The sequence below is a fragment of the Lepus europaeus genome, chromosome 22 (assembly GCF_033115175.1).
Source record: "Lepus europaeus isolate LE1 chromosome 22, mLepTim1.pri, whole genome shotgun sequence".
Taxonomy (NCBI): domain Eukaryota; kingdom Metazoa; phylum Chordata; class Mammalia; order Lagomorpha; family Leporidae; genus Lepus; species Lepus europaeus.
In genome coordinates this window covers 40655507-41136747 of record NC_084848.1, presented here as the reverse complement: position 1 = coordinate 41136747, position 481241 = coordinate 40655507, and the positions used below count along the sequence as shown (strand labels likewise).

The 481241-nt window shown below is 48.5% G+C and overlaps 2 protein-coding genes across 6 annotated transcripts; one reads left to right on the top strand and one right to left on the bottom strand.

Moving 5' to 3' along the window:
* The first annotated feature begins 39652 nt into the window (after positions 1–39652).
* ESR2 (estrogen receptor 2) lies at positions 39653–96213 on the top strand. 2 transcript variants are annotated; one of them, XM_062181325.1, is made up of 8 exons: positions 39653–40029; positions 43457–43623; positions 53042–53158; positions 64103–64402; positions 67957–68095; positions 76603–76736; positions 94034–94214; positions 96033–96213. In XM_062181325.1, exons 1-8 carry the CDS (start codon positions 39668–39670, stop codon positions 96211–96213), a joined length of 1581 nt encoding a protein of 526 aa, XP_062037309.1. In that variant the 5' UTR covers positions 39653–39667. The 2 variants fall into 2 exon arrangements, with proteins under 2 accessions (XP_062037309.1, XP_062037310.1); XM_062181326.1 differs by lacking the exons at positions 67957–68095; positions 76603–76736 and having other exon boundaries at positions 39668–40029.
* An 8309-nt stretch (positions 96214–104522) lies between these two features.
* On the bottom strand, positions 104523–478183 carry SYNE2 (spectrin repeat containing nuclear envelope protein 2). Of its 4 annotated transcripts, none has more exons than XM_062181714.1 (116): positions 478119–478183; positions 427869–427998; positions 400905–400966; positions 399602–399697; positions 399426–399503; positions 399243–399335; positions 395322–395503; positions 388069–388265; positions 382612–382712; positions 380407–380508; positions 375957–376094; positions 368809–368973; positions 366178–366290; positions 365134–365296; positions 363605–363683; positions 363151–363338; positions 361022–361186; positions 359271–359420; positions 356880–357053; positions 348630–348788; positions 347841–348014; positions 346759–346893; positions 345237–345395; positions 341985–342196; positions 341761–341851; positions 340659–340771; positions 339892–340018; positions 336614–336771; positions 335587–335734; positions 334154–334758; positions 329852–330031; positions 329356–329506; positions 324207–324365; positions 323419–323580; positions 320515–320616; positions 318685–318885; positions 317068–317239; positions 314817–314929; positions 313129–313331; positions 311761–311880; positions 311375–311666; positions 308845–308996; positions 307178–307487; positions 306033–306197; positions 302631–302960; positions 292170–292325; positions 290659–290924; positions 287467–289570; positions 283716–284038; positions 274598–274742; positions 273567–273785; positions 268147–268412; positions 265803–265968; positions 264220–264375; positions 261144–261284; positions 258481–258663; positions 257196–257333; positions 248001–248186; positions 245047–245169; positions 242251–242433; positions 240318–240449; positions 237158–237355; positions 236492–236566; positions 232938–233048; positions 229172–229288; positions 220931–221155; positions 218226–218408; positions 215018–215146; positions 214017–214138; positions 213720–213861; positions 211909–212040; positions 210599–210751; positions 210268–210477; positions 208711–208812; positions 207489–207608; positions 207145–207345; positions 204737–204907; positions 203234–203365; positions 198909–199105; positions 197077–197209; positions 194936–195118; positions 194398–194538; positions 193486–193662; positions 190913–191068; positions 185515–185667; positions 180079–180249; positions 178617–178747; positions 177291–177495; positions 174616–174795; positions 173658–173780; positions 171118–171272; positions 170881–171025; positions 169421–169515; positions 166681–166915; positions 164732–164926; positions 162225–162350; positions 156003–156158; positions 152891–153049; positions 151407–151573; positions 133266–133428; positions 125987–126174; positions 125087–125237; positions 124396–124578; positions 122960–123097; positions 119020–119214; positions 117266–117548; positions 116698–116766; positions 115609–115748; positions 112958–113072; positions 112125–112327; positions 110718–110918; positions 109792–109920; positions 107663–107854; positions 106814–106900; positions 105928–105974; positions 104523–105670 (listed from the first exon to the last, which is right to left on the bottom strand). In XM_062181714.1, the coding sequence occupies exons 2-116, from the start codon at positions 427945–427947 to the stop codon at positions 105457–105459; spliced, it is 20709 nt and encodes a 6902-aa protein (XP_062037698.1). In that variant the 5' UTR covers positions 427948–427998; positions 478119–478183; the 3' UTR covers positions 104523–105456. The 4 variants fall into 4 exon arrangements, with proteins under 4 accessions (XP_062037698.1, XP_062037699.1, XP_062037700.1 ...); XM_062181715.1 differs by having other exon boundaries at positions 117290–117548; XM_062181716.1 differs by having other exon boundaries at positions 318751–318885.
* Positions 478184–481241: the final 3058 nt, after the last annotated feature.

The window sequence follows — 481241 nt, the reverse complement described above, 5'->3', positions numbered from 1 at the left end:
CGCCCTGTGTGAAACTTACCTTATGGTCTGCTTCGTCTGATACTAACAGCTGAAACATTTCTTTTGGTTGGAGTTTGCACAGTGTTATCTTTTTCTCTTGTAAACAGTTAATATACAGTTGTGTTTAGTACATATGATATATAATAGTATATAGTTTAAGTTTTCAAATGTATATTTACGTTTGTCTGAAAAGCAGAGTGACAGCTCTTCCATGCACTGGTTCACTCCCAGATGCCCACAGCAGCCCAGGCTGTGCTTGAGAAGCCGGGGCCGGGTCTCCACATGGGTGTCCAGGACCCAAGTCCTTGGGCCATCATTTGCTGCCTCCCGGGCTGCACCTTAGCAGGAGGCTGGATCAGAAGTGGAGAAAAGACCGCGACCCAGGCATTCCAGTAATGGAGAGCAGGTGCCCCCGTGGTTGCTTAACCTGCTGCTCCACAGCGCCCACCCTGAGAAATTGTGTTCTTTAATGTCCTCTTAGAGTCTTTGTATTGAAATGGGATGTTTGGGCGATTTACAGGTTTTTTTTTTTTTTTTTTTTTTTTTTAAAGCACTTGTTAGCATTTAACAAAGCATGACTTCAAGCCTCCAGGACACAGGCCACGCCCCACCCCGGCCAGCCCTTAATTTCTTGGCTCTTCTGCGAGAGAATTTGGCCTTAACAAACTACAGGCTGCTTTGGGAGCTTTTCCTCTCCCAGAACTTTGTAATGACGCAACCACATTCATGATGGGAGCAGCTGCGGTCTTGTTTTTGGCAGCTTTTATCCGTGTCTAATCACTGACCGAGACAGCTTACCCAGGTTAACAGTTGGGCAGAAGCTCTGCTTCCTCTTTTTTAAAAAGATTGATTTTATTTATTTGAAAGAAGGAGAGACACAGTGGTCCGCCCTCCACTGGTTCACTCCCCAGATGGCCGCAACAGCTGGAGCTGAGCCAATCCGAAACCAGGAGCTTCCAGGTCTCCCACGTGGGTGCAGGGGCCTGAGGACTTGGGCCATCCTCCACTGCTGTCCCAGGCGCATTAGGGAGCTGGATCAGAAGTGGAGCAGATGGGACTAGAACCGGTGCCCATATGGGTTGCTGGCGCGTCACAGCGCTGGCCCCTCTTGACTCCTCTTTCTGTGATAAAGCCTCACCAACCTTCCCAAAGTAACCTGGGTGGTATCTCAGAGTTGATCCTATGGTGGTGATGCATGCTGCCACCAGCCTCCTGGGGCTTCCGGTGGCCAGTGGAGGCTCACAGGGCCATGAAGTTTCTGGGTCTTTCTCATTTCTCTGGGTCTGGATGGCATGGCAGCTGCTGAGACAAAAGAGGTATTTACATTTTAAAGTCAGTTTTTCTATATTGCTACTTCCAGTTTATTCCCATTTTTTGATTTTGATTCTGTACTGATTAAATTATGTCAACTTGACAAGGCCATGCTACCCAGATGGTTGGTTAAGCATGCTTCAGGATGTTGCTGTGAGGTTGTTTGTGAATGAGATTGATGTTTAAATGGGTAGACTAAGTAAACAAATTACTCTCCTTAATGGGGTGGGCTTCATCCAATCAGGTGAAGGTGTGACTAAAATAAAGACCGGCCTCCTTCTGCTAGCGCCCAGCCTATACACTGGCGCTGCCTCATTGTTCCTGGTCCCCAGGCTGCCAGTTCACTCTGCAGAATGAGGGCCTTCCAGTCTCCTTCATCTTGTGAGGGTGTTCTTGAAATAGTCTCTCTCTGTACACATTCTATTGATTCCGTTTCTCTGGAGAACCCCGGCTAATATCATTCCTTTATTTTCCCTTCATTACTTTTTTTTGAGTTGGATCTTTTTATTATTGTACTTATCTTCTGTAATATCTTTTTTTTTTAAAGATTTATTTATTTTGAAAGGCAGAAAGAAAGAGAGAGGGGTCTTCCATTTACTGGTTCACTCCCCAGTTGGCTGCAATGGTCAGAGCTATGCCGATCCAAAGCCAGGAGCCAGGAGCTGCTTTTAGGTATCCCACATGGGTGCAGGGGCCTAAGGAATTGGGCCATCTTCTATTGCTTTCCCAGGCCATAGCAGAGAGCTGGATCAGAAGTGGGGCAGCTGGGACTCAAACCGGCTCCCATATGTGGTGTACCTGCTACACCACAGCGCCAGCCCCTGTAATATCTTTTAATAATAAACTTTATATATTTAGTGAATACCCTAGACCTAAAGATTTAAAAATGAATACTTAGTTCATTATAACTTACTTTAAATGAAGTTTTACAACTTTTCCCCCAAATTTAGAATTATGATAGTTTACATCCCCTATTTTTACCACCTATTTATTTATTTTTGAAGATTTATTTATTTATTTGCAAGTCACAGTTACACAGAAAGAGGAGAGGCAGAGAGAAAGAGGTCTTCCATCCGATGGTTCACTCCCCAATTGGCCGCAACAGCCAGAGAGCTGCACCGATCCAAAGCCAGGAGCCAGGAACTTCTGGGTCTCCCACGCAGGTGCAGGAACCCAAGGACTTGGGCCATCTTTCACTGCTTTCCCAGGCCACAGCAGAGAGCTGGGTTGGAAGTGGGGAAGCTGGGTCTTGAACCAGTGCCCATATGGGATGCTGGCACTTCAGGCTAGGGCGTTAACCCACTGCGCCACAGCGCCGGCCCCCTACCTATTTATTTTACATATATATCCTGAAAGACTGTTTTTCGAAAAAAAAAATTATTCATTTATTCATTTGAAAGGCAGAATAACAGCGAGAGAGGGAGAGGCAGAGGGAGATATCCATGTCTGGTTCACACCCTAGCTGGCTGTAACAGCCAGGTCTTGGCCAGGCATTCCATGTAGATCGCCTACATGAACGACAGGAGCACAAGTAATTCACTGCCTATTAGCAGGGAGCTGGATCAGAGGTACAGCAGGGTGGGACTTGAATAGGCACTCATATGGGATGCTGGCGTTGTAGGTGGTGGCTTAATCTACTGTACCACATTGCCAGCCCCAAGCATCCCATGTTTTTGTTTTTTAAAAGATTTATTTATTTGAAAGGCAGAGTTACAGAGAGGGAGAACACATGTAAGATCTTTTCATTCTCTGGTTCACTCCCCAAATGGTCACAGCAACCGGAGCTGGGCCGACGTGAATCCAAGAGTGAGAAGCTTCTCTCCTGTCTCCCAGGTCGGTGCAGGGACACAAGTAGTTGGGCCACCTTCTGCTTTCCCACATGTATTAGCAGGCAGCTGGATTGGAAGTGGAACAGCTGGGACTCCAACTGGTGCCCATATGGGATGCTGGTACTGCAGGCACTGTCTTCACCCACCATGCCACAGCGCCAGCCCCAAGCATCCCGTTTTGTAGGGTGATTTATATTTGATGTGATGTGAATGCTCCCCATGGCCAATTTCTCTTTTTTTAAAAAGATTTTATTTATTTCTTTAAGGCGGGGTGGACAGAGAGAGGGAGAGACAGAGGGAAAGGTCTTCCATCTGTTGGTTCACTCCCTAAATGGCCACAACAGCCAGAGCTGAGCTGATCCAAAGCCAGGAGCCAGGAGCTTCTTCAGGGTTTCCTACACATGTGCAGGGACCCAAACACTTGGGCTGTCTTCCACTGCTTTCCCAGGACATTAGCAGAGAGCTAGATGGGAAGAGGTGCAGTTGGGACACGAACTGGCGTCCACATGGGATGCCAGCGCCACAGGTGGAGACTTAGCCTACTATGCCACCATGCCACCCCATACCATGGCAGATTTCAAGCTACCAGCAATGTTATTGAGTGTGGAATTAGATATTAATAATCAACTGTCGCTGTGGCAGTGCCACATCCCATACAGGCACCGGTTCAAGTCCCAGCTGCTCCACTTTCAATCCAGCTCTCTGCTGTGGCCTGAGAAAGCAGCAGAAGATGGCCCAAGTCCTTGGGCCCCTGCACCCACATGGGAGACCCAGAGGAGGCTCCTGGCTCCTGGCTTCAGATTGGTCCAGCTCTGGCCGTTGTGGCCAACTGGGGAGTGAGCCAGCGGATGGAAGACTCTCTGACTCTCCTTCTCTCTGTAAAATCTGACTTTTAAATAAATAATAAATCTCTTTAAAAAATAAGCTCTCAGGAGTGGAATGAACCGGTTTCAATGCCTCACTGAGTGTAGATGAAGGTCATTGGAATTAAATATGCACATTAATCACAAACCCCATTGTTGGATGAGTTGAACACCATGACCAGTGAAATCTAGGATTATGAGGTGAGTTGGTATAGAAAGAACATGTGCCATGTACTCCAGTCTACTGAGTGAAGGAGAACTGGGAGTGGTCAGTAGATTAGAATTTATAAAAAAAAGTTTTATAGCTGTTAGGGGGGTAGGTAATATTATCAAGGAAGTAATGGAAAGGTTCTTCAAATATCTTCAGCTATAGTGGCTAATTTACATGTAAAAGAATTGTTCAGTAGTTGAAAGCAATTCCAGTCATAATTGCCTCTTTGAAGCAAGAGGTTAGATCTCTGTAACTGACAAGAATACTTTCCATTTTCCTCACTCTCATTACGGCGTGTCTCACATCCTGATACCCCTTTCCCTCCTCTTCCCTTTACTCTGAGTTTTCTTTAAACCTCACTCAGACCCAATCTATGCAGCTCAGAGCTTTTCAACCCTTCCTCTTTTTTCTAGATTCCATTTCTTCTGTTTTATAGTTTTTTTTTTAAATATTTATTTATGTATTTGAAAGTCTGACTTAGAGAGAGAAGGAGAGGCAGAGAGAGAGGGTTCCATTTGCTGGTTCACTCCCCGATTCGCCACAATGGCCGAAGCTGCACCCATCTGAAGCCAGGAGCTAGGAGCTTCTTCCAGGTCTCCCAAGTGGGTGCAGGGGCCCAGGGACCTGGGCCATCTTCTACTGCTTTCCCAGGCACAGCAGAGAGCTGGATTGGAAGTGGAGCAGCCGGGACTCGAACAGTGGGATGCCAGCACTGCAGGCAGTGGCTTTACCTGCTACACCACAGCACGCCCGCACCCATTTTATAGTTTTTAATCAAGCTGTGTATAAGATTATCTAATTCCTACATCTTCTCCTTATATACTTCTTCCTTGTATTTGCCCCCTTCCCTTCCTGCTTGGCCAGATCTGGCTTCCTGTTCAAGGACCTTTCTGTGGTCTCTGTCCAGTTTTACCCTGGTGATAGCCACCTTGCTGCAGTGAATGGCCACCCCGACATTTGTGCCCCTGGCCGTTTCCCGCCGCACCCCTGCAATGCAGCTGACGTAGTTCTTCCTGTAAACCAGGACTGCTTTGCAAATCTGCTTTCACAGAGCCTTCCCTCAACGTGCGTGTCGTCATCCTGTCACATAGGTCCTGGGTGGAGCCATTGTGCTTCTGGCTCAGCTCTTTGGAAAGTCCGTTTTTCCATTACCTTAACTAAAATGCCTGAGAGAGGGTTGTTTGGGAAAGAATCGCAGTTTGGAGATTATGGTTCATGACTGGACAGCCCCTGTAGTCTACGTTTGTGGAGGCTGGTCCTGGGGATGCGGAAACACAAATTATCTGGTGGGCCAGGGAGGAGAGAGAAGACACTTGAGGTTAAACTTGAACTAAAACAATCCAGGGGCCGGCGCTGTGGTGTAGCAGGTACAGCCACCGTCTGCAGTGCTGGCATTCCTTATGGGCACTGGTTCTAGTCCTGGCTGCCCCACTTCCAATCCAGCTCTCTGCTATGGCCTGGGAAAATAGTAGAATGTAGCCCAAGTGCTTGGGCCCCTGCACCTGCATGGGAGACCTGGAAGAAGCTCCTGGCTTCAGATCAGTGCAGCTCCAGCTGTTGCAGCCAATTAGGAAGTGAACCAGCAGATGGAAGACCTCTCTCTCTCTCTCTCTCTCTCTCTGCCTTTGCCTCTCTGTAACTCTGCCCTTAAAATAAATAATTATTTTAAAATATATTTAAAAATTTAAAAATCCAACTTCTCACAAAACCCATTAGACTCACCCCCTGAGGACATGCCCCTAATAGCCCAAAGATCTCCTGGACCTACTTCCTAGCCACATTTAGATCAAATTTCCACCCTTAATCAATTAATCATTAGCATTAATACATCAGAGTTTAGGCACTTGCATGAGTTTTGTATAGACAAATCCTCTGTACCCATGTCTTCCCGCAAATGTAACAAAGTGTATTGAAATGTCTGTCTGGGTTCTTGCTTTGGTCAGAAGCCACAGAGGATTGAACTGTTCAGTTTCATTGCTGCAACTTTCTTTGGCTGGCAAAGGCCTCAAAAGTGTCCTCCGTTCTCCCTGGGGTGAATTCACCACTCTTTAACCATTCGCTTCCCTCTTACGTCCTGCTCTGCCCCGACAAAGCCCAGGAACTGGAATCGCTCACTCAGCCCAGAGCTGCAGCAGAGGACAGGAGACCTTGGCTGGTGTGGGGTGGGGACAGGAGCGACTGTTTTCTGTGGAGTCAGTAAAGATTTTTGTTTATTTGAAAGAGTTACAGTGAAAGGTAAGCCAGAGAGAGGGGTCTTCCATCTGCTGGTTCACTCCCCAGATGGCCGCAACGACCAGAGCTGAGTTGATCCAGAGCCAGGAGCCAGGAGCTGCTTCTGGGTCTCCCACGTGGGTGCAGGGGCCCAAGGACTTGGGTCATCTTCTTCTCTTTTCCTTAAAGATTTATTTATTTATTTGAAAATCAGAATTACACAGAGAGAGGAGAGGGAGGGAGAGAGAGAGAGAGAGAGAGGTCTTTCATCCAATGGTTCACTCCGCAATTGGCTGCAACAGCCAGAGCTGCACTGATCCAAAGCCAGGAGCCAGGAGCTTCCTTGGGTCTCCAGGGACTTGGGCCATATTCCACTGCTTTCCCAGGCCATAGCGAAGAGCTGGATGGGAAGTGGAGCAGCCGGGTCTTGAACTGGCGCCCAGATGGGATGCCGGCGCTTCAGGCCAGGGCGTTAACCCGCTGCGCCACAGCGCCGGCCCCATGGAGACATTGCAAAGCTCTAATGGGGCAGGCATTTCAGCTAAGTCCCTGCTAGTATGCACTCTGGGAGGTATGCACAGGTAGGTGATGGCCTTTGCTATCCAATAAATAAATAAAGCTTTAAAATTATTTAAAAAGTCTCCAATTTTTTTAGAACATTATAAAATTTATAGAAAAATTGAAAATACCAAGAATTTCTTACACCCTTTTCTGAGTCCACATTTTTCCTTATTATTGACATCTTTTTTTTTTTTTTTTTGACAAGCAGAGTTAGAGGGAGAGACAGAAAGTTCTTCCTTCTGTTGGTTCACCTCCCCGCCCCCCAATGGCTGCTATGGCCGGTGCGCTGCACCAATCCAAAGCCAGGAACCAGGTGCTTCTCCTGGTCTCCCATGTGGGTGCAGGGCCCAAGCACTTGGGCCATTCTCCACTGCCTTCCCCAGCCACAGCAGAGAGCTGGACTGAAAGAGGAGCAACCGGGACAGAACTGGTGCCCCAACTGGGACTAGAACCTGGGGTGCCAGTGCCGCAGGCGGAGGATTAGCCTAGTGAGCCGCGGTGGCAGCCTATTATTGACATCTTATATGCGTGTGGTACACCTACTGTAGTTGATGAGCCAATATCGACATATTTAGTAACTAAAGTTGATGACGGGCTGGCGTGGTGCGGTGGGCTAAGCTGCCGCCTACAATACCTGCATCTCATATTGGAGTGCCTGTTCAAGTCTGCTACCCCACTTCTAATACATCTCCCTGCTAAGGCACCTGCTGGGAAAGCAGAGATGGCCCGTTTACTTGGGCCCCTGTCTCCCACGTGGGAGACCTAGACGGAGCTTCTGGTGCCTGGCTTTGGTCTGGACCAACCCCAGCCATTGTGGCTATTTGAGGGGTGAACTGGAGATTGGAAGATCTCTCTCTCTCTCCCCCCTGCCCCCTCCCTTTCAAATAAATCAATCAATCTTTTTTAAAAAAGCATAGCTTACATTAGGATCCACATTTTGTGTTGTGTAGTTCTATGGGTTTTGACTAATAGGTACCGTATCACGCAGAATAGTTTTACTGCCTTAAAAATGGCCTGTATTCCATGTATTCACTCTCACGCCCTGAACCATTGCCACTAATCTTTTCACTGTTTCTAGTTTTGCCTTTCCAGGCTGTCATATACTTGGAATCATACAACATACTGACTTTTTTTTTTTGGACTATCCTTTCATTTAGTAATGTGCACTTAAGTTTCCTTCATGTCTTTTTGTAGTTTAATAGCTCATTTTTTTCAAATGTAAGTTTTTCTGGAAGAAGGAAAAATGCTATCAGATGGAAATCTGTACACAAATGAATCTCTACCTATACCCAAAATGGTAATTAACATGAATATAGAATATTTTAAAATTTAAAAATTTTAAAAGATTTTATTTATTTGAGAGGTAGAGTTATAGACAGAGGGAGAGATAGAGAGGTCTCCCATCCACTTCTTCTTGGTCTCCCATGCTGGTACAGGGGCCCAAGGACTTGGGCCATCTTCCACTGCTTTCCCAGACCATAACAGAGAACTGGATCTGAAGTAGAGCAGCCGGGATTTGAACCGGTGTCCATATGGGATGCCGGCACTGCAGGCAGCGGCTTTACCCGCTGCACCACAGCACTGGCCCCTTATTTTCATTTTATTCCAAAGGCAGAGAGACAAAGATCTCCCATCCACTGGCTCACTCTCCAAATGCCCATAATAGCAGGCTGCAGCTAGGAGCCTAGAGCTCCACCCGAGTTTCCCACTTGTGAAACAGAGACCCAAGCACCCAAGCCATCACCCACTGCTCCCTAAGATATGCACCAGCCGGAACCTGGATTGGAAGGGCGCTAGTCTGGACTTGAAGCAGGTACTCCAATAGAGATACCGGTATCTCAAGCTGCTGTCCCAAACACCCACCCCTGTGAGTAGTTTAACTGCCTTAATTTAAAGCTGAGATGGTCTGATTGGGTTGAAAAATTTCCTCTAAGAAACCCACTTCAGGGGCTGGTGTTATGGCAAATCAGTATCTCAGAGAGGAGTGCCGGTTTGAGTCCTGGCTGCTCTGCCTCTGACCCAGCTTCCTACTCACACACCTGGAAAGCAGCAGGTGATAACCCAGGTGCGCAGACCTACCACCCACATGGGAGGCCAGGATGGCGTTTTTGGCTCCCGGCTTTGGCTTGGCCCAGCCCTGGCTGTTGTGGCTGTTTGGGGAAGATCTCTGTCTCACCCTCTGTTGCTGCTCCTTTCGAATAAACAAAATCTTTAAAGAAATCCACTTAAGGGGCCGGCGCGGTGGCATAGGAGGTGCAGCCGCCGTCTGCAGTGCTGGCATATCATATGGACGCCGGTTAGAGTCCTAGCTGCTCTACTTCCAATCCAGCTCTCTGCTATGGCATGGGAAAGCTGTAGAAGATGGCCCAAGTCCTTGGGCCCCTGCACCCACGTGGGAGACCCGAAAGAAGCTCCTGGCTTCGGATCAGCTCAGCTCTGGCTGTTGTGGTCATTTGGGGAGTGACCCAGTGGTGGAAGATCTCTCTCTCTCTCTCTCTCTCTCTGTGTAACTTTGACTTTCAAAGTAAATAAATAAATATTAATCAGTCAATGAATGAGTTAATCAAAATACTATAACAATTAATTTTTTTAAAAAAGATTTGTTTATTTGAACAACAGAGTTACACACACACACACACACAAAGAGACAGAGACAGAGACAGAGAGATCTTCCACTGCTGTGTCACTCCCCAGTTGGCTGCAATGGCCAGAGCTGCACCAATCTGAAGCCAGGGGCTTCTTCCTGGTCTCCCATGTGGGTGCAGGGGCCTAAGGACTTGGGCCATATTCTACTGCTCTCCCAGGCCATAGCAGAGAGCTGGATGGGAAGTGGCGCAGCCGGGACTTGAACTGGTGCCCATATGGAATGCCAGCACTGCAGGCAGCAGCTTTACCTGCTATACCACAGCGCCAGTACCAACTATAACAATTCTTAATGATTATATCCCCCCCCCCCGAATAGAAGCTTCAAACACATAAAAGAAAAACTGATTCAACTGTATATAGGTTGGTGTAGACATAACTACATACTTCTTTACGGCATCAACACATGGATGTTAAATGCTAGAATTGTGACTACTTTCATTTTAGAAAATATCTCAAGTAATATAATCAACTTAAAAAAATCTTGATGCTTGCTAATTATGACTTTTTTTTTTGAAGGCAGAATGATAGAAATAGCCATACCAGGGGCTGGCACCGTGGCTCACTTGGTTAATCCTCCGCCTGTGGTGCCAGCATCCCATATGGGTGCCAGGTTCTAGTCCCGGTTGCTCTCTGCTGTGGCCCGGAGTGCAGTGGAGGATGGCCCAAGTGCTTGAGCCCTGCACCTGCATGGGAGATCAGGAGAAGCAACTGGCTCCTGGCTTCGGATTGGCGCAGCGCGCTGGCCGTAGCAGCCATTTGGGGAGTGAACCAACGGAAAAAAGGAAGACCCTTCTCTCTCTCTCTCTCTCTCTCTCTCTCTCTCTCTCTCTCTCACTGTCTAACTCTGCCTGTCAAAAGCAAAAACAAAACAAAAACAACCCTAGATGTGCACAATCATAATTAAGCCAGTCATCTTTGATATCTTGCCATTTTTCACGTCTAGCAAACCAGAGCTTTACACACATTTTTCAGTTTTTTTTTTTTTTCATTTCAAGGTGTATTTGCAAATATCAAATGAGGTAAGTTTGCCTGACTTAACATGTTTAAAATTTTAGGTGTGTGGCTTGTGAGCCCTCGTTTGTATGCGTGCCCAGTCCTGCAGGTGTCAGGCCAGCCTGAAAGAGGAAGGGACTCTCAGAGGCTGCTGTGAGGCCATTCCTGGCTGATTTCCTCTCTCTTGCCCCTTGTAGAAAACTGCGCAAAGAGGAAAAGAATCTTCCAGAGGACAGCTTATACATTTTCTCTTTCCCAAGAAAGACTCAGAGGGCGGGGAGTCCCTGGGAAGACTTTGGCGTTCCCTAGGGCTGTGTGGACCTGAAAGGGGATGGGTTGACTCCCCTATACCCTCCCCTGCGCCCAATTTTGCCTGGTGCTGCCGAGTGCTGCATGGTGCCTGGAACTGCACCCTTAAACTTTGCCTGAAGCTTTGAGTCATGTATCATGGTGTGGTGGGACTTTCAGAAAAATAGACCTGACTTGGGGAGAGAGAGAGAATCCTTGGGTCCTCTGATGAAACCTGGAGGAAGAACCTCAAAGCACAGGGCAGCGAAGACCTCAACAAGGAGGGATTCTGGGAAGGTGCTGGGCTGGAGATGTGGGAGCCGGGTGCAGTGGCTCGCCCAGGGCTGGCTGGAAGAGGCTGCTGGATAACTTAGAAGGGACCCTGCATTTACTGGTGAACACGGGCTTTGGAACAGGTGGTGAGAAGCCTGTGTGAGTCTCAGCTCGTCCCGTCGGCCACTTTCAGCAGCCCGCCCAGTGGTCTGTAGTGGTTGATAGAGGTATTTGAGGATTAATGAGGTGTCGTGTGTAACGTACTTAGCAGCGTAGCTGGCGCACCCTCAGTGGATTACAGACAATTTATGCTCACCCCTACACCGGGGCATCCGAATAAAGACATCATTAGCCTGGGTGTCAACCAAGCCTGTGCCGGCTCTTTCCCTGAAGGCTCTGACCGCACATGACACAGCCCTGAAGCAGGGGGATTACTGAAAAGGGCTCATGGCTCCTTCCCTCACCTCTTGTCTGGACCCCTCCAACACTCCCAGCCCTGCTTCCAGAAAGACCCTTTAAAAGGTGAATCTGTCTGTAATTCCTCTGCACGTCTTTGAATGGCTGGGTGCTGCCTGCACAGCGAGGAGAAAGCTCTGTAGGCCGGCATACAGGTCCTCGTTAACCTGGCCTCTGATCTCTCCTGCTCCACTGTGCCCTGCGCCTCCCCCCAGCCCTCCTCCCTCTGGGCTACACGTGTGGGGGAGGGTTTCCTCCTTCATTTTTGTCTTCTTAGCTGCGAATGGTTGTTTATCTTGCAATCAGAAAAATACAATCAAAAACATAAAAAAGGAACACAGTGGAAACTCACAGCTACCCCTGTCCCCCAGTTGTTCCTCTTCCATGAGGGAACCAACTCACGTTAATAGCATTTTGTGTACCTTTATGGAGTTACTTTAAGAGAATATGTGCCTGTGTGTGTGTGTGTGTGTCCCCTTTCTTCTCCCTTTATAAACAAATGGTGACATATTATTCATACCATCCTGAACTCTGATTTTTTTTAAAAAAGATTTATTTATTTGAAAGGTAGTTACAGAGAGAGGGAGACCTTCCATCTGCTGGTTCACTCCTCAAATGACTGCAGCAGCCACAGTTGGACCAGGCTGAAGCCAGGAGCTTCATCCTAGTCTTACCTGGTGCAAGAGCCCAAGCACTCGGGCCATCTTCCACTGTCCCCCCCTCCGCCCAGGCCACGAGGAGGGAGATGGATCAGAAGTGGAACAGCCAGGACATGAACTGGTATCCATATGGAATGCCAGTGTCGGAGGCAGTGGCTTAACTCCCTACACCACAACCTGGCCCCCTGAATTCTGATTTTTTTTTAGAGATTTATTTATTTATTTATTTGAAAGGCAGAGGCAGAGAGAAAGAGAGTCTTCCATCTGCTGGTTCACTCCCCAGATGGCTGCAAAGGCTGGAGCTGCACTGATCCAAAGCCAGGGGCCAGGAGCTTCTTCCAGGTCTCCCACATGGGTGCAGGGGCCCAAGGACTTGGGCCATCTTCCACTGCTTTCCCAGGCCACAGCAGAGAGCTGGATCGGAAGTGGAGCAGCCAGGACTCAAACCAGCGCCTATATAGGATGCCGGCACTGCAGGCGGCGGCTTTACTCGCTACGCCACAGCACCGGCCAGAATTCTGACTTTTTAACCCTGAATATGTCTTGGCAATATTTCCATCTCTGTATACCAGTGTATGATAAGTTTTGTCTTCTTTTTAAACATTGCATGCTACTATTCATTTTTATGCCTCAGTATCAGGCACATAGTAAGTTAGTAATAAATATTTACTGAAAGAGATATTAAATGAATGAAACAAGGACATTTTTGTGCCTCTCTTGGAAATGTACTGAATAAGCTACTGTATTGATTTGACACAATGTACGTCACAGAATGACGGAAATCCTGCTGTCTTATTCTTTCCCAGCCACTAGAGGGAGACATGATCCTGTCATGGAGCGCTAACACTTAAGTGGCTAGAAATTGAACCAACTGGGTCGCAGGTGGTGCTTGTAGAACGCGAGCCCGCAGTAAATGTACCCGGGACTGGGATTTAGTGGAAGAATTCATCTGGGTCAGGGCAAGCGACTTCCCTGTTTCAGCAATGTGCTTGGTAAAGCAGCTCTGAAAAGCAAATTTTAAAAAAGCCCTGATTTGTATGTAGCATTTGCAAATATCCATAGAGCAAAAGGGAGTATTCAAACTGAGCCCTGTACCAAAAAATCAGAGAACAGCCAAAAAGTGTTGTTCCCAAAGAAACAGCCGTGTGAGGTCCTCTCTGGCGAGGAGAAATCTGGAGTTGACACCCAGTGGCTGATTCCCGGCTGCCTTCAGTTCAACCATGAATTGCAAACCCCTTGCGTAGCTAACCAATGTGAGCAGGCTCTCGTGCACCCACCGAGCCCTGTGGGTGCTACTTGTCCTGTGAGATGGGGGCGCCAGGTCTGCCAATCCCGTGAGTCCATTACCCAGTGGACCTGCGAGCACGTTGTGCGCGTCACAGCAGTGTTGCCCAAACCTGGATCACGAAACCACCCTGTGGCTCGTGAAAAATGGCATTTCCTGGGTGTGCCCCAGAGCACCTGTTAGAGAAACTTCTGGGAAGAGGCCAGGGGGGTTTCCATTTTTAGTAAGTGAGCCACGGACTCTTAGGATCCAGAGCTATGGGGAAACTCTGCTCTCAGGTATTGTAACTGGGCTCAGATGCCAGAGTTTCTCCCTAGCTCGCTTCACGATGGGCCTGCTGGAGGAGCGCTCTGCAGAGTTCTGGAACTTGCTCCAGGATGGACATTGAATTTCTCTGCCTACCTCCTCGACCCCCAGGGCCCAGACTTCCCTAATCTTTGAGCAGGAGAGCTGGCTCCTAGCTTTCCTTACCAGGTCTGGGGAATGTCTGACTTGGCCAAGGCAGCTGCAGGTTGGGCTCAAGATTCAGTGCATCTATAGCAGGCTAATGTTGAAGTTGATCATTTTGTATGGCCCTGGAATGATCTTTGGTATAAATATCCAAAGGGCCCTTGGTAGAAAAAAGCACTCCCCGCCCCCGCTTAGACCAAGGCTTCCTTAGATCCGGGAGTCCTTTCTTCCAAGCATCTCCGGGTTGTTTCCAAGCCATCATTTATTGAGACTTCAGCGAATCAGGCACTGATTACAGTGAATCAGACCATTCATTCCTTCTCTTCCTCCTGACCTCCTACGGCTTCTTGTGTTGTTCCCAGCTTATGCAGGAAGATCAAAGAGGTCAAGTATGTGTCCAAGGGCACAGGGCTGCTAAATGGAAACCTACTCTGGGTTCAAGGGTCCCCAAGTCTGGGCCCTGCTGTGGGTTCTCCTGGCCTGCCTGGGGGTGCCTCTCTGTTCCCTGTCCCTTCCTAGCCTTAGAAGTCCCATGCCCTCGCCTCAACCACATGCTTAGGTTGGAGGACAGAGCCACAGAAGTAGTTTGGAGAGCGCATGAGTGGAAGAGTGAGGGTCGTCTTGGGAAGGATGCAAGGCTGGGCCTGTGCACCTGCGGAGTTCAGATGAAGCCCTAAAGAGTGACCAGCACCTGCCACCCTCCTCCTCCGGGGCCTGAAAATCTAGCTGGCTCAAGTCACTCTGGGAGTGACCATAACTCTCTCTTTTTAAAAAGATATTTATTTATTTATTTGAAAGGCAGAGTTACAGAGACAGAGGCAGAGAGAGAGAGAGAGGGAAAGAGAGAGAGAGAGAGACAGAGAGAGAGAGAGAGAGGTCTTCCATCCATTGATTCACTCCCCAGATGGTTGCAATGGCCAGAACTGTGCTGATCCAAAGCCAGGAGCCAGGAGCTTCTTCCAGGTCTCCCACGCAGGTGCAGGGGCCCAAAGACTTGGGCAGTTTTCTACTGCTTTCCCAGGCCACAGCAGAGAGCTGGATCAGAAGCGGAGCAGCCGGGACTCAAACTGGCACTCATGTGGGATGCTGGCACTGCAGGTGGCGGCTTCACCTGCTATGCCATCAGTGCCAGCCCCCAGATATGATTTGAACCTTCTGTTACCTGCTAGTTACTGAAACTCCCTGCCTCTTAGTCTTTCACTGGTAAAAATGGGACCGTAAGTAGTACCGACCTTGTCAGATGGTCTTGGGGATTCGGTGAAAACAGCACAAGCAGAGGACTGGCAGGCACCTGCTGGGCGAATGGTCATTGCACCGTCCTCCTCCTGCTCCTCTGAGAGCACATGCCTTCATTGCGTTGTCTCCGTGGACACCCGAAGCATTCTTGTTTTCCAGCTTTGAGGGGGGGCATTCTCACCCAGAGCTAAGTGCACGAGGGCAAGAAGCATTCTCAAAGAAGTGTTTTATGAAAGAACAAATAGAATGTTGAGTGTCTGAGAAATGTCAAGCTGAAGAGGATGTCAAGAATGATCTCCATTGCATTTCACTTTATTTTTCATTTTTTTAAAAAATTATTTATGGGGCCGGTGGCACAGCAGGTTAAAGCCCTGGCCTGAAACACCGGCATCCCATATGGGCATTGGTTCAAGACCCGGCTGCTCCACTTCTGATCCAGCTCTCTGCTATGGCCTGGGAAAGCAGTGGAAGATGGCCCAAGTCCTTGGGCCCCTGCACCCTTGTGGGAGACCTGGAGGAAGCTCCTGGCTCCTGGCTTCAGATCAGACCAGCTCTGGCTGATGTGGTCATTTGGGGAGTGAACCAGAGAATGGAAGACCTCTCTTCTCTCTCTCTCTCTCTCTCTCTTTTTGCCTTTCTGTAATTCTGCCTCTCAAATAAATAAATAAATCTTAAAGAAAAAAAAGTATGTGGAGTTCTTAAAAAAAAAAAAAAAAAAGAGGAAATCCATGAGTGGAGCAGCCAGAGGCCCCAGCACATTTGACAATGTTGGCAAGTCTCTAAGCACCTTTGCTGGCTGTAGTTCCCAGCATAGGAAGGCATTGAATAATGGAGGAGAAAATTGTACTTTCTCTGGGTAGCTCACTGGACCAAGCAGTAACATATGTGAGAAACACCTCTTGTCTGAGCTCGGAAGACCAAGTCTGTCTTTTTAAATTTTTTATTTTTTTATTTTTTTTATTTTTGACAGGCAGAGTGGACAGTGAGAGAGAGACAGAGAGAAAGGTCTTCCTTTTGCCGTTGGTTCACCCTCCAATGGCCGCCGCGGTAGCGCGCTGCGGCCGGCGCACCGCGCTGATCCGATGGCAGGAGACAGGTGCTTCTCTTGGTCTCCCATGGGGTGCAGGGCCCATGGACTTGGGCCATCCTCCACTGCACTCCCTGGCCCACAGCAGAGAGCTGGCCTGGAAGAGGGGCAACCGGGACAGGATCGGTGCCCCAACCGGGACTAGAACCCGGTGTGCCGGCGCCGCAAGGCAGAGGATTAGCCTAGTGAGCCGCGGCGCCGGCCAAGTCTGTCTTTTTAGATTAGCCATTCTTGCAATGCACTCCAGGAGGGTGAGTTGATGTGGGCCTACAGTCCACTAGGGGGCATTCCCCACAACTTTCCATGATATGGACAAAGAACTTAACTTGAAAATGTCCAACATATTTACAAGAAGAAATAGAGAAAAACTTTATTCCATTTTTTTGGGGGGTGGGGTGGGGTGGGAATACTAAACTCTCAGGAATCAGGCAATCTCATTAGAATTTGTGGCCTCTTAAACTGTATCTGTCTATACCGCATCTCCTTTTTGACCTCATTTCTGGGAATATTATTCGGTCTGACCTATTAACGCTACCTTACTCTGAGCCAGAAGGGCCAGCAGAATTGCATCAGAGTCATTTGTAAAATTGCATCTTACAATTGGCCACTATTTCTGACTGTTCTTTAACATTTGCTTTCATGCCCACGCCCTCCTGGGGCTGGTTTCTCTCTTCCAGCTCAAGAGAGGAGGGGGGGCAAAGACAGGGATGAGCATTCTTCTTGCTGTTTGGTTTCAAATCACTTAGAAAATCCAGGCATGCAAGAGTGGGTACAAACTGCAAGTACGTGCAAGGAGTGGTACACAGGACAAGAAGTCATCGTAGATGTTTGCTTACAAATCTCGAAGACCGAGTCTGAGGCACATGAGTGTGACATCCAGAGCCTGGCTGTCCAGGTGGTCCACCCCAACTACAGGTCACAGGAACCTGTCCTGTGGCACCCAGCCATCAGGTTAGGGCTATCCTGGTGCTGATGACCTTAGTTGTCTTCCTAGGGCTCAAACCCAGAACAGAAGTTATATAAATATGCTCACAAGTGGCCATGCCTAGAGTAGAACTGGGGGAAATGTCACTCAACAACACTTAGGTTTTATGGGACACTCAAGGCTCAGTTTAGACACAAATGTGAGAAAGTATCCCAGGTAACTATGGCGAAAACAGGGGGTTAGCAGGCAGGTGGACAAAGGTTGGTGTGCAGGGGCGTGGCATTGTGGTACAGCATGTTCATTAGCCACCTGGTATGCCTGCATCCCATATTGTAGTGCCTGGGGTTGAGTCCCACCTCTGATTCCCATCCAGGATCCTGCTAATGTGCCTGGGAGGCAGCAGATGATGGTCCAAATACTTGGATTCCTGCCACCCCTATGGGAGACCTGGATGGAGTTTCTGGCTCCTGGCTTGGGCCTGGAACAGGCCCAAATGTTGTGGACGTTTGGAAAGTGAACTAATAGATGGAAGATATCTCTCTTTCCATCACTCTGCCTTTCAAATAAGTAATCTTTAGGAACAAAACAAAAATTGGGTTGGAACTTTCACTCTGCCACATGTATGTCATCTCTCTGAGCCTCAGTTTCCCTTTCTTTCTTTTTTTTTTTTTTTTTTTTTTTGACAGGCAGAGTGGACAGTGAGAGAGAGAGACAGAGAGAAAGGTCTTCCTTTGCCATTGGGTCACCCTCCAATGGCCGCCGCGGCCGGCATACCGCGGCTGGCGCACCGCGCTGATCTGAAGGCAGGAGCCAGGTGCTTCTCCTGGTCTCCCATGGGGTGCAGGGCCCAAGCACTTGGGCCATCCTCCACTGCACTCCCAGGCCATAGCAGAGAGCTGGCCTGGAAGAGGGGCAACTGGGACAGAATCCGGTGCCCCGACCGGGACTAGAACCTGGTGTGCTCGCACCGCAAGGCAGAGGATTAGCCTAGTGAGCCGTGGCGCCGGCCCAGTTTCCCTTTCTATAAAACAAAGACTGTCCCAGGGAACAGATGAGGAGTGAATAAAATAAAAATGAACCAACCTGGGGCTGGTGCTGTGGTGTAGCAGGTGAGGCTGCCACCTGCAGTGCCGGCATCCCATATGGACACCGGTTCGAGTCCTGGCTGCTCCACTTCCAATCCAGCTCTCTCCTATGGCCTGGGAAAGCAATGGAAGATGGCCCAAGTCCTTGGGTCCCTGTACCCACACGGGAGGCCCAGAGGAAGCTCCTGGCTCTTGGTTTTAGATCGGCACAGATCCAACTGTTGCAGCCATCTAGGGGAGTGAACCAGCGAATGTAAGACCTTTCTTTCTCTCTGCCTCTGCTTCTCTGTAACTCTGCCTTTCAAATAAATAAATAAATCTTAAAAAAAAAGACTGCCTGTCAAAAAAAAAAAAAACACAAAAAACAAATGAACCAACCTATGTGAGCCTATGGTGCCTGACCTGGAACAATGCTTAGTAAATAGTACCTACTTTTTTTTTTTAAGATTTATTTTATTTATTTGAAGTGCAGAGTTATGGAGAGAGAGAGAGAGAGAGAGAGAGAGAGGCCTTCCATCTGCTGGTTCACTCCCCAAATAGCCATAATGGCCAGGGCTGACCCAGGCCAAAGCTAGGAGCTTCATCTGAGTTTCTCACGTGGGTGCAGGGGTCCAAGCACTTGGGCCATCTTCCACTGCTTTCCCAGGTGCATTAGCATGGAGCTGGATTGGAAGTGGAGCAGCTGGGACTCGAACCAGCACCCATGTGGGTTGCCAGCATTGCAGGTGACAGCTTAATCCTTTATGCCACAACGCCAGCCCCTGTAGCTTCCTTTCTATTTCCACAAAACACAAGAGTCTACAGAGCTCTACTGAAATTCAACTTGGAAAGGTCAAACTGCTTCTATGAACTCTGATTTGTGAGTAGTGAGATAACCCCGACACAGTTCATTTGTAATCCCACCTTTCTCATTCATCACCACCAAATCAAGTGATGAGACATTCTCTTCTCTTTGATGAACTCCATGAGTTGAGGGTTTCTTCTCTCACATCCTCTGAAAACAGAGCCACACATGCCCACAGGAAATGAAAACAAGTCTGTTCCCATCAGACTCTGGGGCAGATCCAAGCATCCCAGGACCCCAGCCGTCCCCCCTGGCCCCAGGCCCAGCAGAGGCAAGGTAGCCGCCCTAAGGCACCCATAGCACCACACCCTGCTGGTCGCTGTAGGCTTCCTGCCTCCTCTCCCTCTGTTCCCATCAGCTCTTGCTTTTTCTGCTTTGACAGCGTTTTATTTATGTCACCTTTCAGTAGTTTATTTCCTACTGATAATTATCCCCTCACCTCTTCGCTCTAGTATTTCCAAGTTGAAGCCTTCCACAAGAAGGCTATGCCATATAAATTAATATAAAGTACATAAAGGGGCCGGTGCTGTGGTATAGCGGGTAAAGCTTCTGCCTGCAGTGCCGGCATCCCATAAGGACTCTGGTTCAAGTCTTGGCTGCTCCACTTCTGATCCAGCTCTCTGCTATGGCCTGGGAAAGAGTGGAAGATGGCCCAGGTCCTTAGGCCCCTGCACCTGCATGGGAGACCCAGAAGAAGCTCCAGGCTCCTGGCTTCGGACTGGTGCAGCTCCAGCTGTAGCGGCCAATTGGGGAGTGAACCAGCAGATGAAAGACCTCTCTCTCTCTCTCTTCCTCTTCTTTTCTCTCTGTGTAACTCTTTCAAATAAATAAATCTTTTTTAAAAAAAAAATACAGTGCACATTTCCACGGGCTTTTTAAAGCAGTCTCATATCAGCCGAATGCCCGGATTGTTCTGGAGGGTGCTAAGGGACTGGGAGGGATGTGTGAGCTTTAAAGCCAAACACAGCGGGTGCAGGGGGAGGTGCTGTGCAGGGTCCAGGGGGCTGACACAGTGAGAGCTTTATTCAGGTTCTGTGCTTCAACGTGGGGAGGACTTCACCAGCAGAGAGGCGCAAGGCAAGGAAGGTGCACCTTGATGGCGAGACCCGGAAGAAGCTCCTGGCTCCTGCCTTCAGATCAGTGCAGTTACAGTTGTTGCAGCCATCTGGAGAGTGAACCAGCAGATGGAAGATCTCTCTCTCTCTCTCTCTACCGCTCCTTCTCTGTGTAACTCTGACTTTCAAGTAAATAAATCTTTAAAAAGATTCCATTTTTCATGCTGTTTTGGGAGTGCCTTGTATCACATGAGTGAATTTCAACAATCCAATGCTTTACTTCCAAAAGATGACTTAATGGTGAGCATGTGTGTCCCTGTGGTAGGATATTTGGGGGACAGGAAGACCTTTGGATGTCACCATGTGAGTGCTTCCTCAGGCAGGTCATGGGTGAGGTGGAATGAGACTGGGACCCTACTGAGTGAGGCACCCACCACTAGGTTTCAGGGTGCCTTGGAAAAATCTAACCATTGGTATTAACTATTTTTTAAATATTTATTTATTTATTTGAATGTCAGAGTTACACCAAGAGAGAAGGAGAGGCAGAGAGAGAGAGAGAGAGAGAGAGAGAGAGAGGTCTTCCATCTTCTGGTTCACTCCCCAATTGGCTGCAATGGCCGGAGCTGCGTTGTCCGAAGCCAGGAGCCAGGAGCTTCTTCCGGGTCTCCCACATGGGTGCAGGGGCCCAAGGACTTGGGTCATCTTCTATTGCTTTCCCAGGCCAAAGCAGAGAGCTGGATTGGAAGTGGAGCAGCTGGGACTTGAACTGGCACTCATATGGGATGCTGGCACCGCAGGCAGTGGCTTTACCCACTACACCACAGTGCTGGCTCCAAGTATTAACTATTTCAAGGATTCTTCCTTGGGTAGTTGTTTGGCACAGCATGAAGCCACTGCACAGGATCTCTCCATCCCATATCAAAGTGCCTATTCTGAATCCTGGCCACTCCACTTCTGATCTAACTTCCTGCAAATGCACACCCCAGGAGACAGCAGAGGATGGCTCAAATGCTTAGGGCCTGCTACCCCGTGGGAGACCCAGATTGCAATTTGGGCTTCTGGATTCAGCCTGGCCCGGCCCTGGCTGTTGTAGACATTTAGGGGAGAGAACCAATACAGGAAAGACCTTTCTACCTTTCAAAGAAGAAAATAAATAAATACTATCTTAAAAAAAAGAAAAGGTATCCTCTCTAGGTCCTGGCTCAGGTGGTGGAATCATCACCCTTCCTGCCCTACATTACTCTGGGTAAAGTTCTACCCCTGGGTACCGTGTCTTTCTTGATGGTCCAGGTGAGGCAGAGGGAATTCGCTCACTCCCACTCACTGTCTGTGCTTAGATTTTCCTGTAGTGAGGTTCTCCATAAAAGGAACAGCCTCTGTGGGCATTTGGGGGTCTTCAAAAAGACATGCTGCTCCCTTGGGTAGATGGACTGCCTCCTGAAGGGGCCGGCACAGTAACCAGAGCTCTGCTTCCTTCACAGGTGGCAGGGGCACTGAAGAGGGTGTGCCTGCAGGAGACTAGCCGTGCGCAGAGAGCAGACATCCAATTGTCTTTGTTCTTGGTTGACTACAGGCATGCTATGGCAGTAAAGGGGCTTGGCTCTGTCCTGGGTTCAAATCCTTTCCAGCTTGCAACAGTTTGGATGAGTTGGATGTTTGAAGGTGTCCCAAAGGCCCCTGGGTCAAAGGCGTGGTCCCCAGGGTGGTGCCCCTGGGAAATGGTGGAAGGAGGTGGGCCTGCTAGGAAGTCATTAGGTCACTGGGGCGTGCGCTTGGAAGGGAGTTCCCATAAGAGGGTTGTTTCCAAAGCCTGCGTTGGGCCCGGCCTCTCTCTCTGCTCCCTGCCTCACCACGTATACCTTCTTCCACGTGTACTCCCTGTCTCTTGCCATGTGATGTCCTGTGCCACCTGTGGGCTCTGCCAGCAAGAATCTCATCACCAGAAGCCAAACCAATGGGCTCTGTTTGACCTTGGACTGTGAACCTCCAGAACTGTGAGCTGACATAGGTCTCTTTCCTTTACAAAGTAGCCCTCCTAAGGTATTTCATGATAGTAACAAAAGGCTAGGACAAAACAGGCTGTGTGACCTGTGGCTTGTGATCCAAGAGCCTTCCTTAGAGTTCCATTGCAGAGCCCCGTTGTTAACAGCAAGAACCACCTGGCCGGCGCTGTGGCTCACTAGGCTAATCCTCTGCCTGCGGTGCTGGCACACTGGGTTCTAGTCCCGGTTGCTCCTCTTTCAGTCCAGCTCTCTGCTGTGGCCCCAGAGTGCAGTGGAGGATGGCCCAAGTGCTTGGGCCCTGCACCCCATGGGAGACCAGGAGAAGCACCTGGCTCCTGGCTTCGGATCAGCATGGTGCGCCAGCTGCAGTGGCCATTGGGGGGTGAACCAACGGAAGGAAGACCTTTCTCTCTGTCTCTCTCTTTCACTGTCCACTCTGCCTGCCAAAAAAAAAAAAAAAAAATCATCAAGTGGAACTGATTTTCATGAACCATCACTTAAAATGTCCTCCTTAAGGAGAAAGGAGTGTGTGGGTCCTGGGTACCTGGAGAGAGAAACAGGGAAGTGGAGACTGGCAAAGAGGAACCTGTGCTCTCTGCAGCCCTTACCTGGTGGATTGCACCAACGTCACAATCTCCCGTCCAGGAATCCAGAAACTCTGCCTTACAAAAACTGGAGCGACACCAGGACTCCCGGCGTTACGGGAAACTGGACTTGTGGTGGGGGCAGCAGAGGCTTTTGGTGAACTACTGTTCGTGGCTTATAAAGCAGGGGCTTCTCTGGGTGTGCCGTCTGCCTTCACCACCTGTGGGCCACACGCCCATCAACACAGGGCAACCTTAGGCAAGGCTGGTTCTGCAAAAGCTTCCCTCCAAACTCCCTGCTGGTCGTCGTCGTCGTCTTTTTTTTTTTTTTAAAGATTTATTTAAAAAATACACAAAGAGAGAGGTCTTCCATATGCTGGTTCACTCCCCAGATGGCCACAGTGGCCGGAGCTGTGCCGATCCGAAGCCAGGAGCCTGGAGCTTCTTCTGGGTCTCCCACACAGGTGCAGGAGCCCAAGGACTTGGGCCATCTTCTACTGCTTTCCCAGGCCATAGCAGAGAGCTGGATCGGAAGTGTAGCATCCAGGACTCAAACCGGCGCCCATAGGGGATGCGGGCACTGCAGGCGGCGGCTTTATCTGCTATGTCACAGCGCCGGCCCTTCTACTGGTCTTCTTTTCCTAGAGATGGGGCTCACAATCAGGAACCCCGTCCTATACACCTGTGTGCAGGTGGTCTGACGATCAGACACAAAAGGGTCTCACCAACATCTTGTGGGCATCCATCTGCTACTTGGCTTTCGTTTTCACTACCAGTGGCTGCCTTAAACTTTTAAAAATTTAATTATTAGAGAGACAGGGCAATGTCCCATGAGCTGGTTCACTCCCCAGATGCCTCCAACAGCCAGAGCTGGGACAGGCTAAAGCCAGGAGCAAGGAACTCAAAGCAGGTGTCCCTCGTGGGTGGCAGAGACCCAAGTACTCGCCATCAGCTGCTGCCTCCCTAGAACCGGCAGCTTCTCAGTCACCACCCTGCAGGCTGTGCCAAGGCCGGGAGGGGGAGAGGCGACCCGGTAGAGCGGGGACAATCGGGGCTGCCACCAGGGGGCGCAAGGCGGGGCCGCCCGCGTAAGACCGGGGAGCCGAGGCAGGTGCGCCCCCGTGTAGCTTCCACGGGTGACGGAGGCGGCACCTGCGCCACAGGCACGGCTGAGAGCCCAGCCTCCGCCTCTCCAGGGCCACAAGGTTCCAGCCTCTGCTGGGGGCTCGGACACCCCCAGCCTCTGCCACGCGTCCCCCACTGGGGTTCTTCTTCCTGACGCCCCGTGGGGCCAGGGCCCCGGGACGTGGTGCCCAAAGTGGCCCCCAGGCCGGCAGCCCCAGTGGGCGGCTTGCGCGTGGCGGCGCCCGCCCGGAGAGCTCGGGCACGTGGGCCCTTCCGCCGGCCCCCGCGCTCGCCCAGCCCTCGGCGGGCTTTAAAAGGAAGCCGCGGCTCCACGCTGAGGTCGCGGGCGATCTCCGCGCCCCGCCCCGCACCACAGCCGCCTCGGGAACCTTGGCGCCCGGCCGCGGCCAGCGTTGCGCTCTGACGGAGGGCGCGCGTTCCGGACGGGCGGCGCCTTCCCTTCCCCGGCTTGTGCCCGCCAGTCCCGGGTTGGTATTCACGGCCGGGGGCGGAGGCGCCGGGCTGCGGGAGCGGCGTCCCCGCGCGGCTGAGGAGGCGCCGGGCTGCGGGAGCGGGGTCCCCGCGCGGCTGAGGAGGCGCCGGGCTGCGGGAGCGGGGTCCCCGCGCGGCTGAGGAGGCACCGGGCCGGGCTGCGGGAGCGGGGTCCCCGCGCGGCTGAGGAGACCCCGGGCTGCGGGAGCGGGGTCCCCGCGCGGCTGAGGAGACCCCGGGCTGCGGGAGCGGGGTCCCCGCGCGGCTGAGGAGACCCCGGGCCGGGCTGCGGGAGCGGGGTCCCCGCGCGGCTGAGGAGGCGCCGGGCTGCGGGAGCGGGGTCCCCGCGCGGCTGAGGAGGCACCGGGCTACGGGAGCGGGGTCCCCGCGCGGCTGAGGAGACCCCGGGCCGGGCTGCGGGAGCGGGGTCCCCGCGCGGCTGAGGAGGCGCCGGGCTACGGGAGCGGGGTCCCCGCGCGGCTGAGGAGGCGCCGGGCTGCGGGAGCGGGGTCCCCGCGCGGCTGAGGAGGCGCCGGGCTACGGGAGCGGGGTCCCCGCGCGGCTGAGGAGGCGCCGGGCTGCGGGAGCGGCGTCCCCGCGCGGCTGAGGAGACCCCGGGCTGCGGGAGCGGGGTCCCCGCGCGGCTGAGGAGGCGCCGGGCCGGGCTGCGGGAGCGGCGTCCCCGCGCGGCTGAGCGCCTCGCGCTCTCCGGAAGCCCCGGACGCCGTTCCTGAGGGAACCGCAACTTCCGCGGGGACGCGGGGCGCTGGCTGCGCGCTCCGCGGTCGGGTGGGCGCCCGGGCGCGCGGGGCCCACGGGGCCCACTGGCGCGCCGCCGGGGTTGGCCAAGTTCTGGAAACTTCGCAGTGTTTGTTGCGTGGGGGGAGCCGTGTGCCGGGAACAAAGCTGTGAACACGCTTCTTCCGTTATCTTTTGTGGAAAAAAAATGTGGTTTCCACGTGCGTTCTAGAAGAGAGAAAAATACATGGTTCGGGTATTTCAAAAGGTCTCCTTGGCTTGCTCAAGACGTAAATCTGAAGGCGGTTAAAAACTGAATTTAGGACACGTTTCGTGGTGGTTCTGAGTGACCCGGATGGACTGATCATCTCGCATTTCTCAGAATTTATTTATAATACAGGAAAGGTAACATTTAGGAGTAAATTCCACCCATACAAATAGAATCAGCTTTTATTGATAGATCTATTTTGAAGGATGAGACGCTGCAATAAGTCTTCATGAAAAAGAGTAAGATGCTGCAAATTTTATCCAACATGCGATGGTTCAAAATTCAGTCTCGAGGATCGTTTTAGTTGATTTTTTTTCACTTTATAAATGTATTGGAAAATAGTAATATAAAATATTGAAGCCTTGACTTGAAGACTCGTCGGGTAAGTTTTTGGCACTCCATTTGGAACCATGGAGAACTGTATGCTTGAGTACTGGACTTGATAATTTAGAGCGTAGCATGTTGTTTTAAGACAGGGCCTAATATTTTTTGTCTGAGTAGGCTTATTGCAATGTGATTTATATAAGGTTAAATAGGATCGATTTAGGTGACCCGCTCTGCAAACATGACCCAGCACCGCAATTCCTAATCCTGACAGCAGCCCCCCCACCCCCAGAGTCCTCTTTGCAACTCTTTGTAGTTAACCCTTTCCACTACCTATCGTTCCTGATATTTTGCTTTTGCTCATCAGCATGTTTTCACTTGGAAATAATTGCCTTCTCTTGCTTTTCTCAAAAGAAAAAAACTCACTTCTTCCCTTTTTCTGCGATATGTTGGATTGCAGTGTTGTTATTTTAATCCTAAATACAATGGGATAAATTGAGGCAAAGTTATTTGCTAATGAGAAACTAGGGAGTTTGGTTATGTGTGAAATTTGTCTTGGTCTGATAGCGTTGCTTCTCAGCAAATTGGGATTTCCTTGTGGTTTAAGGCTTTGATTATGGCGTGCATCATTAATTATCCTGAGCTGAAATACAAGGCCATTTTAAAAATTGCTATTTATGTAATATTAATAGCATGTATTGTTCATTTGTAATCTTAGCATTTAAATACTTTTATGATACTTGAGATTAAGAAAGCTACATGAAATTACTTGTTATCCAGTGGTGAGGCACAACAGAGGAACTGAAAATGGCAACTTGAAGACATATAGAGAATGATTGTGGTTGCTTAAATTAAAATGCCTTCATAGGTGTTTTATGGTCTGTGCCCAACTTATTTGTAGATGTCAGGATTTTTTTTTTTTTCATTTCTGTGCCGATGGTTTGAAATTTAGATTTGCCTGAAAGATAAAGATACAATCAGGAGTGGAGCTGAATTTGGAACCCAGGTATTCTGATATGGGATGTATAGCATCCCATATCAGAAATCAGATCTGATACGGGATGTATTATAGCATCTTAACTGCTAAGCTAAACACATGCCCAAAATTCTATTTTCTGTCCAACTAAATAAGCTCCAATGGGCGACTAGGGGAATTAGGATAATTAGGGGATTGATCTCATTTTGGAGGCTACTCATACATGTAATTGTTCTCAAGAGAAAAGCACGTAAATTGCTTGTTAAGGATCAGTTCAATCGTGATTTTTGGAGTGGTTTTTCTTTATTAAGTTGATCAGGGCCATAGTAGTTTGCTTTGCAAAGATACATTTAAAGCTAATGATGGCTGAATAGCCACTTACACAAATCATGGACCCTTGATGCTTAGGAAATGCTTTATCTTTTCCAGGAAATTCCTCCTAGTTTCTGCTTTTATGAGTGGGAATCCATAACTTCCTGTGGGGACACCCAAGTGTGGGGTGTTTGAGCGGAATGCCCGGGGAAGCGTGAGGAGGAAGAGAATGGGAATGAACTATCAGTCTGCAAGCCTCAGACTGTGGCACCGGGAGGATGTGGCATTTTGTAGACACACACATACACACACACAATGCTGACAGGCGCCCCAGCAGTCCAGCTATTTGGACTGGTGGTGATGGACTTATGTTGAACAGAAGAAAGTAAAATTGAGAATCAAAAATGTTCTGGGTGGCCACAGGGCATGTGAATTTAAATTGTCTGGAAATTGTGGCTAACACTGTAGATATTTCCAAGAGCATGCCAATAGGCTGGCCATGCTCTTAGATGAGTATTAATACCTTACAGGGTGCTTTCGCACACAAGGGCACTTCCACATGTTCATGGGAAATGCATATTACAGAAAAGTCTGTAAGGATTTAAAAAAATGTTTTGAATCACAATTCTTCCCACCCCCTTTTTATTTTTCTAAACAAGAGATGCAGAGACAGACAAGAGGGAGCAAGAAAGTTCCCCTTAGCTGTGTCACTCTCCGGATGTCTGTAATAGGCCTGGCCCAAGCCAAACCTGGGAACTGGAAACTCAATCCAGGTCTCCTACCAGGGTGGCAGGAACTAACCAATGCTGCCTCCCAGGGTGAGAATTAGCAAGATGCTGAAGTCAGGAGCCAGAGGTGGGTAAGCCACCCAGGCACTCCAATGTAGAATGGAAGTGTCTTAACCACTAGGCCAAACTCCTATCTTAAACTTCTCCCTTAATTCCATTTTCCGAGGACTTTTGGAGGTACCCTCCCCCATCATTTCCTCTTCATGCACTGTGAAAAGTGCAGCTCATAATTGGCCTTGTTTCTGCTGAAGGTGGTGTGGAAACTCGGGAACCTGATTTGGCTGAGGTCACCTGGATTTCAGGCAGAGCTGAGACCAGGACCCAGTGTTCTGCCCTGACCACTGAGCCAGAGTATACACAACAACAGGCTCTTGGTGTTTAACTAGATTTATAGTGCTTTGATAAAATCAGGCTATTCTTTTTGGAATGTCTTTCTGCCATGTCTGGGGCCTACCTTTGTCTCCTCCACAGAATCGCTGTCAATATTTAGAAGTTCTGAAACCTCCAACTTCAGGTTCAAGAACCGTAGTGTGTTTCCAGCCAGCATGGCAGAACACAGCGCCCCATCCAGCATGCACAAAAAGCTTTTCCATTGAATGTGGACTTGATCCGAGCAGGCCCAACAAACCTATGAGTGCTCGAGGATTAAGGAGTGAGATGTCTCTGGACAGAAAACAGTTATTGGCCACAAAGGACATGGACAAAGTTATGGTGACTGACTAAAGAAAATGGACATGCAAAGACCTGAGCAGCTCTTAGCACCGGGATGTCTGGGTTTGTGTTCTTTGTTGGCCAAGTGACATTCCATGCTTGCCAGGCCCAACAATTAAAGTCTTTAGAGATGTTGTGGCCCCAGGGGCCTGGCTTGGGCCTTCAGACCATGTGTTGAGAAAATCCTGTCCAACAATGTTGAAGGAATTTAATCGCTTTGGGATTCTTTCCTTTGACTAGTTTATAGGTCTGTTTTAAAATAGGACTACTCAGATCATCAGATCCACTCAGCACTTTGCAGTAGAAAATTCCTCCTTTGCCACCTGTTCTCCTGCTCTCTAGGACCTCTCCAATGGTTAAAGAAAATCTCTCTGCACTGGGTACCAAGTTAGTAATTATCCATGATGCCACCAGAAATAGTTGTCACATGAATCTAGATGCATCTGAAAGATATCCAGCAAAGGGGCGGGTGTTGTGGTGCAGCGAGTTAAACTGCTGTTGGGGAAGCCCACATCTCCTATCAGAGTGCTGGCTGGAGTCCTAGCTAATCCATTTCCTATCCGGCTGCCTGGTTGATGCACCTGCTAAAGCACCTGGGTAGACCAGGGTGGAGTTCTTAGCTCATAGCTTTGGCCTGGCTCAGCTCTGGATGTTTCAGCCATTTGGAGAGTGAACCAGGGAATGGAAGATTGAACTCTCTCTGTCCCCATCATTCAGCTTTTCAATTTCTTTTTTAAAAGATATCCAGGGCTGCAGCAGGTAAAGCTGCTGCCTGTAGTGCCGGCATCCCATACTGGTGCCGGTTCGAATCCAGGCTGCTCCACTTCCAATCCAGCTCCCTGCTAATGTGCCTGGGAAAACAGTGGACGATGGCCCAAGTGCTTGGGCCCCTGCACCCAGGTGAGAGACCCAGAAGAGGCTCCTGGCTCCTGGCTTTGGATCAGCCCAGCTCTGGCCATTTGGGGAGTTAACCAGCAAATGGTAGACTTCTCTCTCTCTGTCTCTGCCTCTGCTTCTCTGTAACTCTGCCTTTCAAATGGCTAAATCTTAAACAGAAAAAAAAAAATCCAGCCCAAAGGGAACCTAGCCTTTTTATTATTTTTTTTGGAGATTTCTTTATTTGAAAGAGTTATAAAGAGGGAGAGACAGAGAGAGAGATCTCCCATCTTCTGGTTCACTCCCCAGATGGCTATAATGGTCGTTGCTGGACCAGGCTAAAGCTGGGAGTCAGAAGCTTCATTCAGGTCTCCTATATCAATGGCAGGGGCATTATCTGCTGCTTTTCTCAGGCCGTTAAAGGGGAGCTGGATTGGAAGTAGACCAGCTAGAACTCGAACTGGAACTCATATGGGGTGCTGGTGTCGCAGGCTGCCCCAGTCCAAGCTATTGTGATATCGCTTCCTGCTAAAATGCCTGGGAAGGCAGCAGAAGACAGTCTATGTGGGAGACCTGGATGAAGCTCCTGGCTTCAGCCTGCCATAGCCATGACTGTTACGGGCATTTGGGGAGTAAACTAGTGGCTGGAAGATCTCGGTTTCTCCCTCTCTGTCACTCTGCCTTTCAAGAGGTGGGGAGAGAGAGATTTTCCATCTGCCTGTTCACTCCCAAATGATAGCAGTGAAGCCAGGAACCCAGAACTCTATCCAGACTCCATGTGGGTGGCAGGGTCTCAAATACATGGACCATCTTCCCAGGCACATCAGGGAGCTGGATCAGATGGGACTCAAATCAGCACTCATAATTTTATGACAATTAGCACTACTTGCTTTACAGTGCCTGCTTTCTATTTGGAATCAGTGTTTGTATCTGTTGATCAGAAATCTAAGGACAGGTTGTCCTCAGGATGGTTCAGCTTCCGATTTTTCAGCTTTAAGATGGAGCAAAAGAGGGCCAGCGCCGTGGCTCAACAGACTAATCCTCCACCTTGCGGCGCCGGCATACTGGGTTCTAGTCCCGGTCGGGGCGCCGGATTCTATCCCAGTTGCCCCTTTTCCAGGCCAGCTGTCTGCTGTGGCCAGGGAGTGCAGTGGAGGATGGCCCAAGTGCTTGGGCCCAGCACCCCATGGGAGACCAGGAGAAGCACCTGGCTCCTGCCTTCGGATCAGCGCGATGCGCAGGCTGCGGCAGCCATTGGAGGGTGAACCAACGGCAAAAAGGAAGACCTTTCTCTCTGTCTCTCTCTCTCACTGTCCACTCTGCCTGTCAAAAAAAAAAAAAAAAAAAAAAGAAGAGTTTCCCCTTGACCTTGTGGTAAAATACAAATTGTCTCAAAAATGGCAGGGTGTGGGCTTAATTCTCTTCCCTTAATTACCAATTTTCAGAGTGAGGAGCTGATGTCATGATTTCTTACAATGCTAGCAAATGATTCTTTTCTTCTCTTTTTTCTGACTATTGCTGTGTAGTCACTGGGCAAAGGCTAAGAAGCATATGTAATTTTGCTGCCTACTGGCAAATGCTCACAGATTGTATAGTTTTGCACTTCCCACCTAGCCTTGTAGGAGAGAGTCCCTATTTTCTTGTAGCCTTGACAAAAAGAGTCCACTATTAGACAGTTGAATTTTTGCCAAACACAAGTGAGCAATGGTATCTTGAGGTGGGTTTGGTTTGTATCTATTTTATGAATGAGAGTGAACATCATTTTATGTTTGAGTCATGTCCTTCCTTTTTGTGCTCTTTCTGTATCTTTTACCTTTTTTCTTTTCTTTTTTTTGACAGGCAGAGTGGACAGTGAGAGAGAGAGAGACAGAGAGAAAGGTCTTCCTTTTTGCCGTTGGTTCACCCTCCAATGGCCGCTGCGGCGGGCGCATCGCGCTGATCCGAAGCCAGGAGCCCGGTGCTTCTCCTGGTCTCCCATGGGGTGCAGGGCCCAAGCACTTGGGCCATCCTCCACTGCCTTCCCGGGCCATAGCAGAGAGCTGGCCTGGAAGAGGGGCAACCGGGATAGAATCCGGCGCCCAACCAGGACTAGAACCCGGTGTGTCAGCACCGCAAGGCGGAGGATTAGCCTGTTAAGCCACGGTTCCGGCCCTGCTATTCGTTTTTTACTTTGCTTGGTCTTGTCTTTTAATTAGAACATACACATCCCTTCTCTGCTTCATTGTCCAAATACCTGCAACAGTTGGTGGTGCTTGTTCCAGAGTCGGGTGCCAGGGAATCAATCCAGGTCTCCCACGTGGGTGGCAGGAAACCAATTACTTGAGCCATCACTGATCTTACTGGGGCCTGCATTGGCAGGAGCTAGGGGCAGGCATCAAACCCAGGCACTCTGATGTGGGATGTAGACAAAATACTCATTCTCTTGGGTGCTTTTGTAATATGCAAAGATAGACTCTTTTTTTTTTTTTTTGTACCAAGCTTATTGGTCATTTTTTAATTGCTTCTGGATTTCTAGCCATAGTTAAGATTTTTCCCTATATGTGAGTCATAAAGGAATTTATCCGTATTTGCTTCTAGTGCTTGTGCAGTGACCCCTCCTGCCCCCCTTTCCTTCCCTTACCCCTACCTTCCGTCTCTGTCTTGTGTGTCAATTTCTGAAGTTTATGCTGGTGTGCAGTTTCAGACAGGGACCCACTTTACTTTCCAAGGCTGTTATGTTGTCTAATCTGTCCCCGGTGATCTGAGGGATATCACCTTCATGTCATAGACCAAATTTCCAAAAACTTTTTTTTTTTTGCATTTTTTAAAGGAATACAGACTTCATACGTTTCATAAGTACAACTTTAAGAATATAGTGATTCTCCCCACCTTACCCATCCTCCCACTCCCACTCCCAGCCCTTCTCCCTCTCCCATTCCCAGTCCCATTCTCCACTAAGATCCATTTTCAATTAAATTTACACACAGAAGACCAACTCTATACTAAGTAAAGGGTTCAACAATTTGCACAGAAAAAGCAAAACAAAAGAAAAAACTCTTCCTCAACAGTCGAGACAAGGAAGGACTGTTCAAAGTCCTGGCATCTTGAAGTTAATTTCACTTTCTTTTTTTTAGAAACTTAATTAGCTTTAAGAACGCATCCAAGGATGATACATCTTTTGGGAGCACTTAGACATAATTATAATACAACTCTTTGAGGACAGAGGTCCTGCATGGGAAGTTAGTGCACAGTGACTCTTATTGTTAATTTAACAATTAACACTTTTATGTATGATATCAGTGACCACCTGATGCTCTTGACATGAACTGTCTAGGCTATGGAAGCCTTTTGAATCCACAAACTCTGTCAGTATTTAGATAAGGCCATACGTAAAGTGAAAGTTCTCTCCACCCTTCAGGAAAAGTACCTCCTCCTTTGATGACCACTTCTTTCCACTGGGGTTTCACTCTCTGAGATCCTTCATGTAGGACTTTTTTTTATTGTCTCAGTGTCTTGGCTTTCCATGCCTGAAATGCCCTTGTCAACTTTTCAGCTAGACCAGAATGCTTTAAGGGCTGATTGAGGTCAGAGTGCTACTTAAAGTGATTGTCATTCTATGAGTCTGCTGTGTGGACTGCTTTCTTTCCATATTGGAGCACTTACTCCTTTTTAATTCTATCTATTATTACCAGACTCTTAATGCTATCCATATGATCACTTTAACACTTAAGATGGTATTTTACCACCCAGTTTAAGGGGATTTGGTGTCCTATGGCAAGTTTTTAAACTGTACTCTTAGAAATAAGTCTGTAGGAATGTATGCAGAACTATACAGCTTTATAGTTAAAAACTTCATACGCTTCATAATTACAACTTTAGGAACATGGTGATTCTTCCCACCATGCCTACCCTTCCACCCATACTCCCAGCCCCACTTCCTCCTCTCTCTCTTATTCCCACTCTTATTTTTTACTGAAATCTATTTTCAGTCGGCTTTATACACATGTTTAACTCTGTTAATTAAAGAGTTCAACAAATAGAATGTGTGTATGTGTGTGTGTGTGTATATATATATATATATATATATATATATAAACTGTTCCTCAACAGTCAAGAGCTGTTCAAGTCATTGCTTCTCAAAGTATTAATTTCACTTCTACAGATTTCCTTTTAGGTGCTCTATTAGTTACAGGTCAGGGAGAACATGTGGTGTTTGTCCCTTTGGGACTGGCTTATTTCACTAATTATAATGTTTTCTAGATTCATCCTTTTTTTTTTTTATGACGGGCAGAGTGGACAGTGAGAGAGAGAAACAGAGAGAAAGGTCTTCCTTTACTGTTGGTTCATCCCCCAGTGGGCGCTGTGGCCGAAACCAGGAGCCAGGTGCTACCTCCTGGTCTCCCATGTGGGTGCAGAGCCCAAGGACTTGGGCCATCCTCTACTGCACTCCTGGGCCACAGCAAAGAGCTGGCCTGGAAGAGGGGCAATTGGGACAGAATCTGGCACCCCGACTGGGACTAGAACCTGGTGTGCCAGCGCCACAGGTGGAGGATTAGCCTAGTGAGCTGTGGTGCCGGCTATTTCTGTATGAAAGCCATTCTAACTGGGATGAGGTGAAACCTCATTGTGGTTTTGATTTACATTTCCCTGGCAGCTAGCTATCCTGAGCATTCTTTCATGTGTCTGTTGGCCATTTGGATTTCCTGTTTTGAAAAATGTCTGTTTAAGTCCTTTACTCGTTTCTTCATTGGGTTGTTTGTTTTGCTGTTGTTGAGTTTCTTGATCTCTTTATATATTCTGGTTATTTATTTTTTTTTTTTACACTGCAAAAAGGTCATCTATTTACATGAGTGATTTAAAGACATTATGGTTTTCTTTACAAACAGATGTAGGAACAGGAATTGTCCACTTTTAAAAACTCTGCATTTCAACCCTCCACTATTAGAATCCACTGAATTGCGGCGTATCAAAGGCTATTTTCTGTTTCTTCCCGTTTGATGCTCCAAATGAATTTCCATCATTTCTCCATCATCTATGGCCCTGGCTCTCCTGAAAAGTCTCTGGGCACAAATCATATGGGCAGGTTTTTGACCTGCAATTAAAATACCCGAGAACGAGCCCCTCCCCATGCCGTGTCCCCCGTCTGTGTGGTTCAGTCGTCACTGTCCGACAGTGTCTCGAACTGTGCTGAGAGCAGCGGGGCGGGCTCTCGCTCCCAGATCCTGTTCTGTTGGTGAGGAGCTGCCTGGTTCACAGCAGAGGGGGCACATGCGATCGGTGTTGGTGGCTTGCTGCTGAGCATCCGCAGTGTCAGGGGGTTATAAGGGAACTGTGTTGAGCCTGTTGAAGATGGCCTGTCTTCCCAGGCCCACCCTGGCGTCTGCCTGTGGTAGTCCCCCTCGGAATGCACAGAGGAGACCGAAGAGGGCCATTCACTTCCCAGGTAGGCCTGCCCAGGGATGGGAGATTTTGATTTCCTACTGTTTGACTTGCTAATCAGCTTTGGTTTGCAAACGCCTCCTGAATGAGGTGATGGGTCCCCTTCCTCTCTCCGTGTCTCACTACTGGTCACAACTGACGTGCTGGCGCCACCAGGCACTACTCCCACAGTCTGCGACAGGACCACTCCGTGCTCCTCTACTTTGTCATCAAAGCTCCCCATGAGTGCCTTCCTGATAATGTCTTCTAGACCAAGATTACTGGCAGGATCAGCAAAAGAATGGCCTCGAGAGCTAACTGAGCCTGATGTGGTAACCGCTGGCAGATTAAAGATCTCAGTTCCTGGCTGAGCTGCTGCCATATCAGAGTCACCTCCACCAGTTGTATAGTTCGCATATAATTTCTCCCATTCTGTTGGTTGCCTCTTCACTTTCCTGAGTGTTTCTTTTGCAGTACAGAGCTTCTCAATTTAATGTAATCACACTTGTGAATTTGGGCTCTGATTGCTTGTGCCTCTGTGGTCCTTTCCAAGAAGTCCTTGCCTGTGCCAATGTCTTGCAGGGTTTCCCCGTTGTTCTCTAATAATTTGATGATGTCGGATCATAGATTTAGGTTTTTAATCAATGTTGAGTGGATTTGTGTGTAAAGTGTAAGATAGGGGTCTTGCTTCATGCTTCTGCATGTGGAAACCCATATTTCCCAGCACCATTTGTTGAGGAGACTGTCTTTGCTCCAGGGATTGGTTTTAGCTCCTTGGTCAGATATAATTTGGTTGTAGATGCTTGGATTGATTTCTGGTGTGTTTCTATTCTGTACCACTGGTCTATCCAATGCCAGGCTGTTTTGATTATAACTGCTTTGTAGTATTGTCTTGAAATCTAGTATTGTGTTACCTCCAGCTTTGTTTTTGTCGTATAAAATTGCTTTAGCTATTCGGGGTCTCCTGTGTTTTCATATGAATTTCAACATTTTTTCTATACTTGAGAAGAATATCGTTGGAATTTTGATTGGTATTGCAATAAATTTGTATATTGCTTTTGAAAGTATGGACATTTTGATGATACTGCTTCTTCCAATCCACGAACATGGAAGATTTTCCCATTTATTTTGTTGTCTTCTATTTCTTTCTTTAATGTTTTGTAATTCTCACCGTAAGAGATCTTTGACATCCTGGTTAAGTTTATTCCAAGGTATTTGATTTTTTTTTTGTAGCTATTGTGAATGGGATTGATCTTAGAAATTCTTTCTCAGCTATGGCATTGTCTGTGTATACAAAAGCTGCTGATTTCTGTGTATTGACTTTATATCCTGCTACTTTACCAAACTCTTCTATGAGTTCTAGTAGTCTCTTAGGGGAGTCTTTTGGGTCCCCTATATATAGAATTATGTCATCTGCAAATAGGGATAGGTTGACTTCCTCCTTCCCAGTTTATATTCCTTTGATTTCTTTCCCTTGCCTAATGGCTCTGGCTAAAACTTCCAGGACTATATTGAATAGCAATGGTGAGAGTGGGCATCCCTGTCTGGTACTGGATCTCAGTGGGAATATTTCCAAATTTTCCCCTTTTAATATGATGCTGGCCATGAGTTTGTCATAAATTGCCTTGATTATATTGAGGAATGTTCCTTCTGTACCCAATTTGCTTAAAGTTTTCATAATGAAAGGTGTTGTATTTTATCAAATGCTTTCTCTGGATCTGTTGAGATAATCATATGGTTTTTGTTCAGTTTTTAATGTTATGTATTACATTGATTTTGTGAATATTGAACCATCCCTGCATACCAGGGATAAATCCCCCTTGGTCTGGGTGTATGATCTTTCTCATGTGTTGTTGTATTCGCTTGGCTAGAATTTTGTTGAGGATTTTTGCATCTATATTCATCAGGGAAATTGGTCTGTAATTCTCTTTTTCAGTTGCATGTTATTCTGGTTTAGGAATTATGGTGATGCTGGCTTCATAGAAAGAATTTGGGAGGATTCCCTCCCTTTCAATTGTTTTGAATAACTTGGGAAGAATTAGAGTTAGTTCTTTTTAAATGTCTGGTAGAATTCATCAGTGAAGCCATCTGATCCTGGTCTTTTCTTTGTTGGGAAGGTTTTTATTACTGATTCAATTTCTGTCTTGGTAATGGATCTCTTTAGGTTTTCTGTGTCTTCATGGCTTAATTTAGGTAGGTAGGTTGTATATGTCCAGGAATCTATCCATTTTTGCTAGGTTTCCCAATTTGTTGGTGTACAGCTCTTTGTAGTAATTTCTGATGATTCTTTTTATTTCTGTGATATCTGTTACATTTCCTTTTTTATCTCTAATTTTATTGATTTGGGTCTTCTACTTTTTTTGGTTAGTTGGGCCAGTGGTGTGTCAAGTTTGTTTATTTTTTCAAAAAATAGCTCTTTGTTTTGCTGATCTTTTGTATTTTTTGGTTTCATTTTTGTTGGTTTCTTCTCTAATTTTAATTATTTATTTTCTACTAGTTTCAGGTTTGGTTTGATGTTGACACCCAGGTTGGATGTGGTAAATCTCTCTTTTTTCTTCTTTTATCAGAGGGAAGGTTTTTCTTCTGTTGGTGTAGACTCAGCTCATTTTCTCTCCTCAAAGGAGACCAGTGCCTGGGCGCTAGCCCTAGTGGGTATAATATTCGTCTGTACTTCCACAAGGACCACACAAAGGATTGGTACAGACCGTGGTGTAAGCAGATTCCCCAACAGAGTCCCTCACCAGGGAACCAGGGAGCCCTGATCATGTGGAGCCTCCCACAGTGACTACCCAGAGTCCCAGCCACACCCTGCACGCACGCAGCCTCAGTGTTTTCTCTGTCCTGGCTCACAAGCCTCCCACAGTCATGAGCACCCAGGCCTAGATCAGTTCTCCCAGCCAGACTCCAGAGTATCCACTCTGCTGATTGCTGGGTGGACATGAGCCGGCCCAGCTGTTACGTACATCCAAAAATGGCGCCCACTCTGTATCGGCTTGCTATAGGACGCTGTTGCAAGGTGATCGGAGAGAGAGAAACGTGTCCCCCTCTTTTTTTTCCTCTAGTTTGGCAGTGGCTTGGGCTGCTGCAGTCTGGGCTCACCTCTCTCCAAAGCTGTGTGGAGGCTCTTGGCTGCTGAGGTCCTGAGTTGTGTGTGTCCACGCCCTCTGCATAGGTCCATTGTGTCCCTCTAATTTGCATAGTTTCATCTGCCATTTTCTCCCTGACTCTTCCCAGAAACTGCGCTCTCTCCACTTTTTAAAGCTGTCTTTCCTAGACTAGAGCAGTGAGCTACCTCTCTACTCCACCATCTCGGCTGACTCTTCTTTTTCTTGGCTTTTTATGTTTCTGGATTTCTACTGTGTTCCTTTGGCAGTCAGGGTCCAAAGGAGGTAGAAACTGCATAATACCTCCAACAGGGGAAAGTTTAACATAAAGAATTACTAATTATAATAGGAGATTAAGTGTAAGATATGAAGAACTCTGATATTTGGGACTGAGGAAGAGTATCCAAGGAAGGACAAACTTGGAGGGGTTCAGACCTCAATAGGGAAAGTGAGGTTCAGCCACTAGCTAGCAGTGATGCTGGCTGGGATAAGCCAGGCTGCTCTGGAGTTGCCCCTTCCAAATGCAAGTGGGCAGCTGGCAGTCAGCAGCGAGTGGCATGGGTGTGCACTGGGAGCCCAGTGATGCACAGACCCTACAGGGTGGCAAGTCTTGCTTCATGCATTATTTTGTGGTGGGCTATTCTTTGGGCTACAGCTTGAACATGTGACTGGGGAAGGTTATCAGTACACCGAGTGGGAAGTTCACAGAGGGACCTCATTCTGGACCCATGGCTGGGCTGTGCTTCCAGCTGGGGTCTCACATCCTTCCCAGGATCTAGGAATTACAAGTCTCGCAGTGTGCCTCTAGCGCCCTCTACTGGAAAGGCTCAGTATTGCGCTCACTTTTCCATCCTTGAAGGAATTCCATGGTTTATCATAGAGCATATATTGAAGGATGCATTTAAAATTGAAAGACAGTAGAATGATAAGTCACACAGTTGTATTGGTCAGTCTTTCCATGTGCTGTTACTCATTAATTTTTATTATTGGAGATTCATAGTGTATTTGAATATCTGTTAATTCTTGCACTGTTACAAATTGATCTTCTCTTCCAATAAGAGTTTTCAAATAAATTTGTGTAATCCTAGAAAAAACACTTTGTGGCACCTGCTAGATGTGAGCCAGGCACGGAGCCAGGAACTCAATCCAGCTCTCCCATGAGGGTGGCACAGACCCAACCACTTGAGCTATCATCTGCCACCTCCCAGGGTGTATCAGCAGGAAGCTGGAAATGGGAGTGGAGCTGAGACTTGAACCCAGGCACTCTGATATGGGAGGGTGGTGTCCTAACTGGTGGCTTAACCACCAAGTCAAACGTCCACTCCTAATCTTGTGCCTTTTTAAATACTACTGTAGACTAAGTTCCCATCATTAAAAAATTCTTGTGGTTAACAATAACAACAAAACCAATCAAGAAATACTCTAGAAGATGAGTAGTCCATACCTCTTATTCCCACTCCTCTGAGTTAATATTTTCGTACACATCTTTCAGGATGTATTTGTAATCCTATTCAGATGTGTGAATATTTTAAAAATAAAGTTTTAACATTTTTCAGCTGTTCCAACTGTAGGTGTAACTTAGCAATGTCTTTTGCTTCTCTTTCCAGCTATCTTCCCCACCCATGAGCCTTTGAGGATATTGTAATGTCCCTCTGTGCCTCATCTCTCAAGGCGTTTACACAGCTGCTACCTATTCAAGACATGGATATCAAAAACTCACCACCCAGCCTTCATTCTCCTGCCTCCTACAACTGCAGTCAGTCTGTCTTACCCTTGGAGCACGGCCACCTCTACGTCCCTTCCTCCTACGTAGAGAGCCACCATGAATACCCCGCCATGACCTTCTACAGCCCTGCCATGATGAATTACAGCGTCCCCAGCGGTGCCAGTGAGGTGGACCGTGGGCCGGGGCGACAGACCGCAAGTCCAGATGTGTTGTGGCCGACTCCTGGCCACCTGTCTCCTTTAGCGATCCGTTGTCAGTCGTCACTTCTGTACCCAGAACCTCAGAAGCCTTCCTGGTGTGAAGTGCGATCGCTGGAGCACACTTCGCCTGTGAACAGGTGAAGCCGGTCTTTGTTCTGAGTTGTAGTTCGTGGGGACTCGGTTCCCTCACAATTACTGAGAAGACAGACGTGCATTCCCAGCGTCTTTTTTTTTTTTTAATGAGGATCCTTCAAAAAGTTCATGGAATGTGTGTGTGATGATGGATTTCACATTTTAATACCATGTTCCCTGAACTTTTTGAACAATTCTCGTAATCAGTCATACATTACTTGGAGCACCTAAAACGTGATATACTGTTTTCTTCTTCCTTTTATTTTTATTTTTTTAAGATTGACTTATTTATTTGAAAGGTAGAGTTACAGAGAGGCAGAGGCAGAGAGAGAGAGAGAGAGAGCGAGAGAGAGTCTTCTACCCAGAGGTTCACTCCCCACTTGGCTGCAATGGCCAGAGCTGGACCAATCTGAAGCCAGGACTTGAACCCGTATCCGTATGGGATGCTGGCTCTGCGAGCAGCAGCTTTACCCACTATGCCACAGCGCTGGCCCCGTGTTCTCTTCTAATATTCCAATCTTCATTGAAAAAGTGTACTTGTAGGTGAGTGTTGCAGGCACAGCTCACTATCGTGAATGCTGTATTTATACTATAAAAATTGTTTTCCTTTTTTCTTAAGTTTGAATACCAAATTTTTTAGTTTTAGGTTAGACTCATCTTATAGTGAAATCACAATATAGTGTTCATGAAAAATTGTTCCCGGGATAAAAATAAGTGCGGCAGTACTACAACTTAAACGAATACTAGCTGCCTGAAACCTGTAAAGACAGGCAATTGGTACAGCTTAAAATTTTTTGAGAGGCAGAGAAAGAGAAGGAGGGATAGACAGCATTCCTGTATCTGCTGGTTTACTCTCAAATGCTCACAGTGGCAGGAACCAGGCCAGACTGAAGCCGGGAACTGACAGCTCCCTCATGGTCTGCCATGTAGGTGGCAGTGTCCCACCTACTAGGGCGTCGCTGCTGCCTCCCAGAGTGCACATCAGCAGAGAGCTAGAGTAAAGAGCCCAGGTACATCCATGTGGGGTGCAGGTATCTTAATTGCTAGGCCAGATGCCCAGCTCATTATAAAATTGGTGGGAAACCATTTAATATAGACATCATTTGAAATTTCCTGAAGTGGAAAAGAATATTTGTATTCTTTAAATGCAAGGTAAGATGGATTCTTTCAGTCTAATAATACTTTTTTTTTTTTTAAAAAAAGATTTATTTATTTGAGAGGTAGAGTTACAGAGAGAGGGAGGGAGAGACAGAGAGAATGGTCTTCCATCTGCTGGTTCACTCCCCAAATGGCCGCAATAGTACTGGGCCGGTCTGAAGCCAGGAGCTTCCTCCGGGTCTCCCACACAGGTGCAGGGGCCCAAGGACTTGGGCCATTTTCTGCTGCTTTCCCAGGCCACAGCAGAGAGCTGGACAGGAAGAGGAGCAGCTGGAACTAGAACTGGTGCCCGTATGGGATGCCAGCGCTGCAGGTGGAAACTTAGCCTACAGCCACAGCACTGGCCTCAGTCTAATGGACATTTTCAATGATCGTTGTACCTCTGAAGGGAAGACATTAATGAGGGGAAGAGAAGAGGGAGATAAAATTCTAAAACAATGAAAGTTAAATGAGAACATGTTGGATATGAAAGTTCATTACTTTCTTTTCTTTATTTGAAGGGCAGAGTAGAAGGGAGGGAGGGAGGGAGGGAGGGATAAGTGGAGGGAGGGAGAGATATATAGAGAGAGCTTCCATTTTGTGGTTCACTCCCCAAATGACTACAATGGCCAGGGCTGAGCCAGGCAAAAGCCAGGAGCTTCATCCTGTCTCCCAAATGGGCGGCAGGGCCCAAACACTTGGGTCATCTTCCAGTGCTTTTCCCAGCCCAATAGCAGGGTGCTGGATGTGGTGCAGCTGGGACACAGACGGCATTTGCATGAGGTGCTGGCCTTGTAGGTGGTTTTACTTGCTGCATCACAAGGCTGGCCCCATGGGAAACTTTTTAAAAACAGTATTTTAAAAAAATTAAAAAAGGCCGGCGCTGTGGCTTAACAGGCTAATCCTCTGCCTTGCGGTGCCGGCACACCGGGTTCTAGTCCCAGTTGGGGCGCCAGATTCTATCCCGGTTGCCATTCTTCCAGGCCAGCTCTCTGCTATGGCCCGGGAAGGCAGTGGAGGATGGCCCATGTGCTTGGGCCCTGCACTCCATGGGAGACCAGGAGAAGCACCTGGCTCCTGGCTTCAGATCAGTGAGATGTGCCGGCCGCTGTGGCCATTGGAGGGTGAACCAACGGCAAAAAGGAAGACCTTTCTCTCTGTCTCTCTCTCTCACTATCCACTCTGCCTGTCAAAAAAAAAAAAAATTAAAAAAATAAATAAAAGCAGTGCTTTTCATTCAGCCTTTAAAGGCAGAAGTATGTTGTTTTGAGCATGAATTCTGATCAAAGTTCTGATATTTGGACAAGCTAAACCAAGTGAAAATTACCTTCATTGATCAAATGGTAAATCCTTTATCATACTTTCCAAACGAAATATGCCCTAGCAAAACGAGGAAGTGGCCGGGCTTGGGTCTGGTGCTTCGTGTGCTTCTGTGCTGGGCCGGTTACGCCGTGGGGCCAGGGCCGAGCCTCTCCTTCGCCTGAGCTTTCCCTGGCCAGGCAGCTGCCGGCTTCCTCCCCTCTCTTCTCCTTTCTGCCCTCTCCCCACCTCCCTCTCTTTTAACCAGAGTATCATTCGTCTTCGTGTGATGTGGAGTCCATTTGTTACTCCAGTAGGCCTTTAAAGTTGCGGAAGGAAAGGTTTTGTCTTCTGTTGAAACGGGATGCTCTAGTGCCTGACCAGCTGCTGTGTGATGCGGACGGGAGTGACTGGTGCTTGCAGCAGGTTGTGTGAGTTCAAGCCCATCCCCGTGATGTCAGTGGACTTCAGCGACCAGGGAGGGTGGCAGCGTGCCCTGCCTGTGGCTCAGCCCTCTGGGTGCGATTGCATCTGGCCGCTTCATTTCTGCCACGCGGGGACGCCCCTGCCACTGTGGCTGAAACACTGCTGCAGTTAGTGGTGTTCGTCCGCACTGCGGGGATGGGCGTCGACTCACCTGGCCGCTCTCAACAGAGGTCGCTCTACAGATCTGCTATAGCAGTGAAGGTTCTGCTCTGTCAGGTTTTGTGGGATGTACAAGGGGGTCTTCAGAAGGTCCTTGGAAACTGTGTGTTATGAAAAAAAAACTATGCCTGGATTTCAAATTTTTTGCCTGCCCCCCCCTCCCCCAAGTACGCTTATCTTTTAATTCCATTTTTCCATGAGCTTTTGGAAGTACTGTTGTATCTATTATGAGCCCTTGGAAGACAAAGAGATCAAATTAGTCCGTGTGAGCACTGTTTTTTTTTTTTTTTCCTGGAAAGTATTTCTTTCCCTTTGATCTTCCTTTAAAATGGATATTTTCTTGGTCCCCAGAGAGGCCCTGAAGAGGAAGGTTAGTGGAGACAGTTGCGCCAGCCCCGTGACAAGTTCGAAGAAGGATGCCCGCTTCTGTGCTGTCTGCAGCGACTACGCGTCGGGATATCACTACGGAGTCTGGTCGTGTGAAGGGTGTAAGGCCTTCTTTAAAAGGAGCATTCAAGGTACAAGAGTACTGTTAGCCGCTCTTTCAGTTTCCAGCTTTGCCTTCAGACAACTTTGCAGAGGTGGCTGGATGGAAATTCCGCCATTGGCCTGTTGGGCGCACCAGGTGCTTGATGAGCGGTGGTCGGGGGAGGGGAGGGTAGCTTATCTTCATGTGTAGAGCGCCTGATTTGCATTGCCTGTTTCTACGCCAGAGCCCCAAGGTTACATAGCCAGCTCCAGTGCACCCCACCTCATCTTCACCCGTGGGGTGTTAGGAAGAACATGTCTAGTTAGAACCCTGTGAAGATATTGGTTGGAAAAAATGTGTGCTCGTGAGGAATTGCAAAGACTGTTTCTTCAGACTGACTTAGGTTTAATAAAGGACAAGCATAGCAGTTTTGATGGTGGGCTGACTCCTGAGGGAAGAGAAACTTAACATGAGAGGGCTATAACACGACTATGGGAAGAGGGAATTTAAAGATCTGTTTAAGGGGTAGGCATCTGGCATTGAGAGGCTCACATTCCATATTGGAGTACCTGGGTTCAGTTTGTAGCCCCAGCTCCCAAATCTAACTTCCTGCTGTTCCAGACCCTGGGATGCAACAGCGATGGCTCGAGTGATTGGGTTCCTGCTGCACACAGGAGTCCCAGCTCCTGGCTCCAGCACTGGCCCAGCCTTAGCTGTGGCAGGGATTTGAACCTGTAGATGGGAGCTCTGTTTCTCTCTTCTCTCTCTCTTTCTGCACAAAAGATTTATTTTGGTGCAAAAAATCTTCAAATCCATGCATATTGAGGGTTCTTCAAAGAGTTCATGGAAAAAGACACTTTATGAAAAATATCCGTGGATTTCAAATAAACATATATCTTAATTTCATTTTTTATCCATAAAGTTTTTTGAAGCACCCTTGTACATTTTGTGGAGATGAACAGAAACTAGGAATTCAAGGGCAGTGTATTTTTTTAAAAAAGGTTTTTATTTATTTTGAAAGAGTTACAAAGAGAGTGAGAGAGAGAGAGAGGAGGGGGGAAAGGGTTTGATTTTTTCATCCGTTAGTTCACTCCCCAGGTGGCTTCAATGGTTAGGGATGGGCCAGGCGGAAGCCAGGAACTTCATCTGGGTCTCCCCCGTAGGTAGCAGGGGCTCAAGTACTTGGACCATCTTTGGTTGCTTTTTCCAGGACACATTAGCAGGGAGCTGGGTTGGAAGTGGAGCAGCTAGGGCGTGAACTAGTGCCCAAATGGGATGCCAGCATTGCAGGTGGAGGCTTTACCTGCTATGCCGCAATGCTGGCCCCAGGGGCAGTGTATTTGGAGAATTGATCTAGAAGTACATCTTCCCTAGAACCAACTCCCTTATTGTCTGGTGTAGTTTAGACTAACCTTCTCCAATTCCTCCTAGGCTAAGGTTTTGTTTTCTTCTGTTTCCCAATCGCTTGTTAAATAGACTTCACGTCGTGTGCACTGGCCGTCTTGGGGCACGCGTCCCTCCTTCCCTAGCCCTGGTTGGCTGAAGTCATTCTCTTGCTCTCTGGTGCTCTTGTCCCTCTGCCCTGTCCCCTGTCTCACAGCAGCCACTCCTGGCGGCATCCTTTGTGCCCATCCTAGAGCTCCCCTCCCGTTTCTGTCAAAGTCTCTGCGCTTTGTTCTTGACCAGTGAGGAAAAGCAGCCTTGCACGTGGCAAATAGCAGTTTACCCAATTAACTCACCCATGGATAACTCTAGATTTTGAGGACATTTTTACCTAGAGTCCAGAGGGTGGTAAGGAGAAGAATGTACATAGCTGCAGATCAGCTTCCCAGCATAATGCTGGGATCCTCCCTGTTGGTCTTGACACCGCCACTTCCTAGCTCTGAGACTTCCCCTCCCAGCCTGTTTCCTCCTCTGTGAAATGGACGTGCTCAAGATGACATGAGGTTGATGGTGTAAAAACATGTTCAGTGATTATTTATTTATGATCCCTGGAGCAGTAGAATATGATAAAGTCAGGTCCATTTCCCTGTCATCTATGGTAAGAACAATTCAGGTTTTCTGAAACTCAGAACTGAACTCTTGATAAGTTGGCGATTCTATGCCTTGCTGAGGTTCCAGGATTTTAATGCTCAAGGAAATTTTGACCTACCAACAACCAATGACATGAGCATTTAAATACTGTTTTTCTGCTGTTGGAGAAACATCTGTATGTGCGAATGCTCTTTGAATGCTGTGTTTAGCTGATAATAACTGACAGTTCAGTTTTGGTCATTTCCAGTGTCATGCCCACCTACAAAATCAGCCAGGGCTGTCAGGTTCTCAATGTTTAAACAGTCTTTTTTTTTTTTTTGACAAGCAGATTGAGAGAGAGAGAGAGAGAGAGAGAGAGAGAAAAGTCTTCCTTCTGTTGGTTCACTCCCCAAATGGCTGCTATGGCTGGCGTTGCACCAATCTGAAGCCAGGAGCCAGGTGCTTCCTCCTGGTCTCCCATGCGGGTGCAGGGCCCAAGCACTTGGGCCATCCTCCACTGCACTCCAGGGCCACAGCAGAGAGCTGGACTGGAAGAGGAGCAACCGAGACAGAAGCAGTGCCCCAACTGGGACTAGAGCCGGTGTGCCAGCGCCACAGGTGGAGGATTAGCCAAGTGAGCCACAGCGCCGGCCTAAACAGTCTTTAAAAAGGGAACTTTGATATTTTTGTTCTGTCCTTTATAGATCATTTATAAGAAATGACAGCTTCCTTTGGTTTCCTCTTTTGACTTGAAACATAGATAAATTTAAATTGTGATAGAGACCGAATTTCAAATATACTTCAATCTGTGTGATTACATGATCAGGATTAAAAGAAGATTTTAAAAAAAGATTTATTTATTTGAAAGAGTTAGAGGGAGAGACAGATCTTCCATCTGCTGAATCACTCCCCAGATGGCCACAACATACAGGGCTGCGCCAGGCCAAAGCCAGGAGCCAGGAGCTCCATCTGGTCTCCCACATGGGTGCAGGGGCCCAAGCACTTGGGTCACCTTTTTTTTTTTTAATTTTTAAAATTATTTTTGACAGATAGAGTTAGACAGTGAGAGAGAGAGAGAGAGACAGAAAGATCTTCCTTCTGTTGGTTCACCCCCCAAATGGCCACTACAGCCGGAACTATACCGATCCAAAGCCAGGAGCCAGGTGCCTCCTCTTGGTCTCCCATGTGGGTGCAGGAGCCCAAGCACCTGGGCCATCCTCCACTGCCTTCCCGGGCCACAGCAGAGAGCTGGACTGGAAGAGGAGCAACTGGGAGTAGAACCCGGCGCCCATATGGGATGCCACTGCCACAGGCGGAGGATTAACCAAGTAAGCCACAGCGCCAGCCCCTTGGGTCATCTTCCACTGCTTTCCCAGGCTGTTAGCAGGGAGCTGGATCAGAGGAACAGCCTGGACACCAACCAGCACCCATATTGAATGCCGGCACCATGGTCAGAGGCTTAACTTAGTTTTCCACAGCGCTGGCCCCAATAATTTTAAATTAATTGGACTGACAATACACATAGAATTTTGTGTCCTTTTTCACTTAATGTTGTGATCATTTTCCCATATTTTTGAATTTCTAGAAATGATATTCTAGCCGATAGTTATGGCTAATTTATTTAAGTCTTTATTATTGAAGTCCTTATCAGTTATTCTTTTAGGTAATGCTGTGATTAGTTTGTTCATGAAGTTTTGGAAAAATTTCTGAAAGTTTTCTCTGGAGATATATGCATATATACAAACACACGCACAAATTCTATTAATTTATGTAATTGAAAGGCAGAGTGTCACAGAGAGAGAGAGAGAGAGAGAGAGATACCTTCCATCTGCTGGCTCACTCCCCAAATGGCTACAACAGCCAGGGCTGGGCCAGGTTGAAGCCAGGATCCAGGAGCTCCATCCTGGTCTCCCATATGGGTGGCAGGGGCCCAGGCATTTGGGCCATCATCTGCTGTCTCCCTATGTGCATCTGCAGGGAGCTGGATTGGAACTAGAGCAGCTGGGACTTGAGCTGGTGTACAGCGTCACGAGTGGCAGCTAACCTGCTGAGCCATCATGCAGAGTTCTGTATATATTTTAGACAAATCTATAGCGTCAAAGTGTATTAATGTTTAAAGAAGTTCTGAGCAGCTATTTTCAACTGTTCTTCAGAAAGATTATACAACTCCCCCCCCCCCCCAAGAAACCTTTTGTTTAAGGAATACAAACTTCATGCGTTTCATAAATACAATTTTAGGAATATAGTGATTCTTCCCACCATACCTGCCCATCCACTCTCCCACCCCTCCCTCTCCCATATTCTCAGCCCCATTCTCCACTAAGATCCATTTTCAATTAACTTTATACACTAAGACCAACTCTGTACTAAGTGAAGAGTTCAACAATTTGCACGGAAAAACAAACTGTTCCTCAACAGTTGAGACAAGGGCTGTTCACTGTCATTGCATCTCGAAGTTAATTTCACTTTTTTTTAAGAAACTAAATTAACTTTAAAGAAGCACCCAAGAAGGATACCTATTTTGTGAGCACTTAGACATAACTATAACTTGTGAGACTAAGTCCTTGAGAATGAGTTTTATCATTAATTAAGGAAGCATCTAAGAGCAAGCAATGAGGTTGGACACTTAGGCATAACTAAAACTTAGGAGACATAGGAATATCCTCCAATTAATACAGTAAAGTAAAAGAAATCTTTTCAAACAAGTTGTGCTGTAAACTCTCATAATATAACTCCTTGAGGACAGAGGTCCTGCGTAGGAAGTTAGTGCACAATGACTCCTGTCGTTCATTTAACAATTAAAACTCTTATGTGTGACGTCAGTGATCACCGAGGCTCTTGACATGAGCTGTCATGGCTATGGAAGCCTTTTGAATTCAAACTCTGTCAGATTTTAGACAATGCCATAAGCAAACTGGAAGTTCCCTCCTCCCTTCAGAGAAAAGTACCTCCTTCTTTGATGACCACTTCTTTCCACTGGGGTCTCACTCACAGAGATCCTTCATGTAGGATATTTTTGTCAGTGTCTTGGCTTTCCATGCCTGAGTCTGCTGTGTGGACTGGTTCTCATGTTGTAGCATTCACTCCTTTTTAATTCTATCATTATTATCAAACACTTAGTCCTATCCATATGATCACTTTAGCACTTAATCCTATCTATATGATCACTGTAACACTTAAGATGGTATTTTTACCACCCAGCTTAAGGGGTTTTGGGGTCCCATGGCAAGTTTTTAAACTGTACCCTTAGTGGCTGGTGCTGCGGCTTATTAGGCTAATTCTCCACCTGCGGCGCCGGCACACCGGGTTCTAGTCCCGGTCGGGGTGCTGGATTCTGTCCTGGTTGCTCCTCTTCCAGGCCAGCTCTCTGCTGTGGCCTGCAAATGCAGTGGAGGATGGCCCAAGTGCTTGGGCCCTGCACCTGCATGGGAGACCAGGAGAAGCACCTGGCTCCTGGCTTTGGATTGGCACAGCGTGCTGGCTGAAGCGACCATTTGGGGAGTGAACCAATGGAAGGAAGACCTTTCTGTCTGTCTCTCTGTCTCTCTCACTGTCAAAAACAAAAACAAAAACACCAACAAAAAAACTGTACCCTTAGAAGTAAGTCTATAGAAATGTATGTAGAACTATAAGCTTTACAGTCACAAACTTCATACACCTCATAATTACAACTTTAGGAATGTGATGATCCTTCCCACTGTGCCCACCCTCCCATCCCTCTTTCTTTGCCTCTTATTACTGCTCTTATTTATCACTAAGATCTATTTTTTTTTAAATTATTATTTTTGACAGGCAGAGTGGACAGTGAGAGAGAGAGACAGAGAGAAAGGTCTTCCTTTTTGCCGTTGGTTCACCCTCCAATGGCCGCCGCGGTAGGCGCGCTGCGGCTGGCGCACCGCGCTGTTCCAATGGCAGGAGCCAGGTGCTTCTCCTGGTCTCCCATGGGGTGCAGGGCCCAAGCACTTGGGCCATCCTCCACTGCACTCCCTGGCCACAGCAGAGAGCTGGCCTGGAAGAGGGGCAACCGGGACAGGATCGGTGCCCCGACCGGGACTAGAACCCGGTGTGCCGGCGCCGCAAGGTGGAGGATTAGCCTACTGAGCCACGGCGCCGGCCACTAAGATCTATTTTCAATGGACTTTCTACACATATGATTAACTTTATGTTAAATAAAGAGTTCAATAAATAGTTTTTAAAAAAAACCTGTTCCTCAACAGTCAAGACAAGGGCTGTTCAAGTCATTGCTTCTCAAAGTGTCAATTTCATTTCTACAGATTGCCTTTTAGGAGCTCTGTTAGTTATCACGGATCAGGGAGAACATATGGTATTGTCTCCCCCTCCCCTGTGTCCCCGCCACCCACGTGGGAGACCTGGATTAAGGTCCTGGCTCCTAGTTTTAGCCCAGCCCAGTCCTGACTGTTGTGGGCATTTGGGGGAGTGAGCAAATAGATGGGAGTTTTCTCTTTCTCTTTTCCTGTCTCTCTGCCTCCCAGAAAGAAAGAAAAAAGCCAGAAGTTTCTCTAGGCCTGGAAGAGAGCAGAGGTGATGCTGTGAGGTGCCTCCGGGAACTGAGCGGTGCCCGCTGAGAGTTAGCAAGAAAGAAAGAAAGAAAGAAGAAAGAGAGAGAGAGAGAGAGGGAGGGAGGGAGGGAGGGAGGGAGGAAGGAAGGAAGGAAGGAAGGAAGGAAGGAAGGAAGGAAGGAAGGAAAAATGGGGATCTCCGTCCTACAGCCACGAGGAGCCATTCTGTCAGCTCAGCTGAACGTGGCACAGGACCTCAAGCTTCAGATGAGAATGAAGCCCCCAGTCCCTCACATACAGCCTTGTGAGACCCTCACTCACCTCCTGTATAGCCTTGTGAGACCCTCACCAGGGCAACCAGCTCAGCTGCACCTGACTTCTATCTCGTGGAAATGATGACCAAGTAAATTTGTTTTAAGCTGCTCGATTTGTAGAACTTTGTTATGCAGCATAAAGAACGGAAACCATAACCTTAAGGAGGCTGTTGAACTGAGCTTAGGATTTTTAAGATTTTTGTTAAAGGGGATCATGACTTTTAGAAGGAAATTATCAGATGACGGGAAATGTTGATGCAAAGCGCTGGGGATTGTAGGTGGTGAGATGTGTTGGGGTGTCAGGCTGGCCTGGTGTGGCTTCCTGCGTGTGGCCCTGGGGAAATTGCCCGAGGGTGATTTTTTGCATCTCTGGGGAGGTCCAGCTTCTAGAACTGGAATCACCAACTCAGGGCATGGTGGTGGCACTACAAACAGCTCCATTTCAGGTTATATTTTGTTGAACAAATGTTACTGGAATTTACCTAAAATTGGAGAGAATAAGAATTTGATTATTGTCCAAGCATGGACCATGTCTTTTGAAGAATGGTCTTTAAAATCTGCGGAGTTGGCAAAAGGAAAACTAGTTTCAGGATTTAATACCATCTGAAAAATAGAGAAATTTCAATTTATCTGCATTTGATTATTTATCTGTATTTGAGTGAATGAGTTTATTTGGGAAGGCAGTGGAAATATTTGCTTTTAATGAGTGTCAAACTTACAGAAAACATGCATATAGGATATAAAGACCTGTTTCTTCCTGGAATCCTTTGAGAATGAGTCACCACCACTATGCTCCATTACCCGCAAACACTTCAGCGTTTCCCGTGTAGCCACAACACAGCTGTCAGAATTGGGAAGCGAGCATCGGAAGATATATCTGATCCTCAAGCTCTGTTCTGGTCTTGCCAGTTTTCCCGGCAGTGCCATCCACAGCACAGGGATCCAGTTCAGAGTCACGTGTTGCATTTCATTGCTGTGTCTTTGTCCAGAAAAGTTCTTCAGTCTTTCCTTGATTTTCATGGTTTTAACACTTGACAACTAAGGCCAGTTAGGTTTTTTTCTCTTTTTATCCCCCAGTACACACAGTATTTTAATTTCTTGTTATTTGGGAGGGAGAGAGGGAGGGAGGAAAAGAGAGAGCATGAACAGACGTATCTGCTGGGTTCATTTCCCAAATGTCCACAATGGCCTCTGGCTGGGACTGAAGCCAGGAGCCAGGCACTCAATCCAGGTCTCCCACAAGGATGGTAGGAATCCAATCTTCTGAGCAGCACGATGTCTGTATTAGCAGGAAGCTGAAGTCAGGAATCGAACTCGGTCGGGCACTCTGACGTGGGACACAGGCATCTTAACCAGCATATATATATTTTTTTCTAAGATTTATTTTATTTATTTGAAAGACTGAGTTACAGAAGTAGAGACAGAGAGAGAGGTCTTCCATCCGCTGGTTCAGTCCCCAGATGGCTGCAATGGCCGGAGCTGTGCTGATCTGAAGCCAGGAGCCAGGAGCTTCTTCTGGGTCTCCCACGTGGGTGCAGGGGCCCAAGGGTTTGGATCATCTTCCACTGCTATTCTAGGCCATAACAGAGAGCTGGATTGGAAGAGGAGTATCTGGGACTTGAACTGGTTCCCATATGGGATGCCAGCGCTTTAGGCCAGGGCTGTAACCCACTGTGCCACAGCGCTGGCCCTGGGATATATATATATATATATATATATATATATATATATATATTTAAGATTGATTTATTTATTTGAAAGGCGGAGAGACAGGTCTTCTATCTGCTGGTTCACTCCTAAAATGGCGGCAACAACTGGAGCCCGGGGCAGGCCAAGCTGGGAGGCAGGAACTCAGCCTGTGTCTTCCCCGTGGGTGACTGGAGGTCATACTGTTTGCCTCCGAGTGTGCGTTAGCAAGGGGCTGGAATCCGGAGCAGAACTGGGACTTGAACCCAGGCATTTCCGTATGGGACCTAGGCCTTCCCAGGCAGCGTCTTTACCACTGTGCCACACTCCTTCCCTGGAGCAGCCCATTTATTAGTGTACCAGTGGCCAAGGGAGCCCAGTAACCAAGCCCAGCGGCAGTTGGTGGGGAAGTGTATTCTGCTTCAAAAACTGTGGAAAATGCATAGCATGGATTTCAAGATTCTTTTCACCAAAATAAACTTTTCGTTGCATTTTCCATGATCTTTTGGGGGTACCCTTGTCTCTGTAAAGTAATACAAGTAGCTGAATTCGGGGACTCGGTACACGGTCACAGCTCTGGAGGAATTCTGTGACCTGGAGCAGATGGGTTCATGTGACTGTTTCACTTTCCGCGTCCAGAGGAGACCACTTTGAAGTGACCACTTTGAGAATTTAAACATGTGGAGAGAATAACCTATTAGCCCAAAAGTAGGGTGTTGAGCTGTCCTAGGTCTTTGTCCGTTACCAAGGGTGACGTTGCGACACTGCAGCTACCTTCGTTCCTGAGCGTGCCCTTAGGAAGGTGCATGCCTGGCTCAGCTGGGGAGAGCTGTCAGCGTGGCTCACCTTGAAGAGATTCCACCAACACACTGGTAACGACAGCTTTCTTCCTTCTTCTTCTTCTTTTTTTTTTTTTTTTTTTGCTCTGCTGTAGGACATAATGACTATATTTGTCCAGCTACAAATCAGTGCACCATAGATAAGAACCGGCGCAAAAGCTGCCAGGCCTGCCGACTTCGGAAGTGCTATGAAGTAGGGATGGTGAAGTGTGGTGAGTGTTTGCTCCCCTGTCATCATATGGGGTTCCCGCTGAAAGCCGCGTCTCCGTCCCCCTGCCTGAGAGGAGACGGAGGACCTGGTGGTTACCCTCACTTGTGTTTGTCTGCTGCCCCACAGCAGGGGCGTTGACTGATTCCCTGTGCTTGGACAGGACACAGCTGGGGTGAGAGGCCGCAGGCTGTAGGAAGCAGGTTAGGGTCCAATATGGCAAGAACTTTCTACAGTTCAAGTGGTCTGCCATAGAATAGGCTGCACGTGGCTCAGGGAACCTCTAGCCACTGAGGTGCTCCAACAGGCTGGTTGACCACCGGCCTGAGACCTTGAAAGTCCCATCCTGAGGAGGAGGGCCTTGCAGTTGGCCACGATCCACAGCTTGTGACAGGCAGTTAACCTCCTGTGGGTAATCTGGATGAGGATGGCAAAGATTCACACCTACCCTCGTGCTGGTGTTCAAGGAGTAGCAAAATATGTATACGTAGGAGTCAGGAGCACGGAAGAGCTATGCAGCTACATACAGTATAGATTCCATGACGCTGTGTGTGCATGTGTGTGTGACATAGAATACACACATTTACACGTGTAAAAATGTAAGGCAGGTGAAGCTGCTTCGGAAAGCTCATGGAAAGTGAAATAAAAGATAACTTTATTTTGGTGTGAATTTTTTTTTCAAAGCCATGCATATAAGTCCCCAAAGAATTCATGGAAAATGCCTAATCTGAAAAAACTGTACATGAGTTTCAAAAATTTTTTACACCAAAATAAACTTATCTTTTTATTCCATTTCACATTAACAGTTGGACAAATGTTATATATGACTTGTTATGTGTGTAATATATGCATATATGTTTATATGTCATACAGATATATACACAAGTATTTTTTATACATACAGACATTAAAAAAAATGAGTGCTTTAGTGTAACAGCTGACAAAGGTGCCTGCTTCCTGTTCTCTCCAGCTGGTTAGCACTCAGTTCACTTGTGTGGACTCACTTGCTTGTTCATTGGAACTCTTTTATTTTATTTTTTTTTAAGATTTCTCTATTTATTTGAGAGAGAGAAAGGTCTTCCATCTGCTGGTTCACTTCCCAATTGGCTGCAATGGCCGGAGCTGTGCTGATCCGGTGCCAGGAGCCAGGAGCTTCTTCCAGGTCTCTCACATGGGTGCAGGGGTCCAAGGACTTGGGCCATCTTCTACTGCTTTCCCAGGCCATAGCAGAGAGCTGGATGGGAAGTGGAGCAGCCGGGACTCGAACTGGCGCCCATATGGGATGCCGGCGCCACAGGTCACAGCTTTACCCGCTATGCCACAGCGCCAGCCCCCATAAGAACTCTTATTGGCCCTGCTTGTGTTTTTCTTATCCTTCTGCTAGCCTACATTTTGCCTGTGATTAGTTGTAATGTTTCTCTGTAACTAATAATTTGAAGAATTGAAAGTAAAAGTCTCTTTTCTCCTTGACCGTCTCTTAGTAGCTCTGCCTTCGAACACACTCTGTCCTCCTCTGCGTGCACAAAAGATTAGAACTCTCACCTTGTTCGGAATCCGCACAGTTCTAATTTGCTCGCGCTTCTGTGCCTCCTGGAGTCGCCCACGTGCTCTCCGCCAGCTGTGACCCTGTGACCCCCAGTGTTGCTGCTCCCTCAAGCACTGACCATTTCTGTTCCACTGCTACAGTTACACCCTTGTCAGAAACCGTGGGCCGCTCCTCGCACCTGCTTCATCTCACTGTAATTCTTATATCAAAGTTTTGCAAGCATGGGAAATGTGAGCAGGAAGATGGGGGTTTCCATGGAAGCTTAGTTGAAAGTTTTCAATAAAACTATAAAGAGGAGCAGGCATTCCGTGCAGTGGTTAAGGTGCACCTGCACCCCATGTTGCAGTGTCTGGGTTTGAGTCTCTGACTTCTGTTCTTCTTCTCAGTTTCCCCCTAATGTGCACCCCGGGAGGCCACATGTGCTACATAACTAAAGTAGTCGTGGCCCTGCCACCCCCTGGGGAGACCCAGATTGAATTCCAGCTCCTGGCTTCAGCGTGGCCCAGCCCCAGTTGTTGCAAGCATTTGGAGAGTGAACCAGCAGATGGAAGATCTCTTCCCCCTTCCCCATCTCTGTCTCTCTCCCTGTCTCTCCTTAAAATAGTAAATGAATAATCATAATCATAATAAGTCATGTAGGACTAGTAGCTGTTGAATTAGATCTAGGTGAAGTAAAAGGAAAAAGGTCACACGTCTAAGGAATTCTGAATTCAGGTTGCACTAGGACTATCTAGGTTGTTGCTGTGGGTTCAAGACATTGAAACAGGAGATCAAGAGGGAGCGTATCACGAGTGTGGCAGAGAAGTGGTCTGTGCAATTGTTGGAGAGGCTGAAAGAGAAAACCTTGACCTTCTGACCAAAGGTGGCAAAAATATTTTGTGTTCTAAGTCAAACAACATGTGTGTGTTCTTAGAAAAAGGGATTTACAATTTATTCTTAGGGTAAATCCCAAGATTGTTTTTATTGTCCTAGGAGGACCTGTGGGACAGCTGGAGTCCTTGTGATTGAAGACAGTGTGCGGGATGGGTGGGCATGAGGGCTGGACTCCCACAGACGGGAGTCTTTTTTTTTTTTTTTGACAGGCAGAGTGGATAGTGAGAGAGAGAGAGACAGAGAGAAAGGTCTTCCCTTTTGCCGCTGGTTCACCCTCCAATGGCTGCTGCGGCCGGTGCATCTCGCTGATCCGAAGCCAGAAGCCAGGTGCTTCTCCTGGTCTCCCATGCGGGTGCAGGGCCCAAGGACTTGGGCCATCCTCCACTGCCTTCCCGGGCCATAGCAGAGAGCTGGCCTGGAAGAGGGGCAACTGGGATAGAATCCGGCGCCCCAACCGGGACTAGAACCTGTTAAGCCATGGCACTGGCCAAGGGAGTCTTAATACTTCCTTGCTTCTCACCGGGACTGTGCTTACACTATTTACCCTTTCTGGCCTCGATTTTCTGTAAACCATGATATCTGCTTCTTTGAGCTTTGTGAGAAATAAGTAGTATCCAGTGACCTAGCACAGCATCTGGTTGTCAGTTTTAATTTTCCTGCTTTTCTCTTCCCCTCATTGAAAAGCTCGTAGAAGTTACAGGTTTTGATGCAATCAAATTTCATGAGACCGTACAGAGATGTAGTTAAAGAATCTTTCACACAGCAAAGGGCACTGGAGAAAGGGTTGTTACATTTAGCCAGAGTAACTGGGTAGAGCTCTACAAGAGGAAAAATGAAAATAAATTTTTATTTTATTTTTTCAAAATTTATTTTAAAGATTTATTTATTTGAAAGGCAGAGTTAGAGAGAGAGAGCGAGAGAGAGAGAGCAAGCCAGCTTCCATCCACTGGTTCACTCCCCCAAATGACTGCAAAAGCTGGGGCTAGGCCAGGCCGAAGCCAAGAGCCAGGCGCTTCTTCCAGAGCTCTTGGACCGTCTTCTACTGTTTTCCCAGGCGCATCAGCAGGGAGCTGGATTGGAAAGTGGAACAGCTGGGTCTCGAATCAGCGCCCATATGGGATGCCAGTGTTGCAGGTGGAGGGAGGTTTAACCTTCTATGCCACAGAGCCAGCCCCCATTTTTTTAAAAATTTCTTTAAAGATTTATTTATTCATTTGAAAGTTACAGAGAGAGGAGAGACAAAGAGATCTTCCATTCACTGGTTCATTTCCCCAAATGGCTGCAATGACTGGGGCTGGGCCAGGCCAAAGCCAAGAACAGGAGCTTCTTCCAGGTCTCCCATATGAATGTAGGGGCCCAGGGACTTAGGCCATTCTCCGCTACTTTCCCAGGTGCATTAGCAGAGAGCTAGATCAGAAGTGGAGCAGCTGAGGCTCAAATCAGTACCCAATGTGAGATGCTGGTACCGTAGGCCGAGACTTAACCCCCTGAGCAACAGCACCTGCCCTCAATTTTTATTTCTTTCTTTCTTTCTTTTTTTTTTTTTTTTTTTTTTACAGGCAGAGTGGACAGTGAGAGAGAGAGACAGAGAGAAAGGTCTTCCTTTTGCCGTTGGTTCACCCTCCAATGGCCGCCGCGGTAGCGCGCTGCGGCCGGCGCACCGCGCTGTTCCGATGGCAGGAGCCAGGTGCTTCTCCTGGTCTCCCATGGGGTGCAGGACCCAAGGACTTGGGCCATCCTCCACTGCACTCCCTAGCCACAGCAGAGAGCTGGCCTGGAAGAGGGGCAACCGGGACAGGATCGGTGCCCCGACTGGGACTAGAACCCGGTGTGCCGGCGCCGCAAGGCGGAGGATTAGCCTAGTGAGCCGCGGCGCCGGCCCAATTTTTATTTCTAATTGACACATAGTCATTGTACTCACCTTTGTGGTGTACAGTGTGACATTACCCTACACGTATACATGGTGTAATGATCAGGTCAGGATAGCAGAGACACCCAGCACTGCAGACATTTATCATTTGCGCCTTTCAATCAGGAATCATGGCTCTTCTGGTAGCTTTTTCTTCTGTCTTCCCAGTCTTGTGTTTTCTGGTGAGGACACCCACCTAGCCTACCTTCAGGCTTAAGGTTCGTTATAAGGTTACAATGCAGTGCAAGCAGCCGGAGAAACCATCTGAATAGCTGTGTATTTGTGTTGGGACTGTAACCCAGTGTCTTTGGTACCATCTCCTTATTCACCTGCTCTATATACTTGGTGAAAGATGTTTAGCAGGAGGGTGATAGATAACATAGTGGTTAAAAGCCACAGTGCTAAGTTCAGCCTACTGCTTGGGTTTAGATTTTGCTGCTTCTATTTTTTTTAAAAAGATTTATTTAGTTAGTTGAAAGAGTTATAGAGAGGCAGAGGCAGAGTGAGAGAGGTCTTCCATCTGCTGGTTCACCCTCCAAATGGCCGCAACGACCAGAGCTGGGCCCATCTGAAGCCAGGAGCTTCTTCCAGGTCTCCCACACAGGTGCAGGGGCCTAAGAACTTGGGCCATCTTCTGCTTTCCCAGGCCATGGCAGAGAGCTGGGTCAGAAGAGGAGCAGCCAGGACTCGAACTGGCATCCATGGGGGATGCTGGCACTGCAGGCAGCGGCTTTACCTGCTGCACCACAGCGCCAGCCTGTGCTTCTTCTGTTTTTAGCTTCCCTACCTTGGACAAGTTGTGCTCTCTTGTGCCTGGTTCCCCCTACACTGGAGGTAATAATAGCACCTGTTGTTGAGGGCGGTAGTCAGTGAGAGATGACCTGTGTGCAGGGCACAGTGCCCTGCAGGTTGATGCTGCCAGTAGATGGTAGCTGCCTTTGCTGCCACTTCACTGTCCTCGTCTCTTTTGGTAGGGGCTATTTGCCATTGTCCAGTAGGGAACACCCCTATTTGGGTAGAGTTTGCCATTGAGCTGGCTCCAAGGCAGTGCCTAGGTTCCAGTGTCAAAGCTACAACACCAGAAATGTCCTTGATAGGAAAATAGCAGTTCCTGGTCCAGAGCTTTGATGTTACTGGGCCTCGAATCCCCAGAACTCACTGTAGGGCCTGGACTCGTAGGACTTTGTTCATGGACGTTGGTCAGATACATGTAGTTGTATGGATTCCAGATATTTGACTTTGGGTATATGAGTTTGTCCTCCTACACCCTACAAAAGGGAAATATGTAATCTGAAAGATGCTTTGTTCCACTTTACTATGGGGTATGAATTAGTCCGTTTTTTTGGTATCTATAATGAAATACCTGAGTCTGGGTAACTTTATAAAGAAAAGAGGTTTGTTTAGCTCACAATTCTGGAAGTTCAAGGGCCTGCATATGGTGCTGGCCTCTTTGCTTCTTGCTGGCAGAGTCCCGAGGCAGTGCAGGGTGTCACATGGAGACAGGGAGCATGTGTGCGTGCGTGCGTGTGTATGTGTGTGTGCGTGTGTGTTCGTGTGTGTTCTGGTCTCTCTTAACTTCTTACAGAGCCACCAGTGTTCAGTCGTTGGGGCTCTACCCTGATGCACACAGTGGACTGTTTGCACCCTCTCGATACTTCACAATAGGAATGAAATTTCAACACGTGAAGCCTTAGGAGACACACTAAAGCTGTAACCAAGCAGGATTTAACTGATCTTAATTCTCTGTAGCACTTCCATCTGGTCAATAATGGATAGAACTTTCCTTCTCCTATGATTAGCCAAAGGAAAAGGAAATTCTGATATACATATTTTTTGAGTCAATAATTTGAATTTCTTACTATCACCTAATGAACCTTTCTTTTTTTTTTTTTTAAAGATTTTATTTATTTATTTGAGAGGTTGAGTTACAGAGACAGGGAGAGACAGAGAGAAAGGTCTTCTGTCCGTTGGTTCACTCCCCAAATGGCTGCTATAGCTGGCACTACGCCAATCTGAAGCCAGGAGCCAGGTGCCTCCTCCTGGTCTCCCATGTGGGTGCAGGGGCCCAAGCACTTGGGCCATCTTCCACTGCTTTCCCAGGCCACAGCAGAGAGCTGGACTGGAAGAGGAGCAGCCGGGACTAGAACCGGTGCCCATATGGGATGCTAGTGCCACAGGCAGAGGATTAACTTACTGCGCCATGGCGCTGGCCCCACATTTCTTTTTTTAAAATGTGGGCAACTGAAATTAGCGAACAGATATAATGGTGGGAGTACAAAAATTAGGCTTTTTTTTTTTTTAAAAAGATTTATTTATTTATTTGAAAGGCAAAATTACACAGAGGCAGAGAGAGAGACAGAGCTTCCATCTGCTGGTTCATTCCCCAAATGGCTGCAACGGCTGGAGCTTGGCCAATCTGAAGCCAGGAGCTTCTTCTGGGGCTTCCACATGGGTGCAAGGACCTAAGGACTTGGGCCATCTTCTGTTTTCCCAGGCACACTAGCAGAGAGTTGGATCAGAAGTGGTGCAGCTGGGACTTGAACTGTATGGGATGCTGGCATTGCAGGCGGTGGTTTTTCCAGCTACGCCACAGCGCTGGCCCCAAAACTAGGCATTTTAAGAGTTTAGTTTTTGAGGGCTGGCTCTGTGGCGCAGTGGGTTAAAGCCCTAGCCTCAGGACCCACATCCCATATGAGCGCTGGTTCGAGTCCAGTTCCAATCCGGTTCTTTGCTATGGCCTGGGAAAGCAGTAGAAGATGGCCCAAGTCATTGGGCCCCTGCACCCATGTGGGAGACCTGGAAGAAACTCCTGGCTCCTGGCTTCAGATCGGGGCAGCTCCGGCCACTGTGGCCATTTGGAGAGTGAACCAGTGAGTGGAAGACCTCTCTCTCTCTCTCTCTCTCTCTCTCTCTCTCTCTCTTTCTCTGGCTCTACCACTCTCTGTAACTCTGTCTTTCGAATAAATAAAAATAAATATATTTTTTTAAGTTTAGTTTTTAGGCATTTTTTTAAAAAAAGATTTATTTATTTATTTATTTATTTATTTATTTATTTAAGAGATAGTGTCCACAGAGAGAGAGAGAGAAATCTTCCATCCACTGTTTCACTTCCCAAATGGCCACAAAAGCCAGGACTGAGCCAGGCCAAAGCCAGGAGCCAGGAGCTTCTTCTGAGACTCCCACACAGGTGCAGGTGTCCACGGATTTGGGCCATCTGCTGCTGCTTTCCCAGACCATAGCAGGGAGCTGGATTGGAAGTAGAACAGCCAGAACTTGAATCAGCACCCATATGGGATGCCGGCACTGCTGGCGGCGGCTTTACCCACTAGGGCACAGCGCCGGCCCCAACATATTCTCTTAATTCATTTCATTTGAAAATTTAAGTTTCTCTTCCCAAATAAGGAATCTTAGGAAATTCTAACCAAAGTCATTTTCCTCTCTGCTTACATGTTATCATCTGGTATTCTGACTCTGCCTTTTATCTTTGTCTGCAGAAACTACCTGTTGTTGCATTCATTCAACATTGTTTCAGATTTAATCTCAGATTTGCCAATTTAGAGTCTTCTGAAATCTGTTTTAGTTCATTTTTCTCCATCTCAACACAGATTAGCTATTTCAGAGGTGCTCTGAATGATACATATTTTAAATCTCTATTTAATGAAAAATGTTCTGAGTTATTCCTCATCCTTGAAGGATGGTTTAGCTCAGAATATAATTCTAATTTGAAGGGATTCCCACCTCCATTTTCTGAATTCTGGCCCATAAACCTGTAAAGACTAAAACATTTTGGTACCAGCACAGGAAGAGAAAAATAGATATGTAAAACAGTAGAGAATCCAGAACAAAAATACTTTATATATAATTATTTATTAAGAACAAAGCATTTTAAATCAATGTTTAGAAAAGCTTATTTAATAAATAGTATTGGCAAAATTGTGCATTCGTCTGGGAAATTATACCATGAAATATCAGTATAATACAGATCTGCATAAGATTCCAAATAGATTTGAACTAAGAAGATGAAGGAGAATATTTGTATAAGATGGTGTGACAAAGTCACCATGAAAAGCATATGTAACAAACTAGACATATTGCACATAACCAAAGTTAGCTATCACTGCAATATTAGGAACCTTTATAATAATACATTATAGGAAAATAATAATATAAAACAAAATATATAATATAAAATTATATATTACATAAAATACATTTTTAATAAAATAATACAATAATACATTAGAGGATAAAAGGGCAAAGTAAGTAAGTAGGCAATTCATAAATTAAAAAATACAAAGCAGATTTTTTTAGTCAACAACCTTGCTAATCTTTAAAGAAATGCTTAGTCATTTGTCAGATTAGCAAAGATTAAAAATGATTTTTAGTGTCCCATGGTATGAGAAAATAGGTAGTCTTTAAACCATTGTTTAGAGTATAAAATTTTAAATACTTTTGGAGAACATTATGTCAATATGTGTTAAAATTTTAAATGTGTATATGCTTTGGTTCAGCAATTTCACTCCAAATTTATTGTAAGGAAGTAATTAGATATGCATCTAAAGATGTATTTTCATTTGCAGTTAATACTGGCAAAGCAATTAGAAACAACCTAAATCTTCACCAATAGGAGACTTCAAATAAGTAAATGATGTTATACTCATAGAACAGAGTGCTATACAGTTTTTTAAATATTTGTAAAATGTTTTAAATAAAAAACCAAAATGTAGATTATAAAATAGTATATGTACTAAGTTAGCTTTATGTATGAAATACAGAAAATTACAAAAGTATAAAAAAGTCAAAGAATTTAGATCAAAATTCACTTATATTTTACAGATTTTTAAAAATTAATTTGTTTTTGAAATATACTTGTTTAACAGGTAAAAAGAGAAACTCAGGAAACTTAGGCATGCTGGCACACTTTAAAAGAGAAGTGGATTCTGGCCGGCGCTGCGGCTCACTAGGCTAATCCTCTGCCTGCGACGCTGGTACCCCGGGTTCTAGTCCCGGTTGGGGCGCTGGGTTCTGTCCCGGTTTCTCCTCTTCCAGTCCAGCTCTCTGCTGTGGCCCGGGAAGGCAGTGGAGGATGGCCCAAGTGCTTGGGCCCTGCATCCACATGGGAGGCCAGGAAGAGGTACCTGGCTCCTGGCTTTGGATCGGCGCAGCGCACCAGCCATGGCGGCCATTTGGGGGGTGAACCAATGGAAGGAAGAGCTTTCTCTCTGTCTCTCTCTCTCACTGTCTAACTCTGCCTGTCAAAAGAAAAAAAAAAAAAAAAGAGGAGTGGATTCTAATTATTCTTAGGTGTTTAAATTTAACTGAAAATTGATCCCTGTTAAAAATAAGAGAGGGAATAAGAGAGGGAGGAGATGTATAGTTTGGCACAAGCTCACTCAGACTTACTCCTAATGGTAGAGCTAGAAACGTGCCATGGGACTCCAAATTCCATTAAGTTGGTAGATACCAATGCCATCTTACTAGTTAAAGTGATCAGTTTAAGTTCATAATTGATCATAAAGATAGGATTAAGTGTCAAAGGGATCGCATAAATAAGACCAATGTCTGCTAATAATAATTGATAGAATTAAAAAGGAGAGAACGACCCAACATGGGAAGCAGTCTACACATCAGACTCATAGAATGGCAAATGCCCTAAACAGCACTCTGGCCTCATAATCAGCCCTTAAGACATTTGGATCCGGCTAAAAAGCCCATGAGAGTTTCTCAGGCGTAGAAAGCCAAGACACTGTGGCAAAAAATGACCTAAATGAAAGATCTCTGTGAGTGAGATCCCAGTGGAAAGAAGGGGCCATCAAAGAAGGAGGTACCCTTCTCTGAAAGGAGGAGATAACTTCCACTTTGACTATGGCCTTGTCTAAATAAGGTCAGAGTTTGTGAACTCAAGAGGCTTCCATAGCCTTGGCAGCTCATGACAAGAGCCTCAGGTGATTACTGATGTCATAAATAGGAGTGTCAATTGTCAAATCAACAACAGGAGTCACTGTGCACTTACTCCCCATGTAGGCCCTCTGTCCTTAATGTGTTGTACTATGCAAATTAATGGTAAAACTAGTATTCAAATAGTCCTTTATACTTTGTGTGTCTGTGCGTACAATCTGTTGAAATTTTTACTTAGTATATACTAAGTTGATCTTCTGTATCTAAAGATAATTAAAAATGAATCTTAATGAAGAATGGGATGGGAGAGGGAGTAGGAGATGGGATGGTTTGTGGGTGGGAGGGAGGTTATGGGGGGAAAACCGCTATAATCCAGAAGCTGTACTTTGGAAATTTATATTTATTAAATAAAACTTTTCTAAAAAAAAAAAAAAAGAAGAAGAAGTGGATTCAGTGTCTATAGATAACCTTGAAATGGGGAGACCTGAGAAGTTGTTGGTGTTGCTGATGTCACATCTGTAATGAGCACTGCTGGGTACAAGCCCCCAGGGCTCCAGATAATCACAGCGAAGCCTCCGCTGTCAGACTTGCTCTGAGGATGTGCTTGCTTGGGGCTTTCTGTGATGTCATTGTGTCATTTTCACCCTGGCCAGTCGGGGAGCTGGAATGCCGGTGAGGGAAAGCACCAAGTCATCATCTGGTCTCCCCCCCACCCCCCGCAGGCTCCCGGAGAGAAAGGTGTGGGTACCGCATAGTGCGGAGACGGAGAAGTTCCGGTGAGCAGCTTCACTGCCCGAGCAGAGCCAGGAAGAATGGAGGCCCTGTGACGCGTGTCAAGGACGTGCTGCTGAGCGCCCTGAGCCCGGAACAGCTGGTGCTCACCCTGCTGGAGGCAGAACCACCCCACGTGCTGGTGAGCCGCCCCAGCTCGCCCTTCACCGAGACTTCCATGATGCTGTCCCTCACCAAGCTGGCCGACAAGGAATTGGTGCACATGATCGGCTGGGCCAAGAAAATCCCCGGTAGGCTCTCTGGGTGATTGTGTTCCATTTGTGGGAAGGCCTGCCCGATGTTTGGGGGCTAGGGGTACAAAGTGGAGGTCCTCGGGCTATGTCTACATGTTTACAGCTTGCTGGCTTGATTCATAACTTGTAAATGAGATTTGTCTTTTTTCTTCTGTCTTAACCTATATACCCTCAGGTGTCCTGGGAGGCAGTTTCTGACTTAGGAGTCTTTAGGCTTCTGGGTTCTTCTATATTAGGCATGGTAGTGCAGGAGGAGTTAGTTTTACCTGACCTGCCCTTTTCTTTCAAGATTGATTTATGGCCGGTGCCTTGGCTCACTAGGCTAATCCTCTGCCTTGCGGTGCCGGCATCCTGGGTTCTAGTCCCAGTCGGGGCGCCGGATTCTGTCCCAGTTGCCCCTCTTCCAGGCCAGCTCTCTGCTGCGGCCCGGGAGTGCGGTGGAGGATGGCCCAAGTCCTTGGGCCCTGCACCCCATGGGAGACCAGGAGAAGCACCTGGCTCCTGGCTTCGGATCAGCGTGGTGTGCTGGCCGCAGCACGCCAGCCGCAGTGGCTATTGGAGGGTGCACCAACGGTAAAGGAAGACCTTTCTCTCTGTCTCTCTCTCTCACTGTCCACTCTGACTGTCAAAAAAAATTTTTTTTATTTATTTGAAAGAGCTGCAGAGTGAGGGGGAAAGAGAGATCTTCCATTTGCTGGTTCACTTCCCAGCTGGCACAATGGCCAGGCCAAAGCCAGGAGCTTCGTCAGGGTCTCCCACATGGGTGGCAGGGCCCCAAACACTTGAGCCATCTTTTGCCTTTTTCCTCAGGCCATGAGCAGAGAGCTGGATTGGATGTGGTGGGGCAGCCAGGACATGAACCAGCACTCGAATGGGATGCTGGTGTCGCAGGCGGTGGCTTTACCAGCTAACACCACAACGCCGGCCCCTAGCCCTTCCATTTCTATTCCTCACTCTTTTTCTCCCATCCCCAGATCCATCCGACACCACGGAGACACATGCTCCTCCTATGTGTCCACGTCATCTGTTGGCCACTTCTGTGTCCACGTGTGGTCTGGGAGGATGACTCACCCAGTGTCTGCAGCTGGGCTTAGGACCATTTGGGCAAGGAATTCTAAGGTCCCGGGGCCTGGCTGAAAGGCAGAGATGTTTGCTGCACTCTGGCTTGTGTCTCCTCAGCTTGGAAGGGGAAGTGTAGGGGGTCATTTCTTGGTCTGGGTCCCTATTCCTTCCGAGTTCCCTGAGGATTTTCTGGTTTCCAGTTCTATTTTGTTTAGCATCTTTACCTTTGCCAGAATTAAGTTGCTTTCCCTGCCCTTTGCCAGGAGAGAATACTGATGCATCTTCCTCTAGATTTTGCTTTCTTTCTTTTTTTTTTTAAGACTCATTTATTTGAAAGGTAGAGTTAAAAAGTGAGAAGGGAAGAGAGAGAGCGAGCAAGAGAGAGAGATCTTCCATCCATTGGCTCATTTCCCAAATGACCTTTAGCAGCAACGGCTGGGCCAGGCTGAAGCCAGAAGCTTCTTCCAGGTCTCCCATGTGGGTGCAGGGGCCCAAGGACTTGAGCCATCTTCCACTGCTTTCCCAGGCACATTGGTAGGGAACTGGATCAGAAGTAGGGCAGCTGGGACTTGAACCAGTGCCCATATGGTATGGCAACACTGCAGGCAGCTGCTTAACCCACTATGCCACAATAACAGCTCTGGTTTAGGGCATTTGAGGAGTGAGCCAGTGGATGGGAGATCTCTCTCTGTCTCTGCCTCTCAAATAAGATAAATAAATAGGGACGGACATTTAGCACAGTGCTTAAGTCCCTGCTTTGGATACCTACGTCCCACATTAGAGTGTCTGATTCAATCCCGACTGCTGCACTTCCCCTCCAGCTTCCTGCTAACAGGCATCCTGGGGAGGCACAGCAGATGATGACAAATATTTGGGTCCTTGTGACCCACATGGGAGACTCCAAACGAGTTCCAGGCTCTTGACTTCAGCCTAGTGCAACCCTGACTGTTGTGGGCATTTGGGGAGTGGACTAGCAGATGGAAGATCTTTCAAATAAAATAAAAATTAATTAAATTGAAAATAAAAAATATTAAATGTGTTCCAAACACTATTTTGTGGGACCCCACATGGAGAGTGGTGGTGAAATTAATGATTGCTAAACCCTATACAGCTTATTTGCGTCCTAACAAAACTGAATTTGTAAGCTGCCTTAGTCCCACCTCTAGCCTGGTTTTTCAAAATAGGCTTTGTCCGAAGTTGTAAATTTCTCTTCTTCTCTCTCAGTTGACATAGTCATTGACCAGCGAAAATATGAAAATCTCACCCAGTCTCGATCTTGTTGAATGTTATCTCTAAGAATAAAAAGCCCTACCCGTCTCGAGTAGGCTGAGCGGCTGTGACTGTGGGTGAGACTGGGACATGCATGCGTTAGGCACTGAACTGAGCCTCTGTGTGGCTTTGGAAGGGGGCTGTCCACCTTTGCATTCATCACCCCTGCCAGTTTTCCTCCATGCAGGATTGCATTATAGCTGTTGAGAGACTCGGCCCACAGGTGGTCTCGGGGCTATAGTCTCCTCATCTGAGATGCGGAGGGTCAGAGATCTGCTGTAGGAAGTCCTCGGAGGTTGGCATTATGACCCCCGTTTCTCAGAGAAAAGGAGATTCAGTAGTCAGCTAGGAAAGGCCTGGCCGTGCCTGTGGTGACTGTACACGTGTGACACTGCCCCTCTTCTCACGCCCCTGGGGGAAGTCCCCTGCCATCGGCCTTGCCTTTGGACTGCTTCCCTTCCTGGGGCTGACCTGTTTGCGGCTCTGTGGCCAGCGCTGGGAGGCTCTCAGGACCGCCTCTGGTGGCAGCCTTTGCTCTTCAGGACGGAATTGGGAGAGCCCTGCCTAGAAGGATGCTAACTCTGCATGGGAGGTGTTGTGTCCGCGGAAGCCTCGACTCTGCAGAGGCTGGTGTTGCTGTCCACGTGTACCCCACTGCCAGCCTCTGCCCCCGCGCTCCCAGTCATGGCCTGGGTCAGGCAGCAGGTCCTCTGACGCCCAGCCGAGCATTGCCTGTCAGTGGAGCAGAGGAAGCACTAGGCTGTAGCTGATGAAGCTTGGGTCGGGCTTTCTGTTCTTCATCAGTGTCTGGGGAGCCAGATGAGCCCAGGTACAGCCTTGATAAATTCTGACTAAATTCTGAAAAAACGTTAGACATACGTTCCGGGAAATGTTTCGCTGCGTGCTTTTGTCATTGTAGGAACATCACTCACACACAGCTGGGCTGTTGGAATCCTTCATACCCATGGTTCCTTCATATACGTGAAGCCGCTCGGTGCCCTAGGACTGGGTATTAGTCTCGAGAAGGGGCCCAGCACTGGCTCGCCCTAAGTTCAGGTGGTTCTTCCTTTAACCAGCCTTCATCACATTTTAAAAACACAGGTTATTTTCCTGTATTGTTAGGTATTTTTTTTTTTCTCTTTAAAACCTGCTGTCCTGTTGTCATGGGTGCGAGGTGCTGAGGGAGGGCAGGTGCGTCTCACAGCTCTTGCTTTCCCTAGGCTTTGTGGAGCTCAGCCTGTTGGACCAAGTGCGGCTCTTGGAGAGCTGCTGGATGGAGGTGTTAATGGTGGGGCTCATATGGCGCTCGATCGACCACCCCGGCAAGCTCATCTTTGCCCCAGACCTCGTGCTGGACAGGTGAGAAAAAGCAGCGTGTGCTGCTTCTGCCTCTTGTTTGATCAGGGCGTGTGGGGAGTGGGGAGCCAAATCCTGGGTGTAGCAATTACAGTGTCACACTCGAACAGGCAGCTGGAGGGGGCTGAGGCCATCGAATCCTTCACTGGGCCAAGAATTGAAGTGTTTTGTGACTTATTTGTTAATGTTTATTTTTAATTTATTTGAAAAGCAGAGAGAGAGGAGAGAGAGAATACGCATGCAAGTGCTCTCCTACTCACTGGTTCACTCCCCAAACGCCTGCAATAGCCAGGGATGAACCAGGCCAAAGTCAGGAGTTGGGGTCTCAGTCTGGGTGTCCCACATGGGTGGCAGGAACCCAGGGGCTTGAGCCATCGTCTGCTGCCTGACGCAGAGCCAGACTTGAGTCCAGGTACTCCAGTGTGAGATGCAGGCATCTCATCCACCACACCAAAGGCCTGCCCTCCTGTGAATCATTTTTTTTTTAAATTTCTACCTTTCAAAGGCAGAGTGTTGGAGAGACAGAGACAGATAGATAATCAATCTTCCATCCAATGGTTGATTCCCAAAATGGCCATAATGTCCAGGGCTAGTCTAGATCCAATCCAGAAGCCTGGGACTCCATCCAGGTCTCCCACATCGGTGCAGTGGCCCAAGCACTAGGGTCATCTCTGCTGCTTTCCCAGGCACGTTAGCAGGAAGCTGGATTGGAAGCAGACCAGCCGGGACTCAGATTGTTGCTCCGATACGGGATATTGCATTGTTTGAAATCAATTTGCAATGTTTGCATTGCAAACAGCAACAATGGCCCCCTCATTTTAAATAAGTGTTGCAGTATCAGCCACAGGCCAGGGATACAACAAGAGACTGCATCCTGCAGGATATGTGGCCACTATGTCACATGTCAATTTAGATTTTTCTTAAAAATATTTCCAGGTAATAATCTAAAATTGTTCTGAGTTTTTTCCACCTGTAATGACCAATTACATCTCTAGCTATCTAGACAGGCGATCAAATTCTTACAGATCTGCCAGATTCATTTTCAAGTTCTTTAACTTACTTGAATGCATGTACTCTAGCATTTTTGGCAACAGCAATTGCCGGAGAGGTTATTAAAACTAGATGAAAGTGAATGGAAATTGGAACACGGTGGTGCTAGTGCTGTGTCTTGGTTGCATTTTAGTTTTCTTTCGGAGGTCATGTGGAAAGGGGTGGGGATTTGCCACACTGGTTTAGCTGCTGCTTGGACATCCTTATCCTGCCCTGCACCAGTGTCTGCTCTGAGTCTCGGCTCTGCTCCTGACTCCAGCTTCCTGGTGATGTGCATGCTGGGAGGCAGCAGGTGATGGCTCCAGTGGTTGGGTGCCTGCCACTGATGCAGGAGACCTGGAATGAGTTCCTGGCTCTTGGCTTTATTTAATCTGGCCTAGCCCCAGATATTGCATGCATTTGAGGAGTGAACCAGCAGATGGAAGATGTCTCATCTCCTCTCTCTCTCTCTCTCTCTCTCTCTCTCTCTCTTTCTCTCTCTCTCAAATGAATAAGATAGGGGTATGTGTTTGGCAGAGCAGTTAAGACACCACTCGGGATGCCTACAACCCACATAGGAACGCCTGGTTGAGTCCCAGCTTCTCTGCTTCGATCTAGCTTCCTGCTAATGTGCCTGGGAGGCAGTAGGGACTACCTCAACTATGTGGGTCCTTGCATCCATGTGAGAGACAGGGATTAAATTCTGAAATGCTGGCTTCAGTGTGGCCCAGTCCCAGCTGTGTGGGCATCTGGCGGGGGGGGGGGTGTGTGTGAACCGGTGGATGGAAGATCTCTGCCTTTGACTCTTTCTCTTTGTTGCTCTGCCCTTCAAATAAGGTGAAAATACTCTTTAAAAAAAGTCAAGTTCTATTTTAAAAAGTTTTTAGCAAAGATTTATTTATTTGAAAGGTAGAGTCACAAAGAGGGAGAGATAGGGGCAGATATATAGAGATCTTGAATCCACTTTTTCACTCTCCAAATGGTTACAATGGCTAGGGCTGGGCCAAGCCAAAGCTGGGAGCCAGGAGCTTCATCCAGGTCACCCACATGCGTGGCAGGGACCCAAGCTCTTCGGTCATCTTCTGCTGCTTTCCCAGGCATGTTAGCAGGGAGCTGGATTGGAAGTAGAGCAGCTGCGACCACAGCATCAGCCCCTAAAATTTTTTTAAAAAGCTTTTAAAAGGATATGTTTGACAGGTAGAGAGACAAGGAGAGAGAGAGAGAAAGAGAGCTCCCACCAGCTTCTTCATTCACAACAGCTGGGGCTGGCTCAGGCTGCAGCCAGGAGGCACAAACTTAAAGCAGGTCTTCCACATGGGTGACAGGGACCTGGCTACTTGAGCCATCACCTGATAGCCTCCAGGGCACTCATTGGCAGGGAGCTAGAATTTGGAAGTAGAGCTGGAACACGAACAGAGGCACATGGATGGGATGTCCTGAGAAGTGACTACTATGCCAAACGCCAGCTTCCAGGAGCCAATTTTTAATTGATAGAGTTGAACTGTTTATGTAGGGAAAACTGGAATTTGTAAAATCACAGGCATTGTAGCAGGTGAAATGGACCACTTCCTTGGTGAAAAACTGCTGGTGTTGAATATTCAGCCATACTCAACCCTGCACATTGTAGGAGGATCCCCGGGGCTATTGTGGGTAGAGATGGTGGAAGAGGTTCTTGTGTTCACGCAAGAAAGAATTCAGACGTGAGACAGAGAGGAGTGGCAAGCAGGGTAGTAGGGCTGAATGGGGTAGGGCATCCGTCAGATGGGCACCTCTCCAGACAGAATCCGAGAGCAAGTGCCCGTTCACTCAGGCTGCAGAAAGCAAGGGTACGTGGTTTAATGGAGAGAGCTGCGCGCACAGTCTGTATTCTGACTGGGGCTTAGTAGGGAATGGGTTCCAGTTCTTCCTGCTGTTTCTCCTCTTACCTTTCCTCTTCTCCTGGACAGAGGGTTTGCTGAGTGCAAAGTAGGTAAAATTCCTCCCAGGGTTTCACGACTCAATGCTATCAGACTGGCTCTGGACAGAGGAGCTTCCCCTAGGGTGCCTCCCTTGGGAGAAGGCTCTGAAGAAGGTTTTGTTGCTAAATGCTCTCAGGCTGGGTAACCCATTTGGCGATGAGCGGAGAATTCGCCTGGGGAGCGTTCCTTTATCGGGGGAAGGCTGGGACCGCCTGTAGAGTTATCAGGTATGGTCAGGACTTAATACTGCCACATGCTAGACTGCTTCCAAGGTGTCTTCTGACTGCTGAAGCCTGCTGCTTGTTTTCCTTAGGCCCCTCTTACACATCTAGGCTCATTCCTAACTTCCTACCTAACACATGAGTGGGAGTGCCCGCCCAGCTCCTGCGTTGTTATCCTGTTATCCCTTAAGGTGACCGGATTATCAGAAGCCCGCCACGTACAGCTCACTCATGGACAGCAGCGCCCTGCCTGCCTGTTGCTGTGTGGACAGCACGGACCAAGTGCACGTTCTTGTTGAAGGATGTGTTGGGTGTGGAGCAGAAGCTTTGTGAAGAGCTGCAGCAGAGGATGTGGCTCAAACAGGGGCACGGCCAGGAGGTGGATCACAGAGGGGTGTTCCGGAAGCCCAGAGCAGTGTGGGCCATCAGACCCTTTGGTAGCAAGCAAAACAACCACGTGATGGGCTTAAGTGTGCCAGCACCATCTTCAGCACCTAATGTGTGTTGACTCCTTCAGTCTTTACAATAGCCCATTGCCGGGGGCACCGTTATTTTCCCTGTCGGTATGTAAATGGCAGGTTACTGAGTAGCAAGTGGTGGAGCTGGACTTGAGGGAATCCTGGCCGTCGGTGACAGTGGTGCACTGACCCTCAGTGGCGTGGACAAATGGAAGGGGAAAGAAGAGACCAAAAGGCAAACTCACTTTCTACTTTATTCTTGTGTCTTAGAAAAGCCCTGTTCTGCCCCCCGGACTTCAGAAACTCACTGCTCCGACTGTGATCACAGGGTGCCATGGTCCAAGGCAGAGTGAAAAGCCCAGCACGCAGCTATTGCATCTGCTGGACTTCAAAAGTCTTTTGCACTAAAGTAAATGCATCTTTTGATTCCATTTTTCCTTGAGCTTTTGGAGGTATCCTCATATTAGGTCTACATTTTAGATAGGTCATATAAGAAAAATTATTTTTCTACAACTTATTTTAAATAAACTCATTAGTCTTCTTAAAAAAAATTGAGAGGGAGAGAAATAGAGCTCCCACTGTTGGGCCCCTCAGTAGTAGAGATGCCCACTTGCTCGAGAGGACGCCCAAAAATCCAGACTCCAAACCAGCTGATGCAAAAAGCATGAGGTATTTATTGTACGTTTGCACAAACGGGCCCCCCACCTCAGGCAGTGAGGAGCTCTGAGCGGCAGTTTTACACAGGTTATATAGGCAACGAATTAGCATATTCCTAACGCATGCATAGGATTGGTCAGTTCAGAGGGACCGTTAGCATATGGGAGAATGCTGGCGAAGAATGCTGGTGGAGAGTGCTGGTATAAAATGCAGAGGTGGCACGGGATTGGTTGGTTTGGAGGGACAATTAGCATACCGGAGAATGCTGAGGGAGAGTGCTAAGGTGTTACAGGATTGGCCGGTCGCAGTGACATCATAAGTGTGCGCCTAGAGACCCTCCGAAGGGAGGGGCAGCTCTGCTCTGGGGCGCGCCCAGAGGTTTCCTGGAGGGGAGGGGCAGTTCTGCTCTGGGGCATCTAACCTCTTAAGAAGCCCCTGATATTTGCCCAGGCCTAGTTTCCTGTCCCTCTCCCCCATAAGGGTCCTTCACCACCTGCTGGCTTACTCTCCAGATGTCTACAACACCTGTGGCAGGGAAGCTAGGAGCGAGGAGTTGGGTGGCAGGGATCCAATGGCTTGACCCATCACCCCTGCCTCCCAGGGTCTTCATTAACAGCAAGCTGGGGTCAGGAGCTTTGAATCCAGGCATTAAAAAATATTTTTATTTATTTGGAAGGCAGAGTTACAGAGAGTGAGAGAGAAGAGAGACAGGTCTTCCATCCACTGATTCTCTCCCCAAAGGACTGCAATGTCTGGAGCTGAGCTGATCCAAAGCCAGCAGCCAGGAGCCTCCCCTGGGTCTCTCACGTGGGTGCAGGGGCCCAGGGACCTGGGCCATCTTCCACTGCTTTCCCAGGGGTATTAACAGGGAGTTGGATCGGAAGTAGAGCAGCCAGGACTCGAACTGGTGTGCACATGGGCTGCTGGTGCTATAGACAGTGGCTTTACTTGCTACGCCACAGCACCGGCTCCCTGTTTTAGTATTTTAACATTGAAATAATTTGTTCTCTTTTACTTTAAATCCTTTAATCTTGTCCTCGGTTCTTATGCATACTTCAGCTTCCATAAAATTACAAAATATTTAGTTCATTAATTGGTTAAAGTCCTTCCTCACTTTGTTCAGTGTAACTCAGCTTGGAGTAGAACTTTATTAGGCTGTCGTTTATGAGGTGTTGTGCTTTATTTCTCATTTGTTTTTTAGAAATGTATTGGTTTATTCAGGCTATGACAGGAATAACAACACTGTCACCTTGCCACCCCTTGAAGGAGGCAGTTGGCCGTCCACCCACAGGAGCACAGCAGTTGGGCTAGTTCTTCAGAAAGATATACCTTTTCCAGGAGCTACGCACACCCGGTATCTAGTTTCCCCCATTTTTGAGATAGGAATTTGCAACTAAAATAGGATGCATTTTAGTGAGGAAATGGTACCAATTTTGGTATTTAGGGAGAGTTCTTATGCATGGGTGCGGTCCCACCTGTGACTTGAGTCTCACGGAAAGGGAAAGAGCCAAAGCACGAGTGTACTTCAAAAACCTCCTGGAAAATGTGATTAAAGGGCAACTTTATTCGAAAATGTTTGAAATCCATGCAAACAAGGAGTCTTCAAAAAGCTCTTGAAAAATGTGTATTATGAAAAATCATGCATAGACTTTGAAAATTTTTTGCAATAAAATAAACTTAACATTTAATTCCATGTGTTCACAAACATTTTGAATTACTCTGGTATTAAACCATCAATGCAGGAGTTGGTAGGTTTTTGGTTTTGTTCCTTGGAGACATTTTAAAACCTGCTTTTTTCAGTATCCTAGTTCTCAAGGCCAGTAGTTGCAATTTCTAGTAATTGTTCCCATCAAGAGTGACTTGTTGATGTGTCAGGAGGGACATTCACAAGACAGGAGGATTTCTTGTGCACCTGCTAAGTACAGGACCTGTGTCTTCCTTGGATGCCTGGATAGTTGTCTGGTAGAGCCCAAAGCTGGGAGATAGGAAGACAGGGTAAGAGGGCTGGGAATTTGCTGTAGGTTTTGATGTTCTTTGCCCAGGGTTGATTTGATTTTCCATAATACCCTTTACCTGTGAGTACATGTAGGGGGCACTGCTGTTTTGTCTTGTAACCTGTGCACTTTTAGAATGCTGCGACTGTTCGTGCAGGTTACCAGGCTCATTTGACAACATAAGCAGTTGCCATAGCTGTAGTTCTGCACAGTTAAGCTTGCAGGGGGTGAGGTCACGGTTGAGCTGCTGTCCTGAAGTAGCACATGACCGGAAAGGCTTCCGGAGTGGTGATACCCAGTGGTGGGGCTCTTCCCCTGGACGGGGGTGGGGGGTGGGGGTGGGGAGAGTGACCGGCAAAAGCCCTGGACTGGAATCCTGGACTCCCTGCAGGGGCTGCTACAAGGACTGGAAATGAAAGCTGCAGAAACCCACAGCCTTTTCTGTTTGCTGCTAGCTTTCAGAAGTGAGGGTTTTGTGGCAAAAGCATCTAACTGCTTGTCAAGGACTTCTGATAACTCCAGGACTGGGGATAATAGAAGTGTTTTGGGGAGCAGTAGAGTGAAATAATCTGTCTCTGGATAGAATGAGTAGAAGCTGATACTCTTACGTAAATAAAAGTAACTTTCTTCAAAAGTCTACTTAAAATTCATTTCTATAAAATGCTCAGAAGAATTTTTATTATCTGATTGAAAGTTTCTCTAAAACTTTTGCTAAAAATAATCTTTAGCAAATCAGCAATTTCTGTGTCTCTGTGTCATCTTTCTTGATTCTTGTCCATCTTTTCTCTGTGTGTCATGTTCATTTTTGTTGTGTTACATGTCTCTTAATCACAATTTCAGATCTTAAATGTCCACCAGAGAGTAAGAGGTAGGCTCTAGATGTGAAGACTGATTTCCACAGCACCCAGGTTTCCTTGTTAACACTTTCTGGTGGGAACATGGGAAGTTTCATTTTACTAACATGAGGGTACTTCAGAAAGTTCATGGGAAATGGAATTAAAATACAACTTTGTGAGCCGGAACCATGGTGGAGCAGGTTAAGCCACCACTTGTAACAGTGCCGGCATCCCATATGGGCGACTGGTTCTAGTCCTGGCTGCTCCACTTCTGATCCAGCTCCTTGCTAATGTGCCTAGGAGAGCAGCAGAAGATGGCCCAGGCTCTGGGGCCCCTGCACCCACATGGGAGACCCGGAAGCTCCTGGCTTCAGCCTGGCCCGGCCCCAGTTGTTATGGCCATTGGAGAGTAGACCAGCAGATGAAAGATATTCATTCTCTCTCTGCCTCATCTCTGTGACTCAAATAAATCTTTTTTGAAAAAAAGGATAACTTTGCTACAGAAAATTTTGAAATCCATGTATAGCTTTCCCATAATATGCACTTCGCATGAACTTTTTGAAGACTCCTCATAAGCATGGATTTTAAATTTTTTTGCATCAAAACAAAGTCATCTTTTAATCTAATTTTCCACAAATTTTTTGATGTGCTGTCATATGTGATGTATCTAGGGCTCATTGACTGAAATGGTTTTGACTAAAAATAACCAACAGGAATGGTGTTGCTTTATTGAAAACGTTTGGTGAACAAGTAGAAGAAAATACAGTTCCAAAGCACACTTTTGCCTAAATATTTACTCAAAATTTTATTCAAGGATTTATAGGAAATATTTTGTCTCCTTTATATGAAGATAATTTTAGTAATTTTTTAAAAAGATTTATTCATTTATTTGGAAGGCAGAGTTACAGAGAGGCAGAGGTAGAGAGGGAGAGAGAGAAAGGTCTTCCATCCGCTGGTTCACTCCTCAAATGGCTACAATGATCAGAGCTGTGCCGATCCGAAGCCAGGGGCCAGGAGCTTCTTCTGGGTCGCTCACGTGGGTGCAGGGACCCAGGGACTTGGGCCATCTTCTATTGCTTTCCCAGGCCATAGTAGAGAGCTGGATCAGAAGTATAGCCGGGTCTCAAACCAGTGCCCTTATGAGATGCCGGCACTGCAGTTGGCGGCTTTAGCTGCTATGCCATAGCTCTTGTCTCAATTTTAATAATTGCATATCAGTAAGTGTAGTTTTATGGACACCTTATTACAGCCAAAGGATGTACAAGATGAAATTTGAGATGAAAAAGAAAATACTCCTTATTACTTCTGATGGTTGCCCGGAGCTGTGTTCCTTAAATTCCCAACTGAACTTTTGTAGGGATGAGGGGAAATGCGTAGAAGGAATTCTGGAAATCTTTGACATGCTCTTGGCGACAACTTCGAGGTTCCGTGAGCTAAAGCTGCAACACAAGGAGTACCTCTGCGTGAAGGCCATGGTCCTGCTCAACTCCAGTAAGTAGCCAAGTGGCTGGGCCATGCTCTGGGGGAGAATCTGTGTGATGCTAAAGAGAGTACTGAACTTGTATTTTTGCTAGAAAGGGAATGCTGGCTTCCTTTTTGCATTCTGTTTAAAAATCAGATTTAAACTGCAGTTAACTTTTGGCAACATACATATAAATCATTGAGTGAACTACTGGCAGTCAGTTTAAAAAGTGGTTCAAGCCGGCGCCGTGGCTGAACAGGCTAATCCTCTGCCTTACGGCGCCAGCACACCAGGTTCTAGTCCCGGTTGGGGTGCCGGATTCTGTCCTGGTTGCTCCTCTTCCAGGCCAGCTCTCTGCTGTGGCCAGGGAGTGCAGTGGAGGATGGCCCAAGTGCTTGGGCCCTGCACCCCATGGGAGACCAGGAGAAGCACCTGACTCCTGCCTTGGGATCACGCGGCGGCCATCGGAGGGTGAACCAACGGCAAAGGAAGACCTTTCTCTCTCTCACTGTCCACTCTGCCTGTCAAAAAAAAAAAAAAAAAAGTGGTTCAAGCCATTTGCCAGAAAACCAAAAAACTGACTTTCCAATGTTTACCTTTGAGGCTGTTGTCCATGCTCATTCCGACATTTTCCATGGTGAAAGCATTTGTGTTTAATATTTTGGGATCTCCTTTTTACAGGCTCGCTTCTTCATTTATTTGTTCAGAAAAGGCATTTGACACAGTGTCCTACCCTCAGGTACTGCATGGTGTGTGCTGGGGGAGGGGGAGAAGACAGATCATTAAAAAAGATCTCAGTGCTGGAATCAGGTGTGTACAGAATACTCTGAGAAAACAGGAGTGTTGAGGTTCATTTGTTCTGAGAGGATTCGTTCTGAGAGGAGGAGCGTAGTGGGGGCAAGAGGCGCGGAGTCACCACACAGACCCCGGGAGTTGGATGAAAGCAGGCCTGAGGCAAGCCTGCAGACTCATTTATTTCAGTTGCTACAGCTGCTTATATAGCCAAGGCAGCCAATCCGGTCAAGGGGTGCTCTATGCCCTAACCAATCACAGCCTGTTGCCAGGCAGGCTCCAAAGCCATCCAATCACAGCCTGTTGCCAGTCAGGCTCTGTTTGCCAGGAAGTTTCTGAAACCATCCAATCACAGCCTATTGCCAGGCAGTTTCTGAAACCATCCAATCACAGCCTGTTGTCAGTCAGGCTCTGTTGTCATGTGGTTTCCAAAGCCATCCAATCATGGCCTGTTGCCAGGCAGTTTCTGTTGTCAGTGGCCATCTTGCCATGACCTTTTCACCTCAGCGGCCATCTTGGCATGACCTTTTCACCTTTGCATTCCACCACATTTCCCCCTTTTCATTTATTTTTGAGCAGCGGGAGGCATGATTCTTGGCCATACGATTGTTGACCCCGTTTCCATGTGGTCTCCATACGCGGCTGTGCCTGTCTTAGGTTGTCCCCCGGGGGATCTTACCCGTCATTGACTAACCAGCGCTCAAATCAAGAGACCACAGGATTGCTTGCTCAGATAGGGGTAGGAATGAGGAATAATGGTTATCAGGAATGGCATGACTGCACACAGGCTGTGGGCCATTTGAGTGGCTGACCAGAGCTAGTGGGGTATAAAACAGTAATGGATGTGGCTATGGGCAGATTCTCAGGATAGAAGGCAGGTGCGTCTGTTAACATGGTGGACTCAGTCTTGTTTATCTGGTTCTGGTTGGCTGTCAGTTGCAGGCTTGATGTTATTTCAGTTGGTACAACAGCTTATATAGTCAAGACAGCCATTCCGGTCAAGGGGTGGTTTAGGCCCTAAGCAATCACAACCTGTTGCCAGACAGGCTCTGAAGCCATCCAGTCACAGCCTGTTGCCAGGCAGGCTCCGTTTGCCAAGTGGTTTCCAAAGCCATCCAATCACGGCCTGATGCCAGGCAGTTTCTGTTGTCAGTGGCCATCTTGGCATGACCTTTTCACCTTCTCATTCCACCACACAGCAGTATGACAAAGGCTGGAGTGACTGCACAAGGGAGTGATGTGTGTTCAGGGAAGAGCGGAGGTGCTGGGAGAGGTTCAGAACACAGCACTGCAGATCATAAATGGCTGCTTTGTGCACTGGGCAGCCTTGGAAGAGGGTCAGATGGGACTGTGGTGCCCAGGTGTGCATTAAAGAAGGGTCACATGGAGGACTGACTGGAGAGGGGAGAGACCGAGGCTGGGGGCCTGTTGGACACAGCAGCAGCCTGCACTGGGAGGAAGAGTGTGCACCTGAGGGAAATGGAGTTGATGACAAAGGTATTTAGGATTCTGGTTTCTCCTAGTAATACCTGGTTATTGTGAACATTCAAACAAATGAAAAGCATATAAGGAAGAACATTAAAATCACCAGGAATATTCCCTCCCCCAAATAACTACCATGATTTTGGTCACTGTTCTCAAATTTAATTTTATTTGAGAGGCAGAGATGGATGGACTGAGAGCTCCATCCACTGGTTTGCTCCCCATATGCCCACAACAGCCAGGGCTGAGTTGGATGAGGCTGAAGCCAGGAGCTAGGAACTCAGGCCAGGTCTCCCTGCCTCCCGTGGTCTGCATGAACAAGAAGCTGGAATGAGGAGCCAGAGCCAGGTATCACACCCAGGCACTCCAGTGTGAAATGTGGGTGTCTTCGATGTCTTAGCCACCAGGCCAAACGTAAATCACCCTTCCTCAGTAGTGCTGTGTCTCTCCCTACAGAGGAGCCTGAAAAGTTCGTGCAAAATTCAGATTATAAAAAAATGCGGTGAACTCCATGGTTTTTCTGCATCAAAATAAACTTAAAATTTAACCCCCTTTCCTTGAACTTTTGGAATTTCCGTCAAGTGTGTGTAGCTAGCTAGAGAGAGAAAACAGAACACCAAGTAACCCATTTTAGCAGCTGAAGAGTACACTTTAGACTTTTTCCTGTCCTCTAGTACTGATTTTTTTTTTTTTGGAAAAAAAAAAAAGACATTCAAATTTTATTTTCCAACAAACAGACAAGCATCAGCAGGTACAACTCCAGGGGGTGTCTCTGTAGATCTTACATTCACAAGGCGTCATTAGCTCAACAGTGAGCGCCACTGGCGTGTTCTCTGTAACATCTGCTTCACAGTGTAAACAGCTATCATCATTGTGTTCACTTACAATTCCAGAAGGAAAGGCACAACTTGGCAAAACGTTTTGGATCCTAAAGTCAGGTGCAATAACTAAGAGGAACTCTGGGTAACAGTCCTGATCACGTTTCAAAGAGGGTCTCCTCCCTCGAGACGAGAGGGTCTTCCTCTTTGCTCGCTAAACCAACGGGAGCAACGTCCTCAACACCAGCTCCATGTCACTACGTGGACAAGAGGGGTTTTAAAAAAGGAATCATGAAAGTCCAACTCCTCCCACCAACGTCAACTGTTCGGCTTAAAGACAGAACCTGGGAATACTTCAGTGGTCATAAAATAGGAAAATAGAGACTATGGCTACAAAAATAAAACATAAATGAGGTAGATAATGAAAGCTTTTTTTTTTATTAAAACTTTTATTTAATGAATATAAATTTCCAAAGTACAGCTTATGGGTTACAATGGCTTCCCCTTCCCAAAACTTCCCTCCCACCTACAACTCTCCCCTTTCCCACTCCCTCTCCCCTTCCAATCACATCATGATTCATTTTCAATTCTCTTTATATACTGAAGATCAGTTTAGTATATATTAAGTAAAGATTTCACCAGTTTGCCCCCCATATAGCAACACAAAGTGAAAAAAAATACTGCTGGAGTACTAGTTATAGCATTAAATAAGAGTGTACAGCACATTAAAGACAGAGATCCTACATAATATTTTTTTTAAAAAAATTAATTAATTTTCTATGCCATTTCCAATTTAGCACCAGGGTTTTTTTTTTTTTTTCATTTCCAATTATATTTATATACAGAAGATCGATTCAGTATATAATTAGTAAAGATCTCATCAGTTTGTACCCACACAGAAACACAAAGTGTAAAAATATTGTTTCAGTACTAGTTATAGCATCACTGCACATTAGACAACACATTAAGGACAGATCCCACTTGGGATGTAAGCACACAGTGACTCCTGTTGCTGACTTAACAATTTGAGATAAATGAAAGCTTTTACACCCAGGACTCGCCTGTTCCAACTTCATAGCCTTCATGCAATACTCAGGGGGAAAAAAATCTTCATAATTACTTGGCATAAGTAGCATCGAGGAAAACAAAATCAGTATGTGAGCCCGTGATAGGAAACACTTCCTTCTCTGAGTTTCTTAAGAATGAAACCCCAGGGACTTCTCAACCCACCCGGCACTGGGGAACTGCATGGAGTCGGCGGAGACCGCCCGCTCAGGCGCCCATCCCTTCTGGGGTTTGGGAGACACCTGGGCAGTGTTGGCATTACAAGGGAACTCCTGGGGCTCCACAGGAACTGTATTTAAATAAGCAGCAACATACACGCTGACTCCCTGAGGCCTAACATCTGTCCATTTAAGGACATCCTACGTAAGGTTCTAAGGCTGAAGGAATTTGGGAATTCTACAACCTTAGTTTCTTTGTTCATTTGTTTTAAGTTGCATTCAAAAAGCAAACCAAAAGATGGGGGTATACAGTGGGAGGGTCTGGAAACAGATGAGAGACCTTGTCCACCTGCCCACCTGCCCACATACAGGCGCCCCACCCCCACACCAGTTCTCTTCATGGTGGTTGGGTAAGCTCCAACCTGAAACCAGTCAGTCTTTGGAAATAGTCGCACTAGGTTGTACAAAAGGTTCTACATCTGTTTGGCGCAAGTAACAGAGCTACTTTGTAAGACCTGCTTCTTTCCAAAATTAAAAAACAATTTTGTCTATTTGTTTTGGTAAGGTTTTTTTTTTTTCGGACTTTTTCACTTTTTGCAAAGCAGCATGGCATCGCTGTGGATTGTAGGACTGCCTGAGGTTGTGGTCACATATCAGTAAGCAATATCAGTAAGCAAAAAAGAAAACGGGGAGGAGATGGAACAAATGCTAGGATTTCCCTGTCTGTACTTCCTCCAGGCCTGGAATTTCTGTCAAGTGTGTGCAGATAGCTAGAGAGAGAGAACGGAACACCAGGTAACCCATCTTAGCAGCTGAAGACTACACTTTAGACTTTTTCCTATCCTCTAGTAATGATTTAAAATAATGCCTCACCTCCATTACACACACAGACAAGCCTTTACTGTTCATTTAAAAAAGTTGGGATACTGTATATGATTACTCCTGTTTTTTTGTTTAAACTTTCCAAGTGCTCCGAATCCCTCCAGGTCAGCTGGGAGAGATCTAATTCAGTCTGTGAATTGAGAGCATTACAGTAAATGATTCCCTGACTTTACAAATTATTCATTTGAAAGGAAGAGTAAGGGGTGTGGAGAGAGAGCCATACACTAATTTATTCCCCAAGTGACTGCAAGAGCCAGAGCTGGCCAGCCCGAAGACAGGAGCCAGGAACTCCATTCTTGTTGCCCGCATGGTAGCGTGCACCCAAGCACGTGGGCTGTCTGCTGCTGCTGCTTCCCCAGGACATTAGCAGGGATCTGGATTGGAAACAGAGAAGCCTGACTTGATCTGGCACTCCCAAATAGGATGCTGGCCTGGCAAGTGGCAGCTTAACCTGGCACCACGGTGCCAGCCCCCCAGTCACTTCTCTGTGGGCCTTAATATTCTGTTCCTTTTTTAAAGCCATCATGAACATTACTGCAGTAAACACACGTGTTGTTTTGTGCACATTCTTAGTTTTCTGGTAGCGGCCTGCTCTTCAGTTCACTGTCTACCTGGGTTTTGCTCCAGCTGCTATACCAGGCATTGACAGCTTTGCTTGACCGTTCACTCTTTTGGGGCCTTAAGTTATTGATTTTCTTGTCTTTAATAAACATTATGTATATCCAGGCTTTTTGTTTTTAAAGATTTATTCATTTGAAAGAGTTAAAATGAGAGAGGGAGAGACAGAGAAAGAGAGAGCGAGAGAGAGCTTCCATCTGCTGATTCATTCCCTCAGTGTCCACAACGACCAGGATTCAGCCAGGCCGAAGCCAGGAGCCAGGAGCTTCTTCCAGGTCTCCCATGTGGGGGCAGGGGTCCAAGCACTTGGACCATCCTCCACTGCTGTCCCAGATGCATTAGATGGGGGCCAAATTGAAAGTGAAGCAGCCAGGACAGGAACCAGTGCCCTTATGGGTTGCTGGTGCTACACCACAGTGCCAGCCCCATACAGCCATGTTTTAATTTCCCCCAATGACTTACAGATTCTTTTATTTGGACCATGTATGGCATTATTTTTATTTATTTATTTTTGACAGGCAGAGTGGACAGTGAGAGAGAGAGACAGACAGAAAAGTCTTCCTTTGCCGTTGGTTCACCCCCCACAGTGGTGCTGCGGCCGGTGCACCGTGCAGATCCGAAGCCAGGAGCCAGGTGCCTCCTCCTGGTCTCCCATGCGGGTGCAGGGCCCAAGCACCTGGGCCATCCTCCACTGCACTCCCAGGCCACAGCAGAGAGCTAGCCTGGAAGAGGAGCAACTTGGACAGAATCTGGTGCCCCGACCGGGACTAGAACCCCGTGTGCGGGCGCCACAGGCGGAGGATTAGCCTATTGAGCCGTGCGCCAGCCAATATATGGCATTATTACCAAAGTTTATCTAACCTCAGAGCTCAGTGTTTGAAATAAGAGCATATTGTATCTGCTTTCTTGCAATCGGCCAAAGCAGCAGTTTCTGGAGCCAGTTTAATACAGGACCTGGAGACCTGGTTGTCTCCTGACCTGGGACCAGCTGACCTCTCTCTCCTGCCCTATACTTGCTTACTAACAATCCCACTCACAAGGGGACCTGAAAAAGCTCATGGAAAATGGAATTAAAAGACAACTTTACTTTTTTTTACTTTTCCAAATTTTCCAAATTTTGGAAATCTGTGCTTATGAGGGGCCTTCAAAAAACTCATGAAAATGTGTATTATGAAAACGTAATGTATAGATATTTAAACCTTTTGACCACAGTAAACTTAATCTTTTAATTCTGGTTTTCCACTAAGTTGAAAACATTTATTTACATATTTATTTGCGAAAAAGAGAAGGGATGTGAGAGAGCTCCCAGACTGCTGGTTTCCTCTCCAAAAGCTTGCAATGGCCAGGGATGGGGCGGGAGCCAAGAACTCAGAGATTCCCGAGTGAGTGGCAGGAACCCAACCACTTGTGCTCTGACTGCTGCCTCCCCGAGTCTGCGGGGCTGTGAAGAGCTGAGCTCGGTCGCTGGAGCTGGGCGTGGGACCCGAGCGTCTCCACTGCCGGACTAAATGCCCCCCTTCCACGAACTCTGTGAAGTGACCTCTAGGACACAGGCACAAGTTTTAGTGAAGGGGAGAGGGGAGTGGAGAACAGTGCTTTTCAAGCTGTCTGCGGTGAAGGGCCAAGGTTTTTGTCTTTGTTTGAACTTCCAAACTGTTAAAAAAGGTTACATTTGTGAAATAGAATAAAAATGAGTGACTGGAAAAATAAAGGTGTAACATATAAACCCTAGTTTGTTACATTATTATTTTATTGGTAGCAGTATTGCAGTCAAGTAATTTAAAATTATTCTATCAATTGTTATACAAGTTTCTAAATGCTTACACTTAATTTATTTCTTTTTTTAAAAAAACATTTATTTATTTGAGAAGCAGAGCTGCAGAGAGAGGGAGAGACAGAGAGAGTGTCATGTTCTATCCACTGGTTCACTCCACAATTGGCCAGAGCTGGGTCAATCTGAAGCCAGGAGCCAGGAGCTTCTTCTAGGTCTCCCACATTACACTCAATTTCTTTCTTCTTTTTTTTTTTAAAGATCTTTTTTATTGTATTAATTTTATTTATTTGAAAGAGTTACAGAGAGAAGTAGAGCAGAGAGAGAGAGGTCTTCCATCCGCTGGTTCACTCCCCAAATGGCCACAACAGCTGGAGCTGATCCAAAGCCAAGAGCCAAGAGCTTCTTCCAGTCTCCATAAGGGTGCAGGGGCCCAAGTACTTGGGCCATCCATCTTCTACTGCTTTCCTAGGCCATCAGCAGGTAGCTGGATTGGAAGTGGAGCAGCCGAGACTTGAACGGGTGTCCTTATGGGATGCTGGCACTGCAGGCTGGGGCTTCAGTGCCACACCACAGCTCTGGCCCCTATGCTCAATTTCTACTCATCTCTTCATGGCTGGAAACAGCCAATGCTTTGAGTAGAGGGCTGGGTGGAAGGTGGGGTATGGCGTGGAAGGACTGGGGTGCACAGTGGGGTTAGGCCTTGAAGAGGGGAGCTTGAGGTATTCCGGAAGGAGGAATCTGAAGATCACGAAAAGCTACAGAGATCCTAAGGGCAGCCTTTGAGTCTTTCTCCCAGCAGGGTCTCAGTCTGGCCTACCTGTTCACTAGGACGTTGCCCCTACACACACCCCACACCCCAGTCCACTTCTTACTACAAAACCGCAGGAGGGCCCAGCTTCCATCCACAGTGAAGTCGACGTCCATGGAGGCAGCGTTCAGCCAGGACTTCTGAACTTGGTCATGGAAGAAAGGCGCCTTTTTCTGCTCTTCCCGGCCTGCCTGCAGACCAGCTGCGGCACACACTGCCGTTCCCTTTGTAAAGGAGCACTTGCTAGGAGAGCACATTCCTACCTGGGCAGCAGTGGGGCCCAGCTGCTGGGTGATGGGGCTTCTCCTTCCTGGACAGCCAAGTGCTCCCTGGAGAGCAGTTTGCTTGTTGTCACAGCGCTTTGCACAGTAAAGCCTTCTGTTTGGCCAGGCCTCCCGAGAGTCACCTCAGCTTCCAAGACATGAGATTGTGTTGTCAGAGTTCGCCGCGGCGTCTGTGAGTATGAGAAGGACACACAGGGCGGTGGCTCTTACAGCCCTGACAGCTGTCGCGTGGTGCGGATTACAGATGCAGGGAGGCACGTGAGGGTAACCACCTGTGGCGGCTAGTGGGCGAAACTTAGCCACGATGCATCTGAATTCAAGAAATCTTCTTTTAGGAAAGTTCCTCTCCTTGGTAGTCACAGCACTTGTCAAAATGAATGTGTTCTGGCCGGTGCCATGGCTCAACAGGCTAATCCTCCGCCTTGCGGCGCCGGCACACCGGGTTCTAGTCCTGGTCGGGGTGCCAGATTCTGTCCCAGTTGCCCCTCTTCCAGGCCAGCTCTCTGCTGTGGCCTGAGAGTTCAGTGGAGGATGGCCCAAGTGCTTGGGCCCTGCACCTGCATGGGAGACCAGGAGAAGCACCTGGCTCCTGGCTTCGCATCAGGGCGGTGCGCCGGCCACAGCGCGCCGGCCACAGCAGCCATTGTAGGGTGAACCATTGGCAAAGGAAGACCTTTCTCTCTGTCTCTCTCTCTCTCACTGTCCACTCTGCCTGTCAAAAAAAAAAAAAAAAAAAAAAAGAATGTGTTCTATTCAGTGTTGCTGTGAGGAAAATGGGATTCTGTTTCTATCAAATTCTCTGCTGTCAGGAGTGACAAGTCTTGTCTCTGCTAGATTTTAAGGATTTGCAGGTATAGATTTTTGTCTTCTGGATTATTTTCAGCATTTAAATTTAAAGCAAAACAATAAAAAACAGAGACAGAATCTACATCCCTACCTTAAATTAAACAGCAACAGAAAACCCTGACCATATTAAAAACATTGGTTTTTGGGCAACAGGCCACACATACATAGTGTTCATAATATATATTTTCTAGGAACATTTTGAAGGTCTCTCATGTATGATTTCAAAGATTATTGGCATCAACATGAACTCAGCTTTTAGTTGCATTTTTGGTACAGACATGCGAGAGGGGTTTCCTGGGGGGACTGGCTCATGGTAACATGGAGTCTGAGGAGCCCCATGGTGTGCCATCGCGAGGTAGAGAATCCGGGAAGCAGGTAGCATGGCTCAGCCTAAATTCAAACACCTGAGATCCCGGGTGACTGCCGGGGAAGTCCTAGAGTCCAGAGTTCAGAGAGCCTGCCGTTCTGATGCTGACGGGCAGGAGGAGATGGGTGGCCCGGCTCCAGGACAGAGAACGGAGGGAAAAGCAGCAAATTCTCCTTTCCTTTTTTGTTCCATCTGAGTCCTACGACGATTGGATGGTACGTGCACCTGTTGAGTACGTGTGGATCTTTATCCTCAGTCCACTGCTTCAAATGTCAGTCCCTTCCAGAAGCACCTTCACAGGCATGCCTTGAGATGATGTTCCACCGCTTCCCTGGGTGACCTTAACCTGGTCAAGTCAACACCTAAGATCATCATCACAAGGGTAACCCTAATGGGGGCTGCTGGTCTTTCTGTGAGTTTGGGGCAGCCGAGGCGGCTAGGGTTCACAGGGGACATTACTGGAGAGGAAAAGGCTCCTCATGGATAGAGCTTTTGAACTTTATCTTCAAGTCTGCGGCTGGATTCTATTCTGCTAATATGTATAAGAATAACTGAGGCCAGCTGGCGCTGCGGCTCACTAGGCTAATCCTCTGCCTGTGGCGCCGGCACCCCGGGTTCTAGTCCCAGTCAGGGCGCCAGATTCTGTCCCAGTTGCTCCTCTTCTAGTCCAGCTCTCTGCTGTGGTCCGGGAGTGCAGTGGAGGATGGCCCAGGTCCTTGGGCCCTGCACCCGCATGGGAGACCAGGAGGAGGTACCTGGCTCCTGGCTTCGGATTGGCATAGTGCGCCAGCAGTAGCGGCCACTTGGAGGGTGAACCAATGGAAGGAAGACCTCTCTCTCTCTCTCTCTCTCTCACTGTCTAACTCTGCCTGTCAAATAATAATAATAATAATAATAATAATAATAACTGAGGCCAGAGAAAGAAGGGGTGAGCAGACAAATCCCTACAGGTTACACATGGCCAGGAACAGCTCATGGTCTCGCCAGCCAGCGGGGGAGACCTCACAGTGTACTGGCTGATGGGTGTAGTCCTTGGAAGGTGACTGCCTCAGCGGCAGGGTAAAATTAGCCCTAGACTCAAGGCCATTGTCATCCTGCCAAAATACTTACAAGCAAGCCTAAAGGATTGAACTGTGGCTAAGCAGTTTAACTGCATTCCACCATAAAGCTCAAGAATACTTAAAGAGATGCAAGACAGCTCAGTGGTAACTGAACAGAAGTTAGCAAACGTGCACAGCAGTGAGGAGGAGAAAAGCTACTCAGCTGAGGGAACTGGCATGTGTACCGCCCTCCACCAAACAGCAGCAGAACACGCATTCTGGCTGAGTGCTCATGGGACATTTACCTAGATAGACCATATTCTGAGCCATAAAGCAAGGCTCAATGAATTTAAAAAGATTTAAGTCATACACGGTACTTTCTTTGACACAGTGAAGTTAAATTGGAAATCCATAGTAGAAAGATTGTGGAAATTTCCAAATATTTGGAAATGAAGTAACATGCTTCTGATAATTCATGGATCACAGAAACAATTCAAAAGTACAGTTAAAAAGTAATTAACTGAAAATCAAAACAAAACAGTAAAATGTGTGGGATGCAGCAAAAGCAGTAGTTTGAAGGAAATGTGCACCACCCACGGCCCATATTAGAAAAGGAGCAGGGTCTCAATGCCCTCAATTCCAGACATAATCAATTAGGAAGAGAAGAGAAAATGAAAACCTCGACAAGCAGAAAAAAGTTAATAATGATTGGAGTAGAAGAAAATGAAAATAGATGAAACCAATGAAGCCAATAGCAGATTCTCTGAGCTCCGAAAGCTGGTAAGCATCTAGCCAATGTGATCAAGACAAAGGAGGGCAGGAGTGAGAAAGGTGGTTATCTTCTACAGATAGTAAAGTCATCGATGATGTTATGGGGGCTGGTGTTGTGGTGCAGCGGGTTAAATCACTGTCTGTGATGCCAGCATCCCACGTGGGGGCTGGGTCAAGTCCAGCTTCTCCACTTCCAATCCAGTTCTCTGCTAACGGCCTGGGAAAGCCGTGGAAGATGGCCTGAGTGCTTGGGTCCCTGCCACCCACGTGGGAGACCCAGATAAGAGTTCCAGGCTCCTGGCTTTGTGCTTGGCCCAGCACTGGCTGTTGCAATCATCTGGGAAGTGAATCATCTCTTCCTCTCTCTAACGCTGATTTTCAAATTAAGTAAATATTTTTTTAAAAGAAGAATATTATGAACAACTGTATGGCCATATATTTGAGTACTTCGATGAAATAGATAAATTCCTTGAAAGATATAAATTACTGAAATGAAGTCAAGAAATTTTTTAAAACTTTGAATATCCATATCTATTAAAGGAATTTAATTTGTAGCTGAAAACTTTCCCACAAAGAAAACTTTGTGCACAGGTAGCTTTTCTGGGAGAATTCAATTTAAAGAATGAATAATGCCAAGTTTACATGCACTCTTGCAGAAAATGGAAGAGCAGGGAATACTTTCTAGCTGATTCTGAGGCCAGCATAGTGCAAGAAGCAAGCAGACCAATTTTGCTCATGCACACGTGTGCAAAAATTACCTAAAAATGTTTACAAATACAATCTGGTAATATTTTAAAAAGTTGGTGTATCACGAATGAGGTATGTTTTCTTGGGAATACAGGGTTTCTTTCACATTGAAAATCAACAAAGTTCACCATCAGTAGAATAATAATAAAAACTACCATGTGATTATTTCAGCAGATGCAGAGAAACCAATTGTTTAAAAGATTGATTTATGTATCTGAAAAGCAGAGTTACAGAGGCAGAGGGAGAAGAGAGATCGATTGATCTTCCATCCACTGGTTTACTCCCCAAATGGCCACAACTGTTGCAGGCTGTGCTGATCCAGAGCCAGGAGCCAGGAGCCTCCTCTGGGTCTCCCATGTGAGTACAGAGGCCCAAGGACTTGAGCCATCTTCTGCTGCTTTCCCAGGCCATAGCAAAGGGCTGGATGGGAAGTGGAGCAGCCAGGACTTGAACCGGCGCCCATATGGGATGCCAGCACTGCAAGTGGCGGCTTTACCCACTGTGCCACAGCACTAGGCCCCCAGAGAAACCATGTAACAAAATCCAGTATTTTTGGTCTAGAAAAGGGGGTGTACATTCGAAGGGTTGAGGTCTGACTCTTGCTGGGCCAGATTAGAAGCAGCACAGCCTCTGTGGGGAGAGGAGGGACAGGATAACACCGTTCCAACTTCTCTCCCGGCAAGTCCTCTTCCCTCATGCCTGAATTTGCCGTGTTATGCTCTGCTTTTGATGTGGCTCTTGAACTCAGAGACAATGGGAAATGTCGCATTTGAGAACCTGGTACCATGCTGAAGGGCTTTATAAATTCAAGGTGTTACGCCAGTGTTGTAATTACCCTGACTACATGCCCAGATTAAGAGTCAAGAGATCTTCTGGTCACCCAGGACCCTGGGACCAGAGTGAGATTTCCTTGCGTAGAAATAGAGAGGGTACTGAATCCAGAACAGAGAGTGGCATCATCCGGCATATCGTTACCCTTTGTCTAAAATATTTATATTAGGAACTGCTTATCTAAACAAGGATGAAGCCTTTCATTTTTTTTTTCTTAAAAAAATTTATTTGAAAGACGACCAGGAAAGGTAGAAAAAGAGGGCAGCCAGGAGCCTGGAACTCCATCTGAGTCTTCCATGCGGGTGCAGGGACCCAAGCGCTTGGGCCATCTTCCACTGCTTTGCCAGGAGCATCCACAGGGAGCTGGATGGGAAGTAGAACAGCCAGGACTCAAAACAGCACCCTGATGTGGGATGCTGGTGACACAAGCAGAGGCTTAACCAGCAGCACCACATCGTCAATCCCAAAACTTTTCATTCAGTGAGAGGACTACAACCGGCCAGCATTGTGGTGCAGCGGGTTAAGCCACCTCCTGCAGCACCGGCATTCCACGTGAGCACTGCAGTGCCACTTCCCACAGCTCCCTGCGAGCGCACCTGTGAAAGTAGCAGAAGACGGCCCACGCACTTGGTCCCTGCCACCCATGTGGGAGACCCAGATGGAGTTCTGGGCTCCTGGCTTCAGTTTGGCCCAGCCCCTAGCCATTGCAGCCACTGGGGAGTGAACTAGTGGCTGGAAGGTTTCTCTCTCTGTCTCTTCCTCTAATTCTGCCTTTCAAATAAATAAATCTTAAAAAGAAAGCAAACCAGGCAATCCAATTTAGACAAGCAGACAAACTTGGCATCTCCCTCACAAAAGCTGGTCAGTCTTCTGGGGTTTTTATTAGACATCTCAGACTTTCTGATTGGTTTGCTCCAGTCCAGTGAAGTTTATATTGTCCCCTTTCAAGCACCTAGGACAGGCACGTCTGTGATTTGTACGCACTGGGGTGCCATCAGATGGGCTGGGGAGAGAGCTGAGCAGCTGTTCCCTGGGGGACAAATGGGAGAGGAGAGAGTGACCTTGATTTGTTTTCCTTTTTTTTTTTTTAAAGATTTATTTATTTATTTGAAAGGCAAAATTACATAGAGAGAAAGAGGTTTTCCATCCACTGGTCCACTCTCCAAATGGCTGCAATGGCCATAGCTGAGCCGATCTGAAGCCAGGAGCTTCTCCCAGGTCTCCCACGTGGGTGCAGGGGTCCAAGGATGTGGGCCATCTTCTGCTTTCCCAGGCCATAGCAGAGAGCTGGATCAGAAGTGCAGCAGCTGGGGCCGGCGCCGTGGCTTAACAGGCTAATCCTCCACCTTGCGGCGCCGGCACACCGGGTTCTAGTCTCGGTTGGGGCACCGGATTCTATCCCGGTTTCCCCTCTTCCAGGCCAGCTCTCTGCTATGGCCCGAGAAGGCAGTGGAGGATGGCCCAGGTGCTTGGGCCCTGCACCCGCATGGGAGACCAGGAGAAGCACCTGGCTCCTGGCTTCGGATCAGCGAGATGCGCTGGCCGCAGCGGCCATTGGAGGGTGAACCAATGGCAAAAAGGAAGACCTTTCTCTCTGTCTCTCTCTCTCTCACTATCCACTCTGCCTGTCAAAAAAAAAAAAAAAAAAAAAAAGTGCAGCAGCTGGGACTAGAACTTGTGCCCATATGGGATGCCTGCACTGCAGGCGGTGGCTTTACCTGCTACGGCACAGCACCGGCCCCTTGTTTTCCTTTCTTTGGTATGTGTGGGCCAAGATTATGCCAAGATCTTGTCTTTTTATTTAGATTTCTTCAGTTTCATGAAAAGTAATTCAATTTTGTTTTATTTTACTCATTTATTTTATTCATTTGAAAGTCAGAGTTACACAGAGGAGAGGCAGAGAGAGCGAGAAGGAGGGAGGGAGGAGGAGAGGGAGAGGGAGTCTTCCATCCGATGGTTCACTCCCCAGTTGGCTGCAAAGGCCAGAGCTGCGCCCAATCTGAAGCCAGGAGCCAGGAGCTTCTTCTGGGTCTTCCACGCAGGTGCAGAGTCCCAAGGAGTTGGGCCATCTTCCACTGCTCTCTCAGACCATAGCAGAGAGCTGGGTCGGAAGTGCAGCAGCTGGGACTCAAACTGGTGCCCATATGGGATGCCGGCACTGTAGGCGTTAACTCACTGCTTTACAGCGCTGGCCCCATACAATGAGTCTTAAGTAATATTTTTACTTCTTGATGGATCAAGGAAGTTTTAACTATTATTTCTTTGTGTCCGATTGGGCAGGGCTTTTGGTCTTATGTCTTGCCACTGCTCAGGGCCAGCCATTTAACAACTGTTCTGTAGGTGGTAGGTGAGGACAGGTATATACATGCTGATTGAAGAGAGAGGTGGTGGAGTATTTTTAAATTTAATTAATTCATTAATTTGAAAGTCATTGACAGAGAGGCAGAGAGAGAGGGAGAGAGAGAGAGTTCGTCTACCTACTGGTTCACTCCCCAGATGGCTGTGAGGGCCAAGGCTGGGCCAATCTGCAGCCAGGAGCTCTTCCAGGTCTCCCACATGGGTGGCAGGGACCCAAGTAGTCGGAGCATCTGCTGCTGCTCTTCCCAGGCCATTAGCAGACAGCTGGATCGGTAGTGGAGCAGTAAGACTCAAACCAGTGCCCACGTGGGGTGCTGGCACTACAGGCAGCAGCATAACCCACGGTACCACCATGGTGGCCCCATTTTTTTTCTAGTAGTAGAAATCCAGAGAGCACATTACTGAGCAGAGAGCAGACCCAAAGGTAGTTTAGAGAAAGCACTATAACGGGTTATTGTAATAATATAATAATATCATATTATATTATATTATTATAATAGCTGGGGTTGGATTTAGAGAAAGCTTCAGATAATTTTCCCTGCATTTTTCATTCGTGACTCCCTGTGTGTAGAGTGCTGACGTGTACATTAACATGCAGATTTACCCTTTGAGTTATGATTACCTGAAAACGCAAAAATTTGAATGTATACAAATTCAGGCTAATCCTTCCAGTATGTAAGGATTTGCTGCATACTGGGCATTGTGGTTAGTGATGGGAATAAAATAGACAGGCAGAGCCTGTGTCCTCGGAGCACTTTTGGTCCAGTGCTGCTGCCAGGGAGAGGCGGCCGAGTGGCAGCTGAGGACAGTGGGGCCGTGTCCTTACGCTGTGGTGGTAGGGAGGTCGGGAAGCTGCTAGAAGGAAGTTCATGGTGAGGCTGGGATCGAAGGGAGGAATGGCGTATATTGATACGCAAGACGGGAAGGGAGTGTGGAGCCAGGACAGCGTTCCTAAGCAGGAAGGTGAGCCTGCGCAGCAGCGCCCCTGTCCAGGAAGCTGATAGAGGAGTTCAGCATCAGGTCGCATGGGCCGGAAGACGACAGGATCAGATCCTGGAGTCAGGGCTGGCAGGATGGGCTTGCGGTGCCCAAGCAGCTGTGGACCTGTAAGCTTTGCTCTATGAGGAGCTGAGGCTGGGGCACCGTCACAGGCCTGGAGATGGGTGTAGAGCCTGACCCCAACCCCGGGCTCTCCCTGCCTCAGCACGGTGCCGAGGACCCAGGCAGAGGCGGCAGGGCTGCGTGGGGCACATGGTGCACGTGAGGGCTGGGCAGGCGGGCTTTGCAGCAGCGGCCTGAGCTTACATGTGTTAAACTCCCCCGAGCTAAGGAGCCTCCTGCCCTGGTGATCATCCCCGTGCGTGCATTTGCTGCAGCTGAGAAACCCCACGTGCTGATTGGAGGTGCCTGGGTACATTCTCTGCTGTGGCAAGGGCACTGTTGGGCCTGGTGGGCTCTTTGAGAGGTCATTTAGTCTGCCGTGTGTGCAGCCAGGCTTCCCTTCTGCTTCCTTTCTGCCAGGGCTGGCTCTGGGAGGAGCCCCCGGGAGAGGGAAGCTGTGCCCCGTGTGGCTGGCAGAGCAGTGCCCGTCAGCGCGTCCTCCTGGAGAACGGAGGTGGCTTAGCGGCCGAGCCCAGGACTCGCTTTGCTCAGCGGTGACTTGGGGGCTGTGATTCTTTGTCCAGGTATGTGCCCTCTGGCTGCGGCCGCCCAGGAGGCCGAGAGCAGCCGGAAGCTGACTCACCTGCTGAACGCCGTGACCGACGCTTTGGTCTGGGTGATCGCCAAGAGCGGCATCTCGGCCCAGCAGCAGTCCGTCCGCCTGGCCAACCTCCTGATGCTCCTCTCCCACGTCAGGCATGCCAGGTACGGGCCCAGGGCCATCCCCTGGGACGAGGGGTGGGGCCTGCTTGGAGGAGGGGCGCAGGCTTGGGGGGATGGGTCAGGTAGAGTTGTCCCCTTTTCAGGGCAGTGAAACCCTTCAAAGGGGTGGGGTGGGTCATCAGTTCACACGCCTGTCACCAGGGAGCAGCACAGAGTGGGTGTTGGGTCCGCGTCCCATGCAGCCTTGCAGGCTCAGGTGTGTTTAGGTGCTGGGGCTCAGAGCGTGTTTCTGGAATCTCACAGTGGGCAGTTCTTCCTCTAAAATGAACCACAGCCCCGTGGCCTGCCCACACCAGCCACGGCTGAGGTACTGAGCTCGTTTCCACAAAGTGGCTAAGTCTGGTTTTCCCATGGTGCCTTGGGCCTGCCCTGGGGTTCTTCCTTTCTTCCTGTGGCATTGGGACTTTAAGGCTGAGCTGGAGAGAGGGCTGGCACGTCCCAGGGTGGGAAACATGAACATGGACACAGCAGGGACACTGGTGCTCGGTGCCCTTGGCTGGAGGAGGGTCACCTCGGGGATTCTCACAGAGGGAGGAAGTGTGGAGGTCTCTCCCCTGCAATCATTCGCAGCACAGAGCTGGCCGATCGTTAGCGTTTGCAGCTCCCATGGGAGGGTGCATTACAATGTAGGGAGGAAATGTGAATTATGAAAAAAAAATAGGCATGCATTTCAAACTTTTTAAAAAAATATTTATTTTAGTTATTTGAAAGACAGAGTTACAGAGAGAGGTAGAGACACAGAGAGAGATCTTCTATCTGCTGGTTCATTCCCCAGATGGCCGCAATGGCCGGAGCTGCGCCAATCTGAAGCCAGGAGCTTCTTCCAGGTCTCCCATGTGGGTGTAGGAGCCCAAGGACTTGGGCCATCTTCTACTGCTTTCCCAGGCCATAGCAGAGAGCTAGATCAGAAGTGGAGCAGCCGGGACTAGAACCGGCACTCATACGGGATACCAGCGCTTCAGGCCGGGGCTTTAATCTGTGCCACAGCACCGGCCCCTCAAACTTCTTTATACCAAAGTAAACTTACTTTCTATTCCATTTTTCCACGAACTCTTTGACCTACCCTTGTATTGGAGTTCACCTGCTTGCTAAAACTTACTCGTGCAGCAGTTCTGAGCAGGCTGACACGGGGATCCCCAGTGGAGGCCACACGGGCAGGGCCTCTGCCCTTTTGTTTGGGCACTCACGCTGTGAAACGTCCTTTACACGATCTATTTCGTGCTGTGTTTTCATATTTTTGTGGATGGCTTTTGTTGTCTGAAATGGCCCCCAGCCCCATGCTGAAGCACCGTCTGTGTTTCCTGGTGCATGGAAGCTGTGCTGTGCCTCCCGGAGAAACACACTTGAGAGAAGCTTTGTTCAGATTTGAGTTAGTGCCGTCAGCCGTGCGTTCACTGTTAATGTATCCGCATTATAGGCCACACAAGGTCTTTAAACAGGAACGCACGTAACAGAAGGTTATATGTTGCCTGGCTGAGGAAAATGTGACTAGAAAGCCCGCAGGAGCAGGGGTTCAGTACTCACTAATCCAGTGTTCAGTAAGGAGACGCCGTCATCCTGTGTTCCAGGAGCTGTATCCGGCCATGGTGGGTGGGCGGTGGGACACAGAGGTGGACAGGGCATTGTCTGGGGCATTGTCCTTGCCCTCGAGTGGTGGACACAGGAGCCTGGAACAGTGGGCTGGGGAAGTGGGAGGGGTCGGGCTGGGGTGGCCGGGCCCTGTGCCGCAGAGCTGGGGACATCGGCCCTCCCACGGCTGTTGCTCGGGGGCTGACGCCCAGTGCCCTTGTGTCCCCGCAGTAACAAGGGCATGGAACACCTGCTCAGCATGAAGTGCAGAAACGTGGTCCCGGTGTACGACCTGCTGCTGGAGATGCTGAACGCCCACACGCTGCGCGGGTACAGGCCCTCGGCCACGGGGCCCGGGCCCGGCCCGGCAGAGGACAGGAAGGACGCAGAGGGGCCCCAGAACCCGCAGTGACGCCGGCCTGGCAGAGCAGGCCCACAGAGGAGACGGGAGTGTGGGCTGCTTCCTTCCTGCCGTGCGGCCCCTCGTGTGGTCACGCCGTGAGCGGTCCTCTGCTGTCCTCGCCAGGGGCCAGGGCAAAAAGCCACAGTTTCCTTGTTATGCCCTTAGAGGCAGGTTCCATCTCGCATGGCCTCTGAGGGTCTCTGTACTGTCCCTTCCTTCCCATCTCCCTTCCAGTCCTTTGGAAAATGATTGGGAGCGAATGGGGACTCTGACCTGGAAGGGTGCACCTTGGACAGGGGAGTAGGATGTGATGCACTTGCAGGAAGTGGACCCATCCTCACTGTGCGACCTATGCTGCCCTTAGGCTCAGCCGCTGTGTCTTCTCGGCCATTTGGTCGTAGCACCAAAACCACAATGACACGTCCACTCTCACAGGCCTGGGGGACTGATGCCATGTTATCACCACTGCCCACCAAAGGCCAGAGGGACTGGCCAGGCTGGGCCGTGTGCTCCTTCCCCAAGGCCCTGCTGTGGTCTGCACGCAGGTGTGCCCCTCTTGATTTGCATTCGTATCTGCTAACTGTCTGGGCTGGGTGACTGTGTGTGGTCACTTTCGTGGTGGATTGAGGGAGGTGCAAGTCTCGTGCCTCAGGCTTGCCCTTCCTTAAAACTCCGTCGTGTGTGCGGAGAAAACCCTTGGGCGTTCAGGAGTGGGATTCTCTCCTGCAGCTGCAGTGTTCCTTGGGGTGTTACACACGCAGGATCCAGCGTGCATGACCTCATCAGTAGCAGCCACACCACCACATGAAGGTACCCAGAGGAGACAGGGACTGCCTGTGGACGCACGGCACAGCGTATAGTCCGTGGGAGGCTGGGCAGCTATGTCCACGGCAGGACCTTTGGTGCCAGGCTGTAGGGAGCTGACGGGCAACACCGCCTGAGCATGACCTGGTTTGTCAGTTCTTCGTAAGAAAGAGAAACGTGGGGATAATTATTTATCGCAAGAAAGAATTCTTTATACCTTAGGGATCTTTTAAAATATTTTCTTATCAGAAGATTTATATGGAGGACTGGAAGAAATAGAAACTCAGTGAAAACATTGGAACAGAAATAGGACCGCAGAACAGACAATTTTTACTTGCCTTTTCAAATGGCAAATTTTCAGACACATTTTTGAGAACACGGGGAATGCATAAACAAGTAAGTGCTGTACTTTGGAAGTGAGCAATTCAATAGTTATATTTTACTTTTATGGTAACGTTTTTAAGAATTAAGTCCATACTTTTTGAAGATAGGTTTACCTTGGCTCGCCCAGCTGTATTTGCTAAGTCATTAGGAAGATGAAATTTAATGTCACGAAGGCTGGTTTCCAATCGTGAAGCTTTGAATAATTCTTCATTTTTCTATTGGCGTGTTACTGACAGTTGAGCTGGCTGTTTCAGACGCTTGGACACGCACCTAGTTCTAGAACACGCCGACACCCGTATCCTCAGGAGCTTGTCATGAGTCTCTGGCTCAGCATTACAGCGTTAGCAAGACTCGGTACACAAAACACACACCGGGCTGCACGGGACCCAGGGAGCCGCTGTTGTCCAGGGCGCGGGTTTCCTCGGGGCCAGGCTAGAATTCTAGAACAGGGGCGGGAAGCTGGAGAGTAGGAAGTGGCTGGCGGTGGATTTGCCAGTGAAATTCCGTGGATTGGAGCTTTAAGAGAGACTAACAGATAAGAAAAGCCAAATGAGGTGTGAGCGTTGCCTAATTAATATATAGTGGAGTGAATTTTTTTAGGTTGACTTCTCACACCCAAGGAAGACCCCCCGATTGAACTCCAGTTCAAGGGCAGCCAGTGGCCATTAGTTACGTTCTTGTATGATTCTGGAGGCTGCTGCTTTTACTCGCTACCTAACACTTTTGATCGTGTCGTCTTGGCTCAGGTCTCTCAGTGTGCTGGGGACACAGGGTCAGTCCACCCTGAGGGCTCCCTCAGTTCAGGGTGTCCTTTCTTGTTTTTTAAAAAAATTCTGTTTATTTATTTATTTGAGAGAAAGAGAGGGTGAGAGTTCCCATCCACGACTTCACTCCCCAGAGCCCAGGACAGCCCCTGGTCGGGGTGGGACAGAATTGGGAGCCAGGAATTCAGTTGGGGGTCTCACACGTGGGTGGCAGGAACCACAGTACTCCAGCCCTCGCTACGGCTTCCCAGGCCTGCGTGTGCAGGAAGCTGGCACGGAAGGGGAGCCAGGGCTCTGAGGTGGGCGCAGGCATCTTAGTGCTCCACGGCTGTGTTTTACTTGGGGTCAGGAGCAAGTAGACGGTTGAAACGTGGTCTGTGCCCGCAGGGTGGCTTTGGTGTGGGCTGGCCCGGAGCCCTTCCTCCCGCACTCAGAGGAACCCGGTGTCTCCTCCCTTCTCTCGATGCCCCCTTTAAAGGTGACGTGTGTTTTGTGCGTCACGTTGCCATTTCTGAGTGTGAGGAAAATCCTAAATGTTCATTTTAAAGGTTGGCCTTTCACCGTGCTCTGTTTCACACATCGTCTTTGGAGGTGCTGTGTGTGGAAGGGTGGCATCCGCCCTCCCAGAGAGCCCACGTTCCTCTAGGGCAGCTCGCCTAAGCAGGAGTCTCGCTGCTTCAAGTTCAGTTTTTAAAAGGAATCAGGAAAACGAGGACTGACAGCGGGAAAGAGGAATTAAACTGGGTGTTGGAACAAAAATCCGCTGCTGTGTGCAGGTGAGAACAAGCAGTCAGCCCTTAGACTAGCAGGGCTTGTTTCCCTCCTTCCAATTTAATCTGTAAGTGATCACTTCAGAAGGAAAAGTGGGGCCGGCCTTGTGGCCAGGGGTGCACTGTGCGTGGGACACCTGCTTCCCACACTGGCGCACCAGTTCAAGTCCTGGCTGCTGCACTTCTGGTCCAGTTCCCTGCTCATGCACCTGGGAGGCTGCAGGTGATTTCTCAAGTACCTGGGCCCCTGCCACCCATGTGGGAGCCCCAGATGGAGTTCCTGGCTCCTAGCTCTGGCCTGGCCCAGTGGGCTTTTAGGGAGTGAACCAGCAGGTGGAAGATTCTCTCTCTCTCTCCTCTCTCTTCTTTCTCTCTGTCACTCTGCTTTTCAAGTAGATGAAAATAAACATTAAAAAAAAAAAAAACAAAAACAAGGAAAACCTATTTGTAGGAGATGAATGAGATTTGATCTTACATGGGATCATATAGACAGATTTCAATGATGATGAAGTAGTTACCATGGATATTCTTCCTGCAGAGTCCTCAGACTCCTGGGCATGCCCTGGCCCTCAGGAAGATGAGCGTGGACAGTGCCGCTAGGGAGCAGGCTGTTTGCCCAGTGCGTTCTCTTCTAGTTGAGTCTCCCTGTTCTCTCGGCCCGGCCGCTGTTCACCAGCACTAACTACAGAAGCCCCACCCCAGAAGTAATCCTGACGAGATTTTTTTTTTTTTTTCATGAAAAATTGAGGAAGGAACAAAGCTCTCAGCCTGGTGACACATTTGAGGAGTCCTAAGCATATCCAAAACAAAGCAGTACAAAATCAGCCAAGCTTTGCAGGGAGTTCATTTTATCTGGGTTACCTCTCCTCCGACGTCAGCTGGAAGGCCAATTATTTTAGAATTTAGTAAAGGAAAAAAAAATCAGTTTCCAGTTCTTGGCAGTGCCATTTTATAGATTCATATACATTTTATATGTATATTTATAAGCTTAATTGAAGTGATTGTAGAATTTTCTAGCACATGGAAGCAGGGAGTGGTTCTTATTTATATCTTGCACATGTTGACATCTTTTTAAATTCAAGGGGAACCTTCAATCTTTGGGTCTATTTTGAAACAAAGTACTTTTATTTAATGAGATCTGGCACATCTAAGCTGCTAAAAATCTTTTGAAAAGCATAGAGATTATATAGAGAAAATGGTAAACACACGTAATTTGGTACCTAAAAGTAGCACTTGCATAGTATTTGCCACGTGCCAGACACCGCTCTTGGGGCCTCACACATTCACAGTGCATTCTCCTAACAATTGCTCTTCTACTGCTCTGGCCTTGGGAGCCTGGGAGCATGGGAGCAGACTTGCTGAGCACAATGATGGAGGGAGTGAGAGAGGCTGGTGAACTCGGGCAGGCCAAGTCCAGTGCTGAAAATACTCGTGCAGTTCAACTCGCTAAAAAAAATAACTGAAGAGAAAACACACTTAATCCCCGGCATTCATCCATCATACACATCTGACATGTGTGGCGGCTGTGGCCATGCAGGCACAGAAGCAGCTTCTAAACCTCTAACAGAGAAGTCCAGCTCCATCTTCTACGCAGGTGTACATTAAAGCCCAGAGCAGCACAGATACCTGCTTGGTCATAAACTACCACGGCCAAGGTGGGCTTGGAATTCGAGTCTTCTGCTTGCCTGGCCAGGCTCGCTTCTGTTTGACCTGCTACTTGACCGGTCTCACAGGGGGAGGGTTAGGACTGCCAGCTTCCCAGCTTAAATGGGGTCTGCATGAACCTTTCTAGAACAGCATCGATGACAGACAGAAGAAATAAGAGAATTGTATTCTTTCTGTCCTCCCACCCAGGCCGGCAACCCAGGGGCACGCCCCTCTCCACCTGTCCATTACTGCTCTCCCACTTGCATTGGCTGGAGTGCATTCGTTGTGCACTTACCCCTGTAAAACTCTTGTATCTTTTCGCTACTGCTGCTGCTTGGTGGAGTTTGGTATACTGTTGTGTGAGGATACACGCTGTTCATTCTTAGAGCTCGCAAATCCGCTGGAATTTTGGCTCAAGTGGCAGCTCTAAGGGGCGCATTGTCTGGTGATACAGTGGTCATCTTCTCACCTTTTAACTGACATCAAAGAGCTGCCTTTTTTTTTTTTTTTAAATTCTGGGAATGTTACTCTTGGGGCCAGCCACTGTTACTTGATGGCGAGCCAAGGCTTGGTGACGCCAGCCCAGAGCAGGTCCTGTTTACTGGCTAATCAATGTTGTTTTGCACTTGTGTTTTCTGGGTTGGGTGTCTGAGTGCCATGGATACTGGTCCCATCTATTGCTCAATGCTTCTGTGTGCCTCGGAGCCTGGCGGTTGCCCGTCCCTTGTCATCTATTCAGACAACTGCTTTGACCGTTGGTCCAATACGCTGAGTGCCATTCACAAGCTTTAACTGCGGGCCTTTCCAGAAGTGAACGTCTGCTGCGGTGTGAGAGCAGATGCAGACCTGTTTCCCTGTGTCCTTTCCATGCCTACAGAACTGCTGCAGAGTTTAATGTGACTATAAATAAAGTGGTTTTCATAACTTTGGTTTAAAAACATGTGTCGGGGTGTGAGAACTAGAGGGAGCAGGCGAGGCATTGGGCATTGGCATTCGGCTCTGGATTCGCATCTGTGTGGGGTTTGCCGAGCCCTCTGAGGATTTGATAACCTCAGGACAGCCTCAGAGAAGGCTGTTCCATAGGAAGGTGAGGCCGGGGTGCGCCAGGAGGCCCTGAAGTGCAGCACCCACCTGGCCTGGCCCCGGGGCCCGCCTTCAGGGCCAGAGAGGTCTCACGGCACCGTCTTCCCGAGGACGGGAGGATGCCAGGGGTTTCAGGAAGTTCACGGGAAGGTGAAGTGACAAGATGTGGTGTAAATAACTTCCTGAAAACCTACACGTAGCTTTTTTCATAATACAGTTTCCACAAACTTCATGAGAAAAGCTACGTATGGATTTCACAAACATTTTCGAGCCAGAATTTTTATTCCATCCTCTGTTTTTTGAAGTCTGGACAGAGTGGGAGATCTTGGAGACACTTTGTCTTTTGCCTCAAGGCTACAATGGAGCAGACCACTGAAAGGAGAAGTTTAACACTTTCACTTCTGGGATCATTGTCTTCAGTGGAAAAGGTGATTAAAATGCTTGGAGGGTTCGTGGTATGTCAGTGTAACCATTGAAACACTGAAGGTAGAGTGAAGACAGACTTTCCACACGGTCCCTGCACACTAGGGCGTGTTAACTGCACGGATCTTACGGGTGTCGGGCCCAGGAGGAGCCCAGCCCCATGTTCAAAGTCTCAGTTTCATATAGGGTGAGCTTCGTTGGTGCTGGGTCTATGCTTGACAGGATGAAACTGTGTAGTCAGTGGGGATTCCGAGTGCCGGGGCTGCAGGACGGCTTCTGTGACTGCTCATCAAGGAAGGAGACACGCTGACGTTTTCTGTTTAGGTGGGAAGTAGGAGGCTTTGCCCATCACATACTTGAGTATCTGTTACAGGTCTGGTAGCCCTAATCCAAAAATCTGGACTATTCCAGAATCTGAAAGCTTTTAGAGCACCTGTATGATGCCACAAGTGGAAAATTCCACATGACGAAATACCTGTTCCAGGCACAAAACTATTAAAAATAATTATATAAAATTGCCTTCAAGCTATGTAGATAATGCATGCAAGGAAGAAAAAGTTGTGCTTGGTACAGAAAGTTTTGAAAATGGAGCTGGCATTATGGCATAGGGGGTTAAGCCACCACCTGCAATGCCAGCATCCCATGTGGATGCTGGTTCATGTCCCGGCTGCTCCACTTCCATCCAGCTCCCTGCTAATGCACCTGGAAAAGTAGTGGAAGATGATCCAAGTGCTTGAGCCCTGCACCCACCTGGAAGATCCAGAAGAAGCTCCGTGTTTCATAAACAAATTCTAATATACAAAAACACTTTGAAATCCTTGCAAATTTCATAAACCAGGTTTGCCATGAACTTTTCATTTTTAAAAGATTTTGAGAGTTAGAGTTATACTGAGAGGGAGAGACAGAGAGAGGTCTTCCAACCACTGGTTCACTCCCTAATTGGCCACAACGGCTGGAACTGAGCTGATCCGAAGTCAGGAGCCAGGAACTTCTTCCAGGTCTCCCATGCGAATGCAGGGGCCCAAGGACTTGGACCATCTGCCACTGCTTTCCCAGGCCATAGCAGAGAGCTAGATCAGAAGAGGAACAGCTGGGACTTTAACCGGTGCTATATGGGATGCTGGCACCTTAGGCAGAGTATTAACCTGTGCCACAGCCTGGCCCCTCCATGAACTTTTTAAAGACCCTACTATGCATGGATTTCAGAATTTTCTTTTTTCCTATTTATATATTTGAAAGAGTTAGATTTTCCATCTGCTGGCTCACTTCCCACAATAGCCACAACAGCCAAGGCTGGGCCAGGCCAAAGAACTTCATCCACATCTCTATGTGGGTGGCCTGGGCCAGTGCTGGCTGTTGCAGGCATCTGGGGAGAGAACCAGCAGATGGAGGACCTCCCTAACTCTCAAAATACATTTTTTAAAAAAAGTTTTGGAGGCTGGCATTGTGGCATAGTGGGTAAAGCTGCTTCCTGTGATGCCGGCATCCCATTGGACGCAGGTTCTCATCCTGGCTGTTCCACTTCTGATCCAGCTCCCTGCTAATGGCCTGGAAAAGACACTGGAAGATGGCCCCAGTGCTTGGCCCTCTGTCACCCACATAGGTGATGTGGATGAAGCTCTTAGCTCCTGGCTTTGGCCTGGCCCAGCCTTGGCTGTTGCAGCCATGTGGGAAGTGAACCAGCAGATGGAAGATCTCTAATTTTTTCAGATATATAATATTAAAAAAAGTTTTGAAATCCATGCATAGTGAGGTCTTCAAAAAGTTCATGGAAAATCTAGATTATGAAAAACTGCATGGATTTCAAAATGTTTTCATATATCAGAATTTATGTGTATGAAACAGGTGGGGCCAGTGCTGTGGCTCAGCAGGTTAATGCCCTGGCCTGAAGCGCCAGCATCCCATATCGGTGCCAGTTCTAGTCCTGGCTGCTCCTCTTCTGATCCAGTTCTCTGCTATGGCCTGGGAAAGCAGTAGAAGATGGCCCAAGTGCTTGGGCCCCTGCACCCGCATGGGAGACCCAGAGGAAGCTACTGGCTCCTGGCTTCGGATTGGCATAGTTCTGGCCATTGCGGTCAACTGGGGAGTGAACCAGTGGATGGAAGACTTCTCTCTGCCTCTCCTTTCTCTGTGTAACTGACTTTCAAATAAATAAATCTTTTTTTTTTTTAAAAGGTGAGTTTCATGTTTAGACATGGGTCCCATTCCCAAGATAGTTCATAATGTCTGTGCAAATGTTCCAAACTCTGAAACCCTTCTGGTCTCAGGCATTTCACATGAGGGTCTGGAGAGGGCTGGGATGGAAACAGCTGTGGCAGCGAGGGTCACTCATGCTGCAATTTACACGTCTCAGGCTCCTACTTCCAGGCACGTAAGTAGAAATAAAACTTCAGTTGAGAATAAATGCTCCTTCTCATCTGAATGTTTGAAACTTAACTTTTGTTCTTTGGAAGACTAAACATGCCATTGAACTGCTTTGTAATACAATCCAGTACAGGAGAAGTCTGGCTAATTTTTTTTTTTTTTAATGAGAAACATCTGATTCTTACATACCACAAATAGCTTCAAGTTTCAGCACCAACCCCCCTTTGGCCAAACAGTGATACCAGACCTGAAGCATCTCTTTAAATGTGAAAAGTCTTAGAAAATTAGCTTACAAAAAACATCCCTACCGAGGCTGTAGTTTGGCATTTACTGTACACTAGTCAAAAGCCCAAGCTAAAATCTGACTTTAAAAAAATCAAAGTTTACATTATTCATACAGATTCAGCATTGTTAAAAAATATGCACAAATAACCACATCCATGCAATATAATTTCTTTAAAAATTTGAAGCAATATAAAAGAGATCTAGGGACTGAACAGAACGTGTCGGTTTGTATGTAACCTGTAGTTCGAAATGGATAGTCACTGGAGAACAACTGATTCTAAACGTTTGAAATAGGATTGTGTTTGATCCATCAGCTAAGGGTGTACAGGAATTTCTGGACTGTTTCGAAGCTGGCTTGTTGCTAGGAGACAGACGGCGTGCACATCACTGCCGACCGACCACAGCAGCCACGATAATGCTGTTTTACAGAGAAGTCCGAATTCTCAAAGTGCTTGGCTCCTCAGGAAACTGCCCTTTCCAGAGTCCCTAAACCAAACAGCGTTGCCAGAGTGCCTGGGGCCCCTGGCTGCACAGGCGCCCCCTGGAGGAGAGGAGGAAGTCCATCTGCGGGCTGGCCGCCCACTCTGCACAAGTCCAGGAGGAGGCTTCCGCAGCGGGTCCCTGGACCTTGCCAGTGCCCACAGTCGCTCACAGACTGGTCTGGGGCCATGAGCTGGTCCCCCGAGGTCAACAGGTTGATGTGGGGCGCTGCAGGGGCCCCCAGCCTCCTAGGTAGGGGGCGGCCCGTTGGTGTACCGCAGCATTGGGTAGAAGGAGCGGGCGAAGTTGTTGGCCTGGGTGCAGCTGTAGTCCTCTTCGGAGGAGGGCAGCAGGCAGGCCAGGAGCAGCAGCAGCAGCAGCAGCAGTTGGAGGGGCAGCGCTGCCCTCAGCACGCGGGCGAGGAAGGAGCGCTGTGGCCGGGAGCTGCCGGGGCCGGGCACCCTGCCGGGAGAGAGACAGGGCGGGGCTGTTCAGGGCGGGCGGCCCCTGAGTCCTTGCGTAAGTCAAGGAAGAAACCCAGGGCCTGCGGTGGAGACGGGGCCAAGAGCTAGGGGGTTCAGTTTTGGAAGAGAAGCCCAGCCCGTTCCAAAGGAAAGAACAAAACCAGATTTCAACCCCAGGATCGTGGCACTGGCGGGACTGGTGTGTAGGGGCGGGCACAGCAGGGGGCACTCGGGCTGAGCCCGTGAGGACGGTACCTGCTGTCTGCCTCCTTCCTGCCGCGTGTGGTCTTCTCCGCTCCCAGCTGCGGGACAACAGGGGCCAATTAGTATTTGGAGACGGTTTTGTCCCATCCGCGACAAACCCGTCCTTCCTCGGATAGACAAAGGTGCTTCAGACAGTTCGCAGGAAACAGAGTTGAAAAAATAAGTTTGAATGGGGCTGGCGCTGTGGCACAGCAGGTTAATGCCCTGGCCTGAAGTGCTAGCATCCCACGTGGGCGCCTGTTCAAGACCCGGCTGGCTCCACTTGCCATCCAGCTCTGTGCTATGGCCTGGAAAGCAGTGGAGGATGGCCCAAGTCCTTAGGCCCCTGCACCCATGTGGGAGACCTGGAAGAAGCACCTGGCTCCTGGCTTCAGATCAGCGCAGTTCCGGCCATTGAGGCCAGTTGGGGAGTGAACCAGCGGATGGAAGACCTCTCTATCTGCCTCTCCTCTCTCTAACTCTTTTAAGTAAAAAAGAAAAGAAAAAGAAAAAAGTTTTGGCCTCAAAAAATGGAAGTATACACCTAGTATTTTTCCTGCTTTTCATTTCCTATCCATTTTTTTCAAGCTCCTTAGATGTCTTCCGAGATTAAAGCCGACAAGGTAGGGCATCCTCGGTCTGTGTCCACAGGAGAAATCTGGAACCTCTGTGCCAGTATTACGAGGGCTGTCCTCTTCCTTACCGTGACCCAAAGGAGAGCGACGGCCCAGGACGCGGCCCTCAGCTCGGCTCTGAGGTATTGAATCCCTGGAGTTAGCTTCTCTGTGGATCGGGTTAGAGCAGATCTCTACCGCCGTGGGGCATCTGCCTAATGTGGGCCATCTCAGGAGCTTCCACAGAGACCACTGAGGCTATCCCAGCAGGAGGGGGCTCTTACCCTCGCCCGGGGAGCTGGCACGGACGCTGCCGGAGGCTGCTGGCCCGAGTCCACCTCGTCGACAGCAGGCAGGGCTGGGTCCTGCGTCTGAAACACACACCCGGGAGGTTCAGGTCAGGGGAGCAGAATAGGGTCCTTGGAAAATGCATTCAATATCCTTAGCCTGTCCACTATCAGACTCCCAGAGGAGTGTGAAAATGGGCTCCCTGCAGGTTCTGCAGGAATCGGGGCCCAGCTGCCATCTCTCTCTCTAGTTCACCTTCCCTGCTCCTCAGAACAGAGGCTTTCCCCAGACCGTAACCAAGGCAAGGCCAACCACCGGCCTCTGAAGCCCGTGGCACCCTGGGGAGACCGTGTTGAGCAGCAGCAAGGGAGACATGGAGGCAGGTTCCCCGGGCAGCGAGTGCAGCACAGGCCACTACCCAATCATGCGGTCACCCTGACAGTCTTGTCTCGGGTGGGAAGCAGGAAAGAAGTGTGGGGAAAATGCAGTTAAAAGACAAGTTCTTGTTGGTGGAGAAACATTTTGAAACCCGTGTGCATGAGGTATCTCCAGAATGTTCATCCAAAATGTGTTGGATGAAAGATCTGTACATGACGTCAGTTTTTGCACTAACATAAACTTTTTAACTGGGCCGGCACTGTGGCTTAGCGGGCATCTCACATGGGTGCCGATTCGAGTCCCAGCTGCTCCACTTCGGATCCAGCTCTCTGCTGTGGCCTGGGAGAGCAGTGGAAGATGGCGCAGGTCCTTGGGCCCCTGCACCCACCCAGAGCGCCTCCCACGGCAAGGCAGAGGCATCGCTGTCCTGGCTGAGTCTGGGCGTGTGAGAGCCACAGTGGACTCACCTGGCTTCCCTGCAGGGACATCAGGTCCTGGGCCACCTGCTGCAGTAGCTGCTGGAGCTTCTTCTCAATGACATGGACCTTCTCCGCGGCCTCGATGTAGTCTTCCCCGGGCCCCTTAACGAGGAGGCTGTCGGCAATCTCCCGTAAGGAGCTCACTTGTGGCTCATGTTCCACTAGCTCCTTCTCCAGTTGCTGAAAACGTTAACAAAGTGTGTCAAACAGCTGTCCACAGGGAAGCTGGTGTGGCCAGTGGAGGCTTTCCCGGTGCCTGCGAAGTTCTGGGACGAACAGGGGGTAGTGCTCCACTCCAGAACCTTCTACGTTCCTATCTGTGGCTTCTGGTTCAGCACTGTTTAGGTAGCCAGTAGGTTAGTCTTCAGCCCTAGCTCTTATTGCCTTGCTCTGAAGATAACGTAGACACGGAACATTGGAGGAGAGAAGTGAGGGGGCTGCTGTGGGAAGATCTGACCCTCACCTATGGCAGGAAGCCAGGGAAATTCTGAAATAATCGAAAAACAGCGGCTCAAGTACGTGGACACGTGGACTTTGCATGAGGCAAGTCGGCTGAAGTGCTGAGGGTGGCTGTCTTGCTCGCTGCCCTGCCCGATGTGGTAGCCACTGACATACAAGGCTATTTAATCAAGTAAAGTGAAGCGGAAGATTTCAGCCACAGTCGCCGTGGGAGCTTGGTGGGTACCGCATGGGACCTCTCTTTGTTGCTGAGCTAGGATGGTTGCCGCGGTTGGTGCCAATGTAGAACGTTCCCATCAGAGCAGAGAGTTCTGTTGGACCCTGTGGCTCTGTGGGGTGGGGGAGGGGCTACAAAGATTCCAGCATAAGAATTTTTTTTTAAATAAATGGCTGGCTCTCTGCTGTGGCCTGGGAGTGCAATGGAGGATGGCCCAAGTGCTTGGGCCCTGCACCCCATGGGAGACCAGGAGAAGCACCTGGCTCCTGCCTTTGGATCAGCATGGTGCGCCAGCCGCAGTGCGCCGGCCACGGCAGCCATTGGAGGGTGAACCAACGGCAAAGGAAGACCTTTCTCTCTGTCTCTCTTTCTCACTGTCCACTCTGCCTGTCAAAAAAATAAATAAAAAATAAAATAAAATAAAATAAATGGCTGGGGGCTGGCACTGTGGCATAGCAAGTAAAGCTGTTGCCTGCAGTGCTGGCATCCCATATGGGCGCCGGTTCGAGTCCCGGCTGCTCCACTTCCCATCCAGCTCTCTGCTATGGCCTGGGAAATCAGTAGAAGATGGCCCAAGTCCTTGGGCCCCTGCACCCAGGTAGGAGACCTGGAAGAAGCTCCTGGCTCCTGGCTTCAGATCGGCACATCTCCATCTGTTGCAGATATCTGGGGAGTGAACCAGAGGGTGGAAGACTTTCTCTCTCTCTGCCTCTCTGTAACTCTGCCTTTCAAATAAATAAATCTTTAAAAAAATGCAGCTTTCAGTGAGAGTGGTCGTTTTTGAAAGAATAAATAAATGGCTAAAACAAGTAATTTTAAAATATTTGAAATTAAGCCACACACATATTTGTAGATAACAAAGTCACCTTGAGTACAGGGAGGATACTGGCTCCACCCTTATCTACAAGTGCAATAAACACATGAAGACACAACTCTCCTCCAGAAAGACATTTCTATCGTGGATGGAGAAACCTACATAAGTCTGTCCCAGCTGCATAGCGCGCAGTATTTGCGAGGGGAAAACACTCCTCCTATTCCATCGGCAGGTGCACACAACTGGGTCCCCAGTTCCTAAGCGTCTCGATGCCTCACTCTGGACCCTGGAGCTTCAGCCCTGCAAGTCTTCTAACTGTAGATGCCCACAGGTGTGCAGTCACAAACATTACCCATCGCTGCTCCAGAAACGCTGGGTGGGGCTGGCTGATGCAGGAGCTCTGCCGCTTGCATGGAAAACACGTTCGTTGGGAAATGCAGTTACTATACCTAAGCTACCAGCCATCACAGCTGAGCCACACGGCCCACTGGAGCACACAGGCCGTCTCCCCGCCACTGCCCAGCATCACACGAGGGGATCAGGCCCCCGAATTCCAAGTACAGTCTGTCCTCCTAGCCGTGGCGGGGCGGGGATGGGGTGGACAGAGGCCCCCAGGGAAGCACTCACCATCAGCTTCCTCTGACACTCCAGGAGAACCTGGGGGTCGGCCTTGGGGTCGGCGACATGAGCCTCCTGCCTCCGGCTCTCAGCGCTGGCCAAGCACAGCAGTAGGTTCTGACTCAGCTGGTGGAAGTCCTTCAAACACAACATAGCAGCGTCACCTGCTTTGTAGGGACCGTGGCGGAAGCAGCCTTTTGTCCCGAGCCCGGCACAGTCATTGGCCCTTCTTGTCTCAGCCGGAGAATGACATGGCCCTGGCATGAGGAGGGGTGTGGGGAATGCTGGGAAGGCGAGCAGGCACACTCGGCACGGTCTGGGGAGGCCTCGGTGGGATGTTCAGGTGACCACCACACCTGTCGCTGTAAGATGCACTGGACACAGGGGCTAAGGGAGAGAGCCTAACAGGACAGGTCAGGGCAGGCCATGATGGGGTCAGCGCTGATGGGCAGGGCAGAGCTCATGTGTGTCAAGCACTCACGTGTTAGCACTGGGCTAAGAATACGCTCCATCTCATTTAGTCCTAAAAAGTAGGCGGGTGGTGAGCACTAAAATCCCCATTTCTCAGATGAGAAAACTGAGGTCTGGGAGGGTCAGTGATTTGTAGATCAGCTTGAAGTGCTGCTGTATCCTGGAGCCAGGTCTCCTTACTGACTGGCAGGGGGGCAGAGAGCGGGCAGCGCTGAGACCCTCGCTGGAGCCAACTGCAGGAGGGGTATGGGTGTGGGTGAGCATCGGGTTTCTGGGATGACGGGGTGGGTGGGGAAGGGTCTCTCCGGAAACACACGGCAAAGCCAGCCTGCTCCTTAACACAAGTCACGCTTGGCTGCGTCAAAGTTAAAAATATCCGCCTGTCCTGTCTCCCGGGCCGGCTGCTGCCGGGGCCCGGGCCTTGGGTGCAGCTCGGGGCGGGGGCTGGGGCTGAGTCAGCGTACCTGGCACTGCATGAGCGACTGTCGCAGGCCCGCGCGCCAGCTGTCCACTGCGCCCTGGGCCGCGTCCCAGCGCTCGCGCAGCTGCTGCAGCCTGCTCTGGAGCTCGGCCGCTTCGGCGCTCTCGCTGGGCAGAGACTCCTGGCTGCTCCCGTGCACAGAGTCCAGCAACGCCTTGTAGGTGTCAGAGGCCTTTACTATCTCCTACCCCAGAGGGAAAAGATTGGTTAGGCACTCCGAAAACAGAGGAGGGCCGCATTGTGACCCTCGGCAGGGAACGGATCCGTGCGCACTCTCTCCCAAGCAAGGGCAGCCTCGCCTGTGACTGGCTGGGAGGCGTCAGCTGAGCGAGCTGCCCTACAAGGCCATGAACTTGGCCGGCGGGGCCCTAGAGCAGAGGCCTGCCTGCAGGCGGGCGACTTGACCAGACACACACAAAGGCTCTGCTGACGTCCACGGCCCCTCTGTGTCTGGCTTCTGGACCCGATGAAAAGCCTTCCGGATAAAGTGTACGTAGTCATTCTGCACCTGTCCCTCAGTGAGCACCCTCAGAAAACTACAAGTATGAGCAGTGCCTGGATACCCCAAGGCACCTGCTCTGGGTCTCAGGAGCTCAGGCGATGCTCGGTATACAGCGAGCATCTCCACGCAATTCCAGAGGGGCCCAGACTGGTGATGTACGTGGGTGTCCAGGTCGGGCCACAGCACCCAGCAGTGGGGACACTGGTTTTCCCCAACTCCGATTTTTTTTATTTTTTATTTGACAGATAGAGTTAGACAGTGAGAGAGAGAGACAGAGAGAAAGGTCTTCCTTCCATTGGTTCATCCCCCAAATGGCCGCCACGGCTGGCGCTGCGCCGACCCGAAGCCAGGAGCCAGGTGCTTCCTCCTGGTCTCCCATGCGGGTGCAGGGCCCATGCACTTGGGCCATCCTCCACTACCCTCCCGGGCCACAGCAGAGAGCTGGCCTGGAAGAGGAGCAACTCGGACTAGAACCCGGCACCCATGTGGGGTGCTGGCACCACAGGTGGAGGATTAACCAAGTGAGCCACGGTGCCCCCCGCCCCCGCTCTTTCCAAGGAAGGCTGCACCTCAAGTCTTGCCTGCAGCTTTGCTCACAGTTTGGGAGGGTGGTTTTGAACTCCCTGGTGGTGGCCGCCAACACCTCCAACCTCAGACACCAGATCAGCCCAGCAATGGGGACCCGAGCCGCCCTTTCCAGGGTTGCTCTGGATTTTAGGATTATTGTAGACACTGGTTCCTATGAGGACAAAAACCTGCAACCATGTCCTTGGCAGTGGCAGAAGAGAATTGGGAGAGACTGACCTACCACACACCACCTGCACCGTGCGCCTGTTTGCTTTGCTGTCGGCGCGGTGCTACCCTAGCGTGCGCTCCCACCAGACTCACCTGCAGCCTCCGCACTCGGAGCCCCATTTCCTGGACGTCAGAGGGCGGCTCTGCCGTCTGCAGCGTCTCCATCTCCGCTTCGGTGTTGGCCAGCCACGCGGCGACGCTGCTGATGTCAGAGCTGAGCTGCCGCAAGCTCTGTTTCATTCTGAGTTTGCCGTGAAGCTCCTGTGCTTGAATCCGCTCCCAGCTGTCGAAGGTGCCTGGGGAGGGAAAAAGGCTCCAATTTAAAAAGGGCCAGCACGCAAACAGATGCGTAGACTTCTATCTGAGGAGGGGGCAGGGTGACGAGAGGCTGCAGGGGTGCTCTTTGCAGGAGGTCTGGGTTTGGAGTTCTTTCTCCTGGCACAGCGGAGCACAGGGGAGGAGGCGGCCCGTGAAGGCTGGCGGGCAGCCCACAAGTTGCTAGGATGTGCTCTGGTCTCAAGTCCAGCAGTTCGGTCCGTGCTGGTGGTCAGCGCGATTTCTCTCTGGTCTTCGGTGTAGGTCTGGTGGCGTGATTTCGCCCGGGGCTACTCTCTGATCCTCTCTGGTCTGACACTGGACACTCCGATGAAGTCACTAAACACATGAGGCTTCCTCGTAGGAGGCTCAGTGTTTCAACAATTGTTTCCAAATCGACACTGACAGCACAGGAACTTGTTCCTAGGGGCTGGTAGCTGAGTGGAGCATGACACTGCCTGTGCCTGGGCGAGTTCAGCAGTCTTGAGAATTTATATAGAGTTGGTCAATTCCTGACTCATATTCTGCTGAGCAAGCACTTGTGACAATGCCCAGTTAAGCCCCAATCCCCCCACACTGCGCCTCTCCTGACGCGTGCCAGGCAGGCATACCTGGCTGTTGTCCTGTTACACCTGCGCCTCTCTCATCTTCCGGCTGTCGGCTGCCATTCAAGACTGTTGGGCCTTCTTTGCCACCGTCGGCACTTGGACGTAACAGCAGCTTCACCTAGATGGAATCAAGTTTTATGTTAACAATCTGTAGAATCTGTAGATCTTAAAAGTTATGTGAATAACTGGGTTCACTTGAGCAAGCAAGGAGCAGAGATATGGGGTCCTGCTGTTGGGAGGGTAGCCCGCTGGTCATTACTCAGTGCCCTGGCAGGCGGGGAGCCTCGCAGCGGCCCCAGGAGGAGCCAGCCGAGGAGACATGCAGCCCGTTTCCCGTGCCTGCTTCCCGACATCGCATCAGGACCACACCAAAGACGCTGTAGCCGCTGGGGAGCTCAGCGACGGACTGTGCTGCCCGTTCATTTCCCCGTGTCTGTAGCTGACCTTCCCCACGTCTCTGCAGAGGCGGCTGGTGCGATCACCAGGACAAAGGCGCCTCCCAGGGTCCTTCGTTGTCAAGTGTTTTCTCTCTTACTGCACGCACTAACTCCTGTTATCACAGAGCCAACTGTGCTGTTATCGCAGGCCTTTCCAAAAATACATGGCCCTCTTCTAGGAAGCCATGCTGGGGCCAGTGCTGTGACTCAGCAGGTTAAGCCCTGGCCTATAGCACCGGCATCGCATATGGGCACCGGTTCCAGTCCCGGCTGCTCCACTTCAGATCCAGCTCCCTGCTGATGCGCCTGGGAAAGCAGCAAAAAGATGGCCCCCGCCACCCATGTGGGAGACCTGGAAGAAGCTCCTGGCTTTGGCCTGGCCCAGCCTTGGCCGTTGTGAAACAGCAGATGGAAGATTGCTCGCTCGCTCGCTCGCTCTCTCTCTCCTTTTCTCCCTCTCCATGTAACTCTGCCTTTCAAATAAATTTTAAAAATTAAAAAAAGAAGAGCCATGTGTTCTTCAGATTGTGTTCAGATGATTGTGTGCAATGAAGACCCAACGTTTCAGACCCAGTGAAAGGGCTGAGTTTGGAAACTGGCCAGGGGAGGGACACAGGAGTGACTTCCGAGAGAAGCCAAACCACACGGGGTTGGGATGCCATCCGGCAGTCAGGTCTCTCGCCCCAAACTTGCTCCATGCCATAGAGGGAGGGACAAGCTAGAAATGACAAGTGCTTGCTAATAAGCAAGAGGAAGAGTTTCCCAGTTGGGTATGGACAACCCGCTATCAAATGACTCGGATCTGATACGTGAAGGCAGAACTTCCCCCAGCTATGCAGCAGCGGCTGCTGGGTTGTCTGCAGTCGGCACTGGAAGGCAAGTAGCTTGAACTTCCACTCCCTCCTCTCCAATTCTCTGTACTGAGAGTGATCCGTGGCCAACAATGAACCCTAGGCTGCCCCTGCAGCTGTGTTGCCAGGGCAGGCCAGGAACTCGTGTCACCCAAGGGAGGTGGGTGGAAGAAGGCACAGTCATTGTTGAAACAACCACAGGCCAATGCGGCAACAGGAGCAACGCTGACCACTGCTGCTTCTAAGGGCCTTTTACCTAAACTCAGTGCACTGAATCCCGGAGACTGGAGTGATAAGACATTTAAATTCCTTCTGGTGCCTACTGTACCACACGTAGGTTTTCCCATAAGACATATTTTCCATGAACTTTTTGAAGACCTTGCCTGTGCATGGATTTTTTTTTTTTTTTGCCTATGCATGGATTTCAAAATACTTTGCACCAAAACATACTTTTGGCTTTACTTCTCATGAACTTTTGAAGCATCCTGGTACCCCTGATTCTTTTCTTTTCTTTTCTTTTCTTTTCTTTTCTTTCTTTCTTTCTTTCTTTTTTTTTTTTTTTTTTTTTTTGTTGACAGGCAGAGTTAGACAGAGAGAGAGAGAAGGGCTTTCTTTTTCCATTGGTTCACTCCCCAAGTGGCCGCTACGGCCAGCGTGCTGCAGCCGGTGCGCTGTGCTGATCTGAAGCCAGGAGCCAGGTGCTTCCTCCTGGTCTCCCATGCGGGTACAGGGCCCAAGGACCTGGGCCATTCTGCACTGTACTTCCGGGCCACAGCAGAGAGCTGGACTGGAAGAGGAGCAATCAGGACAGGACCGGCACCCCAGTTGGAACTAGAACCCAGTGTGCTGGCACTGCAGGTGGAGGATTAGCCTATTGAGCCGTGGCGCCAGCCATACCCACTAATGCTAACAACAACTACGTGAGGTAGACTCATCCTCAGGTGAGAAGCAGCCACAGAGGCAAGGAGAGGTAATTTACTGGTGTGGCCAGGAATCCAACCCACGTCCAGCACAGCACACCACACCAGCAAATCTGAATATGGAGCTGTCATTTCTTGAACAGGATGTGTGGTCAAGAGATAAACAGAACAAAGGTTGGGGGCTCAGGAGAGTTCAGGAAGTTGTCACTTAGCTTCTTCCCAGTAGTAATTATTGTTTTATCAATATCAATACACACAAACCAGGAAGGTTATGAATTCAAAGCCATCTCTACCGCTAATGAGGTATGGACAACTCACCAGGGGAGAACCAACACAAGACATGCCTGGGGACTGAGCCCGCACAGTTTACAGAAACATCTCTCTCTTAAAAATGTTAGCTACTAACCACGTGCTTGGGGTATATTCCCAATGGGGTCCAAACTCACATAGGCTGGTTTATAAGGAGTGCTGGAGTCTGAGGGGACGGGCGGTCCACTCCTATCACCTTCCATCTGTTTGTAACGATGCTTGGGGCAGGACGGGCTGTCTGGAACAAGCCACGAGTGGCCGTCAGAAATGGATTTACCTGAAACAAAGGGCAGCGAGTGAGGCTGCGTTCTCTCTCCCCACAGGATTCATATTTAGTGACATTAAAAAAAAAAAAAAAAAAAAAAAAACAGGTCATGAGTAACATGGCGTCAGGTTACAGAGTCAAGATGAATTCTGCAGCTTTCCTTGCAAAGCATGCGTGTTTGCAAAATGTCAGTACGTTCCAGAGGGGATGAGATGGGAGTCATGCAACCGAGCAACACTGCGTCTTCACTAGATGGCTTCACAATGGAGCACAACAGGTGATGATTTGCTGTGGGATGAGGTGGCATTGGGAGCTGGGGTCTTGAGAGGTCAGGGCTGCAAGGCCAGGCTGGTGGCCAACAGGACAGAGGGCCACACAGGACAGCAGGGAAAGGGAGAGTGAATGTCAACAGGGGCTTGGGAAGCAAAGGGCCACTCGTGGCTCTCCCTACCACTGCGCTGGGGACGGGCCGGAGGAGAAAGAGCAGAGTTGTATGTCAAGGTAAGGACAATTTCTTTTTCTGTGCCAAAGGCTACGGTACCCCCACTCCTGCCCACCCACCTGCCTCCCGGGAGATCACCCAAAGCAAGGAACCCATTCCAAACCAAGCCACCATGAAGAAAGCTTGGCCATGCCAAAGGGCGTCCGTTAGATGGAGCAAAAAAAAAAAAAAAAATAAATAAATAAATAAAGAACCAAGAAAGGCACCATGGAAAATTCCTTCTGCACAGGCCTGAGGGCGGGGAGAGGGCCAGCGCTGGAGCACTGTGGCTCGGCAGGGTTGGCAGGGAACACGCGGGGATGGTGAGTACGGCAGTGTGAATACACCATGACACGAGGACCGAGGCGCATGGTGTCCACGGAAGGCAGAGGGCAGACAGGACACGGGAGCGAGGTTTAGGATGCAGTGTGCGCCACAGGATGCTGCCATGTTGAGACACATGCACGGGCAGGGGCCTACCAGAAGACGCTTGCAAAGTTTTTGTGGTCATTTTAAGATAGGCCTCAGGATTGTCGGGGATTTCTACATCTGAAAGAGAACAATGTCATTTTCCTCACTGGCGGTGCCGGTGAGATCCATGCCTAAGGTCAAGTTAACACATTGTCAGCTGGAAGGAGGAAACACCCCCTCTGGATCTTTCCGATTAGAAGACCTTTTGCAGAACCAAAAGCATTTTCTCCCCCAGCCACGTCCTGGCTGTTGGCAGTGGGGGGGGGGGGGGAGGGGCTGTATGCAGTTCAGGCTGTTGCTACTCTGCAGGGTTCACTGAGGAGCCCCCCAACAGCCAGGGCCATCAGTGAACACCCTTACACGTCCAGATGTGAATTCTGGTTGTTTCTCCTGTCCTTCCGCCTGCAGCAGGATTGAGCCAAAAGTCAAGAGGTGGGCAGGACAAACCCGGGACGCCCCAAAGGCTGGGTCAGCCGCGGTCTGGCCTCCTCGTCATTGAGACCTGGCTGGGTGGGCTGAGCGCCACTAACACAGCCACACGGGTCGACTGCAGGGGCTCTGGGAACCCGGCCGTTACCTGAGAGTGCACTGTAGTACGGACCTTCCTCGTCGTCTTCGTGAGAGGAGGAACCGCCCACATCACCCGTGTGGTCCCACTCGAGGGGGATGGAGTCCACGCTGACAGGGGTCTCGCAGCCAGACCGCTCGTGCCCCGGCGCCGGGGGCACCAGGTGACAGAGAGACTGGGGAGATGGGGGCTCCTCGCTCTCCCCCCTTTTCCGCCAAGAGTCGGAGGGCATTTCTCTGGGGTCTTCCATGTCTGTTTCATTCTCAGAGGTCTCCTTTTCATCTTCCAAGCCCTACACAGGAGGATCCAATGGTTAGAATGAGACCAAATCCAGGCTGCTGCCGATGGAAGCAGCGTTACCGTCTGTCTGTCCAAAGAACCGAGTTAGGGGCAGGTGCTTAGGGCAGTGGCTGAGTCACCACTCGTGATTGCCACTCCCATATCATAGGTCCTGGGTTCAGGTCCCGGCTCCTCTACTTCCAAACCAACTTCTAATGAGTACTGTGGAAGGCAACAGGTGATGGCTCCAGTGCTTGGTCCCTGGTAGAACAGACACAAATAACCCGGGCTCTTGGCTCTGGCCTGACCCAGCCCTAGCTGTTGCAAGCATTTGGGGAATGAATCAGAGGATGGAAGACCTCCGTCTGCCAATCAAAGAAAATGAAAATAACAATGGACGGTGGCCATTACTGCTTCTGGCACAAAAAGGCGACGGCCTAAATCCCACGTGAACTTTTCAGAAGGCCCTTCTGTCACGGGGAATGTCCGAGTTCCTTTTGAAAACGGGTGTATCTGACACTTCAAAGGAGAGAACAAAATAACCAAAAGGCACAAATATTCAATGCTTCTAGACACTAAGATACAGGAAAATGCAAACATGAGGGCAGCTTCAAAGTAGTCGTGGAAAATACAATTAAAAGATAAATTGAGTTTGGTCTGAAAGACTTTAAACCCACGCGTATGAGAGGACTTCCAAAAGTTCAGAGAAAATGCATATTATGAAAAAAACTGGGCAGATTTCAAAAATTCTTTTGCACCAAAATAATCTTTTCATTCTATTTTCCCATGGACCTTTTTTTCAAGATTTCTTTCTTTTATTTGAAAGGCAGAGTTACAGAGAGGCAGAGGCAGAGAGAGAGAGAGAGGTCTTCCATCCACTGGTTCACTCCCCAGGTGGCTGCAATGGCCAGAGCTGGGCTGATCCGAAGCCAGGAACCAGGAGCTTCTTCCAGGTCTCCCACACAGGTGCAGGGGCCCAAGGACTTAGGCCATCTTCTACTGTTTTCCCAGGCCATAGCAGAGAGCTGGATCGGAAGTGGAACAGCTGGGACTCTAACCAGCACCCATATGGGATGCCGGCACTGCAGGCAGCAGTTTTACCTGCTACGCCACAGTGCCGGCCTCTCCCATGGACATTCTGAAGTACCTCTTCTGTTCCCAAGTTACTAATGTCGTCACACCCAGAGCGGGATCAGTAAACTCTTGGGGTACTGCTATATGCCAGAAAGGCCCTGTACTGAGGAAAATACACTGACAGCAGTGAACGGGAGCAAGACCATCCTTTCTTCTGGGTACTGGGAATCTGTGGCTCTGTATTAGTAACAGTGGAAATAAAATTCTTTGATGTAGCATTTTTTTTTCTGAATTGAAAAATGAAACCACAGTTCACCATTAGAAGACAGGATTCCCAATTCTCTGAACACCCAGCCGGCTGTCAAACTCGGAGCAGCCGAGGAGCCGTGTGCGGGCAGCGTGGCGCTTACTGGAGCGCGGGAGGTGAGCCGCCGGTGGAATCGTGACACCCTGCCGAACACCTCCTGACAGTATCGGTGGAGCTCCTCCAGCTCGTCCTCAATCAACACAGCGTCCAGGGGCTCGCTCTTCTGAATCAGCTGCTCCCCAAACACGATGAGCTGATCGATCTTGTTGGTGTTTAGTGTGATCTCCTGCTGGAAGCCCTGTTTAAAAGATGAGACAGAAAGGACTCCTAGACAAAGTACCGACGAAAGACATTGAAAAGCACATGCAAAAAAAATGGAAAAACATCCTATGTGCGTGGACTGGAGACATCAGTGTTGTTAAAATGTCCGAACCACCCAGAGTGCTCCACGGAGTTCATGCACTGGAGTCAGAACACCAGTGGCATTTTCCAGAGAAATAGAAACAATCCTACAACTCACAGAAAACCACCGGAGTTCCCCAACAGCCACGGCAATTCTAAGCAGAAAGAGTGAAGCCAGAGGCATCACAACTCTTGACTTTAAAACGTCCTGTAAGGCAACTGGAAGTAAACCGCACAGGGGAACAGGATAGAGAACCCAGAAATAAGCCCTCATGTCTGCCGGCCAGCTGGTCTTTGACAAAGGCAGCAAGAACATGCATTGGAGAAAGGAAAGTCTCTACTAAATGTTGCTGGGAAAATTAGACATCGACATACAAGAGAAAGAAACTAGACCCCCCTCTCACCACATCCGAAAAGCAACTCAAAATGGATCAACGACTTACACGTAAGATCTGAAACTTTGGAATTACTGCAGGCAGACATATGGAAAATGCTTCAGGAAGTTGATCTGGACAGGAGTTTTTTGGACAGGACCCCCAAAGCATGAGTATCAAAAGCAAAAACTGGAAAAAGGGGATGACATTAAACTAGAAATAATTGAGGTGACTTACAAAATGAGAGGAAATATTTGAGAACTATTCATCCAACAAGGGACTGATTTCTAGAAGACGAGTATAAGGAACTCAACTCATTGGGTTTTTTTTTTTTTTTTTTTTTTTGACAGGCAGAGTGGACAGTAAGAGAGAGAGACAGAGAGAAAGGTCTTCCTTTTCCGTGGTTCACCCTCCAATGGCTGCTGCGGCTGGTGCACTGCGGCCGGTGCACCGCGCTAATCTGAAGCCAGGAACCAGGTGCTTCCTCCTGGTCTCCCATGTGGGTGCAGGGCCCAAGGACTTGGGCCATCCTCCACTGCCTTCCCGGGCCATAGCAGAGAGCTGGACTGGAAGAGGAGCAACCGGGACAGAATCTGGCGCCCCGACCGGGACTAGAACCCGGGGTGCCGGCACCGCAGGCAGAGGATTAGCCTATTGAGCCATGGCGCCGGTCAACTCACTGGTTTTTTAAAACCAGTCTGACTTTGAAATGAGTAAATGACCTGAATAACCATTTTTCAAAAGAAGATACACAAGGGGTCAAGAAGTACATGAGAAAAATGTTCTACATCTGTAGTTATCAGGGAAAACGGAAATCAAAACCACAATGAGGTGCCATCTTATCAAACTAAGAATGGCAACGACCAAGATGACAAGAAATAACAGGTGCTGGCGGGCATGCAGAGAAAGGGACTCTCCTACTGTTGCGGGAATGTCAATCAGGAGGCCACTATGCAAGACAACATGGAGGATCTTCAAACGCTAGGAACAGAACTCTCGTAGGATCCAGCTATCCCCTTCTAGGTTTATATCCAAAGACAGTAAGCATGTTGAAGAAACATCTGCACTTGGATTTGGAACAGCACTGTTCATTAAGCAGCTGAGTGCCCACTGATGGATGGATGGAGAAAATATGGGGCATAGACCCAATCAATTCTATTCATTCTGCAAAAAGTACGAAGTCTTATCATTTGAAGCCGCATGAATGGAGCTACTGGAAGGACGTTTTGTTAAATAAAATAAACCAAGCACAGAAAGACAGATACTGCAACGTTCGCACTTGCCCTGGGAGGATGAGTAACGGAAACAGGTGGTTAATGAGTACAGAGATGAGGCTAAGTAGGAGGGGAGGAGTAACTCCTAGTGCTGCACAGTACGGTAACTGTGGCTGACAGCAGTGAACGCAACATTTGACAGCAGCTAACAGGAAGGATTTTCAATGTTTCCATACAGAGAAATGACGTATGCCTGAGGTTCTAGATACACCAACTAGCTGACCGTTACATATTGGATATGTGGATTGAAAAGTCGCACTTCACCTAAAATGTACAATTGTGGTGTATCCACTAAGAATCGGTATTTTTTAAAAAGAGAAAGGATCTGAAACAACGTGTCCCTGAGCAGCCACTGGGTCTGTTTCTTAGAACAGGGCCATGAAAAACAAAAGCACCCGGATGCCACGTCATCATTTTGCTTCTTCACCTAGCACTTAGCTTCATCAGCTTCTAAGCAGGTGAAACACTGCAACGATCGATTGTACACACTTTTCCCTCCCTCCTTCCTGGTGCTGACCTTTCAAGTGAGAGTCTGACCTGGAAGAATGTTTACTGGTACTGGGCGTGAGGATGAGAACCTGCCTCACCGACACTTAGCGGAACCAAAGCTTGCACAATGAGCCACCGATGGGCATGTGTGTCTGCTGGCACAGCACGGGCGGCAGTGGCCACCGATGTCATTCTGTTAGGGATGGTAACTTTCCGTTTCTCAAACTTTCCCAAAGATCTAGCCACGTGGCGAGGTCTAGAGCGTGAACCCTTACACAGGTATCCGTCATGGGGAGAGGGTTCAGGGTTAGCGTCTCACTACGTTCTGCTGGGAACCAAAAGTGAGTTCTCCCCTTGGATGACAACGAATGGCACTCATAAGAAGGGACTTGACCCAGGGACTAAGGAACAGTGTCCGTGATCATGATAACAGAGTAGTGCGAGGCTGGGGCACAGCCTGGTGGCTCTGAGAATTCTGGAGTTTGCTCTGAGTGACCAGGTCAAGTTTTGACCTGGCAGTTCTTCTCTGCGAAGGGGTATTCTTTTTATTTTATATATCGAGCTGCTTCACGCTTTTTTAAAAAAAGATTTATTTATTTATTTGAAAGAGTTACACAGAGAGAGGAGAGGCAGAGAGAGAGAAAGGTCTTCCATCCGCTGGTTCACTCCCCCATTGGCTGCACGAAGCCAGGAGCCAGGAGCTTCTTCTGGGTCTCCCACATGGGTCCAGGGGCCCAAGGACTTGGGCCCTCTTCTACTGCTTTCCCAGGCCATAGCAGAGAGCTGGATTGGAAGAGGAGCAGCCGGGACTAGAACCGGTGCCCATATGGGATGCCGGTGCTTCAGGCCAGGGCACTAACCCACTTCGCCACAGTGCTGGCCCCTCCTTCATTGCTTTCAAAGGCATGTGTGAGAATGTGTCCATTGGTTGGTTCACTCCTTGGGGCTGGGCCAGGCTAAAGCTGGAAGCCAGGAACTCAATCCTGGGTCTCCCACATGGATGCCTTGAGCCCATCACCTGCTGTCTCCCAGAGCGCACATTAGCTGGAAGCTAGAATCAAGAGGGCAGCTGGGATTCTGATATGGGATATGGGTACTCCAAGCACTGTCTTTCCCATTGCCCCAAACACCCACCCCTCTCAGTGTACTCTTTTAAGAGAAGCTAAAGGGGGTTGGCGCTGTGGCATAGTGGGTAAAGCCACCACCTGCAGTGCTGGCATCCCATAAGGGCGCTGGTTTGAGTCTTGGCTGCTCCACTTCCAATCCAGCTCTCTGCTGTGGCCTGGGAAAGCAGTAGAAGATGGCCCAAGTTCTTGGGCCCCTGCTCCTGCTCCAGGCTCCTGGCTTCAGATCAGTGCAGCTCCAGCCATTGCGGCCAACTGGGGAGTGAACCAGCAGATGGAAGACCTCTCTCTTTCTCTCTCTGTGTAACTCTGCCTTTCAAATAAAATAAATAAATCTTTAAAAATTAAAAAAATCAAAGGAGCTAAGGACGCGGCCTTACGTTCAGCTGGCGCATCTTGTCGTCCGCATCGCTCTCGGAGAAGTGCTCCACGTTGGTCAGCTGCAGGTCCATCTCTGTCAGCCACACCAGAATGCTCTCCCTGGTCCCCTCGAATTCTTCCCTCTGGTTCGTGAAATGCTGCAAACAGGAAAGAGGATCACACGGTTGCTGTGAGTGCAGAACAAGAGCTCGGGCAGACGGCAGCGTCCCCCTCTGTGGGGAAGCTACAGTGTCTCAGAGAGAAACCTGCCTGCGGGGCCCCAGGAAGGCCCAGACGTGCTGCACCCAGGAGCCTGGTCCTGGCTGTGTGATAGACAGGGCCCCCGGCCTCCCTGGGCCTCGGCTTCTGCACCAGCAAACGGAGCAGTGTGGACTTTGACCTCCGTGATCTGTCAAAGCGCTGGGAATTCTGGAATTTGTTATCTAAGTCAGAGCTTTTTTCCATCCTTTGGGGAACCAGGCCAGACCCTCTGCCCGGTTCTATCTGTGCGCCCCCTGCAGAAGGACTTATAGTAGCTTCAGGCTGGAAAGCGCTCATCTCGGGGTTGAGTGGCCTGGGGCTCCCTTGGCCTTCACAGATGCAACTGTGTTGCTCCAGGGAGGGGACCTACGGCCTTTGATGAGGACTCTCCGGTTCCACAGGAAGGGCAGCTGACTCTGAGAAATGTGGCAGTCAGGGCCAAGCAGTGTTAGCTCAGGAGCTTTCAAATCAGCAGGAGATAACAGGAATACAAGGCGACAGCCTGGGTGGCTAGACAAGCCAGCCAACGTCTTCCCTCGGTGTTACGAGGTTAAAGGCCCAGGTTCTCCTGCCTAGAACGGCTTCAAGAACATTCTGCCCCGAGAGCAGGAGCAGGGCTCTAAATCACATCCTGTGGTTCCTGCCTACTTCTGGTATCTGGACTCACAAAGCCAACACAGCCCATCTTCTGAATTAAAGGGGACAGAGAGGTGAAGATGTACATTCTGAGTCCAACCCCTCACTCGGGGGCTCGTTGGTGGGCTCTGAAGCTCAGGAGAGCCACCCAGCAGGGGCTCAGGTGTCCCGTCCTCTGCCCATGGAGCTCAGAGCAGGAACCAGCAGGGCGCACCTAAGCAGGTGGCCAGGCAGAGCGAGGCTTTTGCTGGGGGCCCCTGTGTCACCTCCCCTAGGCCCAGAGAAGCAGCGCCCAGGCTGTGGCTGGTCCCCTTGCTCAGGTGCACGGGGTTACAGCCGCATAGACAGGTGCGGCTTTTCAGTAACACAAGTCACACCAACAGGCCCTGCCCACGAAGCCTCACACGCCGATCCCTCTCTGGAAGATGGAATGCCGGCAGCTCGGGCTGCTCTGTGTTGTAGCCATGTCCAGAGAGCTCAGGCCTGCCACTTGCACATCACGTATCTCTCCTCCCCGAACATCCAGGAACCACCACCCCAGGGCGGGGGAGCAGGGTACCCGGAGGCGCCGCAGGATGGCCGTGACCCGCCGCTGGAGGTTGTCCCAGCGCTGGTTGCCCTCGTGCACCATCTGCTTCAGTTTGCTGGCCGCGTCCGTGCGGTTCTCACGCGCCAGGCGCCGGTACTGCTTGTTGATGAGTTCCAGCTGCGTGAGCCTCTCGTGGATCTGCCGCTGAAAAGCCTGTGCCGCACAGAGCAAGGGTCACTGCCATGCCCCCCAGCCACCTGCTGCATGAGCAACAGAGAGGAGAGAGGGCCAGCTTCCCTGCCCGTGCCCCCATCAGAGAACCTGGGTTCAAGTCCTGATTCCGCTGCCAACTCCAGCTTCCTGCTAAAGCGCACCCTGGCGGGCAGCAGGTGACGGCTCAAGCGCTTGGGTCCCTGCCACCCACATAGGAGACCCGGAAGGAGTTCCTGGCTCCTGGTTTTGACCTGGCCCCATCCTGGCTATTGGAGGCATTCGGAAAGTGAACCTGCAGATGGAAGATTGCCCCTGTCTCTTTCTCTCTGCCTTGCAAATGCAAAGAAATCAGTAAAATAATGCACAGGCTCTTAAGTTCACTCAAACTGCCTTAGCAGCAGGTGGTGGGCCGTGGACTGTGGCCCCCACCCGGAAGTCGTCACAGCCACTCGCGAGCCACTGCGGGCCCGGTTATTAGCAAGTGGGCTGGGCTGGGCCAGGTACTTACCTCGAACCTCTTCAGCTCTTCTTTGGCGTTTGTGTACAACACCTCGGAGGAGTTGGGGCAGGCCGCCGTCCTCTCGGCCGACTGCAGCCAGTCCTCGAAGCGGGAATAGTCGTCTAAGAACTTCTGCCACAGGCGCCACGTCTCCTCGATTCTGGCAGAAGGAGAGCAGCAGCCTAACTCCTGGCTCTGTGGTTTCCCTGTTATCCCCGACCGGTCCCATCTCCTCGCTCCCCCTCTTACTGGTGTGCACTGCTTAGAGATCCTTTTATTCTTCGCGGAACACAACACGGCCAGGGACATTCCTTCCCGGTGTACCTACCTTCCCTCCTCTGGGAGCACCCGCCCCGCAGCTACAAAACCGCACACACGGGCGTTCCTGAGCGCTCCGTCTCTGACGGCCCCCTGCCCCATCACCTTACAGATCCTACACAGCAGTGCGGCCGCCAGCCCATGTGCCAGCCTGAGGCTCTGCCGAGAAGCCCTGCTCATTCCTACTGGGCTTTCTCGGCCAGTACCTGGAGAACCCAAGTATTGTCACCAAGGCCAGAGGGTGCACCAGGTTTGGCGGATCATAATTAAACCATCGAGGGGCAGGTGCGGGCCTTTGGGCTGGCGGTGAGAGTGCCAGTTATGATGCCCGTATCCACATTGGAGCACCTGGGTTTGATTCCTGGCTCCGACTCCTAACTTCAGCTTACTGCTAATACAGGTGACTGGGTTCCTGCCACCCACGTAGGACACCTGGATTGAGTTTCCAGCTCCTGGCTTTGGTCCAGCCCTGCCCTGGCCCTTGCAGGCATGTAGGGAGTGAACCAGCAGATAGAACCACCCGTGTCTCTCCCTTGCCTTTCAAGTAAAACCAAAGCTTTGCAAGAGCTCCCGGGGGCTGCGAGTTCTTACTTCATGCGCCGCTCCATGGACATGGCGCAGATGTTCCTCCAGCGCCTGTCCAGGCTCCTGGTGGTCTGCTGAATGGAGTCACACTCGGTCTCGTTTGCGCATGCGTCCGAGTCGTGCAGGAGGACATCGCAGATGTTAAACACGGACTCCACCCCCGCGCTGTGCTGCTCAATATCTCGCTGCAGATCCTGTGGTGCCAACAGAGCCCTTGAGGTGGTGGGCGGTGCAGGCGGGGCCCGCCCCCTCCCTCCTCCTCTCCCCTCCCCTGAGCAGGTCTCTACCCGGGCTGCAATGACACAGACTGAGTCCATGCTGCCACCCGACACAAAACTGCAACCCTCTCAACACTTGGGACCCAACTCTGGAGGACAGGGGCACCGCTGACCACGGGGTATGCGTGGGAACTATTCCACCCCGCCCACCCCAAGGCCACCACTTGTGACCTCAGGTCTTCCTAGAAACGGGATTGGGTCTTTCCAGCAGGAACCAAGCGGATGCCGTGGAAGCCTTTAACCTCACATGGTTCACAGTGCTTCTTGCCTCTACGAAGACCTTAGCGTGTGCAGCTGCGCAAGCGTCCACAGCCTCATCACACAAGGTGCCGGGGTGCAAGGGAGGAAACCTAGGGTGGGGTGCTCGCCTCCCCAGGGATGGGCTTCAGCAGAGGCTGTGGCCTGGGGAGAGGTAGGGCTTCGGGAACCTTGTCCTATGACGGTAATTCAATCCCCCAATCTGGGAACAAGATCATTTATGAAGAGAAAATACAGGGTTGTAGGGGGAAAAAAAGGAAAGCCTCTTTCAATGATTCACATGGCTTTTTCAGTTATTACAAGAAAGCATTTCCCCATAGCAGGGGAGAGAGATGAGAGTTGGTTTTGCAGTTCCGGTCGGGTCAGCTTCCGCTGATATCCAAATTCTGTGCTAAGTGACATGCGGTCACATCGTCACCTTATGTCCAGAGTACTTTGTGGAACAGCAAAGACAGTGCAGTTCTAGAGTCGCTGAGAGTAGACCGACTTACAAAACTCGTGCTGTTTTAAACAAGCCACGGAAGTCCCCGAGACCCAACTACGCTCAGCTGACAATGGTTACTTCAGGGGACAGTGGTTGCCGCCGACGCATAGCGCACCTGGGGAACCTTTGTTCTGCCAAGGGCCATTTGGATATTTAGGACATCACCTGCGGGCCAAAGAGATCACCTTAAAAATTAGCCTGCCGTAGATGTTCTGATTTTTGAGTTTCGCCTGTGGTTGCCTTGGCAGGGCCAAGGCAGTAATGTTGTGGGCAGATGGTCCCTGCCCCGATCCACGGAAAGACAGCCAAGGGTCACTCCAGGTCCCTGGGCATTTGCAGTTTTGCAGGCCACTGTTCTAGTCCTCACGAGAGGACTGTCACTTCCTTCCTTCTGATAAATGCACAGTTTGGATCCGTGCGTGCTCGAGTGGATATGAGGGAATGGAATGCTCACTCTCCAACCGGATTTTAAGTCCAGCAGCGAATAGCACAGATCGGAGCGGAAACGAGCTCCAGACGTTACGCTCAGAAACGTGTTTTCCACTCGGTCCCTTGCATCCCGCGAGAAGAGACAGGCTCAGACAAGGAAGCCTGAAATGCCACAAGGGCGGGGGTCACCCCACAGCCACTACGCGGAGCAGCCTTTAACACTTTTATGTTTAACAGAATTTCTGTTTTAAGAATTTAAGAACTGGGGCTGATGCTGTGGCGTAGCAGATAAAGCCACCACCTGCGATGCCGGCATCCCATATGGGCACCAGTTCGAGTCCCAGCTGCTTCTCTTCTGATCCAGCTCCCTGCTAGTGCGCCTGGGAGGGCAACACAGGATGGCCCATGAGGGAGATCCAGGGAAGGCTCCTGGCTCCAGATCAGCCCAGCTCTGGATGCTGTGGCCATCTGGGGAGTGGGCCAGTGGTTTGAGGATCTCTCTCTTCCTCTCTCTGTATCCTTGCCTTTCAAATAGATAAATATTTTTTTATTTTAAATATTTATCTATTTGAAAGTTAGAGTTACACAGAGAGAGAAGGAGAGGTAGAGGTAGAGGTAGAGGTAGAGGTAGAGAGAGAGAGAGAGAGAGAGAGAGAGAGATCTTCCGTCTGCTTCACTCCACAATTGGCCCAACGGCCAGAGCTGCGTGGATCCGAAGCCAGAAGCTTCTTCCAGGTCTCCCACACGGGTGCAGGAGCCCAAGGACTTGGGCCATCTTCTACTGCTTTCCCAGGCCAGCAGAGAGCTGGATCGGAAGTGAGGCAGCCGGGACTAGAATCAGCGCCTATATGGGATGCTGGCATTGCAGACAGAGGCTTTAACCCACTACGCCACAGCACTGGCCCCTAGATAAACCTTTAAAACAAATGAACAAACAAAAAAAGTGGAGCAGCTGGGACACAAACCAGCACCCATATGGGATGCTGGCGCTGCAGGCAGAGGCTTTATCCACTATGCTACAGTACTGGCCCCAATAAATAAATCTTAAAAAAATAGGCACACCCTACAATAATTCATAAAGGACCAATAATATGTTAGTTAAACAAAAAAAGTCCAAACATTTTCAAAATTTCCAAAAGAACCTTCTAACACATCACGAGCAGTCTACTGATAATGCAGTATGAAGTAGTTACTTTGCGTAATACAAAGTAGATAGCAGACTGGATTTTAAAATGCAAACTACTGAGGCGGGCGTTGTGGTGCCGTGGATCAAGCCACCCGTCAGGCACCTGTGACTCAAATGGGCATCCTGGATGCTCCTCCAATCCAGCTCCCTGCTTATGCACCTGGGAAGGCAGGGTAGGATGGCCTAAGTGCTTGGTCCTTGCCATCAACATGGGGGACCTGGATAAAGTTCCTGGCTTGGGCCTGGCCTAGCCTTCGCCATTGTGGGAATTTAAGAGTGAACCAGTAGATGGAAGATCGCTCTCCCTGTCACTCTGCCTTTCAAATAAAAAAAAATTTTAAAAATACAAACTGCTTATTTAACTACTAGACAACTAATATTTTCCAAACTGTAATAACCCTACCACTAGTACCAAGTGTGGCACGAATTTGTGCAGTTAGACTTTAGGAACTGTCCAAGCCCAGAGCAACGGATTTCAGAAACAGCTTCGAACAGTGTAAAAGACTTTTGCCTAGGGTTCTGGGCAGAGTTTCTCTGATTTTTCTGCCCCTGAACAGGTGAGGAGGCAGAACTGGAGATGAGACCGCAGCCAGGGAGCGTTAGAACAGAAAAGCATCAGAAAAACAAGATAAGGGGGGAAAGCAGGCAGGCTGGACCCCTGGGGTCGCTCCAGAATGTCTCCGTGGGCGGGGCCTGGGTGGTAAGCAAGCTGTGCGGGGTGGTGGTGGGGGTGGTTTAGGGGACTTGGGGTGAGGCTGAATGGAGGAGCGGGGTAGGGCAAATGGGGACGTACAGAATCGGAGAGTAATTGGTACCCATCAGGGAACCAAGAAAACTAACAAAAAACAATCAAATAAATCAAGAGAGCAGATGCTGAAGGCTTAAGGAAAGAGAGTCATGGCTTAAGACAGGCGTCTCCCAAGGCAGCAACCACACAACAGAGCTGCCTCATACCCAAAGGGCTTCAACACAGGCAGGAGGGGAAACAGCCTCTATAGGGCCTCTAACAGCCGCCCTGAGCAAGGTCCCCAGGGCAAGCAGGACCCAGGGACACCAAGGCTCTTAGCCACTTTTAGGGGCTGAGGGCTTCTGCAGTAGGCACTGCTAGGTGGCCCCAAGTATTTAGGTCTTCAAGCAATTTAAGTAGGGAGGGAAACATTTTTAAAAATGGTCCATACATAATGATGCTGTGGGACACACTCCTGTTTTCAGTGTTTTGGATGGTGCGGGTTTAGTACGAGAGGCAGAGAGAGCCCAAGAGACAGAGAGAGCTCCCAGCCACTGGTTTACTTCCTGATGCCTGCAACAGCCAGGGCTGAGCCAGGCCAAAGCGGGGAGCCAGGAACTTGACCCAGGTCTCCAACGTGACCAGGCAGGAGCTCATGGACTTGAGCCATCACTGCTGCCTCCCAGGGTCTGCACGAGAAGCTGGCGTCAGGAACCAGAGGCGGGTGCTGACCCGAGGTACTCCAAATTGAAGACTGGTGTCTTAACTGCCTTATTCTTTTCAGCAAAAATACTAACAGAAGGGGGACTGGCTCTATGGCATAGCAGGTAAAGCTACCGCCTACAGTGCCGGCATCCCATATGGGCACAAGTTCGAGTGCCGGATGCTCCACTTCTGGTCTAGCTCTCTGCTGTGGCCTGGGAAAGCAGTGGAAGATGGCCCAAGTCCTTGGGCCCCTGCCCCCGCATGGGAGACCTGGAGGAAGCTCCTGGCTTCAGATTGGTGCAGCTCCGGCCGTCGCAGCCAATTGGGGAGTGAACCATCGGATGGAAGACCTCTCTCTCTCTCTCTCTCTCTCTCTCTCTGCGTAACTCTGATTTTCAAATAAATAAATAAATCTTTCAAAAAAAAAAAAGAAAAGAAACCTAATACACCATCTGACGTTTTTACCGCACAGGTCGTCTTGAATACCAGCTCCACCATCTGTGTGCAACCACAGGTAAGAACTCCAGGATGGTGACTATGGATTCTACAAGCAATCAGACTGAAATTCTGTCCTATTTCAGTATGAGGGGAAAAAATAAGGCCAAGAGAAAGGCACTTGCTCCAAACTGCCCACTTTGGGGACTCAGTTCCCTGTCACTTCAGATTTACAAAAGTTAGGCCGGCGCCGTGGCTTAACAGGCTAATCCTCCACCTTGCGGCGCTGGCACACCAGGCTCTAGTCCCAGTTGGGGCGCCGGATTCTATTCCGGTTGCCCCTCTTCCAGGCCAGCTCTCTGCTATGGCCCGGGAGGGCAGTGGAGGATGGCCCAAGTGCTTGGGTCCTGCACCTGCATGGGAGACCAGGAGAAGCACCTGGCTCCTGGCTTCGGATCAGCGCGATGTGCCGGCTGCAGCGGCCATTGGAGGGTGAACCAACGGCAAAAGGAAGACCTTTCTCTCTGTCTCTCTCTCTCTCCCTATCCACTCTGCCTGTCAAAATAAATAAATAAATAAATAAATAAATAAATAAATAAAATTAAAAAAAAAAGATTTACAAAAGTTAACACATATTTGTCAATCACTTTTGAGGAGGAACGAATACCAACTTCCACACTATTGATCTGACAAAACTCACCAGCCAGGGTAGTTATTTGCAAGGTCTTAGCTACTGAGCCTGTTCAGTGAACTTCGCGCTGGGGGATCAATCATGACCCACGACTTCACCGAGATGGGTCCTGCAGTCTCGGTCTTGTCCGTGAAGCCCCTGGACCCTTACATCAAGACTCCTTTTTGCCTGTGATGGAAGCAGTCTCTGCAGCTGGCACTGCACCCCCTGGAGAAGCCACCTCCTGCTGGAACCCTGTCTTGAGTCCCCTTCCCAAAGACGCCCCATTGCAGCATGAAGCAGCCAGAGCGATCATCGCCCAGGTCCCCCTAACAGATGTTAGGGTTTCACCTTCAGGAGGTGGGAATGTGAGGAGTCAGATGGGTTAATATAGTCAGGGGACCCCAGTAGAATTTGGGGTATAAAATATTTGCATTATCTTTAGCAAGAACAAACAGGCCACCCTCCTTCCTCCAAATTTACCATGAGAATAGCAAGGGAGCTCTCTCTGAGCTCACAGCTTATTGTGAAAACAAGTTACCTGTCCCACCCTTAGCAGGCCAGGCAGGAGGGAGGAGTGTAAATGAGGTCTTTTGGTGCTTTTTGTCCCTGCCTGGTAACTGAAAGCCAATCCATTGTCAAGTTCCTTCGAAACTGCACTTAAAAAGCCCATGGCCCACAGGCCCTTTGGGTTTATTCTCTTGGAAGGCCCCCTCCATGCTGCTCTGGCTGGAGGCCTTTGACTCTAATCAATACTCTTAAAAAAAAAAAAAGATTCTTTTTGTCCACAAAGCAAAGACAGAATGTAGACACACTGACACTTCTGAGGCTAAGTGAAAAAACAAAACAAAGCAGCGGCCTTGCTCAATCCTGCTAGCTTGCAAGCAGCACACGGGCCTCATTCTAACAGTACAACTGTGACAGCGCTCACAGAGAAGAGTACTACAAAACACTTAGCTGTCCTTAATATCAGACTCTGGGCATGAGTGGCTCTTAATACCATTCAAAGGCTAGACTTGAACTCAAGGGAATTTATCATCAATGGGTCACCTTCTGCCCTTGAATCCAGCTTAAAAAAAAAAAAAAGTTTCATCCAAATGTTGACTCCAAGCACCTCTGACTTTAGGATGAAGATGGAGGTTTAAGGGGAAGAAAAGAACATGAGTCTCAGAATCACTCGGCTTAGGTAGAAACAGAGCCACGGGCTTAGGACAACAGAGGTGAACGGAAGCTATGCAAAGAGTAAAGCCAAATGCACCTGTCGTAAAATAAAGACAAAACTGGGCATGGCATATGAGCGCGAGCATGTGACTGTGCACCCTGGGAAGGCAGGAAAGTGGACTCAAGAGACCAGGGACATCCAAGGGCACCGGTGAGGTCAGCGCAGTGACAAACGCAGGTTGAACTCAGTGGCTGTTGAAATGCAGAATTGCCTTGGCTGGCCCAGAGCATGGCTAGCCCATGACTAACACCAGCCTTGAAGCCCAGCTTCCTAAGTGACTGGCCCAGGCACGTTCCTCCGTATGCCTTTTGTTTTAATTTTTTATTTTTGAAATTCTATCAGATCTATGGAATAAGGTCGCACGAAAACCTCCTTCGGTTAGGAAAGTTATTTTCCTTTTGACTCATTGCCTCCCCCAAAAGGTATTAATGAAATATGATGAAGATCAAAGCGAGGGGAGGGGGAGGAAGGAAGGAGGGAGAGATGGAGCGAGGAGGGAGGGAGGGGATTAACAAACCTGTTGAACATCAAGGTTAAGTTCTGCCTCATCAACTTTATTCAAGGTACTTCCCAAAGAGCTATGTGACCGCAAGGTGATTTCCAAAAGTTTGTGGAATTTGGAACTGAAAGATAAGTGTATCTCAATATAAAAAGCTTTTGCAACCCAGGAAAAGTCTGCATTTTTCATGAACTTTGGGAAGACCAGGCATTCTGAGAAGTGGGCACAGAGATGGATAAGACCCACCTAGAAAACATGGCGGGACAGTTGGTCTTCCAGGAAAAACCAAGCATGGAATACAAACAGGCAGGAGGACAGAGCAGACGGGGAAGGTGGGAGCGGGCAGACGTCACTGATGTCTAGACGCTCTCGCCGCTCGCCACCGGCCTCACCTGCTGCTCCGCGAGCCGCTTCTGGATTTCTTGATCATCGCACACGTCATATACAACGGGCTTGGAGAGCTCGGACTCGATTCGAGCCAGCCAGGTGCGAAGGTTGCTCATGTTTTTGTCCAACTGCTGAATAAAAGCAAACGTCTCCTTCAGCTTCTTCACCCTAAATGTATTTGCAGGGAGGGAAGAAAAAAAAAAAAAGATGGGAAAACAAGACTCCAAAATTAAGAGTAAGAAGAATGGGCCAGCAGGGCGCTGGAGGCTAAAAGGACCCCGCGTTGCACCAATTTCATAGCAGAACAACGTTCATGTGACCAGACACAGTCTTCATGGAACGCAAGGAGACTTGAGAAAGTTTACGGGAAAACGACTTTAGCCGGTGAGTTCAGGGCCGTGGCCGCTTTAGCATTTAAGACGCCCGCGTCCCATCCTACAGTATCTGGGCTCGGTTCCCAGCCTGAGCTTCTGTCTCCAGACCCTAGGACCCTGGGAGGCAGCAGCGATGAGTGGTCCAAGTGACTGGGTTCTTGCCACCCACGTGGGGGACCTGGATTGAGTTCCTGGCTCCTGGCTTCCGCCGTGGTCCAGCCCCGGCCACTGAGAGCGTTTGGGGAATGAACAGTGAAACTCTCCTCTGTTTCTCTCTTTCAGGTACATCAATAAAAGGTAAGTTTATTTTGGTGTGGGAAATTTAGAAACCCATGTACGTGTATGTATACCTGTATTTGTACGTATTAGTCTTCTGTCATAATACCCGTTCTCTACACTGTCTGAAGACCCTGTGTATGCGTGGATTTCACAGCCATTCAGGCGCCAGTAAAGAGGTCCACATCCCATCTTGGAGGGCTTAGGTTTGCAGTCAGCACTGCTCCTGATGCCAGCTTCCTGCTGGGGTGCACCCCAGGAAGTGCCGGGATCGCTCACATAGCTGGGTGCCTGCCATTCCCATGGGAGAGACCTGGACTGAATTCCTGTTCCCAGGCACTTGGGGAGTGAACCAGTGAATGGGAAATCTATCTTCCTGCCTCTCAAATGAATTTTTTAAAACACAATTATACCAAAATAAGTACCTTTAAATTCCATTTTCCAGAAACTTAAAAATATTTATTTATTGGAGAGGCAGAGACAAAGAGAGAGACAGTGTGTGTGTGTGTGTTGGGGGGGGTGCATGTTCCTATCTGCTGGTTCATTCCCCAAAGGCCAGGGTAAGGCCAGGGCGGAGGCCGGAGCCAGGAACTCAATCCCCCGTAGTTGGGAGGAACCCACTTACTCAAGCCATCACTGCCGCCTCCCAGGGCCTGTGTGCACAGCCGGCTGAAGCCGGGAGCTGGAGCTGGAGCTGGAGCTGGCTGCCCAAGCCAGGCACTCTGGGCATCCTAACCTGCATCTTATCCACCAGCCCAAACGCCTGCCCCTGCCCCAGGAGGCACTGGCAGGAAATGCTTTGCTAAGCCACTTTCACGAGAGTCCCCAGGCAGAGCGAGGGAGGGCTTATCCCGGTGATCTGGGGTGCTTTTATTTAATCTCGGAGACTGAACGTGAGGGTGACAGTGGCAGGTTCTCACTGAGCAATGCTCGTGTTGAAAGACGCTGCCAGAACTGCATCTCAGGACAAGCCGGGGCAATGAACTCCTGCCCACCTTGGGCTCTGCAGCCCCAGCGTACATTCCGGAAGGTGTGAGCCGTGCGCCTAACCTCTGCACAGTCCTCCCCCCGCCCTGACACTCAGTGTCACCTCTGACCTGTGCAGCGCCTCCAGTGTACAGTGGCTCCTCTCGCCTGTGGAGCCTCTGCCCACAGCCCCTGCCCAACGTGCTCCCGCAGCCCTGGGGCCCTGCTGCACAGCACCCTTTGGGCTGCAAATGCACCCACCAGGACTTGGGCTCGTTTACTCCCTCTGCATGCGCCACGTCTCCCACGCTGCCTGGCGGGCAGGAGGTGTTGACGAATGTTTGTTGAATGACTGAATGTGGATAAGCACATCCCCTCCGGGCTATGATTTAGGCACAGCTGTGTTCGGATCTTGCAATCCCAGGGCCTGACTTCCAGTTCCAAGCTCTACTACCAGGAAAACCTTTTTACACTAGCACTGTTATCTCTGGTAGGTCCTTGAGGTCTTCAAGCTTTAGGGAGGTGGCAGTGTAGAGCCCTGGAGCCCTGGAAGGGAACAGGCCTGGGTCCAAGTCCCATTCCCCCGAGCATGAGCTGTGCACCCCTGCACGGCGTGTCCTCCACCTCCCTGCTCGCTCATTAGCTATACAGTTACGCAGCCTGCTCTGGTGTGTGACAATGCTTGTGATGCCACCGGCACACGGCACACACTCAGTGACTCGAGCTCGCCTTGTGCCAACCGGGGTTCCACCATGTGGCCATGAGGCCCTGTTTCCGTGGCACTGGATCTCACCGTTAATGTGTTCTTCCAACGAGGCAGCAGCCTTGGAAGCTACAGTCGCCTGGTGGGCACGGACCCTGTTGTCAGGCTTGGCTCTGGGTCCTGCCGGGGCTCCGTCTCCCTGTGTTAGCAGGGCAGGACCCTACCTTTCCTGGGGTGGCTGAGAAGACCACGGGAGATGCCAGCCCCAACAGGAACTCGGCACAAGGGCTCATGGAGGCAAATGCTGGTTACCATGGTTACGATGGACTTCCTGGAGGTATGGTTTCCAAACCACATTCCCACTACAGACGCTCTGAGGCGAAGATGATTTATTTAAAAGGAAGTAACAGAATCCAGGGCTAGGCCTGGAGACAGCTGTAACCTAGAGCCCTCCTTCATCCCCAAGGCTCCAAAGGCACACCCTCCTCACCCCCATTATCTTGCTACTCAGACTGTCCAGCGACCAGAAAGAACATTCCAGGAAACTGCCAGGGCAGCCAGGATCCCAGGAACCATGGAACCAGCAGTGTCGTGTGCAGTGGGTGACACGCTGGTCAAGGAGGGCTTCGGTGACCTCCTCCCAGCTCTGCTACGCACCCCCACCCCCACCATCCAACACCTGGCCCCATGTGCTGGGCTGCCCCAGGGCTGTGGCATCCAGCATGGACCACAGACGCCAAACCAGTGGGGGGTGTGAAGAAACTCCGGGCTGCTGCTCCTGTCCTGAAACTCAGAAACCCTAAGCGCTCTGGAATCGCAGGCGACACCACGAGTGGAAGATTCTATACCCTAGCCTCTCCCGTGATGGGTTGGAGAAGATGTGGCTGCTCTAATGCACAATTACCTGCAGGCCGTGTGGCCAAAGCGTGCATGAAACATAAATGAATGTCGTGTTTAGACCTGGTTCCCAAGGATCTTATTACATATATGTGAATGAACCAGGACCTGGGGGGTGGGAAGGAAACCCCAAATCTGAAACACTCGGCTCTCAAGCATTTTGGAGAAGGGACACTCAGCCCGAAATAGATTTTCCACTGTTAACGCATTCTTTGTGAGTTCCTGCGTGGGCACGCTTTATAACTCATAAATGTTATCACGAAAATAGAACAGCTACACAGCACACTGACAGCCACGCTGCCAGGCCTGCCGGGCTTCCACGTGAGCAACTCATTTAAGCCGGCAATAACGCGATGGGGTGGGTACTGTTATTATTCTCAATTGACAGATATGGAAATCAAGTCATGATCGCCCCCAACCCAATTCACACGGCCATGAAGTAGCTGAGGCGCGATTTCACCCTGGGCAGCCTGGTCCAGGGCTTTGTCCTTGTGGTCCAGACTCAGGGAGGCAGCAGGTGGTGGCCCAAGTACTGGGGTCCCTGCCACCATAGGAGAGACACAGATTGACTCCTGGCTTTGGCCCGGTCCAGCCTCGGCTGTTGCAGGCATTTGGGGGATGAAATTATAGTGGATGGAAGATATTCTCTCTCTCTAATCTCTCTCTCTCTCTCTCTCTATTCTCTCTCTCTCTCTATTCTCTCTCTCTGCCTATCAAAGAATAAAATAATAAAAGACTGTTTAACTCTTTGCTCTGTCTTGGGTCCTGTGTACACAGACACTGAGGATTCACAGATAACTGGCAGGCAGCTCTTACCCTCCAAGAGCTCCTGTGATCTAATTAAAAGCATCTTGTCCCCTGATTTACATGAAATAATTATACATTTTAATGGAGTACACTGCAACACTGCTACACGCACACACAGTGTACTTGGCACTGGCACTTGCTCGGAGTTTGGAGCCTGTCAGCTCCTCTCCTGCAGGTCTCCCCGAGATGTGAGACATTTGCATGAATCCGTGCATCACTAGACCTTGTTACATCCACCTGCTGCCTCCTGGGACCCAGCATCCAACCTCCTTCTCTCCCCCTTTCTCAGCCTTGAGTAGTCACCATTCTAAATTCTCACCAACTTTTTTTTTAAACTTCCGTGTATGAGAGAGAATATGCAGCATTTATCACGACCTAATTCAGATACAATGAAATTTCTCCATAAACATCTACTGGATGTACACTCAAACCTTTTCAGTTGCCTTTCTTTAAGATTTATTTATTTGGAAGGCAGAGGCAGAGGCAGAGGCAGAGGCAGAGAGAGAGAGAGAGAGAGAGAGAGAGAGAGATCTTCCATCTGCTGGTTCACTCCCCAAATGGCTGCAACGGCCAGGGCTGTGCATTAACAGGGAGCTGGAAGGGAAGTGGAACAGCTGGGACTCGAACCGCACCCACATGGGATGCTGGCGCTGTGGGCAGTGGCTTTACCCGCTAGGCCACAGTGCTGGCCCCTCAGCTGTCTTCTTCAAAACAGAGATGGCCATGGCATATTTTGGAAATTAGAGGTGAAAACCAGAGCGCACTGCAGTCTTTTTGCTACAAAACAATGTGCTGTCCGTACTCCTACGTCCCGGATCCCAAGGTCAAGACGGACAAGCAAACGGGCACACACGTCAGATGCAAACTAAAGGGGGAGGGTGGGACTGGCACTGTGCAAGGAGAGCGCTGGCTCGAGTCCCGGCTGCTCCACTTCCCATCCGGCTCCCTGGTAATGCTCCTGAGAAGCCAGTGGAAGATGGCTCTCAAGTCCTTGTGGCCCTGTGACCCACGTGGGAGATCCGGAGGGAGTTCCTGGCTCCTGACTTTGACCTGGCCTAGACCTGGCTGTTGTGGCCATTCAGGGAGCAAACCAGAGATGGGAGATTTCTTTTTCTCTCCCAAGAGGAAGGGAAGGGAGGAGAGAAAGAAAAGACGGTCGCCACGAAGCTACACAACACTCACCCAATCAGCAAGCGGCCTGATGCTACGTCCCTAGGCATAACACCCCCAAATGCATGGGCACCTACGTATGGCTCCTCAGATAATAATATTGCCACGGATTCCAGGAATCAGCGGGTGTACCGCTGAGCTTGTCACGTTCTGTTCTGCCCAGTCCAGGTAGCACCTTTCCCAAGTAGGAAGTGTGTCTCATTCGCCAACCTGGACACTGATCGACACGTTAGGCCTTGTTAATATCACCCGTTGGACAAAAGCGAAATTTTGATATCAGGAAACAAGGAAACCTATTCAGGAACTAGACCGTGGGCCCAGGGAAGCAACCACGATGCTGCATGACATCAACCACCTAGGCATTTGTTTACGTGGCTCCCTCCCCCACACTTGCCCACGTTTTGGCCCAGGTGCTCGCTCTCAGCTAACACATCTCACACAGACAGGGCTACCTTCAAAAAGTTCATGGAAAAATGGAATGAAGACACATTTTGGTGGGGGAGAAATCCATGCATAATATTTTCATTTTGCCATTAACCTTCACTTTCCTGTAAACTTTTTGAAGATCCATCATATATTGCCATAAATAACATTTCTCCAGGAAACAAAAGTAGGATTTCAGGGTGAAATTCCAGCTCTGAGGATCAGGATGCACGAGCATTGTCCCAGGAAACCAAACAAAATAAAAATCACGCCTAGACAGAGCTATAAATTATGGGCAGAGATACAGAAAGGATTCAAGGTGCGTAAACTTGTTCTTTAATCTTCGCTAGCAATGAATCAAAATAGAACTGTGACAATGAAGCCTGCTTTCCTTCCAAATGAACAAAATCAAGCCTGGGTAGCATCATTCTATCCGCGAGCCCACATCCTTCAGTGTAAGAAGCAGGCTTGAAATACCACATTCACAAATACTGATAATTCACCTCTCAGGCCTCCCCCTACGTGCAAAAAAAAAAAAAATTAAAGAAAGAAAAGAAAAAGGATCTACAGCTAAATTATGAGAGCTCTGGATCAGCCCCAAGTTACTCCAGAAAATTCCCATGCCAGTATGCACAGCGTAACTACAAAATTGCTTGGGGAAATTGACAAGGTCAAAGTATCTGCATTCAAGCAAAAATAAGCAAATACTCAAATCCCCCCACCGGGTAGCTGTCAGTTGCTCACCAATCCTGTACAGCTGTGCCTTTTTCAATGCACTGAATATCTTTACAGAAAAACAATCTAGAACTGCGAGATCTTAAAACCCTGAGCAGGAGGCACCGACATGACAACACACACCGGAGCTAACTGGTGGCCACGGCGACACTTCCATCTTCTATACAGCCTAAGCGCTTCTCTGCGCTGCTTGTCAGGGGCAGGCTGCACACAGCACGCGTATGCTGTGGCCGGGAGAGAGCCCATCCCCCGATGGCAGAGCGTGAGCGCGTGTGCACACACACACACACACACCCTGCACAGCCCACCATCGCTCCATTATAACCAAAGCCAGACAGCCCAGAGAGCAAGCCACCGCGAGACAGCAGCGGCCGCTGCACCAGAGCCCGTGACCGACATGGCACTTACTGTTGATGAGAAAAAAATCATTCCTTCTGTTTGAGCGAAAGCTCCTGGCTGCACCTCCACCTCCCGGGCCCCGGCGGCCCCTCCCCCTGCCCCGGAGCCCTCAGCGTTCACTGGTTCAGCATCTTGCCCAGAGGCGGTGCAGCACTCCCCGAGGCTCCTGGCGAGCACCGGCCGGTTCGCACGCACAGGGCGATGCCAGTGGGAAGGAAGACGCGTCCTCCCCTACAAACTGCAATTTTTAATCTCCGTTCTCACCCTTCGCGTACACAGTCATCTCCAGCTCTTGCCACACACACACACACACACACACACGGGTCTTTGTTCTGCCGCTACAGGATTGCAATGCTGGGGGAAGGAAGTCCCGGCGTTATCTTGCCCATGGGTTATTTATGAAGTGCTCTAAACCCAGGGAAGAAGCACTTACGACTCTGCGCAAGGAAAAATGCATTTCTGTTCTCAGATTAAATGGCTCTGCTTCAGGTTTAAAAGCTACGCTGGGCCCACCAGGGTTGTCTTCTTCCTGTTTCTTAAAGGAGAAATTTGCCCGTGGGGTGTTTTCCACTCTGCCTTTTCAGCCCTGTGTGTCCTGGCTTAGGAGAGACAGAGTTCATTTTACCCATTCCTTTGCTTTAGGCCGAAAAAAAAAAAAATTGTACCTTGCAGTATCAGAGAAGTGCAAGACTTGGCAGAGGAAGAAATTCTATAATTTTTCTTGCCAGCTCCTTCCTGGCCGCAGGTGCGGTAGATATCTCAACATTTTTCCTTGCCCTTGGTCTCAGGTTCTATGGGCCAACCCGGAAGGGCTCTGCCTCCTGGAACTGCGTGGTTTGTGTCCAGTTTGTGAGACCCGCTCCCAGCCTTAGTGAGACTCCCTATGGATGCTTTTTCCTGGGTCCCTGAAGCCAAATATTCAATCATTTAAATACCCCTCTTCCTCTTGGGGCCGGTGTTGTGGCATAGTAGGCTAAGCCTCCGCCTGAAGTGCCGGCATCCCATAAAGGGGCCAGTTCTAGTCCCAGCTGCTCCTCTTCCAATCCAGCTCTCTGCTATGGCCTGGGAAAGCAGTAGGAGATGGCCCAAGTGCTTGGGCCCCTGCACCCACGTGGGAGACCCGGATGAAGCTCCTTCCAGGAGAACCGGAAGAAGCTCCTGGATCCAGATCAGCCCAGCTCCATTTGGGGAGTGAACCAGCGGATGGAAGACCTCTCTCTGCCTCTCTGTAACTCTGCCTTTCAAAAAATAAATACATCTTTGAAACAACAACAACACCCCTCCTCCGGCCTTCAGATAGAACAGACACATTCCAGATGAGTGGAAAAGGAAACGCAAATTTGGTAGCGATTCTCCCCGAACGCAGCGTTTGATTGACTCCAGCCCAGGGCTTGGCTGTTCCTGAAGCCTGCTCATCACGGACCTCCGAGGCTTGGTGCAAGGCAGGTGCCCCACGGTGGGTGGGATCCGCCTAATCGCCTGTCTCCCCGCTGATGGGCCATGCATGTGGGAGACCTGGAAAACACCCCACCCCCACCCCACTCTCCAGCCACTGCAAGTATTTAGGGAGTGTATCAGTGCACGGAAATTGAATTGGTCTATCTTGCTAATAAACAAAAACAAATACAATTTAAAAAAAATCGTCACAGGCCCACTGAATCAGGCAACCAGTTAAGACCAAAATAAGTCAGCTTTATGACTGGCAGCATTGTCTGGTCTTCCCGAATAGCCTTGAGAAAGTACAGACGAGAGGAGAGCAAAGCGAAGTTGTATCGGTTCAAATGGACACCCATCTCCATGTCCACTCTGCAGTGATGGGAAAACGAGACAGCTGCCTTGGTTTAAACGGTAACACTTTAACTGCTACCGTTATATATTGGGTGGGCTTTTCACACTGGAAGATAAAAATGGCACAGTTACGCTTAGTACACCTTGCCGTTGACTTGGTCCTCCTGATGCTAAGAAAACAATCTAGTGCAAATGTCCTTCTTCAAGGGGTACAGAGACGGACACAGAGATGAGTTCCCACTGGCCAATCAACTCCCCAGTTGCCTAGCGGCCTCAGGCTGGGCTGGGGCAGAGCCTGAACTCAATCCAGGTCTCTCACGGGGGTGGCAGGAACCCATGGCTGCTGCCTCCCAGCGTCTGTATCAGCAGGAAGCTGAGTCGGGAGCTGGCACCATGCATGAAGTCCAGGCACTCAGATACAGGATATGGGCGAACGCCCACTGCGGAAAGGATCAATATTTGAGATCATATGGTAATACTGGGGGTCTTCAAAAAGTTCATGGAAAACGCACATTACAAAAAACAACTATGCATGGACTTTGAAATCGTTCTTCCCCAACAGTGAACTGATGGTTTAACCACAACACTGGCATCCCATATGGACGCCAGTTCGAGTCCCGGCTGCTCCACTTCCAATCCAGCTCTCTGCCAATGGCCTGGGAAAGCAAAAAGAATATGGTCCAAGTGTTTGGGCCCCTGCTCCATGTAGGAGACCCAGATGAAGCTCTCAGCTCCTGGCCCAGTGCTGGCCTTTGTGGTCTGCTGGGGAGGATGGAAGATTCATATTCTCTTTCAAAATAAATAATTTAAAAAAAAGTTTATTCTGGTGCAAAAAAAAAACCTGCTGAAATCCAGGCATAGATTTTTCATAATTTTCTTGAACCTTTAAAAAAAAGTTTTGTTTATTTATTTATTTGAAAGGCGGAGTGAGATCGAGAGCAGGACAGAGGTTTTCTACTTGCTGGTTCAGTCCTCAAATTCCTTCAACAGCTAGGGCGGGGCCAGACTGATGCTCAGAGCCTGGAACACTACCTGGATCTCCTCCCTGGGGACCCAAATATTTGCGCCATCGCCTGCTGCCTCCCAAGGATGTGCGTGAGCGGGAAGCTGGACCAGAAGAGAAGCGGGGACTGGGAGCCAGGCACTCCAGGAGGGGAGGCGGGCATTCCGAGGGACGTCTAGCTGCTGTGCTGAGCACCTGCTGATCCAGGAACTTTCTGAAGATCTGTATGCAAGGATTTCAACATTTGTTGTACCCAAATTACTGTATCTTTTTCTTAAAAAGATTGATTTATTTATTTCAAAGTCAGAATTACATAGAGAGAAGGAGAGAAAGAGGTCTTCCATCCACTGGTTCATTCCCCAGATGGCTGCAATGGTCAGGGCTAGGCCAGGTCGAAGCCAGGAGCTTCTTCTGGGTCTCCTACATGGGTGGCCTGGACCCAAGCACTTGGGCTATCTTCTACTGCTTTCCCCAGGACATTAGCAGGGGGTTGGATTGGAGGTGGAGCAGCAGGGACTCGAACAGGTGCCCGTGTGGGATGCCGGCACTGAGGGAGGTGGCTTTACTACTACGCCACAATGCTGGCCCCTAATTTATCTTGTTAAAAAATATTTAAGAAATCTTTAACGTCAGGAGTCTCAGGGAGAGATGGTGAGCTCCCATCCACTGAGTCACTCCTCAAACGCCTACAACAGTCAAAGCTGGATTGAGGCCGAAGTCAGAAATCAAATGGAAATCAATCTGAGTCTACCCTGAGGGTGGCAGGGCTCCAACTCCTGGGCCATCATGGCTGCCTCATTGGGTCTGCACTGGCGGGAAGCTGGCTGGCACCAGGAGCTGGAGCTAGGTACCCAACCCAGGCACCCCGAGGTGGGAAGTGGGTATCCTAACCCCTGTGCCAAACGCCTGCCCCTCAGCTTATCCTTTGAGTCCATTTTCCACAAGCTTTATGAACTACCCTTGGATTTAAGCCAAGACACAGCCCAACCTGCAACCACAGAGCTCCTGCTCCCGATGGGAAGGGGGTTCTGGGAAACAAAGGTACATGGGGGTTTCAGTTTAGCTACTGGGTTTTCAGAAACAAGGGCAGATGGGGGGGGTTATGCGGCAGGCTGAGTCTCGCTCGGGCACCTGTCCCACTGAAGGGATCCTTTGTAGTAGATCTTTGGTCTGTGCCGTTAACTTGACATTGCTGGTTCATCGCCCAGCATTTTGTGCCTGGGTAACCTTGCTGCTTCCCAAGCAGGGGATGGCACACACAGGGAGTTCTGACAAACACCTGTGACTCAGCTCACCGGCATTCAGGTTCTGCTGAGTCACTCTTCAGAGATATTATCTAAGAAAACACGAGGAAGCCCAAGAGCTGACAGCTTGCATTGAAAAAAAAATAAATGTACTTCATCTGTCAAATGAGGCTTAGATAAGTAGTATTTCTTCTTGTCATCACAGTCACCAAAAAAAAAAAAAAATGCATTTTAAATGGCCTCTGTTAATGAAATTGTGAGCAGGGCCAGTGCTGGGGTGTAGCAGGTAAAGCTGCCACCTGCAACACCAGCATCCCATATGGGCACTGGTTCAAGTCCCGGCTGCTCCACTTCTGATCCAGCTCTCTGCCGTGGCCTGGGAAAGCAGCGGAGCATGGCCCAAGTCCTTAGGCCCCTACATCCACATAGAAGACCCAGAAGAAGCTCCTGGCTCCTGGCTTCAGATTGGTGCAGCTCCGGCCATGGCAGTCAATTGGGGTGAACGAGCAGATGGAAGACCTCTCTCTTTCTCTGTCTTTCCCATCTCTCTCTGTAACTCTGCCTTTCAAATAAATACATATTTAAGAAAAAAAAGCTTCGAGCATGTTTGCATAAGAGCTTAGATGTCAATGGCATTGCTTTGTGCATCGCCTAGCATTTTGTGCCCAACCTGTGCTCAGGTGACCTTGCTGCCTGCAAAGCAGAGACTGGTCCCAGGGCTCAGGAGAGCTCCTGCAAGCTCCCTCAGCAGCTCTGATGGGGCTTTTAGTGTCCATGCCAGGGCTCGCGTGTGTGCAAATGGGTGCACTGGTGTGCAAATGGGATGAAGCCCAAGCCCCGTACGATGAGGTTAAACAGACAGATCGTTGGGGCCAGTGCTGTGGCATAGCGGGTAAAACCGCCGCCTGCAGTGCCGGCATCCCATATGGGTGCCGGTTCGAGTCCTGGCTACTCCACTTCTGACCCAGCTATCTGCTGTGGCCTGGGAAAGCAGTGGAAGATGGCCCAAGTCCTTGGGCCCCTGCACCTGTGTGGGAGACCCGGAAGAAGCTCCTGGTTCTGGATTGGCACAGCTCCAGCCATTGCGGCCAACTGGGGAGTGAACAAGCAGATGGAAGACCTCTCTCTCTCTCTGCACCCCCCCACCCCGCCTCTCCTTCTCTCTCTGTGTAACTCTGACTTTCAAATAGATAAATAAATTTTTTTAAAAAGGAGACAGACCCTCCAGGTTCTTCACTTCAAGGATTTTAGAGAAAGTGATCAACAAGGACAAAACAGAGGTTTGGGGCTAAGTGTCCTTCCCTCCCCCAGGCTTGTTACCATGGTGAAGGGGACCACAGGCCCGATGTACTGATGCTCTGGGGATGCCCTGGTGCCTTCTCATCCAGGATCTGAGTCCTTACAACCCCCCCGCCAGGGAGGGAGTTCATCACCCGAGGCTCACGGAGGCCCCGGGATCTTCCCACGCAGTGGCAGGCCCAGGGGTCTGGGGACGGTGACCGTACCACTTCCCTAGTTTCTCACTCCAGCAGGGTGGTTCTCGGAGTCTGATCTTGGAGCCAGCACCACTGGTCATCCCTGGAGCTTGTGAGAAAGGCACCTTCTCACCGTCACCCAGACCCACCCAGGGAGTCGCATGCTCTGGGGCTGGGCCCAGCAAATGCACGGTGGCAGCAGCCTGGGAGTGATGCGCGTTGCAGAACCACAGCTCCCGGTTAAGTAGCACATTCTACACAGAGGTCTCGTTTTAGGATCGCTCTGATAAAACTTTTTTTTTTTTTTTAAGAATTTATTTACTTTACTTGAAAGTCAGAGTTACACAGAGAGGAGAGGCAGAGAGAGAGAGAGAGGTCTTCCATCCGATGGTTCACTCCCCAGTTGGCCACAATGGCCAGAGCTGCGCCGATCTGAAGCCAGGAGCCAGGGGGGCTTCCTCCAGGTCTCCCACATGGGTGCAGGGGCCCAAGGACTTGGGCCATCTTCTACTACTTTCCCAGGCCACAGCAGAGAGCTGGACAGGAAGTGGAGCAGCTGGGACTCGAACCAGCTCCCATATGGGATGCTGGCGCTTCGGGCCAGGGCGTTAACATGGTGCGCCAAAGTGCCGGCCCCGATAAAACTATCTTTTAAAAACATTTTGATCTATTTGAAAGGCAGACAAACACACGCGTGCGCACACACACAGGGTTGGGTGGGAAAGAGACAAAGATAGAGCCTCTATCCCCTTGTTCACTCCCCAAACTCCCTGACTTTCAAATGAAATAAATAAATCTTTAAAAAATAACAACAAAACGAAGCTGGGACTCGAACCCAGGCACTCCGATGCCGAATGCAGGGAGCAATGCCTAACACCCCTGATAAACTACTTTTTTTTTTTTTTTTTTTTGACAGGCAGAGTAGACAGTGAGAGAGAGAGAGACAGAGAGAAAGGTCTTCCTTCCGTTGGTTTACCCCAATGGCTGCTGCGGCCAGCGCGCTGATCCAAAGCCAGGAGCCAGGTGCTTCTCCTGGTCTCCCATGCCCAAGGACTTGGGCCATCCTCCACTGTCTTCCTGGGCCATAGCAGAGAGCTGGCCTGGAAGAGGAGCAACCGGGACAGAATCCGGCACCCCAACTGGGACTAGAACCTGAGGTACTGGTGCTGCAGGCGGAGGATTTAGCCTATTGAGCCGCGGCAATGGCCGATAAACTACTTTGAAAAGCCAAGGGCTCCTGGGAGCCAAATGCTCTTCCTTTGCAAGCTCAGTGGGATCTGTTCCTGCCCTGCACCGAACTGTACCCACCCTTGGCTCACTCACTCCTCTCTCCCGCTCTGTAAAATGAGGAATCAGACTGACCACGCAGTGCTGTCTCAAGAATTAAAATGAAATAGTCCATGTGAGAAGCCTGGAGCTTAAAAGATTAATAACACTGGGGCCAGTACTGTGGCACAGTGGGTTAAAGCCTTAGCCTGGCAGCACCAGCATCCCAAATGGATGCCAGTTTGAGTCCCAGTTGCTCCACTTCTGATCCAGCTCCCTGCTAATGTGCCTGGGAAAGCAGCAGAGGCTGGCCCAAGTGCTTGGGCCTCTGCACCCACGTGGGGGACCTGGAAGAAGCACAGCTCTGGCCATTGTGGCCATTTGGGGAATGAACCAGCAGATGGAATATTCTCTGTCTGTCTCTCCCTCTCTCTGTAACTCTGTCTTCTAAATAAAATAAAGCTTTAAAAAAATTAGCACCACTGATTTCATCCCCTGAGTATCACCAAAAGAGTTTAACAGGTGTGTGTATGTTTGTCTTCCACCTTTGGTTTTAGCAAAATCAGAAGAAAACAGCACACGCAGTGCTAGTGTTTTGCACGTGATGTTAAGGAATGAATCAGTGCTCTCAAATTCTGCCTCTGGGGGCTGGTGTCAGGTGCAGTGGGTTAAGCTGCTGCCGGTGACAACAGCATCCTGTATGGGCATGAGTCTCTGCTCTCTACTAACGCACCTGGCACAGCAGTGGAGGATGGTCCAAGTGGTTGGGCCCCGGCACCCACATGGGAGACCCGGATGAAGCTCCAGCCCTGGCCGCTGCAGCCATCTGGGGAGTAATCCAGCGGCTACTCGGAAGATCCTTCTGTCTGTCTCTCTCTGTAACTCTACCTCTACAATAAATAAACCTTTAAAAAAAGATCTGGGGCCAGCACTGTGGCGCAGTGGGTTAACCTACTGCCTGCAGCACTGGCATCCCATATGGGCACCGGTTCAAGTCCTGGCTACTCTGCTTCTGATCCAGCTCTCTGCTATGGCCTGGGAAAGCAGCAGAAGATGGCCCAAGTCCTTGGGCCCCTGCACCCATGTGGGAGACCCAAAAGAACCTCCTGGTTCCTGGCTTTGGCCTGGCCCAGTCCTGGCCGATGTGGCCACTAGGGGGAATAAACCAGCAGGTGCAAGACTGACTCTCTCTCTCTCTTTCTCTGTAACTTTGCCTTTCAAATAAAATAAATAATCCATATAAAAAACTGCCCTTATTTTTCTGAGAATGGATCCCAAATATTATTATTAATATTATTATTATTCACCTAGTGAACTCAATGTGGTCTACCGAGGTATTAGATTTCCAAACTCCATTCCTGAACCTCGACATTAAAGGCTTCTGGTTAAAATCTTGACACGATAGGCCAGATTCCTATACAGAATTTCCCTCCAAATCTTACTTTAAAAATGTATTTATGTCTTCTCATCTTATTTGAAACACAGAGATCTTCCATTGCTGGTCACTCCCCAAATGCCCACAGCTGCCAAGTCTGGGCCAGGCTGAAGGCAGAGCTAGAACTCGGGCTGGGTCTCCCATGTGAGTGGCAGGGACCCAATTCCATGAGCCGTCATCGGCTGCCTCTCAGGGTGTGCATTAGCGGGGAGCAGGGATTGGGAGCAGAGAAAGGAATAGAACCCGGGACTCCGATATGGGACGCCAGGGTCCCAGGCACCAGCTCAACACCTGCACCAAACACCTACTCCCCAATCCCCAAATCTGATTTTTACAACGGATAAGGCAGAATACCACAAGCCAGGTGCAAAAGGCTCCGTGGTGTCGACTCCTTGGGTAAACAAGGCCATCCGCAGACCCGGTAGGGCAGGTTCTTGTTGGCACTGCTCACATGTACACCTGGCAGCCGGAGCCCGCCACCCTGCCCCCTCCCCAGCAGCAACACCTCTGTGCAATGCCCAGGGCGAGGTCGGTGTCAGGGATCAGACAAGGAGCTGGTTCAGTGCGAGGCTGCTCTGTGGCAGGTTCAAGCTTGCTGCCTCAACCCTCAGAGCACCTGAAGGTCCCATTAGGGGGCCGCCGCCCACAGTGCCAGCATCCCACTTCTGATCCAGCTCTCTGCTATGGCCTAAGAAAGCAGTGGAGGATGGCCCAAGTCCTTGGGCCCCAGCACCCACGTGGGAGACCTGGAAGAAGCTCTGCTGGCTTTGGATCATCCCAACTCCGGTCATTGCAGCCATCTGGGGAGTGAACCAGTGGATGGAAGACCTCTCTTTCTCTCTCTCTCTGCCTCTGCCTCTAACTCTGCCTTTAAAATAAATAAATCAATTGTAAAAAAAAAAAAAATCCCATTAGACTCCGAGCCATGGGTCTTGGCTTGGGTGGCTTGGCCCTTGCTTAAAGAGATGAGGAGCGGCGGGCATCATGATGCAATGTGGAAGCCTCTGCTTTGATGCCCACACCCCATAATGGAGTGCCCATTTGAGTCCTGGCTGCTCCACTTCCAATCCAGTTTCTTGCTATGTACCCTGGGAAGCAGTGAATAATGATTTAGCTCCTTGGGTCCCTGCCACTCACATGGAGACCTATTTAGAGTTCTGGGTTCATGGTTTTGGCTTGGCACAGCCCTGGCTATTGTGGGCATTTGGGGAATGAACCAGCAGATAGAATATTGATCTCTGTCTCTCTTTCAAGTAGTTTACAATATTATTATTATTATTAATAAAATTAAAAATAGGAGTTATTTCTTCCCAGGCCCTTCAGTGTTGGAGGACTGGGGCTCCCACTACATTTTACTCGTGTCAGTGTTTCAAACTAGAAGGGTTTGGGGGAGCAGTGAGGGGACACCCATGCGTAAGATTCCATTTGTATCACATGCTAGAAATGTGACCATGGGCAACCTACTTCACTCCAGGACTCACTTTCCTTATCTGTCAAATGGGGTAATGGTATTCGTCTTTCTGAATGACAATGAGATCTGAGTGAAATCATACATAAAAAGCATATCAAGAATAGAACTAGCGGGGCAGGCGCTGTGGCATAGCGGGTGAAGCCGCCACTTGCAGTGTCAGCATCCCATATGGGCGCTGGTTTGAGTCCCAGCTGTTCCACTTCCAATCCAGCTCTCTGCTGTGGCCTGGGAAAGCAGTAGAAGATGGCCCAAGTCCTTGGGCCCCTGCAGCTGTGTGGGAGACCTGGAAGAAGCTCCTGGCTCCTGGCTTTGGATAGGCTCAGCTCCAGCCATTGTGACCAATTGGGAAATGAACCAGCAGATGGAAGACCTCTCTCTCTCTCTGCCTCTCTTCTCTCTATGTAACTCTGACTTTCAAATAAATAAATCTTTAAAAAATAAAAAATTCCCATGTGTCCTTTAAAAAAAAAGCTGGCCTCAAGGCACCTTCCTACCTTTCCTGCCTCTAAAGGAGGAGAGACAGAGAGAGATCTACCAGCTGGTGCACTCCCCAAACGCTCCCAAGAGCTGGCACTGGGTCAGGCCAAAGCCGGGAACCAGGACCACGATCCAACTCTCCTATGTGGGTGACAGGGTCCTAAGTAGTTGAGACATCACTCTGTGCCTCCCAGGGTCTGCATGAGCAAAAAAAAAAAAAAAAAAAAGCTGGAATTGGGAGCAGAGCCAGAACTTGGACTCAGGTACTCTGATGTGGGAAGTGGGCACCCCAACAGCGGTCTGAAGCCCTGGGATAAACACCCACCCCTGGCCGCCACCCACCTACCACCCCAGCTTCCTTTGCTACATCTGAGCCAACGGGGCTTCCGGTCACTCCTCTTCTATGCTATTTACGACACCACCTCCAGGCGCTGTGAAGCCCCTCTTTCAGAACCATCTGGAAACGCAGCCCTTCTGTGAGACGCTTCCTAATCCCCACCCCCCCCACCCCCCCAGGAAGAGGCCATCTAAGCTCCCAAGCCCTTGGCTTTGCAGCTGCTCCCATGAGGTAATGGACTACGTTCCCGCCTGCACGCTCCCAGCACTCAGGTAGGGGCCTCTGCTGATTGAATCAGGCTCACTCAGTCTCCCATCACGAGGGAGGGAGAGAATATGGCGAGCTATGAACCGTATCTTACTGTCACCACTTCCGGCTTCTCCACCTACTTTACAGCTTCTCCTGTTCATTCTAAATCATATGAACATTCATGGAAAAATGGAATAAAAAACGTATTTTGGTGCATTTTGCCAAATTGATGGATTTTTTTTCATAATATACATGTTCCATGAACTTTTGGTAGACTCCCACATATCTGGATTTCTGTAGGTTTTTGTTTGTTTTTTCCCAAAACATTTATCATTTCTTAGTGTCGGGAACAGTCAAAATCTTCTCTAGCTATTTTGAATCAAACCCTTCAACGTAAATATCCACCTCACATTTCAAACCAATCTAACTCATGTGCAGTTGGAAGCGGAAGAGAAAAGATTCCAGTGGGACGTACGACAACGGACTCCTTCTAGTGCCGAGATAAGATTGTCCACTCGTTTTTAACCAAACCTTGCCCCAATCCGCACATCTGAGAAGCTGCTGGAGCAGGAAGACTGGACTCAGCTGAGCAGGTCCGCGGACTCGCCAGTGCACCCTGGTGGTCAGAATAACTTCCGGGTCACTGCTTACCTGGAGCCAATGACATCAAAAAGATGCTGCCAGCGGTCGTTGATCTTGCTGAGTTTGTCCTCCACCTCAGCCGCCCTCGTCTTGTTGCTCGCCTGGATTAACTGGTCGCCCATCTGCTTGAGCCGCAGCTTGTTTTCACTGAACAAGTTTATTTCTTCCATGCAGTCCTGCCAGGGGCACCAACACACAAAGCCCGAGCGATTACTCCAAGTTCCCTTCTTAGCCGGCCACACACACACAACTGCCTTCTGAACACGTTTGAGAAGTTAAATGGCCTCACAGCTGCGGACGCACCGCTTCTGTGAGCAGCTGCAATGACAGGCAACCTTCCACAGGGCAAATGTGAAGTATCAAGTAAGGTGGGAGTCAGCTCCTTAACTCAACGCCCCTCTGTCTCACTGGATGCCCGGGAGCTGAGGGAACCAGGGCCAACATCACTAAGACTTTTCCTGAGTGTTTACTGTGTGATGTTTGCTGCAGGAAAGCTCTCACTGAGCAGGGGTCCCCACGTCCCACATTGCAGTGCCTGGGTTCAAGTCCCAGCTCTGCTCCCAAAATTCCAGCTTCCTGCCAATGTGCACCCTAGGAGGGAGGCAGGTGATGGCTCAAGTGTTTGGGTCTCAGCCGCCTCCGTGGGAGACCGGGACTGAATTCTGGGATCGGGTCTGTGGCTCCTGGTTTCAGCCCAACGCATTCCTGGCTGTTGCAGGTATTTGGAGAGTGAACCAGTGGTTGGAAGATCTCTGTCTCCATCTCTGTTTGTCTCTTACATAAATACAGATCATTCAAAAAAACCAATGCTCTCCTCTGTGGGGGTTAGGGACCATTTCGCCACTGTTGGCCACACCGCTGTGGCAGGAGGTACCACTAACAACCACTAGAGGGCAGAAGATGCTGTGGTGCAGGGGATTAGGTTACTGCCCCCGCATCCCTTATCAGAAGGCCTGGTTCAGGTCTCAGCTACTCCGCTTCTGATCCAGCTTCCTGTTAACGTGCCTGGGAGGCAGCAAATGATGGCCCAAGTCCATGGCTCCCTGCCACCCAAGTAGGAGACCTGGATGGAGGTCCCGGTTCTTGGCTTCTGGGGAGTGCAATCAGTGGATGGAAGACTTCTTTGTCTTTTCCTCCCTCTCTGTCACTCTGACTTTCCAATAAATCAAAGCAAACAAGAAACAACCCTGTCTTGGCCTGAGGCGTGGACAGCAGCTGCCGGAGCTGGGAGCCCCAGCTCTGCCAGACTTCCGAGCTGGGGAGACGTCGTCTCCCACTATAGGCCCACCCAGAACAGCCCTACACTTCCCATCCGGTTGCAATCGTTGCTTTTCCAGGTGTTCTCTGAGGGCTCAAACACGGACAGCCCCTTTCACATCTGCAGAGCGTTCCTGGAAACGCACCTGTGACCGCGCCTCTCTGAGCCTGCCAGCGAGGCGGGCGGAGAATTCCCAGGGCATCAGGATGGCGCTCACCTGGCCACCCCTGCTTACCTTCTGCAGCTTCTCAATCATTTCTTCAATGCTGATATCCGCTGTCTGCAGAACTTTGTTTTCCATCTGCACCAGCCACGCGCACACTTCTTTATTCTTTTCATTGAACAGGATCCATGAATTGAGTTTGTCTTCAATCTCCTGTTTGCGCATGGCCACCTGGGAGTGAAAATGCATGGGCAGCTGAGAATGGGAAGGAATCACCCTCCCCCTCCCCCTCCCTCCGTCCGTCCCCCTCCCTCCGTCCATCCCCCTCCCTCTGTCCATCCCCCTCCCTCCGTCCGTCTGTCCCTCTCCCTCCCCCTCTCCCTCCCTCCCTGCCTCTCTCCCTCCTCCCTATCAGAAGGATCGCAAATTTCATTCATTGTAATCAGTAGCTCTATAGACTGAAATCTGTTTTTGTCCCCTTGAAAACCTCCCTGCATCTTTCCTAAGTGTTATAAAGGTAGCAAAAGACTACACCTGAAGTGTACTTAAAAGAACTGAATTTTACCTAATATTCACCTATTACAACCAGGTTATATTAAAAATTAGAGGGGCCAGCGCTGTGGCATAGCAGGTAAAGCTGCCACCTGCAGTGCCAGCATCCCTTGTGGGTGCTGGTTCAAGTCCCAGCTGCTCCACTTCCAACCCAGCTCTCTGCTATGGCCTGGGAAAGCAGTAGAAGATGGCCCAAGTCCTTGGGTCCCTGCACCTATGTGGGAGACCCAGAAGAAGCTCCTGGCTCCTGGCTTCGGAGCGGCATAGCTCCGGCCATTGTGGCCAACTGTAGAGTGAATCAACAGATGGAAGATCTCTCGATCTCTCTCTTTCTGCCTCTCCTCTCTGTGTAACTCTTTCAAATAAATAAATCTTAAAAAAAATTTAGAAACAGGGGAAGTTGAATGAATACATCAAGCATCAGTCACATTTCTTCTGCTCACTGCTCTTTCAATACACATTCACTGTAACAATTGCGAGACCCAAATCCTTCCCCTTTAAAAACCGATGAAAGGGGCTGGCGCTGTGGCATAGTGGGTAAAGCTGCCACCTGCAGTGCCAGCATCCCATATGGGTGCCAGTTCGAGTTCCGGCTGCTCCTCTTCCAATTCAGTTCTCAGCTATGGCCTGGGAAAGCAGTGGAAGATGGTCCAAATACTTGGGCCCATGCAACTCTGTGGGAGACCTGGAAGAAGCTCCTGGCTCCTGGCTTCAGATTGGCCCAGCTCTGACAATTGCAACCATTTGGGGAGTGAACCAGTGGATGGAAGATTCTTTCTCTCTCTCTCTCTGCCTCTCTGTAACTCTGCCTTTGAAATAAATAAATAAACCTTTTAAAAAAATTGATGAAATCCTTATACCTACACAATGCCAATGTCCTATTTAAAAACCATAATCCAAACCACAATATAAATCAAACATTTGTAAGGCAAATGAGCCAGGAAAATTAAAAACAAAACATTTCAATGTCTCTGGGTGTTGCATTAAAACTAAGCAAACAAGGACAAAAGCCATGCCCGCCATTCATATAGCTCCCTTTGTGTTATGTCCTGTGGCTTTTGGGTAGAAGTGTCAGAAATGTCACCAACACTGGCCTGCAGCAAGCAGGCGACTCCCAAATACCCAGCACTCCATGACGCGTTAGCAACTCCTAAGCTGACATCAGCAGAGATTCCTCCTCTCCCAGGGTTAAAACATACTGCACTGTGGTACAGGAAGCTGGAGGGCGGATTTGAGTCCGGGCTGCTCCACTTCCAATGCAGCTCCCTGCTATTGCCCCTGGGAAGGCAGCAGACGATGGCCAAGTCCTTGGGCCTGTGCCACCCACATGGGAAACCCCAGTGGAGCTCCAGGCTCCTGGCTTCAGCCTGAGCCAGCCTCGGCCATTGTGGCCATTTGGGGAATGAACCAGCTGACAGAAGATTCTCTCTCTCTTTCTGCTTCTTTGCTTTTACTTATTTGAAAGGCACAGTGACAATCTTACAAAAGTTTAAACAAGGCACATCAGCCTCCTACATGTACAAATGCATTTCCAGGTCTTGAAAATCTTTGGAAGTTAAAAGTGTGTGTGTGTATGTGTGTGCTGGGGGGGAGGGTGTGGATAGCCCAGTGCGTTTGGTTAAATTTTAACGCCCCTTCAATAGATGGGGAAACCAAGTCAATTTCACTGAGGTTGTCCTGCTACAAACAACAAAACCCTCTGCTCTGTCCAGAACAACGCAAAAAACAAACAACAAAGAACAAAACCAAGAAACCCTCACAAGACAAAACAACCCAACGCTTATCCACCCTTCCCAGCGAACGTGCTAAAAAGGCTTGAAAAACTACCCCTGAAAACACAAGTTTTATGTTTCCATTCCTCCGGGCACCTATTTATCTTAGCTTTCAAAACTCCTGGCATTCTGCACGGCTTCCTTCAGATGGGTTTCCTGATGGAAACAATTAGGCACATGCGGGCCCCAGCCTCGCTGGCGTCTCCCTCAGCTCCTGGATACCGCTCTCCGTGTGCTAGACATTTTCTTTCATGTAAAACTCGAATACCAAGTGGAAAAGGCCATTTAAAGCCAGGCACGGAGACTCTCTAACGGGCGCGTTGGAAAGGCAGAACGCGTCTAGATTTGATTAAAACGCACTCAACAGTGTCTGAATGTCAAACTTTAAAAAAAAAAAAATCCGTCCCTTCTAGATCCAGCAAAAGGCGATTAGGGGATTTACTTTCCTGGGAATTACGCGTTCTTAAAACAAAGGTCTTTGAGTCTCTGCACCCTAAGTCCCCCTCCCCGCCCCCACCCACGCATGCACCTGGGCAGAACCTCCGGGACAGGCGGAAGGGGTCCGCCCGGACAGCCCAGCAGCTGGTCATCACCCGGCCCCGGGCGCGGCACGTGCGGGGCAGAGTTCTCCCGGGCGGCTGCCGGGAGCCGGGGCGCACCCCGTCCCCCCACCCCGCAACACCGTGCGTGCTCACAGGCGCTGCAAGTTCGCTCTGCGCCCCGGGAACAAGAGGGTCAGCTCGGCTGCGCCAGGCGGGGGTGGCCGCCGCCCGGACGGTGGGCGCCTGTCTGCAGCGGGCGGGCGTGCACGCGTGCGTTAGTGCCGCTCGCAGGGCCACCGCGCTCAGCCCCGGACTTACTCGCAGGCACAGGTCGTCCCATTGTCTGTGCAGGTGCTCCATCTGCTGCCGCAGCCCCATCGCGTCCTCCGCCAGGGCGCGCCGGCCCAGCTCCGCCTGCACGGCCTCAAGCTCTTGCCAGTTCTGAGACCAGGTCGCCAGAGACTTCTCCAGATCCTGCATGGAGACACGACTCCACTGGAGCGGCCGCGGTCTGCAGACCTGAGGCTGGGGGCGGGGAGGGGAGGCCGGGAAGGGGGAGGGCCCTGGTGCAGGCGAGCGGCGCCTGCAGGCCTGGCCGGGCGCTCTCGGCCACCTTTTTCTCCTAGGCACTCTTTCCCTCAGGTGGTTCTGATTTTCACAGTTAATTCTGCTTTAAAGTCACCGCAGGCATTTCTACTGATTTAGTATCTTTGGAATCGAATAAAGATTCTCACCTGCATTTTGTTTTAAAAGTTCGTGGCTGATGAAAAAACTTTGCATGGGTTGCTAAGATGTTTTGCATTTAATTCCATTTTTTTTCCCACACACACTTTTGGAAGTACCCTCATACACTGTGACTTCTCAGGTGTGGATCATACACCTTGTATGCCAAGGGAATTCATTCAAGTAAACTTCCCAAAAGAATGAGTATAATGGAAGGGGGGGGGGGGGGGACTGTTCCCAAATTGATTGGCAGAGGTGTGTTTACAACCAAAATCCTCTGGCTGTGGGAACAGCTAGCTCCACCCCCCCACCTTGCTTTTATTTTAAGATCATTTCTTTAGTTTTAAAATTTAACAATTTGTGGGCTCAGCACTGTGACACAGCAGGTAAAGCCGCCGCCTGCAGTGCCGGCATCCCATATGGGTGCCAATTCGAGACCCAACTGCTCCTCTTATGATCCTACTCTCTGCTATGGCCTGGGAAAACAGCAGAAGATGGCCCAAGTCCTTGGGCCCCTGCACCTGCGTGGGAGACCCAGAAGAAGCTCCTGGCTTTGGATTAGCCCAACTCTGGCTGTTACAGCCATTTGGGGAGTGAACCAGTGAACTGAAGATTTTTCTCTCTCTGTCTTTCTCTCTGCCTCTCCTTCTCTGTAATTCTGCCTTTCAAATAAATCAATCTTTAAAAATAAATAGACAGTTTTTAACACTCGGGCACATTCACGTCGTATGCAGACATTATGTGCCCGGCCACGGAGGGGAGGGTGGCTGCTGGAGCGAGTCTCGTGGGTTCTTTTCCTCAGCTCAGTCTAGAAATACAAAGCCGGGAAACAAGCTGCAGAGAGGCAGGAACGTTTATTTGACAGAAAAGAAGATGTATTTGATTGGCAAGCAATAGAGAAAAGTGTGTGGTCCCAGAGGAGAGCAGGTGGAGCGCCCCAGGGGGACACTGGCTTTGAGGAGGGGTCCGGGGCTTTTAAGGTGGAGGGAGGTGTTACTCTGTCCACTGGGTCGTCCTGTTGGGGGCGGTGTTACTGTGTTCACTGGGTCGTCCTGTTGGGGGTGCCCACTGCACGGGGTGGGGGGCTCACATACTGTATGTTTGGAGATAGTGGGGGTCTCCTGGAGACCGTCCGTCTCCTTAGGGGCTCAGCCCCATCCCCTGCCAGCTCTGGGTGAAAGACTGCACCTACCCTGGAGGAGTGATTCCAAGCCGCAAGGTCACAGGTGCACAAGGAGCAGCTGTTAGTGGGGGAGATGCCGGTCGGGCTGGAGACAGGCTTTCCAGCCACAGCTGACAGCTTGCTTGTGTAGGACGTTCTGGCCATGTCTGAAGGGGCCCCCAGACTCCCAAACCCACTGGCCGGCCTCAAATTACACACATACACATATATGCTATTTTTTTCTTGAAAACAGATATGAATGTCACCAAATGAGGGATTCATAGCCCGTGATCACAACATGGGGGACGAAGGGCATACTGTCACGCACTTGTATAACCCAGCGATGCAGTGTTTATGCGCATACAGCGAATGACCGGACAGCCACACAGCATCTCTGCTCTCCCTGTTAACTTCCACAACCAAGAGAAAACGTGACCTTTGCTGCCTGGCCTGACTTGTCTCACTCAGTGTAATGTTTTCCAGTTCCATCCATTTGGCTGGGACGTGCTGGTCACATTGAAGCTATGACTTCTGGAGTTTGATCAAGCAAAACGGCTTTCACAGTCGGGGAGGCAAAAGGCAGGAGCCTACAATTCCGCCTCACGCCTCAACACAACTTTTTTTTTTTTTTTCCAAAAGAAACCTTTTATTTAATGAGTAAAATTTCACAAGTAAAACTTGAGGAATATGGTGACTCTTCCCACCATATCCGCCCTCCCACCCCACCCTCAGCACATCTTAAAGGTCCTATTCCTGTCAGTTGAAATCTAAAAGGACACTCTAAGGATTTCAAAAAGTCCATGGAAAATGTGCATTATGAAAAATCTATGCAGGGGGCCCGGTGATGTGGCATAGCAGGTAAAGCCACCACCTTTGCAGGCGCTGGTTCGAGTCCTGGCTGCTCCACTTTCGATCCAGCTCTCTGCTATGGCCTGGGAAAGCAGTAGAAGATGGCCCAAGTCCTTGGGTCCCTGCACCTGCATGGGAGACCCAGAAGAAGCTCCTGGCCCCTGGCTTTGGATTGGCCCAGCTCTGGCCATTGCAGCCATTTGGGGAGTGAACCAGCAGATGGAAGACCTCTCTCTCTCTGCCTCTCCTCTCTGTGTAACTCGACTTTCAAATAAATAAATGAATCTTAAAAAAAAATAAGAGAAATCTATGCAGAGATCTCAAAAATTTCCTGCATAAAAATACACTCATTTACTTTCATTCCATTTTTTCTGGAAACTTTCTGAAATACCCTCGCACGATGCCATTTGCATCAGAAATTGGTCTGACATGGCCATAACCAAAATGTGTTAATTCTGATTGATTTTCAGAGTCCAAATAGCCATAGTGGGATGATTTTATAACTGTTGACAAGAAATCGCATTTAATGTAATGGTTCAGAACATTCTTTATAAAGGTGACACAGAGTTAAGAAATAACACCTAAATGACAAGTGTGTGGCACAGCCAGTTAAGCGGCAGCTTAAAACACCCCCATCACATATCCGAGTGCTGGCTCAAGTCCCAGCTACTCTGCTTCTGATCTACTTCTTTTTTTCTTTAACAGATTTATTTATTTATTTGAAAGTCAGAGTTACACAGAGAGAAAAGGAGAGGCAGAGAGAGAGAGAGAAAGGTCTTCCATCTGCTGGTTCACCCCCCAATTGGCCACAATGGCTGGAGCTGTGCCCATCCAAAGCCAGGAGCCAGGAGCTTCTTCCGGGTCTCCATGTGGGTACAGGGGCCCAAGGACTTGGGCCATCCTGCACTGCTTTCCCAGGCCATAGCAGAGACCTGGATTGGAAGAGGAGCAGCTGGGACTAGAACCAGTGCCCATATGGGATGCCAGCATTGCAGGTGGCGTCTTTACCCACTATGCCACAGTGCCGGCCCCATGATCCACTTTCCTCATGCCCTGGGAGGCAGCAAGAGATGGCCCAAATGCTTGGGCCCCTGCCACCCATGTGGGAAACCAGTACAGAGTTCCTGGCTCTGGGCTGGCCCAGCACAGGCTGTTGGTCCATCTGGGGAGTGAATCAGTGAATGGAAGAGTTCTCTCTCTCTGTGTTGTTCTTTCAAATAAACATGTAAATCTTAAAAAAATAAAAACAGAAACAGGAGATCGTTTGGTATTTTAAATTGCAAATGCTTGCTGCCTTGTTTTAGTCTCCTGGTTCCTGCTGAGTGGGTGACCGCGGAGTTTTGGGGGAGCGCTCCTCGATGTAGCTCTGTCCTGTGCCCCCTTCACCTGGACCCACGGGGCCTCTGGCGAGCCACGGCGCTCCGAGGTGTGTGCCACACGGAACTAAGCGGTTTATTCTGGTCACTCTCCCCACGTGAAATCCAGGCGCAGTTTTTTCCTAAGACGCGCTTTTCCTGTGAGCGCCCTGAGCTCTGTGTGGTGTCTCCCGGTCCCCGGGCCAGGAAGCCGGGCCTGGCCAGGGCCCTGCTCAGCCGCCCGCACTGATCCAATCCCGGATTAAACCACAGCAGTCCGGATTCTTATCACACCTTCCACTGGAAGGTGCAAAACGGGCATGTGGGGCCGAGTTTTAATAAATATTCCTACATTTTGCCAAACCATCTGAAAGCAACGACTGTATCATTCTCCCTGTTTTTCAGTGTGCAGTTTTTATATAGGGTGGTGGCAGGGGCTGAGCCGAACATGGGCCGTGACCGCCGGCTATTTTTAAATCTGCATTTTTAATGACTAGCCTGGAATGCTACCAACTTTTCACGCTCCTGATCCTACATGGTATTTGGGGAACTGCCGGAGCCAGCAGACCGCAGACACAAAGGTGGCTAATTCCTCAGGGGAGGCTTCTCTGAGCCACTGGGCAAGGCGGCGGCCTCAGTGTTACGCTCTGGCCGCCCGTCCCTGCCCTTGTCCTCTCGCATCGGCCATACTTACTCATCATTTACTCACACGTGCACGTGCACATGCCCCGGGCGTAGAGCTTGGCTACGTAGCTCTCACGTCATTCCGGGAGGTCAGCAGCGGCTGTGAACACACTGCTTACCACGGCACTGCCCAGCTCCTACCACACTGCCGGCTGCAGAGTGAGTCCTCCGCTCTCACAGCACATGACCGAAAGAAAAGCAATTTGGCAGTACAAGGACACTTCAAAAAAAAAAAAAAAAAAGAAAAGAAAAAAGGCCGGCACCGCGGCTCACTAGGCTAATCCTCCGCCTGTGGCGCCGGCACCCCGGGTTCTAGTCCTGGTTGGGGCGCTGGATTCTATCCTGGTTGCTCCTCTTCCAGCCCAGCTCTTTGCTGTGGCCCGGGAGTGCAGTGGAGGATGGCCCAGATCCTTGGAACCTGCACCCGCATGGGAGACCAGGAGAAGCACCTGGCTCCTGGCTTCGAATTGGCGCAGCGTGCCAGTGTAGCGGCCATTGGGGGTGAAGACCTTTCTCTCTGTCTCTCTCTCACTGTCTAACTCTGCCTGTCAAAAAATAAAAAATAAAAAAAAAAGAACTTCTGATGTAAAATTCATAGGAAATCCATGCATAGCTTTTTCAGGCTACACATTTTTCAGGAAATGTCTGGACATCTCTCTATGCATGGAATTCAGCGTTTTTGCACCAAAACAGGTATAGCCTTTAATTCTGTTTTCTGTGAGGTTTCTGAGACAGTCTCGTGTGTATCAGAGGCTGGAAAAATGTTCAGGAATACCACGGGAAACACCCAGGACTCACCCACCATATCACGAAGGGAGACTTGCTATGGAGATTTATCGCACGTGATGGCTGCTATCAGTACAAACGTTTCAAAAACCAAGCTTCTGTCTTGAAATTAACATGCCCTGGATTTGCTACCAAACTGGTTGCAGAAGAAAACAGGTATGTTGTAAGCTTCCTGCACGTTCCTTTAATCAGATGGGTTGTTTGTACTGCACAAATGACTGAGCTTCCGGTAATGTGTAATGTAAAAATCTCCCGGTGGTCTGACTTCACAAAGCCGTTTCTCTAGCCCAGCATTTGAGTCAAAAGAGACCCCCCCACCCCCAAATGAACATGTATATAATAAATATCAGCCTGTGTATGCAGGAATATCTTTTGAAAGGAGCCCGCCACCTGCAGCACTGGCATCACAAATGGGCACTGGTTCGAGTCCTGGATGCTCCACTTCCAATCCAGCTCCTTGCTAATGCACCTGGGAAAGCAGCAGAGGATGGCCCAAGTGCTTGGGCCCCTGCAGCCATGTGGGAGACCTGGAAGAGCTCTTGGCTCCTGGCTTCAGCCTGGTCCAGTCCTAGCTGTTGTGGCCATTTGGGGAGTGAACTGTCAGATGGAAGATCTCTCTCTTTCCCTCTCTCTCTGCCTCTCTGTAGTTCTGCCTTTAAAGTAAATAAATCAATCTTAAAAAAAATAATCTCAGAGCCACATCTTAAATTACAGAGGAGGAGCAGATGGAAGAAGAGCTGAGGGAGAAACCCCGGGGCCCCAAGGAGCAGAGTCCTTCTCATTTCCACACCAGCGTGATGAAAAGCACCGCTTCAAATTCCTTAGGAGCCCAGGACGTGGCATCAGAAGACGGGGGCAAGTGTTTTCCAACTGAACATAAAAACCCAGATTCGACAGAGAGAGAGAAAGGCAGGTGCACGCTGCCGGCACTCAGAAAACCGTGAGGAGGGACGGCCCGGCCGCCAGCTGCGGCTCCGCTACCTTGATCCGCTCCTTTTCCTTCCGGAGGTCCTCGTGGAGCTCTGGAAGAGACGCCCTGCTTTGCACGTTCACACCTTGCAGCCTGCTTTTCAGCTCCTCGAGCTTCTTCTCACACTGCTCCCAGGTCTACGGGAAAATAAGATGAACAGCGGTCAGGGCTCGGCTGTGAAGAACGCCTTGGGGAATCCACGATCTTTTATTTATTTATTTATATATCTTTTATTTTTTATTTATTTATTTTTTAAATCTATTTTTAAAATTTTATTTATTTATTTATTTTGACAGGCAGAGTGGACAGTGAGAGAGAGAGACAGAGAGAAAGGTCTTCCTTTTCCGGTGGTTCACCCCCCAATGGCCGCTGTGGCCGGCGCACGGTGCTGATCTGAAGCCGGGAGCCAGGTGCTTATCCTGGTCTCCCATGCGGGTGCAGGGCCCAAGCACTTGGGCCATCCTCCACTGCACTCCCGGGCCACAGCAGAGAGCTGGACTGGAAGAGGGGCAACCGGGACAGAATCCTGCGCCCCGACCGGGACTAGAACCCGGTGTGCCGGCGCCGCAAGGCGGAGGATTAGCCTGTTGAGCCACGGCACCGGCCCAGGATCTTTCTATGAAGCATATTTTGGTAAAGCACAAAGAGATCTGGGGCCCTGCCTTGGACAGACTGCGTTCTGCAGGAGCAGATGGGATACAATAGGACGCCACGGCTCTCGCAGCTCTGCCTGGACTCACTTCATCCACTGCTCTTTCTCCCCTATCCCTTGGCTACCCAAACTCCTTTCTACTTGTGGTTTGCGTAAGTTCTTATCTAAAAGGCTCCTGCAAGGATCAACCTTTAGCATCTACAACCTTGGGTGCATGCTATGATAGCACTGTAAGGCAGAAGCCATCAGCCACTTTCCTCGTCTTTTGCAAAGTCGCCCCTCTGGGGGGCTTAAGCACCCCTTTTATGTTCTGCCTTCACTCTCCACTTCTCACCACTGCTGCGAGAGCAGCCTTTTGCTTAAAGCGCTCAATGGTTTACAAAGCATTTCCAACTTGACCAACTCTGGAATTACAACCTCAGAAGGCAGACGGGGCAAGATTAGTATCATATCTAAAGTGGAAAACCAAGATTCAGAAAACATGGCCTGGCCCAAGGATATGAGGTTAAAAGCCTAATCAAGTCTCACCATCTATTTCCCTCGAACCTTACTTTACTGAGCAAAAGGTGCCTGCATGTTCAAGGTCAAGGTGTTTGTATTGAATTCATTAGGATAAATGAATTTCTCATCCTGGGGTTACTCCAGGTAAACAAATATAATTAAATACTATTTACAAACTAATATAATTAAATACAAATAAAATTAAATACTATTCCCCAATCCAATGGATACCTAAGCATACTTGGGTTGGCCCAAACCTCTGCTAACACCCTTCCTAAGGAGAGGCCATTTTCTAGCAACACAAACTATCTGAACTTCAACCAAGAAAAAAGCAAAGAGAGAAGCCAAACTGTGAGTCCTGGCCTCTCTCAGCAAACTCATTTGCATTCACCGCAGTGCTGCACAGACAAGGCAGATGTCCAACAAGTACCTGCCAGTCAGTGAATTTCCACATGTTCCATACACCAAGTAAAATTCAGATGTTTTATGCACAGTAGCTGCTCAGGTCCTAACTTAGCGTGAGCAAGGACTTCCTCTGCATGTAGGCAAGTTTGGTTATCCAGGTGTACACACAGGCGGGTGAGCCAGTAGTGGCAGTCAGCTCAGAGAAAACATAAAGTGAAAACAGCCTGACCTTAAGGACATCAGAACTTGAAGCACGCGGTCAAACAGGGCCACGGGCTCGAAGGCGCTCAGGTTCCTTGGGAACAACTTGGCATTTCAGCACAACAGAATAGCGGTGAGTTTCCCAACAACGGCTCAGAATCAAGCACACCCATCCTTAGGTATAATCGGAAATTAGGCGGACAACTCACTGTGTGCAAAAAGGGCATTCTCTGATGAAATCAGAAAAACGAATTGCCACCATGCTTATTTTCAGACATTGTACCCAAGGACAGGCCATATATGGAAGATGAACTCTGTGCATTGAGCCTCCACTGAAAACAACCGCTCCTGTTTCATGAAAGTCGATATGCTAACAGAACTTGAAGTATTCCTAGCCTTACAGTTACCCATGAGCTTTTGCAGGGCTATATTGATATTTTACTATTTCTAAGCCACTTACTGACATGACAGGGATTAGGCAGTAGGACTCGCGCTCCCTTGGAAAACTCACAATATTGTGGTTTCTCAGAACCATTCTCATTTTCACAGAGCAAACAAAAATCATATGTACTGCTTTGGGGGAGTATCTTCAAAAGACTCATGGAAAATGCACATTATGAAAAGAATATACACAGATTTCAAAACATTTTTGTGCCCCAATAAATATCTTCTAACTCTGTTTTCCCATGAACTTTTGGAAGCGTCCTCACATCGGAATGTTAGGAGCAGCAAAGGCCGGGGTGGGCTTGGTGGGTTTACCTCCAGCGTGCCCTGGAACTGCTGAACCATCTCTCCTAGCTGGAGCTCCGCGTTCGTCCAGCTGTCCTGAAGCTGGCTCATGGTCTCGCCAATGGACGCCCTGGATTCCTGGTTACTCATGTCCTGTAACTTTCCCCCAGCCTCCAAGGTCAGCGCATAGGTGGTCTGCCATCTCCGAAAGTGGATTTCTTTATTCTACAAAAAAAAATTGTTTATGCCTCTGATTTGAATCAGATATGATTGTGGGCAGGTGTATCTTTCCTTGGGAGCTTTTCTTCAATGCTAACTAATCTGGTCAGAACGGATACATACACCCTCTTTCATATGAAATGCGATGTTTTCCTTCGAGTAGACAATACATTAGCAAATAAGGTGTCCTTCAGATTGGAAAGAGGTAAGGCTCTTAGCATAATGATTGAAAACATAAAGAATTATTTTTTAAAAGATTTTATTTATTTTTGAGAGGTAGAGTTACAGACAGTGAGAGGGAGAGACAGAGAGAAAGGTCTTCCCTCCTTTGGTTCACTCCCCAAATGGCAGCAATGGCTGGAGCTGCGCCAATCCGAAGCCAGGAGCCAGGCTCCCCCTCCTGGTCTCCCATGTGGGTGCAGGGGCCTGAGGACCTGGGCCATCCTCCACTGCTTTCCCAGGCCACAGCAGAGAGCTGGATGGGAAGAGGAGCGGCCGAGACACGAACCAGCGCCCATATGGGCTGTCAGCATTGCAGGCAGAGGCTTAGCCTACTGCACCACAGCATTGGCCTCTTAAAAATCTTTAAAAAGTAAAATAAAAGAGAACAAATAAAAAAGGCAAAATATAAAAAGTATACCTTTAAGCTTATTATTGGTACATAAACATGTCCATCAATATATACAATAAAGCTTTATTTGTTTTGTAACTGGAATGACAGAGAGATCGACAGAGATCTCCCATCTGCTGGTCACTCCCCAGATGCCATCATGCCCAGGGGGTGAAGCAGGGAGTCAGGAATCAGTCCAGGTCTCCAGGGTGAGTGATAGCAACCCAGTTACTTAAGTCATAGCCGCTACCTCCTGGGGTCTGCATTTAGGAGGAAGCTGGAATCAGGGGTGGGAGGCAAGAATCAAACCCAGACACTTTGCTAAGGAATTCGAGCATCCTAACCACTCGGCCAAACACCTGCCCCATGGCCCTGTTCTAACCACCTCCATCGGCCTTACTGAGATCTGATGTTTTCTTTATCTGCGGCTTTGTCTGCCCTGTATGTGGTGGGCTCTCTGGAGTGAACAGTGGTCCCCCTGCTTGACGCAATGAGCCCAACTACTTACTCTCACTCCACGCTCATGGATGTGAAGCTACTGTCCAAACGAATTTGCCCTTCAAGAAGTAGGCAGGAGGAGTGGGTGGGAGCCTGACTTAGCAGTTAAGAACCCAGACCAGCAGGCCTGGGTTCGACACCAGCTCTGCTTCTTGATTTTAACTCCCTGCTAATGCTGACCCTGGGAGGCTGCACCGATGGGTCATGTAATGGAGTTCCTACCTTCTGGTTTCATCCAAGCCCAACCTTGGCTGTTGCAGGCTTCTCTATGTGTCTTTTTCTCTCAAATACATAATAATAATAATAATAAAAACATTCTACATTACTCCAATGCTGAACAGTCCATACATCAGGGAGTGGCTTATGAGTTCGGGTGGTGTGCAGCTGTCACCCCAAACTGCTCCCACTCCCCCCACCTGTCCCTGCCCTGTCTCCTCCCATGGCCCGGGACAGCCTCATTACTTCTAGATGAACGCGTACCATTGGGTTTCTGACCCCACAGAGTGATGGGCTGGGCTGTGGGGTGTGCTGACCCCACCCGGCTGGCCTCCCATTGGGCAAAGGGCAGCTGAACCATGCCATCCTAGAACACACACACCTGAGATGAAGGAACACCCCGCCAGGGTGGGGGGCCGCCCTGCGCACACAGTACCTTCAGCTCCTGCAGCAGGCTTCGGGTCTGGGAAAGGCTGTAGCGGTCCCGGCCCCTCAGGGCAGACAGCAGGTGGCTGGTGTCGGCCAGGAAGCGCAGCAGCTCCTCCGCCGAGGCCGTGAAGCACCACCACTTCCGCACCAGCCCCTCCGCCTCGCGCGCCCTCCGCCGCACACCCTGGGCAGCTCGCTGCCAGCGGTCCGCCAGCTCGGAGAACCCCGCAACAAATTCAGGGCTGGGGAAGACAGAGAGCGTCAAGGCGTGCTGATACCAACGTGGAGAAGAAAGGACTTGTCACTGGGTAACAAAGCTCAGATTGGATATCTGCAGGCACAACTGACGTGGGGGAAACCCCAGATTCCTGAAACCCCAGTATTGTTCAACTTAAACTTGAAGGGGAGCTTGTGCAAGGGCAGCGCGTGCGCTGGTGAACGGGGTTTGGCAGAAAATATTTGCACAAAACCTGGTATTTTGCCAGCACGGATAAGAACCATTCCTTTAAACAAACTGGAGCTTTTTTTTTTTTTAATCAATTAGTTAACTAATTAGAGAGGGAAGGAGAGAGAAAGAGAGCTCCTATCTGCTGACGCTGTTTTAATGTATGGAATGCCAAGTGCTGACGGAAAGAAAACCAGGAAGTACATCAACAGGAAATGGATGAACACACAGCTAGGTACCTTGGAATGCTACTGAGTATATGAAGGTGTATGTTATATAATTTTTAAAAAAGATTTATTTATTTATTTGAAAGGTAGAGTTACAGAGAGGCAGAGGCAGAGAGAGAGAGAGAGAGAGAGGTCTTCCATCCGCTGGTCACTCCCCAAATGGCCTCAATGGCTGAAGCTGTGCTGATCCAAAGCCAGGAGCCAGGAGCTTCTTCCAGGTCTCCCAGGTGGATGCAGGGGCCCAAGGACTTGGGCCATCTTCTACTGCTTTCCCAGGCCATAGCAGGGAGCTGGATCAGAAGTGGAGAAGCTGGGACTTGAACCAGTGCCCATATGGGATGCGGGCACTGCAGGCAGTGGCTTTACCCGCTATGCCACAGCGCCGGCCCCACGTTATATGATTTTAGCCACGAAGAGCAGACTTTCTGCAAGTATTCATTGGTTCCTTTCCAGATCAACAACATCCTCCACACGACAAGTGAAGCCCTCATTTGTTCTGGGAAAGTCAAGCCTTGCTATACCGAATGAAACAGAAATAACAGATCATTCTGGAACTGGCTTGAGTCCACTGGTTCAGAGCTAGAAGAAATCAACTTCGTGTTACTCAGCTGTGCTGCAAGAAGATTCTCTCGGGGCATATGGATGTTATGGAGAGGAAAAACAAGTCCTGTAGGACATTCGGTGGAGGTGATGTTGCAGGCCACCTCCAGGCTCTCTGCCCTGTGTTTCAGCTCAGCTGCAAGACCGGGACATTTATCCACTGGAGGCTGCCCCAAAGGGACCCTACTCAGCCTGACTGGCGCTGCCCAGTGACCCAACCAACCCCGTATCCACACAGGGAGAAATCCCTCCTACTACGACGAGGGCTGAGCTACCTGCTGCAAATGGCGGCAGTGGAAAAGTCATTGCTAAATAGCAACACATCATGACGGTGAGAGTCAAGAGGAAAGCATATGGGGCCGCGCTGTGGCGCAGCGGGTAAAGCCGCCACCTGCAGTGCCCGCATCCCCTATGGGCGCCTGGTTCAAGTCCCAGCTGCTCCACTTCTGATCCAGCTCTCTGCTATGGCCTGGGAAAGCAGTAGAAGATGGCCCAAGTCCTTGGGCCCCTGCACCCTCGTGGGAGATTCGGAAGCAGCTCCTGGCTCCTGGCTTCCGATCTGCGTAGCTCCGGCCATTGCGGCCTTCTGGGGAGTGAACCAGTGGTTGGAAGACTCTCTCTCTCTCTCTCTCTAACTCTTTCAAATAAATAAATAAATCTTTAAAAAAAGAGAGCAAGCACTCTGAAATGCCCATGGCTTATAAAAAAAAAAAAAAAAAGGAAAACATACTATAGAAGTCCAATTTGAGATAAAACTTGGTAAACTATAGTTACTTCAAAAACATTAATGAAAAATGGATTAAAAGACAGGTTTATTTTGTGACAAAAATGTTTTTACATCTGTGCAGTTTTTTTTTTTTAATAACATGCATTTTCCTGAACTCTTTGAAGACTCCAGGTATGCTTGGGGGACGGGTGTTTTTATTTATCCTATTTACTTGAAAGACAGAGACACAGAGCTCTCCCACCCACTGGCTTCCTCCTCGAAAGCCTGCAGAAGTCAGGGCTGGGTCAGGCTGAAGCCCAGCGCAGGGAACTCAACCCAGGCCCCCAGCAGGACCCCCCCCCCCCCCGACCTATCACCTACTGCCTCCCAGGGTCTGCACCAGTGGGGAGCCGGAATCCAGAGCAGAGCTAGAACGTGAACCCAGGACTCCAATAAGGGGTCTCGAGTGGCATCTTAGTGGCTAGGACAACTGTAGCCCCAAAGAAGTGGCTGTTTTTTTTTTTTTTTTTTTTAAGTTTCTGGACTGCTCACCCCATCCACCAACCACAGGGAAAAGTACCACCAACATTTTTATCACCACATGGCACACCACGTCCCAGTGGATGGCAGGAAGGCTGGCCCCACAGCGATCTACCCATCAGTGGGCTGCAGGGCACTGATGTGAGTAGGATCCGCACGTGGGAAGCCTGCTCTGACCCCCGCGCGAGCTCCCTGTGCCACGACCATCCCAAGTCCCCAGCAGGCTCACCTCCTCTCTACTTCCGCTGTGTCCAGGAGTTGTAGGGACTGCGTGACCCAAACATCAGCAACTCTCTGGCTTATGGAAACTTCAGCTTCTAACATCTGTGTGTGAGTCAAAATAGAAACCGTCAGCCCGGGGAATCCACGTTTACGAATTTGGAACTCACAGATTCGATGACGAGCTAAGCTTCCAAGGGACATATGGGACGGTCAACTTTAAAATTGTCTGAGCGCAGCTGCAAAAAATGTTCAGCCACCCTATCAGCATCGTATATGAACATCACAACAGGTCCACCTACATCTCCAGGCACTTGTACTGGGCAGTGACTCTGGCCAGGAACTGTGCAAGACTTGTGCTGTCTCGTCTATTTCTCAATGGTAGGATTTGGGTGCTATCATTATTATACCCATTGGAAGGACAGGTAGCTGAAGTATTTGCATCTGTTTCATTTTCACTGGATGATCTTTATGTGATAATGCATACTTAAGATAGTTACACTAAGAAGTTACAGCCAACTGATCAACCTCACCTTGGAAAAGCAGGACCTGTCACCACCAGCAGTATTCTCAAATACCCATCAGTTTCCATGGAAACTCCTCCGTGGAATTACTGATGCTAGGGCTCTAATTTATCAATACTATAGAGAATTCAGTGAAAATGCAAAGAGAAGCTGAAGTCCTCTCCCATGCTACTGGCAGAGTGGTACAGTGCTTGCCTTCTATAGAATCGAAGTTGTGCTAGAAACTTCCAAGGACTACAGAAAACCTAGGAGTGCTGCCCACTAATAAAACAGAGCAAGGGAACCAAATGTTGGAATTCACGAAATGGGAGAAAATCTTGCAAACGATCAGCTGACAACTGAATATGTCAAAACATTTGTGGAAAAAAGAATTAAAAGATGTTTATTTTGGTGAAAAATTTTGAAATTGATACTCATGGTAAGTCTTAAAAAGTTCATAGAAAATGAGAGTATGGTGGTTAAGCCACCGCCTGTGGTGCTGGCATCTGATTGGAGTGGCAGCTCAAGTGGTAGCTGCTTCACTCCAACCCGGCCTCCTGTGAAGGCACTTGGGAAAGCAGCAGAAGATGGCCCAAGTGGGAGAGCTGGAGGGAGTTTCAGACTCCTGGCTTCAACCTGGCCCAGCCCCAGCTGCTGGGGCCATTTGGGGAATGAACCAGATGAAAGATTTCTCTCTTTTTCTCTGTAACTGCCTTTCAAATAAATACATGATTCTTTTAAAAAGAGAGTATTATAAAAAAAATTATGCATGGATGTCAATTTCTTTTCCACCAAAATAAACATCTCCTAATGCCATTTTCTGTGAATTTTTGAAGTGCCTTAAACATCCTGTGGTTAGGGAGGGGTAGATGCGCCCCCATGCCCACCCCCGGGGGTTTTACTGAAATCTCTCTGTCTGACTCCTGCCCCAGGGAGAGCAGATAAGGGGCAGCGAACACAGGGTCACCTGGAATGTCCTCTGCTGCTCCAGCAGCGCGGCGAGGCTGTCACCAACACCCTCTCCGAGCTTCTCTTCCATCTTCTCCACAAGTCGGACCCACTTTTCACAGCAGTGAAGAAAGTTTTCCTTCAGTCCAACGTCCTGCAGCTCCCTGGAAAGGTTGAAGACAAACAACACTGGTCCATATGACAGTGACACTCCCGAGCCGCAGCCGGTACAACGGCACAGGCGGGACGAGCTGACCTGCAGCGGTCCGTGGCCGTGGCCGTGGCTCGGATCCATTGCCGGTTCACGCTCTGCAGCGTCTTCACGGCCACCTCGCTCAGTGGGAGCTTCAGGCTCACTTCATTCAGCCGCTCGAGATCAGGTGAGAGGGCCGTCAGCGCCAGCACTCGGTTCTGTAAAACACCAGCGGTTAGGGTAAGGCCGACACCCCCACCCCACACAGGACAGCCCACGGCGGAGTCCCAGCTCCTCAGAGGTTAGGGTCCGGGCCGACACCCCACCCCACACAGGACAGCCCACGGTGGAGTCCCAGCTCCTCAGAGGTTAGGGTCCGGGCCGACACCCCCACCCCACACAGGACAGCCCACGGTGGAGTCCCAGCTCCTCAGAGGTTAGGGTCCGGGCCGACACCCCCACCCCACACAGGACAGCCCACGGCGGAGTCCCAGCTCCTCAGAGGTTAGGGTACGGGCTGACACCCCCACCCCACACAGGACAGCCCACAGTGGAGTCCCAGCTCCTGCCTCCAGCTTCTTGCTAACACAGATCTTGGGCGGCGCCAGGTGATGGCCCGAGTAACCGGGTCCCTTTCACCCACACGGACACCTGGGTTGAGTTCCTGGCTCCTGGCTTCAGCGCTCTAGCTGTTCTCAGCCACTGTGGTATCGGGGAGTGAATCAGTGGAGGGGAGCTTTTTCCCTCTCTCTGCATCTCAAATAACATAAAATGAAACTGAAGTCCAGGTTTCAGATACTACTAAGATATTCAGACCACAAAAAGGTTCCGCTTATCTCAAAGACAAGGGAATATTGGGGCCTGAATCAGCAAATGGTCTGTCCAGAGCTGGGCTTGAACTCAGAATCCCAATCTGCACAACACAACAGCCCAGGAAATACAAAGTGATCTCAAATCTGGTCTCTGAAAAATACAGAAAATGGGCTTAAAAAAAAGATCATTCTGGACTTCCAAGTCCCCTTTAGCCTGCTAACAACTTAACCTGCAGCAGGCCATGCAGCTTGCCTAAAAGTCAAAAGAAAATGGGTTCCTTGCTATGCAGCAAGACACAGTGCTTACACCATAATTTAACAATATTCTACACACGGGCGGCGCTGTGGCAGCCGCTGCCTGCAATGCCAGCATCCCATATGGGCACCCGTTCGATTCCTGGCTGCTCTACTTCTGATCCAGCTCCCTGTTAACGTGCCTGGGAAAGCAGCGGAGGATGGCCCAAGTGCTAGGGCCCCTGCCACCCAGGTGTGAGACCTAGATGAAGCTCCCAGCTCCTGGTTTCAGCCTGGCCCAGCCTTGGCCATTGCAGCCATCTGGGGAGAGAACCAGCAGATGGAAGATCTCTCTCTCCCTCTCTCGTGTAAGTCTGCTTTACAAATACAATAAACATATCTTTAAAAAAATACTCTACCTAGATTTTGGATGAATGCAAAATCACAAGAAAGCAAACTCAATACTTTGTCTTCAGAATGTATTCCAAGGACAGCCTCTAAAGCAACAGCATCCACATTACCGCTGCAGAACTCGCTGTAATACGCTGGCTCTGGGTCAGCAGAACTTTTCCATGAAGCGCCAGATCATAGGTATTTTAGGCTCTGGCAATGGGGTTTCGGCAACAACTCAGTTGTGCCCTCACAGCAAGAAGCTCACAGACAGCATATAAACTGAGGGCAGGCTGGTTTTGAATAAACCTTTATTTATAAAAATAGGATGTGAACTTGGATTTGGACATTGGGTCATAATTTGCTGTTCCTAGTCTAGGATTATAATATAGACCCTTAGTTAGTTGCAATATACAGAGTTCTTTTTTTAAAAAAAATTTTGTGATAACTTTTTTTTTAAACAAAAGATTTATTTATTTGAAAGGCAGAGTTACAGAGAGAGAGGGAGAGGGAGAAGGAGAGAGAGAGAGAGAGAGAGAGAGAGAGATCTTTCATCTGCGGTTTACTCCATAAACGCCACAACAGCCAGGGCTCAGCCAGGCCAAAGCCAGGAGCTTCCTCCAGTTCTCCCATGGGGGTGCAGGAGCCCAAGCACGTGGCCCACCCTCCACTGCTTTCCCAGGCCATAGCAGAGAGCTGCTCTGGAAGTGGGAGAGCCAGGACTCTAACAGGTGCCCATATGATGTGCTGGTATTTAATTGCAGGGCCAACCTACTGTGCCACAGGTCTGGTCCCAAATACACAATTCTTTAATTTTCTCATTTACTTATGTTACCAACAGAAATTTACTAAGGTGATAAAAGGGGGGAACTCTTGATTTTAATGGAATATTTGACTTTTTCCATCACAACAGCCAGTTCTTAGATTATTGTGATTCACTGAAGCTAATTTAGACAGACATCTAGATTTAAAGAATCTATGGGAAAGTATGGCATCGTGCCAGGTGGTTATGTTGTCCTATTTGTCTGGAACTTGGAGAAGACACGGCAAGAATGAATGACTAGGCTCAGTCAGTATGGATGAGAGCGGATTCCACATTAGCACTAATTAGCTTATTTTTATCAAATGTGAGCCCAACCCCTTAGGAAAGACAAGCATCGCCCATACCAGGAGTGAGTCGGGATTTTCTTCTCTTTCTTGCTGGTGGAGTTTATCCACTTTCTCATGCATAATAAGGCCTTGTAAAGATTCCAGTTGATCCCCAAACTCCTTAAGCTGCGAGAGGACAAACTAGAACAAAAGAAATTTTTCATTAGAGACCATTCCCATGTACACCGTAAAGAGAATTCGGCGCAGCTTTGGGAGATGATAAAAGTTCAAATTGTCTTCAAGGCTAAAGGCTCCTCACTACCATAAGTAAGCATCCATGCATATAAAGAAGTCAGTTGGTTTTCACTCTGTGCCTCTGAGCCTTCCTAGACCGACAGATCACCTGCTGCAGGGATCGCACAGAGCCGTGAGCCCGGGAACCCCCCGTTCCTTCCAGTCCTCGCTGGTGCTGACACCAGATCTCCACGGCCTTCTGGTCTACTGTTTGACAGCTCATGCATGCAAGGCTTTGCAACGACTGAATTAAAGGTACAAGAAATGGCTGTGTTTCCAGCAGCTCTTTCTATGATCTCATTTCCCCACTCGGAAATTCTGTGAGATGTCGATACTATGGGAAATAGGTCGTTTTTTAAATTAGTAGTTCAATAAAAAGGAGGGGTTGCTTGAGAAAGGCCCAAGCGATTATAGCTACATTCACTTGGGGATACTGCCGAAAGCTCATGGAATGAAAATACATGTTTATTTGGGTGTAAAAAGTTTTGAAATCCGTGCATACAAGAAATTCTCAAAAAGGGCATGGGAAATGCCGATTATGGAAAAATTATGCATGGATTTAGAATTGTCTTGCACCCAGATGAACTTGTCTTTCAACTCAGAAGTGTCAGGTACCCTCCTGCCTGCGCGGGGCAGCTTCATTTTGTAGTTTTCCTGCACAGGAATGCAAAGCGCTACTTCCCAAGGATACAGTGGGCTGCGCAGGCGAAGATGACGATCTGAGTAGGAAAATAATACGGACCTCAAATTCACTGGCCTTCATCAGCAGCGTCTTTTCCAGGTACGCAGCCCTCTGGAGGGAGTGGGGCTGGCCAGAGAGGAACGCGTGGGCGCTGGACTCTGCAGGCTGTGGGAGCCGGTCCAAGAGGGCGGAGCTTTGAGCAAAGGCCTCTCTGGTCTCCTGCACGTCACGGTGCAGCTCCTGGAGACGGAAAAGCGTTCACAAAACACATCTTCCTCCTGTCACACCCCTCCCCCTCTTCCCTGCAGCCCCATCACTTCTAGGAGAATCTGCCTGCAATTGTGGGCGTGGCTTCCTGTATTGTTTACTTTTTTTTTTTTTTTAAAGATTCTTTTTATTTGAGAGGCAGAATTACAGACAGTGAGAGGGAGAGACAGAGAGGTCTTCCATCCACTGGTTCACTCTCCAAATGGCCACACAGCTGGAGCTGTGCCAATCTGAAGACTGGAGCCAGGAGCTTTTTCCAGGTCTCCCACGTGGGTACAGGGGCCCAAGGACTTGGGCCATGTTCCAGTGTTTTCCCAGGCCACAGCAGAGAGCTGGAAGGAAGAGGAGCAGCCGGGACTAGAACCGGCGTCCATATGGGATGCTGGCACCACAGGCGGAGGAATAACCTACAGCACCATAGCGCCACCCCCTACTGTTTACTTTGGATAGCTGAAAAAGCTTAAGTTTTCTTTCACTGATGCACCTCACTGAAATGGCTCTGACGTCTGTCAACTCAGAGCTAAAACTGACCATGGACCAGTATGACAGAAGCTTCCAGCTCACAGAACCTGGAGACCAGCTGGGTAGAAGTCTCTGGCTTTGTATTTCTTTTCTTTTTTTTTTTTTTTGACAGGCAGAGTTAGACAGTGAGAGAGAGACAGAGAGAAAGGTCTTCCGTTCATTGGTTCACCCCCAAAATGGCCGCTACGGCTGGCGCTGCGCCGATCCGAAGCCAGGAGCCAGGTGCTTCTCCTGGTCTCCCATGTGGGTGCAGGGCCCAAGGACTTGGTCCATCCTCCACTGCACTCCCGGGCCACAGCAGAGAGCTGGCCTGGAGGAGGAGCAACCAGGACAGGACCGGCACCCCAACCAGGACTAGAACTCGGGGTGCCAGCACCACAGGCGGAGGATTAGCTAAGTGAGCCACGGCGCCGGCCACTTTCTTTCTTCTGAAAAAGATCAATTTATTTGAAAGGTAGAGGGACACACAGAGAGAGGGAGAGACAGAGAAGAGAGAAATCTTCCATCCAGCAGTCAGGGCTGTGCTAGGCTGAAGCCAGAAGCCAGGAATTCCACCTGGATCTCCCATGTGGGTGGGCAGGCACCCAAGCACTTGGCCATCATCTATGGCTTCCTAGGATACATTAGCAGGGGGCGTGGCCTATCAAGAATAGGCCACCTGGGACCTGAACCAGCACTCGGATGTGGGATGTGGGTGTCCCAAGTGGCAGCCTAAGCCCCTGAACAACATGGCCTGTGGCCGCGCTTGCATTTCTAATTGCCTAACTCTTTCAACATCTGTTTTCACACCATTCCAAGGCTTTCTGATAGGGACACGTTCACTTGCAGAGGCTGGTGAATCTCACCAACAAGCCAATTTTAGGGCTACACTGGAGATGCTATTTGGAAAGTTCCTGGGCTTTTGTTTGTTTCAAACAACAGATCATATAGAAGTGGACCAGAAATACAGGGGCTCTCTGCTGAATTCTTGTCTCTCTAATTAAATTGGGTGCTACTGGGGCCGACGCCGAGGTGCAGTGGGTTAATCCTCTACCTGGGGTGCTGACATCCCATATGGGAGCCACTTCCAGTCCAGCTCTCTGCTGTGGCATGGGAATGCAGTAGAAGATGGCCCAAGTCCTTGGGCCCCTGTACCCACGTGGGAGACCTGGAGGAAGCGCCTGGCTCCTGGCTTCGGATCGGTGCAGCTCCAGTCGTTGCGGCCATTTGGGGAGTGAACCAGTGGAAGGAAGACCTTTCTCTGTCTCTCCCTCTCACTGTCTGTAACTCTACCTCTCAAATAAAATCTTTAAAAGAAATCGGATGCTACTGTTGGATTTGACCTGTTAACATCACAAGAGACAAAATGCATCACGTCACCCCGTCTGAAAAGCTAAGACAGCATGCACTTCCTGGGCATTCGTTAACAGGAATGAGAAGCACCCCAGAGGAATGATACAATTCTTTAGCTACAGGGCTACTTCAAAAAGTTCATGGAAAATGGAATGAAAAACAAGTGTACGTTGATACAGATGTCGTTGTTTTTGTTAACAGGCATTTTCCATGAACGTAGGAAGACACCTTGGAGAGTCTAAAAAAAATCACTCTCCATGCAGACAACGTCCGTGACTATTCCTGAAGAGTGAGAGCCAACACTTATTACCCCTAGATGGCTCCCCTTAAGTGAGACACTGTTACCCTTACTTCAGACTTCCCAAGAGGCTTTTATGTTAGCAATGCAGCTGCTATAGTGAAAGGCTAGACAGGGAACAAGGTGGGGTCAGACGCCTATGACCCAGCCACCTGCTGCCTGGCCCTCCCAGCCTCGCCGTGACCTACTCGGCTTGCTCACGGCACCTGCCCCAGGTGTGGCGCGTCTCATCCCCAGGGCCATGGCCTTCCCTCTCCAGCCCCGTCTGCAGCACTGTCGACTTGATTCTGGTTTCCCCAGTGGGACGCGCACCCACCTTGATGTCCTGCAGGGCCAAGGGCAAGGTCTCTGCCAGGTTGTTCCCAGACATGTTGATGGCGGCCAGCTGCTGGAACTTGGCCTCCTGCTGCTGCAGCCTTGCTGAGGCTTCCGAGTGAGCACTGTGATAGGTCCTCCAGAGCTGGAGCGCACTCTGGGCCTTCTGCAACTGGTCTGTGATCTCTTGGTTTACCTGGGTCCACCTGCCCACACAACAAAAACAACAGGGTCCTCATTCCCCCCTCCCTTGGAGCAAAAGGACAGCAGGCGTGCTCTCCCGCGGGTCAACAGCAGACGCACTCTTAGGAGGACACTGCTCAGTGCTCTTTGGACACTAACGACATCACCATGATAACAAACAGAAATGCAAACGAGGCTTTGTAATAGTCAACAAAAAAATGAAAAATATATCTATCTACAAAAAATATCTACTGGATGATGGATGTCTCATAGGCAAAGGTGGAGAAAGAACCGAGACCCCTGCTGTGCCAAAGACTCCCAGTGTGCAGGGGGTGGGGGAGGGTCTTTATGATTCATTTATTCACTTGCTTATCTGAGAGGCAGAGAGGCAGGGTCTCCATTGGCTTGCTTCATTCTGCAAATGCCCACAAGGGGCCAGGACCAGGCCAGGAGGCAGGAACGCAATCCAGGTCTCCCAAAGAGGTGGCGGTGACCCAATTATCTGAGCTCTCGCTGCTGCTTTCCCAGGGTCCCTGTTAGCAGGCAGCTGCAGGTAGGGGCTAGAGGCAGCAGCGAAACTCGGCACACCTCTATGGATGCAGGTGCGTTAACCGCTGGGCCGGACGCCCGCCCCGGCTTTATGCTTTGAGGCTTGTCCCCCATACCACGTGTGGAGTCAGCTAATTTCTAGGCTTCTTCCTCCCTCCCAACTCCTGCCCTTTCTATAAAGACCGAAGAGGGCCCCCAGGGACACCACTGTGACACCGACCTAGCCTGGTGTCACCGTCTCGCACAGACCAGCTGTCTTTCTGATCCCATTCAGCGAAATAACAGCTGGCAGTTAAGTGGGGCCAACATGAGGGAAGGCGCGCTCACTGCAGAGCCTCCTCCAGCTCTCTGCAGTGAGTCTGCGCGTGGCTCCTTCGGGAACCGTGACCAGGGCACTTCCAGATGGACTGTGCCGAACACCGTATTAGGCAGACAGTGACTTCAACACTGCCACCCTTCCAGAGACCACAGCCTTCAAAGCCGGAGCCACGGACACGAGGGCAGCCATCTCGGAGGGTTAAGAAGGCTGTACAAGCCACAGGTTGTTAAGATGAAGAGATCGGAGCCATCACTGGAGTCGCATAGCAACGGGTACCTTGAGAGTGTAGCTTGGCACTTCTCGTGGATGAGTTCAGCCACGGCGGGGCAGAAATCTTGGAGTTTTCTAATCACCTCCTGGAGCTTCTCCCAGCTGCCTTCGCTGCTCTCAGCTTCGTCCTGAAGAGCCTAGGAGGAAACAGCAGGAAGGCCCTCTTCAGGACGGCCTGGGCACTGCTACCGCTTAGCAGTAAGGCGACCTCAAACCTCACAGGACTGTGACAGTGCGTAGGGACGGGGCAAGGAAACAGAGAGGACATCCTTTAAACTGAGGCTGAGCTATTTATTTATTTATTTTTATTTATTTATTTATTTGGATTTACTTGAAAGGCAGAGTGACACAGATAGAGAGACTGATGAGAGAGCAAGGTCTTCCACCCTCTGGTGCACTGCCCAAATGCTTGCAACAGCCAATACCGGGCCAGGCTGAAGCCAGGAGTCTGGAACTCCATCAGGGTCTCTTGAGGCTGAACTTTTAAGTACCACTAAGTACTGTGGATGCTAAGTACTAAAGTGTACTAATAAGAAAGAAAAAAAATGGCTAAAACATAAATGCAAAAGCTTCAAATTGCAAAATGTGGGCATGAAAAACACAACATGTAATTTTATAAAAATGAGTGGTGAGGCCAACGCTGTAGTGTAGCAGGTAAAGCTGCCACCTGCAGTGCCAGCATCCCATATGGGCGCCGGTTTGAGTCCTGGCTGCTCCACTTCTGATCCAGCTCTCTGCCATGGCCTGGGAAAGCAGTAGAAGATGGCCCAAGTCCTTAGGCCCCTGCACCTGCATGGGAGACCCAGAAGAAGCTCCTGGCTCTTGCCTTTGGATCAGCTCAGCTCTGGATATTGCAGCCATTTAGAGAGTGAACCAGTGGATTTTAAGACCTTTCTCTGTCTCTGTCTCTGTCTCTCTCTGCCTTTCAAATAAATAAAATTTAAAAAAGAGTCATGTGACTCATTTTGGAATTTCCTGTTATACTTTGTTTTCTTTTTAAAGTTATTTTTATTTATTTATTTGAAATACAAAGTGGGGGGAGGGAGGGAGAGAGAGATCTTCCATCCAATGTTTTACTCCCCAGACGCCTGCAAGAGCTAGGGCTGGGCCAGGCTGAAGCCAGAAGCCAGACCTCCATCTGTGTCGTCCACGTGCATGGCAGGAACCCAAGTGCCTGAACCCACACACATGCTGCTTCTCAGATACGTTAGCACGGAGCTGCATTGGAAGCAGAGATGGGACTTGACCCCAGGCGTTCCAGAACCACACGTGGGCACCCTAAGAGGCAGCCTGGTCAGCAGCAGCACAATGCCCGCCCCCTCCCCCAGGTTCCACCTTAGATCCTGCTATTTAACAACCTGTCTCCTGCTCCTCTGTGGAGAGCATCCAGCCTGTATCCATTTCTGTGCTTGCTTCTCTTTGGAATTTTCTGCCAGCCACCCGCTGTGCCGCACTGTGCCCAACCTACCTGCAGGTTCTGCACCTGACATCCCAAGGCTTCCAGTGAGGAAATCTGGGGCTTGCTGAGTTCCAGGCAGTACCGGAACCGGACCGTCATCACATCCATCTCATTGCAGAGTCTGTTACCAGTCTTCCATTCCCGCAACACGGACTGCGTGGAGTTTTTGAGCTGATTGATCTGTACACAAAAAATGGAAACACTCATTTAGAAAAGCCCTACAGGGTCTCTTGTCTTTTTTTTTTCTTTCCCCAGCCAAGGAATACACATTGTTTCCTATTTGAAGACTTCCGGCTAATTGACCAAAAGTGGTAAGGGTACATCAATCAACCACAACCAACATCAGAGACGGCTAATTCCGAATGGAGAAATGGCAGTGAGCCCTAGCCTGGAGGGGTCCGGACTGGAAAGAGACAGGGACAGAACCCTGGACAGGCAGCAGACTCTGCGGGTGCACAGGTCAGCTGTATTCTATTAGCTTACTCATCCGGCACAAGTCACGTAACCCTAGAGTGTGCTTCCTCCTTCAGAAAACAGAGGTGATAAGTGAAAAACGCAAACGCAACACTGTCTGTGAAAATGCTCTGGAAACCGGGGCTACTGTTAACTTAAGGTGTTACCCATGCTTAAGTCTGACTACCGTTTAGAGCAAGCACGAACTGCGGAGAAACGTGCTCCACTGTACCGACAGGCCAGTGCAAAGCAGACAAAATGCAGCGGTGGGAATATTCTATCATTGGGAAGGTTCTGGTCACCAGGAAGGGAGCTGAGCACCTTTGTTACCGATCATAAATGATCCCAGATATAATCAAGACCGCAGAGAGATGTTTGGGACGCAATTGTGTGACAAATAACCAGTCACAAGGATGGACAAAGAGATTTCTCCATGGAAGATGTGCAAGTGGCCCGGCCATAAGCACCAAGGAAATGCCAATCAAACGGACAACGAGGTGTCACTTAACTACTCTGATGCTTAAATTGAGCAATGGGTCAACTAAATGGGGTCCATCCACACAGCAGACCATTATTCAGCCGTAAGCCGAAAGGAAGTCCTGCTATACATCACGACACTGATGACCTTGAAAACACGCTAAGCAAAAGAGGCCGGACCAAAAGGCTGCACACTGCACAGCTCCACTGATACGGAATGTCCAGCGCAGGTGAATTCACAGAGAACGGAGATTAGGGGTTGTCAGGGAACGGGGGAGGTGAGGAATGGGGAGTGATTGCTAATGGGTTTGGGGGTTTCGTTCTTTTTTAAAATTTTTTAAAGATTTATTTATTTGAAAGAGTTACACAGAGAGAGGAGGGGCAGAGAGAGAGAGAGAGAGAGACAGAGAGAGAGGTCTTCCATCTGCTGGTTCACTCCCCAGTTGGCCGCAATGGCCAGAGCTACGCTGATCCGAAGCCAGGAGCCAGGAGCTTCCTCTGGGTCTCCCACGTGGGTGCAGGGGCCCAAGGACTTGGGCCAACTTCTACTGATATCCCAGGCCATGGCAGAGAGCTAGATTTGAAGTGGAGCAGCCGGGTCTCGAACCGGCGTCCATATGGGATGCCAGTGCTTCAGGCCAGGGCGTTAACCCACTGTGCCACAGCACCGACTTGTTCTTTCTTTTTAAAGATTTATTTATTTGCTTGCAAGGTATAGCCACAGAGAGAGAGAGAGTGAAAGAGATTCTTCCATCTGCTCCCCAAACACCGCACCAGCTGGAGCTGCGCCAAGCCAAAGCCAGGAGACAAGAACTCCGTCCTGGTCCCCCCCGGGGGTGGCAGGGACCCAAGTTCTTGCGCCATCTTCTGGTACTTTCTCAGAAGCTTTAGCAGGGAGCTGTTAGTGGAAGTGGAGCAGCCGGGACTCGAACCAGCGCTCACATGGGATGCCAGCATCAAAGGCTTCACCTTCCGAGCCACAACACCGTCCCCATGGGTTTTTCTTTTTGAAATAACGGCAATGTTCTGCTACCAGAGAATAGTGATGGTGGCATAACTCTAAATATACGACACAGTACTCAATTATATATTAAAAGAATACGTTTGGGGCAGGCATTTGGCTTAGCAATGAAGCCTCCAGTTCAGATGGCCACGTCTCGTCTCCGAATGCCTGGGTTCGATTCCTGGCTTTGGCCCCGACTCCAGCTCCCTGCCAGGCACATCCTGGGAGGCAGTCACAATGATGTAAGCAGTTGAGACCTTGCCACTCACGTGGAAGACCTGGATTGAGTTTCCGCTTCTGGCTTCAGACCCCTGGCTGCCGCCTGGCATTTAGCAATGAACCAGTGTCTCGTTCTACCTGCCTCACTCTCTCTGTCTTGCAAACAAATAAGTAGTTTTTCAAAAGGATCTCAGCAGAGATGCAGTGTGGCACTGCTGGCCCCCAGGCATCTTCCTTAGCTGTGTGATGCTGGGTTTTGGATGTAACCACACAGATCTGGATCTGGGCTCCCTGCTTCCTGCTTAACAACTACAAGGGCTGCTGGCACCTGTGCAGTGTCGGGGGAACCCCTCAACCACCACCTGCGAGGGCAGACAGGAAACAAGCGGGGTCACTGAACTGTCGTCTCCCGCTGGCAATGATGTGAGCCCAACGTCTGTCTGAGGGCAGGATGGCCCAGACCAGAAACCGAACCACATCATCAAGAAACCGCAAGACGGGAAGGAAAGCAGGGAAGCAGGGAGGAGCTCCTCCCAGAGGCACCTGCTTCTCTGCGCTCAGCTGGGACCCGTCTGGGGTCGTCTGGGATGATGCTGACACAGGGACAGCATCACCAGAGAGCACGCCGCGGCTCACGACGCACAATGCGCTTACAACTTCCACACGGGAAGCTGCTGCAATGGCCGGATCCCTTACAATAGTGCAGCTTCACAGAGGAGACGCGGTGCACATGGTTGGAAGGAGAGGACAAGGAAATCATCAAGTAAAATCCACTACAGTCAAACAGGAGGCAGAAAATGTTAGAGCTGGAATTAGCCAGCAGCGTACCATCTGGTGAACACAGTGTAGCCATCACTATCAGGGCAGAAATAAGTGAGTAGACGCCATCCCTGTTTTATAGGTAAATGAAGCAACCCAAGCAAGGACACAGGTAGAAAACGGGGCTCCCGGGATTGTGGGCAGAGATTGCAAAGCCCCTGCTCTGGACCAGCAGGGCCACGGTGCCTCTGGATGGATGAGCAATAGCTCATGCCCTCTGCTCTAAAATGTATTATTATTATTATTATTATTATTATTATTATTATTTCGGAAAGGCAGCAGGTGATGGTTCAAGCAGCAGGATACCTGGCACCCATAGGGCCACCTGGCTGGAGTTCCTGACTCCCAGTCTTGGCTGTTACAGGCGTCCGGGAGTGAACTAGCAGATGAGAGATCTTTCTTCATCCGTCTGCCTTCAGATACAACAAACAAACAAACAATGTGGGAGCATTTCGTTGTGGTTTTGATGTTCACTTTCTGATGGTTAGCGGCACTGAGCACGCTTCCCATAGGTTTGTGGGTCATTCGTATCCCCTGCTCTGCAGAAATGTCCATTCAGATCTTTTCTAATAGTTTTTTCACTTGGCTGTTTGTCCTGTCATGAAGTTGTAACAATGCTTTATATATTCTAGATATAAGATCTTTGTCAAATATGTGATTTACAAGTATTTCCTCCTGCTGTATGAGTTTTTCTTAGTTAACATTTATTTATGTGAGAGGCAGCGAGAGAGGAGAGAGAGAGCTCTCGGTTTGTTGGCTCATTTCTCCAAAGCCCGCAGCAGGGACTCCACCCTCTGGGTGTCGGAGCCCAGTTACTTGAGCCATCACCGCTGCCCACCCAGCCCTGGGCTCTGCAGCAACAGGAAGCCAGAGTCAAGAGCCAGAGCTGGGAATCGAACCCAGGGACTCCGCCATGGAATGCGGGCACCCTAACTGGTAGCTTAATTTCAAGCCCGATGTGGGCAACCTTCATTCTTCGAAACACCAAAGTGTTTAATATTGAGGAAGTGCCATTTTTTTCATTGGTTTCCTGTGCTTCTGGTGTCAGGTCGAGGGACTCTCTAATCCACAGGCAGGAAGTGTCAACGTTTTAGCTCTTCCACCGATTTCATTCTGAGTTGTCGCTCGCACGTGGGGTGAATGCACGGTTGACTTCATTCTTCCGCGTGTGGCTGTCCAGGTGTCTCATTTTTCACAATGGACTTATTTCCTCCTGGAAGTGTCCCAGCATCCTGGCGGAAAGCTGACTACACCACGAGGGCTTGTTTCTGGGCTGTCTGTTCCACTTACCTCTACGTCTGTCCCCAGGACAGCACAACCTGCCTGTTTCTATACCCATTCTCATTTCTTCTCCTCTACCTTTTTATTGTATCGAAATCCATTGTGTTGCACTGATGTATTCCCGTGAGTTTCGGCTGCTAGCCTCTGATCTCTCTGACAGTAGGAATCATTCATTTTCCCGTCTGTTTCTGTTCCCCTTACACAAGATACAATCAACAGGCCACGGAGAAGCTCACCCCTGTTTTGTGCCAGAGTGCTGGTGGAGCAATGAGGTTGAGCATTGCCAGACAACTCCCAATTCTCTCTTGGAACAAATGATTGAAAGTGGATTTCAGTAGATGACAAATAACCCCCTGGCCCCCACAGTGAGGATTCACCAGGAAACATGGACACACCTATACTTGGTAACTGGGAAGTTTTTGGGAAAATGACATTTAAAAGATAAACATTTTGCTACCAAAAAAATTTTTTTGAGAGCCAGGCATAGTCTTTTCATAATATTTCCATGAACTGTTGGAAGACCCGGTATATGCGCAGACTTCAAAAAAAAAATTTTTTTTTGCACCAAAATCAACCCAGTTTCAATTTCCCAGGAACTTTCTGAAGCACCCCTGCGTATGGAGCATTCTCTTTGGGTTGTAGGGGAACGCCATGGTTGCTTCGTCCAGAGAAGCCTGCTCCTTCTCTCTGGGTGTCTCCTCCCGGGAGGGGCACAGGCAGACTGACACGCCTTGCAAAGGTGACCTGATCCTGCACATGTGCACTGTCTCTCCACCACCGTGGAGTCTTTGGAGTTCTCTCCCCACCGGCCCCCCCCCCCCCCCGAGGCATCTCCCTGTGTGGGGGGAATCTGAGCTGTGTCCTCACAGCAGCTCCCGTGGAATTGGCCAGGAAGCCCGGCCAGCTGCTCTGTTGGGTTTGGGGACAGAGGCATTTACATCTGCATGAGAGCGCACCAGACAAAACAAAGATAACCACGTGTGTCTGCAGCCTCCCAGGATCTCCTAACCGGCCGTTTTGTCTCCAGCTGCTCAGCGCATAAAATGGGATTTGGCAGGCTTCTCTTGTGGGTCTTTCCTCAGCGAGTTTTCAGCTTTCGCTGGACGGCCAGGCCTCTGTGAGTCAAGAATAACGATAACAAAGATAAAAGAATAGGTGAAGAGAAACCGCGCACGTGGAGCCGACTCCAGTACCTGACTGGTCACACGAGCCCTCTTCTGGAATAGCTCATGGATTCTAGATGCCGCGTCCTGCACCAATGGCGCCTCTCCTCTCTCCAATGTCAAGGAGCTCTGTCTCAACTCATCCAGCGCTTTTGATTTAATTTCAAGCTGATTTTCTATATCCTGAAAGGGCAAGAGGCAAAGACTTTCAATGTACAACAGTTCACACGGCGGAGGCGACAGTTTACTTTTTTCAAGCAAAAGTTCCAGGAGAATTACAATTAACCAGCATTACACAAAAGACTTTTTTAAAAAATATTTATTTTATTTATTTGAAAGACAGAGTTACAGAGAGAGGTAGAGACAGAGAGAGAGGTCTTCCATCTGCTGGTTCACTCCCCAGATGGCCGCAACGGCTGGAGCTGCGCCGATCTGAAGCCAGGAGTCAGGAGCTTCTTCCAGGTCTCCCATGTGGGTACAAGGGCTCTAGGACTTGGCCCATCTTCTACTGCTTTCCCAGGCCACAGCAGAGCGCTGTATTGGAAGAGGAGCAGCCGGGACTCAAACCGGCATGCATATGGGATGTCGATGCTTCAGGCCAGGGCTTTAACCCGCTGTGCCACAGCGCTGGTCCCACACCAAAGACATTTTAATCAGGACACACTCTGAATGCCCTCACAGCTCTGCATTTAGGCGATTCTAGACAACAAGTCCGTATCGTCAGAGAGAGCGAGAAAAGAATCCAGGGGCGCTGGTCCCCAGGCCACGTCTGGCCTGCAGTGGCTGAGGGACCAGCTGTGAGGGTCACACCTCAGTCTCTGCTTCCTCATCTGGAGAACAGTGATGACAGACCACACAGCGTAGGGATGACGGGAACCCAGGAGCAGGTGCATCGAAAGCACGGTCACATACGTGCCGTCTTACAAAAGTTCATGGACAGTGCATGTGGTGCGAAATCTATGGTGCACTGCAGTATTTTTTTTTTTTTTTTGATGCCATCATAAACTTATCTTTTCATTCCATTTTCTGTGAGCTTTCTGAAGTTCTCTCCTAAGCGACAGGTTGTACGGACACTGGTATCTCTGTCAGCAATAGCTCCAGTACTTCCTAGTTTGTTAAGTCACTCTTAACAGGCACCACCCCCAGCCAGGCACCTGCAGGAGCCCTCAATGATAACGGAGCCAGCAGTCCACAAACACTGCTGAGCAGGCCAGCAGCGGGGACGCCCCCTCACGGAAGAGGGGTGGGGCGGGCAGCTTCTCCACCTTTCCCAGGGCTGGGAGTGAAATCCAATTTGGAAAAATTAGACACAGATTTTAATTATGAAAGAATCACAGCTCATTATAGCACATTAGGAAAATGCAAAAGACCTTTGGGATTCTGAGGGATTCATTATAAATTCCTTTCCAATCTCCAAATGAACAGATTTGGGCTACTCATGGGTTCACAGAGTTACAGAGAAGGAAGAGAGACAGAGAGAGGTCTTCCATCTGCTGGTTCACTCCCCAAATGGCTGCAATGGCCAGGGCTTGGCCAGGCCAAAGCCAGGAGCCAGGAGCCAGGTGCTACACCTGGTTCTCCCACATGGATGCAGGGGCCCAAGCACTTGGACCAGCTTCTGCTGCTTCTTCCCCAGGTGCAGTAGCAGAAAGCTGGACGGGAAGTGGAGCAGCTGGGAATTGAACCAGTGCCCGTATGGGATGCAGGTGTCACAGGCAGTAGCTTAACTCACTGCATCACAGCACCAGCCACAAGTTGCTATTTTTAATTTGAGAGAAAGAGTGGCAAGGTGGGGGGTGCTCTTTCCTGCTGATTCAGTCCCCAAATACCTGCAATGGCCAAGGCTGGGTCAAGCTGAAGCCAGGAGCTGGGAACTCAACCCAGGCATCCCATGTGGGTGGCAGGAGCCCAGTTACTCAAGCCATCACTTCAGCCTCCCACAGAGGCGATGTGCAGGATGAGAATATTCAACCCAAAGATTCTGATGTGGGAGACGTGGGGCTGTACACTCACCCCCTAAACTTAGCTTTCAATTCTAGTTTTTCCTATGAGCTTTTGAAGTACCCCTTGTAAAACCCAGTAACCTAGGGGCCAGCGCTGTGGCAAAGCAGGTAAAGCCGCTGCCTGTGGTGCCAGCATCCCATATGCAAGCCGGTTCAAGACCTGGCTGCTCCACTTCCAATCCAGCTCTCTGCTGTGGCCTGGGAAAGCAGTGGAAGACGGCCTAAGTCCTTGGGCCCCCGCACCCATATGGGAGACCCGGAAGAAGCTCCTGGCTCCTGGCTCCTGGCTCCGGGCTTCAGATCAGTGCAGCTCCAGCCATTGTGGCCAAATGGGGAGTGAACCAGCGGATGGAAGATTCTCTCTCTCTCTCTCTTTCTGCGTCTCCTTCTCTCTCTGTGTAACTCTGACTTTCAAATAAATAAATAAATCTTAAAAAAAAAGAAAAAGCAGAAGCATCATCTGGGGTCTATTAAAACAGGACTCGAGCAACTACTGAGCGCCTGGGAGCATCTTAGCTGGCCACGGGTTCCCCAGGCGTGCGCACAGCCAGCCCTGAGAAACCTTGAGTCTGGTAGAAGATGGACAAGCAAGCAGATAGATGGGTTCTGGACAATCTCTGACCACGTCATCTTCCACGGGCTCCTGGAGAAGCCTATTTTACTACTTTTCCTCCATCTCTTTATAGGCTTTTACAAAGATGCATCCACAAAAGATTAAAAAAACAATTACAATGGGAACAACCCAGCCAACCCACACAATGGCAGAGGCGGGGCACGCAGGAAGAAGCACACAAGGTGTGTGTCGGAGGTGCGGGAGGAGCACAGGTGCTCTGGCTGTGCCGTCAGGCCCCAAGCTTCCAGGTGGGGCTGCCCAGAGGCACCTGCAAACTCTTTGGCAAAGACGGTGGGTGGTCAGAGGGAAGGGGCGAGCTCCACGCAGGTGCAACCAGGGATAAGCAGTAATGCGCATGCCAGGGAGGCAGGCTAGCGTGAGAATCAGGACACCCATACTCCCGAGGGGGGCTATCACAGGGCGTCAGAGCCCCAGGCCTCAGTCTACATGAGGTGTTTATGCCAACGAGCACAATGAAGGCTAGAAATTGTTTGTAATTGGCAAAATTCCTGGGGCATCAGAAATGGATTCTCAATGGTAAGATTATATGGAGCCAAAAGAGGAGGACTGCTAACCCACTGCAGACCAATTTGTCGCCGTCTGTTGGATGGCATGTAAGAACTGAGCCTAGCCTGCTGCCTTCACACAGGGCGACAATCCCCACGACAAGCTGCCACGTGGTTTGGCGTGTGGTCCAGAATCCAAACATTCTGGCTGCCTGGAGCTGCCCACTGAGACACTGGACTTTCGCTTCTGGAATACTGACGCTTCTGCCCCAAGCAAACCTTTCGTGTGCAGCTCTGGGTGCTGCACCCCAAAGTGCGGAGAGCTGGGCTTCACTGAACATACAGGAGCTATTTCTAGTGCCTGACGGCTCATCCATGTCTCCATAGGTGGTGGAACTTTGCTGGGGATTTGTTTCATTCAAATGCCAATGTGATGGAGAGGCTGGATCCACCTCCAACCTGCTCAGGCCTGCTGGGATCTACCCAGAAAAGACAAATAACCGGGTGAGACTTAGCTGGTTTGGGTCTTCTGGCAACTGCCATTAGGGGAGCGGAGTCACAGACGCAGGAATGTGCCTTGAAAACACAGGAACGCGTTCTCTGAGCCAGGTGCAGCCCCTGAAGGCTGGCTGTGACCTCCTGCATTTCAGAAACACTCCATGGCTGTGTGGGGAGTGAGGGAGGGCCCTGTGACAGGCCCACGGCGACACGGACCGAGTGGAGAAAACCGAGGGCGCCTGATGAGTGACGGGAGACGGTGCACATGAAAACGGCCCCTGCACTTCTAAAAAGGACCGTTTGTTGCAGCAGCTTCCGGTCAGGGGAGAGGTGGCATCCAGGGTGACCACAGAAAAGGCACAGTGAGGACAGAGATGGGAAGGCTGGAAATAGGATGTGACTACAGAGAAGATGGCTGGCTGTGGCAGAATGTCAAGGTTGCATCGTCCAGAGAAGCCTGCTCCTTCTCTCTGGGTCTCCTCCCGGAAGGGGCACACACAGACTCTATTGCGCCTTGCAAAGGTGACCAGGAATTCTGCATATGTGTACTTTCTCTCTACCACCATGCTGCATTTTTTTTTTGGTCTTTGGAGTTCCCCCCACCCCACCCCCACCCCCACCCCGAGGGACATCTCCCTGTGTTGGGGGAATCTGAGTTGCGTCTTCTGTGGATCTGGCCAGGAAGCACTGTTGGCGTGGCTGCTGGACTTCTGCGGCCAGTACTGTCACGTCACCTTCTCGGTACAACTGGGACCGGATGCTGTTGCCCAGGCCCTCCCGCCTTCGCCCCTGACAGGCACAGCCAGGAAAGTGATGCGTCTGTGTAGCAGGTGCACTGCGCGCCACCTGCACATCACCAAGAGCGGAGGTGTTGGATGGATGGGGGAATGACCCCTCCCCTCTACCGGGGCAGTGCTGAAAGGGGGATCAGACCACACTGGGGAGAGGGCACCTGGCAGACAGAGCAGCTGAACAAACAAGGGCCCGATGGCACCCCGCAGGCCCAGGTGGGATTCAGACACAGGTTCCTAGGGCAGTGGGCCTTCCAAAACTCACCACCCAACAGTGGGAGAAAATCAGCCTCCTCTGTGAACGACAGAGTGCAATACTCAAAACAGCGGAAACCATCGCGTAATATTGGGAAAACTGAGATAGGAATAGCAAAAAGAAACTGGAAAGCGGGGCCAGCACTGTGGCACAGCAGGTTAAAGCCCTGGCCTGAGGAACCGGCATCCCATACGGGCGCTAGTTCTAGTCCCGGTTGCTCCACTTCCGATCCAGCTCTCTGCTGTGGCCTGGGAAAGCAGTGGAGGATGGTCCAAGTGCTTGGGCCCCTGCATCCACATGGGAGACCCAGAAGAAGTTCCTGTTCCTGGCTTCGGAACAGCACAGCTCTGGCCGTTGTGGCCATCTGGGGAGTGAACCAGCGGATGGAAGACCTCTTTCTCTGTCTCTACCTCTCTCTGTAACTCTGTCTTTCAAATAAATAAAATAAATCTTAAAAAAAAAAAAGAAACTGGAAAGCATCGCCTTGCAAGCTGGCTTTGTGCATCCCAGCCTCCTGCAGTTCTCAAACCTCTCAAGAGGTCGCAACAGCGACCAGGAAAACACCCACTTCTCGCAGAAACATCGGCCCCTTGCCATGCTGTAGAACCTGGAAGGGGGGGGGGGTACTTATCGAACCTTTGCAGGAAGCAAGGCAAAGCGGGGAACGTGCTGGAAGAGCCTCCAGAAATGACGACCAAGCAGCTGCTCCTTGGGCAGCGCCGGCGAGCCGCTGGGGACGGGGCGTGGGCCATCCCGCTCACCTGGCAGTCCAGCAGCACCTTCTCCACCGAGATCACGGTCTCCGGCCGCTGTAAAGTCCGCAGCCTCTCCTCCTGAGCCTCCATCCAGTTGTCCAACATCTGTGTTTTGTTTTCATGCTCGGTGATGCTTTCCAAAAGCTGCTCTAAATGTTGTATCTGCAAGTGACCAACAACAAGACAGTGTGGGAAAATGTTCTTATTAAACCTCATGCTTTAAAACGTAACTGCCGTGTGTTATTGCTAAAGGGACAATTCTGTTTCTTCTCCAATTTCTGATTTTATGCAATCGTAAGATGCCCCCAATAACTTCTGGAATCAAGATTCATCAACCAGGAAAACATCACACTCAATGAAATAAGCCGGGCCTCCAAAGGACCCGTACCGTGTGTGCTTCCTGACCTGTGATAGCTAACAGAGCACCGGAAAGGAAATCCATGGGCATGAAATTGACGCTCTGAGAAGCAATGACTTTGAACAGCCCTGTCTCAACTGCTGAGGAACAGGTTTTGTCCCCCCCTCCACACTATTTGTTGAGCTCTTAACATAGAGTTAATCATATGTGTATAAATTTAATTGAAAATAGATCTTAGTAAAAAATAAGAATGGGAATAGGAGAGGGAGGAGGAGGAGGGGTGGGAGGGTAGATATGGTGGGAAGAATCACCGTGTTCCTAAAGTTGTAATTATGAAATTTGTATTCCTTAACTAGAAGGTTTCTGGGGGAAAGAAATAAATCAGGAAATTGAACTAAAATTCCTTTTACATGTAAACTAAAAAAACTAATCTGCTGAGAAAGCTGTTTTGGAATTTCATAACATCTGTACAAAATAAAATCACTTTGCTAATATTCAATACTTTTTCTTCCATCATCCATTAATTTAAGTGAATCTTCTTTCCCCAGACTCTCTTCATTTACTTTGCTTAAAAATTTCTATTAATAACCAATATCACAAATAATTCATCAATAAAACAATGGTTGTTTAAAATCTTTTTAAAAATGTATGATAGTTACAATATAAATATAATATATAATATGTATGTAATATATGTGTATAGTATATAATATATAATGTGTATAATAATATAAATATAATATGTAATATTTATTAGGAATATCCAATCACTGGAGACACTATCTTTCCATGTTTATTTGCTAACTGGTTTCCTCTTCTGACTTGTCTGTTCATGGTCTTTGTCCATTCACACACTTTAACAAATGTACTAACCCATTTGTATGCATTCTCTATCAGAAATCAACCATCACTATCAACAGATATAAATATCAAACATCCTTTCAGGAATAAGCTTTGTTAATCTTTTCAAGAGTCATGGAGTAAAATCCCATTAAGTTGGCAGGTACCAGTGCCATCTTACTAGTTAAAGTGATCAGTTTAAGTTCATAATTGATCATAAAGATAGGATTAAGTGTCAAAGGGATCACATAAATAAGACCAGTGTCTGCTAATAACAACTGATAGAATTAAAAAGGAGAGAAAAATCCAACATGGGAAGCGGGATACACAGCAGACTCATAGAATGGCAGATGTCCTAAACAACACTCTGGCCTCAGAATCAGCCCTTAAGGCATTCGGATCTGGCTAAAAAGTCCATTAGAGTTTCTCAGGCATGGAAAGCCAAGACACTCTGTCAAAAAAAAAAAAAAATGACCTAAATGAAAGATTTCTGTGAGTGAGATCTCAGCGGAAAGAATGGGGCCATCAAAGAAGGAGGTACCTTTCTCTGAGGGAGGAGAGAACTTCCACTTTGACTATGACCTTGTCTAAATAAAATCGGAGTTTGTGAACTCAAGAGGCTTCCATAGCCTTAGCAGCTCATGACAAGAGCCTCAGGTGATTACTGATGTCATAAATAAGAGTGTCAATTGTCAAATCAACAACAGGAGTCACTGTGCACTTACTCCCCATGGCACTTACTCCCCATGTAGGATCTCTGTCCTTAATGACTTGTAATATGAGAGCTAACGGTAAAACTAGTCTTCAAACAGTACTTTGTATGTTGTGTGTCTGTGTGGGTGCAATCTGTTGAAATCTTTACTTAGTATATACTAAGTTGATCTTCTGTATATGAAGATAATTGAAAATGAATCTTGATGAAGAATGGGATTGGAGAGGGAGTAGGAGATGGGATGGTTGCAGGTAGGAGGGAAGTTATGGGAGGAAAAACCGCTATAATCCAAAAGTTGTACTTTCAAAATTTATATTTATTAAATAAAAGTTAAAAAAAAAAAGAGTCATGGAGTTAAAAAAAAAAAAAAAAAAGCACCTGCCACAAAGCTACATGCTTTTTTCTTCCTTTTCTTAATCTTTTCAAAGCTGAAATAGCTTTGTCCCTTTGGAACATCCCTGCCACCGGAAATGTCCAAATCCTAGACCACTTAGTGGCCCGACACAATGAGTGACACTTTGGTAAATAAGGTCTCCCCCTGTCCCTCGCCTAACTCAACTCCGCACAAGGGACTCTCGGCAGCAACACGAGAACCAGACTCCAAGAGTGAGACGGTATCAGGACCAGCTACGGGGCAGGAAGCGGCCCTGAAGAATGACCAACACGCACCTTCCTGTTCAGGGCCCCGTGAACTTGGTGCCACCGGCGGTTCATCTCCCCCAGGTCCTCGGCAAACGCGGTCCTCTCGTAGCGCTTGCTCTCCACGTCGCAGGTGCTTAACTGAAGTAGCGACTGGTTCACAAAGTCCACTATCCACTGCTTATAGTCCATCTCCATTCGAAACTCCTGAAACCAGCGAGCACAAGTGAGCACCTGAAGCCCGCGTGGAACCCACCGCACCCTGCTTCCCTCCATCCAGCAGGGGGCGCCCGTGAGCAGTCACCTTCCACCTGCCCCAAGCCCCCACCAGGAGTCAGAGCTGAGATCCTCTTGGGGAATTACATTCGTGGGAATGGAGAGACTCACTGCTTTCAAACGGACTTTCTCAAAGGGAGCACCGAGCATGGCAGCTGTGGTCATAGGAACCAGACTGCGTAAGAACCAAACCAGCTACAGCAAAGGGCTCCACTGGAATTCAGGGCTCCCTGAGGGCTTATGGAAATGCTGGGTGGGAAAAGGAGGCTAAGGCTCTCCCAGGAAACCCAGAACACCGATAAGAAAATTCTTCTGGTTGCATGTTTTCCCTCCAACTGATGTGCCTTCTTGTTTTTAAAAAACTTTCTCTGAGAGGCAGAGAGGGAGAATGAGGGGAGTGGGGTCTGATCCAGTGGTTTGCTCCCCAGGGCTGGGCTGGGCTGAAACCAGGAGCCAGGAGTACAATCCAGGTCTCCAAGGTAGGTGACAGGGGCCCAGTTACTTCAGCCATCACCGCTGCCTCCCAGGATCTGCAGGAGCAGGAAGCTGGAGTCAGGCGCCAGAGCTGGGAATTGAACGCAAGACTCTGAGGGAGGCTAGGCTAACACACATGCCCCGACGGGCCTTAGTGAATGAAGAAGACCGCCGCTCCCTTCGTGGAATTACTTTGTGCTTCCGCAGGAGGTTTCTGACTTGGGCCGCGGAGCCTGGAGACAGCTCAGCGCCTTCGCCGGCGCTCTCCATGGAGTCCATCCAGCCGATCATTTCTGTGATTGCTTTGCGAGACGGCAGTTTCTCCATCTGAAGCTGCAAGGACAAAAGTGCCGTTCGAGTCTCCCGGTTAACCAAAGGCATCAGCACCTCCCTGGAGACGGTACCTGGCTTGATAAGAGGTCTTGCTACAACGTTCTGCAGGCTGCTCGCACAAACAGACGCAACATTCAAGCTAAGCATTAGGCGACCCTCAAACAACGACCTTGACCTCCACAGTGGCACAGACACGCCGGGAGATAAAGTAATTAAGGCTGCTTTCTCTCTCAGGGACGATGCCGCCGGAGGAGAGCGCAGTAATTAAGACCTACATGCAGTGGTGCTGCAGGACACGGGTGGTGTCAAGGAAAATTACTGAGTCGGAGAAATCTTTGTAAGAGGCGGGGAGCCGTCCAGCGAGTGCTAACGTAGACGCTCCGTCCTCGGTGCTTACCTGGTGCAGCTTCCCCTGGATGTCGGGGAGCTGAGTGATGAGCAGCGTCCACTTTTGTTCAAACTGTGCTAAGCAGGCTCTCAGGGTGGCCGTGTCAGCCTCTTTGAGATGCAGAAGCTGGTCCCCGGTGCTGACCACGGCTGTTTTCAGCGAGGACTTCTCGTCCACCTCCTTTGTGAACTCCTGAAAGGAAACTCAAATTCAGAGGGTTTAAAAATGTCAACAGAGCCCAGCGTGACTGAGTCGGAATAAGCGGGTGGAGCCTGACACCACACATGGCACATATTTGAACACGTATGTTTGCACACACGCACACGCATGGGCACACATGCACACATCTTTCCCAGGTGTCCGGCACTATTCCAGGCATTAGCAATAGCTGGATAGGGAGGGTCAAATGAGAAGGGTCTGCCCTCGAGAAGTTCACAGCCCAGTGGATTAGTATTTTTAAAAGCAGGAGTCACTATTGTCAATGTAAGCTTTACAAGAAACTATGGAACGCAACACAAAATACACGTCAAACACATGCAACAAATGTTCAGTCAAGGTAAGTGAAACCTTTCCTATACACAGGTTCTTTCAAGCGAATGTCAAAGTATTTACATTGGGGCCGGCGCTGGGGCACAGCGGGTTAAGCCGCTGCCTGTGGCACTGCCATCCTATACGGGCATTGGTTGGAGTCCTGGCTGTTCCAGTTCTGATCCAGCTCCCTGCTAATGCACCTGGGAAAGCAGCGGAGGATGGCTGAAGTGTGTGGGTCCCCGTACCCATGTGGGAGACCTGGAGGAAGCTCTTGGCTCCTGGCACTGGGCTTCCACCTGGTCCAGTCCCCACGACTGTGGCCATTTGAGGAGTAGACCAGTGGATAGAAGACCTCTCTTTCTCTCTCTCCCTTTCTGTCTGTAACTCGGTCTTTCAAATAAATGAAAATAAATCTTAAAAAAATAAAATAAAAGTATTTATATTTTAATGCCATTCCAAAGTGAGTAACCACCTCTGCAAAATATGAAAATGGAGAAGGCTGGAGGAAAAGACAAAAAGGTCTCCTAGGTCTCCCAGCAGCTGATCTTGTGAAAGTAATCCTTTTTCTTTTTCAAAAACAATTCAAAAGGTAGAATAAAAACTTTTTAGTAAAAGCATCAATTCCGCATACAAGTCAAAACCTTGCATGCATTAATTTTCACATTTATGAATTACTAAATCTAAATTATATATATATATAAATAAAATATTTTGGGTCAATTAAAATATATGTGGCTATTTTTCAAAAACTTTGTGGAAAGTGGAATTGAAAATAAGTTTAGGGGAAGGCATCTGACTCAGCGGTTAAGAAGCCAGCTGACACCCGTGTCCCACATCAGAGCGTCCGGGTTTAATTCCTGGCTCCACACCCTGACTCCATCCTCCCGCTGATGCAGACCCGGGAGGCAGCGGCGACGGCTCCGGTATCGGGGTTCCTGCCGCCCGCCAGGGAGACCTGCACTGAGTTCTCAGCCCTTGGCTTCAGCCCAGCCCAGCCCAGGCTGCTGTGGAGGAGTCAACCAGAGGATGCAAGCCTTTTCGCTCGCTCTCTCTAATAAATTATTAATGATAATAATAATAACGATGTATACAGGCAATATTGGTATGCAAGCATTTCAAAATCTTTTGCAGCAAAATGAATTTACCTTTTGTTTTCCATGAACTTTTTGAAGTCCCCTTGTACGTGATCAGCAGCCACTATCAGCCTAAGCCTTATCCCTGATCCACAAATCACATCAACCCTGACTTTGCTTTGCTGGATATTTCTTAGTTTATTTTTTTTTTAATTTTATTTTTATTTATTTGAAAGGCAGAAAAGACAGAGATAAAGAAAGAGGGATCTTCTGTCTGCTGATTCATTCCCCAGATATCCGTAACAATTCGTGCGGGGCTAGGCTGAAGCGGGGAGCCAGGAACTCAATCCAGGTCTCCCTGGTATTCGAGCCATCACTTGCTGCCTCCCAGGGTCTTCATTAGCAGGAAACTGGTGTCAGGACCCAAAATCAAGACTCCAACATGGAGCGCAGGCATCCCAAGCGGCCCCTAACTGCTATGACAAGCACCCACCTGCGGATTCATTTCTGCCCCATAATATCTGAACACGTCCTACAAGAACTTACAAAGAAGCGGCTTATGTTGCTTCTGACTGTGTCCAGATCCTGAGACACGTTGAGGGACTGCTCTTTCCAGTGATTCAGAGTTTGCTGGGCGGATCCCAGCCACCTGGTGAGCTCATCGGAGTCTCTGTTGTAGCTGAAGAAGAGCAAAGAGACACGGGATCAGAACGATGCTCTGGGGCGGACGTGCACTAGCAGAGTTTCTGCTGACTCTACCGCACTCCCCCCCACCCCGTGCTGGCCAGTCCGAGGCGTTTGTCAGGATTCCGTCACGTTGTGCACCAGGACTCCTTCCCTTAGGGCTAACCTGGAACAAGGGCGCACTGTCTGTAAAGTCTCCAACATCCTTTAATTTCCTTTTACAGTGACACCAAGGGACACCAACGGGTGAGGACAGAAATTATTTTTACACATCCACTGTCATCTATACATTTGCTTATAGTACAATTATAATGAGCAAAATATGCACATATATAAATATATATCACAAGCATTTATAGAATATGCATATGTATATATGCCAGCCCTTGTCTGAGTTGTTTCACAGCGAGCTGCTGCTGGCTGGATGCAACACACTGATTAAATATGCTATAAAGATCCCGACAAAAGGCTGTCCTTCTTGTAACTTGTGAATGCCTTGGGTCAGGACAGCCCCTGTGAGAGACAGAGAGACAATGAGGGTTAAATGCCCTGTGTTCACCATCTTCTTCCAGGGGTTCAAGATCACACCAACCAAGCAAACCAAATTCTCGGAAGAACCCAAAAGGTGTTTTCCCATTATTCTACTAGCTAAAAGTCGTGAAGGTCTTCTTGAATGTTAAAGACTTCCGAAAGTGGGCAGGAAAGAAGCTCACAGTGACACGGGCTGGGGAGCCTCCAAAAAGTTCATGAAAAATGCACATTACAAGAAGTAAAACTATGCACGGATTTCCAAAAATGAGTTTTTAAAGATTTATTTATTTGAAAGGTAGAGTGACAAAGAGGAGACAGAGAGAGAGAGAGAGAGAGAGAGAGAGAGAGAGACTGATCTCCTACCCATTGGTTCAACAGTCCAGGCTGGGCCAGGCCGAGCCAGGAACACAGAACTCCATCCAGGTCTGCCACATGAGTGGCAGGGACCTAAGCACTTGGGCTATCAGCTACTCTTTTCCCAGACACATTAGCAGGGAGCTGGATCAGAAGTGGAGCAGCTGGGACTTGACCTGGTACTCCCATATGGGATGCTGGCTTTGCAAGTGGTGGTTTAACCAACTATGTAACACCAGGCTGGCCCCAGACTCCAAATATTTTTTGTACCAAAATAAATTTATCTCTCATTTATTTGCTAGTTGAGAGGTAGAGAAACAGAATCATTTGGATGAGCCAGAGATGGACAAAGCTCCCACCCTCTGGTTCACTCCCCAGATGCCTGGAACTCAATCCAGTCTCCCACATGGGTGGGGACCCAGGTCCCTGAGCCATCCCCACTGCCTTCCAGGGTGTGTATTAGCAGGAAGCTGGAGCCAGGGCACTCCAAGGTGGGACGAAAGCAGCTTCTTCAGTATTTTCACTGCAAGGCTTACACTTACCTTTTAAGTCTATTTTCCATGAACTTTTTGAATCTCACATATATCATTTCCCAACATCAGTCCCACTTGCCATAGACATGCATCAACAGACCCCACCAAAATGACCGCGTATTGCCTGTGTGCATCCGAGATCTAGAGCCCATTTAGCTCGGAAGAGAACGCAAGGCAGAACAGGGGGTTGGCAGGCAAGTGTCATTGCCCGTAGAACCCCATGGGGGTCTTTCTCTACAGCAAAACGGGGCATCCGAGCCTCCTGGGACGACCCACCTGCGCAGATGCCTCAGCAGCGTCTGCAGGCGATGCAGCTCCCGGTCAAGCCTCTTGTCCAGGGACAGCCACTGCTCCTCCAGTTTGGCCATCTGGCCCCCTAGTTCAGGACAGCTCACGGCGGCCAGCAGCTGTTTGCCCTCATTCAGAGTTTGGTAAAGCCGGACATGCTTTCCATCGACGTTGCGTTTTATTTGCTAGCAGAGGTAAAGTCACAGAATGAATGACTGAATTACTATTTATTGTTTACATTACATGGGGGGCACTTGCAAAGGTTCGTGAAAAATGGAATTAAAAAACAGGTTGATGTTGGTACAACATTTTCTTGGAATCCATGTGGTTTTTTTTATTCATAATTTACATCTGCCATGAATGTTTGGATGACCTCTCATATGTACAAATACTGTATTTATTTTTTTAAAGATTTATTTATTTGAAAAGCAGAGTTACAGAGAGGCAGAGAGAGAGAGAGAGAGAGAGAAAGAGAGAGGTCTTCCATCCGCTGGTTCACTCCCCAAATGGCCATATCGGCCAGAGCTGAGCTGATCTGAAGCCAGGAGCCAAGAGCTTCTTCCGGGTCTTCCACACAGGTGCAGGGGCCCAAGGACTTGGACCATCTTCCACTGCTTTCCCAGGCCATGGCAGAGAGCTGGATCGGAAGTGGAGCAGCCAGGACCTGAACCTGCACCCATATAGGATGCCAGCATCGCAGGTGGCGGCTTTATCTGCTAAGCCACAGCACCGGCCCATAAACACTGTATTTATAAATGCATTACAGGAACTGGCTTTGTGGCACAGTAGGCTAAACTGCCGCCTGCAATGGATCCCTTATTACAGCGCTGGTCGGAGTCCCGGCTGCTCCATTTCCCATCCAGCTTCCTGCTGATGCACCTGGGAAGGCACTTGGGAGACCCGACTCCCGGCTTCAGCCTGGTCCAGCCCCCGTCAGAAACCCCGAGAGGACCCTGCTGGCCTGAGTTGTCCCCACCCAGTCTCCCACTGTAGATTAAGATCCAGACATGAAGGGGATCAATCAGAAAATATCTGTCTGTTTTCCATAAGAGGTAAACACAAGAGAAAAAATCATTTGTAGAGTCTTTTGAAAAGGAATCAGTAGGGTGAGAGGAGAATTCTAGAAGAATCAGTTAAAACAGACGGCACATCATTAATTCAACTTCAAGCACAGAACATAAAATTCTTCAGGCAAACACAATGACCCCCTGTAGGGAACTGTCTGTAGGCAATTATCTTCCACAGCTGGGTTCAGCGAATGCTTTTAGTCCGACAGCTGTTTAATCTTTAACAACAAATTATGATCAAAATAGAACTTCTGCTATTTTTCCAATTAATTTAAACCTTTTTTCAAGACAACAAAAAAAATTCCACTTCCAACGCCCTATCCATAGTATACCATTTGTAACGCTCCCCTCTACCCGAGCCTGCAGGCTAGAATCAAAACTCCAACGTGAGTTTATCTTTTAAAGATTTATTTGTTTGAGAGGCAGAGTGAAAGGGAGAGAGGAAGAGATCTGTCCACTGGTTCACTCCTCAAATGCCCACAACATGACAGGCCAAAGCCAGGAGCCATGAACTAGCTGTGGGTCTCCCACATGAGTGGCAGGGACTCAAGTCCTTGAGCCATTATCTGCTGTTTCCCAGGCACATTAGCAGGAAGGTGAATCAGAAGTGAAGCAGCAGGGACTGAAACCAGTCACTCAGATATGGGATGCCGGTCTGTGGCACTTGGCTTAACCCATGTGCTGCCATGCCTACCCCCAACATCAGTGTCTAAGAAATCGTCCTAATAGTCTAAGCCCTGGCTTGCCATACGCTTCCTCTTTAGAACGCCTCTATAAAGTTTTATTTTTTTCCATTTTTTTTTCCCCACAGGAGACAGACATGTGCTGGCTACTTGGTTGGTGGGGTGCCAGGCCAGTATCTGAGCATGATGAGTTTGGGGGATGTGTATTTGGCATAGCAGTAAAGACACCACTTGGGACACCGGTACACCATTTTGGGGAACCGGGGTTCAAGGCCCAGCCCATTCGTGGTTCTAGTTTCCTACAGATGTGGACCCTGGGCGGCTGCAATGGCTCACATAAATGGATCCCTGCCGTCCGTGTGGAAGACCTGCTCTGACTTCCCCACTCCCGGCTTTGGCCTGGCCCAGCCCTGGCTGTTGTGGGTATCGGGAAGATGAGCCAGCAGGTGGCAGATATTTCTCTATGTCTGTCTGTCTCTCTCAAATTAAAAAAAAAAAGTCAGTTGGCTCAACTTCAAATGCCACACAACGAACACCTACATTCGTTCAACAAACCACAAAGGTTCCCCGAATGCAATGGTGACATCTGTCAGTCACTCACAAACCTCTCCATGAGAGAGACTGGCCTGAGGAGGACCATATGTGAGATGGGCTTTATAGGATATGTCTTTCTTTTCATCCAGAAAATTTATTTCTTTGGTTATTTATTTTTAAAGATTTATTTATTTGAAAATCAGAGTTACAGAGAGCAGAAGAGACAGAGGAGAGATATCTTGCATGCACCGGTTCACTCTCCTGACGGCCGTCATGGCCAGGGCTGGGCCCAGACAAAGCCAGGAGCTTCCTCTGGGTCTCCCACAGGAGTGCAGGGCCCCAAGCACTTGGGCCATTTTCTGCTGTTTTTCCTAGGTCATCAGCAGGGAGCTGGATCGAAAGTGGAGCATCGTGGATATGTGTGGGTGCCTATATGGGATACCAGGGTCCTAACCAGTGGTTTTACCCACTAAGCCACAATGCCAGCCCCTGGAAAACTTTATTTAAAAGCTTTGCAATGATTTTACTAGGATCAAACCCATGTTTGATGGGAAACAATCAGGTCACACTAGATTGCTATGTGATTGTTTCTCAATATAATGAGATTTAAAATGCTGTTTTAAACTCTATTTTTTCAGCTGTTCAGATGGCAACTTCTGTATCCTAAGACTAAACAACTCGGGCAGGTGTCACAGCACAGCTGTTTAAGCCATCACTTGGGATGACCGTATCCCATACCTGAGTGATGGCTAGAGTTTTTCTTTAAGATTTATTTTACTTATTTGAAATACAGAGTTACGGAAAGAGGTAGAGACAGAGAGAGAGAGAGAGAGAGAGAGAGAGAGAGGTCTTCCATCTGCTGGTTCACTCCCCAGATGGCCACCATAGCTGGAACTGGGCCGATCCAAAGCCAGGAGCCAGGAGCTGCCTCTGGGTCTCCCATGTGGGTGCAGGGGCCCAAGGAGTTGGACCATCTTCTACTGCTATCCCAGGCAGAGAGCTGGATTGGTAGTGGAGCAGCTGGGACTCAAACTGGTGCCCACATGGGATGCCAGAGCCTCAGGCCAGGGCTTTAACCCGCTGAGCCACAGTGCTGGCACCCAAGGCTAGAGTTTTGGTTACCCCGCTTCCAACCCAGCTCCCTGCTCATGTGCCTGGGAAGCAGCAGATGATGGCACAAGTCTTTGAGTTCCTGCCATCCGCTTGGGAGAACCGGATGTTGCTCCAGGCTTCTGGCTTCAGCCTGGCCCAGCCCTGGTCACCATAGTCATTTGGGGAGTCAAACAGTGAATGGAAGATCTCTCTCTCTCTCTCAACTCTGCTTTTCAAATAAATCTTTAAAAAATAAATAAAGATCTTAAAAAAACGCTTAAGTATTTTAAGTTTTGGCTGAAAAGATTTGAAACTTATTTCTATCATATTGGTCATGTCCTCAAGGCCACTCACAAAACATCTTCAGGTTTTGCCTCGTCTGTGTCACTATGAGACTATGAGAACGACAACAGTAAAAGTGACAGGATAGAGTGAAGTCTGTTTGCGACGCTGTGGCAGGTAACGGCCGCTGTCCATCTCACAGGCTGTGTGCAGACAGGGCTTCACCACAGTAATCGAAGTAGCTCATGTTACCAAGTCCGTCCCACTCTTCGGCGTGTTTCCATGACAGCAGGCCACTGACATGCACCCCCGCACCCCTGGAGACAGGCAGAACTAGGCTGACTGCGCACATCGCATGGCTCAGGAAACAGAGGCTTCGAGACAGGAAGGCGCAAAAGTGGGACACGGGGAATCCCAGGCTGACAGTCACACACGTGCTAAGTGACGGAGCCAGGACTGAAACCTGGAACTTTAGGTACAGGCTGACGGGCACGCCAAGGAGCGCACAGTCAAACCTGCAGCGTCCCCGAATACATGTGTCGGCGAGTTCTGCAGGGAACAGCGACTCCTTCCGGGTCACCGTCAGCATCAAAGCCACCCCGTCAGAACAAGGCGAGCTACAACAGAAAGCGCCAAACTGACAGCAGCAAAATACCTGGTAGAGCGAGATCCTCTCTCCTAATCGTTCCTCTGTCTCTTCCACCAAGCTCACAGAGGGCAGCGTGGACAGGAGAACTTCCAGGTCCTGCTCAAGACACGCGTAGTTTTCATCAAATTCTTCCCATTTCTAAGAAGCAAGGCATAACATCAGTGGGGGTCTTTTCTGGACAAGGACACAGCGGGTCACAAAACCAAGAACCAACATGGAGACCGCACCAACATGAAGGCGCTGACTCCAGGGGTTTCTGAGAGGTGGAGAAGCTAACAGTGCTAACGATGCCACTGCTTTTGAGATGGGGTCTTTCAGAAATCTAGCTGGCCTCAGTGTTGTACTCTCGCCTTGCCAAAGCGGATTGAGTGATGAAGGAAACAGATGATTTAGTTGGAGCGATGCCTGAAGCCCCTCCCTAGAAGCCTCACATCCTATCGGGCCCTTCTCTTCCTTGGAAAAGCAAAGAACTGACTTACGAAGGCTTTTTTCAACAAAAGCTATCAGGATGCTGCTACTGTCTTGCTGCAAGTCCAAGCCCATCATGCTACAGATCCACCGAGCGCCTGTGTGACGGGCGGGCTGAGACGGCATCAAGGTGAGCCACTGTCTTGTCCTGGCTTCCTGCACGCCCCCAGCTGCCCTGGTGGGGATCTCAGGGCCCTGGTACAATCCACACCTCACCGATCCCCACCTGCATTCCAACAGTGGGTCACCTGGCTTTCCCGGGGAACTCACAGGGCCTGTGGAACCGCTTTTTTTTCTGTAAATACTATGAACATGGTATGAAAATACTGCAAGTTGGGAAGCTCTTTTCCCAAGCGTTTCATATTTTGCAGGTTTTTTTGGTGTGTTTTTTGTTGTTGTTATTGGATTTTGGAATATTTGGAATATTTGTTATTGGATTTTGGAATATAAACCTCACTGGCTGAACAGCCCAAATGCAAAAATCTGAAACTCTGTGAGCTGATTGGAGCTCTTTGGACTTGAGGTTTTTGGATGAGGGCTGCTCAGCCGGCATCACCATCAATTGGATACACCAGCTATGACCAGAAAATCTCATTACGCTGAAATAACAGCGCATGACACCATCAAGCTGAGTACTTCCTTCTTTTTGTCTGTCTCTCTTACGTGCTAACACTGGCTGTGAACGGCTCGCTAAGGCAGAGGGAAAACCTTACAGCCGAGAAGGGGCGTCATACACGTGCCTACTTCTTTGAACTGAGACAAGATTAGCAACAGGGCACAAGGTCTCTTGAAGGGACACGGTTTCTGAACCACTCACTGTTTCAGCCAGGTGATCACATTCTAGGTCCAAGTGCTTGCAATTTTGTTTATTCCCACACAAACCCAAAGGCTGGAAAGGGGCTGGACCATCCGAAGCTCAAGTTGGAGAAATCCTGCCAAGCTGCCATTCAGGGAGCAGCGTGGGAACAAAGCCAAGGCTCCCCAGTCCTCATGGTCACAGGAATTCCAAGTTCAAGTACAAAGCTAACACAACGCCAATACCTGCAGCAAACTCTGCAGTGCCACGCCGCGCTGGCGCGATTCCTCCTCCAACAATTTAACTTCCGCCACTTGTTCGGCCCAAAATCCCTCTCTCTTTTGCAACAAAGGAGACACTTTGGAAGAGTATGTTTGGATGAACAACATGTCGGCAAGAAGCTTCTGGAAAAAAACCTATAAAAGACGGAAAAAGCTTTTAATGTTTATTTTTAAGCTGTGACTACCTGAAAAATCAATTGTTAACTTTTTACCCAGTTTTTTTTTTTAAGAGTTAGAGAGAGAGGGAGAGAGTGAGAGCGAGCTCTTCCATCTGCTGGTTCATTCCTAAATGGCCACAACGGCCAGAGCTGGGCCAGGCCAAAGCCAGGAGCTTCATCCGGGTCTCCCATGCAGGTGCAGGAGCCCAAGCACTCAGGCCATCGTCCTCTGCTTTCCCAGGTGCATTAGCAGGGAGCTGGATTGGAAGTGGAACAGTCGGAGCTGCAACAGGAACCCATACAGGATGCTGGCATTGCAGGCGGCGACTTAATCCATTACACCACAATGCCGGCCCCATTTTTTGCTTTTTAAATCCAAAATCAACACCTGTTACTCAACTGATGTTGAGTGAGATGTACGAGAAGGCAGAAAGAAAATTGCAATGAATGCCTTAGTCTTTGAACACCGGTGGAATTTCAACAAAGTGTGTAAAGAAATATTCCCTTTAAAGTAGTATTTGCTCTAAAATAATCCATTTTAAGCAGTACGCGTTATTGTGAGTCCATTCCAATTCCCAGAGAGAGCTTCTAAAGCAGTGAGCTTTTAAAATGGTACAGAAAAGTGGCAGATTAATTCCAAGAGCACAGCTGGATGGATGGATGTGCAAACCCACCCAGCCCAAATATCCAAAGGAAAGGGCTCTCAACCCTGGCTCTAACTTCTACTCAACAACACGGCTAAATAAAGGACATTTTGTGTGTGTGTGTTTTGGGGGGGGGGGGGATATGGAAATCTTTGTCCTGAGGTTCCCACATTTGTGCTGGAAGAAGCTTTTTTAAAAAGATGTATTTATTTATTGGAAAGTCAGAGTTACACAGAGAGAGAAAGAGAGGCGGGGTGGGGGGGGTGGGTGGGGAGGTCTTCCATCTGCTGGTTCACTCCCCAGTTGGCCACAATGGCCGGAGCTGAGCTGATCCGAAGCCAGGAGCCAGGAGCTTCTTCCAGGTCTCCCACATGAGTGCGGGGGCCCCAACACTTGGACCATCCCCTACTTCTTTCCCAGGCCAAAGCAGAGAGCTGGATTGGAAGTGGAGCAGCCAGGACTCGAACCAGCGCCCATATGGGATGCCGGCACTACAGGCAGTGGCTTTACCTGCTATGCCACAGTGCTGCCCCATGGAAGAACCCTGTAAGAAGGTTTTCCTTCACATGGTTCTTCTCCGTGTGCAGTCTGCTGCCTCCTCTGCTTTGAAGGGACCCCTTATTATGTGAACCCCCCCATTCCCGAAGGAGCACAGGTTCATAGAAGGGTCTCCCGCCCTCCCTCCTATTCTCCCCTCCACCCTCCACACAATATTTACCTTCCAGTTTTTCTCAGACCAAGGCATACATACTTCCCAAAGGCCCTCGACTATGAGCTTTCCAGAACCAAGGCACTGTCCCACACATCTTTTATATCAGCACCTAGATTCCTGCACATCTTTAGGGCATGATCAGGAAGTTTTGTTTGGGGCCAGCGTTGTGGCATAGCGGGTGAAGCCACCACCCGCAGTGCTGGCATCCCATATGGGCGCTGGTTCGCGTCCCAGCTGCTCTTCTTCCGATCCAGCTCTCTTCTATGGCCTGGGAAAGCAGTGGAAGATGACCCAAGTCCTTGGGCCCCTGCACCCACATGGGAGACCTGGAGGAAGCTCCTGGCTCCTGGCTTTGGATCAGCGCAGCTCTGACCATTGCGGCCATCTGGGGAGTGAACCAGCAGATGGAAGACCTCTCTCTCTCTCTCTCTCTCTCTCTCTCTCTGTGTAACTCTTTCAAATAAATAAATAAATCTTTAAAAAAATTTTTGCTGAATGAAACAAATGGAAAATGAATGGATTTACGGTAACATTAGTATTAGAGATCTGGCTTTTGATTCCAGGTCTCGAGAGAGCCTTCCAGCACCTGTTTCTCCTGTTAGATGCTCTTACAGTGTGCGTCCTCCTCCGAGTTTTAATTTTGTCTGAAGACCACAGACAAACGTGTGCCTTCTCCACGAATGGAAGCACTCACAATCCTACTCCGAAAGTTACTCAGGGTTACTGGTATCCGCTCAGCCTAACTAAATGAATGAAGGCTGCCTGTTTCCCCAAGGAAGAGAGTGGAGTTCCTGGTCACACCGAGAAAATCCTCACGGTTTCAGTTTGTGAAGAGGGCTTCTGACCCACGTGTCTCACCTTGTGACTCTGTATCTGCGCCTGCAAGGCAACTTTGCTCTTGGCTTGTTGTAGGTGGTCGTGAGACAGCTTTTCCTTTCCAATACGCACTAGCTCCTCCATGCCTCGCAACAAGGCATCCTGCTGGCTCTCCGAGACAAAGGGGCTGCTGGGTTCTGAGTACCTGCTTCTAAGGATCGCCCACATGCTGTCGAGAACATCCTGAGAAGGGAGAAAGTCAGTGTGCACAAGTGCTTTCGTCTAGCCAGGAAACTAAGGCAAAGAACAAACTGAAATCCGCCCACGGAGGCCCAGGTCTCCATCCCCGCCGTCATCACAGCTCCAGGTAGGCGCTTTCTGCTCACCTCTAACTTGGAAACCTCCTGGAGCAAAGCCCACGGCAGGTGAAGCCTCTCGCCTTCGGCTCGCAGCTTGGCCACTCGGCTCTCAGAGCTCTGCAGCTCCACCGTGTACGCATCGGCTTTCTGGTGACAGACAACACAGAACAGGAAGTGAGGGCAGTGTGCATACTCATTAAAGAGGAATTCAACAGTGTGGAAAGGGAGGGGCCCTCCCAAGCCTCCCACTGGCCCTCCTTGTCTCCAGCTCCCATAGGGCCCATGGAGCACAGCTGGTGCCCAACGTGCTGTAAGCTTGGGCCAGCGGAGGCACAGACAGGCATATCCCGGACTGCTGCGCCCACTTCCTCGTTAGTGTCAGCTCCTTCTTTATTTTTATTTTTGTAAGATTTATTTGTGTATTTGAAAGGGAGAGTGATGGGGATGAGTGGGGAGAGAAAGAGAATGAGAGAGAGAGAAAGAGGGAGAGAGGGAGGGGGGGAGATAGGGAGAGAGGGAGAGGGGGAGGGAGGGAGGGAGGGAGGGAGGGAGAGAGGGAGAGAGATTCCATCTGCTAATTTTCTCCAAAAATGGCTTCATAGGTAATGGTTAAAGCTGGGCCAGGCTGAACCCAGGAGCTTTGAACTCCACCGGGGTCTCCCACATGGGTGGCAGTGACCCAAGCCCTTGGACCATCTTCTACTGCTTTCCCAGGCCATAGCAGAGAGCTGGATCAGAGGTGGGGCAGCCGGGACTCAAACTGGCGCCCATATGGGATGCCGGCCCTGCAGTCGGCAGCTTTACCCACTACACCACAGCGCCAGCCCCGTCCTGTGTCCTTAAAAACAGTGCACACCCAAGTCCTAGTACAGCGCCTGGGCACAGGAGGTCCTCAATTAATATTTGCTGAATGAATGAATGAAGTCGCGTTGCTAGTGACGTTGCGATTCTGATGTGTAATCAAACAAGCAGCCTAACGTGTTCCCACAAAGCAGGTACCACATCGACCACACGCAGGGTTCCGCCACGCCAGGCAGATCCACACACGTGGTCTCTTGTGGTTCCAGTGCGCTGAGCTGCAGAAAGAACGACCCGAGAGCTGCTTCTCATGGGCGGGTGTAACAGGCTTCATTTGGACTCCCTGGCTTCAGCCCCATCACTCCGGTCGCAAACCAGTGGTTCAAAACCACAGCTTCCACACGGGACTCTGGCCCAGTTAGGTCAACGGCAAGGGGTTTGGGTCGATTACCTGTCGCTGCTCTCCAACGGCCTGGCCACTCATTTCATTCAAAGACTGCTGTAAGGACGTCTTCTTCTGGGTGAGCTGATCATACAGCCGCTTGATTTCGCTCTGCACAGAAACGACACATGCATGGCACTGAGCCACCTCACTTAGGCCCTGCGGACCCTTCTCATGCTTTAGTGGAGTTTTAGACCTTTCCATAGTGGAAATTGCAAACGTATAAGAGAGTGGAATCCCTACATTATCATCTTTGAGCGTCGTGAGTACCGAGCCCACCCCTGCTCCCGACTGTGCCCACCCCCACTTCCCTTGATTGTTCTTTTTAAAATATATTTATATTTGTTTATTTATTTGAAAGGTGGAGTTACAGAGGCAGAGGCAGAGAGAGAAAGAAAGGGGTGTTCCATCTGCTGGTTCACTCCCCAAATGGCCACAACGGCAGGATCTGGGCTCATCTGGGCCAGGAGCCTGGAGCTTCTTCTGGGTTTCCCACATGGGTGCAGAGGCCCAAAGACTTGGGTCATCTTCTACTGTTTTCCCAGGCCATAGCAGAGAGCTGCGTGGGAAGTGGAGCAGCTGGGTGGGACTCGAACTGGTGCTGCAGGTGGTGGCTTTACCACTGCACCACACCGCTGGCCCCCCTTGACTGTTCTTAAGCAAAGCCCACACACGCAGTCACCTACCAACATGTGTTTCAGTATGTATCGCTGAAAGACAAGGATTCTTCCTTTTAAAAACACTACCCTACACTCTGTCCCAAATCAATAATGACTATTTGGATAGAGTCCAAGCTTCTCTAATTGCCTGTATTTCTTTTTCCTTTTTTTTTTTTTTTTTTTTTTTTTTTTTGAGGGGACTTCAGCTGGGATCCAAAAGCAGGCCTCATATCACAGAGTGCAATGTTTCTTAATTTATGGTTTCCTCTGCAGACCAAGCCCTGCCATTTCTCTTGTTTCTCGGACCTGTGTGTGTTTGAAAAGTAGGCGTCATTTGTTTTGTTCAGTTTCCCACCACTGGGATTTGGTGTGGTTGTCCACGTTCCCCCTTCTTTATGCCTGCTCACTAGGATTCTAGAAGTTTCTTCAGATCTGTGCTCATTGACATGGGCAGGACTCATGCATACGCGGTGATGTGTTCAACTGTTTTCCTTAGATGATCTTAGTAGCTTCCTAACTAGTCTCCCTGCCTCAGCCTCCCCAGTCTACAGTCCCCATTACACAAATGTCGGAAGAAAGCCACCTGGAACAGCCACAGATTGTCATCGCTTTGCTCAACAACTGAGAAATTTAAGTGCAAATTCTCCCATATGGCAGCCAGGAAGTGGGGAGATGGAACATGAGACAAGAAACATCACGTTGGCTCAATCGAATAAATTCAAACCTAAGGTTCGGGAAAGGACCTCCCTTCCAAATGGTCTCCAACCACGACCAGCAGGAAGGTTTCCCCGCAGCCCTGCACAACTCCTATTCTCAAATGCCGCCAGGAATACTGCGGAACGGAAATTAGGGATCCGTGCTGTAACCGAGCACGGTGCCAAAGCGGGCCAGGTGCTGGCAGTCCTACCTGGTAACTGCGGTTGTAGTCCAGGCCAGCTTTCAGGGACTTGCCTCTAGAGACAGCCATGGCCCGGGCGTGCTCCAGGCAGGCTTGGAGGTTCTCCAGGCACTCAAGGAGCAAGCTGGTGTTCCTGCCGGGCCACGTCACGGCCTTCACGAGGTCACCTTTCTTGTCGCTCAGGGATAAATAAAGCTTCTTCAACTCCAGGGCCAGGGTCTGCAAAACAGAGAGCAGGGAAGACGGAGAGAACAGCTCTGGCTTCAGGTGGCTTCGGCGCTGGACCAGTGAGCCAGGCTGCTGCGATGGCCAACACACAGGCTCTTTAGAAGGGCCCTACCTCGTAGTGCACCTGCTGTGCAGCAATGTCCTCTCTGACAAGCCCAGGTGTCTGAAGCAGCTCCTCCACATGGTCAAGGTACTGGCTGAGGGGCAGAAACAGCTCAAATAATTTCTTATCCAAACCGCTACACCTGTCTTCTGCCATGGGTTCCTGAATCAAAGGGAGAGAAAACAAAGATAAAACTCATCAGGATTCCTCACCTTCCAGAGCCTACATGTCCCCTGGTCTCTATTATAGCTTGCAATGTATGTTATACTTTAAGAAACAGGAGCTTGTTTCAAACACTTCGTAAACCAGGTGGCAGAATAAATAAATAAAACGGAAGCGCTGGACTCTCAGGACGTGGAAGAAGCAGAACGTGAGGCAGCCGCGTGACCGCTGAGTGGAATTACGAGGGAAGTCACGCGAGGAAGGGCTTTCTCAGCACCGCCGTGCAGGGGACCTGTGGGCCCCCAGAAGTCACAGCGACCTGCTTCTCACCGCTGCTGGCCTCTGCATTTTAGGGTAGCAGATGCGGGTTAATGAAGTCAAGTGTGGCCAGGGTAAGGAAAAGAAGCCACAGAGAGGAGCTTCACAGGGCTGAGGAGGAAGAGGACAAACAGGATCTTAAGAGAGGGGGTTGGGAGGTTGGCATATCCCTCATGGGTGCTGGTTCAAGTCCCGGCTGCTCCACTTCCAATCCAGCTCCCTGCTGATGCACCTGGAAAAGCAGTGGAGGATGACCCAAGTCCTTGGGCCCCTGCACCCACATGGGAGACCTGGAAGAAGCTCCTGGCTCCTGACTTTGGATTGGCTCAGCTCCAGCGGTTGTGGCCATTTGTGGAGTGAACTGGTGGATGGAAGACCTCTCTCTCAACCTCTCTCTCTGTAACTCTTTCAAATAAATAAAATAAATCTTAAAAAAAGAGAGAGAGAGAGAGAGAGAGAGGGAGTGGGACGGGTTATGGAGCAGGGGAAGTTATGGGTGACACTGATGGGCTAATTATGAGACGCAAAGCCACTTCAGATGTAAGACAAGACTTCAAAATGTTCATGGATCGCCAGTGCAGACATTACTAATCCATCACCACCCTCTTTCCTGCTCATTCTGGACTCAAAATCCTTTGCACACCGTGCTCTAAGCAGCCACCAGCACACTGAAGGGCTGGCCAGAGACACCTTCTGTTTGCCCTTCAAGGACCCATTTCCTGAAGTTCTCTATGACTTGTTCACTGAAGAAAACGATGACCAATTTCCAGTGACGTCACCGTGCCTCTCTTCTTTTGTTAAGTGACTGCAATAAGAAAAAACACCTGTGTAGCTCCTACCTGTGTGTGAAGGGTGCTTGCTTCTCGGTGCAGGTCTTCGAGTTGAGCGGTGTAGGTTTTCAGTTCTTCAGTTGTTGGGTATTTAAAGTTATACACACTCACACTGGGTAGAATACTCGTGTGAGTGGCAACCTATTTGGAAAAGGGACACCTTGTTAGTGACGGTGGAGACTGTGCGAAGGTTAATGTAAACAGAAACCAAGCCTCAGCTCGCCCTTTTGAGTCATCTTTTGTTAAGAAAAACTGTCTCCCTTGTCAATTGTAAGAGAAAAAAATAAACTATCAATTGTGTAGACAACGTTGAAGTCGTGATACCTTACACTTAGACACTGGAGGGTCCTTTAGATATCAAAATGAGGGAAAACGAATCGTAATTGGAGAAATAAAGTAAAATCTGTCCATGGAGTAGCACTGAATTCGGTTCCTTTACTAGCCCGCCCCCTATTTACTTACTCGTTCACGTACTGGTTGGCACACAATATAATCAACTCTTCAAATGAGATACCCCTTCCCCCTAAGGGTGGGCTTTGCTATGGTTCAAAAGAGATTTGGTCCCCAGCTCAAGTAGATGCTTGTCGCCTAAACGCAGTTCATGCTACCGACAGGACAGAAACCGAATCAAACTGCTATTTGGGAGGCGGGCCTGGTGGGAGGTCCTCAGGCCATAGGGGCGTTGTCCTTGAGAAGATGGGTTATAAAAGTTGAGCCACAGAGTATTTAGCACAGTGGTTAGGACACCGCTCGGGATGCCCATATTCTATGTTGAAGTACCTGGGTTCGAGCCCCTGCGCTGCTTCCAATCCAGCTTCCTACTAATTGTGTACCCTGAGATGCCCAGGTGACAGCTTGAGTGTGGGGAAATTAGTTACATGAAGCAATTCGAAGATGGTGCCCAAAGGAAGTAAGGTGGGCAGAATCCAAAGTTGTTTACCACTAAAACTAACTGGCTATGCAACATCAGGGGAGGTAACAAAACTAGTGACAAGTGTATAGACATAGGGCTAGTCCTATAGAAATCCCCCTGTAAGGTGATTTTTTAAGTGATTGGTTGGTCCTTAGCCCTGCCCCAATGACTCTGCAGTTTTGTGCTATAAAAGGTTCTGTTACGCACGAAGTAAATGAGTTTTTGCTACTAGACTTGGCTCCCCGCTGCGTCTGACTGTCTCCGGGATCGGGAGGCTGGGGAACGGGCGAGTGGCACACTCACCTTTCCTCGGACCCAGTCCATCCTGTACGGGTGGACTAAGACCCAGCACTTGAGTGCTTGGGTCCCCACCACCCAAGTGCAAGACCCGGATGGAATCCCAGGCTCCTGGCTTTAGCCCAGCCCAGCCCTGGAAGTTGCAGGCATTTGGGGGAGTAAATCAGTAATGGAATAGCTCTCTCTCTCGCTCTCTCTCTCTCTCTCTCTCTCTCTGCCTTTGCCTCTCTATAACTCTGCCTTTCAAATAGAGCAATATATTTAAAAAAAGAGAGAGAGAGAAATTAAAGTCAGCAAAGCTAGGAGACTCTCGGCTAATGCTAACAAAGGAAATACTGGTCCTGGAATAGAAGAGAGAAAACATTTATAAAAGAAAAAAAAGTCAACAGCTACATTAACATGAAACACACATGTTCATTTATGGACTGCCGGGTATTCCAGAAAGTTCGTGGGAACTGCGTATTTCAGACAGACTATGTGTAGACATCAAAAATTTCTGCACCAAAATAAATTCATCTTTGAATTCTATTTTCCCACAAACTTTCTGAAGAGCCCTTGCGCTTCCGGGGTTTCCAACCAGGCTGCGCACACTGCACACTCACAGACCCACCTGCGGCTCCACCAGCTGTGGCAGGGCGGGCCTGGTTCTGGATGACAGCTTACGGTGCAGATACAGCCACCTCCCGCCACTGTGGCCCTGGGGCCACAACACTGAGTCTGGAGCATCATTTTCAGGGCTGGAGGCTCTATTGCTTTTAAGGAATAAAAAAAAGATGAAGAGAATAATCAACCTAAAAAAAATGTGGTATTACATTCACATACTATTTCATGGACAAGCGCTAAAGAAACTCTCGTAAGTTTCCCAATCATAAAGCCACGAATACCCCATTGTTTTCAAAGGTTTTACCTCATTGATGATTCCTGGGTTGGATCTCTATCATGCTGGCCATCCTGGGGCCACATTTTCTTAGTAGTCAATTCTATGAATTTGATCAAGTCTTTCTGTTCCATTGGTTTTAGCTCCATGACCTACAATTGAATAAGATTTTTCTCTTAAAAAAAGATTGATTCATTTATTTGAAAGCCAGAGTTACACACAGAGAGAAGGAGAGGTAGAAAAAGAGAGAGAGAGAGAGAGAGAGAGAGAGAGAGAGAGAGAGAGAGGTGTAGGTCTTCCATCTGCTGGTTCACTCCCCGAATGGCCACAATGGCCAGAGCTGGGCCGATCCAAAGCTAGGAGCCAGGAGCTTCTTCTGGGTCTCCCACACAGGTGCAGGGGCCCAAGCACTTGGGCCATCTTCTACTGCTTTCTCAGGCTATAGCAGAGAGCTGGATTGGAAGTGGAGCAACTGAGACTTGAACCGGCGCCCATATGGGATGCCAGCACAGAAGGCGGCGGCTTTATCCGTTATACCACAGCGCCGGCACCGTTGAATAAGATTTAAAAGGTCCAATCAATCGAATTTCTCCATAAGTACCCAAGAATATCTTCTTTTTAAATAATCTAATTTTGAACCACTTCCTCATGAATCATTTGCTATTTCTCTTCCCTGCTTGCTGGTTCTGGCTAACTCCTATTTCTCCAAAGCCAATGGAAATATTCACGCCCTAATCAAGTATCATTTCAACTGCATTACTCCCATGGAAGCTCTGAGAACGCATTTGGACGTCGGCCGCAGAGGTGAGGTCTCCCCGGCAGGTGTCTGCCTAGCAGAGCCGAGCTGCGTTCACCAGGGAGCCAAGCTGCAGTGTCCCCAGAGGCGGGCAGAGGCAGGTGAGCAGTAAACGCTGGGGACTCAGGGCTGCTGCAGACACCCAGCCTGGACACGCAGCACGCAGGTCAGAGTTTAGGACAAAGGGCCATCCATACCAGAAGCTTGAGTCTTGTCCTGACGGCTCTCACATTACCTGTGGTTCTAGGATATCCTTTTGTCTGCGGAACTGTGGCCTTTCCGTTACGGTCCGTTCCGACTCAGGAAGGTCACCAGGCTGTAGAACGCTTTGATGTTCTGGCGGTTTCTTTAGAATGGTAGGATGCTGCAAAAAAAAAAAAAGGGGGGGGGGGCGTGTGGGCAGGCTGTGTCAAACAACACCTCTCTGCATCTCGGTTCTAACGACGGGACTGCACAGGGAACACTTCTCAATGACGTGGCAGTATTCGTGAATGAATGTATTTATTTCAGAACAACTTCCAAAACCTACTGCATTTGAGGAAGGCATCTTTTTTTCCTCAATTCATCCAATGAGTCACACAGCTACAAAACACAATGTCTTTTTCCCCTAAGAACAAAGCAAAGTAAAATATATATATATATATATATATATGTACACATATATATATCTAAAAGGGAAATAGTGCTATGCTTATGAGCTCAGATTTTTTTTAAGTTTACTTATTTTTTTCATCTACTTGGAGAGAGAGATCCTGACTGACCCTTCCTGTGCTGGTTCACTCTCCAAATGCCCACAACAGCCAGGGCTGGGCCAGGCCAAAGCCAAGAGCCTGGAGCTCCATTTGAGTTTCCCCGGCGGGTGGCAGGGGCCCAGGCACTTGAGCCCTCACTGCTGCCTCCCAGGCTACGTTAGCAGGAAGCTGGACCAGAGGCAGAGCGGCCAGGACTGGAACTGGCACTTGGATGGGGGATGTTGGTGTTGTGAGCAGAGGCTTTACCTGTTGCCCCACAATGCCCACCCATGGACTCAGATTTGCTCCATGTCTAAAATACAGCATGTGGATATCTCAAAAAGTGCAAGGAAGATGATGTTAAAAGATGTTTATTTGAGTGCAAAAAATTTCTAAACACGTGCATCGTTTTTCCATAAGCTGTATTTCCATGAACATTCTGAAGAATCCTCATGCATTTTTATCTATTTGAAAGTCAGTTACACAGAAAGAGAGAGAAGGAGAGGCAGAGAGAGAGAGAGAGAGAGAGAAAGAATCTCTTCCATCCGCTGGTTCACTCCCCAATTGGCTGCAATGGCTGAAGCTGGGCCAATCTGAAGCCAGGAGCCAGGAGCTTCTTCCCAGTCTCCCATGTGGGTGCAGAGGCCCAAGGACTTGGGCCATCTTCTACTGCTTTCCCAGGCCAAAGCAGAGAGCTGGATCGGAAGTGGAGCAGCGAGATTTGAATGGGCACCCACATGGGATGCCGGCACTGCAGGAGCCTCACCCACTAGGCCACAGCACCAGCCCCATCCTTTTTTTTTTTTTAATTTTTAATTTTTGACAGGCAGAGTGGACAGTGAGAGAGAGAGAGAGAGAGAGAGAGAGAGAAAGGTCTTCCTTTATCATTGGTTCACCCTCCAGTGGTTGCTGCGGCAGGCGGCTGGCGCACGGCGCTGATCCAAAGCCGGGAGCCAGGTGCTTCTCCTGGTGTCCCATGGGGTGCAGAGCCCAAGGACTTGGGCTATCCTTCACTGCACTCCCGGGCCACAGCAGAGAGCTGGACAGGAAGAGGGGCAACCGGGACAGAATCAGGCGCCCCAACCGGGACTAGAACCCAGTGTGCCAGCGCTGCAGGTGAAGGATTAGCCTAGTGAGCCACGGTGCCTGCCGATTCCTGTCTCATCTTAATATGTGCTATCTTTAAAAAGGATTGGGCTGTGGCCGGTGCCGCGGTTCAATAGGCTAATCCTCCGCCTAGTGGCGCCAGCACACCGGGTTCTAGTCCCGGTCGGGGCGCCGGATTCTGTCCCGGTTGCCCCTCTTCCTGTCCAGCTCTCTGCTATGGCCCGGGAGTGCAGTGGAGGATGGCCCAAGTCCTTGGGCTCTGCACCCCATGGGAGACCAGGATAAGTACCTGGCTCCAGGCTTTGGATCAGCGCGGTGCACCGGCCGTGGGGGCCATTGGAGGGTGAACCAATGGCAAGAGGAAGACCTTTCTCTCTGTCTGTCTCTCTCTCTCTCACTGTCCACTCTGCCTGTAAAAAAAAAAAAAAAAAAGATGAGAGAGGAATCATGTGGCCTGTGTATGGGCGGTCAACCTCACTTCTTTGAATGTAAAGCCACAAGCAGGAGCCACTAACAAGCACAGATGCAAATCTTACATGGCAAGATCCTGCTCACAGGATGCTCGCTGACATTTACAAACATGGAATTCCTTAGAAATTATGAGAACACATTAGCTTATGATACTTTGATCAACATACATAAATATTTGGGGCCAGCACTGTGGCGTAGTGGGTAAAGCCACCGCCTGCAGTGCCGGCATTCCATATGGGCACCGATTCAAGTCCTGGCTGCCCCACTTCTGATCCAGCTCTCTGCTTTGGCCTGGGAAAGCAGTGGAAGATGGCCCAAGTCCTTGGGCCCCTGCACCCATGTGGGAGACCTGGAAGAAGTTCCTGGCTCCTGGCTTCAGATCGGTGCAGTTCTGGCCGTTGCGGCCAATTGGGGAGTGAACCAGCGGATGGAAGGTCTCTCTCTCTACCTCTCCTTTTCTCTGCATAACTCTGACTTTCAAATAAATAAATAAATAAATATTTAAAAATACATAAATATTTGTGAGTAACAAAAGTGCCCTGGAAACAGGTTTTGCTTTGCTAATCATATCTCTAAAGGCTTTTTCTAGTCAATTGGAGTTGCAAAATCACTGCAAACCCACCCTTCTTGTATAAAGATGCCTTACACTGCGCCTTCTCTTCACTCAACTCCAACAGACCAACCAAGACACACCACTACCCACACCAACAACCTGGATGAGAAACCAATCACTAACAATGAAATAAAAACAACAAAAGCAGTGGACCCATTCCTGGATGCTTTAAGATGTGTAAGAGAGAACTTCAAAACGTTAGTGCAAAACTGGATTAAAAGATGAGTTTATTTTGGTACAAAAATTTTTGATATCTATGCATTGTTTTTTCGTAACACTCATTGTCCGTGAACTTTCTGATGACCCCGCCATGTGCCTGGATTTCAAATATTTTGCACCAAAAGAAACCTGTCCTCAACTCCACTTCCCACCAACTTTGTGAAAGTACCACCATGTACCACCACTCCTAGCACAGTTTCTGTGTAGTTGGTTGGTTACTTCTATCCACAATTCTAACCCCATCGCGTGGGGTTGCCGTCCGCGCGTATCTCAGCAGGCCTGCCTACGTGGAGCTGTTTTACCTGGTCCTCACTGTACTTCTCTTGCAACATCATCTGGACCTTCTCCAAGTTGCACTTGACAGTTTTGAGTTTCAGAGAAAGGGCTTCTGCTTCGTACTGGGTGGCTCCACTCTCGCCCAGGCTCTGGTCCCTGCAGGTCTCCAACAGGGAAGCGACCTTGTGCTCGATGTCTGTGAGCATCGCCTAGCAAAGAAAGCCATGCCATTACTGCCTAGGAAACTGAGTCCTCTCATCAGGCAGAGTGCTGGTCTCAAACACTGCTGGCTGTTGCCGTCATTTGGGGATTGAACTGGCAGATGGAAGACCTCTCTCTCTCTCTCTCTCTCTCTCTCTCTCTCTGTCCCTCCCTCCCTTCCTCTCTGCTTCTGCCTCTCTGTATCTCTGCCTTTCAAACAAATCTTAAAAGAGAATTCTACACAATTTGAAAGTTCATTCCTTCTCTTGCCTTAGCCAAATATGCTCTGAACTATCTGAAAATAGAATAATCCGGAACTTAAGACACTTAGTCGTTGAGGCAACTGGCCAATTTACACACAGGTCTGGAAACAAATCAGTTTGAGGAAGCAAGTTCCCCATGTATCAACAGGGGAGGTCTGTCCTCCTCCCCAGGGGAGGTCTGTCCTCTCTGGGGCCAAGGACCCCACCCACGCCATTGGCACCATAACTCAGCACAGGAGTAAGTTCAGTGTGTTGAGAGAAGCTTAATGAACTCCATCTTTAAAATAAAATTTTCAAGTATTTAGTAACTCCTTCATAAGCCAATGATATTTATGCTTCATAGAGTCTTCGAAGAGGAAACAATCTGTGCTCATTGATGTTTAAGCGATTGTAAACAACGTGTGCTCAGTTTTCCCCGCTTAGCTGTTCTATGCGTTTTTCTCACTGCGTGACTCCACACATGGCAATTCCACGATTCACTTCTTCAACTTCCATCTTGTTCCCTTCTAAGTCTTTCCAGTGTTTCACTTTTCTCATCGATGCTAGCATCATTTTCCTCATTCTAGATGATTTTCAGAGGGCAAATGTAAACTAATGGCATTATTAGGTCAAAGAAGATGGACATCTTCCATGCCTACTACTGCTGACCTCCCCAAAGCAACGAACCAAGGAGACAGAACTAGCAGCTGGCAGAGGGTCTATTTTCCCAGAGTTCGCTGGGATGATATCACATTAGCAAAAATTCTGTCTTCTCAGCTATTAAATTGCCAAATATAATTTTCCTTGCTTGCTTCTGTCGGGAGGCATTTTGCTTGTCTCATTATTAGAGTGTAGGTGTCACGTTGATACAAAAATCATCCAAAGGTGGCCCTTGCCTTTTGGCCCCTGCGTTGTTTATTTCTTCACAGCATGCCAGAACCATTAGCTCAAAGCTTACTGGTGCCATATTCCCCAAAAACTGCACCTGCCCCCTTCCGGGTAAACCGCGGGGCCCAATCACCATCCTGTGGCTGGGTGCGACTGCCACCTAGTGGTCAGGTCTTACCTTGGCGCAGCTAGGAAAACCTTGAACTCAACACACACAAGCTCTGATAAAGGATGGGATCCCGGTGGCGAGTGAGCAGTTGGCACGGAGTCTGCACCACCCAGAGGGCAAACAGATCCTTGACGGTTGCAGTCACCATCTGCAAGGCCTTGGGTTCAGGTCAGCACAGTGCTGCCCCATGCAATACGATTCCTACGCTGGCTCTTTCTTGCAGGTGTGTGCCCCACCCCCCCATCAGCCAGGCCACAGACCTTTGGGGTCACAGGTGGCAAGCTGCCCCAAAGAGGCCAGCCCATCTGCCAGTCTCCCCGACTAGATGTTGCGGCTGGGGCCTGAGAGGAAGGGGAGACTGGCCTCCACTGATGGAGGGAGAGCAGGTGACCCCAACCACACAACAGGCCAGTGCAGGCAGAGCTCCCTGGGCCTGGCAGAAAAACACGCCAGCAGGCAGGTGTCCTAAACACAGGTGCAGGCAGACGCTTCTGCGGTTCGTGCCGCTGGATGCCTCTCCCGAAAGGGCACAGAGATCCCAGCCTTTGCGCTGGGCCCGCAAGCTTTTCTCCAGGTGGGGAGAGGAGAGAAGCTGCCGCCCGCCCCTTGCACAGCTCAGACCACAGAGCGCCTCGAAGCCTTCTCCACCCCCGTGCAACCTTGCAAATCAGCAGTTTCATTTCTGGTGAAGGACTCCGGGTGCAAATCACACTCAGCACTTCCCGGGCACTATTTACATACTTCCCGTTCCAGACAGTGCTTTGCACCCCCTATTTCATGGAATTCCTATAAAAACACACTGGGAGATCACCCACTATATATAAGGGGATCTCCAAGAGTTCATTGGAAAAACGCAATCAAAAGTTACTTCTATTTTGGTGCAGAGAAAGTTGAAATTCATGCCCAGTTTTTTCATAATACACATGTCCCCCACATTTACTGAAGAACCCTCACGTGCAGAGGGGTCCCCCAAGTCCACAGTTAAAGGGACAGAGCTGGATTTGGGCTGTAGATTCCTGGCACATAATTACTCATTCCTGTCCTCCCAAAGACACCACGTACACAAAGCCTTTCAAAGAATTACCCTGGGAACCGCAAACTGAGGCCATGGAAAATGGGAGGGTCCAAGGCGCAGAAAGCAGCCTGCTGTTGCTTTAAGAGAAACTCACTCGGTCTTGGCAAGTCTTGATTGGTCAAGAGGCAAACCATGAACCCTGGGCATCAGTCTCACCTGGCAGCCGACCAACTCCTGCTCCACCACCTGCTGCATGTCTGCGTTTAATGTTTCCGGCTCGAATGCCACGTTGGCTTGTTGTAGCCACAGCTCCAGCTCGGCTACCTGGGACCTGCAGGCATGGAGGACTTCTGCAGGTTCAGGCCCACCTCTCTCCACCGTGGCTCCGGCAGCTCCTGGCTCCTCCGAAAAGTCCAGGACCTTGATGGGAGGCGCGGCACCCTAAGATAAATCCACAGATAATCCCGGGGTGAAAAGCCAGGAGTCCAAAGTTTTCAGATGTGCACCTGCAAAGACCTGGGAGCCTCCGATATTTCCCCCCAAGTTAAAAGAAACAAAATAAGGGCAGAAGAAGGAAGAAAGAAGCGAAAAATGCCCCTCCACGGGCATGGCAACAGTCACGTGACCCGGCGCCACAGGTTTCCAGGCAGCCGAGCTGCATGTACACAGGTACGGTCTTCCTGGGGAACAGAGGAAGCCAACGGGCGTGCGGGCGTTAGCGGGAAGCCCCAGGAGACTGGTGAGAGCGTGTGCGTGCGGGTATGGGCGTCCCAGGCATTGCAGGGAACTGGCCAGCGTTTCAAGGTGCACAGCACACGATTAAGCAACGCTTACATTGGCGTGCACGCTATTGAATCAGGAGAAAAAAAAACATCAAACATCAAAAACTAAATAACTAAAATAAATACATAAATCTTTACACACCAGCCAGGATACAATGAAATACAAGGAGGGGAGGCATGGATCTTGAAAAAGTTCATGGAAAATGCATCTTAGGAGAAAACTCTGCATGGATTTAAATATGCCTTGCATCAGAATAAACTGATCTTTGATTTCCATAAACTTCTGAAGTGTTCTCGCAAACCACATGCTTTTAACTTCACACTTCTCAAGTAGGCTCTGAAATATTTAGCTTTATATATATGTGCATATATAGATATAGATATATAACAAGGAGCATGTGATGACTCAGCTACACTTCTGATTACAAACAGCTGGAGTCAAATAATGACCTTCAGCAGGGCGATCTGAAAGCGTCTCCTGTTCTTTATAAGGGATCCCTGGTAGGACTTTCACCGACTCAACACTGAGATATCGCGTTGAGGACCAGAGGTTTACAGGTCAGTGCTGTGTTCTCTCTGCTCTCAAACAGCTGGATCGCTTATGGACCCAGGAGAATATTTCTCAGAAATGAAAGAATGCTCCACTAATTATCTATTAGGCATTTTCAATTTGGAGGTAAAAGATAATTTGATACAGAGATACATTTATCTCCCACTGTGCTCCCTATCCTTCTCTGGAATACTCCGATTATACTGGCCATTCTAGAGAAATTCACTTACAGGGCTGGTGCTGTGGTGCAGCGGGTAAAGCCACCACCTCCAGTGCCAGCATCCAATGTGGGCGCTGGTTCGAGTCCTGGCTGCTCCACTTCCAATCCCGCTCCATACTAATGTGCCTGGGAAAGCAGTGGAAGATGGCCCAAGTCCTTGGGCTCCTGCACCTGCATGGGAGACCCAGAAGAAGCTCCTGGCTCCTGGCTTTGGATTGGCCCAGCTCTGGCCATTGCAGCCATTTGGGGAGTGAACCAGCAGATGGAAGACCTCTCTTTCTCTCTGCCTCTCCTTTTCTCTCTGTGTAACTCTGATTTTCAAATAAATAAATCTTTAAAAAAAGAAATTTTTTTAAATGTAGAACATTTTCATTTTTTTTTATTTGACAGGTAGAGTTACAGACAGTGAGAGAGACAGAGAGAAAGGTCTTCCTTCTGTTGGTTCACCACCTAAATGGCCACCACGGCTGGCGCAGCGCTGATCCGAAGCCAGGAGCCAGGTGCTTCCTCCTTGTCTCCCATGCGAGTGCAGGGGCCCAAGCACTAGGGCCATCCTCCACTGCCCTCCTGGGCCACAGCAGAGAGCTGGACTGGAAGAGGAGCAACCGAGACTAGAACCCAGTGCCCATATGGGATGCCAGTACCACAGGCGGAGGATTAACCAAGTGAGCCACAGCACTGGCCCCCACTAAAAAAAGAAATTCACTTAGGAATAAGGTGTGTGTGTGTGTGTGTGAGTGTGTTTATTGGAAAGGCAAAGTGATCTTCCATCTGATGTTCACTCCCCAAATGGCTGTGACTGCCAGGGCTGGGCCAGGCCAAAGCCAGGAGCCCAGACCTCCATCTAGGTCTCCCATGTGTATGGCAGGAACCTTGAGCCATGATCCACTGTCCTCCCAGGCACATTAGCTGGGAGCTGGATCAGAAGAGGAGTAGCTGGCACTCTGATGTGGGATGCAGGTGTTGGAAGCGATGGTTTAACCCACTCTACCACAATCCCGCCCCCAGGATGTGTGCTCTGTGCTACAGAATGACTGGTGTCAAAGAAACATTTCATTGATTGATTATGATATGATAAAATGCAGTGTTTCCCAGGTGAACCTTTGTTAACAGGCTGCCATCTTAGCAGAACTCGAGCTAAGCGGCAGATTTCTAGTGCAAACTGCTCACTGATGTGCGCCTAACTCAGCATAAACACACGCTTCCCGGGCCTGTGGCATTCTGGGTGAGACCTAGAACTTCCAGAGAAACACAGTGAGCAGAATCGGTTAGCGGTAATAGAAACACGTAGGGCATAAAATGCCACGCAACTCCACACACTGAGGAGTATCATAAAAGTATCTCTGGGCTGTATTTTTTTTTGTTTTTTTTTTGCCTTTGACTGTTTCGTAACTTTAAATATACGAGAGTACTTCAAGAATTCATGGAAAGCAAAATAACACGATACATTTATTTTGTGGTGAAATTTTGAGATCCACGTGTACGAAGGTTCTTCAAAGAACTGATGTGATGGAAAGGCTAGGCATGGATTTAAAACACTTTCTGCGCCAAAACAAACATTTCGTGTTCCCATTTTCCATGAACTTTTTCAAATCCCCCCTCATAGTTGCTCTTTTCGGCTTTTTCTTCTGCCTCCATCAGTCTGTTTTTATAACTTCTATCCAGTACTGCACTCAAAGAAGTCCTGTTTGTCTTTGTTTTTTTCTGAACTTCAAACACAGTCACATCCATGCTTGGATTCACTATTTTTTTTTTATTTTAAACAATGTTTATTTATTTTTATTTTATTGAAAGAGAGTCTGAGAGAGAGAGAGAGAGCGAGAGAGCGAGCGAGCTCTTCCACCGGTTGGTTCACTCCCCAAATTCCAGCAACAGCCAGGGCTGAGTCAGGCAGAAGCCAGGAGCCTGGGACTCCCTCTGGGGCTCCCATGTGGGTGGCAGATACTCGGTGCTCGAGCCACCATCTGCTGCCTTCCCAGGACGCACATTAACAGGAGGCTGGGTCCAAAGCAGAGTAGCCAGGACTTGAACCGGGAACTCTGATACGGGATGTGGACATCCCCAAGTTGTGGCTTAATCTGCTAAGCCACAACACCCATCACTGTTTGTCTATAAGGAGAGAGAGGGAGGGAGGGAGAGAGGGAGGGAGGGAGGGAGGGAGAGAGAGAGAGAGAAGAAATAGAAATTGAGCAAGACAGCTCCCATCTGCTGACTCACACACTTAGATGCCCTCAATGGCTTGAGCTGGACCAAGCGGAAGCAGGGGGCCAAGAACCCCACCCAGGTCTCCCGTACAGGTAGGAGGAACCTAGGCACTTGCATTAGCGGGAAGCATGAGTCAGCAGCCGGAAGTGAGTTCCATCGGCTCAGGAGCTCCACGTGGAACATGGACATCAGAACCATCAGGGACAGCAGTCACCCGTTAATTTCCTATTTTAACCCTGATTTTGGAAAAAGCAACAGTTGTGTAATTTTACTGCCAGACATCGATTTCTAGTTATGTGACCAACTGGTTTCTAGTAACATTGCTCTATCTTAATGGCAAAGACTTGGGGATCCCCCCCTTTTTGCCATCTGTTAGTAGTATTAATTTGTTAATTAATTAGTCTGTAACATTTACCATCTACCTACTTTATTTAAGAATATTTTATTGGAGCACCTATCATATGCCCTACAGGTGTCAAAAGCAAATGCAGGGTTGAGTTTCTTTGCTCTCTCACTACATTAATGAGGAAACATGCAGCAGAGCAACGAATCTGGGCTTTATTTGCTAGTTACTTGAACCTGGAAGGAATACAAAGAGGAACAAATAAAAAAAAATAATTGTAACCTTAGAACTGGCTAGAACTTAGCATAGCTGGAACTGGCCCCAGGGACCTGCCAACAGCCAGCTCACCCACTTCTATTTACAAAGAAACCCAAACTCTGACACTGAATCAGTTCTCATGCCAGCCGTGCCACCCCAACACCTCCCAGCAGCACAGGCCCAAGGTCACAAAGCTCTGTGACCGTTCAGCTCCAGTCCACAGCAGACCCCTGCTAACTACCTTCTCCCTCGGAAGAGCCAAGTGTACATTTTGGAGGGGCTGAGACGTATGATGTTAAATAAGAATTACGTCATCCTATAGGAGAAGGGTGGGGGAACGATCCCTGGTCTCTTAGGATGAGCCAGACGCTGGGCAAAGTGTGGTCCACAGGCCCCCACGGCTTCACACTACAGTCTGTTTCTATTGTCGGTGTACAATGAAGAAACTGACGCAGAGGGCACTAATCCAATCACCCATGGCCACACAACAACCTCACTTTCATCCTTGAGGCACACACCCTGAAATCTAGAAGCGCCCCTTCTTGGCTTAATCTCACCACACTTCCAACATCCACGTTAGCCCCTGAGCTGGGGAATCAGCATGTTTGAGTTCTACTCCCACACACAGTGGAAATGCAAGTTAATTTTCTGACTATGGCTAATTTTCATGCCAAAATACCAAACCTTTGCATTTACAGTCAGTTCTGTGCATCTCTGCCCACTTTTGGGGTTTTTTTTTTGGGGGGGGAGCGGGGAGACACATTTTAAGATGATTTTAATTGGGGCAGGCACTGTGGCACAGTGGGTTAAGCGACCGCTTACAATGCCTGTATCTCATACTGGAGAGCCTGAGACCAAGTCCCGCGTCTGCATCTGAGCCAACTTCCTGCTACTATGCTTGGAAGGCAGCAGAAAATGGCCCAAGTACTGGGGTCCCTGCCACGCATGATGTAAGAGGCCAGGATGGAATTCTGGGCTCCTGGCCTTGACCTGGCCCAGCCCCAGATGTTGGGAACGTTTGGGGAGTGAACCAGCCTATGGAAGATCTCACTCTCTGCCTTTGAAATAAACAAACACAAATACATAAACACTTAAAAGTGATTTTAGTTCTACATACTGGGGGGTATATTGTGATAATTCAACACTCGTATCCAGTGGGTGGTCCAATCTGGCTAGTTTAGCGTTTCTCCATCACCTTTCGCTGTTTAAAAAGAACATTTCTGACCAACATTAATTGCACGTATTTATGGCGTACAAGGTAACTGCCAGTCTAAAGCGCAGTGCTAACTCACAAACACGCACGCGAGGCCTGCACCAAAAGGCTCAGATGGGTTTACGCTGTTGGGCCGGCTCTACCTTGGTTTTCCATTTTTCTGTACTACATCTTTGTTGTCATATGGAGACGGCTCTGAGTGCTACTAAATATGACACAATGCTCACGTGGCCGGTGCACTTCACCTCTGAAAGCAAAGGTTTGCAGCTGACGGCACCGGCTGCCCGGTCTCTGGGCAGTTTGCACTTTGCCTCTGCTTGGTGCTGTGCCAATGAGGTGGACATGACCACAGAGTGGACAGCCAGACATCAGAGCCCTGGGGCTCAGGGCAGCTGGGGACAAGAGCTCCTGGCTGATCAGCAGGGGACTACAGTGAAGCTGACATCTCTTCTTGGTCCTCTGCGGAGCTCCCAGTCTCTGCCCCCAGGGCAAATTTGGAAATCCGTGCATAGTTTTATTTCATAACACACATTTTCCATGAAATGTTTTCAAGACCCTTGTATGGGCTTCAAAACACTTCGCCCCCAACAAGCTTACCTTTTCACTCTATTTCCCATTAACTTTCCGAGGTGCCCTTGAACCCGTACGCGTTGTCGGTTTAGGAGTCAGCACAGCCTCCTAGTGAAAAGATCAGCTTCCGACCCCATGGGCACAAACAATGTGGGCTGTTATCACAACTCTGCGAACTGCTGGCTACCTGGCCTTTCATCTCGCTGAACCTCGAGTGTTCCATCTGTAAAGTGGGGTCACACTAGTATCTCACTCATCCAGGCTGTTGTGAGGATCCACAGAGAGAATCTACAAACAGTCTTCAAAAGGCTTGTGGAGGGGCAGGACTTGTGGCCCAGTGGGTTCAGCTGCAGCTTAGAATGCTTGCATCCCATTTTGGCCTCCCGGTTCAAGTCCCAGCTACTACGCTTCTGATCCAAGATCCTGCTAATGCATTCTGGGAGGCAGGAGAGACCCAGATGGAGCTCCTGGCTCCTGGCTTCAGCTTAGCCCAGCTCCAGCTACTGCAGGCATTTGGGGAGTAAATCAGCAGATCAAAGATCTCTCTCTCCCTCTGTCATTCTGCCTTTCAAATAGATGAAAATAGATAAATATAAAATACTATAAGAGGTTAATGGAAAATATACAATATAAAAACCCAAGTACAGATTTCCAAGGAAATACCAAGAAATTATTTCCAAGAAATACCTTGCAGGGCATATATGTAGGTCCTTCAACAAGCTCCAAGGAAAATGGAATCTAAACATGTTTGTTTTTGTTCAAGAAAATTTTGAAAACCCCTGTAGACAAAAGAGCTTCAAAAAGTTCATGAAAATGTGTATTAAAAAAACTATGCCTAGATTTCAAAATGTATTTGTATCAAAATAAGCTCTTTTAAAAATATTTGAAAGGCAGAGAGGGAGGAGAGAGAGAGAGATCGCAAATCTGGTAATCGACTCCTCAAATGTTTGCTTGCAATAGCAGTGCTGGGCCAGGTGGAAGCCGGGAGCCCAGAACTCCACGTCTCCCGCTTGGCGGTGGCAGGTGCTCAAGTATTGAGCCACCACCCACTGCCTCCCCGAGCGCACATTAGCAGGAAGCTAGGGCCCCAAGCTCATCTTTTCATTGCATTCTCCGGTGGGTTTTCTGAAGTCCTCACTATTGTTAAGAGGACAGAGAACAGAGACGAGTCACAACCTGACAGCTAATGTGAATATTTTATGTGTAGACAAGAGATGGGGAGAATACAAAAGGGAAAACAGTGGAGAAGGGGAGCAGTAACAACTGGGAACCAAAGAAAAGCAGCACAAGTGTGTCGGTGTCTCCCTTGGGAGAAACTCAGCGCGACTCCTGGAGCTCTGGACTCAGCTGACGCCAGAACTCACCCGGGAAATGAAGCCCCGAGGGCCCCCCAGGGAAACCACTGAGGCAGAGGATTTCAAATGGAGAAGGCAGTGCGGATATTCTGCCTTTGAGTCTTTTCTACCCCACCGACTACCTGTGTGCCTCCTCCTGGCATTTTAATTCCTTCATTTATAAATGTATGATAGGTATGAACCACCCTTAACCAAGGGATCTTCCAAAGAGTTCATGGAGAGGGGCCGGCGCTGTGGTGTAGTGGGTAAAGCTGCTGCCTGCAGTGCTGGCATCCCACTTGTTCAAGTCCCGGCTGCTCTACCTCTGATCCAGCTCTCTGCTGTGGCCTGGGAAGGCAGTAGAAGACGGCCCAAGTGCTTGGGCCTCTGCACCCACGTGGGAGACCTGGAAGAAGCTCCTGGCTCCTGGTTTCAGATCAGTGCGCTCTGGTCATTGTGGCCAATTGGGGAGCTAACCGGAGATGGAAGCCCTCTCTCTCTCTCTGCCTCGCCTTCTCTCTCTGTGTAACTCTGACTTTCAAATAAATTAATTTATTTAAAAAAAGTTCCTGGAGAATGCACACTATCTTTGAATCACATCCTTCCACCAAGTTTTGGAAGCACCCTCGGATGATCTGCGAATTAAGCGGGTAAACAGAAAAGCCTCTAACAAAAAGGGCCATGAAACCGACATCAGCCTGTCTCCACTCTCACTGCCACACGTGTTCTATCTACAGATTACAGTGGCCATTAATGGAAAGACTGCTTCATGCTGTTGCGTGATGAATGAGTGAAAACTTTCTCCCTGCTCCGTGCCACGCCTGTTTGCCAAGGCAATGACTTGAGGACGCACCTTCCGGCTGCACAGCTGCATGGCACCTCCGAAGGAAGAGGTTCAAGTTCATCAGCAGCACTTGACTACAGACACGCAGGACTGCTGGTCAGCTCTTTGAGCACCGGGCTTTCACCAAGAGGCACTTACCTCTTCTGTTTGGCCGGGCCTCAGCGAGCCTTCTGGGCCTTGCTCAGCGTTTGGTGCGGCTGGTACAAGAATCTGCGCCATGGAACTATCACAGGTGCTTATTTTTCCATTCACTTCCTGTAAAGGAAAGAATCAGAGGTCCCGACAGATGCCCCCCCAGCTCCTCCTCCTGTGCCCGCTCCCAACAGCCAGCTGGCGATCTCCAGGAAGGTCAAGGACAATCACTTTTAGTAATTACTTTTTAAAAAGATTACTTTACTGATGCGAAAGGCAGAGAGAGAGAAAGCATGCTTTCATTTGCTGTTTTACTCCCTAAATGGCCATATCAGCTGGGGCTGGCCAGGTTGAAGCCAGGAGCCAGGAACTTCCTCTGGGTGTTCCACATGAGTGCAGAGGCCCAAGCACTTGGGCCATCCTCTTCTGCTTTCCCAGGCCATAGCAGAGAGCTGGATTGGAAGTGGAGCAGCAAGAACTTGAACCGGTGCCCATACGGGATGCTGGCATGGCAAGAGGTCGCTTAACCCTCTGCACCACAACGCTCTCCCAATCAAGTACATTCAGTGAAAGCTCATTAGGAAAAAGAATCCGCTTCCTTAGGTTTGTCTTCATTGGAAAGACTCAACTTCCCCCAGACTGCTTAATGTGGAATAGGTTTAAGACAGTAGTCAAGATTAGAGATTTGGGGGGCCCAGCACTGTGGTGCAGTGGGTTAACACCCTGGCCTTAAGCGCCAGCATCCCATCCCAGCTGCTCCACTTCCAATCCAGCTCTCTGCTATGGCCTGGGAAAGCAGAAGATGGTCCAAGTCCTTGGGTCTCTGCACCTGTGTGGGAGACCTGGAGGAAGCTCCTGGATCCTGGCTGTGGATTGGCCCAGCTCCAGCCATTGCAGCCATTTAGGGAGTGAACCAGCAGATGGAAGACCTCTCTCTTTGTCTCTCCCTCTCTCTATCTGTAACTCTACCTCTCAGATAAATAAAGAAAATCTTTTTTTTTTTTTTGACAGGCATAGTGGACAGTGAGAGAGAGAGAGACAGAGAGAAAGGTCTTCCTTTGCTGTTGGTTTACCATCCAATGGCCGCTGCAGCCAGCGTGCTGCAGCCGGTGCACCACGCTGATCCGAAGGCAGGAGCCAGGTGCTTCTCCTGGTCTCCCATGGGGTGCAGGGCCCAAGCACTTGGGCCATCCTCCACTGCCTTCCTGGGCCACAGCAGAGAGCTGGACTGGAAGAGGGGCAACCAGGACAGAATCTGGCGCCCCAACCGGGACTAGAACCTGGTGTGCCGGCGCTGCAGGCGGAGGATTAGCCTATTGAGCCATGGCGCCGGCTAATAAAGAAAATCTTAAAAAAAATTAGAGGTTTGATTTGGGGATCATTGGTGGAGGTGACCATGAAAGCTGTGGCAGGAGGTAAAATCCCCATGAGAGAGGGAGAGGAGAGAGGGGGAGAGGGACAGCTACAGTCACAGATGGAGGAGGAAGAGAAGGAGGAGGAGGAGTTGGAGGTAGCAAAGACCAGAAAGTGCAGAATTAATCTGAAAGAACATTGCAGTTCAGGAAGGAAGAGGTGGCCGGTCATCTTTGTCATGGTGGAGAGATCATTAAGGATTAGGACTAAATGAACAGGCTAAACTGGTGTTTCAGAAGCCGCCAGCAGCGAATGTGTAGCAGAGGCCAGAACTAGACCGCACAGCACCAAAGACAAGGAAAGAGCCAAGTCAAGGAAAGAGCAAGACGAAATCAATATGGGAGGCGGGACCAGGAGATCCCATTCATCCGAGTAGCGTGCTGAGCCAAGTGCAGGACATAAACAGGTAGAAGACAAGGTTTCGGCCATTCATGAAACGGTGTTGCATGTGTGCGTGAAAATGTGCTAAGTCAGACTTGCTGCTCAGAGTGCCATGGGAACTCAAAAGTGAAGCCAGCAGCTGCCCCTGCAGGTGCTCAGGAGGCTTCTGGGGAGGGGTGGAGCTGAGACGGGCCTGGGTGAAGGGGCAGGAAGTCTGCAGGTGCACATGGGGGCTGCACGCCCCTGACTCTGCAAAGAGGAGACCGAAGGGACAGGTTGGGGTTGGGGCCCTGCAGCTTGGCTGGAGAGATGGGGTCACAACAGCGGGAGCCTCCTAGCAGGGAAACCTGACTGCTCCTGAAGTGGGGAACCCAGCCCAGGGCAGAGAGGGAAGACGCGGGCACAGGCGAGCAGGGGCCAGCGATTACTGGCGGGCAGCCTTGAAGCCGGGGTGAGCCCCAGACAGGAGCCCGTTAGAGGTGGAGGAGGCAGACACCTGTCGGGAGCAGGAAATGATGCTGGTTTACTGCCAGCTCATAAGGATTTTCTAAAGTGAGGTTCGGAGAGGCTGGGGAAGATTCAGAATGGCCTAAGGAGCAAAAAGACGTCTTGCATTAATTTATCTTGCACAGCACTTTGTTTAACAAAGAATTCCAGGGGCCAGCGCTATGGCATAGTGGATAAAGCTGCCGCCTGCAGTGCTGGCATCCCATATGGGCACTGGTTCTAATCCCGGCTGCTCCACTTCCCACCCAACTCTCTGCTATGGCCTGGGGAAGCAGTGGAAGATGGCCCAAGTGCTTAGGCCCCAGAACCTGGAAGAAGCTCCTGGCTCCGGATTGGCACAGCTCTGGCTGTTTTGGCCAATTGGAGAGTGAACCTGTGGATGGAACTTTCTCTCCCTGCCTCTCCTTCTCTCTCTCTATAACTCTGACTTTCAAATAAATAAATAAATAGATAAATATTTTTTAAAATACCAAAGAATTCCGGGGAGACCCTCCTGCAACTACTCTCAAAAAAGCAGCATGAGAAGTGATGTGGGGAAGCGTTTGGGGCTCCCAGGACTCAGCTCTTTGGTCAGCCTGAGTGATCGCATATGGAGTTTTCTGTAGCGAAAGGACTCTACGATGACTGCTGAATGTACGACAGAGAAGCAAATAAGCAAGGCCCTGGATGTCTTGCATCTGTGCAGGGATAATTGTGAGAGACTAAAGAGCTCCCAACAGCAGAGACCCTGAACCAACCTAATGCCCGTTGATGGATGAGTGCAGAGCAAATGCGGTCTGTACACACGAGGGAATACTATGCAGCCTTCAAAAGGAGGGGAATCCTGTCATTTGTGACAACGTGGATGCACCTGGAGGACACCACGCTACGTGAACTATAAGCCAGGCACGGCAGGACAGACACTGAAGGCTCTCACTCCTGTGTGGACTCTCAAAGTGGAACTCACAGAAGCAGAGAGCAGAACAGGGGTTACCAGGGGCTGCTGGGGAGGCCAATATGTCGCTCAGCGGATACAGAGTTTCAGTTGACAATAGGAATAACCTCATAAGCATCCAGTGTCCAAGGTGTTATGAGCTGTAGGTAGTTCAGAACTAGGGACTACATAATACTGACAAATTGCTAGGTGTAGATTTGAAGTGTTATCACCCCAAAAATGAGAACTGTGAAAAGTAATGCGTATGTTAATGAGCTTGCAATAGCCAATTCACAATTACACATATTTAAAAACGTCACGTTCTATACTACACATACAATTTTTATTTGTCAAAAAATTTTTTTTGGTTTCCTCCTTCCCATTTTTTCAAACAAGACGGGGCTTTACTGTCCCTTATCTTCATTCCTTATTGGGAATACGCGTTGGCACTCGAAAGGTTTGAGTGTGGCTGGATGGAAAACCAGAGGGAAGAGGGGAGAAGAGAACCCAGGAAGTCAGGCCAAAGAGCGGCTGGCTCCCACCCAGCCCCTGCCTCACCTGAACGAGGGTGGCCGACGATGAGGATGCTCGGTCTTCCTCCACCTCCTCGCCATGCTTCCAGGGTAAAGACCACGACGCAGAAGACGGCTCCGCCTTCTTAGCTCCAATCTGCCACCGGGAGCGACTGGTCAGCAAAAGGAGTGATTTCCTACCACCATAGCCAACCTCCTACCCATCCGTCTCAGACAAGAGTCAGCTCACCATGGTCCTCTGTATGTACAGTCAAACTAAGAACGAGCCATAATGAAGAAGGAGGTGGGAGAGGGAGAGGGAGGCGGGATGGGAGTTGGGACAGGGGGAGGGTGGGTATGGGGGAAAGAACCAGTGTATTCCTCAAGTTGTATCTATGAAAAAATGCATTCATTAAAAAAAATCAACTCACCAGGCACTGTAATCATCGCCTGGATTCCACCACAATGCTATGAGTCAGCTCTTTCTTTTACAAACGAAATCCTGTTTCCAAATGTGATTCTCTTCCTAAAGCCGCGCAATGCAGCTTCCGAATTTCTATCTACTGGACCGGTGTTGTGGCGCAGTGGGCTCAGCTGCTGCCTGTGTTGCTGGCATCCATACACAATGCAGCGCCAGTTCAATTCCCAGTTGCTCAACTTCCCATTCAGCTCCCTGCTAAGGCGCCTGGGAAAGCAGCAGAGGATGGCCCAAGTGCTTGGGTCATCCCTGCCGCCCACATGGAAGACCTGGATGGAGTTCTGGGCTCCTGGCCTTAGCCTAGCCCAGCCCTGGCTGTTGCAGCCATTTGGGGAGCAAACCAGCAGATAGAAAACCATACTCTTTTTCTGTCTCTCTCTCTATCATTCTGCCTTTCAAATAAATAAGTAAATCTTTTAAAATGTGTTTTTATTTAGTTGAGAGGCAGACACACACACACACACACACAGAGCTGCCATCCACTGCTCCGCTCCCCAAATGCCCAGAAGCTCAGAGTCAAGAACTTAATCCAGGTCTCCCATGTGGGTGGCAGCAACAGGGACCCAACCCTTTGAGCCTCAACTGCTGCCTCCCACAGGGCACAGAGACAGAAATCTGGAATCAGGAGTGGAGCTGGAACTGGCACCCAGGCACTCTGATGTGAGTGGAACGCAGGCAGCCCAACGAGCATCTTAACCACCAGGCCAAATGTCTTGCCCTTAAAAAATATTTTTACAAGTAGAGAGATGGCGCATGTCACACAAAGGAGGTATTTAAATGAGTTCTTCAGGAAGTTAATCTGCTAGCATGATTTTTTAAAAAAAATGATACTTTTAAAAAATATTTATTTATTTGACAAGTAGAGTTATAGACAATGAGAAGGAGAGACAGAGAGAGAGGTCTTCCACCCGCTGCTTCACTCCCCAAATGGCCGCAACGGCTGGAGCTGGGCCTATCCAAAACCAGAAGCCAGGAGCTTCTTCCGGGTTTCCCATGCAGGTACAGAGGCCCAAGGACTTGGGCCAACTTCTACTGCCTTCCCAGGCCATAGCAGAGCTGGATCAGAAGTGGAGCAGCCAGGAGCCCATATGGGATGCTGGTGTCGCAGGCGGAGGATTAACCTACTGTGCCACAGCGCTGGCCCACTTGAATATAATCTTAAATGCAATCTTTAAAATAACAGTTTAATGGATAGGAGAAAAAATGGCCAAAATGACTGATCATCAGGGAAATGCGAATTAATCCCAGTGAGATATCACTTCACGCCTGTCAGAATGCCGTTTGTTAAAAGACAAGAAATGCAAGTGTTGACAAGGATGTGAAAAAAAGGGAACCCTTGTCCACTGCTGAGGGGAATGATCAGTTAGTACAGCCACGGTGAGAGCAGTAGGGAGGCTCTCAAAAGTTTCAAACAGGAGCTGGTGCTATGGCGAAGCAGGTTAAAGCCACCACCTGCAGTGCCGGCATCCAATATGGGCATCGGTTCGAGTCCTGGCTGCTCCACTTCCGATCCAGCTCTCTGCTGTGGCCTGGGAAAGCAGTAGAAGATGGCCCAAGTCCTTGGGCCCCTGTATCCATGTGGGAGACCTGGAAGAAGCTCCTGGCTCTAGGCTTTGGATTGGCTCAGCTCCGGTCACTGCAGCCATTTGGGGAGTGAACCAGTGGATAGAAGACCTCTCTCTCTCTTTCTGCAGGGTGGAGATTGGGGGAGATGTTGGCCAACAGTTTCAAATTTTTAATTATGTGGGGAGAATAAGTTTGCAAGATCTCTACTGCACACCGTGGAGGCTACAATTAATACATCTTCACTGGAAAATTACTGAGAGTAGATTTTAAATGTTTCCACCACACCAACACAATGGCATGGTGTGAAAGAGTGCACGTGTCAATGAGCTCACCACTATATCTATCCAATCATGGGGTACACTGTAGGACATATTGTACTTATTCATTTAAAAAGTACCACCTTGTTGCTATGAACACATCAGTGCAGAAGCAAACACAAAGCTGCAATTAAAATAAAAGTGGGGCCAGTGCCGTGGCTCAACAGGCTAATCCTCCGCCTTGCGGCGCCGGCACACCAGGTTCTAGTCCCGGTCGGGGCACTGGATTCTGTCCTGGTTGCCCCTCTTCCAGGCCAGCTCTCTGCTGTGGCCCCAGAGTGCAGTGGAGGATGGCCCAAGTCCTTGGGCCCTGCACCCGCATGGGAGACCAGGAGAAGCACCTGGCTCCTGCCTTCGGATCAGCACGAAACGCTGGCCGCAGCGGCCATTGGAGGGTGAACCAACGGCAAAAAGGAAGACCTTTCTCTCTGTCTCTCTCTCTCTCACTATCCACTCTGCCTGTCAAAAATAAAAATAAAAATAAATAAAAGCAGGTTAAAGCCCCAGCCTGCAGTGCGGGCATCCCACATGGGTGCTGGTTTGAGTCCCGGTGCTCCACTTCCCATCCAGCTCTCTGCTATGGCCTGGGAAAGCAGCAGAAGGTGGCCCAAGTGCTTGGGCCCCTGCACCCACGTGGGAGAACCGGAAGAAGCTCCTGGCTCCTGGCTTCAGATTGGCCCAGCTCCAGCCGTTGCAACCAATTGGGGAGTCAACCAGCAGATGGAAGACCTTTCTCTCTCTCTCTGCCTCTCCTTCTCTCTCTATGTAACTCTGACTTTCAAATAAATAAATAAATCTTTAAGAGAAAAAAAAAAAAAAAAAGAAATGAATGGCAGTAGTTATCTCGCACAACTCACGTCACCAACAGTAGCGTTTTAGACCAAAAGACAAAGTCAAATATCGGGGAGACAAAGTTCTAGACATCACAGCAGGAGTGCCAAGCCACGCGTGGACTCTCAGAATTCCAGAGAAAGTCCTCGGAAGTCTGAATTCGACAAAGAATTCATTTTCTTGGTGAGGGCAATGTCTGGGTTCCATTTCTACCACTCTTACGTAGTGACGTAGGATTAGCCGCTCTCAAACAACGGTAACAACACACAACGATTTCAACCGTACCTTAACGATACCTATCAACGTTACTTTTAAAATTCCTAGGTCTCCACTCATCTTTAAGCTGTTTTCATTGCCTTTCTTTTTGAGCCTGTGCTCAACCTTTAACAAGAAAACCATTTTCCTTACTTCGCTCTTCACGGAGCCTTCCTCCACCTCTTCCTTGAGCGCTGGCAGGAAAGACATGGAGCCTCTCGGGTTCACCTGCAAGGCGCAAGCACAGAACGCCTGCAGTCAGTCTGCGGACCAGCACCGCCGGGATCCCGGCCTGGCTGCATTTCTGTGGCTAATTTGGACTGCCTCCATCCGAGACGCTCACCCACACAAGCAGCCAGCTGCTGGGTCCCGCACCTTCAAGCTCATTCAGCCAAAAATCCTGTGAAACCCTGGAGCCCTTTGCACTTGTCCTGAGCCCTGTGGTCCCTCATCCAGTAAGTGAAAAACCGGACCCGTGAATACGGATTCAGAGTAGGCTGCGAGAGGTGCTGGCCCACTTCTGAGTTGACAATGGGCTGACTTGCCTGCAGGAAGCTAGTGCAAAGGGTTAACTCCCACTTAGCAGCCCGCGGAATGAAAAGCACGTCCCTAAGGCCACTCAGGCATAAGATTTCTGGCTTGAGTCCAACACGGACACACCCTAAGGATTGGCTTGCAACAGTACACAAACTCAGATGGAAGATTTCCACTTTCCAACACTGCCCTGCCAAGGGGCCAAAGACTGTTCAGGTGAAAACTACTGGCCACAGAACAGCCTTGTGGGAAGTGGGGCCCGCCTTAACCCAAAGCCATACCCACCTGCCACTCAGAAACATCCCCTTCGGCCATGCCACCTTCCTCGGATGCTCCGGCTGGAAGCAACTCTCTTTCTCCTTCTTCTTGTTCTTGCTTCAAATGCTGGTGAAGGTTTAGCACAGCGTTCTTCAAGTCCACCAACAACTCTTCTTTTTTCTGGTTTAAACTCAGAATCTGCTTCTGCACCTGTTCGATTTCTCCCTGTGCACAAAGAGTGTGTGTGTTGATCTGGGGAGTCTGAGGCCTGCCTGGGAGAGCCTACCTCCTCCAGTGTCAGGTATGGGGAGTCTTCCAAGCTATGTATTTTTTTGGGGGGACAGGGGTGTGGGTAGCAGTGTCAGGTGGGCAGGAGCTGACTGTCAGGAGTCAGGAGCTGACTGCTGATATAATACTGTTCTTTTCCTTCCTAGCTACATTTCCAGAGGTCCTATGTTGGGTTTAGAAGGGTAATTCAAAAAGTTCACAGAGAGACCAGCATCAAGGTGCCGCAGGTTAAGCAGCTACCTACAATAAAAGCATCCCGTATGGGCAGTGGTTCAAGTCCCGGCTGCTCCACTTTCGATCCAGCTCCCTGCTAATGCACCTGGGAAAGCAGTAGGACACGGCCCAAGTCCTTGGGCCCCTGCCACCCATGTGGGAGACTCAGAGGAAGCTTCTGGCTTCTGGCTTTGGCCTGGCCCTGCCTTGGCTGCTGTGGCCATCTGGAAATGAAACAATGGATGGAAGTTTTCTCTCCCTCTCTCTGCCTCTCAAACAGATTTTAAAAGCAATTTTTTTAAAAGCTCATAGAAAACAGAATTAAAAGGTAAGTTTATGTTGGTGTGGATTTTTTGAAATCCATACATCATTTTTTCTTTTTTTTAAATTTATTTTTATTTTTATTTTTTTTAGACAGGCAGAGTGGATAGTGAGAGAGAGAGAGACAGAGAGAAAGGTCTTCCTTTTTGCCGTTGGTTCACCCTCCAATGGCCGCTGCGGCCGGCGCATCATGCTGATCAGGTGCTTCTCCTGGTCTCCCATGTGGGTGCAGGGCCCAAGCACTTGGGCCATCCTCCACTGCCTTCCCGGGCCACAGCAGAGAGCTGGCCTGGAAGAGGGGCAACCGGGACAGAATCCAGTGCCCCGACCGGGACTAGAACCTGGTGTGCCGGCGCCGCAAGGCAGAGGATTAGCCTGTTAAGCCACTGCGCTGGCTATCATTTTTTCATAATAGGCATTTTCTATGAACTTTCTGAAGATCCCTCACAGGCATGGATTTCAAATGTTGCACCAGGATAAACGTCATGCAACCTCACTTTCCGTGAACTTCAGAGTACGCATGTGTAAGCTGTAGGATGCGTCAGCCTCGCCAGGCAGCTTGTGAATCATAGTCTGGGGGTGGAGCCATAACAAGTCCCAGGGGTGACTGTGGAGTGAGGACAGAGTGGCAGCCATGGCCCTGGGCGGACAGAAGCAGAACCCACAGGCACAGGTCTGAGTTTGCTCTTTAAAGAGAGCAGAAGTGCCTGGTTCACGCTTCTATTTAATTTTTTAAAAGACATATTATTTATTTATTTTGGAGGCAGAGTAAGAGAGAGAGAGAGAGAGAGAGAGATCTTCCAGCTGCTGCTTCATCCCCCATATGGTCCGAACAGCCAGGGCTGGGCCATGCCAAAGCCTGGAGCCTGGAGCCTGCAGCTCCATCTGGGTTTCCCGCATTGGAGGCAGGGGTCCAGGCACTTGCACTTGGACCATCTTCTGATGCCTTAACAGATGCATTAGCTGGATGGGAAACAGAGCAGCCGGGACTCAGCCTGGCACTCCCATACGGGGTGCTGGCCTTGCAGGTGGCGGCTTACCCTGCTGCGTCCCGACGCTGGCCCTGCATGATTGCCATCGGGTCACGCGGATGATTGAGAACGCATGTTCCCAGCAGGCATGCCTCCCCAGGGCATTCGTAAGCACGCTAACGTGTGTGGACACGGAGAGTAAACAAGGTCTGAAATCTCATTCTTTTGTTATTTTCTTGCAAGTCTTCCTTAGTGTCCCTGAATTCATGTACATTTTCTGCAGGTTCAGCTTTAGAAATGCATAGGGGTGGGGCCGGCATTGTGGTGTAGACAGTAAAGCCACTGCCCGCGATGCTGGCACCCCATATGGACGCCGGTTCGAGTCCCAGCTGCTCCACTTCCCATCCAGCACTGCCCACGAGCTGACCGTTTTCACGGTCACCCTGAAACGTTATTTGCCAGGTGCTGCATTGACCTGTGCACAGCTGGACAAAAGCAGTGACGAGCAGAACTGCTGGCACCTCCTATGGATCCAGGGAAGGACACTACACTGGCAGTTCCTAATTCCTCACTAGGACGTGCTCAGAGTAAAAACTTGGCAATTTCACGCGAGAAAATCTGTGATGTTGGGACTGGCGCTGTGGCACACTAGGTTAATCCTCCACCTGCGGCGCCGGCATCCCATGTGGGCGCCGGTTCTAGTCCCGGCTGCTCCACTTCCAAACCAGCTCTCTGCTATGGCCTGGGAAAGCAGTGGAAGATGGCCTAAGTCCTTGGGCCCCTGCACCCACGTGGGAGACCCGGAAGAAGCTCCTGGCTCCTGGCTCCTGGCTTTGGATCGGCGTGGCTCCAACCATTGTGGCCAATTGCGGAGTGAACCATCAGATGAAAGACCTCTCTCTCTGCCTTTCCTCTCTCTGTGTAACTCTGACTTTCAAATAAATAAATAAATCTTAAAAAAAAAAAAAAACCCTAGCAGGAAAGGCTTACCATGAAAACCATTGTAACTGTCCCACCAGCTGGCCAGAAAGGCGAGTTGTCCCAATACCCCATGTGACACCAGCCCCTTTGCTACCAGAGCCAACCCAGACCAAATGCACCATGCCTAGGCGAGGGGCAGTTGGAAAGCCCACCACTGAGGAAGCAGACGGGGTATCAGTGGCCCAGTGTGCGGATCGAGACTGTCCAGTCTACAGCTGCATGGCTTTTTAATAATGACATTAAATAACCACCTATTTTATGAAATGAGGGTAGAAAGTAAACACACAGTCAATACCATCAACAGCAATAGAGAAGTAGGAAGTGACACTGCACCACCCTGAGGGCTGCCAGACACCGAGGGCTTAGTGAGTGCTGGTGGAATGGACTTGGATGAAGGCATGAAAGAAACGTACCTGGACCTGTGGCAGGTGGGCAGCCGGGCCTGCTGACCTGTGTTCACGGGAGAAGTCATCCGCGTAATCGCTTAAGATCTGTTGGAACTTCTGTATTTCTTCATCATATTCACTAGTCTGTTTTATGACTACCTATAAAATAACCCCCCCAAAAAAGAATCTTTGTCATAATGTAGATTAACGGGGTATTTCCATTGTTTATCCCTAGGGTCAGTTCCCATTCAATGCACTCATACAGATTTCAATAGGCAAACTAGAGGAGTTTTTCTATTAAGAATATTTTATATTTTAATATTACATTTATATTCTAAAATAGAGAACAATGTTTGCAGGGCTGGCGCCTAGATTTCTTGCCATATTAGATGTCAGGGCACCTTGGGCAGTGCTTGGGAGTCCAAGTAGTTAGACACACCTTTGCTCTGAGTATTTCCAGTCCACGGGTTTTACTCTGAGGGGCATGCCAACATAAAGCTGCAAAGTTTGATGAAATGACTGATGTCGTTTTAATACACACTCTGTGTGGGAGTTTCTACATAAAAAAGTGACATTACTGATCCAAAATGGCCCAGGCATGTGACTTGAATGGTGATGGATTTTTCTGGGTGCAGACACATCCTCACCCGGCATCCCTTGGGATCGGTGATACACACTTTATAAGTGAGAGGCTGCGGGTCTGGGGGGAGTCTGAATTTATAGCACATGGCAACACTAATCAGAACAGAAACCAGAATTTACTTGGAGGAGGAGCAGGGCTCAGACCTAGTTGTGGACAAAATAATAGGTTCAAAGCTTGATGAAAGGTAAAGAAAGTCCAGATACTTTTTCCGAACGCTTCCTCCTGAAGCAAAATGCCCCTGGAACTACAAAGTTTCTGGCCAACACACAATTCTTCCTTGTATCTTCCTTAATATTTAACCATAATTTTAGCTGCAGGCTAGAAATGAATAACTATGTGCACTGAACACACCTGTGCCTTGCCCTCAATAATGAATTGCATCCCCTTTCTCCCACAAAAGTACTTTGTCTCATTTTCCAAGACAAGGGCACTTATAATATCTAAATTAGGGGGGCTGGCGCTGTGGTCTAGCGGGTAAAGCCGCCACCTGCAGTTTCAGCATCCCATAGGGGCGCCGGTTCGAGTCCAGGCTGCTCCACTTCTGATCCAGCTCTCTGCTATGGCCTGGGAAAGCAGTAGAAGATGGCCCAAGTCCTTGGGCCCCTGCACCTGTGTGGGAGACCTGGAAGAAGCTCCTGGCTCCTGGCTCCTAGCTTCAGATCAGCTCAGCTCCGGCCGTTGGGAGTGAACCAGCAGATGGAAGACCTCTCTCTCTGCCTCTCCTTCTCTCTGTGTGTGTAACTCTGACTTTCAAGTAAATAAATCTTTAAAATAAAAAAAAAGTTCGTGCCAAATGGAGTTAAAATAGATTTAGGTGCGACAAATTTTGAAATCCACACATAGTTTAATAATGCACCTTCTGTGTGAGCTTTCTGAACTTAGCTTTTTCCATTTTCCATGAACTTCTAAAGTCCCCCACTACAAATTCATCTGTGGTCTTTTAGCAAGGCCTTTAATTCTCTGTTGCTACCTCCCATCAAGATGGCCAGGGGAGGAGACAATGGCTTTATCCCGATTCCCTGAGAGAGATAGCAGGTGTGTCACTCAGGTAGTATTCTGTGCCCACAGCTTTTTAGCCACAGAAATCTTAACAACTGCGGGGTGGAATTAAATAGACAGTCAGTCTGTCTTAATGTCTTCAACCAGAGTAAGGGTAAGAAGTGCGAAAACAGTGGGTCCCACCGGAGCACAAAGACAGGCTTTTATATATCCGATGCCACCTCCCGGATCATAATCCACGTCAACGGCAATCGCAAACTCAATCAGCTTTGGCAGAACACTTCCCCCGGCCGAGCTGGTATCATCAGAGCTGCTCACCTTTAGTAACTCGTTCTGCTCCTGAGTCACGTTCTCCAGCAGCTTGAGGTCTTGGAGAAGCTGGTTAGTGCGCTGGAACACGGGCAGAGGGCTCCTTCCCGCCTGCGGCGGCCGCAGCCCCACGTGGTAAGACACTATCTCAGCAACGGTCTTCTTCATGGGCCGCAGGTTGTCTAGGATGACCTGTGTGATGGGAGAGAGGCCCGGGCATGAACACACACACACACACACACAGTGCTACATTAAAGCAACTGCACCATTTAGTCTCTTGTTTCAATTTTTGAACCATTCCCTTGGCTCAGGCTGAAAATAGCTATGACATCACTTATGATCAAAAGAGTTAAAGATCTCTCTTGGGGAAAGAGCACCTGGGGCTACAGTGACCTGTCACGGCTGAATGCATCGGGCCCAGCCTCCTCCTCCTCCTCCCCGCCCTCTCTGCAGAACTGTTGTTTCGCTCTCTGCATCATCCCAGGCAGAGGGCCATGTAAGGGCAGGTGCTGTGTCTTACTGTGTCCCACTCACACACTGATCGCTCTAAACAAACAGCTGCCCGTACAATGGGCCCCCAAGAAGCGCTTACGAGTTCAACCATCCTGCCTAACGTGGTGAGTCCCAGGAGTGTGATGACATTTTGCTTTAATAACACCTGGTCCAGAGAAGTCTGGGCTTACATAACCACCAAACGAGAGACGGGCACTCGCTTTACTAAGTACTCCATATAGGAGGGGTGATCAGAAAGTGTTTGAAAACACTATAAAGGACTTCAAAATGTTTTTACACTAAAATCAACTCATCTGAATATTCTTTAAAATTTATTTGCTGGGGCCGGTGCTGTGGCGTAGCAGGTAAAGCTGCCGCCTGCAGTGCCGACATCCCTCATGGGTGCTGGTTCGAGTCCTGGCTGCTCCACTTCCGATCCAACTCTCTGCTGTGGCCTGCGAAAGCAGTAGAAGATGGCCCAAGTCCTTGGCCCCCTAAACCTGCATGGGAGACCTAGAAGAAGCTCCTGGCTCCTGGCTTTGGATCGGCACAGCTCTGGCTGTTGCAGCAATCTGGGGAGTGAACCAGCGGATAGAAGACCTCGCGCTCTCTTTGCCTCTCCTTATTCTCTGTGTAACTCTGATTTTCAAATAAATAAATCTTTAAAAAATGTATTTGCGAGGCAGAGAGAGCACGTGGGAGAGTGTGCTTCTATGCCCTGGTTCATTCCCCAAATGCCTGCAACAGCCAAGGCCAAACCCCGGGAGCGGAACTCAATCCACTTATTGGGCAAGAAAGCCGATACCTTAGCCATCACTGCCATCTCCCAGTGTGTGCGTTAGCCGGAAGCTGGGGTCAGGAGCTGCAGTCCAGTATAAAAACCCAGGACTCTGGGCCTCTTAATTGCTGGTTTAAACTCCAGCCCCTAAACTTTTGGTTTAATTTCCATTTTCCTGCCGACTTTATAAAGTACCCCATGTATCATTTCATTTAACCCTCAAAACCACCGGGAGAGGTAAGATTCCTAACCTAGATTTCACAGGTAAGGAACCGGGGGTCCTAGAAGTTAGAAGACCCAGCTAGGGGATGGGCAGGATTTGAACCCAGGCCTTTCTGATCCGAAAGCACTTGCTCTTGACCGTGAGGCTGAGCGAGAATCAATGTCCCTCTGGTGTCTGGAGCCTCTGGGCTCCCGTGCAGGGCGCTCTACGTGTGTTGTAACGGACCAACGTAATCATCTCGGCGCCAATGCAGTGGTAAGAGAGAGTCCAGGAAACACTGAAAGTCACGGCCAACAGGCCCCGTGGTGGGGCTGGAGCACAGTGCAGCACAACCTGGATTTGACTTGCAGGCAAAACTTCAAAAAAATAACCTGGAGGACAATTATCTTTATATGGTTAGTACTAAGAATGATCTAAATTATATTTACAGGGGCCGGCGGTGTGGCACAGTGGGTTAACGCCCTGGCCTGAAGTGCTGGCATCCCATATGGGCACCAGTTCTAGTCCTGGCTGCTCCACTTCCCATCCAGCTCTCTGCTGTGGCCTGGGAAAGCAGTAGAAGGTGGCCCAAGTCCTTGGGTCCCTGCACCCATGTGGGCGACCTGGAAGAAGTTCCTGGCTCCTGGCTTCAGATCGGCACAGTTCTGGCCGTTGCAGCCAACTGGGGAGTGAACCAGCAGATGGAAGACCTCTCTCTGTCTCTCTGCCTCTCCTCTCTCTGCGTAACTCTGACTTTCAAGTAAAAAATAAATAAATCTTGGGCCGGCACCGTGGCTTAACAGGCTAATCCTCTGCCTTGCGGCGCCGGCACACCGGGTTCTAGTCCCGGTTGGGGCGCCGGATTCTATCCCGGTTGCCCCTCTTCCAGGCCAGCTCTCTGCTATGGCCCGGGAAGGCAGTGGAGGATGGCCCAAGTGCTTGGGCCCTGCACCCGCATGGGAGACCAGGAGAAGCACCTGGCTCCTGGCTTCAGATCAGCGAGATGCGCTGGCCGCAGCGGCCATTGGAGGGTGAACCAACGGCAAAAAGGAAGACCTTTCTCTCTGTCTCTCTCTCACTATCCATTCTGCCTGTCAAAAAATAAATAAATAAATAAAAATTAAAAAAAAATAAATCTTTTTTAAAAAAAGTATATTTACAGTCATTCAGCTCTGCTTCCCAAACTCATTTTGCTGTGACGATAGAGATTAAATGCTTTGTGTCAGATCATAGGATTACACAGTTTAAAGCAGATACAAACATCAGGAGAAAATACTTTGAATAAAAGTATTTTATACTTAGTACTTAGTACTTAGACTTAGTACACACTTACCTCCCCATGTTTCAGATGTTCTTCCGGTGAAAAATCAAATATCTCTTTGGATAGCAGGATAGTTTTAATTTTTGAGACTTTTTTCTCCATTGATTTTACTTCCGATTCAATAGCGACCACATCCTGGAATTTCAGAAACAGAAGCTCGCTCAGGCCATTCATGCTGCTACCAGCAGCCTGTGAAACAAAATCTGTGGCCTTTAATCCGGTCCCATAGTTACCCAAAGGGTGCCTGCCACCTAACATCTTAAGAACCAAGCAGGGGCCTGCGCTGTGGCCCAGCAGGTTAACGCCCTGGCCTGCAGCACCGGCATCCCATATGGGCGCTGGTTCTAGTCCCAGCTGCTCCTCTTCCGACCCAGCTCTCTGCTGTGGCCTGGGAAAGCAGTGGAGGATGGCCCAAGTCCTCCACGTGGGAGACCCGGAAGAAGCTCCTGGCTTCGGATCCTTTGTGGCCATCTGGGGAGTGAACCAACAGATGGAAGACCTCTCTCTCTGTCTCTACCTCTCCCTAACTCTGTCTTTCAAATAAATAATAATAAAATAAATCGTAAAAAAAAAAAGAACCAAGCAAGTGCTACATAGATAATGTTCACTATTTTCAACAAAAGGGTGTTGCGTTAATAGTGTCCCACATTTCAAAGCACTGCTTATACCCTGTTGAATTAAATATCACCATAGAGGGGCCGGTGTTGTGGCTCAGCGGGTAAACCCTCCACAGCTCCACTTCGGATCCAGCTTCCTATTAATGGCCCGGGACAAACAGCAGAAGATGGCCCAGGTACTTGGGCCCCTGCCACCCCACGTGGGAGACCCGGATGAAGCTTCTGGTTCCTGGCTTTGGCCTGGTCCAGCTCTGTACCTCTGTATCTCTGTCTCTCCTTCTCTCTCTCTCTAACTCTGCCTTTCAAATAAAATAAGTAAATCTTAAAAAAAAAAAAAAAAAAAAAAGCATAGAGCCAGTTCTCATACCATGAGAACAAGGGTACTATGCACCCAACCCAGTTTTTGAATAAACTCTTAATTATCTAGAAACTCTTCCAATTCATCTTTGGAATGTGTTTAAACACCTGACTACAAGTGGGTCTGGCATTTTAAAAATTCCACTACTTTAAGTAATATGACAAAGCAAGCCTTGAGAAGCCAACACACAGGAGCCGGGAAACTGAAAAGATTTCCTTGTCAACCTCCTCGTCAATTGTTGCCAAGGAGAATGGCACTGGGTTATTTTATAAGCTGCTCAGGTTCGTTGAAACAACAGATCATTTGTCCAGAGCTTGTTCCTCATCAATGTCAACACCCAGAACCTGGCCAAGAACCTTCAAGTGAAACTGTTGCAAAAATAGGTTCAAGTGTCTACTGTAAAACCTACAGAGGGAAGTCCACCCACAGTAGGACAGCCCTCAGATTCTCACTTTAGAATTCAGTGCAGGGGCGGGCCCTGTGGCATAGTCGGTTAAAGCCCCAGCCTGCAGGCCGGCATGCCATATAGGTGCCAGTTCTAGTCCTGCCTGCTCTACTTCTGATCCAGCTCCCTGCTAATGCACCTGGGAAAGCAGCGGAGGATGGCCCAGGTACTTGGGCCTCTGCAGCCACATGGGAGACCTGGAATAAGTTCCTGGCTCCTGGCTTCAGATCAGCTCAGCTCCGGCCATTGAGGCCATTTGGGGAGTGAACCAGCAGTTGGAAGCCCTCTCTTTCTTCTCTCTCTCTCTCTCTCTCGCTCTTTCTTCCTCTCTGTAACTCTGTCTTTCAAATAAATAAAATAATTTTTTTAAAAAAAAGAATCCAGGGACCGGCGCTGTGGCTCACTTGCTTAATCCTCCGCCTGTGGCACTGGCATCCCATATAGGCACCGGGTTCTAGTCTCGGTTGCTCCTCTTCCAGTCCAGCTCTCTGCTGTGGCCCAGGAGGGCAGTGGAGGATGGCCCAAGTCCTTGGGCCCCTGCACCCGCTTGGGAGACCAGGAAGAAGCACCTGGCTCCTGGCTTTGGATCGGCGCAGTGCCGGCCGTTGTGGCCATTTTTTTCGGGGGGGGGGGTGAACCAGTGGAAGGAAGACCTTTCTCTCTGTCTCTCTCTCTCACTGTCTATAACTCTACCTGTCAAAAAAAAAAAGTTTAAAAAAAAATAGAATAAGCTTCAGCAACCAATATTACTCTAGTACTTCTTAATCCTTAACGTTATTTGAGTGTGGTGGCCCAGCGGGTAAAGCCACCACCTGAGACAATGGAATTCCGTGTGGGCACTGGTTCGTGTCCCAGCTGCTCCACTTCTGGGGTTCAGCCCTCTGCTGATGGCCTGGGAAAGCAGCAGAAGATGGCCCAAGTGTCTGGGCGCCTGCACCCACAGGGGAGAAGTGGATGAAGCTCCTGGCTCCTGGCTCCTGGCTCCTCCATGGCTGTTGTGGACATCTGGGCAGTGAACCAGGGGATGGGAAGAACTCACCCTCTCTGTCGCTCCCTCTCTGTCACTGCCTTCCGAACAAATAAATCAACATTTTCAAAAAATGCCTCATATTTCAAGCAAACAAAATTATTTAAAAATCTAGTGACTTGCGCAGAGCAGCCCCTCAGTAAATATTTGTTAGTGGTGAAAAAAGACTTAAGATTGCATACTTTAATTCCCTCTTTCCTCATCAATGCTTTTAAACCAACACTATCTCCTCTTGGAGAAGGAGAAAACACGGCGCTTACTTGATCCTGACTCCTTCAAACAGATAGCTTCCAGATTGAGACTTGGGGTGTGTGTGTGTGTGTGTGCATGTTTGCACGTGTGTGTTTTTTATTATAACTATAATACAAGTTACAACGTAAAATGCAACATAATTCAAGCAATAAGAACACAATGCAAAGTTTACCATCCATGTGTCTGTATAATTAGAACATGCACTAGTATACTCCGATTTAGCCGAGGAAATGTAAATTAACAGAGAAAACTCACATCCCCACTTACATCAGCCATGCGCTGAATCTGTGGAAGGCTCTCCAGTAACTTTTGCTGTAAAGCAGTGATTTGACTGCTCAACCCCTGGATGGACTGCGTGAGGTCATCTGTATCGAAAATTGTGGACAACTCTTCCAGATCCGTGAGAATAGAATGTAGCAGGCTGTGCTTCTGTTCTGAGTCTTCCAAAGCCATCTGGGGAGAGGAAGAGACAGAGACAGAGACAGAGACAGAGAGAGAGAGAGAGAGAGAGAGAGAGAGACATAGGGATAGGGAGAGGGAGAGGGAGACATAGGGAGAGGGAGAGAGACATATCAATACACCAAGATATTGAAACTAATTCATTAAAAATTATCACAGAAAATTTAAATGAGTTTCAGCATTTCAATTCCTGGCCACGTCTAGTTACTTAAGGAACAATGAATGGTGTCTGTGTCAGTGCAATGGATGACTTCAGAGCATCCCCAAGCATGGTAACACACCAAGAAATGTGTATATGCGGTCTTCACCCCCAACTCCTAGCCCCAACATAGGCCCACACGTCCAAGTAAGTGTGAGGTTAACTGAGCTTCAGCGAGCTGCCAAAGTAATGCCAGGGCAAGCATCTCAACAACACATTCGGGCACAATTAGCTATTGCTATGGGATAAGCCTCAAGGGGCTGGCATTGTGATACAGCAGGTGAACCCACTGTCTGCATCCTACATCAGATTGCCACTCTGAGTACTGGCTGCCCTGTTCGGGTCCAGCTCCCTGCAAATGCACCTGGGAAAGCAGCTGAAGATGGTCTGGATGCGTGGGTCCCTGTCACCCACGTGGGAGACCCAGATGGAGTTCCAGCCTCCTGGCTTCAGCCTGGCCCAGCCCAGGCCATTGCAGCCATTTGAGGGAGTGCACGAGCAGATGGAAGATCTCCTTCTCTCTCTCACCCTGCTTTTCTTTTTTCCTTTTTAAATGTTTAATTATTTATTTGAAAGAGTTACAGAGAGGCAGAGGCAGAGAGAGAGAGAGAGTCTTCCTTCCGCTGATTCACTCCCCAAATGGCTGTAACGGCCAGAACTTAGCCGATCCCAAGTCAGGAGCCAGGAGCTTCCTCCAGGTCTCCCATGCAGGTACAGGGGCCCAAACACTTGGCCATCTTCTACTGCTTTCCCAGGCCACAGCAGAGAGCTGGATCGAAAGTGGAGCAGCCAGGACTCGAATTTGCGCTCATATGGGATGCTGGCACTGCAGGCGGTGGCTTTACCCACTATGCCACAGTGCCAGCCCCACACTGCTTTTCACATAAATCTTTTTGAAAAAATGAAATTTAATCCTTGATTCAAACCATGTATCACAATTAACATGAAATGGATCACAGACCTAAAAATTGAGAGTTAAATCTATCAAGTTTGTGCAAGAAAACATAGGAGGAAGTCTTTGCTAGGTAAATCTATAAGTATTTCTTACATATAACACACAAGAATAATACATTAAAGAAAATACTGATAAATTGAATTTCATCAAATTAATAACATTCGCTCTCTAAAACAGTATTGAGAGGGGCTGGTGCTGTGTCACAGCAGGCAAAGCCTGGTGCCGGCTCCCATATGGGCACCAGTCGGAGTCTCAGCTGCTACACTTCCAATTCAGCTCCCTGCTAGTGTGCCTGGGAAAGCAGTGGAAGATGGCCCAAGTGCTTGGGCCCCTGCACCTGTGTGGGAGACCCAGAAGAAGCTCCTGGCTTCAGATCAGCCTAGCTCTGGCTATTTGTGGCCATCTGGGGAGTGAACTAGTGAACTAAGGGATGGAAGATTTCTCTCTCTCTCTCTCTCTCTCTCTCTCTTATTCTGCCTTTCAAATTAATTAATTAATTAATTAAAAGACAAGTATTAAGAGAATGAAAAGAAGAGCTGTAGAAGACAGTAACTGTAGATCACATATATGACAATGGGATGGTTCGCAGGCTGTTTTCCAAGTAATTCTTCCAAGTTAATAATCAGAAAACATACAACTCAGTTGCAAAATGAGCAAAAAGTATTGAAGAGACATTTCACAATAGAAGTGTCAAAATGACAAATAAGAACATGAATTCAGTGCTCAAAATCTAATGATTTGCCATTACATAAACACCATTTGAACCACAATGGCGCCATTTGAACTGCACATCAGGAGAACAGCTCAAGTTTAAATGACAGACAATGCCAAGTGCTGAAGAAAATATGGAGCAAACAATGCTGGCACCCATGTGATCACCAGTTTGAGCCCCGTCTGCTTCACTTTTTTGCTTTTAAAGATTTATTTGGGCCAGCACTGTGGCTTAGCAGGTAAAGCCGCTGCCCACAGTGCCGGCATTCCATATGGGCGCCGGTTAAACTCTCTCTCTCTCTGTCTCTCTCTCTGTCTCAGTCTCTCTCTCTCTCTCCCTTTTAAATAAACAAATAAATTTGAAAATATAGAGAACTCGAACTTGCGTTATTGATAGGAATGAACAAATGGTACCGTCATCTTGAGAACCAGATTGGCAATTTCTTATTTAGGCAAATACTTGCCATAAAAATCAGCAGTCCTACCCTTTGATATTTATCCATTGAGATGAAATGCAAACATACATCCACAGAAAGATTTGTACATAAATACTCATAGCAGCTTTGCTCACAACAGCCTGCAGGGGGCAGCCTGTGATGTGGCCCCAGAGAGAATCCCCACTTCCTGGAGTCCACACCTTTATAACCAGCACCTGCTACAGGTTTGAGCACACACTCCCAAAGCATGTCTTAGGAACTGAATCCCCAATCCATGGGACCTTCACAAGAGGACACGGAGCCATGGCCCTCAGGAATGTATCAGAGCCGCTGTCATGGGAGTGACATGGGAGAGACATAAAAATGCTTTCTCAAGCTCTCGCTTGTCCTTCCGCCTCTCACCATGGGCACCTTGCAGGTGCCATGCTCTTGAACTTCCCAGCCCTCAAGGACCGTGAGCCAAATACATTTCTGTTCACTGTGTATTACCCAGTCCCGGATAATCTGCTACAGCAGCAAGAAACAGACTAACACGGCTCCCTGGGAAGCAGGCTGGAAACACGGCTATGTGAACTATGGCAGAAGTGATGTCATTTCCAAGATTAGACGGCAAAGGCTGTGCCTTCTGCTGGGAGCCCTCGCTCCTCTCTTTCAGAAGGTTGATGCTGAGGGAAGGTAGTGACCGTGCCACAAGGCAGTCTTGGGCAGAGAGGCCCGTGTGCCTAGGGGTGGAAGTGGATCACCGGAGATCATTCGAGAACTGTCTGAAGCCCGGAAGTGGATTGCATCTTGCCCTCATCCAAATCAAGCATCCATACAAGCCTGCAGACTTTCTGACATTGAGACTGCAGCCCCATGAGAGACCCTGAGGCACAGACATACGTCCAAGCCACGCCTGGACCCCTGACCCAAAGAAACGACGAGACAGTAAGTGTTCTTTTAAGTGGTTAACTCTCGTGGTAACTTGTGACATAGCACTAGCTAACACAAAGTTCTTAACTGGAAACCACCTGGGGCCGGTGCTGTGGTGTAGCAGGTAAAACCACCACCTGCAGTGCCAGCATCCCATATGGGCACTGGTTCAAGTCCCGGCTGCTCCACTTCCAATCCAGCTCTCTGCTATGGCCTGGAAAAGCGGTAGAAGATGGCCCAAGTCCTTGAGCGCCTGCACCTGCATGGGAGACCCGGAAGAAGTTCCTGGCTCCTGGCTTTGGATTGGCGCAACTCTGGCCATTGAGGCCATCTGGGGAGTGAACCAGCGGATGGAAGACCTCTCTCTCTCTCTCTCTCTGCCTCTCCTTCTCTCTCTGTGGAACTCTGACTTTCAAATAAATCTTAAAAAAAAAAAAAAAGAAAAGAAAAAAAGAAGCCACCCAAATATCCATCAACCAGCGCATGGGTAAACAAACTGTTGATTCTCATAAATGAACCACTACTCAGCCATCAGAAGAATCAGTTACTGAGAAATGCAGTAGACTAGAGGAATGTCACAGCCACATCTTGTTAAGTGAGAGATGCCAGTCACCAAAGAACACCTGCCGGATCACTCCAGTTATGATAACCTAGAAGAGGCAAAATGGGGGCTGGCATCATGGCGTGGCCAGTTAAGCTACTGCCTGCGATGCTGACATCAGAGATGGGTGCTGGTTTGTGTCCAGGTTGCTCCACTTCCGATCCAGCTCCCTGCTGATAAGCCTGGGAGAGCAATAGAAGATGGCCCAAGGTTTCAGTCCCTGCACCCACGTGGGAGACCCGGAAGAAGCTCTCAGCTCCTAGCTTCGGAGCAGCCCCAGCCATTGCACCCATTTGGGGAGTGAACCAGCACATGGAAAAGGTGAAATAATAGTAACAGAAAGCAAGAAGAAGTGATTCTCCAGGGCTAAGGAAAGTGAAAGGGAGTGACTGCAAATGGGCAGGAGGGGAATTTTAGGGGTGATAGAATTTTTTTTTTTTTTTTTGACAGGCAGAGTTAGACAGTGAGAGAGACAGAAGAATGGTCTTCCCTCCATTGGTTCACCCCCCCCAAATGGCCACTACGGCCAGCACGCTGCGCCGATCCAAAGCCAGGAGCCAGGTGCTTCTCCTGGTCTCCCATGCGGGTGCAGGGCCCAAGGATTTGGGCCATCCTCCACTGCACTCCCGGGCCACAGCAGAGAGCTGGCCTGGAAGAGGAGCAACCGGGACAGAATCCAGTGCCCCGACCGGGACTAAAACCCGGGGTGCCGGCACCGCAGGCAGAGGATTAGCCTAGTGAGCTGCGGCGCCAGCGAAAATGTTTTTTATATTGATAATGGGTGTGGTAACATAATTACACCTTTATCAAAACTCTTCTAACTGCATACCAAAAAATTGGTGTATTCTACTGTATGTAAATTATGCCTCAATGAAGTTTATTTTTAAAAAAAGCAAGAAGTTAGTTTTCTATTTTTGCAATGACAATTTACTTTTCAATGATTGTTAATCACAACAGAAGTATTTTGTAGAATCACCATTAGGTGTACATATTTCAACAAATGCAATCTAGGTAGAAGACTTTAGTGCAATTAAAACAAACTTCTTTAGGGGCTGGCACAGCAGATAAAGCTGCCGCATCCAACGCCCGGCATCCCATATGAGCACTGGTTCGTGTCCCAGCTGTTCCACTTCCAATCCAACTCTCTGTTAAGGGTTGGGGAAAAGCAGTGGAAGATGGTCCAAGAATTGGGCCCCTGCCACCCATGTGGGAGATCCTGGTTCCTGGCTTCAGCCTGGCCCTGTGGTAGAGATAGTACACAGCCCACTATGTGTGTGGAAGAAATTTTAAATGCATTAAGGGAAACCAGTTAAACATCATCAGTAACTATGTATGCATGTGCAGTACTGTATCAATTCCTATAGCCACCATGTAGCATTAGAAAATCCAATAAAATATAAAGGAGGCAAAGAAGCTAAAAACACGTATGTCCTTGTTTGTTCAGGGCTCAGGATTTTGGATAAAAATACAACTGAGTGACCAGTGCAGCGGCACAGCAGGTTAAAGCCAAGGCCTGCAGCACCGGCACCCCATATGAGCCCTGCTTCAAGTCCCAGCTGCTCCCCTTCCAATCCAGCTCCCTGCTAATGTGCCTGGGAAAGCAGCAGAAGATGGCCCAAGTGCTTGAGCCCCTGCACCCACGTGGGAGACCTGGAAGAAGCTCCTGGCTCCTGGCTTTGGCCTGGCCCAGCCCTGGTCATTGCAGCCATTTGGGGAGTAAACCAGTGGATGGAAGATCTTTTTCTCTCTTTCTCTCTCTCTCTCTCTCTCTCTCTCTCTCTCTCTCTCTCTCTCTCTTCTGTAACTCTGCCTTTCAAATAAATAAATAAAATCTTTTTATAAAAAACCAAACTCTGTAAAGCTACGTTGAGAATTCTTATAGTTCATTGAGAGTTCATTTTAAAAAGTAATATCTGCTGCGGCTCACTAGGCTAATCCTCCGCCTTGCGGCGCCGGCACACCAGGTTCTAGTTCCGGTTGGGGCACCGGATTCTGTCCCGGTTGCCCCTCTTCCAGGCCAGCTCTCTGCTGTGGCCCAGGAGTGCAGTGGAGGATGGCCCAAGTGCTTGGGCCCTGCACCCCATGGGAGACCAGGAGAAGCACCTGGCTCCTGCCTTCGGATCAGCGTGGTGTGCCGGCCGCAGCGGCTATTGGAGGGTGAACCAACGGCAAAGGAAGACCTTTCTCTCTGTCTCTCTCTCTCACTGTCCACTCTGCCTGTCAAAAAAAAAAAAAAAAGTAATATCTGGCCTATACTAAAAAGTGGAAAAAGTTTCCTAAAAGTAGGACAACTATTTTCATTATAAGGACAAAATGGGATTTTCACCTTGGACTTGTTATCTGAGATTTCCTTTTCATTGGGGAAATTCATTAGGATCTATCCTAAGGAAAATGAACTCACATTTCCCCTTCTCCTTTTTCCTCTGCTCAGTTCTGGCTCAGATATAAAGTCTAGTAATGCAGCCAGCAGAATTTGCTGACAGATACTAGAAGGCAGCCCCGCCTAGCTGCTTTGGCCTGAGCTCATTTTCATAGCATAAATCATTCATCTTAATTCATTTCTTCTGTCTCTTGGCAAACTCCTCAAAAATGGTAACTCATAAAGGTGGCTGAAACCAAAAAATAGGGGTGGGCACGGTGATGCACTGGGTTAAGATGCCATTTGGGACACCCACATCACATAGCGGAATGTGGGTTGGAGTCCTGGCTGCTCTGCTTCTGATCCAGCTCCCTGCTAATGCTCCCGGGAAGCAGCAGATGATGGCCAAGTACTTGGGTCCCTGACACCCACATGGGAGACCTGGAAGGAGTTTCTGGCTCCTGGCTTTGGCCTGGCAAAGCTCTGGCTGTTGTGGATATTTGGAGGTAAACCATGAATGGAAGATCATCACTCCCACCCCCACCCCTTCTCTCTCTCTCTTTAGATTTATTTTAAAGTCAGAGTTACAGAGAGACAGGTCTTCCATCCCAGATGGCTGCAACAGCCAGGGCTGGGCCAGGCTGAAGCCAGGAGCCAAGAGCTTCTTCCAGGTCTCCCATGTGGGTACAAGGACCGAAGCATTTGAGCCACCCTTTGCTGCTTTTCCCAGGCACATTATCAGGGACCTGGATTGGAAGTGGAGCAGCCGGGCCTTGAACTGGTGCCCATATGGGATGCTGGCATTGCTGGCGGGCAGCTTTACCCGCTATGCCACAGCGCCACCCGCCTCCCTTTCCACCACTCTTTCCAATAAATAAATCTTTAAAACAACAACAAAATACCATGGTTTGGGGATGTGGGAAGTCAAACCAAGGAGACTGAGCAGGAGAAAGAAAAGAAACAAATAAGTGAAAATGTCAAGTATTTACCCTAGCACAGCAAAAAACCCACTGCCAAATCTCAACATCCTGGGAGTCAGAAGTCAGCCGCCCACTTAGGAACACACTGTGCTCTTCTACAGATATGAAAGGGCCTTGATTATCATTGAGTTCTGATTACCGTAAAAATTGTTAAAAAGTAAAGGGATTCTTGCTGGGGGCTGCGCAAGGGGAGCGGAGGGAAACCTCGGCAGGACTCAGCAGCAGGAGGCGCCCTTGCCGTCCTGGCCCAAGCAGGAGAATCCTTGTCTTTGTAAGTTAGCCTGGGACCTTGGGGCACCTGCAGAGCACTGGGAAGGACAGGAAACGTGGAGTCATGGCATGTTAGAACCGTAAGGAACCAGGGGGTGGATTTCTCTTGCTTTGGAATTACCACAACTAAGCATATTCTCTTCTCATTCAAATTGTTACTTGTGTAATTGTTTTTGAAAACTGGAGAGACCTTCTCTAGGTCTCTAGGTTCTACTCTCCTGATGCCTGCAGCAGCCAGGATTCAGGAACGCAACTGGGTCTCCCGCAAGGGTGGCAGGTGCCCAAGTGCCCGAGTCATGACCTGTTGCCTCCCAGGTTGCACACGAGCAGGAAGCTGGGACTGGAAGCAGAACTGGGATTTGAACTCAGGCACTCTGATATGGGATTTGCATCTGAAGCGGCATCTTAAGTGCTGTGCCAAATACCCATCCCCAGAATAGTAACTCCTACATTGCGTGGGCCAAGACTTCGGGGGCAGCTTGGGCTGGTCCTATGCTCAGGATGTTACAACCTGCAATCAAGAAGCCACCTAGTGGCTTGCATTTAGCCCAGCAGCTTTGACACCTGTGTCCCAGGCAGAGTGCCTGGGTTCCATTCCCGGCCCCAGCTCCTGCCTCTGGTTTCCCACCCATGCAGACCTACAGAGCAGTGCTGATGGCTCCAGTCAGAGGGTCCCAGACACCCACATGGGAGACCCGGGTTGAGTTCCTGGCTCTGCTGTGGGCTTTTGAGGAGTAAACCAGCAGATGGAAGCTTGCGCTCTCGCTCGCGCGCTCTCTCTCTTTCTCCTTAAGAAAGAAGGAAACATCCGGAGCTGAGGTTCTCTTCCAAGTTCATTCAAGCTGTTGGCAATTTCACTTGCAGAACTGAGGTCTCTGTTTCCTTGCTGGTTGTTGGTTGAAGGGTTGCTCTGAGATTCTAGAAACCACCACCGGGCCCTCACCCCACGGCTCAGTCAAAACGCAGCAGGTGTCTTCTTTAAGCCAACAGAGGCCTCTCTCTACTATTAGGGAGTCTTTAAATAACCACGTAATCAGGATTAACCAAGCTTTCATAGCAGTGACTTTCTCACTACCACAGCCACACAACATGGCCTAACTATGGAGCCACTACTCTGACATATTCATGTTCCTGTGCACACTCAAGCGAGGGATGACACAGGTCAGGCAACCAAAGCCACCAGCACCACCCAGTGGTGGAAACGCTCCAATGGGGGAACCTGAGGCTCACAGAACAGACACTCACAAGTCATGAATAGTGAGCAAGACAGAAAGATGTGGATCCTGGTGCATAAAATCCCTCTCTTGTGCCTGCCACTCTTCCAAGCTTCGCTCTGCCACTTGGCAAGGCTAGAGAATAAGGCTGACTTTTCAGGAAAGAATTGAAGAAGAAGATAAAGAAGAAGATGATGATGATGGTGACGATGATGATGGTGATGAAGATGATGATGGTGATGATGATGATGGTGGTGGTGATGAAGAAGAAGATGATGATGGTGATGGTGACGGTGATGGCAATGGGCGGAGCCATGAAATCGTGTAGATTCTCTGATGGTAAGGAATCCTCCCAGAACACCTACCTGGAGGGTGCTAGCATGGTGACTCAGCGTCCTGGCAGAGTCGTAGTCAGCAGGATTGGCCAGCAGACGACCGGTATTCTCTATCCAAACCTCAATGTTCTTCAAAAGCTCACTGTATTCCTCCATCTTGATTGTGGCCTGAGAGAGAGATGAGACCCAACTTAGATTCTTGTTTCTGGAGCTGAACATTGAGGTTGCTGCTATTTGTCAGGGGTTTCAGGCCTGGCAGGTCTAGGCAACCCTTGGCTGGGGCCACACGCCCACCCACTACTTTGGATCCTCCCAACTCTCAGGATGAATCTGGACCATGGGTAGAAAGGACGCAAGATGTTCTACCCTGATACGATGGGCCTCACAAAGAGTTCCATGTTAGCCTTGCAGTATTCTGTGCTATGGTCTGGGTATGAGCCGGGATGGTGAATGTCTCCCAAAGGGACATGTATCAAAGGGTTGGTCCCCATAGCCTTGGGGTTAATGGAACTAAGAAGGTAGAAAATTAACGCAATTACAGAGTTTAAAGGTAGGGCTTTTGGGAGTCGATTGGATTGGGTCATTAGGTTGGAGCCCCGTGGTTAAATCCTGGTGGCTTCCTAAGAGATGACATGGACAAGCAAACACACAGGCTCCCTCTTGTCAGCTGATGCTCTGTGCACCCCAGGACTCTGCCCTCACCTGATGTCCAACAATGGAGCCACCTGATCTTAGACTGTGAACCTCCCAAATCACAAACCAACAGAAACCTTTCTCTTTGTAAAGTCAGTTTTCTTGGGTATTCCATGATAGCAGTGAAAAGCTGACTCTACCAGTCTGATTCCTGTTTACGCTTCATTCTGAAAACTGGACTTGTACTTGGTCTACCTCCATAAGGTCTTGCCTCGTAGTACCCCATTTCTTGTACGGCTAGGACCCGCCTCACTCTTGTTAGGTTACCCACAACTCACACAACCATGGTCAGTTCCTATTTGCAACAGGGTTAGGTATTTTGCTCCCAGTGACAATTCTTCCCTAGCTGGACATTCTAATGGTTACCTGACCTAAGTTCCCGTCACTGGTCTTCATCCACCTGTGGGAAATCCCAGCACTCACCTGGACTTCCACTGTGGCCTGACTTTTGGATTCTTGTCTGCCTGCTTAGTCTGACTTCCTGTCACAACATCACTAAACTCTCCCCTCACTGGGCTCCAGATTCAGTATAATTCAAAGGAAACTGGCTGCCCCCAGGTATATTTTTTGCTTTGTTTTATTTAAATCCTTCTCAATAGCACCAAGTGTGTTATGGCCCCACCTTATTTAATTGCGAGGTTCTGGATTCCGCTCTCTGGGACACTTGCTGATACTGCTGGAGAGGAATCATTAGGTTGTCCATCCACTCCTGAGCCTGCACTGGGTCCTGTTCAACAACGTCCTGGACGTCAGCATCCAGTTCATTGAGCCTGGCGTGCCAGAGATCAAGCTCATCCCACATTTTCTGGAAAAGGAAATCAGTCGGAATGAGGATGTCGTGCTGTATTGTGGTGGTGCTGAGTTTTCACATGGTGTTTGCAACATCAGGCATAGTTCTTTATACACAGCAACCTTTGAGACTGCTTAACTGTAGCTGTATTCATTTCAGTACAAACTATATGCGGAGAACAGAAAGATCTAGATGTTTCCAGAAATGAAGGATGGCTATCAAGGTCAACACAGCCCTAGTCTTTCAAGAGTGACGAGGTAAACATTAGGCTTTAAAAGGCTCATCAGACTAGGGTATGTACATACACATACTTATCAGGGAGAGAGAGAGAGGAAGAAGAACACTCCCATCCACTGGTTCATTCCCCAAATGCCCACAATGGCTGGGACTGGGCCAAGCCACAGCCCAGGAATGCAATCCATGTCTCCTACAAGAGTGGCAGGAACCCGACTGCTTGAATTATCACTGCTGCCTCCCAAATCTGCATTAGCAGGAAGCTGGAGACAGGAGCTGGAACCAGCCACTGAACCCAAGCACTCAGATCGGAGGAGGCTGTGGTGGGGGTGGACCAGGATATGGAAACCAAGGTGGTGGGTATGGTGGAGGAGGAGGATACAATGGTTACAACGGAGGAGGAAATTTTGGAGGTGATTATGGTGGGGGTGGAAACTACAATGATTCTGGTAATTATAGTGGACAGCAGCAATCAAAGTATGGTAGTGTTGGTGGAAGACGCTTGGGCAGTCCCTATGGTGGTGGTTATGGATCTGGTGGTGGAAGTGGTGGCTATGGCAGCAGAAGGTTCTAGAAACAGCAGAAAAGGGCTACAGTTCTTAGCAGGAGGGACAGCAAGGAGTTGTCAGGAAAGTGGCAGGCTACTTTGAGACAGTCGTCCCAAATGCACTAGAGGAACTGTAAAGATCTGCCACAGAAGGAACGATGATGCAGAGTCCAAAAAGTGACTGCAGCTTAGACAGTTTGCTCAGGGCTGTCTTAGCCGCAGTTTGCAAAAAGTGCAGCTCTTGATCAATGCATGTAGTGTCAATTAGATGTACATTCCTGAGGTCTCTTATCTGTTGTAGCTTTGTCTTTTCTTCTTCTTTCCATTACATCAGGCATATTGCCCTGTAAATTGTGGTAGTTGTTCCAGGAATAAAAAATTAGGGAATTTTTTTTTTTTGACAGGCAGAGTGGACAGTGAGAGAGAGACAGAGAGAAAGGTCTTCCTTTGCCGTTGGTTCACCCTCCAATGGCCGCTGTGGCAGGCGCGCTGCGGCCGGCGTACCGCGCTGATCCGATGGCAGGAGCCAGGTGCTTCTCCTGGTCTCCCATGTGGTACAGGGCCCAAGCACTTGGGCCATCCTCCACTGCACTCCCTGGCCACAGCAGAGAGCTGACCTGGAAGAGGGGCAACCGGGACAGGATCGGTGCCCTGACCGGGACTAGAACCTGGTGTGCCGGCGCCGCAAGGCGGAGGATTAGCCTAGTGAGCTGCGGCGCTGGCTAAATTAGGGAATTTTTAACTTTAAAAAAACAACTGTTGACAGGGGCCAGCAGGTTAAGCTACCACTTGCAATGCCAACATCCCATGTTGAGTGCCAGTTAGAGTCCTGGCTGCTCTACTTCCTAAGTGCTTGAGCCCCTGCCATCCATGTGGGAGACGTGGATGGAGTTCTAGGTTTCTATCTTCAGCCTGGCTCAGCCCTGGCTCTTGTGATCATTTGGGGAGTGAACCAGGGAATGGAAGATATTTCTCTTTCTCTTTCAAAGGTAAAATATTCAAGTTTTAATGACTTAATGATTAATCAAGATTTAATGATTGGGGGCCAGCGCTGTGGCATATAGTAGGTTAAGACTCTGTCTGCGGCACTGGCATCCCACATGGGTGTTGGTTCAAGTCCCAGCTGCTCTACTTCTGACCCAGCTCTCTGCTTTGACCTGGGAAAGCAGCAGAAGATGGCCCAAGTGCTGGGGCCCTCATACCCACAAGGGAGACCCAGAGGAAGCTCCTGGCTCCTGGCTTCAGATCAGCTCAGTTCCAGCCATTGTGGTCAACTGGGGAGTGAATCAGCAGATAGAAGATCTCTCTCTCTCTCTCTCTCTCTCTCCATCTGTAACTCTGCCTCTCAAATAAATAAATGCACCTTTAAAGCTATTATGACTTTTCATATTTTATTGAATTATTTTTTACATCAGTCTTCCCAAGATAAGATTTTTCATTTCCTATCTAGTTCAAAATCAGAGGCTCTGGTGAGTCTGGGTGGAACCCTCCCACAAAAAACAAACAAACAAACAAACCCTGGCAATGATTCAACACCACCTTCTCTAGCAAGCCTCTGCAGGGGACACGCCCAGGGAGGTTGCTCCCACTGATGCTGTGGCTCTGTCCAGGGACATGCTTCAGATCCACGCAAAGAACTCACTTAGCAACACTGCCCAGATGAGTGTGGACTGAGACGCAGGTGCAGACCGGGGTGGGGGTGGGGGGGACTTACCTTTTGAATTTCTTGAGCTTTCTCAATATTTTTGCTCTTCTGCTGCAACAACTTTTCAACATTATGAAGTCCGCTGTTAATTTCTTCTATTTTTCTACTCATAGCATATGACGGGGAGCTCTTTAAGACTTCATTGCTGATCTGTTACAAGGGAGAAAGGTGCACTCCATTCAAAGGCTGAAGCAACCCAAGAGGTAGCCACTCTGCTTGTCCTTTCAAAATGTTTGAGGGCCAGGAAACCATCCCAAACCACACTGGCTAGTGACTCAACCAGAGGATAGAGAGGCGTGGGTTGTGGAGCCACAGGTTACGCCACAGCCTGTGATGCCAGCATCCCAGATCAGAGCACCAGCTCAAGCCCCAGCTGCTCTCCTTCTGATTCATCCCCCTGCCAGTGTGCCTGAGAAGGCAGTGGAAGATGGCCCAAGTGGAATTCCTGGCCCCTGGCCTGGCCTAGGCGGGGCTCAACCCCGAGCCATTTGGGGAGCAAACCAATAGATGGAAGATCTCTCTCTCTCTCTCTGTCTCTCTCTGCCATTCAAATAAAGTAAATTTTTTTTAAGATTTATTTATTTGAGAGGCAGAGTGACACAGAGAGGGAGATATATAGAGAAAGGTCTTCCATCTGTTGGTTCACTCCCCAAATGGCCTCAATAGTCCAAGCTGGGCCAATCTGAAGCCAGGAGCCAGGAGCTTCTTCTGGGTCTCCCACATGGGTGCAGGGGCCCAAGGACTTGGGCCATCTTCTGCTGCTTTTCCGGGCCATAACAGAGAGCTAGATTGGAAGCAGAGCAGCCAGGACTCAAACCCATGTTCATATGGGATGCTGGCACTATAGGCAGTGGCTTTACCTGCTATGCCATGGTGTGGCCCAATAAAGTAAATCTTTAAAAAAAAAAAATGAGAGGATAGATTAGCAGACTACTAATTAACAACTGTATTTACCTGATCATTTAAATTCAATTTTAATAAATAAATACACATACATACATACTGAAGATAATTCAAAAAGTTCATAGACAAATGGAAGTAAAAGATAAATTCATTTTGATACAAGAGAATTTTGAAATCCATATGTTTTTTTCATAATTAGATTTTTCATGAATTTTTGAAGATCCCTCCATGAATAAAATAAAAATAAAAATAAGAATTTGTGGACTGTAACTCACAGTGTGTACCAGAGATTTGTGCTGTGTTGGACAAAAAACAACCTGGTAGAGTGCACGAAACGCAGAATTCCAAGAAGATAAATTCTTAAATGATCTCTCCATTTTATGAGAAAATCCTCTGCACAGATCTGCTTTCCATAAAACCAAACTTCTTCTCAAGCCAACATTGTTCAGAAATGTAACTCCCACCTCAACCATCATTTGAGTGAAGTAGCATTTCTTGAAGATGCCCAGAGCTTAATTTTTCTCTGAATAACTTTTTCTAGTGTATTTTTTCCCAGCAACCAGAAATCCAGCTGCCGAACACTGTAATTTTTTTATCTAAGTGATTTTAAGAAAATAACATGTGCTAGAAAAGATAATTAAATGGGCATTGACTGTATCATTTTCCGAATGCCTGGTAAGTCTGCATTCTTGTCGGTGGAAGCTATGTTGATAAGGCTTTCTCCAAGCAGCCACTAAATAACCTAATGCTTTTCTGTACAATTATTTTAATTCCCACTCTACCTGTATAACAATTAAGACCAAAACTGCCCTACACTGATAGCCCACAGACGAAGAAACTACAATACAGGCTGAGTAGCCTGCTCAGGTCCTGTGTCAAAGGCAGCATTTGAACTTGCCCCCAGAAGCCCCCAAGTTCCCCGGCTTCAAGTTCAAGTTCAAGGCTTGGCTCATAGCCTTAGGAGGCTGATACTGTTTTTATTCCACAGAGACCTTGCCATCCTAGGCAAGATTATTGGTGGGGGAGGGGGTGGGATCCCACTTGGATCTGGCATTAGTTTCTTCTGGCTGCCTGTGTAACAAATGACCAGAACGTGAAATTGTCTGATATTGTGGGCAGCGTTCTCTTGGTAGAAATGCCTTCCATTTAGATACCCTGGGTGAGATCATGACTGGGGAAAGTGAGCAGCCATCTGAATGATTCACGTCCCTCCGTGTCTGCTGTTGCAAACCTGCAAGTTCACAACGACCATTGTCAACCTTCTATTTGAAAGACTAGCTTTGATTCATTTCTTTTGTTTGTGATTTTCACAGGAAGTACCCAAGAGAATAACAGGATCTCCCAAGACATTTAATATTCTCTTAAAATGACATCCCCAGGCCATGATCCTGAAGAAAAGCACGGGGATTTTACTGTGTGTTGAATCACAAAGATCTGTATGTTAGGAACATAATTTTTTTTAATTAACATTTTCCTAAGAAATGTGTCATGGAAGTTAATGACTGATTCTAGCATCTGAGTTTGAAATCTTGATTTTTTTTTTATTGCACTGAAGATCTATTTTATTTATCAAGTCATACTTATACCAGGAATCAACAAACAATATAAAGCTCCTCCTGTGTGTGCTGAGCCAAACAGTTTTGTTCTGTTGGAATAAAATTGTCTTCCTAGGTCCCTATGTCTTTATGCTTTAAAATATTTCCAACCCTTTCTTCAAATCTAAACTTTCAGATATAAAGATTTTCCCAGAACCGTCTTTGAGAATTCTGTTAACCTCATCATTAGCCATTCACGCTAAGCACTGCTCCTAGGGAGCTGTAAAATCTGTACTCTTACTGCCTTTAAAGCAAAGTATTATTCATGTCCACAATTTTCAAGTTACTGTGCAGGTAAAAAAAAAAAAAAAAAAAAAAAAGGCCAAGTAAAAGATAATATAACGCTAGTATAAAAGGTGAAATCTAAGCACCTTGACAATTAAAAATGCACAGATTACCCAATATTCTGTATCTATGTCACTTATATGTAGAGTACCTTAATCTCAATATTCAACACACATGAACAAAAACTCTGTGAACAAACCATATCAGCAAAAATGGGACAACTGAAACGCGGCGTTCAGAGATCCACTGGCCTAGACGGACGTCCGCGCCGACAACGACACCAGACACACAGCACTGTGTACCTGCTGGTCTGCGTCCTCCAGGGCTCTCCTGCATTCCTCCACCTGGGAGCCAATCTCCGCGGGGACCAGGGTGTACATCTCCGAATACTTGATCCGCAGCTTCTCCATCAGAGTCTCAAAGGTTCGCTTCCCTTCCCTAAGAAGGCTTTGCAGCTCCTAAAAACGTCACAGGGCAGCAGTCTCAACACTCGCGGCCCCCTCCCAACCCCGCCCAGGATAGGGGACAAAAGTTTACCTGGAAAAAAAACCCGAAACCAGCTCCCCCCAGCAGCACGTCCTTAAAGTGAAGTTTGCATGACAAAACTTCACTCTGGATGCAAGCTGGTGAAAACCGCCAGATACCCAGTGTAGGGTGATGCTTCCTAATTTGTAAGAATTCAATTTGATCTCTCTTCACAGCCTCAGGGCATTGTCAGGAAAAGGCAAGGCAATCTCCCTGCTTTCTCAAGTACCTCTAGGACCTAGGATTTAACCGGTAGCCTCCGGATCTAAAAATCCACAAGTAGCAAAAAGTTTCCAAGAAGAGTATTTTTGTTATTGTTTGTTAACTTGTTGCAATTTCTACTTCTTCCAACATTATCATCACAATGACTCAAGGCCACTAAAAGCCCCAGGGCTAAGAGAAGTGTCTTCTTTCGTGTAATTAGATGGCCCAGCTGAGTTCAACTGCTTTGAAAAGCCAGGGTCCAGTTCCATGCAAAGAATGCAGGTTTCAGCAGATAAAAGAACCCTGAACAAATAGTCTATTGGCCGTGGCCAGGAACAAAATCTGATCCACGTTCTCCTGCAGCTATCATAAAGAAGAAACTCATTTGTTTGGGAAAGTTTCCCAAAGATCAAGTGGAAAAATACTTCTTGACTCCACTGTGGCTTTTTTGTTGTTTGTGTTGTTTGCACAGTGGCTGTTCAGTAGCATTCGGTGTGTTAATGGGTTGAGTCACGGCTAGGAAGAATGGCAGGATTTTAAAGGCCTCTGTGATGTGTCACTGCTTCCCTTTCCTAATCCTCTGCAGAGAATAAATGGAGAGGGGGCAAGTTAGAGACCAGGGCTCTTGACACAGAGGCGGAGTCTGGGTATCAGTGTCGTCCTGTTTTATCTAGACCTGGTGGGGAGGGCGCCACCCAGAGGTGGTTTCTGGGAGTGACAGCAGGTGTCCTGTCTCAACAGATGCCACTCTGGGCTGTTTATTTTGGACAGAAATGTGAGATCATTCTGAAGAAGAGAGTTTTTAGATGAGGAACAGCCTATTGGGAACTCTAATCGGAGGATGAGAGATAAGAGCTACTCCAGGAAACCTAGCGTGCTGCTCCGGAGCAGGCTGGGGCCTCTGTTATCCAAACACACCTGCAACACTCGCTCCCAGCCTAGCATCAACCCTGCTCTCCATCACACCCGAGTGAAAAGGGACTGCCTGCATTTCCCAGAGCCCTGCCCACACATGCCACAGGGCCTTGGCGTGTGCTTGCCTGTCCCTCGGGCCACTCTCCCAACCCTAGCGACTGAGTTATCTCTGCTACAAGGACTCTGCTTACAGGACTGTGGACAGGGAAGAGCCTGGAGAGCCAGCTCCTTCCTCCCTTACCTCCAGCTGCTCGGCCTTTAACGGGTGCTCCTGCGTTGTATTTTGGAAAGAAGTTGCAGTCTGTTGAAATAAATGCTTCAAAGCCACGATTTCCTTTGTGAAGGCGTGTCTCTCCTGGATTTCAGTCTGCATCAATTCCTTATTTTTTTGAACTTTTTGAAAAAGCCTAAGATAGAATATTAAAATATAATTACCACTCCATCCTGCTCTTCTGTGAAGCAGTTTTAGTTCAACAATTAACAAAATCTCTGACTGGTTCACAAAGCATTATTTCCCCCTGAGGAAAAATGTCCCAGTTTCCATTGATTTCCATACCACATACACAAACACGTGTACGACAAATCCCATCACTTAATCAAAATCCTCTTGAAAGCATTCATCCCCAAATACCCTCTGTCCACACTTTGCATTCAGATTGTACGTCTGTCCATTCAAGGCGTCATTGGTTTCCCAAGTCATCCTTGAGCTACCAGGAAAACGACTCCGAGGTGAGGATGGAGCACGGTGGGCCCTGGCGTGACGACCACCCCACTGCTCGTCTTCTCCTCTGCTGACCTCATCTGCTGTGGGTGCAGCAAGTATCAGCCGGGGCTGGAGCTGTGGCATGGTGGGTAAAGAAGCTGCCTGTGGCACCAGCATCCCATACGGGTGCTGGTTAGAGACCTGGCTGCTCTACTGTAGATCCAGCTCCCTGCTAATGCACCTGGGAAGGCAGCACAAGGTGGCCTCTGCACCCCTATGGGAGACCCAGAAGAAGTTCCCGGCTCCTGCCTTTGGCCTGGCCCAGGCCCACGCATCTTGTAAGTAGTTTCAGTTTATGATACGATACATAGAAAATATTTTTAGCTTTGGGAGAAAAACTTGCACTAGATATCTCAAGTTCATTTCCAATGATGAAGTAGGCACTGAATCTACCAATGTAAATGAATTGCTCATTAAGAGCATGTGTAGGGGCCGGCGCTGTGGTGCAGTGGGTTAAAGCCCTGGCCTGAACCAGTGGCATCCCCTATGGGCACCGGTTCTAATCCCGGCTGCTCCTTTTCCAAGCCAGCTGTCTGCTGTGGCCTGCGAAAGCAGTAGAAGGTGTCCCAATTGCTTGGGCCCCTGCATCCATGTGCGAGACCCAGAAGAAGCCCCCGGTTCCTGGCTTTGGATCATTTCAGCTCTGGCCATTGCGGCCATCTGGGGAGTGAATTAAAAGTGATTTTTAAAAATATATATTTATTCGAGAGGCAGAGAGACAGAGAGACAATGAAAGCTCTAAAGGAGGGATTTTATATTAATATTTATATTTTTCACATTATCTAAAATTCTTATAATGAATATGTATTGTTATACTTGAAAAAACAGGGGCCATATGAGTGCCAATTCGAGTACTGGCTGCTCCACTTCCAATCCAGCTCCCTGTTGATGCACCCAAGTAGGCAGCAGAAGATGGGCTTGGGCCCCTGCACCCACGCGGGAGACCCGGATGAAGGAGCTCCTGGCTTGGGCCTGGCCCAGCCCCTGCTGTTGTAGCCATTTGGAGAGTGAACCAGCAGATGGAAGATTCCTCTCTCTCTGCTGTCACTCCGCCTTTCAGATAAATAAATAAATCATATAAAAGAATAAAGAAACTGACACATGCATTAAAGAAAAAAGTCAGCAAACTTCTTTTTTTTTAATCTTGAGAACTTTTCAACATCAGCAACAAAATGAAACAAAATGAGTCTTCGAAAACACTATGGAAAACATATGGACCAATTTCAAATGTTTTGGCACCAAAATAAATTCCATTTTTCCATGAGCTTTTGGAAGCACCCTAATACCAGGCTGGAAAACGTATGCTAGTTTCAATTATAGCTGTTGCTATCTTCCATATCTTTTTGTTTTGTGTGTGTGTGTTTTTCCTAAAGATTCATTCATTTATTTGAAAGCCAGAGTGCCAGAGAGAGATGGAGAGCCAGAGAGAGCTCTTCCGTCTGCTGGTTCACTCCCCAAGTGTCACAACAGCCAGAGCTGAGCCAGCCTAAAGCCAGAAGCTTCGGGTCTCCTGTGTGGGTGCAGGGGCCCAAGCAGTCGGGCCATCTCCCAGGTGCATTAGCAGGGAGCTGGATCAGGGATGAAGTAGCTGGGACTTGAACAGGCGTCCAAATGGGATGCCTGTGTCACAGGCAGCGGTTTTACTGCTCTGCCACAACGCCAGCCCTTCCAAGCCCTTTTGTATCTCAGAGTGGCTCCACTCAGTTCTGCAGTCTCCTTTGCCATTATTCTACACCATTTTCATATGTTCTAAATGTGACAGTTTTAAAATTTGGAGCCAGAATTGTCAAGCGGTTTCCTTGATAGCTCTCCTAGACCTTACCTGTTGCACCGGTCACGCATAGACGTGATCTCTTGCAGTGCTGGGATGGTCGTCCCAGCCCCGGGGCCTTCTGGAACATTCTGGACACTCTTCATGCGCTCGCGCAGGAGGTTCAGTAGCAGCTGCTGCTTCTCCACGTGCTGCTCATACTGGCACAGGCTCTCCAACAGCTCAGACAGCTCCTCTTTGGGGGCTGCCTCTCTTGTTTTGGAAACTTCTGGAAGTTCCTCTTGAAGATTATCTAAAATAATCGCTTCTCGTTCAATCTAATTCAATAAGCCGAGAAAGAGAGAGAGAGAAAATGAGCTAAGTAAAACACCCTCTCAACCATTTCTAGACCTGAAGGAGACCTTAGCAGTCTTAATTTTTGTGTGCTCTTTAATAATCAGAGGGTTCTTAACATCATGCATATCACAATTCAAAGTAGCATTTGTCCTCCAGCAGCTAGGAATACTAAGGTGTTTCAAAATGTTCATGAACAATGGAATTATAAGATGAGTTTATTTTGGTGGAAAAACATCCGAAATCTATGCTATGAGACATCTTCAAAAAGTTCATGAAAGGGGCCGGCACTGCGGCACAGTGGGTTAAAGCCGCCGCCTGCAGTGCCAGCATCCCACATAGGCACCGAGTCAAGTCCTGGCTGCTCCACTTCCGATCCAGCTCCCTGCTAATGCACCTGGGAAAGCAGAGGAAGATAGCCCAAATCCTTGGGCCCCTGCACCCCCTTGGGAGACCTGGAAGAAGCTTCTGGCTCCTGGCTTCAGATCGGCTCAGCTCCAGCCATTGCAGCCATCTGGGCACTGAACCAGTGGATGGTTCAGAAGATCTTTTTCTCTCTCTCACTCTCTCTCTGTCTACCTCTCTCTGTAACTCTACCAAATAAACAAAATAAATCTTAAAAGAAAAGTTCATGAAACATGAGTATTATGAAAAAACTATGGATAGATTTCAATTTTTTTGCACCAAAACAAACTTATCTTTTCACTCCCTTTTATCATGAATGTTATAAAGGAGCCGCATATTAGTTGTCTGTTACCAGAGCTTGAAAGAACCCAGCTATTGCTGGTGTAGATCAGAGAATAAAATGAAACACTGCCATTGTGGCTGAGACACATTTTGCTATGGAATATTTTCGTAACCAATGACCTCTGGTTCAGGTTTCCATCATGAAGCGGTAAATCTCGCGAGATCCACATCAGGTAAGGAATAACAACTCCACCCAACTGCAAAACTACTGGGTATGGGGCGTTTTCTTGCAGGTCTCTTTTCTTTCATTCCTGATGCCACGATGCTCAAAAATTAGATCCAATAGAGCTCTCATAACCCTGGCAGCTACCAAAGAGAAAACAGCCTAAATTACTTGCACATTTATCCACTACTGGTGTGTGCAGAACACAGAAATACACCACACATGTAGGCACTGGCAGTCCCACCAGCCATGAACTCAGGACCAAGACAGAGGGAACAGGGGCTCAAAAACTGGAATCAGAGTTACGCCCCTCCTCAAGTCCGCTGGTCCTCCCCAGGGATGCACCCTCCTGTATCCCAGGCTGCCCTGTGGTGATGCTAATGCCCCCGTTTCATTATCACTCAGTTCCACATCTCACAGAGCATAGCATTGGCCAGCTATGCGGATGCCGCTGCGCCCACTGAAATGGGAGCGAGGCCATGGATGTCTGGTTACGATTCACCAGAGGGCAGGAAGTAAAACCTATGAAAATTCAGGAGCCCTGACATCAGTTCGCTTCCCAGGAGCCAAGGTCTGCAGCGGGCCACAGCGGGTCCCCTCAGGCAGAGGTCAAGGTGGTCAAGCCTTGTGACTGTCAGGGCACTGGATGGGCTGTTCTGGATTTCCGAGGGAGCCAGTGCTCAGGTCTAATTATCGGAATGTTGCCCGGGTTCGGGGGGGGGGGGGGGGGCTAGAGGAATGAGGCCCTGCAGGGGTGGAAGGGCTGATCGTCTCCAATGCTACAAAGCATGGGTGCAGCCAGAAGCCGGCCCTTCTCCAAGAGCCTGGGTTGTGAGAGCTGTGCTTCCCCGCACCTCAAACCTAACAGCAGTTGGCTCAGTAGTCTCGGTTCTCTAGCAGACAGCCACTCTTTTTTTTTTTTTTTTTTTTAAGATTAATTAATTAATTAATTTGGAAGTCAAAGTTACAGGGAAGGGACAGGGTGGAGACAGAGAGATGGATCTTGTATCAGCTGTTTCACTCCCCAAATGCCCACGAGGGCTGGGGTTCAGCCAGGCCAAAGTCAAGAGCAAGGAGCTTCCTCTGGGTCTCCAAGGTGGGTGCAGGGGCCTTGGGGCCATCCTCCATTGCTTTCCCATGTGCAGTAGCAGGGAGCTTGATTGGAAGCGGAGCAGCCGGGACTGGAACTGGTGCCCATATGGGATGCGGTGTCACAGGGTTTACCCGCTGCACCACAATGCCAGCCCCTTGGAGACAGCCACTCTTACACCAGTGAGTGGGACTCGGTCCCTCGGAGGCATTCTGCATTCTCCTACGGAACAATCAGGGTGGAAGCAAGCAGATCGCTACTTCAGCATGGCTAACTGCACATCCAGGACTTCCAACTCGCACTGGGGGTCAAAGAATTAGGTCTACAATGCAGAACTTGACACGGCAGCCCTTGGCACTTCCATGCCCAGCGATAACCACATCCAGGCAAAGGCAGTGACCGTGACCCACGACCGGGCTCAGACCTTCCTGTTTCAGTCCTCCCAGTCACCCACTCCTGTGCCCTGGGATCAATTTCCAAAACAAACCAGGTGCTGCAAGCCCCATCTCAGACTCTGCCACCTGCTACCCAGCTGCTAAAAGACCAAGGGGGGGTACTTTTGATACAGACAGTCATTTTACCCGAAACCCAGGCAGATCTCCAACTTGTGAATGGATGAACAAACCGCACTACAACCGCCCAAGACGATGGGAGGAATCCCATTCAGGAATAAGAAAGACATGAATGGCCGACGGAAGGAGCAGCAAGGGTGAACCTCAACCATATCACGCTCACTGAAAAGAAGCCAACCTGAAAAGCCCACAGACTGTATGAGTCTGCTTGTACGTCCATCTTGGCGTGGGACAACGATGAGAAAGGAAACTGATTCATCACTCCCTGGTGCTCGGCGGGCACAAGGGGAGTTTTCTGGGTGATGGAAATGCCGCAGACCTTAAGTTTGTGGGCGTTCATGTGTGCGCTTGTCTGCACTCAGCAACCGTTATGCTAAATGCTACTGACTGACAGGTGCAGAAAGCTGCTACGAAGATCACGCATCTCACCTCTCCACCGAGAAGAGGGTCTGCCACTTTCTTGATGATTTTTTTCCTGAACACTTATTAAACATGGACTTTAAAAAACTACTTCAGGGGCCGGCGCTGTGGCGCAGCAGGTTAAAGTCCTGGCCTGAAGCGCCGGCATCCCATATGGGCGCTGGTTCGAGTCCCAGCTGCTCCACTTTCAATCCAGCTCTCTGCTATGGCCTGGGAAGGCAGAAGAAGATGGACCAAGTGCTTGAGCCCCTGCACCCACGTAGGAGACCCTAAAGAAGCTCCTGACTCCTGGCCTCGAATCGGCACAGCTCTGGCCATTTTGGCCAATTGGGGAGTGGACCAGCAGATGAAAGACCTCTCTCTCTTTCTCTCTCTCTGCCTCTCCTTCTCTCTCTGTGTAACTTTGGCTTTCAAATAAATAAATAAATAAATCTTTAATTAAAAAAAAAAAAAAACTACTTCAGAGGGCTCTTGGGAGGAAAATGAGAAAACGCACTGCAGTGCCCAGAACTATGGCACACAGCAAGCACTCGATAAATGCCACCAGTAGTTCTTGGTATTGTACTGACAGGACTTTGTTTACAGTTTGTGCTACTCCGATAAACACGTTTTGCTAGCAGACGGCTGTAAAATGCTGGTTGGGGGGCAAGCGTCTGACCCCGCAGCTAAGACACTGGGTTAGAAGCCTGTATCCCCTATCGCAGTGCCTGGGTTCAACTCCCAGCTCCAGCTCCTGGCTCGAGCTCCCTGCTAATGTGGACCCAGAGGCAGTGGTGATGGCTCAGTGGTTGGGCCTGCCACCCCCGGGGAGACCTCGACTCATTCCTGGTTCCCAGCTGCAGGCCCTGCCCGGTCCCAGACATCCCAGCAGTTCGGGAGTGCGCCAACAGACGGGAGCACCCTTTACCTCGCTCTCTGCTTCTTAAAATAAAACAAATAAAATGTGTCTATTAGTGATTACAAAGTCCTAAAGGAATGAGGTCCAAATGAAGCAGATAAAATCGAAAACAGGTATATAGTGATAATGCAATAAAAAGAGCAACAGCTTACAATTAGCCCATAACTGGGTTTGAATAAGAGCTGTCCCTCAACTTTCATATATATATATATATATTTAGTAATTTAATAAACATAAATGTACAAACTTGTTTAATAAATATATAGTTATTTCGTTAGTATATGTAGTGAATACATACATATATATATATATTAGTCATTTAAATATTTACAGATTTATTTGAAAAGCAGAGTGTCAGAGAGAGAAATAGAGAGCTTCCATCTGCTGTTCACTCCCCAATTGGCTACAACAGGCAGGGCTGGGCCAGGTCAAAGCCAGAAGTCAGGAACTCCATTCAGGTCCCCAGTATGGATGGCAGGGCTCCCAGCACCTGATCCATCACCTGCTGCTTTCCCAGGAGTCACAGCAGGAAGCTGTATCAGAAGTGGAGCAGCCCTGACTCAAGCCAGCCCTCCAATGTGAGATGCCAGTGTAACAACAGGTGGTGTGACTAACCCACTGTGCCACAATGCCAGCTCCTCAAAGTGTTTCTGGGTTTATTTTTATTTCTTTGTAAGACTCAGACAGACAAACACACACACACATACACACACACACACGGGATGCGGGGAGAGGAGGGGGAGGGGGGAGGGGAAAGGGAGGAGGAGAGGGGGAGGTAGAGAGAGAGAGAGAATCTTTCATCCACTAGTTCAGTCCCCAAATGACTGCAACAGCCAGGACTGGTCCAGGCCAAAGCCAGGAGTCCAGAATTCCATCCAGGTCTCCCACATGTTGCTAGTGTATCCCAACCTAATTTATTATTTTTTATGTATTTGAAAGGCAGAGAGACAGAGACAGAGGGAGACCTTCCACTGATGGGTTCACTCCCCGAATGCCCTCGACACCCAGGGTCGGGCCAGGCTGAAACCAGGAGGCTAAAACTCCATCTGTGTCTCACATGGAGGCAAGCACCGAGCAGCAGGGCTGCCCCCAGCCTCGGAGGTCATTTCAATGGGGTCTGACCTCCATAAATGTCTACAGGAGTGTGTGTGTGATGTGCACATTTGAGGAACTATCTGCTTTGCTTGAAGACACAGTGAGAGTAATGGAAGGCACGTAATTAACTCTCGCAGCCAATGAGGCACTCACTTCTTCACTGACGAACTTCCAGCCCTGCTTCAGGGTCTCGCACCACATCTCCCACACTCTGGCAGCTTCCAGCAGCCTCAGCCATTCCTCCCACAGAGCCAGCAGGATCCGCTGCAAATGGACTCCGTCACCCTCTGTGCACCTGGCGCTCAGGCGTCTGACCACCTGGCGTAGTTCCAGCAGGTCTTCCTTGGCTGACTCGGCGTTTGACACCAGAACCTCAAGAAAGAAAAGAATAGGTAGGACATGGCACCTGCTGTTTTTCTGAATTTATGAACTCTCTTAAATATTGAACAATGAATGACTTAACTCTGCTGAAAGTATTGTGACTTAGTCCTTGTCCATTTGGAAGTCAATCTGGTACAGATGAGAATCTGCCATGGATTATTTATTACGGTAGTCATTGTGTAGTTGAGACTATGGAAACTATGGCAGATTTCCCCAGGAGGAATATATTTTCAAGGTACAATATTCTAGAAGTACACTTGATTATTGTAACTTAAGTCTCTTATTTTACTAGGTAGTTCATTTGCGAAATACTTACTGCAACCACCAACAAAATATTTAGGCACTTTTTTTAATTTTTGGTTTGGTTTTTGGTGGATGTTAAGCATAGATGCCTGGCAATGATCTCATTCGAGTCCTTAGCAAAATAATAGCACTGATTTTAACAGAAGAGAATACGCAAACACTACGATCGCTTAGGAAGAGGGTTCAAGCAGTATCCGGAATTCGGTTTTGACGGTTGCATAAGTGCTCAGCGGACAACCAAGTCCCATCACTGTCCCAGCAGTGTCCCTAGGATAGGACGGTGCTGGCGGGGCGCTGTCTCCAGGCCCAGTTAAGGAAATCGCTCAGAGTCGTCGTTCTGTTCCTTAACCCTGAGCTTCTGACTCCAGCATGTTTCATGGGTCTGTACTCAGGGTGCGGATTTCCTGGGTGGTAACTGAGCCACACTCTCGGCCACCCCCGGCTGCGTGTTCTGCAGGGCATCTGCCCACACCCTTCCTGCAGCCTTGCCAGTCTCTCACCTTGCTCTCCTCCAAGCGCTCCAGGGCTTCTTTGTAAGACGCCGGGAGCGGGGAGATGGACTGCCCAAGCACTGTCCCCATTTTCTTGAGGTTGGCACAAATTTTCTCTTTAATTTTCCCATAGTTCTTGTAATTCTGGAGATACCTAATGAGACACGGTTGAGCAAGAAAAAGTAATATTAAATTTAAGACAACAAACTGACTTCATACAGCGGGTTCCCCACACTTAGTGTGCATATTCAAAAGGGGCTCTGAAACGTTCTTTGTTCCTCTTCAACGCATTTCACTGTCTCTGCTGACAAGTCACCCGAAGGGATCTGCTTTCAGTGCAGATTTTAAAAGGCAGGTAGGGCAGACCTGAAAACCCCTGAGCTGGAGAAATCACCCCAAACAAGCTCAGTGAAGTGAGAGCTGCAGTCCGGACCACTGCTGCTGACCTGCAGCCTGGTACAGGCTCGCTGGGAACAATTCAGCCTTGAAACATTCCTGCTGCTGAGCCATTATTCAGCTTCTGCAATTTATCCGAAGGAATTAATCCTAAACATAAGGGACTTATCCTAAACATGATAAGACCTTTTGCATTAGAGGATTCATTAAAATATCAAAAATTTGCAATGCCCTTTTTGTCTAACAAAAGGTATGTTAACTGCGACCACCATTATATAGAATACTATGTAACATCTGCAATTACTTTTATAAAGGTATTGTTATAACAAGAAAGTTAATGTACACAGCAAAACAATTAAATAGGATGTTTTATATTTTATCTAGAATTTAATATTGTGATGTATTATAAAACACTACAAAATTACATATACAACATATACATTACACATCTATTACATATATAACACAGACTAAATTACTAAGGACAATTAAAAATTCTTTACAAAAATTTTTTAAAAAGCCTCTTGGGGTACATATTTTGCATAGCAATTAAGATGCCAGTTACAGGGGCCAGCACTGTGGTATAGTAGGCTAAGCCTCTGCCTGTGGTACCGGCATCCAGTACAGGTGCAAGTTCGAATCCTGTCTGCTCCTCTTCGATCTAGCTCCCTGTTAATGAGCCTGGGAAAACAGCAGAGGATGGCCCAAGTGCTTGGTCCCCTGCACTCATGTGGGAGACCCGGAAGAAGCTCCTGGCTTCAGATTGGCTCAGCTCTAGCTGTTGTGGCCATTTGGGGAGTGAACTAGTGTATGGAAGACCTCTCTCTCTGTCTCTCCTTCTCTCTGTCTGTAAGTCTGCCTCTGAAATAAATAAATGAATTTTAAAAACAAGATGCTATTTGCAACCCCTGCATCCCAAATCAGAGTACCTGGGTTCCACACTCAGCTTTGGTTTCTGACTCCATCTTCCATCAAATGCAGACCCTGGGATGCAGCAGTAATGGCCCAAGTAGTCAGATCCCTGCGACCCTCTTGGGAGACCTGGATTGAATACTGAGCTCCTAGCTTCAACCTGGTCCAGCCAGACAGGTCCCAGCCCTAGCTATTGAAGCACTTACGGAGTAAACCGGTAAGTGGGAGCTTTTTCTCTCTCTTGTCTCTCAAGTAAAAATAATTAACTAATTAAATCAAAGTTTTTTTTTAAAGATTTGTTTATTTATTATTTGAAAGTCAGAGTTCCAGAGAGAGAAGGAGAGACAGAGGGAGAGAGAGCAATTTTCTATCTGCTGGTTCACTCCTTAAATGGTTGTAACGACCAGGGCTGGGCCAGGCCAAAGCCAGAAGCCAGGAGTTTCATCTGGGTCTCCCACATGGGTGGCAGGGGCCCAAGCATTCGGGCCATCCTCCACTGATTTCCCAGGTGCATCAGTAGGGAGCTGGGTCAGAAGCGGAGCAGTTGGGACTCTAACCAGTGCCCATAAGGAATGCCGGCACTGCAGATGGCAGTTTAACCTGCTGCACCACAGTTCTGGCTCCCCCTCAAAAATTTCTTAAAACAGACTAGTATAGCGCCAAGGAATTGAGGACCCAAACTCCATAAAATGCAAATATACAGAAGTAAGCAAAGCCACAGAGCCAGTGTTGGTCAAATTTGAGTTTTCCATGCTTCTTAAAGCTAACCCCAGGATGGGTGTCTAATAGGAAACCCACTCTCTAAAGATATTTGAACTCACAGAACTATAAAGTATGGGTCTCTAAAATATAGAATAAATTTCTAGAAACCAGTAAAACAGAGATGGATGAACCAATAAAATCACATAAAGGCTTGAACAGGCTTTTTACGGAAGAGGATATAGAAAGGACCAACAAGCATTCAAAAAGCAGATCAAACTCATTAGCAGTCTGAGAAATGCAAATTTAAACCACAATGGTATCCACTTCTTACTCATCAGGTGGACAAAGATAAAGTTTTGCAACATCAAGTGTTGACAAGAACATGGGACAACTGTAATAACTAGATGTTGTGTTTATAAGTTGGAACTGGTAAAAATCATCGGGCCAACATTGTGGTATAGAAGGTTGAGCCTCTGCCTACAACACCAGCATCCCATATGGGTGCCAGTTTGAGGTCCAGCTGCTCCACTTCTGATCCAGATTCCTCCTGATGAGCCTGGAAAAGCAGCAAATGATGGCCCAAGTGCTTAGGCCCCTGCACGTGGAAGACCCAGAAGAAACTCCTGTCTCCTGGCTTCAGCCCGACCGAGCCATGAACATTGTGGCCATTTAGGGAGTGAACAAGCAGATGGAAGACCTCTTTCTTTTTCTCTCCTCTCCTCTCTGGAACTCTTTCAAATAAAAAAAAATCTTAAAAAAATTATTTGGTGTAATTTAACATGTGAATACCTTTTGACCTGGACAATCTCTCTCTCTTTCTCTCTCTCTCTCTCTCTCTCCCTCTTGCATTTAAAAATGTTTCTAACAGCATTGTTTGTGAATATAAAAACTGGAAACAGCCCAAATGTTCGTGAATGGGTGAATGAATTTCACTACAGAGAAGAACACACATAAATCTCCAGGAGCCAGGAACTTCATCTGGGTCTCCAAGGCCAATGGCAGAGGCCGAAGCACTTGGCCATCATCTGCTGCCTTCCCAGGACGCATCAGCAGGGAGCTGGAACAGATGCAGAGCGGCCAGGGCTTGAACTGGCACTCTGACAGCAGATGCCAGCTTCACAACCAGTGGCTTAACCTACTGTAACATGGTGCCAGCCCAACACAAGAGAAGTAAAATTAACGTCTGTCTTGGAACTTCTGCGTTCTGTGTGCACTGTCATTTGTCCTTTGTACCATACACTTACTCTTTATTTCCCTAAGAAACCTTTTATTTAATGAGTACTAATTTCTTAAGTACAACTTTTGTAATATAGTAATCTTCCCACCATACCTGCCCTCCCACCCAATTAGTTTTTTTTCTTTCTTTCCTTTTTCCCCACATCCTTGCCAGCATCTGTTGCTGGTAGATTTCTGAATGTGAGCCATTCTAACCGGGTTGAGGTGAAACCTCATTGTGGTTTTGATTTGCATTTCCCTGATTGCTAGTGATCCTGAACATTTTTTCATGTGTCTGTTGGCCATTTGGATTTCCTCTTTTGAAAAATGTCTATTGAGGTCCTTGGCCCATCTCTTAAGTGGGTTGTTTGTTTTGTTGCTGTGGAGTTTCTTGATCTTTGTAGATTCTGGTTATTAATCTTTTATCGGTTGCATAGTTTGCAAATATTTTTTCCCATTCTGTCGGTTGCCTCTTCACTTTCCTGAGTGTTTCTTTTGCAGTACAGAAATTTCTCAATTTGATGTAATCCCAATGGTTAATTTTGGCTTTAACTGCCTGTGCCTCTGGGGTCTTTTCCGAGAAGTCTTTGCCTGTGCCTATATCTTGCAGGGTTTCTCCAATGTTCTCTAATAATTTGATGGTGTCGGGTCGTAGATTTAGATCTTTAATCCATGTTGAGTGGATTTTTGTGTAAGGTGAAAGGTAGGAGTCTTTCTTCATGCTTGTGCACGTGGAAATCCAGTTTTCCCAGCACCATTTATTGAATAGACTGTCCTTACTCCAGGAATTGGTTTTAGATCCTTGATCAAACATAAGTTGGCTATAGATGTTTGGATTGATTTCTGGTGTTTCTATTCTGTTCCATTGGTCTATCCATCTGTTTCTGTACCAGTACCATGCTGTTTTGATTATAACTGCCCTGTAGTATGTCTTGAAATCTGGTATTGTGATGCCTCCGGCTTTGTTTTTGTTGTACAAGATTGCTTTGGCTATTCGAGGTCTTCTGTGTCTCCATATGAATTTCAGCATCATTTTTTCCAGATCTGAGAAGAATGTCTTTGGTATTTTGATTGGTATCGCATTGAATCTATAAATTGCTTTTGGGAGAATGGACATTTTGATGATATTGATTCTTCCAATCCATGAGCATGGGAGATTTTCCCATTTTTTGGTATCCTCTTCTATTTCTTTCTGTAATGTGTTGTATTCTCACTATAGAGATCTTTGACATCCTTGGTTAGATCTATTCCAAGGTATTTCATTTTCTTTGTAGCTTTTGTGAATGGAATTGATCTCAGAAGTTCTTTCTCAGCCAAGGAATTGTCTGTGTATACAAAGACTGTTGATTTTTGCGTATTGATTTCATATCCTGCTAGTTTACCAAACTCTTCTATGAGTCCCAATAGTCCTTGGTGGAGTCTTTTAGATCTTATATTATAGAATCATGTCATCTGCAAATAGGGTTAGTTTGATTTCCTCTTTCCCAATTTGTATCCCTTTGGTTTATTTTTATTGCCTAATGGTTCTGGCTGAAACTTCCAGGACTATATTGAATAGCAATGGTGAGAGTGGGCATCCCTGTCCGGTTCCAGATCTCAGTGGGAATGCTTCCAACTTTTCCCCATTCAGTAGGACACTGGCCACAGGTTTGTAATAAATTTCCTTCATTGTGTTGAGGAATGTTCCTTCTATATCCAGTTTTTATCATGAAGTGGTGATGTATTTTATCAAATGCTTTCTCTGCATCTACTGAGATAATCATATGGTTTTGTTTTTCAGTTTGTTAATGTGAGATATCATATTGATTTGTGAATCATACTATATTGATTTGCTATATATATTATATATTTACTACATTGATTGATCATACTATATTGACATACTAGGTATAAATCCCACTTGGTCTGGGTGAATAATCTTTATGATGTGTTCTTGGATTTGGTTGGCTAGAATTTTGTTGAGGATTTTTATACCTATGTTCATCAGAGAAACTAGACTGTAATTCTCTTTCTCTGTTGCGTCTTTTCTGAGTTAAGGAATTAAGATAATGCTGGCTTCATAGAAAGAATCTTGGAGGATTCCCTCCCTTTCAATTGTTGTGAATAACTTGAGAAGAACTGGAGTTAGTTCTTCCTTAAATGTCTGGAAGAATTCAGCAGTGAAGCCATCCAGTCCTTTTGTTTATTGGGAGAGTCCTTATTACTGATTTAATTTCTGTCTTGTTAATGGGTCTGTTTAGGTTTTCTATGTCTTCATGGGTCAACTTAGGTAGGTTGTATATGTCCAGGAATCTTCCTATTTCTTGTAGTTTTCCCAGTTTGTTGGCATACAGCTCTTTGTAGTAATTTCTGATGACTCTTTTTATTTCTGTGGTGTCTGTTGTTACATTTTCTTTTACATCTCTGATATTACTGATTTGGGTCTTCTCTCTGCTTTTTTTGGTTAGTTGTGTCAATTTTGTTTATTTTTTCAAAAAACCAGCCCTTTATTTTGCTGATCTTTTGTATTTTTTTCTTTGATTTCAATTTTATTGAGTTCTTCTCTAATTTTAATTATTTATTTTCTCCTACTAGTTTTGGGTTTGGTTTGCTATTGCTATTCTAGATCCTTGAGATGCACTGATAGCTCATTTATTTGGTGCCTTTCAAATTTCTTGATGTAGGCACCAATAGCTATAAGCTCTCCTCTTAACACTGCTTTTGCTGTATCCCATAAGTTTTGATATGTTGTATTGTTCTCTTCATTTGTTTCCAGAAATTTTTTGAGTTCTCCAATGGCCCACTGTTCATTCAGGAGCATGTTGTTCAGTCTCCATGTGTTCGCATATGTTCTACAAATTCCTGAGTTGCTGATTTCTAGTTTCATCCCATTGTAGTCTAAGAAGATTCATGGTTTGATCTAACTTTTTTTGAATTTGCTGAAACTTGCTTTCTGGCCTACCCTGCGGTCAATCCCAGAGAAAGTTCCATGCACTGTGGAGAAGAATGTGTATTCTGCAACTATAGGATGAACAGTTGATATCTGCTAGGTCCATTTGGTCTCTGCTGTTTCCTTGCTGATTTTCTGTCTGGGTGATCTGTCCATTGCTGAAAGTGGGTATTGAAATCCCTCCATTACTATTGTATTGGAGTCTATGTCTCCCTTTAGATCCCTTAACATTTCTTTTAAATAGCCAGTTGCCCTGTAATTAGGTGCATATACATTTATAATAGTTACATCTTTCTGTTGAGTTGATCCCGTAATCATTACATGGTGCCCTTCCTTGTCTCTTTTAACAGTTTTTGTGTTAAAATCTATTTTGTCCAATATTAGGATGGTTACACCAGCTCTTCTTTGGTTTCTGTTAGTATGGAACGTCTTTTTCCATCATTTCATATTCAGTCTGTGTGCATCTTTGTTGGTGAGATTGGTTTTTTGTAGGCAGCAAATAGAGGGTTCTGTTTTTTAATCCATTCAGCCAGCCTGTGCCTTTTAACAGGAGAGTTAAGGCCATTTACATTCAAAGTGACTACTGATAAGTAATGACTTTGCCCTGCCATTTTTTCCATATAAATTCCTACTTTTTACTTCAGATAATTTTTTGTACTTTTACTGGAGATTTCATTCTTTTACCTTCTTTTGTAGTGATGACCATATTTCTGTGTTTCTGTGTGCAGCACCTTCTTAAGCATCTTCTGCAGGGCAGGATGGGTGGTGACAAATTCTTTCAATCTGTTTGTCTTAGAAGGTCTTTATTTCACCTTCATTCATAAATGAGAGCTTTGCAGGGTATAGTATCCTGGGTTGACAGTTCTTTTCTCTTAAGACTTGGACTATGCCTTGCCATTCTCTCCTAGCCTGTAGGGTTTCTGATGAGAAGTCTGCTGTGAGTCTAACCGGAGATCCCCTGCAAGTAATCTGGTGTTTCTCTCGTGCACATTTTAGAATCTTCTCTTTATGTTTCACTGTGGAGAGTTTGATTACATTGTGTCATGGTGAAGAGCTTTTCGGGTCATGTCTATTAGGAGTTTCTATGTACTTGGATGTCCTTTTCTTTCTCCAAATTAGGGAATTCTTCTGTTATTATTTCATTAAAAAGGCCTTCTAGAATTTCTTCTCCCTTTCATGCCTTCAGGAACTCCTAGAACCTGTATGTTGGGTCGTTTGATAGTATCCTGTAGATTCCCAACAGTGTTTTTTAGTTTTCTAATTTCTTCTTGTGTTTGGTCTGACTATATAATTTCCTTTGCTTTGTCTTCTAAGTCATATATTCTCCCTTCTGCTTCACCAATTCTGTTGTTAAGGCTTTCTACCACATTTGTCATTTGTTCTATTGAATTCTTCATTTCCAAGATTTCATTTTGATTTCTCTTTAAGATCTCAATGTTGTGGGAGAAATTTTCTTTCATGTCATGTATGGATTTCATTAGTTCATGCATTTGCTTCTGATTACTTCTATGTAATCTTATAATCAATTTTTTGAATTCCATTTCTTGCATTTCTTCCATCTCACTATCTCCACAAGCTATTATTGAAGTGTTGTGTTCTTTTGGGGGTGTCATGTTGTCTTCCTTATTCTTGTTTCTTGAATTGGTGCATTTGTTATTCAGCATTTGTGGAGATACTTGTTGGTTTCTTTATTTTATTTTATTTATTTATTTATTTTTTGCTGTGGGGGCTTTTATCTTTGGACTATGTCTGTGTGGATTAGTGGAGTGTCTGCTTTCAGGGAATACCTAGAGGTGTGTGGTAGGTGTGGCCAGGGAGATCTGTTCAGTGCTCCAGGGTGAAGGGTGTGTCTGAGGTGACACATCCAGGGTAAATATCCCTTTTTTTTTTTAAATCAGAGGAGAGGTTTGTTCTTCTCCATTAGTGTAGACTTGGTTGAGCTCTTCTCAAAGGAGACCAGTACCTGGGTGCTGGTCCCAGTGAGTATATTATTCAATTATTCATCTGTTCTGCCACAAGGACCACACAAAAGATCTGTGCAGTCCTCAGTGTAAGCACAGATTCCCCAGCAATGTCCCTCACCAGGTAACCGGGGAGCCCTGATCATGTGGAGTCTCCCACAGTGACTGCCCAGAGTCCCAGCCACACCCTGAGTTCTCCCACACAGCCTCAGTGTTTTCACAGCCCCATCACACAAGCCTCCCACAGTCATGAGCACCCAGCCCCTGTCTGTTCTCCCCACCTGACGCAGGAGTCTCCACTCGGCTGGTTGCTGGGTGCAGACACGAGCTGGTGCAGCTGTTACCTATGTCCAAAATGGCACTTGCTCTCTGTCGGCTTGTTACAGGACACCATTTCAGGGTGATCGGGGAAAGAGAAACGTGCCGCACCTTTGTTTTCTCTCCTCTAGTTTGTCAGGTACACTATCCCCCACAGGGATTCTCTCTAGGCTGTTTCTGCAACTTTATCACCAGTGGCTTGGGCTGCTGCCATCTGGTCTCACCTCACTCTCCAACGCTGGTGCAGAGGCTCTTGGCTGCTGGGGTCCTGAGCTGTGAGAATCCTTGTCCTCCTCATAGGTCCACTGTGTCCCTCCAACGTGCCTGGAGTTCCCCTGCTGTTTTCTCCCTATCTCGTCCCCGAGACTACACGCTCTCCTCTTTTTAAAAACTATCTTCTCCTAGACTAGAGCAGCAAGCTCCCTCCCTACTCCACCATCCTAATCCCTCCTCAAGATACATGCATTTCCCACACATTTACTTTTATAAATCTTCTGTTGGTGTAGACAATATTAAAAACACAAAAGACACAAGGGGCACATCAAAAAAATTCATGGAAATGCCTACCACAGTTTCTTTCATTTTTCTTCTTTTACTTTTCCATACTTTCCAAATTATCTAACGTGTACATGCAAACTATAAAGACAAGTGTATTTTTATATTCTTAAAGCAGTACCTCTACCAGGAGACCTACCTTTCTCGCTCAGCGTCCGCTCCTCTAGCTGCCTCCTGCAAGGCTGACTTCTTAGCAACCAGTTCCTGCAAAGCGCATTGCAGCTGCAGCTTGGCCTGGGGGCTGCACACAGTTCCCAGCCTCTCCGTGAGGCCCTGGATGTCCGCGAGGGTGGATTCTAGCTCCTCCTGCTTGCGACAAGGCGCTGCCAGTGATTCTTCCAGGTTGTCCAGGTCTACTGGGTGCGATGCACAGGTGGCTCCGAGGGATGCGATGATCCCCACTGCCCTGGTGACTGCTTCGTGGTAGCGAATGACATTTTCATGAGCATCATTCAACACATTCTGTTGAACAGGAGATTAAATGCTGTGACCGAACTGCCAGAATAGTTGGGACTTTGTTATTCTTGATTTTTTTTTTTTTATTTTACAAAAGATTGATTTGGGGGCTGGCACTGTGGCATAGCAGGTAAAGTTGCCACCTGCAGTGCTGGCATCCCACGTGGGTGCCGGTTCGAGTCCCGACTACTCCACTTTCAATCCAGCTCTCTGCTATGGCCTGGGAAAGCAGAAGATGGCCCAAATGCTTGGTCCCCTGCACCTGCGTGGGAGACCAGGAAGAAGCTCCTGGCTCCTGGCTTCAGATCATCTTAGCTCTGACTGTTGCAGCCATTTGGGGAGTAAACCAGTGAATGAATGACCTCTCTCTCTCTCTCTCTCTGTCTCTTTAACTCCACCTTTCAAATAAATAAATGAATAATCTTTTTAAAAAGACTATTTATTTATTTATTGACGAGAAAGAGATATCTTCTATCTTCTGGTTCATTCCCAAAATGGCCACGAAGGCTGGGGCTGGACTAGGCTGAAGTCAGGAGCCTGGAACTCTATTCGGGTCTCCCACATGGGTTGCAGTACTTGGGCCATCCTCTGCTGCCTTTCCAGGCACATTAGCAGGGAGCTGGATCAGAAGTGGAAGAGCCAAGACTCGAATCAGGGCCCAGATTGGAGGCTGGCATCCCAGGTGGTGGTTTAACCCACTGTGCCACAACACTCACCTCATGATGCATTCATATTATGTATTTCAGTCTTACAATAAGAGTTAGCTTCTCATTCTTACAATTTGACAATACTATACTATTATTTTTTTAAAAAATGTTTATTTATTTACTTGAGAGGTAAAGGTAGGGTTACAGACAGAGAGGAGAGACAGAGAGAAAGGTCTCCCATCCGATGGTTCACTTCCCAAATGGCCGCAACAGCTGGAGCTGTACCGATCTTAAGCCAGGAGCCAGGAGTTTCTTCTGGGTCTCCCACACAGATGCAGGGGCCCAAGGACTTGGGCCATCTTCTACTGCTTTCCCAGGCCATAGCAGAGAGCTGGATAAGAAGAGAAGCAGCTGGGACTAGAACCGGTACCCATATGGGATGCCGGCACCACAGGCAGAAGACTAACCTACTGCACCACAGCACCGGTCCTCTACTATCATTTAAAAATTAGGGAAAGGCAGCTGGGGTAGCATCGAAGATGTCTCTTGGGATGCCCACATCCCACACTGAAGGCCCAGCTCCACTCCTGACTCCAGCTTCCTGCTAACGCACACTGGTAAGCAGCAGAGACGGCTCATGTGCTTGGGCCCCTGCCAGCAGCACGAGAAATCCAGATCAAGTTCCAGGCTCCTGGCTTCAGCCTGGCCCAGCTGGGCTCTTGCAGGCATTTGGGGAATGAACCAGCAGACAGAACTCTGTCTGTGTGTCTCTTTCTGTCCGCATTTCAAATGAATAAAAATAAAATTTAAAAGAATGAATAGTGAATAGCTTTTTTTGCACAAACAAAAATTGTTTTCAGATTTTCTAAGAAATCTAAACCAAATTCAAAATAATATCTCAGAACTCATGTCTACTGATGCATGGCCCTGTTCTGAAACTCCTGTTAGATCAAGAGCTAAACAAAGCCATGGATAATGACTAATGTAGATGGCCTTAATCAGTGTTTTGAACAAATGAAGACAAAGCACAGAAAAACTACAGACTTCTGTTTTTAAGATTCATAGCAGTGCCACCATTTTAGCTTGGGAACACCAAGGAATGTCCCTGTACCAAGTCTTCTCATTGAAACACAAGGGTCAAATGGCCAGGGCTGCAGCAGGACGAAGCCAGGAGCCAGGAGCTTCATCTGGGTCTCCCAGGTGGGTGCAGGGGCTCAAGCACTTGGGTCATCTTCCACTGCTTTCCCAGGCCATCAGCAGGGAGCTGGATCAGAAGTGGAGCAGCCGGGACTTGAAGTGGCGCCCATATGGGATGCCGGCACCACAGGCAGCAGCTTGATCTGCTGAACCACAGTGCTGGCCCCAGAACAAACAACTTTAAAGGTCCCTTCCAGTCCAGTTATCATCACAGTAATCACATATTTTGGGGACCTGTGTATCAGAGCACTTCAAAATAAAATTTTTTTAAAAAGGGTACAGTTTGAATTCCATTGATGCCCTGGATACAGGCCCTACTGTCAGACAGAAAAGAAGGGAATACATAGGAGTCGCTTCCGACAGAGACCAGCAAGTGACCACAACCACTGGACTGTGGTAGTGGAAAAGCAGCCACAGCCAACACATACGCAAACGGGCATGGCTGTGTGATAATAAATCTTTACAAAATCAGGCATCACGGGGGTTGGGGGTTGTAGCGTAGAAGTCCCACAATCCCCTATGATACCTGGTTCAAGCCCCAGCTACTCTATACTTCCAATCCAGCTGCTGCTAATGCACGTGGGAGGCACCAGGTGACGGCCCAAGTGCTTGGGTTTTGGTCACTCGCGTTGGAGAGCCGGCGGAGTTCCTGGCTGCTAGCCTGGCCTGCCCCCGTCCTGGCCATGTGGAGAGTGAACTCCCAGATGGCAGGTCATTCTCTGTCTCTCTCTTTCTCTCAGTCACTCTGCATTTCAAATAAAAATAATATATCTTTTAAAATATGGACAGCATGTGGCCCACGGGGTTCAACCTGATGACCCTTGCTCAGAAGGGTCAGGTTTCAATTTGAATTCCAGGTCTGCAACTCCGGCAAGGCCCTGAGAAAACCTTCGTGTTGTTGAACTTCGGTTTCTCTCTTCTGAAGTGGGGTTAATAACAGAACTCATCCCACTGAGTTGTTATAAAGATGAAAACTGGAGTGGTTTGCGCAGTGCTTAGTGCATCGCAAGCTTTAAATAAATGTCAGATATTATCTGGTGTTCTTTCTTCTACCATACTTCAGAAAGTTTGTGGAAAATGGAATCCAAAGATAAGTTTATTTGGGTGCAAATTATAAAAACGTTCACGCATAATTTTTCATAATATATATTTCCCACGAACTTTGTGAAGCCCCTTCACGTGCGTGGGGTTCAAAATGCTTTTGTATCAAAATGAGCTCATCTTTTAACTCTGCTTTGCAAACTTTACAAAGAATCCTCATACTTCTTCCATGACACCGTACTATCTCTAAAAATATGCAAACAAGGACACACACACACACACACTGCCTTCTGAGCTCTCTAGGTGATATGAGGGAAGCAGAAGCAAAAACGTCAGACCTTTTTTTCAAAGTATAAGGCATTGCATTTACATACAGAATGAGTCAAGATTCTGCACTGGCTCATTGCAACGCTTTAGAAATTACCCTGAAGAGAAGTCTCCTGTAGAACCTATCATTTCTTTAGAAGTACAGATATTAACTAGAGTAAAACAGAAAACCATGACATTAAAATAGATACTCTAACAGCCCAGTTTAAAAACAGAACTCACTTTGCGCAAGTCAATGCTTGTGCGGAGTTGCCTCTGAAGATCTTCAACGTCACGCAGTGTTGAGTGCACATCCCTGGTTTCAGGAGGGGTTTTCTCTTCCCTTTGCGTCTCGGGCACAGCCACAGCTCTGACCGCACACACTTCTGCCTGCACCTGCTCCCAAAATGCTTCACAGTTGTCCTTCTCGTTTTGAATGTGTGCAACGTCCAAGTGTATAAGTAAAGGCTGCTGTAGTTGACATTCTACCTGGTTTAAAAGATATAAGGAACGTTCGAGTCTGTCCTGCACATTCTTCTCACCCGTGTCTTTCGGCTGGAAGTGTAAGATCATGTTTTGGAGGAGCTTGCGTAAGTTATCTTTTTCTTCTGCTGTTTGCATGATGTGTGCTAGTTCCTTCTCTTTGAATGAGTCGTCGAAGGCCTCGCTTTCAGTCAGCTGCTTCATCAGGTCATCGTATGAGCACTTGGTCTTCTCGAGTCTCCGGTCCAGAATCTGGGCCTGAAGCAGACAGCTTTCTGGTGATGCGCCAGGAGCGTTCAGGAGGGCTCCAGCCCTTTTCTCAATGTGCAGGTCCACAGCCCTCATTTTCTCTAGGGACTCTTGATATTTGTCACGCGCAGTCACCAACTCGTCCATCTGTTTCATTTGTTCTTCAAGCTCCTTTTCTTTTTCACACACTTGGCTTTGCAATTGGTCAAGTCGCAAATGATCCCACTCTAGGCCCATAAACTCAAACACTTCTTTAAGTTTCACCATCTGTAAGATGCCGCGCTGAATACCGGCGAGTCTGTCTTTCAGAGTGCGAAACTCTTGTTTAGCATCCTGGTTTATTTCTTGAGTGAGCAATAGCTCCTTGTGCTGTACATCGTCAACTTCCTTCTGAAGCACAGATATTTTTTCCTGGAATTCTCTGAAAAACTTTACCTTGTGTTCTACTTCCCCGCATCTATTCTCGATGAATCTCTGTGTTCTGCTGACCCTAGTCCTAAGATTTTTCAATTGGTCATCCAGAAATAATCGTTCGAACACAGTTAGATCCTCGGAGATGGTGGTGAGTTCCGGGAGCTGTGTTGAGATTAGCCTCTCCGCTTCCCGCAGTTCCTCCTGAGAGCCTTTCAGAGTGACGAGGTGGCAGCCCAGCTCCACTTCTGTGCAGGTGGCTCCCATCTGGTCTATCATGAGCGCTTCACTTTTCTGCAGTGCCGAATGCACCGTCCCTATCACAGTGAAAAGTCCGCTTCTCTCTTCCAGCTGGCATTCTAACTGCTGGGACCTTTCTGTTGATTTTAGAACTAGCATGTGGTACTGATTCTGCAAATACTCGAGCAGGTACTGCAAATCATGGCTCTCGTCTGCCGGAAGATTAGAAATGTGATCTTTGACCTTTTCGGCCAACGATTCCACGGCCTGCTGCTTTTCCAGTATGCTGTCATGTGTCACCTTGCGTTTTCGGATCTGTGACAAAATGTCCTCTGGGAGAAGGGAAACGGGGTGAACAAGTTCCCCCAACAGATTCTTGACCCATAGGATGGTCTCCCTCACCTCGCTGCTCATCTCACACTTCTTCATCTGATTTTCTACCTCTAGACTTAACGGCTCCAATGCGTCCAACTGACTTTTCAGATTATTTATTGCATCTTCCAAAATCGTCTTGTCTTTTTCTCCCCAGATCCTCTTCATCTGGAGTTCAGCTTGCCCCTTCAAGACAGAAAACCCCTGCTTCAGCGTCTGGAGTTCAGTGGCCAAGGCGACCACACTCTGGTCTCCCTCCTGGGCTCCTGCTGGGTTCAGTCTTGAGTGTAGACGTTGCTGCTGCTTTTGCAGGGAAATCTCCATGTCACGGATCTTACTCATGAGGGAGGCGAATTCATCACGCTCCACTGCTAGCTGGGAATATTTCTTCTGAAGCAGCTGTTCCACTTGCTCCCATCCACGTTCAAGCTGCTTCATCTGGCTTTCCAACAACTTTGTATCCATGTCAGTCAGATGTTTTGAAACATTCTCCCATTCCAATTTCAGTTTGCTTAGCAATCCTTTCTCTTTTTCTATCGATGCCAATAGTTTTTTAATTTTGTCCAGATGGGCTGCACTGTCCAGGGAGCCTCTAGAAAAGGGGGGAAATAGAGCTTGTTAGTATTTAGTGCACAGTAACACGGGGCTCGCCATCATAGAAGAAATTGGTTCTGGTTTGAATGCACAGAAAATATTTAGGGTGTCAATAAAAGCACTCAGTTCTGAAAACAAAAAGCAGAATCTTCTATACTATAGCTTTCAGTGAGTGTGTGACAATGTAAAAATCTCAGCTGTAAAACAATAATAATAAAAACAAAGAACCATGGGGGGGGGCGGCACTGTGAGCTGATTGTCTGTATCCCCCCAGGTCTGTATGCTGCAAAACCAATCACTGATGTGAAGGTGTTGGCATACAGGATCTTTGGGAGGTGATTAGGTCATGGCAGGGGATCCCTTACGAATGGGCTGAGTCCCTTACCAAAAGGAACCCACAGAACTTTCCTGTTCCTTCGGCCACGTGAACAATGAACTAGACAATGTAACTGCAAGGGCCTTTGTATGCAAAAACTTATTTATTTATCTACTTTCATTTATCCAAAAGGCAGAGTGACAGAGGGAGAGAGAGATGAAGAGGGAGAGGGAGAGGGAGAGGGAGAGGGAGAGGGAAAGGGAGAGGGTTCACTCCCAAATGGCTGCACCAGCTGGGGCTGGGTCACACACGCGGAAGGCAGGAACCAGGAGCTCCATCCAGGTCTCTGCTGTGTGGGTGACAGGGATCCAAGTACTTAAAATCACCAGTGCTGCCTGCCGGGGGGCACAGCCAGCAGGAAGCGGGATCAGGAGCAGGAGGCAGGACTCGAACCCAGAGCCTCTGATCGGGGACGCAGGCATCCCACAGAGCAGCTCAGCCCTCTGCACCACATGCCTGCCCCTGCCAGGGTCTCCATCTTGGACTTGCCAGCACCCTGAACTGTGAGAAATAAATTCCTGACGCTGGTAAGCCGCCCGATCCACGGGCTCTTGTGTCGGCGACCAGACAGATTCAGAGGGCTCCCACACGGCACGGCTTCCTACTGTGTACTCCTCAAGTCATGACATTATTCCCCGGCAGCCAGTCTTAAAACCCTGCCCGGCCAGCGCCTTAAACGCTGGCTTAAAGTCCGAAGTTCTCAGACCTACCCTTTCAGAGTTTCTTTTTCCGCCAACCAGGCTCTCACGGAGGTGGCGGCCGCGCTGAGCTGCCCCTGGAAATCCGCAAGGAGACAATACTGGCTTTCTCTGTTTTCCTTCAAAGTCACAAGAGCCTGGAGCAGTGTGTCCAAGTGCTGGGCGGGGTCTCCGGTGTCGTGGAGACCCGAGGCGCTGGCGTCGGCCAGGTGGAGCTGTTCTCTCTGCTCCAGTGTTTCGATGGCTGCTCTCTTGGCTTCCAGCTGGGCGTATAATTCCTAAAAACAAGCAGGCAACCCACTGAAGCATTCATTCCCTGGTTCACTCGTTCACTTCTTCCCTTTCCTCCTCCCCTCGAGTAGTACATTCCACAAGACCGTGTGTTAAACGGAAAGGATCTCCAAGGACTGCGTGGAAAATGCACAGGATGAGAAAACTATGCATTGATTGCAAACTTGCTTTATAGGAAAACTAAAATTTTTCAAGTTCCATTTTCCATGAACTCTTTGAAGTCCCCACTTAGTTCCTTTGTCCACAGAGAAACAAACGTCCTTAAAATATTTAAAAGTATTTTCCCCTCAAATCAAGTTAAAACCAAGACTAAAACTTCATCCTGTTCTCTTCAAAGATTCTACTGGGTCTAAAGGGACGTTCGCCTGATTTTTATTATTTACATCTATCACCTCTCTCTACTGTTTCAAATACATGTACTGTTTTTTCTTCTTAAGATTTATTTATTTGAAAGTCAGAGTTACACAGAGAGAAGGAGAGACAGAGAGAGAGAGAGAGAGAGAGACAGAGAGAGAGGTCTTCCATCCACTGGTTCACTCCCCAATTGGCCACAACGGCTGGAGCTGTGCCAATCCAAACAATCCAAAGCCAAGAGCCAGGAGCCTCTTCTGGGTCTCCCACATAGCTGCAGAGGCCTAAGGACTCGGGCCATTTTCTACTGCTTTCCCAGGCCATAGCAGAGATCTGGATCAGAAGCGGAGCAGCCGGGTCTTGAACCCGCACCCATACATGTTTACTGTTATGTAAACTTAGCCAAAACTGTAGGGATCACCTGTAATCCCACTTTTAAAAACACAGCCACATATTGGATTTTTAGATCACATAGCTTTAAATCCATAAATACATAAACACAGCTGTAAAGACAAAACAGGAAGACCCCATAATGTTGAACATTAGGAAGAAATAAAAAGGCTGTGTCAGAACCAGAAGAATACATATGACCAAGGAACAATGACAAGTCAACATCTCCAAGTCTTCTTCCTGAATAAGTTTTCAGGAACTTTGCGCAAGAGAAAGAAGAGTAATGCTCATTAAACTCTTCCACTTTGTAAATGGAAAGATTGATGCAGCTCACTGATGAGTACATAATTACACAGTTACCAAACTGATCATCAGGCAGAGGTTAAGTAAGACTTTTCACTCAGTGAGAGGAAGTTTTTGGTAATTAACGCATATTGTATTGCGCTGGATAAACGATGCAATCATGTTGCCAGTACTCCATGTTTTCATACCTCTATCTCTTGTAATTGTTCATTTCTTAACACGACATCCAATTCTAAAGGCTGATCTTGCAGCCCCCTGACTTTCTGCTCGTCTTCGCTGTTTTTCATGCTTTCTTGAACGCCAAGGGAAAGTCGTTTTGACAAAATCATCTCCACAGCTGAATTCTGAAAACATAAAGAGATTAATTGCTGAGCAGTCTCCCTTCCAAAGGAATGATTTGTATTTTTCTTGATAAAAACATTTCAGATGCTTCTACTTAGTTGGAGTTAAGACTCTGAAGAAATATATTTGGGCACTACCAAAGGCAACTTTTTTTTCCATACAACTTTTTTTTTTTTTTCATGAGAAAATACAGAAACTAGTATTGCTTCCTTAAATACTGGTGCATAATCTATAATCATCTTATTTTTAAAAATTTATTTATCTATTTATTTATTTGAAAGTCAAAGTTACACAGAGAGAGAAGAGAGGCAGAGAGAGAGAGGGACGGGGTCTTCCATCTGCTGGTTCACTCTCCAATTGGCCACAACGGCCAGAGCTGAGCCGATCAGAAGCCAGGAGCCAGGAGCTTCTTCCTGATCTCCCACACAGGTGCAGGGGCCCAAGCATTTGGGCCATCTTCTACTGCTTTCCCAGAGCTGGATCAGAAGTGGAGCAGCCAGGACTCGAACCAGCGCCCATATGGGATGCTGGCACTGCAGGCAGCAGCTTTACCTGCTATGCCACAGTGCCAGCCCCATAATCTATAATCTTAAAGAACACAGATACAGGAAAAAACAAAAGTTCCAATATGTGTACAAGGGTGCATCAAAACCGACATGGAAAAATGAAATTACAACACAGATTTACTGTGCCACAAGTCAGTTTCAATCTATGCAGTTTTTCAAACTAGGCATTTTTCATAAACTTTCTGGAGACCCTTGTATGCATGGATTTCAACATTTTTTGTATGAAAATAAACATCCTTTAACTCCATTTTCCATGAACTCTTTGAAGTCTACTTATATTTGGTATTTACTATGATGGCAAGAATAAGAAAAATAATGTCATTTACTGTGACCCAGGGGTAGTTTCAGTGGGTAGGAGGAAGGGACACTAAGACACTATGGCACCAACAGTAAGCCACACCTGATAACAGTTGGCAGTAAGAATTACAGCCTGGGTAAGACAGAAAGGTTGCATACGGAGAAAGCCCATCTTTGGAGAGAGTTCTAAGACTCTGAGGCCCTCCGCAGACACAGAGACACAGACCTCCCTTCACTTATTCACTCCTTCTGTGGAGGAAGGGCCTTCCACAGGTTCACCAGAAACGCTCATCCTGATAGAACTACGCATGGACTTCCTTTTCCTTTCTATTGTCCACCAACTCGGTGAAGTGCCTGCCCTGTGTTTGCTGAGCACGTGCACGAACCAGGTACCACGTCTGTGATTCGGAAAACTTTCCATTAGTTTGCCAAGGAATTAATTTTTACGTTCAAGTTAAATTACAAATGAAAAGTCATGTAATTCTACCATATGTAGGACTGTTGAGGTATGAAATCCACAAAGTGACTAAAATGGGTCCACAACTGCAAATACGGATGACAATATTGTCTTTTTTTTTTTAAGATTATTTATTTATTTATTTGACAGGTAGAATTACAGACAGTGAGAGGGAGAAACAGAGAGAAAAGTCTTTCTTCCGTTGGTTCACCCCCCCCCCCCCCATGGCCGCTATGGCCGGAGCTATGCCGATCCGAAGCCAGGAGCCAGGAGCTTCTTCCTGGTCTCCCATGTGGGTGCAGGGGCCCAAGCACTTGGGCCATCGTCCACTGCCCTCCCGGGCCACAGCAGAGAGCTGGACTGGAAGAGGAGCAACTGGGAATAGAACCCGGCGCCCATGTGGGATTCTGGCGCTGAAGGCAGAGGATTAACCAAGTGAGCCATGGTGCCGGCCTGACAATATTGTCTTAAAAATATCCCAAGAGAAGGGCTGGTGCTGTGGCATAGCAGGTAAACCTGTCGTCTGCGGTGCTGGTATCCCATATGAACACCAATTCGAGTCCCGGCTGCTCCACATCCAATCTAGCTCTCTTGTGGCCTGGGAAATCAGTAGAAGATGGCAAGGGTGCTTGGGTACCTGTTCTGGTGTGGGAGATCTGGAAAAAGCTCCTGGATCCTGGCTTCGGATTGGCCCAGCTCTGGCTGTTATGGCCAACTAGGGAGTGAACCAGCAGATGGAAGACCTCTCTCTCTCTATCTCTCTGCCTCTCCTTCTCTCTCTGTGTAACTCTGACTTTCAAATAAATAAAAATCTTTTAAAAATATATCCCAAGACAGTACTATCAGATGTTAACATGAGTGGAAATTGCATGCAGGAGCATAAGGAAATTTTCTGTACCATATTGGCAACTTTTCTGTAAAACTATTCTAAAATCAAGTTTTGTTTTGTTTCGTTTTTTAAATAAAACAGTGTTGGGAGCTTCACCATTTCTAACTGGTAGAAAATCGCAGCTATGTAGGGTTACTGGTTTTGTTCTTTTTTTTTTTTAAGATTTATTTATCCACTTGAAAGTCAGAGTTACACAGAGAGAGAGGAGAGGCAGAGAGAGAGAGAGAGAGGTCTTCCATCCGCTGGTTCACTCCCCAATTGGCCGCAATGGCCAGAGCTGCACCGATCCGAGCCAGGAGCCAGGAGCTTCTTCCAGGTCTCCCACGCAGGTGCAGGGGCCCAAGGACTTGGGCCATCTTCCACTGCTTTCCCAGGCCACAGCAGAGAGCTGGATAGGAAGTGGAGCAGCCGGACCCGAACCAGCGCTCACATAGGATGTTGGCACTGCAGGCGGCGGCCCCACCCCCCACACCACAGGGCAGGCCTTTTGAAATTCTTAATTGGTCCTTAGCACAAGTCATTTCGTGCCCTCTTCCCATGGGGGATTGAGCCACCAAAGCAAACACCCACCCCTCCTTATCTAAGTAAGAATTTGGAGTACTTGGTCTCGCTTACCTGATGAACACATGCCTGAAGACTGCGGTTACCCAGGAAAACACCAGCGACGTGTGTGATGGCTGCCTTTCACGGCCAGAAAAACTACACTTGGGAACCTGAAAGGACCCCAGAACTCCCTCTGTCAACCAACCCCAAAGCCACGTTCCTACTCTGGCCATAGAGGGATTCAACAGAATCCATCACACGAGAGCGTCAAATGACAAAGGTGGTGTTCCTTTGCTCGCATCATGGAGCTTAGAACCCAGACCCCAGGACCTGATTGGCTTCCAAGAAAATTCTCCCCTAACCATCCTTCCTCTGCCACACTGGAAGGAGGATCTCCTAGAAGTCACGGGAAATGGCTATTCTGAGAAAACTCTGCAGGCACCAATAGAAACTTATCTTTTCATTTCATTATCCGCGGACTTGCTGAAGCACCCTGGCGTCTCTTCTCCCAGGCCTCCTACAGCTCACCAGCGAAAGGCAATTCTTTTTTTTTTTTTTTTTTGACAGGCAGAGTGGGCAGTGAGAGAGAGACAGAGAGAAAGGTCTTCCTTTGCCATTGGTTCACCCTCCAATGGCCGCCGCGGTAGCACGCTGCGGCCGGCGCACCGCGCTGATCTGATGGCAGGAGCCAGGTGCTTCTCCTGGTCTCCCATGGGGTGCAGGGCCCAAGGAGTTGGGCCATCCTCCACTGCACTCCCTGGCCACAGCAGAGAGCTGGACTGGAAGAGGGGCAACTGGGACAGAATCTGGCGCCCCGACCGGGACTAGAACCCGGTGTGCCGGCGCCGCAAGGTGGAGGATTAGCTTAGTGAGCCGCGGCGCCGGCTCAGCGAAAGGCAATTCTAACCTCAGCGTTAGCACCAGCAGAGAGAAGACCAAAACGCAGAGCGACAGACTCAGAGGGTGCCACGGTCACAGCCCGACGCCCACAGCGTTGACGTGGGGCACACAGGTGTCGCCACCACACCTGCTTCTCAGGCTCTCACTGTCACCTCCCTCTATGTCGCGCTCCAGCCACAGCGGCTGAAACTCCTCGAGCTCACAACACGCTGGGCCACAAACACTCCCCACGCCCAGGCCTGTGCGCTGTTATCTGCAACTGACCCAGAGTCTTAGACCACAGGGGTCAGCCCTGAGGGGAGCTCTCTCTGACCCAGGCACCCAGGGCACAGCCCTTGGCTAGACGCTCTTACGGAACTGGGCTTCTTCCCGTCTTCTGTGCCCATAGTCAGACTCTGCCTAGAAGCTTCGAGAGAACACAGATTGTACGAGCACCTGAGTGCTCACTGCCCCTTCAGTCAATGAGGGAAAACAAGGGGGCTGTGCTCGGTCTTCTGTTGTCAGCACTCACAGTGGGTTACAGAGCGGCGTGGAAGTAACTCGAGGACCAGACACCTGCTAGGAAGGTCAGGAGTGGTGCAGAGGACGTGACACAAGGGCTGGGAGTCCAGGATGGAGAAGCCCGAACTGAACACAGTCCCCACGGAGGTCAGACAGCACAGCAGGGCACCACTGTACGGCTCTAGAAAGTTGCAGGGTATAGAAACCCTATTTGAACGCATTTGGCCGCATGCTCCGAGAACTTAACTCGGACCTCAGTTTTTCCACCCGAGCAGCATATTTAGTGCAATGGTCAAGTTCTAAGTGTCGGGCCAGCATTCCAGACAGGATGTGCGGGGTCCCATCCTAGCTCGGCTGGACTTCAGTGCCCCAGCCAGAAATACAACGGCTGCGAAGGTCTAATGTCTCCTCTCCATTGCCTGAGATTTTAGGACGTGGGAGCGTGTTTTCAAACACATGTTGCTTGGAGACAGCGGTTAATATGCACACCGCGTGAGTCATTTATCCTAGCAAGGAATCAAGCCTGGGCTGTGGAAACTCCTCCAGAGTAAGAGGCAAAACTTGGCACTGCGCAGAGACAGCAAAGCTGCGAGGCGAGGGCAGGGCTGGCACACAGCCCAGCGAGGCACCGCGGTTTGTTTTGTCAGGTCTGCTAAGTTACCAGGACAGAGACCGTTTAGGACAAGGCTGAAACCTCTCTCCTGTAGGCGGCTCCCCTTGTTATTCCAGTACTAACTCCGCGCTTTCACCACTCATCACCGCGAGCTGGAAGCCCTGTGCATTCTGCTGCACCTGCCACATCTCCTTCCCCGGATTTATGACAGATGCTTTCTTAACCAAACTCCAAAGGCTCAGAAATTCAGGAAATGAACAGAAAACAATTCAGAAATATGATTAGACCCAGTAACCAGGAGGTTAAAGAAGTGATTACAGATGAATGGTTTAGGGATTCCCCCCTTCCTTTTTTTTTTTAATGTATTTATTTTTTTAAAACGTATTTATTATGTGAGAGAGAAGAAGGAAGGGAGGAAGGGAGGGAGGGAGGGAGAGGGGTGGGAGAGGGAGAGGAAGAGGGAGGCGAGCTCACCAGACAGAAAGAACTCCATCTAGGGCTGCCCCATGAGTGGCAGGCACCCAAGTACTTGAGCCATCAGCTGCTGCCTCCCAGGATCTGCGTTGGCAGGAAGCTGGAGTCAGGAGCCAGAGTCGGGACTTGAACCAGGCACCCTCATATGGGAGGCGAGCCTCTTTTTCATTGGCAGGAAGCTGGATCAGGAGCAGAGCAGCTGGGTCTCTTGAATCACACTGCAGCGGCAGCTTCATCCAGCGTGCCACCATGCCAGGACCCTGGCCAGGAGTGTCTTAACCAGGACAGCAAACACTCTCCTGCTGGTATTTCACTAAAGGCAACTTTGTCATGTAGACTGCCATTTTCAAGGAATGGGACAAGAAAGATTAAAATGCCAGTGCAGGGGCTGGCACTGTGGTGCAGTGGGTTAACGCCCTGGTCTGAAGCGCCGGCATCCAATATGGGCGCCAGTTCGAGTCCCGGCTGCACCTCTTCTGATCCAGCTCTCTGCTATGGCCTGGGAAAGCAGTGGAAGAAGACTCAAGTCCTTGGGCCCCTGCACCCATGTGGGAGACCCCGAAGAAGCTCCTGGCTTCGGATTGGTGCAGCTCCGGCCGCTGCGGCTAATTAGGGAGTGAATCAGCAGATGGAAGACCTCCCTCTCTCTCTCTCTCTCTCTCTCTCTCTCTCTCTCTCTGCCTCTCCTCTCTCTGTGTAACTCTGACTTTCAAATAAATAAATGTTTAAAAAAATGCCAGTGCAATTGTGATGCCACTTAATGTTTCTTTTCAAAAAAATAATAAATTATGGAGCCAGTGTGGTGGCACAGTAGGTTAATCCTCCTCCTGCAGTGCCGGCATCCCATACCGGTGCCAATTCAAGTCCCGGCTGCTCCACTTCCAATCCAGCTCTCTGCTGTGGCCTGGGAAAACAGTAGAAGATGGCCCAAGTGCTTGGGCCCCTGCACCCATGTGGGAGACCCAGAAGAAGCTCCTGGCTCCTGGCTTCGGATCAACACAGCTCCAGCCATTGTGGTCAACTGGGGAGTGAAACAGCAGATGGAAGACCTTTCTCTCTGTCTCTCCCTCTCACTGTCTGTAACTCTACCTCTCAAATAAATAAATAAAATCTTAGAAAAAGAATAAATTATGAATATATGAGTTTCTTTGATTTTCTTCTTTATCGTTTCTGTTTAGGGACATCTAAAACCCTAAGGGATTAGACATTCTCACTTTTAACCACGCTTTAATTCATTACTAATGCATATAGGAAGGGGGTGGTGGATGTTGGCTCTGTCTGATCACACTTAAAAAATCTTAGAAATTCACAGACAAAAATATGCAGTAGGGTATGGATCATAAACACCCATACCTTTCAGACCACAAAGCTGGTAAGTTCTTTCGCCTCTGGTTCTGCCTTAATATTTCTGACATTAAAGAAAAAGCCAACCAGAGGTTCAGATCTAAAACACCCCTCGCGGGGACAGGTGTTTAGCCTGGTGGTTAAGGCGTCCCCGTGCCATGTTAGAGGATCTGGGCTCACTCTTCAGCTCCAGCTTCCTGCTAATACAGACCCTGGGAGGCAGCAGTGATGGCTCAAGCAGTTGGGTCCCTGACACGCACAAGGCCACCTGGCCCGCATTCACTCCTGGCTCCCGACTTCTGTCCAGCCCCAGCCATTGTGGGCACTGAGGAATGAAACGTACAGAAAAGCTCTGTCTGTCTGTCTCTTTCTGCCTCTCAAAACAACAACAAAAAGCCAAAATATCTCTAATTTCATCTAAAATGAAATTCTTGACAATGGATTCAAATAAACACTCGTACGACTGCAATTTTTAAAAAGTGCAATCACACTTCCAAGAACGCTCCAAGGTGAATGAAATTTACTACAGAAAAAGCAAAAGGAAATATACATTTCCTAAAAATTCTGGGGAGACTAAAGAAAATAAAAAGCTAAAAGCCCACTAGATTCCCAAAAGTCTGTAAAATTAATTGGATAATTATAGATGCTCCTTGACGTAAGACAGGGGTCCTTCCCAACAAAGCCATCGTAAGTTGAAAACAGCTTATTTTAAAAAAAAAGATTTATTTATTTATTTGAAAGTCAGAGTTACACAGAGAGAGAAGGAGAGGCAGAAAGAGAAAGAGAGAGAGAGAGAGAGAGAGAGAGGTCTTCCATCTGCTGGTTCACTCCCCAATTGGCCACAACAGCAGGAGCTGTACCGATCCAAAGCCAGGAGCCAGGAGCCTCCTCTGGTCTCCCAATGTGGGCACAGGGGCCCAAGCACTTGGGCTATCTTCCACTGCAGAGAGCTGGATTGGAAGCAGAGCAGCCAGGACTTGAACCAGTGCCCATATGGGATGCTGGCACTGCAGGCAGAGGCTTTACCCGCTACGCCACAGCGCCGCCTCTATAGTGTTAGCGTTTAAGCTCTGATAACTGTATCCTCACATTTGGGCATAATCACTCGTGCCAAAGAGGTGTCTGACTGTTCTGAATGCGTTAATAATCATTTCCACTAGTACAATGGTTTCGGATGAGTCAGATTTGTGAGTCAGTCGATTGTGCTTTTATGCGCTATGTATCTGGTACAATTTAGATTCCTGCGCAAGTCGTTTATATTAATTAATTAATTTATTATTTAGAAATTATTCATTTATTTATTTAATTTATTTATTATTTATATATACTGCATTTGTCGCATTATATACCTGTATCATGTTTGTCGACGCACATATTTGAATTCTTTTACTAACTGTTCAACCTTAAAGTTGCTCTTCACCTTACATAGCCTAACGTTACAGAATCTAATACGAGGGCCCTTTCAAAAGTTCATGGAAAATGAAGTTAGAAGATAAATGAAATTTGGTGCAACCATTTTTGAAATCCATATAATATGTTCATACAAAGCATCTTAATTAACTTTTTGAAGATCCCTCATATGCGTGGATTTCAAATTTTTTTGCACCAAAATAAACTACCATTTAATTCCATTTCCCCCAGACTTTTTGAAGTGCCCTCATACTACATAAAAGTAAACACAGTCAGTACTTATGGTAGAGAAAACAAGAAACAGATTCAGGCGCTGTGGTGTAGCAGGGAAAGCCGCCACCTGCAGTGCCGGCATCCCATATGGGCGCCGGTTCTAGTCCTGGCTGTTGCTCTTCCGATCCAGCTCTCTGCTATGGCCTGGGAAAGCAGTGGAAGATGGCCCAGGTCCTTGGGCCCCTGCACTGGCATGGGAGACCTGGAAAAATCCTGGCTCCTGGTTTCAGATGGACACAGCTCCAGCGATTGTGGCCAACTGGGGAGTGAACCAGTGGATGGAAGACCTCTCTCTCTCCCTGCCTCTCTTCTCTCTCATTCAAATAAATAAATAGATCTTAAAGAAAAAAAAAAAAAAGAAACAGATTCAGAAAAATTCTTGTTACGAAAGAGCAAAAAATGTTGTTTGAGAACTTAAACTAGTTTTCTGTCATCTAGATTTGTGAAAATTATTTAAATACTTAAGTCCTTTCATCTGCTCTGAAAAAAATCATTTTAGGGTTGTACGCATATATTTTTATTCATTTTATTTGAAAGGCAGAGACAGGCAGACAAAGATGGCCAGGCAGACAGACAGAGATCTTCTACCCACTGGTTTACTCTCTAAATGGCCACAACCACAGAGCTGGGCCAGGCAGAAGGCAGGAGCCACAGGCTCCACCTGGGTGTCCCACTTGGGTGACGGCAGCCCGAGTACTTGGTGCATCGTTAGCTGCCTCCTGGGTGCAGTAGCAGGAAGCTGGATTGGAAACGAGGAAGAAACAGAGCTGACAGACACTCCAATACGGGATGCAGGCACTCCAAGCGGTGTCTTGGTTGTAACACATGCCTGCCCTTACAAGGTTGTTTTTTTGTTTTTTGTTTTTTTTTTTTAAATATCTCGCCTGCAGCGCTGGCACACCGAGTTCTAGTCCCGGTCGGTGCGCCGGATTCTGTCCCGGTTGCCCCTCTTCCAGGCCAGCTCTCTGCTGTGGCCCTGGAGTGCAGTGGAGGATGGCCCAAGTCCTTGGTTCCTGCACCCGCATGGGAGACCAGGAGAGGCACCTGGCTCCTGCCTTCAGATCAGCGTGTTGCACCGGCTGCAGCGGCCATTGGAAGGTGAACCAACGGTAAAGGAAGACCTTTCTCTCTGTCTCCCTCACTTTCCACTCTGCCTGTCAAAAAAAAAATTAAAATAAAAAAAATAAATAAAAAAAAATATTTCTTGCTCCTGAAATACTAGGGCACTTGAAAAAGTCTGAAGTCCATGCATACAAGGGCTCTTCCAAAAGTGCACGGAAAACGCTTATTCTATTTACGAAGCCAATGAAGCCAGGTGGTGAGCTCACCCTGGCTGGGTCTAACCTTTGCTGCCGTCCACGTGGCCCCCACAGTGTGAGAAGCAGCCTGCTGGGGAGACCCCTTTCCCAGCACAGTTCCCAGGATAGCCCCTCGTGCCTTTTCCATGTCGACCCACAAGTCATGAGAAAGCACTTTGGAGACCAGAGGGAAATGCAACCCATTGGTTGAGGACGAAATCAAGCAAACATTCATCTTCCTTCTCCCCAGCGAGAATCAAGAGTCTGAACGCGGCTAACCTCCCGCGAAGTGACGGGACCACTCGGGAAAGTGCATTTCCACTACAGGGTTAACAAAGGAAGAAGAAAGAAACCGCAGCCTTTCAAGCAGTCTCTGGTTTCATTACCAAAATCGACAACAGCAACAACAAATTGGGGCTCCTGGATTTTTTTTTTTTTCCAAGAAACAGGATAAAGCACATTTTCTTTTCTTTTGCCTTTTCTAATTTTCGTTTGTGCCCTTGACCCAAGGCAGTGTATCTGATTACCTACCGGCGAGAATAATAAGCTGAAATTGATGACTGACATTTTCATGGCCTCAACGGGAATGTCTCACCACGGAGACCCGGGCTCTTTCTGTAAGTGGGCTTTGTAAACAGCCCGCACGCTGCGGACTTCATGGTGAAGTCACGACCCGCTTTTCAGAGCTGAACGCCTCTTCACGCCCAGCCTCCATGACTAAGAGCGCCCTCCCCGCCCTTACCATGTTTATGTCTCCGTCTTCCTCCAACGTTCCCACTGCAGCCGCCTCCTCCGGGCTGCCCTCCTGCTGCTCCCGGCCGGGCACAGTCAACTCCCCTGTCTCTTCCTTCCAGCGTGGCAACTGGAGGTGAACACTGTGGAGCTGACTTTCAGCCTCTTGCTTAGCAGACTCGATTCTGCTTTCCAAATCTTTTTGTTTATGCTGAAGTGATTTTACATCCTCTTTGATCACCTTCTGTCCCGCGGACGACGTGTTTTGCTTGACGGACTTGGCTAAAGCTGCAATCTTGTCTAACGCGCCGCCCTGTAACCTGAGTTGATGTTGGAACTCCTAGAGCGGAGAGGACACGGTTACAAAGTGCAGTCGCTGGGCAGCTGCCGGAAGAGTTCATCGACTTGTGCAAACCACCAGGTATTCTGCATCCCCAGGGAATTCTTTTTTTCTTTAAGAAAGCAAACTTATCAACTCATCTCCCAAAGAAGAAACTTGGGGCAAAAACTAAGCCAACGGAGCATCCCATTTTCAAGCGGATTTTCTAAGTACCAGGAAGTCTAGAACAAGCCACACAGAACACGTTTGCAGCGCAGTTTGTGGGACACGGGAGGCAATGAATAGCTAAGTGCTGAATATACTCTGTTTAAAACAGCCTTTTGGGAGGCTGGCACTGTGGCTTAGCAGGTTAAAGCCCAGGGCTGCAGCACCAGCACCCCATACGGGCAGCAGTTTGAGACCTGGCTGCTCCACTTCCCATCCAGCATCCCTGCTGATGTGCCTGGGAAGGCAGTGGAAGATGGCTCAAGTCCTTGGGCTCCTGCACCTGCATGGGAGACCTGGAAGAAGCTCCTGGTTCCTGGCTTCCATCTGGGCCAGCCCTGGACATTGTGGCCATTTGGGGAGTGAACCAGCGTTTGGAAGATATCTCTCTCTTTCTCTCTCCCTCTCCTTCTCTCTCTCTAACTTTGTCTTTCAAATAAATAAAATAAATCTTTATTAAAAAAAGATATCAATCCTTCTAATGTAGTACCTTACATACACAGCAAGAACTTAATATTTAATAACTGCTTGAAGGAATGTGGCTAATTTGAAAACTTAGATTCAAAAGGAATTTGAGGTACGATAGCAATTACTGATGTTACTGTAGAAATAGAATAACCCTTAATCACTAAGTAAATCACGCAGGATTCATTAACCATTAGCTATGGCTGCACAGTGAGCATGCATTCATCTAACAGCCAAGCACTAAGTATGTACTGGGCTCCAAAAACGAGTAAAATGCAGCTCCTTTAAGTTCCTGCAGCCTAGCAGTACAGATACAGATGTTAACAAACAGTCGCAATAGAATGGGGCAAAAAAATCTGTGGTAACAACTATGCAAAAAGTTGCATATTTGATGTGTTCACATCAAAGAACCTGGACCAGGCCACACCTGGGACACTGGAAGCCATTGCATTTGCCAGATTCCCCCGACTCAAGCAGGAGGCAGCCCTGCCTCAGCGCCGGGCCATCCTGGAGGGGATGCCCAGGTCTCTTGGTGGAAGGCGTGAGGACTTCCCAGGCCTGTGCCCGCAGCGCTGAACCAGGAGACTCAGCCCACAGGCTCACCACCAAGGCACTGGGGAAAGTGGTGGCCGAGAAGACGCCTCCCCTGGTTTTCTCCTTTAGGATGTCGCTCCGGTGTGGAAATCATGAGAAACCAAGGAAGGGGTTTGGGGGATGCAGAGAAGGCTGCAGGCCTCTCACCGCCTACGGCTGGGAGCTGTGGGAGGGAGGCTGAGATTCTTGGAAACCTTACACTTAGGAGGAGCTCAACCTTATCCTGGGGTGCAATGAATAAAGTAAACATCACCTAACTTCTAACCACCCGTGATGAAAATGCTAAACTGAAAACATCCCCCACGCCCGCCAGGGCTTGCTGTGTGGTTGGACGAATCCTTCGGCCAGGCATGGGAACCACCAGGCTGCTTCCCGGAGCCACAGGCTGCTCTGCCGTGAGCAAGGTGCGTGCTGAGGTCTGAGTGAGATGTGACCCCTGACCTCACACTGGTGTTAACACACCCGAGCACCAAAGTTTCTGTAAGTTAACGATAACAAGAGGGTGGAAGCTGTATAAAAATTGTATTTATTTCTATTTGAGAGAGAGATCTTCCATTCACTGGTTCCTCCCCCAAATGCCCACCACAACCAGGGCTCAGCCAAGCCAAAACCAGGAAACTGGAACTTAAGCCAGGTTTCTCGTGTGGGAGGCAGAAGCCCAACTACTTGTACCATCACCTCCTGCACTGCAGGGTGCACGTTAGCGGAAGCTGGGATGGGGAGCAGAGTCAGGATTTCCACCCAGGCGGTCTGATATGGGATGTGGGTACTCCAACTAGCTGCTTTTTTTTTTTTTTTAAGATTTATTTTATTTATTTGAAAGGCAGAGTTATATATTTATATAAATGTAGAGAGAAAGATCGTCCATCCTCTGGTTCACTCTCCAAATGGCCTCAACATTCAGAGAAGCCAGGAGCTTTTTCCAGGTCTCCCATGTGTGTGGCAGAGGCCCGAGCACTTGGGCCATCTTCTGCTGCCTTCCCAGGCTACCAGCAGGGGGCTGGAGTGGAAGTGGAGTGGCCGGGACTCGAACTGGTGCCCACATGCAATGCCGGCACTGCAGGCAGAGGCTTAACCTACTACACCCCAGCGCGCTGCGCCGATCCGAAGCCAGGAGCCAGGTGCTTCCTCCTGGTCTCCCATGCGGGTGCAGGGCCCAAGGACTTGGGCCATCCTCCACTGCCTTCCGGGGCCATAGCAGAGAGGTGGCCTGGAAGAGGAGCAACCGGGACAGAACCTGGCGCCCCTACCAGGACTAGAACCCGGCACCACAGGCGGAGGATTAGCCTAGTGAGCCCCGGAGCTGAACACCAATCAGCATCTTATCTGCTGTGTCAACTGCCTGTCCAAAGGTGGAAACTTAATCTAACTATGGACATTGGGGAGTGGGCCTGCCGGGAGGCCTTAGCACGCTGGGGACACACTCTCAGACGGCAGCTCTCACGAGACGGTAGAAGCCTGAGTTGGACCCAGCTGCCCCCTCTGCTGCCTGCATCACCTTGCACCACCACTGCCACCCTCACCAGATGCCGGCCAATAGGGCTGCCTGATCTTGGACTTGGACCTATCAAATTGTGAGCTAGCTAAAGCTCTCCTCTTTATAAAGTTAATTAACTCAGGCATTTCACAAAGTATGGTTCAACCAAGATTATCAGAGGATTTGGCCACCAAAGAGCATTCTTGTTTTTTGTGACTGGTCAGAGCTTCAGATGTCCAAGGCCGTCTGCAGAAGACACTGATGATTGGAATCCAGTCGTAACTCGGGCCTATTTTTAAAAACGTCTATCGCGTCGGGACATGCTTTAATACCTCTAGTTTTTGCAGTTTCTCCTCCACTGCGATTTGATCCACAGGCTGATCGGCAAAACCGGCAAATTCCTTGGAGAGACTGTCCAGTGCGGCATTCGAGTCCGTGAGGCAAACCTGGTAGGACTGGTGCTCCTGCACGTGTCCTTCCAGCTTCTGCACGGAGTCCTGCAAACAAGCCCATCAACAACGTACAGTGATTGCTCCCCGAATCTCTTCACCCGATCATGACGTAACTCACAATGTTTGTTTAAGTAGGCTTCATCTTGAAACAGCGACGGGACAATACATCACCCAGAATGATTAAGCAAAGGTTATAGTATTTCAGATAATTTACTGCCAATTCTGTACCTCTCCCACCTCATCGAAAGCACATTCATTTTGCCCACGTCTCTTTATTTCTTTCATGAAGTTTATGAAACAAAATGGTGACAAATTGCATCATTAAATTACAAACAACTTGGTCCTGAAGTGGCACAGTGGGTTAAGTTGCCACCTGCAGCACAGGCATCCCCTATGCGTGCCAGTTTGAGTCAATACTTGGGCCATTCTCCACTGCTTCCTCAGGCACATTAGCAGGGAGCTGGATAGGCAAGTGGAGCAGCTGGGATTCAGACTGACACCCAAGCAGCATCTTGACAACCAAACCAAATGCCTGTCCTTTGCCTTTTTTGTTTTTTAAGATTTATTTTTTTATTTATTTGAAAGGCAGAGTTACAGACAGGAAAGACAAGACAGACAGTGACAGAGAGAGAGATCTTCCATCCGCTGTTCACTGCCCAAATGGCTGTGCCAGGCCAAAGCCAGGAGCCAGGAGCTTCTTCCAGGTCTCCCACACGGGTGCAGAGTCCCAAGCACTTGGGCCATCCTCTGCTGCTTTTCCAGGCACATTAGCAGGGAGTTGGATCAGACGTGGAGCAGCCAGGTCTCGAACCAGCACCCATGTGGGATGCTGGTGTCACAGGCAGTGGCTCAACCTGCTATGCCCAAACCCAGCCCAAACCCCTTTGCATGTTCACCTAAAAAGACAAACTAAATTTTGCAGGCTTTTGGTTGACCAAAAGAACAACACTAGCAGCAAAAACCAGCTCCATACGCAAATGCTGCCCGCTCGCGGCAGTCCCCGAGAAGCTCGCGCGCCCTCTCACCTGGAGCTGCTGAAGAAGACTTTTGTGCAGTTGCTTTATCTCCAGCCACGGCTCCTCGCTGAAGCTGGGGTTGTTGGTGCACTCCAGCAGGTAGCTGCCTTGAGCTCTCAGCTCCTTCAGCAAGGACGTCAAGTCCTGCGCTTTCTCCAGGAACTTCCTGTAGATTTTGAGCTGGGCTTTCTTCTCCTGCAGGCCGTGCTGCAGAGCAAAGCCTGCTTCCTGCTTCTTCCTCAGCTCCGTGAGCATCAGTCTCAGGCCCTCCTTGCTTTGCAAATACTTCTCTCCTTCCAGCAGAAGCATTTCTTGGTGGCTACGTATCACAAAGAAGTTTATCAATGAAATTACATTTAGCGCGATGGAGGGGCACCGGCTGTGCACAAGGGGACTTCAGAAAGTTTGCAGAAAGTGGAATTTTCCTGGCGCAACACGTTTCAGGAAGCTTTTCATCATGCGCGTCTTCCAGGAACTTTTTGAAGACCGCTCGGACGGGTGGACTACAAATATGGTTGCATCGGAATGTACTTGTTTTTGAGTTCCATTTTCCGCAAACTTTCTGAAGTCTTTATCCATTATAATAAGCAGTGTTCAGATAGCGCTAGTATGGCATGCTAGACAGCACCAGCTTAGCTCCTAAATCAAAGGAGAAACTTTTGAGTGTTACTAAAATACAGTTTTTGTTGTTTCGTAGTTTGACCACAGAATAGTCATAATTTGGGTTTCAAACTAGTCCTCAGCATTGTTATTATACTTAAGTATATTACCCTACACTTCTCACAGAAGTAAAATAAACATTCAGTATGTTACCAACTAGTTGGTACATTTAGTATATGCCTTCCATGGCTTAAATGTAGTTTTGATTTGATTGTCTCCTTAGAAAAACATAACACACCTTTCCAGAAGTTAAACACACCCTCTAAGACATGCAACGGGCCGGCGCCGCGGCTCAACAGGCTAATCCTCCACCTTGCAGCGGCGGCACACCGGGTTCTAGTCCCGGTCGGGGCACCGGATTCTGTCCCGGTTGCCCCTATTCCAGGCCAGCTCTCTGCTATGGCCCGGGAGTGCAGTGGAGGATGGCCCAAGTGCTTGGGCCCTGCACTCCATGGGAGACCAGGAGAAGCACCTGGCTCCTGCCTTCGGATCAGCGCGGTGCGCCAGCCACAGCGCGCCGGCCGCGGCGGCCACTGGAGGGTGAACCAACGGCAAAAAAGGAAGATCTTTCTCTCTGTCTCTCTCTCTCACTGTCCACTCTGCCTGTCAAAAATTAAAAAAAAAAAAAAAAAAAAAAAAGACATGCAACGAATCAAGCATCTTCACCAGACTTAAATTCCCTGGATTTGTGGGTGCAAGCACCTCTCAGAATAAGTGTGTGACAGCCCAGTTCTCCCATGATGCCCTGCGGACACTGAGGGAGTCTGGGACAGAAGGGTGGTGTAGAAGGGTGGATGACAGCTGGCAAGAACTCCCCAGGTGGCTACAGCAGCTGCACCAGGTGTGGTTTCATGTCTGGCCAGGTGAGCTGGTCCCCTTGCAAGACGCCCCTGACAGTACCAACTTCCTCCCCAGCAGACAGCACGTCTGAGCCCAGGAGACAGCCGCAGTGGGCCTGGTACAGCGCCAGCGGGCAAAGCGAGATGAGCCAGTGGCCAGGGCAGGCAGGTGCTTACCTCAGGTACGTGCTGGCTAAATGCAGCGTGCTGTCCCACTGGCTCTTGATGTCGCCGAGGGTCTCCTGGACAGACAGGGCCTCGCTGCTCCCGGCCTCTCTCAGGAGGGTCTGTATTTTGGCATCCCCTTCAGGTTTTAGCAAAATGATTTCCTGGATTCAATAAAAACGATCTTATTTCCTTCTCATTACGCAGGGATATTACATACGGTATCTTTTTCTTTGCCAGCTTGATACATGGATATTAATGGCAGAGTATTTTTCTTTCTTCCTTTCTTTTTTTCTTTTTTTTTTTTTTTTTGACAGGCAGAGTTAGTGAGAGAGAGAGAAAGAGAGAAAGGTCTTCCTTCTGTTGGTTCACCCCCCAAATGTCTGCTACGGCTGGTGCACTGCGCCAATCCAAAGCCAGGAGTCAGGTGCTTCCTCCTGGTCTCCCATGCGGGTGCAGGGCCCAGGGACTTGGGCCATCCTCCACTGCCTTCCTGGGCCACAGCAGAGAGCTGGACTGGAAGAAGAGCAACCGGGACAGAACCCGGTGCCCCAAGAGGGACTAGAACCCGGGGTGCCGGTGCCGCAGGCGGAGGATTAGCCCAGTGAGCCTCGGCGCTGGCCACGGCAAAGTATCTTTTGAAATAATCCTTTCTTTGCTATTGTAACAAGATGAAGAAGCATTGTTTTATTTCCCTGTGATGATCTCAATCCGCGTGTGAGCCCCTTCCCCTGGAGGGAGATCCTTGCATCTAGCTCAGTGTGCGGAGAACTAGCAGCTGCTGACCTGGGAGCATGAAGTACCAGGCGCAGACACTGTACGGAGACAGGTAGGTGTGAGATTTGGGGTCTGACCTACGTAATCCCGACCTCAGTGTATCTTAGGAAGAATTCAATCCAGTAAAGAAACATGGGATGCACATATATACAAGGGGCTTGGGAGAGCTCCTGTAGCTTAGATCATGGTGAATCTCCCTGTGAGATTGTGAGATCCTCTTAATCACCTTTTCATTTTGAAGTCTGCCCCCAAAGATATCCCCTTTTCATTACATATAGCAATGGTTCTCAATATGTCAGTATGTTGGTCTGAGCTGATTACTTCCATACTCTCTTCTTGATTTTCAAGTTCCTTCTTTTTATTACTGGTTTAGAAAAAGCCCTGGAGGGGCTTGGAGCTCACTACTATTGATCATATAGTTTCTTCCAACAATGTTTCAACGAATGCAACTCCAGTTCTCCCAGGACTGAACCACCAGGAGCTCCTAGAGTTCCTTTGCGTGATATCCCCTGTATTTTTAGCCAGCAAAGTTGACTGGATCTCCCATTAGAAAATGAGCTCGAGGGAGCTTGAGACCCCCTGGTCCTCTATACCCACTCAGCATCCCACCGCCTTTTTACAAACCACTCACACGGCCTCCAAAGAATTCCTCTCCACCCCTGTCTGGAAATGACGGATGCCTCTGGATGGGGAGTCCAAAAAGTTCGTGGAAAATGCGTATTATGAAAAAACTACACAGGGATTTCAGCATGTTTTGTACCAGGGGTCCGCGCTGTGGGAGAGTGGGATAAGCCTCCGTCTCTGATGCCCACATCCCATACTGGAGTGCTGGTTGAGTCCCAGCTGCTCTGCTTCTGAACCCACTGCCTGCTAAATGCACCTGGGAATGCAGTGGAAGATGGCTCAAGTCCATGGGTGTCTGCCACTCACATGGGAGACCTGGAAGGAGTTCTGGATTCCTGGTTCCAGTCTGGCCCAGCTCTGGCCATTTGCAGCCATTTGGTGAGTGAACCAGTGGATAAGATTCTCTCTTTCCGTCTCTTTGTCTTTCTCCCTTTCTGTTAATGCTGCCTTTCAAAAAAGTAAAATAAATCTTTTTTTTTTTTTTTTATTTATTTATTTTTTTTAATTAAACTTTTATTTAATGAATATAAATTTCCAAAGTATAGCTTATGGGTTACAATGGCTTCCCCCCTCCCATAACCTCCCTCCCGCCCGCTACCCTCCCCTTTCCCGCTCCCTTTCCCCTTCCATTCATGTAAAGATTCATTTTCAATTCTCTTTGTATACAGAAGATCAGTTTAGTATATAGTAAAATAAATCTTTTAAAAAGCTCTTTCTCTCTCTTTTCTCTCTGTTTGCTCTACATTTCAAATACGTAAATCTTAAAAAAATTATTTTGCCCTAGAACAAACCCATCTTTTAACTCCACTGTTAAGTGAACTTTTTGAAGTACCCCCGTGTTCTCTTAATATCCTAAAAGCTCGCACTTCCTGGAGCTCTGGTCCGCTGCCCTTGCTTCTGTACCCAGCAAAAATGCAAACACTTGGGCAGGAACAGAGGGCACACTTCTCCTCCTTCGGAAGCACTGAAAACCACGTTAACTCTATCGCAGGCCTTCTCTTTGCAAGCCCTGTGATCTAAATGGCTTCAGCATTTTCACACCAACCGTATTTCCCACTAAGAAACAAATCTGTGTAGTTTTCCTCTGTGTTCCAAATTACAGTTCACTCTGCCCCTTGACATCTCGTTTCCAAAGTTATACCTTTATCTTTCGGATCCTCTCCTCCAGTGGCATTTTGCCTTCCGATGAATTCAAAGCCATAAGCGACTCTTTAATCTCCTTTATCCAGTGAATTACATCATGTGCACGATCATCAAAACCCTGGTCCTCAGCAGGTGCTAAGTGGGCCTCTTCCTCAATTCCGCGTACTTGTCTCAATAATGTCTGGTATTTGTCAATCACATGTGCTGATTCCATTATTATGTCTTCCTCCTCGGTCAGCCCATGTTCCTTCAATGAGTTGTTCAGTTGGGCCATAGATTCGAATTGTTCCCTGTAAATTCCAAATGTTGGAAGCTTATAGGAGACACTATACCATGGGAGAAATCATATTCCTGGGGGTGTATTTCACCCAAGATCAGCCATACCTCTTTCTAGCCAAAGCTTGGCAAAACAGCTCAGCTTTCTCTCCTGATTCTTGCATTTCTTTCCACTTTTCTTCTTGATTGGTCAACCATTTACTAAGATTTCTGTGGTCATCTTGGAGTCTACAAGAACATTCCACAAATAAGAACACAAAATAAGAAGAGTGCGCTTATTTATATAAAAGAGAGAGATGGCAAAAACCTTATGAGTTGGCCAGGTTTTTTCTATACTGCTCATTTTCAGAGAAATTTTAACTTGTAATGTATCAAAATCTGAATAATAATTGCATTTTTTTAGAGAGGAATTCTATTAAAGCAATGAGCCATATGAATGTAGCATAAGGAACAACAAACAAATAGAAAACATGTTTGGATGATGCCCCGACCCTTTGCCATATTAGATAATTTGAAGGATTATTCCATCTTTTATAATCCTAGCTCTAAAACCAGATTTAAAAATATGGGACCGGCGCTGTGGCGTAGTGGGGTAAAGCTGCCACCCTCAGTGATGGCATCACATATGGGCACCAGTTCGAGTCCTGGCTGCTCCATTTTCGATCCAGCTCTCTGCTATGGCCTGGGAAAGCAGTAGAAGATGACCCAAGCGCTTGGGCTCCTGCACCCGCATGGGAGACCCAGAAGAAGCTCCTGGCTCTTGGCTTCGGACAGGCACAGCTCCAGCCGTTGCAGCCAATTGGGAACTGAACCAGCGGATGGAAGACCTCCTCTCTCTCTGTCTCTCCTTCTCTCTCTGTGTAACTCTGACTTTCAAGTAAATAAATAAATTTTAAAAAAAAATAAATAAAAATATGTAGGCCCTCCATAGCTATAGGCTTTGAATCTGTGGATTCAACTAATCAGGGACTGAAACTATTCTAGGGGAAAAACTACACCTGTATGGAACACGTGCAGACCTTTCCTCCTGGTCACTGTCCCCTAAACAATACAGGCTGACCCACATTTACAACGCATTTCTATTGCGTCAGGTGCTGACGTACATGGGAGCATATGTGTAGGTCACAGAATACGAAGCCATTTTATATAAGGGACTTCAGTGACCCCTGCACTCTGGAATAAATAATATGAGCTTTGGGGCTCCCGGAACCAACATCCTACAGTCACCCAAGGAACACCCGTGCCTATTTTATCTGTGAAACTCGCGGTATCGTCCATCCTAGCCCACGCTGTGCAGAGGCAGAGTATGGCTGAGGGCACTTGGAGAAGCAGATTAGGAAAAACTATGCATGGATTTCAAATTCTTTTTGCACAAAACAAACTTAGCATGACATCCATGCTCCACACATTTTCTGGAGTCCCTTCGCATGAAGATACCTGAGAACACGCTTCTTAGACAGGACCTCTCTCTCCTACCTCAGGAGCTGCTGCAACGACTCGGCCAGCTCCTTGGCTCGAGCCCGGCACGCAGACTCCAGCTGTCCCAGTTCCAGTTCTTGACTCAAAAGCCAACTGCTGAGCTCCGTGACACGCGCGGGGGGCAGATGCTTGGTCACGTGTCTCACGACTGTTTCCACCTGCTGGATTTTGCTGCTTCTTCCTTCCAGGGTCAGGAAATCCTTCAGGAAGACAAAAGCCAATTACAGCCTCCTGTCAGCGCTGAAAGGTGGTCTCTGCCACCCCCGTGAGACTGTTCCAAACAGCACACAGACATAGCACCCACCTCGCTCACCACCTAGACAAAAGAAAGGCTTTGGAGACGCGGCTTCTCCAAAGGCGGATGACTTGGGGTAGTTCTAGAAGCTGTGTGCACATTGGCACTTGCAGCTCGTGCAGTGCCGCTGGCGCAAGACCAGGAAAGAGGTTTCTCTGCCCTGGCTTGCTTAGCTTCTCCTAAACAACGGCTCCTTCCTGGCAATCAACATCTAAGTCTAAACAGACCAGGCTCCATGAACTTTGGCCCGGATCAGAATTTATTTCAACGTTTGTGTTTCAAGGTTTTGGCATCAATGACTGAGGGTCATACAGTAGGCAAAATTAAAGGCAAGCCGGCGCCGCAGCTCACTAGGCTAATCCTCCGCCTTGCGGCGCCGGCACACCGGGTTCTAGTCCCGGTTGGGGCACCGGATTCTGTCCCGGTTGCCCCTCTTCCAGGCCAGCTCTCTGCTGTGGCCCAGGAGTGCAGTGGAGGATGGCCCAAGTGCTTGGGCCCTGCACCCCATGGGAGACCAGGAGAAGCACCTGGCTCCTGCCATCGGATCAGCGCGGTGCGCCGGCCGCAGCGCGCCAACCGCGGCAGCCATTGGAGGGTGAACCAACGGCAAAAGGAAGACCTTTCTCTCTGTCTCTCTCTCTCTCTCACTGTCCACTCTGCCTGTCAAAAAAAAAAATTAAAGGCAAAATCAGAGAGGGAGAGAGGGAGAGAGGGAGAGAGGGAGAGAGGGAGAGAGGGAGAGAGGGAGAGAGGGAGAGAGGGAGAGAGAGAGAGAGAGAGAGAGAGAGAGAGAGAGGTGATTCTATCAATAAAGAATACTACCAGCAAAGCAAGGAATTACACAGAGAACATTCAGAGCCATTGATAAGCTTAGGAGCATGACTTATCACCAGAACTCTGAAATATTAGATAATCCAATCTACAGTGACCACGATTGGACGATGCCACCTGCATTTTAAATGCTCTGGGCACTATTAGTTCAGGCTCCCCTCCACACACTCCAACCAGCAGAGAATTGAAGTTCAACTGCAAGTTTTAAAATGAGAATGACTGGAAAAACACTCAGAAAAAGACAAGAGACCTTTCTCAAGAAAGTAAAGGCTACTTAGGGTCTAAATTACCTAGAGTCTTTATCAAATATGACTTTAACAGCTGACTTCACAGTGAACACGAAATTGAACAGCATCTTAGAATAACTGTGAGCAAGGAATCTGTTAAACTAGTAATTATAGAATTCCAAAATATTTAGAAAAAAAGCCAGGTGATTTGGAAATACTAATTTTTATGGACAGAAATAGTGAGTCAAAGGCTCAGTACCCAATCTACTTAAATATAGTTGCAAAATCTTATTTTCGATCAACTTTGATTAAGATTTACATAAATATCTTACAGAAAGTTTTTGTAGCTTTTGTTCCACATTCTTTTTGGTTTCTGATGATTCGAAACACTCCTTGAGGTTCATTTTAACATTGCTGAACCAGTCATTGAAGTTCTTGCATTGATCTGCAGGAGAGGAAGGAGGAAAAAAAGAGATTTTATCCAAGCAGGACTTCATAGACCTGCGTACACTGAGAGATCTGCGGGCCTTTTTGCCTTTCCACACCTTCTGTCATGTCAAGGGACCTCAAAGCCACCGCTGTGCCTTCACCAGGCTGAACCCCACGGGGCCTAGGTCTTGACTCCCAGCCCCTGGACTGACATAGCACAAACTCCTTCCCAGGTAGAGAAGTTCTTAGATTTTGAGACACGGTCTTTTCACACCTTTACCACCTCCAGCAGAAGAACAAATGGAAATCGGCCTAGCTGTTTATAAGCCACAACTCAGTTTTAGAGACAAGGCAGAAAATACTCCCCGTCCAAAACAGGTTGTTCCCAACGCAATGCTTATACGGGAGACTTCAAAAGGTTCATGGAAAAGTGCAATGCAAAGATATGTTTAGGGGTGGGCGCTTGGCGTAGAGTAAGCCACTATTTGAGATGTCCACGTCCCACATCACCGTGTCTGGATTTGAGTCCTGGGCTCTGAAGCTGATTCTAGCTTCTTGCTAATGTGCACCCCAGGAAGCAGTAGAGATGACTCAAGGACCTGGGTCCCTGCCACCCACGTGGAGACCTGGATGGAGCGACCAGCTCCAGGCATTGGCCTGGCCCAGTCCTGACCATTGTGGACATTTGAGGAATGAACCAATAGATAGGAATAGACTGGCACTCTCTCTTTCTCTCCCTGTCTCTCAAACAAATAAATAATTTTTAGAGTTTATTTGAGTGTTAAAAACATCAGAAATCGGGGCCGGCGCTGTGGTGTAGCAGGTAAAGCCACCGCCTGCAATGCCGGCATCCCATATGGGCACCAGTTCGAGTACCAGCTGCTCCACTTCTGATCCAGCTCTCTGCTATGGCCTGGGAAAGCAGTAGAAGATGGCCCAATTCCTTGGGCCCCTGCACCTGTTGGGAAGACCCAGAAGCTCCTGACTCCTGGCTTCAGATCAGCCAAGTTCCAACTGTAGTGGCCAACTGGAGAATGAACCAGCAGATGGAAGACCTCTCTCTATCTCTCTCTCTCTCTGCCTCTCCTTCTCTCTCTGTAACTCTGACTTTCAAATGAATAAATAAATCTTTTTTAAAAAATCAGAAATCCAAGCATAGTTCTGACATAATGTACATTTTCCATGAACTTGTTGAAGATGAAAGACAATGCTGTCATAATAACCCTGAAACAGAAGTTCCAAAATCCATTTACCGTGAAATGAACAAATTATACAATAACTCTACAACTTAACACTACACAACAATAAAAAGCAATCTAGCCTAGTGATGCATGGAAATACATAGACAAACATCATAAAGATAACGCTAAGCAAAAGAAATAAAGCAGAGCACACGATATGATTCTATCTACCTAGAGTTCAAAAGAATCCAAAACTCATCAGTGACATTCTAGGGGTGGGTGGTGGCTACGCTGGAGGCAGGGGAGTGAGTGGAAGGGGTGAGGCAGGACCTTGTGGATCGCTGCTAATGTTCTACTCCAGTGACACAGGTGCATCCCCCTGGGGCAGCTCACTACACTATCCACCTAGTGCCTGTTTATTTCCCAGTAAAAGAGAAAGGGCCACTTATACGTATGCTGTGCTTCAATAAAACTTAACGGTAAACATTTAAATTTTCTTTTTTTGGTGCAAGATTTTGTAACGCTTCCCCAGGCCATGGGACTAATGAGGTCATTAACTTCAAAACCCAATTTCCAGGGCTAACAAAGCATGGAACCAAATCCTGGTGTGTTTCCTACATCAAACCCCCTTCCTAAGCCCACAGGCCAGCCAGAGACGGCTTCAGAGGCAGCCTCCCCGGAGCCAGTGACCTCAGTGAGCAGCTGAAATGCAGGAACTCGGAGATTTTCTTCCATGAAATACGTATCTACAATGATATGTATTGATCTGTATCGATAGGCTTGTAAGAAGTAACTGTCACTGATCAGGCACAGATCGCAAGTGTTTCCCCTAAAAGATGGACCTGAACATCGTATACCGCTGTACAAACTGTGCCTCAGTCGGGCTCAGCTAAGCCTCTGTGTTCACGGGGCTAGATTCCTACTCCGAGATTCCCCAGAAACGGAGTAAGGGAAACACGAACGCGGCACTCACCATTCAGTAACTTGGAAAAGTGATCCTGCAGAGCGCTCTTCTTGGCAGTGAACAAGTCGCTGACGCTCTCGTATTGCTTTTTCAGCTCCGCGAGCTCAGGAGTCATGCAGCCGACCTGCGTCTCAAGGACGGTCATGCTGCGCTTCTGCTGCAGGATCTGCTGCTGGATCTCCTGAACACGCAAACAGCGGGACAGCCTCCATCAAGTCCTTCTGCTTTTCTAAGAGTTCATTTACTTATTTGAGAGGTAGAGTTATAGTCAGAGAGAGGGAGACACAGAGAGAGAAAGGTCTTCCGTCTGCTGGTTCACTCCCCAAATGGTTTGCCAATGGCCAGAGCTGAGCTTATCCGAAGCCAGGAGCCAGGAACTTCTTCTGGGTCTCCCAAACGGGTACCAAGGACTTGGGCCATCCTCCACTGCTGTCCCAGGCCATGGAAGAGCGCTGGATTGGAAGAAGAGCAGCCAGGACTCGAACCGGTGCCCTGTGGGATGCCGGCACCACAGGTGGAAGCTTAGCCTATTAGGCCACACGCCAGCCCCAACTCTTTTTTTCTCTAACAATTTATTTATTGGGGCTGGTGCCGTGGCATAGCGAGTAAAGCCACGGGCATCTCACATGGGCACTGGTCTGTGTCCCGGCTGCTCCTCTTCCGATCCAGCTCCCTGCTGGTAGCCTGAGAAAGCAGCAGAGGATGGCTCAACTCTTTGGGCTCCTGCACCCATGTGGGAGACTGGGAAGAAGCTCCTGGCTTTGGATGGGCCCAGCTCCAGCTGTTGGGGCCACTTGGAGAGTGAACCAGCTGATGGAAGATCTTGTGTACTCTCTCTCTCTCTCTCTTACTCTGCCTTTCAAATAAACAAATTTTTTTAAAAAAGATTTATTTGTTTATTTGAAAGGCAGAGTTACAGAGAGGCAAGGACAGACGGAAAAAGAGATCTTTCATCCACTCATATGGGTGCTGGCATCGCAGGCAGTGGCTTAATCCACAGCTCCACACCCCCGGCCCCTACTGTTAAGTTTTAAAACAGGCTCCAATTACCCAAAACATTGATCACCATGATTTTATAAAAACCTTGAGGACTTGCTATTGAGTGGACTCACTTTGTCTTTAATAGTAAATACACAACCGATACAGTGCAATCTAATATGACCTAATTACTGTCTACAAAGAAACCCAAAGGTGAACATGCTAAATATAAACAAACTGTTTTCTTGACTCCCCCTGCCCCCGACTTTCATTTCTTTCTTACAATTTTTGCAAACCTCAAGGGGTGAAACCCTCAAAAGTAAGTGTGGGGGTCAAGATGCACAGGGGGATGCCCCCATCTCACACCACACAGCCCGGGCTTGAGTCTTGGCTCAGCTTCTGACTGTGACGACCTGCTCACGCACACCCTGAGAGGTAGCAGGTGGCGGCTCAAGTCCTTGGGTCCCCACCACCCACAGGGGAGACCCTGACGAGCTCCAGGCTCCTGGCTGCAGCCTGGCCCAGCCCTGGCCCATGCAGGCACCTGAGAGAGTCAATCAGTGATGAGAGATCTCTTAACGTTTCAACTAAACAAAAGTAAATAACGAAAGAAAAGTTTAAGAAGCCAGTGTGACTGTAAATGGGAACCTCAAGCTTAGTGAAGATTTCCAAGCTGTCAGAAGGGGACAGGGCTTTTAGGAGGGACTCTGTCACCCCAATCTGGGTTTTGGCCTGGTCTAGATCCTCCCGCAGCTCAGCAGCGTTGTCTGCCAGTGCAGAACAGCTCGAAGCTCCAGTTAAACACTGCTTCACCTGCTCCATCTGCTTCAAAATAGAGGACTCCAGGACCTGAAATGACAAAGACAGGGAGCACAGGCATGGACTGTATTTCACAAGCTTTTTTTTTTTTTTAAGATTTATTTTATTTATTTAAAAGAGTTACAGTGGTGGGGGGAGAGGTCTTCCATCCGCTGGTTCACTCCCCAATTCTCCACAACAGCCGGAGCTGTGCCAATCTGAAGCCAGGAGCCAGGAGCTTCTTCCAGGTCTCCCACATGGGTGCAGGGACCCAAGGACTTGGGCCATCTTCCACTGCTTTCCCAGGCCACAGCAGAGAGCTGGATCAGAAGTGGAACAGCCAGGACTCAAACCGGCGTCCATATGGGATGCTGGCACTGCAGGCCAGGGCTTTAACCCACTGTGCCACAGTGCCGGCCCCTCACAAGCTTTGAAGACACTGGCCTTGCTACGGATGAGCTGAGCTTGCTTCAGTCCAACCTGATTAAATTCCTCTCGCCATCCTGCACCTCCTCGATACAACCATTCCAACAGCGCCTCCAGGAGAACAAAGAGGCAGAGGGGAAGACGAAAGTTCTGACTTTGCTTAAGAGATTCGTTTGGGGGCCGGCGCTGTGGCTCACGTGGTTAATCCTCCGCCTGCGGCACCGGCATCCCGTATGGGTGCCAGGTTCTAGTCCTGGTTGCTCCTCTTCCAGGCCAGCTCTCTGCTGTGGCCCGGGAGTGCAGTGGAGGATGGCCCAAGTGCTTGGTCCCTGCACCCCATGGGAGACCAGGAGGAAGCACCTGGTTCCTGGCTTCGGATCGGCGCGTTGCGCTGGCCACAGCGCTCTGGCCGTAGCGGTCATTTGGGGGGTGAACCAACGGAAGGAAGACCTTTCTCTCTCTCTCTCTCTCTCACTGTCCACTCTGCCTGTCAGGAAAAAAAAGATACTCCAAATCTTTAAAAAAATAAAAGAGAGAGAGATTCGTTTGAATTCTTCATCCTAAAATAAGGCCTCTCTAGCCTGGGAATTGAGATGCCATCTTGTGGTGCTTATGAGATAAAACGCAGAGGGAAAAATGAAAAACATACAGATGAGATGGAAACAGACAGAAGAAAAGTCAGCATTTGGGACGCAGAATCACGGTAAGCACTCCACGCACATAAGACAGGCTTAAGAAAGCTCCATACTGCCCAGGTCTCTAAGCTGGTAGGCTACAGCCCTCATATCCACCACTAAGCCCCTGTGCTGATGGAAACTGAAAGTCCCCTCCTCACACAACAGAAACCACACAGGGACAATCTTCCTGGGGATCCACCTAGCAACGGATAACCCGCAGGTCCCTCAAGCCGCGTTCTCTCTCCCATACCCAAGACACAGGACACCACTGCTATTTTCTGTGGACGCCCAGGCAGCATTCCCACCGCACCTCCCCAACACACACACAACAGCCCCGTGAAGCAAGTGAAAAGAGAAAATGCAAAAACGCAACAGTAGGCAGGCTACAGAGAGAACAGGTATAATTAGCATCACCAAACGTTAAAGATTTGGTCGGATTCCACATGGGGACTGAATAGATAATAATCCCAGTTGCATTTTACCTTTACGGATTAGGGCGCGTGGTTTGTGAGCGCTGCTTCAGAGGGCGCCTGAGTACAGAGCCGTCGTTTGGAATTTTACATAAAAACCCTCTTACCTGGAGCTCAAGTGGTTTTTCACTGCTTTGCAGCAGAAACTGAATTTCAGCCACCCTCCTGGAAAACTCCGCCACTTTCTGCTCGTGGACTTGTAACTCTTCCTAAAACACACGATTTTAAAAGAAATTATCTCTCCAGTTCATGTTTTATTTTCTTGAGCCCAAGGTTATCACTCTGGATACATAGAAAGAGAGAGCCCTGTAATTGCCGCTAATTACTTGTTTTTTGACAAAGTCCTGCGAGGTCCAAGCCCAAGTGCCTTCGGGCTTCCTGCAAATCCCAGGACCAAGCACAACTTTCTTTCTTTTTTTTTTTTTTTAAGATTTATTTTATTTATTTGAAAGACAAAGTTACAGAGAGAGGTAGAGACAGAGAGGTCTTCCATCCACTGGTTCACTCCCCAGATGGCCGCAACAGCTGGAGTTGCACCGATCTGAAGCCAGGAGCCAGGAGCTTCTTCCGGGTCTCCCACACTGGTGCAGGGGCCCAAGGACTTGGGCCACCTTTCACTGCTTTCCCAGGCCATAGCAGAGAGCTGGATCGGAAGAGGAGCAGCCGGGTCTCGAACCGGCACCCATATGGGATGCCAGCGCTTCAGGCCAGGACTTTAAAACCTGCTGCACCACAGCGCTGGCCCCAAGTGCAACTTTCTAGTTTTGGTTTAAGGCAGTCGAGGATGCACGCCTTGGCTCCTGGATGCTCCACTTCCGATCCAGCTCTCTGCTGTGGCCTGGGAAAGCAGTGGAAGATGGCCCAAGTCCTTGGGCCCCTGCACCTGCGTGGGAGACCTGGAAGAAGCTCCTGGATCCTGGCTTCAGATCAGCGCAGCTCTGGCCACTGCAGCCAACTGGGGAGTGAACCAGCGGATAGAAGACCCCACCCCCCACCCCTCTCTCTGCCTCTTCTCTCTCTTTCAAATAAATAAATAAATCTTTTTTAACAAAAAGGAAAAGAAGAAAAGAATGTTGGTGTTCACCTTCTGTACTTTCTAATCTTTTTGAAGGACTGTTTAGTTCAAATAATGAAGAAAGTTGCCTCTACTCATGGTCTAGATCACAAGCAAGCAATCTATGGCAAAAACCTGTTTTTGTAAATAAAGTTTTATTGAACATAGCTACTTCTAAGCATTTATCTATTTCCCATCACTATTTTCTTGCTACAGCAGTGAGACTGAGCAGAAGAATTTGCTGGCACAGAATATATACTATCGAGACTGATCCACTGTGTATGTGTCCCTAACGTAGAAGCAAGACCCAGCCTGGCCTCTGTCCCCCTTAGCCCGAGGTATCCTTACCTGTCCTTCAGGATTAGCCACTCACCAAAGGGAATTCCCTGAATTGAGGGAGTGGTTGTGGCCCTGTGAGATTCAAGGAGTCATTTCTTCTGATGATGGGGACTGGTGCTGTGGCATAGCTGGTTAAGCCACCGCCTGCAGCACTGGCTTCCCATATTGGGCACCTGTTTGAGTCCCGGCTGCTCCACTTCTGATCAAGCTCCCTGCTTGATCCCTAGGGAAGCAGTAGAAGATGGCCCAAGCCCTCGGGCCCCTGTACCCACATAGGAGACCCAGAAGAAGCTCCTGGCTCCTGGCTTCAGATCAGCCCTGCTCCTGCCATTGCAGACATTTGGGGAGTGAGCCAGTGGAAGGAAGACCTCCCCCTCTGTAACTCTCTCACATCAATAAAATAAATCTTTAAAGAAAAAAAATTTCACCCTTAACCACTTGCTCTTGCTCTGTGCTTTGCAAATAAAACACCCACTTCCTTGCACCAACCGATGTCAGCGATTGGCTTTCCGTGCATCTGGGGTTGGGGGTCCCACAGCCACTCCTCCAGCTCCTCTGGGAGGTTGTGCTGCGACCCTTTTTGGCTCTGCAAGGAAAAGTTTTCCTCCCTTGCAGCCTATAGACTGATCACAAGGGGACAATGATGCATCTTATGGGGCCTTCTGATAGAAGTTCTGAATCTTTCTTAACCTTATATATTTTTTTTAAGATTTTATTTATTTTTTGAAAGGCAGAGTTACAAAGACAGAGAGAGAGAGAGAAATTTTCCATCCACTGGTTCACTCCCCAAATGGCCACAATGGTGGGGGCTGGGCCAGGGCAGAGCCTGGAGCCAGGAGCTTCTTCTGGGTCTCCCACATGGGTGCAGGGCCCTTGCACTTGGGCTATCTTCTGTTGCTTTCCCAGGTCACTAGCAAAGAGCTGTATTGGAAGAGGAGCAGCCGGGACTCAAATTAGTGCTCACATGGGATGTGTCAGAACACTGGCCCCAGTTCTTAGCCCTGTACCACAACCCTCTCTGGTAAAGCCTACAGACCCTTTGCATAATAATATTTGAAAAACAAAACTTGAGGGATCTGAAAATATCAGTGATGTTCCTTTTTCCTTTTTAGACCTATCATCTATTTGAAAGGCAGAGTGACAGAGAAGAAGAGAGAGAAAGATAGAGATTTTCCAACTGATGGCTCACTGCCCAAATGCCTACAACAGCCAGGTCTGAGCCAGGCCCAGGAGCTCCAGCCTGGTCTCCCACACTGGTGGCAGCTCCCTGGGCCGACTTCCTGTGATTTTCTTGATAACTAAGTTATATATAATGTCATTCCACTGTTTGTTGGCTACAGTCAGAATCGAAACAAATGCTACATTGTAGTCAGATGTTCATGAAAATAAAAATGCAAACCTTTTACACACAAGACCATTTTATCCGTGCCCCCCACCCCGAGAAATTAATAACACCTGCTCCAGTCCTCCTGCATATCATCACGGAAGAGGGAGGGTCCAGGTGTCTCCAAGGGGATAATGACAGAAATAAAGATTTTCTTGTCACTTTGCTCCAAGAAGGCAAACCCAATAAATATCAGCTGTAGAGAAAAAGCATAGATTTTAATCCGTTCAGTACCTTCAGCCTGTCTCTGTCCTCAGCAGTCGGCGGGTGGAGCGCCATCTTTTGAACAGCCTCTTCGGTCCATTCATCACAGACGTTTTTCACGTTGTAAAGTTTGTCCCACAAAGCTAGTGCACGACCAAGATTTTCATAGTGCTCTTCTGTCTTCTCGTTTATCTACCAGAATTGTGAAACAGAAATAACACAAGTCATGGGAAAAGTATGAAAACCATTGTTCCAGCCAAATAATGTTTTAAAATTAAATCTGAGTTCACCATTACTGACTAAATAATTTGTTTTATTGATCAACAAAGCATTTGGTTTAACATGTATCATCGAAATTTTCTTTTTTAAAAACAAAAAAAGTCTTATCTGATTTCCAATAGCTATGCCCAATTAGAGGCAAAATCTAATTTCTGAACCACAATTGAAAAAAAAAAAAGATGCTTGTAAACCCATATGAAAACATGATGGAGATAAATTCTCAGTCTGTAATCCAAAAATATTATTCCTACTTAACCAAAAACGTACTACTTTAAATTTGTTGTTGAACACCAGCATCCTGCATGAATGGGTAATGTTTTAATTAATTTTAAATCAACTAAATGGAAGACTACAGACTCGTTTGTTAGCAGTGTCTAATTCTGGGAGTGAAATTAATTAATTACAAAGCCACTATTTGAACATTTTCACAATGAATATTTTTAAATTTTGAAAATAGATAAAAATGCCAAGAACATTTGAAAAAAGATAAATTTCATCATTGTGCAAGAAATAGAATTTGCAATGAAATCACCACATACATCAAGCCATCTGTCCACAATGATATTAGCCTCTTTTTCAAAAGGTGGTTCTTCAAAGGTTTTCATTTTATTTAAATGAAATTGTAGGTTTTTGCAGATCTGGTTTATCTTGTCTACAACTTCTACATGTTCATTAAATTCTTCCTTGATCGCCTCAATCTGTAAGAGATTAAGGCATGTTTTTGAGATAGTGACACAGACAAAAATCTCTACTCTCTTGGAAAGTAAACAGCAGACTTCTAAATATGGATCAAAGAAGAAGTCCCAAGGGAAATTGTAAACTACAATAAACAAACTGAAAATGAAAGCAAAACATCACAACTTGTGAGACACAGTGGAAAGGGAGGTTTATTGCATTAAATGCATACATCAGAAAAGATGAAAGGGGCCAGTGTTGTGGCATAGCTGGTAAAGCTATGCCTGCAGTGCTGGCATCCCATATGGGTGCTGATTCAAGTCCTGGCTGCTCCACTTCTGATCCAGCTCTCTGCTGTGGCCTGGGAAAGCAGTGGAAGATGGCCCAAGTCCTTGGGCCCCTGCATCCACGTGGGAGACCCGGAAGAAGCTCCTGGCTCCTGGCTTCGTTTGGATCGGCTCAGCTCTGACTGTTGGGGCCAACTGGGGAGTGTACCAGCGGATGGAAGACCTCTCTCTCTCTCTCTCTCTTTCTCTCTCTTTGTAACTCTGACTTACAAGTAAAATAAATAAATCTTTTAAAAAAAAAAAGATAGAAAAGAGGAAAGTCTTAAATCCATAACCTAAGGGACCAATTCAAGAAGCTAGGAAAAAAAAAAAAAAAACAAACCAAAGCTAGCAGAAAGAAGGAAATAAAAAAAATTAAAATCAGCTAAATTAAAAATACAAGAACATTAGAGAAAATTCAGTAAAATGGAGAGCTATTCTTATAAAGATCGAGGAAACTGACAAACCTCTAGCAAGACTAAGCATAAAAGAAAGCAACAGCAGTATTAGGAGTGAAGCCAGGGATGTCACGAGACACTGCAGTTAGCAAGAGGAACCAGGGGAATGTTACAAATAACTACACACTTAGATGAAATTAACCATACCAACTACCACAACTCATCCAATATTAAATATGTAACATAAATAGACCCGTCAATACTAACGAAATTGAGTGTATAATGTAGAAATTCCTCCCAAAGAAATTTACAATCCAGGGGGCTTTACTAGAGAGTTCTACCACATTGTCTTCTGAAAAATAGCAGGGGCTAGCATTGTGGCACAGTGGGAAACGCCTGCAGGACCGGCACCCCATATGGGTGCCAGTTGGAGTCCTGGCTGCTCCACTTCTGATCCAGCTCCCTGCTAATGCACCTGGGAAAATATTTTTTAAAAGTTAAAAAAAGAAATATATACCTTTCAGCTTATAGTGGATTTTTTGAGCAAAATATGAAAAGATTTCTGACGTCTGTGTTTTGAAACTCAATGTATGTCATAATTGTTGTCAACTAGATTTTCAGCACAGATTGGGTCATCTGTTATAATTGGCAGAATCTTACTATTGACATTGCTCATCAGTTTCATGGTGAACAATCTTGTCTACAACCTTACAGATCTTGTTGCAATTAGCAACCCGGAACTGGGCATTTATATCATATTTAGGAATGTTTTTGGAAACATTTCTCTTTATAAGCCTTATGGATTAATAATTAAAATTTTCTTACAGATAGCTTTAAAACTAAACAAAATTCTTTCCTCTCACATATGTACAAACATGCTTACAATGTTAAAGAACAACCCAGAATTCAATATTGCATGAGTATATGTATAGCTCTATGTTTCTAATCATGTCTTTTCCATGAACTTTTTATCTTCGGTGTTTTTTATACTTTCATCATATGTATAGATTTCCAAAATGTTAGCACCAAAATAAGCTTATCACTCAGTTCCATTTCTCAGGAACCTTTTGAAGACTGCTTAAATACAGAAACCCAGCCTACAGATATCATTATAAGACGATAGTGGGAAGGGATTTTAGTTTGTGTTTCACGTTCTTCTAACACATGATAAAAAAAAAAAAAACAAAAACAAAACAAAACAGCAATCTAGATTTCAAGTTTAACATGCAGGACTGAATCCATGTTTGTCTCCATTCTCTCACCAGAAGCTACTGTAATGACAGAAGAGAATTTACATGGCACAATCCCACACACACAACAACAGGGGATGAGAATAATTTCCGGTGAGAGATGAAGAGCCGGCAAAGGGCAAAGCTCAAGAATGAGCAGCAAGTAAGTTAACGACCCAGAGACGGCTGAATTCCTGGTCTAGAAAGGAGACAGGGTGAAGGGAGAAGGAGGAGCCAATAGGAAGTCAGTCCGTCCATGTCACAGAATCCAGAAAAGGGTTACACATTCCCTCGAGGTACCTATGGGGACAGACACGCAGTCAGCCACACAGGGAGAGGAGGGAACCAAGGTTAGATCCAAGGTTCCAGCACCTGGTGAGATGGACTCCCTCCAAACCCTGCTAGATGAAGACCTTGACCTGCTCCAGAGGACAGAGCTGGGTCCTGTTTCAATAGCCATGGAGGAGTTAGTACTGACAGAGGGAGTAGCACCCAGGCAGGGGCCGCCTGCCAATAGGGGACAGGAGGAAGCTTCTAGGAAGTCAAGTTTACAGTTGTGGGGTCCTACAGCTATCTGACAGGTCACACACAGAGTGGGCATCATAGCTGCTGAGTAAGTCCCTGGCACTGAACCAAGGAGCCTCAGCTAGGGACTGACAGGTGCTACCTCGGCAAATCCAGACAGGTAGGGTCTGCTGCTAACTGGATCCCACTTAGCAGGGCTAAGGCGGGGCTCCTGAACTGAGAGGGATTTGCATAAACAGAGAAGCAGCAAGCCAAGAGGAACCAGGTATCTGTCAGTATACAAGGAAAAGGTTCAGGGTCTATGGAACAAGGCTGAGACCTTGATCCTGGAACAAACGCACCAAGCAGGAGATCTGGCATTAGGGCACACAGAAGGGTGGTGATGCAAATGGGAACACAAGTCCAAGAAGATCTTGTGAGGCTGAACACGCTGGATTCCTACAGCAATGGAAATCAGAGCTCCCCAAATCCAATCAAATAGGGGCTGGCACTGTGGCTCAATGGGTAAAGCCGGCACCTGCAGTGCCATATCCCATATGAATGCCAGTTTGAGTCCTGGCTGCTCCACTTCTGATCCAGCTCTCTGCTATGGCCTGGGAAAGCAGTGGAAGATGGCCCAAATCCTTGGGCCCCTGCACCTGCGTGGGAGACCCGGAAGAAACTCTAGGCTCCTGGCTTTGGATCAGCCCAGCTCTGGATGTTGCAGCCATTTGGGGAGTGAGCCAGCAGATGAAAGACCTCTCTCTCTCTCTTTCTCTTTCTCTCTCTCTCTGTAACTCTGCCGTTCAAAAAAAAATAAATAAACCTTTAAAAAAAAAAAAGAATCCAGTGGAATGAGGGCCAGTGCTCCCAGGTCCCCAGAAGCAGGCTCCACTGCATGGAACCACACAGGCTGCATGTGAGCACACCAGCATCCTGCCAGGGTCTCAGCCTCCTGCAGTTGGGTCGGACAGGAAGCCACGGCCACAGACACCTATTGGACATCGAGGGTGCGTACTGTGCTCTTTCCCACTGGTCAGCATTTCAAAAGTGAGTCTGAGAGAATGGGTCTGAGACAAGAGCTTTGCCCGACACTCTGTCACCTGAGCCTTGGGGGTTAATCATTCCCGATCAAAATGAAATGGCAGCTGAAGTCTGCACTGGTGTTGCTTTCAACAGCTAGGGAAGTTGACCAAAATCACTTTCTAACATCCAGGAATATTTCAAAAAGTTCATGGGAACATAGGATTAAAAGATAATTTCGGGGGCCTGTGACATGGCGCAGTAGGTTAATCCTCTGCCTGTGGTGCCGGCATCCCATATGGGCGCCAGTTCTAGTCCCAGCTGCTCCTCTTCCAATCCAACTCTCTGCTATGGCCTGGGAAAGCAGTAGAAGATGGCCCAAGTGCTTGGGCCTCTGCACCCACGTGGGAGACCCGGAAGAAGCTCCTGGCTCCTGGCTTCGGATCGGTGCAGCTCCGGCTGTTGCGGCCAATTGGAGAGTGAACCAGTAGATAAAAGACATAATTCTCTCTCCGCCTCTGCCTCTCTGTAACTCTGACTTTCAAATAAATAAATAAATCTTTAAAAAAAATCAGGAAAAGCAACTTTCTGGTGTCTCGTGAAATGGTACAGGGATGTCTTCTAATTATTCCATTCTTCCGCTTCTCTGGTTGATGACTGCTGTACACAAAATTACAGAAAATAATGACATCTAGTGTCCAAAACCGTTACACTTCCTAAAACACGAAGTGGTGACTAGGGAGCCCATACACAGAGCAGCGTGAAGATGGGCTTACACAACCCAGAAAGGAATAGAAATGCCATTTTCCCCTTGTCCACTCGCAAGAGACGATTTTCCTCTCGTCTGCCTTCGCTCAAGCCTGCGGTGCAGGTTCAGGTTCCTGTAGGTGGAAGGTGGGTACACAGCCTGCTACAAACTTACAGAGGCAGCAGCAGGGGCCTCAGGGCTTCAGCAGAACCACCGCTCCAGCTACCAAAACCCAAACAGCAGATGCAACCCAGCATCCCCTCGGAACTGATGTTTTGCAAGCCCTGGTGATAAATTCAATACATTCCTAGATATCTGCTAAGACAAGTCACTAGTAACTTATTTTATATCAAGTTTCAAAAATTACTGAATTTATTTTTAAGTGTCTATTTATTTTTACTTATTTAAAACAGAGAGAGAGAGAGAGAGAGAGAGAAAGAGAGAGAGAGAAAATCGTCCATCTGCTGGTTCACTCCCCAAATGCCCACAACAGCCAGGGCTGGGACAGGCTGAAGCCAGGAGACTGGAACTCAAACCAGGTCTCCCACACAGGTGGCAGGGACTGAAGTACTTGAGCCATCGCCTGCTGTCCCCCAGGGTCACACATTAGCAGGAAGCTGGATGGGAAGTGGAGGAGCCAGGACTCGAACCAGGCACGTGTGGGATGCACGTGTCCCAAGGGCAGCTTAACCCACTGCACCGTAATGCCCGCCCTGAAAAATCACTGAGGTTCCAGTATCCTCCCTGAGCTCACTGCGTAGGCTTCCTTTGGGAACAGGACTCACCTCTGCGATCCTCTTCTTCAGGTTTTCCCTTCCCATGTACGAAGCCTGGAGGGAGATGGCGTTCTCTTCTTTCTGAATCAAAGTGGTCAAGGTGCTTTTAAAATTATGATACTGTTTTAGGAGCTCCAAAACTCTCCCACATTGTTCAAGGCTGTGCAGAGAGAAAAGGAAAACAGCTACAAGTCTGCAAGTAACATTGTAAATCATTGCTTCTCTTAGGATCCTGCAAGAACCACCTAGGTAAGCTAAGACAGCACTTTCCACGTGACATGCTTTACTACCTTGGTTTTCAAATTTATAAATATTTAGTTATGTATTTGAAAGGCAGGGTTAGAGAGAGGCAGGTGCCAGAACCGCACGCCCAGGCGCGTCCCGAGAGCACCAGGGTGTGCGCCTCTCCTGTTTAACGCCCCCTGCAAATGTATCTCAGCGTAAGCGTTCCCAAAAGCTAGCTGTGCCTCAGCAGGTGCTGCAGAGGGTGGGCGTCCTCTCTTACCATTCGGCCAGCGTAGCTTTCGTGTTCTCCCACAGGCGCACGGTATTGTGGCATTGCTGACTCAGCACAAGTTCTCGGCCATCTTGGAATTGCGGGAGAGAAAGAGCCAGTTCTTGAAGGTGCTTCTTCTCTTCCTCGTATCCATCCAGATCCTTATCCAGTCTGATTAATGACTTTCTCCTGCATAACGGAGAAGAGCTTGGTAAAGAATTGCTAACCAACATGACCCAATACAAATACAGGTCATGTTGGGGGCGGGGAGGGGGGTTGGGAATACTGACGTCAATTTTAGTGTCCTCATGAGGTTAGTGCCAAAAGCACAGATTTAAAAATCCAATCAAATAAATACAAAATTTTAAAAATTAAAAAAATAAAAGTACACATTTCCTGTTGCAGAGTTTAGGAGATGCCTTGTTTTTCCAGAATACTAGTACGCTCTTAAATACATATAATAAATAATAAGTAGAAATAGAATAAATAGATAAAACAACACACAGCAATGTCTTTTCTGTGATGAGTATTCTTATGAAAGGTATATGTGTGTGCGGGAGAGAAAGGCACAGAGCGAGTGTGTGTGAGTATGTGTGAAATGTTGAGATCAGAGTTGGATGAGGGAAGGGTGGGAGAGGCCACACAGAACAGAGAAAGCTAGGGCAGTCTTGTTCTTCTGTCCCTTGTCCAAGGACACTTTACAAAGCTGTGGGGAAAAGGAGTTATTGGTAGGTTTACTTCAGTGCAAAAATTTTTGAAATTCTTGCACATGCAGGAGTATTCAAAAGCTCACCAAAAATACCTATTCTGTCAGGACTGGCATGATGGGAACACAACGGGTTGAACTGCCCTGGGACACCAGCATCCTGTGTGAGCGCCGAGTGGAGACCCGGCTGCTCCACTTCTGATCCAGCTCCCCGCTAATGGGCCTGGGAAAGCAGCAGAGGATGGCCCAGGTGTTTGGGCCCCTGGACCCACGTGGGAGACACAGAGGAAGCTCCTGACTTCTGGCTTCAGCCTGGCCCAGCCCTGGCCATTTGGGGAGTGAACCAGCACCTGGAAGATCTCTCTGTCTCTCCCTCTCTCTATAACTGACTTTCAAATCAATCAATCAATCTTTAAAACCACAACAACAAAGAAAATGCTTATTATATAAAAAATCTATGTATGGGTTTCAAAAACTTTTGCACCAAAATAAATGTATGTTTTAGTTCCATGCTCCACAAATGTTTCAAAGTCCTTCGTATGAAAAGCTCTCGCACATCAAAAGGCTCATTTAACGCAGGGTTTAACCTGTAAATGAGTCCTGGGGGGATTAACACCATTCACCTACCCAACACTGTGCAACTGCTCACTGCCTCTACTTCCTCCCCTGCAGCTTCTTCTTTTTTTTAAAAGATTTATTTATTTGTTTGAAAGTCAGAGTTACACAGAGAGGAAAGACAGAGAGAGAGGTCTTCCACCTGCTGGTTCATTCCCCAGATGGCCGCAACAGCTGGAGCTGTGCTGATCCGAAGCCAGAAGCCGGGAGCTTTTTCCACTTCTGATCCAGCTCTCTGCTAGAGCCTGGGAAAGCAGTAGAAGATGGCCCACGTCCTTGGGTCCCTGCACCCATGTGGGAGACCTGGAAGAAGCTCCTGGCTTCTGATCAGCCCAGCTCCAGCCTTTGCGGCCATTTGGGGAGCGAACCAGCAGGTGGAAGATCCCTCTCTTTGTCTGTAACTCAAATAAATAAATAAAAATTTTTGAAAAAGTCTTTGGCTATCACTACTTTAATGTCAAAATAGGCTTCATGTCTAAGACCAAGCACACCTGCATCTCTTTCTCATCTCCTTGAATTCTCCATTCCTCCAACTGCTCTGGTCACACCTGGCCATCACTGCTGTCTCTGAAGTTCCTTTCAGGCCCCAGAGCCCAGGTGTCAGCCAGTCTATGTCCTGTCTTCAAGACACACAGACGCTTAGCACCGGCCACCACCTCCCCCCTGCCCACGCCATCATCCCCTCTTACAGGGAGGATTGCAATAGATCAAGCCAGACTTCCCGGGACTTCTCTCGACTCCTACGGCCTACTTTCAACACTGCAGCCAGAGAGAACTACGGTGAACGCCCAACCATTTCTGTTCAGAACGTTCCAAGACTTCCAGTCACTCAAAGGAAAAGTCGAAACACCATCTGGCCTACAGCCTGTAGCACACATCACAGCCCTGTCCCAACATCACCTCCGGGACCTCCACTCATTTCTCTGCTATCGCTACTGCGCCCTGAGCCCAGAAGATTCTTCCTCCAGGAAGGCACGTGGCTTTGTTCTGGTAACTCATCATACTCAAAGGTCACCTTCAGTGAGGCCTCCCTGATGACCCTACTGAACTGCAGCCCTCACCTTACTGATTCTCCAGATGTTAGCACCACCAGACACAGAGGGCACCTCATAAGGCTCATGGAAAATGCAACTGAAAGGCAAGTTTCGTGGCAGGTGCTTGGCCGAGTGGTTAGGAAGCCACTTGGGACACCTGCACCCCATGTCAGAGAGCCTGGGTTCAAGTCCCAGCTCCCACCTGCAGTGCCAGCTCCCTGAGCCATGCCTTGGTGGCAGTAGCGATGGCTCATGTAGGAGACCCAGACTGGGTTCTCACTTCCTGGTTTCAGCCTGGCCCTGGCCCAGCCACTGAGGGCACTGAGGGAGTAAACCAGCAGAGGGGAATGTTCTCTCTCTCTCTCCAAAATAAGTTACTAAATAAATTCTACAAGAATTTTTAAGCTTCTCTTGGTGCTAGACATTTTAAAAATCCATGCATAATTTTTTTCACAGCATGCATTTTTTTAAATAAATTCTATAAGGCACAAGAATTGTTACCTATTTTGTCATCACTGTTGCTCTCTCAATACCTAAATAGTGCCTGGAGACAATGCACAGCTGTTCTGCTAATAGCTACATCAATCACTAAAGGCATTTATTTTATGTAATAATTATTAATAAGTATATCAATATGTGGTTTTCATTTATAAAGTCATACTTACCTATGATCTATTTACAAATCGATAATTACAATGGATTCAAGTAGAATCTAATAATTATTCTAGTACATCAGATTGAACTGGGGCACTCTAGGTATAAGAGTCTTGTGGGGAGCGAGGGCACAGGGCAATGGCAGAGGGAGGGACACACGCAGCTCTACAGAGGGACCTGGTCAGCTCCATGTGGGAGCCCCGGAGGAAGCTCCTGGCTCCCGGCTTCAGTCTGGCCCAGTCCCGACTGTTGCGGCCATTTGGGGAATGAAACAGTGGATGGAAGACCTCTCTCTCTCTTTGTAACTCTTCATTTCAAATAAATAAATAAATCTTTTTTTAAAAAAAAAAGTCTGTGGAAAATGGCATTAAAAGACCAGTTTATTTTGGTCCAAAATAAAGGTTGCAATCCATGCATAATTTTTTCAAAAACCATGCATTTCCCAAAGACTTTGGAAGACCTCTCACATGCATGGATTTCAAATTTCTGGAAGGAGAGGACTTTAGCCTAACATTTAAGATGCCTGCATCCCACACGGGAGTGTCTGAGCCAGAGTCTGGGCTCTGGATCCTGACTCCAGCTTCCTGCGAATGCAGACCCGGGAGGCAGCAGTGTGGACCTACGTAACTAGGTTCCTGGTACCCACATGGGGTTCTGGGATTGAGTTCCCAGTTCCAGTTCCCCAGCACCTGCAGGAGTTTGGAGAGTGAACCAGTGGATGGAAACTCTGTCTCTTTGCTTCTCAAATTAATTAACTACTGAATTTATTTATTAACTTTTGCACCAAAATGAATTTCTCTTTTAATGCCATTTTTCCATGAACTTTCTGAGGTCCCCACCAGCCTGCACGGCTCTGCTCGGTCTCCAGCACGAACGCCAACCCGAGCCGGGCTCTGGATTCAGCCCCAGGCCCGCCCACTCGGCCCCCAGCCTCTTCCTATAGGGAGGAGACTCAGTAACCCGGCGAACGCAGCAGTGGCGAGACGCGCATGCGCCGCCTCCTGCACCTGCCGCGTCCCAAGAGTGGGTGTGTCGGTCTCCTCCGGCAGGGACCCGCACTAACCACGCAGAAGCACGAGAATCTGAAGGACCTCCTGCCCTCCACACCCGCGGGAGAACACACGCTTCAGAGACGGGAAAATGAACCGCGTCGCATTCTGGAAAGGCAAGGACCAAGCGGGAAGACGCTGACTTGAGAAATAAATCTACAGCAAAGTGGGATGAAACCGAAGCGGCAAGACGCAGGGAGCCTCGCAGATTCAAAACCACAGACCAGTGCCGCCGGGACCACCCTGTGCTCACCGATGCTTCACAGCTGGGATGGTGGGGTCCTTAAGGCCAAGTTTACCGATCTGGCTCTGCACATCTTGGATGTTTTTGAAGAGCTCGTTATTTCTGAGAATGCAGGCCTCCAGTAACCTGGCTTCCTGGGTGAGCTCCTCCCGTGGGCTGGAGCCACACGACCCCAAGGCCCTTAGGCTCAAAGCCTCCACCAGCTTTTCACAGGTCGTGTCTTCCCCTTGCTGCACATCTTTAAGGCTGACGCCAAGCATCTCCAAACTTTCGTCCAAATGCCTGGCCCTGTCTTTCAGCAGCTGAGTCCCGCCCACTTCGTTTTCTGCCATGGAGGTATTTCCCGGTGCTTGCGGGTTCTGCGCGGCTGGCCGGTCTGCGGTGCCCTCAGCAGAGGGTTTAGCTGTCCTTAGGCATTCCAGAAAGTCTTCCAGAGCTCTGAGGGCGCCGTCCCTGGTCTGCACCTTGTGGCTCACTTCTTCAAGTTGCGTTTTGCAGGTCAGTATAATATTCTGTGCTGCCTGCACGTCAGATGGGTGCAGTTCCTTTGATGCGAAGCTGTCCAACTCTTCATTACAGATTTCGATCTGCTTTGTTATGGAGTCCTGGATGTCCTAAAATAAAGGTAGGAAAAGCCAGAAGAGACTTGGGTCCAGAAAGCAAAGACCGCACATCAGAAACCAGTCCCTAATTTATGAGATTTGGTCTAGAAAAATGCTAATGAGTACAACCAAAGCTGACAGTTTGGACACGAGGGAACATTTAAATTACAAATGATCGGCTGGCCCCGCTGGTTCATTACCCAGTGCCCTTGCTGCTGTTTCAATGCCCCAAAGAAAGCAAACATGGAAGTTATCTACGCCAAAGCAAGCGACTAGCGACAAGCTACTGAGGCATCTGCTGCGTCATCAGGAAAATAAATCAAAGATTTTTCATTTCAGACGGGATGTAAAATAAGTAAACGGCAGAATATGTCGAGTTAAGCCTCGGTGTCTCGTGTGTTTAGGACTCGGACGCTGAAGGAGACACTCATAAACAAGGCTTCATCTTGAATTCTCAGAAGATGTCCCATCATTCACGCCAGGGTACCTTCCTCCAAACTGGCAAGGAATCGAAAGGCTGAGAAGTACAAGGCTATGTCAAAAAAGTTTGTGGAAAAATGGAATTAAAAGAAAAGTTTATTTTGACATAAGAATATGTTGGAATCCACACACAGTTTTTTCCTATATGCATTCCTATTCCTAATATGCACTTTTCATAAATTTTTTGAAGATCTTTGTATGCATGGAATTTGAATTTTTAATTCCATTTTCTGGAAACTCTTAAATGTACCCTCTTGTGTAACAATCAAAATTGTTGAAGTTTTTATTGTGGCTTATAGTCTAAATCTATACAGTGATATCTACATTTACTTATTTAAGTTTAGATTTGCTTATATTTACCCTCAGGTGTTGACAGACGCCATCAGCATTGACGAGATGAAAGTCCTGGATGACAATTTCACGAGGGGACAAATCCAAGCCACAGAGAAACACTGTCTCCCTCTCTATAGGTGCCACAGTCTGCAGTGCTGTCTCCAAAGACTTCAGCCTGGGGGAAAAATATAACAGACATGAGGGGGGTGTGCAGCAGAAAATTATCCGTACAGCATATTCACACCATTACTTAACCAACAGCAGAAAATGCGTATCCAATAAAAACACACACAACGGTATGCACTGACAGTTAGGACTGGGCTGGGCTGAAGCCAGGAGTCGTGAACTCAATCTGGGTCACACAGGTGGATGGCAGGGACCTAACCATTTGCACCATCAGCTGGTGCCTTCCAGGGGACACATTAGCTGACAGCTGGGACGGATCAGAAAGCAGTGGGGACTGGAACCAGGCACTCCGGTATGGGATGTAGGCATCCTAACTGCTGCACACACAGCTCCGCTCCTGGGCTTGGGCCCCTGCACCCATGTGGGAGACCCAGATAAAGCTCCTGTCTTCCTGCTTTGGATTGGCACAGCTCTTGCCATTGTGGCTATTTAGGGAATGAACCAGCAGATGGAAGATATCTCTCTCTCTCTCTCTGCCTTTCAAATAAATAAATAAATATTTTTTTTTAAATTGAAATCAATGCAAGTGAGAGGCCATCATACAGTTCTTGAATGACAAGTATTATGAAAAAACTACACCTGAATTTCAAAAATTGTTCGCACTATAGCAACCTGTCTCTTCATTCCATTCTTCCGGAACCTTGTCAAGTCCCCGCACATGTCTCTGGCTAGTGGAGTGGCTTGGATATTTTATTCTCTCTGCACAGCAGTTTCCTTATCAGCAAAACGGCAATCATAACAGCAAACTGTCTTATATAAGGTAACTAAAGGCAATGACATATTTAGTATAGAAAAAGGCTTGCTAAGAATGGCATTTGCTAATTATGAAGTTTACGAAACTCCTGGCTAACAGATGCCAGGGTCATACCTGGTGTGAAGAGTTAGGTGAAGCTCTCCTTCTTTTTCCTTTAGTCCATCTCGTGCCTTAACTATCGCAGGCTTCTCCACATCACTCACAAGATTTTCTAATTTCAGGGAGGTGATTTCAAACTCCTTCCAGTAAGCATCAGTTTCATTTTTTAAGACCTAGATGAAATGAAAAAATTAATTTATCAACTAACAGGATAATAGCCAGAATGATTCTATTCATAGAAAATGAGACATATACCAAGTATAAGAGCAAAAGCAACATTTCACAGGACAATGCATTTTCTGGAAAGATTTATTTATTAATTTGAAAGGCAGAGGGATAGAGAGAGAAAGAGAGAGATCGCCTGTCCATTGGTTCACTCCCCAAATGGCTGTAATAGCCAGAGATGGGCCAGGCCAAAAGCAGGGGCCAGGAACTTTGTCTGGGTCTCCCATGTGGGTACAGGGGCCCAACCACTTGGACCATCTTCCACTGCTTTCCCAGGCGCTTTAGCAGGAAGCTGGATCTGAAGTGGAGCAGCCGAGACCCGAAACAGTGCTCTGATATGGGATGCCAGCCTTGAAGGCAGTAGTTTAACCCACTGTACCACCACCCTGGCCCTGATCATGCATTTAAAATATCTTCCAGCCATCTACAAGTAAACTATCCTGTAGGCAATAACAATGTTAACTGCGCTCTTCAGAGGACTCGTTTGCTGAAGTTCAAGACATCGAAAACAGGACTTTTTTTTTTCTTTTTTCTTTTTTTTTTAAATCTATTTTATTTATTTGAAAGTCACAGTTACACAAACAGAGGAGAGGCAGAGAGAGAAAGAGGTCTTCCATCCGCTGGTTCACTCCCCAACTGGCCGCAATGGCCAGAGCTGGGCTGATCTGAAGCCAGGAGCCAGGAGCTTCCTCTGGGTCTCCCACTTGAGTGGGACTTGAGCCATCTTCTACTGCTTTCCCAGGCCACAGCAGAGAGCTGGATCGGAAGTGGAGCAGCCGGGACTTGAACCGGTGCCCATATGGGATGCCAGCACTGCAGGTGGCAACTTTACCCACTATGCCACAGTGCTGGTCCCAAAAACAGGACTTTGAAAGGTATCCAAACCCCCTCTCCTAAGCAGCTACAAAGAATACAGTTCAGAAAGATAGATACAGATGTATGAAAAGACAGTCTCTTCTTCTGGATACTAAACCTTCACTATTTTCTAAAATAAAAGAAAACCAGAGGTGCCAGCGCTGTGGCATAGCGGGTAAAGCTGCTACTTGCAGTGCTGGCATCCCATATGGGCGCCAGTTTGAGTCCCAACTGCTCCACTTCCAATCCAGCTCTCTGCTATGGCCTAGGAAAGCAGTGGAAGATTGCCCAAGTCCTTGGGCACCCTGCACTTGCATGGGAGACCTGGAAGAAGCTCCTGGCTGCTGGCTTTGGATTGGTGCAGCTCTGGCTATTGCGGCCAATTGGGGTGTGAACCAGCAGATGGAAGACATTTCTCTCTCTTTTCTGCCTCTCTGTCTCTCTCTCTGTAACTCTGACTTTCAAATCAATCAATAAATAAATAACTCTTTTTAAAAAAAGAAAAAAGAAAAGAAAATTGGAGTGCCTCAAAACTGCTTCTATATAAATAAGAAGAGAATGCCCTGAATTTATGGCTTAGTATTAAACAGCCATCATTCTGTATGAGTTACAGCCCCGTATCTTGGTCCTTCTGCCGTTGTTGTTTCCAAGGCATTGTTACAGAATTCTATGGAGGGATCAGCAACATAATCTGTTCTTCCATTTTCCCAAAGACTGGAGGCAGCTTCTCTAAGCAACTCATTATTCAGTCCCTAGGGAAAGGGCTCAGACACGTTCTTAACTGAGATGAAAACACGCGGGATCCATGACTTGAACAGGGATTTGAATGCATATACGTTCTGCCTATGGAGATGAAAACCACAGAGGAGCCAGATGGTGGACTGTGACCAAGTAAAAGAAGGAGACTAGAAAACACGGGGAGGGGACAGCGGAGGACCTCGCAGGACCCTCTTGCTCCCTGATGATGGGTTCGACCTGTGAGGGCTCACGCGTTCACAAGCACGCAGTAAGGATGCCCTGCTGTGTACAGATAATCGTGAGAATAAGGACAGCTTATGCTCTGGGTGCCCAATGCGAGACTTCCACATAGACAGATATTCTGGGAAGACGATCACTCAGACTGCTTGCAATTCTCTCTACCACCTGCCCCCTGTTGCCCAACAACTGGGGGACAGCAATTGTAGTCAATAGGACGATTCGGTCAGGCTGAAGAACAGGGGTGGGCATTTGGGCTAGTGATGAAGACGCCAGTTGAGACACCATGATCCCATTCAGGTGTTCAATGCCTGCGCTGGCTCCTGACTCCAGTTTCTTGCTACTGCGCCCCCCTGGGAGGCAGTGGGTGATGGCTCAAGTTAATTGGGAGACCTGGACTGAGTTCCCCGCTTTGGCTTGGCCCAGGCACAGTCATTGCAGGCATTTGGACAGTAAACCAGAGGGTGGGAGTCCTGTCACTCACTCTCACTCTTTCAAATACATTAAGTTTTGTTAAAAGATAATAAACAGGCCGGCGCCGTGGCTCAACAGGCTAATCCTCCGCCTTGCGGCGCCGGCACACCGGGTTCTAGTCCCGGTCGGGGCACCGATCCTGTCCCGGTTGCCCCTCTTCCAGGCCAGCTCTCTGCTGTGGCCAGGGAGTGCAGTGGAGGATGGCCCAAGTGTCTGGGCTCTGCACCCCATGGGAGACCAGGAGAAGCACCTGGCTCCTGCCATCGGAACAGCGCGGTGCGCCGGCCGCAGCGCGCTACCGCGGCGGCCATTAGAGGGTGAACCAACGGCAAAAGGAAGACCTTTCTCTCTGTCTCTCTCTCTCTCACTGTCCACTCTGCCTGTCAAAAAAAATAAAAAAAAAAAAAAAGATAATAAACAACTAAAAAGATATATATCCAGTCACTGGTTTATCAATTCGGCGGCAATGCAGGAGCAGATTGAAGTCGCCTTTAAACCCCTTGTTCTTCATAATTCATCCAGAAGTCCAAGCATAATCAAAAACTCTGCAAGCCACAATATCCGCAGCAGCAGATCAGAGCATAAGCAGTAGATTAGGACCCTGCACCAAAGGCTGGCCTAGGTTTAGCAGTTGGGAGCAAATCTCTCTCTGGAACAGCGTGACACTGGAAATGCAATCCAACAGAGAGGGTGATGTCCACACCCCTGGTGGTGCTACGTCCTTATAAAACAGATAACTAGAGAAATTATATTTGGGTCATTACCTGGAGATCGGTCAGTTTGTCCCGTAAGCAAGCACTACTCTCTTCACTTTCACTGGAGAACGCAGAAGTTACCCTGAATTTGTTGCTTTGAAGGTGTAGTTCAAGAATTTCTTTCTGTGTAACATACCTGGGAGAAAGATTATATGCAAAATTATTTAACATCCAAAATAAGACAAAAATATGTTTAAGCACCATCGCATGTGTGTCAGGAAATCCTATGGAATTTCTGTAGAAGTTACTAGACCAAAAGAACTAAAGGATATTAAATTGGTTTTTTTCTTTTTAGACATTTTATTTATTTACTTGAGAGGTGGAGTTACAGAGAGAGAGAGGGAGAGACACAGAGAAAGGTCTTCCATCCACTGGTTCACTCCCCAAATGGCCGCACCGGCTGAAGCTGGGCAGATCCAAAGCCAGGAGCCTCTCCTGGATCTCCCATGTGGGTGCAGGGGCCCAAGGACTTGGGCCATCTTCCACTGCTTTCCAGGCCATAGCAGAGAGCTGGATCGGAAGTGGAGCAAATGGGACTTGAACCGGCGCCTACATGGGATACAGGAGCAGCAGGCAGAGGCCCAGCCTACCACACCCCAGCACTGGCCTTAAAACGTGTTTTAAAGTCTAACACATTTCTCTTCTCTCCTCTCTCTCTCTCTCTCTCTCTGTCACTCTGCCTTTCAAATAAAAAAATCAATAAAACTTTTAGCCAAGTGCAAGTTTTCATGGACGAACGTTCTCAGCAGATGTTCGGTGGCTGAGCGCGAGTGTACCTCTTTTGTAGACTGTGCAGAGTGAGGCTGTGCTCCTTCTCGTGCTTCTCCACGACGCTTGCTTCTTGTTGAGGCTTTGCCTCCGGTGCAGGCACAAAGTTAGCGGGCTCCACCTAAGCAGACAGGCAAAAGAGTAAACATAATACCTTAGACACGCTTAATTACCTGGAGAAGACAAATGGTCTATGGTCAAAGATGAGCCATTGATCCTTTACATCCCACCCTAGGACTTAAGTTCTGAGATTTCAACAGCTGGGAGAAAAGCCTTTCTAGGGGAGAGGGATTAATTAGACTCATCCTCGCCTCCAAACAGGGATGATGGCACGGTAATGAAATACTCCCAGCTCCTAACTGCTGACCCTGCCCAAGAACTCACAGCCATAGCCAAAAGAACCCCAACATTTGTGGGAACAGAACCACAAACACCAATCAGCTCGTTCTTTTCCCCCACGTCCTCACTGGCAGTCTGGGTCACGTTGTTAGGTCGGCACTTCAAAAAGTTCATGGAAATGCAATCAAAAGATAAGTTTATTTTTGTGCAAAACATGTTCAGAAAGCTCATGGAAATGCCCAGTATGAAAAAAACTACATGGATTTCAAAATTTGTTGCACCCAAATGACCTTATCCCGAATCCCAAGTTTATATTAACTTACTGAAGAACGCTTGTTTATATAAGCCAACTGTAGACCCCAAGAATTCAGAAAATTCAATTCGCAAGGAAAGTGAAATCATTCTAATGGAAAAAAAAAAAAAAGACAACCAATAAAAGTGCACATCCCTGAAATGGAGGGCTGTGTCCGGGTGGAGCTCCACCCCTTCCACTGTCAGTAGTAATGGAGCTGGCAAACACTCAAGAATAGTTCAAAGGGGTCTCTGTTGGGAACAGTTGTCCCAGAGGAAGGCTGAGCTATGCTTGCTACAGTCTTGCATTCTGCTTCTTGGAAACACAGTCTTCCTGGCACGAGGGAAGAGGGAATTCCCAGCTGATGGAACCAATGAGATCACTGAAACCAACACTTAATTAACAGGAAGAGGATTCTTGGACACTCTAGTTTTTTTGTATTGGGTTTGCTTCTAAAAGACATTATCCACACTTAACACCTGTTCAGTTGGCGGCTGATGATCAGATTTTGCAAATGGCACCTCCCCGTGGGAATCCCTTCCTCCATTCTCAGTTGTGGCCACGGTCCCCCTAGAAAGCAATCAAAATTGCAATATTAATACAGAGCAAGAAAAATGAAACCTAAGAGCCATGGAGAGTGCCTCTTGTCGTTTGGATTTTGCAAAAGACTTTCTTCTGGCTTCACCCTGAAGAAAGCACTGACTTGTTCCCCGATGGGTCTCCTGCAGTGGCCTGCAGGGTGGCGTGAATCTCCGTCGCACATCTCAGAAGTCTTTCTATCTTTTGTTCATAATCCCGGAGTGCTCGCTTCACTTCCTGCCGGCTGTGCTGTGAAGGGAGCTCCTCACACAGCTCCCTGAGGACATCCACGTGCTGATGGAGCTGGGGCAGGATGCCTTCCTTAGAGAAGCAAGCCTACGGGAGGAACGGAGTGAGACGTGAGCTGCAGCCGCCCTGCATGCTGAGTCTACCAGGAAGAGCCCACCCGCCCACTCCCCCACAGAAGTGTGTGCAACGTGTTCTGTTTATAGTCCATTTCCTGTGGGTGTGGCTTGTGCTGTGTTTTGGATCATAGTTGGGGTACTGCCCAAAGGCCCATGTACTACAGCTTGGTCCCCAAAGTCCTATGGTAATAGTTACAAGAGTAACGCTAATGGTGAACACGTTCAGGGTGGAGACTTGATCTAACTTGATCCAGGAGACGGGCCCAGTGGGAGGGCTTTAGGTCACTGAGGTGTGCCTACAGAAGGCAGTTCTCCCCAGAGGGTTGATTGTACAAGCAGAGCTGGGCCCGGTTACTCTCTCTGTGTTCCTGGCTCACCATGTCACCAGGCCTGCATCATGCAGATGTCTGGCCCAAGGTGACTGCCCGATCTTGGACTGTGAACCTCCAAAACTGTGAGCCCAAATCAACCTTCCTTCCTTAGAAGCTCCTCTTAACTATCTGTGGTTGTTATTGTTATTTTAATTTTTTGTTTAATGAATTTAAAAGGAAGAGACAGCGATTTCCCATCTACTGGTTTACTGTCTAAATGCCTGCAACTGCAAGGGCTGGGCCAGGTCAGAGCCAGGAGCCCCATCCAGGTCTCCCACATGGGTGGCAGGGACCCAGGTACTTGATCCATCACCCATGCCTGTTAGGGTGCTCATTAGCAGAAGCTGTAATTGGAAGACACCAGAGCTTGAACCCAGGAACTCTAATTTGAACCCAGGAACTCTGATAGGGGACACAGATATCTCAAGCAGTGTTTTGTCTTAACCACCACACCAAATACTCACCCCAGAGTATTTTTTATGTAGTAACAAAAACCTGACTAACACAGAAGGGTAGCCAAAAGATGAGGGTATCAGCCCTAAAGAATTTGCAGTTCAGTGCTGTCCACACAGATGATTAGCACCTAGTGTGGTCAAGCGCTACGAGCGCTTGAGCCATTCCCTGTCCTGTGGAGTCAGAGAAAGTCGAGAGAGCCATCGAGTGGATGCAGTAGGAACAGGTGCTGGGTCTCAGCTGTCATCACACTGAGACAAGAGCCCAGGCCGGGGAAGCAACACCAGTGGGAGGGAAGAATACGAAGCCACCTTGAAGCGCCGTGATAAATAAGCAGTATGAAAAAAATCATGCAAGTATTTTAAAATTGTTTGCACCTAAATCAAATGATCTTTTTAATTCCATTTCCCCGAACTTTCTGGAGTACATCCAAGACTGTTCTGAAGAGTCCCAGACAGAGGATTAGCAAAGACCTCAACGAAGGCTGAGCGGGACAGGAGGGAGAAGCAGAGCCCGAGAGGCGATCACTTCCGCCTTGGACAGGCTGCAGGGAGTGGCTGAAGGGACCCCGGCCAGGCTGTCAGAAACAGCACAGGAGCCCAGGGGAAAGGCCTCAGCCGGAGGAAACAATGGCGGTGCCATCAGTGCAGAGAGAGGACCCAGAGTGCACAGAATCACCCAGGGGACACAGGACACTGGCCCAGAGTGGAGGGTGCCCCCTGAAAGCCACATATTAAGGTGACAGGGGATGGGGTGGTCGTTGGGTGCAGGGTTAAGCCTCTGGTTGGGACACCCCCACCTTCCACATCAGAGTAACAGGAGCCTCAGCTCCACTCCTGAGTCCAGGTTCCTGCTACTGCTCACGCTGGGAGGCAGCAGGGATGGCTAAGTACATGGCCCCCGCCACCCACACGGGAAACCCAGATGGAATTCTGGGCTCTTGGCTTTGGCCTGGCCTAGCCCTGGCTGCCGCTGGCTTTGGGGGAACGAATCAGCAGATGAGCATTCTCTCTCTGTTTCTGCCACATAAAATAATTTTAATAAGGCATTTTCTTAAAAAAATAGGATGACAGAAGAAAAAAAGACTTCCAAATTATATACATAGCTTGTTTATATAGCGGTACACACAGAGAAATGCCCAGAAGGTGCTTCACCAAGTTCATGGAAAATGGAATTAAAAGAAAGACTTTGGTGCAAAAAAAAAAATTGAAATTCATGCGGGTTGTTTTTTTTTTTTTTTGGAATTCCAATTTTCCATGAACTTTAGGAAGACTGCTTATACAAAAGCGATAAAGACTGATAATGGAAAGGCCATAGCCAAGCAAAGACAAAAAGAAATGAAGGGGCCGGCGCTGTGGCATAGCGGGTAAAGCCACCGCCTGCAGTGCCAGCATCCCATATGGGCGCCGGTTCGAGTTCTGGCTGCTCCACTTCTGATCCAGCTCTCTGTTATGGCCTGGGAAAGCAGTGGAAGATGGCCCAAGTCCTTCGGCCCCTGCACCCACGTGGGAGACCTGGAAGAAGCTCCTGGCTCCTGGCTTCGGATCAGCACAGCTCTGGCCGTTGCGGCCAATTGGGGAGTGAACCAGCGGACGGAAGACCTCCCTCTCTCTCTCTCTCTCTCTCTCTCTCTCTCTCTCTCTCTCTCTCTCTCTCTCTCTCTCTTCCCCTCTCCTTTCTCTGTGTAACTCTGACTTTCAAATAAATAAATAAATCTTTAAAAAAGAAATGAAGAGAGAGATCAGCACTGTGAAACACACAGAAGCTATCAAGGAGGAGAGGGAGCACCCGGAGCTCGTGGGATCTGGCCCAGATGTTTTATCTCTGATTTGCTACCTTTCACAAAGCTGTGCTTCCAAGGATGTGGCCCCTGACTTAAGCAACCAGGGGGCACTTCAGCGACACTGGTGCCTTTGTGACCCGACTCGCTCAAGACAGGCGACAGCCAGCCCTTCCCAGGGACACCACAAAATAGGAACCCAGGTCTGAATTTTCTCCCTGCCCCCCAGTGAGACGCACAGGCTCTTGTCAGAGCTTGAGTCCCAGGGTCGTTCATCACCCGCAAGGAACGAGGGTGCAAGGAACCCCAGAGGTGATTTAACCCCAGGCTAAAGACACACGCGCGTGCGACCATCTGAGCTAAACCCCACAGCGGTGATCGGGTCAACTGGAAACAGGTTGCATCACCTCGTGTTCCTGGAGCAGGCCTTTGGTCCTTCCTCTGCGAATCAGTTTCTTCTCTTTATTTATTTGCTTTTCGAGTTTTGAAATAGTGTCACTCAGCTTTCCTTTCTCAATATCTATCTTCAGTTGTTGAATATACAAAGACAACTCATGATGAAGAGACTGGAGGAAAACCAAGGAAACTGTCAACCCTGGGAACAGAACCTACTGCAAACATACTTGCACCAACAACAGAAACAGCGGCGGTGACCAAAGGACGGAAACAGAGCCCACACAACATCCGGATCCACCCCTGTATCTCTGGGGAGAATGTTGTAAAACGTCCCAGACTCAGGAATACAAGGGTACTTTTTTCTAACAACTACAAATGTGAAGTACACAGCTAACGGAATGGAAAGACAGCAGCAGACTGGGAAGGATGCGCGACACACCACACAGCTGAGCCTCAAGGCAGGGAACGGGCAATGAGCATCCCATTCCTGAAACTGGCCAAAGCAACGTTAGGAGGAAATGGTGGAAATCTGAAAAAGTACAGACTCCAGGGAACAAAAATGCATCAGTATCGGCCCACTCACTGTGACAAAGGTATTCTGCTAAGATATTAGTAATAGGAGGATCTGGGGAGGCGGCCGTACTGCAGGTCCCTGCGTCATGGCTGCCATACATTATTCTATATATCTAAGGCCATTTTGTAATGAAGAAGTCTACTTTATACAGCATTTTAGGAGAACTGTTAATAGTAGTTGTTCCATCCCATGGACACGTAATATATGTCATATACTATCTTACCGTATGATTTATAGAGATTTGCTGTATATAGTAAGAGGCCTTACTATACACAGAGATTTGCTCCCATCCTGTTAACCACCATCGACTCAGCATCATCTCTATGGAAGAAGCTGCATGAAAACCTTTAGCACTGAGGCTGCCAGGGAGGCGCTGTCACTCCCATTTTATCAGTGAGGCTCCTGAGGCTCAGTAACTTGTCCAGGGTCATGGCAGCTGGCTCCAGGTTCACCTGCCACCTAAGCCTGCACCTGCGTCTCTAAGAAGTGCTGTCTGTGCACGTGTTGGTTTCTTGGATCCAACCAGGAAACCAGAAAACACTCTCAAGACTTCACACAGGCCATTAAATAGTCATTCATTCAGTCATTCAATTAAGGACAGGGAATTGATGACACAGGAGGTGACAGTGCAGAGAAGTCCAGCAGGGGACACAGCTCCCCCAGCGCCGGGGGCTTTGCAGCACAGCCCTGGGACCAGGGACACCCACGGGCAGCTGGAGCCTGAGACACTGCCCAAATCAGGGAGGGAAAAAAACCCCTTTCTTCCCCTTCCACGACCCTCAAGTCTCTACACAGGGCTGTCATTGGCCGAAGGCAGACCGAAGGCAGCTGATGCACAACCTGGGCTGGCAGCCTGCATGAGGTGAGCCCCTCCGTATAACACAGAGTGGGCAGGAGCCCCAGGAGGCACTGGATCAGACCCAGGCAGTGCAAGGCACAGGTGGGTGCGCACGTCATACCTCCCACTTGGCACAGACAGCTCTGCTCTCTGCTTCCCAAGACAGCTGCACGTCCTCAGTGACACTACCCTTCATTTCTTCCATGGCTTTCAAGTACTTCGCCATACATTTAGTATTAAGGAGTATTAATGCTTCCTAAAAAGAAAAGAAATGCAAACCAAAACATGGAAATCTCACATTGCCCAATCATCCAAAAGTCTGTGAAAAATGGGGTTAAAAAATAAGTTGGACAGGCATCTAGCTTAGCAGTTAGGACAACTTCAGGTTCACAGTTTTGGGCCCAGTATTGTGGCACAGCAGGTTAAGCCGCCACCTGCGACTCCAGCATTCTATATGGGTGCAAGTTCAAATCCCAGATGCTCCATTTCCAATGTAGCTCCATGCTAAAGCAACTGAGACAAGAGCAGAAGATAGCCCAAGTGCTTGGACCCCTGCCACCCATATGGCAGTCTGGAATGGAGTTCCAGGCTCCCAGCTTTGGCCTGGTCCAGTCCCAGCTGCTGCAGCCAATTGGGGAGTGAACCAGTGGATGGAAGACCTCTCTCTCTCTCTCTCTCTCTCTCTCTCTCTCTCTCTCTCTCCCTCCCTCTCATTCTCTCTCTTTCTCTCTTTGCCTCTGCCTCTCTGTAACTCTTTCTGTCAAATAGATAAAATAAATCTTAAAAAAAAAAAAAAGAAAGAAATACAGAGCTGCCATCCATGGGTTCAATCCTCAAATGCCTGCAAGGGCCAGGGCTAGATCAGGAGCCAGGAGCCAGGAGCCAGGAGCAGGGATGCAGTCTGGGTCTTCCAGGTGGGCGGCAGGGACCCAACTACTTGAGCATCACTACCGCCTGCCAGGGTCTGGAGTCAGGAGCCAGAGCTGGGAATCCAACAGGAAATCCAGTGTGGGATGATGGCCTCTTCACCAACAGGCTAACTGTTGCCCATCCATCCCCACCCCACCCCACCGTCCGGTATGTTAATTTTTAAAAGCCTCCGGGGAAGAATGCATTAAAACCAGGATGCTCTTTCAGTCACAGTAACTTTGCATTTGTGTTTCAAACCAGATGGGTAGCTAAGGACAACCTAAAGGCTCCCACCTTGTACTTTGAGATGAGGGCACCGGGGCGCTCTCGCTGCTCCAGTAACTGCTCAGCCTTGGCCATGTGTGATTCCAGCTCCTTCCGTGACTCTTCTAGCTGCAGCCTGCCATCCAAGCCTGCTGAAACATCACTTGAGGTCTTTGATGCTGCCATGAGTTTTACCACATTGATCTGGACAGGCAAAAAAGGATAAAAAGGCCTCAGATGAACACTCGGTCCAACTCTCCCAGTGAATTCAAAAGCTAATAGAGTGTGGAAAAGCAATTTCTAACTCCCCACTAGACACAGAGAGACTTCATTTATTGCATTTATATTTTCCAATATGCTGCAGGTCACAAATACTACTTTACATATTTTTTCCAAGCCATACAGCCACTTACTGCTACCTTTCTAACCCATCTCCTAACTATTCGGTTTTAAAGAAAGAATTCTCGGGGCTGGCGCAGTGTGTTAAAGCCCTGGCCTGAAGCACCGGCATCCCATATGGGCGCTGGTTCAAGTCCTGGCTGCTCCACTTCCGATCTAGCTCTCTGCTATGCAGTGGAAGATGGCCCAAGTCCTTGGGCCCCTGCACCTGCATGGGAAACCTGGAGGAAGCTCCTGGCTCCTGGCATTGGATTGGCACAGCTCCGGCCGTTGCAGCCAGCTGGGGAGTGAACCAGTGGATGGAAGACCTCTCTCTCTCTCTGTCTCTACCTCTCTCTGTAACTCTGTCTTTCAAATAAATAAAATAAATCTTAAAAAAAGAAGAATGAATTCTCTAAAGAGGGACTCTGAAGGAGACACCTGGATTTTCTCTTTAGCTTCTTGAATCTTGGCCTGTAGTCCAGCTGTGAGAACGTGTTGAAGGGACTCCTGGCTGGAAATACTCTGAATATCCATTTGTAACGTGTCTTCAGTTCTGGCCACTAGCTCTTCGTACATGGAGCCCTTGGCAAGGAGATGCTGTAAAACAAGAGGGAGGGCGATCACAAGAAGCATTCTGAGTCTACGTGAGACATCAGTCTAACAATCTCATCAGGAAACCACAACATGTTAATTGTTAACACAAAATGAGGGAAATCCATATTGTGAAATATGCTATTGTAAAAAATCGATTTTGAAATTTTATATTAAAACAATCAAATTCTTTTTTTCCTAAGATTGATTTATTTATTTGAAAGGCAGAGTTACAGAGAGGCAGAGACAGAGAGAGAAGTCTTCTAGCCTGTGGTTCACTCCCCAGATGGCTACAAAGGTCAGAGCTGGGCCAATGCAAAGCCAGGAGCCAGGAGCTTCTTCCGGATCTCCCATGAGAGTACAGGGGCCCAAGGACTTGGGCCTCTTCTACTGCTTTTTCAGGCCATAACAGAGCGCTGGATCGGAAGTGGAGCTGCGGGGACTCGAATTGGTGCTCATGTGGGATGCCAGCCTGGCAGGTGGTGGCTTTAACACTATACCACAGCACCAGCCCCAAAAAACAATCAAATTCTGAAAAATATGGTCTTTTATAGAGTATAGGTTGTTTATCCATCAATAAAATAAAGGCCAGAACTGATATATTGTCAGCTGAAATAATAATAAACTCCAAACTGAAATGGTTCTAAGACAAATTAGTGGGGAAGGAAATTTAACAAACGCTTATTGGAGAAAATAGCTACACAAAAGCAAACTTTTTTAGGCAGATGCTTTACACAATATATTAAAAATCAACTCCAGATGTTCTACAAAGTTATACAGAAAATAAGACGCCACGGGGCCAGTGCTGTGGCATAGTGGGTTAAGCCTCCGCCAGCAATGCCAGCATTCCATATGGGCACCAGTTCAAGTCCCAGCTGCTCCACTGCTGATCCAGCTCTCTGCTTTGGCCTGGGAAAGCAGTGGAAGATGGCCCAAGTCCTTGGGCCCCTGCACCCACGTGGGAGACCTGGAAGAAATTCCTGGCTCCTTCGGATCTGCTCAGCTCTGGCCTTTGTGGCCATCTGGGGAGTGAACCAGCAGATGGAAGACCTCTCTCTCTGACTCAACCTCTCTCTGTAACTCTGTCTTTTAAATAAATAAAATAAGTCTTTAAATAAATAAATAAATCTTTTTAAAAACAAATAACTAAAACAATCCTAAGCAAAAAGAACAAAGCTGGAAGCATCAAATGCCTTACTTCAAAACATATTATAAAGTGATAATAAACAAAACAGCATGGTATTAACATAAAAACCGATATACTGATCCAAGGAACAGAATAGCAAACACAGAAATAAACCAATGCACCTATAGCCAACTGATTTTCAACAAAGGCAGCAAGGACATACACTGGAGAAAGAATTGCTTCTTCAATGACTGATTCTGGGGAAACTAGATATCAATATGCAGAATAAAGAAACTAGACCCCGGGGCTGGTGCTGTGGTGCAGTGGGTTAAAGCCCTGGCCTGCAGCACTGGCATCCCATATGGGCGCCGGTTTAAGTCCTGGCTGCTCCACTTCCGATCCAGCTCTCTGCTGTGGCCTGGGAAAGTAGTAGAGGATGGCCCAGGTCCTTGGGCCCCTCCACCCATGTAGGAAACCGGGAAGAAGCTCCTGGCTCCTGGCTTTGGATCAGCTCAACTCTAGCCATTGCAATCGTTTGGGGAGAGAGCCAGCAGATGGAAGACCTCTCTCCCTCTCTGGCTCTACCCCTCTCAGTAACTCTGTCTTCCAAATAAATAAAATAAATCTTAAAAAAAATAAACTAGACCCCTTAATTTCACCACATAAAAAAATCAACTCAAAATGAATCAGACTCAAATCTAAGACTCAAAACTATGAGACTAGTAGAAGAAAATGTAGGAAAACCACTTCAAGACATAAATCTGGGCAAAGATTTTCTAGATATAACCCCCAAAACACAGGCACAAAATAAAAATGGAAAAATAGGACCACATCAAACTAAAGATCCTCTGTACAGCAAAGGAATCCAATAGCAGAGACCACCTATAGACCAGGAGAAAATATTTGCAGCCTACTCATCAAATAAGAGATTCATTTCTGGAAATTATGTGGAACCCAAACAGCAAAAAACGTACAAACCAATTTTTAAAAGGACAATTGGCTTGAACAGGTATTTATCCAACAAATGACATACACATGGCCAGCAAGTTGTTGAAAACAATGTTCCACATCAGTAATGAGGAGGGAAATGCAATTCAAAACCATTATGAGATTTCATCTCAGAATGGCTATTATCACGCACACATACACACACACAACACACACACACAACACACACACAACACACAACACATACAACATACACACAACACACAACACATATACACACACACACAACACACACACAACACACACACACAAGCAAATGCTGGCAAGCATGACAGAAAGAGGAACTCTACACCACTGGTGGGAATGTGAATGAGCACAACAGCATTATGGGAAACAGTAGACAGGTTCCTCAAAACCCAGCAATAAAACTGCGCATGATCTAGCAATTCTAGTCATAGAAATTAACATCAGAATACCAGAGGGACATCAGCACTCACACATTATTGCTACAGTATTCACAACAGGCAAGATCAGGAATCAGCTGAGGTGTCCATTGATGGATGAGAGGAGGGAAAACATGTCACACACACACACACACACACGTGTGTACGCGTGGATACAGTTCAGCCATAAAATGAATGGAATTCTGTCCCTCGCAGCAACACAGAACTAGATAACATTATGTTCAGTAAAATGAGTCTGGCACAGAATCAAATACCACAAGTTCTCACGGCAGGAGGAAGCTAAAAAGTAGATCGCAAAGAATTAGAGAACAGAACAGTGGTTCCGAGAGGCTGGGAAGGCTGTGGGTGAGGAAGGGGTGGAGAAGGAATGGTGAACAGGTTCAAGGGCGCAGTAGGACAGAAGGAACGGCCTCCAATGGGAAGAAAACCACAGTCAACGACTACGAATCCAGTATTTCAAAATTGCTAGGAGAGAGGATTTTGGATCGTCCCAATACAAAGAAACGATGAGTGTCTGAGGTGATAGATTTGCCTAATAGCCTGATCCAATCTTTCCACAGCTGTGTATGTACTGAAACGTCACACAGCACCCTAGAAAAATTAGCCATGCAATTACCATGCATGGAATAAAAAAACCCATAATTATGAAGTTCTAGCAAACCAAACTTAGAAAAATAAATAAGCAAAAGTGAGCAGTAGAGAGTTATAGGAAGGCTGGTGCTGTGGTGTAGTGGGTAAAGCAGCCACCTGCAATGCCAGCATCCCATATGGGTGCCGGTTCGAGTCCCAGCTGCTCCACTTCCAATCCAGCTCTCTGCTATGGCCTGGGAAAGCAGTAGAAGATGGCCCAAGCACTTGGGCCCCTGCACTGGCATGGGAGACCCGGAAGAAGCTCCTGGCTCCTGGCTTCAGATCAGCTCAGCTCCGTTGCAGCCATTTGGGGAGTAAACCAGCCAATGGAAGAACTCTCTTTCTGCCTCTGCCTCTCTGTAACCCTGCCTTTCAAATAAATCAATCAATCAATCTTTTTTTTTAAAAAAAGAGAAAGTTACAGGAGGAACAGGATAGCTACACAGCTGCAAAGCATTGCCTACAGGTGCATATTAATTACAAATGGAAAATAGTAACTTTATAACACACACACCTGCCCGACAAACCCATTAATTACCAACTGACCAGCATACTGCCACCAGCGTCAAGTGTCACCCCTGTGGCTGAACAAGCTGGGTTGATCAAGGGCCACGTGAAAGAGAACACGCACCGCGCAGGACTCGAGGGAGGACGCGGGCCTGAGTTCGGTGATCTGGGGAGAGGTTCCCGGACATGCTCCTGCGCTGTACACCATCAGGAAGCGAGTTAAGTCTACCTCCGGGTCTCTCACTCCATCTTGGGCAGAGGGCAGGAGGACTGGGCAGAGGCTAGAGCTGGGAGGAAGCAGGGGCCGTCACAGCAGCCGGGAGGGAGGCGGGCTTGGCCACTTGCACGATAAGGAACATGTTCCTGACCTGATAACAGAGTGGGCCTGTCCCAAGGTCACAGCGTAGCCTTGCCTGGTGCTGAAGTTCTGGGAAATAGTTCGCATTCAACAGAAAGTGCCCAAGGCCCCGCTGTGAGTGCCAAGTACCTCTGGGCACACCACGCCCTTGCTGGTGGGACTCTCAGATCCCTGAAGTCAGGGACAAATGAGCGTCACGTGTCCACGGATGTGATGTGTTGAGAAGGAAATGGCACTGCGGGGCCACTCCCGCCACAGTGCAAATCTGGATCTAATCAAGAGGAAACAGCAGATAGAGGGAGAGCCTCCACAACAGCAGGGCCAAACCTCTCAAAGGTCAACGGAAAAAAAGACTGAGGAGCTGCCCAGACTGAAGCAGGCTAGCCAGGTATAACAGGTGACCACAACGCATGATTCGGATTTTCTTTTGCTATAAAGTGACATTGCTGGGATAATTAGCGAATTCTGAGTAAGTATCAGATAGATGATTTTAACATTGTTGCTCTTCTGATTTGGGTAATTAGATAGGTAACAGAATGTCTACTTTTAGGAAAGGCATGGTGAAGTATTTTGGGGTAAAGGGTATCATATCTGCAACTGACTGCAACAATTTAGAAAAAAGCTTGCCAGGCCGGCGCCGTGGCTCAACAGGCTAATCCTCCGCCTGTGGCGCCGGCACACCGGTTCTAGTCCTGGTTGGGGTGCCGGATTCTGTCCCGGTTGCCCCTCTTCCAGGCTGGCTCTCTGCTATGGCCCGGGAGTGCAGTGGAGGATGGCCCAAGTGCTTGGGCCCTGCACCCCATGGGAGACCAGGAGAAGCACCTGGCTCCTGGCTTCGGATCAGCGCAGCGTGCCGGCTGCGGCAGCCATTGGAGGGTGAACCAACGGCAAAGGAAGACCTTTCTCTCTGTCTCTCTCACTGTCCACTCTGCCTGTCAAAAAAAAAAAAAAGAAAAGAAAAGAAAAAAGTCTGCCTACGTGTAGGCTCACGTGTGTATGCACACTTACACAGAACAGGGGAAGACCTAGGAAACCTGTGCCAAGAATGTATGGGAACTCTTTCCGAAGTTTTACAAATGTCCTAGAAGTCGATAAGTATGTCAAAATTAAAAGTTAAAAAAGAGTTTGCTTAGATCAAGAAGAAAAAAGAATCCAAAGAAAAGTCTGAAAATACAATAATGGCTAACTCACAGAAACACATGTCTAATAAATATAGAAAAGATAATTCAATTTTATATGTAATCAAAGAATCACATAAGAGCTTATATGTAATGTTGATTAAAAACTAAATGAGTTGTCAAATTAGTAAAAAAAATTGAAACTCAAGGATAGCATGAATATGATAAATCAGAAATTATACTGTGCAATAAAACCTGTGTAAGTGTGTCCGGGTACCTCAAGAAGTTCATGGGTAGTAGAATTAAATATAAGCTTATTTTGGTGCAAAAATTTTAAAAATTCATGCATAATTCATAATATCTATTTTCCATGAGCTTTTTTAAAGTACCCCTACAGATCTTATTAGTCATACAATAGTGAAATTCTGGTGATTTTCATTCTTTGATATTAGCACACTTTATAATTTCAACTTTTTCTTTTAAAGTTACAAAAGGAACAAAAAGCTCAATTAAAAGACTTCAAACAAGAACAGAATGGTGCAGCTTGTAAAGAAAAAGTCCCTCTTTTTCCCTACAGCCATTTAATAAATCATTCACAGACTGATATTAAAAAGGTTTATTTTGGGAACCAGTGCTATGGCATAGTGGGTTAAGCCTCCACCAGCAGCATCCCATATGGGCACCGGTTTGAGCCCCAGCTGCTCCACTTCTGATCCATCTCCCTGCTAATACATTTGGGAAAACAGCAGAAGATGGCCCAGGTGTTTGGGTCCCTGCACCCAGGAGGGAGACCCGGAAGAAGCTCCTGGCTCCTGGCTTTGGGTCAGCCCAGCTCTGGCTGTTACGACCATCTGGGAATGAACAAGCGGATGGAAGACTCCTCTCCCTCTCTCTGTCTAGAACTCAGCTTTTCAAATAAATAAGTAAATCTTTAAAAATAAATAAATAAAAGATAAAAAGGTTTATTGTATGTCTACCATGCGCCAGAACTGCTCTTTGAGCTGGGTATAACAAAAATCAAGAGACAGACTCAGTTACATATCTGTAAATAATTTTTACAGATATAAAAACATAAATCATAAAAACATAACTTTTTAAAAACACAAACAGGACCACATGGTCCAAACCGTTCCACAGTCTGCATTTCTTACTTTAAACACATCTTGAGCTTGTATCTTGATCCAACAGAGATCTACCTACTCCTCTTTTTTTTTTTTTTTTTTTTTTTGACAGGCAGAGTGGACAGTGAGAGAGAGAGACAGAGAGAAAGGTCTTCCTTTTTGCCATTGGTTCACCCTCCCATGGCCGCTGCAGCCGGCGCACCGTGCTGATCCGAAGCCAGGAGCCAGGTGCTTCTCCTGGTCTCCCATGGGGTGCAGGGCCCAAGCACTTGGGCCATCCTCCACTGCCTTCCCGGGCCACAGCAGAGAGCTGGCCTGGAAGAGGGGCAACTGGGACAGAATCCGGTGCCCCGACCAGGACTAGAACCCGGTGCGCCGGTGCCGCAAGGCGGAGGATTAGCCTAGTGAGCCGAGGCGCCGACCCCTACTTCTCCATTAACAAGGGTATATTTGGGCATTTCCACCATTCACAAGAAGAATCATTATTGTTCTGAAAACATTTGGAATGGTCTTAAATTTACAAATAGCACTTTTAAAATAACTTCTTAAATTCTGAATCTCCACCTCATCTCTGTCACGAAAATAAATTCCAGATGGAGCAAATAAGTATGAAAGTTAAAAGTGGACAACCGCGGGCATTTGCCCGTTTCATTGAAACGAGCTTTTAAAGGTTCTGTGAGCAGGTGGTAATTTGCAGTGCAATAACAAGGCTCACTCTCACAAACAAGGCAAACGCAAAATGATGGCAAAGCTTTCATCCCTCAGAGATGCGAATTTAGGAAAATCATGGGAATGCGTCTCTGTTGTGGGGACTCCCCGCCCTGTTGTAAAATTTTACAGCTGAGCTGGAGCTGAGTAAACACCTCTATCAGAACTTCCTTCCCCGGAGAAGCAGTGATGTTAACACACACCCTTGCCTCATTGCTCTGCAGCGAGTCAGCTGCCTAGGGAGAAAGACAGCAGGGAATGGGAAGGACCCCAGGCAAGCTCCCCTTCCCACTGCAGGTCAGGGAGGAGGGAACGTAGTCAGAAGGAGAACCTTCGAAGCCTAATTGATTAATCTCCCATGGTCACACGGCAGGGCACGGCACGGCAGGGCACGGCACGGGGCTGCGTGGGACTGAACTCACGTATCTCCTTTTGCCCTCTGCCGGGAGGGAATATCTTATTTCCAGTTCACACCAGAGCTGGGAGAATTAGTCCCAGAACTCCAGCTCACGCAGTGCATCAGTGCTTGCCTCAGCTATCCACTGCCTTCAAGCAGAATCCTAACAGTCGACCCCGGCGGGGAGGATCCACCCCATTTCTGAAACTCCCAACAAAGAAAAGAAAAATGGTAGGCTTATGACTGTTTATTTTGTCAGTTTTTAAATGACCTTAAAGCATCCCAAGCCATGAAAAATGCAAGCGCCAAGTGCTTGGTACCGTGGTGGTGCTCTTCCCTCCCCCGCCCCGCCCCAAAGAAACCTTTTATTTAAGGAATACAAACTTCATGCATTTCCTAAGTACAACTTTAGGAACATAGTGATTCTGCCCACCATACCTGCCCTCCCCCACACACTCCCACCCCTCCCCCTCCTCCCTCCCCCACTCCCAGTCCCATTCTCCACTAACATCCATTTTCAATTTTTATACACAGAAGACCAACTCTATACTAAGTAGAGAGTTCAACAATTTGCACACACACCAAAAAAAAAAAAAAAAAAAAAAAAAAAAAAACCCAAAACTTCCACAGCAGTGGAGACAAGGGCTGTTCAGAGCCATTGCATCTCCACGTAAGCTGACTTCTCTTTGACAGTGCCCCCTTACCCCTTCTCATTCGTACCTGCAAGGATTCCTCCATGGATGTCCCCGCATCATCTCCCTGCCTCAGAAGATCCAAAACAGACGTGGTTTCTGCCTCCCAGATTTCCACCTGTCCGGTGAGCTTTTCCACCTCTTCAGCCACTTTCAGCTGCCCTGAGAATTCTTCCGTCTCCCTTTCATGTTCTCCTCCAGCCTACGATATTCAAAATTATCACGAGGAAACAGTCAACACTTATGGGATAAAACAGTTTTTCCACTGAGAACTAATTCAACATATTTTAACGATACAGACCTGGGCCGTGGACAGGGTGAGGCGTGCTTTATGACAACAGGTATCATGCTCCAAATTAAAAGGTTTGTTCACGTATACTTTCTTAATTACACATCCCTATCATTTACAGATACTGGTATCACCACTTTATAGATAAGATCAAAGCTTGGGAAATTAGGGTATTCACTCTATAAACACATTTCTAAGATTCACCTACAGTTTAATTAAACACAAGTATTGGCATCAGGAAGAAACTCCGGAGAGGAGCAGTGTCGTGGCACCACAGATGGTGTGGCACCACAGCTTGTAACATGGGCAGTCCACATCCGAGTGCCAGCTTTAGTCTCGGCTCCCCATTCCTAACCCATGCACTTGGGAATGCGGTAAGAGATGGCCCCAGGTAGTTGGGCCCCTGATACCTAAGTGGGAGACCCAGAAAGAGTTCCTGGCTCCTGGCTTCAGGCTTGCTCAGATCTGGCCGTTGTGGTCATTTGGGGAGAGAACCAGTGGATCAAAGATCTCTCTCCATTGCTATTTGGGACACCTGTATCCATGTTCAACTGACCCCAGCTCCTCCATTTCTGATCCAGCTTCCTGCTAATGTGTACCTTGGGAAGTAGCAGGTGATGGTTCAAGTGCTTGGGTCCCTGCCACCCATCTGGGACACTCAGAGGAAGTTCCTGGCTCCTAGCTTTGGTCTGGCTTATCTCCGTCTATAGCAAGCATTTGGGGAGTGAACCAGCAGATGGAAGATCTCTTTCTGTCTCTCTGCCTTACAAATAAAATAGCAATACCAAAATTGAAATTTAACAAAGAAAAAACGGGGCTGGCCCTGTGGCGCAGCGGGTTAACACCTTGTCCTAAAGTGCTGGCATCCCATATGGGCGCTGGTTTGAGACTCAGCTGCTCCACTTCCGATCCAGCTCTCTGTTGTGGCCTGGGAAAGCAGTAGAAGATGGCCCAGGTTCTTGGGCCCCTGCACCTGCGTGGGAGACCCGGAAGAAGCTCTTGGCTCCTGGCTTCAGATTGGGCAGCTCCAGCTGTTGCGGCCAATTGGGGAATGAACCAGCGGATGAAAGACCTCTCTCTCTCTCTCTCTCTCTCTCTCTCTCTGCCTCTCCTTTCTCTGTGTAAATCTGACTTTCAGATAAAAAAATAAATCTTTAAAAAAAAAAAAACAACACAGAAACAAGTGTCAATGAAATGAAATCTTTTCCCCTGATAATCTCTCCGTATTCTGTAGGTTGATAACACCATGGCGCCACATGACGGATATGCTATTAAAGTTCTTTGTATACACCTACGTTTATTAAAGAGACAGACAGAGAGAGCTTGTCTACAAGAGCTGGGCTGAGGCCAAAGCTGAGAGCAGGAGTTCAATCCAGGTCTCAGGTGTGCATGCCAGGAGCCCCACCACCTGAGTCATCCTGCTGCCTCCCAGGTTTGCATTAACAGGAAGCTGGAGTCAGGAGCCTAGGGAGCCTGGTATCAGACCCAGGTACTCAGAGGCGGGACATCACTGTGTAAGCGGCTGGGCCAAATGCCCATCCTACAGCAGGAAACACCAGCACTCTGTCCTGACAGCTGGCTAGAGCAGCTAAAATGATCCTCTAAGGATAGCTGTACAAGTTGCGACTCTGAAGGAGGCCCCTCTCCCAAACTGCAGGCCCTGAATCTTACATGTACATGATTTTTAATTCATTTCTTTGTCCCGTTTTCATATTCCTACCTATATATAAGGTCACCCTCCAAATTATCCAACAAAACAAGGAGAACAGGTGCATTCCCCACCCTTTTTGCGAGGGGAAGCAGGGCCCTAAGCTGCACTACTTGTGAGCAGCAGTAGGAGGTAATCTAGAGACCACGTTCATCCACAGCGCCCAGAGTCCTCTCTGCTTCTGCGTCTGCAGAAGTCGTCCACCGTGCAATCAGAGGCGACACAGTGCACTCACGCTAAGGCCTACGCTGTGAGGACAATGACCTGTGCATTTTCCTGGACAGTAACAAGTTCTCAGCGAGATACAGTAATCCATACAGTCACAAGGTACTGTTTCAACAGCTTGGTGCTTCTAAAAGAAAAACAGCAAAGCTAAATTTTTTCAATATGCAAATGAAACACAAAAAGTAGGACTCCTTCACCCTTATGTTCCAATCATGATCCCCAGAAAGTTCCGTCGATGCGTCTGTCAAAACATCAGCAGTTGGCTTTTCTTCTTTAGATGGTAGAATATTTCCAGAAGTGTCAGGAATGGGCTGATCTTGTTTTTTAATAAGTGGCAGCTTCATTTCCTGTAAAATTAATTGCATGAAAGTTAATGCTTATGTTTAGATTTGTAGACTTCCATATAAGAGCCAAGATGTGGCTATATTATGTTGAAATATATATTTTTAGTGGGGGCTGGCACTGTGCCATAGCGGGTTAAAGCCCTGGCCTGAAGCACACGCATCTCCTATGGGCGCCGGTTCTAGTCCCAGCTGCTCCTCTTCCGATCCAGCTCTCTGTTATGGCCTGGGAAAGCAGTGGAAAATGGCCCAAGTCCTTGGGCCCCTGCACCTGCGTGGGAGACCCGGAGGAAGCTCCTGGCTCAGGATGGCCGTTGCAGCCATCTGGGAGTGAACCAGCAGATGGAAGACCTCTCTCTGTGTCTCTACCTCTCTCTGTAACTCTGTCTTTCAAATAAATAAGATAAATCTTAAAAAAAAATTTAAAAAAGAAATATATTTTTAGGATTTACCATTCAGCAAAAATGTTATAAAATTTGGGAATTTCTCAGAAAACATCTAAGCTTCATATTGTTAAAAATAAAGAATAGAATAATTTAAGAATTTACTAACTTCTGCTTTTATGAGGCATTATGTGAAATATAAGATAAATAAGGCTCATTGTATGTTCTCAAGGAGCTTGAAATCTAACAGGCAAAACAATGCATATGGTTTTTTTTTAGTGGTAAATGAATTTCAACAAGAAAGCTGAGTGTGGCAAGGTTTAAGAAATAAAAGTTGGCTTGGGCACGCAGGAGGAATGAAAACATAATCCACATGAACACTTCGCACCACAGTTCATAGCTGCATGGCTCACGGCAGCTAGAAAAAGCGGGAAGAACCCAAATGTGATCAACTGAGCAGGTAAATATAATGTGGTCTATCCATACAATGGGTGGTTGTTTGCCAGGGAAAAAGAATGAAGTCTATCACATACATGGTACAATATGGGTGAACCAGGGATGGCGCTGCGGTGCAGGGGGTTAAAGCCCCAGCCTGAAATGCCGGCAATCCCATATGGACGCTGGTTCGAGTCCCAGCTGCTCCACTTCCGATCCAGCTCTCTGCTATGGCCTAGGAAAGCAGTAGAAGATGGCCCAAGTCTTTGGGTCCTGGTACCCATGTGGAAACCCACAAAATGCTCCTGGCTCCTGGCTTTGGATCGGTGCAGTTCTGGCCATTGCAGGCATTTGGGGAGTGAACCAGTGATAGAAGACCTCTCTCTCTCTGTCTCTATCTCTCTCTGTAACTGTCTTTCAAATAAAAAAAAAATCTTTTAAAAAAATGTGGATGAACCTTAAAAACAGTATGCCAAGTCAAATAAGGCAGGCAGAAGAAACCACAAATGGCATAACCACATATATCTGTGACATATCCCTAATAGGCAAATCTATACCCAACAAAAGTGGACTCGCGGTTGCCCAGGGCTGGGAAGAAACAGGGAGTGACTACAAATGCGTGCAGAGTTTCTTTAAAGTGATGAAAACGTTTTAGAATTGATGATGGTGATGACTGCCCAACAGCTCTGCAAATATGTAAACATCATGGATTGATAATGCTTTCAATGAGTGAGTGGTACCGTATTTAAATTACATCTCAAACAAGTTGTTACCAACGAAGGCACATACCAGCTGAGTTTTTGAAATGAACTTTCTCCATCGCTTATTCAGCCGCCTCAGTTCCTTAGAAATAGACGCTCCAACTTCATCATCGCTGATTCCAATTAAGAAATTCCCCACTTCATTTAAAGTAATGTGCTCCACATTCCACTGGGATAAGATCTCAAAGGGAACCTACGGAACATTTGAGCAACATAAACACTTCATGACATAGTATTTTGTCTATTACCTAGAATAAGTCCTTACCAAGGATAATTCTAAGCAAAAGTAGATATAAAGAGTTCTTTATTTTATGCAAACATCTACACTGCCCATGCCTATCACCCAAGCTTATCATCTCCAATTCCTGTTTGGCAAGTGCCAGCCAGCGTGGACTCTGAGGAAGCATCTGGTCTACCTTTCTAAGTAGCTGATGCACTTAGATAAGAGGTTCCACACTTGACCAAGCAATACAGCCCTCACATCTCCGTCATTTTCTCTCAGAGTCGCCAGGCCAAAACATTACCCAGCAGCTGCCAGCCCCCAGTTTTCAGGTGTCAGGTCAATAACTTGGAAGTGGTACAGTGTCCAAGAGACAGACACTGCTGTGTCTCCTTCAAAATCTTAAGAATCCTGCAAGTTCTCTTTGCAGGCCCCGGGCTCTGCAGCAGAGGCCGGGCGTGGCAGTCTTAAAGCATGTCACTTCTCGCACAGTTATGTGCATTTTAATAGAAGACCTTCTGTCCTTGAAAGACGCAACGGCTGTTGGAAGCCAAAGATGTGAATTTCCAGGATCCTGGCGACAGGGAGAAGTGATGACTCCACAAGCCCACAAGAGCTCCCGCGGGTTTATCAGCTTATCAACAATTTTCCTTTCACATTGATAACCCATTTTGGGTTGAGTAATTTTAGTTTCCACTCGAAAAATCTTTCCTCTTAAAAAGCTAACTACATCTGGGCCAGCACTGTGGTGCAGCAGGTAAAGCCGCCATCTGCAGTGCCGATATCCCATATGGGCACCGGTTCGAGTCCCGGCTCCTCCACTTCTGATCCAGCTCTCTGCTATGGCCTGAGAAAGCAGTAGAAGATGGCCCAAGTGCTTGGGTCTCTGCACCTGTGTGAGAGACCTGGAATAAGCTCATGGCTCCTGGTTTCAGATCGGCACAGTTCCAGTTGTTGTGGCCAACTGGGGAGTGAACCAGCAAATGGAAGACCTCTCTCTGTGTAACGCTGACATTCAAATAAATAAATAAATCTTTAAAAAATTTTAAAAAGCTATCTACATCTAGTTGAAAGCAAAAGAAATGAAAGAAAGAAAAGTGACCTAAGATATTTAAAAACAAACTACTGTACGAACAACAAATGAAAACAACAATAAACGACAATGACACTTCTTCCACAAGTCTGCCCTTAAGTCTAATGGATTTTGATTTCCTCCTCTAGAAACTCAAAAAGGTTTTAGAGCTGAAAGATATCAACCAAATGGAAAAATAAAACTTTTTAAAAGTGTCATTATTTTATAGTTTCACTTATTTACCTTTACTTTTGAAAGAGCAACAGAGAGGGGAGGGAGAGAGAGAGAGAGAGAGAGAGAGAGAGATTGATCAATCGATCTTCTATCTGCTGGTTCACTCCTCAAATGGCTACAACAGCCAGGGCTGGGCCAGGACAAATCTAGGAGCCTGGGACTCCCTCTTGGTCTCTTGCCCGTGTGAGTGGCCAGGGCCCAAGTACTCGGGTCACCTTCAGCTGCCCTTCCAGGCACAACAGCAGAGAGCTGGATCAGAAGTGGAGCAACTGGGACTCAGCTCTCACTCATATGGGATGGTGCGGGTCCCAGGCAGTGGCTTAACCCGCTGTGCCCCAACACTGGCCTCCACACAAATGTCCTCCTCCTTGCACCTTCCATAAACAATTCTGTATGTACAACAATAAAGGGGTGTGTGTGTGTCTGCAAAACCTGTCATGTGCAGAAAACATTTGTAGGCAATCACGTTGGGAAGAAATCTTCCCAAAAACCTTGGAAATTTTTCCAGAAGACATGTTAACTGCTCTCTGGATTCTCATCTTTGGGTTGAAACTGAGGGTCCCCAAACAAAAAAAAAAAAAAAAAGAAAAGAAAAAGTAAAATTGAGCAGGTACCCTAAAATGGTAAATACCTCTTTAATTTGTTCCTTCTTTGTCTCCTCAAAACAAGCCCTCAGTGAGCGAAGCTTTTCCATATACGTTGCCCAACACGCCAGCACTTTCTGCAGAGTGGACTTGACATTATATATATACTTCTTATACATGCAAACATTGCTTTCCATCATTGTATATTGTTCATTAATATTCTGACACTCTCCAGCTACAATATTAGCAAAAGAAGAAATTAATCTTAGAAAATAGGGTTTTGTTAATAAAATGACACTGTTAAGAAAACTATTTGCATGCTAATAGACAATGGCAAAATAAATACATATTCTGACAATGCTAAAAGTGAAAGCAAGAATTTCCCAAGGAAAACATGCCTGTAAAAGTAATTTCTAAAGCATTAAATTATAAAGAAAGTAAAATAGATGAAATGACATTTTGAAGAGGTCATTCCATTGAAAACTAATTAAACTGCCTTACCCAGATGCTTATAAATTTCTTCACATTTTTGAAAAGAAGTATCCAGCTGAACTAGGAACCCTTTTTCTTCAATAAATTTCTGGCGGTAAAAAGAGAAAAGAACATTGACTATGCCTTCTATTCAATGTGCGCCAAGAAATCCAGATTATGACATATATGAGGGTCATTCGAGAAGTTCAAGGAAAAGCAAAATTAAAAATTTGCTGATCTTGGTGTAAAACAAGTTTTAAATCCATGCACCATTTTTTCATAATATGCAGTTTCTGTTAACTTTTTGAAGGCCCCTCGTGGATAATGAAGTGCACAGTTGCCAACATTTCTTTGGGACCTTAATACTACAGATTTAGATAAATGAACAGGAGAAGCAGTTCACGAAAAGGTCAGAGTTCCAAGGACGCACAATTGCATGAGTACTAGATAGGAATGACACATGACAAGTTATCTTGATGCAGTGACACAGCTCTGCAATGGGGCTCCTTTTGTGGGAAAAGATAAATTAAGGATTGATAGCAATTTCAAAATCTCCTACCTCACATGTCTTATTAATATTGCATAATTGTTTCAGTTTCTCTTATTCCATATATTTTATCAATAATTTTATTCAAAATATTAGATTATATTAACAGACATTATCGATTACAAAAAAAACTCAGAAACTACCATTAATCAAATTCTGCTATGAAAAAATACATTTCTTTATAAGCTAATTACATATAAATGGTATGATGATTTAAATGGAAGAACAAAAATTCAAAGAAGGTTAAAAAAATACTCAAAATCTATCTAGAAGGGTGCTCCCTTTTTGGGAACATACAGTATTTAAATCATACATTGTAAATAAATTTTGAATCTCTCTTCATCATGGTTTTCAGTTTCACGTTGGAACCTATACCCAGATTCCTGGATTTTGCTTGCTTTCCCCTTCATTTTCAAATGGATGGAAAAATGAGAGAAGGAGAGGCTTAACTGTGTAACGGGCACTTCTTTGTTGCTTTAGTTTAGATCTAGACACAGCACACTTAAATTTAAAGCACCTGAAACATCTTTTCCTATAAATCGGAAAAACTAAAGTAAAAAAAAAAAAAACCCTAAGACAAAACAGAAACATACTGTTTTACCTACTACAAATTTTTGAGAGGCTAAGATAAAAATGTTTAATGATTGAGGGAAACCATGAATGTCAGAAGCAAAAAAAAATTATACAAGATTTTCGGCAAGTGAAAAAAAGAATTTTTAGAGGAAAAAAAAAATGATTGAAATCTTCTCTAGCATGTTGACCGGGCTGGTCAACACCTAACCGACCCAGGCAAGGATCCGGAGAAGTTGGGAAATGAAAAATGGTGCTTTCCCTTTCTCTTCCCTACACCTGCTCTCGGATTCCGTCCGGGCAACACGCAGGCTAATGAGAACCACCAAGAAAATCCATCTCAGAACCTGTAGAGTTCCTGGGAAATCTTGCCAAGGGGAAGTGCAACCCCAGCACCCAGATGTGGGGAACAGTTGCCTAAGCACAAAACTCAACAGCTCACATGCCAGTCTTCCTGCAGCAATTCCACTGAGGCCTTGTTCCCGTAGCGAACGTTCCACACGTCCAACTTCGATTTCAGTTCCTCCAGCAAACCAAGAACCCGGCACTTATAGTAATGGAATTCTAGAAGCAAAACGAATCTTCTCTCCAAAATGTTGTTGAGTCTTGAAAATAATACACATTTTTAATGATTAGCATATTATTATCCACCTAAGGTAAGAAACCTGGCATTTTAAAAAATATTGGAGCTTTAAAGGCAAGGAACTCAGCTATAACCTAGAAAGGTTTTCTTTTTAAACAATGTAAATCATGTGTCTAGATGGAAAACAATGATTTCTAGGGTGAAACACTTAACAAAGAACATTCTCGAAAGAAAAATAGTCCCCTATTGAGAAAGTCTGTAAAAAAATGTTGATTTATAAAATATTTTGCTACCTTTAAAAATTTCTATGCAACTTAGTGCAACTATAATTTAAAAGCTGACATATTAGAACAGTTTTCATTGCTAAGGCTTACAACATCCTACTATGGTAATAAATTGCTTACAAGCAATAATTAAAGAGAAAACGTTGTAGAAAAACATCAATTAAATAATCTCTATAATATTTCACAATTTATAAAATGCCTTTGTATACCTCCTCACATTTGATCTAGTATCCCTTGAGACAGGGACAGAGTGACTATCATTATCCTATATATTTACAAATATGTATCTATTTGCATGCATATATGTATATATGTAAATACCTAGGCTATTTAAGTATATCCATATCCTATATCCATGCAAATATATCTCCTACGTATTTACAAATGAGGAGCCATACTCAAAAAGACAGAGATCAGAGTCTGCTGTAAGTCTAAAACACCTTCCACGCAGTACTTATCATCCAATAAGAAAGGAATTATGTTAGCATAATACAATGTTAATATTAACTAAAACCTGAAAAGTGCTGTTTTCAGAAATTATCTCAAACTCTGCACTTTGTGGTCCCTGCAGCACTAGCACGAATGGTACCAGCAGCTGTGAAATAGCAGTGTTACAAACCGTCTCTTCATCTCCTCCAGTTTGTTAGGCGGCACCAACGGCAGGTGCTTTTCATCTCTGTTTTCAAACGCCATGAGGGCATTTGAATTGCTGTCACATCTGTCCATCAGACTCTGGAAGGAAGTAACGATGACACACATCAGATTGTATACCACAATCAACAGTATGTTGATCTCTCATACATAGTGTGTTTTAAAAACAAAAGCACAAGGCCCCTTTCTTTCTGTTGTGGCTTGGATATTAGTTTAGCTATTGGATGGTTTCTCAAGGCTTTGTCCCTATTGCCGGGGTGGTGCTGCCTGGAGGCAGCAGGATTTTCTGGAGGAGGGGCTGAGTGGGAGGTCCTTAGGTCAGGGGGGGCGTGGCTTTCTCCAGAGGGCTGGTATAAAAGCCTGAGTGTGGGCCCAGCCACTCTCTCTTCTGCCCGGCTCAGCCTGTGCGTTCTCCACTGTCTGCCCCGGGCTCCATGTGAGTCCTAAAACCTGCATCATGCTGTCTAGACTTGGAGACACTCCAGCTGTGAGCTAAATAAACCTTTCCTCTGAGTTAGTTGTCTTGCGTATTTCACGGCAGCCACAAGAAGACAACGAATGTGCTTTCTTTTTAATTAAGATTTGTGAGTGGCCAGCGCCGTGGCTGAACAGGCTAATCCTCCGCCTCGCGGCGCCGGCACACTGGGTTCTAGTCCCGGTTGGGGTGCCGGATTCTATCCCGGTTGCCCCTCTTCCAGGCCAGCTCTCTGCTATGGCCCGGGAAGGCAGTGGAGGATGGCCCAAGTCCTTGGGCCCTGCACCCGCATGGGAGACCAGGAGAAGCACCTGGCTCCTGCCTTCGGATCAGCGAGATGTGTCAGCCACAGCGGCCATTGGAGGGTGAACCAATGGCAAAGGAAGACCTTTCTCTCTGTCTCTCTCTCTCTCACTATCCACTCTGCCTGTCAAAAAAAAAAAAAAGATTTGTGAGTAAATGTATTCCTCATCCATGCCTTAAGTTTGGATGTCTTACAGACAGGCAGACTGCAATTTCCTTGGTAAAACTATTATCAAAATGCTGGCTAGTGTATTGTCTATTTGTGGACTCAAATGCCATAAATCTCACATATGGAATTCTTCCATGCTATTCTTTTTTTTAGAATTATGTCTTGACCAATTGATCTCTTTCTTTCTTTTTATGAATTTATTTGAAAGGCAGAGTGACAGAGGGAGGAGGAGAGGCAGAGAGACATATTTGCCATCCGCTGGTCCTCTCCCCAAATGGCCACAACGGCCGGGGCTGGGCCAGGCTGAAGCCAGGAGCCTGGAGCTTCATCTGGGTTTCCCACATGGGTGCAGAGGCCCAAGCACTTGGTCCATCTTTTGCTGCTTTCCCAGGCACATTAGCAGGGGGCTGGATCAGAAGTGGAGCAGCTGGGCTCCAACTGGCACTCTTACGGGATGATGGTGCCACAGTGGTAGCTTAACCAGCTTTGCCACAATGCCAGCTCCTGATGGTATCTTCTGGGTTTCAAATATCCCCAGGGCAGTGTGCATTTGCCCTTGCCGGTAAGATCATGGTTGAAATGCCCATGTCCTGTATCAGGGTACCTGGGTTCAACGCCAGGCTCCACTCCTGACTCCAGTTCTTGTTTTCTGTTTGTTTTCATTTTTTAAAGATTTATTTCCTTACTTGAGAGGCAGATCGACAGAGAAAGAGAGGGAAACACAGAGAGGACGTCCATCTGCTAGTTCCATCCTCAAATGACCTCAATAGCCAGTGCTGGGCCAGCCTGAAGCCAGGAGCTAAGAACTCCATCTGGGTCTCCATGACAGTAGCAGGAGCCCTGAGCCATTTCCTGCTGCCTTCCCAGGCACATGAGCAGGGAGCTGCATCAGAAGTGGAGTAGCTGGGACCCAAACCATCCCTCGGATATGGGACGCTGGAGTCGCAGGCAGTGGCTTAACCTCCTGTGCCACAATGCAGGGCCCCTGACATCAGCTCCTTGCTAGAGGCAGCAATGATGGCTCAAGTGGTTGGGTCCCTGTTGTCCTGTGGGAGACCTGTGTTGAGTTCCCAGCTCCTGGCTTTGGCCCCAATCACGGGCCGATGCAGGCATTTGGGGAGTGAACCAGCAGATGGGGGATACGCTCTCTCTTATATAAATTGATTAATTTTTAAAAACTCCCGAGGGGGAATCACGCTAAATTATCCTCAAATACCCACTGTCTTTCCTTCTAGAACAAAGTCTTCCTCAAGAACAGTCCTTGGGACCGGCGCTGTAGCACAGCAGGTTAAAGCCCCAGCCTGCGGTGCCAGGATCCCATATGGGTGCCGATTCGAATCCCTGCTGCTCTACTTCTGATCCAGCTCTCTGCTATGGCCTGGGAAAGCAGTAGAAGATGGCCCAAGTGCTTGGGCCCCTGCACCCACGTGGGAGACCCAGAGGAAGTTCCTGGCTCCTGACTTGGGATCAGCTCAGCTCTGGCCTTTGTGGCCATTTGGGGAGTGAACCAGCAGATGACAGACCTCTCTCTCTCTTTCTGGCTCTATATCTCTCTGTATCTCTGTCTTTCAAATACATAAAATAAATCTTTAAGAAAAAAAAAGTCCTTAACAAAGCATAAATTTTTCCCACATCCGTTTTTCTCTTCCAACCTTGAACAAGGTCATTTTCTCCTGGGTCAGGATCATGGCTTCAGAGTAGTTCTGGGAGGCGGGCAGCTCCCCACCCACAAACTCCTCCAGCACCTGGAGCCACTCTTCAATCTGACAGAGAGGCGAAGGCAGGGCCTGGTTCAGCTCTGTCTTCCACGTGTTAATCTGAAAAAAAAAAAAGGGAGATGTTCAGTAGAACTTTCCTAGTGCACTTTCCTAGTTCACAAAGAGCATGTTTACCCTTTAACTTTCTCTGCACGCCAGCACTGGTATTAGTCAGACCCCTTTATCAGGGCTACACCTCTTAGCTCCTCGACAAGGAGGAAAGCAGCTTGTTCAAACGTGTAAGAAACTCAGGCATAAGAAAAACCAAATGTTTTGATAAATCCATCGAAAGTTACGGGGGAGCAGGGATCTGCAATATTTAAAAATATTTAAAGCAATCCTCTAAGCAATGATGGACAACTGTATTGAACGATCATCATTTGTTGATCATGTGCCCCTGTGCTAACAGCACAAGTGCACGTTCCACACAGACTTACAGTCTGTCCCTCACTAGTGACAGCCAAGTGCTCACAATGGAGACCTCTACCGTATTGCGTGAATTTCTGTCCGTCACCAACCCTTCGCCCCAGCACGCTCACACAATCCAGGCACTGTGCCCCCTCTCTGGGCCTTCCCACCACTTTCTACACACACCCACACCCAAGAAGACACCATAAAATGCATACGAAAAGCACAGAAACATCTTTTTTCTTTCATGTAGAGGACAGAAAGAGCGCCCGTTCACCGGTTCACTCCCCCAGTGTCTACAGCGCCTGAGGCTGGGAGCTTGGGGGAGCAGGGACCCAATCCCGTGAGCTCTCACTGCGGCATCTCAGGGTGTGCCTTAGCAGGAAGCAGGACTCAGGGCCCAGAGGCACTCAGATGCTGAGCGCAGGCGTCTTAAATGCAAGGCCAAGCACCTGCCCTGTGTGTTGTCTTCTAATTCCATTTTTCCATGAACTTTCTGAAGCCCCCTGGAACTTACAGATGAGTCACCAAACCCAGACAGCTGTTTCAACATACCCCAAATCACGTCTTCACTCCTGCTGCCCCAACTACTTGCATTTTCCTCCTGCTAAAGCATCGTCAAAACTCAGTCACTCACACCACCATCCGTGCAGCAGCCACCATTCGCGACTCACTGTGCTAAAGCTTGGGGGTGAAGACACGGAGGGCAGCTGGTATGCAAAGGAGACACAGATGGTCTCCACCACACAACGGGTAAAAGCAATTGAGACACACACGTGGCAAGGCAGAGACAACACAAAGACGCTGTGCTCAAAAATAAAGGAGAATCTCGAACTACACAACTTACAAAGTCAAGTTCAAATAGAATCAAAACATACACATGGAACACATCAGAATAGTGGCCTAAGGAGAAAGAGGAATGGAAAGAAGGTATGGGTATAAAAGGAAATAAACCCACAACTAAATAAATGATTAGGAACAAGAGCAGGGCCTTGATCAGGTCTGAAGCCAGGAGCCAGGAGCTTCTTTCGGGTCTCCCAAGGACTTGGGCCATCCTCTACTGCTTTCCCAGGCCATAGCAGAGAGCTGGATGGGAAGTGGAGGAGCCAGGACTTGAACCTGCACCTATGGGATGGCAGCACTGCAGGTGGTGGCTTTACCCACTATGCCACAGCGCCGACCCCTAGAATTCTTATGCACAGTAAAAATCCAGCACCAAGACCATCTCCCTTCCTGACAACCCCATTAAGAATGCGACATTTTACCCGAATGCACATCGCTGCTTATCATTTTCTGTGTCATTTTCATTCCAAAGGTACCCAGGTGAAGGTCAAGTCCAAATCGAAACTTGCTTCACGCAAATCAACTCCATCTCATCAAAGAGCGGACCTGAAGCCTGCACATTATCTTTCCATGGTCCCATCCACGGAATGAATTATTGCTGCTCTTAGAGTCAACTGTATTTAAGCAGGAGGAAGAAGTAGGCAAAATGTATCTATTACGTGGTTTATTTGATTCCTCATTAATTCATTCCAAAATATTATGGGGTGCCAATTATGAGTATAAAGAGGGGAACTATGCAGAAGACAGAACCAACAACCCAGTCCAGGTGTACAACGCGAGGACAAACCTGGGCTCCTTTCAGGCAGTAAGTGGAACTAACTTCATAAAACAGAGCGTTAACTATGTAATATTATGGTTCCCTCTCTTTCTTCTCTCTCTCTCTCTCTCTCTCCCTCCCTCCCTCTTTGTCTTACAGGTGTATTTTCTCCAAAGGTATAAGGCAAAGATAATTCTACAGCCTTAAATCATGAACTATATGTCACTAAGACTCCAGACGGAAAAACAATGAAAACAATGCTTCATTATGGCAATTTTAATAGCAACAAGTTCACCATGTGCTTTTATGATATTCTTTGCCTCTGCAAAGAATACAAAGTAAACCAGAAAATTCATAAATGCTTCAATTCAAGAGAAGCTAAGAACGAGACCTCTAATTCAACTCTTCTTTGCATAGCTAAAAGAAAGCTGTATACGGTTGGAATGAAACCAGCCCTGGTCTTTGTGTCTCAGAGCCACACTCAGCATTTATGCAGCAAGCAGGAGAGGTAAAAAAGAAGGCAATGTTTACCCTTCATTGCTTTCCTCTGCACCGAACACAGAAAGCTAGTTCCAGGCTTCCTTTCTCAGACAATAACTTGTGAATTTGGCTAAAAATTGAGATAGATGTTATTGGGTCAAAATCACATAATGGTGCTATTTTCTATAACAGGCTTCAATTGACACCTTTTACTATGAATCTCTCCAACTACGGAGCTGTCCAGAGCGTATTAACTCAAGTACCTGATGACTTTAAATTAGCAAGTCTCATTTTGCTACCTTGAGAGAAGCAGCTGCCCTGTACAAAAGGAAGGGATTTCTAAACTATTATCAACATGCAGTGCTTGATCTCACAACACGGTAGTTTTTCCGGCTAGCCTCGTTATTTGGGGGTAATTTTTTCCAAATTACATTCAGGAAAATGAGGCCAGGTCTCTGTGGCCTGGGGCAGCCTGAACTCAACAGCCCATACCTTCTTCATCAACTTCTACTTTGTCAGAGACCTGTCACAGACAGCTGATGATGCCACAAGCCTCATCACTTGACAGGAAGATTCGTGGCACTGCACCTGTTCTCCACCATAGCTCCTTAGAAATGGTGACTCTCGAGCCACAGCACCACCATCACGCACCACACTTGACAGCCACGCAGGGTCACCACGCTCTTCCTGTGCGGGACCTGGCAGGAATGCTTAACTTTGTGCACCACACACAGTGTCTCTGCAAGATGAATGAACTCTGTAATAAACTCAGCTTTTACTGTAACACATTTCTTTGAAAAGCAGAAGGATAGAAAAAGAGGGAAAAACAGGAATGGAGGGAGGGAGGGAGGGAGAGAGAAAGAGGGAGAGAGAGAGGGATTTTTCCATTTGTTCACTCCCCAACTGGTCACAATAGCTCAAGCTGTGGCAGATTCCAGGAACTCCAGCCTGGTCTCCCACGTGGGTGCAGGAGCCCAAGCACTCGGGCCATCATCCATTGCCTTCCCAGGCGCATTAGCAGGGAGCTGGCTGGGAAGCAGAGCAGCAGACATGACTTGACCCTCCAATAAGGGATGCAGCTTAACCTGCGGTGCCACAACACCCTCCCCTGAAATAAACCCTTCTTTAATGAACTCTGTAAACTCATTAAAAATCATCCATTCAAAATGTGAGAATTTAATGATATGCAAATTATACCTCAATTAACTTCTTTTTTTAAAAAAATGACAGCAAAATAAAGACATTTAGAGATCACAGCAAACTAAGCATATCCGGCACCAGACGCAGGCGTTACAAGAGAAGTTAGAGGACATTTTGAGGCTACAGAGAAATGAGCTCAGTGGAAACTCAAAGCTACAGGCAGCACAATAGAAACAGGAAGTGTCTAGATAAATATAAAAGACTAAATTATTTCTTTCAAATGCCTTAGAAATGTGTGGCTGTTTGCAACAAAAATTAATACAACATGGTCGTGAAGACTTTGAAACATGCTTGTGCTGCCTATACGATATACATGTGTCCCTTATATATGTACACATAAAACAACCACAGTACAAAAATGCAAGTACAAATGGAATGCAAGTTGTACACTAAAATAGATCAAAGGAGTTCACATGTTATAAGAATTTATACAACAATATGGGGCCGGCACTGTGGCGAAGCAGGTAGAGCCAACGCTTGCAGTACCTGCATCCCATACGGGCGCCAGTTCAAGTCCCGGCTGCTCTACTTCTGATCCAGCTCTCTGCTATGGCCTGGGAAAGCAGTAGAAGATGGCCCAAGTCCTTAAGGCCCTGCACCTGTGTGGGAGATGTTGAGGAAGCTCCTGGCTCCTGGCTTCAGATCAGCCCAGCTACAGCCGTTGCAGCCGTTTGGGGTGTGAACCAGCAGATGGAAGACCTCTCTCTCTCTGCTTCTGCCTCTCTGTAACTCTGACTTTCAAATAAATAAATCTTTAAAAAAAAAAAAAAAAAACTTGTACAACAATAAAGTTGTTCAACTCTTCAGTAAGTGTAAGTTTAGAATGTATTTTGTAGGCCGGCGCTGTGACTCGCTAGGCTAATCCTCCTCCTGCAGCGCCGGCACACCGGGTTCTAGTCCCGGTGGGGGCGCCAGATTCTGTCCCGGTTGCCCCTCTTCCAGTCCAGCTCTCTGCTGTGGCCCGGGAGGGCAGTGGAGGATGGCCCAAGTGCTTGGGCCCTGCACCCCATGGGAGACCAGGAGAAGCACCTGGCTCCTGGCTTCGATCAGCACAGTGCCGGCCGTAGCGGCCATTTGGGGGGTGAACCAATGGAAGGAAGACCTTTCTCTCTGTCTCTCTCTCTCTCTCTCTCTCTCTCACTGTCTAACTCTGCCTGTCCAAAAAAAAAAAGAATGTATTTTTTAGTTCCCTAAAGCAACCACTAAAATATCATAGGCAGAAGCAGGGTTAAAAATTTTCAAAAAAGCTGAGAAAGGGAGGAATGGGGATACAAAAAAACAGAGGGAATAAACAAAACAGAATAAAATAATATAACTAAGTTGAACCATAGCAACAATTACATTAAATGTTAAGGACTAAGTACTCCAATGAGAAGGCAGAGATTGTCAGAGCGGATAAGGAAGCAAGATCCAAGCGCGTGCCATCTCTAAAGAAATGTACTTTGCAGGGCTACTGTTGTGGCAAAGTGGGTTAAGCTTCCACCTGTGATGCCAGCATCCCACATGGGACCAGTTCAAGTCCCAGCTGCTCCACTACCAATCCAGCTCCCTGCTGATGTGCCTGGGAAAGCAGCGAGGGTGGTTCAAGTGCTTGGACCCCTGCACCCGGGTGGGAGACCCGGAAGAAGCTCCTGGCTTCAGTATAGCTCAGCCCTGACCATTTTGGCCATTTGGAAGTAAATCAGTGAATAGAAGATCTCTCTCTCTCTCTCTCTCTCTCTCTCTCTCTCTATCCCTGTTCCCTCTCTCCCTCTGTAACTCTATCAAATAAATCATTTACGTATTAAATAAGGAGTGGCCATGCTTTTAAAAAAAAAAAAAGAAATGCACTTTAAAGATTAAAAACTCAAATAGTTTGAAAGGAAATGGAGGAAAAGCATGTGTCATACAAACAGTGTCAGAATGACTATACCGACAGCAGATTAAGTAGCCATGCAGAGAAACAGTACCACTAAAGATAAACACATATTTTATGATGGTAAAATCGCCAGTGCACTGAGATACAACAGTCATAAATACGTACGTACATCATAATAAAGCTAAAATACATGAACTAAAATTTGACAGAAGATTTCGATACCCATCTCTCAGCAACTGATACAACCGGACCACATGTCGGACAAGACACAGGGGAGGAGTGGGCACGTGGTACAGCGGAGAAGACGGTGATTAGAATGCCCACACCCCAGGTTCCCAAAGTGCCTAGGTTTGAGTGCTGCCTCCAATCTCAGTTCAGCTGCCTGCACACTCTGGTCCCAAAGATGATGGCTTCCACGCTTGGGTCCCCGCCACACACAATGGGAGACCTGGGTTGTTTCTGGCTCCTGGCCTCATCCTGGCCCAGTCCCAGCTGTTGTGGGCACTGAAGGAGTGAACAAGTGGGCATTTGGGGAGTGAACCAGCTCGCTCTCTCTGTCTCTCTCCATCTCTCTCTCTCTCTCTCTCTCTCTGTCTTTCCAGTAAATAAAGACAGACAATCCAAACAACACTACCAAATACTTTGCTTATTTAATGTTTATGGAGTTTTATACCCAGTAAGTGCATAAAACATATTTCTTCTTTTCAAGTTCCTATGGTTATGTACCATAAACCCAGCCTCAATAAATTTAAAAGGATGAAAATCATCGTTCCACTCAGACACACATTCACACACTCATCCTTGTACATTCTCTCTGACTCGAACCCTACTCCCTTCAAGCACCTGTTGATACTAGCACACAACGAAGAAGAAACTGCAGGCAACCCAAAACCGGACAACCAAGAACCCACGGCAAATACACCTGTGCATAAGCTTGCATCTGCGCCCACCAGAGCGTTAAAAATTCCGACCTGACTTTAACCCCAGCCCAGATGACGCCACGAAGAAAAGTTAGGAATCCAACTGCACGTACTGATGAAGCAGCTACCCTGTCTTCTAGAGAATCGGTCATGAGAGTCTCAAGCGAAGCTCTCACTCAACCAACCAAGGCTGCCCACTGAAAACATTCTTCTTGGGGGCAGGCGCAGTGGCTCACTTGGTTAATCCTCCACCTGAGGCGCCCGCATCCCATGTGGGCTCTGGGTTCTAGTCCCGGTTGCTCCTCTTCCAGTCCGGCTCTCTGCTGTGGCCCTGGAGGGCAGTGGAGGATGGCCCAAGTGCTTGGGCCCCTGCACCCACATGAGACCAGGAGAAGCACCTGGCTCCTGGCTTCGGATCAGCGCAGCGCGCTGGCCGCAGAGGCAATTTGGGGGGTGAACCAATGGAAGGAAGACCTTTCTCTCTGTCTCTCTCTCTCTCACTGTCTAACTCTATCTGTCAAAAAAAAAAAATCTTAAAAAAAAAAAAAAGTTCTTCCCATCAACGCGGTGCAGTCACCTGTTGGTTGAGGCCGTCCCAGTCTCCTCGCAACCGTAGCTCATCCTCATTCAGCTCATCTGGCGGCCTTGTGAGCAACAGGAGGTCCAAGAAGGGGTTTTTTTCTTCATCGAAGGACTCCAAAAAGGACAGGAAGCTCTACAATTAGAAGAGTGTTTCCAGGGTGAAAACATTTAACTCTACTTGTAAAGTGTAACCTGCTATTTTACGATCTTTAGCTAGAGGTTATATTTACGTTGTACTTAAATAAAAGGAAAAAAAAATCCCTTAAATCCAGTTTCCTCTCACTGATCTGGTTTCTTTCTGCAGAATACCCTGACCCTTCACATGCCTTATAATGACAGAGTTTGGGGCTGGCAACTCCTGTCAAAGCCACTGGATTTCTCCTGGGAGGAAACACAGAAGCCCACTCTGCTCCAGTGGACAGACTGTGATGGCACACGCGAAACCATGAGTCTGTCTCTTCTCCCCAGAAACAGGTGCACGACAAAATAAGAATGAGCAGACATGGGGGCTGGGCACTTGGCACAGCAGTGCAGGTGCATTTGGGATTCCCACAGCCCGTCCCAGAGTGTCTGGGTTTCAGTCCTGGCTCAGCTGCCTGCTGATGCTCACTCTGGGAGGCAGCAGGTGGCGGCTCAAGTACTTGGGTCCCCACCGCCCTCGTGGTGCAGATGGAGTCCCAGGCTCCTGCTCTCAGCCTGGCCTGGTCCCTGCCCTTGCGGGTGCTTGGGAGAAACTAACAAATGGAAGATCTCTCTCTCTCTCTCTCTCCCTCTCTCTCTCTCTCTCTCTCTCTCTCTCTCTCTCCCTCCCTCTCCCTCTCCCTCTCTCTGTCGGTCTCTGTATGTCTCTCTAGCTTTCAAGTAAATGAAAATAAATAGTAAAATAATAAAAAAATGAGTAGATGGGGGAATTATAACAGTAGTCACGTTAAATGATTTTCCAAGTATTTATGATTACCTGAATTTTGAGTCAATTCTTCCCATGTTACTTTACACAAATTTTAATAAGCACTTTGTCCTTACACTCAAATATTTAATAAGGAGGAGGCAGGTGTTTGGACTAGCAGTGAACTGCAGGTTTGAACATCCACACCCCATATCAGAGTGCATGGGCTCAAGTTCGCACTCTGATCCTGATTCCTGCTTCCTGCTAACACAGGCACTGAGAGAGAAAGCCCAGCTCTCAACTTCAGCCTGGTCCAGCCTTGAGCATTATGGACATCTGGCACTCTCTCTCTCTTTCTCTGGGCCTCTCAAATTAAAAAAAAATTAATAAATAAAGCTTTTTGTAGTTTACATTTGTGTGAAATACTGCTACTTTAAAAGTTACCACTTCCACAAATGCTTTTTAAAACATGATCTATAATTATTTGTAAGAGATTATTACTAGCATTTTTTTAAGATTTAGTTATTCATTTATTTGAAAGGCAGATTGACAGAGAGAGAGAGAGAGAGAGAGAGATCTTCTATGCACCAGTTCACTCCCAAACAGCTGCAGCAGAAGGCACTGGGCAGGCCAAAGCCAGGAGCCAGGATCTCCATCCTGGTCTCTCACATGGGTGGCAGGTGCCCAAGGACTTGGGCCACCTCCGCTGCCTCCCCAGGTGCATCAGCAGGGAGCTGGATCAGAGGCAGAATGCTGGGACTCACACCAGCTCTCTGATGTGGGCTGCTGGCACTGTAAATGTTGAGTTAACCCTGGTGGCACAACGCCTGCCCAACTTTATTTATTTAAAAAAATTGTTTATTACTTATTTACTTATTTTGAAAGGCAGAGTTATACAGAAAAGGAGAGAGAGAGAGAGAGAGAGAGAGAGAGAGAGAGAGAGAGAGAGAGTCTTCCATCTGGTTTATTCCCCAAGTGGTCACAATGGCCAGGACTGGGCCAAGGTGAAGTTACAAGCCTGGGGCTTCATCTGGGTCTCCATTGTGGGTGCAGGGCCCGAGCACTTGGGTCATCTCCCAGTGCTTTCCCAGGTGCATTAGCAGGGAGCTGGAACAGAAGTGGAGCAGCCGGGACTCTATGGGCTGCTGGCATTGCAGGTGGCCATTTAACTTGCTGCAACTCAATGCAGGCCCCCACAGTTTTTAAAAAGTATTTTATGTGTTTGAAAGAGGCACAAAGAGAGAAGGAGAGAGAGAGAGAGAGAGAGAGAGAGAGAGAGAGAGAGAGAGGCCCTATCTGCTGGTTCACTCCTGAAATGCCCACAATAGCAGGTCTGAGCCAGGCAGAAAGAAGTCAGGGGCCAGTGCTGTGGCGTGGTGGGTAAAGCTGCCACCTGCAGTGCCGGTATCCCATCTGGGCGCCGGTTCAAGTCCCAGCTGCTCCATTTCCGATGCAGCTCTTTGCTATGCCTGGGAAAGCGGTAGAAGTTGACCCAAGTCCTCGGGACCCCGCACCCTCGCATGAGACCTGGAAGATGCTCCTGGCTTCAGATCAGCTCAGCTCCAGCCGTTACAGCCATTTGGGGAGTGAACCAGCAGATGGAAGACCTCTCTCTCTCTCTCTCTCTCTCTCTCTCCCTCTCTCTCACTGCCTCTGCATAACTCTTTCAAATAAATAAATAAATCTTAAAAAAAAAAAAAGAAGTCAGGAACTGGGAAATTAAACTGAGTCCCCCACAGAGACCCAGGCCATCACCTGTCAGAGTGCATCACTGGGAAGCTGGACTCTGATCTGAAGCCGAGCCTCTACTCAAACCCGGAGACTCTGACATGAGATGCAGCTGATCCAAGTGCTCATCTTAAACCACCGCACCAAACACCCGCCCCATATCCGTAGTTATTGGGAGTGTCTTACTTAAATTTTATAAGTAAATCGAAGGATCATTAACTTACTTTAATTCTTTCTGATAATTAATAACTTGACAAAAACCTCCACTTAAGAAAGCAGAAGCTGGGGCTGGCACTGTGGCGTAGCGGGTAAGGTTGCCACTTGCAGTGCTGGCATCCCACAGGGGCACCAGTTCGAATCCCAGCTGCTCCACTTCCAATCCAGCTCCCTGTTAATAGCCTGGGAAAGCAGTGGAAAGTGGCCCAAGTGCTTGGGCCCTGCAGCAATGTGGGAGACCCAGAAGAACCCCTGGCTCCTGCTTTCAGATCAGCCCAGCTCTGGCCACTGCGGTCACTGAGGGAGTGAACCAGAGGAGGGAAGATCTGTCTCTCCCTCTCTCTCTCTAACTGCTTTTCAAAAAAATAAATGAATCTTAAAAAAGAAAGAAAGAGACCAGAATCTGTGTTATATTACTAAGTCTAAGACATACAAGGCATCTTCAAAAAGTTCACAAAAATATGTAGTATGAAAAACTCACACATGAATTTCAAAATTCTGCACCATCATAAATCTATATTTTAATTCCATTTTTATGAACTTTTTTAGGTACCCTTGTATTTGGGATCAAGGCAGTTGCAGTCAATGTTGAACATCTTTTCACTAAAAAATAAATAAATAAATAAACCTGAGACCAAACCTAAGCGGGAAGAAGCACTAGAAGTTTATGCAGGGCTAGTGCCGTGGCTTAACAGGCTAATCCTCTGCCTTGCGGCGCTGGCACACCGGGTTCTAGTCCCGGTTGGGACGCCAGATTCTATCCCGGTTGCCCTTCTTCCAGGCCAGCTCTCTGCTATGGCCCGGGAAGGCAGTGGAGGATGGCCCAGGTGCTTGGGCCCTGCACCCGCATGGGAGACCAGGAGAAGCACCTGGCTCCTGATCGGCGAGATGTGCTGGCCGCAGCGGCCGTTGGAGGGTGAACCAACGGCAAAAAGGAAGACCTTTCTCTCTGTCTCTCTCTCACACTATTCACTCTGCCTCTCAAAAAAAAAAAAAAAATAGAAGAAGTTTACGCAGTTCAGACCAAGGGAGATAAGAACACCTAGTCCCTTCCACCCACTACGGCTCCAAACCATAGTTAGCAGTTGGGTCCCCAAGCCACACAGACCATTGAGTGTTAGAATCTGAAGGGCAGGGCTTGTCATCCCTTGTCATCCCTCAACACACAGGGAGACCGGGCCTTAACAGCGCTTAGCACCCAAGGCATGTCACCATGTTGCCAGCTGATTCTGGACAGAGACCTGGTGAGATGCGCAGAGGGCCTGGACCAGGGGCTCTAAGACAGAGGGCTGCAGAACCTTCGCAGTGGTTGCTGGGAGTCCTCCAAGACATAGCTGCACACCCAGGAGAAACAACACAAGGCCCACAGAGCTTGGCCTTCAAAACCAGACTATGCTTCAGATCCTACCACCCCCGCCTCCCAGGAGCCACGTAACGTGGGTCCCTCAAAGCCTTTTTGGCTTCTTTGGCCAAACTGGAGTAACACACCAAAGTCAGCAAGATGTTTGAACGTGTGCGACGCTCAGCATCAGGAAGGTGCCTGGCATACAGCAAATGCTCAGTAGGTGGTGACAAAAAGGATAAACGAGAAACAGCGGCGAGAAGTCGTACTTACGTGATACTTTTTAAAATAGGGTTCATGTTCCGAATCTTTGAGCGCCTTTTGCAGTTTGTTCTCTTGCCGAGCCAGCCAGTCCATAGCGGCTTTCGTCGCTCCCTGCAATCCACACACACACAGGACACACACTTAAACTATATCCCAAATACTCTTGGTGACTTTGTCTGACAATAAAATTAACAACTTAAAACATCAGTGGCGAAATTTTATTACAAAGCAATCACTCATTATACCAAAGAGTCATTTTGCTTGTTCACAGAACACCCTGAATTTTAAAATAAAGTTCAGCATCTGAACACCTGGTTCGAGTCCCGGCTGCTCCACTTCAGATCCAGCTCCTTTCTTTTTTCTTTGTTTTTTTAAGATTTATTTATTTTACTTGAAAGTCAGAGTTACACCGAGGGAGGAGAGGCAGAGAGAGAGAGAGAGGTCTTCCATCCGATGGTTCACAATTAGTTCCAATTGGCCACAGGAACTGAGCTGGTCCGAAGCCAGGAGCCAGGAGCCAGGAGCTTCTTCCAGGTCTTCCATGCAGGTGCAGGGGCCCAAGGACCTGGGCCATCCTCCACCACTATCCCAGGCATTAGCAGAGAGCTGGATGAGAAGTGGAGCAGCCGGGTCTCGAACCGGCGCCCATATGGGATGCCAGCGCTTCAGGCTAGGACATTAACCACTGTGCCACAGCACTGGCCCCAGATCCAGCTCCTTTCTAATGTGCTGGAAAAGCAGTGGAAGATGGCCCCAAGTACTTAGGCCCCTGTCACTAGACCCAGAAGAAGCTCCTGGCTCCTGGCTTCAGATTGGCACAGCTCGGCCATTGTGGCCATCTAGGGAGTAAACCAGCGGGTGGAAGACCTCTCTCTGCAACTCTGCCTTTCAAATAAATAAAAATAAATCTTAAAAAAGTACAATTCAGTAGTTTTTTTTTCTTCTTAAAGATTTTATTTATCTCTTTGAGAGGTAGAGTTACAGAGAAAGGGAGAGAGAGAGAGACAGACAGACAGACAGAGAAAGGTCTTCCATCCACTGGTTCACTCCCCAGATGGCTGCAATGACCAGGGCTGGGCAGGCCTAAGCCAGGAGCCAGGAGCTTTTTCCCGGTCTCCACACTGGTGCATGGGCCCAAGGACTTGGGCCATCTTCTACTGCTTTCCCAGGCTATAGCAGAGAGCTGGGTTGGAAGTGGAACAGCCGGGACTCGAACCAGCATCCATATGGGATGCCCACACTGCCACACTGGGGCTTTAAACCACTGCTCCACAGCGCTGGTTCCTGCACCTTTTTAAATAGTTGGATTTTATGGCAGCTCATAAAGATTGTAACAGACAAAAATCTGAAAGCTAAGATTAATTTAACTTCATTTGTCTGATAGAGTGCCTACCTTAAAATAGCTTAGATAATTCAGGGAAGTTTAATAAATTATCACTTTTAACTTTAAAAAAAATAAGCAAAACTAATCTATAGTGAAAGCAATACTGGTTGCCTGAGGTGGGGAGTAGAGATGAGAAAGAGGCACAGTGGAACATTGTGTTAATAAACAATGATTTATGGGGCTGGCACTGTGGCATAGCGGTTAAAGCCAGCACCTGCAGTGCTGGCATGCCATATGGGTGCCGGTTCAAGTCCCGGCTGCTCCACTTCTGATCCAGCTCTCGGCTGTGGCCTGCGAAAGCAGTGGAAAATGGCCCAAGTGCTTGGGCCCCTGCACCCGCATGGGAGACCTGGAAGAAGCACCTGGCTCCTGGCTTCCTATTGATGCAGCTCCAGCCATTGCAGCCAACTGGGGAGTGAACCAGCGATGGAAAACCTCTCTCTCTCTCTCCGTGCCTCTCCTTCTCTCTCTGTGTAACTCTGACTTTAAAATAAATAAATAATTCTTTAAAAAAGAAAGAAAGAAAGAAACAATGATTTATGTCATGATTGTACTATGGTTTATATAGGTGTATCCATTGTCAACACTGAAAGGATTGTACATTTAAATTATTATATTGTATCTTATTATAATATATTATATTATTATTAGTGTATATATAACTATATATAATTGTAATACAATTATTTTAATATATTAACATATTACAAAGATGTTACAACATTAATTAGTACAATAAATTATAATGTAAATTACACTTCGGTTTTTTACTATTAAACCTGCAATGGGTACAACAGAGTCGAGCTTGCGCGGCTCCTGCGAAGACCTACCTGAGCCTCGTCTCTCGTCGCAGGGCCGTCCTTTGAGTACTGCAGAAACTGTGCCACATAGGTCATGATGGACCTTTCGTCAGGACTCACGACATCCACATCTGCAAGACACAGCGCACCAGTGAGCTGTGGTGGACTGAGAACAGTTAATGCTCAACCGCAGGCTAGGTCTCCATCCACGCCATCGACTCACAGGCTCCTGAAATGACCAACCATGCACTCTCCACCGACTCTTCTTTTGTTTAAGGTTGATTTATTTATTCATGAGGCAAAGTTACAGACACAGAGAGGGAAAGACAGAGAGGTCTTCCATCTGCTGGTTCACTCCGATCCAGAGCCAGGAGCCAGGAGCTTCTCCTGGTCTCCCACACGGGTGCAGGGGCCCAAGCTCTTGGACCATCGTCCACTGCTTTCCCAGGCCATAGCAGAGAGCTGGATCGGAAGCGGAGCAACCGGGACTCGAACCAGCACCTACATGGGAAGCCGGCACTGCAGGCGGAGGCTTAACCCACTACGCCACAGCGCCAGCCCCCTCTCCACCCACTCTTACTGCACAGCTACTCAGTAGTAGTCAAACAGATCTAGATCGAATCCTGGGGTTAGGACATGCACAGCCTTGATTTCCCAGCAACACAGTGTCACTGTGGGTGCTAAAGTTCGAGGCAGGAACAGTCAGAGAGGGTGGAGAGAAAACCAAGCATGCCTCTTTCTAGAGACATGGTATAGAAACTGCTCCAGGAAGGGCCAGCACTGTGGCATAGCAGGTAAAGCTGCTGCCTGCAGTGTTGGCATCCCATATCGGCACCGGTTGGAGTCCTGGCTGCTCCACTTCTGATCCAGCTCTCTGCTGTGGCCTGGGATAGCAGTAGAAGATGGCCCAGGTCTTTGGACCCTTGCATCTGCGTGGGAGACCTGGAGGTCCTGGCTCCTGGCTTCAGAGTGACCCAGATTTGGTGGTTGCGGCCATTTGGGAGTGAACCAGCAGATGGAAGACCTCTCTCTCTCTCTCTCTCTCTCTCTCTCTCTCTCTGCCTCTGCCTCTGCCTCTCTGTAACTCTGACTTTCAAATAAATCAATAAAATCTTTAAAAAAGAAAGAAAGACATTGCTCCAGGAGCACAGGAACAGACAGCACCCAGAATCCATTCTCAACACACTCTGCATTTAAGCACTAAAGCATTTCCAAAAGCTCTCACATTGTATGGAAGACACATTCAAGTCACCCTTAAAGGTCATTCAGTCATTCACGGAACACAGAAATTTAACCAAGGGCCTTCTATGGGCCAGGCTGTGTGCTTCATTAAAAGAGTTTTTGACCTTTGTCTCTTCCTTTTGCTGTCTGTAACTCAACTCCTAAATAAACAAATAAAATTTTTTTTTAAAAAAAGAGTTTTTGGTGGGAGTAGGTGTTCGGCACAGTGGCTAAGACACCTCCATGCCATGTGGGAGTGCCTATGTACAAGCCCAGCCTCTGCTTTCTTTCTTTTTTTTTTTTTAAGAATTTATGTATTTTATTTGAGAGACAGAGTTACAGACAGTGAGAGGAAAAGACAGAGAGAAAGGTCTTCCTTCTGTTGATTCACTCCACAAATGGCCGCAACGGCTGGAGCTGCGCTGATCCAAAGCCAGGAGTCAGGAGCCAGGAGCTTCCTCCAAGTCTCCCATGTAGGTGCAGGGGCACAAGGACCTGGGCCATCTTCTACTGCTTTCCCAGGCCATAGCCGAGAGCTGGATCAGAACTGGAGCAGTAGGGACTAAAACCGGCACCCATATGGGATGCCGGCGCTGCAGGCAGAGGATTAACCTACAGCGCCACGGTGCCAGCCCCCACTCCCTCCATCTGCTTTCAAACCAGATTCCTTCTAATGCACACCCTGGGAGGCAGCAGTGATGACTCAGTTACCTGGGTCCCTGCCGTCAGGTGGCAGACATGAATTGAGTTCCTGGCTCCTGGATTCAGCCTCACCCAGACCTGGCTTCTGTAGGCACTGGAGGAGTGAACCAGTAGGTGGAAGAAAAAAAAAAAAGAAAAATACCTCTCTCTCTCTCTCTCTCTCCCCCCCCCCCCTTCTCCCTCTCTCTCTCTCTCTCTCTCTCTCTCTCTCTCTCTCTCTCTTGCTCTGCTTTTAAATAAATAAAAACAAACAAAAACTTAAAGAGTTCCTGGTGAAGTGTGCAAAATGTTGAATTAAGCAAATTTTAAAAGGTTAAATTCTTTACTTCCCCAAGTATATAATAAGTTAAGCAGATGGTAAAACCACACAGAGGGATGCAAGATGTCACCGACGAAATAACACTTGATTTGGGGATCTCTCTGGGTGTGCTGCCAAAACAACCGAGGTGATTGATGGGAAACATTCACCACGTGTGAATTCAGCCACATGCAATGTGACAAAGGATTAGAGAGCACGGGTATGTGTCAGCAACAGTCCCTGTCAGTAGGGACCCTGCTTCACCCTGTATGCATTTAACAACCATAGGGCAATGTCCCTCAGGTGTCCATGGTTAACAGAAAAACAAAAAATCAACAACAAACACAGGGGTTGGCACTGTGGCTTCTGCCTGAGATGCTGCCATCGCATATGGGCACCGGTTCGAGTCCTGGCTACTCCGCTTCCAACCCAGCTCCCTGCTAATGCTCCTGGGAAAGCATTAGAAGATGGCCCAAGTGCTTGGACCCTGCAGCTTTGTGGGAGACCAGATGGATTCACTGGCTTTGGATCGGCCCAGTGCCTGCTGTTTCAGCCATTTGGGAAGTGAATCAGCAGATGGAAGACAGCTTTCTCTCTCTCTGTCTCTACCTCTCTCTGTTTGTGGCTCTGCCTCTCAAATAAATAAAATATTTTTAAAAAAATAAGCATCCTTTCTCTCTGTCTCTCTCTCACACTGTCTAACTCTATCTGTCAAATAAAAAAAGGGGGGGGGGGGTTGCTGGTGCCGTGGCTCACTTGGTTAATCCTCTGCCTGCGGCACCGGCATCCCATATGGGTGCCGGGTTCTAGTTCCAGTTGCTCCTCTTCCAGTCCAGCTCTCTGCTATGGCCCGGGAGGACAGTGGAGGATGGCCAAAGTGCTTGGGCCCCTGTACCCGCATGGGAGACCAGGAAGAAGTACCTGGCTCCTGGCTTCGGATTGGTGCAGTGTCGACTGTAGTGGCCACTGGGGAGTGAACCAACGGAAAGAAGACCTTTCTCTCTGTCTCTCTATCTCACTGTCTAACTCTATCTGTCAAAAAAAAAAAAAACCTTCCACATTGTTGAGCTATTACTGATGCGGTTTATAATCAATGATAAGTAATCATTCACACACTGGGAGTCCGCTTTTATGATATTGCCTTTTTCATTAGTTGCCTAATTATTGCACAGACTAAAACAGAGACAACATTTTCTAGCAACAATAAATATCTGGAAAATCAAAATTTAAGTATTTTTAAAGGACCATAGTCAGAAATAGGAAACTACAGCAAAGCATAGGAAAAAATAAAAAACCGAAAAAAAAAAGATAAAAATGAAAAAGAAAACACAAAGAATGGTGTTAAAAGAGGAAAGGGAGAAAGGAAAAACAAAATGGGGTAAAAAAAAGTGTTTGCTTTAAGATGTATTATTTATTTGAAAGAGAGTGATTAGAGAGAGAAAGAGATCTTCAATTTGCTGGTTCACTCCTCAAACAGCCTCAACAGTTGAGGTGAGTCCAGGCTGAAGCCCAGAGCCTGGAACACCATCCGAACTCCCACCTGGGTGCAGGGGCCCAAGCAACATGGGCCATCTGCTGCTTTCCCAGGAGCATCAGCAGGGAGCTGGATCAGAAGCAGAGCAGCCGGGACTCAAACCAGTGCTCAAAATGGGATGCTGGCATCTCAAGTGGCGGTTCAACCTGCTGTGCACAAAGCCAGTCCCAGTGGTGAGAAATTGACAAGAAGAATTAAAAGATGGCCAGCATTCAACCAGAACGATGGAAATGAGGAACACTAGGCTGCTTGTGAGCTTAGAAATATCACCCGGCTCCAACGGGATGGAACAAAGTCAAGTCCAAAAGCGCTCAGTGCCAGCTGCAGAGTGTATTCTTAGCACCCAGCTCTTGGTCCCTAACACCATTTCCACAGTAACAGGAACCAGGGCTCCTGGGAGAAGCAGCAGATTCTACCATAAGGGGAGGAATCATACAAGAGGAGCCAGGAGCTTCTTTGTGTGCCAGAAAGTAAGGAAGTTCACAAAAAAAACAAAACAAAACAAAACAAAACAAAAAACCTACACATTGATTGGGTTGTGGGAGCCAGCGCTGTGGCACAGTGGATTAATGCCCTGGCCTGAAGCACTGACATCCCATATGGATGCTGGTTCGAGATCCAGCTGCTCCACTTCCGATCTAGCTCTCTGCTATGGCCTGGGATAGCAGTGGAAGGTGGCCCAAGTCCTTGGGCCCCTGCACCCGTGTCAGAGACCCAGAAGAAGCTCCTGGTTCCTGGCTTCAGATTGGCATAGCTCTGGCCATTGTGGCCAATTGGGGAGTGAACCAGCAGATGGAAGACCTCTCTCTCTCTCTCTCTCTCTCTCTCTCTCTCTGTGCCTCTCCTCTCTCTGTGTAACTCTGACTCTCAAATAAATAAATAAATCTTTAAAAAAATAAAATAAGATCTCTTTTATTAGTGTATTTTTTAAATTTATTTGAAAGGCAGAGGTGGGGGGGGGGGAGGCAGAGATTTCCCATCTGCTAGTTTACTCCCAAATGACCTCAATAGCTTGGGCTTGGCCAGGCCAAAGCCAGGAGCCTGGAACTCAATCCAGGTCTACCATATGAGTGTCAGGGACCCACCCACCGATCTACCCACCCTGCTTCCTGTGCACATTAGCAGGAAGCTAGAAGCAGGAGTGGAGATGGGACACAAACCCAGGCATGCTGACATGGGATACAAGTGTCTGTAACAAATAAATAAAATAAATATATAAATAAATAAATAATATAAAAATAAATAGATAAAATAATAAATAAATAAAATTAAATATTTTTAAAAGTCTATCTTTAAAAAACAGAGTTTTTTCTTCTTTTTTAAAAAAATTTCTTTATTTATTTGAAAGTCAGAGTTACACAAAGAGAAGGAGAGGCAGAGAGAGAGAGAAAAAGGGAGAGAGAGGGAGAGAGAGAGGTCTTCCATCACTGTCCCCAATTGGCTGCAACGGCTGGAGCTGTGCCGATCCAAAGCCAGGAGCCAGGTGCTTCTCCTGGTCTCCCATGGGGTGCAGGGCCCAAGCACTTGGGCCATCCTCCACTGCACTCCCGGGCCACAGCAGAGAGCTGGCCTGGAAGAGGGGCAACCGGGACAGAATCTGACACCCCAACCGGGACTAGAACCCGGTGTGCCGGCACCGCAAGGCAGAGGATTAGCCTATTGAGCCGCGGCACCAGCCTCATGTTGGTTCTTAAAATAAGGAGCGTTTTAAACAGAAAAGCAGCATCCTTACCTTCTGGTTCTAGCAACCTGGGGATTTTGAGTTCTTGCTCTGCGATTCGGAAGGCCTCCTGGAGATTGTCTTTGTTGGACCTCTGCTTCGCACTGGTCATGTCGATTAGGTCTGGACGCAAGGCATGAATGACAGCCAGAAAGGCCAGCCCATTCCTCCAGCTTGATTTGAAATCTGTCACACTGACAGACTCATACCTGTCACCAAAAGACAAAACCATGGTTAACGCTATCGAAAATAACATAGCAAAACAGTTCTACTATTTACTAGTAATCAAAGCTAGAACCAGTAAATTAAATAAACCATTCAAAGAAAAGAGTTTCTTTGGATTTTGCCATCCAGTTCAAGTAAAATGCCAAGTTTAAAGAAGTCAGCTGAGGCATAGCAGGTAAAGCTGCTGCCTACAGTACCAGCATCCCTTATGGGCGCTGGTTCGAATCCCAGCTGCTCCTCTTCCAATCCAGCTCTCTGCTATGTCCTGGGAAAGCAGTGGAAGACGGCCCAAGTCCTTGGGCCCCTGCACTCATGTGGGCGACCTGAAAGAACCTCCTGGCTCCTGGCTACAGATTGGCTCAGTTCTGGCTGTTGCAGCCATCTGGGGAGTGAACCAGCAGATGGAAGACCACTTTCTCTGCCAATGCCTCTCAGTAACTCTGACTTTCAAATAAATAAAATAAATCTTAAAAAAAAATGGATGAATGTTTAAAGACATTATGCTGTAAGCTAGACTTAAAAAAGATAAATACTGGCTGGTGCCGTGATCACTAGGCTAATCCCACACCTGTGGCGCCGGTACTCCGGGTTCTAGTCCCGGTTGGGGCACCGGTTCTGTCCCAGTTTTTTCCTCTTCCAGGCCAACTCTCTGCTGTGGCCCGGGAGTGCAGTGGAGGATGGCGCAAGTGCTTGGGCCCTGCATCCGCGTGGGAGACCAGGAGGAAGCACCTGGCTCCTGGCTTTGGATCAGTGTAGTGCCGGCCGTAGTGGCCATTTAGGGGGGTGAACCAATGGAAGGAAAACCTTCCTCTCTGTCTATCTCTCTCTCACTGTCTAACTCTGCCTGTCAAAAAAAAAAAAAAAAAAAAAAGAGAGAGAGAGCGATAAATACTGTATGATACCACTCATACAAGATATATACCCAGAGTACTCAAATTCATAGATGGTAGAATGGAGGCTGCCATGGGTCAGGCATTATCGCTCAACAGATGCAGAGTTTCAGTTGTGAAGATGAAAAGAGTTCTGGTGATGGATACTGGCGACGCTTGCACAACAATAAGAAGGCACTCAGTGCCAATGAACTGTGTGCTTGAAAACAATCAATGTGCAGGTCTTATGTACATTTCATCACAATAATGAAGTCTGTTTTTTAAAACATCATTAGCCAGCCATTGTATCTAGGGTAACATCTCTCAGGCTAGCCCATAAGGCCCAGGAGTGATTTCCCCTTGCCTGTCTCTCCCATCTTTAGAGCTCATGTTCTACAGTGTTGCGATCACACCAGCTTCACACCTATTCCTCAAAGCCTATTCCTCCTAATTTCTACACCCTGATCCCACGATGGTTTGGATACTCTTTGAATGTATCCCCCAAAGATTCATGCCCTTGAAGCTTGGTCCCCAGTATTATGGTATTGAGGTGGTAGAACCATTAAGAGGAGGAGCCTCATAGAAGGTCCTGAGCGTGGAAGGGATGCAGGCAGGACCCTCGTTGGCCCCTTCAAGAAAAAAAAGAGCAAACCTAACCCTTGAATCTGTCTGGCTTCTTGTCCCAGGCTGTGATCTCTTCCATACATGCCCCATCACGGTGACGGCACCCACAGGGAGCCCTTATCCAGAGGCCCAACAGACAAGGCCACCTGAGGCTGAACTGTCAGTCAAAATGTACACCTCTATTTATTAAGTACCCAGCTTCAGGTATTTGCTTATAGCAACAGAAAATGAATCATCACACATCTTCAAGGATATGAAGGCTTCCCTGTGGGTCTCGGTGCACAGGTCTCCTCTTCCACAAGGCCCTCCAGGACCCCAGAAGCCAAAGGAGACCCTCACCCTTAACACTCCTGATCATACCAGAAACTTCCCCATCCTTGTCACCAACCCTAATGATCACAGGCCATCGTCTGCTTCCGCTCTCTTTGTGTTTCTCGTTCCCCACAGTAGACTCACTTCCCAACCAGTGCTTGGGATGAAGACAGTTTCTGAGCCTTATCCAGGTTTCCCCTGTGTGTGGCAGGGATCCAAGTTCCTGTGTCATCACCTATTGCCTCCCAGGGTGCACACGAGGAGGCAGCTAGAACTTGACTTGAACTCTGGTACCTGAATGTGGGATGCAGGTGTTCCAAGTGGCATCTTAAGTGCTGTGCCAGACACTTGCCCCCTCATTGTGAATTTTGATCTTTCCCCAGGGTGACAATAAGCAATCTGGTACTCTCTCTCGATGCCCAACTGTATGCAAATGTAAGTGTTCCGAGTATCTTTAAGGAAGGTGCTAGGCTAAGCTAGGATGTTGGGCAGGATAGGGGTATTAAATGCATTCTCAACCTACTTACTTACTAACAGGATTATCAATGTACTGATGGGATTATCAGGCTATCTCTCCCTCATACATTAAAAAATATTTGTAGAAGAGGGCTTGATGTATGTCTATTTTAATAATTCAATCAGTCATTGCTCTCTAACTGATAAGAGATCTTGAAAGTCTTGCATATAATGTATATGCATACAAAGTTTGAGGAATATTCTAGAACAACAGAAGTTTCCTTTAATAGCCCATACAAAGCATGAAGAAATTCACCTATTTTAAAGTATGAAAGAACTCATGAAAGCTACTCAGGAAATGTCTGCTCGACCTGGGTTTTCCCACCTACTTAAGGGGGAAACAGCCTAAACTATAACTGCAATACACTACAAAGAACTCAGCTTTTTTACACTGTCTAAAAAACAAGCAGGTGGTGCCTACTATATTCAGAAGCATTCTATAGGTTTTGAAAAATTGATTTCTATAATATGAGGGTACTTTGAAAAGTCCATAGAAAACAGAACTATAAGTTTAGTTTGGTGCAAAAGCTTGGAAATCCATGCATAGTTTTCTCATAATATTACTTTGCATAAATTTTTTGTAGATGCCTCTCCTATGTATGGATTTCAGAAATTTTCTACACCAACACAGACTTCTTTTTTAATTCCATTTTCTATGAACTTTCTTCAAAAACGATTTCTTTACTTTGTTTGAAAAGCAGAGTTACAAAGAGAGAAGGAGAGGCAGAGAGAGAGGTCTTCCATCAGCTAGTTCACTCCCCCAAATGGCCACAACGACCAGGACTGAGCCAGTTGAAGCCAGAGGCCAAGAGCTTCTTCCAGGTCTCCCATGCAGGTGCAGAGGCCAAAGCACTTGGGCCATCCTCCACTGCTTTCCCAAGTACATTAGCAGGGAGCTTGATCTGAAGAGGAGCAGCCGGGACTCGAGCCAGTGGCCATATGGGAAGCCGATGCCCACATGGGATGCCAGTGAGGCAGGCTGGGCCTTTATCCTGTTGAGCCAGAAGCGCTGGTCCCCCTATGAACTTCTGAAGTACCCTCATACACATGACAATCTTCTGGCGTAGTACCATTGCTTACATTTTATGATTGAAGAAAAGAAATTAGGTGTCCAGGGTCACCAGCTAGAAAGTACTGGAAGCTGGGATGTTAAACCCAGGTACTCTGGCTGCAGAGTACACTCTGAGACACTACGTGAAACAAACTAAGGGATAAGGGCCAAGGGGAAGGGGAGGGCCAGCCCCCCTCCCAAGTGGGAAGGGAACAGAGCCGCCTACTCAGCAGAACGCCAGCACGGGACGGCAGTTCATCGCGCAGAAGCCGAAGCCAGGACCACGAAGATGGTGCGGCCAGAAGCAAGCGTTTGAGGATCAGTCAAGGCACCCCCAGGGAGCATCCCATTCCATATCAGAGGGCCAGGTTCAAGTCCCAGCTCTGCTCCCAACCCCAGCTTCCTGCTAATGAGAGCCCTGGGAACCCAAGAGGTGATGACACAGGTACTTGGGTCCCTGCCACCCACGTGGGAGATCTGGATTCAGTCCCAGGCTCCTGGCTTCAGTAGGGCCGAGTATGCTGGAGGAAGAGAAGGGAGGAAGAGAGTGAAGGGGAGCAGGGGTAGGAGGAGGTGCTGACAGGTCTTAAGATGGGCAGGGTTGGGGCTGGCGCTGTTGTGTAGCGGGTAAAGCCACCGCCTGCAGTGCCAGCATCCCATATGGGCACCGGTTCCAGTCCTGGCTGTTCCATTTCCCATCCAGCTCTCTGCTATGGCCTGGGAAAGCAGTAGAAAATGGACCAAGTCCTTGGGCCCCTGCACCCAGAAGAAGCTCCTGGCTCCTGGCTTCGGATCAGTGCAGCTCCAGCCATTGCGGCCAATTGGAGAGTGAACCAGTGGATAGAAGAACTCTCTCTCTCCCTCTCTCTCTGCCTTTCTCTATGTAACTCTTTCAAGTTAAAAAAAAAAAAAAAAAAGAGTGGGCAGGGTTATTGCTTCTTGGTCTTTTGGCTAAGATCAAGTGAAGAGAGGTCAGGGTAGGCTGCAGAATGAGCACCAGCATCGAGGCAAATGTACAATTAGGAGATGAGGTCGGTTTCATCCATTCACAAACAAGAAAGTGCTACATAGGAGGGTACTTGAAATTTTTCATGGAAGAACTGAATTAAAAGACAAGTTGGGAATAAAAAATTTTCAACTCTGCATACAAGAAATCTTCAAAAAGGTCATGAAAATGCAGATTATGAAAAAATGATGCCAAGATTGATCTTTTGTCTTCTACTCCATTTCCCACAAATGTTTTGAAGTCCCTTCATTGTTACTTAATAACAGCAGTTTTATATTTGAGTCCCAGAGAATCACAGAATATTGAAATAAAAATTACCTAACAGTTTCACCAACGATGGCCAAAACTAGCAAAAACTCACGATAAATGCCTTAATAAGAGGCATTGTATCTTAAGTTTAGAACCTGCTCTAGAGTTGAAAAATAATAAGGAACATGGGGAAAAAATAAATGATAAAATAGGAGGGAACTTCAAAAACTTCCTGGAGAAATGGAATTAACAAATTTATTCAAATAGAAATAACAAATTTTGTGCCAAAAAAGCTTTGAAATTCCATGCATAGATTTTTTTAAAGATTTATTTATTCATTTGAAAGTCAGAGTTACACAGAGAGAAGAGAGGCAGAGAGAGAGAGAGAGAGAGGTCTTCCATCCAATGGTTCATTCTCCAATTGGCCGCAACGGCTGGAGCTGTACCAATCCAAAGCCAGGAGCCAGGAGCTTCTTCCATGCGGGTGCAGGGGCTCAAGCACTTGGGCCATCTTCTACTGTTTTCCCAGGCTACAGCAGAGAGCTGGATTGGAAGTGGAGCAGCCTGGTCTCGAATCGGCGCCCATATGGTCAGGTCAGGGCATTAACCCACTGCACCACAGCAACGGCCCCAATAGATTTTTTTTTTTTTTTTTTTTGACAGGCACAGTGGACAGTGAGAGAGACAGACAGAGAGAAAGGTCTTCCTCTGCCGTTGGTTCACCCTCCAATGGCTGCTGCGGCCGGCGCGCTGCAGCCGGCATACCACGCTGATCTGAAGCCAGGAGCCAGATGCTTCCTCCTGGTCTCCCATGCGGGTGCAGGGCCCAAGGACCTGGACCATCCTCCACTGCACTCCCAGGCCACAGCAGAGAGCTGGCCTGAAGAGGAGCAACCAGAACAGAATCCGGCGCCCCAACCGGGACTAGAACCCGGGGTCCGGCGCCGCAGAGGAGGAGTAGCCTATTGAACTGCGACGCCGGCCAATGGATTTTTTCTATAATATGCATTTTCCATGAACTTTTTGAAGACCCCTCAAATGAGACTCAAACAGCTGGAAGGTCATTCATGCACAAAGTATCACCATGCTTTTCACATATTTGTTTAATCCAAAAAGGAACATTGTCTCTAGAAGATTCCAGACAAAGTCCACCTACCATGTTTCAAATCTGCATAGGTGATTTCCTTCTCTCAAAAAATACAGAGGATGAGCAACACATAAAAGTGAGGCTGAAGGCAGAAATTAACCTCCCTCATCTTTGGTTAGAAATTAACCTCCCTCACCTTCCTTACTTGGAAGGAATGTGTTCCCTATTTCTGATTCTCTTCCCCGGGCCAGTGCTAGGAGGCGACAAGGAATGCCCTGTGGACTGTGCAGCTCTCCTACTGCATCTTATGCCTCCAAACAGCACCCCAGCCAGTGGTCACCTTGGGAAAGCCAGCATCTTGCCCTTTGTAAAACTGAAATGATGGGGCCAGTGCTGTGGCGTACTGGGCTGGGCCTCCACCTGCGGTGCCGACACCCCACATGAGCAGCAGTTCCTGTCCCGGCTGCTCCTCTTCTGATCCAACTCTGTGCTGTGGCCTGGGAAAGCAGTGGAAGATGGCCCTAGTCCTTGGGTCCTTGCACCAACTTGGGAGACCCGGAAGAAGCTCCTGGCTCCTGGCTTCGGATTGGTCCAGCTCTGGCTGTTATGGCCATCTGGGGAGTGAACCAGCAGATGGAAGACCTCTCTCTCTCTCTGTAACTCTGCCTCTCCAATAAATAAATACATCTTTAAATAGATAAATAAATCTTTTTTAAAAAATCCTTATTCTCTTATCTCTTTGTGTACTGAGCTATTTCCAGTCAGTAGGAACTGTGTGTCCTTCATGTAATCACATACACCTCCAAGAGATAATTTTGTTATTTATTCAGTGGTTCCTTTATTCATTCCACCCATTCATGAGTACACGACTACCATGAACTCACATTATGCAAAGGCCTGGGGCTATCTAGTCAAGTGAGACATAGCCTTGACTTTGAAAGAGCTCACCATTGGGGGGGAAATCTTTTACCTTGAGTTCGACCCTGCAGCGCACAGGGGAACTGTGCATGAAGAACAGACCACCTGAGCACTACCTGATTTCCACGTAGACTAGGCCACCGAAACAGGGCGGGGGAGGGGGGGGGAGTGAGACTGCCCAGACGACAAGACCTCGCGGCCTTCCAAGCCAAGAGTGGCTGGGCTCAGGGACCTCCACATGTGGAAGATTCATTATGAAAGGAACTGGGATGGGGAAAATTTCCTTTATCTGAGATGGAGGCTTCTAGACACGTGCTCCACCCAGCCAGCCTGATTTTCCAGACCTAGGAGTTAACAGGGTTGTGTTGGTGGCCTGTGCGTCTCTTCTCGTCCCAGCAAGCTACTCACGTGGCACACTGCTCCTGGGCCCACAGCAGGAGAGCCTTCTTGGCGGACAGCTGCCATCTTTCTTGCGCCTTGGAGCACTTCTTAGCTGGAGGACTTGAGGTAGGAGACGAATCCACCATGCTCACCTCATCCGCGGCAGGCTCGTTGTAATTGCAAGAAAGAGTCCGGGCAAGCTCCTCGATCTAAGGCGTAACAGTGAAGACACAGAATCAGGACCCAAACCTGCAGCCAACGCAAGACCCGCGACAGGGCCCATGTGGCCGCGGTGAAGTGAGCACTGGGAAATCCTTGAATGACACATTCGCCACCTTCGGCTCTCTCAGGCCGAACTCGGGCCATTCCTCACCCGCTCCCAGGCACACCAGCCTGCACCGAAGGCAAGCCCCTATTCATTTCCCTAACGCGCTTACAGCGCATTTTCCTGGAGTTCAATGCCTGTCAAACTACATCGAACTGAACTAAAGCAGGCTCCTCCTCTAGGGTAGCTTTACCGCCTGGATCAGCTGAAATGCATCCTTGACTATCAACCATTCAGAACAAATGTAGGGGCTGGTGCTGTGGCGCACTAGGTTAATCCTCTGCCTACAGCATCGGCATCCCATATGGGCACCGGTTCTAGTCCCGGCCGCTCCCCTTCCAATCCAGCTCCCCATTATGACATGGGAAAGCAGAAGATGGCCCAAGTCCTCGGGCCGCTGCACCCATGTGGGAAACCCGGAAGAAGCTCCTGGCTCCTGGCTTCAGATTGGCCCAGCTCCAGCCATTGCGGCCATCTGGGGAGTGAACCATCGAATGGAAGACCTCTCTCTCTCTCTGCCTCTCCTCTCTCTGTGCAACTCTGACTTTCAAATAAATAAATAAATCTTTAAAAAAAAATAAGCAGGCCCTTGGAAAGTTAAGCAGTAGATTTTCCTGTAACGCATGACTCAAATGAGAAATCATAATGAAAATTAGAATATTTTCAACAGAACAATAACTAAAATAGTATATGCATGCAGTAGAAGATGCAATATCTTAGAGCTGTCTATTTTTTCCAAAATGTCCCATACATTCAATTCAATAAACTCCAACAGACCATATGTGTGTGTGCGTGTGTGTGTGTGAACTGATAACCTCTACATAAAACTTACATGAAAACACAAAAAGGAAAGAGTAGCTGAGATAACCTTGAAGGACAAGTTAGACGACTTTTACTACCAAGACTTTTACTATCAAGACTAACTATATAACTGCAGAAATTAATTCAGTATTATACTGGTGCAAATATGAATAATAGAATGGAATAGATAACCTGAAAATGGAGCCACATATGTACAACAGCATTTTTTTTTTTTTGACAGGCAGAGTGGACAGTGAGAGAGAGACAGAGAGAAAGGTCTTCCTTTTTGCCGTTGGTTCACCCTCCAATGGCCGCTGCGGCCAGCGCACCGCGCTTATCCGAAGGCAGGAGCCAGGTGCTTCTCCTGGTCTCCCATGGGGTGTAGGGCCCAAGCACTTGGGCCATAGCAGAGAGCTGGCCTAGAAGAGGGGGAACCGGGACAGAATCCGGCACCCTGACCGGGACTAGAACCCGGTATGCCAGCGCCGCAGGTGGAGGATTAGCCTGTTGAGCCGGCATACCGGGTTGTACGGCGCCGGCCGTACAACAGCATTTTAACAAGTTCATGGAAAATGGAATAAAATGGTTTATTTTGGTGCAAAAAATGCTTGAGATGCATAGGAATATGTCCAAAAAGTTCATGGAAAATTCATATGAAGAAAAAAAAATATGGGGTCTGGTGTTGTGGTGCAGAGGGTTAAGCCACCACCTGTGATGTTGGGGTTGGCGGCCCCTATAAGCACTGGTTTGAGCCCCAGCTGCTCCACTTCTGATCCAGCTCCTTGCTAATGGCCTGGGAAAGCAGTAGAAGATGGCCCCAGTTCTTGGGCCCCTGCACCCATGTGGGAGACCTGGAGGAAGCTCCTGGCTTCTGGCTTCGGACCAGCCTAGCTCTGGCCATTGTGGCCATTTGGAGAGTGAACCAGCAGATAGAAGACTTCTCACTCACACGCACACTCTCTCTCTCTCTCTCTCTCTCTCTCTGCCTCTGTCTCTCCCTCTCTGTAATTCTATCTCTCAAAAAAAAATTAAAAATAATAAAATCTTTAAAAAAAAAAAAAAAGAATGAAACTGCGGGCTGGCACAGTGGTGTAGTGGGTTAAGTGGCTCCTGACTTCGTTCTGGCCCAGACCTGCTTGTTGCAGCCATTTGGGGAGTGAACCAGCAGATAAAAGACCTCTCTCTCGGTAACTCTGCCTTTCAAATAAATAAAATAAATCTTAAAAGAAAAAAAGGAGGAAACAGTATGCTACAGTTGTTTGCAATTTATAAAACAGTATACTCATCAAAAGACCTCTATCTACTACATTTTAAAACTTTTTTAAAGATTTATTTATTTATTTGAAAGGCAGAGTTATAGAGAGGCAGAGGCAGAGAGAGAGAGAGAGGTCTTCCATCTGCTGGTTCACTCCCCAAATGGGCGCCCAGTTCGAGTCTCAGCTGCTCCATTTCCAATCCAGCTCTCTGCTATGGCTTGGGAAAACAGTGGAAGACGGCCCAAGTCCTTGGACCCCTGCATGCACGTGGGAGATCCAGAAGAAGCTCCTGACTCCTGGCTTTGGGTCAGTCCAGCTCTGGCTGTTGCAGCCATTTGGGGAGTGAACCAGGTGGAGGATTAACCTACTGCGCCACAGCACCAGCCCCTCCCACAAACATTTTTAAGGTATTCTTAAAGTAATTGAAAAGATGAAAGAAGTGTAACTGTTTCAGGTAATGCAAAAACTTGCACTAAAAATCTCAAGGCTGCAAGAACACAGGAGCATGAGGGAATTCAGAACTCCCCCTGGGGCACCCACATCCCATAGCACAGTGCCTGGGGTCAAGGCCTGGCTCCACTTCCCACCCAGCTCCCTGCTAATGCACACCCTGGGGAGGCAGCAGCGATGGCCCAAGAACTTGGGTGCCTACCACCCACATGGAAGACTCAAACAGCACCAGGCCTCTGGCTTCAGCCTGGTCCAGCCATGCCTGTTGTAGGCATTTGGGGAGTGAACCAGTGGACAGGGGGGGGTCTCTTTCTCTCTACTTTTCTCTCTGCCTTTCAAGCAAACAAAAAATAAAACTTTCGAAATCTTTTTAAAGTGCGTGGAAAATGAAATTAAAAGCTAAGTTTATGTTGGTGCCAAAACAACTCTGAAATTCATACAAGGGGTCTTCCAGGATCTACGTGCTGAGAAACAACGCATGGATTTTCAAAAGTGCTTGCGCCCAAATCAGCGCATCTTTGAATTCCATTTTCTATGAACTTTTTGCAGTGCTCTCCCGCATCTCCATCCTAAGTTTTATGAAGTCAGGACTGCAACCATCACTCTATCTCAGTTTCCCAGGATGATCACTAAGACATGTTAACTGTTCAATGAGAGCTGCAGAATCACCAAGTCTGAAAGTGAGTTGGGAAAGAACTGGACATTGCTGGGTTATTCAGGTGCACTAGACCGGGGGGGGGGGGGGGGGTCCCTTCAAAAACAGGTGAGATCAGTGCAAGTTGAGTGGGTCATATTTCAAGGACTGATTCCAGAAACTTCCCTCTCCCTTCCTTGTCCCGGGAAACAAACAACAATCCGCAAATGTTTACCGCACTGGTTCTGCCCAGACCGGTTCTGACCTCAGAGAGAAATCAGGACCTCTGACAATTTAGCTTTGAACTTGCAGCTGAAAGTGGTGACAACAACGGCAAAAAGTCTGCTCCAGGTTTTCTACTTGAGAGAAGCTTCCAGAGTGTGCCCTGTTTTTGGAAGCAGCTGGGGACTGACCCGAACTGCAGACAGACAGCAGTAGTTTGCAAAGAAAAAAAAAAAATGCCGTATCCTCAAACTACTCACATGGAAGTGCAGTATAATTGTCCAAATAAGGCCGAGGATAATGGATGGGTTTCCATCTATGATATCAGCAACATGGATATTGATCAGCTTGATCTGGAAAACAGGATATGCAGGTTAAAAGGGAAACAAAGACTCCATGGCCTTCGTCACGCTGATAATTTTGCAGGTGAACTGTATGCTCACCGATCGGTTCTTCAGGAACGTCAGGGCGTGTTCTATGTTGATTCTGCACTGGAATGGATTAAGTCCCTTATCCCGCGGCTGTGACAGTCAACCAAACACGTTACTGAGAAACCGGAAACACGCTTTTTAAAAAAGTCAACAACAACAAGTTGGCTGGTGTCATTTAAAGCTCTTACCAACTGTTGGCCCGAGAGTACTTCAAGCAGGTCCAGGAGCACATGGCCCTTTTTAATGTCGGTGAAGAGGTCGGACACAGCTGAGGGCGGCGTGTGCTGCAGAGGTCACGAGAGAAAATACATCAGACTGCGCCCCCAACACAAGTGCGCTTCGAAAACGCCCAGGGCCGACGCTGTGGTGCGGTAGGTTAATCCTCCGCCTGTGGCGCCGGCATCCCATATGAGTACCCGTTGGAGTCCCAGCTACCCCTCTTCCAATGCAGCTCTCTGCTAATGGCCTGGGAAAGCAGTGGAGGATGGCCCAAGTGCTTGGGCCCCTGCACCTGCATGGGAGACCAGGAGGAAGCTCCTGGCTCCTGGCTTCAGATAGGTGCAGCTCCAGCTGTGCGGCCATTTGGGGAGTGAACCAGCAGATGGAAGACCTCTCTCTCTCTCCCTCTCTCACTGTCTGTAACTCTATCCCCCAAATAAATAAATAAAATCTTTAAAGAAAAAGCCCAGAACGAGGGCAATTTCCTTTTAAATTAAAAGAGTGATCGAGGGCATGCAAACTCCTTTATCAACCCTGACAGGAGAAGTAGTGACCGTGCTGTATCTTGTGGCAAACGCGTAGTAACACAACACTCGTTCTGCGCGGAGCCTGCACTGAGTTTACAATCCGTGCATGACAGTGTGGGCTGATGTTCAGAATCCGCCAGGGGGGACGCCCACCCGCCTGCGCCTGCGCGTCCGTGTATCCTTTCTTAGAAGCACAGCATCGTGTGGGGACGGGCAGGTGGGGCACAGGCTGGGGGCCCTGGAAAGACAGGCTCGCTCATCGTGCGTCCAGGTTACTCTGGCAGCCGGCATCACCAAGGGCTAGAATGGCCCCAAGATCCTGATCACGGCCCCTGGGGCCCAGGCTCCCTAGTTTTGCATCCCTGCATGGCTACTTAAGCTGTGTGATGTGGGTGAGTCACACAACTGCTCTGGGCCTGACCTTCTTTCCCCTTGGAACAGGAATAACACCATCTGCCTGGTAGCAAGGTTGTCATGAGTAGTCAGAGTTATCACAGTTAAAAAGTGGATGGCAGGGTCAATACCAACAAATGACCCTCATTTCTCGTGCTTGAACTATTTCTGTTTTCATACTGTCTTATCTCCTGTCGTATCAAATACACAAAAACAAGATGGAGCTGACTTTCGGCACACTCTTTCAAGAAGAGATATCCCACAGCCTATCGTGGGCCAGCGCCTTTCTTAATGGCCGGCTCGGGGAATTAACAACCACATTTCTGACTTCGTTTGCCCGTTCTTTCCTCACCTTTGCCAGCTGCGAGTTTATCCAGCAGGTGAAGGTTTTCTTCTGAGTGTCTTCCTGTTCCGCTGTCAACAGAAAGGACAACACAGCTATCAAACGAGAAGCCTCGGGAACCATTGGGACACAGCCAAACCACGCAGAGCGGTCACTCAGGGCATGGGCACATGGCACGCGAGCTTACAACCAGCTAGGACCCAGCGCTTTAGAAACAGTGTGGACACGCTGGCTGATTTGTCTTTAGGAGGCAGGGAAAACAGACAGAGGAGTTTTCATCCCCTGGTTCACGCCCAGATGCTAGGGGAGCTGATTCCAGATTCCTGCCAGGACACACTGTGGGAGGCACAGCAGCGATGGCTCAAGCAGTTGGGAGACCTGGATTGGGTCCCCAGCTCCGGGGCTTTGGCCCTGGCCAGCCCTGGCTGTTGTGGGCATTTGGGGAATGAAGCAGCAGATGGCATCTCTCCTCTCTCTCCCTCTCAAATAAATAAAGATAAGAATGCAAGGAAAGGGGCCGGCGCTGTGGCGTAGCAGGCAAAGCCGTCGCTTGCAGTGCCGGCATCCCATATGGGCAACAGTTCGAGTCCCAGCTGCTCCAATTCCAATCCAGCTCTCTGCTATGGCCTGGGAAAGCAGTGGAAGATGGGCCAACTCCTTGGGTCCCTGCACCTGCGTGGGAGACCTGGAGGAAGCTCCTGACTCCTAGCTTCTGATCAGCCCAGCTCCAGCCGTTGCAGTCAACTGGGGAATGAACCAGCAGATGGAAGACCTCTCTCTCTCTTTCTCTCTCTCTCTCTCTCTCTCTCTCTGCCTCTCCTTCTCTCTCTCTGTAACTCTCCTTTCAAATAAATAAATAAATAAATAAATCTTAAAAAAAAATGCAAGGGAAGATATCAGGGGATGAAGAACAGTTAATAGCCAGTAGAGTTAGTGGCCTGGAGTTGCCCATGGACTCCAGGGCTTGTTGGAGCTGGGTTGCTAGAGAGAGTAGTGTCCAGAGATGGGAGTGCATGAAACAGAGACCATGGGGGAGTTTGCGTCTGCAGGACAGCGACAGTGGATGATGGAGGCCGGGCAGAGGGCAGGTGTTCCTGGAGAAGAGGAATTCAAGAAGCTGAGAGGCCAGGAGGTGGGAGGTTCATAGCTGTGTGTACCGGCTTTGCGCCGTGCGCTGGAGAGAGTGACATTTGCAGAAGGAGCTGAACTCTTTGGGAAATGATGACAAATGACAGCTAGGGAGATGGCTGTAGCACTGAGGGTGGTTCGATGTCCTGACATTCAAAGAGGCTGGAGACTGTTGGAGGCGGCAGTGAGGATCAAGGAGCTGTTAAGCAGCCCGAGCCAGAGCAGGTGGAGAAGCAGTGTTCTTAGAGGGGGCCGCAGCCACTGAGGGCAGGAAGCCAAGGCCTGGAGCAGACGCTGTGGGCCCGATGGGGACTGGGTTGTTGGTACATGCAGATTTCAGCCTCAGGAGTTCAGCAGAGGTAGGAGATGCAAACAATGGGAGCTTATGCAGAAACTAATCGGAATTACAGTAAAAAGGATCCACAAGTCCAGTGTGCATGCGTGTGTGTGCGGCAGGTGCCCACGTGAACATGTATGCACAATCATGCGTGTGTGTGTGTGCGTGTGTGTGCTGGCTGCACGAGCAGGAATTAATGATGCAGTAAAATGAGATCTGGGGAACTCAGGGCCGGAAGGTGGCAAAGCTGAGAATCCTGGGAGCGGAGAGGAACGGCGTCTGAGTGCCTGCTTATCCTTGTCCACGAGCCGAGGGAGGTCTTGGGAAACGGAAGCCCTTGACCTGTGGGCTGAGGATGTGTGCTGTCCCTGAGGGGGCACAAGGCTGGGGGTGGCAGGGGGAACTGTGGTTCTTCCTGGGGAGGGAAGGAGAGACCCACGTGGGCTCCAGGTCTCCTCCTAGACCCCCGCCTGGTTAATTACAGCAACAGTCAGCACTTCTGCGTTCCCTGTGTGCCAGAGTCCACGCCAGGCACCTCAAGGAGATCGCTAAGTTCTCCTAACCACCTCACTCCCTGCCGCTCAGGATTTGAACCCCGGTCTTTCCGACTCACTTCAGCTTGTCTACAGCTAACTCTGCAGCAGTATGATCTCCAGGATCAACGTCAAGACTAAACCGCCGGGACTCCGCGAGCCTGTAAGACACCTTCAGATATTCTGGAATTTTCTTTCTGCACGGCCGGGGCTCAGCCTGCAGGTCTGTTTGAGTGAGGACCTCTCCTCGTGCCTCACAGTCCCCAGAACCATTGTGTCGAGGTGCTGCAGGGACTTCATTCTTCCGTCAGTAAAAGCCATGGCCTCAGAGCCGGCATCGCAGTGCAGTAGCTTAAGCACCGCCTGCAAAGCCAGCATCCCAGAGGAGCACCTGTTAGACTCCCAGTTGCTCTAGTTCCCATCCAGCTACCCACTAATGCACTTGGAAAGCAGCTGGAATGCTTGGGCCCCTGTCACCCACGTGGGACACCGGCATGGAGTTCCAGGCCCTGATCTCAACCTAGCTCGGCCCCAGCCATTGTGGCCGTTTGAGGAGTAAACAAGTAGATAGAAGATTCTCCCTCTCTCTCTCTCTCTCTGTCCCTTTCTCCCTCTGTCTGTAATTCTTTCAAATAAATAAATATAAAAATAAAAGTAAAAATTACCTTTTTCAGCTAAACTATGGCTTTTAAAAAAATCAAATGTTGGGGTTTCCGTTTGACTTATGTTAAGACATCAGATGCCTGTTATTAATGTTACTAAATGTTACTAAATCTCCTCAAATCTTCGAGATATATATTTGTTATTTTTTTCTCTTAATATCACCAGCTGATAAGACAATAATTCTTAAATGTATTGATGCTTATCAAAAAATGCATGCAACGCTATTTTTTTCCTCAATAAAAAAAATCCCATCAAGTTTTTATGACTCTAAGGTCCAGGTATCAAGGGACATGCACCCAATGCACATGAATTGAGATCCCATACAAAGGTGGGGGTGGGGGCTGGCACTGTGGCAGAGTGGGTAAAGCTGTCGCCTGCAGTGCCGGCATCCCACATGGGCGCTGGTTCAAGTCCTGGCTGCTCCACTTCCCATCCAGCTCTCTGCTGTGGCCTGGGAAAGCAGTAGAAGATGGCCAAGCCCTTGGGCCCCTGAGCTTGCGTGGGAGACCCAGAAAAAGCTCCTGGCTTAGACCCAGTCATTGCAGCCATCTGGGGATTGAACCAGCAGATGGAAGACCTCTCTCTCTCTCTCTCTCTCTCTCTCTCTCTCTCAGTGCCTCTCTGTAATTCTGACTTTCAAGTAAATAAATAAATCTTAAAAAAAAAAAAAGTGCGAGGGACCTGTCCATTTCTGACAATAAAGCAGAAATGCAAAGAAACACCGGGAGGGCACTGTGGCCCAGAGGGTTAGGCAGAGGCTTACAACGCCTGCAACTCACATGGGAGTGGCTGGGATTCAACCCGGCCCCTGCTTCGGATCCAGCTTTCCGCTGACACATCCAGGAGGCAGCAGATGATGGCCCAATAATTTGGTCCCTGCCACCCATGTAGGAGACATGGCTGGAGTTCCAGGCTCCTGGCTTCTGCCTGGCCCAACCCTGGCTGTTGTGGGCATTTAGGGGTGCACCAGTGTTGGGCATTGCCTGAAATAGTCCCTAACAACATGGTGCCTGGCGGATGATCGGGGGCGTGTCTGCAGCCGCTGCGCTTAAACCGCGCAAGATCGGACCCCCTGCAGGGATAGGTCCACTTTATTTCCGGACACGTGGACAGTGCGTGATCCCTATACCTTGCTTAAGGTGCCCCTGTGCGCGGTCCACCCGTGCCTGCGTGACCTTTGCGCTGATTGGCTCCCCTACTGCGCATGTCCTTCGTAAGCTTTATAAGCCTGTACGCTTCCTCAATAAAGTGGTTCCTGCTTCGACAGAACTCAAGGGTGCTTGCTGTGGTGTGCTTGACCCGTCGACCTTACCTCTCCCATTCGCCTTGTCGGGGAGTGCTTGTACTGCCCCCTGCTGGTCAGGGGACAGTCTCAGGCTTAAGACCCCAACAAACCAGCAGAGAGAATTTCTCTCTCTCATTCTGCCTTTCAAATAAGTAAACCAATAAAACTTAAAAGAAAATAAAGTTTCACAGGGACACAAAACTAAACCTTGAGAAAATAAATAATAAAATAATAACAACAAAGAGGACTCTTCCTTATTCTTAAGGAACAAAGAGATTTTTCTACCTAGATGATAAGATGTGAAGAGGAAACTAATCAAAAATTATTATTATCAGCAGTTCCAAGAGACAGAGCCTGCACTGGGGACTTGAGGGGAGCTATGGGGATGGGGGACAGGCAGGCAAAAGGCAGCGTAAAACTGCATGCAAAGGGACCAGCGCTGTGGCGTAGCGGGTAAAGCCACCGCCTGCAGTGCCGGCATCCCATATGGGCGCCGATTCAAGTTTCAGCTGCTCCACTTCCAATCCAGCTCTCTGCTGTGGCCTGGAAAGCAGTAGAAGATGGTCCAAGTCCTTAGGCTCCTGCACCCACGTGGGAGACCTGGTTCCTACCTCCTGGCTTTGGATCGACACAGTTCTGACCATTGTGGCCATTTGGGGAGTGAACCCACAGATGGTAGACTTCTCTTTCTCTCTCTCTCTGCCTCTCTGTAACGCAGCCTTTCAAATAAATAAATAAATCTTAAAAAATAAAAAAAAAATGTCATGCAAAAATAGCATCGCCTACCTAGGGCGTCTCCCTACTCCATGCATTTCCAAATCAAATGAGGCCTTGGTACTGAGCACCTGGGAGCCAGGAGTTTCCCTAAGCTGGGAAAAGCCGCAGCAAAATCAAAGCTCTCACTCAATGACCAAAATTTGGAGCGGCTAATCTAATCCAAGCGTAGGCTCTCAGGAATAGCTCCTGACAGAGACATAAATTTAGACGGAAAATAGTCAACAATTTTCTAAAGGCAACCTGACACTATCCAGGTCCTAACTGGATTAAACTCTCCTAGAAGCAAGGGCAAGTCCCGGGGAGCAAAGCAAACGGTGCACAAATCAGATCTTCAGAAAAGGCCTGGGACGGAATCTTCCGGGCTTGTCACTCATCATCCAGACCTAGAGAGCATGTCTTCATTCTGGAAACAGAAACCCTGCAAAGGAAACAGGGCCCCTTGCTTAACGGCAAAGCAAGTGCAACGAAACACCTTTGTGGCGGCTCCGTCCAGGGGTTTCCATTCATCCCATGACACATGTCCTTACTGCCTTACCCTTGAATGGCTGTATTAATTCCACAGGAACCAGGGCTAGAGAGCTCCCCCTACGGCAGGATAAGAAACCTTTTGTTCTTTTCAAAGGCTGACCCATACTGGGGGGGCGGGGTGGTGGATTCAGAGTCACGTGCTCAAAGCCACTTAAGAAACTCCTCTTGGAATGGCACACAGAGAGACTGGGTCCTTTAAATCAGTAGGCATCAGGGATAGAAAAGAGCCAAGACACAAAGAGAATAACACCATCTATTCAAAGACAATATCCCTTCAAATGCTAAGAAATGGAGAACGAGAAATTCTTCTGGTTCCTAAAGCAACTAAGAGACAAATACAATGTTAGTGAATAAATTATCAACAATTAGTCTAACATTCTAGGCTGCTATCCATTCTAGCCTGGCCCCCCTGACGCCCAAGGCTTCTCCACCTCTACCCTGCGTCCCCAGACAAGCGGGAACAGCTCCAGTTCCTGGATCGAGCTATCTCACGGTTTCAAGGCTATGCTCCTCTGGAATAACCAACCTGCAGTGCCTGCCACTGAATTCACAGGTGCCGCAGGCCACAGCACGGTGCCTCGCACACGTGGGCAGGCACCGGCTTTAGCCCAAATAAAACATACCCTGAACAAAGGCTCCTCCCCTAACCTGAAACAGAAATCCTCTCCCTGGCCGAGGCCTCCATCAACACTCGGTTGGATCTCCTATTACTCCAGGTTGAGGGCGGCTCGTTATCTGAAAATCTGAAACCCAAAAGGTTCTAAAATCCAAGACTTCTTCAGCAATTCACATGACACAACAAGTGGAAAATTCCACACCAGGAATCTTGTTTTATGCGTGGAGTTATTAAAAACACTAGCAGTAAGAGGCAGGCATGACGGTGCGTAGGGTAAGCTGCCACTCGCAACCCGCACCCTCTTATCAGAGTGCAGGTTCGAACAAGTCCTCCCTAAGTGCTCCTTTTTTTTTCCTGCTTTGCTTCACATCCGGCCTCCTGCAAATGTATCCAGGGTGGCAGCAGATGACGGTCAAGTGCATGGGTGCCTGCCACTCACGTGGGAGAGCCGGACGGAGCTCCAAGCTCTTGGCTTCACCCTGGCCCCGTCTTCGTTGTTGTGGGCCCTTGCAGAATGAACCGGCACGTGGAAGATAATATTTGTTAAATGAGCGGCTGGCACTGTGGTGTAGCAGGTGAAACCTCTGCCTGTGATGCCAGTATCCCATACAGGCACAGGTTCAAGTCCTGGCTGCTCCACTTCTGACCAAGTTCCCTGCTAACGGCTTGGGATAGCAGCGGAGGATGCCCCAAATGTTTGGTCCCCTGCCACCTACGTGGGAGACCCAGATGAAGCTCCTAGCTCCTGGCTTCAGAATGGCCCAGTTCTGGTCATTGGGGCCATCTGGGGAATGAACCAGTGGATGGAAGATCTCTTTCTGTGTCTCTTCCTCTCTCTAAGTAACTCTGCCTGTCAAATAAATAAATCTTTAAAAAAACTTTGTAAACTGAGTGTATGCACGTATACATTAAGTAACTATCTGAAGGGACTTCAAAAAGTTCAGGGAAATTATATGCAAAAATAAAGTTTACTTTGGTACAAAAATATTTTTAATCTATGCATAGCTTTTTCATAATATGCATTTTCCATGAACATTTTGAACTCTCATATACAAGGCACAGTTTCATTTTTTAATTTGACATATACAAAGCAGAGATTTAGATATACTACTTAAACTCAAAAAGCGTCTGTCCCCGTTGTAGGACTTTCTTTGAAGGCAGAGCACATCCTTTAAGAATATATAAATATCAGTGAGTGTTTAGCCTAGCAGTCACGACACCCACGGCCCACGTCGGAGAACCTGGGTTCAATGCCAAGGCCAGTTCCTGAGTCCCGCCTTCTGCCGATGCAGACCCTGGGAAGCCGGAGGTGATGGCTCAGGAACTTGGGGCCCTGTCACCTACATGGGAGACTGGATGGAGTGCCTGACTCATAACTTTAGCCTCGCCCCACTCTGGCTGCTGGCATTTGGCAAATGAATCAGCAGGTGGAAGATTCTCCCCCCCCCCCCCCTCTCTGACTTTCAAATTAAATAAAAACCATTTTTTTTTAATTTGTGAAAAGGGAATTAAGAGATAAGTTTGGGGCAGGCACGTGGTGTAGCGTGTAAAGCTGCCGCCTGCAGTGCCAGCATCCCATGTGGGCACCGGTTCGAGTCCCAGCTGCTCCATTTCCTATCCAGCTCTCTGCTATGGCCTGGGAAAGCAGTGGAAGATGGCCCAAGTCCTTGGGCCCCTGCACCTGCGTGGGAGACCCAGAAGAAGCTCCTGGCTCCTAGCTTCGGATCAGTGCAGCTCCGGCCGTTGTGGCCAATTGGGGAGTGAACCATTAGATGGAAGACCTCTCTCTCTCTTTCTCTCTTTGCCTCTCTTTCTCTCTGTATAACTCTGACTTTCAAAATAAATAAATCTTTTAAAAAAGAGAGAGATAAGCTCATTTTGGTACAAAAAATTTTTGAGGGAATGGGTGTTATGGTGCTGCAGGTTAAACCACCTCTTGGGAAGTCCACGTCGCATATTGAAATGCAAATTCCAGAGCCTGCGCCATGGCTCACTTAGTTAATCCTCCGCCTGCGGAGCCAGCATCCCATATGGGCACCAGGTTCTAATCCCGGTTGTTCCTCTTCCAGTACAGCTCTCTGCTGTGGCCCGGGAGGGCAGTGAAGGATGGCCCAAGTGCTTGGACACCTGCACCCGCATGGGAGACCAGGAGGAAGCACCTGGCTCCTGGCTTCGGACTGGCGTAGCACCGGCCGTTGCAGCCATTTGGGGAGTGAACCAATGGAAGGAAGACCTTTCTCTCTGTCTATATCTCTACTTGTCAAGTAAATAAATAAATAAATAAATTAAATAAATGCAAATTCCAGTCCTGACTACTCCTGCTAATGTACCCAGGAGGCAGTGGGTGATGGCCCATGAACTTGGGTTTCTGTATGGAGTCCCTAGCTCCTGGCTTTGGCCTGACCCAGACCTGGCTGCTAGGGGCATCTGGAGAGTGAACCAACAGATAGAAGACTTCTCTCTCTCTCTCTCTATCCCCTTCTCTGTCAGTCTGCCTTTCAAAAACAAATACGTATTTTTTAATTTTAATCTGTGCAGTTATCTCATGCTATGAATTTTCCACGAACTTTCTGAAGACCCCTTGCATATGTATTTTGTTTTATGTCAAAGACGTGCTAATAAGACCCAGCTGCCATTCCCTCAAACGACACTGCTAACTCACTATTATCCAGGACAGACATGGTAACGGCAATAATTAAATGCGGACAATAACAATAACACAACACATTGTAGCCATGTGTCTCAACAGACATCCATACACTCTTAATCGAGCTATTATCCAATAGAAAGGGAACTGAAAAATGTAAGGCCACCTCCCCTACAGCTTCTCATGGAGACGACAGAAAACAGAAATAAAGAAACCAATTAAGGCAATAAAAACACACAGGCACACAGAATCCAAACAAGCCTAAAATATGTGAAGCATAAACAGGAAAAAGCCTGCTACTTAGCTATAACTGGGGAGAGTATCAACCGAGAGAGAACAATTTTCTTGCCACCAACCAAAAGCAAACAAACAAATAAGAAAGGAAAACACACAGGCCCAAGCCCGAGCTCTGTAAAGCCAGCCCGGGAGGTGACTGCCGGAGAAGGCAGCTCACAAGCACAGTGTGCGACCATTCTGAACCTCGAAATTCTTTGACTTCGCCTGGAGGAAACCTGCGTTGTCACTGGGGGCACCAGCACCTGCCAGTCAGATGCTGCATTTCCAGACTAAAATCACACTCCAACTCCCACCCAGCCCTGGCACACGCTCCCCGATGGTGGATTTCACACCAGCGTCCGTGACACCTGCCATCCTTGCTCCCCCCATCCCGGGCCAAGGCAACCTCCCACCAAATCCTGCCAAACCCGCCCGCCGCGGCGCTGGCTCGCACTTCCTTCTGCACAACTCCTGGCTCACAGCCCGCCTTCCCCTTCCGTCCACACCCGCAGTTCAGGCCTGGGAGGGCCCCACGCAGCCCGCCAAGCCGCTCCGCGCTCCGCCCGTGAGATCTCCTCATTTCGCTCCTACACGCCACCCATCCAGGCCTTCCCCACCGTGCGCTCCTCCAGCCCGGGCCCCTGCCGCTCTGCACAGCTGAGTGCCCTCTGCCACCGGCCCTAGCCTGTACCAGGCGCCCCCACCTCTGCCCCCTCCACCTGCTCAGCTTTCAGCTCAGCGGTCACATCCTGAAGGGACCCCAAGTGAACCTCAGCATTCTGTTTGCTTTCCTAAGTGCCCAGGGGGATTCCTTCCCATGCCCGTTGCCCACTTCTCTCCATCTGTCATCCACACTCAAGACCCAGGCTACCGGTGCTGTTTACTGGCTGTGCGCCTCAGTGTTTCCATCTGAAAAATGGGCACCACAGTGCCTACGTCATAGACTTGTTAGCAGGATTAGGTACCTCTGTGGACCCAGGTCAGAGACCGGAAAACTGCAGCCCACAGGCCAAATCTGCCTGCTTACTTGTTTCTGGAAATAAAGCTTTATTGGAAGACAGACACAATCCAGTGTTTCGAGTGTTGCCGACGGCTGTTATGCTACAGTGGCAGAGTTAGGTGGTGGCCGACAGAGACCATGTGGTACTCAGAGACTAAAATGTTTACTATCAAGTACCCCCGCCCCCGCCCCAGAAAACCCTTGTCAATCTATGGCAAAGACGATGCTCCATCTACACAAATAAAAATTAGTTACGGGGGCCGGTGCTATGGTGTAGCGGGTAAAGCCTCTGCCTGCAGGGCCAACATCCCATATGGGCGCTGGTTCGAGTCCCGGCTGCCCCGCTTCCAATCCAGCTCTCTGCTATGGCCTAGGGAAGCAGTAGAAGATGGCCCAAGTCCTTGGGCCCCTGCACCCGCGTGGGAGACCCAGATGCAGCTCCTGGCTCCTGCCTTCAGATCAGCTAAGCTCCAGCCATTGCAGCCATTTGGGGAGTGAACCAGCGGATGGAAGACCTCTCTCTCTCCCTCTCTGTCTCTGCCTCTCTGTGGCTCTGACTTTCAAATAAATAAATAAATCTCTAAAAAAAAATAGTTACAGCACACCTTGAAAACACTGGGCTCAGTGACAGAAGCCAGTCACAAAATACCACATACAAGGGGACTTCAAAAAGTCTGTGGAAAATGGAACAAAAAGATGAATTTATTTTGTTGCAAAAGAAATGCTGAAGTCCGCGCGCGCAAGGATTCTTCCAAGCGTTTCTGGAAAATGCTTATTAGGAAAACGTTCATGAACATGCCTCTTGGGAAAAGTCCTGGCGCGGACTGGAATAAATGGTTAAAGGCTGGGGGAGGAGGCAGCTTTTCCTCAACGCAGAGACTGGGACGCTTTGCTGGAAAAATCGGTGACAAACAATTGATGGTTGCCACGGGAGTGAACCACACCCTTGTATAAACACCTGGGAGTCTGACACTCGGTCTTTGTTTCTACCCTCTCTGGAACGGAACTCCTGGCTCTGGAGGCAAATCTTGTGTTTCTAGGATAGGAGAAGGCACCCAGATGACAGATAAGCAGCCCAGATTCTGGGCGCTATTTGTCTCACCCGAGTTGCTCAGTAAGCATCTGTGGAATTAAATTAAAAAAAATCACAGCATCTCATGTAACACCTTTTTTTTTTTTTTAACTCTTCACTACCTCTCATCTACCATGGAAAACTGAGAATGCCTTTCTTCTGAACACCACGGATGTGAGCCCGAATGCCTGGGCAGTGAGCCAGGCGCCTCTGACTTCCTAAGCGCACAAGAACCTGGCTGCGCTGCACAGAGCCGCGCTGCGATTGTAAACCGGGGACTCCGACAGCGTGGAAAGCCAGGGTGACTCAGCCCTATTGTGCCAATGCAGGCTGCCGGGTGCTCTGCTTCCCACCCTCACACACCTCACTCGGAGAAACGACTCTGCCAACTGATGGGACTCATTTCCAAACGGGACTCGTTCTCCAGACAACAGAAGGGAAAGACAAGGGCCTGAAAAAACCAGTGATGAGCTAACAGACATTAATAGGATGTGTCTCAACAAAAATCCACTATGCCATAGGGCTATCCTTTTTCTTTCTTTTTTTTTAAGATGTATTTATTTGTTTGAGAGATAGTTACAGAGAGAGAAATCTTCCATTGCTGGTTCACTCTCCAAATGCCTGCAACGGCTGGAGCTGGGCCAATACTAGGCTAGGAGCTTCTTCCAGGTCTCCCACGTGGGTGCAGGGGCCCAAGCACTTGGGCCATCTTCTACTGCTTTCCCAGGCCACAGCAGAGAGCTGGACTGGAAGAGGAGCAGCTGGGATTTGAACTGGCGCCCATATGGGATGCCAGCGCTGCGGGTGGAGGATTAACCTACAATGCCTCGGCACCAGCACAGGGCTAACCTTATAAGACACACGTGAGGGGCCCGGGGGGCTTGCTGAAGCAAGACATGGCCAGGAATCAATGGGAAGTTGGAGGTAAGGAAACACGACCATGTTTCATTAAAGCCACCAGTGAAGGGCTCGGGTAGGCATTTTATGAATGAGAAGAAGGCAGCACTCCCAGAAGATGAAGGATTTTTATTCACTCCTCCAAAAAAACATCTATCAAAAGCCTACTATGGGGCCGGCACTGTGGCGTAGCAGGTAAAGCAGGCACCTGCAGTGCCGGCATCCCATATGATCACCAGTTCAAATCCCAGCTGCTCCTCTTCCGATCCAGCTCTCTGCGATGGCCTGGGAAAGCAGTAGAAGATGGCCCAAGTCCTTGGGCCCCTGCACCCACACGGGAGATCCGGAAGAAGCTCCTGGCTCCTGGCTTCGGCTTAGCACAGCTCCAGCCGTTGCAGCCAACTGGGGAGTGAACCAGTGGATGGAAGACCTCTCTCTCTCTCTCTCTCTCTCTGCCTCTCCTTCTTGCTCTGTGTAACTCTGACTTTCAAATAAATAAAATAGATCTTTAAAAAAAAAAAAGCCTACTGTGTCTCAGATAACATGCTAGGCGTCTCACATCTGGTGGAGGAGAAATTCAAATCCAGATGTTTCCAACTCAAACTCCATGTTCTTTTTATGAGACTTCAAAATCAGCTGAAATGACAATCTTAGGGCCAATCTGGTTGCCAACGTGTCTCCCTCCTCTCCTCTAAACCCAAGCGTCTCCCAAGAGTAAACCTACACTCTCTTCACTTCCTTCCCTACCACCCACCACTCAAACCATTAGACGCCTGGTTGCCTCCATCACTCCACTTAATTCTACAGTATCTCCACTGCCGAACTCCATGGACACCGCCCAGTACTCACGGTCACTGCCTCCTACCCTCTGCTTCTGGGAACTCTCTTCTGTGGACTCCATGATGCCGCACTGCTGTGGTTTTCTTCTGCTTTTCCCAGCGCCCCTTCTCAGGCTCTGCTTTGGGTTTACTGTCCTGTTTCTCCATCAGTTCTCCCTAGACACTTCTTCTCTTATTCTAGATATTTTCATCTATTCCAATGGAAGAAATTTGATTTTATTTGAAAGGCAGAAAGATGAAGAGAAAAGTACAGAGAGAGAGAGAGAAAGAAAGAAAGAGCTCCCATCTGTTTGTTCACTCCCCAAGTTCATGCAACAGCCAGGCCTGGGCCAGGACAAAGCCAGGAGCTGAGAACTCCATCCAAGTCTCCCACACATGCGGCAGGGAGGGGCCATCACTGCTGCCTCCAAGAGTGTGCATTAGCAGGAAGCTGGGATCAGAAATGGAGCTGGGATTAGAGCCCCAAACTCTGATACAGGAGGTAGGCAACCAAGCAATGTCAACCACTGTGCAAAAAAAAAAATCATTATTTATCCACTAATGATGCCCAAATATTGACTTTACTTACTGAGCTTCCCGCCTGTATATCCCATTGTTGTCTGGGCACCGCCACTTGGTTGCTGTGTAGACACCTCCGCTGAATATTTACAGACCTGAGTCATCACCCCTACCCAAATCCCTCCCCGATTAAAGCTGTTCTCGAGACTTTTTTTTTTTTTTCAATCAATGGCTCCATCAACCACTCCTTTGCCTGAGAAGAAACCTGAATCATCTATGAGACTTCCCTGTCGCTGACTGTCCAACCCCTCGTCAGGCAGAAGTCCTGACACCGTGCGGTGGCTCCTGCATGCCCATTTCTCCTCAGCCGCATCGTCACCCTAGGTCAGGATGGCACTGTCTCTGAGCTGGACCTACCAGACCTAACCTGGTCTCTCTCGCTTCCTACTCACTCCCGGGAAGCCTCCACCTCACACTGCAGCTTTTATGGGGGGTGTTAACCCAAGAGAGTGCTTCAACTCCCAAAGCACAGGAAACAGAAGCAAAAGGAGATGAGAGTTCAGCCGACTGAAGAGCTCCCTGCACAGCAAAGGAAACAAAGCAAAGAGGTAACTGACAGCATGAGAGAAAACCCAGGCAAGTTATACATCTCACAGGAGGGTTAGCCACCAGAATACAGAAGCAACTCAAAAACTCAATAATAATTATTATGACGCACTTCAAAATGGGCAGCAGGTGCAGGCATCAGCAGTAGTCGTTAAGACACCACTTTGGACACCACATCCCATGTCTGAGTGCCAGGTTCAAGTCCCAGTTGCAGTTCCTAATTCCAGCTTCCTGTGTGTGAGTCTGTATGTGTGAGTGTGTGCACCCATGCCCTTAAATTAATAGATAAATACAAATTTTTAAGTTTTAAATGTATTTATTTATTTGAAAGGCATAGAGACCCAGAGAGAGACACGTAGGGACAGATCTGCAATCCACCGGTTTACTCCCCAAATGCCTACAGTAAAAATAAAATCTGCAATATCTGGGGTTGAGCCATGCTGAAGCCAAGAGCCAGGAACTCTGGGTCTCCCACATGGGTGGCAGGGACCGAAACAGTTAAGCCATCACTCACCGCCTCTCAGAGTGCACAGTGCAGGAAGCTGGATCAGCGTGGAGGTGGGACCTGACCCAAGACACTCGGACACGGGATGCGAGCATCCCAAGAGGCAGGTTAACCTGCGGCAACTACAACATCAGCTCCTAAAAATGTGCTTTTAAAAACTTAAAAATAGGGGCCAGTGCTGTGGCACAGCAGAGAAAGCCGCCACCTGCAGTGCTGGAATCCCCTATGGGCGCCAGTTCGAGTCCTGGCAGCTCCACTTCCGCTCCAGCTCTCTGCTGTGGCCTGAGAAAGCAGTGGAAGATGGTCCAAGTCCTTGGGCCCCGGCACCCGTGTGGGAGACCTGGAAGAAGCTCCTGGATCCTGGCTTCAGATTGGCTCAGCTCCAGCCACTGCAGCTATCTGGGGAGTGAACCAGCAAATGGAAGACCTCTCTCTCTCTCTCTCTCTCTCTCTCTCTCTGCCTGTCTGTAACTCTGCCTTTCAAATAAATAAATAAATCCTTTAAAAAATAAAAATAAACAGTAGATCTAAATAGCCATGTCTCAAGAAGACACACAGTCAACAGGTAATGAAAAAAAGTGTTAAAACTAATCATCAGGGAGATGCAAATCAAATTCACAATGAGATATAGCTCATCCGGCCACAAAAAATAAACAAATAACACAAAAGATAAATGCTAGTGAGAATATGGGACCCCCTGCACACTGATGGTGGGAATGCTAAATTAGTGCAACCGCTGTGGAAAAAAATAGAGAGATTCTTCAAAAAAATTAGAATTAGACTTGCTCCATGATTGAACAGTCCTACCGCTGAACACAAATCCAGTACAGGTCGGCGCCGCGGCTCACTAGGCTAATCCTCCGCCTTGCGGCGCCAGCACACTGGGTTCTAGTCCCGGTTGGGGCACCGATCCTGTCCCGGTTGCCCCTCTTCCAGGCCAGCTCTCTGCTGTGGCCCGGGAGTGCAGTGGAGGATGGCCCAAGTGCTTGGGCCCTGCACCTACATGGGAGACCAGGATTAGCACTTGGCTCCTGCCATCGATCAGCGCGGTGCGCCGGCCGCAGCATGCCTACCGCGGCGGCCATTGGAGGGTGAACCAACGGCAAAGGAAGACCTTTCTCTCTGTCTCTCTCTCACTGTCCACTCTGCCTGTCAAAAATAAAAAAAATTTTAAAAAATAAAAATAAAAATTAAAAAAAAAACAAATCCAGTACAAACGCAATCACTCTGGTGAACGTCCAGGCTTGTCACAGTACTGCTCACAATAGCCAGGAAATGGCAACAACCCAGGTGTCCATGGGTAAAGAAAATGTGGTTCCCATACACAATGGAATACCACTCGGCCATAAAAAGGATAACTCCAGGGGTCGGCGCTGTGGTACAGTGGGAAAAGCCGCCGTCTGCAGCGCCAACATCCTATAGGGGAACCGGTTCGAGACCCGACTACTCCACTTCCCATCCAGCTCTCTGCAATGGCCTGGGAAAGCAGTAGAAGATGGCCAAGTCCTTGGGCCTCTGCACCTGCATGGGAGACCCAGAAGAAGCTCCTGGCTCCTGGCTTCGGATCAGCTAAGCTCCAGTTGTTGCAGCCATCTGGGAAGATCTCTCTCTCTCTCTGCTTCTGCCTCTTCTGCTCTCTCTGTGTAACTCTTTCAAATAAATAAATAAATCTTTTTTTTAAAAAAAGGGTAAAATCTGGTCATGCGGAGGTCACTAAATTAAGTGTACTAAGCCACACACAGAGAGATAAATACTGTGTGATTTCACTCATGTGTGCAATCTTTTTTTTTTTTTTTTTTTTTTTTTGACAGGCAGAGTGGACAGTGAGAGAGAGAGAGACAGAGAGAAAGGTCTTCCTTTTGCCGTTGGTTCCCCCTCCAATGGCCACCGCGGCCAGCACACTGCGGCCGGCGCATCTCACTGATCCGGAACCAGGAGCCATGTGCTTCTCCTGGTCTCCCATGGGGTGCAGGACACAAGCACTTGGGCCATCCTCCACTGCACTCCCCAGCCACAACAGAGAGCTGGCCTGGAAGAGGAGCAACCGGGACAGAATCCGGTGTCCCGACCGGGACTAGAACTTGGTGTGCCGGTGCCGCAGGCGGAGGATTAGCCTATTGAGCCACGGCACCGGCCCATGTGTACAATCTTAAAACAGATGATCTCCTAGAAGTTAAAACACAATGATGGCTACCAGAGGCTGGGGGTGGGAGGGACGAGTGAAGGCTGATTGACAGCCACTAAGTTATAGTCAGATAGAAGTCAGAAGTTTGGGGCAGGGGACATTTAGCACGGTGGTTTAGACACCCACATCTCACATCAGAGTGTCTGGGTTTGAGACACCTGGCTCCTAACTCCAGCTTCCTGCTGGTGCAGACCCTGGGAGGCAACAGTGATGGCTCAAGTACGTGGATGCTGGCCACCCACGCCGGAGACCCACACTGAGTGCCTGGTGCCCAACCTAAGCACGGCCCAGACCCTACCACTGCAGGCGTTCGGGGACTGAGCAGATGGGAATTCTCTGTCCTGGGCTCTGCTTGCCTCTCTGCTTCTCAAATAAATAAATAAACTTAAATAAAAAACAATTCTGGGGCTCAGTAGGTGACTATAGATAATGTTAATGCACTGTATATTTCGCTACTTACTAAAAACACTGAAAATAGGATATTCAATGTTTTCACCATAAAGAAATAGTATTAAAAGTTTGAGGAAGTGAATACATTTAACGTGATTGCCTTTACACACTGTATACACGTACCAAACCATCACACAATGGGGCTGGCGCCATAGCACAGTAGGTCAATCCTCCGCCTGCGGCAACGGCATCCCATGTGGGCGCCAGTTCTAGGCCTGGCTCCTCCTCTTCCGATCCAGCTCTCTGCTATGGCCTGGGAAAGCAGTAGAAGACGGCCCAAGTGCTTGGGCCCCTGCACCCGCATGGGAGACCTAGCTTCAGATTGGCTCAGCTCCGGCTGTTGCGGCCATCTGGGGAGTGAATCAACGGAAGGAAGACCTCTCTCTCTGTCTTTCTCTCTCACTGTCTGTAACTCTACCTCTCAAATAAATTAAATAAAAAGCTTTTTTAAAAAAAAATCACACAAATATGTACAACTTCATATGCATGTTCAAAGAATTTTTTAAAAAGATTTATTTATTTATTTGAAAGTCAGAGATACAGAAAGGCAGAGGCAAAGAGAGAGAGAGGTCTTCCAGCCACTGGTTCACTCCCCAAATGGCTGCAACTGGGCCAATCTGAAGCCAGGAGCCAGGAGATTCTTCCTGGTCTCCCACAGAGATGCAGGGGCCCAAGGACTTGGACCATCTTCTATTGTTTTCCCAGGCCACAGCAGAGAGCTGGATCGGAAGTGGAGCAGCCGGGACTAGAACTGGAGCTGACATGGGATGCCAGCACTGCAGGCAGAGGCTTTACCTGCTACGCTACAGTGCCAGCCCCCATGCCCTTTATCTTGTAAGGTAAAGCTACTGATGCCCTGTGCAGAAAAGGTGGGAAAAAACCAAAGCATGACCAGTGAGGGCTGCTCCATCCCACAGGTGAGCAGCCAGAGCGCGTGGCCACTCTTTCTGCCATCTTCCTCCCACGCTTCTTCAACACGCATCGCTGCACTGACCAGGAGAGAGGCCACTCATCCAGAGTCTGCTGTCTCTTTCCCAAAGATGCACACACATACAACTTCAAGCACCGCGTCTCTCTGACAAAATCGCTCCCATCCTTTCATCCACTGCTTTTACGTGACTCTAAAATTACCCGGTGGTCGTGAACTTCAGGTCTCATACACACTGAGAACAACACTTTTTGCCAAATTCCCCTGGACAGGTTTAGAAAAACAGTCATTCAGGAAACTGGCACTGCCAAGTGTGGAAATCAGATGAGGGAAATCAATATCTCGAAGACACACATTTCAAATGGCCCCCACTTTTCAGAGCTTTCAACCACACACTAAACCCACCAAATGGTTCTGAATTCATGTACTACATTCGCTTGCTAATTGCCCGTTTTCAGAGTGACATTAATTCACGTTGGATTTTCCTCTAACACACCACTTCAGCTCCTGCCGACACGCAGGCATACACAAATGCTGGAGAAATCTTCTATCCCATGGGGCTAATTAAAAAGGATTTTTACTTCTACAAAGAATGAATGAGATCTTTGCTAACCCACTTTAACAGCACTCTCAATGACCCTGGATTTATCTTGCCCTAGTTTTCAAAATGTAACTGACCCAGAACAAAGCTTATCTCCAACTCCTAGAAAAAACAGAACCAAAGTTCCCAGAAACCAAAACTGCGTATGGAACCCAAGGGGGGACGGGGAAGTGCATTTTTTTCCTGAAAACCACTGCACAGTGCAAATATCACAAGAGCTCTGTTCTTTTCATGTAATTGGAATTTTTTTAAGATCATAAAGTTTCACAATACCAAGGCAAGCAAAACTCCAAGAAAACACAGCAAGAGACAACATCAACTACTATGATTATCAACAGGAACTTTCTGGAAGTTTCTATGCTGGTACAGTACAACATTGACAGCCAGTGATGGGCATAACTTGATCATTTTCTCTGGGTTGAATAAATCTAGTCAGCCGAAACAGCCCCCAAAGATGATTGGCTTTTATTCATAAAAACTGAGCCTGCAAATACGCAAATTTTCTTATTCTTGAGTAATTATTTGGACCGAAATCTCACCCTGCACACTTGGCTGCAAAGGGGTAAACATTCCACCCAGAAGCCTTTTACAAACGTGCTTCCAGAAGTGCATAGGAAAAAAGTGCGATCGAAAGGTATGAAAGGTAATTTTATTTTGCTGTAATTTTTTAATCCGTGCACTTTCTTCATAATATGCATTTTCCAAGAACTTGTTGAAGACCCCTTGTATGCATACATTTCAAAATTTCCTCCCCCAAAATAAACTTACCTTTTAATTCCATTTTCCATGAATTGGATCAAATGCCTTTGTATTAACCCCGTTTCTCTGTCTCAGACTTCACAGCCACAAAACAGAACAGACTTTGTCCCAGGAACAGGACACTGAAGCTGTCCTTAGCCCCCAGTACCAGGGACACACCTCACTGCTTCGTGCCTAAACAAATCCATGTTTCCAACCTACTTCACAATTTTCACGAGCCCTGAACAGTTTCCCTGGTTCAGGGGACTTTATAGACCTTTGTTCTTTTATACTGGGGTGGCCACTCGGTTACTCATCATATAACTATTTATTGAAAGCCTAAAATATTCAGAAATGTCAGTGGCAATAAACACACACGCATTTCAGATGCAAGGCCCTTACCTAAAACACACTCACACACTCAGAGAATCAGAGAAGCTCAGAGTGTGGTTGAAGCCAGTCACAAGCACAGAGCAGAGCAGGCAGGAGAGGAAGCAGCAACTACACGAGCTCAGGAAAAAGACAACAAACTCCAGGGAAATTCTGAACACACCGCCTCACTTCCTACAGTAAGAGAATTACACAGACACTGCTAAAAGTTCATGGAAAGACAGATCTAAGAGAGCTTATTTTGGTGTGAGTCCCGGCTGCTCCACTTCCCATCCAGCTCTCTGATATGGCCTGAGGAAGCAGTGGAAGATGGCCCAAGTCCTTGGGCCCCTGCGCCCGTATGGGAGACCTGGAAGAAGCTCCTGGCTCCTGGCTTCAGATCAGTGCAGCTCCAGTGGTTGGGACCAATTGGGAAGTGAACCAGTGAATGGAAGACCTCTCTCTCTCTCTCTCTCTCTCTCTCTCTTTCCGCCCCCTTCCTCTCCCTCTCCCCCTTTCTCCTTCTTTCTTTCTTTTTCTCTCAAATAAATTAAATTAAAACAAAAAAAGAATGACTAGATCTGCATCCCAGGTCATTTTCTCACTTGCACGACACCCACTGGCAGAAGTCCACAGAGATTATATATTTTTCTCCAATCCCCAATCTATTCCTCTTTGTACCTGAACACCAAGCACGCTGCATGTGGCTGCCACTCAGCATTTGCCAAATGACCCAATAGAAGCAAACCTTACATCTTAGTAGGGAGCTTGTAGTCTAACCCACTAAACGTGGACTACTTTTTTTCTCTGAGAGTAGAGTTATTTCTTTGTTTTAAATGGGCAGATACCCATTGGATGTTCATATCACGAACACCTTGATGTTTTGAAGACATACATGTTGTGGAATGGTTAAATCCAGCTAACAAATACATGGCCTCAAATTTTTATGAGGAGAGCATACAATGTCCACACTCTTTATGTTCTTCAAGAATAAAATAAGTCATCAACTATAGCCACCTTGCTGTATAATCGGTCTCTTGAAATTTATTCCTATCTAACTGCAATGATGCCTCCCTAACACAGCTAATTTTAATGGCAAGTGTCCCTTCAGCTGGCTACTCAGTAAATAATGCATACATTTAAATAGAGCAATAACTAAGTACAGACTCACATTCCACTGCTGAGCCCCACCAAGTAATGGTAGCTACCCAGAAAGCACGGGGGGCTTTTCAATCTTCTAAAATGTCATCCAGACAGTAGCAGCACTCAATAAACCACATGAGTGTTGTTGGAAATGATGCAGTAACTGGGCGGCTTCGTTTTTACACAGCTGGCTCCCCACCCACCAGCACCGTGCGGGATGCTACTGAGCCCCTCCTGCAGCGGCAGAGGTAATAGGATACACCTGTCTTGCTAGTTCCGTGTCCAGGTAACGATAGCATTCTGTAGCTGGGTGCTGTTTGCCAAAGCACTGCCTACTTCATTTTTGAAAACAAAATCATTTGCCTCTGGGATAGGTGTTTGGCCTACCGGTAAGACACCAGTCACGAAGGCCATATCCCACCCTGGAATTCCTGGGTTTGATTCTCAACCACAGCTTCCTACTTAGGTAGACCCTGGGGGGAAGCGGTGACGGCTCCCATAACTGGATTCCTGCCACCCATGCGGGAGGCCTGGGTTGGGTTCCTGACTCCTAGCTTCAGCGCCCAAGCCCCAGCCATTGCAGTCATTATCAAAGTGAACCAGCAGATAGGAGCGCTCGCTCTCTCTCTCTCAAATAAATAAATAAAGACATTAAAAATAATAATTTGCTTCTGTTACATAATTATTCTGTTACACAATGCGTGTCCTTTTATGACCAACAAGTTACATTTGTTTGTTAAAAAAGAAATAGCAATCTGAAATACTTGAGGGAAGCTCCCCAAACAACTCAAACATCCCTGCCATTGGCATTCCAGCTTCTCAGGAAGAATCAGCCAAGTTCACTCTCTACTGTGATTTTCTTCTTTTTTTAAGACTTACCTTATTTATTTGAAAATTAGAGAGAGAGAGAGAGAGAGAGAGAGAGACTTCCATCTACTGATTCATTCTCCAAATGGCAGCAATGGCCTGGATTGGGCCACGCTGAAGTCAGGAGCCTGGAACTCCACACTGGTCTCCTATGTGGATGTCAGGGGCCCAACCACTTGGGGCCATCCTCCGCTGCTCTTCCCAGACATCAGCAGGGAGCTGGATCAAAAGTGCAGAACCCGGGACTCGAACCAGCACCCATATGGTACGCAGCGTCACAGGTGGCGGCTTTACCTGCTGCATCACAACACCAGCAGCTACTGGGATTTTCTAATGGGTTCTGCACCTGTGTCATGCTCTTCATCTTTTAATAGCATAAAAAATTCCCAGAGCTCTTTGTAAGAAACCGTTTATCTACACTACTTTACTTTTAGTGAACTGACACAAATATGTAATGATCTTCTTATTTGATTCCTAGAAAAGCAGTTAGTAAAAGCACAGTGAATAAGGTGAACAATGTGCACATTATGTGTGAGACCACAATTATGAAGGAACTCAACCTGAGACCCTTGGAGGAAATCTAGCTTATTATCCATAGCCAATCATTGCAAAGTCCTATTGAGTCTTCCACCTTAATGGTTCCCCATACTTTCTTTTTTTAAAGATTTATTTACTTATTTGAAAGTCAGAGTTACACAGAGGGAGAAGGAGAGGCAGAGAGAGAGAGAGAGAGAGAGAGAGAGGTCTTCCTTCCACTGGTTCCCTCCCCAATTGGCCACAATGGCCAGAGCTGCGCTGATCTGAAGGTAAGACCAGGAGTCTCTTCCGGGTCTCCCAAGCGGGTGCAGGAGCCCAAGCACTAGGACCATCTTCTACTGCTTTCCCAGCAGAGAGCTGGATCAGAAGCAGAGCAGACTTGAACCGGTGCCCATATGGGATGCAGGCACTGCAGGCGGCGGCTTTACCACAGCACCGGCCCCTTCTCCCATACTTTCAATCTCCCCACTGTAATCCCATCTCAGGCAAACATCACCCACCACCTGATGTTTGCCAGAGCTTCCTAACTGGTTTCTCCAACTCTATTTTCTTTCCCTTTTCCAGTCTACCTATACCTCAAAGTCAGAGTAAAGCCCTTAGACACAACCCCAATTCAAGCTCATGTCACTCCCAACTCCCAAGACCCAGGAGCAATGCCCTGCCTAACAGCAAAAGCTCTAACTCTGTGTGCCTGAGGTCAACTCTCTGAAGGATTTAACCTCAGAAACACTTCTGAAGCGATTTCTACTTTGGTCTCAAAGAGCATTGAATAGCAAAGAAGATTCTTTCCAACTTGGAACTTCTGTGATACTTACCCGACTTCACCCCTAACTGTTTCCATCATCATATTTACCTGATGCCTCACAAATTATTCCCTGGACATACCTTTCCCACCTGAAGGATCAGTGGAGATGTTCTTTCAAACAAAATAGGCAGTTAGTATTTTCTTAGAATAAAAGGGAAGGAAGAACTCATTACTTTGCCAAGGGAGAAATCCCAATGGAGAGAGTGAAAGGAATTCAATAATGAAAATATGGCTAAAACAAATAGTTCTTAAAGACAGCTATTTATTTAATGATTTCAATGTCTTGAATGCATATGTCTCAAATTTATTAAAAATGTGGGCCATTCAGAGTAATTCAAAACACACATGAATTCATGCAAATTCATAAAGACCATTCCTTTCTCTTCCTAACCCTTAGCAATTCCAATGCTATTCTCCTCATTAGAGGCAAAGAACATAAATAGGCCCCTACAAAAAGTAGCCTGAAACTCCCTTCATAGGGGATCTTTTCTCCAGGATCCCACAAAAGACGAGCAAAAAGCAAGAACTCACTTGCTTATTGTCCTCCTCGTAGGAATTTCAGCAAAGCGCAGCCTAGAGTTCAGGCTCCCGTCTGCACAGCCTATCAGCCATGAATCAGACAGCTTAATTTTCTCAGGGTGTGGCCACAACGGCCTCGCCTTAGATAAAGTTGTGTTGGAATAAAGTAGGCTTGGGAGGTTAATTAGGTCATGCCACTGTCTGTGTCTGCCTCTATCATAAAAGGTGCTGAAGCGGAACGGGGAAAAAAAAAAAAAAAAAACCTTTACATAAAATCTCTCTTCTCATAAGACTCCAAGGACCATCAAGCACCTCTGCCTGCATAGCAAACAAACCCAAATGTTTCTCCAGCTAACACCTTGGGTTAAGTAGTACATGATGGAAATAACATCTATCAATTTTTGTTTTGCCCAAATAGCTCGTAATCCTGCCATGAGTTCAAAGTTACCATGAGAAATATATACAACTTCCTTCCTCCTCCCCCTCTCCTTCCCACCCTTCCTTCCCTCTGTCTGTCTGCCCGCTAAAACAACACAAGCTACGAGAGCCATAGCAAACCCACAGCAGTTGACCCTGGGAAATCTACTCCTGTCACACTTCAGCTTCCAGTCCCCAGGCACGGAAACTCTCGTGTGGTTTCTCTCTCGGGTGTACCCAGTAAAGGGGGAACAACCCTTCCATGGCAGCCGCTTGAAGACATCACAGGACTGGCTGCCCACCTGTCCCATCAGGGCGATGCACACAGCACTCCTAGCCCCTGGATACATCCTTCTGACTGGTGGGTGCACGTACAACACGTTACATTGCAAAACAGCCCAGGCTAGTCTCCTACAGTACCGCAGGTTATATAACCGGTACAATCCGAAGCACGCTAGGAGAAGCCACTCATTTCTCAGTGAAGTGCGAATTAATTTCAACTGCATCGTCAACCGGAGAGCACTAATGTGACTTGAAGTTGCTCATCCAGCCTCTGGATGGAAAAGTTTGCTACCATTGACAGGATAAAGCTAAGAGTTACGTGCTTGTTAGAAGAAGTTGCCTCTCTCAGATAGTCCTTTGAGTTATGTCAGAGGAGGTACAACGTGGTAGGGGGTAAAAAAAAAACCAATATTGCAAGTCAAAACTCGGGCCGGTGCTGTGGTGTAGCAGGTAAAGCCGCTGCCTGCAGTGCCGGCATCCCATATAAGCACCGATTCTAGTCCTGGCTGCTCCACTTCCGATCCAGCTCTCTGCTGTGGCCAAGGAAAGCAGTAGAAGTTGGCCCAAGTCCTTGGGCCTCTGCACCTGCATGGGAGACCCGGAAGAAGTTCCTGGCTCCTGGCTTTGGATCGGCACAGCTCCAGCCATTGCAGCCAATTGGAGAGTGAACCAGCGGATAGAGGACCTCTCTCTCTCTCTCTCTCTTGCTCTCGCTCTTTTTCTCTCTCTGCCTCTCCTCTCTCTGTGTAACTCTGACTTTCCAATAAATAAATAAATCTTTTAAAAAAAAAAGGATAGTAATTATACTCTGAGTGCCCAAGTAGATAGAGCAGAACAGAGGAGGGAGTCACATCCCGGCCTGGGAGAGGCCAGGAGCTCACGGACGAGGCTGCCTGGTTGACCTTCGGACAGATGAAGGACCAAGGAGTTGGATTCTTCCAGAGTTGGAGGACGGACCAGAGGACCCCACGGGGAACAATCTAAACAGCAGCACATACGCAACGAGGAGTGCGGTCCTACAAGGAAATGTGGGGTGGCCGCAGCAGGTGTTTGTGGGGATGAGACGGGAGATCCAGGCAGAGAGAAAGACAAGCAGCAGATGAGGAAGGGCCCGTGAGTCTACACTCTAGCGTGATGGGAAGCCACTGGAGAGAGATGCCAGAACCAAGACAGAAAAACCGGAATTCTGCTTCACGGCTTTCCCAGGAGGTTTCTGCTCTAGCTAGGTGCCCTGGAAAAGAAGAAAGCCTGGAAGACGGAGATTTTGACTGTAAATACATAAGCAAAACTGACAGCGCCTTTACTGAGCCCCTACACCGTGCCAAACCCTTAGCAGGCTGCACCGCACATCTGCAACACAGCTGTACTGCGGGAATTGTCATCTGCACTCCCAAAAGTCTGCAGAAAATGGAATTAGAAGCTGGGTTCATTTGGGTACCAAAAAATCTTGAAATCCTGCATACAAGGAATCTGTAAGAAGTTCAAGGAAAAGGTGTATTATGAAAAAATTATGCACTGGGGGCCGGCGCTGTTGCGTAGTGGGTAAAGCCGCCACCTGCAGTGCCGGCATCCCATATGGGCGCTGGTTTGAGACCCGGATGCTCCACTTCCCATCCAGCTCTCTGCTAGGCCTGGGAAAGCAGTGGAAGATGGCCCAAGTCCTTGGGCCCTGCACCCGTGTGGGAGACTAGAAAGAAGGTCCAGGCTTCTGGCATTGGATCAGCCCAGTTCTGGCCGTTGCAGCCATTTGAGGAGTGAACCAATGGATGCAAGACCTTTCTCTCTCTGCCTCTGCCTCTCTGTAACTCCTCGTTCCAAATAAATAAATAAATCTTAAAAAAGAAAAAAAAGACAGCACAAAAATGCCAAACTCGATGAGAGGCCCTGGAAAAAGTCAGACTGTATTTATATCTGTGCACGCATGATTCCATGATTCAGACGCCATTCAGGTACCCTATTACCAGCATTCCCTTCTATTATGGCAAAGCAAGGATGTGCATTAAAGAGACGCTGTGGGGGACCGGCGCTGCGGCATAGCGGGTAAAGATGCCGCCTGCAATGCTGGCATCCCTTATGGGCGCCGGTTCGAGTCCTAGCTGTTCCACTTCCCATCCAGCTCTCTGCTATGGCCTGGGATGGCAGTGGAGGATGGCACAAGTACTTGGGCCCCTGCATCTATGTGGGAGACCGGGAAGAAACTCCTGGCTCCTGAATTCAGATCAGCGCCACTCCAGCCATTGTAGCCAACTGGGGAGTGAACCAACTGATAGAAGACCTCTCTCTCTCTCTCTCTCTCTCTCTCTTTCTTTCTCTCTCTCTCTCTCTCTCTCTCTCTCTGCCTCTCCTTCTCTCTGTAACTCTTTCAAATAAATAAATAAATCTTTAAAAAAAATACACTGGAAAACATCCAAAATAAGTACAAAGCACACAAAGTGGATCATGGCTAACTATTTAATTCTCACTACCAAGAAAAGACACGGACATTTCTAAAAGTTTATAGAAAAACGAAATGACAAGAGAAGCTTACTTTAGAAATTTGAAATTCCAGTCTTCAAATACATACACATTTCTATGAACTTTCCAAGGACCCCCTCATATGCACAGATTTCAAGCTTTGCTGCACCAAAATAAGCTTATTTTTTAATTCTACTTTCCACGAACTCTCTGAAGTACCCTCAGACATACCAGCACTCTTAGGGTAAGAAAGCAAAGACAGCGAACTCCTCCCAGGTGTCCGTGGCTTTCCTAGAGAGCTGACATAGCAAGAAAGACGTTTAAGGAAGCGGAATGGTTCGTACTGTTGGAAAAAATACAGATACATTTTCAAAATTTCTCAGAAGTGAAACAGACTAGCACGATTCATGAGAAGAGGAGAGTCAGAGAGCCAGCGTTTCCAGGGGGGTTCCCCCAGCTCGCCTGAGTTACCTTGCAGTGAAATATGGAGATCATCGATGCCCACGGACACCTGCTGGTCTCCGGCGGGAGCCACAGTGCTGGACGCCATGCTTCGACCCAGCGGTGGTTATATCCTGTCCATCTCAGTTAGAGAAGCGAACTGAAAGTGAAAGAGAGAAAATCTCATCAGAACCTCGCAGGCCTGCGTGGTGGCCAGAAGAGAGCGGCCACCCAAAAACGGCTCTCCCACAGCAGTCCGCCTTCCACAGTGTTTCCTGAGTTCAGAGAGAACAAAGGAACTACGCCTTCTTTTTGAATCCTAATCAAGAACTTGCCCTGTGACCTATTCGTGCTCTTTGCAGTTGCTGGAACAGGTCCAAAAGAGCCAGCACTGGGGACGCCGCTGGTGCTGAGCGGGAAAGCCGAGCGAGTCCGCGCAGTGACATCTCCAGGGGAAGCCAGGCTGACACCAGCTGATACCCTGGGCATCTGAGTGTGTGTGCTTGTGGAGCCTCCAACCTGCACAAGTTCTCTCTGAAACTTTTTTTCTTAACTTAGTTCCTCTTCTGCTCCATAAATGTTGCCATTTTGCCATTTACTGGAAACAATAAGAGCTGAGCCTGCCTAGCTGGCAAAGAGAAACAAGCAAACACAAAACCTACTATAGCAAAAAGAACACTCTGACGAGCTATCTACGAAGTTGATTATTTGCCCGGCGGCTATGTTCTCACCTACACATTTCTTCCCATAACTTTATCTGCACTCTCAAAGAATCATTGCAGTAAAAGCAATCCTCATCCCCAAATTCTTTAAAAGCATTACTTCATGCATATGCAAAGGTACTTCAATAAATTCAGGGAGAGGCTGGTGCTGTGGTGTACTGGGTAAGGCGCTGCCTGCAGTGCCAGCATCCCACATGGGCACTGGTTCAAGTCCTGGCTGCCCCACTTCCGACCCAGCTCCCTGCTGGTGCACCTGGGAAAGCAGCAGATGGCCCCAGTCCTTGGCCCCTGCACCCGCCCAAGGGGAGCTCCTGGTTCACGACTTCAGACTGGCCCAGCTCTGGCTGTTTCGGCTTTGGGGAGTGAACCAGAGGATGGACAATCTTTCTGTCTCTCCTCTCTCTCTCTAACTCTGCCTTTCAAATGGATAAATAGATCTTTTTTAAAAAAAAAAGAAAGGAAGGAAGGAAAGAAACAAAGAAAGGGGCTGGAGCTGTGGTGCAATGGGTTAAGGCCTCAGTCTGCAACACCAACATCTCAGGAGTTCGAGTTCCAGCTGCTCCACTTCCGATCCAGCTCCCTACTAATGACCCAAGTGCTTGGGCCCAGCACCCACATGGAAGACCCGGAGGAAGCTCCTGGCTCCTGGCTTCAAATAGGCTCAGCTCCAGCCATTGCGGCCATCTGGGGGGTGAACCAGTGGATGGAAGATCTCTCTCTCTGCCTCTGCCTCTCTGTAAGTCTGCCTTCAAATAAATAAATCTTAAAAAAAAAAAAAACACTGTGCATAGATTTAATAATTTTTGCACCAAAACACATTTTAATTTCTTTGTTCAATAAACTTTTTGAAGTACCCGCCTATGTGCAGGGAATAAGAACACAACACTGACTCTCCCCATACAGATGAGCGAGTAACAAAATAAGCCTCACCAAGCACATGCAAATAAAAATGTATTAGGGGATGGATGGAGGATGGATATACGGACAGCTTTGTGATCAAGCAATTCTTGCAAAACACTAATGTTAGAAACTGTGTTGCACATACAACTGTCACTATAAAATCCTTTAGTTTTGCTGTGTATTAGACATTTTTCATAATAAAATGTTGGGAGGAAACACTGAAAGATAAATAAATCTGAAGTCAACAGCTAAATACAATTGCATTAAATATTAAATAGACCACGTTTAAAAATGTAAAAAAAGATACAATCTTTTCATCATGTCTCCCTCACTGTCTATCATCCAAACCCCTTATATCATCACTCCCACGGGTCGCAGTTGTTAAAAATGTTACCTACTAAATAACCTTGATTAATTACTAATCGACTTGCTTATCTCATGAATTAAGATGGATCAGAACCAGCCCGAGATAAGGCTGTTTCCACATTGAGCTTATATTATCCAAGCGAAAGGAAAAGCTGTTGATTAGTTCCCAAGAGATCACGCAGCCTGGTGCCTGATAAAGACAAAGATGCCTTCAGCTTGTGATAAACCAAGGATCTGCACTGCCCCTAGGGCTCCGGAACCCAAAGTGGACACAAAACCCTTCTTCGATTTGACCAGAGAAAACCTGAAGTCCAGAATGAATTCCCTAAGGCCACCCCCCCATTCCATGTCAGCGCTATTAAAAATAAAAGAGTCACAGTAGTAGCAACGAAGCACACAGAGCGCTTACTGAGGACTCTGCCCCATTCGGTCTTTGTTTGGAACCGTAATGATTTGGGAATTTGAAGCACAAAACTGCCAGGCACAGACATAACACACAGTTGGCTAAGGACACACAGCCAACCAATGCAGAGGGGAAGATTTGCACCCAAGTGGTTTCAGCTTCAGAGTCCGCGCTCTGGATCAACATGTAATGGTAACTCCTAGAGCGAGCTGATTTGCCAAGGGTCACTTTCGCTGTCTATCAAGAAGCATTTGTATAGGCCAGACCCCGCTCTCAAGGAATCCAATTGGAGAACGACAATTGAACGCGGTATTTAAACCGAATCCTCTAAGACAGGTGTGTAGAGGGAGCTGGAGGCAAAGGAGGAGACAGCGCTTGAAGCTGAAGATGGGTGTGATGTCAGGCACTGAGGTGGACTGAATTCTGACGTCCCTCAAAACCCGCACACTTGGGGCCGGCATTGGGCACAGTGGATTATGCCACCACCTGGGATGCGGGCGCATGTCCTAGCTGCTTCACTTCCGATCCAGCTCCCTGCTGATGGCCTAGAAAAGCAGTGGAAGATGGCCCAAGTGCTTGGGCCCCCGCCACCCACATGGGAGACCTGGAAGAAGCTCCTGGCTCCTGGCTTCAGCCTGGCCCAGCCCTGACCATTGCAGCCATTTGGAGAGTGAACCAATGGATACAGGATCTCCCTTTCTCCTTCTGTCTCTAACTCTGCCTTTCTCCTTCTCTCTTTAATTCTGCCTTTCAAATAAATAAATAAATTTTTTTAAAAAATCACAGGGTAGAATCTTGACCTTCAAAGTGACAGTGTTAGGAGGTGCGGCCTTTGAGAGGAGATTATGTGATTTTTAGAAGTGTCTAGGGGCTGGCACTATGGCATAGTTGATAAAGACGCCGCCTGTAGTACGGTATCCCAAATGGGCACCAGTTCAAGTCCCAGCTGCTCCACTTCCGATCCAGCTCTCTGCTGTGGCCTGGGAAAGCAGTGGAAGATGGCCCAACTCCTTGGGCCCCTGCACCCATGTGGGAGACCTGGAGAAAGCTCCTGGCTCCTGGCTTCAGATCAGCGCAGCTCCGGCCGTTGCAGCCAATTGTGGAGTGAACCAGTGGGTGGAAGACCTTTCTCTCTCTCTTTCTGCTTCTGTAACTCTGCTTTTCAAATAAATAAATAAATCTTTAAAAAAAAAAAAAAAAGCAAAACCCACTTTGAAAATCGAATTCATTGGAGGAGTTAAATTATTGGCCCTGAATACTGTGTCAATATAATCACTTGATCACAACATGCTACAAGAGGCCATGCGAACATTGACTGAAGACGATCTGGGGGGAAATGGTGGTCACGCAGGGCCCAGGAAAGGCTGGAACAGGGTAGAGAAGACCAACTTGTTGCAAGATTTCTCAAGATTGAAATTGAGACGCTAAACAGACTGTGGAAACGGAAGGCAGAAAGAAAGGGGTGAAGGCTTGGCCAAGCGATCGCAAGAGTCATAGGCGTCTGTGTGAGCGGTGATCTCCAAAGCTCGGCCCCGGCACTGAGTCCGGGCTCCCCTGGGTGGGGTGAGGGCTGCTCCCTCACGGAAAAGCACAGCAAGCTTTATTTTGCCTTTAAAAATAAAAGTTATCACAAGTGCATAACGGATCTAGAATCTGCGATCAAAACGAATGAGAATATTCCTTTAAGTGAATGACGGTGGGGGAGGGGCCTGGTGCAGCAGTTAAACCACCACTCGGGGTGCAGGAGGGCCTGGGGTTGAGTCCCAGCTCTGTTTCCAAGTCAGCTTCCTGCTAATGCACATCCTGGGAGGTAGCTGGTGATGGATCAGGTCCTTCAACCTCTGCCACCACATGGGAGACCCAGACGGAGTTCCAGGCTCCTGGCTTGACCCAACCCTGGCTGTTGGGGGCATTCGGGGAGTGAACTGGCAAATAGGAGATTCAATCTCATTCTCTCTCTCTCTCTCTCTCTCTCTCATTTACAAATAGCAGATGAAGATAAATTTAAGTGAACAATGAGCCATGTTCAGGAACATAACCGAAAGTTGGGCAGAGTGAACATCGTGGCATCAGAAAGCAAACGGCACCTGTGGCGTGCCCGTAAAAATCCGTGCACGTGTCGGCACACATGCGTCGCTGACACGCGCTATTTTGAAATGGCTGTGGTTTGCTTGCACAATATCTCTCACTATGCCTGTGGTATCTCTGAAACCTCAGAACGTTTAGTGAGTTTCCTTTTTCTACGGAAATCTTGGCATTTACTTTAGATTATTATGATTAGAACGTTTTCGGCTGAGAAGTGACATTTGAATAGAGATGATCTTGGACAAATGGGATGGTGAGTGATTCTTACTTCCTTCTTACTTACCCATGTTTGTAAATGTTAAAACGATGGATGCATGTTTCTGCTGAAACCAAAGGTTTGTTTTTTTGTTTTTTTTTTTAACCTTTAATTTAATGAAATCACAATGAAATGAGGAATAGGGTGTTACAAATTCATATGCCAGAGAAACCACATTTCTATCTCCATAACGAGCAGAAAAACAGTCGCCTGACAGGAGAAAGTTCTGAGTTTGTCACAAATTTCTGGAAAATACACCCTATGGTCTTTTCCCTCGACAGCTCAGGGGGTCTTTCATTTTCTCTTCATTAGACACTTGGCAAACGCGCGCTGTCAGTCTAAGAATTACAGAGGAAGCACTTTGTCCGCAGTGAGATATGCGTCCAGTCTTGTAATGTTTTTATTTATTTGAGATGCAGAGAGAGAAAGAGGGAAATCTCCTATTACAGGCTCACTCCCTCCCAAACACCCCTAATGGCTGGGGCTGGACCAGGCTAAATCCAGGAGCCAGGAACTCCACCCAGGTCTCCCACGTGGAAGGCAGGAACCTATCCACTTGATCCATCACTTGCTGCCTCCCAGGGGGTGGAATTCCAGCAGGAAGCTGGCATGGGGGTGGAGCCAAGCTCTCCAGTGTAGGATAGGGTCACCCCAAGAGGCATGTTAACCTCTGCACCAAGCACCTGCCTTATCCTCTCTTTCAAGGCTGATCAGGGGACCAGTGTTGTGGGGTAGCAGATCAGGCCACCGCCTGCAATGCTGGCATCCTATATGGGTGCTGGTTCGAGTCCTGGCTTCTCCACTTCTGATCCAGCTCCCTGCTAATGGCCTGGGAAAGCAGTGGAAGATGATTCTGTCTCTCTCTGTAACTCTGTCTTTCAAATAAATAAGATAAATCTAGCCGGCGCCGCGGCTCACTAGGCTAATCCTCCGCCTTGCAGCGCTGGCACACCGGGTTCTAGTCCCAGTCGGGGTACCAGATTCTGTCCCGGTTGCCCCTCTTCCAGGCCAGCTCTCTGCTGTGGCCAGGGAGTGCAGTGGAGGATGGCCCAAGTGCTTGGGCCCTGCACCCCATGGGAGACCAGGAGAAGCACCTGACTCCTGCCATCAGATCAGCGCGGTGCACCGGCCGCAGCGGCCATTGGAGAGTGAACCAACGGCAAAGGAAGACCTTTCTCTCTGTCTCTCTCTCACACTGTTCACTCTGCCTGTCAAAAAAGAAAAAAAAAAAAAAAGATAAATCTTAAAAAAAAAAAAAAAGTTGATCAGAAGAGGCACCATAGTGAGAAGTGATATAAGTACATTCACAGATTTTTTTTTTAAAGCTTTATTTATTTATTTGAGAGACAGGGTTGCAGCCAGAGAAAGGGGGAGACAGACAGAGAGAGAGAGGTCTTCCATCTGCTGGTTCACTCCCCAAATGGCTGCAACGGCCACAGCTGACCCAATCCGAAGCCAGGAGCCAGGAGCTTCTTCCAGGTCTCCCTCGTGGGTGCAGGGGCCCAAGGACTTGGGACACCTTCTACTGATTTCCCAGGCCATAGCAGAGAGCTGGATTGAAAGTGGAGCAGCCAGGACACAAACCGGCGCCTATATGGGATGCCTGCGCAGCAGGTAGACTTAAACCACTATGCCACAGCACCAGCCCCTCAGGGATTTTTTTTTTTTTTTTTTTTTTTTTTTTTTTTTTTACAGGCAGAGTTAGACAGTGAGAGAGAGAGACAGAGAGAAAGGTCTTCCTTCCGTTGGTTCACCCCCCTCAGGGATTTTTAACAGAGTATTTAAGTGCCAGCATTTGCCCTGAGGCACCTCCTTGTACTTTTTCCTATTTCACCTGCTCTGTGTAGTTTAGGGGCCACCTCGGCATTTGGAAGAGTTTCCTCTCTGTCACTTGGGTCACAGAACTATTACAAGTGCTTAGCAGGAGGTTTATGGTACACGTACAGTAAGTTGCTTAGTCTTTTTCTCATTAACTTTCCCTCATTCTGTGACTCTTTCCTGTAGGTCAACATTTGACCTTGGGCCGGTACTGTGGCGTAGCGGGTAAAGCCACCGCCTGCAGTGCCAGCATCCCATACAGGCGCTGGTTCCAGTCCCGGCTGCTCCACTGGGAAAGCAGAGGAAGATGGCCCAAGTCCTTGGGTCCCTGCACCGCTATGGGAGACATGGAAGAAGCTGCTGGCTCCTGGCTTGAGATCGGCGCAGCTCTGGCTGTTGTTGCCATCTGGGAGTGAACCAGCAGATGGAAGTCCTCTCTCTCTGTCTCTACCTCTCTCTGTAACTCTACCTTTCAAATAAATAAAAATAAATCTTAAAAAAAAAATAAAAAAGATCCACTTTGTTCTCACGACCACCGTGAACCACCAGCACAACCAGTCCTACCTACTCACCACAATGGGAACACAAACACGCAGCGATTCTCAGGTTATGATACCGCTGAGCTTGCAATCTCACCATGCCGCAGGGTCACCACCCCACACCAACAGTGCCCCTAAAGCACCCACTTAACCCAGGGTCCGAGCACCCTGAGACAACGCAGCCAGTTCCCTGGAAGAGCCCTCTTCTGATCTCAAACTAAGGGCTCTGCCTTGCAGCATCCAACACTGCAGAATGGAAATTACACTTTTCCTACAGACTGCTTGTTGGAATTCAGTGAAAAACCTGAAACTAAAAACCACAAAAACAACTAGGATGTATTGAGCGCTTACTATAGGACACGTACCACAGTGTACAGTGGTATTTATTATAAGCTGTGAAATGGAGTTTTGGGATCCTCCCAAAAATAAATGGATGAGCACTGGGGCAGCAGGTTAAGAGACAGCTTGGGACACCCACATCCCATATCAGGGCCCTGGTTCAAGTCCTGGCTGCTCTGCTTTTGACCTCGCTTCCTGCCGACGTGCAGTCTGGGAGGCAGCAGAGGATGGCCCGAGGACTTGGGGCCCCGCCACCCACGTTGGCGCCCCAGACGAAGCTCCTGGCCCCTGACTTTGGCCTGGCCCTCACCTGGCTGTTGGGACTGGATCAGTGGATGGAGGATCTCTGTCTCACTGTCTCTCCCTCTCATGTCACTCTGACTTTCAAATAAATAAATCTTTTAAAAAACTATTAAGTCCTAGCCACAAGGGGCCAGCACTGTGGCATAGTAGCTCCAGCATCCCACATGGGTGCCGGTTCGAGTCCCGGCTGCTCCTCTTCCTATCCAGCTCCCTGCCGATGGCCTGGGAAGGCAGTGGAAGATGGCTCAAGTACTTCAGGCCACTGAATGGTACACACAACGGTGGAAATGGTAAACTTGAATTTTAACCAAAAAAATTTTTTAAAGTTCTGAGAAAACTTTTCAATCTATAATCTAAATCCAGTTAAAGCATAAAAGGGCAAAAATTTTAATAATAATTTCCTGACATGCAAAGCTCCAAAAAGCTCACGTCCTATGCACTGGTTCTGGAAAGTTCCTGCAAGGGGCAGGCATCTTCACGGTTACATCCCCAGGGACACCGCATCCTATGTTGGAGCTGCCTGGGTTCGAGCCCCAGCTCCATCTCTGATGCCAACGTCATCAGAATGTACACACTGGGAGGCAACACGCAAGGCTAGAGTACTTGGGTCCCTACCACCCATGTGGGAGACTCGGCTTAAGTTTCTGGCTCCTGGCTTTGCCTCTTGGCTCCTGGCTCAGCCCTGCTGGTATTTGAGGAATGAACCAGGGGATGGGAGATCTGTCTCTGTTTCTGTCTCTCTGCCTTTCAAATAAATAAATAAATAAAAGCTATCAGAGGGATGACCCCAACCAAAGAAAGTAGAATAAGAAGTAGGAAAGAAAACGCCGCCCAGCAAAACAGAAAAGCTAAACTCGCAGTGAGGAAAAAACCATGAGCAGGTCCTGAGCAGAGAGAGAAAGGGAAGCCCAGGATGATGGCGGACAGCAGAGACAGGCAGGAGAGGGAGAGCCCTGCAGACAGGTCAGCGTGGTGCTGGGGAGGCGGGAGGGCTGTGAGCACAGGAACAAGCCAAGAGACAGACGGAGGGTGCACAGACGGCTCATGGAGGCCTAGGAACCACTGCAGGGCAAGGGGAGTCCTACCAGCTAGGAGGGTCCGGCGCTGTGCTCAGAGCTTCACAGGGTCGGTGACTCTGAAGACGGTACACACCCATTATAGTTGTAAGAAGCGTTTTAAAAATGTATTCCTGGGGCCGGCGCTGTGGTGTAGTAGGCTAAGCCTCCACCTGTGGTGCCAGCATCCCATATGGGCGCCGGTTCAAGTCCCGGCTGCTCCTCTTCCGATCCCGCTCTCTGCTGTGGCTGGGGAAAGCAGTAGAAGTTGGCCCAAGTCCTTGGGCCGCTGCAGCCATGTGGGAGACCTGGAAGAAGCTCCTGGCTCCTGGCTTCAGATCAGCACAGCTCTGGCCATTGTGGCCATCTGGGGAGTGAACCATCTGATGGAAGAACTCTATCTCTACCTCTCTCTAACTCTGTCTTTCAAATAAATAAAATAAGTCTTTAAAAAAGAAAAAAGTGGAAATAACCGAACCCATCAGTGAGACAAGGGCTGCACTGTGATGGATCTACAGAGAGAATGACTATTCTACAGCTGAAATGAATGAACAGCCAGTGGCAGCAAGGATGGACACAGAGCATGTCAGGATTCTGAGGGACTGGCGCTGAGCCCAGCGGTGAGCACACCAATTAGGAGGCTCGCATCCCACTTTGGAGCACCTGGGTTCAGTTGCTGGTCTGGCTCCTCACCCCAGCCTCTTCCCAGCACAGACCCCCGGAGGCAGCAGGGACGGCTCAGGAAATTAGGTTCCTGCCAACTGTGTGGGAGACCGGGATTGAGTTCCTGGCTTCCAGCTTTGGCCCCAGATGTTGTGAGCATTTGGAGAGAGAACCAGCAGATAGGGTTCCCCCCACCTCGCACTCTCTATTCCTCTCAAATAAATTTAAAACTATAATGAAGGAGAACAACTGCAGAAGATTAAATATACCATGAAGCCTTTTGTGTACTTTATGTAGATTTATACATATACATGGAAGGGGCCAGCGCTGTGGTGTAGCAGGTAAAGCTGCTATGGGCACTGGTTCATGTCCTGGCTGCTCCACTTCTGATCCAGCTCCCTGATAAAGTGCCTGGAAAAGCAGCAGCAGATGACCCAAGTGCTTGGGCCCCTGCCAACCATGTGGGAGACCCAGAAGAAGCTCCTGGCTCCTGGCTCCTGGCTTCTGGCTCCTGGCTCCTGGCTTTGGCCTGGCCCAGCCCTAGCTTCTGTGGCCATTTGGAGAGTGAACCAGCAGCTGGAAAATCTCTCTCTCTCTGTCTCTCCCTATCTCTCTGTAACTCTGACTTTCAAATAAATAAATATTTATTTAGAAGTTCATAGAAAATGAAATTAAAATATGTTTATTTTGGTGCTAAACAAACATAACTAAAAGCCAAGCATTAAAGGGGTCTTTCAGGGGCCCATGCTGTGGGGTAGCAGGAGGGACCACTGCCTGCAGTGCTGGAATCCCATATAGGCATTGGTTTGGATCCTGGCTGCTCCACTTCCGATCCAGTTCTCTGCTATGGCCTGGGAAAGCAGTAGAAGATGGCCCAAGTGCTTGGGTCCCTGCACCCACATGGGAGACCTGGAAGAAGCTCCTGGCTCCTGGCTTCGGATCAGGGCAGCTCTGGCCGTTGCAGCCAACTGGGGAGTGAACCAGCAGATGGAAGCGCTCTCTCTCTCTCTCTCTCTCTCTCTCTCTCTCTCTCTCTCTCTGCCTCTCTGTGGCTCTGCCTTTCAAATAAATAAATAAATATTTAAAAAATAAATAAACAGATAGATAAAAGGGGTCTTTCAAACACTCATGAAGAATGTGGACCACGAAAAAACTACACATGGATTTCAAAAAATGTTTGGGCCCCAATCAAGCTCATGTTTGCATTCCATTTTTCCACCAAAATGTTGAGGTCCCTCCTACACAGTAGAACAGAGACATGCTGGCGCGTGCCAGACGCAACTCCAGGGCGTGGAGGGTGAAGGGACGGGCGTGTGGGGCCTCAGCTACAGAATTGAGCTGGCCTCCAAGGAGCAAGGGTAGCAGGAGCGTCACTGACATTCTATTATCGCGTTCGGAGACTTCAGGACTGAATCCGAATGCCTCACTCCTCACGGTTCCCACTGCAGTGGAATTCTTCAGATGTAAGCGAAGTGAGGCAGAACGGGGGAGAGAGCTACACTTAGAAGACTCCAGCTTCAGACCCAGCTCTGCCACTAACCACATGGCCCTGGGCAATCATCAGAGCCGGCTCTTCCATCTGTGAAACAACAACAATGATTTTGTCTGGGCCAGCGCGGGCAACTTTGAGATTTCTGCCAAAAAATCGCCCCCAAGGTTCTCTGCTGCCCATTTGAAAACACGGGATTACAAGAAACCACGTGCACAGAGCAGTGCGCCAGGCCCTCAGAGCCCACCCATTCCTGGATGTTGTCTTTGGAGCCCGGCCAGGTGTCAGGGGGCCGTGAACTTGAGCAGCATTGTTCGTCGCCTTCAGAGAACTGCTTCTATGAAGTGTGTTCCAGCGTGATCCTGTAAGCCTGCCCAGGTGACACGGCACAGGACACAACCCAGAGATCTACCCCTGTGCTCTGCAGGCTGGAGAACACAGCCCACTGACCACACCGCACTCCCTTCGCGGGGACACGGTGTGGAAAATTCTCCCAGGTCCCAGCACCAAGAACAACTCCAGCCTTGAGCACCTATTTTTTTTAAAGATTTATTTTATTTATTTGAAAGTCAGAGTTACACAGAGCAAGAAGGAGAGGCAGAGAGAGAGAGAGAGGTCTTCCATCTGCTGGTTCACTCCCCAGTTGGCCACAGTGGCCAAAGCTGTGCCGATCCAAAGCCAGGAGCCAGGAGCTTCTTCTGGGTCTCCCACATGGGTGCAGGGGCCCAAGCACTTGGACCATCTTCTACTGCTTTCCCAGGTCACAGCAGAGAGCTGGATCGGAAGTGGAGCAGCCGGGACCCAAACCAGCACCCATATGGGATGCCGGCACTGCAGGCAGTGGCTTTACCTGCTACCCCACAGCACCAGCCCCGAGCACCTATTCTTTTAACCCAGGTACCACGCTGCCTCCATGAACAAGGTGTCCCTTCCTCTTCTGGCTGCCGGTCCCCATCACTAGTGACAATAAATATCATTACGGAAAATAAGTTGCTTCACCACAGGCTTGCTCCACCTACGCCGAATTTCCTTCCCTCGAACATCCGCATCTGTTTCTTGTTATTATTATTCTATTGAGCTTTCGGCTTCTCTATAAACTACTTCAAACATTCTCTGGAATAAGACAGCGGACAATTAAATTAACTCACAGATTTTCGGTAAGGACCAGAAAATACACGTAGCACGATTAAACTATGAAATGAGTAGCTAAGGAAGGAAATGTTTGTAGTGGAAAATGGAAGCTCACATGCTTTCCATAAATGAGGCTATTTAATATCTCTGAGTGCCAACTCACTTGACATCGAGCTGCCGGTTCTGAGCTTTAAGAAGAAGCCTAATTTGCAGACTTGCCAATGCGCCACCCTACGAAGCAGCTGAAGGACTGGGTGGCCTCCTCGCTCACTTCTGCCAGACTCGGCTTGTCCCTGTCCCATCACCCTCGTTCTAAGTGTGTGTCACCTGTAGCCTCTGTCCCTGCAGGTTCCAAATCAGGGGAGAACCTGACACAGGAGTAATGGCCTACCCAGGCTTCCGCGGAAGTGTGCCCCGTGGAGGCGGAGCCACGGGAAGCAACGAGGGGCACACACATGGAGGGATTATTCAGAAGAAAGAGTTCTTGACACTCAAGACTCTATTTCTGAAGCGCCATTTTAAACTGACAAATAACAGTTGTGTATATTTATGGGGCCCAGTGTGATGTTTCAGCACATGGATGCATTGCATGGTGGTCAAATAAATAAGGTGGACTAACATGTCCATCAAACACTCATCATTTAAAATCCACCTTTTGGAGACAGCAGGTGTTAGGGTTAGTGGTTAAGATGCCATCGGAGGCAGCCGCGTCACTCACTGGAGCCTGGGTTCAAGTCCCAGCTGCATTCCCCATTCTAGCTTCCTGCTAACCCACACCTGGGAGGCAGCAGGTGGTGGCTCAACTGGTTGGCTCCCTGACACTCACGTGGGAAACCTGGATCGAGTTTCTGGCTCCTGACTTTTGTGGGCAATTTGGGAAGCGAACCAATGGATGGGAGACCTCTGAATCTCTCTCTCTCTCTCTCTCTTGCAAATAAAATAATTTTTAAAATTTCTTTAAAAAAGATTTATTTATTTATTATTTGAAAGGCAGAATTACAGAGAGGCAGAGGCAGAGAGAGACAGAGGTCTTCCCTCCTCTGGTTCACTCCCGAAATGGCCACAATGAGCTGGGCCAATCCGAAGCCAGGAGCCAGGAGCTTCTTCTGAGTCTCCTAGGAGGGTGCCTGGATCCAAGGCCTTGGGCCATCATCCACTGCTTTCCAAGGCCAAAGCAGAGAGCTGGATCAGAAGTGGAGCAGCCGGGACTCAAACTGGCACCCATATGGGATGGCACTGCAGGCAAAGGCTTTACCTGCTACACCACAGTGCCAGTCCCAGCAAATAAAATATTGGGGGGGGGGGGCAGCCTTTGTGTGTAGCAGGTGAAGCCACTGGCATCCTGGCTTTCTGGCTTCGGATTGGCTCAGCTGCAAGCATTGTGGCCATTTAGGGAGTGAACCAGCAGATGGAAGATTCTCTCTCTCTCTCTTTCTCTCTCTCTCTTTCTCTCCGTAACTCAGCCTTTCAAAAACCAAAACCAAAACCAAACCGCTCTCCCAGCTGTTTTAAAATACTCAATTCAGCACCTTCACTACAGCGCCAGAGGCAACAGCTCACCAGACCCAACTCTTCCTGCGTAACGGGGTCATTACAGCCTGTGAGCACATCCGCCCACTCCCCTCCATTCTCTACTGCTGTGGCTCGACTTCTTCAGCCTGCACATGTGAGTGAGACCACCACGGGATGCCTGTCTCTCTATTCCTGGCTTAGTTCACTTCAGATAACGTCCAAACGACAATCCCCTTCCCCTTCGAGGCCAGAGAGCGTCCCACTGCACGTAGACACCACAGACTTACACTTTTTAAAATCCATTCCTCCAGCCCGGAGCTTGTCTCCGTATCTTGCTCCTGTGAATGATGTTGCATGGAAGTGCACACAGTGCACACATCTCTCCAACATCCCGGTTTCAGCTCCTCTGGGCACACGCCGCAGGTGGGACTGCTGGATCGTGTGTCCTCTAGTTTTGGCTTTTGAAGACTCTCCGTGTCGTTTTCTACATAACTGTTCTAATTTGTCAAAAACCCACATGGTCGCCGATACCTAGCCTCCATCTTTTGGGTAACAGTCACCCTAACAGGGGTGAGGTGGTATCCCACTGTAGCTGAGAACTGCCTCCACAACTCTCTTCCTCTTTTTCATTCTCCTATTTTTTTTTTTTTTTTTTTCAGTTTAGCGCAAGGAAATCCTACAGCTTTAGGATGGGTCTTCATTATTGCGGTGTTGTTCCTAAGATGTATGTATTAACTATCGATGTGAAAGGCGCAGCGACAGAGAGATCTTCCATCTGCTGCTCCACTCCCCAGATGCCTGCAACAAGCAGGGCTGGGCCAGGCTGAAGCCAAGAACTCCATAAAGAAGGGATCCACGCGCCTGGCAAGGATCTGCTGTCTCCCAGGCACATCGGCAGGCAGCTGGATGGAAGCGGAGGTGGGACCTGACCCTGTGCACTCTGAGACGGGCATCGCAAGCAGCGGCTTACTGTGCTGAACCACGAGGCTCAGCGCTGATTTTGTTTTGTGTTGCTGTTTTCCTTTCTGGAATAAGAAACATGTAATTCTTCCCATTTTGGCTGCCTATTAAACACAGCCAAGTTTGGGGTCTCACTGAAGCAGCTATGTGTGTCCTCATTACGTTTGTTTTCTTCTACTTTTTGTCCTATTTTCTTGGTCTTTGCCTTTATTTTTGAAATTGGAGGTTGATGTGCCAAACATTCCAAACTGTTCTTTTATTTCTACTGGATTTAGAGGCAGAGAGAGGGAAGTGACAGTGAGAGAGGTCCCATCCACTAGTTCACTCTCCAAATGCCTGCAACAGCCAGGGGCCAAAGCTAGGGGTGGGAACTCAGCCCGGGACTTCCACAAAGGTGGCAGGGACCCGGCCACCTGAACCATGATGCTCTGCCTCCCAGGATACACATTAGCAGGAGTGCGGCCAGGTTTCAGAGCCAGGCCCTCTGGTGTGGGCTACAGGTGTCCCAGTGCTGGCTTCACCGCTAGACTAAATACCCCCCGTTTTGACTTCCTGTCGAGAGCTAGTGTCTGATCCTACCCACATTTATTGGGGTCATCTCCAATTCTTTGTGAATCGAATGGAAAACGAATACATTTAAAGATTAAACATATAGGTACGAGAGCAAACCCAAACCCTGAAAGTACATTTTATCAAGCATATATGTTTTCACACACAAAAATAAAAATAGAAGTAATTCTAAGAATTTTGAACCTCAGGTCTTCTTTTTCTTTTCTTTTTTTTTTTTTTTTTTTTTTTTTTTTTTGACAGGCAGAGTGGACAGTGAGAGAGAGAGAGCTACAGAGAGAAAGGTCTTCCTTCCGTTGGTTCACTCCCAAAATGGCTGCTGCAGCCGGCGCTGCACCGATCCGAAGCCAGGAGCCAGGTGCCTCCTCCTGGTTTCCTATGTGGGTGCAGGGGCCCAAGCACTTGGGCCATCCTCCACTGCCCTCCCGGGCCACAGCAGAGAGCCGGACTGGAAAAGGAGCAACCGGGACTAGAACCCGGTGCCCATATGAGATGCTGGCGCCGCAGGCAGAGGATTAACCAATTGAGCCACGGTGCCAGCTCCTAGGGGTATGTTCTAAGACCCCAATCTAAATCACTGACAGTCCCAAGCCCAGTATACACTGTATTTGTTCCTATGCACACATACTTAGAATAAGGTTTAATTTATAATCTAGGCACACTAACAGATAAACAACAATAACTAATAATAGGGGGCTGGAGCTGTGGCATAATGAGAAAAGCCACCACCTGGGACCCTGGCATCCCATATGGATACCAGTTCGTGTCCTGGCTACTCAACTTCTGATGCAGCTCCCTGCTAATGGCCTGGGAAAGCAGCAAAAGATGACCCAAGTGCTTGAATCCCCACCCCCGGGTGGGAGACCCAAATGAAGCTCCTAGCTCCTGGCTTCAGCCTGGCCCAGCACTGGCCATTACAGCCATTTGGGGAGTATGCCAGTGGATGGAAGACCTCTCTCTCTCTCTCTCTCTCTCTCTTTCTCCTTTTCTATGACTTTCAAATAAATAATTCTTTAAAAATAACTAATAATAAAACAGAGCAATTATAACAAAAGAGGTAATAAAAGCTACTTGAATTTGGTCTCTCACTCTCTCCCTCTGTCTCAAAATATCTTGTGGTACTATATTTTTGAACCATGGTTGATCAGCGGTATCAAACTACAGAAAGTAAAGCTGTAACAGCCAGCACTGTGGCGCAGCAGGTTAAGCCAGTGCCTGAGATGCCGGCATCCCATGTGGGCATCAGCTGCAGCCCCGGCTGCTCCACTTCTGATCCAGCTCCCTGCTCATGTGTCTGGGAAAGCAGCGGAAGATGGCTCAAGTACTCGGACCCCTGCACCCATGTGGGAGACCCAGAAGAAGCTCCTGGCTCCTGGCTTCAGATCGGCACAGCTCTGGCCATTGCAGCCAATAGGGGAGTGAAGCAGCGAATCTCTCTCTCTCTCTCTCTCTTTCTCTCTCTCTCTCTCTCTCTCTGTCTGTCTCTCCTTCTCTCTCTGTATAACCCTGACTTTCAAATAAATAAATAAATCTTAAAAAAAATCTTCCCTTGCAGTCTCTTCTAGAACCGTCCTTGGCACTCCATCCTCCTGCCAGTAGCAGCAGCTTCGGTGGGGACTGCTCAGAGCGGTGAGGTTCTTGGGGCACAATGAACATTTCAGTTGTAACTTCCCTGCAGGCAATTCGGTGAGTGTTTTTGCTAAGAAGGAGGAAAAGCAAGCCTTGTGGCCATCTTGGTTATTTCCTTCAGATTTCTGGCAGTGGGGGATAGAAGAATGACCTTCGGGCAAGCTAAAAGGGACAGCTTGCCACGATCACCTACCTCTTCACTGAATTTTTAAAAGCCTACGGCTTTTCTTTCCTTTTTTAAAGATTTATGTTATTTTTTTTTGACAGGCAGAGTGGATAGTGAGAGAGAGAGACAGAGAGAAAGGTCTTCCTTTTGCCGTTGGTTCACCCTCCAATGGCCGCTGCAGCCGGCGCATCTCGCTGATCCGAAGCCAGGAGCCAGGTGCTTCTCCTGGTCTCCCATGCGAGTGCAGGGCCCAAGGACTTGGGCCATCCTCCACTGCCTTCCCGGGCCATAGCAGAGAGCTGGCCTGGAAGAGGGGCAACCGGGATAGAATCCGGTGCCCCAACCCGGACTAGAACCCAGTGTGCTGGCACTGCAAGGTGGAGGATTAGCCTGTTAAGCCACGGCGCCGGCCTATGTTAATTATTTGAAAGAGCCACAGAAAGAGGGAGAGACATAGAGAGAGGTCTTCCATCCGCTGATTCACTACCCAAACAGCTGCAATGAACGGAGCTGGGCCGATCTGAAGCCAGGAGCCAGGAGCTTCTTCCGGGTCTCCCACGTGGATGCAGGGATCCAAGGCCATAGCAGAGAGGCCAAAGCCAAGGCCACAGCAGAGACCTGGATCGGAAGTGGAGCAGCTGGGAATTGAACCAGTGCCCATGTGGGATGCCGGCACTGCAGGCGGTGGCTTTACCCGCTACACCAAAGCACCAGCCCCAAGCCCATAGTTTTTAGGCATAAAAACACTGCAGACCAGCGTGTCAGACACATCTAAAACTAAAAGATACCGACATCACAAGCCTGTCTTTGGCATTTCACTCTGCAGAAAGCAAAGCTGAGGAACAGAACAGGTGACTTAAGCACAAGTAGACTTAAAGGACAAGCCAGAACATAAATAAAGACATTCACAAATGAGGTACCATGCCTCCAAAAACCAAAGCTGAGTGGATGGGGGCCGGTGCTGTGACATAGTAGGTTAAGCCTCTGCCTGCAGCGCCCGCATACAACATGGGCGCTGGTTCGCATCCCAGCTGCTCCACTTCCCATCCAGCTCTCTGCTGTGGCCTGGGAAAACAGTGGAAGATGGCCCAAGTCCTTGGGCCCCTGCACCCACGTGGGAGACCTGGAGGAGGCTCCTGGCTCCTGGCTTCGGATTTGCCCAGCTCCGACCATTGCAGCCAATTGGGGATAGAACCAGCAGATGGAAGATCTCTGTCTCTCCCTCTCTCTCTGGCTTTACTTCTCAAATAAATAAATAAAAATATTTTTAAAATATAAATTAAAAAAGACAAAAATGAAAGGCCGAGTGGAACCTGTCCTACATCACGAGTTGGCCCCTTTTCTGCATTGATTGAAACTGAACTTGGGTATATGTAGGTCATTAGTATGAAACATAACAAAAATCCACAAAAAACAAGCCCCATTCCAAATATCAAAATGCCTGGCAAAGGTGCACGTGCAAATGGAATTCGTGGAATGCGGCTAATTCCTGTGGCCCAGCTCATGGGAGGACTCGCCACGGTTGAAAGGACAAGATACACGGTGAACGTCCACCCGGGTCAACTCACTGCATTCGCTTCCGATGGAAGGTTGGAGAAAAGAATTCGTGGTTTTTTTGTTTTGTTTTGTTTTGGTTTTTTTGACAGGCAGAGTGGACAGTGAGAGAGAGAGACAGAGAGAAAGGTCTTCCTTTGCCATTGGTTCACCCTCCAATGGCCGCCGTGGCCGGCGCGCTGCGGCTGGTGCACCGCGCTGATCCGAAGCCAGGAGCCAGGTGCTTCTCCTGGTCTCCCATGGGGTGCAGGGCCCAAGCACTTGGGCCATCCTCCACTGCACTCCCGGGCCATATCAGAGAGCTGGCCTGGAAGAGGGGCAACCGGGACAGAATCCGGCGCCCCGACCGGGACTAGAACCTGGTGTGCCAGCGCCGCAAGGCGGAGGATTAGCCACGGCGCCGGCTGAGAAAAGAATTCTGAATGGATAGGGATTACGTTAACAAACCAGGAGTTTCTTATTTCTGCTCGCTCTGCTGAATTACAAATTCAGAGTCTGGAAGCACAATGCTTACTAAATTTTAGGTACGAATGAATAAAAGATGGAGGCATATTCACCAGGAAAAACACCTAACTAGTGACCAAACTGAGTGCCTCCTCCCGTGCACAGAACATTTCACCCCAGTGTGTCACTACGTCCTCATCAAACTGGTCTGACACGGAGACTAGGAAGATCCCCAAAGCCCAGGGACTGGTGCACCTTACCCCAAGGGCTTCAGCCAGCAGCCCGTGTCTCTGAGCCGTGCCCACCTCGCTCCTCAGGCCACTGCCGCCAACTCTAGTTCACGTGCATCGGGGCCTCCTTAGACGCCATTGCACTGTATGCGGTGTCATTGCCCAACCACAGCCCAAAGCTACTGCACGGAAAGTTCTAGAAATAACTGACTTTTAAATAACTTTTTAGTACACTATAGGGTTACCATTGTTCCATTTTATTACTGGTTATTACTATTGGTCTCTGACTGCGCTTAGTTTATAATTTAAACTCCATCATAGGTATGCACATGTAGGGAAAAATTAGCCCCAGGGCTCAGTGCTGCCTGCAGGTGCAGGGATCCACAGGTATCTTTGGACGAATCCCCTGTGGATGAGGGGTGACCACTAGCACGCTGGGAGGAGATAGGATGAGTAAACCTTTCAAGTAATTATATGATTGAGTCTTTGAATGGCATCAACATTTGGTTTTAATCAACAGTGATGGGAATTCCTTCACCCACAAATACAATCTATGTAATATGATGTAAATGCTTTGTAATGGAAAAATCATCACTATTAATATCAATTACAGGGGCCAGCACTGTGGCACATCGGGTAAAGCCGCCGCCTGCTTATCGGGTAAAGCTGCCGGCATCCCATATGGGCACTAGTTCAAGACCCGGCTGCTCCACTTCCGATCCAGCTCTCTGCTGATGCACCTGGGAAAGCAGTGGGAGATGGCCCAAGTCCTTGGGCCCCTGCACCCGCATGGGAGACCCAGAGGAAGCTCCTGGCTTTGGATCAGCGCAGCTCCAGCCATTGTGGGCAACTGGGGAGTGAACTAGCAGATGGAAGACATCTCTCTCTCTCTCTCTCTCTCTGTGCCTCTCCTCACTCTGTGTAACTCTGACTTTCAAATAATTAAGTAATTTTTTTTAAAAAAATCAATTATTACACTGCTTTTGAATTAAAACCACATAGGGAACCTCAGCTCCTCACTAACTCAGGCCAGCGACCACACGGTTCGCCCTGACAGTTTTCAGAATGCAAACACTTCGACGTTTCTCCTCCTGGCTCTGCCAGGACCCCAGGCCAGGAGCGGGAGCAGGTGCTGGCTTCCCCCTCCTCTGCTGCACCATGGGAGCCACAGCCCCACCTGCCTCGCCATCGCCTGTGGGGCTCAGAAACTCACAGGGTAGCCAGTAAGCTGTCAACCGCCAAAGACTTGTCCTTTAGGGTTGTACACTCTCCCTCTCAGAGCTGAACTCAAAGAGGAGTGAAATTCACACATGGCTAACAGTGTCCACAGCCCAGGAGTGACTTGTCCAGCTGGCTGGCCAGGGAAAAGTTCGCCACAGCTTCAGTAACTGCGCCTCTGGTCCTCACGGTTCCTGCAAGGCCACAGCACTACGGCTAAGACGCTGTGTCTTCCTAGAGCAGGTTTAGTAACTGCCGCACGCTTGCGTGGAATGAGACAACAGGCTCCCCGATGGGGCACATTAACTCCCTGGGAGAGGAATGAATTCAGATGCTTTCCATTTCTGTTTGTTTTGTTTGACAGGCACAGCAACAGAGAGATTGGGAAAGATAGAGAGATCTTCCATCCACTGGTTCCCAAATACTTGCAATAGCCAGGGCTGGCCAGGCTGAAGCCAGGAGCCAGGAACCTGACTCTCCCCAGTCTCCCACGTGGAGGCAGGGGCCCAAGCACATAGGCCATCTATGGCTGTTTTCCCGGGCGCATTAGCAGGGAGCTGGATTGGAAGAAGAGCAGCCAGGACTCCAAACTGGCCCTGCGCTATGGGAAGGCACTGCCAGTGAGGACTTAACCTCCATGCCAGCACACTGGCCTCAGCTGGGCCGCCGGCCTTTCTTCGGGGTAACTAATCCAGGCCAAAAATCTCGTGCAAAGGATCAAATGGTTTACTCTGTGGCAATAACCCACAAAGTAAGGGAAGGCAAGAAAAACAATCATTCCGAAGCCAGCTTCACAGTCCGGTTCAAAGACATTAAACGTCTCCTATAAAAAGAAAATAAGGAGTGGGTGTTGGGCACAGCAATTAAGATGCCCACATCCCAGGCCAGCGCCGCGGCTCACTAGGCTAATCCTCCGCGTGGCGGTGACGGCACACCGGGGTTCTAGTCCCGGTCAGGGCACCAGATTCTGTCCTGGTTGTTCCTCTTCCAGGCCAGCTCTCTGCTGTGGCCCGGGAGTGCAGTGGAGGATGGCCCAAGTCTTTGGGCCCTGCACCCGCATGGGAGACCAGGAGAAGCACCTGGCTCCTGGCTTCGGATCGGCGTGGTGCGCTGGCCGCAGCAGCCATTTGGGGGTTGAACCAACGGCAAAAGGAAGACCTTTCTCTCTGTCTCTCTCTCTCACTGTCCACTCTGCCTGTGGAAAAAAAAAAAAAGATGCCCACACCCCATAATGGGGTGCCTGGCTTCCTGCTAACGCACACCCTGGGAGACACCAAGTGACGAACCAAGCACTCGAGTCCCTGCCATCCATGTGGGAGACCTGCACTGAGTCCAGACCCCTGGCTTTGGTCTAGCCAGCTAGTACAGGCATTTGGAGAGTGGAACAGATGATCTCTCTCTCCCCTCCTCTCTTTCTCTCTCCCCCATACCTTTTAAATTAATAAAATAAATGAATTTTTTTAAAAAAACTATGTACAGATTTGAAATTTTTTGCACCAAAATCAACATTTGCCTTAATTCCACTTTCCATGAACTTCTGAATGTGCCCGCTTAAGTCCAAAAGGCAAAATGTGAAAATCAAATAAAAGTCATGGTAGAGGGAAGTGACACAGAATTCCTAACCCAAATCTCCTGTCTTTCTTGCCATATCTTTCCTTTCATGGAGAGGCAGAGAGGGAGAGAGAGAGAAAGCGGCCACCAGCTGGTTCACCTCCCAGATGCCACAGTGGTTGGAATGCGATCCAGGTCTCCCACATGTGAGAGGAATCCAGGCCCTGGAGCCTCCGTGGCGGCCTCCCAAGGTCAACGCCGAAGGGAAGTGGGAGTCATAGCCAGAACTCGGGTGGCAGGCCCAGGGGCTCCGAGGTGCCAGGCAGGCATCTCAGCTGCATGTTTTCAGTTTTGGTTTTAACATTTATTTATTTGTTTGTTTGTTTACTGGAAAGTCAGTTGGAGAGAGAGAGAGAGAGAGAGAGAGAGGAGAGAGAGAGAGAGATTTTCCATCCGCTGGTTCACTCCCTAGGTGGCCACAATGGCCAGGGCTGCGCCAGGCAGAAGCCAGGAGCCAGGAGCTTCTTCCCATCTCCCGCATGGGTGCATCTTCCGCTGCTTTCCCAGGCCATTTGCAGGGAGCTAGATCTGAAGTAGAGTAGCCAGGACTCAAACCACTGCCCATATGGGATGCTGGCTGCTGTACCACAATGCCAGCTTTAACCAGCATCTTAATCACTAGGCCAAACACCCATCCCTATCTCACTTTTTTTTTTAAAGACATTTATTTAAACAGCAGAATTAGAGAGAGAGAGAGAGAGAGAGAGTAAAATCTTCCATCCGCTGGCTCACTCCCCAAATGGCTGCAATGACCGGAGTTGGGCTGATCTGAAGCCAGGAGCCAGGAGCTTCTTCCAAGTCTCTCATGTGGGTGCAGGGGCCCAAGCACCTGGGCCATCTTCTACTGCTTTCCCACGTGCATCAGCAGAGAGCTGGATTGGAAGGGAAGCAGCTGGGACTTGAATCCGTGCCCACAGCAGGGGCCTATGCCATAGGGGTAGGCTTTACCTGCTGGGCCTTAGCACCGGGCCCCCACCTCACCTTCTAAATGAAACATATGAGGGCCAGCACCGTGAACACTGTGGCACAGCACATTGGGCTGCTGCCTGCAACTCTGGCATACTGTATAGGTGCTGGTTCGAGCCCTGGCTGCTCCACTTCTGATCCAGCTCCCTGCTAATGCACCTGGGAAAGCAGCAGAAGATGGCCCAAGTCCTTGGTGCTCTGCACCCATACAGGAGACCCAGATGGAGTGCTAGGACCCAAGCTTTGGCGTGGCCCAGTCTCCCTCTCCCTATAAGTCTGCTTTTCAAATAAATAAAAGTTAAATCTTAAAAATAAATAAATAAATGAAACATATAACTTCCACATTCTTTTACAATCATACAAAGTTGATCTTTGTCAGAGCCCTTTCACCAATTGAAATAAAATACACAAGATTTAGAATGGTATTATCTAAATAATAAAAAAACAACCAGAGGGCAAATATTTCCTTAAGAACGTGATTTGCGGTTAATAGCAGTAGCACTAAGAACCCTAAGCCCGCTCTTCTAGTGACTTAGCTGGCTGTGCCCCTGGGATTTCCCGGGACCACACACCTTAGACAACCCTGCCAAGAGACGAAGTGGAATCCTCCTGTGTTGTTTTCCAGACCAACGGAAGAACTGCACCTGTGGCCATTGTATAACACAGCCTCTGAGAAGCCCTAAAGGAAAACACATAAATGCTTTCACCCTGGGCTGCTTATTTGCCTGAATAAATAAATAAACCCAAGTTTCCTCCTTTGTCTCGGGCCTTGGACGAAGCCTCCTGCTTCCCACTGCAGTTGGGCGTTATGGCCCTGCCTTCGCCATCTGCGTGATTAGCAGTCTGTGTCCGACCAACCTGCCCACCTTCCCAGCTCCCTCTGCGGGCTGCAGTCACCCCCCGAGGAGCCTTTCTCGCAAGAGTGAGAGGCTGCAGACTATTTGTGGGACCTGTCAGAACTCAGGGAAGGGGAGCCTTGGTGGGCACAGACCGCCTCCTTTGTCTACTCAGGTTCAGGGTCCCTTGGGGCTGACTCTGCGCCTGGTGGACCCACAGAAGTTAATTTCTAGAGGGGTTGGCTCTCCCTTCCCTGCCTGGCTGTGTCCACAACAAGGAAAAGGTTTTAAATTAAGCTTCTGATAAAACATGACTGAGATGCACAGACCCTAGCAGACCAAAGGCAGGGCTCCCAGCACGAGGCTGCTTCAAAAATGTGCAGATGTTTGGCACAGCAGTTAGGTCGCTGCTCGGAACGCCTACATCCGCTATCGGAGTCCCTGGTTTCAAGTCCGGGCTCCACAGCTAATCCATCGTCCTGCCAACGTGTACCCCAGAAGGCAGCAAGTCATGGGCCAAGAACTTGGGTCCCCACCACCAACGTGCTGCGAGACCAATCCAGTTCCAGGCTCCTGGCTTCAGCCTGTCCCAGCCACAGCTGTTACAGGAAGTTGGTGAGTGATCAAGAGTGTGGAAGCTCTCTCTCTCTCTCTTTCTTCTGAATAAATGAATAAAAGTTCTTAAAAGTTTATGGAAGATGGGATTTAAAAGTTTACCTTGGGGGCAGGCGCTGTGGCGTAGCAGGTAAAGCTGCCGCCTGCAGTGCCAGCATCCCATATGGACGCCGGTTCAAGTCCCGGCTGCTCTACTTCTGATCTGTCTCTCTGCTATGGCCTGGGAAAGCAGTAGAAGATGGCCCAAGTCCTTGGGCCCCTGCACCTGTGTGGGAGACCTGGAAGAAGCTCCTGGCTCTTGGCTTCGGATCAGTGCAGCTCCAGCTGTTGTGGTCATCTGAGGAGTGAACCAGCGGATGAAAGACCTCTCTCTCTCTCTCTCTCTCTCTCTCTCTCTCTGCCACTGCCTCTCTATATCTCTGGTTTTCAGATAAATAAATAAATCTAAAAAAAAAAAAGTTTATCTTGGTGCAAAACAGGAAATCCATGCTTACACAAACTCTTGAAAAAGCTCCTGGAAAGTACATATTACAAATCAATATGCAAGGGCCTCAAACAGTTGTGGCACTTTCTTCATTCCACTTCTCCACCGACTGTCTGAAGCACCCTGGCCTAGTCTTCTTGGCTCATAAGGCAATAAGCTCTGAACTCCTCACCACCTTTCAAGCTAAGAACAGACTCTGCCCCTGAAAACACAATGCTATTTTTTACTCCACTTCTACAGCTCTGAAATAAGAGGACCCCAAGGAACGTCTGTGGCTCCCCAGGATGAACTCAGGATAGACGAGAATCCCCCGTGCCCTGGGTATGACCCCTAGCTATAGTCAAAACACTTTCGTATTCTTAGGTTCGTTATCCCCAAGTGCGTAAGTGCTCCGTTATTATCTGCATATCATTACCTCTGCACCCCCCGATTCCTTCTGTCTCCAGTGCAAAAGAACAAGATTCCTCGAGAATCCGGGGACTTTTGCAATTAGCACTGAGCAAATGACGCATTGAGCATGACCGAACGGCATTCGCTCAGATACTGAAGGGTTATTTTGCTGCTTTGAAAGGGGACTTCAGCATCAAAAACTGAAATATCAAAATCCAGGAACACTAGAAATCATCCAATGATTCTTTTTTATTTTTATTTTTTAATAAAAGACAAAGCCCTCATCCCCTACTTCACTCCCTATATATCCACAACGGCCAAGTCTGGGCTAGGGTGGAGACAGGAGCCGAGAGCTCAATCTAGGCCTCCCGTGTGAGTAGCAGGGATCTAAGTACCTAAGCCCTCACAGGCGCCTGCCAGGTCTGTGTTAGCAGGAAGCCGGAATCAGGGCCAATGCCAGGAATCAAACCCAGGCACTCCAGTAAGGGACATGGCGTCTTAGCCGGCGAGTTAACCACTGGGCCAAATGCCTGCCCACAAACCATTATCTTTTTTAAAGATTTATTTATTTACTTGAAGGAGTTACAAAGAGAGGTAGAGACAGACAGACAGAGAGAGAGAGAGAGAGAGAGAAAGAGAGAGAGAGGTGTCTTCCATCCACTTGTTCACTCCCCAAATGGCCCCAATGGCCGGAGTTGCGCCAATCCGAAGCCAGGAGCCAGGAGCTTCTTCCAGGTCTCCCACATGAAGTGCAGGGACCCAAAGACCTGGCCCATCTTCTACTGCTTTCCCAGGCCACATCAGAGAGCTAGATCGGAAGTGGAGAAGCCGGGACACAAACTGGCACCTATATGGGATGCCAGCATTGCAGGCAACGGCTTTAATCCACTGCGCCACATCGCCGGCCCCACAAATCAATATCTTGATTCTTGCGTGGCCCAAATATAGGAGATATTAACCAACTTCCACAGACAAGCCACGAGTCCTCACCACCTCCCCAGGGAAGATGTGTACACTTCCACAGCAGGGCTGTCACCAGGGCTGCCGTCCCCATCGGGTTGTGGGAGAGCAGCAGGTGCAGGCCAAGCAGACCGAGTCATGTCAGCCCAGCAGGGTGCAGTGTCACGGTCAGGCTTCCACAGGCGCATTGCACACCCACCCACACACTCCCCATGCGCAGCCAAACGGCCCCAGGTAGAAAACACACGAGGCCACACCTTGAGACAGGGTCATAAAGTATCACAGTCAGGGGCACCCAGGGAGAAAGAGGCAGACACAGAGACTCAGAAAGGAAACGCACGCAGTCATTATGAAAGATAAAGTACGCCTCCTTGATCCCAAACTCCACCATTAAACATCCAGCGTCACTCACCGATTTTTATCAAGGCCACCTAGGCCTATAGAAAATGAACACGCAGGGGACATCTGTCTCCAATCTGGTTCAAGCTCTGGCTACTCTGTGCTTGCAATCCAGCTTCCTGCCAGTGCACCCGGGGGGCTACAGAGGATGTTCCAAGTACTTGGGCTCCCGCCACCCATGTGGGGTCTCTCATGGAGCTCCTGGCTCCTGGCTTTAGCCTGGCCCAGCCCCAGCTGTTGCGGCTACTTGGGGAGTGAGCCAACCAAAGGAAGATCTTCCCCCCCCCCCCTCTTTGCCTTTCAAATAAATAAATAAATCTGGAAGGAAGGAAGGAAAAGTGTAGATCTTCAGAAGCATTCTGTAATCTTATTTCAGTCAAAATATTAAAATGTGGAAATGGTTCTCATTTCCACCCCAATGGCCTCCTTGATCTCTAGTAAGTCAAAGTGCAAAAGCAGAGAACCAAACCAGCTCTCAGTAAAGAAACCTCCTGCTTGTACAAATCCCAAAGACTCTCCTCCAAAATACTTAAACTTGCCTTAAAATTTAATTGAAAGGCAGAGAGAAAGAGAGAGACAGAGACAGAGAGAGATCGTTCATCCACTGGTTCACCACAAATGCCCACAACAGCCAGGGCTGGGCCAGGCCAAAGCCAGGAGCCAGGAGCTCCCCCACGCGCAGTAGGGATCCAAGTTCACTGAGCCATCACCTGCTGTCTCCCAGGATGCGCGGCAGCAGGAAGCTGGGATCCGGAGCGGAGCCAGGCCACAAACTCACCGTTGCGCCCAAACACCGACTCCCCGCCACGCTTCTGACCTGCTCCTTCTAAACTCGCCAGTTCTTGGCAGTGGGTGGTAATCAACTTAAAAAGTGAAGTTTCCATGGTTTTAACTAAAGCCCTAGGTTTCAGATCTCTCACTTTCCCCCTCCCCCTGATTTCACATCTGCTGTTTTTAGGTAGGAAAACAGTCAAGCTGCAAAGTTTTCCTCTCCCTGAAGGCTTCTCCCAGTCTATTTATAGGGCTGGCAGTTTTCCCAATCCAAACAGAATTTATTAGGAAAGGTGACCGTCCACTTTCAGTGACAATATTGGTTTTGTTTTTTGCTTTTCCTAAGGAAAAATCAATCGTGCAGCAAATGATGGATCCCTCACCCTTTCATCCATAGAGACCACTGATCAGCACAGACTGGAGTCTCAACTGGTCTTTTTGTGGCCTGCAGTGGATACTAATCCCCAGACCCAGGCTGGTTGGGCTAAGTACCCGGCCAGGCATCCAGGGCCAGTGGTTTATGAGCCATTTACTCTCCCACTGACTCACTGGGAGGTGTCAAACAACTCACTTCATTAAGCTGCTTTCTAGGGCCATAAAAGATGATTACAAACACAGTTAAAAGGAACTTTTTTTTTTTTTTAATTTGAGAGAGGGAACTCCCATCCACTGGTTCACTCCCTAAATGCCCACAACAGCTCAGGTGAGATGAGGGTAGGTGAAGCTCAATCCAGGTCTCCCACGTGGGCGGCAGGGACCCAGCTAGGTGAGCTGCCCAGGGTCTGCCCTAGCAGGGAGCTGGGGTCAGGAGGTGGTGCCAAGGCTTGGATTCCAATACAGGACGCGAGCAGCTCGGTCCCTGTCTTCAGTGGTCAGCCAAATGCCTGACCCAAAAGAAGCATATTTTGGCTAGTTTTTATTATTATTATTAAAAAGTATAATGGCATCCAGTAGGGTTTAAATAACCAATTCAATCCATAGCCGCTAACTCTATAGCCATTTGTTAAGACACAGCCCAGCCACATACTGGAGTGCGGAACAAGAGAAGACACGGTAGCTGCACTGACCGTGACATTCAGTGCCCCGGAGGCCTGGAATCGGTATATAAGATGCTGGGGTTTATACAGGATTTGGCTCTCCGAACTCATGCACAGGTTTAAACCCCAAAGTCTCATGCTAATGGCCAATGGCAGCTGGATAGATGACAGTGGAACGCATTCTAAGGATGGTGTCTCAAGAAGGGGTCCTGGGAACTGGCTGGGTTGGATCAGATGATTAGGGGAGAGCCCCCAAGAGAACCATGGGTTCTGTAAGGAGAGACCACACAGAGGGAGATGAGGAGCTCGCTCCTTGCCTCTCTGCTTCCTGGCTCACAAAGTAGCCATGCCTGCAGCCATTCCACCATTGCCAGCCTCCGCCAAATGCCAAACTACTGGGCCACCCGATCTTGGACTGAGAGCCTCCACAACTGTGAGCTGAAATAAGCCTGCTTTCTTACCAAGAAACTCCTATCCTCCTCTCAGGTATTTTCCCTGAAATTGCCAGGCTCTGGGGCCCTACAGAGACCACCAGCTGGCCCACCCCCTGCAGCAGGCAAACATCACCGTGGCCTACACACTGTTAGTCCTGCAAATATACCTGCTGAAAACAGTCACACCAAATAGAAAAACAACTGACTGCAAACACTGGTATTTCCAAGGCTTTGTTTGCTATCCTCTAAGATACGGGTATTCTGCTCCACCCAGGTCTAACTGCTATTAATTCGCTCGTTTTCTCTGCTAAGTCAGTCCCAATTTATACATCACCAGTGCCACCATCCGGTGTCCCCTAACGTCTATGACTCCACAAAAGCAGGTGACAGCTGGGGTGCCCTGGGCCAGAAGGAGCCCTGCAGCTCCTACACCCCGAGCTTAACCTCCCAGTGGAATCAGGAAATTGGACAGGGAGGAGGGGAGCCCTGAAGTAGGGTCATCGTCACAGACCTTTGTATCTGTAAAAGGTGCGAGCAGCATGGGAATCGTGTTGACTCACGGCTGTTGACAAAGAACCTACAGGAAGAAAGTTTGTTCTGTTAGTTCTGGTCTGTGGTTTCCATCTCCAGCATCATTATACCAGAACCTGGGGCTCAGAGCGGAAGCTGTCCCCCTCTAACCATTAAATCGGGATCCACTAAACTTGAAGAGATTATTTTTATCCCCGTGCTCTTAGGAGAAGATAAAATCTCTGCACATTCTTGTCTCAGGCCATTAACACCGTGCCCTTTGTACTCACAAACCATTCTCTGTGTTTCCCCTTGCACATTTTTGCCTCTGTCCTTAAATCAAGTTACATGGCAAGAAATGCAAGGGGGGAGGAGAATTTCAGAACCACTGGCGCAAATATTAATTCTGACTAAGTGGCCGGCGCCGCGGCTCAGTAGGCTAATCCTCCACCTTGCGGCGCCGGCACACCGGGTTCTAGTCCTGGTCGGGGAGCCGGATTCTGTCCCGGTTGCCCCTCTTCCAGGCCAGCTCTCTGCTGTGGCCCGGGAGTGCAGTGGAGGATGGCCCAAGTGCTTGGGCCCTGCACCCGCATGGGAGACCAGGAGAAGCACCTGGCTCCTGCCACCGGATCAGCGCGGTGCGCCGGCCGCAGCGGCCATTGAGGGGTGAACCAACGGCAAAAGGAAGACCTTTCTCTCTGTCTCTCTCTCTCACTGTCCACTCTGCCTGTCAAAAAAAAAAAAAAAAAATTCTGACTAAGCAAGTAGAAAAGGCTACAAGAGAAGTGCAGCTTGTGGGCTCGGTGTTTGGTCTATCGTTAAGGCACCAGGTGGGGTATCCCATCCCAGATCGGAGTGCCTGGGTCCAAACCCAACTCAGCTCCTGCCTCCAGCTTCCTGCTAATGCAGACCCTGGGAGGCAGAGTGGCGGCTCAAGTGACTGGGTCCCCAGCTCCCAGCTTCCCACCTGTCCCCACACCATCATTTGAGGCATTTGGGGTGGGGAGTAGAGTGAAGCAGAGATGGAAGTTATCGCTCTCCCCGACTCTTTCTAACGCAGCTTGTTTTCAACATGCTTCTACATTGCTAAGTCTTTTTTTAAAGATTTATTTATTTATTTATTTGAAAGACAGAGTCACACAGAGAGAGGAAAAGCAGAGAAAGAGAGATCTTCCATCCAGACTCACTCCCTATTGGCTGCAACGGCTGGAGCTGTGCCAACCTGAAGCCAGGAGCCAGAAGCTTCTTCCCGGTCTCCCACATGGGTACAGGGGCCTAAGCACTTGGGCCATCTTCTACTGCTTTCCCAGGCCACAGTGGAGAGCTGTATCAGAAGTGGAGCAGCCAGGTCTCGAACCGGCACCCATATGGGATGCCAACACTGAAGGCGGTGGCTTTACCCACTACGCCACAGCACTGGCCCCATTGCTATGTCTTTAGCAAGATGTTTGTCTTCCCTTTCAGATTACCCACTTACGAAGTCCACTCATTTTTCCTAAAAAAGCAGTTACAGCAAATAAGCTCAAAATACTTTCTGCCTCTAAAAATACATATTTCTTTTGAGCAACATTTTTTCCACTTTGAAGTTCCCACTAATCCCAAGACAGAGGAGTCTGGATCCACAGCAACCTGTCAGATAAAAGAGCTCGGGCAGCTTCCAGATCGTCTCCTGGACCCCCTGAGCTGTTCTCTGCCCAGAAAACCCAGCAAATCACAGTAATTTGGGAGCACCCAGCACAAAAGAGGCATCTAGAGTGGGGAGTACTTTAAAATGTTGATGTCCTCTTGTGCAACTACGAGAAGATCCGAAAGAATTAAAAATGAGCAAAATGCAGAATGGATATCTAACAGAAAGCTAGTGCAAGGGATCCACCATGAAGAGAGGGAAGAAAGCCGAGCAAATAGGAAGATTACACTGCCCAAGCCAACAAAGCTTTAACTCTCCTAATCCTGCTGCTTAAGAGCCTTGGAAACAATAACCTTCCAGAAAGCAGATGCAAGTAGCCAAGAAGAGACAAAGGGCATCGCACGCACCTCTGGCAAGTGCAGCCAGAAGTGACTGGGGCAAGAAAGCCGCAAAGCCAGGAACAACCCAAGTTAGTTAAACAGAGAGTCACGGAGAGAGATGAGCGGTGACCTGAGTCGCGTTCCCGGAGAACTGAGCGCCCGCCCCAGTCCCCATGACCTCCCAGCTCCCTCGGTCTCCCAGGGGCCAGCCTTTACCCTGCTTTATGTAGTGGAGGGAAAAATGAGAGTTTTCTGATTTCCAAGAAATGTTATCCGCTCATATTTTAAAGGACTGTGGGGTCAACACCTCCTCCCGTGTGGTCACATAAATGTGGGGAAATTAAATCCATCTTTACAAGCAATTGTAAGACTAGGTCGCATCCATCCTGAACAAAGGAATACGTCTCTGTCTGCAGGCGCATTAACGCTGAGACAATTCACACTTTCAAATGTGCACAGCTACACGGAGCTCCGATAATTCTGGATGGAGCTTGTGTGGCTTGTGTACATGTTAATGAGCATATGTTTCTTAAACAACAGCTTTCCAAAACATATTAAAACAATATGCGACAGTACTCCAAAAAGTTCACAGGAAATAGAATTAAAAATGTTTATTTGGGTGCAAAAAAATACTGAAATCCATGCATAGTCATTCTTATATTTTCAAAATGCTTTTTCCATGAACTTTTTGGAGATCACTGTATGCATGGATTTCAAACAGTTTCACACCAAAATAATCTTTTAATTCCATTTGCCACAAACTTCTCAAAGCACCCTCTCAGAAACAAGCCAATGGGAAATTGAGCAAAAGAAACAAACAAGGGAAACCTAGAAGGGGTATAAAAAATTAAATATCCAGAAATATATGAATGAGTACATGGACTGTGATATTTTCACACAATGGAATATTAAAGAAAGGAAATTAATAAATCAGACATATCTATATCTATATATATATCAACATAAGTGAATCTCTGTGGAGAGGGAAAGCATAACTTGAAGAACACACAACTTGCAATAAGACTACATATTAATTATATAGTATCTTAAGGAACAGGCTTCGTGGTGCAGCCAATTAAGCTGTTGCTTGGGACTTGTGTGACCCCTATAGCAGTTTCTGGGATTGAGTCCTGGATCTTCTGCTTCCAATCCAGCTTCCTGCTAACGTGCCTGGGAAGCAACAGTTGATGGTCCAAGTGCTTGGGTTCCTGCCACCTACATAAGAGAGACTTGGATTGAGTTCTGGGCTCCTACCTTTGGCATGGCCCAACCCTGGCTGTTGCAGGCATTTGATGTCCACAAATACCAGGAGGTGGTAACTCAATCCAGGTCTCCCACAGGCTAGGGGGTGGCATGAGCCTATGACTTGAGCCGTGACCACTGCCTCCCATTACCAAACACCTTCCTGCTTTAGCAGGAAGCTGGAGTCGGGAGCCAAAAACAGGGATGAAACGCAGGTACTCTGCAGTGGGATGTGCACATCTATTATATTTATTTATTTATTTAATTGAAAGGCAAAGTTACAGAGAGAAGAAGAGATCTTCCATCGGCAGGTTCACTCTCCAAAATGGCTGCAAGGGCTAGGGCTGGGCCAGGCTGAAGCCAGGAGCCTGGAACTCCATCCGGCTCTCCCACGTGGGTGGCATCGCCTCAAAGACTTGGTCCATCTTTCACTATTTTCCCAAATGCTCTAGCGGGGAGCTAGATCAGAAATGGAGCAGCTGGGACTCAAACCTGTGCTCATACAGGATGCCAGTGACACATACAATGGCTTAACTCACTACGCTACAATGCCTGCCTCAGATGTGGGCATCTTAACCAGCATCTTAATCACTAAGCCAAAACCATCCTCCCTTAAGATTCTTTGAAAAAAAAATTTTTTTCTTTATAAAGCATTTACATATTTGAAAGTGTTACAGAAAAGGAGAGACAGAGAGAGAGAGAGAGAGATTTTCTAACTGCTGGTTCACTCCCCACATGACCACAAATGGCTGGGACTGGGCCAGGCTGAAGCCAGGAGCCAGGAGTTTCATCCGGGTCTCCCATGTGGATGGAGGGGCCAGGCGCTTGGGCCATCGTCCACTGCTTTCCCAGGCGTTAGCAGAGAGCTACATAGGAAGCTGCGCAGCTGGGACTGGAACTGGTGCTCTTATGGGATGCTGGCACCACTGGCAAGGCTCAGCCTGCTGCACCACCACACCGGCCCCAAGACTCTTGGAGTTCCCCTGCATTCTCTTCAACCCAGCTCTATTTCACAGTTTACCAAGATCTTTACAGGGCACAAAACAAATAAATCTGCACATCCTTGGATCATTTAGTAAATCCTCGCAGGTTTATTACAGATTCTGGCACATCAAACTTAGTTGAAGAAAGTGCTATGGCCCAGGGTGGGCATTTGGCACAGAGGTTAAGATGTCATTTCCAATGCCCACATCCCACAGTGGAGTGCCCACGTTCGAGTTTCAGCTCCACTTCCAATACCGGCTTCCCGCTAGTGTGCATCCTGAGAGGCAGCAGGTGATGGCCCTGCCACAACATGGGAGACCCGATTGATTCCTGAGCCCTTTGCAGGTCCAGTCTCTCTCTCTCTCTCTCTCTCTCTCTCTCTCTCTCTCTCTCTCTCTAACTCTGACAAGAAAGAAGAAAGGAGGGGCCATTGCTGTGGCGTAGCAGGTGAAGCCACCACTTGCAGTGCCAGCATCCCATTTGGGCACCGGTTTGAGTCCCGGCTGCTCCACTTCCGATCCAGCTCTCTGCTATGGCCTGGGAAGGCAGTGGGGGATGGCCCAAGTCCTTGGGCCCCTGTATCCGTGTGGGAGACCCAGAAGAAGCTCCTGGCTTCTGGCTTTGGATCAGCCCAGCTCCGGCCATTGCAGCCACTTAGAGAATGAACCAGGGGATGGAAGGATGGAAGACCTCTCCCTCCCCCCTCTGTGTTTGTGTGTGTGTGTAACTGTGACTTTCAAATAAATTAATTAATTAAAAAAAAAAAAAGAAGAGGAAGGAAGAAAGGAAGTTGGTAGGGTAGGTAGGTAGGGAGGAAGGGAAGGAAGGAAGTCTTTTTTTAAAAGATGTATTTATTTATTTGAAGGACAGAGTTACAGAGAGAGGCAGAGCCAGAGAGAGAGGTCTTCCATCTGATGGCTTATTCCCCAGAGGACCGCAACGGCCAGAACTGAGCTGATTCAGCAAGCCAAGAGCTTCCTCCAGGTCTCTCAATGCGGGTGCAGGGGCCCAAGGACTTGGGCCATCTTCCACTGCTTTCCCAGGCCATAGCAGAGAGCTGGATCAGAAGAGGGGCAGCCGGGACTCAAACCGGCGCCCATATGGGATGCCGGCACTGCAGGCTGGGGCTTTAACCCACTGTGCCACAGCGCCGGCCTGGAAGACATTTTAACTCAAATCTTCCCCAAATTAGTGTTCCTCCCTGTCCTCCTTGAGCTCTCATGTCTAACCCTTGGCTCTGCACAGCCGCATTGGCCAGCAGGAAGCTCTAACCAAGTCCTCGCTGCCCAGTCTTGTAGAACCACCAGATCTCAGCATTCTGGCTGTGACTACGAAAGAAGAGAAAAAGCAGCCAGCAATCGAACCACGGTGTGACTTGGCAGCTGTCTTTCCAGCGTGCCCACCGGCCGGGCCTCCCTAACAGGTATCCGTTTGTTGGGCAGCAGCGGAGCCCAGCAGCCACGGACACACAGGTGTCTTCTGCACCAGCGGTGAAGCCGTCCCGCCCAGCTCCGCTTCCCCGGGAGAGGCTGGAGAGCCGGCAAAATCGCTCCCACGCCACTGCCAAACCCAGCAGCACTTTCTCACCTGGAGAGAAACAACCCCAGTGCCTTGTTTCTGAGCTTTCTCTTAAAGATACATGTTTGCCAACTTGTGACGCCAGGTCTTATCATCTCTGGGAAAGGACACAGTGCATGCTGTGACTGCTCCCTATCTTTGCTCTGACTTGCAACGTGCGCAGGGGCTCCTTCAGAAATATATCTGGCTTTTTTTTTTTTCTTAAGCCAGGAGTCTGGGAACTCAACCCATGTCTCCCAACTACCTAAGCCATCACCACTGCCCGCCTCCAGGGATCTGCCATGGTAGGAAGGCAGAATCAGGAGTTGCAGCTGGGGATCAATTCCAGGCACTCCGGTGTGGGACAGGGGCTTTTCCCAATTGTTGGGCTAAATGCACACGCCTACATCTGACCTTTAAAAACCACACATTGAGGCGGGCAAGTGTGTGCCACAGCAGGTTAAGCCACCACTTGAGACGCCTGCATCCCACATCAGAGTGCCTGGTTGGAGTCCTGGCTACTCCACTTCTGATCTAGCAACCACATATGGGATCCCGACGTCGAAGGTGGCAACGTTACCCGCTAAGCCACAACGCAGGTCCCAAAAATTCTTTGGGCTTCCTTTTCATGGAATTTCAGGCTACAGTTCTGAGGTTTCTAAGAAACGGACTTTTCCTTCCCCATAGGAACACCTGTACTTGTCTACAGTTGCCAAAACACACATAACACACTCCCAACCAGAAACAACGTGAGTTATTTTTCCCTATTGGTGAACAATTAGAACATTCCTCAAAATCTGTCTTATGCATTCTAAATATTTTCCCAAGCAGAACCCAAAGTAGAACGACTCCGGCAAAAGAAAAACCTGTCGTTCTTTGCGGGAAGCTCCTCCAACTTATGTGGGTCGGAAGTTGATTGACAGAGGTACTGAGATATGTACTCATCATTTTTTGTTCATTTGAGAAGCAGAGAGAGAAGAAACCATCCAAGAAAATGCCCTCAATGGCCAGGACAGAGCAGAGGCTGGAGCCAGGAATGCAATCCAGGTCTCCTGCATGGGGGAGAGGTCCTTGAACCATGACCACCGCCTGCCAAGGTCTGCATCGGCAGGAAGCTGGAGCCAGGCGCCACAGCCGAGAATCCAGCCCAGGCACTCTGATGTGAGACACAGGTGTCTTAACCACGAGGCTAAACACCTGCTCTGATTTGCATCTGTGTTTAAAAGTTTATCTCAATATTTGCACATTCTTTCTGACAATCTACAGTGGGATAAAAGTGAAAAACTCAGTGGTATTTCCTTTGGTATAGCCTGAAAGAACAGGCAAATGCTCCTTACACAGGTGACCAAGCCTGTAGGTTCTTTATTTGATAATAATGATAAAACGGGGGGGGGGGGGCTGTGGCATAGTGGGTAAAGCCTGCAGTGCCAGCATCCCATATGGGCGCTGGTTCGAGTCCGGGCTGCTCCACTTCCAATCCAGCTCTCTGCTATGGCCTGGGAAAGCAGTAGAAGATGGCCCAAGTCTTTGGACTCCTGCCACCCATGTGAGAGACCCGGAAGAAGCTCCTGGCTCCTGGCTTCAGATCCACACAGCTCCACCCATTGCAGCCAACTGGGGAGTGAAATAGCGGATGGAAGACCTCTCTTTTCTCTCTCTCTCTCTCTCTCTCTCTCTCTCTCTCTGCCTCTCCTTCTCTCTGTGTAACTCTGACTTTCAAATAAATAAATAAATATTTTTTAAAAATTAAAAATAATAATGATGATAATAAAACGGTGCTAAGGATCGTTTATGTAGTACTTCATTTGTATAGACACCGTATATGCATCATCTCTTTAATTCCCTTAGGTTTAGACAACAAGCAGTATCTGCCTCATTTAGGGAACAGAGAGGTTAAGCAACTTGCCCAAAATCATACAGCAAGTCATGGACAAGTCAGCTTGAACCCAAGTATGTCAGGCTCAAAAGCCCATGTCCTCCTAAAATGCCAATGAGAAACCCTGGATGTTTTATCCCATGACTCTGCACAGGAACTCACCACAACATGTATTATCTAAGCACACAACACATGAGGGGCTCGGTAATATGGTGACCAGGGACAGGCACTGTGGAGCAGTGGGCCAAGCCCCCCCCCCTCCCCGGGACACCCACATCTAACAGAGTGTCAGTTCAAGTCCTGGCTACACAATATCAGATTCAGCTTCCTGCTATGCATCCTGGGAGGCCGTGGGTGTTGATCCAAGTGCTTGGGCTCTGGCTACCCACGTGGGAGACCTGGAGGGAGGTCCTGGGCTCTGGACTCCCAGCCCTAACTTGGCCCAGCCCTGGCTGTTGCCAGACATTTGGAGAATGAACCAACAGATGGAAGATCTCTCTCTCTCTCTCTCTCTCTCTCTCTCTCTCAGTAGATAAAAATAAAAAATGTTTTCAAAGTAAATAAGAATACTATATGATGATAGAATAATAGATACCAAACTATATATACATATATATGAAGCAAACTAAAATGTGCCTATGTTAAATTCTATTCCCACCTCTTCTTTGCTCTTCCTCCTCTTGGAAAAAAAAAGAAAGACAGAAAGAAACATGTTTTTCTCCACTGTTGCAGTTAACTGGCAAACTTGTGTAATAAATTAACAGAACTGGTTTAGCAACAAATGAAGACAGTCAAGGTCTCTGAATTCTAAAGCTGGGTACGTCACTGATGTAAAAGGTGATCTGGGAGCGTTTAACATGCGCTCACTTTGATGTCTGTGTGCTCTCAGGACAGCGGTCTGTAATAAAAGCCAGGATGTAGGAAACCTCAATCATAAACCCAGACACCAGGTATCCAGGAGAACAAGGAAAATGTTCCCATTCTAGCTAATGTGCCTAACTGCCGCCAAGGTTCCGAGTGTTTGGAAATATTCAGATGGATAAACATACAGTTGTTGTCTGCAGGGACCAGCTTTGGAGAGAGAAATATAAGAATGGAAAAAGAAAATAATATTTGAGTGTGTGTGTGTGTGTGAGAGAGAGAGAGAGAAGAGGAAGAAGAGGAAGAAGAGGAAGAAGAGGAAGAAGAGGAAGAAGAGGAAGAAGAGGAAGAAGAGGAAGAAGAGGAAGAGGAAGAGGAAGAGGAAGAGGAAGAGGAAGAAGAAGAAGAAGAAGAAGAAGAAGAAGAAGAAGAACCTGAGAAATACAGTGGCCTTGGAAGCTCCCTGCCTCTCCTCAAGGGGCAAAGAGAAACAGCGCCTGTCCGCTCCTAGCAGACTCTGTACGTGGAGCCTACATGTGGAAATGGATGACAAGCGGCCCCGGGAGCAGCCTGCTGGCTGCGCCCAGGATCCCCAGGTCGAACTGAGAAGAGCTTCGAGATAAAAGCTGAGGTTTAAACATCAGACCTCTTCCGAGCCTTGATTTCTTCATCAGCAAACACTGCCAGAGGGGTGGGTGTTGGGCCGGCTGGTTAGGACGCCTGCATCCCACACTGCACTGGGCTCCACGCCCAGCTCTGGTTCCCGGCCCGAGCTTCCTGCTAATGCTCTTCCTAGGAAGCAGCAGGTGATGGCTCAAGTGACTGCGTCCCCGCCACCCCCATGGGACACCTGAGTTAAGGCCCGAGCTCCTGGCTTTGGGGCCCAGGCGCTGAAGGCATTTAGGAAGTAAATCAGCAAAGGGGAACTGGTGCTCTCTCTCTCTCTCTCTCTCCCTCCTTCTCTCTCCTTAGCAAACAAAAATTTGGGGGCTAGTGCTGTGGCATAGCCTGTAAAGCCACCGCCTGCAGCGCTGGCATCCCATATGGGCACCAGTTGGAGTCCCGGCTGCTCCACTTCCCATCCAGCTCTCTGCTGTGGCCTGGGAAAGCAGTAGAAGATGGCCCAAGTCCTTGGGCCCCTGCACCCACATGGGAGACCTGGAAGAAGCTCCTGGCTCCTGGTTTTGGATCAGTGCAGCTCCGGCCGTTGTGGCCATCTGGGTAATGAACCAGCGAATGGAAGACCTCTCTCTCTCTCTCTCTCTCTCTCTCTGTCTCCACCTCTCTCTGTAACTCTGTCTTTCAAATAAATAAAATAAATCTTTAAAAAAAAAAAAAAGCAGGTACCTAATACAAGAGGTCTTTAAAAAGTTCACGGAAACTGCATATCATGAAAAAACTATGGGTATGGATTTCAAAAAAATGTCCTGCACCAACATAAACTTACTTTTCAATTCTATTTTTCCAACAGCTCTTTGATGCCAGTGCACAATAGATGTTAGCCTCTCTTTTTTCAGAACTGAACTTCCCACTGCCTGCCAGTGAGATGCGCCACTCATCTTCAAGCTCCAAAATCCCATTAGCCCACCTCTGCCGCACCATCCAATCATTCCCACACCCTCTCCTCCTGTGCTTTCTCTCAACTGAGGGCACCAGTGAGCTCTTTAGTACCTGGCTTTGAGTTCTCTCTTCTCTCTCCTTGTACTCCCCTCTGTCTCTTTATCCAAATGTCTCCCTGTGTCTCTTTAACACATCCTTCAGAACATCAGCACGGACAGAGCTCTCACCAGGCACCTGCTTTGGCTCCCCGCTGATGGAGAAAATATGGTCCCAATACGTTTGTATGCAAAACCCTCTGAAACCTAACCTAACTCGTCTCCCAGCCTTCTCGCCCATCACCACATTCTGCCACGAACCCTGTGCCTTTCTTCAGCCCACAGGGTCCTGAGAATGCAGCCTGCATTCTCCGCCCATGAAAACCCAACTCATTGTTCTAGGCCCAGCCACACACACACACCCAGCTCAAATGTCAAATGTTCTACAAAATTAGCTCTCTAGCTTCCCCACGTTGGCACCCGTCACCACCACTGCTGTGATGCACGCACAGGGCTTGGCTTGAGCTTCAGCGGGCACTGCTACAGCGGTTTGCTCACGAGGTCGTCTCCTCCAATTCCTGAAGAATTGGGGACCATGTCTGATTGTCCTCTCTAACCTGCCACCTAGCTCTTTGTGCACTGCACCCTTGAAATGAATATAAGAACTTTGGTAGTGTACTTCCAATTACCCATATTTCTTTTAAGACTTTATTTATTTAAAAGGAAGAGTGACAGAGAGACAGATCTTCCCTCTGCTGGTTCACTCCCCAGATGGCCGCAAAGGCCAAGGTGAGGCCAGGCTAAAGCCAGGAGTCTGGAGCTCCATCCAGGTCTCCCACGTGGGCGGCAGGGCCCCAAGCACAGGGACCATCTCCTGCTGCCTTGCCAGGAGCGTTAGCAGGGAGCTGGATGGGAAGCAGAGCAGCTGGGACTTGAACAAGCACTCCTACGGGATACAGGCATCGCAGGCTGTGGCTTAACCTGCTGCACCCCAGGACTGGGCCTTTTTGCCCATATTATTTCAGGAACGCTCACAAACTCCTGCCTATAAAGTAGATAGCATTTCAGCTTCACTTTTACAGATGAGGAATCACGCAGAGGTGAGGTCATTTGCCCACCACGAGACAGCTAGTATATACCAAAGCCAGGATTTGAACCAAGGTCAGACACTTCTAAAAGCCAGTGTTCCTTCAGCACTAACGCATGCGGACTTTTCGCTCAGGACCAGGACCCTAGTAAATGACGTTTCATCCTATCAGTGCATGGGGCGCCATCAGGGGGATTCACAGTGACCCAGATGCGTTTATTTTCTTTCTTTCCCATCTTCACGCCCTCGCATGCACCCACTCCCAGTGAAAAATCCATCAGGAATTATCTGGAACGTCTAGACAGGACATGAACGCATTCCTTCATTCTTCATGGCACAGACAACACTCGCAGTTTCTAAGGCTTAGCACACACACAGAACCTGCAAGAACGGCGAATCAATTCCAAACATGCTTGCTCTGCTCACACCTGAAACCCACAGCAGCTGCTAAGAAAACGCACAGCCCGCGCAAGGCAGAGGATGACTCACCAGAGCAAGCTCACCTTCCACCCGCAGAAACCCTCACCAGCAGTCTTTGTAACTAAATCACCAGCCTGTGGTTACAAACATTGCCGAGTGCCTTTCCTCCCAGGTCATTAGGGAATACAGTCAGTTCTCGTAGAAACAGTTCTATAAAATTAATGATTACCCAACAGAGCCGGAGCTTGCTACAATGAAAAAAAAAAAGTACAAAGACTACAAAAGTGACTTGTGTTCTTTTAAACAAAGATTTATTAGCAAGGGTAAAAGTCTCAGCTCAGTGTCATCCAGTGACTATACAGGAGATCTTAATAAGGACCTGCTAATTACTTGTTTTCTTTACCAGCATAAAAAGTGCAAATAATAAAATACATCTTTAACTCTGTATTGAACAGAAACTGTAAGTCATTCCTTTTCATTTTTTCTCCTTTCTGAATCACTCACTCAGATGTTTAACTAAAAGTTCTACCATGAGGACTGGCATTGTGGCGTGGAAGGTTAAGCCTGCAGTGCCGGCATCCCATATAGGCACCAGTTCAAGTCCTGCCTGCTCCACTTCTGATCCTGCTCCCTGATAATACACCTGAGAACGCAGAAGATGGTCCAAGTCCTTGGGCCCCTGCACCCACGTGAGAGACCTGGAAGAAGCTCCTGGCTCCTGGCTTCAGATCGGCACAGCTCCAGCCATTGCAGCCATTTGGGGAGTGAACCAGCGGATGAAAGACCTCTCCTTCTCTCTCTCTCTCTCTCTCTCTCTCTCTCTCTCTCTCTCTCTCTGCCTCTCTGTAATTCTGCCTTTCAAATAAATCTTAAAAAAAAAAATCTCTGTGGCAAGTGATATAATCAGCTTTTCCTCAGGAAACCACACCTGGTACCCCGAACCAAAGGGATTTAACAGGAGCCCTTCTGTGTACAGCAGTTCTGCCCTCTCTCCAAACACAACCCATAGTGTGGCCTAACTTCTGCCTACGTGGGTTATCTCTGACTTTGAGGAAAAGACTGCACGTGACACATCAACTAAGATGACTGGATTAAAAAAAAAATCATACATCTCTAATGCTGAATTTTAATCATCTGTGATTACTTTAAAGTGTCCCATAAATAGGAGTGAAATGATATTTTCATTTGACTATTGCTTATAGCCCTTGGGGAGGGAGGGGAGCATCATTGTATTCTTCGAATTCTGTCTATGAACTGCACTGACTCTGTTCTCTTTGTGTTAATATCACATGAACATACAAATTGATGAAAACTGTTACAGTAACGATCATGCATTTGCTGCAACCCTGAAAATCTAACGTAGTAATAAATTCATTTACAATATAGATAAGACATTCCTACATGCTGACTACCTTTTCTTTCCAAAACAGGCAACACTATTGCCAAAATGAGTAGTGAGAGGGCTTCATTTCCACGTATGAAAAACCTGCCCGCAAGCCTTCTAATGCCTGCCTTCGCCCAAAGTCTGCCTTCCAAATGCATGGGCAGTCATTCCCTTTTGGCAGGGCCTGGGTCTAGATTCTTTCTTGCAATTCTGGAGTATTATCTGTCAGCATAATACACATGTTGCCGTCGGGACAATGAGGGAACATAAAATAGTCTAGTAAAATGAGTTCACAGCAGCAACAAGTTCTCTAATCTTAATAAATCCTACATGAATAGGAATATATGCATATGTGTCCACTTCCTTTGTTCTGCCCATATTTGTGCAAATGAGCTCCAGATACCTTTTATTGGTACTTCTTTTTTTTTTTTTTTAATTTGACAGATAGAGTTAGACAGTAAGAGAGAGAGACAGAGAGAAAGGTCTTCCTCCCGTTGGTTCAACCCCCAAATGGCCGCGATGGCCGGCACTGCACCAATCTGAAGCCAGGAGCCAGGTACTTCCTCCTGGTCTCCCATGCAGGTGCAGGGCCCAAGCACTTGGGCCATCCTCCACTGCCTTCCTGGGCCACCGCAGAGAGCTGGACTGGAAGAGGAGCAACCGGGACTAGAACCCGGGGCCCATATGGGATGCCGGCGTTGCAGGTGGAGGATTAACCAAGTGAGCCATGGTGCCGGCCCCTATTGGTGCTTCTAAAGTGTAACCATTCTATGACTGCACAGGATTCAGATTTGTCTCTAGGAACTTTATGTTTCAAATAACATAAAATGCAATTATTTAGGGACAAAACAGCATGATCTATGAAATCCAGCATGGAAGGTCAGTGAGCGCAGAGTGGTGAAAATCAGATTGGCAGAATTTGATAATTATTGGTTCTAGCTAATGCTTACCTAACATCCTCTCTCTTTGAATGCACATGAAATTTTTTATAATAAAGATTTTATATCCAATTTACCATTGCTCCAGTGTCAAACACAACTTCAGCATTTTGCTTTGTTTGACCTTCACCGTGTACGGCAATCAATGTTTTATATACTTGATGAGTGCCAGCTGGGGCTCTTCAAATCCAATGTGGGTAAATACCACACTCTCAGGGATGGGAGCACAGCACTTGGGATGCCTACATGCCATATCAGGCGTCTGGATCTGAGTGCCGACGCCACTTCCAATTCCAGCTTCCTGCCCAGGGAGGCAGCAGCTAACGGCTCAAGTACTTGGGTTCCTGTCACTCACATGGGAGACTTAGATGGAATGTCCATCTCCTGGCACTGGCCTGGCCCAGCCCCAGCTGTTGCAAGCATTTGGGATGTGAACCAGCAAATGATTCATTCTCTCTCTCTGTCTCTCTCTCTCTCTCTCTCTGTCTCTCTCTCTCTCTCTCATCCTCTACCTTCCAGATAAATAAATAAAAAGGATAAAACCTTACTACTAGATCATACTGTGGACTTCCTTTTTTAACAAATGTATTTATTTGAAAGGCAGAGTTAGAGTTTGAGAAAGAAAAATCTTTTTTTTTTTAATTTTTTATTTTTTAATTTTTGACAGGCAGAGTGGATAGTGAGAGAGAGAAGACAGAGAGAAGGTCTTCCTTTGCCGTTGGTTCACCCTCCAATGGCCGCCGCGGTAGCGTGCTGTGGCCGGCGCACCGCGCTGTTCCGATGGAAGGAGCCAGGTGCTTCTCCTGGTCTCCCATGGGGTGCAGGGCCCAAGGACTTGGGCCATCCTCCACTGCACTCCCGGGCCACAGCAGAGAGCTGGCCTGGAAGAGGGGCAACCGGGACAGAATCGGTGCCCCGACCGGGACTAGAACCCGGTGTGCCGGCGCCGCAAGGCGGAGGATTAGCCTGTTGAGCCACGGCGCCGGCCAAGAAAAATCTTTTATCACTGGTATCACTCCCCAAATAGCCATAACCGCTAGGGCTGAAACAAGCCACAGCCTGGAGCCACGAATTCCATCTGGGTCTCCCAGGTGGGTGCAGGGGCCCAAGCACTTGGGCCATCTTCTGCTGCTTTCCCAGGCTAGAGAGGAAGTGGAGCAGTTGGAACTGGCACTCTGATATGGGATGCCAGCAACACAAGTGTCAGTTTAGCCCACTGCACCATACTGCTGGCCCAGCGCATGGTCTTTAAAAGCTAGGAAAAAATGTCAGATCTTCTAATTCTGCCAGTGCACCTCATTCTAGAGCTGTGGTGTAGCAAGCTAAGCCTCTGCTTGCAACACCAGCATCCCATACGGGTGCTGGTTCAAGTCCCAGCTGCTGCACTTCTAATCCAGCTCCCTTAAATGTCTCTGGGAAAAGTAGCAGAGGATGGCCCATGCCCTTGGGCCCCTGCATGCACGTGAGAGACCCAGAAGAAGCTCCTGGCTCCTGACTTCAGATCGACCCAGCTTTGGCAATTTGTAGAGTGAAAGATCTCTCCCTTGGTCTCTCCCTCTCTCAGTCTGTAATTCTGTCTCTTAAATAAATCTTAAAAAAAAAAAAAAAAAAAAAAAAAAACACAGATTGCCGTGCTGCCGTGCTGCCACCATCATAGTTTCTGATTCAATAGGTCTGATGCTGCTGGTCCCTGGACCACACGTTGAGAATCACTGCCCCAGCTGACTGCTTCCTCCTGCTCCCGCCTCCGCCCCAACGCGCGCGGTGACCTCCCTGGGACTGTGTGTGCCTCTGCCCGTAGCCCTTCTCCTACTGGAAAGCTGGCTCGGGGCAAGGGACATTGATTTTCATCCACGTGCCAGAGCCTAGATTCGATAAATATTTACAAAGCAAATGACTGTGTGGAGTGAATCGAATAGGGGTGTATCTACAAACCAGACCGAAGAGGAGCTACGCACTGATGATAAACTGCAAGCAGTGGCAGCAGCTAAAGGAAAAGCAAAAGCCAGGTGGGAACAGAGCAACGTGTAAGTGGTGGCTCTGGACAGAGCCGAGCTCTGCAGCCCAGACTGGAGTTTCCAGTCCTGCCTGGACACGGGCAGGCAGGAGCGCGAGGCTCACGTTTGTCAAGGGTGATGCGCGGACCTCAGAAGCTGTCAACAGCGCCCATCATTTCACACTTCTTTCAAAGTCTCGGGGTCTGGAAAACGCAGACCTGGGGGGGTTGATTCCTTCCCCCTTTCCACCTCTCACCTCCTGGTGCAAGAAAAAAAGCCATGGTGGGACTGGCGCTGTGGCGTAGCAGGTAAAGCAGCCGCCTGCTGTGCCAGCATCCCATATGGGTGCTGGTTCTAGTCCCGACTGTTCCACTTCCAATCTGGCTCCCTGCTATGTCCTGGGAAAGCAGTAGAAGATGGCCCAAGTGCTTGGGCCCCTGCACCCATGTGGGAGACCCAGAAGAAGCTCCTGGCTCCTGGATTTGGATCGGCCCAGTTCTGGCCATTGTGGTCATTTGGGGAGTGAATCAGTGAACCAGTGGATGGAAGCCCTCTCTCTCTCTCTCTCTCTCTCTCTCTCTCTCTGCCTCTCTGTAATTCTGCCTTTCAAATAAATAAATACTGCAAAAAAAAAAAAAAAGAACATAACGTACAATTTCTTGAAGAACTGCAGGCCTTAAACAAAAATGATTTTACATTACTCCAGACCCTTTTAGTGTAAAATAGGAGGGGGCTTAGGAGACACGGGTCACTCACTGATACCCGGGAAATCAAGCCGGAGAACAGGCAGCTGCATTTAATATTAACGCTATTTCTTGAGATGTGGTTAATCTGAAATGTTTCATAATGACAACTAAACAAACAAACACAACACTGGGTTAGTTTTTCCCAGTTTGGCCTGTCCCACTGCCAGGCAGACTGAGACGGTCCCCAGCCCCCATGGCCTGGGAATGAGCACAGCGCAGTGCTGAGTCCTCGTGCGACACCAACAGCTCCTTGGGCTTAGGGCCCCTGTCTTCTGCTCCTGGCACAGCCTCCAAGCCCAGGCTCTGCCATTCCCCTACTGATGACCACGGAAGGCTACTCAGTCTCCACAGGACCCAGTTTAATAAGCCATGAAGGGGAGGCAGAGCCAAGATGGTGGATAGTGAGGACGTGCGCCTTAGTTTGGGAAAATAAAGTTTCATAAAAGTGGAATTACTGTAGCCTCAGGAAAAGATTCAAGAAAAAAACTGCAGAGGAAATGCTTCCGGATCTAGTGGATGTGACACAGAGAACCTACAGGGAGCCCACCGCGTGGAAACCCAACCGCGGGAGCCGAGCCGCAGAATCTCGCCAGCGCGGGAACGAGCGGGAGAGAATTGAAAATGAATCATGATGTGATTGGAAGGGGAAAGGGAGCGGGAAAGGGGAGGATTGTGGGTGGGAGGGAAGTTTTGGGAGGGGGAAGCCATTGTAACCCATAAACTGTACTTTGGAAATTTATATTCATTAAATAAAAATTTAATTTAAAAATGAAAATAAAATAAAATATTAGAAAGAAAAACTGAAAAAAAAAAATAAGCCATGAAGGGGCCGGTGCTGTGGCGCAGTGGGTTAACACCCTGGCCTGAGGCAACAGCATCCCATATGGGCACCGGTTCCTGGAAGAAGCTCCTGGCTCCTGGCTTCAGATTGGCGCAGCTCCAGCCGTTGCGGCCAATTGGGGAGTGAACCAGTGGATGGAAGACCTCTCTCTGCCTCTCCTCTCTCTGTGTAACTCTGACTTTCAAATAAATAAATAAATCTTTAAAAAAAATAAGCCATGAAATAAGGCTAATAAGGTGTGTGTGTGTGTGTGTGTGTGTGAATACTTCCAAAAGCTCATGGGAAAATAAAATTTAAAAAATAAGTCTATTTTGGTGCAAAAAAAAAAAAAATTGGAATCCAGACCTAGTTTTTTTCATAAGTATTTTCCTTGAAGATCCAAGTGAATTTCTACAGAAGAAAGACCCTGTGTGTTCCAACACCTGATCATCACCCTCCAGTGAGCTTCCCCCCCAACATCTGCTCAGCCACCGTGATCTCTCAGTTCCCACAAAGCCACATGCGGTCAAGGTCTTTCCAGCCTCAAGGCCTTTGTTGCCTGGCGCCTGTCTCCTCTCCACAGCCCTTATCATCAGTACAGCCAGCTCCTTCCGAGCTTCCAAGTGTCAGTCCCAGTGCCACCTGGGCGGAGATCGCTGTCTCACACTGTGTCTCCACATTCCATTCCCGGTCCTGTTCACCGTCCATTCAACAACGTGCCTGAGAACCTACTACCACGTGCCAGGCACTGAGGCACCTTCTGCAGCCCCAACACAGCGTTGGTGGGGTGTACAATCTAGTAGGGGGAAACAGACAAGCAACAGATGTTACCTGGCATGGAAAATAATAATAATAAGTTACACAAGGAGGCATGGGAGATGCTTAGGGGGCTATGGTTTTGTCTGTGGGCCAGTGAGGGCTCAGTGAGACCCTGCATGGTGTAAAGAGGTGGAGAGGATGAGAAGGGAGCAGAGATGGCGGGCGGGGGGCGTGGGGGGCCCAGCACAGGAAGTCCAGGGGCCCTCGGGCAGCAAGGCAGGCAGGCAGCCAGTCCGGCTGTGGATGCGCGGGTCGGGAGTGCAGCAGCGGCTGAGACAGGAGGCGAGCTCTGGGAGGCTGTACTGGGTCTCTGCCTTTCGTTCACAGGGAGACGGAGGCCGCACAGAAAACTCACGTGATGTGGTCTTCAGATGTGCAATCACGAAGTGCGTGCTGGGCCTGAGCAGTTAAGACCCCGCACCCCACATTCCAGAGTGGCTGCTTCAAGTCCTGGCTCCTGCTAATGCAGACCCTGGGAGGCAGCAGCGATGGCCCAAGTCCTTGGGTCCCTGCCACCCACGTGGGAGGCCTGGGCCCAGCCACAGTCACTGCGGGCATCTGGGGAGTGTGAACTGGTATCTGGGAGCTCACTCGCTCTCTGCCTCTCAAATTGAAAAAGAAAAAACTGTGATGGTTTTAAAAAAAAACTCTACTTTCTCCCTCTCTTGCCCTTAGATAAGGGCAGCTGCCTCGGGCACCCTGTAACCCAGCACCCAGCACAGTACAGTTAGGTATTCAATAAACAATGACAAATAAACTAAACAACCTATGTAAAGTGTTTACTGTTCTATAAACGGCACCCACTACGACCCAGACACCCAGCGTCAAGCAAAGTGGCTGGCCTATGGTAGGAGCTTGTTGGAGGAAACGAAGGAATAATTTTAGTGAAATTATGGAAAATATGCAGAGTAATGGCAAATGAACAAATCGCCTTTCACCCTCTCCCTTCACTTAGGAAAATGGGTCTGATTCGGTTTTTGGATTTTACATTAAAGTCTCACCCTAGGTTACTGAGGACAGTAGAATAATCCCCTTGTGGCTGGGTTCTTGGAACACACTGCAGTAGCCCACAACCCAGCACAGATGGCTGAAATGCCAGCAACACGTCTGACTGGGTAAACACCCACACCACCTTTTAAACGCCGTTCATGCACAAGGCTACAAACAGGCTTGAGCTTGAATTTCCAACTCGAATAAAAGTCTCCTTAACCCCAACATGCGGACCAAGACTTAAACATCTCCACTTGTCACTCACTGTTGAATCTAGAGGGTGAACCACAAAAAACCTCAATGAGGATTACACCTGTTCCCACGGTCCCCCCAAGTGGGAGGGGAGGGGGGTGGCCCGGTTGGGTTGAGGCTAGTCTGTCATTATTCCAGAAATAGCCCCTGGGAGTCCCAACAGTTTTCCAAAAAAGAAAACGAGAGACGTGATGCATTAAAACACATGGACACAGCAGGCCTGGCATTCCCGTGAGAGCCGAACCCGCGCTCTCCCGGAAGACCGAGCTGTTCCCACCGCAGGTGCCTGGGGTGCACGGTCAGGTTCTTCCTCCTGCCCCCAGTATCCACGATGGAACCGCCCCAGCACAGCCACGGCCAGCACAGCTGCGGGCGAGGCCTTCGGGGCTGGGGGAACTTGGAGAACAGCAGACAGAAGTTGCATCCGATCAAACTTATAAAAGAAAGAGCTCAGTGCAGCGGCGCGGCTGGGGCGTCCCGGCCTAGCCCCGACTTGCCGGCGCTCGCACGCAACCGTGCCCGCTGGCATCCGCCTCGGACGCCTCTTCCAACAGGGAAATCACAACTTCGGTAACAGGAGGCGCCCCCAGCACCTCTCAAACCTCCCCAACCGTGGCTTCCAGCCGCACTGGCTGCAAACAAAACAGCGAGGAAAACACCCCAGGGAGGAGAAGGGGCCAACGTCAGACCCTCACGGCAACCGCACACAACAAAGACCCCAAACAATCAAGATGGCATTAGAATCCCGGCCGTCCCGGCGCTGCCCCTCTGGGCCCGGGCCGGTGGGGGCCCCGCGCCCTCTGCAGCCCCCGTGCGCGCCGCCCACGATTCTGCAATCCGTGCGCCGCGGCTCCCCGCGTCCCTTCTCACGCGGGGAGCGTTCAAAATCTTTCCCGCCCAGGCGTGACCCGAAGGATGCAAACAATCAACCGCTTCCCCCGCCCCACCCCGCGCCCCGAGCGCCCGGGGCCTGGGCCGGCGCCGGGGTGGGGGCGGCCGGGGCACCCGGGGGCCGAGCGCCGGGGCGCAGCCACCTTCCCGAGCCTGGGGGACCGGCGCGCAGGGACCCGGAGGTGACACAAAGAAGCCGGAGAGACAAACGCCACCCGCTGGCGCTCGCTGCAATCCCCGGAGCGCCCCGCCCGCTGACAAGTTTGCGGCGCCCTCCACGCACCCCGCTCTCCCCACCCGCGCAAAGTTTCCCGGGTGGCCCGGCTCGGACCAGGGCGGCAGGTCGGTCCCGGGCTCCCGCCGCCCCCGCCCCCAGGCTCGGGGACCTCCTCCCTCCCTCCCGCTCCCTCCGGGGCGCACTGGGGCTGCTGGGGCCCCGCGGCCGCGCTCACCCGCCGTCCGCCCGGCCGCAGGGCGAGGGCGCGGGCCCGGGCTGTCCACGGTGGGCACCCCCGCTCGCCCCGCTCGCTCGATCGCGCCTCGGCGCCCGTGCTCCGGCTCGCTCTCGCCGTCCGGCCGGGGGCTCCGGGCGCGCTCCGCTCCTCGGCGCTCGGAGCTGCTGACCACGCCCCGCGCCCTCCCCGCCCGCCGCCCGCCGCCCGCCGCCCAGTCCCGCGCTCGCCGCTCGGCGGCCAGTGTGGAGCGCGCCCGCCAGCGCCGGGGCGGAGCGGCCCGCCCCCGCAGCAGGCCCCGCCGCCCGGGCCGGGCAACTTTCTTTCCGGGTTTGGGAACCTCGCAGGTGGCGGCGGGGAGAGGCGGCCTAGCGGTCTCCGCGGGGCTGGGGGCGAAGGGCCCACGCCCTCTCCCCTCAAAGGCCTTTCCGGCCGGTGGCGGCGAGGCACTTGGCCATGCGTGGACTCCGGGGTCCGGAGTGGACCTGCGAATTTGCCGCCAGGTCTCCACCCCGCTCCCCGGGCCGCGGCAGCCCCGGGAGCCCCTTCTGCGGGGAGGCGCGTGGAGTCAGAATCCGAGGCCGAGTGTCTCCGCGCGCGGTGCCGACCCGCGGCCACCTGCCGGGACGACCGGAGACGCGGGCTAACAATGGGGGTTGCGGGTCCCTCCCTCCCCGGGGCGAGGGGCGGACCCGGCCTGGATCCCGGGACGCCGATCGCCCAGGGCTGCGAACGAGCCGGATCCTGGATCCCGGGGAATCCGTCCGGCAGGTGCAGTTGGATTTGCAGCGAGTTCCTCGGCCCCTCTGGACTCGGGCCGAGGTCACCTGACTGCCCCTCAGCCCTGGCGCCGCTGCTGCCGGCTCCCTAAAGCGCTCGGGATTCCCGAAGCGAAGGTGTGAACCTCACGGCTACTACACAAAGAAGCGGGGACTTGTCAAGTGTTGCCCTACGCAATCAAATTTAACTTCCCGTGAGTCCGAAGCCGTGTATTTCGTGTGGCTTCAGGCTGTTGCCTTGGCTGAAAGTGACCCAAACTAAACGGTGAGCCGCGAGACTAGAGGCTGGATAGCGCATCCTCCATCAGCATCTCTTAGTGGAAGATTTGAGCTGTGATTTGTACCCACACCGTGGGACGGTTGTTTCAAAAACGTGTGCTTCCGCGGCTGCCAGGCTGGTTCCAGTGAGTCGTGTGAAATGCACACGTTCTTGGCGGCCGGTAGTCCAGCCCTTCGCAAAGCAGCAGGAGCAAGCTGCATGCCATTCCCCGTACGCCTAGGCCATCGTTCTGATAATGTCCCTTCCCTTCTCACACTGCCAAGGCTCGCATTATTGATGAATAAGGGCTTGAGTCACAACAAAGCTCCAGTAAGCAAGAGGAGCCTTCTGGGTCTGGGGCATCTTTAAAAAAAAAAAAAAAAAAAAAAAGCTTTTATTTAATAAATATAAACTTCTTAGGTACAGCTTTTGGATTATGGTGGTTCTTTCCCTCCCCATACCCGCCCTCCCAGCCCCACTCCCGTCCTACCTCCTACTCCCTCTCCCACCCCATTCTTCATTAAGATTCATTTTTAATTATCTTTATATACAGAAGATCAACTCTATACTAAGTAAAGATTTCAACAGTTTGCACCCAAAGTATAAAGTACTGTTTGAAAACTAGTTTTGCCGTTAATTCTCATAGTACAACGCCTTAAGGACAGAGGTCCTACATGAGGAGCAAGTGCACAGTGACTCCTGTTGTTGATTTAACAATTGACGCTCTTATTTATGACGTCAGTGATCACCTAAGGCTCTTGTCATGAGCTACCAAGGCTATGGAAGCCTTTGAGTCCACAAACCCCAACATTATTTAGACAAGGCCATAAGCAAAGTGGAAGTTCTCTCCTCCCTTCAGAGAAAGGTACCTCCTTCTTTGATGGTCCCTTCTTTACATTGGGGCCTCACTCATAGAGATCTCTCATATAGGTCATTTTTTTGCCACAGTGTCTTGGCTTTCCATGCCTGAAATGCTCTCATGGGCTTTTTAGCCAGATCCGAACACCTTCAAGGCTGATTCTGAGACCAGAGTGCTGTTAAGGGCCTTTGTCATTCTATGAGTTGCTGTGTATCCTGCTTCCCATGTTGGGTCATTCTCTCCTTTTAAATTATATTATTATTAGCAGACACTGGTCTTATTTATGTGATCCCTTTGACACTTAACCCTATCTTTATGATCAGTTATGCACTTACACTGGTCACTTTAACAGGTAAGATGGCATTAGTACCTGTGGGGCATCTTTTGCACTTTGCCCGATGGGATCCACAATCAGAAAGTCAAGTTCAGGAGCGGTTGGACCCTGGATTCATGGCACGATGCGCAAAGTGTTGTCTGCTGTGTTTCCTCTCTGCTCTTGTATTCGTTTCCATTCTTGCCTGTTGGCTATCTTTACAGTAAATTCTTCAAATAAACAAACCATGGTGGCACCAGTCTCTGGGAAAAGTGTCATCAATAACTCCCCAATTGTTCCCTCCCTGGCATCTGTGCTACCAGCCCTGCAGTGTTGTTCCATGCTATGTGCAGTTCAGTTGGAAGAGCGCAGATAGAATGGCTCAGAATGTTCTCAGGTGTCTCCAATTAGAGCCTTCTAATTACCTGTGGTGTCTCCTCATCGGGCCAGTTTGGATATTAAGTGAAGGCTTCCTTTCAAGTTGGCCAATTAGACTGATGGCAGCGGCGCTGAAACAGATCCTGCACACTTTGGAGGGAAAGGAGACTGCAGAGCTGAACAGAACACGTCCCAGTTGTCTGGGAGCGCGACACTGGGCTGCTGTGCCTAGGACACATCTGACAGGGAGAGAGGAAGAGCCGCAGGGGGCCTGGCCACACCTACATCCTCCCGGGAGCGAAGCGCGCAGACTCTGGCCAATAGTCCAATACCAGCATGAGGTCCCCGTGTGCCCCTGAGCTATCACTCACACATCGGGCCTCTGCATTTACGGCACATGATCCATTGTGCACAACACCGCACCTGAGCAGTTTTGCCAGCTCCCGTTGTGGTAAAGCCAGTTTGGTGCGTCAATCAAACTGAAAACACATCTAGAACTTGGTGTGCAAGTGTGCTGTGGCCCATGGGTGAGCAC

What these genes read in the sequence shown, in the direction of transcription:
- ESR2 (XM_062181325.1), top strand. Translation starts at nt 39,668, where the DNA reads ATGGATATCAAAAACTCACCACCCAGCCTTCATTCTCCTGCCTCCTAC. An exon ending in CCAGACCTCGTGCTGGACAG is followed by an intron (nt 68,096 to 76,602) that starts GTGAGAAAAAGC and finishes GAACTTTTGTAG; the next exon opens with GGATGAGGGGAAATGCGTAG. An exon ending in CATGGTCCTGCTCAACTCCA is followed by an intron (nt 76,737 to 94,033) that starts GTAAGTAGCCAA and finishes TTCTTTGTCCAG; the next exon opens with GTATGTGCCCTCTGGCTGCG.
- SYNE2 (XM_062181714.1), bottom strand. Translation starts at nt 427,947, where the DNA reads ATGGCGTCCAGCACTGTGGCTCCCGCCGGAGACCAGCAGGTGTCCGTG. An exon ending in CCATGGAGGAATCCTTGCAG is followed by an intron (nt 348,789 to 356,879) that starts GTACGAATGAGA and finishes CTTGTTTTACAG; the next exon opens with CATCTCCTTGCCAAGGGCTC. An exon ending in TCCATGGAGCGGCGCATGAA is followed by an intron (nt 125,238 to 125,986) that starts GTAAGAACTCGC and finishes TCCTTCTGCCAG; the next exon opens with AATCGAGGAGACGTGGCGCC.